Below are 576,716 nucleotides of genomic sequence, written 5' to 3'. Positions count from 1 at the left end.
CCGGTCGCACATCACCATGTAGCGGGTCCAGTTCTGATCCATCTGGCTGGTGCTGACGTTTGTGTCCACCTTCATCTTGGCGCCTGTTTTGGGTTCACTTTCACACCGCGAGAGATAAATAGAGTATGCGAATGCAACAGGTTGTGCGTTTTCTTCCCCCTTATGCGTATCCTAAATCCTCAGCCGTTAACGAAACGCACGTGGAATGGTTGAACAGCCACGTGCACGGACGGAAGGGCGCGCACAGTAGAAACACGACCGATACCGAACGATGCCCGATTATTTCTAGTCAGACTATTGCTCCAATGTTGGCACTCATGGGTCCACCTAATCGGTGAGGACCCCTCTTTTTGGCGCCAAGCGTTTCCATCGTAAGAGTTTGATCGATAATTTACGGGGGAAACTGGTTTGTTGTTCTCGCAGTGACGACCGGATGTGGTAGCGTTGCCGCCATTCAACCGGTGCCTAAATTCGTTATCGTATCAAGGCCACGCTAGGCAAATAGTTCACGGATCATGGACATTAGTTGGGCCGTTTTTGTTATTGCTGGAAAAGGACACCATTACGTTTGAAGATACAGCTGTATAAGCTGGCTATAATCTTGGACGTTCACAGATAAGACTGAAACGCTTACTTTAGGGACGCTATTACTATGGAAACGAACATATGACGTGGTCGTAGTAACCGTTCGGGTTTTCCTTAACAACGGGGTACGAAATAACCCAATCGAAGTAAACAACCTTGACAGTTGCGAAAAATTTCATGCCCTCCTTTCGTGGGCACATGGGACTGGCAGGAGAATTTCCAAAATACGTCCAAAAATTAACAAAAAATAGCTCGGTTAGTGTAATTGCTGTCTGTATTATTATTGAGTCGCGTATATTAAGTCACAGAACCGTGTCCTATCAGCAGCCTGTGCAGTGAAGTCCAGCCCGAAGCACCAGCATGGACATACAGTACGTCTACCAGAAGGAGCGCCGCGAGTTTGGCAAGCAGTGCCTGTTCTCCGACAAGAACAAGGTGGAATTCTCCGAACCCGCCAACCATGACCTGTTCCGCGAGTACATTCTGCGCGATCCCGTCTCGGTCGGCACGCAGTACAGCCGGCAGATGGCGATCAGCGAAGCGAACACGGAGAGTGCGGAGTACGAGCATCACGGTATCCTGCACTCGGAGGGCGGTTGGCCGAAGGACGTCAACTATCTCGATCCGGAGCAAACCGTGCGCTACCGGCGCAAGGTGGAGAAGGATGAAAACTACATCAGCCAGCTGATGGCACTGACCAAGCCGATGGAGCACTGCATCTTCCAGAACAATGCGGTCAACATCTACGAGAAGTACTTCGACGATCTCGAGCCGGCACCGCTGATCGAGCGGAGCAGCTCGCGCACGCTGAACGTGTACCGCGATCCGAGCATTTACAAGCAGCCGGTAACGCATCTGTCCTGGTCGCCGGACGGCGGCACCAAGATTGCCGTGTCGCACTGCAACATGAACTTTGGCGAGGTGCTCGGCAAGTCGGTCTGCTCGTACATATGGGAGGTGGAAAATCCGAACGCTCCGCTGCTGCGGTTCAAGCCGACCAGCTCGATGATCTGCCTGGAGTACAATCAGAAGGACCCCACGACGCTGGTGTGCGGTATGTACAATGGGCAGGTGGCTGCCTGGGATACGCGCAACGAGCAGGAACCGGTCATGATCAGCGAGCGGGAACATTCGCACCGCGCTCCGGTCAATTCGGCGCTGTGGATTAACTCCAAAAGCGGCACGGAGTTCTTTTCCGGCTCGTCCGACAGTCAGGTGATGTGGTGGGATACGCGGAAGCTGTCCCAACCGATCGACAAGCTGCTGATGGATCCGATCAAGGCGGACGAGCAGGACCTGTCCCGGTCGTACGGTGTTAGCTGCCTGGAGTACGAAACATCGATTCCCACGCGCTTCATGTGCGGCACGGAACAGGGCATGCTGTTTTCGTGCAATCGGAAGGGAAAATCTCCGCAGGAGAAAATCGTTTTCAGGGTGAGTAATTACAAGGCATTGGGGTGGGTTTGTTGAGGACATTTTCAATCACCGGTTTGCACCTACACCATCCCATCGATGCTAGATGCAATGCCACACGGGACCAATCTACGCGCTGACGCGCAATCCCGCCTTCGTGAAGAACTTCCTCACCATCGGGGATTGGATCGCACGCATCTGGTCGGAGGACTGCCGGGAGAGCTCGATCGTTTGGACCAAAAACCACGACGTAATGCTGACGGACGGAGCCTGGAGTCCGACGCGCTATTCGCTGTTCTTCGTGAGCCGCGTCGACGGTGTGCTGGACGCTTGGGATCTACTTCAGCAGCACAGCGAACCGACGCTCAGCATCAAGGTGTGCGACGAGAGCCTCAAGTGCCTGCGGGCCCACGAGTCGGGCCGGCTGGTCGGTACGGGCAGTGTGAAGGGAGCCACGTTTTTAATCGAAATGTCGGAAAACATGACGTCGATCAGAAATGACAAGCCACTGCTGACGGCGGTAAGTTGGGGAAGGAGTCCGCGAAGGTGGATATATTGACAAATTTAACCTTTCAATTCCCGGAACGTACAGATGCTTGAGCGGGAGAATCGCCGCGAAAAGATTCTGGAGGCGAAATCGCGTGAGATGAAGCTGAAGGTGCGCACCCTAAACAGGCAGGACGAGCATACGGAGGATAAGCCGAAGCTATTCCAGTGTCGATGTGAGTACTTTGCTACGGAAGACGATTTCTTTTTTGATGGATAAATTATTACCCTTTTCTTTTTTGCTTCAGCTGCTTGTGAAGCGGCCGAACAGGAGTACCTGCAGATGCTGGAAAAGGAACGAAAGTCACGCCACCCGGAGGAGTATGAAGAAGGTAAGCATTCCTAGAGGAACCAAATCTTAAGCAGACTAGCGCAATGATTATCTTTTCGTTGGTGTTTTAGAATACGACCCGAAGAAAGTGCGCAAACCGTACAAACCGGAAAATTACGAGTCCGATGGTGAAAATGAGTAAAAAGAGGAAAATACTGGAGATGACACTTGAGGCCCACTTCTTGAAGCATCATACAAATCATATTTATTGCAGAAGGCCAAACCGAAGCTGCTACTGTTATTCATGGTGTTTAACGCTCTGCAATTCTAATCTTTAACAATCTTGTACCACAGTGTTTGCCTTTTTTACTGTATCAGGCACAACAGTCGACAAATCCTAAGTAATCGATACTATCAACGTATTGGCCGGCAGACGCATATGGTTTAAGTGTAGGTCTTGTCTGGGTCTTAATGTAATCGCGTGTTTAGATGATCCACAAAACCCAAGTAAAATCGTAGAAACTCCGTATTCCAACCAGGCTTATATATATTGTAATCAATAGTTCAATATTACAAAGCGTAATACAAAAAAGGAAACAATTTCGATTAATGCCGTCATCAGTAAACCTTCAGCTTAGCCTCCACCTCGGCCGGGTCCGCGATGGCACAGTCGACGATGGAGTACAGATGCTGAAACCGTACCGCCGACCGTCGCTTCACAATCAGCCGTACCGCACAGCGATCGAGCAGATACTTCCACTTCAGCACCGTCCGCTGCGTGTCGGTTTGGCGCAGAAACGTGGCCACATCGCAGCAGAGCACGGTTTCAGCCACACGGCTCGCCATCCGGCAGCCGGTCAGCGTGCCCGTGTGATCGGTAACGTCGACCGCGATGTCAAAAAATGGCTCCCGAGCATCGGGTGCCGTCGTCTGCCCTGGGCAATCGTACTTTCCACACGTCCCTTTCGGCTCCCGCACCAGCGACCGACAATGAGCGCACCGTTCGCTAACGAGCCGCGAGCAACCGTCGAGATCGAAGCGAGTTATAACGGCGTAGCAAAGGGCGGTAAATTGGTCCTCCTCTTGCACCAGATCACCCTCGGTACGGTCGAGAATCTGCTGCACCGTCATTACGGTGTTTATGGTTGATGCTGTTGGAATGCAATAGGATTTGTGTTAGAATATATAATTAGAAAATAGCAAATAGAATACTCAACGATCCACGGAACCGGACGCTAGCGAGCATACGACATCGATCTCCTGCGTTGGGATGCTCCTGGCGTGGTTGAGCAGGCTCGCCAGCTGCGGTACAGCCGGTTCTTGCGTGATTATCGTCTTCCGGTCCACCGCCAGGCAGATGGTTTTGTAGTACGCGTTAAACTCGGCCCGCGCATCCACGATCAGCAGGGTCGTCTTGAGCGGTACCCACTGCTCCGACCACCGGATGTAGCTGTCGGACCAAAGCTTCATCAGCACCCCACCGTGGCTGCCGTCCATCAAGATTACCTCACGGAACGTTTTCACCTGATTGCTGCGGGCGACTCGAACATCCCGCTTGGCGCGTACCGCACGCACCACAACGAGCACGTTGAACGTTTCCCCATTGCAGCCGGAACCGCTCGCGACAATGTCGGCCAGCGGGATGGTTTCGCCCGGCTGCACCAGCGGCACCCTCAGCAGGGCCCGAAACCGTTGCAGCTCCTGTGCCGGTCCGTCGTGGCGCGTTATCTGTGCCCCCTGAACCGTCTGGTCGTTTACCGTGAGACAGTACGGCGAGGTAACGGTCGGCGAGTACTGCTCGGAACGGCCAAACATCGAGGCAGCAACCTGCGGCCGGTTCACATCGATCACGTCCCCGATGGCAAACGCACCATCGTAGTGGATGATAGTGTCCGCCTTACCCCACACGGTACAGTTGATGGTGTCACGGTTCGAATCGCGCAACGTTAGCGTGAGAACGCCCCGGGCCGTCTCGTGCGATGTGTCCGCGGTGGTCGAATCCGCCTCGAACGGTCCGCGCCCTTTCGGGTGGCCGCTGAAATAGCGCGGATCACTTTTCGCTATCACGACCCCGACCAGGATAAAGTTGCGCGTTTCGTCGTTGATTTGGGCGATCGTTTTAACGGTCGAAATTTCGGACGCACACATCCTGCCGGCGATTGGGCAGACAAACTGAAATGTCGACGGCAGCAACTGGGTTGCTTTGGTTGTGAAGAAGGAACTGGCACCATGGCTATCCTTGGGGCGAAGACCTCAAACAGTAGAATAGGGAGAGAAAAAAATGTTTCATTTATTTTACCGTCCTAGTAGGCACGCATGGATTGCTCTACCGTTCAACGGTTTGATTGGCTCATGGTACAGTGCGGTGCACAATTGTGCACACGCTTCAGAAACGACGAAATTAAACTTTTTTTCGATAATTACTTTTTCTTCGGAAAAACGTCCCTACAACTGCCATTTCGTGGTGGGGTTGAATTTGAACGATAAGAAAATTATTATATTCTCGGCAAGCACATTTCAGACTGTTGTTTTTTTAATAGAAGCATTTTAACTTCAAAGTTGGTGTGTTTTGCTTCCAAATCTTAATGAGTTTACATGACATTTAACTTAACATTGAAAATAGATTATGTTCATTATTTGAAACTAGAAAGAATATTTTCCCAAACGCCACAGATTAAGCTTAAACGACTTGAAAATCAAATATCCATAGAAAAAAAGAAAGCTCCATAGCTTCACTGGTTCGCTCAATAGATGGCGTTTTACAACTCATTATTACAGTGGAGCGCCGTTTATCCGGGCTTCTCGGGACTTGACCTCGCCCGGATATGCGAATAACACGGATAATGGGTCAAATGATATATTTTATCATCAATTCCTGCTTAATTATTGGAACATTATCTTATTTTTTCATAAAAATAATTCAGATTTTATCAACTTTATGTTTTTAGAATAAGAGTATTTGAAATTTGCCATGAATTATACCGTTTTTTTGTGATGAAAATGAGCTCTTATAACCGCTTTTTCAAATATCCTTCTCATAACGCAATGTAACATTTGTATTGAACTGTCATTTCTCAACAGCACGGATTAACAGACAACCGGATAAAAGGTACCCGGATGAACGGCGCTCCACTGTATATTACTGTCCTTTTGTTGCAATGTGTTTCGACAAGCTTCATCTAATCATGACCTATATAGCCTACTAATTTTCCGAGCAAAAATCTTTCCCAAGTGCCACAGGTTAAGCTTAAACGACTGGAAAATCAAATATCTATAGAAAAAAATGAAAGCTCGATAACTTCATTGGTTTGCTCAATAGATGGCGTACTCATCATTACATTGCTGACCTTTTCTTGCAATATGTTTCAACAAGTTTCATCTAATCATGACCTATACCCAAATAGCCAGCTCGTACTTTATAGCTGATTTAGGGCTGTTTAACGAAAAATCGTTCCAATGTCGTACTTTGTGGCTGATTAAGAGATAGACGGCACTTTGCGGAACTATGGAGCTTTTTAACAGGCACATGGTACTCTTTGGAACTTTGCGGCTGATTAACACTATGTGTAGGATTCATGATGGAACTTTAAGGCTTGTTAAGAACGTGTACCGAACTTGGTGGAACTTCATAGCTTTTTAATGCATGACATCGGTACAAGGTGGGTCTTGTCAAAGTGTCAAAGACAGACGCCGCCAATCATCTCATTGCTGCTGTACAAGTTAGATTAGTTCTTTGAAGAAGGGATTTTGAAGGAAGTGATGTGATTGTACAGTAAATTGTGATACGTTTCGTGTAATTTATGAATATTAAGGGTTTAAAAATATACACATGTACACAAACAAAACAAATCCTGTTGTTTATTTAATCGATGACGCTTGCTTGAAAATAAAACACAAAGAAAAATAATCCCCAGCACCGTAGCTTAAGGAAGCTGCTTAGGCGCTATTTAGAAGGACCGCCTGGAACTTTGATGCTGTTTATCTACTGCAAAAGGCGAATTAGAGCAGCGATCTTTAGCGTGCCAAAATGAGCTGCTTAAGCAATTCTGGCTATTTGGGATAGCCTTCTAACTTTCCGAGCAAAAATCTCTATTCAAATCTCACTTGCTTCAGTGCTGGTGGTTTCCGTTGGAGTTTAGTATTTAAACAATCGTATCGCCGTTCTAGTTCTAGCGATGCATAACTTCAATGCGAAATCATACAACAGTACAGAGGAAATGAGAAAGCTCTCTTGGTATCCCACAAACAGATGGCGCCACCAGCTTTTTGCTATTTTTAGAATGTATGAGTCGTTTGCCGTCTGCTAAACGAAGTCTTTCTATATTCCGTTTAGGTAGAGAGCTTGAGTCATTTAGAACCCGTTTAGTGGTCGTTTAGTGGATTTGTGGTACTTGGGTTTAAAGTTAATGAAACACCATCTGAAGCACACCTAGACGGTTCGTTCCGTTTCTCAATCGGGTCAATTGGAACTTGGTTCATAATTTCAAAAGTAGCCGATTCGGACGAAAAGGTGCCGCCGCTCCACTAAATCCACGGAACCGTCGGAATCATCGAAATGGTTCGTATCATCAATATTGTCAAAATCCACCTTTACTTTCAACAGTTTTTTTGATAATTTGTTATTAAGTTAGTTGGCTTGCGGCTTGTTTTTTTTCGATTTCTGTGGAAAATGTGGGCACATTACAAATTTCTGAATGAAAATAACTAAAAAAATACTGTGTATTAAAAATAAATCTAAAATTTCGATTAGTGTTTGTATTTTGCTTCAAGGGTTAAAATCATCGCGTTCGACACAAACCCATCGCAAAACATCGCGAAACGCCCAGTTTTGACGGCGGTTTGTTTTGGTTCGCTTTTCGCATACATGCCCCCTGCGGCTGCAGCCATTGGCCGTGTGCCGAAAGTCACGTAATCCACGGTTTGGGAGTTGCAGTTGTTACCTTCGACTCGACTCGGGCCGACACGCGCGATGCATTGGAGTGAGTGAGTCAGAGTGCCGCGAATGCAACCGTCTGCGAAGGGTAAACAATCACCCCCTCCCATCATTCCATCCCAAGGAATCCCGTGCAGCAAGTTTCGTCATACCGCGCGTGCCCTCACTTTCCAGTCCGGTGCTGCGTGTGCGTTGTTCCCTGTGCGCTGCTAGGTTTTTCACGGGCTCACTTTCAAGCGACCAGTCGAACGTGAGCGTTCGTGACCCGCGTTGACCTCCGGCGTTGAGTGTGTCTTGTGATCTGTTTGAACGTGAAAGCAAAAGCGTCGAAAATTGGCCAACGGTTGGCCTAGGTTCGAGAGCAAGAACAAAAAAAAAAAGCACCAATTTGGCACAGATTGCCTTTTTGCCTCTTTCTTATCGCACCACGGTTGCAGTTGTTAGCGCTGTTACCATGGCAGCAGCACAAGTGGAGCAGCAGCTTCCGCTACCGTCCGACGCAACAAAGATCGTGAAAGCGAAACCCGCCCGGAAGGTGTTCAAGGGTGCGTCGCGCGTGGTCAACAAAATCCCGGCCAGCCTGCTGAACGATCCGGAGCTGAACGAGGCCATCGCCGCCCTGCCCGCCAACTACAACTTCGAGGTGCACAAAACGATCTGGCGGGTGCGGGAAACGAAGGCGCAGCGGGTGGCACTGCAGATGCCCGAGGGTCTGCTGATGTTCTCGCTCGTGCTGAGCGACATTATCGAGCGGTTCACCGAGGCGGACACCGTCATCATGGGTGACGTCACGTACGGGGCCTGCTGCGTGGACGATTTCACTGCCAAGGCGCTCGGGGCGGACCTGCTGGTGCACTACGGGCACAGCTGCCTGATACCGATCGATCAGACCACCGGCATCAAGGTGCTGTACGTGTTCGTGGACATCAAGATCGACACGCTGCACTTCGTCGAGAGCGTCAAGCGTAACTTTCCCCGCGACCGGCCGCTAGCGTTCGTCAGCACGATCCAGTTCGTGGCGACGCTGCACGCGGCCGCCAAAGAGCTGCGCGAGGCGGCCGGATACGATGTGCTCATACCGCAGTCCAAGCCGCTCAGCCCGGGCGAGATTTTGGGCTGCACGGCCCCGCGGCTGCAGGCGGGCGGTGGGATGGAACAATCGTCGGCGGCGGCAGCACCCCGCACCCTCATCTACCTGGGCGATGGGCGGTTCCATCTGGAGGCGGCCATGATTGCCAATCCGGGCCTCGAGGCGTACAAGTACGACCCGTACGAGAAGAAGTTTACCCGCGAGCTGTACGACCACGAGGCGATGCGGCGCAACCGCAAGCGCGCGATCGATGAGGCGCGCGATGCCCGCCGGTTCGGGCTGATACTGGGGACGCTGGGTCGCCAGGGCTCGACCAAGGTGCTGGAGCATCTGGAGCGCCGGCTGAAGCATCACGGCCGGGACGCGGTCATCATACTGCTGTCGGAGATCTTCCCCACCAAGCTGGCCCGCATGGAGCACATTGACGCGTTCGTGCAGGTACGTTTGTAGCGCAAATGGCGTGTTTGTGTGTGGATGATGCCTATCGAACCAGGCGAGCTTTGATGGAAGATATCGTGCGAACGAGATGTACGTGCGCTGATAGGGCGCATCTTCAAGAGGGGGTGGGGGTTATTAAATGGTAAAAAAATACAATCTAAATGTTCCAATCTTGTTCCCATTACTCCAGGTTGCCTGTCCGCGACTGTCCATCGACTGGGGCACCGCCTTTCCGAAGCCGCTGCTCACACCGTACGAGCTGTCCGTCGCGCTCGGCGATGCCGAATGGAACATACCGGAGTGTACGGCGGCGACGGAGGAGAAACCCAAACCAGCGCCCAACCTGGAGGTGGCCTACCCGATGGACTTTTACGCGAACGCGAGCCTCGGCGAATGGACGCCCAACTTCAAGAAGCTTGACATCTGTGAAAACTCGACCGGCGGCTGCTGTGGCCGCTGCAAGGACGAAAAAGACAGGGAGCAAAAGGCGGGAAAGGAGAACGTCTCGCAGCAGCAGCAGCAGAAACAACTGTCGCTTAGTGTGGAGGAGGAGTAGAAGCGGTGTGGGACACGACGGGGCGCGACTACAAGTCTTTCGTGACGCTAACTTAATGCAGCTGCCTATGACAGAACTATTTGGCTAACAGATATAATATACATACTCGTGTACTCGTGTATCTAGGACATAACATTAGGGTTTTTGTAAGTACTAGGCACTAACACGGTGGGTGCGCAAAACTAAAACTGCCACAACGCTCTCCGTATGCAAACAGCTTTTGCGTACGAGAGTTTACGTTAGTGATGGGCACTCGTAGAGTTGATAAGAACGTGTAAATATAAATTACTTATGCCGTATTTAAAGAATAATTCCACAATTTTGACCTGCTTTCTTACCAGCTTCTTTTGTGCCGAAATTCTTCAAAAAACCTTGGACCTTTTTAAGCGATTTTCCCACTATTTTCTCCACCTTGCTCAAGTCAATTAGAAAAAAAGGAATTGTTTAAATGAATATAGAAGATATTGTTGCTATTGGTAAAATGATTATCTTCTTGCGGATGTCGTTGTCTATCATTGTGGAAGCAACGGCATCCGTGGCACGATCCTCTACCGGTCTCTCCAATTTTTTGGCTTCACAGATGACATCGACAACAGCGAAGGTGTGTCAGGCGCACACGCGTCTCAAACGCGAAGCAACAATAATTGGATTGAGAATCAATGCAACGAAGACGAAGTACCTGCTTGCCGGAGACTCCGACCATCTGGGAAGCAGTGTATTAGTTGACGGCGACCATCTCGAGGTAGTAAAGGAGTTTTGCTATGTCGGGACGGTCGCGTAGATCGCCTCCCAGTAAGGTGCATATCTCATGTCCGTAGAGCACAACGGGACCTTATTAGAGTCCGGTAGTGCGTCAGTTTGGTTCGCCTGAAGACTTGACCAGATCGCAGTCACGTACGTAGACCCACAGAAGGTGCAATTTATAGCGAGAATGCGCCTTCGAATTTCCAACGATATGTCAGAGTCACATGTGACTTGGGATCCAAGGTATACGAAGGAACCTACCTTCTCCAATGTGTCTAGGGATCTAGGGATAACACCCCAAGATACCATTCCCTGTATCACCATGGATGTTTGGGTGTTATCCCTAGACCCTATTCCTTACATATACGTTTTCTTTGATGTGTTAATCTGGAGTCCAACCCGCTGAGGTACTGACTAGCGATGGGTAAAGTTGGCAAAAATCTGGAGTCAACTCCGATCCAACTCCGATAAATTCGGAATCGACTCCGGAAGGTAGATCCGCGCTGCAATATCCGGAGTCGTTCGGAATCGTCCGAAAAGGACCGGAGTCGTCCGGAGTCGCCCGGAGTCGTCTAGAGTCGTCTAGAATTGTCCGGAGTTGTTTGGAGTCGTTCGAAGTCGTTCACAAAAACACAACGAAAGGAAATGTCTGATCACAAGCACATTAAACCACACGGCTCCTGTTGACTCTGAACGATTCTGAGCGACTCCGAACGGCTCTGGACGACTCCGACGACTCCGAACGACTCCGGACGACTCCAGACGACTCCGGACGACTCCGACTCCGGGCAGATCTAGTGGTTCCATTTCGCCAGAGTCGGAATCGGTTTAACAATAGTCGGAGTCGGATCGGAGTCGTGGGTGCGCTCCGTACAGCACATAACTAGTACTGACTTTAGTCCAGCTTACGTTTCCGCGGTGCCGTCAACTCGTACGACTCAATAACATACTAGTCATGGGTTCAAGCCTAGAATGGACTATCTGGACTATCTAATTTAATGAATAGCATTAAAACAAAAAAACATCGATCTCAACGGCCACTTCAAACGCCGCCATTCGCCGAGGCGATGATATATATTTTTGTGCTGTCAAAATGTCACCTTATATGACCAAACGCCACCATGGTAGAGTTCCCACAGTCATTTCCTACAGGCAAAACAGTTCAGTATTTTCATTGCAAGCAAATAGACGTGCAACTGCGCAGCATTTGTAGTTCCATAAATACAAATATACAAGTTAAGGATTAATAAGGTGTTTTGTCGGAAAACCAACCAAAACCAGCCGCCATGGGGAAAAAGAAACCGCAGAAGATAGGTAAGTGCCGAGCTTTGGGTGCCTTTTGTCTTTGCCATTATTAAATGTTTCTCGCATCAGTCGAGATTGCATCATCCTTTGTGTTGCACTTTCCCGACTTTTTCCTTACGACTGTTCCAAAAAAGGCATTTATTCTATTGCCGCACCCGGCAAGATGCACTCGACGATGTCGATCCATTTCACATTGCTGGAATTGCGTTTTTCGTTGCCCTTGCATCAGCATCAGTGAAAAAGGTACAATAGTGGCAACGTTGCCTTGATGTGTCATTTGTTGCACTTTGCAGGCTGGAGCGATAAGCAATGGGTTGAGAAAATTTTGTTCCAGCTCATTTTCTGTTTTTTTTTGTTCAAGTGGCTCGCTGACTTTAAGTACCTATTACTCATACCCTTACGCCAGTAGTCGGCAAACTTTGTTGCCCAAGGGAGGCAGAATCTATAAACATGTTCGTAAAGTTCCATGTAAATAGTGTAAATTTATGTAGCCAAATGATGCTCTGCCTTACGCTAACGCCTGAGAGTTCTGTTTATGGTTTCTAGAAGGATCTGCGAATTTCTGGAAGCTTTAATCCCTTCACAGTTTTGCCCAAGCAGTGCTCTTTATAGATGAGCGGACTAGTGATGTGCTCTCTGGAGCGCTCCCACGACTCCGATCCGACTCCGACTATTGTTAGTCCGATTCCGGCTCTGGCAGAATGGGAACCACCATTTCCGCCCGGAGTCGGAGTTTACTGAAGTCGTAGTCGTCACGGTCTGAGTTGCCTGGAGTGGTCCGGAGCCGTCCAGAATCGTCCGGAGTCTGTCGAGGTCGTCTGGAGGCTGAGTTATTTGAAGGCGACCGGAAATTTGAAATTATCGGAATCGGATGGGAGTCGACTCCGGAGTTTTGCCAACTTTACCCAACAGTAGTGAGTTCGAGTCGGGTATCGAACCTATCTATACACAGCTTTAGATGTTCCTATGTCTAATACTTTAGTCGTAGCATTGGCAACACGGTAGCCTATGAAATACGGACTAGTGGTTGGAGCTCAAAATCTGACCTACCCGAATCTGATTCCGATGCTGAAATTGATTCTGGATCCGAATGCGGAGTAGATTTCGGAGCTGATGCCAGAGTTGACTCCTATGTCGGCTCCGGAATCGGCTCCGAAATCGGAATCAACTTGGAATTTTCTATTTACTCCGGAACCGGAATCAGGATTGACTCCAGAAATGAAATTAGCTCCGGATTGAAGAAATCGTACTCATCGTGCGTTGTTTGGCTTTTTACTCTTTGCGTGTCATTATTGAAGAGGATAAAACCATTTTTCCTACATAGTTCTTGGCGCAGTTGGGCAAACGGTGCCAGGGGCACAACAGCAACAACAGCCACCGCAACAACAACAACAACCACAACAACAGCAGCAGCCTCAACAACGGCCCCAACAGCAGCAGCAGCCACAGCCTCAACAAAGGCCACAGCAGCAGCAGCAGCAGCCACAAAGTATACAGCAGCAGGGACCCCCGCAACAGCAAGGGCATGCACAGAAGCAGCAACAGCCGCAGGGCCCTCCACAACAGCAGCAGGGCCATCCACAACAGCAGCAGCAGCAGGGGAATCCGCAGAAAAAGCAAAAGAAGCAGCCGCAATCGGGAGGTCCACAGCAGCATCAGCAGGGACCTTCACAACAACAGCAGCAACATGCGCAAAAACAGCATGAACCGCCGCAGCAGCAACAGCAGCAACCACAGCGCCCACAGCAGCAGCAGCAGCAACAACAACAGCGCCCACAGCAGCAGCAACAGCAGCAGGGCCCCCCACAACAGCAGCAGCAGCAACAACAGCGCCCACAGCAGCAGCAACACAAACCGGCGGCTCCCGCTGCTGCCACCGGTGGTGCCGTGCACCGGGACGCTTCCGTTGCGTCAACCAAATCGTCCAGCTCCGGTGACGGCACGCTGCAGACGATCGAGGAGAACCTGGGCGCAATGCGCATAGCGAAGGAGAAGATTCGCCGAACCGATCTGCGACCGGTGCTGGTGCGGCGCGGGGCGCACGGTAAGCGCGGCAAGCCCGTCTCGGTCGAGGCCAACTTTTTCCGCCTGCTGCTGGACAAGCTGAAGGGTACGGCGTACCACTACGACGTCGCGATCGAACCGGACCGGCCGAAAAAGTTCTACCGGCCCGTGTTTGCGCAGTTCTGCCGGGAAAACTATCCGGGCGCCATGCTGGCGTTCGACGGGCAGAAGAACGCGTACACCACGCGCAAGCTGAGCGACAAGAAGGCGAAGGTGGTGTTCCAGCCGGACGACGGTGGCAAGCAGCGCGAGTACATCGTGCAGGTGAAGGAAGCGGCCCAGCTCGATTTGGGCGTGCTGAAAACGTAAGGATCTTTTTTGTTAGGATGCTTCGTTTTTTATAACACCGAGAGTTTATTGATTTGATGCTTACAGGTACATGAAATCGAATGAGGAGACAATGGCCAAACCGATGAGTGCCATCCAATGTCTGGATGTGGTGCTACGCAGTGCCTATGAAAATAATCCCAATTTTGTGCGGGTAAGTGTGTGACGCATTTCGTGTGGTAACTGCTGCCTCAAAGATTCATGATTAGTCGTAGTTTTGTAGTTGACTGATTTTTTATGTATCCTGTAGGTTTTGGATCGAAATTTGTGGTGTTTACACTTGCAAACCTTTACTTACATCAACTACATTTAATGGTTTTTTTTTGCTATAAGGGAAATCGGGGCAAAACGGGCATGACTTATTTTTGCATTATTACACAGGCAAAGCAAAGCTAATGAGCACAGCTCTAAAGCATAGGATTTGAGGCTCATATTGCCCGAATTGCATGGTTTGTCGGTATATGTCCGGTTTGTCCCGTTTTATATTATTTTTTCATTCTTAGTTTAACAGTAAAATCATAGAGTAATGTTAGAACAATTACATTTAGTGGTAAATTAAAAAAAAAAGAATTGATGCTCAACTGCCTAACATGCCAATATTGCCCTGAATTCTAGTGACTCTAGATACTCTCTAGAGCGCACTCACATCCGACACTGACAATTTAGGGACCCTTCACGATTCTATTCAGTTTTTTATGTGGAGTTTGACAGTTGGAGGCTGAAATTATGTCAACACTCCATACAAAACCACACACAAAAGTAGCCTGTGATTTTCAGTCTAGATTCAGTCTAGAAGATTCGAGTATCTGCTCCGTAGTACAGCCGGTCTCGTAGTACAGTCGTCAACTCGTACTACTTAACAACATGCCCGTCATGGGTTCAATCCCCAAATAGACCGCGCCGCCATACGTAGGACTGACTATCCTGCTATGGGGGGTATCAATTAGTCACTGAAAGCCAAGCTCACAAGTGGGTACAGGCAGGCCTAGACCGACATCGGTTGTTGAGCCAAAGAAGAAGATCTGCTCGAAAAAATGGCAAAACAAGGTCGTGTTTTCTTTAATTGCAAGCTGCATTAAAGAGCTCAGGAGGTAGAATCTAGAATCAAAGTATATGTAGACCAGGTGGTTTCATGACATGTTTTTTAAACCAAATTTGAACGTCAATTGGGACAAGCCCACCTGTATATTATACTCACTTTGATAGCTGCTCGAAAACTACTACACAATGCTAAAAGCTGGAATTTCAGTCTTCGAACTTAAAACGGAAAGGGGCCAATTGTTAGCACGGTTCCGATTCCGGAAAAATGAGAACCACTAGTTCCGGGGTCGTAGTCGTCCAGAGTCGTCTGGAGTCGTCCAGAGTTGTTCAGAGTCGGATCATCCGGAGTCGTCCGGTGTCGTCCGGAGTCGGCCACAGTAGATCGAAGACAACCGGAGCCGGCCGGTACAATGTGCTTGTGATCAAGCATTTCATGCCATTGTCATTCCATTGGCCGATTCTGGGCGACTCCGACTCTGAACGACTCTGGGCGACGCTAAACGACTCTGGGCGACTTTGGACGACTTCAAACGACTCCGGATGACTCCGACTTTCAATAACTCCGGACGACTCCGGGCGACTTCGAACGACTCTGGGCGACTTCGAACGACTCCGGACGACTCCAACTCGGAAAGACTCTGGGCGACTCCGGACGACTCCGAACGACTCTGGACGACTCCGGATGATTCCGACTCCCACTAATTCCGGACGACTACGTGTGACTCCGGACGACTTTGGACGACTCTAAACCACTCTGGACGACTTCGAACGGCTCTGAACGACTCTGGACGACTCCGGATGACTCTGACTCCCAATAACTCCGGACGACTCCAGACGACTCCAACAGACTCCGGGTGACTCCGGACGACTTCAGACGACTCTGGACGGCTCCGGACGACTCCGGACGACTCCGGATGACTCCGACTCCCAATAACTCTGGACGACTCCGGGAGGCTTCAGACGACTCCAATTCTGAAAGACTCTGGGCGACTCTGGACGACTTCGGACGACTCTGAACGACTCTGGACGACTCCGGATGACTCCGACTCCCAATAACTCTGGACGACTCCAACTCCGAAAGACTCCAGGCGACTCTGGGCTACTTCGGACGACTTCGGACGACTCCGAACGACTCCGGACGGCTCCAGACGATTCCGAACTGCTGCAGATAATGCTGGGCGAACCTACCTTCCGGAGTCGGATTCGAAATTATCGGAATCGGATCGGAATCGACACCGGATTTTTGTTATTTTTACCCATCACTACTGCAATCTCTTATACTTAATAACATTTTGTATTATGTGATGCATAATCCCAAACGGGTCAATTACTATCAAACGTCTAATGTTCTAATAACGATTCTTATTCGCTGTTCTATTCTTCTACCTTTCTCCAGTTCAAGCGCGCCGTGTACGCAGTGCCCCGCCAATCCATCGACATCGGTCGGGGTCACGAGCTGTGGTTCGGGCTGTTCCAGTCGGCGCTGCTCGGTTCGCGCCCATACCTAAACGTGGACGTGTCGCACAAAGCGTTCCCGATGGGTGCGCCGGTGCTGAAGGTGATCGGCGACTTCAACCGCGGCCAGGTGGATCAGGTGAGCGGCTGGGTGCAGCAGGAGCTGCACAGCTTCCTCAAGGGCATGGACGTGGTGTACACGAACCCGACCACCAGGATGGCCAAGCGGATGCGCTGCAACGGGCTGCGCGAACCGGCCAGCCAGCAGATGTTCAAGCTGGAGGATGGGACGCGCCTCTCGGTCGCCGACTATTTTGCCCGCAAGCTCAACTTCCGGCTGCGCTACCCGAACCTGCCGGTGCTGCACGTCGGCAGCACCGTGCGGTCGGTGTACGTGCCGGCCGAGCTGTGCGACATACCCGCGGGCCAGGCGCTGAACAAAAACAACCCGGAGGAGTGTACGCGCGACATCATCCGGTACGCGGCGACGAGCGCACCGGAGCGCAAGCGCAAGATCCTCGACCTGGCGTCCCAGATCCAGTACAACAAGTGCCCGACGCTGCTCGACTTCGGCATCACGGTGGGCAACGAGTTCGAGAAGGTGCCGGCCCGCATCATCGACGCACCGCCGATCGAGTACGCGCGGGGCGAGAAGATTCCCCCGCAGCGGGGCGTGTGGCGCGCGGAGGGCAAGAACTTTATCGTACCGAGCACGGAGCTGAGCAAGCGGCCGCTGCGCTGGCGCATCCTCAACCTGGACTCGTACACGAACGAGGCGACGGTGAAGAAGTTTGGCGAGATGCTGCAGTCGCAGGCAATGCGCTGCAACGTGCAGATGGAACCGTTCGATATGGCGAAAACGTACGTGCTGGTGCGCGATATGCGCAACTGTCTGCGCGACATCGGCACGCTGCTGCAGAACATCAAGCGGGAGGAACCGGCGGTCACGATCGTGGTGCTGCCGAGCCGGGGCGATGCGTACGCGAAGGTGAAGCAGAAGGCGGAGCTGGCGAGCGAACGGATCGGGCTGCTGACGCAGTGCGTGAAGGGCATGACGGTGGCCAAGAAGGGCACCGACATGAGCACGCTCAACAACATCATGCTCAAGGTAAGGGCGGCACACGGGCGGCTGTGAACCTGCAGCTGGCCTCACTGAGATTGTTTGCTCTTCTTTACTTTACTGCCTTTCCGCACAGATCAACGCCAAAACGAACGGCACGAACCACTGCATCTCGCAGGTCGCGGTGCCACCGCTCGGACGCGGCAAGGTGATGTACATCGGGGCGGACGTTACGCACCCGCTCAGCGAGAACGAGCCGAGCGTGGTGGGCGTGGCGGCACTGTACGATCTGACCGGCTTCCGGTACAACTGCAGCGTGCGGCTGCAGGGCGCCCGGGACGAGATGATCCGCGACCTGGAGAACATCGTGCAGCGGCAGCTGCTGCTGTACAAGCAGTACAACGGTGCGCTGCCCGAGCGCATCATGTACTACCGGGACGGTGTGTCGGACGGCCAGTTTGCGGAAATACTTACGATCGAGCTGCAGGCACTGCACGCGGCGATTGCGCGCGTCGAGCCGGGCTACAAGCCGGCGGTGACGTTCATCGTGGTGCAGAAGCGCCACCACACGCGCTTCTTCCCGCAGCCCGGCTGCCCGACCGAGGGCAAGAACGGTAACGTACCGCCCGGCACGATCGTGGACAGCGAAATCACGACCCCGGATCGGTACGAGTTCTACCTGGTGAGCCATGCGGCCGTGCAGGGCGTCGCCAAGCCGACCAAGTACGTCGTGCTGTACGACGACTCGAACTGCCATCCGGACAGTCTGCAGGCGCTGACGTACAATCTGTGCCACCTGTTTGCGCGCTGCAACCGGGCGGTATCGTACCCGGCCCCGACCTACTACGCCCATCTGGCCGCCTACCGCGGCCGGGTGTACATTAAGGAGTGAGTATTTTCGAAGGTGTGTGTGTGGTTTGACAGAGGGGTTTGACGATTTTGCTTTCCTTTTTTTCCAGCCGACGGATCAACATGAACGATCTGGAAAATGCTTACCGGGACATTCAAATCATCGACACGGTCAATAATTCCACTCCCATGTTCTTTGTTTAAATGCAATGTCTGTTTTTTTATGTGGAACCCCATTACCGGGAAAGAAGGAGAACGTCCAGAGTAGCGAGGAAGGAAGTAAATGTTTCTGCATGTTTGAAAAAAAAAAGAATGAAGCTTTAAGTGAAGTTTATTGCGCTGTCTCTCTTATGATGGACCAAATTTCTTTTCATGAAGTAGACCTTTTGATTTTTCCTCACTTTTTTCACTATTCTCCAGCGTTATAAAATTTTACATGTTTAAAACATTCACAATCTCATTTAATCCATTATTACATTTATTACATAAGCTAGCATGTTCAACCCCAATGCGCCCTATTTGTTTGTTTCGTATTGGTGAAATTGCAATGGGAAATGTGATACATGTTACAATTTATATATCCTACAACTAAATGTTTAATTAACCAGCTATAATAACTTTTATAAAACATAGAAAACATTATAAGATCAACGAAAAATATTAAAAAAAAACAAAAAAAAGGTTGATCATTAATAAAACTAGGGTTAAAGGCTTCGCTTCGGCACTGAAGCGTGTCTATCGGACATAGTGATGGGTGCGTTCTTACTCTTAACATATAGACGAGTTTAGCTCCAATCCGAAAAATCTGTATCACGGTTCCATATAGTTAACATTTTTCCAATAGGAATTACTAGTTCCGCCCCTGTAGTCGTACGGAATTGTCTGGAACCGTCGGGAGTCGCTCGGAGCTGTCCGAAGTCGGCCGGAGTCAACCGGAGCCGTCTGCTACAATGTGCTTGTGATCAGGGATTTCATTTCGTTGTGTTTTTTTTTTCTTTTTCTTTGCGCGTACACTTCTTATGCAAGCCTTTCCCCAAATGGCCAGCTAATGCTCTGTAGCTGATTTGAGGCTGGCTAACAAAAAAATCGTTCCGATATCGTACTATGTGTCTAATTAAGAGATAAGATGGTACTTTGCGGAACTGTGGCGCTTTTTAACAAACGCTTGGTACTCTCTGGAACCATGCGACTGGTTAGCCTGATGTGTATGGTTCTTGATGGATCTTGATGGCTTGTTAAGAACATGTACCGAGCTTGGTGTATGTTCTTTACTTTATGCATGACTTTGGCACTATCAATCGCCTCGCGGTTTGTGCTCTTGTTTGTGGTTTGAGTTATTTAAAGTAGCAATAGTAAGTGAAGCAATTTTTACTTTACCGAAAATTATTTAAAATTCTGCACATAAACAGAACATTTTGTGTTGTTAATATGAAATTAAACGTGAAGAAAAATAATCCACTGCAATATTGCATAAATAAGCTGCTTTGGGGCTATTCTGCGCTATTGGCGAATCTTCTGGAGAACTTTGATGCTGTTTAACTACTGCAAAAGGTGAATTCAAGCATTTTTGAATGTTTAAGAAATGTTGAGAAGACCAACTCCGGACGACTCCAGACGACTCCAGGGTGATTCCGGGCGGCTTCAGACGATTCCGAACGATTAATGGATAATGCTGGCACGACCTACCTTCCGGATTCTGTTCCGAAATTGTCGAAGTCGGATCGAATCTTCACTAGTTCAAATGACAATGTATTACAGAACCAAAACGCTCCCAACAAGTAAACATACTACTCGCATGAACGATATTTCGCACTACGTTCAACCGAGCGACATTTGGAGTGTTTTTGGTCTATCAGCCTCTCAACATCGAATATTTGTGATGGATAGGAAATGATAGTACTGGTACAGGGACAATCGTTCTGAAAGAACTTTTGAACTCTTTCAAAGTCTCCAATCATAAATAAAAACGAGATTTACTTCCGTGTTGCAATTTGTTTCCATTGCATTTTTGTTTCCAAATGATACATACGCATAAACTACCGATATTGTGCAGTTTGCTATCGTCTCTGCTTGGGTAACGTTTTGCAAATTGCTGTCATTGTTTATATATACATCTTGGGCTTCTCTAGGCGCCGCCGAATACACAAACTACAGCAACCTCGCAATTGGCGATGACAGCGAAATTTGGCGCAAAATACTGCTGTTGGTTATTGGGAGGTTCGGCGTAAAGCACACAACAAGCAATACAGTTTCAATTCGTTGCTTTCGTTTTAGTTTGTGAATAAACAGAAACTAGAAGAAAAAACCACCTCCCCACGCATGATGGAAACGGTGCGTGAAATCGCAGCATGGACGCCGGAGTACTTGATCGCGAACGAGCCGGCCTGCCTGGAGCGGCTGTCGGCCGACGAGGCGCTCTGGTCCACGATACCCCTGCTCAACTGTACCGAGCTGGCCCACCTGCCGGACGGGTGCTTGGTGCGGTTCCGCGGCATGCTGCAGGACATGCAGGACCCGGAGTGCTACCTGGAGCGGTACGCCGTGCGCAGCAAGTCGGACGGTACGGTCGTGCGGCAGCAGAATGGCAAGTATCGCGACCTGCTGGTGTTTAACGCGGCGTCCGAAACGGTCGACACGGGCTGCACCGGCGACGGCAGCACGTTCGGCGAGCGGCGGTCACTGTTCGTCGTTACCGTGCCGGGCCAGAATCCGTGGGCGGCAGGGTACGAGAAGGAGCAGGAGGCGGCCGGAGTACGCCCCACTGGCTGGAAGCACTTTGAGCAAATGCCAAGTGCGACCGCCAAACGCTCCCACGAGGACGACACGGAGATGGAGGTGGATGGAACGACGACGACGAATACTGTACCGGGCGATTGTAATGGAAACAAAAAACGAACAGCAAGCGATGGTGGTGATGGTACCGCACCGGCCGCTTCTTCCAACGGGACGGCCGTACTGTCCGCCGACTATCTGCTCAACTCGCCCATCGCTAACCGACCCGGCAAGGCGTGCCTGGTGAAGCTGTACAGCAACTACGACGACTGGGCCCTCAACACCGTCCTCGAGGTGGCCGGCTTCCTGTCCGTCGATCCGGCCCTGGACGGTAGCGGGGACAGCACGGGGATGGAAGAGTTCGTGGACGACGTGACGGAGCATCAGGCAACGCATCCACCGCCGTCGTTGATACCGCGCCTGCACGCCGTCAGTGTGCGGAAGCTACCCCACACGAACCCACTGCTACTGCGGGGACCGCCGAGCAGTGACGCCTGCGCCGAAACGACGTACAAGGACCTGCACAACCTGCTCACCCAGTGCCTGTTCGGGGACGGCGTCGCGGCCGACTATCTGCTCTGCCATCTCGTCTCGTCCGTGTACATCCGGGACGAGGTAGAGTGTAGGGGACAGTTTTGCCTGAACCTCAGCAACATCCCGGCGGAAGTGCTGCCCGGCTACACGCGCTCGCTGTACGAGCTGCTCGAGCTGCTGCTTCCCGCCAGCCACTATCTGCCGATGACGCTCGACAACATGAACACGTTACAGTTTGCGCCCAAGTAGGAAGCTTTTGTCCCTTTTTATTTATTGCAAACAGGAAAGGGAAGCTTTAATGCATATTTTGTTTGTAAATTTTTAATTGGAATTTCAGAAAAGACTACAAAACGAACAAGCTCACGAGCGGCATCTTGCAGCTGGCGCCCCACACCCATCTGGTGCTGGACGAGACGCGGCTGGAGGCGGGCAAACTGGAATCCGCAGGCGTCGAGGCGGTCAAGCACGTGGCGCACCTAATTAAGGCCCAGCGGCTCAAGTACGACTTTCAGTTCTATCAGCTCGATTTCAACACCGACGTACCGGTGCTGGTGCTAAGCGAGGGGAAAAGCATGCTGCCGGTAAGGGTCCGAGATTCGACTCAGTTTCAATTTACACAACCTAACCGACTTTTCAACCTGTCCCTTCCCCCGCAACAGAGCAACTGCTACCTGCCGATCGTACCGGACCTGGACGCGATCAAGCTGATCGACGAAACGATCAAAGCCGGCCGGCACTACGTCGCCCCGAAGCTGGACGGTATGCGCCGCTTCCTCACCGGGGCCCGGGTGCGCCCGTTCGACATGAAAACGCTCGACCCGACCGTCGTGCAGGACGATTTCGTGCGGATGCGCACCGAGAACAGTGCGGTCACGATGGACGATCTGCACGCGCTGTTCGTGCTAGCGCGCCTGCTCGGCCTGAGCCGCGGGCGGACCGCGCTGCACCGGGACGACTGGGAGCGGGCGAAGGTGCTGGAGGGCGAGCGGCGCAACCGGATGGAGCTGTTTAGCAAGCGGAAAAGTGAGCCGTGAACCATTGGACCGGGGAGGAGTGGATGGGTGCCTTAACTTATTGCTTTTTCTGTGCACGCGCGCGCGTACGCTCTTTGGTTTTGTGTCTCGTCAATTAGTTTTAAAATATTTTTTTGTAAAAAATGGTATTTTTCTTCTAAAAGGAAAGCAGCATGTCTTTTTTTTTTTTTGGTCTTCAAACGAGCTTTGGAGAACAATGCTGTTGGATTTGGGATGGAGAAAAGCATCAAAGGTTGTGCTCTACGAACACAAGCAACACACAATAAGGGCCAAGTCGTCCCATTTCCGAGGAATTGAATTCGGGCTAGTACACGTGCTAGTCGCGAAAGATCTAAGAAAGGTAATTCTAATCGAAAATAGTCAACATTCGAACGTATTGGCCCGTTCAATATAACACAACGTAATGCACGGGTTACATATCTTGAGTGAAATTGGACGTGAAATTGTAGTTTTTTGTTATATTTCATTAAATATTAATTAGAATATAGCGTATCGTACACCAAAAGAAAGGAAATTCAAGTCCCGAACTATTTAGACTATAAAACATATTTTAATAATGAACTAAACCGCTTCGTTCATGATGAAAAAAATAATGGTCAGTAGGTAATCACAAGGCAACGCATTCAAATCATTGTTTCAATGTGTTATAGTCTAAATAGTTTAGAAAATTTCCTTTCTTTTGGTATACGATTAGCCAAGCCATATTTTGATTAATATTTAATGAAATATAACAACAAAACAGAAACTGAACATTTCACGTTCATTTTCACTCGATATATATCGACATATGTAACCTGGGCTTACAGGGTTTTCAAAGACACTTTCAAATGTGCTCATAATTATTCACAGCCTTCAAGATGTTTTTCAACAGCTACCAAATGATGTATTTGCTTCAAAATGAAATTTCAGTTTGTACACATGATTTTCAACACATCACAAAGAACTGTCAAACATAATCCAGCGTGAGTCGTGTTGAAAATCATGCTGAAAAAATTAGAAATTATTGTTATGGAAATTAAATATCAGATCGATGTAGATTACAGGGTTTTAAAAGTCAGTTTCGAATGTAAACATTGTTCTTCACCGCATCCAAAATGTTTTTCAACAGCTGTCAATCAAATTGTGTATTTGTTTCAACATGAAATTTCAGTTTCAACACATGATTTTCAACACAAAATAAGGAACTGTCAAACTCAATCCAGCTTGAGTCGTGTTGAAAATCATGCTGAAGAAATTAAAAATTATTATGATGGAAATGAAATGTCAGCTGGATGTGGAACAACATTTTGCATGCGGTGAATAACAATGTTTACATTTGAAAATGACTTCAAACCCCCTGTAAGGCTCATTACATTAGCATATTAGTCCGTATATTAGCCACAACTTAATTTCAAATATTTTTGATAACATTTAACCTTCTAATGCAAAACCTTCCTTTTATCAAATTTCTTCGACAAACTCTTTTTTATTCTTATTACTCGTATAAATCGTTATTATGGTATAGAGCAGAGAAATTAACATAATACAAAAGAAACGGAAAAACGAAAAATGCCAGCTGATAATTTTATACACGCTCAGACATACACACACATATATAGGTGTGGGAAAACTGTAATTTGCATCTTCTTCTTGTTGGCTCTCACTATGCTGCTGACTATTGCTCGAACCAATACAACAACCCGATGATCAACAGCTTCAGCCACCTCCCGTTTTGTTAAGGCGTCTATCCAGGTGTGTTTCAGGCTACCGAATATTCTATATGTATCCTTGTCCCTTTCACAACAAGAAAAATCTTTCTGCTTGGAGTATTTCAGAAGAACGAGACGATGGAAGGAGCGGCTTTCTACGAGTCAAAGGGGAAGATTAAATTGCAGTAAATTCACATACCGTATTGTGTTGGCTAATAGTTAGCTTTAAGCTAAGATTTGTTTTTTTTTTATACGAACGAATTTTCAACCTCAATTAAGCGGCTTATTAACACATATGCAAAGGTGCCTTTACTGGTGTAGAGAGAGAGAGTTAGACAGGGGAAAGGGTTACAATTCTATTTGGATGTTTGTCATTAATGTGTATATTTATGGTTTTGTTTTATCAGCCCAATCAGTGCAAAGGGAGGAGAGGGGAGGGTCCTAGGTTTATACAAAAAATATTAAAAAAAAAGGAAACGGAAACCCAAAACAGCATATGGTGATGGAAAACCCGAAAAAAGAACTAAAACCAGAGAGTGTATCACACCCACAGAGCGGGTCGCGCGCGTGGTCCCCCTAGCAGTCGAGGAAGTTGGCGGCCATCAGGAGCTCGAGCGCAATCTCCGGTGCGATCGGGAACTCGGGTATTTCCGTCGAGCTGTTTGTGTAGCGCACCTTGTACGTGAAGTACATGCAGACCTTCTCGAGCACGTGTGAGCTACAGGGAGGAGAGAGAGAGAGAGAGAGAGAGAGAGAGAGAGAGAGAAAGAGAGAGAAAGAGAGAGAAAAAAAAGTCGAAAGAAAATGTTAGTACTATTTTTTTTTAATTTGCCCTTTTCCTATTGCATTTCAGCAAATGTTTGTGGGTTTAAGGGGTTCAATGAAATGGGTGCCTTTTTTCCTCAGCTTTTCAATCCAACTCAAATTCTAAGCAGTTTCAATCGTACGATAAATCACAATCCTCTCGCTAAAGAGCCACATTAACCCATTTTTTTTACAGATGTTACGACTCTACGTCGATCCCGCCGGGGATCGTTCACTTTCTGGCCTTGTACAACACAAGTACCAGACAAGTACCAGCGACTTGGGAGGGTTGAGATTAGTATTGGACTTCATGAATCTTTTGATGAGATTCATTCATATGAATCTTCAGCGATGAGTGATTCGAATCTCGAATCGACTCTTCAATAATTCATGAATCTAAAAAAAAACTCATGTATCTCCAAGGATACGTGAATCCCAAAAGATCAATGAATCTTCAAGGGTTTATGAATCTCGAAAGATTAATGAATCCATTTAAATCCACATATCTCCAGGGATGCATGAATCCTTAGAGATGTATGATTTTGCAAATATTGAGTTTGCGCGATCGCACCTAACATGCCCGTCGTGGGTTCAAGTCTCGTATGGACCGTTTCCCCGTAGCAAAACTAACTATACGGCTGCGTGGTACTTCCCAAAAAGTTTCGAAAACATGTATAGGCTGGCATGACTACGTAGGTTGGTACGACAAGAAGAAGAATAATGAGAAGCACAAGCTCTACTAATCTTTGGAGCTTTATGAATCACTTGAATCTTTCGAGATTCATGAATCTTACCAACCGAGATTCAGATTGATTGAATCATTTCAAAGATTCATTCATATTTATGAATCTGAATCAGATTTACTCAGCACAAGTTGCGATAGGGATGTTTTTGTCTTATAAATTGAATTAAGGACACGATTCTATTTGTGTAGATCGCGTACTAATAACAACACTACAATGTCGAAATTTAATGGAGGTCTCTCCGCCTATCATCATGCTGCTACACACCGTTCACTGAGTCATGCTTTGGCTCAGCTGTGTTTTACATGCTGCCTTTGCTTTGATAACAAACTTTTTGCTTCTCCTTCCATCCCTTCCTTCCATATATTATCGTGATAGTGAAGGTGCAAGACACGAAGGTGATTCTAATCGCCTCCCAATGTCTAGTGCTGGTCTCTCGCGGAGGGCTCAACACGTTTCTCCCAATCTTTCCCCCATGGCGCCAGCCGACACGACACGACTGTGGCGAAGGGTTCAAAGGTTGCCCGCTGTACGCGTCATTTGACCGAGCACGCTTTATCAGCGAAAATCCTCACACATTGTTATAATGCTTTCCAAGCTCGGGGAAAGAGGAGGGAAGAGGGGAAGGTAGCACTAAAAATTACATAATAGAAGTAAGTAGAAGTAGGGGGAACTGGGGCACGCTTACGGTATTTCTCTAAAGTTGACCTCGTTCGCCTCATTCTCGGCAAACTGGCCCGGGCCGGAAAGCATCGCCTTGATCGTGCCGGAGGTAAGGGCGTGCTCGCGCTTCACGATAAACTCGTGCCCGTCGGACGAGATCAGCTTCACGTACATCGCGTCCGGTCCTTCGCATCCGCCATAGATCCGCTCAGTTCCGGTGCGTTCCTCCATGTTGTTGCTGTTTTGGCGCGGTGTGTGAGTGCCGACTCGCTGATATCGCACGGAAAGAGGGCCAAGGGGAGCTGCTATAGAGGGGAAAATGGAAAGACAGAAAATAAAAGTTTGCACAATAATCCTCGAAAAGGGTACACATCACACGCAAAGGACATGATCACCGGATGATGACTATACAGTTTTGTACCGTGTGTTTGTGTTTGTGTGTGTCTCTGTGTGTGCGCATTGTTCTGTATGCTGCACCGCTCTACCAGACGACAGCGGTGTCTGATGCCATCCCCATATACGAAAGGGCAACAAACTATCTCGCTGCTGCTGCTTTTCATCATACAGTGCAGTCCACAGGAAAATCTTCTACTTACCTGTTACAATACAGCGGAAGCGGCAATCGGGAAGCAGTAAGGTGAAACGCAAAATGACCCCTAAGACGTCCCGCAAACAACGCACGGACGGGAGTGCTGGAGTTTAATAAGCACCCGTTTCGATTTGCACACACAGGTAAATGCAGGCACAGGAAAAATGAACCGGAATCAACATACGGTAGCGAGAGTGTGTGGGGGATGAGAAGGGGAGAAGCTCTGCGGCGACGGGGGCCCTTCGAGCTGTCAAAGTGTTGTTTTGGTTTGACGTCCGTTGAAGTGACAGTGTGTTGAACGGCAGAGTGACCAGAAATATCTATTTATCAGTATTCCTACCGATTTATTGAAGTATTGAACCCACCTTGACCCGACTCGAACTCGCTACACCAACGGGTCGATTATGCTTTCTTGCATCTACCAGAATCGTTGCACCTACTGAACCTACTTGTACTTTTCGGGTCGACCAAAACGACTCCGTGTCGCTTGCTGATGACTCCGATCTGGTGAATTCGGGTCGACGCGCCCATCACTACTCCATATAAAGATATTGAAATCACTAGCGACTTGAAGAAGAAGTTTAACAGTGACAACTAACCCGCCGCTCTAGCACCAATCGAACAAGACATCGAACATGAAAAATGTATGGGATTTGAAATGTTCGATGTCGTGTTCGATTGGTGCTAGAGCTCAGGGTAAGGCAACGCTTTTTCGCATGCGATTTTATCGGACGGTGTGCCAAATTTTTATATGAAATATGACAGATAACGTCGGACGTGCCGATTTTGTCGTGCGACGTTATCTATCAAATCCCATATGAAAATTTGACAGGCCGTCCGATAAAATTGCATGCGAAAATACGTTGCCACGGCCCTAAAAGCGGCCGTGTGGAGCCTGAAGAAACGATCTCGCCACAACTCAGAAGAAAACGTGCATCTCAATCCTTCGTTAGCTTAGAATCCCTAGTATAATTTTCTTGCGTTTAAAATTTCACAACCTACCCAAAAATACCGAAAAAATCTGAACCGTCTAAAGCTACCGTTAAAATTTTGTTGCTCCTACCAAAAACCGCCAAAATAATCTGGCCACACTGGTCGAACGAAGGTCGCTCGCACAGTGGTCGGTTGGTTTGAATTTCAAATCGATTTTCCATACAAATAGGATTTTCTTAACAATTTTAGAGCTTTTAAAAATTGCTTATATAGCATTATTTATATTCAGCTTCCGTTTTATTGGTGTAAAAGCTGTTTGCTCAATAAATAAAGTTAAAAAAACGGCTTGCAACCGTTGATCGATGAAACGGCTACATCGAGTTCGTGTCTTTCGTCGACACAGTGTCGACACCATGCGTTTATGTGTGTATGTGTAAACAGCGCTTCATATGTGTCTATCCCGTCGCCGTGAGATCAACACAGACTGCACAATTCTTTCCATTTCCTGCTAAAAACTGCCACAAAAAACCCCGCAAAACTGTGTCCCAGCGCGGGTAGCGTGTAAGCTGTTCGTGTGAGTGTTTTTAACTGTGCACTGTGCCCGAAAGTCGTACCCAGCGGGACGCCGCGGTCAGTGCGATGGAGTACTACGCCATTTTCATACCAAACAACACATCCAACTTTGGTAAGTATGCGCACAGCCGACCGTTTGGTTTCAAAACCCCTAAAGGTCTGAAATGACTCTCCTTTCTGTGCTGGCCACCGTAGCCATCAAAAGTTTTTACAACGACAAGGCGGAAGCGCTGGCCGCCCTGAAGGTGCACAAAGATGCCCGGATGAAGTCGTTCCCGTCGAGCGAGGAGGCCGTATACTTCTACCTGCACGGTCCCGCGGACGGCGGGGGGAGCACTGGAGGAGGCGGTGGAGCTGCTGCTGCTAGCCTTGGTAAGAAGGATGGAAACAGTATTTTATATTTGCATTTAATTTAATCAAACTCACGTCGTTGAATTACAATTTTATTTATTTTACTTCCCCCAACCCCTCTCGCCTGTCCCTTGTCCCCGTGACAGTGCCTCCCGGAAGCCCGATACCGTCGGCCGAACGAAAGGTACCGAAATCGCCCTTCATCGCACCGTCCAGCCAGAAGCTGGTCGCGTTTCGCAAACTGATCGAAGCAAACAACGTCGAGGAGGTGCGGGCGACGATACAGCAAAACCCGCGCTACCTGATCAGCTCCGGCGATACGCCAACCATCCTGAAGGAGGGCCCCCGCTACAACGCACTGCACATTACCGCGATCGAGGGCCGGGGCGAAATCTGCCGCCTCATACTGCAGACGATCGAAAGCGCCACGTACATCGAGCTGCTGCACGGGCAGCGCTCCGCCTCGACCGACGAGGTCACCGCCATCCTGCTCGACCTGTACCTGAACACGCCGGACAAGTGCCGGAACGAGACGCCACTGCACTTCGCGGCCAAGCTCGGGTGGGTGGAGGTGGTGCGCGAGCTGATCGCGTTCCCCCAGTGCCAGGTGAAGCCGAACGCGGACGGGCTGTACCCGCGCGACATCATCTGCAGCCGGGCGCGGCCGGCCAACAACACGCCCGAGGTGCGCGCGGCGATCGATGCGCTGCTGAGGGAGAACTTCTTCGTGCCGGTGATACGGGCGGAGGACAACACGCTGCCACCGGTCGTGGGGGAACCGTTCTCGCCGACCGAGCTGCCCAAGCTGGAAGGGGCTGGGCCCCGGGACAAGCTGGGCGCCCGGCGGGAAATAAAAGCGTACGCCGGCCCGATGGATCACGACAAGGCGCAGCGGTTCTGCAAGCGGTGGAAGACGCCGCCGAGGCTGAAGGTGTTGGGGAGCGCCGCGGCGAAGGTGCAGAGCGACGGGAAGCTGTCGGAGCTGCGGCAATGCTCGACGCCGATCAAGGGTGGCACCGCGCGCCGGCTGCTCTTTGCCAACCGCTCGTTCGATGGAAGGCTGGAAGAGGTGACCGCAACCGGAGTGGATGGTGAGCAGGTGGAGGAGGAGGAGGAGGAAGAGGAGGAGGAGCAGCGCAACAACAATAACCACAGCCTGGTGGAAGCGAGCCTGGACGAAAGTTTGGTGCAGCCGGTGGAGAAGCTCCTGCCGGACGATAACGGCAATCACCTGCGCCTGTCGGTCCCGTACACCCCGAACCGGCTGTTCTTCTCCTACCGCACCAACCACCTCGCCAACGCCAGCTTCGACACGAACGGCTCCTACTGCGACAGCGAGCCGGACGAGGGCAACTTTAGCTACGTGTGCGAGGAAACGCAAACCCTGTACGGGAAGGCGAACGTGACGGAGTCGCCCTCGTTCAAGGAGCGCTCGATACGGCTGGCCGATCCGGCCAAGGGCCTGGAAACGGTGGGCCGCATGCTGGCCGAAAAGGAGCAGGTCGGCTGGAAGGAGCACTGGAGCTTTCTCGGCACGTTCTGCAACATGGCGGAGGAGGCGGGCCTGACGCTGCTGGACCACTATCTGGCGCAGCGAAAGCAGCAGCTGGAAGGCGCCAGCCGGCAGCCAGAGCCCATCGTCCCGCCCGGCGACACCGTGGAGGAAGTGCCGGCGGTGCAGCGAGGCGGAGCGGGAGACCGTTCCTTCAACGACGAGCTGAACATGATCTGCGAATCGACGGAAAAGATGACGCTCAATATGGCGGGCGATGGGGAGCTGCACCGGACCGCCGTCTCGAACCCGTACCGCTGTCTGCTTAACTCGCTGCACGTGTTCGGCACCCGGCTGGTGAACAATGTGGCCAAAGCGACTGCCAAACCCGGCGACTGCACTGCCGCTGAAATGTTCCAGGCCGAGATACGCAAGGTGGAAAAGCTGCTGGAAAACTATCGCAACGATGGGGCCTTCCGGGTGGTCGACTTTTCCAAAGTGCACTCCCTGTTCGCCTACCTGATCGTGGCGAACGTCGCGCACAATCGGACGGGTGAGGAGCTGGCCAGCATATGGCGTCCACTGCTGCAAACAAACGGGTCGCTGCACGACGCAGCCAAATGTGTCGGCACGTTCTTGGTACAGTATTCTAGCCTCGCTGCAACAATAACGCCCCTCGACTTTGCCGGCCAATCGGGATGGAGCGAGAACGAACACATTCTAGCGTGCGGGTGCCGTACCGGTGCGACCACCATCCACGCCGGCACCGGCGGCCCTCCGGGCATAATGGAGCGAATGAACAAACGGCGCGAAAAGCGTGCGATTCGGACCACTTCGGCGTCGGAACCGGCACCAGCGCCGGTTGTTGTTGACTTCCACACGTACCGTAGCGGTGGCGGGAAGGAGCCGCTCCAGCTGAACGGGTCGAAGGACGAGGAAGAGCTGTACTACAGCTGCAGCGATTCCGAGAACGAGCAGGAAGAGGATGCGTTCTTTACGCCACCGTCAAGCCCGAAAGCGCTGCGCAAGGATCGCAACGGCAACAACAGCAGCGGTCACCACGAGACGACGGATGGTTTGCTGAACGGGGCGCTACACACCGACGATGGAGCACAACTGAACGGATCGATGGATACGAGCCCGGTGGTGGAGGAGCGGCAGGAGCAACAGCAGAAGCAACGCTATACCGCATTCATTTCCGAAACGATGCCAACCAAGCAGGACTTTGACGTGTGGAACGTGCTGAAAATGGTCGAGATCGATCCGCAGACGCATCCGCACGTGCACGCCTGGAAGTGTGCGATGGAGGAGTACGGTTCCTAGGGGCGGGGGCGCGCGATCATCTTGCGGCATTGTGTCTCGAACGATTGTGTCTCGAATCTCGAATAAAACAGGTAGCGAACAGCTGGTTTGGAAAATTGTCAGACGAAAGCATGAAATGCTTAAGAGAGAAGATAAAAAAAGGATTAATGTTTGTTATTGGCAGTTGGTGGGCTTTGGTTTTGTACTGCGTAAAGGGTCTACAAAGGACACGTGGAGGGATAACCTACGAACTGTAACAATATAATTGTCATGCTGGCGCACGTCATGTTTTTCATGTAGAGTTGTTTTTTTTACAAAATGTTTTTATGAGATCAAGTTTTTTTTATTGAAATGATTGAGGGAGTTTTTTTCATTCGAGGTTCTGAGCAGGGCAGGAAACAATCAGCACGCACATGACTGTACTCAATTAAAATTAAAGTAATTTATGAAGACTACGCCATACTTATCTTTGATTTCGGGTGACATGTGACCATAGACATAGAAAGATATTATGGAATAGATCGCTTGGGGTCTTACGATTCCTATTCGCTGCATGCCTTTGCATCCGTTTTTGTTTTTGTTAATCTGCGTTTCAAGGCGGTGGTCCCGTGGTACAGTCGTCTACTCAAACGACTCAATAACATGCCCGTCATGGGTTCAAGTCTAGAATGGACCACGTTCACCTCCGTTGCAAGGACTGATTTTAATCGGCTGCGTGGTAATGAATTAACTCTCCAAAGCCTGTATTAGGCCGGCGGCATGTGGCATGTCCGCGTAGGACGACGTTACGCCAAATAAAGGAAGCACTCCATTCATTGGTAGTGGTCAGCAGTTAGAGAGTCCTGTCTAGTGATGGGGAAATTTTAAGTTTTCGTCGGAATCGATTCCAGCTAGCTCCTAAGTTGTCTAGAAACGATTCCGGATAGTAGATCCGAGAGGAATTGAATCCGATTCCGGATAGTAGAGTAGGAATTGGTTCTAGAATCGGCTCCAGAATCGGTTCCGGAATCAGATTCGGTTCCGAAATCAGAATCTGTTCCGGAATCGGAATTGGCTTCGAAATCGGAGTCGGTGTTTGGGTCGAATGCTGATGCTACGTATTGATTGATAGCCGCAAAGAATCCAAATTTATTTGTGAACTTTCCATTCTCATGGAGATTCCCGGACTGATTTCGTCTCTGAAAATTCTTCAATTCAATTCAAGAAACAATTCTCATTCCGGAGCTAATTCCAATTCTCATGTCGATTCTGATTCAAGGGGCAATTCCGATTCTCGAATTGTTTCTGCATTCGGAGTGGACTCCGGAACCGGCTCTGGAGTTAATTCCGGGATTGGCTCCGGTACCGGAATCGTTTCCAGCATTAGAACAGGCTCCGAAATTGATTCAGAACACGGAATTGGAATCGGGTAGGTACAATTCCGCGCTCTCACCCCTAGCCCTGGCCGTATCATCAGCGTAGGCCAAGGTCTGGGAGATACCTCCCCGAGAGTTCGGTGACTTGCATAAACGTAGCAAAATTTGTTGGAGCTCGTGAACAGACAAATAGGCAAGGAGTATCCTTGGAACCATGTCAGCACATCGCACTGAATTGTAACAGGACCACTGATCATTTGGAGCATGAAAAGAAAAGAAAATAGGAATGTAAAAACTGTTAATTTGAAATTTGCACAAAAACAGCGCTTTGTTTACCTTTTTATCTCCCTCGAACGAAACGTCAAAATCAGCCCAGCTGTGGAACAGAAACCAAAACAGAAAGGGGCTGATTAATCAGCTGAATGGTTTTCTCGTATCGTTACTGATTTTGCTGCCAGAGTGGTTAACTAAGTTCCTTCCTATTCGTTTTCCCGAAAATGGCGAGCGGTGGTGTGGAACCGAATATAAGCAAATATTTTGCCAATGACCCACCGAGCTGTTTCGATAGTTTGACCGCCGGTGAAGGTACGTACCTGAGAAAACAGTACAATGACGAGACTAATTGTGTTTCTACTTATTTCTACTTCCGTTGCAGAAGGTCTCTCGCAGGGAGCAGTGGCGGAAGCGTACCTGTCCTACGACTACCTCGCCAGCAGCGACCTGCAATCCCAACCCAACATTCCGGACGGCGTGCGCGATCTGTGGCAGCCGCCAAGACGGACGGCACCGGGCGGCCTGCCACCCGCCAACCTAACCATGCCCGGCGTAAGCGTGGCGACCGATCTGACCGATCCGGTGCAGGACGCGGTCGGGTTGCTGGTCGACGCGAGCGAGGCACAGCAGCGCAAGCTGCTCCTCCCGGACAACGTAACGCAGGACGAGCGGGGATTGCGCGAGCTGATAGAGAACGGGTGCTTCCGGTCGGCGGTGAACCTGACCGCCCGGTTGCTCACGATCAAGCAGCAGGGGTTCGGGCACGCCGGGCATCCGGTGAAGCACAGTCCCAACTCGCTGCAGCTTTGGTTCACCCGGCTGGCGCTGCTGGTAAAGCTCGGCCAGTACGAGATAGCGCGCGTCGAGGCGGAACCGTTCGGTGCACTCAGCAATCCGGACGTGTTTTACGAGTTCTACCATCCGGACATGCACGCCGACCGGAAGGGCTCGATGGCACCGTTCTCCTTCCGGCTGCTGCTTGCCGAGCTGCCCGTCTATCTCGGTGCGCCACGTGTCGCGCTCGATCGGCTGACCGATCTGCTGGCGGTGGTGCATCAAATCCGCTGCTACTTCGAGCGAACTGCCGGCCTGCCGAACGGTGCCGTGCCCCATGCGCAGGAAGCGTTCGGCTTTTGGACCGCGCGCGAAACGCGCGTCCTACATTCCATCGTGAACTGTGCGCTGGCGGTGAAAGATTTCGGGCTGGTCGAGCAGCTCATGGAACGGCTGGCCGGGGCAGCGGCCAACCCGCAGAAGCGCATACTCCTGTCTGCCTGGGGCCGGATGCGGCTGCAGTGTGGCGATATGGCCGGTGCGGAGAAGAAGTTTGCCGAAGCTCGACGGCTCAAGGAGGAGTAAGCAGATGGCGGTTTTCTTTTTCGAAATTTGTTTTGCGCGCTATCGTACGCAACTCACACAAGTGCTTTCGATTTCTTTCTTGTCGCAGGAAAGCCTCCGAGGTGCCGGATCTGATCGACCGGGGGCTGCTGGCCGTCGCCCAGAACGATTTCCAGAGTGCATTTGAGCTGTTCCAGAAGGCGTCGGCGGCCGCGCCCTCCAACACGATGCTGTACAACAACATGGGCGTGTGTTTGCTGTACTCGGGCAAGCTGAAGGACGCGATCAAGCTGTACGAGGGCGCAATCGAGCGCAACACCAAGGCTTGTCTGAACGAGTCGCTGCTCGTGAACCTGTCCACGCTGTACGAGCTGGAGTCGAACCATGCGAAGGAGAAGAAGATTAAGCTGCTGAAGCTGGTCAATCGGCACCGGGCCGACCTGACGGTCGGGCTGGACGTTTGTCTCAAGCTGCAGACGACTGTGTAGGCGGGCGGCAAGGGCTAAGTGATGCAGAAGATAAAGACAATTATATTTATGTTTTGTAGGCAGCCGTAGTGACGCAATATGGAACTGTTCTTTTTAGGTTTAAATATTAATTTTAAAAGGCTTCAAAAGGTATTTGGTTCGTAAGTAGACAAGGTAGAAATCCAGCTAATGCAATTAAGATTGATCATGTGAAAGGAATGGAAAGGAAGAAAACACATCTGTGCTTATAAAGTATTCATAATAAAGAAAAATGACTAAAAATAAGAAAGGCAACGCTCTCGAGTGAAGTGAAAGACAACTCCTTCTCGACAATCGAAGACTCTGCTCGTTATATATGGCGTGGCATGCCGCTTCGAACATTTTGGAGCAAAGGAGTGGCCTTCCCAGGGTTCTTGCAGAGTCCATAGTCGACCTTCGAAACAAAGGCCTGTTATCTAAATGAAAGGCAAAAAAACATAACGAAATGAAATGCCTGATAACAAGCAAATTGCCTCGGGCGGCTCCTGTTGTTTCCAATCGACTCTGGACAACTCCGAATTACTCCTATTCCTGTCAACTCCGGGTGACTGCAAGATTCCGACTCTGGACGACTCCGACTCTGGGCAGAACTAGTGGTTCCGAGCATCAATTCAGGAGCCGTTTCCGGAGTCGATTGCGGAGTCGATTCCGAAGCCAATTTCGGAGCCGATTCCGAATTTGTATCCGGAGCCAATTGGGGAGTTGACTCCAAAGCCGATTCCGAAGTCGGCTTGGAGATCAATTCCGGGATCGAAAACAGCTCCGAAATCGGAATCGGTTCCGGAATCAGAATCTACCTTGGAGTCGCAATTTGCTCCGGCAATGGAATTTGAATTGACTCAAGAAATGGAATTATCTCCGGAATGAGAATCAGTTCTTGAATTGAAGTATAAAGTTTCAGAAACGAAATCATTGGAAATCATCATTCAGACCGGAAATCTCCTTGAGAAAGGATAATTTACAACTAAATTTGGATTCTTTGTGGTTACAAAATGTAGTAGCATTATTGAACCCAACCGCCTAATTCTTATGGATATGCCGAAACCGACTCTGATTCAAAGCCTATTCTGATATCGGAGCCAATTCCGATTCCAGAGCCGATTTCGATTGCGGTACCGATTCGGAAGCCAATTTCGGAACCAATTCCGGATCCAATTCCGATATCGGAACCAATTCCGGATTCGATTCCGGAAACTGATTCCAGATCTACTATCTGGAGTCGATTCCAGAAAACTTCGGAGCTAGTCGGAATCGATTCCGACGCAAACTTAGGCCGAAAATACACGGACCGGAATTTCGCGGCCGCGGAATTCCGCCTGCTGTCAAACCCATATACAAAGTGTCAACGGCAACTTTCCCGAACTGTCATATCCATACATTTTTCAGCAAGCGGAATTCCGCGGCCGCGAAATTCCGGTCCGTGTATTTTCGGCCTATGTTTTCCCATCACTACGTAGAGACTACACTGAAGGTATTTTTTTATTGCAAACGAGAAAAAACTCAAATTATATTAAAAATTATTTTAACTTCGTTTTAAATTATCTATGTGGTAAATACAAATTTTTTGCTGTTTCTATATTTTTAAAAATATTTTTTTATCACCAAAAAGTCACATTCAAATGGCGCACCGCGTGACCGAAAGGATGAACCACTGTTCCTCCAGTTTGGATTTTGTCGCTGCAAAAAACAATTTCGCTTTATGATTGCGTTTGCTAAAATTTGTTTTAAAATGTGTAAAAACCGAGCCTCAAAACAGGCGCAGTGTTAAACTAAGTTGCAAGTGAAATTTACCGAAAAAATAACGGCCACGGTGTTGCTTCCAAACTCCAGTCAAACGGCAGGAGCCATCCCCTCCCCTGTGCGGCGTTTGACATCAAACGTCAGTGCTGGAGTGGGGGAGAGGGCAGCGGCAGCAGCGCAAGGAAGAAGTTTAGCTCGAACCGAACGCATCAAACAACAGCTTATTTCATCTCAACAATCCCTGGAATCACCATGGCGGCCGCGGACGTTGCAGTGATGAAGGTAAATTTCGTGACCCGGAGGAAATGCTACATCTCTAATTGTCTATTGTTTCACAATTGTGTGCGTGCGTGTGTGTGTGAGTGTTTGTGAGCCAAAAAGTGTGAACCCAACAGTGCTTCTCGGCAGGGTGGTCGCCCTGGAAAGGGTGCGTCCTCCAGTAGCAGCAGCAGTGCACTGATTCATCAGCATAAATCATAACAATCGTACCAGAGGCCGGAAGTCGGCAAAAAAAAGTGTTCGTGAGAATATGTGAAAATGTTGCGAGGGATAGAGAACCGACTGTGGGGCGGCACGTTCGGTATGGTGGTTCAGTGGACGGATTTCAGTGGAGTTGTAGAACAAAGCAAAAAACTACCCCTCTACATGTCCAGAAAGAGCCCCCGAGGGGAAGAATAAACATGACTGTTTTTTTTTGTTTTCCATAAGTGCGTGTGGGGCGGTACGGATGTATTGGTGTCCTGCGTGGTTATATGCTGTGTGGCCCAAGAGCTGCATAAGAAATAACAAACATTGTTGCAGCAAAGTGTGCACAAGAAAGTAAAAGAAGTTCTCCAAAGTAAGAAAACAAAAAACGGAACAACACGAAGGAACATATTTAATTGAATTTTGGATAGCTCACACACAAAGAGAGCGTTTGTGGGAGTTATTGAGCTGCTTTTTTGTCTGAGGAGATTTTCTCCCTCACTAACGGAGACACAAAAGCAATGCCAAAATCCCGCAACCTGCATCTTGCCGGAAGCGTGAGTCTTGCGACAAACACGCACCAACACATACACACAGGCACATGCCACAGTACAAACAGAGCAGAACGTAGCGCAGCCCCAGGCATCGAAGCGCATCCAAGAATGCTGTGGTGGACTGCAATATGAAATGAATGCGTTGTTTATGCGTCACCCGGCATTGAAGGAAGGAAGGAACAGGGAGGTCGTCGGTCGTCGGTTGTCGGTCGGCTGCTATCTGGAGAACTGGCGCGTCCTTCGCGTTTTACTGGCTGTGCACTTGAGAAGGTTTCAGCTAGCGATGTGCTCTTTGAAGCGCACCCACGACTCCGATGCAACTTCGGCTATTCTTAGTCCGATTCCGACTCCGGCAAAATCTGAACCTCTAGTTTTGCGCGGAATTGGAGTCGTCCGAAGTCGTCCGGAGTTGCCGGGAGTTGTCTGGAGTCTTACGGAGTCGTCCGGAGTCGTCCGGAGTCGTCCGGAGTCGTCCGAAGTCGTTCGGAATCGTTCGGAATCGTCCAGAGCCGTCCGGAGTCGCCTGGAGTTATTTGAAGTCCGAGTCGTCCGGAAAAATCAAAAGTCATAGGAAAACAACCACAAGCTGTAAACGAAAGACGAGACACAGAAAAGGAGAATGGACCCTGAATCTCTCTCCTAAAAAACAGATGATTAAAACTCTGATTATGGCTCCGTATGTCGGAAAACATAGGAGAATATATCCCATCAAACCTATTAAAAAGAACAAGAAGCTCCAGGCGCTACCCAAACAAAGCTGCGGCGCATTCTTTTACACCTACATTTACCTTCCCCTGTAACACCGCACTGCGAGCAATGAGGAAAATGTGTAGGGAAATTACTATCGCCAATGGAAATGGCCGTGTCCCGTACCGAGGAGGGGTTTGCTGTGGTGGGAGGAGTACCGCCACCGCCATAATAGACGCGTTACCGCACACAGCTCACAGTTAGCGTACGAATTCGGCACACACTTTCTAATTCCGGGTGGAGCCGTTTGGCCCGCTCTCGAGGGCCTGGCCGCTGGCCGTTACACGACTCAACATAGGAAGAGGCTTTTCTTCGAAGAGAGAGAGAAAAAAAAGATAAATAAGCAATCCAATGCTGCGCGTAGCGCCTACGTTCATATGCTGGCGTACGTACGCAACGGCAGCGCGTGTTGTTGCTGGGAAAAACGCATAAACAGAAGTCGGAATCGAATGCGAACGGGCAATGAAAAGCGATCCGGCGGGTTTTGCTCTGTACGCCTTTACGGTGGAAACGATCGCTGCCTGGAAGTGATCCAGTACAGCCAATGCTTGGCGTTGAAGTGTGATTAATGCGTTGATGCCGCCGTCGGTCTAGGCGGCTTTTCAAATGACGCATTAATTTGTTTAGTGGATTAAGCTGGAATAAGGCATCTTTTAGGGACTTTAGAGTGTGTGTTTTTGGGGAAAAAGTTTGACTCAACATTTCAAAAACACTTTTGCGTAGCTTTAAGCGATTTTTGGTAGTTTGAGGAAGAACCTTAAAATCGTTAATCAGAATATCTAACAGGGTCGTTTCAATTACATGCTATTTTTAAAATTTTCAAATCATCCCAAACTTAACGGACAACTTTGCCTGCTAATATGTGATTGTAATTTTTTTCAAAATCCATCAAGTGGTAATGGAAAGTGAAAATTGGCCGCAACATGCCATCCGGCCTCAATTTTGAACCATTCATTTTGATTGATCGGTTCCCTTTAATAAAAAAAACCCCGTCGATCGATTGGTAGAAAATGCATTGGCTTTTAGGGCCATTAGGGACAACGATTTCACTGCCAAACCAAAAAATCGATCAGAAATGCTTTCTCCCGGCAAGCGACAAACAAAAGGCGCTCAGTGCTTAAACTTTTTCCTACAAAATCAATCCAAACAAATCAATTGTCTGTCGAGTAAAGTAGGTGACATCGGAAGAACAACAATGTCAAGCGTCTAGAATAGGGAATAGGGCCACCCCTATCCCGAAACGGGTCGGTCCACTTTCTCACCCGTCGAAAGGGGAGAAAGTGCTCCAGCCAATACTTGTAACGTTTTGGGTAGGCATTGAATTCTATTACGGTGCAACAAACCTGCAACCAAACTCCCCGGCTGCATGAGTAATGAGGCCTTGAAAAACTTTGTCTCGCGCCATCACTCAACAAACCCCCGCGGCGGATTGTACAATAAATAAATTAACCGATTGTTAGAAAATAGGTGGCCATATCTCTTTCCCCTCGCGCGAACTGCGGGAGGTCAACTTTCCGGAATTGCCCCACATTTTAAACGGTTGAGCTGTGTTTGCTGTTGCTTTACTGTTCGATAAAACGCATCTGCACACGCGGCTGCTTTTCTCGATCGTTTCCTTATCGTTTTACAATCCTGCCTCTTGCCAAGTGAGGTGGTGAAATATATTGACCGGTAGAGGGATGGCGCCATGTGGCGTAAAAACATAAAACACTCGACCACACATTCTCTTTGGATCGCTTCGTTAGGAGTGTGGCCAAAAAAAAAGCTCACTATTTCATTTCAGTCACGGAAATTAACAAATCACGTACTCTGCTACAACACACTCTTTCCAGCCTTTGTGTTGTGTTCACAGTTCGCTAAGACAGTGGCGGGCGCGTTTCGTTTGAATGCCTCCTCCTCGCCGGGGGTGGTGGGTGGTTTATGGGTGACCCGATTGTCTAGCTTCCCGGCCACACGGGTCGATGACGACCGTCGCCCTGACCCAAACGCAGCGTTGTGGATTGTTGTTTGGAGTACATTAATTTTCATTTATCATTTGTCGCTTGTGCGAAGAAAATTGGGTGGCCGAGACGCATGAAATATTGATGGGTGACGAGGCATGGCATCGTCTTGCTGTTTGTATTGCTGTGTTGGCGCTTCTTTTGCAGCATTCATTGGATGCACTGCGGGGCCAAGTGTAGCGAAGCGTTAATCTTTGCTTCGTCCACTTTGTGCGGATGAAACTGAAACCGTGGAGGCTGGTAGTGGTGGGGGTGATGGCAAGATGTTCAAGGCGTATGGTTAATTTAATCTCCGTAACATCGTTTCGTTTCTCGCCAAATGGCCAAACCGTGACGTACGGTTAATGTTTTGCTTGTTTTGCTCGGTTTGTCTGTATTGCGATTGCAAAATGGGCTTGTTGAGGTTGAGGAAAAGCAAGTCGATGATGAAATGGATGATCCACTATCATGATGATGAGATATATATGCAGGTTTTTAAAAAATGAAATCCAATCAGGAAACTGCATTCCTTCGCACAGTGAAAGGATTATACAATTGATCTGACAGTAGAGTGTGGATAGCATGGGATGTTACATACGTGTGTTTAATCTTTGCGTTATTGTGTAGAGGTATGGAATTTAATTTGAAATGCTCATTGCTCATATTGTGTGACACAGGGGGCAGCGATAAGAGCAGCCTTCTTCGCATTCTTATGGCACGCTAATGATCTGTTGAAGCCAAGACATTTTTGGCGCAATGATCTACACCAGGGGTCTCCAAACTTTTCAGTTCGCGCGCCGCATTGCTTCACAATCAACCTTGGTGAGGGCCATTTTGACGCTACCTTTAGAATGAGTGGAAGTTCAAATCTCGTTTTAATAAGAAAATATTATTGAAATATATCAAATTTCTGCAGCTTTCTTTTATTGAATCTTGATTTTCATCTTTCAGAAGTAAAGAAAATAATCTGTTAGAAAAGAAAGCTATTTAATTTAACCTTAACCCAGTCCTCGCGGGCCGCATTAAAGGCGCTTGAGGACCGCATGCGGCCCGCGGGCCGTAGTTTGGAGACCCCTGATCTACACGATCATGCCGGTCTATACAGACCTTCGAGACTTATGGATAGTACCACGCAGCCGGATATTCAGTATTTGCTACGCGGGACGGTCCATATGAGACTTGACGGATATGTTGTTAAGTTGACATATACTTAATCATGGCAAGAATAGTTAAGTCCTTCAGGGCAGTCCAGATGATGACTACGTGTAAGAGCAATCTATATGAATGGAATATGTTCTGTATCAATTTACAGCGATTATATTGATGATCTATTGATAAACACAATTAGGCACCAAGTTATGTTCATTTCTGAAATATTGGTTCAAAACGAAGATTCTGGTCTGAGTTCATTACATTGTTTTCCGAATCAATTTCCAATGTCTACAACATTTTTTATTCCCTGCGAGATGTTTTTCAACAGCTGTAAAATGTTGTATTTGCAACTCAATGATGTTCCAGTTCTTTCACATGATTTTCAACACGACTCAAGCTAGATTGAGTTTGAAAGTTCTTTGTGATGTGTTGAATGGTTCATGTGATCAACTGTGGAAAAACATCTTGAAGGCGATGAATAATGATGTACACATTCGAAAGTGATCTGGAAAACCTTGTATACTTGTCAAGGTCTAATTTACAAAACATCCTTCTCCAACTTCAACTTTAAGATAAGAAGTTTTTACGTTGGGATCTACAGACCTTAACTCTATTGAATTTGCTGGGGCATTTGATTGCTTTCAAATCATTCGCTGTGTCTGTACACTTTCATATCTTTTGTATCGATTTATGCATGATGGCGGTAAACCTTGACTTAAACCTCGCATTCAAAGATGAGTTAGACACATTGACGTTGTGTTGTGGGCATGATCACGTTGAGACTAAAGTTAGTTGATTGGAGTTCTGTTGATAAGAATGAAGAAGGGTGTATGTTTTTAGTTTAGAACTAGATTGATCTATTATTGTGTGATCTACATCTACATGGGTTTGAATATTATTTGTGATATTATTATTTATAAAAAATAGTTTAGTGGCAATGTCTCCCATCAGCACTTTAAAGAGAGTACATCATTTGACATTACTTGTTTGCTTCCATTCCAGAACGATCTTACTCGTACGCTGAAGCAATCGGGACACGTCGGATTCGACAGCCTGCCCGACCAGCTGGTCAGCAAGAGCGTTCAGAATGGGTTCGTGTTTAACATTATGTGCATCGGTGAGACGGGCCTGGGCAAATCGACGCTGATGGACTCGCTGTTCAACACGAATTTCGAATCGCAACCCAGCCCTCACACGCTCCCTTGCGTCAAGCTGAAGGCCCACACGTACGAGCTGCAGGAGAGCATGGTTCGGCTGAAGGTGAGAATCGAGCGAGAACTGTAGAAATGGATGTAAGTAAAATGTGTGTGCCTTTTCCCCCTTTTTTCTTCCCCTCTCCAGCTGACGATCTGCGACACGGTTGGTTACGGCGACCAGATCAATAAGGACGATTCCTTCAAGTCGGTAGTCGACTATATTGATCAGCAGTTCGAGGCGTACCTGCAGGAGGAGCTCAAGATCAAGCGCTCCCTGTCGACGTACCACGACAGCCGCACGCACATCTGTCTGTACTTCATCTGCCCGACCGGCCATGGGCTGAAGTCGCTCGATCTGGTCTGCATGAAGATGCTCGACTCGAAGGTGAACATCATACCGATCATCGCCAAGGCGGATACGATCTCGAAGACGGAGCTGGCCAAGTTCAAGGCGAAGATTAACGAGGAGTTGCGCGCGAACGGTGTCCAGATCTACCAGTTCCCGACCGACGACGAATCGGTGGCGGAGGTGAACACCACCATGAACTCGCACATCCCGTTTGCCGTCGTGGGCAGTACGGACTTTGTGCGCGTCGGCAACAAAACGGTGCGGGCTCGCCAGTACCCGTGGGGTACGGTGCAGGTGGAGAACGAAGCGCACTGCGACTTTGTAAAGCTGCGCGAAATGCTTATCCGCACCAACATGGAGGATATGCGCGAGAAGACGCACACGCGCCACTACGAGCTGTACCGGCAGAAGCGGCTGGAGGAGATGGGCTTCACCGATGTGGACAGCGATAACAAGCCGGTCTCGTTCCAGCAAACGTTTGAGGCGAAGCGTAGCAACCATTTGGCCGAGCTGCAGGCGAAGGAGGACGAGGTGCGTCAGATGTTTGTGGTGCGCGTCAAGGAGAAGGAGGCGGAGTTGAAGGAGAGCGAAAAGGAGGTACGTTGGTGTTTCAACGGCAACTTTGCTTTTGTTTGTGATAGATAATTAATTTCATTTCCTTTCCTTCCTAGCTCCATGCCAAATTCGACAAGCTGAAGAAGGACCATGCCGAGGAGAAGCGCAAGCTGGAGGAGTCGCGCAAAAAGCTGGAGGAAGAGTTCGTCGAGTTTAACCGGCGCAAGTCGCAGATGACGGCACACCACACGCTGACGCTGGGCAAGAGCAAAAAGAAATGAACGAGCTAAAGAGGGGCGCTTCTAGTAGTGGTTGTGGGGATAGCGCCTTCCAGTGAATTTCCCTTTTTTGCCGTTGATTCTCATTGCGTGTGCTTTTGCTCTATTATCTCTCTATGGTTGCAGGACGGAAAAGGCTTGCTTTCAACAGTCCCGAGGAAGAGTTTTTTTTTGTTTCTATAATGCAAAAAGCGCAGTTTTTATTCACTTTTTCCACCATCTTTCCCATGTGTATTAACTTCAAATAATATTTTTTAGGCTTGAAAGTATTTCGTAAAGTTAACTGATTTCATTAAACCCGTTTTCGTTACAACCGAAGCAGTAAAAAAGCTTTTGCTTAGGAAAGTAAGGAAAACTATCGAACCAAAACAAAGAAGAAACCGAAACAAACGTGCAAAGTTTTTACTAGCAACAATACAACAAAACGAAGCAAAACAAAAGTGTAATGTTAAGAACATTGAACATGTAAAATCTTCAGAAAGGAAATCGTTTTAAACTAAACAAGGAGTAGAGAACGCATAGCCAAAACTAGTATTGCAGTAGGACAAGCGAGACGGAGGATAACAAAGGGTAGGAAGATTTTCTTTTAGCAAAACGATTTAGGAAAACGATTTATTCTTGGCAAAGATGCTTCACGTACAAACTATGGCTTTCTCTTAGTAGCTGCACTGGTTAATAGATAGAGTTTTACCTGCTCAACCAAAAAAAAAAAAGAAGCAAAAAGGAGATTAACAAAGGAAGAACAAAATTCACCTAACAAAAAAAAAGTAGCGCGATATCAATTTTAGTTGAAGCATAACGTTCCGACCGACGAAACCAGCCACAAGCCAGTCTCACGTTGAAAATGAACGGTTACAGCACGGAAAATGCGATATAAACAGGGTGAGGATTAGGCAATCGACAATCATGTTTGTCCCCGCCTTTAACGTGTCTGCCGTTCGGTGAAACTGTGTTTATTTGTGCGTTCGTAATTATAAAAATGCTTGAAACAAAAGCCAAACCCGTTCCACGTTCTTTATCGGTTCGATCAAATGCAACCGTTTTAAATTGGTCTTCTTATCACTTTATTTTAAAATCTATAGCACACTAAAAGCAAGAAATAATTACAGAAAAAGATAAGAGAAACCCATATAAGTGGAGCACACGAGAAAGAAGTGACCAAATTTTATTTACTTATTTTCGGTTTTGATTGACAATGCTTAACCGCAAAATTGATGGCACCGTTTTATCCGGAGGATACGTACCACAGCCACGTGTGTCTCTGTGTGCCGCGTTTGCGTTGTGCAAAGCTCATCTCGATTAAATGTAATACTATACCGCCTAAAATACACACAGAGTCTGCATGACGATAGAAATAAGGAAAGCAGGTGTCGTACGGTTTACATCTCTACTGCTGGAAGGAAAGAAAATGCAGCTGTTCGATTCATTTTTTTCCATCTGAAACACTTTCAAGTGACGCGTTTCCTAATTTATTAGAGATGGGAACGTAAGTAATCAAATGTAACGGAAAATGACTCGTTAATTTGCAATCAGTTACTAGTTACTGTAACTAGTTAAAAGTAGCTGATAGAAGGCTTGAATTGCAGTGAACGGTTACAAGTAACTAGTAAATATTTACGAGTAATTAATGATTTTTAACCAGTCATTGTTCCTAGGAGTTCAGATAAGTAATTACAGTAGGTGACCGCTAACTGAGAGGTAAACAAGCTCCAGTTAACGAACAATGTTCGCTAACTGGAGTGACGTTTCTATGGATTGATTGTTTTGATTGGCGTTGACTGGAATAAACATACCAAACTTTTTTTTCATTTATGTTGATATAAAGTATAGTAATTCGTGTAATAACATAAATTAATAGCAAACGTAGGCAAGAGACCCTAAATTTGTTTGAAAAATGCACATTTGCGACAAATTTCTCTTCATGAGATTCCGGATGTTTCATGTTTTGACATTTAAGTGTTCGTTAACTGAGAATCACTCCAGTTAGCGAACCTCCAGTTAAAAAGCACTCCAGTTAAAACACATCCAGTAAGCGGTCACCTACTGTACTTGAAAGTCGCCTAGACAACATAACTGGATATAATAATTATATTATGTTTATTATTATGGAGACTAACTTAGGATGTAGAAAATATTGAGAAAAACTAGTTATGATTGTATTACATGTTGATGATATTAGAATAGGTAACACAAACTCAATTTTAAACTAAATTTTGAATCGCAAATTCGTTCTACCCGTGAAGAAATGGAAATTAGTGTGATTGTTTAAAATTGATGTTCCAATATAAATATTCTCGAATCGATCATTGGGTAAAACCGATTCCAATTTTACTGATTGCAATCTACAAAATCTAACACTAGACGAAACCCAAATGTAAATAGTTTATAGAAACTAGTCTACGAACGGGCATTCTTTTTAGTGAATTTGAAAACAATAGTAACATGGACAAATGGTAGAAATACTGAGTTATTCTACTTTTTTTTTGTTACCTCATGATTTTAAGAAAAATAACTTGTTATTTCTACCAGAAACTGTAAAAGATTCCCATCTCTAGCCCAAGTAAGGTTGTTGCTCTGTTTGGGATCGAATGTGAAACTCACAATGTGTTACAATGTTTAAACTAAACAATGCGTTCTGCTGCGGTACGATAGTGAAAGCTGTGTAATGATTTAAAAATAGGTTTCTTTATTGATCAAGGGTGGCATTAACAGTTACTATCAATCCCTGATCGGTCACTACTTTATATGTTTAAATCTATCCTCTAATATTGTTTTGATTACTTTTAGCTATCCTATGGAAGTAGTTTCAACGTTAACTGCACATTTACTACGGGAACGTAAAATGTTTAAAATGTAGAAAAAGTAACTGTCGAATCTACCGACAACGGATTTCTGCCATCAATTCAATCCTGCAATCGCTTAATTTTCGATCAGTTTAAACGATTACCAAGTAGAGCATTGAACAGTGCATCTGGCTTATATCAATTGCCCTTATCCGGTGACGTGCTAGGATTTTAAATCCTTTTCCTGCTAAACAATGTACAGCTTCGTAATAGGAGAAACATTATCGCAGGTAAGTCGTTGTATCATTCACTGCTAACGTGAGCCAATCTCACAGTGAAACAGAAGCTTATCCTATTCAAATTATCGGTGTAGTGTTCTTAGAAATCCTAATTGTTAAATGAGCAGCTCATGTTCGTTACGGATTTGTTTACCAGTTGAATCGAATTTCATGCGCACTCGTTGTGGATGTGTCCCTAAAGACAACACAACCGAGAACCGTAAATGTGGAACTGCATTGTGCAAGTCGAAACAAGGTTTCAATTGCACAGCCATGGTCCGGGGTTTGTCAGGTCTATGTTCCCGGTTTTCTGACATGGAACGTCCCATTATCGTCGCAACCAAGCTCTCCATGCACCTGACGCCCTGTCACAACCGGTCATCCGCCGTCATTCAAGAAAGCTCTATCTCAGTCGTAGCCGTCCTAGTTCTTGCTTTCATTCCCCCCCCCTCCCTCCCCCCCTGCCAGCATCGAGGGAAAATTTGACGTGCATTGTGGAGTAAATTGAATTGAATTGGAAATAAAATATGCAAAACGGTACTCCGGCTTCTGTGAATGCCACCCATAATGGGGACGAAGGGGGCCCATAATGAAACGGGGTAGTAGCAGACTAAATCCGAGACATACAGTTGAAGCACGATAATCGAACCTCCACCCCCCCCCTTTCTTCCGGTTCTGGTTTCGTTGTTGACCAACACGGGCAATTCTTCCCCAGGCCTTAAACCTCGGGCCTTAAACAACAGGATTGTGAAGAAACTGCGTACCGGGTTTCGGTAGTTTGAATCACACAGAATTTTCATCCCAAAGAAAACAACAACTTCTTGATAAAAACGAAGAAGGAGAGAAACAGATGGGAGCAGCCCAGTGCATGTAAACTCAATCATCAACGAGTTGGAACCAGGTGACATCGGAAGTTCTGCAGGGTGGAGGAAAAAGGTAAAATATTTATCAATCAATTTCATTCGAAACGATTCCGATTCGTTCGTTCGGGTTCGATGGTTTTGCTATACGAGGCGAGAAAATGGGGCTAGAGAAAATTCGTTGGAAAATCACATTTTTGGCCTCTTACAGAGTAAACTTAATTTTGTGTGGAAAATGGGAATTGTTTTTTTATTTATCCCATGCAGCTCTGCCTGTGCAGCATATGCTAAATAACTGTACGGGAGGCACACAACAGCGAAAATTAGTGGAAATGGGGAATGTTTTCAATCTGCTTTTTTATAGTTTTAAAATTTTTGCTTTTTCTAGAATTCTGTTTTTTTTTTGCTTAAAATAGTATTTTAAGGTTTAAAAAATTCCATCCCAGATAAGGTTCGTTAGGCTTTCCAAGAAGCTGAAAATGAAATGCTTTTGTTTCCAGGTAAATTCAAACCATTGCTGCATAGCTTCGTTGGGAATTGAAACATCTATCGTTTTTTAAACACAAACTGTACAAAATTTGTGGGTTTTTTTTTGTAAATTTTTCCCACGCTACTACTCAACATCAGAAAAAAATCGAAAAATCCAGCAATTGCTACACAGAAAACATTAATGAGAAAAGCTTAAGAGTCGAACCCATTATCGCAAGGAAAATTTGTAAAACATAATTACATTGACTGCTTCGAATTCAAATAAACTACTACTACTACTACTACTACTATTACTAAACACAAACTGTACTGCCAGTTTTTGAGTAATAATTTTTACATGGACAAGGCTTATAATCTATCTTTTACCTATACAATTGGCTAACAATTTGCTAAATAGATTTGAGTTTCAGCAGACTATGGGCTTCTTATTTCTAAGGAAACTGATTTAATTGCACACATTTGATCGGCAGTGGATTTGATTTCTTTTGAGAATTTGAGCAAATTCCTGGAATTACTCACGAACCCATAAATGTCATGGAACTGATCCTGAACCAATACAGGCTCTGGAATATATCCTGACCCCATGCTAATTCTTGAACACACATCGGCCTTTGAAACTATAGTCTAGAGCCCATACCGGTCCTGAAACTAATTCCGAGCCCATAACAGTGCGGGAACAGATACTGATTCCATAACGGTCTTGAAACAGATCTTGACACTATACTGATTCTCGAACTGGTCTCGAACCCATAAAGGGATTGGGAATGATCCCTTCCGGTACTAACCCTGAGGACTCTTCTTGAACTCATATCGGTCCTGAAAGCCGTATAGACTTTATAACGGTACGGGAACTAATAGTAAAGGTTGTAGAACAGATTATGATTCCATACCAGTCTTCGAACAGATATTGAACCCATAGCGATCCTTAAGCGAATAAGTTTTCATAGCAAAGAAGTTTGTAAGGCGATTTAAAATCAAACCTTTTGTTCAATGTTTGACGTAACAGACATCATATTTTTAAATTGTTCAATGTAATTTATTCAATTGTGATAACAGATAACAGACAGATAATTGAACCTTGTTTTCACTTGAATATTATGGAATGCTTGTAAAACTATGTATACTAAAAAAAAGCAGAAGAAACAGACTGCATCACTCATTAACTAGCCAGATGTCCGATGTGCAATCGCCTCCAGGGTACCTAGAGTCACCGAAAGAGAAACAGGTTACTTTCACTTCAACAACAAAAACCAATTCCCAATCCCGCTGCTTACCGCATCTCGTGTGGCAATCCTGGACCGTACGGTTCGCCGCCAAAGTCCACCAGGAAGTTCTCGTTCAGCTTCATGCCACCGTTCTCGACGTCGATGTCCAGCTGCACGATCGTACCGCCGGCCGCCACCATCTCCGGATAGAACTGCTTGTCCCACGGCGAGAACAGGCTCGAAGACACGTACAGCCGGCGACCGTCGAGCGACAGCTGCAGCATCTGCGGTCCCCCGAGCAGGCGGCGTCCCTTCAAGAACACCGGTTCCGGTGCTTCCTTCAGCTCCGGATCGTTGAGGACGCGTCTCGGCGCGTCGCGCTGGATCGCACCGCCCAGAAACACCTGCCCGGTAAGGCGTGGATTGGCCCGATCGCTGATGTCGTACTGCCGCACATCACCATGCCGCCAGTTGCTAAAGTACAGGTAGCGATCGTCCAGCGAGATCAGTATGTCCGTCATCATGCCGCCCATCATTTCGATCTCGCCGTTCTCGCCCTGCACCTTCTTCACCGGCACATCGATCACCTTTTCGGCGGTGTACTCGTCCGAGCCGGGCTTCTGGTAGAAGCGGTACACGTTTGCATAGAACGCGCACCCAACGTAGCCCTGGTTTTCGCGCGGATTGTGCAGGAAGCGTATCTCGAGCGGCGTCAGCCCATCGTCCCCGAGGTCGATCGTTTGGAACAGTTCGCGCTCCTGCCAGCGGTAAAAGTTCAGCCGGCAGCCGTACTGCGTCCGATCGTCACAGTCCGTCGGATGGTAGCCGCGGCGGAACAGCTTCGGTGCGCCCCATTCCGACGCGACCATCACGTTAAAGTGCGGCTGATACCAGTAATCGTACCCGCAGAGTGCTTTCCGATCACCCCGGGACCAGGTGCCGACCAGCTCAAAGTTCTTGTCGAACTCGACAAAGTCACCCTTCGCATTGCCTTCCGCATCGCCCATGACCGAGATCATGATGTTGCCGTTCGGCAGACAGTGCGTGGTGTGCGGTGCGGTACAGTCCGCACCCTTCAGCACGTCGCCCTCGATCACTTTGGCGAGCTTGGGTGCGCGAGGATCGGTACCGGTATCGATCACGAAGATGCGGTCCGAGTTCAGGCAGGGCAGTACGAGCCGGTCGCGCGTAGGCACTTCCTTGCCGCCTGGGACAAAGTGACAGCTGGAGCAGGTGTTCCAGCCACTGTGGTGTAGCTCATTGTGCTTGCTGTTAGTGTACGTACGATGGATAACCTGTTTTGGTAGGAGGGGAAGAAAGAGCGTTTACAGGTTTATCCTAGACATTGATATAGGTAGTTTCTCACTCACCTGACAGTACGTTGGACTGGCGGGATCAACGTCCACCGTAGCGAGATAGTCACCATGCTCCTCGTCCAGGTTCGGCTGTACGCACACAACGTACAGCAGCTTCTCCACCGGACCATTCCGAACCGCATCCAGCGGTGTTGCATAACCCGGACCACATTTGCACTCTGACCAAAAGGCAACAAGGCCGCTTAATTTATCATGCAACAAAAACCTTCCCAATTGATTGCTAAATTAGCTCACCCTTACTTACTTGATTCACTCATGTTGCTACTGCTGCTGCTGCTCCAGACCACCGCACAATAAGACTGGCAGCAAATGCACTTGATAAGGGGGCCTGTTCCTACAGTGGAGCGATAAACGATTGGCCAGCGCGAGACACAACCGTCGTCTTCGGAGATCTATCACACTCCGAGTTTGGTTTGCGATTGCGAGAAAGTGGACGCGGGACAGTTGCTATTAAGTGAGGGAAATTGCTTGTCATGCCCGACAAGACCTACGGGGAGAATGCGATGCGGCTACTGCTGCTGCTGCTGCTGCTATGGTACGGAACAGCATCCCACAAATAAACTTGTAAACAACGCGTTAGCGTTAGACCGGTTTGCTCGAGCGTTTGTCGGTGTGTTGGTGTGATCGTGCTCGCGTCGGCGCTTATCTTGCGCCGGTGAAACATTCGGCACAGTGATGGGAGTATGATTTTGTTCAAAATTATAAGCCACAAAATCAATTTGAAATAACTCTTTTGCATGAACATTTCAAAGAGATACGGGTTGATGAAAAAACTGGAAATCGTATTACAGAAGAATTAAAATAACATTTTCCTTTATTTTTCACTTCAAGCGAGTGACTGTTAGAAAAAAATAACATAAAATTTTTTGTTCGAATTTTGATTATCTGCTATCGTTGCGCTCATTGTTTTGACCTTAATACTCGACCTATCTTTCGTTCACAGACTATGCTTAGCCAAACAACTTCTTTAAACTGGGTCAGCAATGGATCAGACCAGAAAGGCGCTTATCATATTCTCAGATGTAAATTAAATAACTAATTCTATCACTGATAAATCATTGAAACTAATTCTTTATTTCAATCCTTAATCTCTATTACAAACCATTAGACAAATTACGAATTTATAAATACAACACAGGAACTACACCAAGAAAACAGGACAGTCCCGTTAAATACGGAGCGACTGGTAAGCCTACAATGAGAGATTTTTGCTTTCACTGTTGATAACAGCCATTATCTCCTAGAAATATTAATGTTTGATAACGCTTTTGGAGACCAATTGGCTGGATTTGCATTTTGATAAGGGATGGTAGATTTCGTTAAAGTTATAGTTCAATGTGTACTACAGTATCAGTTCTAGGAGCTGTGTGAATTTTGGAAAAGCTTCAGAATCGTTTCGGTGTTATTATTTGTTACAGATATGCGATATGCGTACAGGAAGGGTTTCAGTATTGGTCAGCTCTAGGACCAGTATGGGTTCAATATTGGTCTCGGAATCGTTATAAATTCAGGATTTAAGTTTAAGGGCCAGAATAAGTTCAGAGCTAATCCTGGAGCTTGGAGTTCAGGATAAGCTCCAGAAGCGGTATCATTTCCTGTAAGGATCAGTTTAACTTCATTTAGTAATTCAGACTTAGTTTCTCTTAATATTTGCATCATGGAGTGTAAATGCGCCTATAAAATATCAGTTACTAAATAAGCCTTTGCGCGCTTTCTGGAGTTTTTGTATAACTCGGAGCTTTGTGCAAATTTATATTGCTCTGTAAACTACACAAATTAACCAGGCACCGGTCTTACTAGTTTGACACATCTGGATATTCTTTTTGCAGTAATTTATCATACATTGATTCAAACTAAACAAACTAAACAAAAACTGAACACACAATTTAAACCGTATTATGGGATACTTTAATGCCATAATATGCTTCAATGTTGTATGATATCACACATTAATATGCTGCAAAACACTATTCAAGTTAAAAATAATTTTGGGAAATAAACTACAGCAAATGGACAGTAGAACGATTACTTTAAACACGTGTTTCATCATTATCGTTTGCCAGATTTTTGTTGCTGTTCCTTTGAACTAAACAAATATCAACGACACACCTCCCATGATTGCTGTCAATGATCTGTTGCGGCCACGGTGAATCGTAAATCATCTTCAACATCGAACCGGTTTTTCTGCTGCTGTTTTGCACATTCGGCGTCTTATCTCTCTCTCTCTCTCCCCGGGCGCCATATTTACCCCTAGTGCGCTCCGCAATCTACGCATAGGGCACTATTTTTAAACCCAAAACTCGAACAGCGTACGTTAGATGCTCCGGAGGTTAGGGACAGCAACTATAGCACAGGCGAAAGGGAACCCATCGTCACTATGTGGCGCGTGGCGTAGCGTGTTTGCGTGCGAGCAGTGAACCTCTGTGCTACACTTGGCGGAACGTGCAGCACATCCTTGGCAAAGGTTCACCGCTTTAATGGCGGTGTCTGGTCGAAATCGAAACCTAAAGGTTTGGCACAAAACACAAATAGTCTGCGACTTTATTGCGTCGACAAACGGCAAGTTCGTTCGTTTGTCTGCATACTGCATCGCATCGTAGGATCGTTACGAAATGAAGTTCTGGTGCACGTTTGGTTGAGGTAGGCTCGTGGTACGATCACGTTTAATGCACATTTGTGCATGCACGTTTGGGCAGTGGTAGTTCATTGATCTGCCGGCCGTTTGAGAGAAAGATCAAGCCTATGCTTGTCCGCATGCACTTCTAGCCGCACAACGGTAGAGCCAATCCAACGATGATATTTTACTGCACGGTATACTGACAAGATTGGTGACCCTTTTAGTGTGATTTCTAGGAGGAGATCGTCCAAGATCTTTGTGTGTTTTAAATAGCCGCAGCTAATTAGGGATCACAACACAATGCCAGGACAAAACAATGATCTGGTCAGCTCTATGTTTAAAGTACTTACTGCGAAAATCACCTGATCGAACTTGAGCGAGTCTACATTAAACCTCAAAATGGACTATTTGTGGATCATTCAATCGATAGTCCAGCATCTCGTTGCCTACTATACCAATGTGCAGTACTAATCTGGTCCGTCTATTTCCTCCTTTTAAATGATCTTTACACAAACTTCGCACCGCGGGTCAGCGTCGTTTACTTACCCTCTGGGAACCGCGTACGATCGCGGTAAAGGAAATAAATAAATAACCTCCAAGCACTAATTTACGTCCGATGCCTATTCAGCTCTTTCACTCTCTACCGGCTTTTCCAGATAAATCATACCGCCGATGGAGCGTGTGTTCATTTCACGCGTGTTGTCTAAATAAACTAATGCTCTAGTTAATGCGTGACTAGAGCAAACTGGCGGCCAAACTTCCTACCCTGTGACACATTTCCGAACACTTCCGTCTGTGCAACGGTTTCCCAAGTGTGGTTTACGCTTGCGCACTGCCGGCCAGTTTGTTCATTTTGTAAGATGAATTCGTCGGTTCGCCAAGACGGTTTCTAATGCCAACGAGCGAGATTTGGATTTAGTTGATCTTTGCAAGCCGCCGGGAGGAAAGCGTGTCTCGTGTTTTAGTTGACATCGGTTCCGATAGATCTGTGACGAAACGTGTACTTTAAACATCTTAATTAGTCACATTTGTTACAGGAAGATCACAGTGCTTATAGCCATTTTTTTCATCCATAAACTAAAACCTAAACTGTCGAACCCGGTCGAAATCGTTGCGTGTTAGATCTGATTGTTAAAGACTTCTTTTTTGTGGCTTTTGTTGTACCGCTCGCTGACCTAATGGTTCGTGTGCCAGTGTGGTGAAGATAAAAATACCATTTCCTGGTGCTGACACACTGCACAGAACTGGGGTAGTAATAGTTCACGTCGGGAGTTGAGAGTTGTGAAAAAAGGGCCAAAGAAAAGCTAGTTAGTCGTTGTGATCGTAGGTTTCAGTGAGTAGAAACATAAAGAACGGTACAATGCTGGAAGACGAAGATTCCGATCGCATCGAGAAGATCTGCCCTGTTTGCAAGAAGGAGGCGAGCAAGCGATGTTCCCGCTGTGCCATGGTGTATTACTGCTGTGTGGAACATCAGCAGCAGGACTGGAAGGTGCACAAAACCACCTGTCAACCGTTTAAAGTAGGTTCTGTTGGTGGTTTAAAGTTGAAGAGATTCATTTACTTTTGTTCGGTGATAGTGTAGTGAGAGCACGCACATGTACTATTGCTACAATATGCCACTTTCATTCAGCTACGATTAACGTTAGTTACTAGTGCGTTGGGGTTTATTCGTCTAAATGCTATATTTTGAATCTTCTATTTACGATCAGATCTTCTCGAACGAGCAGTATGGACGGTTCCTGGTGGCAACGAGAGACATCAAAGCAGGCGAGATCGTACTGAAAGAATCGCCACTTGTGCACGGACCGGCACAGATCACCGGGCCGGTATGCGTTGGATGTTTGCAGGTGAGTTAGGTTCAGCTTACAAGTGTTTTATCGCTCTTGAGTGATATGTTTATGAATGTTTGTTTGTACATCATTTACAACGTTTAGGTTTGTTGCTTGTTGAATAATTCTTGTGTTCCCTGTAGAGTTCGTTGATTTCTACAATCTACTTGTCATTTGAATTTCTTGTAGTTTAGATGTGGTTTTCATTAAAAATATAACCCATTGTTTTGTTCGGAAGAATATGTAGTCTTTTAACCTTATCGATGATATTGTCTCATTATTTCCAACTCTTTCTATACAACTACTAAAGTTCAAGTATGTCTCTTTAATTAAATTTGTTTGTACATATATTGTATAGGAATCCCAAAAGATTTTGTTCAGTTAGGTTGTTTATTTATGAAGATTTCGTGTATAGAGGACGAAAGATTTTCTAGGTTTTTTTAGAGGAAAGATCAAAGATCTTTTTCACAAAATCCGCTTAAAACAAAACACTTACTTGATTCTATGTTTCCAAATCTTTATTTCACTCAAGAATAGATTAATTTATATCAAGCGATCAACTATGAACATTACTTCTTAAGTTGGTAGATGATCATTCAATATTTCTTTGATTTTTGTAATACAATTCTTTAAATTATGCAACAGTAAATTAATGTTTTGACATCTTCGTATACTGTTCGTCTTTCATTCTAGGGTCTGGAGGAGAAAAAATACCTAGATTGTGAACGCTGTGGATGGCCAGTCTGTAAACGATCCTGTCAAGACAGCCCCTCGCATCAGGCAGAGTGTAAGTTTACGATCGCACGTGGTAGCAAGGTAAGTTAAGATATGAGAATATATGCTAATAGTTATCTAAACACATCAAAATGTTCATCAAAATTGCAGATCTCCATCCAGCACTTCTACGTGCCCCATCCAACCTACCAGTGCTTGATGCCAGTGCGTTGTCTTCTGCTAGCCGAAAGTGACCCGGCCCGATGGGAAACCCTGTTGAAGTTGGAGTCCCACGAAGAAGAGCGGCGTGGCTCGGAACAGTGGCGAAACGATCGCGAAGGCGTTGCAAAGTTGATTCCACGGTAGGCCCGGGTGGGTGGTGATCGGCTGTGCGAAACAACAACCATTAAAACCTTACGTCTCTTCTTAGCTTCTTCAAGTGTGAAAACAAATGGGACGAAGATGAGATACTGCGCGTCGTTGGCATTATTCAGGTGAATGGGCACGAGGTACCGATGACGGAGCCGTCGTCCGTTGCGATCTACAACATGGCCTCGATGCTGGAACACTCCTGCCGGCCGAACCTGGCGAAGAGCTTCACGAACCGCGGGGAGGTGGTGATGTGGGCCCCGAACCCCATACGGCGCGGCGACCGGCTAAGCATCTGCTACACCGACGTCCTGTGGACGACGGGCAATCGGTTGGAGCATCTGCAGCAAACGAAGATGTTCCGGTGCGAGTGTGAGCGGTGCAGCGATCGGACCGAGTACGAGACGTACTTCAGTGCGGTGCGTTGCTCCGGCTTTCAGAAGGACTCCAAGTGCAAGGGCTACCTGCTGCCGGTGGATAACGCCCAGTGGACCGGCGAGTGGCAGTGTTTGCGATGCTCGAAGGAGGTGTCGAGCGCGACCGTCTGCCAGATACTGGAACGCGCCCGCATGGACCTGGAAGCGATGGAAAAGCATCGGGAGGATCATTGCAACCGGTACATGAAGCACTACTCGAAGTGGCTCACAGCGAACCATCAGTACATGGTGGACGTGAAGATCTCGTTGTCGCAGGTGATCGGTGGCAAAAATCCGGAAGCGATCAAGAAGATTCCGTACGAAAAGCTGATGAACAAGATAAAGATATGTCAGGATTTGATCGCGCTGTTTGAGAAGATTTGCCCGGGTAAGTGAAACACCGACACGTGCCTCTTTAGTTGTGCACGTTGCCTAACTTTAGGCGCTTTTGAAAATTACTGCCAGTGAAGAAACACCTAAAACAACTTATTTTATGTTTATATGTTTCCCTTTCTTCGCAGCGGAAGCCCGTGCCTTTGGAGCCACCCGTTTCGAGCTTCACGCAGCGCTAGCGGAGCTTGGTAGACGCTCCACGGAAGCAAACAATCCGGCAGCAGCAGCGGTACAGCTGGAAGACTCACTGTACAACGCAAACGAGTGCATACGGATGCTGCTGCACGAACCGTCCATGCTGATGGAGAGCAAAATATGTGCTCAGGCGCGTATAAACGCAAACACGCTGAAGGCACTGCTAGGAATTAAGGAGTAAAGAGAGGGACAGTGTTTTTGGTTCTAAGCTTCTAAGGCAGGAAAAGAAAGTGAGTTAGGTGGGATCGGTAAAAAAGGCGATTGGACGAAGCGTTACGCTAAGAAAGCAAACAAAAAGTCATAAACAGTTTCAGAACCGCGCTCATCGATATGGATTGCACTTAGAATGATGATACTTAGTAAGTAAAACCACCGCAAGCGATTCCTAGAAAAATAGTCAATATGCACAGTTGAAAAGGTGTGTGAGTGACTGCACTCGAAAATAAACGACGGCTAATCTACGTTATACATCATGCGGATGTTGCTATTAAATATATGCTTCGTTTTTGCGATTTGCTTTTCAAACAGATGAATGAACATTCGAATGCATGGCCATGAATCGACCGACGCTTTCCATTTGATGCAGAGGTAAGGGAATGCTCGATAAATATTTTACATGTACGTACAGGTGCACGATTCACGGGGGAAATGCAAACATATTGGTAAAATTTATTGAAAGCCCGGCAAGCGCTCTTGTGCATCATTACCGGTTCTAAAGTGCCCTACTTTAGCGTGCTTTTGCTAAGCACAGTGCATCAAAAAAGAAGGGTGTTTTGAATGGCAAGTGTGCAATGAATAAGCAAACGGTGAGGTGGAATCGTTTGATATATCTGCTTCTATTAAGTGTGGTATCTGCTGTATCACTTTTGAAGCTGTATGTTTGATGTTGTTGTTATGATCAGCTTGTTAGATACTTACTACCGTTGGGTAGTTCTGTACACCAAACAATTACATAGCTGTACGAAGCATCTGCATCCACAGGTTGGAAGAAAATTTTATCAGAACTCTTCGGCATCAGATCTTCCCATCAGATATTTTAGTAATAAATAACACGTAATTTAATAAGTTCAAAATTTAAGCACTATGTATATTGCGAAGCTGGCTGATGCAACTGAAGTGCCTGCTTAGCAAGTGCGAGAAACATTTAACGTCTCAGAAGCGTGTTTCTCTTCATTTAAATTAAATTAGTAAGCAAAGACAACAAAACGCCTTAAAAGCGTATGAAATACAGCGTGCAAGGTATGTAAATTAATGGTACTGCATGTATGAATCATTCTGAAAGTATCCTTCTTTGGAAATGTTCTTCCTAATCAAGGTGTCAAGAATTGCGCCGTAATGTATGCTATTAGCATCACAGAAGTCCCCTAGTAGATTTCAGCCATCCGCAACGATCACAGATATTATCAATTGATACATTTTACTGCACGCTAATTTCACATCTCAATAATTCTTTACACCCCAGCAAACACAAGTCTCCTGAAAACCATCTGCCAAAAGCGTGTCGTTTGATGCCAAAAGCGATTAATTAGTATTCGCTGTGTTTTCAAAAAAACAAAAAAGATGTTGGAAACATTTAATTGCTGGGCTTTGCTTGCTTTGGTTTCCGATCCAGATTTGTCACCGCGAGTTCAGTGCGAGTTCGAAAGATTGGTAACAGATGCTCGCCGCTTATTTGCTATCTTTCACACCCGGTACAGCGAAAGGTGGCACGGGGCCGGGAATCATATCTGTCGACGTGCTGCCGACTAATTTGATTACAATTTCATGGGCGTAAAATTTTAATCAAAACCCATCCGCCGTGTGAGTGCATGAGCTACGCTCAGTTGTGTCTGTACGTCTGATGATTGCGCGGAGTGGATGCTTTTAATGGTTACCATATTTTACCCCCTCAAACTTTAATCGAAATGAACATTTTAAAATTAAACCAAGAGAGTGGAGATGCTCCCGCTGACATTGTTTTTAATTTTAGCCCCGTTTGTGATAAGATATGGCCCCGTTTCATATTTCTATGAATGCAACATGTATGCAGTCAAATGAGAGAAAGGTTTGGGATTTGTTTCGCTTTGTGTTGGTAACTATCTTGTCGGGACAAAAAAAAAACTGGAGCAAACTCAGCGAGAGAAGGGTGGCCAAAACTTTATTCATTTAAAAAGTATTCAATATTGCTTGCTGCTGCTGCTGCTGCTGCTGTTGCTGTTACCCTTAGCCGCAAGTGTTTCAACTGTGTCGCCGTGATATGTTTTTTTTTTCGTGTTTTCTTTTCCACATGGTCGTATTTATTTTATAACTCAAAAAGTCAAACCTTCCAAAATCAAGACGCCAGCGGAATGGGTCGACTGGAATGGGGCCGGTGGTAAAAACAGTAAGCACACTTTCGGCGAGAGCTTTTGACTTATCAACCGTAACTGGCGAGTGGTTTTATTTGCCGCAGCCAACCGTCTCGCGAGGGTTTGAAGTTTTGGACCCGGGTTTTTGGCGAGTTTTTAATTAAATCTAATTTATGCATAACCGATTGCAGGCTGTGATTAAGAAAACCGAGCGACCGACCGAGCTGGTGATGGTACGGGTTCGCCGCTGTTTCGTAGTCGGTGTAGACGGGTTGGTGCAGGCATTGTAAGACCGTGGCAGCATTGGTTCGGGCTTGAACCACAAAACCTACAGTAAATTGGGTAGTAAAAGAATCATTCGCTAGTTTTATTAATGTAAACTGTGTGTGTGTTTGTGTGGTTGGCATTCTTTTGCTGACTGTTTACAGGCTCCATCGTTTTAAGTGAATGCAAATCGCTTGACAAAAGCGCCTGAAGTTATGCAATAAACCATGAATGCCACTCAGCGAGCGAATAGTTGCAAAAATTAGTCTAAATTCAAGCGCAACACAGCAAAACGCTTCATCCTAGTGTGCCGTCACCCGAAGCGGTACGAAATGATATGATAAATTCAAAACACAACAAATAGATTAAACAAATGACATATACAAACAACTCCACATTACGAGCGCATTCCCCGGCAGTACAAAGCGAGGCGGACATGAAACGTGATTTTCCAGCGTAAATGGTTTGCATTCACGTCGCTGGCACTGGAAAACCAGCTGGGCAGCACCGTGCCATGGAGAGTATGCGGTGGAGTTTTGTCTTTTTGTTCCTTTTATTTCAACGTTCTCTTCCTCTTGTGCCGCGAAATGCATTACGAATTTCACATGAAACTACACGCTCCATGCACGAACAGTGGTGCAAACGTGTGGAAAATAATAATTCAATTTATCTACATACCCTGGCCCGGTGAAGTGCCAACGGCGAGCGAGGGTGGAAAACAAGCAGTTTATCTGTTATATCCTTTGAAGCTGGCACTGCATCGTACGTTGGTAACAATGAGAGTATGGAGTATGCAAAGAATTGCTCGCTCTGTTTTGTTTTGAAGGATGACTCTATTGGCAGAAAAGGGAGCAAAATAAAAGCAAAAATAAACAAAATATTGTTCATATCGAGTTGGGTAATTGGTGTGGCTCGATTTTTGCAAAGGAAACTATGAAATCATGTGTTTATTTCAAATATGTTCGCAAGTGACGTAGACAGTAGCGCAACGAGTGTATGTGTAAGTCAAAGATCGCGTTTCTCAGTTCAGTCCAATCCATAACCCTCGTTGTGCATGATTTGGAATTTGTCTAGGTGAATTGGATGGTTTATCTCTTTGATGGGCGTAAATTGATGATTGCAATATATGATATTACATCAGTATTGGAGTATTCCTTAACGCAAAGCTCATACGGACCGTGTCTTCCATACGTAGGACTGACTATCCTGCAATGAGCAATTACTAAGTCATAGCTATCCAAGCTCAATAGTGGTTGCCTTGGTCGACAATGGTGGTTACGCCGATGAAGAAGAAACAGTTATCATTAATTAAGTAATAATATCAAATTACACCACATCTCGTTGCACCTGTAAAAAGCTCACAAGCAAAGAATTGTGCTGCCTAGCAACCAGCGGATAGCTGAAAAACTGCTCGAAAAATATTCGACAAACTCTGCTCGATTTTCCAAAGGTGATTTTGTTGGCCATTTTTTAGCCGAAATCGTTCCGTGGAAACGTCCCTATTGAAGTATTTGTGTTTTAATGCGAAAGAAAAATAAAAAAGTAAATTCCTGACATATCTAAGAAGTTATAACAATGTGTAAATCTATCATAACACTCTTTATTATCAGCATGCAAATTGTGCAAAGCTTACATAATATGAACAAACTTGTTAGTCAACAACATGAAGTGATTGTCATATGATTGTGAGAAAAGCGATAGCTGTAAATGTAAATCTACCTAAAACTCGGTGAAACTGAAAAAAACTCTCTAGTGCGTTCCAGTAAAAGCAGTACTGGACAAAACAATTCAATCCGTTTCCCAGCAGACATAGAACATACTGGACGGCTGCTTGCTGAGAGCTAACGTGAAAGGTTTCGGTCGCAGTAGGTAAGTGGTGCACAGCGTAAGATAGCTAACTTTTCCATCATATCAACTAGGTGTGGGGATGTGCTGTCGGACCATTGGTGCTTTCGATAGGTCAGACGAGTGTGGGCAGCCGGAACGGTCCGAACACGAAAAACCCACAAACTCTTGCCGCTCCCCGATCGCTCCGGAACGACATTATTGCAGTTTGTGGTGGTGAAAGGTATGCACTTCCGGGACGATTGCTGACGGTCGTTTTGCTTCCCAGCGGAGGCCGGCGTCCGGGGCGGGTAGATTGAGTAGAGTTGCAAACTAAACACGGTCCCACAAGTGTCCTGCCTGCCAGCAGCACGGGAAGACGTCGAGAAAGAAGAAGAAGATGCAGGGCTATGTACTCGACTCGACACACCGACACGAAACCCGGCACCATTTCTAACACCCTGTAATCCGAGTGTTATTCCCTGGTTATTATTGGAAAGAATATTGAAATAGGTCCTTACCGCAGGCGGGTGGCTACTGCCCAGATGGAAATATAATCTACCGAACTGCTCTCTCTTTTTCTTTTCCCCTTTCGCTCTCTATCACTTTCTCGCTTTGTATCGTCCTTGCTTGTACTGTCAGGTTCATTTATCGTTCTGTACCCGTAGATTGCATACATAAACAGAGCACCGGAGATTGGGGAATGGTCCGGCACAATGCGAACGAAAGACAGCTGCGCAACAACGCAGACACAAATATACACTCTCTATTTGCTCGTTGTTTACTCTGCTGTGGCCGACAGTGCCGGTTCAGTACGATATACGTTGTCCAGTCTCCTCACACAGTCTGGGAGAGCCGGCAGCATCTTTCAGTCGAATGATATGACAACCGAGCTCAAATATTTGACCAATCATCCGTGCTGCCGGTAAGTACAGTATAATGTGTGTGCGGGGGTAGGAATGAATCTGTCGGTCAGTTTTATGGGTCACCAGCAAGGAAAATTATCTATAGTAATGTGGTCTTTCTCGGGGTGATAATTGTAAAATAATGAAGTATTGTGGAGTAATACGCCATGTGGTTCGTTTTGTGTTTTGTCTTGTTTTATTAGCTTTTGATAAGCACCCGAATTTATGATAAATATCTAATATTAGTTTTTTAAAATTTATTGTTATAATCTGTACCCAATTAGTATATAATTTAAATTTTAATAATACAATTTAATTTTCTAAATTATTAAAAAGTAAAATTTCGTTGAGTTGCATACTTCTACGCGTAATTGTTTTTAAGGGATGCGCCTAAAGGTATGCTACACGTACAACAATTTAACACTTATTTTATGAAAATCTGTAAAGAAGCTATTAATAACACTTAAATGTCGATAGATTAACGTTTAACCGGTTCTTAAAAAAATCTAAAATTACATTAGTTTAGTTAGTGAGAAAACTTTGAAATTAGCTTTTGAAATTAGCACAACAGCTCATTCATAGAATGTACGATTCCAGCAGAACAAACACTATCAAGCTTTATACGTCTTAACTTGGATGTAAAGGTTCAATGTTAGTCATTCCTTTGCTGTATCTACTTTCCTTCCTGGTCAGCAGTTTATTGTTCACCCCATCCGCCATCGGCTGCCATTGTCCGAAGTGAATAAATCGTCGACATGTGTTGCCATTGCTTTCGACTCAGCGGCCCCGGGCACAGGCTATCCCATCACATGTTCGCATTATTACTTGAGTGGCGTCGGATCGAACGAGTGGTAAGGATAGGCTGTTCGGAACGTTTGAAATTTAGCTGACGTGGAAAGAAACACTCGAAACGAGCACACGCTAACTGTGGATTCGCTTTATCTGCAAAATTGGTTCAGCTGTAGATGCCATTGAAAAGAGAAAGAGGGAGAGTCGAAAAAGAAGTGATTTAATTAAATGAATCATCGAAAAGGGGAAGATTGAATGTGACAGTGACATGGAAAAAATAGTGTTGATTAATACAGGATTTTGCTGCGCAAACCTAACCAAGAAGCGCCTAAATGTAGGCAATAGAACTGAATTGGAAGGAGTTTTTTTTTGTGGAATCGATTATACCTATACGATTGACACAATACAACATATATTCACACAAATTGTAATGTTGTTTTACTACACTTAACAACAACATCCAATTGAATAATAAACAAACCAGCTGAAAGCCATTCGCACAGCTACACTATGATTAGAGTTTTGCAGGGGTTGATTTGCATCGCGATTGCATTTACATTTATTATGTGCCGGAAATGTTGTTTTCATCGCTACCTAGAAACCTACACCTATCGTAGAATCGAAACTAAACCAACTATAGCGATGCACAAATTAGCATAATTGAGCAACCTTCCTGCACCTTGTATATCTTGCAGTATTTCCAGTTGCCATGAAACCAGCTACTATGATACTGTCTGCGCCGTCGGTGTAACTATAAGCGGCGATTTCTTAGCAGGAAGTCACGAAGTAACTCCGGAAGCTTGTGTGAACAGTGCAACGAGAACGCTTGCATGATGTAACGAGATCTATGTGTAGGTGAAGATCAATGTACAATTTGCAGGAATGCGTCCTGTGCGAACACGAACCTGGGGGCGCCGGTGGGCTTTGCAGGGTATGAAATTTAATGATGCGTAAAGCTTGCACATGAAGATAGAATGGCCGGCTTAAGCTTTGCATAGCGAGATTGATATCTTGCAAGGTGGCAGTAAATCTTGGTTGGATTGGAACCGAATGCTTGAAGGTGCAACGCGTTGGAGAAATTGGAAGGTAGAATGGCGGCAGAATTAATATTGCAATGTATAGGACCAGCGTTGTCAAACTCAACAAGTTTGAAGTCGAAGTAGTGTGGTACGACACTCATAACTGAATTTTTATAAATATGTAAACAAGTATAAACAGGATTTTTAGCTAATTTTCTAAGAAATTCTCACATGACAGCCTTGCGTATGTGATTGTTGTTTGATATGCAATTGTATTTTTTAAAACAGAATTTTATCTTTTTTCTACTGTATGGGTTAAATATTCTAAAAAAGAGCAAAATGGAAACCCCAAAACATTTAGATAAGTCGAATATATATTTTTGGGTCACAGCGTATTGTCCCTGAACCGGATGTTTGACATCTCTGGTGTAGAAAATGCAAGGCTTGTTATTTGAAAGGTTGAAGGGCACTAGGCGCCTCCATGGAATGGATGCATTTTGGTTATAGAGATTTGAAATTATATTATTAGAACTTTGATACTTCTAAAAGTATCGCGCTGAAAATGATGCCTTGAAATGATTATTAATTGCTTTTGAATGAAAATTTTCAACTGCTCATTTATTTCGTAAACAGTCTAATAAGACTTTTAATTGCCTAAATTGCAACACAAAAAAATGCAAATTTTCAAAAGCTTAGCAAGGACGATAAGAAACAAAAACGGCTCTATTTGATTCATGTATTTTAAACATAAGATCCTTACGCCAAAACTGAATAAGAAAAATTAATCCAATATAATCTAAACCGACCATAGCCGACAGCATAGAGGTACACTTCACCTACCCGGGAACAGCTGACTGAAATTCGATAATTCTTCCAGTCCCTTTATTTCGCTTTGCCCTATTCACCGTGTTCAATCAGTCATAAGCGTATGTAGAAGGTAAATTGTCCAAGCTGGTGTGCAAGGCTGTTCGGTCCTTTGCACTAGCGAGATTCTTCACAGGAAGAAGCGCATGCTGAAACGACCGGGTGTGTCTGCTGCATCTGTCCGCTGAACTCGGTCACTGTGCAATATAGGATCAAGCGGTACTTCGTGGGTCAGTTCCATTTGCCATTGCACTGTACTGCTAATGCTGCTGCTGCTGCTGCTACTTCTGCCATTGCTGCGTTGCTGGTCCCGTTTGGTGGTCCTCGCATGCAAGACGGGTGTTTTAAGCGCGTGAGCCCTAACAGGGGAACAGTACAGGGCCGGACCGTAATGAATTCGTAATTGAAAAGTGAAGCGGAAAGATTGCAATTTAACACTGGCCGATGGCAATACTTGCAAGATCTTTGTTCGGGCCGGGCGTGTGCGTGTTGGCGGTCGGCTCAGGACACTGTGGTGATTTGAAATACCCTCTGTCAGCGTATGTTCTGGTGTGGTTTTGATTTTCTTCCCTCATCATGTTTCGCTCGCTGCTTCACGTTTGGTGTGCGATGCAATCGGGTGAAATTTTGCCTGACGTACCAGATTCAATGCAGAGGCTGGTACAGTTTTGCAAAAGCAATATTGTGTTTGGTCATTTCTGCATCGGGTGTAGCGTTAGATCAATGAATGGATGTGGAAGAGGGAAAGAGATATGTTTTTCAACTCATACAGCCTCTTGCTTAAGCTCAATCGAAGAGGAACGGGAGTGGTCTACATACAACGGTTACTTTATTTTTTCCATAATTGTCCTGCTCAGTAATGCGTACAGTATGCGAAAATATTCTCAAAACATCCAAGGAATCCACCTTTTTGTCTTCTTTTTGACAGACCCGATCGATCGTTCCCGCTTCAAGAGCGGTAAGAGCCTGTAAGATAAATAAAGCTTATAAGACGTTAAATGTTCTGAAAACGTTAAATGGTCAGTGAAAAAAATAGAAATTTAAAGGTTATATGAAACAAATTTATAGTCTTATTGAGCTAGTCTTGCTATCGAAAATGAACAAGAATTAAAACGCCTCAAGGTATGCAACCTAGAGCAGCGCTGTTAATATCCAATAAGAACTGCTAACAGTCAAAAGGATTTTTTTACTGTATCAATTGCAGAAAAGTATACAAAATCGTATAAACTTCATCATCCCTTTTGAAAATAAAAAAAAACTCCACACATATACTGGGATAAAACGATACCGAGCAGTGATCGAAACCGAAACTATCGGATATCGAAACCGAAGCGAAATAGTTGCAGCAGGTCAAAACTTTGCACATTGCATTTACATTTCCAGCGCACGGACAACTCCATGTCCGGCAGGTTCCAGTTTCATCTGGCAATTTTTCATTTCGACACTAGGACTTTCGGTTTGCCCCGGAAAGTATGCAGCGTAAGCTTTACGGTGCAAAAGTTGAGTGGTAGTTCGCTGATTTTCGATCCACGGTTGGTTGGTGCATAGCTGCAGGGGGTGTGAAGCTGGTTTTATGTTATCCGGAAGCCTGCGCGTTGATGTATTTAAAATAATTCGTAAAATAATGGAAGGTAAATTATAAATACAGGCATGATGAAAACCTGAACCCTAACAACAGTGAGTGGACTTTGATTGGAAACTTCGCCTAAATGTAGATAAAATCGTTAAAGAAACATGTCCCTTAACGCCGTAAAGTATGCAATTAATTATCTGCATCCTTTTCGTCAAAAATATTGCTTATTTTATTTGCCCCTATTAGCCCGCATTTATTTGCTACGATTCTGGCCAATGTTTGCCAACCACTGCAGTACAAACCATCTTGCAAAAAAACGACCGTGAGAGCTGAAAATGAAACTTCAATCAATGCCCCTTCAATGCCCGACCGTATCGAAACGCGTATATCGATAGTCGATGGTTGTTGAGCAAGTTGTTGAAAAAGTTGTTATAGTTTGGACAGTGCAAAGTTTCATCGTGCTGCGTCTACCTTCTCGCTGCTAGCACTTACAGTCAGGTGATCCGCTCTTTGTCTCTCTCTCTGCTGTGGTAGAGCAAATACATTCGTTCCCCTTACTGCAGCAAGTGAACGGAACTTTGGATGTAAACATGGGGAGTGTTTTTTTTCTCTCTCTCCTCAATACAATTTTTGCTGTTCCAGCAGGAATCTCAGGAGAACGCAATTGACCAGCCAGGGAGCGTTGCATTTGTGACGTGACGAACCGACAGGTGACGGGGTGTACCGTTGTCTAATGACTTCGGGTTCCGTCTTTTGCTGGTAGCCAGAGCTGTACGTGTACGTGTGCTTCTCTGGCGGTGGTGTATGCACATGTGCTTTCCGTGTTGCAACCCTCCGAACCCTTCCCTCACACCTGGAGCATTATTGACCCAACCCAACGGATACGGCTCCCTGTTTTGGCTGGGTTTGGGGGTTTTGTAAGTGAGAGCTGGTTCCGGTAAGCTAAATGCAAATATTTTCCAAACTGCAATCAGCAGCGCATCAGCAGTAGAATCTCATTCGTACGCCCCCCCCGTGCATGGGTTTTGTTTGCCTAAAGGCTAAATAGCAGGCAGCCGGTATCGTCGGCATCGTCCCGTAACCGACATTTGCAGGAAAAAGCTTCCACCGTCTGCGGGCATCGATCCCTACTGGGGGATATCCGATTGGCTAAAAACACGGCAGCTTTCAGAGGTGGACATACATGCTTCCGGGTATTTCCGAGTTAAGTTTTGGAGGAAGGAGAATGCAGGTAATTTCGGAAGGTTCGGAGTAGGAGAACTTCCTTATACGGAGCACCTCCGATCTTCGTGCCGTGTGGCGGTGTATAATCGCATTAATTAGGATTTTGCAAACTAACTAATGCAAACGATCCCATCATCGACATCAGGGCTCGTCTCAAAGTTCAAGCTAGTGTCTGTGCCGTCCCAGTGGTGGTGTACTGTCTTGGGTGTATCGAATGCAGCAACACAATGCAACCCGCAGCTGTTCCTTCATATTCTTCACTGTCGGAGCTTTTCTAATTGGAGCCGAACCGAGGAGAAGATCGAGTTTTTCTTTCCATTCCAACAGGCAAACATACACACACAGAAACACACACACACACACACACACACACACACACACACACACACATTGAAGACAAACGGGTGGCAATTATAACGGTCCGGCATTGGATTTCCTTATCGTTTCGATTGGATCTTAGGGCCTACCTGGGCTTATGTTGATGATGACCAGCAATATCAGGAGAATGTTTGGTGTTGCTTTCGAAGAGGAAGGATTGCCAATGCAAACGCTCAAATTGGTGCCACCCGGCAATGATGTGGCAGCAGCAAATTGATCTTGAAAATTAGTTTCATGGGGGCTTTGGTGGGGAAATTGGTACTCCAGGTAAGGTAAGTCTAAAAAGAGAGCAGAAGGGGATTATATCTGGAACGGGGTATTGAAGAGCCAATCAATAATAACGATTTTGGTTGTATTTATAGTTTCATCCATTTACGTACATGCATGTGGAAAAATCTGAATTCTATTCTGTTTGACATGAATGAATTAGTAGGTCTTTTTTTATTACTTAAATATAATTTAACATTTTTACCACATTCAGTACGATTTTCATTCAAAAGCTGCTGCCAGTAGCGTCTAACATCGATACTTTGCAGCAGTTTGTGGACGTCGTATAAGCCTGTTCCAGTACCTACAACTTCTTGACCCTATTAGACAACAATCAGTGCATCGAAAGAATGCACTGTTCCAAATGGCCGACGACCCTGAGCGACTTGAGGTTCCAAAAGAAGCTGAAAATGAAGACAAGAGACAATCGCTGCGTTAGCCTGGCTGGGAGATCGGTGCAATCCGTCAAACATTGAAATAATTACCTGGGATACATGGTCAAACATATTAGGAAGCAGTAATCGTGTCCACAGGCTTCGCAGTGGCAAGCAACGACGCCACTCAATACGATTATTTCAAGCTGAATTTCGATATGTCATCATAATACGCGAACAGGTCCAACATCCCCCATCTGCGTCCAATCAACATGTTTTCGTCCGCCGCCATAACTGACGAAAGGTAGCTCACAGGGTCGTAGATTTATTTTTGCAAGAAAGCTTAAATAATACTCTCTCAAAGGATGTTCATGGAAAGAAATGATCTCTCTTAGTTTTATTTCTACAGCCAGCTGAAAAAAGTTCATTTTTTAATGCAAACGTTTGTGACGAAAGAGTTCACATGGACCAAAATTACTTGAATATACCAGTAGTGTATACCACTAAACATTAATAGTGTTTTTTTAGAACACAATTACAATACACCAACTGGTGTGTTTCAATAAAGTATTTCTATTTGTCTCTTTTTCCCCTTCAAATTACTTCTGCTTAATTGCAATGCCCATCTCCAAACGAACTTAATAACATTTTCGATCGTTCAAAGTAATAAACCAAGCGAAGGCAGTGAATCAAACGGAACGTACAGCTTTCCGAACGTTGCGGCCTGTCACAAACGCTATCAGTAGAATTAAAGCCCAAATCGAACCACTGCGCGTCTGCCTGCTCCGTCCAATCAATGGAGTCAGCTGTAGGAGTTGGCTTGCGGTTTGGCTTTATGCAATATTTCACCTTAATATCATGGCACAAATCAAGGGATTATATCCTCGCTCACAGCCCCCTACCCTCCTGTCCTCTAGTTTCTTGCATCCCACGTCCCACGAGCCAGAACGAGCGCCAGCAGGAGGAGGGGCGCGAGCGAAAGATAATATAGATGAAGCGAAAAAACACCTCCATCAAATGCCGTCCAATTCGCTGGCCCGCAAACTAGCACAGCGCCTGGCCGTAGCGTTCGATCGCAGTAGCTCATTTTCGTTCGCAGCGGCCGTTACCGGGGAAGGATTCATCAGCTTTCTGTTGCGGCAAAAGGCGGCATTTAGTAGCGGGACGGGAATCGGCGGGACGAGAGCCCGTAAAGCGGAATTGATCTTTTCATTTTAGAGTCCAGCAGGCCCGCTCACCATCGCCCGCCGGGGATGGAGCTGATGGATTTTTGGCCGAAGCAGGAAATGTTTCTCGCTATTGAACGTCGAGCTGGAAATGGGTCTGGGATGGGGAGAGCCCACCATGAGTTGCTCAGTCGCGAACCGGAGCAAGTGGGAAATTTATCTTCTATTTTTCTGCGGCTTCCGTCACGCTCACGGTGCTGTGGGAAAAGTTTTCGTAGGTTTTTCAGTTTGATTTTTTTAACTTGTGAAACGAAAATGTGTAAGCGCAACAAAAAGAAAACGGAAAAGTAAAGTGCTTTCGAAGTACATTTTTCAGAAGGATGTTCACCACAGCTGGCCCACACAGAGCGCGGGGGGGGGCGATGAACACATGAGCGGTGACAAGGGTAGGGTTTGATTTTTAGTGCAATAAGCGAAGCAAATGCACCATGAGTAGGGTGAAAGCTTTCAAGATTGCTTAGAGCTAGGATGGGGCTTGGCAGTAAAATGGGTAGGCCGAAAACAGCTTTCGATGTACGGTTCCGTATGCTATTTTCGTTTCGGGAACGGTTTCTATAGACAGTAATAGTGTAAAAATAAATACCACTTGTAAAAAGTGTATTGTTGCTAAACTGATTGCATACTTGTAGGCGCATTTATTTTACAGATTTTGAGATTTGGAATTAAATTTACTCTAAAATTTGAAGCCTATCAATAATTACTTGTAGTGCAGTTTATTTAAAGCTCTATTGAAATTGAAAACAAATCTGACAGAGAAGTATAACCTGTGCAGAGCCGATCCAAATATAGATCTACTAGTTGAATTATACCATCAATTACTTGTCGTTGTGAGAGTGGCTTCCCATCAGGCAGAAAAGCAAAACTAGAACACAAGCAATCGCCGGAGCGGACATGAAGCAAACCAATAGCTCTTCCCTTTATATTCCTCACACCCTTCGCAGGCGTATTTAGCAACAACCGTAGGAAACAAACAGTTCCAGGTCACCCACATCCACATTGTGTCAGGCCCGGGCAGTTGCAAAACGCGTCAGTCGAGCATTCGCTCGGGCAGGCCTTTGATGAGCAGAGTTTACCCACAAACCGGCTTGACGACTAACTTTTCTCTTCGCTTGCTTTTGCTCGAAATTGACAGTATCGGCAGGCAGTGCAGTGCCAGCTGGTGTATTGGTAAGTGCTTTACAGCGTTGGAAGGAAACGGGAAGCGGGTGGAAAATTCATTTCGATGGCAAAGTCGACGGCATCCGTGCGCAGACATGGCAAGCTGCTGGTGCACCTGGTTGTGAGTGGCATTTCTCTGAAAACAAACGATCAGCAGTGCAAGATTTTTCCGAACCTGTCAAGCTTGCCCGAGCACAACCAAAGGGTACGCGCTGCGAGGCGAGGCGAAGAAGTGACAGGCCCAAGAGTCTGAGCGTTGCAAGCTACAGGAGTGTGACATTCGTCAACGGAAAAGATGCTACCGGTTGTCTATCGGGCGTTTGTGCGGTACGATTTCCTTGTTCGTTCCGTTTCTCCTATGAAGTGAGATAAGCACGGTAGACTGCATACGTCAGTGCAGTGGCAGGTATGCTGCTGCTGTCATTGTTTTGGGAGGGGGTTCTGTCCGAACAGTATGGTAACAATTATCTGCCATTGCTTGTGTAGCGAGAAGGGGGTTGATGCTGATGAGGTAGAGGATAATTAAAGAATATTATCCTTTCATGCTTAAGAGCTTAGCTTCTGGCTAGAAAGGGGATATTGTGCTGGGACAAGCGTTTCCGATGTGCATCCATTCATCGATGTGCTAATATTCACATAATAGCAGCTTAGTGGACAAAAGATTGTACGCATAACGCTCCCACGAATAGATATTTGGATGGGAAGAAAGGGAGTTGATTAGGTAATAATGGTTAACTTATATATATTGTATGACCTTATCGGAGTAAATTTAACAAAGAAATAGTAATATCAATAAAAGCAGCAATAGTTAATACCAATTACTAAGGTGCGTAGATAGAAAATACATTACTAATGTAATGAAATCAAGTTGTACTAACAATTGCCTGCGAATTGATTTAATTTTGGATTGCAAAATTTCAAAAAAATCTCATTTAGTCTATAATTAAATAAACATTCTTTTATTATTATCAATTACTAAGGTGCCTAGATAAAAAATACACACATGTTATAATGAAATCAAGCTGTACTAAAAATAGTTTTAGAATTGATTTAATTTTGGCTTGGAACGATTGTTGAAAAATCTATTTAGTCTATAATTAACTAATCATTCTTTTATTTATGTAATAAATTAAACCATTGCTACTATCCGATATGCCTCCTCTATTATTTATCCAATTTATCCAATGAAATGCGACACCAACAATCGATTAAATTAGCACCTGGAGCTATGCAATGTGCATTTCATTGGTTTGGTTTTAATACATATCGTTTGGTCGCTGGCTTATTGTTTGTAGTCTCATCTTCTGACCGTGTAAAATTTAATTCCAGAATTTGGTCCAACTAATGTTACGCTAAGGTAGGCTTACACCATGTTTTATCGTTGTTACTAAGTAGTAATTAAATTAATTGAAAGAAGAAGAAAATCTTCTTAATGGTTGTCGATTATGTAGTAATTTTGTCCATATTCTCTAATTGAAATAAAAGGACATTACAGGAACATTTTGAGTAAAGTACTTTTCCACAAAACAAATGAAAAAAAAAAAAGAATTCCGAACAACTTCTCATCATCGCTTTGCATGTTTTCGTGCCATAAAGATAGCATTCAAATAGCTTTCAGACGATAACATGATGCTGGTGCATACTATGGATTTAATTCTTGCAGGAAGTTCATTAGCTAAAATCACTACCTCGTGTAATCAGTTAGTAGGTAGATGGGTGGCAAATGCGTGTTTAATTACCGTACCGGCATTTAAAGGTAATAATCCTTCCCATCCATCAGAAGCTCAGCTATAAGTGGTCGAAGCAGACAATCGCAAAAATTGTCCAACGCCAGTGCGGAGCCATCTCAGAGCTCCCAGAAGCCATACGTAATCTGTTCCTTTCTTCTGAGCAGCAACGGCTTCCAAGATGGAGCAAAAGCATCATCTACTTTGTGTGCGATTTTCTTGGAATCTGATTAGTATCTATTGTGAAAGATTCCTGCCTGCCAGCGTCAGTATCTTCCAGAAATTCTCGGTAACCTACTTCATTGCCGTTTATTGTTGATTGGTGATTTCAAATTAAGTAGGCCTATGCAATGGTTGAGACTTACTGCTGGAAGGTTGTTATAAATCTCGCCCTGAAAGCATGCATTGTGGGGTAATTTTAATCGCAACTTCTACGCCTTGAAAGTAAATTTTCAGGCTAGGCAATATTTTCCCCTATTATTGCGAGAAGCATATTACAACATATTATCGAAAGCATGATCTTTTTACCATAGATCAAACCATCCACGCTAACGAACGGATAATGATACGGGTCAACTGCGGTGGAATGGGATGGCTGGGTCGTTACGGTTTAATGCTCGCCTCAGTATTATAAAGGGGCAAGGATAGCAACGGCTCGAGTTTGTCGTTTTCGCACAACTTCGAAGGGTGTTGAAGTGAATGGCAAATATTTACACCGCCACACTGTTTCACCCATTCCTGTCCGGCTCATTTTTAGTCGACTAGGCTCTTAGTCCTGTTCTTGGTACGCGTAAATGTTTGCGGTAATAATCCGAAGAACGCCAAAATTGTGCCAAAGTAGAGGAAAAAGCTGCGCTGCCTACCAAGAAAAAGAGGAAGTGTGTATCTACACCAAATGGGCATTCGGGGTGGAAGTTCATTTTGTTGCATGATTTCGGGGTAAATCAACACTGTTTATTTTGCAATTATTGGCCTATTGGTTTGATGGGTTGCTGGTTACAATTATTTTTGTACGCCAGTACGTGCGTCTCTTTTTGCACAAATTTCTCCATCGAGACTGATTATCATATCTGATGTATTATCGTTTGGAACGTGTGAGCGAGTATAATGCTCGAGCGAACGTTAACAAACATTGACGCATGGGGTGAGGTGAAATGAAGATATTTGTACAAAGCATTTCTAGCAACGCCAGAAGGATTGCCGCCAGGCAGCGCGAGCATTAGTGTCAGCGCGATGTTTGCCGAACTGATAATCGTCTCAAACCGCGAATCGATCATGTCACTGCTTCTAGGGAAGCAATTAGCAGCTTTGCCGTATCATTTGTTATGGCAACAGAGCGTGGGAGGCGTTCATGAGCTTCACAAAATTCATGGTAGGTTGGTTTACGTTGTTCGATGGCTCAAGGATTGCGCTTTGACAGTTAATGTGGCATGATATTTTTGTTTGGTTTATTTTTATCGTAAATAGATTATTTTTTTTTAAAATAAATAAAATGATTTTAGAAATGGAACGATCTTTATACGATAGTGATCGTATGGAGAGTTGTTGCTAAATAATAAGATGGAAATTTAAGTAAGTATATAAGTAGTAAAATTGTTGATCTATGACCTATAAAATAATGGAAAAGATAATTGATTGCCATCATACAGGCGCTTTATTACTCCGTAATAATAAAAAAGTAGTTCTCGACTATTGATTGCAGCTTTATGAATTAAGTGGGTCTTATCATAAAATTATTTATTTAAAGTAACCAACTCCTAACACGGGAAGTACGTTTCCTATATTCTTAAGCTATAATTATTGTACGTGGCATACATTTAGGCGTTGAAAATAATTAACAGTTTAATTTAGAAAATAAAGTAAGCAAGCCTGTATATCTCGGAACTTTTGCCGTCCATTTTGTGCTACCTGCGGACAATGTGTTTTAATAACATACAGCTGTAATGAAACCGCGTTCGAGCGGCAATATACTAGTAATGTATATTTGATGGCAAATCCTTTTCCGAGAGCCGTAAACAGTTTGATGTTACTCTGACCCCTTTACACCGCTGAAGAACACACAGCGTTGCGAAAAACCTGTTTTTATTATTTTTCGTTTTAAATTAAAATTAACATTTCGATATGTGTTCCCACAGTCCCAGTACGGGCAAGGGCTACAGCAGGTGTTGAGTGAAAATTTTGGGAAACATAAAACGTCTACTTCAGCTTTGCGATACTATTCAGTCCCCGGACTAGCTTACATCACATAAGGATTGAAGTCAAACGAGGACGGCAATGAGAGGAGACATTCATTCCATGTGGATAAAGCTCGGAGTATGTACCGCCACAGCGAGTGGGGGGGCAAAGTTTTTGGAAGTGCTTTCGATGGGAAAGGGAGAACATTTTGTAATGAGCTCTCGGAAAATCACGGGCAAAATTGTGTTGCCGTAGGTATTTACATTTCCTGGCCAGAATTATTCCCGTGTATGGGGTATCGCTGGTGGCTGTGTATGAGAGCTAAGCTCAAAGCAACCCGCAAGCGCTGGGGTAGCACGAGAAACAGGGAGGGTTGCCAAATCGGTAATGCATAGCCGTGTATTGGTAGTGCGAGCAAGAATTTATTTCCGTTCTTTGGCGTGCGAGCGCCCAACCCTTTTCCCCCCCACATGCCTGAGGGACAGCATAATTAAGCTCGCTTCTGTCATGTTTCGGTACCGGTCTGGTGTCTTATCTTATCGTGAAGCCGTACCCAAAAACCCGACTCCACACTGGCTCTCACGAGCGAATCCTAGGCACTCGTATTACGGAGTAGAAAAATACGGCCTCCGGGTGAAGTTTGCAGCACTGGGGAGTGCTGGGGGAGGAGTGTAAAGTAAAAAGGGAGGCTAGGAATTATCAGTGCCTTCAAAGTGGGTTTACCGATTAGGTGAAAATTGGCTGCCAGAACCACCAAACGAGATGTTGGGGTTGGCTTAAACGCCGAGAAAGGAGAGGGGAGCACATTTGTAAGAGATTTTCCACCACTGTGACACACACACACACACACACACATTTATTTGGGACTGCGGTATGCAAGATTAGGCTGCGGTGGGGAAGCTTTCGACAGTTAGTCTAATGGATTCCTGGGCTGTGTCCCGGCTATGGAAATGTGAATTAATGAGTGTGGATGCATGTATCTACTGTGGGTCGCGGCAAAACGTGCCCGGCGAGGCGTAAAATTTTATGCCACACGCTTTAATGGCACACGGCACGGTTTCGTTCGAATTAGCGACAGCGAAATCATTTCCGAGACATCGCCCCGCGGGCGTGACGGAGAAATTAGCGAAAGGATGCCGGTCGCTGGCGCTTCGATGTTTGAAGAGGAAGCTGAATTTACTCATTAGTCTGGCCGATTGTGATGGTAGGAAAAGAAGGGTTTAGTTTTCTTCTGTACGTGTGAAGTGATTGTGAGGCAAGTGGGGTGGGAGACATTTTAAATGAAAACGTTAGATCACGCTTGCTGCCAAGTTATGTAAGGCAGTACGACAAAGCACTAACCTTTTCTACTATGATATAGCTGTTATCTGTAATATCCTATTTCAGCGGAATCATATTCAATCGTTACGTTTATTTTTTATTTATTTTGAAATTGCTTAGAAATGTTGGAGAGCCTTTGACTACTTTCTATACTATTCTCCATGCAGGTCGATTTGTTTCTGTAATCTTGCTCTCAGCTGCTGGTACATAAACTAGTTTTATTAGCTTATTATTCATAGCTTGTCAGGGCTGAATAGAATAGACCAATTTGAACAAATTGGTTAATAGAGTGATTATCAATTTGGACAAATTCGCTCCATTTTACAAGATCGGTTTCATCTTCGTTAGTTCATACCTCAGTTCAGCAACGCAAGTTTATGTTGATGGTAGAGCAAATGGCAGCCTTAATGGCGGACGCCTCCACGCCATCGTGCCATCTCAATTTGAACCTACCTCTGTCCTTGTGGACGGCCTAAAAAGACTTTACGGACTGGGTGGTCCGTTTCCATACGTACAATATGGCCAGCACACCGGAGCCTAGCGAGCCTGATACGTTCTACGATGGTGAAGTCACCGTACATCTCGTATAGCTCGTCGCTATAACGGCTTCTCCATTGTTCTCTCCTCACATATGGTGCCAAGAATCCTTCTGAGCCTCTTCCTCTCGAACGAGGCTAAAATGGTTTCCACAGATTTGGACAGTGTCCATGTCTCAGAGGCGTATGTGAGTACCGGTGCTATATAACTGCGCTATAGTCCCAGCTTTGTCCGTCGCGATAGGCTCTTAGAGGTGAACTGATTTCTCAGCATCCTTGTGTGCATCTCAGCTACCATGCTATTGTTGTTGCTGACCTGTGACCTTCTTCTATTTGGCGTAACGTCCTACACAAACATGTCGGACTGAATTCATTACCACGTAGCCGGATAGTCAATCCTTGCTACGGGGGGGACGGTCCATTCTGGGCTTGAACCCATGACGGGCATGTTATTGAGTCGTTCGAGTTGACGACTGTACCACGGGACCGCAACCCTTTGAGCTGAGATAGGTGAATTGTGGGACGATTACAAGATTGCGTTCACCTATCTGTACGTCATGCCTACGTAGGTTTGTAGAAGATGATTCTTGAGTCTCCATCATCGATTTCCGACGTCAAGAACTCTAGAATGTTGTTAACTCCGGAAAGATTTATTGGAACACAGCTACTAACTTATTAATAACATCATGCATTATGGATCTACACTTCAAAATGAAAAAAACACGACCTTCCAACAAATTTGAGCAACTTAAAAACTATTTTATACTCAAACAAAACCATCAGTGTAACAAGCACTTGGAAAAGAACAAATTTTTGCCGACTCCAGTTGTTAGTCTGATTCCGACTCCGACAACATCGGAGCCCCTAGTTCCGCCTGGAGTCGAAGTCGAATCGGAATCAAACTGGTGTCGGAGTCGGCAGGATTTGATTTCGTAAAGTTTTTTCGTCCTTTGCTTAGCGTGAGAATTTTTGAACAGGTCTTTCTTTCTTCGAATAGCTCTTAGCAACGACAGCAATGCTTTGTGCTAGTGTGCTGCAATAGTCGTCTTTGGTCCCTACACTGACCGACACCGGTGGAATCCGACATCAAACGACTCCAGGCGGCTCTGACGACCCTCCAGAGAAGGTTCCGAAACTTTTGGAGCCAGTTCGGAGTCGACTGTGGATTATTGCCAACTGTACCCATCTCTAGTTTTGATACTTTTGGTACTTTTTGTTGACTCTTTCCGATTATAATTCCAATGTGCCTCCCCGTTAGAAAACATTAACTTAAGTGCCAGCTTTATCACCATTGCGCCAACAGTACCATTATTCGTGCGAAAGATTCCAGAAACTGTACCTGTCGTCTAGAAACTGATACTACAGAAGAAATCGTTTTAAACTTTTTGTTAAATGTTTTTTGACAAAATATTTAGTTTAGTACCAGATTTTGTGTGGAGTGTCGACATAGCATGCAAAGGCACTGTAAACTAAGCATTTGCAGAAAATAATAAAAATTGTCTTCTGATGAAAACTTTCATTCTAAAACGAATGAAAATGTACAATTATGGTTAAATAGGCACATAGGTAAAAAATGCTAATGCCCTAAAGATAATGCCCCGCTTTTAAATACAGCTGAAAATTCCTAATCATTGTTGCGTGGTAAAGCCTCTTTGTTTGACTTGCTACATAAAACATACATACACAAGCACACACCATTCAAAACCTATTCAAAACGAACGCAAATCAGAACTGTGAATAAAAAAACGGAAAGGATAAAGAAAAATCGTAACGAATCCATTCAAATTACTCGTTCGACTGCCGGTACCCGTGGTGGTGGTGGTTTGCTTTTCCACCAGAACAGTTGAGAAAAGTTGGCGCAGCGACTCTTGTGTGCAACTTTTCCACTTAAATTTTCCACTTGAGCAACCGGTAACGGGCGACTGGTTTAAGCATCCCGCTGGGAGTTGAGGGGAAAATGAGAACAGGAATAATAAAAAAAAAGAAATGATCTTTTGCTAAGCATTTGCCGTGGTTGTCATTTGATTTGGTGCCACATTGGGCGTAGCCTATCTATTATTGCTTACCGATTTTTATTTCAGCCATGTTACGAGCGTTTGCTTTGACTTTTGGTAAAACTTTGCTAGAGGTTATTTGTTCCGAATTTGCTAAAACTTCTTTGTGGCGAAGCAAATGTTTTTATTACAATATCCCAAAGCACTCGGTTAACGCGGAATATATGTTTGGTTGTTGTTGAAGGCTTATAGAAAATATTAAAATATTTTCTGGCACCACTGAGGGTCGGACTCCGCTCTGTGGTAAGCTTCACTGGTAAGCTGGTTGTGTACAGGAATAAACGCACCGAACCGAGCGCACCCATCATTTGCGCATTGACGACAACAATGGCTCTATCTGGTGTTATTTACCGGTGCCCGGTATCTACCCGGTGGTAGATTTTCCATTTTCCGATACCGGGCAGCCTTTAGTGGTCACACTCTCGGTGGACAGTTGCTGGAATGATTTATTATTCCAACGGCTTCTGCCGCTACCTTTACTTGCTTTTTTATTATTTTTGTTGTGTTTGCTGTATTTACCTTTATTGCAAGAAAAAAAAAGTGCGCTGTAGACTAAGCACAAGCGCTAGCGTTCAAGTTGACATCCCTCCTACAGGAATCTTATTCAAAGTTCCGCAATGTTCGTTTAAAGTAAACTCACACACACATACACGTACACGTTTCTATGCAGCCCACCTGAGGTGGAGCGAAGAGCCAGTAAAAAACAACAACAACAACACCTGCCGGTTGCAGTGGTACCGCGACAGGGTTCCGCTGCTGAGTGTTGGTGATAAGTAAAATTAATAGTGTTCTAAGGCGATAAATTTGGTTGGTGGCATTATTTGGGCCAGCCCAGTCATCCGGGCCAAGCGGCTCGTGAATAATTTGGAATCACCTTTGGTACTGTGCCTTGTGCACCGGACAGCTAGCTAGTGAAAGTTTTATTCCAATTTTACTGGTACTAGCTCGCTTGAAAACCTGTTCGATACGGATGGAGAAAAATTTGTTTCTAACTAATTTGATAAAAAAACATATGTGACAACAAGAGTTCTGTACCAACTTGTGTTCTTTTGTGTATACATTTCGGCGCATAACTTATTATTATTTTTTAAGTTTGAGCATATTGGCCTCATTTGCAACTTACAGGCGCTAAAATCAAATTCGACTGGTGTTATGCAATTGGATGCTAAGCAAATGCTTTTAAATTTAATGATCTTATTGGATTATGTTAGAAAAAACAACTTTTGCTTATGATGCAAACGGCAGAATTTACATTAAAAAATGTTTGCGCCTAAAAGTATGTAATATTTAAGAAAAATATGAAATAAATCGTCACAATCATTCATATTCAATGGAAATAAATTGATATTAAGTTGATTTAGACAATTTTAATTTCTAATTCCTCTTACTGTCAATCTAACTAGCTTATACAGTCTATACTATGAGAAATCTTATTTAAGATAAAACTCCTACTGACTTGGAAAATAAAATTTAGAACCGAAACAAAAGTAGATAAACAAAATTAAGATAAACAAAAGTAAGAGCAAAAGAAAAGAAACAAAATCAAATATAGACGAAGAAAAAGGAGCATAATCATAAGGCAAGAAGAATGGAAATTCACAACCACCAGGCCCTTAAAGTAAAACGTAAAGTAAAACAAGCCCCTTAAAACATTTCTTTACACCTTCGCTGGTGTGTGAAATATGATGTGTTGAAAATTATTATAATCCTCTTACTCTAGAGATGAACACGTCGTATGATATTATATTCTCAATCTTTACCCAGCGAGACAATGTACCGTCCCACTTGTGCCTTCGAACAGGTCAATAAGTTCTAAACCCGTCTCCATTTCCTTTCTGCCCCGTTACCAGTCCTTCTGGGTCCGCCAACCGTTTCGGGCCTCACCGGTTCAGCATCAGCTTGTAAGGGCTTCTTGTTAGCATAAACGGGATAAAGATGTTCGGTCCGCTCACCGCGTGCAGCCGCTTAACGCTTGTTATCCCTGCCGGCAAATTGGCATGCTAAAGTACTGTCTCTACTGCCGTCGCGGAACAGGTGCCACACGCCGTCCCGTTGTGGCTTAGACGCTGATTAAACTTTATCCTCATTCGAGAGCGAAACACGAGAGTACACTTGTTAGCCCCCCCAAACCTGGTACCTGCCAAAGCAAACCGGCCGGGCAGAAAGGTGGTGCGCGTTTCCCGGAGGCGGACGGCACTTCTTCCGTTCTTATTTTGGGAGCGGTCCCATTTCCGTGGATCGATGAAAATTGTCTGGGAAATGAAAACAGGAGAGTCTCGGGCCTCATGCGTTTGTTGGAGGTGTAGGAATAGCAGTGTAAGAGATTGTAAAAGAGAGAGAGAAAGAGAGGGATCGGTGAAGTATTTTGTATGTAAAGAAGAATCGGCTCGAGCCTCCGGGTCGATTTGCATAATTGTCGTACTGATTTGATTAGGATTTACACGTTTGTTTTGGGGAACTCCGAACTCCATCGTTGGCCGTTTGCGTGGGGCCGCCCTGCCAGGGCTTTGGGCCAGCGCGTTGCTCGAAATTTAATAGCAAACGAAGCTACAGCATTTATCGTTGATTTATATTTCATGGGCAAATGGGAGGTAATGTAGATTTACGGTGTAGCAGGCTTGCTTAACGTGTAGCGGAAGCAATGGCCCGTGTTGATGGTGCAGCTGACAACGCGTAAAACGCGAAGACTTACACGTTTCGTTGCTCGATTTGAATAAGGGGAAAAGGGAGCATTTGTTGTAGAGCATTTGAAGCCGGTAATGGGGGTTGTCTTAGTATATTACGGCTTTCTATTTGATACATTTTATTTTACTGTTTTAAATGCAATAAGGTAATATTCCACTGGTACATGGAAATAGAAAGAAATTGAGAGAAAACTCTTTATGGAATCTCCGACTTGAAGGTATGTAAAAGTAATTATGGATGGATATGGATATGGAAACCCATAAAGAATATTGAAAACGACATTTTTATTCGATTTTTGATGATATAAGTTAATTTTGAAAACAAATTCTCCGGAATTCAAACGAAATTCTAAATAAATCGTGGTATAAACGCATTGGGTAAGCTTAAATTAACGCAATTAAGCCATGTGCACTAATTGTTTTTACTAAAAAATACAACACATGCTGCAATTCACGCGCAAATAAAATAATCCAGATACTTCACACGGCTTACTGAGATGCTGCATCAACAACGTAACACACACACACTCTGCACAAGGAAACTGCACGAATATTAGCCAAATGAAGTGCATTCACAGCACTAATTGCATCCCTTTCTCTACCTGGCATTCACGAGCGAAGAAAGGGACCTGTGCTACACTGTACAATTACCGTACGTGTACGACTCGAATGTAAAAGGTACGCTGCCACTCCTTCCCGAACTTTCGGACGCCACGCCGATGACTGCACTTGACCTGCCTGTCCGGGAAAAATCTTCCCGGAGAAAGAATCTCGAGAGCGAAGGCACCATTAAATGAAACTAATTTCAGCTGAAGTGGAACCTTAATTGAAGCAAAACATACCCAACGTTCCGGAACCATCCGTCAAATGCTTAACCACCAACACAAGCTCGGTGCTTCTGTTCTGCTCCCGGCTTTCGTACAGTGGTGCTCTCGGACCAGAACCACCTGCATTTGCTGATGGTCTGAGGAAACTTCTTGCTCTCCGAGCGAAACGGCCCGATGTGGGTCAACAGAAGCTGCAGCAACTGTTGAGCTGCTGACAGCCCAGTTGGGACGCGGAGGTGGGCCCTTACCCTTCCACGGTGCCGAAACCGATTAGTTTCCTGCACAATGCCAATCGGGCTGCCCATCGGGATTCCGAAGTGCCGTAGTCGGAAATGCGGATTGACGAGGACGAGGACCCACTTGTGATAGATTATTTTCCCAATATGTCGAAAACGAAAATAAATCACCCCCACCAGCGTAACCGCTACAACGCTGCTGCTGGTACCTGATGCACCATCTCCCTCTCACTGTGGCTATTTTTTATTTGTCTCGGCCCAGCTCGCCACTCCAATCGGTCATCTATCAAATGGAAAGTGGAGATCCTTTTCGGGGAAGCTTCCGATTCCATTTGGGTGGTATGGCACGATCCACCACGTGTGGCGTGGTGTGAAACAAACACTGACAAATGTGAGGCCGGCCGGTTTTGGAAGAACGGGTCAACTCAGCATTGCTGTATGATCCAAACGATGGCATTGCTTTATTTTTAAACGCATGGATTAGCTTCCGCAATCCCGATAGGGGCAGTGCTTTTCACTTTCGTCTCATCAAACCACTCCGTGTAACGGGAACCGGGAAGTGGGGTCGTTAGAGCTATAGCTCAATCGATTGTTTGTGGACAGTGGGGGAGAAATGGAAGCAAGGAAAATAAAACGATAATGTGTCAAGTGTCGTCAACAGATATTGTAAAACCGTCCGGCGAGTGGCTGTACCGTATTTCGGGGTTGAGTGCTTTAATTTGTTGTCCATCAAATAAGTGCTCCCCCACTCCCCCCAATCAGATGATTCGATTGATGGGATGTGCGTTTTGATAAAGTGGAACTACAGCACACTGTTCTGCCTGTTGCATATAATGAGGGTGAAGGTCAAGGTGAAGGTTCGTTGTAGCGAATTAACTGTGATCGGTGAGAAATTAGTTAGAGCGTTATTTTTTGTTTGCTCCAATCATTTTCGAATGTTCAGCGAACGGAATAGTACGTTATTGGATAATCAAGATTTGAAATAGTTTACTTTACTTGATGAAACATTATAGCTACAATTCCACATATATAAGTAGATTCGTTGATTGGCTATCCATTGAAGGATAGTCAGTCCTACGTATGAAGGCACGATGGAATCCGGTCTTTAACCTTTGACGGTCATGTTGTTAGGTCGTACGAGTTGACGACTGTACCACGAGATTAGCACAACCATACACTATACACTTTTTAACTATAGCATCATCCATAAATTACGTAACAACGTTATTGGGCAAAAAAAAACATCTCATCTCTCCCAAATGTAAGAAAATAAACTGCTGGTAGTCGATGCTCCTGAGTTGGGATCGTGCTGGTGCAAAGAAATATACAGATGACAGTATCGCTGGGTAGTCTATGCTTTCGTTGAGTAATCCTGTGTTGAATACGGAGACCTAGACGTAGGAACCCGAGTAGCAATCACAGAATCCTGTAATCAAAAGCTGGAGTATAAAAAGGCCATCACACTACACCATGATACTCCAAAACCGACCAAATCAATGAGCTGTAGAGCATCGCTCCTTATTACAACATGATCAAGCTGTACCTAAAACGAGAGTTTTGAATCTCAAATAAGAGTCTAAAAATACTCCTATATCCTTAACACAATCTGTTATGCTCAATCTTTGTCCTCTTACAGTGTATCCAAAAAGCGCTGTCGATTAAGATCTTTTGAATATGATGGTTATCATCACCACACTTCTTCACGCATAGGGTAAACGTATAACTTGTTTCAGTAGATAAAATCACACAAAAAAAGTTGAAGTTGTTGGTGATCTTCTGGGCATCAGATTCGTCGGGAGGTGTATGCATCATCCGGATATAGTAGGAGAACATTTTCAGGTAGGACTATGGACAAATTGTTAATATACAATGTAAACAACAAGGTCCCTAGGTTGCTGACCTTGTTGTTCATCGAAGCAAACATGAAGAGAGCTAGACAGATAAGACCGACTTAAAAGTTTTGGAGAATGTTGAATTGTGTAGCGTAAATATAAATTCTCTCTCTCTCCGTCCTAACAGAAGGCCGACACGCGGCGTTTAATGAGAGATTTCCTCGACGACGGAAGAAAGCCAAATCAAATTGTGACAGGTGCCTAAGTTAAGGAGGAAGATGTGCTCTAAAGAGCTAAAACGACTCCTCTCTGTAACAGATGTGACACCCTCTCCTGCGTATGTAACAGATTAGCTCCTGCGTATGTAATAAATTAGTGTCAGCTGGAAGTAACTAACAAGTTCCCCATGTAAGCTTTGCTCCATGTAAGGTAACATACTTCGACAAGTTCTTTCCAATCCATAGGGGGCCTTAAACGTCAATTTTTCCTACCCAAACTTAAGTTAGTTGTACCGTGTACCGATCAAACTAGACCAACGTTTCTATCAGACCGAATGGTGCTTACATCTTCTCCATTCGCATCAAAGAGATTATCGATGCATGATCAAAAAGCTTTCGCTACATGACACCAGATTGTTGGACGATTCGTTAAAAAGCGAATACATTATGCAAAGGTACTTGTGTGTACGGTTACTGCGGTACCATACTCGTGTTCCGCAGGTTGTTTACGGTTGGGCAAATTTATATTGTCCGAATTTGGTCTTACCAGAAGCGACATCAAACTCTTTCGATCGCCAGAAGCCAAGCGTGCCCTAGTACATGATGTTTGTGAAGCATGTGTCGGCATGGGCGGGGAGGGTGTTTCCGTGTCGTTACTTAGACGGAAGCATAATGCTAATGGCATGTTTCAATTCAACCCGAACACAGCCGGGCTATTAAAGTGTAAGTGGGGCGGGTTGTGCATAATTGAGGTGTGGTTTTGATATTTCCTGCAGGAGATTGGGTTAGGCACGGCGAGGAAAACACACGTAACAAATGGGGATCTTTGATGTTGGTGATTAAGCTACACTTGTGTAGTGCAGCAACTCAGCTGGGTCACTATAAACTCTCCTCCCCAAAAAGTGCCAATCGTGATGGGTTGTGTCATGTTGTAGGAGTTTTTCGATAGAGGTCGTAAAAGAAAGGAAAAAGAGGGAAGCTAGAGAAATTTAAGTGTGATGTAGACGGTGATGTATGTGATGCAGTAGGAAGTTACCCAAAAAAGCGTCAATTGAAGTTACCCAAAAAAGCGGCCAAAAATGGTGTCCAGCTTAAATAATACTTATAAAATAGTATTGTTTAACAAGGGCTAGAGCCTCGGTTTATGAAAATGTCGAGCACTCACAGTCAAGCACTAGATGTAACACCTCCCGAAAGAATGGAATTTGCTTTTCTTCATATTATTTTTAGACGTTCCGTACACACGATAAGCTATCTCTTCATTGGTGCCCCCATACAACTGTCGCGTTAGGCCCTTAAAGGATTATTAAACTTTTCTCCGAATGTTTTAATTAAGCAATGCCTAGAAACCATTCCACCAGATACACTGTATGTAATTTGTTGACGCCAAATTTCACAGAAGAAATCAATCTTGCGCCGCACTGACAAGAGGCGAAAGCACCCCAAGGTACGTCGGCGAGTGCTACTCAGGCACCCACTTCATTTACACCTCCGGGATTCGTTTCTCATTATCGCTACCATGTCACAGTCGAGTGCATCCATCAAAGCGGTTCCTTCGGTCGGCGACGAGCAGGTAAGGGAAGGTGAAGGAGGGTTGGTGCAGGAAGCTCCATAGCTTAAATGTGATTAAACAAGTCATTAAAACTGTGTGCCTTCCAGAATGCTGACTGTGCGGAACATTGTGGGGAAAGGGATGATACTCGACCATAATTTAAATTTGTCTTGCCGAGTCGGTGCGCTGCACACCGGCGGGCAGATATGATAATAATCCCTCGCCGTTTTCTAACCGTTGTTTTCTATCCGGAGGTACAATGTAAGTCAACTGCCTGAGGTTTGGATGGTTTTACATTGTGAGAATGTATATTGTTTGTTTGTCTTTTTTCGTTGCTTTTACAACTTTTGGCCGCGCTTACACCATAAATCAAACGCAAGAAATGAAAAAGTTTCAGCGCTGAGAAACAATGATTTAAATTTGCCGTTGAGGAACGAGATTGGTTTTCGAAGAATCGGGGAAGCCTTTGGGTGGGAAGGTAAACATAGCACTTGAAATATAAAATGTAGTATTTAGAAAATTAGATAAATTTGCTTGAACAAGGTACTAGAAAATATAAAATTTTAAATATTGTTTTTTATCTATTGTGACCCAATTCTACAGTTGTGACCTGGCATTTGAATTATAAGGATAACTTAAGAGCTATATTAAGTTTAAACTACAATTTTATTAAAATAAAAAAAATAAATCTTCGTATTACAATTATTCTAGTTATTTTTAGGGAAACATACTCAATTACTCCTTCTTGTCAGAGTGCAGAAGTAATAAATTATTTAAATGTATTAAATTATATTTAGAAATCACTGTTTACTTTATATACTTATTCAACTTTCAGGAATGGGACTTAGCAGACCGATTTCATAACGAATATTATTTGGTATGTCAAAATGCACCAGGATCAAAAATCGTAGAAAAACCACTGCAATGATGCTTGCATTTTAACATTATTCCGACCCACAAGCAGCCTTGTGCAGTTGTCCCGCTGTTTGGATGCTTATCAATATTCATAACCCTGCTGAGTTATATTAGATCAAAGCGCATCCGATTGGCTGCTAGCAGCGGGAGGGAACTCGCTGCATTTTTATGGCTCTCGATGTACGAACGGAAATGATGATGTCCAGTACAGTGGTGCTGGAATGGGTAGTTTCATAGCTGCTTACTAGCTGCGCCAACGGTGTCAGCGGTCAATTTGTAGCTTCGTTTGAAAAATGGAATTGATTGTTGGAGAGGGTTCAAACCCTCTGGAATGTCGTTTTTATATTTATTTTTGTAAAAACATTTTGAGAACTGCATAAAAGATGGACAAAAGCTAGCTTCCATGGTGAGTCCTGTTTTGCACCGTAAGGTATGCCATGGTGTGAATTATTATAATATTTATGTGAACTACTCTTTATCAGTTAAATTGTTTGCGTTTGTTCAACCAATCATTTCAATTTTATATTTAAAAAAAGGTAAAAAAGATATAATTGATTTAGTATCAAAAAAATGTATTTGTAATGCTGAGGAGTAGACATGCAGTCAAAGCTCTGCATGTTTTGTTGAAGACAAATAACGCAATTTGAACATAGTATTTTGTGATATGATTTTATTTTACTCAATTCAAAATCGTTTGCAAAACAATCTCACCATTACATGAGAAACATTCCTTGCTGTTCATTTGACCGAACGATTGTGGCGAAACCGCACTCAACTAGCGGCAATTGAAGTAAAAGGTGCAACGCTCGTTAAGTGTCGAAGACCATGTCATGTCGAAGAACATTGTTGCACTCTAAATGATACTGTCTTCCAAGAAGCATCCGATGCTTTGTTCACCTGTGACACTTTCGTAAAAATGGAAAATGCTGCAGCTGAACGTATTTAAGCTACTGGCTGCTCGTATGAAAGGTTCAAGCAGGGAGTTGTAATGCAAAAGTTGGATGAGGTTGTTCAATTAAGAACCAAACAAATTGACCAAACAACGAATTAAAACGTTGTGATCGTTTTAGCTAATGTGAATGCATTATAGATAAGGTTTCCAACCTTTGTTGAGTGATCTTTACAGTTGCATTAAATGATATGAAACAGACGCATGTAGTACGAACAAATAGTTCAATTGGTGATCATTTTCATCGATTGCGCCAAAACAAGCGACAAATCAGAAGCTTTCAGCACATTTTTGACAGCATCTAGTCGCTCCCAGCAATGCTTAAATTTCCATCACCCATCAGTAAGGATACAAAACTGTCTACACATTTGGCAAATGGATTGATGGTCCCACCGACCGAGAATGGGTATCCATTTGTTCTGGAATTAGCATGATTACGTTTTGCTTTTAACGAAACGCGCCTGGCTTGGAACGCAATGTTTGGTCAACATCAAGGCGAAGCTGATGCTACTTGCGGCTAATGTATTGCTGCTGCAGGCCACCGTGTCCACCGATAGGTCCACCGACGTCGATGGCGGCAAATCTAAGTCATCTTGGTTCACCGTAGTTCACCTTGGGGCGGTACCGGCATTTCACTCTCTCTCGAACGGCAACGTATTTTACTTATCTTAACACTTAAGATTGAGCAGCCAGAAACACGTACAGCAAATGCAAGAAACTGTCGCTTTTCTGTTGTTCTTTTAGCTCTACAGATTTTCCGCAGCTGTGAAGAGGAATGGTGCAAGCCGTTCCGCTAACGATGCTCTAGTTGTTCGATGAAAAATCAACACTGCTCGTTCCGTTTCCTTGCTGCCCCTCGCCATAATGCCCAGCTTGCCGGTGGAGTGTTTGACATACAGAAGACGCTTTCCTTTCGTTCGAATGGAAGAAATTCGGACGCCCACTCGCAGACTGATGACTTTCAGTGCGCAAAGTGTTGATTATATCAATATTTTTCCACAAACCGGTTTCTCTGTACGTCAAATCTTCGTTTGGGAAAAAGCAAGGAACGAGCTGCTGGTTGTTTCATGAATGTCGGCCAGCGTGAAGCATTCCGGCGAGTAACAGACGGAAGCTGATAAGTGTAGAAACATTGGTACGGTCGAATAAATGGAGCGTTTTTTTGCCCCCAAAACTTGGTCTCGTTTACGTTCTAATCTAAAAGAAAAAAGGTTAAAGATTTCACTTCTCTGATTCGTAATCAACTTTTACTCTAACTAGTTAGACCCAGGCTCTTTATCGGAGGCAAATACGTACTTTAAAAAAAAACTAACTGAGATGAGATGCGATGATGCGAAAACGATGCGCTGCGGATCTTAACGATTCTTGGCTCTGAATCTTTGGAAGACAATTTTAATGCATGGCGGAAATCGCTAAGCAGAAGCTTTTAGTTGTGTATGTTGTTTTTTTTTCTAGTCGCTCGTAGCCAGAATGCTGCTCAATATCTTTGCGAATGTATTTTCATTTCCTGCCAGTCGCTCTACAGCTTTCAAAGACATGTTTCCGGGTCTTGCTTCCGCCCTCTTTGCCGGAGAATCTTATCGATAAGCACTTGCTCGAATGGGGTGTTGATCGAAGCATAATGTTGATTCTTCGTACGGTTGAGTGGAAAGCAAACAGGATGGAACCATCATTTGCAGATGTTGAGACAAAACGAAACCGTATGCAGATGCTTCGAGTGGGCCTTGGCTTAGAAAAAAAACTTGTCGAAACATGCATTGAAAAGCGTTTAGCTTTGTTTTCGTTTTGATAATGGTATCGATTGTATTGATGTTCTGGTAGCAATTGTTATGCACATTGTATGTGGGACGGTTTTAAAATGTTGCTTCTTGTGGTGAGGTATGTTTGCAACATATGCGGAAACAAGTGAAGAACTGAGCTTTACGATTACGTTCGATTCAATCCAGTGAACTAGGAACATTTTTCCTCAGTTTCACTGTCACTTACAGTGTCACTTACGAGCTCATCTTACCCAGCTAACGATAGATTGTGAAGGTTAATTGAGTATGTGATTGACATTTCTTCTGTGTAAAAACATATATTTAACACTGGAAAAAATCGCTTGCAGATCAGAACAATTGATAAACAACTTACTTATACTCTTATACAATAAATAGCTCTTAGGGCACATAATTAAAATAAGCTAAACTGAAGTATCTCAACTAAATTAATTTATTGCAAAGTAACAGAACGCATGAAATACGCACCACGAAGTTCAGTAGCGTGGGAAAACAATTAATTCCAATGTAGCATTAATTTATTGTCTACCTAATACCGATCGGTAACATCGGCCCGGTCGTGACAGGCGTTTATTTCATAGATCACACGCCGTTTTTGCTCTGAAAATAACGCCAATAGCGACAACCGTACCCTCCGTTCGGCATTGCTGGTAGCTGCGTGAAAAACAATCAAATCCGCGACTTGATGGTGTTGAAATTTAGCACCGGTACGTGCCGCGGTTTAATAAGATACCCGCGGTACCGGCCTCCCGCCAGCGGATACGGTCGCTTAGGTGGTGATGAAAAGTTGCTCCACCATCGTGCTAACGCATGCAGCATCAGTTAACACTCTGCTCTGGGAAGAGATTTCCGCGGAAAAACGCAAACATCTCAATGGAGAAATGGTGCCCGGCGGCATCCGACCAGTGTGTCTGTCCCGGAGGGTGTCTGGGACGGTGCTACAATATTTACCGACTAACGTGACCGCTGATTGGTTGGGCGGTACGTTGTTCAGTGTTCCAAACTCCCTCGCAGCGCTTTTTGCGTAGGTTTGAATATATTATATTTTGCTGTATCGAGAGCGCATTGGGCGGAACGGTTTTGGGCGATGATTTGTTCAGTTTGCCAAACAACTACACATTTTGTTCGCATAAAAAGGTTTGAATATGTACGCAGGTACATAGGGTACATTACAATCTTTTATGTGAACAAAGTACAGGAGCAGTTTTGGTAGGACTTAATGGTGCAAAAATTAAGGAATTATTCATTGGGCCCCTAAAAGTATGCAATTGTAACCACAAATGTAACCTTACAGTGCACGTTGGCAAGTTAATTGCATCGGTATTCAAATAAACCATTTGCAACGGAGGCATCTGCTACGTAGAAGCAATTGGTTCCCATGTTCTGCGGGAGGCTGACTTTATTGCCTTTGCTAATAAAATTGCTCGTTAAAGTCTAAGTAAAATTGCACTCACTGTACTAGTGATGGGTAAATTCAACAAAAATCCGGAATCGCTTCCGAATGACTCCGCCATAATTGGAAGCGGTTCCGGAAGGTAGGTGCAAAACTCCGACCTCGGAGCCGTCCGGAGCCGTCCGGAGCCGTCCGGAGCCGTCCGGAGCCGCTAGTCGGCAGCCGGAGCCGTCCGGAGCCGGCGGAGCCGTTGGAGCCGTCGGAGCCGTCCGGAGCCGTCGGAGCTGTCCGGAGCCGTCGGAGCCGTCTGGAGCCGTCGGAGCCGTCCGGAGCCGCGCTAGTCGGCAGCCGGAGCCGTCCGGAGCCGGCGGAGCCGTCGGAGCCGTTGGAGCCGTCCGGAGCCGTCGGAGCCGTCGGAGCCGTCGGAGTAGTGGTAATAGTCGGAAGCATTCTGAAGCGCATTAATTTCTCGATATTAGTGATAATTTTATTGTAAAAAACAGCTTACGAGTAAAAAAAAAACTTCTTCATTTATTGATATGAAGTTTGTTTGTGTGTTTTTTTTTTCAAAAATAAAGCCAAAAATAATTGTTTGCTCCGTATGTATATAGGAAAAAAATGAATCAAATAAGGAGGTCAAGGAGCAATAGAACTATGACGGGAGGTGGGTTTGATAAAATACGAAACAACGTAACGTAATTATGGCAGTTTTGCACGGTTGTTTACATCGACTAACGTGTATGGTTTAGGCCGCACTTGTTTTTTACCGAATAACATGATGGCACATGGACAAGACAAAGAATATAACTATCAATCATCCGTCCATCTTTTATAAAAATAAAGATCAATAATAGTTTAATTCATAATTTTTCTCTAGATATACGGAGCAAACAATTGTTTTTGATTTTATTGTTTAAAAAAAATACAAAAAAAGTTCAGAGCAATAAATGAAGAAGACTATTTTTTTACTCGTAAGCTGTTTTTTTTAAATGAAATCATCGCTGATATCGGGAAATTAAAGCGCTTCAGAAGACTTCCGACTATTACAACGACTCATACGGCTCGAACTGCCTCCGTCGGCTTCGACGGCACCGACGACCCCAACGTCTCCAACCGGTTCCGTTGGCTCCATCGACTACGACGGCTCTGTCGGCTCCAACGACTACGACGGTTCCGACCGGCTCCGTACGGCTCCGTCGGCTCCGTCGGCTCCGGACGGCTCCAACCGGCTCCGTCGGCTCCAACTGCTACGACGGCTCCGACCGGCTCCAGCTGCCGACTAGCGGCTCCGATAGCTCCAACGGCTCCGACGGCTCCGAACGGCTCCGACGGCTCCAACGATTCCGGACATCTCCAACGGCTCCGACGGCTCCGGACGGCTCCGACGGCTCCGACGGCTCCAGCTGCCGACTAGCGGCTCCGGACGGCTCCGGACGGCTCCGGACGGCTCCGACGGCTCCGGACGGCTCCGACGGCTCCGGACGGCTCCGACGGCTCCGGACGGCTCCGGACGGCTCCGACGGCTCCGGACGGCTCCGACGGCTCCGGACGGCTCCGACGGCTCCGGGCGGAATCGACGATTTGAATTTTTCGGAATCGGAGCCGGAGTAGCAATGCTCGGAAGCGATTCCGAGCCGTGGGTGCGATTCCGGTTACCCATCACTACACTGTACCAGCCGTTTGACAGCTTAGCCTCGGTGTCGCTAATGTGCTGTCGGTGTACCACATCCTTGCTGGGGGAGCTCCTTTCGTTGCAATTCAATTAAAAACTCATTAAAATTTTCCTGGTAAAACACATCACCTGGAGGTTTGAAATACATCGCGAAACATGGCCTTATCCATTTCAACGAATAAACGCTCGGTTCGGAATGAATTACAATCGCATTGAAAGCACTAAATGTAGCTGAAATATTTACAAAACCTTCCCACTGCTCGATCAATGTTGAATATGACTTACCGGAATGTGGGTAAATCACTCCCCGGCCACTGCCGCCATTTGCATGCGGAATAATCCGTGAAACGAAGAAAGTCACTATGGGGATGTGCACCTACCAGGCAGGTTGCTGCAGGTGTGCCACTCAATTATCCTTCAATTGCTAATGGAATGAGAAATTTACATCGGGATGCGCTCCGTTCGGGAGACACAGGCGGAGCCATGGCAGGAACTGCACTATCCAGGCAGCAGTAAAAGGTTAGCAACAACAGGCTTATCGCAAGAGTTTCCCTGCGCTGCATTACTATTTGCTGGTGGTGGAATTTAATTTCATCGTTTTCAATTCGTTAGCAGCGCAACCAGCGCCGGCACACTTTCTCGCGAAGGCCCGGCCCGGCATCGCTGCTGGAAATTGAGTGAGCTAATCTGTTTTTGCCACTTACTTGCTTACAGGCGTTTCGCTTTTTCGCGCTCGCTCCCGGCACATCTTGCCCTTGTACATTGGGTGAAAAGTGGGCCGCAGATGCAGTTGGAATCTAGCGGCGAATGGAAATGAATCTGGCGCGAGAGGTGCAGAAAATGTGTGCTCTTTAATGCACGGTCGAAGGTGATGTGATGGGTGCCGTGACCAGGAATTAAGTGTACTAGTTTCATCTTCGATATTAATCGCACTAGGAAGCAGCCGATGATTTTGTGAGTTATTCATTTTAAAGGGTTGAATGTGAGTGTGAGAATGTGTATAAAATGAAAGGATGCGATCATGGTCGTACGGGAATATAGAGTAACATTAAGCTCAAAACTATTAATTCCAAAGGGCATTCTTGAAAATCTTAAAGTTTTCAATAGTCAAATAATTTCCAAATCCTTCCATCGATAGTCACAGCCTTTCAAATATAAACAGAAACTAGAAACTCATTCGCAGACGACTCGTAACCCCCTTGTTAAAATGGGAAAACGCCTATCGCAACGATAAACTAACAGGAACAAAAAAAAAAAATACACCCTCCGATCGGAACTTTTCTAGCACTTCCCACACGGCTCAATTCCCTCGAGCGCTTTCGATCGGCTTAGCTGGCCAACAATCAAATTAAAATTCACTTCACGATAATCTTTTCGCACGTTCTTAGCAGGCACCCTGAAGCACGGCTGGGCTCTTGTAACGTTGCCGGTGTAAGATAAATAAAAGAAACGGCAGGTCAGTCGAATAACCTACGGCCTGGAATGCGTTGCGGGAGAGAGGGGGAGCTGACCATGCACTGGGAACGTTTTTCTAGGAAATTTGATTTTTCACTCGCTTGCTGGTGAGCCTGTCGGAAAGTTTTTGTTTGCTCGAGGGGTGCACGGACAGCCGAAGAGAAGCGACGTTGTGCGTGCTTTAGTGACCTGGCGTTAGACTAGGCGCAGTATGAGAGTAGAATGAAAAACAAACGTTTAGAAGGGTGCTGTTTATATAGTGAAAGATATCAAGCGTAGAAAAGGGTATATTAAAGAACTTCTAGTGGGTGTTACTATATTGATAAAATAGAAATCACAAGATCAAAAGAGTGATACAACACTTTGCAGGTTAATGTCTTGCAAAAATAGTTTGATTTTTTTATCCTTACATCAAAAATTTAATGTATTCTTGTATTCTTGAATGTATTCTTGAATAACAAGTTTAAAGATCTTGATGTCAACATCATATAACATTTACAATGGTTTTGTGAATGATCTTCTACGCATCAGTATCATCAAAAGGGACAGTTTGCCTTATTTACAGAATCACTGAATGTAAGCGATGCAATCAATCAAGATTTAAAGGTAATGTTCTTTGCAGGAATAAACTTCTCTTAAAATATTTACCATATCCATACCACCTTGGCGTCACCCGCTAGTTAAGAAGAATTGAACCAATTCCGGTCGCAAACTGGTTGGTAGCAAACCTAGCATGGAGCGCACCGTTCTCTTTGTACCCGTACACCGCTTCCCCCGGTTACCGGAAATATGTTCGATGTGATATATGTTTATTTGTTCCGGGGCGACATCGTATTACACTAGCAGATGATAAACGGGTAAGTTTTGCATGCATGCAACTAGCGATTGCGCACGGTTCGCACGCGTATATACAACACGGCAGGGAAAAGGGGGCACAGAACCATCCATTTCCGTAACGGTGGCGGTGGTGCCTGAAGTCGCACATAGATCATATTAGCAGAAACGGCAATGGCTTCCAAACGTCGGGGAAGCGTGGTGGACGCAAGATATCGAGTTGGCGGTAACAATTGCTAAAGCGTACGCTAACGAACACTGTGTGGGAGCGAACGTCGTTAGTTAGTTTAAATCCTTTTCATAGGGAAGGCGGAAAAAAGGCTCTTAAATCAGCTATGGATGAGGACATTGGCAGTTTCATAAAAAAATATAATCGAAGGAATGGTACGGAGCAAAAGGTTCCCATTGATGTCTAATCGGTTCGAAGAATGTAAATCCTGTTTCGATGTGCTGAAATGGCTTCTAAGAACTTGTTGCAAATTGCAATTGCATGTTAGCATCGCTAATAAAACGTTGCAGGATGATTTTGTCAACTCTATTGGACTTTATTACCGGTGGATGATTTTACAGAATGAATCGAGGTGTTAAAAGAGCGTTGTTTGAACATTTACTTATGATTGTTGCAAACGTATTTTCTTAGAAATAACAGACAGGAGCAGTATTGTCGAACAATCAAATGGGAACATCAGTGGCATCAGCAATGATACGACTTTCACCCGTAAATCGAATTACAGTCATTTAAAGAACATTTCTTCGCTTCGATAATAGACAGCTCGAGTGGGTAGAGGGGTACGCTAGAAAGACACTTTTACGATGTGCAATTTTACTGTCAGTGTCATTTTATTTGAAGCGCGCCAAGCGGTCCCATTTCCCATGCTAGTAAATAGCGAAAGGATTTGCGCCTGGTTGCGTTCCCACCATGTGAAAGGGATTTCATTCGCATTCAGCGTCATTACTCACTTACTTTAGGGATCAGTGCAGCGTTTCGGTTTAGAAATGTACGTTTCCCGTTGTTGAAATCATGTTTACGGTGTCATTATTTCCTTACAGTACAGACGCATGACGATTGATACTGTCCTAACTGATCCGAAGCAATGGAGAGCAGGAACGTAACGGTTAGATGAGTAGTAAACATGATTGTGTAAACATGTCGTTTAAGGTGATGACTATTTTCTGATGGATGGTTAAAACTTTAAACCCTAAATAGTGTCGGTGGCTTCCGACCATGGTCTGACATCAGAACAGTGTGGAAAGGGCATAAAATCGTAAGATAATAAAATCATTAAATGGGAATCCTTCAATTATATCCCGTTACTGTCGAGCATTACAAAATAGCATTAAATGAAAGGTTTTACAGATTTGAAGCTGACAACACATATCTTTTGTTAGATTGTTTTATCACGCAGCAAACCATAGAGGTTTTTTTTTGACAAATAACCAATTACAAATTGTAGTAATGATTATACAACACTTAATTGACAGAAGATTGAAGAACTGAAGGCGGAAGAACTGAAGACGGAAGAACTGCAGGCTGAAGACTTAAGGTGCAACGCTGAAGATGTTGCCTAAGCAACGCTCCAAAGCAGAATGGTTCTTTATTGTGACACTTCATGCGATCGCACAGTTGACATTATTATGGTAATAATCCGTTCGAATAATTTGACACTATGGTCATGTCAGAGGTCAAATTTGCCGGATTTTACATAAGTACATATTTGACCTTATGAGATGCATGTTGTTTTCAAGATATTGTAGTGCGTGACGTATTTCTTCCAATTTTACTATTTCAATGATTATCATGAACACACTTTTGAATCTGATTAAATACAGAAACTACGTGTTAGATCTTAGCACAGCCTCGCATAGATTACAAAGCACGTTCTTGATCAGAAGAGCAAGAGTAATTCTCTTGAATATTAAGACCTTATTTGTCCCTTCTATATTTTAAGCTAGAAAGCTCAATTTTTAAGCCTGTCAGTGGAACAATATTCATCATCCGGAATTTATTCACGTGACAGCTACGGTCCATATTGGATTTTAGCAAATGTGTACGAACAAAGATGCACTTTAAAATTGTGCGCCTGCAATGAATCGGCGTTTGTTGATATATTTTACAGGCTGAATTAATTTACACTGACCATTGGAGGATAGTTTTGCTTGTGGTTTTGTATGGAGTGTTGACATGATTTCAGCCTCCAACTGTCAAACTTCATATAAACCAGCTGGCTGATATCGTAAAAGCCCCCATTTATGAACATATTGCCAACATGGTGGCGTTTTTTTATGCAAGTTGCATAGTTTTAGGGGCTTTTGTGCATTAAAATCAAGAAAATAAATAGTTTAGCAGTAAACAGTAGCTTTACTTAGCAAAACGATACCTTAATAAAATGACAACTCACAATGTTTGTTCGCGTTTTTCCCCCGATTTACTTAGCTCAATTCAATTCCAATGCTCATCATTACGAAGCTAAACTTCATTGCAACTAGAAAGCCACTACTCAAATTGACGAGTGTCGGGTAGTTTATTTACGTCTCGGCTCCGTTCTCGGTTCTGTTCTCGAGTTCCACGCAGCTTAAACGGCTGTTACGCATTTGTTCGTCAATATTTATGTGATTTTCTAGACAAACAAATCACGCAAACCGTGTGACGCTGGTGCGCCCGCAAACAGTAGCCCGGAGTCGGGTCGGTAAACGATGACGAGCTGACGAAAGCGGTGCGTTTTTGCGATCGCCGTCGTCGACGTAGTGCAAAGTGCTGGTGCACAAAACGCTTTCTCCAACGGCATGTGTTTCAGTGCGAGTACTTTCGCAATGGCCGAGTTTTTTTTTTTCGTTTGCTGTTCATATTGGTTGGCCATCGTTTCTTTTGCGTCATTTTTTTTGGGCACCATCCCGTACACACATTTCAGCTTGAGGTTTGCCAAGTTGCCCGAGTCGCCTCAGGGGAGGAATGCTGAAAAAGCAGCACCACTTGTGAGGTTAGTGCAGCCGGAGAGTGTGTGTGGGTCTTTTTTTTTGTACGCGTGAACATTTTCCAAGGGAGCGGAAGGGTGTGCCACATGATGCATACCGCAAGCTCGATGGCGTCCTAGCCAGACGTTCGGCTTTCGGTAGGACCGGATATGGTTTTGGAGCTTTTTGATCGAGGCGAAAACGATGTTTGACCGGAAATGATTGGTCGGATGGGAGCGACTACTTGCGTACGTTTTGGGTTTGTGTGTAAGTGTGTGTGTGTGTGAGTGTGAGAGTGTTGATGCAATTCAGCCCAGGGAACGGGAAGCACCGGATTTGCCCGAAAAGAGCAAATCAAATTGGTCCGCTAACGAACTGAGAAGTGGCAGGCGAATGCTCCACAATGTTCCCCTTGCGTACAAAAGCACCGAAGGAGCAATATGGAGGACCCATTGGGAAGACTTTTACTCCCCCATCAGCCTCCACTAACTAGAGGGAGAGATAAAAAGAGAGGGCGAAGCCATTTTGGAGCGTTTTTCGGCTCCGGCCCAGCAAATGAAGTGCAGTCCGAGCGTTTGTGTTTGTTTGTGTTTGGTTAGTAGATTTGCTCTGTGGCCACCGTTCCCGTGTTTCGTGCCGGAGTGAATGTTGCTGTTTGGTCGTGGCTTTTTTTTGCTAACATGTATGGATGTGTGTGTGTGTGTGCAGTTTCTCAACGAAATAAAGGGAAATATGTTTTCTTTACCGACTGCATCATACGTCGTGTTAACTTTATTTTCGTTGTGTTGTTTTGACGGTGCTGTGATTTTCGCACAAAAAGGTAAATTGATTCGCTCGCATGGCAGATGGTGCACATGGGCATGGATGGGTTGTGCTTTTGTTTTGTTTGTTAACGAACTACTTTTAGTGAAGTAATTCGCCGAACTGTACGTTTGATGAAAGTCAACTTGATTGTCCTAATGGTGTGGATACCGTTGCGTGTGGTTTTGTGACGATAGGAATCGGTGGAATTTTAGCTTTTGTAGTTTCATTGAATTTTAGGATATATTATTAACTTTCTGAAACAGTTGAGTTAGAGCTGACAGATCATGCAGGTATGTTTTATGAGATTTGATTTAATTTTTACGATAATAATTTTTTTTGTTGATAGGTTCTCCACGAACGGTTGTTTCTTAAAAACTATTCTATCCCCTTTTCTCCACATTAAACATTTCAAAACAGAGAAATTAAGATGATCAGTCCCTGGCTGCAGCCTCCCATCCATGTAGACATCTGATCTCCGACAGTCTCGCTTCACCTGATCCAGCCATCGAGTTCACTGTGCTCCTCTGCGCCTCGTGCCGAACTGGAAGCCGCTATCGAACATCTTCTTGGTGGGGCATGAGTCTGGAATCCTCATGACATGCACCAGCCATTGTATTCTGCCAGCCTTCGCCTGTCTCCGGAGAGCAGGTACTTCACCGTTGTAGAGGATCGTGCCACGGATGTCGTTGTCTAGTCCCGGACAGGAGAGTCCGTCACCTTGTCTCAGACCTCAGTGAGATGCAAACGATTCAGACGTCAAGTTCGATACTCTTACCTTGCACTGCATCCTTGCACTGCACTGTTCATAGTGGTCTCTAACAGCCGGATCAACTTCACAGGGATCAACTTCGCTGCATGATGTTCCATCCATTCCTCATTCCGGTCTATGGTGTCGTAGGCTGCCTTGAAGTCGATGAACATCACCTGCTCTTGTTAGCGTGGTGCATGCTGAAGCAAACCTTCTAAATTTGAAAACGAAATTCTAACTCTATTTTATGGTTACAACGATAATTTAATTCGTATTCGATACAGTTTAGAGCAAATGTTTTATATAACGGAAGTTTTGATTCAATTGTTCTGTTCTTTATCTATGTACATTGTAGACACAATTTGACTCGAGATTGATTTATAGTCCTTCCAATTAGTAAACACTAAGCTAAACTTTCGTCAAATATTGCTGTTTTCTAGCTAAAACTACTGTCTAAAAAATATATCCATTCAATTAAGTATTACAATATCGTGTACGATGTACTAAGCATCTGGACTACAATAATAAGAATTGTAGACGAAATTAAATTGGAGCCATTTTGAAGCCAATCAGATAAGAATGCCTCCGGCGGTTAACTGACTGACAGGACCTGCTACAGACACACGTTTAATTGATTGTAATAGATCATATTGGAACCATGTTAGACACGTGTAAATCGATGTTGGACTTATACAAATCCTTCGAAGCTGTCATCACAAGTTCGTGAGCGACAAAATATGCGGAAGACATCGCAAAATGATTTGGTAAATTTTGTGTGTTGCAGAAGCCTTTATTGGCCAACAAAATTGAGGGAATATTTAAGATAAGGAAGAAACCATTTATATCTGAATAAAAGGAATTCAAACGATTCGAATACGTTCACAAGCAGATGGCTGATGTAGATAACGAGGATAATGGAAGGCATGCTCTTCTTTTCTTCAAGTCCGTTTACTTATTGGTGTTTTTTTTACGGTAAACTTAACTACAAGTCATTGTCTGGCATGGCAATTAATTAACCAAAAGTTTAAATTTCAACTCATACTGAGTCAAAAGTGTAAAACAATGGTATTTTAATTAACTTGTCTATACATCACACGATAGATATGAGAAATGAGACTTCCCTACGGCTCACGGCGGTTCCATAAACAAACTACTCTATAAATAAATAATCTACGGCTCGTAACCGTACAATCTTGCACACGACACCGCAGATACCCTAGGGGGGACTCGCAGTGCAAACGAAAACTTTCACAAACTTGCAACATAGTTCAGAACTATAGCTTTACATGCCCACAGCCAAGGGTTGCGAGCAGAGAGTTTGGTGATCGAGCCATACCTGCCGTGCCGTGGGGCACTTTAACTTGCAGACCAGTATTGCCAAGTGTTCTGCAGCAAAAGTGGAAGGAAAAGTTCAATTTTGCTCTAAATAATAGCCGATGGCTGTTAGTTGGAAGAAGTATTTCTTAGTTCCGGAGACTATTAGGGGCAGGGCGGCTAGGCCAGGTAAATGGGCCTGGGCCCAGTAATCGGCAATCTATCAACGGACTCACTGGCCGCAAATGAATTGCCCCCGGGGCCATCAGCATCCCAACCTCTTTTGCCACCAGCGTTATGATGTAAAAGTGTGATGCAGCTGTGGCAGAAAGAAGGATGCAACTTCGCTCCGGCAAAGGAGCAATTTATTACAGGTGCGATAATTTATATCCTTTCCCGCGCGTGTGTATGTGCGAGCATTTTTTCTTCACCATTTCATCTTTTACCTACTTACGTGAGCCAGAAACCGATCGTATGATTTTCCATTAAATTAAGCCGATCGAATGCCGTGTCGCGTGATAGTCTTGCTGTCCTTACGCGCTGGAGGGACGAAAACTTTCCCAAATGGGACGTGCACGGCAGGCATGAGCACGTCGACCACATAAATTAAAGAGAGGAAATGAAAGAAAGGGTAGAAAACAAACTTTCCATCCCAAAGTCGCAACCCGGCTGTGGAATATCTCCCAAGCATTTCGTACGTGTTGGGGCTGATTATTGGGACTTTACTTTGGCGAGCAGTGACCAGAAACTGACCATGAAGTTCGTTGTGTCGTCACGTCCTGCTTCCGTAGCTCTAGGGCTACTGGAGTGTATGGGGGGGACAACGGTCGCAAATAGCTGTAATGGTGATACGAATTATTGAACAGTTGATGAAGACCGCCGCCTGCACACCTGCAGAGCTGTTGCATCAAACGGTGCAAAGTGATGACTGCATTATGCATGAAGAGTACATCAGGCAGTGAGATCCATGGAAAATGAAGCTGTGTTTTTTTTACATCATGTACATATGTGCCTGTGTGTAATGAGTTTCTTTAGTAATAATTCTATGGACTTCTTGACAAGTTATGAACATTTTGAAGAGTTTGGGTTAGATGAAGTAAATAAATAGGAAGAGAGCTTGTAAGAAAAAGAGCTCACCATTAGAGAGCTGAAATATTCTTACGAGGATGAACTGAAGCCCAATGTGAGTCGTTTTCCTATTTGTAAAATCGATCATCGGTTTATAGAATTTTGGAAACATTGGGTACTTTTGGTAAAACGATACACCAAAAACTAGACACGACTTAATAAACAAAGCTATTTGGTATTTCGCATAGCATTTAACATTCCATTTTTTTCTACCACCATAGTGGTTTTGATTAACTATGTAAAATAATAATTTAAAACGTTTACTGCTACATTAAATATTATCCAAAAACAATAAACGTTAACAATAAAACAATAAAAAATTATAAATATTGTTAATTGAAGGCACAAATGTGTGAGCTGATCCGCTGTTGGCGGAGTTGGGAGTAGCTGCATACTTCTGCTGCAGTGAAACAGCTATTTAATTGACAGCTATCGTGTATTTTGAGATGCACAGGTGCAGTTGATGTACACCATTTGTCTGTCCGATTTTTGCAAGATATTCATCTAAACTTAATCGTAAAATGAAGCAAATCGAAAACCACACCGATTCTTGGCCGACATAAGCCTCGACTTTGTTAATCTCCTCATTTTCGCTTGGCATCGAATGATGGAAGTATTGAACTTTTCACGGCATTACATTTTGAGTGGGTTGTTGGGCGCAGGGAATTAGTTTACCGACAAACAAGACAAACAAAACTTGATACGAAGAGCGTAAAGTTTTGGGCGAACGGAGCATCTTTCCCCGTTCCCCCGCTGCTATAAAATTTTGGACAGCAGAGGAATGCTGCAAAACCTGTTAAACGAATCAGCGGTTTCCCGCTTTGCGCATTCTCACGCCTTCGTTCGCTGTCTGCTAGATGATGATGAAAAATGCAAACACCTCCTTTAATCGCTTTTAATAACTAAATTAAAATTAATTTGGTCTTAAAACGAGATTAAGATTAATGAACCGCGGCGTTTTCCGGGACAGGTTTTCCGGGCACGCGCGTACACCCGCTCGCTCGCTTTCGGGTTCTCGGGATTTCGTTTCGTTCCCCGGGAACCAGGAAAACAAGACAACATTGATAGTTGCGATATCCGTACAAAATAAAGAGTTTTTATGAAATCGATTACCACTAAAGTATTGCTGTCGTGTGACGAACACACGAATGTACTGTTATTTGCAATTCTGGCGCTTATTTCTGTCAAAATGAGCTTTGTTCGCTGCTGCTTAAATGTAAAAACAACTAATCCAAGTATAAATCGCGAAGGTGTTATGAGAATATTTTTAGGTTTCAAATCAGTACAAATCATGTGAGAGATGGATAAAACATTCCACGTTGGAATTTGGGGAGAAATCCAATTAGAAGGATCAGCAATTTCTCGAGTGTGTCAGTTTAGCAAGCGAATCTTTATAGAGATGGCGCTAGTGTTTATCGTATTTTCATTCGAAATAGGGGGACAACTTTTGTAGCTCCCTTTGTACGGCGATATAACTGCTTCAGCTCGGTAATTGATCGCGTACCCTCATTGTATCCTCGAATGATTGCATCCGCACCGCTTTATGTGCCACCATGCAAGACATTCATTCCGTGGCTGAGAGCGCTAGATCCCTGCCATTCCGATGTGCCAAACAGGTGCGATTATATTTATCCACCGCTTGAACGAAATCCAAAATCGATTGCTTCGTTCGGTTGCTGGCGCACGAAGAGTGGCAAGCGTTCGTAATGCACATGCCCCATCCAGCATCCGAATCCGCGAGCCGCTTCGATAGAAAATCGCGGAAAGTGTATGGGGGGTTTGGAATTTGGTGTGTGTGTGTTTGAATAAAATGGTAACGCACGCCACAAAATGGTGAAGAAGGCGCCCGCCCGACTGCAGCACTGCACCTGCCCGGGGGCTCAGACTACGGAGCTAGGTAAGGTGAGTCAAATTAATTTCGTCACATCCACGGTCACATCCTCCCCCGGGGAAGCTGCCACGAACGAGCTGGATGGCAGTACTGAACGGCTACATGGTTGTGGCGCACATCCGGAATGGGCACTTACGGTTTAGTGTGTGCGCGTGTGTGTGTGCAGGTGACTGGCAAACGAAGAACGAAATGCGGCAGAGGCGTAAGGCTTCCATCGCGCGCACATATCGGTGGTGCGGAAATATTGGATTAGTAATGTTCTGTTTTGCAGGCGGTGATAGGATAAAGGCCATGCAGGTTTGCTTGGGAAGGAGCAATAATTATTTATGAACGCATTCAGATGAGTGGAATCGTGCAGCATGGTGCGGAAAGCTGGTCAGCGTGGTAAACAGCGCGATAGTAATGGAATGGAACCAATTCGAGGCCACTTTGGGCAATGATCGTATTCCACAGTTGGAAATTCATAGTGCTTGCTAGGGAAATACGGAAAATTTCTTAGGGCTAACAGGCTTTACGACTAACAGATAGGTTAAAATTAACTTTATGAAAACGCCTAAATAAACCAACTGGTCATCATTCCTGTGCGAAATACCGCTAATAAAGGGAGGTTGTTCACGGTTCATACGAAAGGATGTAACGAATAATGTGAAGTATGCTAATCCATTTGCTGATGATTCAATACCAAAGCCTAGGCTATTCAGAAACATGGATCACAAAGCCGTGTATGCAAGCCAATAAAACCGGCAGGCCGCAAAACATGGAACAAAGCGGCTTAGAAAAATTACTAAAAATGATCAAAAGTATTGTTTAGTAAAACATTAGGCGAACGGCAAGACTAGGATGTGGATGAGTTTTTATTAATACTGATTAAATAAACTGTCACCTTTTTCAAGTAAATTTTGCTGTGTCATATCAAACGGATGCTTTGTATGAAATAAAACCCGTTTGATGTATCAACTTTCTAACATAATAGTCTATAAAACTGGATGTAACATCAGCCCCACCATGGACAGTGTGCAGTAATACGGAAGTAAAGGCTTAATTATTCAAACCAGTGCCAAAATTTGTTACCCAAATTGCTTATCCGATCTGGGGATGTATTCAGAAGCAGAGTTGTACCAAAATGGTTTACAGCGTTATCCTGGCGTCCCAACGAAACTCACGAACAATGCGTTTTTGCGGAGTCTGGCCTTGTATTCGGCCGTAATGGCAGCGAGCTGTGAAAAGTGAAACCCGCTGCCTGCTTCCATTACCATCTGTTATAAATTTAAAATTCCCACTCCCGCATTTTGAGCAGGATTGTTGGTTTCGTTTCGAGCGCCGAAATGTAGGCAAGCATTTCACACCGCTTTTTAAGCTCGTTAGTGTTGCTTCAGTGATCGCTGTGTGTGAGTGTAGGGCAACCAAACCCGCAGTCAATAGCTCGCTGGTACAATACTCACTGGCACTGGAAAATCCTCCCCGGGAAATTATGCTACCAGCCAGAGTTCAAACGACCAGGCAGATCAACGAGCAGTGGATGCAAACTTCCTTCCTTCCCGGGGTGCGCAGAGTGCATTGTCATCCGGGCCGCACATCACGATATGCAATTCCAATTCTGTGCTGCTTTCTGCTCAACTAGGGAGATGCAAGTGCAAGTTTATGAAGTGTTAGCATTAAGACCGCGCAAGTTATGTTTCTAAATGGTTAATGTGGCACAGCTGGGTGCTGAATGCTTGCGGAATTTGCTCCACCTCGTTGGTGTGTTTAGCATTCGTTAGCGTCCGTATGGCGTGGTTTTCGGGCTGGATGACTTTATTAAAACGGCTTCCACGTGAAATTCGGTCACACCAGGGCACTTGTTTTGGGATGGGGATTGTTGGAAGGCGGTGATGCTCAGTCATCACTGATGAGACCGTTGAGATTCATTTGCTTATTGCACGTTTCTGTGATTACGATAGTTTACCACTCAATTATTATGTAGAGCATTTTCGAAATTAATGATAGGTTATTGGAAGATTAAGTCATAGAGCCTATTTTCTACTAAAACTTTATAATACCGCAATTGCTAAATATTTTTATACATAGAAAATTGCATAATTTTAACTTTTTTATTAATTTGTACTGTAGATTGGAGTATTTATATAGTACACAAAATATGACAATAACACCATAAATCAAACGCATGAATTGAGAGCATGGTGGCTTTTAACAGGTAGAGCATCTTTGACATCTTCACCGAATAACTGGGAGCTCTAATCGAATCCATAATGGCCTAACGTCGAAGCGTCCAGCGGTCCTTAATTGAAAGACACTTGAGAGTAGGAAATCTAGCGTAGGATTGCTGGTGTGCAAATTATGCACACGGCGGCGACACGCGGGATGAAAACCAGTGCCATCACTTCGCAAACACTCGTGAGCTGGTGGTCACGAACTGATTATAGAATCAGCTTCACCTGGTTGACTGTTTATCCAGACCAGCAAATCAAATTACTATTCATGGCGAATAATGACGCGGCGAATTTGTGTGTTTAATTATGAGCTAGCCTTCAGGTTTGGTGATATTTTGTTGTTTTTAAGGAGGAACGAGGATTGTTGATTATTTTAACCATATTTTATGATATTTGTATTGAACAACTATAATAATGTTTTATGTGATAAATGTTGCATGAGCCTCTCATGGTTACCTCTTATATGTTTTTTTTTTGTTCTAGACTCACAGTGAAAACGCCTAAATGTATATCATTATGTTAACTTTCAACTAGATATTAACTTTTAACAAGATAACCTCTTTTATTTTGTTGTGAGCTGTTAAACAAGTTCACAGAAATGAGTAAACTGTTTTCAAAATGTATTCTTTCAGATGAAATGTTTGTTTTTTTTGGTGATAACGTTATTTTAAAACATTGCATATCTTCAGGCGCATGGCTCGAGCCTAGTGAATGTATAGAAGAATGACTTAATGCAGCAAATGTGTTAAGTAAAAAAGTAGCCAAATGCTGGCAAAGTTCTGTTAAAAGTTTGAAAAACTATTTCTCCTTTGAGTTTTTCTCTTGCAGTTGTTTACGGTAAAATAAATTAAATAATAAAATAAACTTTTAAGCTGATATATTCTTTCAAGATGATTAGGCTTTTCAACCATTTTTTTGTAAGATGCTTGTTTTTATTTTTTTTATATATTAATAATTATTTTTTGGCACGCAAGCATAGGAACATAGCATAGCATAGGTAACCCAACACACTTAAAAACTATCTTGCAAACAGCTAGTGCATGCATACTATGCTTTTAATTTCTTTTTAGAACGTCCCGTAAACTTCGGATGGAAACAGCCAGAAGGAACTAGTCCGGAACAATGTACCAAATTAAGTGCAACTTCTTGCGGTTAACTTTACCCGCTCACAACCTGCTGCCACGCGGTCGGTACTGATACACCGGTTGCACTGGTAGGACATAAATAAAACTTTGCAACGCGATCCCGAAAAAGGTGCATCAAGGAGTTTAATGTTGTTTGATGCGGAGTATGATAGTGGGTGTGGGTTTTTTTTTCACTCTCCTCAGAAGACATATTAAAACATTTTTCGCAACTTTTACCATACCGGGGGATGAAACAAAAATCGGAGAAAAAAATAACTGCTCACTGATAGCTTCTATGCTGGTGCGTGCGTGCATGTGGGGAGTTTGAAGCAAAGTTTGTGCATATTTTCTGTTGCAATGAATGTACCCGGGATGCACCATTGCAGTCGGTTGCTTCTCAGCTTACCACACGGGGAAATTGTTTCGTAACTGCAACGATATTGCGATACTTTTGCAACTTAAAAATGGTAAAAATTAACCTACCACCAGCAACTGTGCAGCACCGCCCTAGGCGCACTGTCGTGCGGTGAAATTTACATATCGCCGGGGGGGCCAAAATAGTTTTGTTTGCCATTTTGGCCAGCATCGTGCAAACGGGCTTACGTGAATTGAAATTTAACTCTTTCACGCACGAACTTCGGCCGAGTGATTTCGGAAGTTTATAGTTATCTGTTGCATGCCCACTAGCCGGAGACCGTTTACCTTGCGAATTTAAAAGTGCAAGAGCAAAAATAAACTTTCCACACGCACCGGAAACAGCCAGCAACGGAAGCAGTTTTTTTTTTCGCCAAAAAAGGAACGAATAAAGCTACGGAAAATAAAACGTGAAAAAGCGGCACGTAAAGAATGCAAGCGAAACCTTTGAAAATATGCACCAAAAAAAGCTGTTACAAACATTCTGCTTAAACTGGTTCAGCACAACCTGATGCCTTGGTATGGCATTTGCCTTCCCCTTCCTTCACCTTCCTTTCTTCATCTCTCTCTCTCTCTCTCTCGCCCGCTTTACCTTTGCTTGTCATTTGCCTTTGCTAGCAACGTTCCGGATCGATGCCATAATGTATCCTGCACTATTTAGGTGGCCTTTTCCCCGGGTGCGCTTCCCTACAAGCTAACTTTGTTACGCTTTTGACTTTCGACCAGCTGGGACAGGGGGGGGGGGGGATATGGTTTCGAAACTCAAATCGTTCGGTGCTTCCGATCCACAACCGAATCCCGGGGGGCAGCGAGAAACGGGCGAGCAGCCAAGACAAGATGCATATGTATGTATGGGTTGTGCGCAACTTCCGGAACGCCTTGAAAGGTAATGAAGTTGGTCTTTTTTATGAGAAAGTGTGTTTATGGTTCTTTTTTTCTTTTTTTTTTTAGGTGGATAGCTTTTTGCAATCTAGCTTGTTGCAAACGAAAACCGAAGAAAACTGAGAGAGAATTGTGGCTGAGGTAGGGCAACCGGTCCAAAGAGATGCATTTGCGAGGAGAAAAGAAGTGTAAGTAAGAAAGGTTTTTTGAGAAAGCACAAAAAGTAAAACTCGTTCCGGCTGGTGGTTTATGGTGAAGAGTTTTGGAAGAAGAATTCCAGAAAAAAACGAACACGCAAAAGGGAGCATCAAGCAAATTGAGCTAATTTTTGTAATGAGAGTTTGCAGTTGTGCGAGACTAGCTATGGTGGTTAGAGTTAGCACTGGAAGGAATATATTTTGTGTGCGCTGAATTAGCATTTATGCATAGCGTTTACCTTATTTTTTCTATAGAAACTGTTATGTTGAGGATTTCGAATATTTGTTTTCACTGTTTTTATGCTGTAAAATAAAATATATGAATGAGAAAAAATACTTCAACATTAATCATAAATAAATTATCTTCAACGCCTACATGTATGCAAAGTGTTAATCATTTAATGATTTTTAGTAAGAATACAAAAAGACAAGTAGCACATTTTAACAGTTTTCTACATGGTTTCTTGTGTGGGATGCACAACAGCAATGGCTACTCCATTGGACAAGGGAGTAGATAAAGCTCATTCAAAATCAAGCAGCTATTCATCAGCAGAGGAAGGTGCAATAATTGCTGTACATTTTACTATCATTCATTAATTATCATTTGCAAAAAAGAGGAAAGTATGACCTGAAATAGCTCTTTTCCAATTCTCTTTCATGCCCCATACGGCTAGTTATCTTTTCCCACCTATTTGATGTTGGCGTTGGTGTGGCCAGTTTATCTTTCGCTGCCGCCGGCGCGTTGGGGCACAGAATTAAATGACCATTTTATTCGACCACCAGTCCACTCTACTAGCTTTTGAATCCGTGTTTTTTTACCTTTGTTTTTCTTTTCTGTCACAAAGAAAATCTATTCCTTTCTCTGTGCTCACTTTTCATGCAAAGTGCAAGATGAAACCAGCCGTGCTGTATATTGCATCGGGCCGGTATCTTGCTGTGTTAATCAAAAGGCAGCGCGGGGCTCGATTGCAGTGACTGACTGACTTGGGGCGAAGGCATTTCGGTGCGCCACGCCATTCACGCTCTTCTCGGAGCTCTTTTGAGGGGAAGCTTTTTATCAAACTAGACCATCTTGCACTGGGCCGTGTTCAGTTTGACCCCCTGTACACTTGGTGCCATGACCGGGATACACCAGGAGGTGGGATTGTATGAGCCGATTAGCAGGGACCTTTTGGAATGTGTTTCGTTTTACCCGGCCCGTGGTACGACGGGCGAAAGATTAATGGCATCTTGGCATCCAGGGTCCCGGTAAGGACTGCTGGACTCGTCGGGCTTTCTTTGGTAGAATGGAAAAGCTGATTGTTCGAATGAGATAACGCCCTGGAAGTCATTATAATCTCGCGCGATGGCCACCGGGCATAAGCGCTGCGCACGTTGGTTGGATGATATAGGAACGTAAGACATTCGGTTCCGCCACTAGAGCGATCTCGGATGTGCGTCCGGTGGAAAGGGAACGGTTTCAGTTTAACAATCTTTCGCTGGACAAAAAGGCTAAAACGGTTTGTTTTGCTACGCGGTGGAAATTGTTTGCGTTACAGAAGCGGCTTACGGTGGATTAAATGTTTTATGTGCAGTTGTGCACCACTGCTCAGAAAGCTGGTAGATACCACTTTGACATCGGATGAGGTACCGATGTAAAGCCTTGGGACGCGAGAAAGAAATGGAAATGAACCTGAATAACTGTTTAATAGTTCATAAGTAAAAGTAAGTAAAACCTTTCAATAAATCATACAAACATGGAAAACGTTAAATCGATATATGAATTTTAAGCAAAATACGCCTACATGTATGCAACACACATATCAAAGTTTTCTTTTTAAAAACATACCTGCACTGTTTGAATTCAGTAAATTTTGACAGACAACAAATAGCACAAATTTAATTAGAAATTAAAGTGAATTTTCTTTTTTCAATAATTGTTGAAAAAATAATAAAACAATACGTTGGCCTGCTTAACTTTAGGAGCTCCGTAAGGCTACAGGCAAGGTGTAAACAAACTTTGGAACAAAAACTTGAAGCGTAAAAGAGAGGATGTTTTTATATTAAATTCTATGAAATTTCATGCAGTAAGATGAGATACAGCTGCACATTTGCATTATAAATAATTTGTTGGCATGCCTGTCAGCAACCACAACAATAATCACCATCCTTTGTACCAACTGATACATGTGTTTTACATACAAAGAAGAGGCGTGATAGAAATGACAATACTCGTACTGTAATCTATTGCATGCCAAAAGTTCAAAAGGCACAAGCTCTGCCGGTGTGATTGTGTGTACGGAACCGGAAGCAATGCCAAAATGACAAGGTTTTGGCATTTTCTTTGGTCTATCTATCTTTCCTCTGCTAGCATGCAAAAAAGGGAACCAAAACGACCCGAACCTTCTTAACCATTGGTTTGACTTTCGCAGAAAGGTGATTGTTAGGGGTTTTGGTTTGCCTTTAAGGCTGGTGTTTTTTCATTTCCCTACTGGTTTGTTAGAAACCGCAAACGATGGGGTTTCTTTTGTGAATGTAAAGTGTTGTACTTTACTGTTTGCTTGATACAGGGTTGAGATGTTGCCTTGCGGAGAGTTTTCATCGCCTAATTTGGAGTGAGGGTTATCAGGCTTCTGTTGCACCGATCATATGATGTTGTGTTTTTTTTTTTATAATTGTCGTTAGTTGAAGGGTGTTAAGAAAATAGCCACCTTTACTTTTAAAGTTCTTGTATCTTACTATATCGATTTTTAGTACAAAAAAGAGCTATCAGCTGCGTGTTCTCAAATATGAGTATTTTATGACTCAAACTTCTATATCACCGTACTCTGGGCTGACCCGTCCAAAAAGAGAAAAAAAAAACAAAAAATATGTGAAAGGACAAAGCCGCTTTGCGTCCAACATTAACGAAGCGGTAGAAATTCATCGACGTTGATGAAAGGAACAATTTACCGCCAGTCCCCAAAACAAAAGTGCGCGTTGGTCCGTCGGTGCACAGCAAAAGTTAGATCGTTGCCGAGATGGTACAAGTTTTTAACCAATTGAATGAAACTTAGCTATTAGTTTTGGACACCAGCTCGGCCAACCGAGGAGCAGAGTAATTTGATCGCTCGTCGTCGGTTAGTGCAAAAAAGGATGCCACTTTTGCTTCGCTCCCCAAACGGGGTGGCATGATGCGGATACGAACCAAACCCGAGGGCCCGCCCGGAACCGTCAGTTTGTTTCCCATAGTGGAGTTGTTAGTAGGTATTGCTTTTCTGTGTGTATGTTCTATAGATTCACTTGCTTATTGTTGGTCGAGAGTTTCATCTTTTTTTTGTTGCTTCTGTGCAAGGAAATGAATAATTCATCCTTCCAGCACGATCGCTATTCTTATGAACACTTGTCGGGCAAATGGGTGGGACGGTTGGTTCAAGCTCCACGACAGAGGCACCGTGCAGCGTACGCTCAAAGCGCGTGCATGAAAGAGAGATAAGTTTGAAACAATTTCAATCAAATTCCATCATTTGTTTGTCACAATCACTGCTCGGGGTGCGTTCTTTTCTGCTTTCTGGGAGGGGGGGGGGGAAGAGGGCTAAGTGCAAGAATGGTAAAGTAATAAATAATTTTCCACAACTGCAACTTTGGGCCCCGGTGCACAAAAGTGCAAATTAACTTCCCTCCACGGCTGTGCAGGGCGTGTGGCAGGATGGAAATGTTTTATTTATTTTATTTTGGAAGTAATTTTGAAGATCAAAAATGGTTCATTAAGTTCAAGTGGCTCTGTGAGAGGTGTAGGCTTTTATGAAGGATTGCTGAAAGTAAATAAGAGACAATTTCGAAGACAAGCGATATAGCTGAGCGTGTTTAGTTTTGAGGTCTTTGTATAGAACGAGCTTTTGATCAGTGCATACTACACTGTCGAAAGATTTCAAAAGAAAAGCTCTCGCATATTGTTGTATTATTCAATTCACCATGCAGCATGTGGAAGGAATTGCCTGAAGGTATGCAATATGCATGACAAAAGCTGAATTTTAAGGAATAATGACAAATGTAGTATTGTTTTAATCTAAAATTGGTGAAAAAATGTTTTTGGTCATGATGGCACGCTAACATGCTTTATATTCGTTCAAAAAACATAATAAGACCTAAAAAATGTATCAAAGGAAGAAAATATAACGCCTTAAAGTATGCAATTGTTCTTAGAATATTTGTTGATGTGTTTTCCGAAATGTTGTTAATTGTAATCCGTAACATAGAAAGACACAAAAAAGTAAAAATGTTGAATAAAACCATATTTGTACAGCTTGATTCGTTAGGCAGACATACGAACTGACCGTCGCTGGATTCGATCGAAATCGATTCTTTATAACACAGGAACTATAATCAACAATGCACGTTGATTGCCAAACAGCTCAATAAGTAGTTAAAGGAGCAAACGCCTCTTCAATTCCCTTTGTTCCCATCTCAAACCCTCACAGTCTGCTTAGTAGATTGTCACCGAAAACACAACGACAGTGACGCTATCCTTTGTGAGAAGTACCAAAATATGCTAATACACTAGCACCGTTGGTCGACGCGAAGCAACGCGAGCCATCGGCGCTTGAGCCTGTGCAAATCCTCACGCCATTCCAGAGCTATCGTCATGATTGAGCTCTCCTTTCCTAGGCGTATGACCGTGCACGGGTGAATGCTGGACCGTTTGCTGCATGTATAATTGTGCGATAAAATTATGTGACAGAACCTCACAAAACCGAAGGCGTACGAGTGGGCCAGAACGTGGCCAAATCCGTGTGGCGGTTCATCTTCGGCCGGGCGTTGGCGTGCACCACTGGGGGATTGGGGAAGTCTTTGCTCGATACCACGCCGAAATGTTCCCGTTAATGCTCGACGAAAGGGCTCGCTAATACCCTGAAAGAGCGTTCAGGGTTTGGCTTTTTAGTGGATGTTGTAGCTCAGCATAAAATGCGTGCCACTCTCGCCGCGAGCCGTGTGTACGGCGCCGTTGCATTTGCAGCTAGCACCAGCACACGGTACTGTCTGGGGAATATTATTTAACAAGCCTTGTTTCCAATTCGACCACAGACAGTGCCGAGCATGGACACAGGGACGGTTAAAAAGGCAACGCTTTGCATTTCGTTACGGGGCTGCCATTGAGGTTAAGCATGCGGAGCTAGAACCTGTTTCGTGTTCCCGGCGCAAGGAAGTTGAGGTCAACGGCAATCGTGCATTGCATTAACTAGACTTTTGCGGGCTTTAAGCGGAGCTGATGCTCGAGGAAATGAGATGTTGAGGTAGATAGGGAGGTGCCGGTGCACGGGTCGCACTTTGGAATGAAGAAATAAATCATACAAGATTTTCGCTTGTTACGTTAGCTGCACTGGCCGTGCCGGGGGTTGTCGCCGGGAATGGTTCTAAATGGACTGGTTCGTTGCGGCGAGAGTAATGGGGAAATGTGAGCAGTGGAACTAATTTCCTACCATAGCCAACTCGTTGAGATGTTTGCTTGTTTCGGTGGACAGAAAAGGAAGAGAAAAAAGTTATTGGAAAAGTGTAAAATTTTAATAAGCAAATCGAGCGGTTGACGCTGTCGTTTTAAAGGAACCACAAATAATAATGCAAAAGTAAATAAATTAATGGTTTAGCGACCTCATAACTCCTCTGTTGATGGACAGTTTGTTTGGAGAATTTATTTTAAATTGAAGGTTGGTATGTAACAGTGATATTGCATTCTTTATTACATTTTGAAGCTTAAAGTGGAATTGCATACTTTAAGGCGTTTTGTAACTTTACTGAAATTGCATACTTTCAGGCGTAAAATAGCATTTTACATCAAAGTGTATCTGATTTCACTCATGAGTTATTTTTTTATGACACCGGAGTATTGATTGAATGTAAAATGTTATAATTCCTACCGAGCAAGGTATGAGTATTAGGTTAATTTTATTTGCGTTATTTGCATGTGAACTCGAGCACACTAAACCAACACAATAAACTTAATGTACCCCCGTTAATGTATGCTAAATGCTCTCGAAGCATAAGTAAATAATTGGATGACCTTTTTAAGAGTATGGTTTTGTGCTGGAAGTTTTGATACCCTTCCCTCGTAAGTGCAAAACCTTAAAGACTTTCTACCAGAATTTCTTACAATTAAAGAAAAAATAAACTTTTTCTCCCTTTTCTACTCATTCCACCGTGCGAAGGCTAGCATCCATTTGCAGGTGAGATTGAATTTTAATACCTGTCAAGTGGTATAATTTTAATTAACTTGCTACTCGCCACCTTCTCCGAAACCGTAAGGTGTGTTTGCTGTGCATGGCAAACGGGACGCTTTTCGGAGAAATGTCACATACAGCCATTTAATTTTGCTTATTAGTCGTGGGCAGCATGACACCGGTTTTAAAACATTGGTAGCTGGTAGGGGCGATGGACTTGAATGTAGGAAAGTTTATTTTTAAGTTGAACTTTTACTTAATTACAAAGATTGTTCAGACAAATAACTGATATCAACATAATGCTCTATTTCTATTTATTTAATCAATTCGTCTCGTGCGCCTGAAGGTATGCAAAAGCAAGAAAGTTTAAAGTTTCAGTTTATTTACAGTACTTTGACTTAGGTAACACACTTTAAGGCACATCTTACTGGAACAATTTGTTGTAAAATTACGAAACGATGAGCTTGAAATGGAAAGAAAAGGAAGAGTTTGACGTCAATTCGTTGCGCGGTAAGCGTCTTAAGCCGTACAGATTTATAGTCCGTTTGTGTCCGGGGCTTCGGGATCGTAGTTTGGGCAAAGTTTGCATTCCGGTGGTTTCGGTCCCATTACCTCCCACCATTCCCCGAGTAGGTCAGGTTGCAGTTCTCAATGCATCCGTCCACACCACACGTACCTAGCCAGTCTGTTTCCCACACATCGCTTCTCTTCCATTTGGTGGGAGAAACTTTTCTCACCCACCTTCTCGAAGTTTCTGCAAAACCAACGTATGTTTGCGGCCGACGGAAACTAAACCCAAGGCCGTGGGCCAAGATCTGTGCTCTGCAAAAGGCGCGTTGCGTTGGGGGACTGCGTTTGGAAGCACGTCAAGATCAAGCGTGTAGGTCGTAATGCCGGGCCGGTAAGGCGCTGGGAGCACATCTGCAGGACAACGGAACGAAAACGGCGTTAGCACATTATCGGTTGGGATGGGCTGAGCGAAAGTTTGACTTGCCCTGTTGTTTGGCCGGTGAAAGTTTAGGAAACTATTTCATATGTTCGCTTTGTGGTTTACGGGGTTGACTTGCTGGAGCACGAGCAATGCGCACTGTTGAACCGTGCTTAAAACGTATGCCAAAGAATGGTTTACCGTCACAAGGTCTGGTAAAGAAAGGTGTGTGAGTGTTTTTTTTTTTTGTAAGAATATGGTTTGGACGAGTTTAACACAAACAAATGTTTAAATTTGCTACTGAAAAAAGGCGTAAGATATTGCTATTATTATGAAAATGTAATGCATATTGCATACATTTAGGCGTACGTATTGCACAGGCAGTGGTTTTTTGGCTTTTAATTATTTGATTAGTGTTGCTTTTTTATATTACGGCTTGATGTTACTAAGGATTGTACAAAATTCCCAACAACACATAAAATTATTCAAAATTGCATTGCGATAGAACTCAAGTGTGATAAATGTCTGATGATACCTATTTGTTTTTATGCATAAAATTCATAATCCTTAGTAAACATAACAATTGAATCTAGTGTATGTTAAACGTTTGAGTGGATTTTAACTTTTCTTTTTAATTTCAATTAAAGGAAGTTCTTGGGAGTGTTCAGTGAAGACTTCTTTATCTAACCAAACTGAACGAAACTAACTCGAAACTCGCTGAGGAGATTTGTTAATTACCTTCTACAATGCCGATGAAGTGCTGGCGTGAAAGCTTACAAACAATCCCGTGCTGTAATCAACAGATTAAGTCAAGTGGGGCATTATTTGAATAAATAAATAAAAAAAACTTCGTCACGGTTGATTTGCCCGAACAAAGTCATAAATAAATAAAGGCAGAATTTAGCCAAGCTGATGGAATTGGGCGGAAACTTTCAGCAAAACCCCCACCACCACCTCATCAACTGTCCCGAAAACAATCGTGGCGCAAATTATGCGCCCTAATCCACCAAAAACACTTTCGCAGGTACATAAAGGAGGCCCGCTGGCCGCGCAAACTTTGTCCATTACTTGGTCGTTTAATTAATTGATGACCGCGGATTGAAGCCCCTATTGCCGTGGAAGCTGGCACGGGACGAATGGCAATAAAAAAAAAGTTTGCGTTTTAAGCCAAACGATGCCTCTCCCTCCCTCCCCCGGCTTTCGGTTTATACCGCAAACGGAAATTTGGAAAATTAGCGTCAAGGAAATTAGAAAACCGGGAAAACCTATCGGCAAGAAATCGTGGTACACAGCGTGGTCGTCACCGTCGTTCTAGTTTGGGGTGCGTTAATTGTGATGATTTTAATTATTCCGCATAATGGGAGGAAGGGTAGTAGCATGGGTGGTACTGGAACGTGGAAATTGAATTTAAGCGGCGTAATTCAATGGACAAACCTAAAGCCAATCAACATGTGAGTGGAAGGAAACTGTCCATTAATGGATGCTTTGGCCGGGCAGAGATTTATTTGGTGGATTGCTGTTATGGCGGAACGGTTTAGCTGTTTCAATTGTAACTGAAATACTGTGAGAAGAAAAGAATAAATTAAATTATGATTTATTGTACGAAAGGAACCTAATAAAATATCCTTATCGAACAAAAAATAGAGCCTATTCATCGCAAATATAATAATACGCTCTGGATGAGATTTAATCATTAAAGTTCTATTTTCCAAATAAGTTTACACTGTGAGTGCCAGACTATGTTAGTTAATGTTTGGGTGCCAAGCACTTTTTGTTTACATTTTGATGGATATCATATATGATAGGGATAGCCCCCAGGGAAATGTAATTGAGTAGAGAGAAACTAAAAGATGATGAAAGAAATATTTATTATTACAATATTGCTTGATTTCTTGTTGTGTTTTCATTGTTTTAGTTTGTTTTGATCATTGAATTGGGAAAACAACAGATTAATGTTATGTATAGATGTGTTTCAATGAGATGTTTCATTGAAAGGCGATCATGTAAACAACGTTTGACATTTAGATAATATTTTACCTAATTTCAGCAGTATATTAGACTCAAAATTAGTTTCAAATCTCACATTATTACAAAAATAGATGTGGCTACACTATGTTGATCGAATGAATAGTTTTTGTACATTTTCCAGATTTCTCACGATTTATTGGTTGGTTTCCATTCTATCGCAATGTTTTCGACGTATGTCGTAGATTTTTGGTTTGTCCCCACAATTTATAAGTTTTGTCCGATTGGACATCATTACATTTCAATCAAACAATTTTGGAAAATCAATGGACCCAACCAATAAATTGCGGGAAACCCTGTATATACTTTATTTTTGAAGATTTTTAGGTATCAATCAATTATTGGGGTGATCCCGTGGTACAGTCGTCAACACGTACTACTCAATTACATGCCCGTCATGGGTTCAAACCTAGAATGGAACGTCTACCCGTAGCAAGGATTGACTATCCGGCTGCGTGGTAATGAATTGAGTCTCGAAAGTCTGTACATGCCGGCATGTCCGCGTAGGACGTTACTCCAAATAGAATAAGAAGAAGAGTGATTGTATAAGAATGTAAAAATAACAAAAAATGCAAAAACCTTATACATTACAAGGTTGACAATGTTTTGACATTTGTTTTTTCTTTTTGCAAACTTTTTGACAATACGCCCTATCTGTTACAAGATGTTAAGATTTAAAGTCAGTTATCCCTAACTATCAGGTATGATAGCCATGGCCCTCAAAGTGTTAGTCGAACTGATAATCTCTGCCACAACGCTGCATAGCTATACCAACCCAACTAGCTGTTTGTTTTACTGCACAGTGTGATAAATTCTTTGGAAATACCTTGAAAGCTATAAATAGAGTTGAGATAAAAACCAGGCAAAACAAAAGCAATCTCCAACGGTTAATTAATTCGAAACAATCACGATATAGGCTTGGAGCAGGTTTTTTGTTTACCTTTCGCACACTGCAAAGGGGAAGTATTGAACAAAAAAATAAACAGCCTTCATCCCTGTAGCCGTCTCAATCACCGCCCTAGTTGAAAGTAGATTTCAATTCCGGACAGGGCTCGCACTCCGCACCGCTGCTCACCTGCCTTTTTCTTTCCCACATCCTGATTTATATCTTCGTTATCACCGGCAGCTAGAAAGGATGCGGAAGTCATAAAACTGCCGCCAGCGGAAGCGGGAACCATTTCATCCGAAGCTTGACGTGGCACGCGTCTCGGTCAGCGCTTCCCGCGGCGGTCGACAATGTGCCGTGCGGAAGAGTAATTTAATTTAAAATATTGTTGCGGTTTTTCTCACACCAGGCGCGTCTCTCGGAGCCTCAGTGTATGTGTGTGTGTGTGTGTGTGGAGCCACACACCGCTTCCTCCACTGCCACTGTAGCCGAACACTCCTGTGGAGGAAAATTTATTCAGTAATCAGTTCCCTCCCTTCCACAAACCGGGAAAAAGGTATGCTGCTTTTCTCACCTTCTTCGGGTACCTCATTTTGTGGTCAGCGTGGCAGCGCATGGACTAGTTTCGATGTGCAGTGCAGGGATGAAGCGCGGCAGCGGCGAAGGGACCTGAAGGATGAAATTAACATTCATTACCCGTTGCCGTGTTAATGAGTTTTTCACCCAAAAATGTCGCCGTAAATGTGGGCGCACGACACGCGGCTGGTGGGGAGACGAAGCTCCAAAAAAAAAAAAAAAACGGCCCCGACAAACCGGAGCAGTTCCCGGTGGTTCATGGGGGGCTGGCCAAAATCGTTTGCAGCAGAAATAGTTTGCCGTTTTTCCATCGCGTGCGCGTGTGTCGAATGACAAATTGTAGCTCCCGCGAATCGATAAAGCGAGTGCAATCAACAAGCTGTCGAGAGGCTCGCTGTGCTGGCTGTATTGAGCATTCCATTCGTATGCAATTTATTTCCCTCGCACACAGATGTTTTTTTTTGTTTTTGTACTCTTCTCCATCACATTCCCGCTCTGGCTTGCTCGCTGTGTTGCTGTATTGCAACATATCGATGAAAGCTGCATTTAATATGCGATGAGTGTTACTCATTTTCGAGAAAGCGTATTTACTAGCCGCGGTCTTCTGATGTGCATGATTCGATCTGCTGTGTACTGAATGCATCATCATTTCGAACAGGGCAGAAACAGTTTGTTGCACATTTTTCCCCCTTATGTGTTCGATGCTATTACTCGCTTTCTCGGTGGCCGGGGTGCAGATGCGTTGAGTGTGTTTGGTTCTAGCAGTGGTGTATGAAATTAGGAAACCGTACGCTTTTCGGTATTTAATTAATATCGTTTTAATTGGTGCACGGAGAAATCGTATTGAATTAAGCTTTATTAAGAAAAAAACCAATAGCAACACACTTGATGGTTGGAAAAGCATTGAGAATTGTGCGTTTTTACATTTGCTTGTGTGTATTTGTGCATTACTAATTTTCATACTTGATTGAAATTAATAATAAAATTGGATCACTAGAATACTCCATGCATATTACTAGCCAATAACGAATAATATGGTAATACAATCAATGATGCATACCTTCAGGCGCATGATAGACATTTAAGTATATCTATGTGAAAGACTCCTGAAAGTATGCAACACGCTGAAAAAAACAATCATTTTTCTACAATTTAGCATTCGTAGGGGCTTAATTAAGTGTTGGTACAATATTGGATTACTGATTAGCCTGCAGCTCAAACTATTTATAAAAGTAGCATAATTCTTGTTTGCAAAATCTTGGTCGCAAAATTTTGTCACAAAAATTTTGGTCTCAAAAGTTTTGGTCGCAAAATCCTTGGTCGTATAGTTCTTGGTCACATAATTCTTGGTCAAAAAATTCCTGGTCGGAAAAAATCTTGGTCGCAAATACTTGGTCGCAGAATTCTTGGTCGCAAAATTCTTGGTCGCAAAATTCTTGGTGGTGTAATGACCACTGATTTTAAAACAATTAATTGACTGAAGACTGAAGAACTGAAGGCGGAAGCACTGAAGGCGGTAGAACTGAAGGCGGTAGAATTGAAGGCGGAAGAACTGAAGACGGAAGAACTGAAGGCTGAAGACTCAAGGTGAAACGCTGAAGATGTTGCCTAAGCAACGATCCAAAGCAGAATGGTTCTTTATTGTGACACTTCATACGATCGCACAGTTGACAATATTATGGTCATAATCCGTTGGAATAATTTGACACTATGGTCATTTCAGAGGTCAATATTGGCGGATTTTACAGTGGCAAATATCTTGGATCAAAAGTCTTCGTCGCAAAATTCTTGGTCTCATAAATCTTGGACGCTTGTTCGATTTTTATCTGTTGTTTAACTTAAAAAATATTGAATTTTTCTACAAATCAGTTAAACTATACGGAAAAAATGTTTTAAAGCTATAAAACAAGAAATCCAGATTGTTTACTATGCCTGATTCACACTTCACAAGGGCCGAATTGAAATGACTGTGTCAAAATGAGGGTTAAAGTTTCCCAAATGAGTATTTACGGTGACCGGAAACATTTTTAGTTTACTTTAGTTTAGTTTAGTGTTTATTATTCGATGGACCATAGAGCCCTCTCGAGTCAAATCTTGTCTGCAGTATACATTAGATAATGAACAAAACTCTTGAATAGCTTTTCTCCTAAAGAGTATGTTGATGAGCGAGCATTCACATTGTTAGCTGTTGCAAAATGGTTTAATAATGCGATACTTCAGATTATCTCTCGATGTATCTGAAGGTCTAAAGTCATACATACTGAAAAACGCCCTAAACACTCTTTGCAATGTCGGATTGGTTAGGTAAACCCTGTAAGTATACGTTTGGCTTATGTTACAAAGGGAGTTTAAATGTTTTAAATGATTATCTAACTGTTTTTGTTATTACGATATTGTATCCTCTGAATGCTAACACTTTAATCATAAAAAAACAACTAGTACATGAAGCATACATTTAGGCGATTCATATCTTAAGCTTCTTCTATCTTTCAGCCCCCGAGGGTATTATATAATTCAATAGGAGCCATACTAATTTCATCTTTCTAAAAGCTCCCTTTTATTTTTCTTGAACAAAAACTTAAATTTGTGTTCACTGTTTAATTTGCTATCGTAGGACAAACTGACGCAAGTAATGGCAAACGGAAGCGAAACGCAAAAGATGTAGCCCACAGGTGTATGCAACGTGCGGGTGCGTGTTTGGAAAATCATGAACGTGATTACTGTAGGGAAGATGAAAGTTTCCTTTGCAACTACAAAATGGCTACCATGCGAGACAGGTGGCCGGAAACCTGTTGAATAAAAGCCGTTGCCATCCCTCGTTTCGAAGGGCTCTGGACATATTTCGGTACAGTGTGCTGGGTGGAGGGAACAAATGTCCCTTTCCACATTTCTTACCCCAGTAGGGATAAACTTTCCCTACTGGTGGATTGAGATGTGGTAGGTACGCATTTATGGGAAGCTGACACTCCGGGAAGAACGGGCTGGATGGAAAGTAAAACTTTAAGCTGGGAGCAACGAGCAACGAGAGCTTATTTGCCAATGGAGAAGTAAACAGGGTGGAACCTGTTATGGGGCGGAAATTAATTAAAAATGTTTCACTACGCTACCATGAATGTACCTCGAAAAGATTGGTTAGAAATGAGTAAAGTTCACAAAGCGATGTGGACGAGGAAGTGTTTGAGAAAGGGAACAGCTTCGAAGCCAACTGTTGCCAACGCAAACAAACACGTGCTGGATTTCGGAGACATTTGATGAGTATCAAATGTCTTGTTTTAGGTTTCTTGATTGAAGGCTTTATGCTCGTGAACATTTTAAACAAATTCATTTGAATGAAAGTATTTGGGCATTTGGACCGAACGTGCTAGTAAGTATATTAACAAATCTCAGACAAGAAACTAAACGCCTGGAAGTATGCAATTGAAATGTTTTTTTTGGTTTTTTAAAGGTATCTTAACAAGGTAGAAACTCTTTATACATACTTTAGGTTACTTTATACATACAGGTTTCCATGAAAAAAAAAAATCTTTCTCACGTTCACGATGATCCATTTCTGTAAAGGATTCATTTTGCATGTCTCACGTACGGCTGTGCTTCTGGCTTACCCTCGCTTAATGATGGCTATCGATATAATCGTAGCCATTGAATAGGTTCACCACCCCTGGTTTCCTGTGCACAAGTTCTCTTGTGTTACACAAGGCTTATCCCCCCCCCCTGCTCAGCTCAAAGAAAAACTATCCCAAAGCATCCTTGGCAGTTTCACGTTCCACCGTAGACGTCGTTAGAGATTTTCATATAATACCGTCGTCGATCGCAGACCAGCGATAAGCAACGACGTGCTACAATAGTTAAGGAACGATCATCATCGTACGCACGACGTGGTTGCGGAGGGCACGTGGAAGTGGAAATACGCTGGTACGTCGTACCGTAAACACCGAGCAAGCCGGCCGCCTCCTGAAAGGGGTCAAATATGAATACTTATTGGAATATTTTATGAGCAGAACAACAGAGCTAAATGGACGTTTTGTCTCCCTCCCGTCGTATTTGGGGCCGGTTGGGTTTTCCTCTCGCCAGCAGGACTTATAACCTCCGTTCAATGGCCTCCTTTCGCAGAGGGTAAAATGTGTGTCATTGGGCTGCATGTGTGGTATGTCTCACGGCGGGATACAAATCCATGACCGGAACCGGACGTTATCAGTGTGTAAGAAATGAGCTGCTTATCGCAGAAAGGGAGCAGCATGTGAATTAATTTAAAAGAGCTCCCCGGTGTCTTCATGCAAAACAGCAATGGAAGGAGGCAAAGGGAAAGAATGGATGCTGTTGAAGATATTGTTAGCATTGAAATAGGGTGCCGAATAGAGTGAAGGTTGAAAAAAAAGGATTAAACATATGTAACTGTAGTGTTAGATTGTTGAAGATTTGAAACTAACAAGCAAAACGATTTTTGAAGCATCTTTTTATTTCATTCCTTAAAGACAATTTTGCTTCCAACAGCCATTTTTTGTTATTTAAATAAATAAATATATCCTCTGGATATTATAACAAACTATTAATCTTGATTTTAAAGAATGTCATACCTTAATGTAAAAAAAAAACAATTTCAATGCAGCGTACTTATAGACAATTCATGCCCTAAGCTTCTTTTGTCTTTCTACCCACGAGGGTATTAACCAATGACCCTGAAAGTCACACACACACATTGATCACTATCATTTGAAGTAAAGCCACCTTGCTTCATAATTTCCTTTACCGTATCAAACCCTCCAAGCCAGATGATAGTCCACCAGCAGGAAATACGATGCAGTCCGTATCTGGAGTGAAGAGGGCGAGAATCCGATTTGCATAGCATTTAATAAGCAGCGTGCTCATAGCGATCCGGAACACACAGCTCCGGGATCTCCTTTGGGTCCTGCTCGCTCGTTGAACCATCCGTTCCGTCGTTATTGGAAAAAAAAACTGAATGGATGGTTTGTGATTGCAGCTCGTCTCGGTAACTGGTCTGGTCGATTGGTTGGACCCGGTGGACTTTCCCTTCCGCAGCACTTCCTCAGGGACGCTTCTCTGGCCGAAGTACCTTTGACTAGTGATGCAAAGGGTAAGGATATTCTTCCCGTTTTAGTAGTTGTTGAAATGAATCCCGACATGGGCAGGATTGACCGATCTTTGGTCACAGAAGCGGGCGTAACTTTAGCAACGAATTACAGTTTTTCGATAGCGACCCGCGCACCTGGCGTGCTTTGAAGTGGCAAATGAAAACGGATGCTTTGGAATGGTGGCGTGATTTGGTATGAGCTAGCTGCAGGCGCTATGTCAGATAAAAAAACTTGACATTGAAAGTGACATCAAAGAACAAGTTAAGATTTTAAATGATTCGAGAGAAGGTTGAAGTGTGGGATGCTACTTTCTTTGTCCGCCGGTTTGATTGTGTATTAGCAAGAAAAACAGTTAAAAATGCTGTGCAATCATCTGGGAAATGTGATAACAGAAAAATTTATATATTATCAATGTAACTTGCACTAACGAACGCTGCCATATGCATTCAGAATCGTAAATTTTAACGAGCACATTGGTTCGAACTGTAGGAATGCATATACACTCAAGCAGCAGGATGTTGATTCATTAGTTCCGTCCGGTTCAATGGCGTTTTTATTGATACTTCAAAGGTTGGGTGGTTGCAAGAGCACCAGATCAAAGTTGTTGCAATGCATTGGCTCCTGATTGCTGTCGTATGATTTGATCTTACTTTAAACCGGGCTGCAATGTAATCGTGATGTAATCACTGCTATCTAACTGATGATCATTCGTTGCAGTTAATGGTGTCTTGTTGGGCAAAAACGACATATAAATAGAAGGAAATAGAAATAGTTGTTTATTAATTCCAAATTAGAAATAAAATATGACTAAAACAGGCGTGAAAAAGCACTGAACTGTATACTTTATTTATTGAAAATAAATTGCAGTACTTTTGTACACATCTACAGTCACATAAGAATCGTAACATAATTAAAATAATAACCGTAAGATAATAGGTAGTAAAGATAATAGTTTCAATTATAACTCCACTTTTTCTTTGCAGTACAGTACAAAGCACCAACTTCTTTCTAATATTATTAACTGTCAATTTTGCTTGTAAACAATACGACAAGGCTGTCTTTAGTGAATAATAAATAAATTAATAGTATAAACTAATAAATTAATATAACAATTTTACAAAAACACCTTTTTAGAAAATTTGCTTTTGGATTTTTTTTTGAATTCTCAATCATTGAAAAATGTTTGAAAATATTTTATTGAAAAGTAAAGCTAAGCCTTTATTCGTTAAAAAAATTATGATGAATTTTAACTTATTTTAAAATTGAAACTAAATGTAGGATCGTAATTTAAGGAGGCGCCCAGTTCGAGGTAGGTCCTGTTGCGGGTAAGAAAGAACCCTAACCAGCACAATGCGAGAGAAAACTACCATTTACTCTCTTTGGCAGGGGGGGGAGAAAAGCACGTGAAAACTCCGCCGGTCTGGCTTGCAAGCAGCTGGTGGCCCATCACTACTACTCCGGAACGTGTCTGTTCCGCGTTTAAACTATGGGAGTTACCGTGAAGGTAATGTGGACATTTGTATTTCAATTGAGGCATGGAATGAAAGCTAAATTTGACTTTATTTGAATATAACATTTTTATTTTATGTTTTTATTAGCAAATAGGTTAAATTTTCGAGCTTTAATGGCTATAAAACACCTTAGCAAGTAGAAAATTCATTCCCCTGATGGCTTCAAACAAATCCAAAATCCAACGCGGGAGGGATTGTGAACCATCCAAAGAGAGAGAGCACGGCAGAGCACGAGAGAGAGAGAGAGAGCAAACGTCAGTCGCCCCAACGCAATTCTCAAAACATTCCCCCGCACGATCCGTTCATGCGAGCGCAAAGTTCACCCCATTCATTCCATTGGATGCTTCGCTCTCGCACTAAATTCTCTCAAACTGACCGTGCCCGGTTCATCCGCTCGTCCTCGTACGCGACCGCATGGTTCACTCTCGGGCTGCTCGGGCCAGTTCAGTTTCTCGATGAACGCCGACCCGAGCGGGGGGCTTAGATTCTCGGCTGCGAGTGCGTTCGTGCGTGCGTGCCTGTGCCCCAAACAATAATCGCCGTGTGGTTCGATTTTATCGCGCGCGCCCCGTGTGTGTCGCCAGGTATTCCGGTTGTGTGCTCGTTGTGTGTATGTGTGTGTGTGTTTACGTACGCGTGTATTGCTGCATCCACACAGAGTTGGATTCTAATTCGGTTTGGAGAGTGCGGTTGGTATGTGTGTGTGCCCCCCCAAGTGATAGCGATAGCAGTTTGGTTTGAGCGTTTGTGATTGATTTGCTGTACTGCACTGCACAGCCCTTTGAATGGGCGCAGTGTAAATTGCCAGCCGTAACAACACACTACAGTGTTCTTTGTGTAGGTGTGTGTGTGTGCTCGCGGGTCAAACGCAATTGAAAGAAAGAAGGCGCCGTGTATTTAAAGCAAAGTAAAGCCGGATTGAAAAGAAGACGCAGCTTCCTATCTTACCCGTGCAGATTTGCGTGTATGTGTGTGCGCGTGATGAGTCAAAGAGCGCCAGAGCGCCATTCCAGCAAGGCCGGCAACAGCAGCAAACAACAACAACAACAACAGCAAAATGAAACAAGAAAAAAGGCCGCACAAAAGTTAACTTGACATGTTGCGAATGTTTTGCGGGCAAAGTTGTGGCGTTTGTGGCGTGTTGGTGAGGCGTGTCTGGGTGTGCGTGTGCGGGGCACATACTTTGTTTGTTGCCGGTTTACTCTTCCACTGGTCCCTAATTGGATGCCACATCGGAGGGGGAGAGGGGGAGGGGTTGAAATCAATAGGAGGGCTCAACAAAGACCGGATAAAGCACTGGTTAGAGCGCAGCCACGCGTTCAAGATCTTTCATGTTTGGCGTTCTAGTGTGCACACACAAACACAAACTCACACACACACACACATACGTATAAAAGAAAGAATCTGCAAATCTCTTCTTCTGCAGCCGTCCGAGGCCGTCCAACGAACCTGACCTTTGAGTGGGATTATTGCGTGTGTGTGTGTCGGTGTTTTTTTATTGGTGTGTGTTCTCCATCCGTATGTGTTGTTCTATCTGTCGGCAGTGTTCAGTCTACTGTGAAGCCACCGAAGAGGGAGAAAAAGTGAATTAAAATTGCGTTTAGCTTGTGCTTTTGCTTATGGTCCTTCGAACCGGATCAGTGACCGCGTGGCCGGCTAATGTGTGTAGCACGTTTTTTTTTTAACACAACCACACGTATGGACACAGAGCAATTATAATATCATTTCAATGATAGCATTAGCCACACTTTGAGTAGTCAGAATTGAAATGATATGCTCGCAACTCTGGGCACCAAAACGCTTCCAATTGCCCAAGTCCCGCTTCGTGCCTTTCCATCGGAGCAGCAGCAGCATTAGACTGGAGCAAAATCGATTCCCGGAGCCTGCTGTTATTAGACAGCAGCTTCTATTTTTCGCCTTGTGCCTGTGCGCTAGGGATATTGTGCTTTTGTGCGAGGAAAACCATATGGTTTCGAGGCCACCGTCTGCTGGGTGTTTTTGTTCGGTTGGGCGTTTGAAATATTTTCCACGCCCTTTTTTTGTTTTTTGAAGGGAGCAACCGATAATCGATATGCCTACGCAAAGTTGGTGGAAAAGCCGCCCTTTCTCACTGTGTGTGTGTGTGTGTGTGTTTGCAGTAGTGTGGTTGTGCCACCACCATAAATCAATGGGAAATATCTACCTGCAAGCAGGGCAAAAGTAGCTTTATGCAGCTTCGAGTAAGCAGGAACGTCGGAATATCGGAAGAAAGGTTTCGGAACAGGTCGGAAAAACCTTCCCCCACCCCGAAAAACGAAAACACGTTGGATGAGGGCGAGCTGAATCGTTGATGAGGCGAATTTATCGAGCGGAATTGATCGAAACATTAAGTGTTTGCTGTTGAGCTGCGGCTGCTGCGGTACTGCAAAAAGGCTTGGAAAGCTTTATTTTTGGGTATTATTTTTAAAGGGGCAAGAAGTGGAAGCTGAAACCATTTTGACCTACAGAAGAGAGGCTGCCAATTGAGCTCACCCTCGACACCGGCTCTCCATTGGCCCAATTTCGATACGCAAGAAAACATCGGGGTTGCGAGAAAATCGATTCCTTGAAGCAGGATGGATTTTCCTTCTTGGGAAGGAGAACTGTTTCTCCGGACTACTGTTTGCTGGAAGCTTCCAGGGTTTGTATTTTTCAAAATTGCACCCAACAGCAATGCATTAAGGAGCCCCCATAAAGCATAGCAGAAGCCGGCAAACCAAACCGGTCGGTTGATTGCGGGCTAATATTTGTTAAATTCCCTTTTTCCAAAGCAATTTGCCCGCGGTCCGACGATAAGCTATGGTTTTTTCTAATGCAATCAGGGAATTAGCCCAGAACTGTTTCAGAACTTGGGTGGATTCTCGGTAAAGGAGGAAGAATGAACGAACACGGCAAATCGAATTGAAGCTCGCCTGTGGAGGAGAATCACGTTTCGTGTCAATCGCTCATCAGCTCGTTACGTTATGGTGTCTACGCCGGTGCTTGATCGGTATCATAAGAAGTTATTTTTATTACGTCGATCTACATTAAGTTCTTCATTCCCTTATCCTCCCTTTTTTTCCTCACAGGACCGGAAGGCTTATGTGTTTGTGCGTGTGTGCGAACGGTATTGCAGGAAGGAATAGCGAGCAGCGTGTACGTCAGCACGTCAGGTTTGGAAAGAGTTCAGTTAATGTTTACTGAAGGTGTGCCAAAAAATAAAATAAAAGCAAAAGCAAGAGAGTTTAAATAATCACATATCAGCAGCCGTGAGGTAAAAGTCTCCGAGTGTGTAAAAGTGCAGGTTGCAGTGCAATTGAAATAATAATTTTGTGTGTATTTTTTCGAATCTGATTGTTTACAAAAGAGTTGAAGAGAAGAAGTAAAAAAATTGCGTGAAAAATCCTATTTTCCCTCAGTTTTGTTTGCAAAAATAGTGTGGGTGTGTGTGTGTAAGTGCGGTTTCGTTTGTATTGTATCCTTGGTGTTTCGTGTGTTGCCGTGTGTTGTTAGTTCTCGCCTGTTTCGCGTGTCTATCGCGTGTGCAAGCGAAATCTTTTCCTGTTCTGGTGAAAGTTTTTTTTTGTGTTTTGGTTTGGTTTTGGTTTTGCAAATAAAAAGCTCACGAAAAGAAAGGCGAGTGAGCGAGCGAGGAGTAGGAAGAGTAGCAAGATTGAGCAATTTGATAAATAGATAAAGGTCACGCAAGGCAGAAAAGGGGTTCAAGCCCCGGCAGCCGGCTACAAGTGGAAGTTAATTGCAATTTTTCCCTCAATTGGAAAAGTGCAAGGCGGCAACGGAGGGCGGTTGGTGATTTAGCAGAGTTTTGAGAAGCGTTTTCGTTCGAGCATCTATTAAAGGTGAGTAAAATATGATTTTTTCTATAAGCAATTGATTGCGATAATAATGGAAATTAGCTAATGAAGAGAGAATGTGTCTCTCATTTTGATTTTTTTCTTCTTTTGTTTGAGGCCAAGTTTTGTCTTCAGCTTTAAATCTATTTATTAGTGGAAACCTTAATAATTAATCTATGCGTGTTCAAACGATACACAAAATACTTCTAAATACAAGGGTTTTTCGATTCAATTTCCAAGCTCAACAGCATTTTCCATTGCTTGCCAGATGTTTTTCAACAGCTGTCAAATGTTGTATTTGTATCACAAAATTTTTAAATTGCTTGCACAAGATTTTCAACACTTCACAAGCTGGACAGAGTTTGAGAGTTCTTTATGATGTGTTGAAAATCATGCGGAAGAACTGAAATTTGATTGCTATGCAAATATGCAGGGATTTGAAAGTCACTTCCGAATGTGCACATAATTTTCCACCACCTTCAATATGTTTTTCAACAGCTGTCTAATGGTGTGTTTGCTTCAGAATGAAATTTCAATTTTCACACATGATTTTCAACACATCACAAAGAACTGTCATACTCAATCCAGCATGAGACGTGTTGAAAATCATGCTGGGGAATTTAAAAATTATGATGATGGAAATGAAATATCAGATTGATGTGGATTAACATGTTGCACGCGGTGAATAACAATGGTTACATTCAAAATTGACATGGAAAACCATGTAACACTCACGTGTTGAAAAACATCTTGCAAGCGATGAGTAATGTTGTGCACATTGGAGATTGCCTTAGAAACCCTGTAACATATGTTTTTAGCTGTTTTGTTGGAATAACAATTAATTATTGCTGAAAAGGCTGCAAATTTTTATCAATTTGCACACTACCTTGAATCCAGTAAACATGACGTCATTTTACATACCTCGTTATAGCTTTGATTTCATGATAGGACCTGCTCTGAGGCTTCAGAAAAATCGAAAATTGCCTTTGAATCGATGAGATTGTCAATTGCCTGCTGTTTTTGACAGGTGAATGGTAGTATTCCCCAAATTAAATACTGCCTGAATTCGAATAATACTTTGAACATGGCCATTTTCATGGACAAAAAAACCCCCAAAAATGTGAATTTGGCACATGCGATCGAAGCTTATGATGGTTCGATTGTTCTCCGGGGAGAACATGCTCTCCCCGGAGTCACCGGCATTCAAACGATCCGTTCTGCCAATAAAATGTGTACTGCTGGTAGAAAAATTCCAACGCATTGTCAACTGCAACCCTGTTGTGCTGCGTTTTCGCGCATTTTAATGGAATAATTCCGATTGGCCTCCAAGTGCAAGGGGAGCGGGCCATTCGCGCGAGCCACCAACGACTGGTACAATGTACGCAAAATGCGGTTTTTCGCCGTGCACGTACACCACACACACACATAAGTACGTATGTATATTTTGTACGTCCCCTTATTGGAGCCCATATGGATGTGACACGGTCAATTGCGTTTGTAAATATTTTCGTTGGCCTTTTTTTCTCTCCTCCAGCAGCAGCGCAGCGCCGGTGGCTTCAGAAAATGCACAAAAGTAAAATTTGCACAAAAATACCGATACTTAAAAGCTTTGGTGCAGCACGTTTGCCGGTGGCATTGCAGGGATGCCAATATTTTTTTTCCGAAATAACGGCCAATGAGGAAGGTTATATAAAAAAAAACAATAAAACCAAACAATCACACACATTGTAGGGGCATTGCAAAAATACAAATAAAGCCGAGCTTATGCTGCACGGTGGGGCGCGGGTATTTGCGTATTTTTGTTTTGTTTTTCATTTTGATTTGCACCCATCAGGCTGTGCCGGGAGCACTCAGATTCGCTTTCGACAACTGGTTGCGGTTGACTTTAGTGACCCGGAATGAAGTGGAATATGTATGGTGTTTTTGGGATGTGTTTGTTGCCCACTCCCACTTGCCCGCTGAAGGGTTTTGCCTTCCATTTCTTTTGCACAAATTTACGCACCGGTGGGCATTTTTGTGCGAGTGGGACGGATTTTGTTGCTGATTTTCCGATTGCAGCTTTGGGTTTGCATTGGATGTGGTGTGTTGATTTTTGAACGTGCCTTAATCAGCCACGAATCAAGGGGAAATGTCTGTTTGTGAGCTTTCAAGCATGCTTAATTTGAAGCTACAAAAAAAAACTTTGAAGCGTCATTTATAAATCAAACCATCGTGAGTCAATCGATGGAGTTATTTTATGATTGGAAAAATATCGCGAAAAATTAAAAACATATATATTAAAAACACTCAACCATACATGATCAAATTTTACGCATGAAAGAATCATTAGTAAAGAATATCACAATAAATTGACGTCGAGTACCTTGAGGTCGATGACGTCACTGATGTTTTTAAATTTAATTAGGTCAAAAATGTACACCTAATTGCATACATTTAGGCGCATTCTTCAGATTATTCATTACGATGATACATTACTGCTAGAACTCATTTTCTTTCAAGATTTTGTTTGAATATTGGGGACTATTGCGATTCGTGCTTTCATGCGAAGGAAGACATTTCCCGACTGCAATAATGTCTACATTTCATGCAAAATCACGTTCTACAGTATTTAATTTTATAAAAAAAGAGTAAAAAAAAAAACAATTCATCCGAGCTGGGCTATAGTATATACATTTTGTTTCATTTTGTGAAAGGAGCAATTTTGAATTTCATTTTGAGCCATTTTGAGTCGTCTAACGAAGTGAGTGCCTTTTATTAGGTAGTACATAATTCCTTAACGAAATTATGTACGTCCAATTGTATTCGTCTGAGCACAAAGCTTTGTTTCTTTTTATCACTTATTGATTTATTTTACTGATTAAGACGATTGCACGTGAGCACCGCAAAGTTATTAATAGCCTGTCAATCGTGGTGCAGTTGTGGAGTGCAAACGACCCGGCCAAGTTCGAACTACACATCATTCTATCATAATTATTATCTATCCGGCACCCAAAACCCCATTATCATCGCTGTGTCACCAGCACGAGCGGGTTACATTTCCCTAAACGTCCCCACGAATTTCCAACAATATTGTCGCTTGTGCGGCGTGTGTGCGTATGGCGGTAACAGTTGTGGAAAACATGAAAGCTCGCGCTTTTCACACCGCCGGAGATCGTAATTTGTCGCCCAACACTCCCCCTCTACACATGCGATGTGTCAAAACCGCAAAACCAACGCAAGAACACAAGGAGCTTAAATGACAGCCGGTTGCGGGTACGCGATCCACCCCGAAAGTGCCCCACCGGTATCTACCTAATTAGTGCAAAACCATCTTTAGCGGACAGCATTGTCACGACCTGCTCATTGCGGGACGGGTGACGAACGATTATGCCCCGCGGGGAATCTGGACCATTCCGAGCCACCCTTCTCACGAAATTCACCAAACATGACTTGTGTTTGTGCTGTGAAACGTAGCCAGGGGAGACAGGGCTTTTCGGTCAAGGTTAGCGAAAGAGCGAAAACAGCTAATCTCCCGGGGTGATTTATTTCAGCCGCCCCGGAATGGATTTGACTTGAATTTATGCACCACAGCATGGGATGGGGGGGTACTAGCTTGTATTTGCAATTAGTCATAAGCCATTGAATTGTTCCTTATTATCTGTCGCGCCATATTAATGGCACTTTTGCTGAAGGACGCTTCAGCGCGTCCACTTCGGGTACACTTGGGCCGGTCTCGCGCTGAGCTCACTTTGACGCCCGGCTCGAAAGCGCACTTTCCCATTTGGCTGTAGTAGTGTTGCCATGGGTTTATTCTACAGTTTATTTTCTACCCTTTTTTTGCTACACTGTTCTTTATTCCATAAACAGTGGGATCAGTGCAAAGTGCAATTAGTCGATTAAGCGCACGCCTCCATTTATCCGTGTTTTTTTTTTGCATTGAAAGGAAGTAAATCAGGATTGCCTCGCTTGTCCCGAGTGTGTGTGTGTGTGTGTGTGTGTGTGCAGCATGCCGGTCATTAATCGAAGGCCAGTGTGACATGACGTTTACTGCCTTTATGAGTGATTTTTACGCTGCTCTTCGCAACCCGTCGACTAATCGATGTGTCAAATGCAGTTGGCAGTTTAAATTGTGCGACGCCATATGCTTGAACTACACTCCTCAGGGAGCGACAGAGAGAGAGTGCGGGAAGTTCATAAGTTAACATCACTGGCCATGCCTGTAATAGAACACCGTGTGGTCATCGCATAGGCTTGGGGACAGATAAATAGCAACAAAAAAAAAAAAAAAAAGAAACATGGAGCAGCCACGGTCGATGGCTAGAAATAACTCATGCATCCATGCCCATGCGACGACGGTGCACATCGATCGATCGGGTCGCCACAATGAAGGCCCGCTGTTGCATAACCGTCCGACCTACCTCAACCGCGTGTGTCGCAGGCGCAAAGTTTCGTTGCACATGGTTGGCTCCGGTGTCCCTTTCGGTGCCAATGCAGAAAGCCGCGCAACCGGGAGCACCATCCCCACCACCCAGTATCATATTGTGCCGGGTTTTAGCACTTCCGTGCTTCGGTGCCTGCTCCGCTATTGGTTCGCAAATTTTGCAGAAAAAAAAGACGCCGCCGGCTGCCTGCCCAACGTTTGGCTAATAAAAAAGTCAACACCTAATGAAATGTAAACAGTGCAGGCATGGGGAGGGTGACACGGACCCGCACACACACACACGGTAGTGTGCAAAAGCCAAGGTCCAGCAGTGAAGAAGCCGCTCGCTTACGGGGTTTGAGTTCGATGCTTGTTCGGAGAGCTTTGTTGTAATGGAAGTCCATCGTTGTTGCGCTCTTTGGCATGGAAATGTGTGTTTGTGTGTCTCGTAGCAGGAACCGGATGTTAATACAAACACCAGCTTTACTTAGTATGTTTCACATTTTTCAATGCTTCTACCTGATCTTGACCTAAAGCAAATATGTTCCATCTGTGGAATTCGATTCTTTTTAGCGTTTACTAGAAAAACGAATATTAAAAAATAAAGGATTTAGCGCATTGAAAGTGTTGAAGCCATTAAGAAACTCTTATAAGATTTTTTTCATTATAGTACTTGTATGATTCAAACTATTCATTAGAATTATCTTAACTTTGCCTTCATTTTTCTCCTTATCGCATCATTTTTTCATCAAAATCGAACGAAAAAAAATAACACAACACTGTTCTAACTAAGATATTCAACATTTGAACTCAAAATGTTTGAATTATGGTGTTACAAAATTATTGTAAATGCTGGAAAGTGTACTAGAGCGTACACCTGTCACATTAGATTATACAGAGTTTTTCGAGCCATTTTCCAATGTCAATGGCATTTTTCACTGTTGACGCAAAATGCCTAGAAATAATGCGCAAAATGTTGGGTCTATAGCTTAGATTTTGTGAGTGCCATGATGGGTGGAGATCTGTATGGAGATTAGCAGATAGGCCTGGCTTATGACTGCTATGGACTTTGTATGAGTTGCTTAGTATCTTTGCACTCCCTAGCTGTCATATGAAGATTGGTCAAAGTACACTGAACAGATCGATCTGTAGTAATTTACGGACCTTGTGCTGACGATGTATTTTGTATCAGATGTCAAATATTACAGAGGTTTCCGAGTCGATTCAAAATGTCATTTCATTTTTAAAAGCGCTTTTAAATGGCTGTCAATTGTCAAATGTCAATGCATAACAATATGTTTGTAGTTCTTACACATGATTTTCAACACGTCTCTAGCTTAATCGAGTTCTTTGACAGTTCTTTGTAATGTGTTGAAAATCATTTGCAAGAAGTGTTATTATGATGCAAGTGCAATTTGTAACAGCTGTTGAAAAACATCTTGCTGGTGGTGAATAATGATGTTGGTCATTGAAAAGTGGATTTGAAAACCCTGTATATTTGCATCGGAATAATTTTTAATTCTTCCACATGATGTTCAAGCTGCACAGAGTTTGACAGTTCTTTGTGATGTGTTAAACATCACGTGGCGGTACTGAAGTTTAGTTAGAATGCTAGTACAGTTTATGAACTCGAACTTTATGTCGTCATTGGAAAATATTTATGTGAAATTAAATTTAATTAGACATGCATAACATTGTTTACACCTATCAACGATAAATCATGCTTGAAATTAACAACATTCAATTGGAACAGGATAAACTGCATAGCATCCACAACTTATTGTTAGTTTAATCTTTGTAGTGCCTTGGCCTATTCATGAGCCTAATCATGAGCAAAAAAACATTTGACGTAATAATAAAAAAGTTATAAAGAGTAAACCAACATTGGGGTCCTTTCCGTTTGAAGTTCGTAGGCTGAAATTTCAGCCTGTCAGCTGTTTGCATTGTATAGCAGTTTTCGAGCAGCTATATAAGTGAGTATAATTTACAGGTGGGCTTATCCCAAGGTGTTTTCATTTATAAGGAAATCGTTGGAGCAAAAGTTTTCACTCGTTCTGTCAAAAAGTGATGTTCAAAATTGGTTATAAAAATGCTATGAGACCACCTGGACTACATACACTTTGATTCCAGATTCCATTACCTGATCTCTTTAATGCACCTTGGGATAAATGTAAACAAACCCGTGTTTTCGAGCAGGTACTCGAATCTAATTCTAGCTTTGTGGCTAGAATAATCTAGACTGAAAATGGCAGGCTAGTTTTTTGTGTGGTTTTGTATGGAGTGTTTATATGATTTCAGCCTCCAACTGTCAAACTCCATACAAAAAACTAACTAGAATCATGAAGGCCCCCATTATCTATTGTAAAATGATACCTAAAAGCGGTAAAAGATCATGAAAAAAAACACCTTTTGCATAGTGTTCTTAACTCTCTCGCACACAAAGGCAGCACTCTGCACTTTACATTTCATAATCATTGTTTTATGTGAACTCTACTTCCGTCTTTACATTTCATTGAATAATAACATTCCCCATTTACACCATTACCATTACGGTGGCAATATTCAACCCCATCCTCTCGCACTGACACCAGAACCATCTCCTACGGCCCGGTGTTGTTTTCTTCGCCTTAAGATTTCCCTTCGTCGCGAATCCCCGGCCCATCGAGCCGCCGGGCCAATTCGCTTGAATTACTCGTAAAAGCTTTAGCCGAAGATAGGAGCGCATGCATAAGTAATGGAGGTGTTAGCCAGAGTTATGGCAGAACCTTACCCCACGAGCCGGTTGCTACTACTACTGCAGTCGCTTTGCAGGTCGCCTGCAGTACACTACCCGGTTAAGTGCGCTGCTGCTGCACGTTTATAACTTCTGCTTGGATGCGACGAAAAATGACTCTCCAGCTTCCCGCTCCGCTTCCGTGTGGCTGTACCTATGCGTTTTTCGCTCGCTGTAGGGTTAAGAATATTGCTGTAGCTTTTGGTGCGGAAAGGTAGCCCTATTGTACATGTGAAGTGTGGCGGACATTTGCTTTCTGGCCTGGGGAGGAGTTTTGTTTGCTTGTCCTCCGAAGGGGAGAGAAGTCGTTGGTTAATCTTAACCGATAGTTCCGTAGGATGCCGATTTTGCATGCAGAGCCAAAAGAAAGGGAACCAAACTGTGAAGCAAGCAACTCGAAGAAAACGAACCTCTGTTCTCTGTATCTCAACCCCGGTAGCAGCGGGTATGTTAAGCCGTAGCTAAAAAAGAACCATTGTTAACGAAGGCATCGCTGCTGCTGCTGCTGCCGAGGTAAACTCGGTCAAGGCGTAAAGACGAACACACACTTTGGAAGTTCTTTCCAATGTTCGATGTGTTTACCGGTACACCTGCCGCTCGTGCCGTGGGGAAATCAGTGGGTAACGGGAGGCAAGGGACCGGAAAGTTTAACCAATAACCAGAACCAGAAAAATCGTTGACGCTGGTGGCACTTTGGCTCACCTGAAGCAATACGCTTGAGCTCCGCAGTAGAACCTTAAGCCCAAGTACACATCGAGCCTCTGTTAGTCGTGTTAGTCTCGGGAAGATATCGAGAGGTTCCGTTTAGTCAATTTGACTGGCTTCCAAAAGGCACACAAAAAGAAATGAGTTAGTCGGAACTTTTGAATCATCTGAATAACACAATAACACCAAAAAAACACCCATAGGCAATACAAAACAGACGATAAGAAACATTCGTACCGAATCTAAGTTTGCCGTTGCGGGCAGAGCAGTCGGTAGAAAAACGACAACGGCCCAACGGCTTGTTTAGTTTCTTGCCGAACAAAACTAAAACCCCATGCCATTGCACCACTTGCGAACAATTTCGATAGTGGTTTGTTGACAGGTCGGTGCTCCGTTGGGGGCGGGGAGGCTGAGAAGGGTTGGCCAGTTAAGAAGTTGCTGCAAAACTTGTGCTATGCCAAAGTGGTTTGTCCGTACTGGGGGCCCTTTTTTCGGTACGTCGTTCGTTTCGAATTGTTTCTAGGAAGCTTGTGGGCAGGGAGAAAAACTTCCGAAGAAAGCATTGTGAACGGGGGGTAGTATCAGTGATGTTTCGTTTAAATATTTAGCACACCGGCAATGGCCATGGGCTGGAGCAGGACTGTACGGACAACAAAGTTGCCCACAAGGAATCGAAAAGGCAAAACGGTTTGCAGCGATTGTTTAAAGTGTTTCTAATAAAGAGTTTTTAGCCTAATGGGTAACGGTGGTATAAGTGTGAACAGTCAGTACTGCTGTCGGTGTGACAAGGGCACTTGCTTTAATTGGTTTCTGAACCGGTTCAGGAAAACGCACTTTACTTTATTGAGAGAGGATCTTTGATCATTAAATTCATTTTGTCGATTGATTTTTTTCTGCAAAATAAAAAAATAACAAAATTAAAAAAGGAAAATATGAAATAACACTTTCTCTACACAAAACTTTACTATCTTAATTAAATTATTTTGTGGTCTCATTCCTACTACAACTCGTTCACCTCAGCTGGCCCGTCCAGCCGGCTGGGTGTGCACACGTCGAGGAAATAATCAGTAAACAACGATTACGAAGCGAATGAGTGCGCAGATAAAGCAAAAAAAAAAAAACTAACTAAACGCCTTGAGCAATTTAACGCTAGGTTGACTGCACCAGGCAGCCGCTAATTTGGTGTCATTTTTCACACGGAACCGATAACCTGACCTGCTAATTATCTGCCCGGCGCCCCGGTTAAGCTCTGCGGCTTGCGGTGTCGAATCGCTGATATTGGGTGTGTTAGTCAAATGAGGTAAGAGCGGTATCAAATAATCTGCATTATTATTTATTTTGCTCGCAAAGATAAGGTTGTTGGCTATTTATTTTTTAAGATTAAGATGTCTGGTAGATGTTTGGCATATAAAAATTGTTTTAACTCAAAATTTGCAATGTTTTGTCGCATTTTTATGGATATCGTTTCATTTAATGCCGTATTGCAGTGCAGATTGCATATAATCAGGTTCCAATTGGATTCTGCCAGAATTTTGCCTACATTTAGGAGCATTCAATTTCAACAATTTATTGAAAACTCAAGGAAAACTTCAGTATTAGGAAAAATACAGTAAATGTTCACGAAATAGTTGAACCATCACCAATCATCAAAAATAATGAAAAAAAAGCACATTAAAATGCCGAAAAGCTATCTCTACCGCATAAACAATACGTTTCTTGTTTATTCTCAGTTGATTAGCTCATCCTTTCGTGTTTGTAGGTAAGTTTTGTGCAAACATTCAAACTCATTTACGAACCGTACTCATCGTTCATACACTGCCCTTTGTTCAAAACTTTTTCCACTTTATCAACTTTGTTAACGTTCTTTTTTTTTTGGTGTGTTTGGCCTCACAAATCCATTCACCGGTATGTAAAGGACTGCACACTGTGCCGGTTGAGTGTAAAATAGTTTTCATTAGCCGCTCGTAGCGTAGCACGGCAGTGTAGCCGTGTTGAAACTTTGCCAGCATCGGCCGATTCGGGTCAGAACCCTGGGACCGGTCGGTGGCAAAAGTCACAACCCGAACGTTGCAAATGTGTGTTGCAACGTACACACGCACACACCTAACAGGCAGCAGAGGATAATGTGCCGTAATTGGATAATAAGTGTGTCAAACAGCCACACCAATTATAGCTGTTTTGTGATCGAGTTTGGCATGCATGCATGAATTTAGGCGCTTAAAAGTGTGCAGTTTGTTGTTTCGTTTTGTACAAAAGTGTGCATTAGGTTGAAAGAGGATTTTTTTTTGTATTTTCGTAGAAAACTGTTCTGAAAGCACATCGTGAAAACGTGACAAATAGAATTATAGCACTCGTTATCACTTTTTTGCTTTAAAAAAAAAACACCTTTTAATCCCTGCGTTGATCTTCCAGGAATTCGCCGATAAAAGCCCCCGTGAAGTTGTTCAGCTTACCGAACGGTTCAGCTGCTTGGGGCTGGTTGGGGCGACAGGCTTCCCCAGGACATGAGCTGCTGCGGCGGTAAAAAAGGTGCTATTAAAACGTGTTCCGCTCACATAGCTTCAGGTAGTAAAGATTGCATAAAAACAGGCGCTACCGCTATCTGTCAGACAGACGTTTGATGCGCACGAATCCCCGTCCACTATGCTCCCCATTGTTTCAGTGGTTCGTTTTTATTGCGCTTCCCTTTTTTTTTATTGCGCTGAATGCTTTCTGGTTGAATTTTTTATTTATAAATTGCACCTTCAACCGATAGCCAATAATCGACGCTTTTCATGAGGCCCCGCTTTCCACCGTGTGCTCCAAGGGATTTGTGCAGAAATCCACAAAAAAGAAACAAAAAAAAACAAAACACATTTTATGTCCATTCCCTTGCGGTGTTTTACTTCTGATCTGATTTTGCACTCCCGCGCAAAGGGCGCAGTGTTGCTTTTAAAAAATTGAATGTAAAAAATTGATCACCTTTCATGTGCCCCAACGCGTTCTGTGCGTGTGTGTGTGTCGGTGGTTTTTGTTTTGCACCGGCTCTGCAGCACCATGCGTGTAGCAGCCCGGCCAGGACATTAATGCGTGTTTTTATTTGCTCGATAACGATTTGGCGATGATTGTCAGCAGTTTCGTGCCGCGACGGGATGGGCCAAACTTTTGGTGCGTTGTATCGTTTTCCTTCCCTTTCCGTTATGTGTGTGTGTGTGTGTGTGTGTGTGCCGGTGGGAAAAATTTAATGTTACAAAATTTAGGATCCCTTCACGCGAACAGCACGCAGTAGGCGAATATCGAAGCATGACAGAATGAAAATGGTGCGCCGGCATCGAAAAACGATCGCACCGGGAATTATGAAGCATAAAGCACCGTCACAGGCATTTCCATTCGCTTCGTCTAGACAGTCGCGTTTTGCCCGGTGCGTTACGGGTCGGTCGCTGCTCGCTAATGTCAAGTGGGCCGTTTGGGATGGGTTGCAAAAAAAGAAGTAAAAAAGCGAAAAAAGCTATGACCTCGGAACCAAAGTCCCACCGGATAATTGGTCGGTTCCTGCTGCTTTTTGGGTAGGGCCAAACGGTAAGCACACTACCGGTACTGTTTTTGTCGGTTAAAATTTTTATATGGCCCCGTTTCTGGCTGCTGTCCATTTCAAATTCGCGCTGGAAAGGATGGAACGACCATGTGCGTGTTTGTGCGTGCTATTATTTCATTTCTTGTTTTTGGAACTTTTTTTTTTTTTTATTGTCTGCTGCAAGACGGAACAAACAAGCTGCCAAAATGGTTTCAATTTTGGGACCTGTCAGAAAGCAGGAAACGTCTATCGGGAAATAACCGGCCAGAGATAAATACTGGTGTACAAAAAAAAAAAAAAAAATGGGAGAAGCAAGCGAAACAGACAACAAAACTATATTTTACGCTTCCCCTGTGCCTGTTCGAGGTCTTTAAAAAATAGATAACCCGAAGCACACTGAGCGCCTGTTGGGCAGCGTTTATGCAACATACTGGGCCATTTTGAGAATCGGATGCTTTAAAAAGAGTGCAATGGGTTTCCTTACATTTTGTTGGCAGCTTGACGCGCTCGCTCGGGTGTTTTGTGGGATTTGCCTTCCAGGAGATAAGAAATAGCAATAAAATAATGGTGCGGACGATCGTAAAGTTGGAAAATCATTATTGCTGTAACCTTTTCGTAGGAAAGGATGATAATCGGTTTTTACTTTTGCATTCGGATGAGCGGTAAACACTGCTGTTTGATTTATTCATTTTTACTGCTCTGTAAGGGCCTAACTAGTCTTTTAGTAAGGCAAATGGTAAAAAAGGATGAAAATCATGATTTTTGCGTTTAAAATTAGCCTTAAGAATTTTGCTTCATCGTGTTCCCTTTAATAATTCTGTAGGAAGCTTATAAATGAAGAAGTGTATACAAATTGCATACATTTAGGCGTTTTATACTATAATTATTTTTAATCGTACATTGAAACATGGCGAGATTTTTTTTTTCTTTTTTTTATAGCCAAATCCTTCATGCTTAAAATTTCAAAACTGTTTCCAAGATTTTAATTGTTGTTTTATTGTAAGTGCGGGTGAAAGCTCTGATGATTTTTTTAAACACTATTAAAACGTAGTCCAGGAAAGCTTTTCACACCGCCCTCGAAATGTGGCTTGAATATTCATTCTAACCCACGCCAGGTAGCTCAGCAAATCGCTCATTAACACCGAAAGAAGCGCTAAGCGTGTAATAAAGTGGCAAAATAATCACGCCACTCAGGTGCGCGTTAATTGCCCCGACGAAAGGAACAAATTGACTGTCTAACGGTTGTCATAAATCGGGACGCGATCGATAATTATAATCGTGCCGTGGTTAGTTATCCAGCTCGCGAGCGAGCGAGGCTGCTGAATGTGACCAAAGTACTAACAGTTAACGCTTCTAACCACCGCCGGCGCCCAGTATATAGATCACGCAATAAAGTGCAAACTCACGCGTCCCTTTCGCATCCGTCAAAGGGTGGGAAGTGCAGCATTTAATTAGCCACGCAGTGCACAATCTGCGCGAGGCACTTCCACGAGCCGGACGCTAATACACACGCGTAGTACGTGCCTAACGTGGTGCGATGGGGGCTCCCTGTACGCACTCACGCACTCTGCAAAAGGTGGTGGTTAATAGTTATCATTATGGAAATATATTACCCAGCACGCTCGTCCGGGAATCGTTATCGTTTCCGGGCGCCGGTTTTGGTGAATATTGTGAAGTGGATTGTAAATTGTTTTAGCCTGGATGGGCCGGATCCATATTATCGGTGGTTGGACAGAACTAAAGCTTCGCTGGTGGTATATCGTGCACGCCGAATTGCCCAACAATAGGGTGTGTTGTGCCCATTGTCGAAGCATGCTTTTACTATGAAATGGATAAAATGCAAACAGTTTCATAAATAGAATAGAAAACAAAATATGAAGCTCGACTGTTTGGAATCAGTTGATCGATTTTTTTAAATCATCGCACATGTATGCTATCGCTTGTTCATCTCAATTTCCACGAAAAAAAGGAGCTAGATTCGTTGGATGAAAATGAAGCATTTGCTAACAATTGGTAATCATCGTACTCAATCGTTTGGTTTTCGGTGTGTGTTTTTGTTTGAAAGCAGTGCGAAAACACGAGCTCTCTCTCTCTCTCTCTCTCGATACAGTTTCCACCGATCATCATCAGCACAAACTGCTGGCGCGGAGTCACAAAAACCGGGCGATGCAAGAGACCGGAAACTGATTGTTTACGCTCAAGTACGTGCAAAATGAGCTGAACGGAATGTATATTTGTGCATAAGAGGAATTTGCGATTGTGTGTATGTGTGTGTGACGGTGCAATGGCAATGATCGTGAATTGCATCGTGGAAATGCACTCGTCAGCAGGCCCCGTTATGTTGGTTGTGCATCCATTAAGCCGAGCAGTTGGGACAAGTGGAACAGGATTGGAAGGCATTTGCTTATGTGTGTGTGGCTGCGTGAATAATGCAATTGCCGTGCGTCTGTTTGCTTAGTTTTGAGAGAAGAATGTGCTTATGAATGTGTAGTAAATGATTAATTGAATAACTAGTAACCATTAGAATTATGCTCATATGCAAGCTGATTCTCAAGCTGATAATTCTAACAGTAAGATTTGCTGGAATAAGGGTGTTAAAGATTGAATTTGGGATTATCCGGACTTACTGTGTACTCGGGCTAGGTTCAGGGTAATGAAGCATTGGCCTATCAAACTGTCAGACTGTAAAAAACCATAAATAATGCCGATAAAAAAACCGATAATTCCTCGTCTTGTCCTTGTTGATTGGCAACTCCTTGTTTTATGTGACTTGAAATTAACATTATAAATTGTATCTTTAATTTAAGTGAAACTCTTTATACGCTGTTATTTAAAATAGGGTAAATGTACCTGTACTGGTGGTAGTACCAATAGTGGTGCTATTGCTCTAAAATGCGGTTCATAGGGCAAATTAAAAGTAATTAAGTTATTTAAGTTAGTGTGAAATGTTCTTTAGCTTTTTAAAAAGGGTTTAAAAGTTAAATGGGACCATTCCGTTTCTTAGTGACCGAAAAATCCAATATTTTGTGAAATGAGTCAACATTTTTCCAAAATCCTTAGGATTTCATAACGAACGAGGATTTTCTGTTAACGTTCTAAATGACCACATAACCACCCAATTACTAGTTTTTCAACATAACTGTTATGAAATGTTACTACAGTTCCTATGTGTTATGAGATGTTCCTATAGTGGTTATAGTTATAAAATCAATAAAAACAGGTCGTTTTCTGTTTATTCGAGGATATTTTCGACATGTCGTACTGTTTTCACTAAAATAAGCAACAGAAATGAGTTTTATGTAGGTAATTTACCAAAAACAGGCCAAAATTCGCTTATCTGGCTGAATGAAAAATTGACTTCAAATCAAGCACACTCTTCCGGGTGTAGGTTGGCGACAAGTGTGATGCAGTACTTTTGTCAATAGTTTCATTGATCAAATTTATACATTTTTTTACGATCAAATTACGTAAGAAACCAATATTATGGCAGTAATCCTTGCTATTGAAACGAAAACAGCTTCGAAACTAAGTTTCATTGATATTATACACCGTTTTTGATGCATCTTTGTTTACCACCACTATAGGAACACAATACGACGACTATAGGAACCATACCACCATTATAGGTACAATGAAGCAGTCACAAAAATATGTATTTTTTCGTAAATTTGATGTATTTCATGATAAAAATGGTTGTGATTGCGTAGATAAAACATATTCCAATTGGTATGTGTTAAAATATTCAGAAATTGTCCTTCCTGACACCTTAAATCCATTAAAACACATCGGTACCACTACAAATTGCACGACTCTTGGTACATTTACCCTATGCATCGCGTTCAACAAATCAATTCCTACAAAGAAATATTTTTTTCCTATTTATTGTTTGTTTCTTTTCATCAGTCCAATCAATGCTCTATTATTGATTTCTTTTTGCCTCTTTCAATTTGTAGTTTCTTTTTTTCTAAATTCTCTTGATTGTTTTTCAGATATTAGTTGTGTATTTTCTGGTTTCAGATAGATGGAGTTACGTGATTTTTTTTTTTTTGACCGTTCATATGTCAAATCAGTACAATTTGCTCCAACAATTGTCGATTTGAATTATTGTTAAATGATTGAAATCGCTGAAAAGACAAAATCTATTCCAATTCAATCTACTATACGGTTTGCATTAAATGTGTAATTTAGTACATAAAAGCACTACATTTTATCAAAAATATTTAGACTGAAAAACTTTTTTTCATTTCGACAGCTTTCGCATTGGGTGATTTTTGATCTTGATTTAATTATTGTTCTACCGTGCAGATACTATTTTATATACACTACTAAAGAGTCTGTTTTAATACAATGCAGCTTTTTAAGTAACATTACCATTGATAACGTTTCATTATCACTTTCTAATTAAAACGAAATCACCACATTTCCAATAAATTACTTCCGACATTGCTCGTACCCAGAGAATCCTGGACAGTCATTGCATGGACGAGCAGCAGGGCATGGTTATAATTACATATCATGTTCAATTTCACGTTCACATGATACACGTACGTACACTTCACGGCGTACGCGTTCAACTTGTCCGACGCATCGCCCCCAACAGTGTGCGCGCCCTTCAAACTTTGCAAATTGTTGCACATTGGAGCACCCCGTTCCGGCAGTGTAGCTGTGTGTTTACTCAATTGAATTTATTTCCATCCCGGTCGCATTTATTCCAGAGCAGGATTGCACCCGGTGCGCAGAAGAAGAGCCCGAATGAGCTCGCTCTATCTTTCCACCCCATTGTGAGGCTGATGGGATTGATTCCACTTACTGAGGCTGAGGTCCACCGTGAGATCAGGTGTATGTACACGAGTTTCTGGGGGAAACGTGGCTGGTTGGTGTTGTGCAATCGTGCAAATGGTGCAACCTTCGCAAACGTACAGCTCTTTCGGTGCCAACATTCGGTTGCCATTTGAATTGCACGGGGTACATATCCTGCAAATTTGCTCCATCGTAATGTAATGTGTGTTTGAGGAGGGCAGAAGCTTCAGCTTCTGATACGACACTGACTGCGTTGGGATGGACAAGACAGTAAGCAAGCAAGCTGCCGTGTTGGCGTTGTTTTCGGCGATTGGAAAATTACCTCTGTGCGACCAGTTTGTGTATATATTTTTGTTCGCCACCACACTTTTCCCTGTGATCCTGCATCGCAATACGCTACTTCAACCATTTCCAGGATACTTTTATGCATTGCGTAAATGTATGCATGCGTGTGTGTGTGTGTGGATGCTTTTTGGTGTTTGTATGGCGTCGCACTTGTCTTCTTCGCCCAGCCCGATAGTGCCTCGTTGTCACGACGAGCTCGCTGCCGAATGTTAGTTCATTTGCATACATTATCAAATTTAAATTGCATCCATTGCAGTCAACTGCAACGGGACGACGGATGTCCCCGGGGGAGCTGGAGGTGATAGTACCCATGCCAAGCCGCGCGCATTCTTCGCTTGCATGTTGCAAAATCTGTGTGCGTTTACATTATTGATCCACGCGAGGAGTGTGTGTGTTTGTGTATCCCTTTTCCATGTAACACAACTTACACTGATGATGATGAGCACCATGCTCATGATGATGATAATGATGATGATGGCGGTGAGAATGGGTTTTCAGGATGTTTTTGGCCCGCAATTGCCTAATGGGGGGTTTTCTCGGAGCTCTCCAATTTTCGGAAGTCATCTTGCGCTAGCAGCCGTGCATGGATGCGGCGACCGTTTGCAATTTGAATTTATTTCTCGTACGCGTGCCAACATTTACTCAGCAATGTAATTACACAAAGAAGATACGGTTCTCGGCAGCAGGGCGGGGTTGGTGCACGTTGGCTGTTGGCTGTTGGCCGCATGACTGCAGTTCGCTTTGAAAAGTATGTGCATGTTGATGGTCACAGTTTGAGTTTGATGTGCTTTTATGTTAGTGAGAAGAATCATATTTACTATGCAAACTACTCGTTTGTGTGATTGGTGCAGTAAGTAGCTTATTACTTACATATTTTGTTGTGTTTATGTTGTCTTTGTGCTGCTTTTTAATTTTTTTTTTTTTACAATTATTTTATTTATATTGCAGACATCTTTACAGTTTGGCAATTTTGGATGATGTTGCAATTTTGGTTTGAGTTAGACGATGTTTACAATAAAGTTACTAATTTATTATTAAAATATTAAAAGCATAGTTATAATTAACGTGTGGTACTGATTTCATGTTGTTAAAAAAAACTAAATTAAAATATGGAGTTTCTACATTTTCTAAATCTTCTTTTTAAGGAGATCCTCAAATGATTTAAGTTTAATTAAATTATTAACTTTGTTGGTGTTATCCGGCGCTAAAACCGCTTGCGGCCTTATAATTATTAACTTTATATATTTTTATAGTTGATAAACATTACAGCAGTTTCCAGGAGTTCTCATTGCTGTGGGACACTTTATTGACTCCTTCTTACGTGAAATGAACTTAGTGTAATGGGAATTCGACACTATAGCATCCTTGTTGGACAAATCCAATAGGATTTTTTAAGGAGCTTGTCCAAATAGGATGCCATGGGGTTCAATTATCATCATATGAAGTACGCTTCCGATAAGAAAGAGTGAAGGAAGTGTCTCACAACTATGAGAACACCTGGAAAACCCTGTATAACATCATAACACAACATCATTATTGTCTGAAGGCCAAGAATGAGGAATATAGTTTTCATATTATATCTATTATTTTGGTTGAAATAAGTTAATAATAAAAAGAGCATATATTTTTTTATTTTAGCACTTGCTCCACATTGACTTTCCTAATGCAATTTAGAGAAGTAGTTGTAGTGTTAGAAGTAATTTTATATGTCCTGAATTCTGCTCTATATCAAAAATTGTTTAACCTTTTTAAAAAACGTTTCATTTGCAAGTAACATTGCATCGTTACATAAACAATATTTCCCTTGACTCTCCAACAATCGACCCGGCAAAGCTTTTCTTTGTATTCCATTTAAAAAAAACGGCACAAAAACATTACATCCAGACAAACTTCGTTCGAGAAAATGTCAGCGAAAGGCGGCCTGCGATACAAAAAAAAATCCCTCGCCCCCGCACATCACGCCCTCCCTCGCAGCAGGGATCGAGATTGGCATCGGTTGATTAGCGTTCGTCGATTGTGCTTTATTTTCCCTGCTGCACTTTTGTGCCCGGTGCACAACCGCAGTTTTACCATTTACTTTGCAGCGAACAATCGCTTACAGCTCTTGATCGTTTATTTTCTGACCGGTATCGGTTTCGCTCGAACGCGCCCCGCCAATGGGGCCCGAAGTTTCTCGCTGATCGAAATCGCTGAATCGCTGATGGAAGAGCAGCGGGAAAAAGAGTTTTTCGTTACCGTTTTCGGCTTCCCCGCCCCTCAAACCTTTTCCCCCCTCTCATTTGTTGTTTGTCTTCCATTTGGGACGCCCCACGGTTTAACCTTACCACGTGCCTTTGGCCCGTCGTTTAGCGCGCGCGGATAATGCGAAACACTCGCGAGCGCTGCAAAATCGAAAGCAATTTCATCTGGATCTTTATTTACTTATCGGCTTTCGGGCATTGGGTCGATTATCGCAGCCGCGGTAAGGGTTTTTGGGAGAAAAAGGGAAAGAAGGGAGGGACTTTCGGAGCCGGTTTTTGCACCGATGGCATATCTGTGTGCCGGGGGTCTGGTGCTCCGCAAGTCCAATCTTGGATTTGAGCTTCATTTTCGAGCTGGTTTACTCTCCTGGAGTTTATTTACGAGAGCGGAGCTCTGATCATTATCCAGAGTGGCCGATGTGGACGAAAAGAAGGGAGTGCATTGATTGTTTTGCTCCGTCAAGGCTGTGGGAATTTTTTTTTTATTGGATGAATTTAACAACGAAAAACAGCAGCAAAATATTTGGGTGACATTTATCTGTCCCGCCGAAAGGTAAGGTATTGTTTAATTGAAGGTAACCTTACGTCATGAAAATTTGTCTGCTAAAAGTGGGACAGTAAAGTGCAGTTGGTTTGTTATTTTATTTGCTGTTGTGGCTATTATGAAATGTGATTGCTCAATTAGTACGGTTTTGTAATTTTGGCAGCGAGTTGTGAGAACCTCCGAGATCTCTCACGGTTCAGCTATTTGGGTACAATAACAATGTTGGCACTGTGGCGGCTACATTTTGGCCTTAGTATCGTATTTATCTATGTCTACCGTGCTTTCTTCAACCTTGAGAAGCGTACGAACCTAGTCAAGGTATATCTTGTCGCTACTGCAAGCATGAAGTAGGCCAAATCTAGTGCTTTAAAATTGGAATTATTGTACTTAATTTCACTACTTAAAACATTCAAATTGATTTAGCTGAATGTATAAATGTAAAGATTATATATAGTCTTCCTCAAAGATATTCATACGTTTTAAATTGAAATATGTAAATTTTGAGCGTTTGGGAATTCTTCATTGTTCAATTGTTCACTATTTATACATTTTATACCCAATACATATGCTCGATTACCAACGCAAGGGAGCACAACTAATGTTATCTATTACATCTTTGTTCATTTCATGTATGCCATTTTCATCCTTTTGATAATGTTTGTCGCTTTTGCTATATTCTTAAAAGGTTTAAGCTTAGGTTGCAATTATCAACTAGCTAAGAGATTAAAATTGACTAGCAGATTTTTATTGCAATTGGATTGCATTCGAGAAAGTGTTTTGGTGAACAAAAATACTTGAAAAAAGCCTCTTAACTTTAAATTTAAACTTTTAAACTCTATTCCAGTAAATAATCTCCTTGTGAAGAACTACAGTCATTGGCCCTGAATTTTGGCCCTAACTCGCCTATTCTTGTTTCTGGGGAACCAATTTTATACAGTTTGTCACAATTTTTGTCCCTAAGACATCAATTTTGGTCTCTATGACATCAAATTTTGACCGTAAGTGAATCGCTTCATTTACAAAATGTTACGTACTTTCGGAAACTTGGTGTTCCAAAATTGTTCAATTTAAGTTAAGTGATTAGTAACTTTATTGATAGAACTCAAATTTTGTTATGCCACTTTTGGAAGTTTTAATGGAGTGAAAAATTTGAAATGTATTTTATGGTGTAAACAATGACTTTAGAATGTTTTAAATATATTTTTTTGTACAAGTATGCACAAATTATGTGGTTTTGTGGTACAATTGTCAAAAATCTGCTAAAATACCTTGTAAAACAATAATCATTCTTACAAGAGATAAAATTGATGTCTTATTGATAAAAATAGGTACGTTAGAAATTGATGCCTTAGAGCCAAAATTTAGCGACAACAATTGTATCGTGAATTGAAATTCCATCAACACATCTCTACTGAAAAAGGTACATTTGAGCACCTCGTAGCTGTATTAACAAGTTCTTATTGACATTCGTTTTGACATCTTAAGTTTAATTAATTTTAATTACCGAGAGTCTTTAAGATAACCATCCTTTATCAACTACTATTTTAATTTATTAATTTGAATGTTTTTGTTGTTGTTGTGTTATTAAAATCCTTAATTTAAAAGATTGAGCAAGTGAAACCATCTCACACGCATGTACGAAATGTTCTTTTTATCCATAGGTAACAAATTATAGCCACAACACATGCAAACCTACCACCTCGCACTAAATGAATTTTAATTATCTTGACACTGCAAGTTTGACCTCAGCACAAAACAAAAACACCAAATGGCATATGCTACCTTTAGCACCGTAGCAACAGCTATGCTGCGGTGCTGGCTTTCTCTATTTTATAATTTATGACCGTTTGTTACACAGATTCAAAGATTCACACTCTACCACCATCACCATCAGTGCGGGCTGCGTGGCAGTTTGTGGTGGTGAAAATAATTAAACCAACTTTAGTTAAGCCTTCAAACGAAACCAAAAATAATACTTAAAAAAAAACCGCTCACCCAGCAGCAATACAAAGACCTTTCGGAGCGGGCTTAAAAAGGTAACCCTTTCTGCTCTAGCTAAAGCTGCACACGGTAGCAAAATGGGCCATTCGCCATTTTCAAAAGCTTGCGCGCAAAATAAACGACTACGACGGGGAAAAAAAACCCCGATGTTTTATAATTAATTATTTAACGGTACATAAGCGCGTATGCAGCAAAAACCCGGAGTGTGTTACACTCTGGCGCAATAAGAACCAACGGCTTTTTTTGCGGAAAACACACTGCTTACGTTTTTGACGATGCAGCGTTAAAATTTATAAAACGGCGCCCAGAAGCTCGGAGCAAATTTGTTTTCCGAAGTTTAATTGCAGCATTCTTTCTGGGCAAGACCTTTCGCCGTGTTTGGAAGAAAATATTTACTAGCGATACGGTGGCGATAGCTTGTGGTCGGTAAGTTTCGTTCGCGCACAGCAAGTGACACATATTCTTACACATGCAAACCACGGCTGTAGCAATCGGTACCACAGGCAGAGAGCTTGGGCTGGGGGCAACACAAACTGTTTGAACAAGGCTTGCCAAAACATTTGCTGATCGACGGTAAGGTGCGAGACAATAATTTTCAAACCCAAACCCATGCACACAAACACACACATACCCATGCACAAAGCCATCGCGATGAATCAGCGTCAACAGAGGGCGCTAATGGCTAGTCGGGCAAAATTCGCATAAAGTTTGCGGGGTTTTTTATACCGCTCTCTGCGGTCGAGAATAGCGCGGAGGATTTATCTTAGGTGGTGTTTGTATTTTCTTTGCCATTCGTGCTCTTTTCTGGTCGCTTAGTTTTTGCAGCGCAAATTTTATACCGCTCTTGCATCCCATGTTGGGTGGTGCGGTTTCGTGATGAATCATCCGCTTACGTTGGATGTTGGAAAGAATGCTTCATTTTGGAGAAAGGTTTCTTTTGTGAGTGACGCGGTTTTCGTTGGTATTTATCAATGGTTAAGGAATAAAGAGCCGAAAGAGATAAGCTTTTGTTTTTTTTTTGGTGTTTGGATGAGCTACTAGCAGGTTTATATTCGTTACAAATTAAATAATGAGATTAGTAAAATAAATACGTAATTGCATATTTTTCTTATTGCAGCTTTACAAACGAATCAACACATTTTTAATCCATAAATTATAACATAATTTTGCCTTAACTGATTAGTGGAACTAACTAATTCAGTTGTTTGCTCTCAAAAACCTCAAACTTACAGGGGTTTCACTTGATTTCACAAGCGGAGCAACGTTTAACGCAACTGCAGCATTTGACAGGACAAGCACATCAATTGTTTTCAGAACGTCATCATGCTTCAGACAAACTTCGCACTTGATATCACTAATACTGGGGCCCTTCACGATTCTAGTCATTTTTTTGTATGGAACTTGACAGTTGGAGGCTGAAATCATGTAAACACTCCATACAAAATCACACAAAAAACTAACCTGCAATTTTCAGTCTAGATTATTCTAGCCTCAAAGCTAGAATTAGATTCGAGTACCTGCTCGAAAACACGGGTTTGTTTACATTTATCCCAAGGTGCATTAAAGAGATCACGTGGTGGAATATAGAATCAAAGTGTATGTAGTCAAGGTGGTCTCATAGCATTCTTTTTATAACCAAATTTTAATATCACTTTTTGACAGGATGGGTGAAAACTTGTGTTCAAACAAGCTTTTTGAAGGCTTGACGAATACTCAAAACACTCTTAAAATCTTTATTCAGACAGAGAAGCGATAAAAATCAGCCTTCTAAATTCTTACACCTTGGTATAAGCCCACCTGCATGTTATAGCTACTTAGATAGCTACTCGAAAACTGCTATACGACAGGCTGAAATTTCAGCCTACGAACTTAAAACGGAAAAGACCCCACTAATATGATAGTGTTGTGGATTCAAGTAAGTATTCAACTAAATGTGTTAAAACAGATTCAGATCAATTGACAGCTTGAAAAATTGATTGTATACAAGTTTTAGATAAAAAATCCACTATAATTGTTCACGAAAATTCCACAATTATAAGGGACGAAGACTGTACCTAACTCTGTACTTAAAATTTAAGTTTGTGTGCATTACTTTGAAAACGTTTACAGACGCTGGTTAAACGATTGCTGCAAGCCGCAGAACCCTTTGTGATATTGTGTACCGCAGTTGCGATATCAAGTGCGAAGGATGTCTTAAGCATGATAACGTTCCGAAAACAAGTGATGCACTTGTGCTTTCAAATGCTGCAGTTGTGTTCAACGTTGCTTCGCTTGCGAAATCAAGTGAAGGACCTCCCGTCTAACGAGTGAGCCACTGGAACGAATTAAACTCGTTATGCGGGGTTCCACTGTACTCTGGTTTAATACCAAATCTGTAAAAAACTCACAGTCACCTCAAAAAAACAAACATTAAAGATGCATCGGCACATTGCCGACAAAGATCTTACTTCAGTTAGGCGTTGGAAGTGGAACAATTAATAAAAGAGAGCAAAATAAAGCAACCAGGACAAAGTAATCGCTCTCGTCTCACTTCCGGGCACATCAAATAAACATGAGCTTAAGTGTGCCTCAAAATAGATGCGAGTGTTTTCTTTCCATCATTTCTCATCCCACGCGATGAAAGCTTCTAAGACCTTTGCCCCATCCTCTCCCGTGCCGGCGGATGAATGACTTCATCGAATGCAAATAAAATTGTTCACAGATTTGACGATTTAACAGCTTCAGCTTTACGCACCCAAGTATGATACACCCATGTGCAGTGGGAGTGGAGCGAACGAAAGGTGGTCGAATAATTCGAAACGAAAATAAACTGCGTGTTACTTTAGCGGTCGGGCATGCAAGGGGAAAGGTAAGACGGGGAGGGTAGGAAATTGTGTGCTCTGCCCGCCCTTAAGCAGTACATGCAGATGGGAAAGTGCGCGAAAAACACGTACCGGCTTTTATGTTTTGTCATTTATTTTGCAAATCTCGCCCGCTTCGCCTCTAAATCAAACGCAATGGGGAGAACATGAGAGAGAGAGAGAGAGAGAGAGAGAGAGAGAGAGAGAGAGAGGACGCGCGTGCGAGAATATAAACGGTAGGAAATTTCGACACAATTTACTAAGACCCGTGGCACCGTGTTTGGGGTTGGTGAGCTTTGGTGGTAAGCGTATGGAAAAATTGTTTTTGGCCGTGACTGATGGTACTCAAGTGTCTGGTACCGATCGCGCAAACCCGTGGTAATTCAATTGCAGCCTTCTTGTGCGGGTTTTTTTTTGTGGATTGCTCTCTTCCAAGTCATCAAACATTTAATAAGCAAGTGCGTGTGCGAACCGTTGCTGGGAAAAAGGCATAAATACCGCAATCCTTAATCGCAATCATTTTCCTCTGAAACTGGGAAAATCCTGTAACTTGGTGTTCATCCACCCGGAAATGAGGTCGCTCGCGGTAAATAATGGGTCTGCCCGTTTCCTTTTTTGATTCGGCAGGATCTCGTTCTGTATTAGCGCTTCCGAATGTGTTTGTAACAAAACACGCAACACCATTACACACGGGCACACACAGTAAGACCAATCTGCTCCGAATGGGCAGACACCACTTCGTTTGAAATAAATATTAATTAAATTTACCTCTATCCTACGCGCTCGGTCTTCCGCTTACTAAAATCGCGCAAACGCAAAGCTGCTTACCGGAGCCCCTGGTTTCGCTCCGGGACAGGTAATTTGGAGCAAATTTGTTTCCATTTGGCGTATTTGTTGTTCTGTTGCGTGTACGCATTTTATCCACACGCAACACGCACCACGGCACAGGAGAGCGAAGAAGGTGTGCGATACGTTATCGCCGACGCCGATGTTTCCGGTGGAACTGGGGCCCCTTGTTACTTCCAGGGTACTGTGCGAGCGTGTGGCACTCGATGACACTGCCGATGACGCAATCTTTGGAGCTGTGAAGCTGATAAGCGGCCCTACTTCAAATGACAGTGGGGTTTTTGTTATTGGAGGTGCTAGAATGCGAGAGTTTACACACGTCTACAGGACTTGGAGCACACGCTAATTGCTACATTGGAGTTAGCTTTTTGGGGCATTGCGAGAGGACCTTGGAAATTATACTGGAAATTGTTCCCTTTGTGTCTAGTTAGATTGTGATTAGCAGCAGGCCATGAGTTGGGTAGGCATGAAATTTTGTAATTGGTTCTGGCACTGCGATGCTATTCACGACCTTAAAGATCGTCCTTAAAGAGATGTACCAGAGCAACCCCCGAAATGCTCTTCCTGTAAAGATTATGCTCCAGTTCATGTGCCACGCAAATTTGCCAAAAACAGTGACATTAACGTATGAGGAAGATATGTTTTTGCACTGCCGATACTCTCAAACACACTCCCACCTCTTAAGTGCGACAGTACACATATATAACACGAGCCATCATCAGTACGCTCTTCACGAAACTGATGTTCGCCTCGTCAGTGTCCTCCACGAAGTGCCAAGTAGTGATGTGCTCTAGAGAACGCTTCCACAAATCCGATCCGTCAAAATTTCGGCAAAATGAGAAGTACAGGTTTCGTTCAGAGTCGGAGACGTCCGGAGTCGTCCGGAGTCGATCGGAGTCGTCTGGAGTCTATGTTTCGCAGGTTGACTCCGGTCGACTTTGGACGACTCCGACCGACTCTGGACGACTATAGACGACTCTAGATGACTCCGAACAAATCCGGACGACATCGATTCTCTACGACTCCGGATGACTCCAAATGACTCCGAACGACTTCGGATGACTTCAAACGACTCCAGACGACTCCGCCTCCTGGGGATGCCGGGCGATTCCGGACAGCTCCAGACGATTCCGAACGATTCCCAATATTATCCTAGTTGGGCGGACCTAAGTTCCAAAATAGTCGGAGTCGCATCGTATTCGACTCCGGATTTTTGCCAACTAAACCCATCACTAGTACCATGTGCTCCACTTCACTTCCAGTGTTTTTTTTGTTGTTGCTTTTTTGCTGTTATTTTGACGTAAGTGCATTCTTGGCTGGCCTCGTCATAAACTGATGATTAATTCCCCATTTGACGATGGTGGCGGGCGGTGTGTTTATTAACGATGTGATAACGATGGCTTGTGCGGCGGTGCCTGGGATGTCTGGCACCTTTTTTTTTGTTGGTTGCTGTCCGTCTGCGGGGGCTGGAAAAAACTGTATCCAAGTGGCAGCAGAGGACACCAAGCGGAGAGAAGAATAAAAAAAAAACATGATGTTTATTGATTGGTGTGAGATGAAGCGAAAGCAAGCAAAAAACATATGCTTGTTAGGACGTGTTCGTTGTACGTGTGTGTATGTGCGTCTGTGAGCATGTTTTTTTGCATTTCACTTGCTTGCTTGTCATATTCAGATTTGCTCCCTGGAACCAATCATCTTTTGCTGTGGCAAAAGTCGCAAATCTTTCCACCACCCGGATACATGCTTCTCCCCTTGCTGACCTGGAAAGTCTTTAAGGTTATGGTTGCCGCAGCTGCCATACGAGCATCTGCCGCAATTCTGTAAGCAGGCACTGTACGGTGCTGATGTGTGTGGTTTTGCCCGGGGCGGCACAGTTCGGTCGATCGATGGTTCGGTCGAAGGCACACTTCCCGGCATGCACTGCTTACACTGCACTGCTGGCGAGTTCATCGATCAATTTGGTTGTTGGGGTTTTGACACTGTGTTTATTAAATTCGCATACCAATTGATTGATTAGCTTCTGGTAGGTCAGATTCGTTGCGGGGAAGTCGGGTGTTCGATAACGATAAGGTCGTACGGGACGGGGGAAGGCCATCCTTGGAGTGTTTTGGGGGTTCAAATTTAAATTTCCATATGGTGTAATCATTCGTTTTATTTTTAGTTTTTAAGGTTTATAGGAAAAAAAAAATCCAGAAATTATAACCATATATAGGCATGTGTGACATTTAGCTTCCAGTAATCAACAACTTAAACAACTTAACTTAGTTACAGCAGTTTCAAGCAAGTATCTGCGCCTCATGTTGGTATTTTTTGAAACAGTAAGGCCTTTATGGCAACATTTTCTTCGCATTAGCTATGGCGAATCAAAGAGCTAAAGCAAACAAAATGAACCATTACGCAAGACTTCCAGGCCGTCGCCTTACACACGGTTACAAAAGCACACCTTTAAGTCGGCCTGCCGACGCCTGTGTGCCGCTTGTGTGCCGATTGGGAATTCTAATTATTTATAAATATTATGCTTGCAAACAAAGCGGCTCAGCGCGCCAGTGCTACCGGTGGTGGGGCCGACCGCCCTGTCGTGCAAATGGGCATCCGGCATGAATATTTCGTCGACCGGTACCGTGTGAAAGGATTGTTTGGTGTGATGTGTGTGTGCACGTTTTTTGTGTGTCTTAAAAGTCGTAGTCATGCGCGTGCTTTTGGTGCGTGAACCACATTTCACGTCCCCGGTCCAACGTGAATGAGTGGCTGTGTTTGTTTTTTTTTGCTTCTTTCCCCCACACATATCCTTACGCTCCTTTTGATAGCACACGTGTCAAACGGAAAAAGTGCTTCACAGTTTGCACTGGAAATTGCGAAAAGGTTGCCAGAGGAGTGTCGGAGAATATTATTACTGCCGGTGTGGCGTTTTTCGGTGTGCGCGCGCGCGCGGTGGGTGTGATGGGACGGGAGTCGCTCGCCGGTTTGTACCAACCTCTGCATGACTTCATCACATTTTCACACCATATCCGTACGTGAGCGAATGGAAAGTATGCGCACTGTTTGGTTTGCTTCATATCGAGCTTTTTGTTTTAGCTGATGGAAGCTTTTTCTTCTTTCTTTCTGTCTAAAAACTCGAAACGCCAACAAAGATGCAAAATGAGTTTGAGTTTTAGGAATAGCTGGCAAAATAGAACCATTTCAAACTGATGCTTGAGCTGACTGTGACGACAACGAGTAATAAAAACCGTTTGCTGAGAGGAAAAATGTGTTTTAATTTTGTCGTTTATTTCGTTTCGGTTACTTCGCAGGAAACAGCGTTCTTGTGTCAGCGTTGATATTGTTTGTTGATTGTTTTGGAAAGCGAAGCTCTAAATGTCTCTACTATTTGATAAAAAAGAGTAAAAGTATTCTGTGTTGTTTCTTAGAGAGATAACTTTTGTCAAGTTTCATTTTTAAATGACCTTAAAGATATATTTTCAGTAAAATCGAATAAAATGCAAATAAAATCCATTTATGATTTCTCTTTGAAGTAAAACTTAAAACTGCTTTACAAGTTTATGCGGCTATGTTTGGTATAGGTGGATTCATCGGCGCCTAAAGGTATGCAATATCCATCACAAAGTCTGTTTGAATTCTTGTTAAGCAGGTAGTTCTATCACTGTGAAAGACTTAAAATAACAGTATTTGTTTGTTATATCTTTGTGTAGCTTCATAGCGCTAGAAAGAACAGAGGATTTTAACTCCTGTAAGATAAACTCCTTTATGTATGCAATCAGCAGTACAAAAACCCTTTTTCATGCTAAACGTACAGGATCAAACGGTATTAAATTTAATGTTAGTCACCGTACTGCTGCTGAACAATCAATTTAAGGACTGTTTTACGGACCAAAGTATCACAGGATAACGCTTTCAAAAAGTTTGAACCTAATGTATTAGCCTACAAGCTACAATGTAATCCAGCTAACAGCGTTACAACAACTTTGCTTCAAATCCAAACCTCTCAACCCGGCTATGCTGGGTTACGCTGTCGGAGAAATTTTACACTTTACACGCTGTCGTGTTTGAATCCTGCAATGTGCAACCCGTCCTTCCCTGCGCAGCCCGACACGGCACGTGTTCGCTCACAATGGCTTTGGCCGCTTTAAGTACGCTGTCATTTCGCTCGCAAACAGCAATTTATTGACGATAATTTGCTTCGACACCGTGCGGCCTGACGCCGGCCTTGGGCTGCCGGAAGCGAAGCCTGCACACATTGACGGAGGGCCCACGAAGCGTCCTACTTTCCTGCTGATTAGGTGTTAGTGCGTACCAGGGGGTACGTAGGGTGTGTGCGAGATTTTCCGGAATCCCTGACGGAGCCGACGTTGTTGTTGTTGTTTTGTAGTTCGGTGTAGTACGTTATGTGCGTCAGAAATCACTCTTAAGCCGCTAAGGATCGAATAGTAGCAGGCTCACCTTTTGCGTTGTTTGTTTGGTTGTGTGTAGTTCATGCGTTTTCCGGCGCCTGCCTGGTAGAAGTGTACAGGTAAAAGTGGTGTACCGAGTACGGTAGTACGCGTGTGCTTTTTGCACATGATCGATTTTATTGAAAAGACTGATCCCAAACACAGGCTGTTTACAACGATATCTACCGCATGCCTGAGAATGCGTGGCCAAATGTAATCCCGCTACGGATCGAACGGATGGTTTTGATGAAATTGTAATAACTGCATGCTGTTTTTGGGATTGGAGCACTAGCAGACTGGAGGGTGTTGGAAGCATCGATCCGGTGGTTTGGATGGATATATTTTTTTGTGAGAAAAAAAAGCTCTATTCACAATCTGACCACCATAACAACCAGTCTACCGGTGGATTAAACGCCGGTCGGGACATTATTCGTGGAAAACAGCTAGCCCTCTGCCCCATGTGGATCAGGGATTGTTTTCTTCGAACGAATGCCATCCGATACCGTGCGCAGCATGTTTGTTGAACAGATTAGAGGTGAAACAGTAGCGGAGATGAGCGAATGCGAATTCGTAAAAATATTTATGGTGCCAGACAAATTTCAGCTTTCGGTTGAATTGTTTACGTGCCTCTTGGACCGACCGAACCTTCAAGCTTTCCAAGGGTAGCCGCGTGATTGATCGTTATGATAGCGAGTACAGTTGCTCGAGATTGTTGCTGATTGCATTCGACGAGGCTTTTTCGGAAGGTTTATCGTTCGCTTTCCGCCGCAAAGCCACTTAGCTGGGCGATGGTAACGGCTGAGCAGATTTAGAAATGAGATACTCAATTTTCACTTTCTGTGGAAAAGGTAAGAAATGATGAAAAGGAATGCCAATGTAAGGATTTGCACTGTTTGGTAGCTTTGCCAGTGCGGTTCGAATTGCGTTGGTAGTAAACAGATCCTTCTGCGTAATGTTAAAACATGACAGGAAAGTCGGCCGAACGCGGGGGATGTTACACAGCTGTCAGGCACGTGTTTGAGGGATTACTTATTAATCTTTTTGATGTAGCAGAAAAGTATCCATTTCGCAATGTTTTGGTATGCTTGTTATTAAAACGTCTAGATGAGTCAATAATAAGTTCATTGTCTAAAACAGGGGTCTCCAAACTACGGCCCGCGGGCCGCATGCGGCCCTCAAGAGCTTATAATGCGGCCCACGATGACTTTGCCAGAGTTAATATAAATATTACGTTATTTAAGCGTCAAATGGCCCTCAATATAGTTATTTTTGAAGCAATGCGGCCCGCGAGCTGAAAAGTTTGGAGGCCCCTGGTCTAAAGCGCCTGAAGGTCTAACGCACCACTGAACGCCTAAATGTATGCAAAATGTACAACGAAATAAGATTTTTTTCCTACAGCAAGCAACTTTTAAACTATTATTTGAATGTTTTCACATTACAAATCAATCTGATTGATGGAAATTAAAGGTGACGAATAGTGGGACAGTTTTTGGCCTTGCTCGTGACTCGGACTTTGCTTTTTGTAGCTGAAATTAGCGTGCTTAGGAGTTGGATCACGCGAAAGCATAATTCCACTGTACAGATCAAATACGGCAGAGGACTGGCTGCTGACGGTTGAACAATGGCACCGCGTACTCACGCCCGGGTGACAGATACTTCCGATGGCTGCTAACTATATAATGTGCGGGAAAGAACCGGCTCCAAGTGCAGGGCGGCGGCGCCAAATGGCTGGAGTATAAGGGTGACGCTGCTGGCGTAATTAGCATATTAAGCTAAAGCCGCGAGCATGGACCGCGTGAAATGTGCATTATTTCGTAGATCACACACTGTCCAAGGTCTCGTTTTTTGTTCGCTTGCTCTTTCTCTCTCTCTCTCTTTCCCTTCCTCTATTTCCCTTCCTCTCTTTCCCTTGCCGTATGGTTCGTTTGGCAGTGCAAGAAGATATCCAGCAGGAATAGCTAGCAGGCAAAGGCACGGTGGGTTTGCGCGGTCGTTTCCACTTCGTTTCACGTGTCCGATTGGGGTAGCTTCAAACCGGGTGGGGCAGCTTCATTTGCCCGGTGACACCTGGGGATTTGAATGAAATGGACATTTCGGAACCGCATCCGGTTGTGGCCGTTCGGCTCCATTCTTCTCGCTCTGTCTCGTCCGCTCAGCCCAATACATTGGCCTCTCCGGCACTCGAACGTGTTTTGAAGAGGATTAGAGCTTTTCGATTAACTTAATTAGGTTCGCCCGTCCTGCAAACGCCATCCAGCCGTTTCAGGCTCGTATTTGCGAACTGTGTGTGTGTGTGTATGAGTATGTGTGTGGAGGCCAAAGTCCAGACCCCCGATTCGGGCTGGAAGCGTTCCAAATAGGGCAGTGTGGCTCAACCGGGACAGCCGGCAACAACGGGTGCAGGTGACACTAAAACTTATGGCTTCAATTTCACAGTCAAGCTAACGTCCGTGCGGTTGGTTGGTGAGGGTGCCTCGTGTTGCTATCATTTATCTAATGCCCAGCTAATACGGCGGATTGTACACGGCTAACATCGTAATTATGCTCACGAATTGCTATCCTGCGAGAGCGATTGTGTAGAAGCAACATAATCCCGCCGGTGATGGGGTCGACCCCACCAATCGGGTAAGACCCCTTGGTTGGGGCTGTTGGAAAGGAGGATGATCGGGCGAGATAGTTGGTGATATGGTGATGAGTTTCTGCAAGCTATTTAAGCATAACACTGATCATCTCTGCATGCTAGATAGTTTGTCAAATGAGAGGCTTTTAAATGATTTAGAAAGTATGGTTTGCGCGTCCCAAACGTGAAGAATTTGTTAGTGAAGTCATGTTATTGTGCTAAAGAACTTATATTCAGAAACTAGTTGCTCATTATGTTGCCACAAAGATCAGAAAACAAAACCTTGGAAAGTTGATTGTACACATAGAACAAACTCCAATGTCATGTAGATTGCATATTTACCTTAATAGGCACATGTCGGAGCATTCAAAAAAATATATAATCAAAATCTTTGGTGCTCTCTAATGTTGATTTCAAACGTCGCCCGAATTGATTGGATTAAACTATTTTTCTCCTATCTAGCTATGTCTTCAAAATATTGGGAAATATTGGAGGATAACAACGCGAACGTTGGCGGTATTCTATTCATCTCCAACTTCCGTTTTCCTTGAAAGCTTCCAACTAGGGAAGAAAGATTTTGTTTTCGTCTAGTTGTTTCTAGGAAACTCGGCGAGAAATTCGTATGAATGTTCGTGTGTGTGTGTGTGTGTGCGTAAAATTTGGATGCTCAGATTGTGGCTGCAGTGAATTCGTTATGACGCACAGCCGCATTATTTGGTTCATTCAGTGATAAACATTAAAACATTAAAAAGGGTATAAATAATCGAAAGTAGTGAAAGATTTGGTGTACTACGTGTTGAATGTTTATTTAGAAATGTAAAGTTCTCTCCACGTGGACAAAAAGATAGGAAAAAAAATTTGTTATGTGTTTTTTTGCGTGCAATAGGTGTGTCATCGCCAACAGTTGTTGTTGTTAGTATGGTTTAGAGAGGCTTTGGCTCCTGCGGAGTTCGTTGGCCTCTTATCGCCAACAGATCGAGGCGTATGTTGTTGTTAGTATGGTTTAGAGAGGCTTTGGCTCCTGCGGAGTTCTTTCACCTAACGTTCGAGGCGTACTGAATTTGCAATCGCTGTTTGTTTGCCTTTTATACTCGCATTTGTGGTGCGCTACTTATCTGAGTTTTGAGTAACGGCAGCGTTTTTCGGTCACAGAAAAAAGTTCCTATTTTTATGTCCACCAGTGTACTCTGCGAGCTGCTATTGTATTTATCAATTTTATTTTCAAGTCCTTGATTGCTTTTGGGGGGTTTTCCTCGTATTTATGAGCTTGGTTGTATTTCTTTAGCAAATGGAAAATTTAAGAGAAGCCAGAATATAACACAAAAGCTTCAAAATGCTCCAACAAGTCGGAGGGTGAAAAAGGGATAATAATTTATATCCCTTCCATCGAAAAGGACATACATTTTTAAATTTCATCGCGAAACACCTTCCCCAACAAACCGCGCGCACTTGAGAAGGTCGGAAAAATTGCGTAAATTTTTCAGCTGCCTGCCTGCACGTCGTCACGGCGTCAGGATCCCCGGTAGTCGCCGGTGAAGCGAGCTTTCCCATCACTCGGCACGTTTGACGTATAGCTGCGCTGCTCCACCCACGGACACTGCTGTCTACACGCTTTCCCGGCAAAGAAGTACGCCGACGGAGGACGCTCGCAGACGGACAGTTTTCTTCTCTTTGCGTCCGTGTGGTAGTGTGCGGCTGTGTTTTTTTTTTGCGCGCTGTTCACTATGAGTGAAAATATGGAAACCATTCCCCCGTAACATACCGGCTGTCATCGCACGTTCCGGAGCGCAAAATGCACGCGGCATAATTCCAAACGCCCATTCAATACGGTTCGCTTTTCATGCCTTTGTTGCGGCGGGCGCACACTCGTTTTTGTTTGCCGGCTTGTCCCATTTGAATAATGGAAAATTGGAGTAAGAGAAAGAGAGAGAGGGAAACCTGGGGGAACCGGTGCCATTTCACTTGATGCGAAAGGACGTGACATCAAAACTCAACCCTGTTGTCTGTGTGTGTGGTAGAAAACGAAAGAAACAAATGAGGTTCAATCTGCAGCCAGCCGGTTCGCATTTGGTCGGTAATGTTTTGTGTTGGCGAAAAATGAAGCGGCAGAAGAATTTGTGGGCAAGTAATTTTAAACGCAATGACTATTGGAAAACAATCCCTGGACCTTGGGTGGTGGGGTAGGTCATGGTTGTGAAATTGAAGTTCTTTGTTCAATGCCATCCGGCGATTTTGTACTAAGTGCTTCCAATTCTTATGTTCAAAGTTATGTATTTGATTTTCTAAACATTTGTACTACAAAATTAGTATTATTCATATTGTTTTAATAATTTTCATTTTAATATCTGATAACTTGCTAGGATGACGGAGATTTTGAGGATTGTTGTGTTCTGAATCGTGAATATCCCATTCTTTGTCATAATACAATTGGTCTGCGATATTAATCTTATGATAGAGCAAACGAGCAGTGAAAGAATAGTTATTTGCATTGAACTCGATCAATGTCACTTTGATGGTATTGGAGTCAATGAATTGAATCAAATTGACAATCAAAGAACCTTGATAGATTACTTACTTATCCGGCGCTACAACCGCTTTGCGGTCTTGGCCTGCCTCAGGAGTGTCCGAAACCGCTCACGGTCTCGCGCCTTCGTCTGCCAGTCCGTTATCCCGGCCTTAATGGCGGACGCCTCCACGCCATCTTGCCACCTCAATTTGGGCCTACCACGCCTCCTCTGTCCTTGTGGACGGCCTAAAAAGACTTTACGGGCTGGGTCGTCCGTTTCCATGCGTATAACATGGCCAGCCCACCGGAGCCTGGCGAGCTTTATACGCTGTACGACAGTGAGGTCGCCGTACATCTCGTATAGCTCGTCATTATAGCGGCTCCTCCATTGTCCTTCCACACATACGGGGCCAAGTATCCTTCTAAGCATCTTCCTCTCGAACGCGGCTAAGAGGGTTTCGTCAGATTTGGACAGTGTCCATGTCTCAGAGGCGTATGTGAGCACTGGTACTATATAGGTACTATATAGTCCCAGCTTCGTCCGTCGCGACAGGTTCTTTGAGGTGAACTGCTTTGATCAGTCTAGGGTTGGACGTTGCGGTATTTTTTATGTTTAATTTTATTTTAACAAACAACTTAAAAACTAAGCGGATTGCGCGCGCGTCCGATCGCTGCCGTTGCCGTTCGTGGAAGAAAGTTCCCGCTGTTCGGGCGATCACCTTTCTGCTGTTGCCCTCTCACGCACACCAACCAACGCGTTGATGGCCGCCAAATTATGGCACTCTAATTATAGCATTATGGTTCAATTCGCTAGTTATAATAATTCGTTAATTATAGCATTGCAGCTGCCTCAGCTCCTAACTCTTGTGTATAAACAGGCTGTAGAATGACCGGTTGGCAGCCAGCATCCTTGCGCGCAACTCAGCTTCCATGCTATTGTCGTTGCTGACCTTTGATCCCAGATAGGTGAATTGTGGGACGACTTCAAAAGTGCGTTCACCTATCTGCACGTCACGCCTACGTAGATTCTGATTATTTGTTGGCGGGCCCGCTGATGTTGCCACCATCAGTTTGGTCTTTGCCTCGTTTATCTGCAATCCGAGGTTCTCTGCCGCCTGCTCGATCCCTTGGTAGGCTTCTGCTACATAGGAGAGCCGCAGACCAATGATGTCTATATCATCAGCGTATGCCAGGATCTGGGTTGACTTATAGAAGATGGTTCCCGTAGTCTCCACCCTCGAGTCGCGGATGGCCCTCTCTAGCGCCAAGTTGAATAGGAGACAGGCAAGCCCGTCCCCCTGGCGCAGACCCTTGGTGGTAGCAAAAGGTCCTGAGAGTTTTCCATCCACCCTCACCTGGCATGTGACGTTGGTCATAGTCATTCTAACTAGCCTTATCAGTTTGGCCGGGATTCCAAAAGAGCTCATAGCGTCGTACAGTTTTACCCTGGCTATGCTATCGTATGCGGTTTTGAAGTCTATGAAGAGATGGTATGTGTCGTTTTTGTATTCAGCCATCTTCTCCAAGATCTGCCGCATGGTGAAGATCTGATCAGTGGTTGATTTTCCGTTTCGGAATCCTCTTTGATAGTTTCCTACTATCTCTTCGACGTGCGGGACAAGGCGATCCTGAAGGATCAGGGAGAATATTTTATAGGCGGTATTCAACACCGTAATACCCCTGTAGTTGTTGCAGTCCAACCTGTCTCCCTTCTTGTATACGGGGTAGATGATGCCGAGATTCCAATCACAAGGCATCGATTCGCTATCTCACACCTCAGTAACAATTTGATGAATCTCGTTTTCTAGTCGTGCACCTCCATTCTTGACCAGTTCAGCTGCAATTCCGTCGGTTCCGGGTGCCTTGTTATTTTTCAGCCGACGGATAGCCTTTCGTGTTTCTTCTATGCTAGGTGGCAGTAGCATGACATTATCTGCTAGTGGCGCTTCTAGCTGTTCGCTAAATTGGTCATTGAGTAATTCATCAAAGTACTGAGCCCACCGCGAGAGGACCTCTGGCTGGTTACTGACCAGATCTCCATCCTTGTTGCGACAGCAGGTTACCTTAGGTACAACGTTGTTTCGGTGACCTGCTATCGCTTGGTAAAACTTTCGTGTCGGTCCGTACGCCTCTCTGGTTTGCTCGAGTTCCCGCATGTTTTGCTCTTCCAAAGCATGCTTCTTGGAGCGGTGAACTCGTTTCTCTTCGCGTCTAAGCCGTGAATATTCCTCTGCGCATGCCCGCGTTCTATGCCGTTGCTGCATTGCTCGGTATGCAGTATTCTTACGTTCGGTCACTTGTCTGCATTCATCGTCGAACCAGCCAGATTTGGTGTTGCCACGACGTGGTGGGAGTATATTTCTTGCACAGTTTATTATTTTTGTTTTTAGAGCGTTCCACCTCTCGCTCGTAGTTTCGTATCTGTCTTCTGGTAGTAGAGACTCTTCTAAAGCGGTTTTGAATTCCTGTTGGACAGCAATATCCCTTAGAGAGTCCGTGTTGAGCCGAGCCTGCGTGTTTTCTCCGCCCCCATTGGCGCGGGGGCGGGCGATTCTACAACGTATCACTAAGCCAACCAAGTAGTGATCGGAATCGATATTGGCTCCTCGATATGTTCTGACATTTAACAGACTCGACTGTCGTCGGCGGCTTATTAACACGTGGTCGATCTGGTTGAAGGATTCTCCACCCGGGTGCGCCCACGTAATCTTGTGGATTTTTTTGTGCGCAAATTTGGTACTTCCTGCAACCAGATTGTTCGCTGCGGCGAACTGGACCAATCTACTACCATTATCATTACCTTGATAGATAGATATAACTTAAGGCGAACGAAAAGAGAAATAGGATATGTGTGAGAGAATGAGTAAATCGCTTTTTTTATTTTGATACAGTATATTCCATCTTTAAAACTGGTTTTATGGACTGTCTATATAGATTTAGAAAATAATAGTATAAAGAGTCGACTAAAGCCCTTAATCGGAAGTATTTTAACAATTCTTGTTTCGACGCGAATAGTTTTCGGATAAAGTTTCCGTTTTCTTTCGTGGATATTTGCTGCTAATAATTACCGAAGCCGTTGTAATAAATTGCTGGCGATGAAAAGAGGGAAAACGCCATTTCGCCCTCTATTTATTAATGTAAGATCGATAGAGATGTGTACATAAATAATCGACCGTGCGCGGATGTGATCCGATCCGCAGTTCAAATCTACACGATTCGCGCAGCTGCTTGAACAATTTTGAATGGTAGTATGAATGAAAATCATATTAAAAGAAGTAAAAGTACCAGGCGTAGTAATAGAAGGTTGAAATATGGTAGAAAAAATAAATGAAAATTAAATAATATGAACAATAATAAATCAACGAAAAGGTAGAAAAGAATAAAGTAGGAATTTTAAGGTATTAGAAATAACATCATTTCTAATCTTAATCGTAATAGGTCCAAACGATAGTAGTAAAATAACCCTTGAACCTAACATTTTTATTTAAAATTAAGGCGAGAATAATAAAGACTTAATTTCAAATTACATTTTTAAAGCAAGTACAAGTATTTATCAACGGTTGTAAACACGTAATTCATAGTGATGTAATTAAGGAGTTGAGTTTTAATCGCACTTAATTAAGTATTAAGTTTTGAATAGTAATGTGTATTTATTTGAAGAAAAAAAGTTGCACTCTTAAATAACTTCCAATTTAGTGAAACAGCCTGGTCCCTTCTTACGCGAAAAGAAAGAAAATAAATTTTAATAATTAACTTATAATGTTCATGTATTTTCAACAAAATTGTACAATTTAATGAGCAAATGCACATCAACAATGAAAAAGTAGATGTTTACTTGACTATACGCATCACTTAATAGCCTCACGACTCATGTTGTAGATGTAACCGATAGTTCAAATTAAACACAGCGCTTGAGCACCTGTACCGGATATGTTATTGATCGGTCCGGAACAAATGAAACCCTGTTAAAGCAATATTGCAACACACGCCCGGGCTGGTCTGATGTCGTACTTAGGTTCATGCCTGACTCTGAATCTCCCACCCGTGCGATGCATTTTTACCAGTCCTCCGATCAATAGGCCGCTCACGTAATTGATTTACGTTCATATCTTCCCCAAACGGTTGGAGTGTTGTGCGTTCGTAACCGTTCCATAGCACCCCCCGGGGGGTGGGGGAGGCGCTTCACAAACCTGTCGCGCACTGACACCGACACTGTCATCGTTAGACGCCATTTGTGTTGGTTCTGTGGCTCCGTTCCTCCGTGGTCTCCACCTTCCATTTTCGGTGCCGGTTTACAGCCTGCTAGGCTAGGCGGAGGCGGAGAGCAGCCGCATTGTATGTTAATGAAACTCGACTTATTGACTTCCCATGTTCAGAGACCACCGGTCTCCCCTCGAACTCACACACCCTTGCAGCTATCCCCTGATGCAATGCGGTATACACCGGAGCGGGTCCAAAACCACGGGGAAAAACATATTCCAGAAAACTTTGGGGACATCAGCAATTCGCGGTTTTGTATGGCATTCGTGTCGATGATTATAAAAGGGACTTGGTTGGGAGGGAGAAGAAGGGGACGGGACCGTAACGATGTGGATCTAAAACATGTTTCGCTGGACCTGTTGTTTAAAGAACGGTAGCGCCGGCGCACCGGAATCCCCCAGTACATCTCCGGATCATCCAACATTTTCCGCTGCCGAAATAGCGCCTCACCAACAACAAAAACAATTTGACCGTTTTCTGTGGGGAGTGAGGAGGAGGGTTATTCCTGGTGGTTTGTGTTTCGTGGTGGCAGGTTTAGTTTTTACCGACAAGCAGGTCGCTAAACTGCTTCCGAAAGTCAAACGGAAAAGGAAAACATATACCAAACGCAGCGTCGCAATAGGTTCTGAAACTAGCCTTTTCATCATGTGACGACGTTGTTTGAAGAGCCTCAGTTCTTTCCACTGTCAAAAAAGTCCACCGGAAAGCACCCCAACTCACTGTTCTGGTGGATCTGATCTTGTCATCACGTTTAGTTGTTCTGTTTTTGTTATCAGAATGGGTTCTCTTCTCTTCTCTTTCTTTCTTTCTCACTCTCTATTGCCTTTTAATGGGAATTGAAAATGACAGCCGGGCAACAGCAAACGCAACAACTGCAGTAGAATAGGCACGTCACGTGACGAAAATTTATGAGTTCGATGAAAATTCTACCGAGCGTGCCCGTGGCGGACGTTCAGGAATTTCTGCTGCAGCTCCATAGGCTAATGCACTTTGCACCAAATTTTTTTCATGCCCCACGGAAACGGAACAAAAGGGTGGGGGCTGATGCCGGGGGTGCAAACAGCTGCACTTGCACTCTGCGTTGCCTCTGAAAACTTGTGCGGGTATGGTAGTATGGTAAATCGGGAACATTGGCCTGTAGTTTCGGTATTTAGTACACTGCAGAGAATAATAAGATGCGTTGATGCATTATTGATGAGTGATAAGTTACTGAAGATGAAATTAAATCGAACTACATTTTCGTGAGATCCGTGTGTTGGATTTTGCGTTTATACAGTTAATATTTCGAATATGAATTCAAATAAGAAAACACATATGAATTGGAAGGAACCAAACCATAGGATATAGATAAAACTACTTGACTAATTTGGACTGCATGAAATGAACTGCTCGAACTACACGAATGAACTTTGTAATGAATCCGGCGATAAGGATAACCGGCGATTAAGGCGATCATCAAATTTATACTAACTAATATTACAATGCAGTACTTAAGTGAATATATTTCACACCGTGAAATTATTGTATTGAAATGTATTCTGCAAGCAGTAGTCTTTTTTGACTTCATTTATTCAGTCAAATTGAGTCGAATAATCTGTAAAGAATAATCATACTAGAATAATTCTGATACACAAACAAATTCACTTTCCAACAAGTAATATGAATTTAGCAAAAAAAAAAACCCAATATTTAAATAGTGTGAAATAATTCTAACATTACACATACGAACAGCACTGTATTTTGTTCTATTTATGTACTAGAACGTTTTCTGTTTTTGCCGTTTCCGTAGTTTATACTTTATTTTTGGACGCAAGTTCCGTTGCCCAACCCTGCACTGTACTGTGGATATATCCTGTCTGTAGGGAAACGTCCTTTTTTTGTATACCAATGCATGTGAAACATTTAAACGCTCGGTCAGCAGAGCCGAGGAACAAACCATAACAGAGGGTTGCAACGTCTTATGACTCAACCTTCTGCAAACGAGCGATTGTGTTTCAGGTGAAAGATGAGATTCCTACCGTCGAGAACAAAATACTTCCAAGCAAACTGCGGGCCAACGATCAGCACGATTTTCGGTGCTGCTCGCCGAGGTAGTTTCATCCGTGCTGTAGGGGTAATAATATTTACTTCTTGTGCCTTTCTTCCGGAAGCTGCCACATGGACGAAAAGATGAAACATGTGCACACGCGCATCTTGCCGCTTCGGTCGTGTGCGCTGGTTTGGTGGCTGTGGAGTGCTGCTCCAGCACCAGCATATTCATCCAAACATCTGTTTTGACGTTTTGATTGGTAGCGCGTGTCGACAGACACCAGATTGTCTCGTCTACGGGGTTTTCACGCGTAAGATTGAGATTTTTATGGTGCGCTGGGATGCGTTTTTTGTTGTTGTTTTCGTGCCTTCCTGCGCTGAGAATGGCCGACGCGTCTTGTCACATTAGGAGCTGATGCTTCCTGCCAGAAATCGTAAGCATCATCACAATAACGACGTGCGGTGGAGCATCGGGCGAAGTGCACATGTGCTGCGTGAGGTGATTGCTCGCCCCCGAATGCGAACATTTTTAGAATCACACCCTTAACCCTTTTAGTGATTTAAGAACATTTTTCGATGTGTTTGGATGTGGAAAAAAGGAGTGTTGGGTGGACTTGGCTCGTATGGTTCGTATGTTGTCAGCGATTCAACCGGGCGAATGGTGTTGAGTGGTAGAAGTGTTGCAGCAGACTGTGTTATGAAGTGCATGGGATGTTAATTTACCCAAAACATCCAACCTTAAATGGCAATAAAAATGATTTATGAGTCTGCACCTATTATTAGTTTGAAAATGTACATGTGAGCATATGCATGTATACCAGTGTTGTTGAAATACAGCCAAACGCTGTTGATATGTAGTTTAGTTCACGATATTGTTTGGTTTTGTTTGAAATATTATTATTGTAAATTATTATAGCAAATTAAAACGACAAACAGATTGTAGTATGGTTTGACTTTCATAATGTCTCTTTTTTGTAAGTCTATTCTTTATTTGATGTTTTTGTTTAGTATTTTTATATCTCTTGGAAGATACATGTCATTTATGTTGTAATTTAAACCCATTCAACAATTGAGTTTCAATCTTTTACGAGTTTTTAAACGTCATACTTGTTTGCGTATCTATTAATCGTTTTAATCAGATTCCAGTTTCTTTCAGTTATTTTCTTGTAAGTTATCCAGTTTACTTGTTTTTACATGTTTCTTATGACTTTGACTTTTCAATTTTCTTCTACTTCTGTTTTTTTGTGATGGTCTATTTCTATTTTCCGATTAAGCAATACGGCCGAAGCCGTTCTTTCTGAAAAATAAATAAATTTCTATTTTCCTAATTTTCTCATTTTTCTACTTATCCTACTTACTTAGTTTCTTATCCCTCGTTTCTACATTTGTACATTTGGCGTTTGTACAGTTTTAAAAGTAAGAAAGTAATTTATCACATCACTGTAATTTGATTTCCGGTTTTAAAAACAAACCTGCATCAAAGGCATGAACAAAACATGAAATATTTTCGTTATGCTGTCTAACGCTGAGCTCAAATGAGCAATAAGTAAAAATATCAACCAAGACCTCTGAAATGGTGATAAACTCGTTAATTAACGCAAGCACAGTGATCCCATGGGTCCCACACCATTCCTTCCCCTCTTCTTTGTAGCCTTATCCAATAATGCCTGCAATGATGGTATCGTTGGTATTTCCCCCTCCCCATTCTGTCACACAGTCCCGCTACCTCATGGCTACCGGCTTCCTAATTTCGAGACATTTCACAAATGCCACAAACCGCCAGCATGACCTCTTACACAATTACTTACATCCCCGGGGCGATTAATTTCAATTTTCCTGGTACGCGCGGGAGCGCGTGCTCGGAACACTGGTCTCTTCCACCATCCTCACCAGCCTCACCGTACTATCGCATTGTGAGGGCAATGACTGGAAGTTGTTCGTCTGCTTCGTCATCTGCTCCGAGCTCTCTGCATCTCAGCCAACGTGGCCATCTCCGACATTGCTCCTCCCGTCCCTTCAAGCACGGGACGTGCGTAAAACACTGACTGATTTATGTCATCACAGTGAAAACAAAACGTAAACCTACGAACAGACCGCCGCAACAAACCAACCGACCGAAATGGAAGGCCCTCCGCGTGTGTTTGGCTTTTGTTGGATGGCATTGTCGTCGTCGTCGTTGTCTGTGTTTGCGGTATGTGTTTTAGCCCTCCGTCTGGGGACGGGCGCGTCAAGAAAACGTTCGTCTTTCGTTCGGGGTTTCCCCGCTCTTGGCTGCTATGGAGAGGCTTTGTGGCTTTGTGCCGGTGCCGTGCTCAAGATGGTTTTCAGCACCTCCAGAGTGGACTTGGGAAAGGAACTACCGTTCCGATGGCAGAAATGAAGAAGAATGCATTTTCGTTGTTTGTTGATGCTGTTGGGCATTAGATGAGTTAGGTTTGTGCTGGGCTGTTTTTCTCCTTTGTGGAGGTGTGTTGGCACCACTTGCCACAGGAGAAAGGTGTTAAAGGCGCGGTGGCTGAGGTTGTTGATGGTACGTACATCCGGTTTTCCATTCGTTTGGGGTCGTCTTCCAATCAAATTTTTGCTCCTGGGAAAGGAAATTAGTTTTGACGTGTTTGAGGGTTGGAGGGAGGGGCAGTTGCGGTTGCTTGGCGCGTGTAACTGTTGACAGTGTGAAGTATGGCTTCGTTTTCTCATTAACTCGGGCTAGTTTGGGGTGTCAGGGGTGGGTGATGGGAAATAAGTGACGAAAAACAAGAATATCTTTTCTTGAGGAAGATTTAAGGCATCATTAGGATGTGATAGAATACGTTATTACGACTACAATTAAAGTTTCATAATGTCTATGCAGGAAAGATAGCTGGAATATTGTTTTATGTTCCCTCTTATTGATGTCTTGAGCTGTTTTTAGGATTGATTTGATTTATTTTCCTTGTTACGGAATTTGTAATTAATATCTAATTTTTATTTTATAATTTTTTCAATAAATGTTGACTCTTTTGTTAAATTGTGTCAATTTGTTTGTAATTAGATTCACTATTTCATGTTTTTCTTGGATTTGATCTTTTATTTGCTAATTTATTTACCAACTTATGTCTCTTGCACTTTGGAGGCTGAGACAAACTGAGTATTAATAGCTATCTTACGCCTAATACCATGAAGCGGTCCCGCGGTATAGCCGTCAACTCGAACGACTCAATGAAATGCCCGTCACGGGTTCAAGCCTGAAATGGACCGTCCCCCCGTTGCAAGGACTTGACTATCAGGTTTCATGCTAATGAAGTCTCTAAAGCCTATATTAGACCGGCATGTCCACACGTAACGCGTTACGCCTATTAGAGGAAAAAGAAGAAGAAGAAGAATAAGAAGAAGAGAAGAGGAAATTGTCTTAAGCTGGTGTCGCCAAAAGGTAAATTTAACCTACGAATCTCTTTAAATGCGTTGGTTGTTAAATTGAAATATTAAACTACATCAAATGGAATTAAAAGTAATTTTGATACGATACTGTTTATTTAATTATAATTTTTGCACTGTTTTCCATTGCTGGTTCTTAAGCAGTACTCCAATTTTAACACAGTTTTCCCTGGCAATCGCGTCGCGGCTGAAGTTTCGTGCAGCTGCATATTTCATCCACCCGGCACCAAATTACGGCCACCCGGCATAGTGCAAACAGCAATCGTGCATGCATGGCATGTGTTAAAATATGAATTGATTTAAATTTTGCAAACACACATCCACGGCGTGTCCCGGGTCGTTCGGATGAGCTCGGATCCCGCATCCGCATGGCAGTTGATGAAATGTATTAATGTTGATTTTTTCCATGTTTTTGCTTGACTATCAGCAGTCGAAAAAGGAACACAGCATTATCGGACCGGATGGAGAGAAACGCAAAACAAAAAGTTATTCCCTCAGTAATTGTCTTTTCGGAGTCGCCAACATTCCGTTCGAGTCTAGGGCCGCGGAGGGTAAAAGCGCGAAGTTGCGGAAGCCGTAGGGTTAATCACGTGCATGCAGAGCCGGGAAGCGAACGTGAACTGCACCGGTGGTGTGTTATTGGCGCATTGGGCTCTGCGAGCTGATTTTCGTCGCTTGCAGCCCGACCAGCTCGGAGCCCGTGTAGCTGTGAAATGTTTTATGAATTTTAATTTCACTGTTCTCGCTCCCAATGGGGAAAATGGGAAGCAGGGAAATAAAATTTGCTTTAGCACAGTAACAAAAAAAAAAAAAAAGATAGCACGCAGTGCGATCAAACATAAGCAAAAAAGGGTTTTCTTTTTTTCGTTGTATCAGTGTAGTGCTGGATAGTTTTTGTGGCTCGTTTTGATTGTGAGTATATCGTTCAATTATTTTCGTCCATGTGTTGTTGTGTTAACGAACGTCGAAGGCTGGGAGGGGCGTATTCACATTCTTGTTGCGAAATGTCACTCATAGGAAGCATTTAAAATGAGATGGATTTTTTTTTATTTCAATCTCCCGATAATTTTTTATTGGCACAAATCAGCACCCCTCACCGCTTCATCCCTGCAGGGTAAAAAATAAAACGGATCAAAAATGATTGCAAACCGATCAACACAACTGCGAAACCTGCTGGGGCGCTCGGGCAAGCGCACGATGCAGGCGAATTTAATGAAATGAAATAATTAGTGTGAGCTTACCCGGAGCTTGGGGGGTCCATGGTGAATGCTGCGATGCCAATGGTGTTTTCGTAATTCATCGACATAAAGGTATGTGTGGCATTTTATTCTTAACTATCGCTGCGCGCGAGGTGCTGCTTGCGGGTGACATAAAAACAATGCCATCATTACTCGCCCTTCCGGCGTGCGGCACTCTGCTGGCTATTGGATGGGAGTTCTCCCCTGACAGGTGGATAAATCATGCAACAAATCCAACGCGGTGTGCGAGAAAAAGTTCAGCGCAACTCAAAAACTCAATTATTATGCCGATGGGGCGCACGTTGGGGGTGGCTAGGGCGGGTGGGGAAGTACTACACTACGCGATGCAGTTTTCCCCTGCGCTGCATCGTGCAACAGTGCTGCCGGCAGGGATGATATGAATTAAAAAATTGTCAATTTTATTGTGGCATTTTTTTCGTGAAGTTTCCTTTTTTATGTGCTTCATCATTTCGACCTGCTTCGTGGGAAATCATTTAACCTGGGTTGTATTTATATTTTTCGTTAGCAGAGACATATTGTTTGGAGCAGAAAATGGAGCATGTATGCATTGTGGGGATATTAAAACAAAAAACTGGAAGAATTGGGTATCTTAATTTACTTTTATTCATGCACGATGTGTAGTGTGCTTCATGCTAAATGCTAAATGGAGACTATAAAAGGAAGTGTTGATTTTTTTAATGTTAAACAACAACACTGATTAAATTTAAACATAATTAATCAAAGTTCAATTATGTAATTCAACACTTTTAATTTCCAAACAAGACCATGGATAAGTTTCAATGAATAATAATGTTGAATTGTGGAAATTCTTACATCTCTTTTCAATAAGCGATATTTTCCTGTTGGTATTCTACTATCGTTACATCCAACAGGAACTTTCCATCAAATCCCATCACATTCTGTGCAACAATGCAATAAAAAACATGGAAGCTTCGAACCATCGCTATCCCTTCCAGGAACGATTATAATCGAAACGGTTAATTTAATCAACGTTCCACCGAGGTAAAATTCATTCCCGATACTGGTGGAAAGCGATCAGTGAACCAAAAACATGGAAAAAGAAAACCGCTAAATGGTTCGTTCTTTGCATCGAGCCAGATGATTTCTTTTTTGCTGTCCCTTTTTGCTTGCGCGCTTAATTGTCCTTCTATTATCGTCCCGGTTTTTCCACCAGCACCGGGCCGGGAAAACTGCTGAGGTGGATGTGCGAGGAAAACAAAATGAAATGAAAAAAAAGGTGTACGGGCAATCGACCATCACCGGAAACGTGTGACAATGGGTTTTGGTGGTGATGGTGCGTACAATTCTACAGCGACAGCGGTATTACCTAGCATGAATCGATAACCCGCTGAACCTGTAGCGCTGTGGTGAAGCGCGCCCCTGGGTTTGATTTATAATTTCATTACTGTATACTGATTGAATCGAATGATTTTAATTACCAACCAGAGGGAGTTTGAGGTGCCGGGTGCTGGTTTGATTGGTGCAAATTTGGGCGGCTTTCTGTTGTATTTGACACAACACTGCTGTAGTTTTGAATGGAGTGGCATTACACAACATTGTGATTACTTTATGCAGAACATTTCACACATTGAGAACACTCAGAACACTCCACACATTGATCATTCATATAACATGAATATTGTTTGTATCTAGTTAGTTGGCGAACAAGCAAATAAGTGTACCCTGCACATAGAGATTATAGCGTCTCCTGAGCCATAGTTCGTTCGACGACGAGGGACATTAAGCAGAGATCGCGGGCGTATAAGGGCCGTTGGAGCATAGATGTCCAGTAGTTGGAGTAGGGATGGACAGTCGATGTTCATCATTAAGAGACCTCCATTTGGTGCGCTGTACGACACGTGTCACTGAGTCTAATAAGTCACTATCATAATGTCAAATAAGAAGGAAAGGATATGGAGCAATTAAACTGCAGACACTATCTCACTTACTCCACCTGTCGATAAGCGCAACAAAACTCTCAGCTCCGCTATCTGATCTGAAAAGAGTTATCTGGATGTGGTGTAAACGCGCCTTGATTTTTGTATGACTGCGTGAGTTTTGGCACAGGCAGTGGGTGTTAATATGGTCTCTTCTTAGTATTTAGACACACTAAATGATTACAATTTCTAATCGGGAACAAAAATAAAATTACTCGTTATGCGAGATGTTACTCGTTAAAAGAGGTAATTTGTAGAGCACTTAGCTCGTTATGCGAAAAACGCGTTATAAGCGGTACTCGTAGTGAGGTGTTCCACTGTACATATTTAAGAACGGGGTTTTTATCTATCACAAGCATACTACTTCATCAATACTGCAAGGAAGCGACACCAATCTAACCGCAGTTTTGTTTTCCTTTTATTTGCAGGTGAGCAAAGCACTCCAGCAAAACATCAGGCCAGCACAAAGGGACACATTACACATCAACGACAGGTCCTGATTTCAAAACCAGCCATGCGTATCAGACGGAAGTAGAAATAGCAACAGGCGGCACACAGAGCGTTAACAGTTCATCGATTTTCCCACAGCGACCGATAACCCTTCCCGTCTGCTTTGCTTCCCTTTGTATGGGAATCACGCTTTTAAATCTCGACTTCAAACCAATCCTCTTTTATTCCTCCCGTCACGAAACCCATATGATGTCTTCTCTCCCTCTCTCTTTCTACCTTGCTTTTCGTCCTCTCTGCTGTAAAAGGAAGCAAACTTCCGGATCGCTGGAACCCTTTTATCGTGCACAGTTCGAGCGTCCCCGGTCTGGTTCCTGTTTTGATTTTCAACTATTACAGTTCGCATTTTATAGCAGCGCGTATAGAGAAAAAGGAAAACCGAACCGATCCATTGCCGAGCAGGGAGAGAAGGATCAGGGATCCCGCACCGGAAATAGACCGTAGAAAGCTTCGCTTTAAGGAAGTGGTGGCAGAAAACGTGCAGCCGAAGCAAAACGCCACGCGACGACGTCGCAATAGTATTCGTATTTTATTGCGACCGTGTTATGGGAGTTGTTCGTGCGCAACCTGCAAGCTAAGGTTCACTGCTGCGCACACTATCGTGTATCGGTTGCTTTGAACGCGGCCTGCTCAGGTTCAGGGCATCGGGCTGCATTAAACATGCTGAATGCAACACCGCAACCGCCGGAAATGAAATCTCTGACCCGCCACGAACCTCGCATACCACGATGCGAAAGATTGCATCGGAATGGCACGGTTTTATGACACTCAAAAACATAAAAGTTTTTTTCATTTCAAGCGTGCGCTTCACCAGCTTGTTAACTAGCGAAGTGGAATCAAAAAGGCAAAAAAATGCATCGATATCAAACCAATCGATTTTGATTACTTGAAGCACCAATCAAGGATGAATTTATGCTCCCTTAAAAGCTCATCATCGTCCCTTCAATATCATCAAATCCCGTTTGCTCGCGATCAATTCATTCAGCTCTATCCATCCACTCCGTTGGCGGTGGCTTTGATTTTGCCCGCCAAGCTGGGTGCTGTGTGCGAGTGCTGCTGTGAAACTTTTAATTTTCCTCCTTCAATCCAGACACTCTCGCGCCGGTGGCCACGGAAAGTGAGATGTCTTGGCCCGGGCCCATCGATCCATCCATAAATCAGTTCCGATGTGTACACTATACGGCGGCGTCTGCGGCGGAAAGAAGGCAAAACTATTCTTGCTATTGCACCACGTTCCGTTCTTCGTGTGCGAAAGTCGGCCTGTGCGACAGAGTTTCTTCAGCTAAATAGCCGTCATCTTGCGGGGTAGTGGATTTATCCCGGCCCAGAAGGCACGAAAAGAAATTTAAGAAAAAAAAACGAAGCTAAATCTTCGTTTGTATCACTTCGAGGTAAACTACTTTCACTGCACTTTGCTGCTTCCACTTTCGGTAAGGACCAGGTTGAGGAGGAAGCAGTTTAAGAAAATTCGGAAGCGCACTGGAAGCGGGAGTATCTATTTGTGGAAGATTTATTTGCTGAGCAGAGTTGTGGGATAAAGAGGATATCGGAGACTGATCGACAATGCACGTTTCTGCTGCACATTTCTCCCAACCTTGGTCGGCCGTGCGCGATAATCCATCTTTCTTTGGTGTGCAAAATCGAACGAAAAATCAGTAAAATCGAGCGAGTCGAAACTTTTCGGAAGGATTTCTTCCTTTCTTCCTTTCTCCTTTGTACTTTCTGTGTGTAAAAACTTTGCTTCCACAATGGACGGTTTTGGTAAATAGTCCGGTTTGGTAGGCTTTGTGCTGTGTGCGGAATATGCTTCTTAATATTTCGTTTCACGAAAGCTGATTGCTTTCAAGAATACTGTAAATCCTTTTCCACCGACAAAGCGCTACAAAGAGAGCGGGGGGTAATTCAGAAAGCAATAAGCAAACTCAAGCGGTGCAGAAGTGAAGCGCGGACCACTCGGAGGGAAATTTGAAAAGTAGCGCAAGATCTCAGTGCAAATCGAACCGATGCGATCCGAGGTGTGGTGGGCTGCGTGATAGAAAATTTAAATCAGGTTCTAATCGATCTTCTTTTATTTTTTTTGAAAGAGGAAAACTTTATCATAGCCTTCGTGGAAAACTGCTGCTCCTTGTGGGAAGAAGGCAAATGAGATTTTATTACCGTTGCGCAAAACGGCGCCCACTCCGGTTCCTGTTTTCCGCGTATTAATTATACATGTAGCGCAGTAGTGGTGGATGTAACGCGATTGTTAAAACTTCTCTTTGGGTTGTTGTTTAAAGCCGTGTTATGCTGCCCGTAGGGCATTAGGTCTCCTTGAGGCTTATTTGCTATTGCAAACTTATTATTCTGTACGTGGAACGGAAGGGCTAAGTTTAGCCCACTAACTCTTCTCCTGACCAAATTCTGTATTCAACCGAGGTTCTTAGTACCAATGCTGTTAATAAACTGCTTAAGATAGATGCTTTACTCTTTGGCTGATCCACAAACATATTATTTTATTTTCAAAGGATTTATCACTCGTCTTTTCTGTCATTCAATGGACTTCAGACAAAAAAGTTCATAAATAATGAATATAAATGAATATAGTTGAATTATCAAAAAAGACCAAATGGACTTTCATTTCATTCAATTGAACAGAAAAGTAGTTTAACATAAAAATTTATTTATTATTCTACAGATCAACGGAATCAAATATGTTACCTCAATTAGATAACAGCTTAATGTAATAGTTTATAAGTTTAACTTCTATCATGTCAAAGACCCCCTATTTTTATGTCGGTTTTCCCCCGTATAAAGAGCTTCGACAAAGGTCATGCAACGAAATTGAATGTTATTATCTTAGTAAAATTAAGTGGAACATTTGGAAATGATTGAACTTTCTTGATCGCGTCTTGAGGAATGGATGATGCCCTGTTTATAGATTCTTGACAGAGGGCATGCTATTTGATGATATTGATCATGAGCTGACGATCCAAATGAACTTTTGCAGTATTTTGCTTTTTTGGCTTTTTTTGCTAGCGACCATGTATCATCAGAGCTGTCCTGCAAAAATAAATACTCAAAAGCTCTTTAAGGAATCTTAAGCAAACGGCGAAAAATCCAAATTGATCCTATGTTCAGGTGCCTTGATTGAATTTGGGAAGATGAAGTCTTCGAACTGTGTTGTTTGTGAACAATGCATTGAGCTCGTCAGGAACTGAAGGATCGACGATGCGTATGAATGCTATAGAAATATACTATAGGATGTACTAAGATGTACAAAGTGAGTTTGTAAGCCCAAATAAAGACCTCATCTTCCACAACGATTCTTCTATTTGGGATAACGTCGGACATGCGGGCCTAAGGCTTTCGAGACTTATTCAGTACTTCTTCTTCTTCTTCTTTGGCTCAACAACCGATGACGGTCAAGGCCTGCCTGTACCCGCTTGTGGGCTTGGCTTTCAGTGACTAATTGATTCCCCCCCCCCCGCCATAGCAAGATAGTCAGTCCTACGTATGGTGGCGCAGTCTATTTGGGGATTGAACCCATGACGGGCATGTTGTTAAATCGTAGGAGTTGATGACTGTACTACGAGTACTAGTGTCTGAATTGTGGTTTCAACCTTATAAAATAAATTGTTTTCGACTTTGTTAATTACCGCTTGATTAATTTTAAACTGACCTTATTTCGACAAAGTCTAATCGAGCTCTCTTTCGAACGAATACTATCCACGCGTGAAACTACTTTACCAAATTCATTAGGTCCCCAGTGTGCTGCAGCTGCTTAGAGCATTTGCCTAATCAAATCACCCGCTCCCGATTATGTCCGCTGTGCACATTTTCAATTTTGTACTGCAATTCACATAAATGCGCGTTCAGGCTGCCACTAGGTCAGTGGTTCAATCGATCACAATTTGATTCTATGTTTCCCCGAGTGCAAAAACGCCGCCAAACCCACCCGTACCCGGACATCCTGCGTCCGATTTTGTTCCAATTTTTGTTTCGATTGGTGACTCAAAATGCCGTTCTTCCAGCGGTTTCCTTTTTTTCCTGTCCAACCGAGCTCTTTTTATCCAATTGGATGCCTCATCGCCACCGAAAGCCTTTCACCCACCAAAGGACGAACGCCCGCTCGGAACGGAGGAAATTAGATGAAAATAAAGTTGATTTCATTTTCCAATATCATTCACTTAGTGAGTTCGGTACGGGGGATGAAATTTTCAACTCTGTTGGCGGGAAAAGGGCGTTTGCCTTTTGCGATGAAGGCAGCTGTGTAAAGCCGATTTAGGATGATCAAATTTCGGCAAAAGTTACCAGAAACTGGTTCGATTATGTTGTGACAGAAATGTTGAAACACTTTCACAGAGCCACAGGTGGACTAAGTCGATGCTGAGGGTTTGAAATAGAGAGAAGAGGTTTTAAAATAGTACAAGCCTAACTTTGTAGTGTAAAGGCTGGGTTGTGTTAGGGTTTATATTGGAAAACATTTTTATGACTTTCCAAAACTAATTTTGTCACATACTTTTGAAACGCAGCACTCTCGCTCTAGTGGTTCCTGGTGTACCCTTACCTCTGCGTGATTGACGTCATGGCTCGGTGGTGGACGTTTGAATTAACCACTTCAAAAAAGACAGCCATCAGACAGGCACCCCAGCACCTTGCACGGGAGGAGCAGGAGCAATTTAAATGAAATTAAAAGATACAAAGCGAACAGCAACAGCGCGCTGATAACCGGTTGACCCCGACACAGAGGAAGCCTCCCGAACGGGCGTCGTGGAAGTCGCCTCGATGGCGCACGGTGGTGTAACATCGGAGCGAAAGAAATAAAAGTTCCACTCCTGCACCCCGGTCAATTAAAATCAATTGACATTTAGTCGTCGGTTTCTTCGGGCGGGGGGGTTTGAACTTCAAACTTCATTCATCGAGACGAACCGACCGAGTCCCTGCGTCTTGGTTGGGAGGTTGGCCCGCAGTGGGAATGGGCGGACACAGCCAACGGACTACGAGTGCAACGGAAACATGAAATTGATTCAATCACCGTTTTGGTGGCTTCGGTGCGAGTAGACGCGATGCGGCGGTCACTTGGCACTGGCCTGGACCGACGGTATGGTGTGTTTTCATGGACACTGTGTTGTGGCTAGCCAAAGTCAAGTGAGGTTCGAGCAATGCTTGTGTCCAAGTTTCTGCGAAACTCGGGGAATTATGGCGAACCGAATGAGAAACAGCTCTGCACACACTCGCTGAGTGCCGTCGCCGTCACTGTCGCTGGATGGGAGCGATGCGATGGAACTTAGAAGCTGAGAAGTTTTAAGCACACCCTAATTACTTGCAGCGAAATGTGCTCGAGAGTCGTATTTGGGGGAAAGTTTTGCTTACTTTGCCGTCTGGAGATGCTCAGGTTGTATATCGATCACAGTTCTGATGGCTTGATTTAAGCAAGCACGATTGAATGTTTCAATAACGTGGTGTGTCAATAGTCAATGGTGCGTTTAATTTACTTAGAATGTTTCATGAAACTTGTTTAACTTTCTAATGCACACTTTAGGTTTGCTCTTTTAACCGTAACTCATTTCCCTTATTGGTATTTTGAACCAAATAACATGAACAAGAACAACAACTTCATAACAAGTGAGTGAATAAACTAACAAAGAAAAATAAACATCATAAAACATCAGATCAATTCTTACTTTGTACGATTATCCTATAGGACCAACGATACTTCTTATAGAGCTTTATTATCTAATAATTTTTGACAGAGGGTAACTACTTCTAAAATCAGTTGAAATGATCGGTTCACTATCTAGAAGTCGTGGTCGTGGTTTTCACATTCTATTAGGTTCTCAAATACTTTCTAAAAGACATGTTGTGTCTCGAGACCATGGCAAGTACATCGTATATTGATAGACTGCTGTGGTGGCTTATGGTAACCATATTCTAGCGATGTTCCATGAAGATCATACCCAAACACACCCAGGACTCCCAGAAGATACTTGAAATCGTATATTCTAAAACAATGATTGGGTATTAAAAACCTTCAATAAGATACCAATTTTTCACAAAAAAAGGAAAATATTTAATCCAAAGCGCTAGAAATGTCTTGGTACTTCTACCAACTCTGCCCACAAACAACATCTGTTTCGTGCGCGCTACCTTCTCGTGTTTCAATAACAAGCAGATGCTTTTCTTTTACTACGCACCGTTACATTGATTACATCACACTGGTCCCAAACATGGTACTTAATCGCGATGAGTCACTCCGGCCCCGATTGTAGGCAATGACAGCAGACCTCCACTGTTTCATGAAAAAAGCGTATCACATTTCGCGATCATAAGCATGGCACCATGCCTAACGTGAGTGGTTCATACTACCGCTTTGCGCTACCCTCCGGCTGTGCCTCGATCGGGTGGAAATGGTGCGGAAACGGTGTCAAATAGAAGCTGTTGACTGAGCTGAGCTGAGCTAGGTGTGGGATGGCACGTTGGCTGGTGAGCCGCAGTGTAAAATCATTTACATGCTGTTTGCATATGCAACTCGCGCTGCCCGTAGACCACTTTGTCGGGTCGGTCAATAGCACTTGCAAATGGTTACGAGGCTGACGTAATCGGTCTAATCGGGCGCGAAGACTAGACCTTTTGCAAAGGAGGTGCTGCGAGAGGTCGGAGGCAGAGTAAAAAAATAAAGCATATCTAAGCTATCGGCAGGGCACACACAGGCCGCCCGTTAAGGTGAAAAAAGAGCTTGATTGTTTGCTGTTGGTTGTTGAGTTTTTGTTTGCTTAGCGGGTGTGCGGGCGAGGCAAAGCGGGCGTATCCAGGGCCGGGATGAATGTTTTCCTCTATATCCAGTGCTTAATCATGGGTGCGGAATGTTGCAATCGTTTTTCCAAGGACCATTTGTTTTGCAAAGCGGCGTTAGCGTGCTATTGAGGCCAAGGGAGTCGCGAGAGGTTGAACAAAAGTTTTTTTTTTCCTTTCGGAAACGGTATCATAGAGGTATCTATTCATGGGAGTTTGCAGGGACTTTTTGTAAATTTTTGTAAAGGTGTTTGGATATGGAAAGTAAAAAATGAGCCCGGCAAGGCAAGTTTTATTTTCTTTTTGTCAAAACATATTTACGAACTGATAAAAACATATTATTTGATCTGAAACTACCAACCAAGACGTTACAATAATGGAAGCGATTCTCTTTGATGTGTTGACGTGTTGATTACTCCTAAAAGTATGCAATGTTGTAAGCAAATGATTCTATTTGTTCCCAAATAGGACAAAACTGATATTAAAAACCATCAAACAGTGTACTTGTGTTAATTTTTTGAAAAGACTATTAATTTCCAACAGAATCATTATGTAATACCCTATTTTTATTTTCTTATACTGCTTGAATTATAATCAAGGTTTATATAATTTGCGTGAGTTTCGGATGGTACGAATTATGATTGTCGACCTACGGGAAAGGGATAAATAAACGAATTTAGTTGAGTGAGGCAGCCAAACGAAGGACAAAATAAACGATCTCATTAATTGCATTGTCCGAATCCTATTAAAAAACATAGGATAAAATTATTCGCCTATCTAAAGTTCACGGTTGAGCCAGACCCTTTGTGGTGATAAAATACACAAAAACCATAAATCCGTCTGTTGTTATTGTTCACCCTTTTAGTGGTGCCTCTCAATAGGCTTTCATTTCTGCCCAATCGCCTGGTAAAAAGATTAAAAAAGTTCTGCGAAGGTGTTTTTGCAAATGAAATCATTATTTTGCGAGCAAAAGCACGGGTGAAGCACGGGTTCGGAAAAAAACCTCCTGAGCGTAATCGAATGTATTATGGCACATTATTCGCACTTTAAAGTTTGCTGTTTTTGTGCTTGTCGTTCGGGTTGTTGGCATTGCGGTAACACACACAAACACACGGTTCATTGATTGTATCGTTTGAAATTGTTTTTGAACTTCACCGTCGTTGATAAATTCTTGTTGCCGAAACACACCTTGGTTCGACGACGGAACAGTTCCGCATCGATAAGCAAAGGAACGTGCGGGAAAACGAAGGCATCAAACGGTCAGGTGGCTGGGGCGTTTAACCTTCTTACCCCGTTTGATAAAAAAAAAAACACACGGGAGCCTTGTGAGCGAAATAGGAAAACACAATTTTGGCGTTAGTTTGTTTTCCACGGGAACGGGGGCACGTTGGATAAGCGCGTGAAAAGTTGGTCCTTCCTTTTTTTTTTGCTTAATCTGTAAGAAAAACAACGAACCCTGTTTGGCCGCGAAAAGTTAAAAAGTGCTACCATAGCGGAGCGGAGTACTTCCTTTCCAAACAAAAGTAAAGAGTTTGGCAGCAAAACTGACAAAAAAGTTATCAACGGATAGAAAGCATTTTTTGTTGTCTTTCCATCCTTTCCATTTTGCCTGCGTGAAAGAGGGTTTCATGTGTTTAAGAGACAAGTTTTTCTCTCCCTTGACCGTTTCATCCCGTAATGATGTTTTAAGGCACATTATACGGAAAGGGCACAACAACAGCAAAAAAAAAACAAAAAAAACATTATACCATTAGCCCTTCCAAGCAGACGTCCAGCTGAAGGTTCGAATGAAGGGGAAAGCCTACATTCAGCGAGCAGGAATAAAAAGGACATCCGACACCGACCGGCGGGAGGGACCTGAACTAAAACCGGTAATGACTTTGTTTATGGAACCTGCAATGAACTTTTGCGCATTTTATGAGCATTTGAATGGTTTAATTTGCCCTCCGGGGCGTTTTTTTTTGATTGGGCGTTTCGCGGACTAGCACCATTTGGGTAAATGATTTTCGCTCCAGTAAGATGAAGGTGTCCGCAACGCTTCTGAAGGTCTTTGTGTTCGGTTTTTTTTGCTGTCCCTTTACGGTCCAATACGCCGCTTGCACGTTGTGTTTTATTAATCTGAAGATGGCGTCTTACGCATTTCCTTCATTTTGCTTGGCGCTTGGCGATGTGCTAATTGATTAGAATATAACCGTGGCGTTGGTACGCTGGTACAAATCAGTCGCCGGTATGCTGGCAATGCTGGCTGAAGCTTTATGGCCGCTTTACGTAATTACAACTGCGATGGAGGCGCAGCACAACCTTTTTTTCCCCTCTCTTATGTGCGTTCCGCGAACGAGCTGTAATTCAATTACGTTTATTTCACATTGAGCGATTGCAGCACCGGCGAGGATGGTCCGGTGTTTAGATGCCTATAAAAATATTAATTATATGGATTGTTTTGATGGCTAGGGATGAACTGGTTCCGGTTGATGTTTTGACCGTGGGCCGAATTTTGTACCATTTCGAAAATTGCATACAAAGGTGAGATATACCAGAAAAGACATTGCAAGGAAAAGTTTAAATGGTAACAACGTACTGAGAAATATTAGGTATGTCCTCAAACGATTAACACTATCCGGTAATAATATTGAAATGGTGGGTAATCACATGATTTAACTATTGCAATTATTTGCTTTGCATGATCTTTTTCATCGTGAGGATGTAAACGAATCAGACAAAATCTTGCTCTGCTCTTATTAAAAAGGATTCGTTAAGCAAATTGCATAAATTTAGGCGTTTATGGAATACAAAGTTATTGAATTGTACTTTAATGCACTGTTCTTACCTTTAACTCTCACAAAGGAATCAATATGAACTCTCAAATGTCAGTGTACCGTCTTCATGGCTTAAACTGGTAGAATTGAATTTCCTTGTTCTGTGACACACACTGTGTCTTGTGCCTATTTAAAATCACCCTACTTGTGTTGAGCCTACCGGAAGATCCCAGCTAATGCTGGCGTGCAACAGTAACGAGAACTTCGCCTCCTCAGAAACTTTAATAATCATTAGCGGCAAAACTTTGTTTCTTTCCCACTTGCTGCAGGCGCCCCATCCACGCCTGGCACTAATAGCCACAGCAGCAGCAGCAGCCTGCCTTCGGCAAGTTAACGAAATTAATAATGGCGACATTTAAACGACTAGCGGCTGCGATTGCGTCGTCATCTTTAGCCGTCCAATTTTTTCCCATCCCATCTCACAACGTTTTCGGCGTCTGATGGCAGACTCCAGACGCTAACGTTTCTAAAAGGGCGTGTACCGCTGTCATTCAGCTCGTTGCACTTGCCGGCAACACAGTGCGTTCATTAGCGGCGACGGATCTGTGCTGCCGGTTGTGGCTAATAAAAGACGCGTCGGGTTGATGATTCTGGTGTTCTCTTTTTTTGTGTGGCTTTAGGAAAATTCTGAGAAATTCCTAATGGTAAAGAAGAAGCGCTTAGTGTGGTGCATTTAAGCCTACCACCACCACCCCGATAAGCGGAACCGGAAAAGGCTACGGAACGATGGTTGGAAAAGTGGTGGCATTAAAAAAAACAAAATCGACACTTAACGACAAGCGCTTCGAACGGTTTTTCTCTCTCCCCTCGGTCGTTACTTGTACGCGAGGTTTTCCACACGGTTTAACACCGTACACTTGTTCGTACAAGATTTCGGGAGAATTTATTTTCGAGCAGTGCCCTTAGCTTTGATCCGTTTCCCACCAATTCCAGCGCCATTTATGTTGAAAGTTAGTGTGGGCCTAGGTCTTTCGGGAGTTTGCCGTAAAAGCAGACCAACGCGGAATTTTCTCACATTTTTCCCTGCAACTGGCTATTCTTTGAGTTTCGATGGAAATTTTGATGGCCAATTATTTTGCCAAAGCCTGCGCTTCTCAATTTCTTTGGTTGAGTGGTTTTTAAAGTTGAAAGAATGCAGTGGGATGTTTTTCTTTTGCGTAAAACGACTTTTATTGGATCATTAAAAGCGGGCGGAGGAAAGATAGAGAATATGGACAGGGAATTAAAATTAATTGGTCTGATCTTATGCGGTAAGCTGTTTCGGGAGCATGTAGAATTGTCTTTATTGGATTGAAAAACATGTACTTATATGATATAAAAATAAACTAATTTCTATGTTTTATAATTTACAATTGTATCCAAATCGCATCAATATGCATCAAGAACAAAACAACTTGAAAACACCCGCAAACACAAGTCGAAAAATACCCAAATACTTAGCACTCGAGATGAAAATAAAACCTCCTTTATAGCGCTTTGATCTAGCCAGCTTGCTCCAGAGCGCACAGGAAATCAAGCGTTGTAAAGAAAAGCGCTTACGTGATAAGACACAATTTTCCACTAGATCCCACTCATCCACCTCCCTCCGATGCCTCGCGTACGTGCGTGAGAGTTTTCAATTAATTAAAATTTAACCTTTCCCAAAAAACAAAAAAAAAAACAACTTCCAAAACCCCAGGAACGTGTTCACGCGTACTCGCCGGTACTCACAGTGGCGTAAAACACATGGCGGTGGGACCTTTGCTGTGGCGTATGCTTATGAATTTTGGTACGCTACCGCGCAACCGGGAGAAGCACCCAGTAGAGTGCTGCTTTGTCTGGTGTGGCCTCTTCGGTGGGTTGAAAATCCGTACATTTCAGCACCCGCTCCAGGCAACACGCACGGGCTAATCCGTTCGATAATAGCCGCTCCATCGAACGGCAGTAACACTCGGAAGCGAACGATCCTGCAGCCTAGGGATGCTCCAGCCGCACCAATCGGGGAAGTAATGTGGAAAGTACCGTAGGCATTATGTCCCCTTTGGGGATCAGCAGGACCTCGCCCCCGGTAGCTGTGGTGGAGTTTCTCGGAAAGCTGAAATTGATTCACGTATAAATCCGACCGAGGCTAGAAATCTTTGGGAGAAGTGTTGGGAGAAGTTCGTTTTTTTTTGCATGTGTTTCATCGTTCCACCCCGTTCAAGGATGAATCATATCCACTGCTCAGAGCGCTGATGATGGGAAGATGGCAGGCAACAGGAGAAAAATCGTACGTAACCAAACTAGATTATGACGAGGTCGTCGTTCCCACACAACACGGATCCAATCCCGGCTTCAGGCAGCCCGGGTGGAAGCAGGAAGCAACCTGAACTGTTTACTCAGCCAAACGTAGAAAGGCTGGCAAGGTCTTGGTTGGTTGGTTGGTTGCTTGTTGTACGCAAACCGCACGTACGTGTAAGCATCTGCAAGGAATTAATCGAGCATTAGATACATTTGCCTTCGATAAATCCGGCTCCGGGAGCTTCCTTCGTTTGTAGCATGTTGCGAGTGCCTGTGCGTGTGTTATGAATATCTGTTGAATGGGATAAAATTAGCTATGATGAACGCCGCCCCGTTGCTGAGTGGGATTTATGAGCAGTCGGTACCCGTTTGCGAGCGTTGCACTACGTGGAAGGGATCTGCTTTCTTTCGGAATTTTGGAATCTCTTGCAAATGCTGCTGTTGATAGAGAGTGCCGTGCGTTCTGGCGAGGGCGAAACTGGCACGTAATTAGTTATAAGGTTGTGCCGAGTGCAGGGGGCGATGATTCAGCGATGTGAAGCAGACAGCAACGTAACTCTTGCCAATGATTGTTAATTACTGTAGCAATTATGGACGATATATTTCGATTAGGTGCGATACTTCATGGTACGCATGTTTATGGGCGCGCAAAGATAACAGATACATTGTTCAAATACTATTAAGGCTGTTCTGTTGAAAATGTTTGCGAGAGTTGAAACACATAATGAAATCACCTTATAAGTGTAACCTTAATAGATGGCTTCGAATTCTTCGAAAACTTGTTTATTTTAGCAATAAGTAGATGCATAGAAATACACCTTTAATACTCCTTTACTTCTCTCTGGTCAACTTACGCAAAACCGGTTAGGTGTCCGGATACCTAGGTCACAGCCGTGAGTGTCTGGCTCTGAAGGAAATTACTAGTTAAACCCACCAGGTTTTGATTCGTCCTCCACAGATTGAACCAAGGTTGAACTAGGTTGAACTCTGTTGGTAGCTAGACTCAAACTAGACGGCAGACTTCAATAGACGGGAACTTATTAACGGAAACATCAACAAATAACATTATCAATAATATAGGTTATCACTGTTATTCACAAAAGTTTAAGAATATCATATTTTTGTATATCTTTTAGATATTCTAACAAAACTGTATTTAACTTCAAAGCACTCGCTCTAAAACGTTGACTGTCCAAGGTAAGCGACCATTCCGGTGCCGGAGCGTAGGAAGTAATCACATTGGTAATGAAAAACTTTGTTGTTTCGATGTTTCTCTATTCCTAAACTATATGGACTTTGCATAAACTTGGGATTCTTTAGTTTGGCCAGTTTGGAAATGGTCAGAAATGGAGATGTCTCTTATGTAATTGAGATTGATGTTTGGATAAAACTAAAGGTAGCACAGTTTATAAACTACTACTGAAGATGCCAGTATCATCACTAAGCGATCACTGTAAAGCAATATCCCAAACCTCCGGAGACGGAAATGTAAAATCTATGTCAGCCAGAATCTACCTTTTTGATGATTTCCCATGAGAAACCCATGGCCACACCCCGAACCCCCCACCTCTATTCCACCACCGTGTTTATCTGTGTCCTAGTTAGGTCCAATTACCACCCAAGTCTGGATAAAGTCTGTCCAATCGATCGATTTTTTTAGTGTCGAGCCAGTTAGATGTATATCGCAGACGGTGTAATTGCGCAACACACGTACCTAGCCGTCTTTGTGGGCAGTACAAACCACACCGACCAGTTTCCCGGAATGCTGTTGCAACCTGTCGGGGTTTTTTTTTGCTTGCTGTATTGCTTTCCTTCCGACACTACATGCTTACCATGGTAGAAGCGGTCAGAGATGAAAGACACAAATCTCGCAACCGCCGAAAGATTGGATTATCTCACTCGTACGGATATATTAAATTAACCTTCGGGTTTTTAAGGGTGACGAGGGCGGAGCAGGCGGCTTGAGAAGAAGGGAGGGAAAGCCGCACCGCACCGGTGATGAATGTTTGAAGACGGTGCAGCCTGTAATCAATCATCGGGGTAGTCGTATGCGGCTACTACTCGCCGTATGCGGCGTGTAGCTTGTGAAAGAAAGTTTGTCTGTTTGAGCAGCAGCCGGGCACATAATCAGGGGCAAACGAAAATTTAACCTACTGAGTATAAACAGCGCGCGTACCGGCGATCGCACGGCATCACGTTCAGCGGAGTTTCGCTTCCAGCAAACTATGACGGGTAATTGTGGAGGAGATTGATTGAATCAAAAGTAGCAGCCAGCAGTTTTGTGCGATGCGGAGCAGGTCGTAGAAATGATGTGCCAGAGTTAGAGTTTCCTGTAAACTAACTCCGAAAAACAACAAACACCGAATGCAGCGATGTCTTGGGGTAATGGCATACAAGCTAGCGGTCGTCGTAAGTTGAGCCTTGTTGGCGCATGCATCATGTTCAGAGGTGTGCGGTTCGGGTAAAACTTTTCGGTCGGAAGGGTTAAAAGGCTTTGCATTTGACCTCGCGTAAAGAAAAGTTGGACATGCAGCAGGTTCCAACTTGCACCGCTGTGGATGCGATGCACGTAAGTTTGCAATCCGTGCGCGTGTGTGTGTGTAGCAAAGAATCAACATACTGCAGGGTCTTGGGAGGTAACTTTATGTTGCCATGAGGTTTCTGGATGTAAAGCTACTCCGCATACAACATTGGAGAGGATTATAACAAATTATTGCTAACTTCTGTTTAAAGATGTACGACGTATTTCCATGAGCTGCTTCAAATTCACTATGAGAACCCTTGGAATTGTTTCATTGAAAACGTCTGGGATTAAGATACAAAGAGAAGCATTTTGAAACAGCTTAGAAGTTACAAAAAGGACAATTACTACTAGACCTTCTTGGTAATTCTTCTACCAGAAGATGAAAGTGTCCCTTCAGTCCTTGTACTGCTAGATACATATATTAACAACCAATTCTGTATTATGCATGGGTGAAGTTTTTTTGTTGCGAATAAAACAAAACATAATTTCAAAAGGATTTATACATCTTGAACGAGGTACGCTATTCGTCAAACTACCAACATCTATCAACAACAGAACCGACAAAGGTTCCTATTATGCAAAATAGGAAAACTGTGTAGGCTCTTTTATCGGAGATGTGTGGCGTCCTCCTGATTGAGTGGTGTTTTTTGAATCTGAATCAAGTTGTTTTGAGGGAAAGGTTCGAGAAAATAAAACATAAGCAGCCACTCCAACCCCAACTCAAGCGGTACTTTGCCAAAGGTATTGGGATTTATGTTTGTTTGAAAACATAAAGGAATTCATACCTTTCTTTATAGTATTTGATAGAGGATGAAGGAGCTAGAATATTCCTCAAGGGTGAGGAAAAGTTGAAGTTTTTTTTGTATTAAATTTTTTACAATATTAATCAAACACTCAAACTTGAGGCTTAAAAGATGTTGAATGTATTCCCATCCCCGTATCTTCTAAAGGATCCTTCCAGTGTGCATTTGGCCCCTGTTTCCTTCTATTCAAAGTAGCAACACTCGAAAAAAAGAGAACTTAAAGGGTTCCGGCTTACGGTTCACAATGCAGAATGATGATATCTTGAGTTGATAAAATGGTTTCTCCAACCAAAACCGTGTAAAAGGGCCTGCTTGATACATTGCCTTGATCGTGTAACGCTCCGGCAAAGGAAACCCCGTCCCAGAATTAAGCTCGGCTGCTCCACCGTAGATGGTTACCGTAGCGTGGAAAAATCCGTTCTTTACAGATTTTGAATAATGCATTGATTTATTTCGTCAGAAGTGAAACCTTCAAGAATAACGATGGATCACACACACCCGGTCGATGGTACGGTGATGCTCCTGTGCCCAGTGTTATACGCTGTTGAGATATCGTTCGATAAGCCCTCCTTTTTCTGCCGAGTGCTCCATTTGAATCTGCCACAACCCGGTTGTTATTCTTTTTTTCCTCTCAATGCCATCCTTAGTTGTCTTTTTAGCGAAATCCGTTCTGTGAGAATCGCACCTCAGCAACAATAAGCCAAACAGCGCACAAATACCGCCATTATAACCGCCCAGGAAATTATTTTCCACAAACGCGGACGCAAACACACACACACTCACACAGTGGCGGAAATATTATACCCAGTTAAAAGAAGCCGGCAACATCGACTTTCGAGCGACCGGGTTACCGGCCCTCATTCTTCCGCCTCAAGCGCGAGAATGAAAACCGTTGTCGAACAGAAGGCGATGTTGAAAAGTTTCCTGATACGCTGCCAAACCAAAACCACCCGTTAAGGACCCGTCTGCCGTTTTTGAGCTCGTTTTAAGGCCATTGTAAGCGAAGGGGTAAGACGTAGACCAGGATGGCGAGGGTTGGCTGCGGCATATATGTGAGACAATCTTGGGTGATTTCTTATCAGCCAGCCAGCCAGCGTCGCAGGTGGATCATGCAGATGCACGCGGAATGGAATGGAAAAGTTGGAGTTCTTCTTTCCTCGCCACGGGTCCACTCGGTGTCACCCTCGAGCACGAAGTAAATGTCGTACACAATCAGGTGTCAGGTATCGGCACTGCGGATGGTACCGTACCCGGCTCCGTATACACTACACGATCGATAATCGAGCATAGAGATCTGAGGTTTCTGTGTTGCTGCTGGCGAGTGTTGCTGACAGAGCTGCCGATATCAGCAAGACCTTCTGTTGGAGAGGCGAAACTGAGGAGTGCTGCACCGTATCCAAAATCAATTTTGTAAACATGTCAAGTTGGCCGCTCCAACGTCTCCCGGGCTTGGCTTCCCCACAGTTCACAGTCAACTTCGTCTGCAGCACACACACACACGTACTAGTGCAAGTTGCTCAATGGTATAGTTTCATGGCTGTGTACTTGTATTTCCCATACACCCTCTCTCTCTCTCTATCTTTCTCGTACGACCACTGGACCACGTCTCGTAATAGAAATTAATGTCAGAATTTGATGTCATGTACACCGGGCGTTGCTTGCATTCATATCTACCTCCCCAGCCCCTCCGAAATATACTCCAGAGAAGGGGGAGATACGGATGAGTGTCGGTGGTTCTGTTTTATGTGTACTTTTCCTTTCGCTCTGTCTTTCCTATCTATGCACTGCGGGTACGATCCCAGTACGGTCCCACAGTTTGCTGCGCTACGTTCGTTTTCCACGCTTCCGGTCGAATGTGTTGTGGGGACCACTGTGTCATCATAATTGTATAAACAACGATGCATAATGCACGCGTGACACACACACACACACACACACATACAATCCCTTCTCCCTTCTTTTGTCCACTTTACATGCAAACCTCGGTCTTGGCTTTCCATGCGAAAGGTATCGATGGTGCTTGAGCGTTCTCCGTCAGGTGTCGTCCTACTGTCCTGCTGGCAAGCGCATCAGACTCTCTCGATAGTGCTGTAGACACGATGATTTGCTCCTCATCCGTGATGCACCGAGCCCGGCTTTGAGTGTTGAGGGAAGTTTTACCATCCGGCACACACACACGCCATCTGGTTGTGCGGTTGTGGATAGCAAAAGGTCCGACGGACCAGCGCTTTGAAGTGTGCTCGGAGCGCTTATATGGGGCGACGAAGGCACCACCCGGTAACGATGATGCAATTTTAAGTTTTGTTTATCATTATTGTTATTATCAGTGTTATTATTACATAAGTGGTACGTATACATAATTGAGCAGAATTTGTCGTATCCGAAGGTGTGTTTGTGCCTGACTTCCTGAGCCCGGATGTTTTAGGTCCAGTTTATCACAAGCGTTCAGCAAGGGATAGCTTCTCACACCGTATCGAGAGTTTTCTGTAGTGTTTGTCGAACTTTGGAAAGGCACTAAACAATAGACTATCCACCTGGTCCCCTTTGGAAATGCCGGAAATACAAAATGGTCCCAACAAACATCTAGTGTCATACATTCAACGACCTCTCTCCAGCAAGGTGATGCTAAAGAGCCTGGTGTGTATAGATGTGTTTGCGGTGTTTCTGTTTATGCTCTTAGCTGCTTCAAAATGGTTCTCACGAAAGGACCCAACCAACTGTGTGTGCTTGGTAAAAGTTTTACCTTGCCATCGCCACTCTTTCGCGCTCCAAACTCCTTTATTGCAACGACTAGGAATGGTGTGTGTGTTTTTACAACACAGGAAGTTGCAATGCCATAAAATGAAACGAATGTATTTCGCTAACGAACTGCTAATGAGCGTGTTCCGCTGAGGTATTAGTTTCCCAGCTGGCGGACCGTTGATCAAAAATGCTCTTTTAACCAGCAGAACTGTCCTACATGGACTGTGGCTGCCAGAATGTGACTAGTAGCGTATAATTATCGTTAGCACTGAGTATCGCATCACATGGCCAGAATGACATCAGCGCGGTTACTTACACTCCCTGCAATTAGGATGCTATTAGAAGTTACGCTTTTGTGTATGCAATATACATTTTGAAATGTAAGTGAATCGAGATTGAATTAGCTTTGTGTTATGTGGATGGTTACTTTATTGGAGCTTCCTGTTATGGGCACCACCTTAACGGAACGGCGATTGCAACATTAAATCATTATTACTATTACTACCCTCAGCTTCAGTCGATTCTGAACTTCTGAACTGGTACTCTAGCACAATCTCATATTCCGGGCTGCAGCAGTTCCAATGCGACAACGTTTACCTTCTGTTTCCCGCACTCTAAGCGTCGCCGCTCCGGTTGCAGGTTAACTTTTTACGATTACCGTCGCACCACAAGTGTGCAAACAAAATGAGCCAAGCAGCCTACTGGTGCGCAGGAGCTCCAGCGACCTGAGGAAGCAATGTAATTCCCCGCGCAAAAAGTTTGCTTCGTTTAGTTTGAGTTCCTCGCCGGTTGCGGAGGCAGCGAGAAGTGCACTGCAGCATTGCGACGGGTAGGTTTCGACCTGTTACAAATTCATCGTCCATGTACGGCAGGGAAAGATCGCCAGAACCTCGGAAATTGCGGTCTGAGGACTAGTAGTTCGAGTAGAGAAAAAAACCCTCGAATGGAAACCTAACGATTAACAAATTATGCATAACCGCTAACATTGGCACCATGTGTCGACAGAAGGGTGTTTTTGTTGGTGGGTTCTGCTTTTTGCTCTCTTTCCTTTGGATTGTTCCAAAATTGCGTTTTTTCATCGTTTTGAGTTTTTGGTGGTTTATGAAATTTTGAAGCTCTACATTGACCTAAGGTGAATGGATTTTGGGATGGGGACAATTCTGCGTTATGGTGGTATGTTCGTTTTTTTGTTGAAATTCCTATACTCTCCTCACAAAATACATTTTAGACTTTTTCCCTACAAACGACCTGGGTTTTGTTTGGCAAAATTTCACCGCAGTGGAAGTTGAACTGAAAGCCATTTCGTACAGTTGTCACCGCGTCGGTGCTGCCGGAATTGGTGCGCCGGCCGGGTATTCGGGCAAACAGGTTGACATTACCGCCACCTGGGATGGGCTGCTCAGGTGCTTGATTGAAGCAGTGGTGAAAAGCGCGCAACTTTCATGAATGGTGGTGTTGTATTTTTTGTCTTTTTGTTTGGCCTCCGGTAATCTGGAACACTTTCCACTGCAGACGGCCTCCTCCGATGGGACTTAATTTACAAAGTTTCATAAATATTGTTAAAAGTTTATGAGGTTTGAAAACCTCACCGCCACCGGAACCAAACACTGTGCACGGGAAAGGTGTGGATTTGGGGACACGGCTTCCGCTTTGTGTATGATGGAGGGCGCTTCGTCTTTTGGCAGCAACTGAAAATCCTTGCGCGGGAATGGTATACAGAGATGAAAAACTTTACCATTTACGTCAGCTCAGATCCAGCCGAAAGAGAGGAGGAGAGAGATACAGGAAGTGTGTGTGTATGAGTGTCGCGCCTTGTTGCTTACGAATAGACACAGTGAAGTCCCCCCTCCCATCCGGTCGAGTCTAGCGTCCTACGAAGCGTAGCACCAGAATACCGGACGAATGTTTCGCGTTGGTTGGTAGTCTTTAAAGGGTTACAGCCTTCTAGCGGTGGCGCGTAGGTTGAACTACACGCCATTTTCCAATGGGCAGCATCCGGTTTTACGGCTGTCAGTGCAAGATATCAAATCCCGAGGTTTTCGGTTGTCTGTTTGTCCGGTGGGTTTTCCGAAAGGCACAAATTGGTTTTCGCAAACTTCCGACTTCTGCAGCAAAGTTCGGCAGACGCACAAGTTGCAAAGTATGAATGATATTTCAATCGAAAGATAGCAGCTATTTGGTTTGTGCTTTGTTTCATAATTGGTTTCCTTACGTTAAAGTTTCCCGAGATTAATGCAACGGCTATTTTGGAAGGGAAAGAATGATTAACTCATTCTAAAGCAGTTAAATAGAGATCTATCTAAGATGAGCTTTCCTTAATCAGTTAATTTTCCAGAAGGAAACTTCGTATCATTTATCAAAATACAGGTATTAAAAATAGACGCAAAATAGCCTAGCAATATTAATGAGGAAATTTTTGAGATCTAGTAGATTTGAAATTCGTGCTATAAATGATCATTTGAGAAGGATCTTGTGAAAACTTTTCGAAGCTGAAATTAAAGAAGTCCTCTCCGAAACGATGATGTGCTTCGATGACTGCGGTGTTTTGGAACAAGCGTAAAGACCTTTGTTGTTTTTCTTCAGCAACAACATGAAAAGAGAACAACATCAATCACATTTCCCCAATGTGCTCTCCAACATTTCACAAGATGATGAAGATGAAGAACTGATTGATTTCCCAGCATAACAACCTTTGAAGAATGCGGAAGTAAGGTTTGAGCCCAAACATTATTTTAATTTAGGGAAACACGCCCTGCAAACATTTCACAAAATAAAACAATCCTTTATGGAGCATAACCAGGTGACCCTTTGCGTAAATCCCTACAAACAACATCCTACACCCAATTTTGCAACGATCAATAATCGGCTTTACCCAGCAGAGTGAACGAAAGCGAGCGAGGGAGAAAGAGAGTGCAAACGAAGCTTCGTTGCATTATTTGCTTTAGTTTTATTTTCCCTTTACTCCGATTGTGTGTGGCCTGTGCGATGTGTGTGCGTCCTCAGCGGAAAGCTTGGATGGCGGTAATAGGATTACAAAGACTCCATCTCCCGCTCGGAAGCCAGGTGCTATCGATAATTCCCTCTTATTCGGGGTTGGCGCATGGCGTTCTTCCACGTGCGTGTGTGTGTGTGTAGGTGCGCCACAGGAGGGATTTTCGATGATTGGCGACGCAACCCACTGCCGAGGGTTTGATTTATGCGTCCACCGTATTGGGACCAAGGTGGGACAAGATCGAGATATTACCGTAGGAAGAAGTGTTTTATTAAGTGGCGTAAGCTGCGATCATGCGTGTAGTTTCTTGCGTACCGCCGGACCTCCGTTGGGAAGATGTAGTTGCTGTGTGGTCTTGCTTGTTATGTCCCATTCCCGCAAGCCCGAGTGTGTTAACGCTTGTTACAGAGGCATTAAAAAACACACACACAAAAACCGGCTCTAGTTTCCAGGAAGTTAGACCATGGTTGAGATATCCGAGAACACCATACACCGTAGCCACTTACTTAGCGGTCCGATTAGCACCATATTTGGTTGACATTTGTTAGTTCCTCCCTCCAGCGCCTGAAGTGTGTATCATATTTCTTCTCTTCTTTTCGTTGCAGGTACGTACGGCGGAGCTTTAAATCGGTTAACGTGTGTGCGGTAAGGGTTAAGCATATTGGCAACTCAATTTCAAGTAGGGACCGAACGAACGATCGTATGGTGATGGGACCATTAGTCAGCGTCAGCGACCCTGTCACAGCCAATTAAATGTGAGTGCGTGCGCGCCCCGGCAAACGGGGGGTTGATATGTTCCCGGTACAAACCAACGCTCCCGAAATGACTTTCCACAACCCGTTCGGGGTTTTGGTGCGGACGTAGATGCCCTACGGTTGGGCAAAGTTTTTGCCTGCTGCTTGTTTTGTACAACTTTTCGTCGTGTAATTAAACTTCATTATTTATTTGCCCAACGAGACTAGAACCTACTAGGAGATGGGGTGGGTGGGCCGGTTCTATCAGGTCGTTGGGCAAACAGTCTTCTTTTCGGGGCTTCTTCACTGGAGATGGTGTATGGTGTGGTTTTGTGGTTTAAAGAGCTTTGGAGATTGCTTTGCCGAAAGCAATATCTCACGTGAAGTTTTTCGGTGAACTTCCGGCTGCGCCAGGGGAAGGTGTCCGCAGCACGTTTTGTCGATCTCCAACGCTGTGAGGCACATCCTAGAGCTAGATGTACAATATACTCCCAGCAAGATGTGTGATGGAGTACATATGGAGCAGTAGGTTAGTGAGCGCGTGCCCTTAGCTCTTGTTCCATCTGGTCCTTCAGGCTTCAGAAATCCCGCCACAGCGGTTCGTAGGAGAATTTGTGTGCTGGCTGTAGCGTCCAAAGCATTGTTGTAAAGTTTTGGAGGACCACACCAAACTTTTGACATAAGTAAACAAATGCTACCCATAGCGGCGGCATGAAGTAGAATGGTCCCACAAGGGAGCAGAGTTTGGTGTGACTCCACAGGCACATGTAGGAATTTATAAGCACCAATTTTTGATACATTTTGCCTTGAACAGGATCCTTAAAACGTCCCTTTGGAGTAAAAATTACACGCACAAAAAACCTGGAGACCCTTTTCGGGGAAAAGTTTCCCAGGGAGTTGTACGGCCATAGTTTACACTGTTCGTTAGCTGCATACACATATAATGGGTCGTGGTCTCATATCATCCGTTATGGGAAGAAATAAAAACCTCCCACCTTTTTTTTTAGCTGCTCATTTGCAAGTGCTGATGGTGGAAGTTTGCTCGGAACAATTTATTTACTCCCCAAAGAACCGCTCGGGGTTCGTTGGCCGCTTGTCGACGCAACCACAATAAACTACGCCCGGTATCCAATGTTTTGGACCGGTTGTTAAGAGCTACCGAGCTAGAGGGGTAACTCTTAGGGGAAGTTTTAGCGGTTAGATGCTGCAACGGGTAAGATGCTGCCCAGTTAGTGCATGCGTCCAGCATTGTCGTCCGATCGCAGCCGTCGGAAGTGGCCATAGAGAAAGGGGCACTAGAATATCTCATCGTTTCCGAAACGTTTCGTTTGCCCCATTTCTCTACCTCTCAGGAGCTTTTTTGTGGGCTTGTTTTGTGTGTGTGTGTGTGAAGTGCTGGACGTACAACTCCCATAGTGTGAGCGGATGTCTTCAGCTTTTTGCACAGAAAGCCACAAATTATGTTAACTAACAATGTTCTTCCATTACCATAAATTGTTTCCTCGGGCACAGTCGGGCCCATGGCACAAAATGGAGGCCCGGCAAACGAGCTCGTCCAACACACTGTACAAGAGTTCGTGGCTTTCTGGGGTGTGGCTGGCAGCTGTAAGAAGCCTCTGGTACAAAACTTCCTCTCCAACACGGCGTTACGGTGTGCTGTTTTGGTCGAGGAAACCATACCGTACGACGTTATTGTAGAACAATTGGTTCCGCCGGGTGGAATCCTACCATATCGGGTGGACCGATACCTTGCAATTGGTTCCGGTTCGAAGGACCAAGCAACCTTGTTGTTGTTGTTGTTGTTGTTAATAAATAAGAAAAGAACAACACAAGAAAAACTAAGCAAGAATGTAAAAGAGCAAACAAAATCCGCGTGAATGGGAATGGGTGGGGATTTGGTTGGAAAATTTATAACTCTCAGCAGAGTGGCCCAGCACCGTTTGGTAAGATGAGCACCCTGTACCGAGCAAATTGTCAAGTGGGAACATCCCGTCCCCTCACCCGCCCCCTGGTGATGGGCCCACCTCGGTCATTATTTACTGGTTTATGTAATCTCTCATCGTGTTGCTGCGGGTAGTGGAGGTGGTTGAAATGAGAGTAAAATTGAAAGTAAAAGATTGCCAACGTTCCCCGCGGTCCGGATTTCTTACTTGCCTGCTTGCCTACTTGTTCCGGATTGTTGCTGTCAGCGATCGATATCGTAAATAAAGCCTGATTGTTCCCTGCTTTGTCACCGATTACCGCGAAAGGGATTTTGTATGGGATGTTTTATGGCGTGTTGTTGCCTTAAGTTGTTAATGTTTGTGTATACTGTGGTGTGATAATGTGTCAACTGGCGGATTAGTGTTGAACTTATCAGATAAAATTAATAGAAAATTGTATCACACAAAATTAATCGTGAAAACAACAGAATACTCAAATTAACTTGGAACAATATGTATGAGCTTTGGGATTAAACTCTCTAATTGTTTCTGTGATGATTTAGTTTATTTTCTTGTCAAAATCCTCTTAAGTTTCTGGAGGTAAGTCAGACAACTTAATTCTGATGTTTGATTGAATGTTTTGTGTGAGTATTTGACATTTCACATGAGTTTGATGGCGTTTCTGAAGGTACTACAAACTGTCCATAAAAAAAATTAAAAAAAAAAATTGCAGCTATGATCATAAAGTATTATGTGAAATTTTGAGGTTATATTGTGAAGTGAGTTTCATGCTTTCCCAAGCTGCAATTTGTTAACTTTGTCTTCTACATTGGAATTGTTCCAAAAGATCACATGCACCCTGTGGCAATCTTGCTTGGTCACAAAAATAATTCTCTATAAGCTTTTAAGCTTTTACATCTCTATCGCAGAGCATTTGTATTAAATTATTCGCCGCTCTGCAACAATCCGTCCAATATCCATTACGAGTATCATAGCCAACGTCAAAGAACTTCAAACGAAAATAACAAGAACAGAAACGGACAGCATATCGCTCTTTCTCTCGGTCACACTGTGCTAAACAGCTGATGTACTACTTCCTCTTCAGTGCCCAAAATGCCCGGCAGCAGATCAACAACTCATCGTAAAACAGCGCTTGGACTTTGCCAATGGACCATCACCCCGTCACCCATCATCCCATGCCCGCTCCAAAAAGCCATAAGCTCAAATGCTGTGATAATTTGTATGTTAAGTAATGAGGGTCTTTGCCTTTATCTGTCGGTCACCAGCCAAACCACAAGCGAAGAAAGTACTGATGGGCGGGTAGAATGTTTCGCTCGCTTTGTGGAGCGTTCGTGTGGTGAGATTTGAGGCTGCCAACTCGGACTGGACTACTGATGCTACAAAGTGCACTTTCGCATTAATAGTAATGTGCTGATCATTTTGGACAGCTTCAGGCTCTGCCGTTATGAAAAGAGCAAACGGGTAACTTTGGTGGAATTAAAGAAATTGTAAGAAAAAAAATCACCAAATAGTTGTAGGATTAACTACATGCCCAGTTACCGATCCTCTCGTGAGCCAGCTCGTGTACTCAGTTTGACTCTTTACCTTTCGCTGCATTTCCCTCCTTTCCCTTTGGTGCAGTGGCATTAATCACACTCACACTGCCCTTTACACAGCCGTGCCTGTCCCACCGCAAACACGGTTTCACACTTTCCGTTTTATGTTTGCACGATAATTTAACAAGCCCTACGCCGCGCGTCGCTTTGCCTTTCATACTTTTGCGTAATTACTGCGCTCGCCTACTGGCATTCACTTTCAGGCCGGCACCCCAAAAACTCGAAGCGCATGAAGCGCATCGGCGCAAAACGAGCAGCAGCATCGTTGTTTTCGGTCGGAACTCGAAAAATGGGAAAACATAACTAATTTTCATAAATCCGTCGCCTTTCCGCATCACCTCTAATGAACCGGGATGGGCGAGAGGGCGTCCGATTAGTGTTGCCGTTGTCACCCTGCAGCTAATAAACAACTGCCCCTCATGTTCGGTGGCTTTTTTGTGTATCGCTACCGGCCCCACCGTGTCGAACAAAGAGAGCACCGTTTTGGTGCCGTGACCAGGACGCGAACCGAAAAGACAACCAACCAGCCGCGCTGATTGAGAAAGCCGCCCTCTGGGAGCTCGCGGCGTGTGCGGCATGCGGCTTCATTGCTTGGCTACCTCGAAAAAAACAGCAACCAGTGGGACCACCACCTATAAGACAGTGTATAAGATACGGTGGTTTGAGTTTTAGCACCGCGGTGCACTGCATGATCCTAGACTGGCGGTACCATTTAAGGTGGCCGAGGTTGTTGTTTTGTTTGGTCTGTTTTTAAAGAACCAAAGCCGTTCGGATGAAACTCCCTCGAACACGTTGTCTAATAAAAAGCGGGAAGGGTGGGGCGAGTTGGCTTGCTATAACTAACTGTAAAGATCTTATCTGCTGCAGGCACCGGAGTGTTGGGCACCTGAAGTTTGAGGCACCTGAGGGAGTTTTTGTGCAACCACCACAACGCCACTGCCGGGCGGGGCCCTATCGCGAATCGGAGTCGATGAGATCAACACTTTCCTTTCGGTCATACCGGTCTGGTCGGTTTTGGGGGCTGCCACCAACGTAGCTGTGTGTCATGCTGGCGAAGGCCAACGACTCGCCTGGGACGTGAGTTTGTTCCACCATCGTTCAGCTGGGTGAGCGGGGGGTTTGGGCGCAAATTGCCACCTTGCCTCGCCGGGCTGGCGAACAGCTTGTGCCCGTTTATTGAATGAGGTTTGCCGTTGGATCGAAATCGGCAAGGTGTCGAATGCAGACGTTGGTCGTATGTGAGAATTTGCATACTTGCGCACCGCTAGTGTCCGCATTGTATGTCTGTGAGTGTACGGTACGCGAGACGCTCTCCCGGCTGCAGATATTGGCAGCAAAACCTTTAATCCGAGCAGCTCGGAAGAAGGAATTATTCCACCGGTTCGCTCGTGGGGCACCGTTTTGGTCCTGGGCTGCAGAAGATACACTTTCCGATTATCATTAAGATTGTGTGTGTGTGTTTAGGGATGATGGTGACGATAATGATGTTTGCGCAATTAGCTGCGATTGCAGTTTTGCAGGCAACAGCGTCACGCGCGCGTGATGCTTTGTTTGCGCTTAGCATCATTATATTGGCGTTTGGCATTGTTGGACAAGCATTCCGATGCTATCGGAGGTGGAATGAGCCGCGACAAAAGCGATAAGCTGATGGGGTAAAACCTGGGCAGGGGTTTACAGGGGAGCGCGCAGGAAGGCGTGACGGTGTCGATGCTTGAAGCTGGCGATAGTGAGAATCTAGCTGAGGGCATGTAAATGATTACAAACGATCGAAGTCAGTGTTTGAAATACTCTTAATCGTTTATTCTTTAATTATTTAAGCCTAAGTGTGTAATAACGATGAATTATCTTGTCGTTAACAGCATAAATACATATGAAGGTGATACTTAATAATTAAACTTTTAATTCAGCATGCAATTTTAATTTTAATGACATTTTTGCGACCATCGCTAGGTCAGTCACTATGTCATGACTTTTTTTTAAATCAGTGATCAGTTCTGCAAAATGTCACTGGCATAGTCATGACGAATTCCGGCTGAAAAAAAATCATGTCAGCGTGATGATCAGAGTGGAGACTCAATTAGTTCATGCGACCATCGTATGCTTGGTGACATTTTATGAAACCAACTCTTGGTCAGTCACTCGGTCGCGATATTTTCTGTCGTTGATCATCACGATAGTTATGGGAGATATGCGATGATTGCGAGTGGTCTCAATAAACAAAATGAGCATGTTTCCTCACTCGGCGTGATCGGCTTGTCATGACGCATTTTCATTGAGTATCAGCAATTAGCATGAAGCGACCACGGATATGTTCATTGGTTCGTCGTTTGTGAACATCTCGTGATTCTCATGACATTTGGCAGCACTGATCACAAGTTTGTTTTTTCAAAATCACACTTTAATTCCATAACCAAGAGAAATCTCCAGCACGAACTAAATCTTAATTTATTTTCTTATCTTAAATCTTAAATTTTATTTTGATACCATAGATGGGATGTATTCTATGCTATATAATGAGGTAGATAAAGTGATTAAAAAGTTTTCTGACCCTTGATTCTGAATGCAACAACCCTGAATTGAAAAGTTGATTGGGTATAGAGGGCTATACCATGCTTAGTAATAAAGCTTTTATTACTTTCATCCGCTGTCACAATTACAACAAATATTACAAGCAGTACAGGCAAATAATGTTTTTATCGCTTATAAAATATGTTATAGTAAATTGGACACGATTTGTAACGGTTATTTGTTGGCTGCGTTTAATTACTAATTGTACCTCAATACCGGTTCAACTTACCTGCATTTAATCAATGCTTCCACTGTGCTGTGTTAGCAACTACAATTACGCCACACCAAATTATTACACCGAGTGCATCGCGATCTCGATGATAACATCTACCTGCAACCAGACACTGCGTGTTTGGGTGGTGTACAATCATTAACACCTATTGCACAACCGCAACCGATCGTTGACCGAGGCTCCACGCGCTTACCCCAACGCCTTGGGCAACGGTGCGGGCAACCAGCACACACCAATCGTCAGAGAGCGAGGGAGAGAAAAAAAGACTGCCCTCAAGATTTAAACACTTTAACCTAACCCGCATCCATGGCCGGCAGCACCGATTGCTACGGGGTTTGAATGAAATCATAAGGAGAAGAAGGAAAAAAAAACAACAACCCAATGAGCTTATTAACTGCCCACCAGCACCGATCGCAGGCTGCGCAATTTGAATTTGGCTTTCGGATTCGAGCGGATCCAATTAAAACCTCTCCGATCACACGGGGCGGATCGCCGCTATCGATCGTGGGTTGGTTGCCTTCCTACGAACGATGGATGGTGAAAATTATTCACACCCATGTGTCGCTTTATATGAGCCCCGTATACGCACTCGCAATCAAAGCCCCGGTTGACCCGCGTGTGCAGTATGTCATTTCGCCCTCTATGCAGCTAAACCCGTGTAACACATCGTCTGCACTTAATCGCATACCCGCTGATGACGGTGCGTGCGCCGAATTCGGTGGCAATAACTGGTGAAAGTGTTGCTTAATCCTTATCTTTCCCGGCGAGGGGGTTTGCTGTTTTGGAAGTGTTATCTTTTCCTTCTCTCAGCCTGTCCCGCCACGGTTGTCGTGTGAATCAAAGCTAAGTGGCCATCATTTATGGTGCATGCTGGCTCGTTTTGGCGTGTGGTTGTGCTGCTCGCGGCTGATTTGGAGATAATGAAGCGTGACCTGAAAAGAAAAGGAACGCTAAATAAAATCTTTGTTTTTGTGACTTTTTGATGGTGAGGATTGGTGCCTTTTTCGGCACTCATCTGGGAAGGTGTGTGAAAATAATACAAATGATGATTTAACACAGCTGAGATCATTGTGTTATTTAACTCAGTGACCATTATCGGTTGAGATAAATATTAAATCAGAGGACTTTAATATGACAAAGCCGTGAGTAATTGATCATAGAATCGTGAGTCACTTACTTAAGATAGTTTTGTTGAAGTTTATTATGATATCTAGTAGAAGTTAAATAAATAATACCCATATCATCCAAAAAAATAAATCATAATCAATAAAAAGCATGATTATCTTCAAAATAAGGATTGAAGATACAGATTTTAACTGAATAAGAAACAAATTACAAATAACATATAGGTTATGTTATCGAATGGCATCTGATAAAGTAATCAAATATCTAAAGTGATATCTTTCACATTGATGGAAAACAGTTTCATTTCTATTTGTCAAATAAATTCAGAATCAAAGGAAATGCGTCAGAAATCTAAACTCAGTGTAATTTTAATACAACTTGTCTACAATATAACTTTAGCTCAACTTCCCGCATTGATCTTAAACAATCAAAGCTGTAGGCAATGAAAAAGTGGAACATATTTCTCTCTACCGTTTGCCGCAAAATCACATGTATGCTGTTCCACTGTTTGTAGAGTTTTTTTTTTTTTGTTGTCTCAACAATTCACCCAACACAACCATGCCACCGGACGATAAATTACAGTTTTTTACTACCTCGCCACGCCTCATCGTCACACACACACAATCAGCCCAAAAACAGCGCCGCACGAGCCCGGGAGAGCAAGATAAACATCCTTTTACTGGATGCCACCTGCTAAAGGAGAAGACGAGTGCCCCGGAGGCAGAGGCTAAAGTTTCACTTCCCTTTGGCCAGGGACGAATCGGCCGGTGGTGGCGGTGGGGTGTAACTGTAGGCAGAAGTGCATCGGTGCGGAAAAGCGTAGCCTTTCCCTGCTTCCGGTGGCTGTGTGTTTTTCTTTTAGAAGGGAAAACCCGAGAGTGGGTTTATTAATGTTTGGCTCGACTGGTTCCAGACAGATATTTTTGAACGAGCATTAGAATGGTTCTTTATATCTTTTTTTCCTTTTTTCTTCACCCGGCAAAGTTTTTTGAAACTCCTATTGCGACAGACGCATAGGGTGGCATTGAGCGCAGGAAATCTCAACATAAATAGAGAAACTTTACTAATACCTGCCTGTTGACTGTGCTGTACGCTTCAATCGTCAAAGCCCCCGGTAGCTTATATTTAACACTGTATCGGTTCGAATGTTATGGTGCAGCACGAAGCACGACATGTTTGTAATAGTTTTGGCCTACTCGTGGGGAGGCCATGTATTGGCTGTTTGAAAATAACAATAAACTGTCGCTCGGTTAAAATAGGCCCCCGCGCTACGAGAGAGATAGAGAGCCAATCGTTTGTTTGCATGCCGATCGAGCGAGCGAGCTAAGCGAAACATACATTTTCTATTTAATGTTTTCCCGCCTGGTGGTGGTGTTTTCATTGTCACTCGCACTTGGCCGCGATGACATTTTTTCGTTGTTGGTTTTGTTCGCCCACCCACCGCCATCTATCACGTCGGAAGATAGATTTGATTCTTTGCTTCAGCTTGCGGCGCGCGCACCCTACGCGCTATGCGTCGTCGTTTGCTGGCGTGCGCCTCCGTAACCCAAACGAAAGCCTGACGGGCTACGGCTTGTCTGACAGCTCTTCCCCGACACTTTGGCGTTGAAAAGTGGACAGAAATAGTCAAACTCTAGATAGCGCCCGCACCCGTCACAGGGAACGTCAAAGCGAACGGTGCACGCGCTGACCTCAATCCACGGCTGAAGATGGATGGGCAATCGTATCGGGTCCGAGTTCCGGAAACTGCACAGTTCGCTCGCTCGCTCTCGCTGCGTTGGTTCCGTCCATCATCACACGTGTAAAATATTGCAACGACTGCAACTGGCCAGCACATACGACGTGACGTTCGACGGTAGGGGGAGATCACACACACACACACACACACACATACGCAATCGGGCCGACGATGATGACACCGCAAACATGTCCGACATAAATCTACCGCACGGTACAAACGGGTGCAACGGGCCACGGTTCCGATGACATCAAAAAGCCCATGACGAGGAGCCGATCGTACAGCTGGAATGCTGTGCTGGGGTGGGCTTGTTGAGTTGTTTTTTTTTTGTTTTGGTTTCAATTCTTCAGTGCACGTGACGGTGTGAGATTGAATTTATTTTCGGTGGTTCTTCTGGATGGTTTCTTTTTTGTTGTTGTTAAGACATGTTTTGTGTCATCTGCAATGCGCTTTCTAGCTCGCGTGAAAATATGCTCACTGTGCAGTTGCACATGGTGAGTGTTTGTGTGAAAAGGATGCATCTGGCATTTGATAACACTTCAATAGTCTTATTTCTAAATAAAAGCTCAATATGAAAGGTTTGATTTATACTACTTTTGATTCAAACTGCTCAAGTTGTGCAGCTGTTCGCCTCACCAACATTTAAAACGTGACAAGGAAAAGAACGTAAGATCTAAATTTATGAAAGTAATAAAGAATAGTTTTAGAAAGCATTATGAATTTGTCTGACTATCAAATACAAAAATCCATTCTTTAGCAAGAAATGTTTAATAAAAAGTACTCAAATATACTTTAACTTTGACTTTATACTTTGAATTAAGCTGCGGACCATTAACGTATGAGATTTGTACGTAATACATTACAACAATGGGGCCCTTCACGATTCTAATTAGTTTTTTGTATGGAGTTTGACAGTTGGAGGCTGAAATCATGTAAACACTCCATACAAAAACACACAAAAAACTAGCCCGCCATTTTCAGTCTAGATTGTTCTAGCCTCAAAGCTAGAATTAGATTCGAGTACCTGCTCGAAAACACGGTGTTGTCTACATTTACCCCAAGGTGCATTAAAGAGATCACTTTGTGGAATCTAGAATCAAAGTGTGTGTAGTCCAGGTGATCTCTTAGTATATTTTTTATAACCAAATTTGAATATCACTTTTTGACAGGATGGGTGAAAACTTTTGTTCAAAAAAGCTTTCTTGAGACTTGACGAATGCTAAAAACACTCTTGAAATCTTCATTCAGAAGCAGAAGCGATAAACATCAGCCTTCTAAATTCATACACCTTGGGATAAGCCCATCTGTACATTATACGCACTTAGATAGCTGCTCGAAAACTGCTATACAATGCAAACAGCTGACAGGATGAAATTTCAGCCTACTAACTTAAAACGGAAAGGACCCCAACCCCAACAACAGAAAAATCTGAAAAAATGATTTTTTTTTTGTCAAAAACCATTGTTCCGTTCAAACGAGAGGTAAATAAAGCGGTTGAAATAAGTGTCAAAAATAAATCAACCAATTTTCATTCGTTTTCATTAACAGTGGAGAAAGATAGCAGATCATTTTGTTCAGCTTGGTGCCGTGACCAGGATTTGTAGCAATATAACTTCGTAAGAACATGCAAAGAACAAATGTGTGGTCATGCACCATTTCTAAACCTACCTTCAATTAGTAGAATATATCATGCGTCAGGTTTAATCAAAGCTTAACTCATAGGTTCGTTACAGTAAATCAGATTTTACTCTTACTACGGATGGTCATAAATCTATCTAGAAAACTCCCTATTTTTTCCTACCTCCACAGACATAAATCTAAACTACAGTTTCCATCCCGACTCACTAGGTTATTTTTGTTGTTGTTATTGATATTCCCATACATGAACAAGTAAGGTGAGCAAGTGTGTGTATGTGTGTGTGCAAAAATCCAGGTTTTACCGAATAGTGTCCCTCGTGCGGCCAAATGGAGTTAATTTTCCTCCGGCGGATCTGCAGCACGAAATTTCTCTTGTACCACTTTCCGTGTAGACTGCTGGCAGGCTTTCGGCAAGTTGTGTGTACGCTAAATTTGTTAGTTATTTATGATAGCACTATGTGCGCCCGCAATACTACCATTCGTACCAACAATTGAACCCAGTGGCCCGTTCCGGCCATTATTTCCCCGCTACGGGTACGGGCCCAAACCGGCACCTATTCCGTCCAGCCTGCCGAACGCTAGGGTGCAAATGTTGTGGCTCCGGGAATTTTACATTAGCCTCCCGCCCACACCCTAGAATACTTTATTTTCACCAGTTGTGGAGCAGCACAGGGTTACGGTTTCACTCCCTCACCTGTTTTAGCAGAGCGCGACTCTACATTTTGGAAGTATGGTGAACCTTTGCACTTTCACCAAACATTTTTGTGTGCTCTTGTTGCTGTTGCCATTGTATCGCTTAGATGCATTTCGGTGCATTTAGAGTGCACGGGCTTAATTCGACCAGTACACACACGGACGTACATTTAGGTGTCGTAAGTGCAAGGTGGCTCGGTTCCAACTCGGTACAACTCGATGCGCTACGCCTATAAACGAGCCAGAGGCAGCAGCAGCAGCCACCACCACCGGTTGGACACCGATTGAATCGCGCGTCCGGTAACACGAATAACTTTTTCATTTATCTTCATTGAATTTACTTTACCAACGGCACCGTACGGAAGGAGCGTGTGCAAGTAAGCGAGGGGAAGCAGTTTCGTGTACGGAAACAGCAAGCCCTAAAAGTTAACCTTCACTCGCGTAGTGTTATTCCAGTCTGGAGGTGGGCAGCATGTTGCTGGTGTTGTTGATGTTGTTTTTTGTGTTTTGTTTTGGAGCGTCCTCATTCTAATGGGTTTGTATGTTAGGGAAATTGGTTTTTCCGATTGAAGCGCGCAAGCCAACCTTTTCTGGCAGCAGAGTTTTTCGGGCAGCTGCGTTCGAAATCCTGGGCAATCCTAGGGTTGCCTTGCGAAATTTTATTTAATAGCAAACTTCCTTCCACCGGTGACGGTGTGGCAACCTTCCAGCGTTTTTAGCGAGGGGCTACTACCTTCCATGTAACTCGTCCACGGCAAAGTTGAACGAAAATTAGCATTAGTTTCGGTGAACAGTGATCGGGAAATCAGAGTGGGAAAATTCTATCCCTAACCGCAGCGAGACAGCTTCACTTGTTTGGGGCGATGGAGCTTTGCTGTTGCAGTGTGGGCTATCAACCGGCCAATTCGGAATGAGTTGTAGCAGCGTGATGCTACCATCAGATTTCGCAATGGTGTACGTAGTGCATTGAATTAGTCGTTGAATGAACGGGAAGTGAAAGTTTTTGTCGATACGCAAACGAAACGTTGGTTGATGTACATTATTTGAAAGTAAAAGGGTAAGGCAAATGATAGCTCGCTCGGTAGTTTAATTTCATTTTTGGTCCTTCGAACCGGATCGCTTAAGCATTATTGTTAATTCTGATTCATACCTTTAATGAAAATCATTCACTTTTATACGCAACCATCTAAAAGCTAGTAAGCAATTCCCCCGAAACCTAATTCCACGCTTTTGTAACGCTTTGTCAGCAGTGTTTTGATTTAGATACGTCGGGTGAGGGAGCGCGAAAGCAGCAATTTAATTTGCAGCTTTCTACCATGCCGACTCCTTAAAGCGGTGGTGGCCGCCGCCTTTCTGCAGGTCGAGCGTGAAATGGAAACAGCATCTGTTAATTTTCTGCCACCGTTTTTCTTTTCGCTAGTGCCCTGTAGCTGGCAGTGTGTCACTCATAAATAAGATTGAAATGTTGCTTTGGCCGCTCTAGCCACTGCCCCTGGGGGGGGGGGGGGGGGGGGGGGGGGCGTTGCTCGGCGGTCGGCACACGGGTTTTGCGTACGATTTATGAACTCTTCATCCATTCCAAAAAGCATTGGTCTTGGCCGGGGGGTGGAAAAGCACGGAGGAAGCTTCGTAATCGAACATACCTGCTACGGAGCCGTTGGAAATCTTGGTCGGCGATCTTTTGCAGCGCGCCATAGGGCCGGTGACGCCGGCTGGCAATTTATTTCCAATTTTTCTGTTTACCCGAATTTCCCATGACCCATCGATGGGAGAAGGTTACGTGCAAACAGCGGAGAGCGCATAGTGGATCGAACGCTAACGCTGTCACTAATTTATGAGTTTGGCCAGCGTTTGGCACAACATCATCGCGAGCGGTTGGAGCATAAATTTTGAAAACTGGCCCATGAAAACTACACCCCCTGATAATTCCCGCCGGGAAAATAAAACATCACGCTAGGCCTCCAGGAAAACTAAGGTTGAACGGTGCAAAAATGGCACGCATGCATGAAGGAATGGCGATCATTTCTTGGGAAGTGATTTCTGCGCCTTCCCTCTGGAAGCTATAAATTTTGCGCCGAAACAAGTTAATTATAATTTACGGAAAATACATTTTTTTCCGTCTCGCTGCTCTGGTAGCATGTTTTAGGGGTGTTGTAGGCGATGAAAATGTGATGTGTTGCAACGGGAATTTCTTTGCGTTTTGGAACTAACATGTGATAACGGCAGATGTGCGTAAAGTTGCTAATTAAAGATCGTTCCCATGTGTGAGTGTGCTAATGGGTATCTGCTCAAATGTGTCCAATTTCATGCACTGATGATACACGTTTATCACGGATTATAAAATATTCCAATTTTGCAAGTATTTAAGTGAATAAGATGGTCATGACATACCTCATTTTGATGAATAAGCTGTATTTAATCTATTGAACTGTACATTTTCTTAATAAGCAGTATTAAATTCTTTGATTGATTAAAGTAAAAACAAGCTGTGCTAGGTAATTGTTTTTTTTTTAAGATAAAGATAAAGATCTTTATAAAGATGCTTGAAATCAAACAAGATCTTCATTACCTTGGTACTTATTTCTGTTAGAAAACAATGTAAAAAAATTGGTACTTAAACCATCCTCTTCTACAATCCCATCAGAGCTGTTGCTGTGTTCGGCAGATAAATTGGCAATGAAGCTCTCCGGGGCTGCTTTTGTATCGCCATTGACGTCTTTGCCGGTGCGTTTGCTGCGTTTGATGTTGAAAATTAAATCAACGTTAACAGCATGTGATGATGATACCGAAATACCGGCATCGCGTGCTTCACGAGCCTGCCCACACACGCCGGCCTGGCTGAAAAATGATTTATCACACGGTGCACGTGCCAAACAGCTGGAAAAGTGGTGCTGCTTTCGGCAACGAATGCCCTTACCGCAGCCGTACCTTTTTGCTTAACCCCATCGAATCGAATTACGACAAAATAGATGAGCACAGGCACACACACCAAACAACAAGCACAAGAGAAAAGAAAACGGTTAAAAAGAAGTGCACAAAAAATGTCTTCAAGTAAGCGAACAAGCGATCCTTGAGACACATCACTGGCGCGGGACGGCGCCCGAGGGCGATGTTAATTTGGTTTCAGTTTTGGGGCGACATTATGGGGCTGCGCGAAGCACAAAGCACGGTGCGGTGGGTTTATAATGCGCCTTCGGGTACGGTAATGAATTTTCGACGAAGAATAATGAACATTGGATGACGTGTGGAAGCGACAGGGATATGTCAACACGCAAGTGAACACGCAAAAAAAAGAAAAGATTACGCTGTATGCGAAGGACTCACGCTTTGACAGTTATTCTTATCACGATTCTGGCCGCCGTATGACGCTGCATGTGATGGGATCTTTTGCGTTTAGTTTGTGTCTAGTGATGTAATAGCAAGTCGCTTTGTGGCAGAACCCAATTCGATTGATGGCCTGGAAATGCCTTAGGAAGTTTTAATGATTTACAGAAAGATAACGTATTAGAGTTTGACGACGTGAGAAATTGTCAAGTTGTAATGGAAAGGGATCTTTATGAAGAGGATAGTTAATTGTACAACCAAACTTCACACACTCTGTGCGGCAGTGAAGTCATACATCGCACGCAATCAATGACTCCCATAATGTTTCTTTTCTCATCCCTCATTGTCAAGAACCAAGACGTCAAAAAGTTGCCAAGCATCTCGTTGTCGGCTTTTGCACCGCACTGCTTGGCAGAATAAATTCAATTTTTCAATTTGTGCTCCCCCTTTGCGAGACATTCCCCGTCGCCGGAAGTCTGCGGCGGAAATCCTTTGGCGCTCCGGTACTGCCTTCGTACGGGTGACGCTGACTCGAGGGTGATGTATGTAACGCCGGCGAGAAATTGCAAACGGTAGATCGTCTGGACGATACGGTGTCTAGCAACGGTGGCGGTTAAGATATGTGAAGATTTTCATCTTGCTTAAAATCTTACTCGGAATTCGCTTTTTTTGGATGTGTTAGGTTTCTTGTCTTGCTTTTGGAAAAATGATACGGTTCCAAAGTGATGCCCAGCAACTGTGTGTTGCCATCGAATTTGGTTGGCTTTTGGTAGGGTTAGGCTGACGAAGACGAGACCTTGCGAGCACGCTAGGTGGGATCAAAGGCGACGTCGGGAATGTGGACTTTCGTTGTGGTTGAGTAATGTGATGTCTACATCGATTCGTTTTGGGTTGGTCGGTTAAATGTTGTTATTTTTCTCGTTCTCTTCTGTGCTGCCTGCTTGGATACATCGGTTTAGTTTCGATGAAAAGTCTCAAAGAGCTGCTGCTGTTTCAGGGGTAGATTCCACCACGGGGGTTAGAATTGGGGGGAATTGCTTTGATGTTTGGCCGTTGCCGATACTCGTACGATAGTGAATCCGGTGTATTACTGTAATTGAATATTAATCTCATCTGCTTAGGGAGTACCAGTCCGATTGCTGGTGGGGAATAAGTTTTCTCGGGAACACATCACACAGGGAAGCAACATCTTTTTGGAACGAAACTACTACCAAGTGAACAAGTGAATATCTTGGATCTCTTGGGTAAAGTATCCATTTTATTGGGACTCCTCTTTCAGTCTGGTGTCCAAAGATCTAGGGCAAATCAAAAGAGATTTTGCGTGGCTTCTGCGATTCAAATGCCGAGTAAAACAGAAAAATAACAGCTCTCATTTTACTGTCTTCCTAGTAAAGATTCAATCTTTAAAGGTTAAATTGTACCTACTGTCTTTTTTGTGGACGAGTAGCTCCAGCTTTCTACCCCGGAAGCAGACACTCTCAATTTAATTTGATCCGCTAAGTACCGTGAGGTGTAGAAAATTGAATTAATAAAAAAATAAATAACACAATTCGTCGCCTTGCTCAGACGCAACCATCAACCAGGTACTCCGCAGTTCCGTAGAACGCAAAAAGCCTAAAAAGGACAGCCCTTAGTGGATTAACGACAGCCAGCAAAAAAGTGGGGCAAAAAACGCACACCCAGAGAATGCAAGAGAGAAGATACCTTAATGCGCATTTCCCGGCTTCCGATTGCCAGTGAAATTATCCAACCGGAGTGAAGCACATTCTTTGCTCTCGTCTCAGAATCGCACGGAAAACGATTGAATACCGGATGTACCATGGCGAGTTGTTTTCTTTTTCACAGCGCTCTCCTAAACCTGATTACGAAATTGGATTTTGTGAGTGGGAAGGCGGAGACGAAAAGACGGTACAGTGGAACCGAATGATACGTAAGGTGGAAAAATGGGAAGAATTTTGAGTGACAGCTCTAGAACGACGCACAATCAAACGAATTCATTGCAGCGAGGAGCGAGGCCCGAGAGACGGAAGGTTAAAGGGACGCATTGTGGCTCAATTTTGGATTCATTTCGGGGGCATTTGTTTTCAAGCAAACGAAGCCGTCTGATTTGCATTTCTGGTTTATTCTATTATCATACAATTATAAGTTTTGTTGACAAATTCAAAGTGAAAGGTTTTTATTTCCTAGCATCTCTTCGTAGAAGACATTTAATTTGTCTGCTAACTAGACTCACTTACACCGTGCTAATACTGCCCAGAATCGGGGTTACTTTTCTTCGGATCCGACTGGATCCTTTCCGGGGAGTCAATTGACAGGCTGAAGGATAATTGAAAGAAAATATTTGATTTAGTTTCCCTAATCGAGTGTACGTGGGTGAGAAATCGATTTTCAACTCCCCTCGCGTGGGACCCTGGTGAAGGTTGTGGAAAAGTGCGACCAAGAGAATCAGGATTGGCTGCAAGCAGACACTGCGTGCTACTCTAAGTAAAGCTACTTTCCTTACAACCCTTTCGGATGATTGAGCGACGAGTCCCCGGGGCGAACGGACGGGCGAATCTGATTGTGGATCGGGTAAAGTGGATTTTATTGTTTGTATAGGTTTACGCTCAGAATTTCATGGCTATATAGCGGCGTGATACCGCCCGTGTCGTGTTGGGGAGGATGGTTTTTGTGTGTCCTTGAGTGTCCCTATTTCTCCACGCAGCAAATCTGGTTTGCTGCAAAATGAGCTTTAACTTTGTTCGCTTTTGGTCTGCCTACTCGGAAGATTGATCGCTACCAACAGTTGCGGGATAAATATTTTCAGCTTAAAAGGAAGCGAACCATATTATCATTTATTGATTGTTTTGCTTTCATTTGACTGTTACGATTAAAATGAATTCCATCGAGATGCGCTGGAGAGATACTTGGAGAGATCGATTTCGAATGGAAAATGCGGGTGTTATCGAATGTTGGATGATTTGAATGATTGAATTGAACGATGACGGGTTGGTGCTTTAAAACTTTCGGTGCTTCAGTGCTCTGAATGAAATATTGAATCAAATTAAGCGCAAATAAAATGCTCTATTTATGAATATTGTTTTAAAGCTTTGTTTATCAGGTGTGGTTTGGAGGGCGGAGGACCAAGCACATTATTGAAAATTAAAATCGGAGTGTCAGTAGCTTATGTCATGTGTGCAGTGAGGCAGTAAAACAAGCACATCAAAAGGATTAATGTTAATTGTGCCAAGAGTGTTGATTAGAGAAAAATGAATTTACATTCTACTTGAGCTACATAATAAAGGGTTTTCCAAGTCACTTTCGAACGTAAACGTTGTTATTCACCGCATGCAAAATGTTATTCCATATCGATATGACATTTCATTTCCATCATAATCATTTTTAATTTCTTTAGCATGATTTTCAACACCTCTCAAGTTTGACAGTTCTTTTTGATGTGTTGAAAATCATGTGTAAAAAGTGAAATTTCATTTTGAACACAGTTTTCACCGCGTGCATGAAGTTATTCCACAGCACTCTGACATTTCATTTTCATCACAACAATTTTTAATTTCTTCAGCATGATTTTCAACACTTCATCTGTCAACGGGTGATGAGATTCGGCTTGAAACTTCGGTAAAAAAAACGATGCCAGCTGCTCGTTCAAGTGTTCAAAATCATGCAGAAGAAATTATCTTCTGAAAAAATATTTAAAAAATTCTAAAAAACTATCAACCGAAGAGCTCTACATTACGATCGAATCTCCGGAGCAAATGATTACTTTTTATTAAACTTTGAGAATGACATAAGACCACAATTCCAATTTTGTGTGATACTTTGCTAACCATAATTTTGCGCAGTTACGAACTACGAAGATGCGATGCAAAACCCAGTAGTAAGAAGCTTTACAGTGTTTCTCTAGCCAGCTCATAATTTCCTATCCTTAACATCCCTATTCAACATTGTCAAATGAATGTCGTGCGTATACCGATTAACCAATGACAGACCATTCGAGATTTCATTTTTATTGTTGAAATGTATTTTACGGGATTGAACTGTTCGTTTCCAATGTTGAGCTGGATAGAGAAACCCTGTATCAGTACCATTCTAGTGAGATGCTAAGACGTATCTGATTATTCTTCCGCGTCTCCTTTTTTTAACTTTACAAGCGAAATTTGTAAGTCAAACAGGATTAGCAAGCAATCAAGAGCCATTTGCACCCACCCGTCACCGTGCCAAATGCATCTTGGTATGTAGAGCCGACCTCTAGCACTAACTGCATTATTTATTTACTTTTAATCCAAATGGCTCGCAGGAATATTCTCTTCATTTGTGAAACGGTCGCGCTTAAATCCTTTCCTTTGCTCTCCCACTATTGCTTCTGTTTTGTGTTTGGGATTGGGAGGGAGCAAGATGCAGTGGCGGTGGAGACGATCCATAATATGCATCCTATGAATAATGGAGTTAATGCGTTCATGCACTCCATTTGCTGCCTGCTACCCGCTACTTTATAAGAGCGATGAAAGCGAGGAGTAATAACAACACAAAAAACCCCGTACAGACACCCACCCACATGGGCCACTGCAACCGCTTGGAAGTTTGTCTTGGGGTCGTTACTTTTTGTTTGCATTTGCGTGCAACCATAAACAAGTAAAACGACTGTTTACCCTGCGCCACCAGTGTGGACATGGAATTGGGTGACGTCTATCGAGCACTGGGGTTGAGAAAGGGACGAGGTTTGCTATATTTCCATTTTTGGTTTCGGGTCCGCCCGCGTCCGTGGGGTGGTTCCTGCTTGCCCGCTGCTCGATGTCCGAAGTCAGAGTTTCTCGAACCCGAACCCCCCTGTCGGTCAGTGACTCGTGCGGGATGCTTTAAATGGAGCAATCTTAAAGCACAGCTGAGCGCGTTTGCCTGCCAACCAGCAGCATTCCTTTTCCCGATCCGGCTCCGGAGATTGCCAGCAGAGACCTCTGCTCGTATTGTAAACAAATACTACACATCAGCATACACATACACACACACACATGCCCTCATGTCGTTTGAAGTATGTTCTATCGGTGTGTGTTTTTTTTATTCTGTTTGCCCGCTTGCAATGCATTACAACGTGCAAGACGACCAGTACCAGCCAGTAGATGGTTTGTTTGAATAAAGTGTGATCAATTTTATTTCCGGGAAGTTAACACATGCCCGCACACACACGCACACACATCAATGAATTACAAAATGGTACGATGGTACCCAGAAAGCGAGCCACACTGAGTAGTGAGCTCAGTCCCAGCATACATGGTTCGGTGTGTAAATAATTGATCGGAGCATTTATCAAATAGACCAGATTCCATTCCTGGGGAATTGCTGCTTAGTTGTGCGTAATGGAAAAACGGCATTCCTCGAGCAGGCGGGAAGGCTGGGCAAAGGAAATTCTGTTGATTATTGACCTGGCAGACCATTGGGCGTCCGGTGCTTTGATCTCGCTGTCTAAATTCCTTTGTTTATTGGACTCATTTTTTTCACGAAGAATTACTTCAGCACTGTTTGTGTGATTGTAGCCTCCACATGTACAAGGATGCCAACACACAATCAGAGGCTTTACAGTCTTATTATAAAACATTTTGAAAAATATTATTGGCAGTTTGTAATGGAAATCCCAGCATTTCAAAGGACCTGGGTTTGGGTTCTTCTGGGTTCGCTGCGTGTCAAAAATACGCCCACCTGACGGCTTCTCCTACATTGACCTTTTGAGGGAAAGCATTTCTGCAGGTTCCAGCACGCATAATGTTTCTATTTTATGTCCCAAAACCGAAACACAAACATGACAAAGAGAGTCCGCTTTCCGTCCAATGCTAACCACTGTGCAAGGAAGGGAGACTTTTCCCATTATGGAAAATCCCCACTAGGAATATTTTGTGGGCTTTTTGTCTCTTTTTTATCTTTCCCCTTAGGCGACACCAACGAAAATTCCCACGATGATACCGCACAAAATCGCTACTGAGCGATCCAAGGCACGAAGCTTAATTGCCCGCTGGACAAGTTTGGTTGGGCCCGGAAAATAAAATGCTGTCGTCCCACACACACATACACACCAATTCAGTAACAGTAAGGAACCGAGTTTGGCAGTGTAATGTACTGAATGCGGTGACCATGATGTTGCCAGTTTGGTTCCCGCTTCCACCCACTCCAGTTGGTGAATTTGCTTGTTTTCTTCGCTTATTGAACATTTGTGAAAAGAATGCGTGTGACGAACGGCACTGGCGTGGGGGCAAAACCACACAACGCATTTTATTTTACTCCAAACCAAACCAGAAGAAAATGTGTGGTATGTGATGCTTGAGGGAAGATAGCTCGGATACCAAATTTTTTTTTTTGAAAGATTATATTTTTGTTCGTTTGTATTGCAAATTCTACGGCACAGTGACTTGCAAAAAAATACATTTTCTCATAGTTTTTTTTTAAAGGAGATACGATCTTTACAGTTAAAGATGTTTAGTGGCGAAAGTACTATTCAGTCTCTATTCTTAACTAATATAAACTGAACTAAAGCTAGTGGAGTAAACTAATATCGTAAAATTTTGTTTCGATGTAATATTTCAATGTAATAAAATTCTGATCTGCTGCGCCAAAAGTATGTTAAAAAGGAAACTATGAAATGTCAGAAAGAAGATGTTGGATGTCACGAAACATGTTGTAGTAATAAGTAAGAGTCTGTTAGCTATGCAACCAGTTTAACCTGAATCCGCAATGTACTTTATATAGTTTGCCGATGCTTTCACAAGGAATTATAATTGAACAATGTTGTAATGGTAGTAGACGGTCCGAACGTTTATTCTTAATAATAGTGTTATGTTTTATGAATTTTTCGTTTTGACACATTCATATAAATCTTCAGCTATGAGCGATTCGAATCTCAAATCGAATCTCCAAAGTTTTTTGAATCTTTAAAGACTCATGAATTTATCCTTAATGATTCATAAATCGCTAAAGATTTATTATTCCGAATAAATTAATTAGTCTCCAAAGATTTGTGATGATCTGAAGGTGCCTGAATCTCTGAAATTTCAAGAATCTTTAGATATTTTAGATATTGAATTTGCACAATCACGTGTTAAAATGGTCAATTTGCACAACTGAACATCATCCGTGGTGCATTTAAACCTCATATGAACTGTCTCGTCGTAGTAAGGATTGAATATCAATCTGCGTGGTACCTTCTAAGAAGTCTCGAGAGCCTATATAGGCTGGCTTTATCACGTAGGTCGTTACACCAAGAAGAATGAGATGAAAAAGTTCAAGCTCTATGAATCTTTTAAGATACATAAATCCCTAGAGAACCGTGAATCTTTTAAGATTCATCGATATTTGAGACTAATGAATCATTGAAATTCATGCAATCATTTCATTCATTCAAATTCGTGCTCATGATTCATGATCCGATAGGCCCAACACTATTTACTACTGCTTGTGATGTGTTGAGTCCCAATTCAGCAATGAGCAATCCAACCCAGTCGATTAGTAAAACATAGTTAGGGCCTTAAGTAGGTTAACCAGGCTTTATTCTATCGTAGTTATAAAAATAGTTAGAGATGGTGAATTGTGCATGTTGTTGCGTTTTTTTTTCTGAGTATTATTAAAAAAAGAACAAAATTTGACATTTCAAGCAATTATTTGTCCTTGCACGTTGCACTGTTTTACCGTTTATTACACTAAAATTTTCGCTATTTTATGTAAATGCCATGTATTTCCCGCAAAGGATGCTTTGCCGAACAAAACTATACATTTGGTTGTTTCTTGCTATTATTAAACAAGCAAAATAAATATTCTACAATCATTTTTAGATATCGTGTGATAGGGACTGACAAGACAATTTTCAATGGACTAAAAAGCCATTGCACGTTCAAAGGCATTAATCATTTTCGTATCAATACACACCTCAGCTGCTACCGGTAACACTTGTCAACAATGTAGCTTCTACCCCAAAAACACTCATGTCATATAGCTAGGACTACTAGAGCAATAAAAAAATACACTCAAAACGAGAGTGCAGACAAAACCTTGCATCACGGAAATGCATAAAATTAAACGCATACTTGCACACGGCAGCATTTTCCTCATTTTCCCACCAGCAACCAGATTGCAAACGATTCATCAACACTATTTGCATCTTCCCGGCAGTGCATCTGCAACCCAAAAGCTTCTTTTTTGCCTCCAGTCCGAATGTTCCGTGCAGTGCATACAGAAGCAAACAGGCACGCCATGGAATTTGAAACAAAAAACCAACCGAACAGAAATGAATGTTAGCCAGGGTGGTGTTGGTTGGAAAACGCTGTGAGCAGAAATTCTTCCAGATTCTGTTCCTGCTGCTGGTGCTGCTGGTGGTTTTTCCTCGAGCGGGCGGGCAACAGCGCACGAACACGAAAAATACGGAGTTTACTCAAGTAGCGCTAGTTCTGCTGGGAGCTTGCTGAAAACAAACACCAGCACACGCTCGATGAAAAACTTTTTTTTTTTCAGAAAAGTGGTGCTGCGCAGTATTTTAGCTAGCACGCTTGCCTGTCCCGGCAATAAACCTTGTGTAACCACGGCTAGGAAAACCAATATCATAGAAAGAGAGAGAGAGAGAGAGAGAGAGAGAGAGAGAGAGAGAGAGAGAGAGAGAGAGAGAGGGAGAAAGAGATCTTCCGGAACGGTAAGTACAAAAAGGCGTACGGGTATTTTCTTGTTTTTGCTTTACTAAAAAACAAAAACCAAACACAAGCCACAGTGTGCCACAGTTGAATGAAATGCTGCTGGACCCACGCGAACGAACTATCCGCTGAAATGCGGCAAAACTCGCAGTGGCTCCTTCTTCTGGACAACCCCTTTCTTGCTCCTTTCCGGAGCCGAGATTGGGTTTGTGTGTGTGTGTCTGTGTGGGTAGCAAAAGCAAATTAATTACCGAACATTAAAGTAAATGAATCTGAATCTGTTCTAATGAAAAGTGTTTCCTGTGTTTCCGTGCCACGAACGCTTGTCTGCTTTGCTTCGCCCATAGTTAACAAAAAGCGCCCACAAACACACGCGCACAAAGCTGGCAAATAAATGAACAAAATAGACAGTGACAACGATTGAAAACGACAAAGTACAAAGCAAAGCAAAAAAAAAGGAGTTAAATAGAGCGAGAACACTTTGCCGGTTGATTTGAAATTGGAAAACATGACCAGCGACAATCGGAAAGGACAAGGGATTGAAGAACCGTAAACACGGTACGGAACAAGCACGAAGCAGTGTGCCTAAGCAATACAAAGCGATGCTGTTCCGTCAACATCATTACTCCCTATGTTGGCTGTCCGGTTCTGGTGGCTCGGTCCGTTGTTTTTGCTGCCCATTTGTGCTGGCAGCGATGGGCTTTTCCCGTGGACAAAGATGGTTCCATGGCCGGAAGCTTTGTTCGCTCATTTACGCCACACTGCCACAGAAGGGTATTCGATGGGGGGTTGGGGTGGATGGAAATTAAATAAATGGTAAGTCGATTTTAAGTGTAACGTGAAGATTGTAAAGTTGGTTCATGTGATGGGTAGAAATGGCAGAAACAATCTGCTGGCTGGAGCGCTGAGACGCTCCTGCTGGGAAATGGGTTAACATTTTGCAACGACAAACGTCACGACCGTCTAGAGCGATTTGGCATGGGATAAAATTTGCTCAAGCACTGAAGTGAGAGAAGGAAATTTGATGGCAACGAATTAGCACGCGTCGCGGAGAAATGGTAAATGTTCGTTCGAATTTGTTCTGATGGAGGCTATTTTTATGCAAATCATGTCGTTAGCTGCTCTATAGTGCTTTGTTTAATTTACTTTAAAGCTTAACAGCATTGGTGTGCCATAATGTGTTTTAACGCCATTTTACAAAGGATTCTTGTATCATTACATGAGACTTGAATATTTTATTTGGAAAACATGCTGGATGTTAAGTATCAAGCGCTACCTTGTTTTTAATTTCATCCTTAGTGATCTTTTAGTTGGTGTCTTCCAAAATCACATCAAATACATTTCAACTTATCTCTGATGTTACCAATGTACTCTTTTACTGACCACAAAATGTTAAAACAAAAGGAGTTTTTACATTTTATGTAAACAAAATGTCAAATTCAAAACAGCAGAATGGAATGTACGTATTACGTTTTGAATTGATTTTTTTTTGTCTAAAATTAGATTACCTAAAGCATCCAACAATGACCATAAACCACACGCAGTGCTTGTAACTTGCTTTAAGATTTCGCCCATGATTTCCACGCTCACACAACCAACGGGATGGTGTGTTCTTTAATGCCGTCTTAGCTATCGATTACGCTTCTCGATATTATGTTCCATGTTCCATGTTCTCACTCCCTACTCCCATCCTCAGTAACGGTGTCAAATGCGATCCGAAGTAAGCCATCCTGACGCTAGCCGAAGGTGTGAGTCAGCATCAACGATCAGCATTGCAGGTGTTTGGAAGAAAATTTCACCTCCAGTCCTCTGACCGTTCTGAATCACGAGGGCGTCTAACGTTGGCCGGTCCAACATTGACCAGATCGTAGCTCGCTCGGTGCCTGCAGGGTTGCAGGGATTGCGGAGTTGCTGGAGGGCGGGGGAAAACTATTTATTTTATCCCTAATCGAATTCGATTCTATCGCATTTCGATAGTCATCGTACGGTAGTAGCAGTTCGGTCGGTCGCATTCGGTGCCGTCTCCAGTGTTCAGCCACATCGACCGCGCTCGGGAGAGCCGGTTTTCCTGAGTATTTCGCACGCGCCTTTTTCCAATACCAACGCCCACCACCATCTCAACGCTGCTGGTGTGAAGTGGTTCGATTGGCACAACCATTCGATGCTGCCAAGTCGTTCGGGAGCTTAAAACGAACGGAACCAAATAAACAAGCACCAAGGAATGGGGAGTAGAAATGGAGGAAGGCAAACAGTTTTCCGTATGGTTTTCGTTTTTTTTTCTTTTCCGTACGATCTGTAGGCCATAGAATGGGGATAGGCTTGCATTTGTTTTTCTCATCCTTCTTCTTCCTATTCTGCCCGTAGATATACGTTTATATATATACACTTCCCAACACACACTCACACACATCCAACTAGAATCCCATTGCCAGAGGGATTGCATCGTTTATGTAATTTAATAGCGAATGAAGGAAAACGAATTTTCCATTTCCTTAGGCAGCACTCCCTTCCCATCATGCTCGAAAACGTTTCGATCGCGCACCGTTGCTTCTCGCCTCCCAAAAACCAAACCGCCCGGAAATCCTTCTTGTTCACGCCTTCTGCTTACGCTGCGCTAAACCAGAAACAACGGCTAGAGGCAAGCAGGATGATAGAACCAGGAAAAAAAAAACTGAAAAAAGAACTTACTTGGAAAATGGTGCCGAATCCACCCGAAAACGATATGACTTCCGGCAATGATGGTAGAGGAGGAGGCCAGCAGTTCAGCCTCCCTGCATCACATCACCATCATGATCAGCAGCATCAGGACCAAACATCAGTTACAGCATGGCCACACCAGCATCAGTAGTTGCTCTACCAAAGCGACAGTGGTGGAGTGTTTCTCTGTTTGCTTCATACTTATTTTGTTTTTATTTTTGTTTCTTTGGTTCAGAGAGTCCCATTTGCTGGGCTCTAAAAGGTCTTGAAACACCGGGAAGAAGTACATATACAAACAGTACCAAAAAAGCATTAGAACTGGAGAGCAATGTGCAAACAGAAATCACGTTCTATCGCACAGTTTTGGCTTTTGCTTTACCAGTCGCCATGGCCATGGCACAGGGGATGGTTGGTTTTAATTCGGTCACTTGGGAGTCACCGTTGCAGCAGTGTCGGCCTATGATTTCTTGTGCTGTGGTTTTTGTTTCGATGTTTTTTTTTTCTTCGTTTCTTCTCGCCCGTAATTGGACACTTTCTATCTGTTCAGAATTACACACCGAAGTTCGTAGCGCTCGGGTAAACTTTTGGTCAACTCGCAGGCCTATCTGTTTTTATCGGACCGCCCTCCGGCCGTTGCAATCTCCACCCGACCACCCGTACAAGTCGTTCCAAGATCTTCCTTCCTCAAGGCAAGCGAGACGATGTGCATACGAATGTTTGACTTTTTTCTGGGTTGTTCGTTGTTTTTCCTTTCTATATTTGGTTCGTGCCTTTTTGCGGATCGCAAATGAAATCGTTTTTCCCTTCCCTCCCGAGCGTCCAATGCCCTAATGTCAAAAGCCGTATCCTAGGTCAATCAGTGCATGGAAGCGCTCACGATCCAGGATGATGATTATTGCGAGGTCCGTTTCGCTCGGTGCTTTCCACCATTTGGGTAGGTGGTGCTCGATGTACTCTCTCCTCCGAAACATCTCCTCCCATCATGGGTCATGAAGCATCATTTTCGGGTTTGGAAGATTCGAACTCCATCCTTCCAAGAGCCGGAGTGCCGTTATCATTACCGAGGGTCATCGGTGTCAGAGATAAAGAGGAGACAGTTAGAAAAAGGCCACTCCAACACGCACACACACAGACCAATCTCAAGGATACAGCACAGCATGAATGGACAACGGGATCCGTTTCGATGATCGGTGTGCGTGTGCGTGTGGATGTGTGTGACACATTCGACGCTGACCAATCGATTCCTACTAATGAAAAGCTGCAAATGAAGCAAATGATACCTTTTTCGCCCTTGCGTGCCATAGGCTAGCGCTGGTACGCAGGAACTTTGCTGGAGCTATTGTGCTGGAGCCTCGGAATCGTACGATACGGCGACCATTGCTTATTGCTCTTTAGGGACGGTAGGGTGTGGGATGTGTTTGGATGGACAAGGAGTTGCCACGATAACGATTGCATATTTAGCAGACGTTTCAGCCTCAGGGAGGGATGGATAAATGAATGACACTGCTGGACGTTAATGGATGTGGAACGCGTTGGCACCGCTGGCTGGAAATGTAAATGAGAGACAAACGGTTAGAGCAATCTGCTTTTTACGCTGTTTGTGGGCAGCAATAAAAATAACTGGTGGCTATGAGACGTACCCGTACTACCGGCAACTCGTTCAACGTTATCCTGTGCTTTGATGTTTGTTGACGTTCGCACGGGACAAGCAGACTTTAGTATTGGATGTTTTTTGCCCGTATCTACTGTTAATGGTTCGTTTTTGAGAAGGAAAACTATTTCATTTGGTAAAAGATACCCTTCGGATCGGTTTCAGGCATGTATGATCTTTTGTGAGGTGGAAAAGATAACAGAAGAGTTGGTTGGCGTCAATCACCGGTGGCTATTTGGGTAGGATGGTAACGATTATTTTGAAAAGATAAATGACTAAGTTGCCTCAAGACTCCATTAGATAAATTTGTATCATTGAACTGCTGGATATATGGATACTGTCAAGTAACACTTAAATACAGCCGTCACTACTACTATTGTTACTACAATCATTAGGAAGAGTCTCGGGGAATTAAACAGGCTAAATGTTGTACACATTGTATTTTGTGGAGATTTTCGTATCAAATTTAACAAAATTTCAACTCAAATTGATGAAATATACCAATATTACATACATTTGGTGCTTGATTCTTCAATTCTATAATTTTATTTAGTTCCTCACAGTCTGAAAAAATTTGACTAAAATTAATATTCTAGAGGTTTTTTAGTCCATAATAGAGGCAAGTCCATAATCAAGAATCCTTTCGGGCATTTAAATAAGGATCTATGTCAATGATATTCTAGTTTCATTATAAATTGTGTTCAGCTATCCTAGTTTCTGGTACGCAGATAGCCTTATATCTATTTTCAATAACGAAAAGCAAACCATTAGCTGCTCCCAGCCCGATACGGCTGGTTGTTTACACTGCTTCTCTGCACATTAAAGATTGCAACAGCGGTGATAAACCCAACATTATGCAAACGGAGCTGCTGCTGGGAAGTGTATGAGTTATGATCGACCGGTGGCATTTGCAACGCACCAGATATCACACTCCAATAACTCTCCGGAGAGTGTGAAGGTGCAATGTTTCCCTCACTCCGCATAGACTTTCCGGCCGCTAAAGTATCGTGTCATACTGGCGGCTACTATTACTGTGTGTGTGTCTTCCTCCATCTCTCGTAGCTTGACTCGTACCCCCGCAACTATCCGGCTATCTTGCAAATCTTCATCTTGTAGGCACCTTGCTGCAAGAGCGCAAAACTGCTGCTCGGTGGCTCATATTCTTCCCGAGCCACAGAGGATGCATTCTATCCCACCGAGCACGGGTGGATGATAAATCTAGCTGGGTAAATATTGCTTAAAGACTTTTACGACCGGCAACTAGCGAGTTGAGGCGGGTGTCGTTGCATCGCACACGGTCCTTCACGACCAGGTTCAGCTTGCGCTTGCGAGGGAGAGATAATCTGCGTTTTAAAATCAAGAGTTGTCTCCTACCCTCTGGCGGGGGAAGTGATATCGGGTGTCGCGCACAGCTTGTCCCTCCTACCGATAGTTACTTGTTGATTGTCCTATTGTCCTGTACAGTTTCTCTGCGCCGTGGTTTGCAATATCATTGCTGGTGAAACCTCTACTACCTCCATTTACGTTGGAAATTAATGGGAAAATGCACCCGAGCTATGAGATAATAGATGATGGCACCGTTTGTGATTGGCAAACCGTTCAAAGTATGTATCGTTCTGTGCAGTAGCCTCTCTGAAGTGTGTAGTCCATATCTTGTAGAAATCCTACCTAGGTTGTAAGAAAATGCTCCTCTTTCTCATCATAACAACCCAAGCCGCGAGGCTCCAGGTGTGGTTGTGCGTGGCTGGTCCCCGGTCCCGGGGGAAATCAAAGTACCGGATTTTCATTCTAATCTACGCATTCTTACCCATCGTTTAACTCCACCTTGCTGGGCCTGTTCATTCTCCTCCATTTCCCTGCACAGAAGGGAAGAAATTGTGTTGGACATGCTGTGAAACGCACGTACTGGCACGAACGGGAGCCAATATCGTATACCTTCCGAGCGTTGGGGTTTACTACTATTTACAGTGTATCCGTCCGCTCACTGGCCCACTGCTCGGAGCTCCTACTACGTATCGCTTACCCCGAATCTGGCACCAAGGAGCACTAAAACGTTAAGTCACACTGTGCTCCAATAGCACACCAGGCCGGATGTCTTACCCTCGATGCCTCGAGAGGCAGACCGGTACCGGTTTCCCCAACGGATGATTCTGCATGCCTTTTCTGCTGTAACCGTTTGGCCATGGGCTGATAAATTACCTGTCCGGTTTGACAACCTGTACCGCCGGGGATGGAAGCCGCCGGGAGGTTGAGTTGTTAAGGTTGTGTTTGTTGGGGTGAAGCAAGGGTTCTGCTAGACCTTTCGGCTGATCCTCAGCTTCGGAACAGCAACGCTACACATTCGATACATTCTCCCGATGACTTACAACGGGTGTGCACAACCCGTTCCGAAAAACGCCAGGTACGAAAAACGAAACGGGCAGGAAGCTAATGTTGCGCTCTGGCATGAATCACACACACCTATACGCCCTCAACGTGTTGGAAAGTCTTTTTCCTGGGAAGTCTTACCTTACGGATACTGGGATGGGATGTTCAGGATTTCCAAGAATGTGCTACCTTGTTGCTTGGGAAGGTTAATAATTTAATTCTAACCATGCTCGGTTACAAGAGCCTGGCGTGTAACATTAACCCTACTAAGAAGTTACTACTCTTATACTCGTGTTCGATCCTTGGCACGATTAGAATGCGAAAGAACTGCGTTGGCTAGCCAAAAAGGCGGAGGTCCGATGAAAATCTGTAGGAAATTAAGTTAGACATCACTATTGTGCCCGTTCAATTCGTTTAAAAGCAGTTTAATGACCGGCTAAATGACTGCTCCATTTCACTGTCACCAATCACTTGTCACAGGAACACACACACACATTCACTCACAGACACACCAGGGCACGCCGAATGATTCAATTTAAACTGTAAAAGCAGCATTTTCACACCCCATCTCGTACGTGTTGAAGTGCCAATAGCAGATGTTATACCGTGTTGCCCCATTTTCCCTTTTCACCATTTCTGGAACTGTCACTTAAGCGAAGAACTAGCTGTCATATTTCTTTTCTTTTTTGGTTGCTTCTTCGGCGCCCTTCTCACAGCACACAGATCTTTGGGGAGCGCAAGACACGGTTCCGGTGCGATTTCATGTCATCCAGAGTTTCGCTTGTTTTAGCGTTAGCTTTACCTCAGACCAAAAAGTTACTGCTTCCCATTGTATAATACAAAAAAAAAAACCTTACAACCCTGGGAATGCTTTACTTTGCGTTGCGTTTTATGTCAGGTTTTTTTTCGTTTTGGGAGTGCTTCCTAAAGGAGCATTGGGTTCTTCGGATGGTTGTTGTTGCAATCGCTCCAATTGATTGACTGTCACGAACCGGTGCCATTTGGGACGATAAGAGCTGCGGGGGAAAAGGGTACCGAAAAGCTAGTGTTCTCACTGAAGTTGTCGTAATAGGACTGGAAACTGACATGGAGTAAAACTTTTATACCCTTAGGTCGTCTACTGCCATTGGGGAATGGTTTATTAGAGTGTTTAAATGGAATCGATTACTGCCGGCGTGCAGTGGGATCGTATTGTAGCCACAACGAAAGGGGAGTAAATGGAAAGTATGCAAGAAAGAATCATCAAATTTAGGATGAAGAATAAGAAATTACCATACAAAACAAATATACTTTGTTCTTTTTCAATGTGTCCATTGCAATTCTATCCTAGAGGTAGATCAATTTCGATTAAAGCTTTTGAGGCAGTTCAAAGTGTTGCATTAAGACTTTCAATTCTCTTAAAACCCCGAATTCAAATTTGGCTGACAGCTGTCAGTTTTATTTCCTTTTCATTTAAAATACAGTTCATACCTACAAGCAACATGCAAATTACGCTAATATTGCAATATTTTAGCTTTTAATTTCAACCATCTGCATCACAGCTACGAAGCGCTTCAAAGTGTTTATGATCCTTACACCACCTAAAGCGCACCTTAACGCTTTCTTTTCTCGCATTTTTTTTACTTTTCATCATACAGCGGACACTTTCGAATGCACTTTACAATTTTCACCCACGCTCACAGCTGAAGAGCGCTCCAAAAGATCCGCAACGTCAACACGATCCCGAGAAAGTTTGATTGAACACGTATCCTTGAACGAACGATAGAGTAGTGTCGCAAAAAGAGCAACCCTGTGCTGGTGGTGGCTGGCCAACACAGAAAACTGTGCCAACCGAAGGAAAGCTAGGAAAACGGGCATTTGCTTCTTTTTAATCTTTTTCAGTTTTGTGTCCGCTTGCTTACATTCTCACTTCTCTGGATCTTGATCCACATGATGCCTTTCAAAAGTGAGAACTTGCTGACATGGTACACACAGTGAGGGTTTTTTTTCTCTCAACGTTTCTTGTGTAGTGCGATATTGACGATGTAGGGAACGTCGTCATGTGCAAGAAGTCATGCTTGGGTAACTGCTGTGGTCAATTGCTGTCGTTTGGTATGGAAATGAATTGATTCTTGTTGGTGTGAAGGAATGAAAGGTGGAAAGTTCCGAAGAAGAATGTTTTGATTTAAGGGGTAAAATTGAGTTGCTCGTTTCAAGGTTGCTTTAAATATTTTATGTAATAATCAATATGCGATGCAGTTTCATCAGTTTTTAGTACAACCAGTGTAATATTGATTTTGTCTACTTTATGAATGTTATTATTCACTATAGTGCTTATATTGAAAGTTTTGTTGAACGAATTAATTTGAAATAGTGTTCCATAAATTAAAAAAAAGTCAATTGTAATAATTGTAATTGGTTGGTCAAATCTTATTTAAGATAACATTTAAATAGTATCTTTTTTTCATTCCTACAATAATTTGAACGTTTTTGTTGAATTGTAGTATAAATATGAAATGCTCAATTATCAAATTACACATTTTGATTACACCTCTAGAGATCGTGCAAAGCTCAAAATGTTTATAATATATCAACATTGATCGTATTTCTCTAGCCATTCTTGAAGCTTAATATGTCCCTTAAGAAATTCGATTTAACAAAAAAAAAAAAAACCTGTCAGTCAACAAGCTATGTAAATAATAAGCCGATTCCACGTTCAAAACATAAATAGATACTATTTTGTGGATTTTGCATTGTACCGCTAGAGGTTATAGCAAAAATCGAACATAATACAAGGCCATCTGATTGTCAGAGCACTGTTTTCTCTGTAATTATTTTAATATATATATGGAAGTCATCGAGCGATTGACAGACGAAGATTTCCTATTAACTTTTATTATCATATTTATCGCCCAGCCAAGCCGGCTAATATTTCTTCGGGAAAAAAACACTTGATGGACATTTAAGACCCATAAATCTCTGAACGCGCTACGCCCGCATTGATGGAAAGCACCACAAACGCTGGTACGATTTATGCAGCCAGCAAGGAAAGGCAACCCGCTCTCGTTTACCGTGCGATTAGAAAGCACTTTTCGCCGCGCTGGAATCACGTCCACTGCGCTTCGTATCCAGCTGTACGGATTGGCGCCCAAATTTACGATCGTTTGATGAAGATAGGTCGTCCAAATAAACGTCCCCGCTGGTTGACGATGACGGTTTTGCCCGTGCGATGCACTGCTATGGAAAATGCAGATTTGGCCCCAAGAAATGGCCATCTCGGCCACGCCGCTGTCGGGTTTTGATCGAGGCGTGCTGGCAGTGCGGTCGGACGGTCGGACTGCACTGCAAATAAATTGCACTGAACGAGATGTACTTTCGAATATATGTATAAATGGCGGCGAAGGGCAAACCGAATGGCACTAGCTTGATGTAGAAGTTCTCGTGCGGCGAATGGTTGAATAAGTTTGACTTGACTTCCCTGCGAGACTCCGGTTGGTGGCCCGAGGTTTCGAGGGAGCAGAGCGCACAGCATAATTCAATCTCAATTCCGCTCACCTGTGCACGTTGCTGGTTGTGCTCCGTCACTGGGAGGACCATTTAGCTGTGGAATGCATTTGCCCTCGGCAGAGCGAATCGAATGAGCACCGGCAAACATACACACACACACACACCCACCCACTTTGCTTGCAGGCCATGCATAAATGCAATGCAAGAAGACATTGCTTCTTGGTTGGCGGCAGGATGGTGATGTGCACCAGGTTCGTTCTGAATTTGCATGCACATCACGCGAAAACCCGGCAGATCGGGCGAGCGTCTTGGCTGCGGTGGCGGTGGCTGAGTTTTGTTTCCTTTCCCTAGCGCACAGTGTTAAGATGCTGGCTCTTTGAAGAACATCACCATATCCCGTACCGTTGAAAGCAGCTGAAAAAGATGGAAGAATTCTGCTGGTATTGGTTTTGTGGCTGTTTTTTTTTTTTTGTACCTCTCTCACAGGAGTCTTGGGGGTGTTTCTTTTCCCTCATTTTAACTGTGTAGCATGTTTTCATTTTCTCGCGCTCGCTTCCTTCACCTTTGGAGCATCGTTAAGAAGTACATGGTACGGCAAGAACGTGCATGCATACACTAACTGGGGCGTAAGACATACGGGTAGGCAAACACACTGGAGACACACGAAGTGGGCAGGAGTTTGCCAGGCTGTGGTAGTGTATCTTATTTACGTAACAACCATAACGACCACCGCAGGGGTTTGCATTTTGCATAAATATGTGCACACACCCACCACCCCGCTCGTCATGCACACAGCCTGGACAGTTGCTATGGTTCGGTTTACGGAGCCGCTGCAGCTACATCTTTTAGTAGCTTTTCTATTGCTATTTTTATTGCTTTCTAGTTACGAATGAAGAAAAAGGTGTTTTTTTGTATCCCCCCCGTGGGTGCATTGGTTTAACATTCAAGCAATAAGGGTTTGGTTGAGGATCGCACATTCTTTTTCTTTGGAATCCAACTAGTGATGCTGTTTTTTAAACTTCAAATTATGAGTTATTACTGCTACGTGTCAAAGATGTTACATACATAATTGCGAAGCATTATTCACAGCATGTCTTCAAACAATATTTAGAAAAAAATCACTTTCTGCGTACTATTACACTCTGCAATGTTTGGATACATCTTCACGTTGAATATTGTTCAAGGTTTTTTTGTGATGGAATAACTATCATTAGATTAAGTGTGCTTCAAATCGCTATAAAATGCTAAATCTGGATTGATTTTTTTTAAATCGATGTTATCCCGATCATGGTTTTTAAATAAGAGGGATATGCTGAAAGCTTCCGAATAATCTCGATTGTAAGGAACACTCAAAGAAATCATTTATTACGATTTTTCCCGCAAGTAATACACTTTCGGAGACAAAAAAAGAATCCAAAGCACAATTTTAATTGAATAGATTGAAACCATTTCCAATTGGGATACTGTTATGGCGCAAGATAAGTGATTCTGAAGAGAGAGAGAGGAACAAAATACGTTATAAAAACCCGACGCCCGTTACAGCAGGTATAAAACGGAGCAATTTAATTTATTCTTTCGTTTCTTGCCCAACCCCGTTTTTCTTTCGCACAAAAGGCAATTCATCCATTTTCATTCGGCCATACCTTTTTGGAAGACCTTGCGGACGCACGATCGTTTGTCAAACGCGGTGCAGACAAATTCCGATTCCGGCTACTTGCGGATGCATGAAACGATTCCGCGAAGTGCCATAAAAAGGCTCCATTTGTGAGTGAAATATTGCGTGCGGCTGAAATATGGCAAATATGGCCGCCGACGATGCGCGATGGGGCGAAAGGTGTGAAGGTGAAAAGTAAAGCAAACCGGGGGGGAAGGTTTTGGAAGGGTAGCGCAGCACTGGCGAGCCTAATTGAAACGCGGTTGTGGAGGGTTATGGTTTTGCCGGCACGTTCGTCTTTCTTTAGCTCTGGGTGTGTGTGGATTTGTGCTCACATTCTTTGAGGCGATGATATTAGAATATATTTTGTAGTGTGACATTAAATAGGCAAATGTCAAAGAAATGTAGCACATAATTGTTTGTAAAAAATATTCATTAGATTCAGTTTAAACTCATTCATGTATTTTGTAAGTCACGCTGGAACTAACATTTTACACCTTTTATCTTTTTTTACAGGTAATCATCGGAACCCTGGTACATAATTTACTCGGTCCCAGCTCATCCAAAAACTGTAATAAGAAACTAATAAGATACTACACTGAACACAGGTATATTTTGGAGTTTTGGGAATAAATTAATCAATTTAAATACATCTTTCATTTATTTTATTTCGTTCGTTCTATTAGGATGATATGTTGCAAGGTTCTTGAAAATAGAACTAAGTGTTATGAAAAGACGGAGTTTTTAGGGTATAATAGCAAACGAAAAATGATGTTTTGTGTTGAAAAAACTGCTGCAGGAATTGAAAAGAATACTAAACTGATGTGCAAAAGCACCAACTGTAAACAAAAAACACTCTATAAAAAAGGACACGATAAAAACACAGCGATGATGAACGTTTTTACCACAGTGATCGAGCGTACTCTTTTGCAACACAAAAACCCCTTGTCCAAAGCTTCAAAGAGCCTGCAAAACGAGGAGGCATTTTATCATTTTCATCTTGAATTATGATTGCGTTTGCTGAGAATTTATCATCACTCTTAACGGTGAGTTCCATAGAAGAAAAGAGAGAGTGAAAGAGGGAACAGGTTCCACTACGTTTACGATTCTTCCTTAGTGTGGCAGAAACAGGGATCGGAGCCCGTTGCTTTCTAATGAGAAAGTAGCGTCTGCCGTCATCACTCTTTCACGATCGCTGGCACTATACTTCAACCCCAGGCGGTAGGGAAACGCTCCCTCTTCTAGTGTTGCGGCTTGGTAGCTCGGTTTTATGTGAGTTCCTTTTGGCGTGTGGTCTTGGTTGCTAGTTTGGGTGTTACCAAATAGCAATTGCGCTCTTTAGTCGAAAGGAATGTATGCGTCAGTTGGGCGGCACAGTATTCCTCTCTAGTTGTAGTGTTTTCCAAAATGGATGGCATAAGAATTGAACCTTTAAAGTGAACTTTTAGTGTCATTCAATTACTTTATTTACTCATAATATTGTTGATTTGAGAGGCTATTAATCAAAATTACACTTTTACACGTTATTCTACGTACACTTATTATGCTTAATCCTGGTCATGGCACCAAGAACTCGCTATATTCCTAAGTAAACGTTTATTTCAACGTAAAATTTATCCTCTTGGCAAAGGATCCTTTTTTTCAATGACAGCCGGAAGGATGAACGAACAATACATCCGGATAATAGAATTATGAAGAAAACCTACACTCACAAACATGCTCGATGGCTTCAGTATTCACTTATCCCGACTAGCAAAAGTTCACCAAACACCATCCCACACAATTCCGGAGATTAAACTAACAGTCATCGCCACCGTCTTCGCTGTCACCATCATAATCAACTTCCGCACACTCCTCTCCCAACACAAGGTTGATGGACAAATAATGTGGCCTTTGGAAACCATTCTCCCCGTACGGGAACCGTGGACAGGGAGTGGATGGGATAAGCATTTTCGCCAGGGATTCGCGCACTGCAGGAGAGAATGATAGTGCCGCTTTAACTGAGTGCGGACCGGCTGGCACGGCTCCTTGACGGAGGTACTGACCTTAACTTTTGCCCATGCTACCGGAAGTTAAAATCTTTGATAAATTGAAATAAGCTGTGGTTTCCCCGGCCCATACCACCGGAACTGTGGAAGCAGCCAGTGTGATGGAGAAGGCGACAGGGTGGTTGATATCTAATTGTTTCATCTTACGATTGGTGTCTTTTGTGTGAAGGGAGGTCGGAAGTTGGGTAGAAGTAGTTAGCGTTGCGTCATACTTTCTTGATGTTTACGGTCGATAAGTAGCATTTTGCTGGGCGTACTTGTGGCTTGTTTCCTAAGCGAAGGAGGAGGCTAAGCGAATAATGATAAGCAGATGGTTTTCCATTAAGCATCAAGTACATTTTCCCCAAGGGGAGGAAAAGGTACTTGATCGTGAATAGATGATTTCGCGTAGGAATACTTTGGTTGGAAAGTGATTAATTAAATGAGTGTTATCCTGGTCACGGCACCAACAATTATTCCAACCTTCCTAAATTTATCATTCATTCGCAGTTGTACAAGTGGTTTTTCCTTGTCCAGAGTTTTTCATTTGGCAAGGTTAATGCTTATCAAATAGCCTATTGAAATGTATTATATTGTAACGAGAACGTAATGTTACGATTGAAACTATGTTACGCTTTATCAGCTTGCCAAATGAGAGCAACATTGAAATTGAAATGTTTGTTTTGACTTTTGCCTACATGCGCTAAATGGAAACACATGATATGTAAGCCCAACGTCTTTCGAACACCCCGAAAACAGCATCATGAAGGCATAAAAATAGCTCAGCCTATCAACTAGATGCGGTCTTGATGCGCTTTTTCACCCCCCGCGAGATATCACTGCAACTACGCCGAGCGTGCGCGCACGCTGGTGCCCGCACTAATGCGATAAGAACGGGGATGATTGATGAGACTTCGAATTCATTGATGGAGCTTCAGGAGGGGGGCACACATTCAACGCTGATGGCTTTCGATTTCGATCTAGTTGGCGAATGGGATTGGATTTGTCCAGCGTTCGGGAAAAAAGGGGGTAGCACTTTCATTGAGCAAAAACACAAACCAGCGCCGAGGGTCATCGAGGAGGGTGGCCATCCTTCTTTCTATCTCATTTGTCAATCGGCTTGACAGTTCGATGGTATTGATGCGATTGTGTTATTTTTCGTGCTGTTGTAGCTACCTTCTAGCCATGCTTAGCTTGTTTCGACATCGATCGAGCTCACGCAACCATCTTGATCTTCGGTCGGTGAGATGGTGCCAGACTCCTCGCGTGCGTTAATTATCTCCCGCTCTTGCCACAGGCACTCTGACCTCGGTGTGCGCTTGGTTGTTAATTTTTGCGATGTAGGTTATCAGCTGTATGGAGTTCCGATTTGACCGACCAAGTGTCCCGCAGCAAGTGTGTATGCCTGGAAGGAAAAAGGAATACTGAATACTGGAAAAAAATGTAACAAACAGAACCATTTGCTACAATCAGCAGGAAGTTTGTAAAGCGAATGCACGGACCTGTGCACACGCAGATGTTATGGACACGCCATAGCCACTGTGCGAAGTGACCTATGCCATGCAGCGGTCTATTGACTTGCGTTCGCCTGTCGTGTTGATAACGACTACGCAAGAAAACAAGAAAAGTGTTGCTTTCGGGCTACAAAGTGATTGCGAGCGGGAAGCAGAACTCGTATGGTTAATCCCTTTATTTACAATCGAAGATAGTAACTACGGGGTTTTTATTCAATCTACTGACGCACCGACGGCTCTCCTTGAAAATGTGTCTATATTAATGCTCATCTCCTTCTGGTTGTGTCGGTTGTAAATGGAAAAAATTCATTTTATTTTATTGAACGCAACCAAACGGAGATTCTGGTTTTACTGTCAGCCAAATCTAGCGCTCGTTTTTTTTTTGTCTTTGACACTCATCGAGGATGGACGAAAAATTGACAGGTATACAGATAACTAGCAATGCCAGCTGTTGTCTTCAAATTTGTGATGAACCGTCGATCATATATGTTGGGTATGTTACTTCAATTGTCCTGCCAACCTACACCTCCGACGTACCTGGGGCGAATTTGACAGGCAGAATGCTCAGATATCGCTTGATGGCCGGAAATGAGATTTCTGTACAATGATTGGATTTGCCATTGTGCGTATCGAACGAATTTCTATGTGAATGCTGCTTACGCATGATTCTCAGCAACTCGGTTCATAATATCAATGCTCTGAGTCAGTTCACGATGTGTGTTTTTCTTGCCCAGAAATGCTTCCGATTGCCTCAAACATAGGTAAAATTATTCCAATTCAGTATTTCGGAATGAAAAACATCTTTATAAAGACTTTACACGGGATATTCTACCTTTTTCCAAATGAAATATTGTCATGGACTAAATTGATTATTTTCCAATTGATGCAAAGCAAAAGGTGATCATGCTAGCACATGTGTATTTTGATCAACATATATTTTCTAGTAATCCAATATGAACATCACTCAAATCTTGCTACGCGGTTAACCTAGAATCAAATGATTGTCCTTAAGTTTTGCAAAATCCGTAGAGATATTGTTAAATATGTTGCTAACAAATCCATATAAGGCCTAGAAAGAATTTCCTGCAATACATAATTGTTTGGTACAAACTTGTTCACCTAATGCTAATGCAGTGGAGTCTCCTGAAATGATTACTTGTTCAGAATTTTTTGTGACGTCCTTATTATCCGACAGCAGTTGCAAGATTGAACTAAACCCGTTGGGTAATCATTCCAAACAGTGTCATACGACCTACGAACTACGAACACATATCACCATGTCTCCAAACAAATAGCAACTGTCAGTCATGTAAGGCGCCTTCATCCAGGCTGTTCCATAAACGCTAGCAAACAATAACTGGCAGCAACGGTAGGTCTGACGGTTGCACTTTTCATGCGTCATATTACACACAGCTACTGACAGCTTCTCTGCCGACGTGCATAAAGCTCCACTGATAGGAAAACCTCTCCTTCACTACGGCTGTGTGAACGTGTTTTCATCGAGAAGAAAGAAAGTGTGAAGTTGCAAATGAATATTCCTGTTTTTGTTATGTTTTTTTTTCTAGAGCAAAAAAAAAAGAACCTACAAACGCATCATACTGTGCGATGATAGTTGATAAAGCTCCCCTTTTGAAGGTCCTGTGCTATGTTAGTTCGATTGCATGTGTGTGCCCTTTCGCAACCGGATCTTGACGTTGGTGTCCTTGTTTACCCCCTTCCTCCCATCGTCATCATCATCAGCAGCCTGTGCTTCCGGTTGTGTATTGTGCTCTTCGTTCAGCGATTATTTTTCCATCTTCGTGTTTTGCTAGCTTTTTTTTTTTAGTTGCTCATCTTGCGCTTGCACGTGCGTAGGGCAAAAAATATGGCATACCCGTACAGTCGAACAATCGATGCAAAGTGTTGCTGCCTCGGAAGTCGTGATCAATTGACTGGCAGCGTAGTGAGATGCGCCCCAAAGCGAAACATACACACAATGTGCTACCATTGTTACGCCAGTTAGCGTTCGGTGAACGGCAAAATGGCGACGAGATGACGAGAAGGTGTCAATGTTTGTACCACCACCGACCAGGCGCGGGCGCTTCTGGGCTCGGGCTTTGCTTCCGGAGCCATTTTTCTTTACCGAAGCTTTACAACCGTATCTCGTTACACATTTGCACTTCCTTTCCGTTTGATTGGCGTGCTTGGGTTCGCTCGGGCAGCGGTTGAGTTGGGATGGAACCGAACCGCTTCACTAACGAACACGCCATGGTGATCTTGTTTGCGTGCCTTTGCGGCATTTGCCGAGGATTCGAGCCAACGGTGCGCTCCGGTAAGCGCATTAATAACGAATAAAGTTGTTTTTTTTTTTGCAGTAGCAGGTGCATTGTAGAGTGGAATTTGTTGTATTGACACGAAACAGTTCCTAGAAATATTACGAATTAAAGAGTTTTTTTCAATGATTGGTATCATCGTTTCATAAAGTTATATATACGAGTTGATTACATAGTTCAATAAGTCAAAACGAATTGTCAAAATTAAGTTGAACAAGAGCTTATTCTTTTCTTTTTATATTTTAATCCAAAACTGCTGATTAAAAAGCCAAAATCTTCCAATATCTGACTCACTATTTCACTTGAAACATTTGCTAAATTCGCCGTTTGATGATTCACAGCAAATGTAATATAATTAGCAACAGAAAGTTAGCCGGATAAGTATCAGAATTTCCAGGGGTTCAAACATCCCGATTGAAAGGAAGCATTTTTTTTAGATTGCCAAGAACTTGCTTACTAGATAGTTCTGCAACAGATCCCAAATACTTACTGTTCCTGGCACCTACTATCCTTACTCCAGGAACTGAAATCTCAAAAATGTAAATTCGAAGAAATGCCATATTTAACGCCACCCTCGAAACTTCCCTCGAAAAAGCATCATTAAACAGTTAAATTAGACGTTGGGCCAGTGTGGACTGTAGATAATATCCACCTAAACGTGTTTATCGCAGCGAATAACAACGGACCATATTTTACCTTATAAATAGCATGGGGAATGTTTACCTGCGCTTTAAAAAATCATCGAAAACTGTCGATTTGCCAAGGATAAGACCTATCTAAGGTATTCTTTCTTTTGTTTAGCGCAGCGCTGCTTTCATCAAACGGTCCGAAAATGATGATGTTTATTTTGATGATTGAGATTATAGGAAGCCAGCTCGAGAGAGGAGGGAAAAAAACAAAATCGAGAAGATTGTTTTCCCTACCTTTGCTGCTGTTTTTTTATCATTCGTGTTGTGTTTTTATTTCAATTCCTAGTCATTCAACTACCCGGCATCCAGTTAAGATAAGACGTGCTGCTAAAAATACTCATCCGAACAAAGCCGAACGATGAATAAAATATTCGAATCAAAATGTTTTATCTCGAGGGTGTAAATTCCGTGTAGGGCGTTTCGCTTTTCTTCCACTTCCTGATGCTTTGCAACCGTAAACAGTGAAAACCTTTTTGGGGCGCATGGAATGGTTTGGGAAATTTGCTCCAGCGCATCAATGTCTTCATGGTGCGTTTTAAATGAAAATGAAGAAAAAAAACCCCAAACGTTAGGGACGTTGTTTTGCCATAATGTCTTAAGCATTCCGCTCAGGTTAAGTTGGGTTTCCCTGTTTTTTTTGCTAGTACATTGTTAGCTGCCAGATATCTCTATCATTTCGTGCGTATGCATTACCTAAGGTTAGTTTGCGATTTTGGTCCTTCGAACCGGATCGTTTGACGCTGATGGGGGAACTTGAGCTGTGTGGGAACTTTGAAGAATTTGGATCATGCATTTGGATTCAGAAATGTAGGTCGGATTCATCGCATGATTTTTCTCCAAACCCGGGTACGTGTTTCTGTAAAGCAGGAACATGATTCTTTGACCCATTCAACTTCCCTTCTCTGAAACGCTCACATCGGCACACAAACTGAAGGTTTCTCAACCGTTGATTCCGTTCGTTTCCGCTTGGCTAGGTTTGCACTGGCGGGAAAGTGTTTGACTTTACCTCCCACACCATGGTAGAATGTGGTGGTAGTAGATTGGGAGAGAGAGGGGAGCGTTTCCTCATTCATTCCCGCGCACAAAAGTCCCAGTGTTGCCGCCCCCGGTACATCAGTAGGTTAGGGCGAACGCTATCATCATTCAGATTATTTCAAGCGTATTTGCATTTTCCATGGTTCGCGCTTCGGACCGGAAAAATGGCACACACCATCAACGTGATGGACGAAGGCGGCCACTGGGAAAACGGTCACAGAACAGCAAGAGGAGCAGGAGAGCAAGAGGCAAAAAAAAAAAACAAGCACAGCTTCTACACCACCCACCAGGGCTACCCGAGAGAACCACAACAACAGATCCCCTCCGGGTCAGATTGTTTGACCTGACGATGGTTTTCAACGTTATGTTACGGATTTCTGGTGTAGAGGTTCGGGTGGGGGTATTTTTTTGTTGCTTTCTTTATTTTGCGCCGCGTTATTTCCGAAACAGTGGTGTAGGAAATATGTTCCGCGCATTTTCCGAACCAGGCGAACCGTGTGCTCTTTTCAGCTGGCAGTGATTGTGGCGAGTAGCGGGTGGGTTTGGTTTTGGGCCTGCCGGTCCGGGCAGAAAGTGTGGTGTAATTTCATTACACTGTGCCTTGGGATGCGAGGAAAAGGCGAATGCTTGGTTGGTGCTTTTTGCATTTAAGCACAACTGACCCAGTGTGTGTGTGTCTTTTTACTCTCCGTCTTTCTTTTTTTGTTATCTCCTCTTTACTCTGTCCACTCCAGTACATCGCAGAGTAAGACTGGTGTTGACTGTTTTACGCCTGCAGATATGCTGATGTATCGCTTTTCCACAGTTAATGAATCATGGAAGCCTAAATAGCGCCCGCATTATGGTGCGTATCAAATGGTGCCATCAGCGTCGCACGACAAAAGGAAGTTGTTATCCCTGTTTAGTACGTCCGCAAGAAAAGAAGGCTGTAGGATCCAGATTGGCAGACGTGTGGCAGGAGGCGATGTGTGGCTTGATTTAATTGCAACGAGTTTTAAAGTGCTCTCATTTTAAACTAGGATACCAAGCACAATGAACATACGCTAGACCAGCTTTATACTCGTGCGGTTTTGATTTTGTTTTTTGCTGTTGGTTATGCTTCAAAAGTTGATATCCATTCTTTTCGGATTCCGCCTTCTGCTCTGATGTGGTGTCTGTGACTTTTTGGCTTTTCGTGGATGACGATGATGATGATGATGCAACTTCAAAGAGCATTTGCTGGATGGCATTAACTTCCACGCTTCGAGCTGAGTGGCAACGCCGGAAAATGGAAAATGTAAATAAGGCCACAAAAAAGCGCACAAAACTGAAGAACAGAAGTTTCGGCTGGCAAGCAGAGCAGAGGGTGAAATTTGCATAATTTTTTAATGATTTTACACGAAACGAAAGAACACAAAAAAGCAGGTATGCCAAAACTATTTCCACCTGCAGCGGGTTTGCTAACGGACAGGTTGAAACTTTCCAAACAGGTTCGTTCGCTGCTTGCGGTGATGTAGTAGTGGTAGAGCTTCCGTTTCCGTCAGTAGCGTGTGATGAAATTCCGGTGAAGGAAAAACGGCGTGTTCCACGCTCAGCATGATGTGTCTCCCAGCCAGCCAGCCGAATCGGACCCCAAAAAGGTGAAAAGTGAAGCGTCCCCACATCCCCACCTGCTGTCAACGGTGTAATCGACGCAGTAGAAAGAAATAAAACTACAAGTGTTATATTCGTATGCAAATTGCCTTTACATAGCCGCCCCTGGACACCTTGTTTCCGGGTTGCTCAAGGAGCAGCTTTGGTCTCGTTTCTTCGACTACCGCGCACCATTCCAGGCGTCGAAGGCGTGTCTTTAAGGGAAGGTTTTTTTGAGACGTGCCCAACCACTGTTGCACGATTCGTATGTGTGTGACATCATCAATCTGTGCTTGGGATCCAGGAGCAATAGAGAAAAAAGCATAAAGCACCCCATGCAAGGCATGGATCAAGGGTGAACTACTTCGCGAGTGACCTTACCGTGAGCACACATTGTACGGTAGAGCTCAGGCCTAATCGATGAACAATGGGCTGTAGACGGTGGTCTTTTTTTATTAAGGTGCATTGTGGCACAAAGTTAGTTTCTTACACAGCGCTATGGGGAGGCAAACTTCTAGCGAGTGGCCGCTAAAGTGCTTTAGTTTTGATGCGATTACCTTGAATGTTTCATACCCTACTGTTCGTTTAGCGGTTACATACTCCAGCACTGCATCGAACGGTTGTCACGAAACTTTCCCCCAAGCAAGGTTTCCCCCGAATCTTTGCGGAAGTATCCTACTGTTTATGCAAAATAGGAATGTGTTGAAACATTACGTTTGTTTTGTTGTACACTGACTTGATGTATTGGTACAACTGCTTTCTTTCCTGTGTTTCTGAAATCGATTTAAGTTTAGAGTATAAGTATGTTAAATAGAGAGTATAGAGTAATGAGAATAAAGTATTTTATTAGCTGCTTTTTTATCATGGAGATCGAGATATTTTTCCACCGATGAAAAGCGCTGCCACTTTATAATTCCATTTTGATGGATTTTGGGAAAAATAGATTTGAATATCTTAAGCAAACCTCCTCATATGATAACGAATACTTTACGCATGGTTAATAATTTCATACATTCTGTGTGTTCAGGCAATAATTAAAAATTCTTCGAAAAACGTGCTGCGTTAATAAATATTTATCTTCCATTCTAATATTCACTCTCTTTTACTGAAACAGGCGCTCCAGTATTTTTGTTTCAATGCAAATTACGTATTCTCTCTACATCGGGCTTTACTATGGTTCGACCGGGGAACATCCAGCAAGTGCGCGTGGTCGTACCGCGACCTAATTTCCCAAATGACGTCAAAATATTTACCCCTTTTTCGCAGAAAACCTAACCCACGTAACAGGCGCTAGGCGGAGTTAGCAAAGCTTGAAGCTAAACTCGCTCCATCCGGTTGATATGGATTGTGTGTGTGTGTGTCAAACGGCAAACCGGTATCCCACATCGTTTCCTACCACTTCGCGTTTGAAGCGAGAAAATAAAGAAAATTTAATGAAGCCAACATGACATCTAAGAAAATGGCGAAAAGAACGAAGCATAAAAACAACAGATTCACCCTGCGGTCTGTATGCACGCCGAGGGATGCTTTGTTTATGGATTATGGGTTCTTTCGATATGGAAAATTTGTTGTCCGTCGTTTGTGTTGCTTCTGCTCATCTCCGAAGCTCGTAATCTCTCACAAACGCGAGTTTGTTCCTTTTTTTGTGTCCTTACCCTTACCTTTTTACCCATCTTGTTTGTGTGAGGATTCGTTTGAGAAGCGGTACCTTGTTTTCGTGCTGAGGCGAGTGTACCGTAGTCACGAAATGGTACTTCATCGAATTACAGTCGACGGTTAATCTTTGGTGCTTTGGGTGGCACCCAACGGAAAGGTGGTACGTGACACCATCGTTGGCTGGGTCCAACTGGCGGAAAATGCCTCCCGGGGGTGTCTCGGGTACTCGCGGTCATGGGTGATGATACCGTGATGATACACCGTGGTGGAGGATGAAATATTGCACAGATCGGAAAGCTGTCGGGGAAGTTTATTAAATAATATCGCTACGTGTCGGCTAAAATGGTATCGATCGAGAGGGATGAATATAACTTTTAGTATATTTTATTTATTTTCATACAAGAGTTCTCTAATTTGCAAAACATGTATTTAGAAATAGGGCTGTTTCGTGGAATAAATAATATTAACACTTTTGTTCAAAAAAAGTTTCAAACAAATCGCCAATTTCAGGAAAACTTAGGCAATACATCAGGAATAGTAATGACATTATTTTTTAGCAAAATAATTGTCATAATAAATATTCAAATTCTCATCTTTGTGAGTGCCGTTCTTTTGCGAATAACAGACAGAACAACAGACACTAAAAGTCTCTACAAGAATAATTAATCATCAATGTTCATCAAATTACTGACATCATTAATTTCTCGAAGCTTTGAAGACAAAATTTTTTGTTTGCCTACGGGGCTTTCGTTTGAAATTTTGTTCACCTTTTAAATTCCCACAGCGTTACCTTAATAAAGTTTACTAAATCTAGCAGTTCTTGTTAAATTTGTAATGTGAAAAAAAACATAATGAAAAAAAACGTACAAGTTTGTCGCGAAGTCAAAATATTCATTAAAAATCTTATGCCAGTAAACCCCATACTAATTAACCAATTTTTACTAATTTTCGTCATGTTAGAAATGGGCTTACTGCTTCTGGGTCTCATAGCTTCCTTAGTCTTATTTTCACAAATATTTAAGCATCTCGCATCAACATTTCTCGCCCACACAAATCATTGTCGGTTACGACCCAAGGAAAGGGTATCCCACGCCTCTCAAACCAGCCGGCCGTCGGGCTTCTAATTGATTAATATCTGTACAAACATTGAGTCAAATATTCGTCCGCTCTCCTTCGCACATTTTTGTTCCATTGTGTGTGTGTGTGTGCGTGTGTTAAACAGCTAACAACATTAGCTTTATCCGTCGGTCTGGTCGGTAGTGGCGGCTCTTATGCCACCGGTTAGCAAAGGAACGAATGTTGTTTTTTTTCCATTCTTCTCCCAACACAAACTTCCAGACTTTCAGCCACAACTCGATGGTTGGTTTGAATTTGCATTGCATTAAATATTTCCAGCTGAGAAATGTAGCGGAAATAATGTTCATTAGTATTGGGGCTACTGCGTTTGGTGTCTGTGGTCTGTGTGTGTTTGTGTGTGTTGGGTGATGAGTAGAACACAGTGATCGTGTTATTTTTTCCCCTTTTCTATCCCTCTCTGTCTCACTGTTCTCGGCTTTCTATTCGTGGAACATTTGTCGGAACTTTTCTGCACGATTTTTGCGAAATATGTGAATGCTGCTGCGATTGCCTCAGTCTCCTCGCCTGATTGCCGCATAAAAAAAAACAACAACCGGAACAAGGACTCGGAAAACTTTTACCCTTTTGTACTGGTGAAAAGCATGGGGTTTGTTTATTAACCATTGTTATCTTTCTGCATCGGGACGGGCCGGTGTTTTTTTTTATTCCCGCCTCTTTCGTCAATGATAAAATAACAAATAATCATCACGGCGTTTGCTCAGCACAATAAAATTGTGCTCCGGTGCATTAAATGTATTTTGCAGCGAGCAAACATTTGATCATGCAAATTTGGTCGGTGATTCGTAGCATAAATTTGCCTGCAACTGACGCTTCAGTGTTATTTTTTTAGTGTCTGTTTTGGGGTTGTGATAGTAATAATTTATCAGAATTGCTCGTTTGTTTTGCTATACTTTGGCGTGTTGCCCATTAATGTCAAAATTATTGTTATTATTTTGATAAAGTGTGCAATAAAAGGTGTGTATCTTATTTATCCTTTTGAAAGATTGTTTTGTTAACTTGATTTGAGGTTGAAGTGAAGATTTCATCTTTTTGCTTATTTTGTGCACATTTAAAAATTTAATTAGTTTGTGCGAGACCTATTTGATGTTTATTCCTATTGATGAATTGACGCTGCTGTCATTCCCTATTTAGAAAGCATTTCGATTTGTGCACGATTAGTTTGAAACATATTTTTCAATAACACAGGCATCGTAAAGAATTCCTCCTCTTTTCCCCCAAAACAAACACTCTGAAAACTATCAATCTGAAATCCACTCGCACAACTACAAACGCAACTGCATGCCGCAGCACCGTAGCAATTTTCAAATTCCCAAAATTACGAGCGCACTATTCCATTATTCCTGCGATCCTCTTAAGATGCCTTTCGTCGCTCGGTTTAGCTCTTTTTGCATTCCTTGGTAGCCGTTACGATTTACGATCAAGCAGAAGAGTCAGCCACCGAGGATGCGAAACCCAACCGCGCCAGAACGCTAATTGGATCTTTATTAGAATCGGCGTAAATCGCCCATCAGGGGCGCCTTCCGTCGGAGGAACATTCTTCTCGGACGCGGGCTGGAACTTTATGACCGAGATGCTCGACGGATACTTTAAGACACACCGACACCCGGGGCGTCGTTTGCTAGTAGCAGCAGCAGCAGATCAGCAACAAAAGCATCTGGCTCGTCTGACTTGCGAAACCTCTCCCATTCTGGCAGCAGTATGTGGCTTATCACATCGCATCCATCTTTAAACCTCATCAAAAACCGTGCCCCGTCGAGAAGAGTTTTTGACGGAAGCGGGACATTTGGTGCGTCTCAGCAAGCAAACTAAAGGCGCGTCAACCAAATGCGTCCCCGCGGAGCGGTGGATAAAATCAAACCAATACCACGGTGTTGCGTTGGTTCGCCGATGATGATGATGATGAGGGATCCGATATCCGTCCGGCTCCGGGAGCACCCGAGGGCGGCGCACCGTGACCTGTTTCGCGGGATAGATTTTAGCTCAAGTTTTAGTGGCGCCTGTATCGATAGCTGCAAGGTAACCGAGAGGAATGTCTTCGCTGCTGAAGGATAGTGGTTATAAATTTGGAACTTTACGTCCAAAGGAAGGTCTAATTTGAGCCCCAGCCGGCGAGTCCACGGGGATGCGATGCAATCATTAGCACGAGCGCGCAGTTTATTAGGAAATCATTGGCAGGTTATTGGTTTTGTATTTTTTGTCCGCGCGGGATAACGATCGACCGTTGAGGATCGATATATTTGTGGGTTCTTGTTTTTTTCTTCTTGGCTCTAAAACTGGTTTGGTAGGAAGGGAAAGAACTTAAGGCGTTATTGCTCTTGGGCGTTCTGAAATCGTCGGTGATTGTGAAGGTTTTTATAGAAAACTGTAAATGTTTGACAAAAATGGAATACGTTTGCCGTTGTTTTAGCTACAGAAATTTATTGTTATTGTTTGACCTACATCTGACCGACTATTCGACTATCGTTACTTCAGAGTTCAACTCATATCTACTGATTGGATAACATCATAGAGACCGTATCGTTGGATCTAAGATAAAGTGTAGACTTTTCTCTCATCTGTCATATATCTCCAATCGCAAAAGAGGAAAAATATTACAAAAACTGTTTTGACTTAAACTAAAAGTAAATATTGAAGCCCTTCACGATTCTAGTCAGTTTTTTAATATGGAGTTTGACAGTTGAAGGCTGAAATCAGGTAAAAACTTCATCAAAGGGGCCCTTTCCATTGTAAGCTCGTAGGCTGATATATTCAGCCTGTCAGCTGTTTGCATTGTATAGCAGTTTTCGAGCAGCTATCTAAGTGAGTATAATATACAGATGGGCTTATCCCAAGGTGTATGAATTTATAAGGCTGATGTTTATCGCTTCTACTTCTGAATGAAGATTTCAAGAGTGTTTTGAGCATTCGTCAAGTCTCAAGAAAGCTTTTTCGAACAAAAGTTTTCACTCGTTCTGTCAAAAAGTGATATTCAAATTTGATTTGAAAAACATGCTATGACACCACCTGGACTACATACACTTTGATTCCAGATTCCACTACCTGATCTCTTTAATGCACCTTGGGATAAATGTAAACAAACCCGTGTTTTCGAGCAGGTACTCGAATCTAATTCTAGCTTTGAGGCTAGAATAATCTAGACTGAAAATGGCAGGCTAGTTTTTTGTGTGGTTTTGTATGGAGTGTTTACATGATTTCAGCCTCCAACTGTCAAACTCCATACAAAACACTGACTAGAATCGTGAAGGGCCCCAAAGCTAGAATTAGATTCGAGTACCTGCTCGAAAAAATGTCAAAACAAGGTCGTGTTTTCATTTATCCCAAGGTTCATTAGAGAGATCAGGTGGTGGAATTTAGAATCAAAGTGTATGTAGACCAGGTGGTCTCATACCATGTTTTTATAACCAAATTTGAGTGTCACTTTTTGACAGTACGGGTGAAATCTTTTGCTCAAACAAGTTTTTTGGAGGCTTGACGAATACACAAAATACTCTTAAAATCTTAATTCAGGAGCAAACGCGATAAAAATCAGCCTTCTAAATGTATACACCTTGGGATAAGCCTACCTGCATATTTTACCCACTTTGACAGCTGCTCGAAAACTGCAAAGCATGCAGCAAACATGCAAAGCAAACGGCTGATAGGCTGAAATGTCAGCCTACGTACTTAAAACGAAAAGTGCCCCATTGATTGAAACTATTGAATATTGAAGGCTTATTTTTACCATTTATGTTGACCTATTTAATTTAATAGATAGAGATAAGCTTCTCTGTACTTATAAATGACAAAATAATGCAAGCAATAAAATAAAGTTATCGAATTCATGGCATACTAGAAAACAATGTTGTTCAGCTTCAAGGTCAGTAAAACCTCTAATGGCATCAGCGATATTGCGATATCGATAAATAAGAAGTCACAAAAACAACGGCAACATCGGAAGCACCATCAAACATAATTCCGAAGAACTTGACACATTCCCGTGATATTTAATCAATGCAATCAATCTCTACGGTATCGCCCTATTAATTTTTGAGCTGTGTAATTAAGCATTCGTACAAAGCATTCTCATCACCTCTTCCGTGTTGGTCCCGCTGGCCCTCCCTCTGTGGGCCCTCGGGCGTCTCAAACACTGAGATAAATTTTCAATTAAACCTCGGTTGATTAATTTCTCGGCTCCCTTCATAGTTACAGTTTTCAGTGGCCACACGCTTCCATTTGCCGCTCCACCGCGAACCGCCATCGCTCCTTATCGTAAAGATGCTCTGCTCGAAAGCTCTCACACAGCAGCGGGCAAGGTTTCATTCGCTGTAAGCATTTGCGTACAGACAAAAACCACCGAAGAATGAGGTGGAAAAAAACGATGTTTCTCGATGTTTCACCGCCCGAAAGCATTTCTTGTCGACAGGGGTGGTTTTTAATATAATCTGATAATCCGGTAGCAACCAGGGACGAATTTCCCGGGCGTTTTTGTACCCGATGCGAAACCGTCCAAGTGGCAACCAAGAGGAGGTATGGAGCAAATGTTCGGTGAACTCGCACACCACGAAAAACACCCCAAATGCGGGCGCAAAACGATGAGCTTGAATTTATTATATTTAAGCTTTATTTATAATGCCCCGTGTATTGATTCTACGGCTAACAGGCGGCCCCATTTCTTCGGGCTAGGAACTGGGAAGTGTGCTGCCATTGCCATGGCGTCCCAGCGGCTTCCCACTCGTAGGAACCGAACCGAACGGTTCGATTATTGAGTTGTTTAGTTTCCGTTTTCCGGAGCGGGAGCGTGCGCGCCTGTCAGCGAACCATCGAGCTGAAAAACGCATTCTGAGAAGCCCACCAAAGTGTGCGTCACTTTTTCCCCGCCCGTTCCGGGAATGGGAGAAACCCGCCTTCCGAGAAACAATGGAAGCACTTGAATGAAAGAAAGGATTCAAACCATGCAGTCCTTCAGTTCAGAGACGATGGCGTTCGACAGAGAGGGAGAGAGAGAGAGAGCGAACAAAAAATAGACACGCTACAAGCTTTCGAGCTTGGAAGTTGAGGGAAGAAATAGGACAGCGGTATGCTGAGGAGAAGAAAAAGAGCGGATAACCAACTGATAGAAAAGCGGAAAAGTGGTTAAGGACAGCTCGTTTCAGTGATTAAATGGTTCATTTGTGCCAGGAGTGCGCCATTGCGCTTGGAGATGCGTCCTTCTGCTTTCCGTTGCGAATGAGGATACTCTTGATTGGAGTTGCCTTTTGTTGTCGCCATTTTTCTGGCGTCTTTTTTGTCCTTTCTCTCTAGTTTTTGATTCATTTTAAAACCACTTGCTATCTATTCTTTCTTTTTAATATTTTTTGTTTGATTAAGTTTTCCTCAATCACACACCCAGCGCCCAGAGCTTCATTTGAATCCGTCCTGACCCGTGCGGCGTAATCATCGCTGGTGGTAATTTTCCGCTTCATTGAAATACACAATGTATTTTTCATTAGGCCGTTTCGCTTTGTATGTGGACAGTGTCGTGGTGTTCCTCTGAAAGTGTGGCAAAACGTACGGCTTAAATAAAATAGAACTCGTAATTGAATTTCAGCTCGTTGCTTTAGTTTGGTACGTAAAAGGGAATTAAATTATCTAGCATAAGAGATTAACGTGTTCAACTACTGCGTCTCTGTCTGGTTTTTAATTTATCATTAATGATCACCTTGTTAATGTTAATATAAGCAGCTTTTGTGTCGTACATTGCCTAACTACAGGCGCTTTGTGGTATTGATTGCATATTTTTTAGTCATTTTATCTTTCAGCATCAAAGTATGCAATCCGCATTTCCAAATGTGTTTTACTTTGTTGTAGAGAACATTGCGTCTTTTTTTTTTTTTAGAAAAAAAGGCTTTTTTGTTAAAGTTTTGCTATGTTAAAGAGTGCAGAATTAATTTTTTGAATCATCATACTTATCATTGTAACTTCAACGGCTTATATTGGGAAATAGTACACTCATTACTTTCGATATTTGGCTTAAGTCATGAGGAACTCATCACATAAATGTATAATCATATTTTTTTAAATATTATTTTTATAAGCTTAAAGCTTCATTTTACTTCATTCAACCAGAGACTATCATAAATCACACTCTGGTCAGCACACAGTAACTGCTTCTGCTGAATATTCCAACACAACCTTTGTCGATCTTTACCAAACGGCCAAACGGTACTGCAAACCAATCCCAAGCACGCTCTCGAGCAATTACGCTTCGCCTTTGACCGTCGTCATCTTATGCCTCATTTTCCTGCCCAAGGCCCGTCAAGTGAGCACTTCCGGGGATGGCCATTTATGCGACGGTACCATACCCGAACGGTTGTCATTTTGCACACTTTCCGCTAATTATCTATCATTCATTCGAAAATGGTTCACCAGTTCAGACACCTTCTCGACCTGCTCGACAAAAAGCTCCCCGTCCGCTGTTTGCAGAGTCGCAGTTCTCTGGCGGGACGTTCGCAAAGATGATTCCCACTTTTTTTTTGTATCATGCGCTGAAAAATAAAACGACAACAAAATGGGCTCCCAAACAAGGCGGCCGCTGCTGGTGCCACTTCTGGACAGTGCTGCGAGCCATGATTTATTTCACCATTGCGAACCATTGCGAACCGTTCCACCGGTCACTCCCGGTGCCTTTGTCCACGCCGGAAGGGGAAGCCTTCCTTTTTGGCGCGTGAGTGAGGGCAAGGGCCGGATCCGGTTGGGAAATTGTTTCGCTGAATCGACGCGATGAGTTCGTCAGTAATTTTATGCTCATTTCATTGCATCTTCCGGTGCGCGTTTCGGCGGGAGCAGTTGAACAGACGCGGTTTAGCAGCTGTAGCTTCTGCCCTGGTTGGTGCACGTGTACTGCCAAGGGTTTTCGTTGGAAGCCGATGAAATCAGCCAGGCAGCAGGCACAAAATGCCGCACGCTGGAATTTAAAGCGAATTAACAATAAAGCCAAATTGAGTGTTTTTTTTACTGCTGCTTTTATTCCGTGTAGCTTATCTGCCAGGTTTACGAAGGAACAGATTGCTCTAACCTTGGGCAATGCAAAGCTAAGGATGCTACCATGAAGTGCCTAAGAAGGTGAAAGATTTCCTAAATGGATGAATTCCATCTTGAATTGTTATTTCTTATGGCGTTCTCTTTTTGCAGCCTGCTTAAGAAAGCCATTCATGTGTTTACGCATATTTATCAAAAAAAGGGGGATTTAGATTAATTTACTCATTTTTAGACTTTTTTAGATACCTAAAAAATATTCGTAGAACTGCTGAGGGGAATTTTTGAAGTTATTTTTTTCAATTGGACATGCGTGGCAATAAGTATTATATTTTCAAAAAATATTCGCATTTTTTGCATTGCTACGATTATGTTTCGACACTTTGTCAATTCGTGAAGCAAAAACCAAGACCGTTCTTACGAGAAAATAAAAAAAAAAACATAAAAATTATCAATAGATTTGATCCTTTATGGTTATATTGGAAATTATGATCAATTTAGCAGACAATTGCCTCGATTGGTGATTATTATTAAATGTTTGAAAGGAAAGGTTTAAGGGTAAAAAAGCATGCAATAAAGCCTTATATTTTTATATAATTATTTCAAACATCGAGATCCAAAATTGAACTGAATAGATTCGGTTTTAAACAAATGACTTTCATCCACGTTATTCACTAACGATACGAGTGAATGATTCCGTTGTAAGCATGACCTTTAAATTTGTCAAACCAAACTTCTCAAGAATCGTACATCAAATAGCAAAGCAATAAAAGAAAAACGTCTCCAAAAAATACTCCTTACTTCCAAAACTTTAAAAAAAAAAATTGAAAGAAGCACACTCAAAAACGCTTTGCTGGTTTAGAAAACGGGCGGCCAAAAGTGAAATGTGCTGCTTCTGCCGTTGTGAATAATTTAAATGCATCTTTGCTGTCACTGGCAGTGAAATGAAAAATATGAATACCGATTTTCTCCGACCGGTTTCGTTCTTTTTTCTTTGCGTTGCCTACTTGCCGTTTCTTGTGCAATCGTTCGGGGGACGCTTTAAAAGATGCCATATTTCGCAGGAACCAAGGAAGAATGAAGCTGTATGAAGCGTATCACATTTTGTGTGCTCCTTCTGCTCGCTTTTGGCCCCGACAAGGCCCCCTCCCCCCGAAGGACGCGTCTGCACAATGGAAGCCACCTGAAATGAGGTGTGAAAAAGTATGATTGATGCTCATTTTCCCAGCCACAGTTCAGGGAAGCGGTGACGTGCTGACAGTATTTCATCGAGGTTCCGTTTTCCATCGTTCCACCGATTGTTCATTTCACGCCCGGAAGAGTGTTCATGGGGGGGGAGGAAAGCGATCGTGCTCGACTGGTTTGCGCCCAGATCGCAATCCATTCAGCTATGGAAGTCCTTACTCAGGAACGGGGAAGCAGAGAGGTTGAGGGAAATTTCGAAAATGAATCCCACTTTTCCAATGGAAAGTTTTTAAAACGGGTCGGCAAAAATGAAAATGATTAAGATGGGTTTCCTTTCAATGGTTCTGCTGATTCGAGGTTGTCTTTTTATATTTTCGTTTTTTTTTTGTGAGTGAGCCTCTGGGTCTGGGTCTGCTGCTGACGTGAACGTTTTATTCAGTTTTCGTGGCAAATCATCCGGCTAAGTGGAATTGAACCGAATACGATGCACGAAAATGAATTAGTTATGAGAAATCTGTAGCATACTTTTTCATCAAGATGGGTTTTTTTTTGCAGTTTCTCAATCTAGTTAGAATTTCAGTTTTTCTGATGTTTTATTTTTATTCTAACAGTAAAATCTTTTTCATTTTCGCTACGTTATTAGATAATTTTATTTGTTATTTTATTAACCTAGTGGCCGTATCCTCGAACGCAGTATTCTTCACAAATGAACTCCAAATCTATCTAAAAAAAGCTATCGTACAACAAACAGCGACTCAATCAAAGCTCACTCAAACGAATCACATGCATCTACGAATAAATTAGATTGCACTTCTTGGTCTCACTGTCTCTCACAATGTCTTCAACAGCAGTGGCCCTCGGGGAAAAGCTGCTGTGCTTCACTGTAACCCCTTTCCAAACCTTGAACCCGTGCACTCAGCACAACTTAATCAACTACACGTGTACTCCAATTGTACGCTGGTGCATTCGGGCTGCCGTGTCACGAATATCACTACTATCCGCGTGTATCCAGGCAGATTTATTGGCCCTGAACGGGGTTCGGTCGGGAACGTTCAGGGCGTGCAGCTGTAAAACCGTCAAGCTAGACAGCCAGAATCGATTGCAGCATGTCAGCATCCCATGCGGGACGGTAAGATTGAAGCACATCAATCCTTTTCGCTCTTTGTCTTGTGCTCAACGACAAGGGCCGCTCCCGGGGCCTGGATGGGTTTCACCTGCGCTGCATGCCGTGGGGAAAATGGAGAAGACCTAATTTCAAGATCGTGCAAGAAAGTTCATCACAAGATGTAGATGTACTTCAACACTTTTGAATTCAATTACAAACTCATTAAAATTTTTTGCAAATTTAATTTGCTTTGTCTCGCCGGTTTATCCCCCCGGTTCAGGTGAAATGGAAGTGTTTGGAAAGTTGGAATGAGCTGCGGAATGATTTAACAGGTTGCGTTTGGAGCTCATTTTTCAAGCTGGAGTCGTATTTGTGTAGGAGTAGCAATGGAGCTACTCAGCAAAATATAGCAAAAGTGTATCTATTGTCTGCATCTATCGCTTTGTTGTACAATAGAGCTGTACTAGAAGCTTTAAATGTGATATGTTTTACATAACAAGGTCTGTCAGATATACTGGTATAGCTTTCAGCGGATTGTATTTTCTAAACCTAACTCTATACAGAAAAAAATCCTTGAAGCTCTTCTGTGAAGGCTCTGGACCTATGATGAACTCTTCAAGCTTAAACCATGATTGACTTATTGGTGTCAATGTTGGTGATTGGTGTTACTACACCTTGCTGCAGCGACGAACGTTTTGATTGCATCACCCTTCACGACCTAGTGATGCGTTCGCGTTGAATAACTTTATCACCATCGTACTCACCTAATGGCAGCAAACAGAAGCACCTGCAACATTTCAACGCAGTCTCGCAGTTCCTTCCGAACGCTTGGCACTCAATTACGATGCTAATGGTAGAGAGCGTTTCTGTCGGTGCGCTCACCCTCTTCCTCCAAGCGACCGTTGCATTTCCTTAGATCCTAGACACGAAACGCGCGAAGTAATTCAAATTTACCCACTCTCGAGAGGTGAAAGATGCACCTGGAATGCACGGGGGCCCAGGATCATTATGCCGGGATGATTCTTAAACCCCTACGTTACCAAGCTACCGACGCGCTGACGCCCGAGACTTTCTCACCTTCTAATCCCGCCATCCGCGAACGCTGCAGACCAGATTCGATCGCCGCGTCCTCGTTAGCGCGTGTTCGGGTTTCGGATTTAATTTGCATTTTCACCTTTGCGTTCTTGGTGCCTCGTTCGGTGCTGTTTTTGCTCAAGTTGGGCACCTGATTGGATTCAGCGCCGACTTGGGTCCAGAATTGTAGCTCCCACTGATTATGCCTGATAACGATATGCACTCTCCGGTGCTGATGGTTGATTAGGACGGGTGATTACGAAAGGTGATCAGTTTCTGGCAAGACGCAGATGAACGTTGCCGTTGCTGGACAGCGATCTATCACAACATTTCTTGTGGTATTTCTATCATACTTACTTTACAGAGAGCGTAATTTAAGAAATGTTTGATATAATTATTATGAATCTTTTGAATGGCTGATTTTGTTTTGATGATTTATGATTTTGTATTCGCTTTACTTAAGTTGAATTTGGTATAAAATATTTACTGGTGTTTTTTTAAATATTTTCAGCAACATCACCAATATTAGCAGCTATTGTATAAGAAACTACAAGCTGAACAAAAATAATAGGTAAGTTGTTGTTCCGTTTTTTGTATAAGATAAGAGATAAGTACATTTTGATGAATGGTACCGGTAAATAGCAACATTGCTCATTCTGACAATGAAGTTCACTATGTTTTTGTAACCTCAAAGAAACCCCTTTTTATCATATTCATTATTTTCATTACCGGCTCACATCAACCCGGTTAGCAAAAGCAGAATCATTTAATTTTAATTGCTAACTTTTATTTATTTGTGCAAACTCTTTGACCATTGTAAACAGCACGGCAAAAAACGCCAAGAAACCCACGCTTAAAGCGTTGTTCAATTAAAGGACTCCTTTTTTGTTGCTCAGTTCTTGAGAAACATTGCTTTCCAGAAAAAAGGCGCTCTCCAGGCAAATGACATTTTTACGGTAGGTTTCTGCCACTTTGGTCCGTTTGGTGGCTGGTGTAAAGTGATATTAATTAAAATAAATTATTGTCGTAATTATGATCTACTGTACGGAGCAGAAACGAAGCAAAACCCCACAAACGAAGGGTGTGCCTTATTTTTGGATCCAAAAGGTGAACCATAAGTTTCTGCTTACAGTAGTGTAATGAGCGCTGTTCCTAGAAAGGATAGAAAGGTTAAAAGCGGGTGGTCGTCATCGTCTACTGAGGTTGAAAGCTTGCCCCGGCAACATTTAACGTTGTAGATAATGTATGTGTCTGTTGCACAGCTCCCCGGTCGACCTTTGTCAACCGCCTTAATGATGAGTATAATGCTTAGTAGTTCAGCTCAAAGGATTTGTTTCTATTGTTGCAGGATTTTAGACAACAGAATAGAAAATGTCTTTTTAAAATGCCCCTAGGAGCAAACACTTTTTTGCACATAATTTGGTTTTTGTTTTTTTAACATCGTATACTATTTCTTAGGAACATCTTCTTCGCTATTCCGTTGCTTCTATCTAACTGATTTACTACACTTTCCATCCGAAGAGCAGAATAAATAAGCTTCCGTTCGTATCGCTCGCATCAAAGTTTACGACTTCCCTAATCAAATATCTTCCAATCTTCCCTCTATCTAATCGGGAAATTCTTTTACAGTCCGTCTTCTCCGATCAACAAAAAAACACACACTCCAGGCAACGAAATTGGCATTCTAAATGTGCTTACTGGCGCTCAGAGCCAATCGTAACGGAAGCGGAAGCTTTCCAGCCGCGCTGTCATTTAAACTGCGGAAAAATAAAATTCGATCCGACGCGCCCGGTGGACTTCCCGAACCCAAGTTTTACGATCGCTTGGCGTTGATTTTTGGCACTCACGTATGGCTGGGCGAGAATGTGCGTGTGATCCCTGAATGTCCAAGAGGGCGTAGTTGTTGTTGCTGTTTGATGAAATGACTACGAAACTTAAACCAAACAAAAAAAACAAAAAAAAGAGTCAAGGATCGCTGACGCATACAAACTTTGGGCACGGCCGGGTGAAGTACCATTTTATAGCCTCTACCCAAGCACTGGACTAGACATGTTGGGGCAACGGGGGAAGCCGACGTGGTAAAGTTTCCCGTGCACAGATGGTGAATTATTTTGAATGATTTTCTAGTTTGTCTTGTCTCCGACTCCCGAGCATCGCCGGAACACTGCTCTGCGACGATGGTACGAGTCTGGGCAGGAAACTCTGCTGCAGACAGAAGTTTGAAGCCGTCCTCTACGTGGCTCGGTATGATGGCCACACCGTGACGGCTAGGTCACGTGTAAGGACTATAAATAGGCAGGCTACTGCACAAGAGCACCACCGGGCGTGAGGCGTCAGCAGGGGCGGCCCGGGAGAAAGCTAATGAAGCGCCATTAAACGCAGCCGGTGCCGCACCGTCGACGGCCAGCTGGTCGGAATGGGAAATTTATTGACGCCGCGGAAAAGGGATCATCGGCAGGCGACGCTTTACGACCTGATCCGGCCATTTTTTTAATACAGTTCTTGGAATTGAGCCTTTGGTGGAGTGGAGTTTCCAAGGGTGTGTGGAGTTTGCGAAAGTGCACTGTTTGGCAAGAAATTTTAATCTTCATTGAATGGTTAAGCGGGTGAAACTGTTTGCCGGGGAAAGGCAGCAGGTCAAAACGTTAAGTGAGTTTAGCAATAAAAGATTTGATCTTGAGCAAATTGGATTTTAATACTGGAGTGCACAGCTACGTCTTACGATTGATGGTTTGAAGCAATAGACATTCTTCTGTGGATATCAATCAAATACTAGGTATTAAGAAACGAGTGTTTGTGTTATAGCAACAGTTTACAGATGTTGATATCTAGTTCTTTTTGGGCAGAATATTGTATAAGCACAAATTATAACAAAAGGAAAGCAAAACACGTTATTTACATTTAATATAAGACCCACGCATTGAAGCACTAAAACAATAAGGAACGATGAATGCCTAAAATGTGCTATTTTTATGTGTTCAATGAATATGTTCTAAAACAGCAAGAACAGTTAAAAAACCTTTTAATTAAATTAAAAACTATCAATGCAGCAAGATTAAGAAATTCAAGAAACGAACCACTTTTACAAGTTTTACGATAGAAGCAATTGCTTTACTTTTTAGTAATATTTCCAGATCGATCTCCTTTTATCAAGAAGAAATAGCTAGAAATGCATAAATGTTCTGTATTAAGCCCTTTCATTTATTTTATTTTCTTAGAATTCTAGCCTATTCTAGCGTTTTGTGTATGTAACAGACTTTTCCGCTTTTTATTTTTAGATTAAAAAGTGGCTCAACTATCCTTTTAAAATGTCCATCCTCTTCAAGCTATTAAGCTGCTTTTATCATACTTTAATTTATTTATTATTATTTATATCATACAACTGGACTATTGTCAAAGAGTTTCGCTAAATAATAGAAGTAATATCCTTTCCCGCAATTCAACCTACACCGCAGTTCACTTTATTCCCAGCTTACTTACTATGCAAAACTGGTGCATTTAATCTAAAATCCATCCCGACCGGCCCACCGTGGCTAACCGGATTGGCACGTGAACAATTTTTAATTACTGAAGGCTCAGCAGGTTTAATACCCACCACCACCCCTGTCCAACACACCCCATAAAGGTACGGTTTAGGCCGAGACGTGTGTGGGCAGCGGCAAAAACCGATTTACATTTTATTACTATTACCCATTCGCACAAATATGAACGAGATGCGCCCGTCCCATGGATGGTAGACCTCAAAACGGGGAGGGGACGCAGGGCGCAAACCGGTGCATTTATCGTGCGCTTTTCGCGTGGCGAGACAATTCCGCGAACACAGGCACAAAACTTTCGCGCATATTTTAATTGCGCCAAAACAGTCACGGTGGTTGGTCGGTCGGGTCGGTCGGGCAATACTATCCAGGTAGCGCAACATTTTTATCTTTATAGGCAAAGTTGTAATGGTTTTTATGGGAGTTAAAAATATGTTCCTGAGTCGGTACCCCTTTTTTCCGCTGTCGCCCCGCACCGTAATGGCTCTATCTATCTCGTCCGGAGTGGGGTTGCGGATTATTCAATGCTCGTTAACCGGTACCGCTTGGGCGGGTGTGAATAGCAGGGAGTGTGAAGATCTAGCCCCTCTCGTGTCCAATAAGTGTGTGTGTTGAAGTAGGGGAGAAAAAACTTCAGTTTTTTGTGCGTATTCTGTGTATTATGTCAGCATGAGAAAAGAAAAAAAACGGAGGGCCACGATTGATAAAGGCAAAAGTAGAGTTATAAAATGGGATAATAATTCTGATCCTTGACAAAAGGGGAAAAATGGCAATGCTTAGGCTGGAATCAGACCCGGTAAGTGCCGGTGGGTCGTAAATTTAATCATGATTGGATTTTGTGCCCCAGTTTATTGCACTTCAAACACTTTCACACTTTATGGGGAAGGGTAGTAAATCATGGACGCAATCATTGTGAGCTATTATTATCCTTTCAAGCTATTTCAGAGCACACGCAAGGAGAAAAAAAATTGGAATATTTATTGAAATTGGAAAAAGGATTTGAAACATTTCCACGCATCCTCAGCATGAAGAAAGTTCAGTTTGTTCGTGGCAACATCTTCCACCCGGACAATTACGGTTAACGAGTGCGGCTAAGCTGCTTAACCGTGCACAACCCACCCTTCCAACGTCCCGAACAACCCGTTTCCCAATGACTAATCGAACCACCTCCAGCTCTAATATCTAATCCCGTGCGAGCGAAAACTTACTACGGTGACTTTTCGTGTTTGCGGTTGCCCGTACAGTCCCGGCGTCCCGACCAAAAGTCACCGGCGTCAGCAAACTCTGACTGGCTCGGCATTACGTGACACGGAATTGAGTTTGGTGCGGAATTAATTCCATTCCATGCAGTGTAGAGAGGGGGGAGGGTTAAATGGCACATTGGAAAAGCGTGGCAAATAATATCACTTGCCGCTCACGGAATATTCATAGATCACACACCATCTCCCTCAGAGCCACACAAAACGGTATGTTTAATTTATTGGCATAAGTCGGTGGGATGGTACCGACGGTGCTGAACTCTCTGTTCGCTAAGAACCGGAAAATGATTTCTTCTCGTTTTTGGAAAAGCGTTTTCCACACCTTTTCAGCCCGGTGTGTGCGGGGATACGGGTACCGCGGGTACGTTTCGGTATGGGTGTGCTTGCTAATGCTACTTTGTTCCTGTGGTTTGACTAACAAATTGAAGGGATTTAGCGTTTGCGGGTAGTTCGTGTGTGTGTGTCGCTGTGTGTTGGGTGGTAAGTGAAAAGCTTCTTGTGGGTGGAAAGCAGCTTAATGGAATAGAAAGAGCAGCCTTTTGGTGCGCTGACATGCCGTGTGGTGACTTTTAGTAGGCATTTACATTTTCAGCAGATCTATCCAAGATACTGAAGGATTGAATAGGTCTTTTCATGTCTTCTCTTAGATATTCACAACATAAAAGTTTATGCGTTATATTAATTTAAACCTTTTATTAAGTCAATGCATAAGTTGAATAGAACGCCAACAAGTCGTATTTATGTTCTTGTAGATCAACTAAAATTCGGATAGATACTGTTTCTGGACCGAGTTTGGATTGGTTTAAGTTCCAGGTTACAAACTGGATAGAATTGGTACTATTCCGTATAATTTAAGCTATTTTCGAAATCATTTTCAGAATTGAAATAAGTTCACCAACATTTCCAAATTGATGACGGACTTGACGCTAATCCTAACAGTGAGATTCTTTGTATGCTAAAACAGATGATGCTAGTAATATCTTATCTAAATTCTTGAGTGATAAAATGATGTCACGATGATGTTTTTTTCCGTAATAAAAGAGGCTTGAGCATTTTTTATGACGTCATTTTACAAAAAGATTAATGGATCATAAGATTTAACACAAAATTAATGCAATTTGCTTGAGCATGTTAGCCATTTTATTAGTTTACATCAGGAATCGGGGGTACAACATCCGATGTCAGTCAAGGTCTGTCCAAACCACTTATACGTGTAGGCTTAGATGCAGCAGATGCCTCGATTTTTATTTTGTTTGTTCTGATACAATCGTTGCCACCAAATTTTGGCTCTAAGGCATCAATTATGGACAGTGCGCATCAATGTTTGCCTCTAAGGCATTTTGACTTCAATGTACTTATTTTTGTCTGTAAGTCATAGATTTTTGAACTCTTGTAGGATTCATTTAACAAGATTTTTGAGTAGATTTTAGATATTTTAGTTGAATTTTGCGACAGGCGTAAGAATATATCTGAATGTCTTCTCATATGAATATAGATTTTTAGTACACTATCGCTTATTACTTTATAAATGATATCAGAAGATTTTTCAATTTGGAATGTAACGATCACTCAAACGTTCACGCTTTTATTTAGTAAGGTTGTTAAAATAACCAACAATGGCTTCAAGTCATTGCCATTATATACTCTTGTTGGTTTGCCATTCTCTCCCAATAAATGAAACGTTAATTGAATTAAGAGCAGTTGCATTGGTTTTCATAAACCATTCCTTCCATCGGAGTCGCAACCATTCTCGGTGGGAATTCCCGAGTCACTCCAGAAAGCTTGACCTCGCGCCAACTTAATTAAGCAAATAATTTGCTCAAGCATTACACTCATTGGACATCGGTCCTACTACCCACCGCAATGTCGGCAAGGAGCATGTGCTTCGCCAACGGTCCATCACACTGTGTTGGAAGAATGCGTCATAAATAGTCAGTCGGAGAACAGTCCCAAAGAGGGCATGCGGCTGACGCAAGGGACATTATTGATGCACTCTTTTAGGACGAAGAAAGCGGGACTTAATTTAGCTGGACATTGTGCACATTGTGGTGGAGAACAATTCAAGCGCAAAGTCAATTGATAAGTCAAGCGTAAACAATTTATAAAGCTATGCAGTATTATTTGAATATCTTGCACTGGTAAAAGAGCCACCGAAAGAAAAAGGAAAATATGGCTGGAACTATTTAATCACAGCTGCATGCTGAATTTATTAGAAGACGTTCATCCGACTACACACTTCATGAAAGCTACAGCATACGGCTTTTAACATATCATCCCATCGTTTGATTTCCAGACAGCTTCATTAAATGGGTTGATGGTAATCCCCGATCTCGGGCTTCCTTCTCTCAGCCTCTTGATTGCAAATGCATGTAAATTGAGTGCAATGGCGGCCAGATACATTCAAATAAGTACGGATCGTTTAACATACGATTTAGCATAGATTAGGTGCCCGGTACGGTCGACGCCTCGGTACCGCACTGGTGGCACCGGAGAGGTGTAAATCTCTGTTGCGCTTGCATTCCTTCGCTCGCTTCCGACTAGCGTTAGCTATGTGCAGTGTACCCCACGTTACTCGATGCCTCTTCCCGGTTGGCCCCTCCCGCTAACGGAGACGAACAGTATTTGCATTTTGAGAAATGCTCGCCTAAGTAGCATCCGGCAGCTAAATCCGATGAATGGGAGAAAGTCTGGAATGTGTCGACCGTGGTGACACTTTTCTACGTGGTTTTTCCCTATCGTCCTGGTCCATTTTTCTCCGTGAATGTGTGTGTATGTGGCGGCACTCGTCCATGTTCACTTTTTTCCCCCTCCACTTGCAACAGTATGCACATTCCCGGTGGAACATTTATCATGCTCAAAAGGCGCCATCTGATGGCACGGTTTCACTTCTCGCCGTGCAAGCCCCCTTTCACCCATCACCGTCATCATCATCACCGTCATCATCATCCGTTTGTCTACAAGCTTTGTCGCCGTCGTCGTTGTCGTCTAACCTTTCGCATGCAAAATATTCCACCTCTTAGTGCACAATGGGATTTGGTGAAATGAACACAAATCGTTGTAACAAAACGCAGAACCAAACGCAAAACCACAATCTGTAGCTTTTCCGTTCAATTAAGCTTTCACCCCCAGCAAACGAGCAAACCCGAAGAACTAGCCTGGAGTGGGGATGCTGTTTTTTCTCTGAGCCGTCGCTCTGTTTCAGCATTTGCCGTTCGGGCTGCGGAAGGAAAACGGGCAAGGAAACTCTCCGGAGATCTTTTGCTATGGTCGATTTGAAAGAAACACTCGTTTTTATAAGCTTCCCTGCCCTTACCAAAAAGGGACTCTGGTCAACCCGTGGCGTGTAGTTGTTGGGAGTGGTTACTGTAACGTATTCGGTTTAGCCTTTGGACAGGATGATTAATAGATGGGTTCCTCTGATTTTGAAGATGAGGCAACGCCTGGACGCAGATGAACCTTCCACAGCTGTGGCGAAACTGTGGCGGTTAGATAACGTTTGGTGCTTATGTGTCATATTGTTAAGATAAATGATAATTCTTGTTTGCGTTTGTTTGTGTGGTTCTTCATTAATTCAATTATAGCGCATTGGGGAAGTGCATTAATTCAGGTATTGATTGTGATCTTGAATGAAGAAGCTTTACAACTCATTAGTAATTTATTGTAAATAAATATATCTCATCTGCTTGTGTAAGAAAGGAATGATATGCTCCGATACAGGCATGGTTCATGGTAGCATGGTAGCCTAAAAGAACAGAAAACAACATTAATTCTCGCAATGAAACATGATTGAATAAATTGGAATGATTTATTCGATACTCTAGACGAAATTTACAGTGCAATTCACTAGTTTGTTCTTATAACAAATTATTGTATGCCGAGAATCATATGAAGCGCATGAAATGATGCCGAATGAAAAAATACATTCAATTATTATAACGGCTGCTTTAAAACTATTTTAAGCAAGAAAACGAAACAATAAATATTGCAAGCTTTCCATTGTCCTCTTAAAAGATACTTTTCTGCTGTCCTGGAACGTTAATAAATGCTAGGTTATCAAGTAATAAAGTTATGTCGTTTGTTCATATCAAACACATGCATGACCTAACTTAACAGTTAGCAAAAAAAATTCTTCGTTCAGTACTGCCAATACTAACTTCGCTTCTACAGTTCTAGGGCTCAGCCTGCCAATGCGACATCTGTTGAAAAATGCATTCCACCAACCAAAGGCCTGCTGCTGTGAGCGTACCGTTCTGCTTGATGGCATGAATATTTCGCGCCAAATCAACGATGTCTCACTTTTGGGACAGCTCGCGCAGAACTACTGAAGCGACAGAAACCGATACGGCCACTGTGCGCTGTATGGCAACCCACCAGTGCCAGAGCCGTTGCAAAATGGGGTTCAATTCTGCAGTGAACGGATGCGTGCTGTAGAATTGCTCACGACAGGGCTATTTCCCAAGCTCAGTGCCTGCTGCCGACGAGCCGACAGGACGCGGATCCGGTTCGAAGGACCAAAAATGCATCCCTCAAAACCAGCTGGCGCACCATATTGCGGTCAAATTGGAACCGGGCGCTTTGAATTGTCATTTTTCTGCGCTACCCCGCGGATCACCCCCCGCTTTGCACTGCTTTTGGTGCACATTGCTCCAGCGTGCGCTGGTGTCAGTTGCGGAATCCGAATCCCCACGGCCGTCTACCCACTGCAGAGATCGCACCGGCTGGTAATATACACGGCCTGATGGATGACATCGGAGGATGTTGGTGGTTTGAGATAGTCTTTCGGTGTCTTTTTTGTGTGTATCCTGCAAAGGGAGCACAGGATCTATTTGCTTTCGAGGATCCCGCTTCTGGTTGTGCTGGCAGTCTCCGGTGGAAGCTTTTGTTCAGCTGTGGTCCAATAAATACGTCATATATCTCACGGATGATAGATACGACCGTTGAGCTGAGCTGATGGAGAGTGAGTGCTGGATAAACATGAAGATTAAGGTTTAATACTTCAAAATACACGAACATATCTCTTTCAAATATTCTCGACATGGTGAGTACATACAGCAAAATGGTCCGCATTCGTGTAGTTGAACTTAAAATTTCTCCAAAAATACGTAACTGAAATGCAAAAAAATACCCATTCCAAAAACCGCATTTTCAAGCCTGCGTAATCCTGTTCCATTACTTTGCCCAAACACATGTTTACATGCTTTACTGTGCACTTGACAATCACCGGTAATGCACTGAGTAATAATGCACACCACGACACCACTGCACAAAAAATTGCAATAAAAAGAGTGCACTACCACTTGCTAGAGACGGTGCACTTCAGGTTACTTGATCCTGTTCCGGACCCGCCGGGATAACTTGACGCGGGCATCATAATCCTTTCCCGGGCGCTCGCTTCCCGGCGATGCTGTAGTATCATCATCCTGTAAAATAAATCAACATCAGTGCCGCATCAAGTGCCAATGATAAGTGGCAACAGTGGCAGATCTGAGCGGTTGCATCCTGAGAGTACAGAATATATTTGTGTCTGTGTGCGCGCGCGCGTGTGTGTGCTCTCTATACGGTGGAAAATGTATACATTTTAAAAATGCATACGACCATCGGTACAAGCTTGGCGTTTTTCTTTTTCGAATGGCAGCGGTTGCGCCCACCACTTCAATGAATGTGTGGTGGCTTCTTTTTTTCATTTCTTTCCTCTCATTTCAATCTTTTATTCCTTTGCTAAATCCCGCTTATGCGAAGGGGGCAGCAGTACCGACCGGGGCTGCACGTGTGTTTGAGAAGTGGGGAAACGGGATGGGCGCAGGGTTTACTATTGTGGCAATAAATGCAACTCATTCACCCGGTCGGATACATCCATTCGGAAATGTTTTGCATACAGCATTGCATCAGCAGAACGTTACGATTTCTTTCTGTATTTTGCTTGGGTTTTCGTTTGGTTTTGTGTTTTTTTCTTCCAGGTGGTCTGCAGCGGTTTGTTAGGTACCGGGTGGAAGGGGTTGGAGTTGTATATCTGTGTAAATGTTTATTCCTTACCATGTTGCATGTTGGTGTTGCTTCATGTTTATGAGTTGTAAAGGATCTAGGGAAACGCACTTGAAATAAACGAGGCAATAGAACAAGCATGGCTTCCTCAGCGTGGCATTACATTGTAATCATGTACAAATTATCATTCGATTTGAAAAATCTAAACAGCTTGAAGAATTTTAAATGCTAAGTAGAAATTTAGAAAATATCTCCAAGTTACAGCAAATACTGAAAATGGAAAACATTTAACTATTAACGCCTGAATGTCTGACATTTTACAACACATTTAGAACATAGAAATGCATTCTAAAAGTGTGTATTGCCAATGTGTAGAACATACTGCAGCACGTGTGCAAGACACCCGGAGCTACGTCCCTTAAGCTCTACCCCGAACCGCTATTAACTGCAAAGAGCGTACTGAGCTACATTTAACGCGTTAAGTTCCGTTGATTGACCGCGCAGCGTGTCGTGTGGATTTGTTATTGAGTAAACGTCCTCTTCTCCGTGAAAAGAGCCTCTTTACCTAAACACTTGAAACAACCACTCGGAGAGCGGTGCCTTCATGTTGGGGTTGAAATATATGTACCTAAATATTAGTTATTTGTTTGACACATAAGATCAGGATCGTATTTCAGGTCCTTGTTGATGGCCAAGTGTTGTTTGCTAAATTACTGTTTGCTTTGCTATCAACCTTGTGGCTCATAAGATTTTGAGTTTGCTACATGATTTAAAAATGTGCTCAGGAATAAATTTACGGGTGGGTAAAACCCTTATTAAAGCAAGCCACACCAAGTTTTAGGTTCCAGAATTTATCATTTTACACTTTGAACATACTTAACGGTATCTGGAATTCCTTAACTTTTGTTGAATTCAATTCCATTGGATCAGCATGTAAATTTTATAATTAAAACTACAGGTGGAACAGTCATTTCTCCGTACACTTATCAATCCGCATCGCCCGATAGCTCACAAGGGGTGGAATTGAAAAGACACGGACCGAAACTTCCTCCCGCACGTGTGGGTAATGATGCACTACGGTAGTTACAACCACTCCTGAAAAGAAAGTTGTTATTCCGCATGTAAGCACATACCATTTCCGCTCTTTCGACCGGCTTCCCTTTCGCATCTCGGAGCGGGATTTTCCCATTTTTCCCCGTGTGAGTGAGAGATTTAAACCGGGGAATGTTGGGGTGCATTCTCTATTTTTCACCTATCACGAAAGGCCACAGGATTGCACTTTTTTCTCCATTTTTGCAGGAAGGATGAGCGGCGAGTGTGTGTGGCAAAGCGTTCCTCAGAATCCGAATCCTCAGACTTTTCTTTCCACTGTCTCCCGCGCGGGCGAAAGCAACAGAGCGCGATGGATGAAGATGTGTACAGAGATGCCTGTGTCCCCCTACCCAAGGCTGCCTCATGTCCTCCCTACCCAAGGCTGCCTGCCAAGCTCCAGGCAGTGTTTGCATACAGCTGTCCAAAGCGCGGCAGCCCTTCATACAATCGTACATGGTGCGCTACCATAAATACAATTTGCACCAAGCATGAGCCTCGAGAATGGTGGAGGCGAGCTGTTTGGCTACAAGAAGCTGCAACTGCGCTGTGCACGAGCGCATTTGGGCGAAGGAAAACGGCAAGTCGCAAGAAAACCGCCGGATTGTTGCAATCCGTGTGTTGGTCTGCCCACTTAGTTGTGGAAGTTCCATCCTATTCTTTGCTTCTTTTTTTTCTCGACATTGTGTGCAAGCGCCATGTGCCATCCTTGACCTGGAACACTTGCTTTCACACACACATATACACGCCTCCTTGCATGTAACCTGTCAGGAAAATGTAGATGCCCATTCCTACTCTGTGCTGGGGGAAGACCACCATAGCTGAGAAGCTCGCGGATGCAATGATAGGAAGTGCATTAGCATGTTTCCGGTGCCAGTTTCCTTTTACCTGTTTTTTTATCCTTCCTTTTCCTACCACACGTACACACACACATACAAGTCGAAGGTGGTTGAAAAATGTGTGCAGCACAAACCTCGCCACCTCACGCCATTGATGGTCAGGCGAGATTCTTTTTTCCTTTGCCAATCCCAACACTGGCCTGCGGCTCGTCTTGCACCGTTGTATCCGTAGTTTGATAGAACCAGATGTTTGTGCTCCCCACTGGTGTATGTGTGTGTGTTTCCCTGGTCCGGTGCGGGAGGGGGACGAGGCTTCAAAGAATTCCAACCCACAACCCGGAAGGCGAGAGCGATGCTTATCCGATCCACTACCAACTGCGTCCGACTTTCCCTCCGCTTTTTGGAAAACAGTATTTATTTTTCCGATTCGATCTCTCGAGTGGCCTCGCTCGAGAAGCAGAGCTGTTTGTATCAGAAGAATGTGCGTGGTGCAATGCTACACACACACACACACACACACACACACACACACACACACAGTTGTAGCACTCCCATGCAGTGGATGCCCGCTGTGGAAATGCTTCAAGTTGAGTTTTTAAAAGCGACGACCCCATACACGCTGCTTCGGACTGGCCTTGGTTGAGTGGCTTTCCATTTGCATGCAGTGTCAGTGAAGAACGATCGATCGGGGTGATCCAGAACGGACAGGGGCACACTTAGAGTTTCACAGATAAGGATGTAGTTTTTTTTTCTTCCTTCGTTTGGTGTTCTGTTGTCGATTGCAAAACGGGATGGCGATGAGGCTTGAATGGTGGGAATTTGACGGCTGCGTAACTATGGCTGTACGTGCATGGTAATGTCGCCTGTTTTTTGGATGATGATAGGTTTTGAAGGCTCATCTGAAAACTTGTATATCTTCTAAAATTGGTGTCTGTGTGTTATATTTTTGATATAGGAAGAACAAATTGTCGTTTTTTTGTATTAATATAACATATTCGCTTCGAGTTATCGTGAGCTCATGCTTTGCTGACGAGTATATGAAAACTCTGGAGCATTATTGGTCAACATCTTCTTCTATTTGGCGTAACGTCCTACGCGGATATGCCGGCCTATGCAGCTTTTCGAGACTTCATTCATCACCACGCAGCCGGACAGTCTACGGGGGACGGTCTATTCTAGGCTTGAAACAAACATGTTTTTGAGTCGTTCGAGTTGACGACTGTACCACGGGACCACCCCATCGGTCATCATCATAAAAGGTTATTAAGCTTCTTCAATGACTGATCTTGATTCTCCAATAACATGTCAATTCAAAATCCTTATGCAGGAATGTTAAATCTAACAAGAATCTTGATGTTTAAGATCACATTTCAACTCAGGATTGGGAATTCAGGATCTTCTAGAAACTCAAAAGGAGATGAAAATTCTGAAATTTCCATATCTGGTAGAATAACTAAGATCCAGCTTCAGACTAAACGACACTAGTTACTTGTGTGTCTATCAGAACTGCCTTAAAGCAATTTAAAATGTAATTTTGATCTAATATCACCGAACAACATACGAAACTGTAACGAAGTCGAAAAGTACACCTAATCACATCGTTGTATGCTAACATGTATGTGAAGATCAAACTGTACAATGCATTCTTGCCTCTTTGCATTTGACAGCTTTGGTAACAGTAATTAAACATGGAATTGATTCAAATATAAAAATCAAAATTAGGTATTTACCTGGGTTATGGGGAGAAGCTTTACACCAGTCCAGAATCGAGATCAATCGGAAGTTCTTCAATATCCTGTCACACGTATATTTGTTTGTCCACAAAACGTGTAATTACTTCCGCCATTCAATAAACCTTTCATCGACCGAAATTAAAGTAAATTTCTGCTTTGGAGAGTCAATCCAACTGACATTAGATATCATTGTGATCAAATTTCACGCTTAGTGTAAATAAAGAAATCCCATCCCCACTAAGATGCTGGCTTTTGTGCCTCGTCATTCCATTCCATCAATGAACTTGATATGTCTTAATTTTGTGTGTGTGTGTGTGTGTGTGTGTGTGTGTGTGTGTGTGTGTGTGTGTGTGTGTGTGTTAATCCGATACATAAACATATGTCTGTACAACTTTGAATTTCGTTGTTTTTTTGTCGACTGGAAGGTGTTTATAAAACTGCCGTAAGGGGGTCCCAATCTTAAACCACATTATTGCTACCGTCAACGTAATCAACCAATAGTACTCCGAAAATAACGAAAGGAAAAAACAGCTCCAACCATCGAATCGGTCACTTGAACTGCCACTAGTGAGGCACTCGTTCGACTCGTAACGCGTTTTTTTTTACGGTTCCATTGCCCTTTTGGTCGTGAAGTGCTTTTCATTACAAAGTTGCTGTTGCTGTTCGAAATTTGATTCCTAAAACCGTACGACTCCGATCATACTACACGCAAACCGACCCGACTCCGATCATACCCCGGCTGTTGCAGTTGCATACTAATCTCGCGCTGATGTTTATTTTGTTCCCGTTGGCTTGCGCTTGTCCTCGATCGCTCGTTTCGTTTCCTTATCTTCAACGGGGAGTGGTGGCCCGGTGTGCTTCTTCATCCCCGGAGGAGTATGTTTTGGAGTTTATCTTATCTTGGTTGTTATTTTTTCCTCTCTTCTGTATGTGTTTGTGTCTGTGAATGTGTTTCGAATGGTGGCTGGTTGCGTTTGTTTTCACTCATGGAGGCGGCAACTGCTGGAGAAGAGGGTTACCGTGTTTCTAAACAAAATCTCGAACTAAATAGAGCACGCGAGTTTTTCGGGCACATCGCATGAATCTGGAACACCAATGGACGTTGAAGGAAGGGAAAGGGAAAGTGAATAAAAAACTACCCATCAAAAATGAACAATCTTGTTTGAATGCTCATCTGCGCCCATGTAAGCTGTGAGCAGGGGCATCGAACACTGATCGGGGAGGAGATTGGTTTGGGGTGATCAATAAAAATGATAAAGCAATGGTATGCTCAAGCATTAGCATTCGGGAGTCTCGGCAAATGGGGCTGGGACAAAACAGTTACAAAGAAGGTTCGGATACGTGTAAAATGTGAATATTCCTATCATTCAATTGCATTACAAATAAGTTTGATAAAGTTGATATATTTTTTTGGTTCAACATATATTCCATATTTTAAGGTAAAAAAGGCAAAAAGGCTTAAAAGAAGTTTCCATTTTTCGATTAGATATTGGAAGTTTAATGTTGTTGAAAATGAAACACATTGATGTTGTTAGTGATGTTTAACCGTACCATCATTTGCAGGTTTTGTGATGTGTACATCAAAATCTAAAAAATATATGTTTTTTATAACCCCAATGTCTATCATCAGTTAAGTTTACTGTACAATAGCTATTAAACGGACATGAAGCATGTTACATCTTAACAATTATCAACATTCAAATGCTTAATTTATCATAAACTCCATTATTTGTCTTCTAGCATTAGTCTGCGCTCAAATTTATGTTTTATCTTTTGGGAAGACTGCCTTCAATTGTATCTTATTTCTCTGCATTGATCAACATTAAGAGGAATTTCATTAGGAGGAAGATGGACTCAAAAAGGGACTTGGAGCTGATTAAAGCCTCACAAAAAAATCGTGTTTTCAGTTCTATTCGTTTTCATATTAAGGGGATTTTATTAAATAAATAAAATCGATCAAATTATTGTTTCTCTCATAAGATTACAAGGTACATTATAAAATATATATAATCTATCTTACATTTGTATCCTCCGTTTTTGGTTCGTCTGTGAGTTTAATTTCCAAAATTTGCATATTGATGATTCGTTTATTGAATTTGAATCCAATCTAAAAATTGTAATAACCGATTGAATTGAAAAAAGAAATTGCTTTCCAAAATACAATCGAACAGATTGAAACCCTCTAATTTGCCTCTAATTGTCATAATGTAAGATGGCATACGAAAGGAAAGCAGAAAAAAAACCCTCAACCCGCACATCATAGAAAACAACCCCCCCGGATGGCGCACTAAACAAACCCGGTAGGAAATGCGCCCCTACGCATCGCGGGCGCTTGTTGATAATTTTTGCTGACCTGCAGTGAACCGATCACAGCAGCAGTCCGCACCGTAAGTCTGCGCCACCGAGTCACAATCGTTTTAAAGATTTCGCCTACCTTCTGCCTGGCGGATCGACCGCCGTAGAGAAGCGGGTTCTGGTAACAGGGTAGTAGAAAGGCACGAAAGGTAGGCGGAAAAGGACGGGAGAGAAGAAAAAAACAAAGCCCTATGTTGCCCTATGCTATGCCGCCAGCGACGGGCATACAAAGCACTTACGCACACAGCCACACACACACACACACACACGCAGACAGCGTATACAAGCGACAGTGCATTTAAAACCCGCTCACCAACACACGCGCTAGCCGGCCAGCACCGTGGTGGCGGCTCTGTTCGCGTCCCGTTTCCGCACGCAACATTAGTTCGCTGCTCGCGGTCGCTTACGGCGAAGGTCTTTCTCGGCGGACGCGCGCTTCTTTATGCTGGCGAAGATCTGTTTCGAGTTTGTGTTTTTTTTTTTGTTTTTTTTCTCTCGCTCTCTTGTTTTGTGTGGTGAATCTGCATCGGGTTTTAAGTGTTGGTTGTTCGCGCAGAGATCAAAGAGTGAAACTATTTCAATTAATTGCGGGTGTGCATTTTTCGAAGGAAAGGGCATCGGGTAAAAGTGGCTTTCGTGTAGGTGTTAAAGGTGGCCATTGCAATGCAGGTCGTTTCAGTGGTGCTGGTTGCAATTTTGCATTGAAGAAACCCCTTCTTCCCGCTGTTCCGATGTGCTGTGGCTCGGTGTATCATTTTGAAGAGTTCTTTTGTGTTTTAGTGCTGTAACGTCAGCGTTACATTTAATTTATGCCAGAAATTAAATTCCCGGTTGCATTTCGGAACGGGCAAAAACGTGTTTGATCCATCTTCCATTTTTCCTGGAATTTGCCCAGCACAAAACAGCACAAAACGGGGCAGCAGCTGCATTGCTGGCAAATTGATGCTGTGTGTGTATCCGTCTGTCCGCCGTCCCGCTCACTCACGCACGCCGTTCTATCCAGCCTCCAATCGAGCTGTTGCGTTTACGGGGCCCGCTCGAAGAGTCGAAGATCGAACGCGTGTGTCGGCGGCAGCGGTGTGTTGGTGTGTTGGTGTGTGTGCTGGTAGGCTGCATGTGGTTTACGCAGTCGCCCAGTATACTCAGTTTATGCTCTCTTGTGCGTCAGTGTGTGTGTGTGTGTGTGTGAGTGTGTCTTTGCGCTTTATGTTGTACGAGCAAAACCGGATTATGCTGCACCGTAAAGTGTTGTTGCTGTATGTGTGCGTTTGAGAGTGTTGGAAAGGTGTATAAAAAAGAGAGAGAGCGCGGGCACAGGTAGAGCGAGTGAGAGGGAAGGGTTTTTGTGTGTCTCGTCCGGAATACTGCCGACCCACGGGTTCATGTTTTTTTGTTTTTGTTTACCGAAATTTCCAGTTCCGAAACAGATGTTCCTTGCTGCGGTGTGTCCCGGGAGCCGCTTCCCGTTTCATGTTTTTGGGATCAATCGTTGAATGAATGTTAAATGCGGAAAACAGGGTTTTTTTTAATGTTTAATTAAAGTGTTACCACGGGCACGGAAGGAAGCCGATAACGAGCTGGTTGATTGAAATTTTTGCAGCTTAACCGAGAGCGCCCCTCTGTGGAGTGAATTTTAAAGTGAATGGGAGGAATAGAGTACAAAAAAAAACAAAATAAAGAAGCCCTTTTGATGCCCTTTCAATTTTAGCCCGCTGCGTTTGTGTTAGTGTGGTGCCGTTTTTTTTATCCAAATTGTGATTTTTTTACCTAAATTTGTGCATTTTTTTCTCGCCATTATCTCGCAAAGGTGCTTGTTAAAATAAAAAGGTGTTTTAAAGTGTGTCTGTGTATGTGTGATTGTGCCTTCTTTCAGTCCGCTTTGTGGTCACCGCGAAGTGTTTGTCAAATAGAAATTGCTATCGGAAGCGTGTGTGTACGTAACGGGTGTTCGGAATCAGTTGTGGCTTTCCTCTTCAGAGAGGTCCAGTTTAGTCTTCATCTTAAGCGCTGCTTCAAACACCACCACCGTCGAAGAGTTTCTGAAGGCGTTGATAAAGTGGGCCACGCGCACTTCAAGAGGTAACGAATGCAACCGGGTAGCTTTGGGGAAGCATTGTGGGAAGCGATTAATTATTTCTACAGGTTCCAGTGATGGTCAAAATTGAAGAATTGGGAAAACATAAATCCTAACAAAAAAGATGGATCTCGCATCGCCGAATTGTTTACGTATACGTGCGAGCTGTGTGCATCTGGTGCATTCTGCGTCTAACTGCGACTAACAGAAAGCGCATATTAATCTTTAAACGGTAAACACTCACCAGAGCGTGTGTATGAGCAGTGATGTTCCAGTTGCTTGAGCAGCGAATGTTGTGGTGGAGGGTTTTAAAGTCGTCTTCTAAAAGATGTGTGTGTTTGGCTGACAGTTGAAATGGTAGCAAAAATAACCCCACACCATATGTTGTTTTATTCAAACGGGCGCAACCATTTGGAACGATAGAAACAATAAATTCGTTTTCATTCAGTTTCACTTTACTGGGTACGTGTATGTGATCGTTTGGGAGCGTAAATTTGGCCCAGTATGTCAGCAGATGTTTTAGTTTTAAAGTTTGATCGTGTTCGAAGGACCATTTCTTTGATTGATTCTGCTCATTGGAACTGGAATGTTTCTGGTTTTTTTTTCGCTGCAAATGTTTTCAGGTCCTTATGAAAAACATTGAAGGACAAACCAAAAACAGGGGATATAACTGCTTAAATTGTAGCGACACGTAGGTTATCCTAAACCAGAATATGAGGGTCCTAAACAGTGAATAGAACTCAACCTTCTCGATCGAGATTAACGATATAATGGGTGGAAAACTTTAGTCGGTTTTGCCATTCTTTCAAATCTATTATTCCTTTTGACGTGAAAAAGAACATTGAAAATTATTGTATAAACTTGTTTAACAAACTTGGCGCTGGTTTTAGTTAGAACGCAAACCTACGCTTTTGAACCAAACATACATGTGGAAAAAATGAGTTTTTCGCTATAATTTCAGCTCTACTCTTTTCATCAATACTGTTGTTTGTTGGTTGAGAATTTGATCTACCGCAATAACTATTAGAACTCCATTATTTTACCTACCCACTGCTGCTTTTCATGCGAGTAGAGTACAGTTATTCGCAATGTTTGTTGATTCCCTTGCAAAAGACTATTTGCAGGTCCCAGAAACTTCCACCGACATACGGGAAAGTTCACTGGTAGTCTCGGGTTGAACGTGTTAATGACTCGATAAGGTTTGTTATTGTTATGGATTCAATACCGATAAGACATAAACCACCAAAGACTTCACGTTTTCTTGTTCATAACTTATGCAATATCTTTACTTTACGTGAATGAGATATTGATATTATGTCATGGCAGAAATTTTGAAGAAAAATTGATATCGAAACCATTTCAAGATGCTAACAGTCAGTACAGGGTTTTCCAGGGGTTCTCATAGTTGTGGGGCACTGCCTTAATTCTTTCCTATTGGAGTGAACTTCATATGATGAAAATTAGACACTATGCCCCCTTTTTAGACAGGCTACTTGGAAATTCCTGTCAGATTTGTTCAACAAGGGTGCTATAGAGTCCAATTCCAATTACATTAAGTTCATTTCACGCAAGAAAGAGTCAATAAAGTGTCCCACAGCTATGAGAACTCCTGAAAAACCCTGTACGGTCCTGTTCACTGCGGAAATCGATAAACCGACAAACGATTGTACCTGGCAACTTCCTATGATCGACATTCTACTGTACATTGTTAATAAAATCCTCAATTTTCCTTTTTTTTTTTTGTAGGGAATTACTAATGCCACAAACACGAAGAACATGCAGATTGGCAATTAAGTTTTCCGAATGTTCCCGTATAATAATCCATCTAGCACCACTGCATATTTTTCTCACGTTGCTGAACAGTTCCTTAGCAGTTCATTGTCCACGTCGTAGGGCCGGCCCGTATCATTTCGCCATTCACAACTTTTGTCGCCAAACGCCCGCTTCATGCCATTGATGGTGAATCGCTTTCTACAGCATTTTGTAAGCGTTCCAAAATATTGTGCGGCTGCTTTTTTTCATCATCTTCTTTTCTGCTACATTTTCCTTCTTCCCCATTTCCCTTCAGCAGGATGCCCTTGACAGCAATAATGGTTACGAAACCACTTCCCACCGTTGTTGTCCATTGTAGCGCCCCCACGGTTTATGATAAATGGTCAACCAATTTTATCTGGACAATCTTTTCCTTTCGGACCACACCGCTCCCCATGCTTCCTTAGAAAAGTGTGATTTTTCCAACCGCTTATTGCAGAAAAAAACATCCTTTTTGCTTGTGGTTTGTGACAAAAGTAAGCGGGAAAGTGGCCGTGGAAATAGGTTCTCAAACAGCTAAGCACGATGCACGAGGCGTATGCCAGGGGGAAGAGGCGGTGTTGCGGTGCGAACGGCAGTGAAAGACGGATAGCCAATCATGGGGACGCACTTTATTTGCCAGTAGCACCTTTTGCTGCAGTGTGTACACCCTCGTCGAGATGATCGATTTGTGTTTCTTGCGGTCTACAAAAAAGAAAGGTTGGATTTTTACGGTCAATCGAGTTTAAAAGTTTTGAAAGGTGTTTTTTTTCTTCTTTATGAAGTTTTTACAACATTTGTTGATAACTGTGATAGCTAAATGGTTTTAAAAGAAGGAAAGAAGGTTTCGAATCTAAATGTGTTGATAATGTTTCAATAATACTGATATTAGAGGTCTATTTTCTATAATTTCTTTCGCTGTATTTATTTATTTCTTGTTGTATGATATAAATGTTTTCGTTTATTTGTTCATTGTTTTATTTTATACCTTTTTGTTCCCAATTTTTGCTATTTATGGTTTGTTTTATCTTCTGTCTATAATTATTATAAAAAATTTAAATAAAAATATTGTTTAAATATTGCGTATAATATATAAATATAAAGATTGCGTTTTAAATATTGTTCTCATAAATTTTGTACTAAAATTCCTTTCTCTACTTTTCTCTGTTCAATTCATCCAACAATGGGCTTTAAAACAATGTCTTCAACAATTGCTGTACTCCGCTTGACTTTTGCTTTTAAAAATGTATACGTCTTTCATTTCCTCTCCACGCAACGCGAGCAGAAAACTTAACGAAAACATCTGATTTTGCTTTCGCTGCCAAAGTTTTCCAGCTGTCGTCGAACTGCTTCCGCTTCCGCCTAGCTCCCTATCATAGCCGCGGGTTCGACTTCTTCCGCCCTGTCAGCCGGAAGATGAAGATGTGTCAGCAAAGTGCTCATCTGACCAAAACCAAAACAAAACAAAGAAAAAAAAAGTACGCCCCACGGACAAAGTATGACACATTTGAAGACCGCTTAGTAGCACGCGTAGCAATGGAAGGAGGGAAAAAAGAATCAAACCCCTCGCTACATAATCTTCACAAGTACTCGTTGTTATTTGATGCCACGACATGGAACGTGTCGTTTGGCCGCTACCGGACGGCGGGTAGTAGGGTCGATGGAAACAGAAAAACATAAAATAGAACACGAAACATGAAGCAGTTCAATTGCAGACAGGCTCTCGAAAGCAAAGTTGCAACACAACCGTTGTTAGGAAAGTGGAAGACGACGACGGCCAGATCCAGGGCGAGGGAAATAAAAATCTGCTCCCTAGAAGCTGTGACAATTTATCATCCATCCATCCATCCAGCACAACCGTCTACCGGTGCCTCGTGTGTGTGGTCCCGGCAGCATAGGTCAAATTGGTTGCGATTGTTTTTGCTCCCGTTGCGCTCGAGCACACCAAGGGCGCTCCTCCGAATGCCTTGCCCCCGTTGCCAAAGAACAGCAAAAGTGCAAAATGTTTTGCAAAAGTTGATGCCAGTTGTTTTTCACTCGCTTTGCGGCGCATGGTTGTTTTACCGCTTTCCGCTTAGTGGCTTGTGACGTGTGTGTGTGTGTGTGTGTGTGTGTGTGTGTGTGTGTGTGTCCTGTGCTCCGTTATCGGGACACCAAAAAGGAAGAAAAATAAAAACAAATTCCGTATCGTTTGCTCATCGGGGACACAACCGGCACAAGTGGACCAAGATTGATAAATTCTCATGCAGCAATAGGAATCGCAATAGGAAAAAGGTTGCCTAAATGTATTCACCGATCGCTCCAGTTCCAGAAATCGAATTGGGTGCATTTTCATTTGATCCCAATTTTAACGTTCCCCCCCAACTTCCTTGCTCACTCCAAACGGGAACGCAAGGAGTAAGGCATAAGAAAGAAAAAAAGTTAAAAAATAAAACATCTTGTCCTGGTTTGCTTGTTGGGAGGGACTTTCTCGTCCACTGGCAAACGATCGTTACAAATATGATTTGGAATCGATCTGTGCCAAGCATTGTTCTCGTTGGTTTGAATTTGGGTTTCCTCCTCTCATGGGAGTGTTATCCGCTTTTCGCTGTGTTGAATACAATGAAATCAAACTCACACATACACAGGTCCAGGCATGTATTCGATTACATATGACATTTTTGCGACACTGTGCTTCTCTCCAGCATAACTCGATAGTTCCTCACACACACACACACACACACACATACCGGCTTGGTGGGCACGAACACACGAGAGGGTTTTTTTGTTGAGGATGCCGGCCCGGAAAAATATATATACGATTACGAGGATAACATAATAAAGAAATATATTTGTGATAATAAAATCGCCCAAGGGTGCCTTGGGCCTGGACCTGGTGGGTTTGGGTCGGCTGGCTCGTACACAGGCACGGTTACAGTATTGGTTCCCACACATGGGGAAACTTTTTCCCTTATCATTCCATTCTGGTTTGTAATACAGTGGCACAAAGTGTAAGAAAGAGTGGTCAAAATAGCAAAATATAGACAGAGTGGTCAACATAATTTATGACACGATAGTAAATATTTTCATGAGAAGTAGAAAGTTCATTTCATTTGTGTTGATAATATTAGCGAAGCAGAGTTGTGATGATGGTTTGTTGTAACTAAAGCTTAAAAAACATTAAAAATATCCTTAAATTGTTTTGCATGCGTTTGTTATTAACTCGCGTTTAGTATTAAAAAAACCTTAATAAGAAACATTTGATGAACATGTTGCACACATTTAGGCGTTTGCCCAAATTCTCTCTGGCATATTTCAAGTTGATTTTATTAGAGGAAAGTGTTTAATTTAATTCTATTTTAATATTTTTAATCAATAAAAACTCTTCTAGTTCTAGCTACCGACTCTTTGAATGTGAACTGCTGACAGTTTTGACTATGGATATTTAATTATATGTTTACTACATAAACGTTCGACTTATAGGATATTTTAACGTCAATAAAAACGATACCCATTCTTATCTCCCAAAAATAAAATAAATCATACAATTATGAAAGAGCACGTCCCTCTCTCTGCCAGTCCCACAGTGCACACACACACACGCACACGATCCGTGGGGAAAAGTTTTGCTGTACAGCTTCGTCATCGATGGACGGCAAAACCGCCCGGACTTATCATGCACGTTTTCTGTCGCGCCAACTGGACACTTTCATGGACCCGATAGCCACGGTGTTCGAATGTTTTACGCTGTGCCTTATCTTGCACGGTGCCTGTTAAAAAAGAAAAAAACTACAAAAATCTCCAAAGAATAGCTCACATACACACACATCAGTAAAAAAGGATCCGATAAGTGTATGCCACGGTCGCTTTTCATTTCTACGGGACAAAGATAGTCCACCTATCGCTGAACAGAGCGGGGGGGGGGAAAACATACATATCGACACACTCACAAAAGGCTCACACACACAAGAAAAAGGAAACCCCGAATTACGATGTGCTGTTCCTCGCTCCCCTTCCACGTTCTCGTTAGTTTCGTGTACCGTGTCCCTCAAACATAATCATGATGATATTTCTTCCCACTACTGTTCCTCCCCCTCCAAACCCTCCCCCTCCCCCACCGAAAGGCAAAGACGTTCGATCGAGATCGTGCGCTCACGTCCTTGGGCGCCTGGTTTGGTCACGCGTCCGTGTAACCTCTCATCCTTTGGCTTTTTTCTGGTATGGAATGTGATGGTGATGGTCAGAGAAACATAATTTATGTCCTACGCTGTCTTCCCCGTTCCACCGCCCCATGCAAGACGATCGTGCGACATCGATAAGGAGTGGATTTAGCTTGCTCTCGAATTATTGAATGTGGGATATTTTTGGAGTGAATTCAGTCTGTGTTGGAGCGCGCTTGGACGCTTGTTATCCTGATGCGCCTGATCGGGTGCTCTGGTACTCGTTAGCCCTGATTAAGACACGCGCGCCCCCCGGCCGATGGGGTCGATATGTGTATCGATTCGATTTCGTGAAATAAACATGCGGACGACTTTGTCCCCCCTCCCAGACGACTGGTCAAAGCAAAGCTGGAGAGAACATTAAGAAATAATAGCGCAAAAGTCCTTCCGCGTGCTTTTTATATGTCCAAACACATACCACATCCTCCCGGAACGTGTTCGTTTATAGCCCACAACCCCAAATGGATGACAGTGCGCGCGCGACTGGAACACTCTATGCGATCCAATTGCTAAGGAAAGCATTCGTTTACATTCATGTATTCTGCGTGTGTTCCCGGGCTGCCCCCAACGTGCTCCCCGCACAGAGAATGCTGAGAATGAAAGTTAATTTGATTGCTGGCACGGGGGGGAGTTTCGAGGTGAGCTTTAGTTTTTATCTGGCGCCCCTAAAGTGGAACCGCTGGAATTGATTTAAAGCAACCAATCAGCTCCACACACTTTTTTTTTGCTTCAATTTTTGCAGATTTGATGTTCCATTTTGCAAGAAAACTGGAGGAAATGTAAAAGTTTTGCTTGTGCACACGCAGCATCAAAAATTGATTTTATCTTCCTTCTCGAAACTGGCCGAAATCCAATTGGGTTTTCTTCCCGGGAAATTTAAAAATAAAATGTTGAAATCCTAATTATTGCATTTGATCCGTGCTAGAGCTCAAACTGAACGGACGAATGAAACATTTCCTTCCATGCCGAATCCTACCACTTAACCACTTTATGGGTTACGAAACATTTCAATTTCTAAGTGCCCAGAATCAGCAGTCGGATGACTCCCGTCAAATGTGTTACTCCGAATTTGCCCTCAGTGTGTGTGTGCGTGATTTTTTGCGCCGTAATCGTTTAGCGGTAATGGGTCGAGATAAAATTTCCTTCCCTCGTAAATATACACAGTACGTACACGTACCGTGAGTTTAGCTTCCCCCGGTATTCCCGGTCGTTAAAGTACCCGTGCCGTTAAAGTGGGCGACATTTTCCCGCTTAACCACGTGGAATAATAAACCTCGCACAGGGAGTTCATCTCACGTCTCAGACCGTGTGAGAGCGAGACGCGTTTTTTGTCCTGTTGTTTGCTCATTCAAGATAAGAGATTTCATTCATCAATTTTCCTCAATCAAGGATGCGTGGGATGGCGGCGGTGTGCGGTCCACAAATAGAGAAACGGTGACATCTTCGATAGCTGACCTCCCCCCGGTCCCCAATCTTACTGATCGCTACTGACGTGTGTGTCGTCTGATGTAATTCCACCGATCAAATCTTCGGTCCCTGCGTCGGGTGCGAAGAATAGGATGTTTCCCCCTCGAGGATGCTATTTCCATTGCCACGCGTCCTCCACGCGATATGACGATGGTGGATAATGGGATTTGGAAGTTGCTTTCCTTTTGGGGCAGAACTTTTGCTGATGTGCGTTACTAATGCTGTTTTTCTCTGCTCTTTCATTCTCTCCCTCCTTCCCCATAGATGCTCTGCTGACGTTCGAAGATGAGTTAACGGTTAGCTGAAGATGATACCGGGTGTGGGCGGAGTGCCACGAGCGCGGTTACTTGCACTTCTCCTCCTAGCGCTGGTGGAAGTGATAGCGCGCGCTCTAGGCGACCCCGCTCCCTACATCGCCGGCAGCAGCAGCAGCAGCAGCAGCAGCACTTTCCTTGATGCTGTTGTTGGTGGTGGTGCCGTAAGCACTACTAGCAATGACGTTACGGCCGAACCGGTCCGCCATCAGCGTTCGGCATCGGGCCGGGCGGCGCAACCACCACCGTACAGCTTTCACTTTGCCCACGCGGTGTACAATGTGTCGATACCGGAGAACAGCGTCATCAAGACGTACGCGGTGCAGCCGCCGAACGAGCCGCGCATGGGCCTGCACGTGACGCCAGATCTGGAGGTGCGGTACAAGATAGTGGCGGGCGATAAGGACCGCTTCTTCAAGGCGGAAGAGCGCGCGGTCGGCGATTTTGTGTTTCTTGCGATCCGCCTGCGCACCAACAACATTGTGCTGAATCGCGAGAAAGGTGACAGCTACCGACTGGAGGTGAAGGCGACCGGGACGCGCCGGGAAGGGAAAAGTCGCACCACGCTCGAGGCGGACACGACGATCGATGTGCGGGTGCTGGATGCGAACGATCTGAGCCCACTGTTCTACCCGACCGAGTACGCGGTCGCGATAACGGAGGATACGCCGCTGCACAAAAGCATCCTGCACGTGGTGGCCGAGGATGCCGACCTGGGGCTGAACGGCGAGATCTACTACAGCATCCTGGACGAGACGGAGCAGTTCGCGGTCCATCCGACGACGGGCGTGATAACGCTGACGCGGCCGCTCCGGTTCGCGGAACGGGCGCTGCACGAGCTGACGGTGGTGGCGAACGATCGGGGCATTGGATCAACGAGCCGGAATCAGGCGAGCAAGGCGCGGGTGAAAATTAAGGTTCTGCAGGTAAGTTGCGGTCACAATACGGTGATTACAAGAATCTATTTGACGTACGCATTTGTCTATCTTATTGCTGGAACCACAGCTGCAAAACGTCATGAACATCATGAGATCACGAAAACAATGAACATATGCGTGGTAACTTGATGCTTCATTGCTGATACTCAATGAAAGTGCGTCATGACATGTTGAATGTGACATGCGAGTGCTTGAGTCAAACGCAATACTCTGACTGACAAGTCGAGCTTAACGCCATCGCAAGCATACGCGTGATTTTTTCTGAATGTGAACAGTGCTGCCAAATGCCCTTGTTTCAGTCACCAACACTCATGACTGAAATGAAGCTCAACTCTGATTACATAAACAGCTGAGATGATCAGAGGTGAGACTCAAACAGTTAGTGTACTAATCACATGCTTGATGACATTTTTTTTAGCACCCAACTTGATTGATGAGTGATTTGTTCTTGATCAATCACTTGGTCACGACATTTTCTGTCGGTGATAATCACGACATTCTTGGAATATACTTGGCATGGTTTCTCGCTCTGTCAGGTTTGATGGTCTCATATTGTTTTTCGGAACCACTCGCACGCACTGCATATCTCTCATGACTATAGTGATGATCACCGAATGAAAATGACGCGATCAAGTGACTGTCCTGGTCAGTTGGTTGCACAAAATGTCACCAAGCATGTGATGGCTGCACCAACTGTTTGAGTCTCACCTCTGATCATCACAGTAGAGCTCGTAACGCTGACATGATTTTGTGTCAGCCGGAATTAGTCATGACTATGTCAGTGACATTTTGCAAAACTGATCACAGTAAAAAAGTCATGACATAATGAGTGATCTAGCGTTGATTGCTAAAATGTCACTAAGTATGAGACGGTCGCACCAACAGTTTGAGTCGCACCTCTGATCATCACAGAAGAGCTCGTGACTTTGACATTATTTAGTATTCATTCGAAATTTGCCATGACTCTGTCAGTGACATTTTGTAGAACTGATCATAGTAAAAAAGTCATGACATAATGACTGACCAAAAATGTCATGAAACATGTATTGGTCACACCAATCGTTTTGAGTATCACCTCTGGTCGTCACAATTGAGTACGTGACGCAGATATGAATTTTGTTTCAGTCAATTTTTTTTATGACATTGACAGTGACATTTTGCAGCACTGGTTGGAACCTTCTCAAATGGAGAAAATCTTAGTAAAATGTAATAGCGCGTGGCCACGGAGCTGAAAAAATGTTGAAAATTTTTTCAACTTTGTCAAAATTGCTTGTCAACTGCAAAAAAGAGCTTTTCTCGTGGCCGCACCAAAAACATACGCAAGAGCGACAAAAAGCTCCAACATCTGAATATCATCGATATTTTGTTTAAGAAGCACTAACTAGGTACATAAATCAATTAGAATCATGCATTTTAGCATTATTACAGGGTTTTCGAGCATTATATAGACATGTTCAGCGAGTTGTAGATTCGTTCAGGCATATAATAGACTCTTTCAGCGAGATATAGAATTGTTCGGATGTAGGTGTAGACATGTTCAGCGATTCTGTAGAGCTGTCATTTGTTTTGTTTACACACTGTGCCGCAGGGTTCAATTTTTCATTCTTAAAAGTCCTAAAAGTAGCTAATAATCATTCTCCAAGCTGTTTAATACATAAATTAGTTGAAAAAAGCATATTTTTTCGAAAACCGTTTGTTTACCTTCTGATGAGAATGATCCAACTTGCAGTCCAAGGGGTACGAAAGTGACAACTCTACAGTATAACCGAACATGTCTACACCTACATCCGAACAATTCTATATTTCGCTGAAAGAGTCTATTATATGCCTGAACGAATCTACAACTCGCTGAACATGTCTATATAATGCTCGAAAACCCTGTATCATAACAATGGGTCACAACTGCGCCAAATAGCTGTTTGTTTACGCTTTTTCACGAACGTCAAATTTTGTCAACTTTTGTCAACTTTTTTTCCTGGCTGCTCCAGGTCACAAAATTTTGACAAAAGCTCAAAAAAGTGACGAAAGCTCACATTTTGAAAAATTTGTCAGCATTTTGTCACTCCCGTGGCCTTTCGCTTTAATAATTCACATATGAAATAACTTTCGACTTTCGTTGTTTCCTGCTCGTATATTCGAGTAACTATACTATCTTTCGAGCGCATGAATTGCCTTATTTGAGAACTGACCGTGACTCAATAGTAATTCCAACTCTAAATTCACAAACGCCCAGGCACCATTACAATAATACTGACAAAATAATCCACTCCATCAGCTTGCTTACGCGCGATGTGGGCTGCGTTAAATGAAATAATTGTTCTCCAATTTCAATTTCAAACCAAATGTGCCACAGTACCGAAGGTGCCATCGCGGTACGGGATGTACATAAATCGCAGCTCAATTATTTATTGTTCCATCGGGAATACTAAATTAGGATCAAATCGTTTTCTCTCCTCGTCCCATTAGCCATATTTTGTCATTGGCAGTTATCTCCATTTGGCGACCACATTTGGGGGCGAAGCATTTAATTTGCAGCTTAAATTTTTGCTTTATTTTCCATCCATATTATTGCAGCCCACTGAAAAGAGGTTATTTTGCTTTCCCCCAAGGAGATATGCCCTAAAAACCTCTCTCTTGCTGAATGGTTGTTGTTTTCTTTTTTTCTTCGATACGAACGTTTTGTATGAGTGAATCAATAAAATAATTGAAAATATTGCCCCATCATACAACGAAGCGTGGTTGCGGGTTGCCGAAAAGTCGATGGGTGGCATGAAATATTACCTAGCCTTGTGTTGGTCAATATTTTAAGCTGGATTTGCATTTACAGCAGGGTTGTTGCCGCCGCTGTTTTTTTTTAATAGAGAAGAGAGTAGTTTGTAACAAAATATATCCTCGGACATTGCAGCAAAGCCAGTTCTTGCCAGTAGTAAATATATTATTCTAAAAATATGCTATGTTTATGATTTTGGAAATAATTTGCCATTAAGTTGTGATTTTTAAACAGAAATCCTGGACAGATTAAGTTCTTTCAAAACATTTGAAACCATAAACATAAACCAGGAGAGGAACTCTGAATGTTTGGCAATATATTCTGCTCCACAATCAAGAGAAATTCCTGTTAAAATAACATTCCATAAACTATCTCTGTCCTTCGGCAAATAATAATTACTATTTCGCTGTGGAATTTAGAGCATCGCTGGGTTCCTTGCAGCAGCCATCGAAATAAGGGCTCATATTTTAATGAAAGATATGTCCCACTTAGAAAATGGGAACAGCTCTGTTTTCCATCTCCTTGTTAAAGTGACATTTTCTCCTCTTCCAAGTTTTGGCATTTACAAAATGCCTTCAAGAATGCTACTACCGCACTGTTTTTTTTTTTGCTGTATGATGGGGTAAGCATTGCATCATAACCACCTTATACCCAAAAAACATGCTTGCAACAGAGAGTTTCATGAAATGGGTCATGCCAATATCTCTTCTGACGCTCGGTACACTGGACCCTTTTCAGAAAAGGAGCAACCGTCGGACAGACGGACTCCCTTTTGCTGTGTGTCGCTGTGCATTGCAATGCTCGAAAGATGAAAGGAATTTCAATATTAATGTTGCCCTGCGCTGATAATCGCTTAGGGCAGCCTGGAAGGATGAAAGAGGGAAGCGAAGGCGGGAGCATGAGGGCTGACCTTTTTCCCGGGCTATTGGTCCACCAGTGCCATTACTGTCACCCGATCGATACCGAGCGCTCTGGACATTGTTGGATAGACACACACGCACACACACACTGGTTGCTGGTGGCTCTTGGGATATTAAGTTCTGTGCAGACTTCAGGCGATGCTGTTGTGAGAGTTTTCACCCATTACGGAACGATTGCACATCGGAGAAGCTGTCCGTCTATGCGTTGATGGCTGTGGTGCTAAATGTTTCGAAATGCAAGGTTTTTTTTCGGCTTGTCTTTCGGTTTGTTTGTGTAGCACAGTGGAGCAATGAACAGAGCAAGAATGCTTTAATAGCACCTTTGTACGGTGCCGTCACCACAATAGCTGCAGAAATACTTACTGCCAAGTGAACACAGCATTCCATCTCGCTGTAGTGTGCACTGGAATGTACAGTAATTATTATTATTGTCAAAAATATTCACTTAAAATCGGTAACCGCGCCACCGGAGGGAGACGATTCGCCTGCTACTGTACATCGGCTGACGTCAAAAGCTCATCATACATTCCAATACGCAAGGGCACCCAAATTGAGGCGGGACATGCGGGGAGCAAAAAACCGCACCAACATTTTTGGGTCATTCCCGGGTCGGTCAGGCTAACCCGACGAACTAACGCGAGAAAAAAAGTGGTGGTCCCTTTTTCTCCTGGGAACGTTTGCACAAACCCCGCATATGTTGGGTGCTCGGAGGTTTCATCGCTCGAACGACCGTCACAAACCTCAACCGATACCGCCACAACGCCCATCTTTATACCTCCGTTGGTTTCCATTGGCCTACGCGGTATGGGGATTTGTATAGGGATAACAAAAAAAACCCCGGTCTACTGTCCCATTGTGTGATAAACGGTTCACCAGCGTAGGCACGCACCTCTCAACTGTGCAGTGCCTTGCGGCGGTGGTTCTTGCGGGAGATAGAATAAGGAATCTTTTTATTTTATTTTTTTCGTATCGCTCCGATGCCATCAGTGCATTTCAGCCCAGCATCCTGCGGGCGGCGCACTAGTTTGTGATGGTAAGAGATTTTTTTCGCTGATGCGAGTGTTCGTTTGTATGCGAATTTTACATTTTTGTGACTCTCAACGAGAACGGCACCAAATAGTGATGGGTAAAGTTGGCAAAAATACGGAGTCGACTCCGATCAGATTTTGAAAACTTCGGAATTGACTGCGGAAGATAGGTCCGTACAGCATTATCGAGGTAGTTTGGAAACGCCTGAAGTCATCCGGAATCGCCCAGAGTTGTCCGGAGTTAGGCGGAGTCAACCGGAGTCATCTCGGATGGGAGTCGTCCGGAATGGGTGTCGTCAAGAGTCGGAGTAGTTCGGAATTGACAGGACTCGTTTCATTCATTGGAGTCATCTCCAGACGAATCTGACCCACTTCGGAAGGTAGGTCCGCCTAGTATGCGGAGAAGTTTGGAATCGTCTAGAGCTGTCCAAAATCTCCCGGCGTCGTCAGGAGTTAGTCGGAGTCAATCGGAGTCGTCCAGAGTAGGAGAAGTCCAGAATTGACCATACTCCGAGCGACTCTGTATGACTCCAACTTCGTACTCCGGATGACTCCGGATTACTCCGTATGACTATGGACGAATCCGGTCGGCTCCGGACGACTTTGGACAACTTTGGACGACTTTGGATGACTTTGGATGACTCCGAACGACCCCGGACGACTCCGACTCCGCATATCTGTGTAGAACTGGTGGTTCCGATATAGCAGGAGACGCAATAGCAGGACTAACAATAGCCGGAGTGATATAAGACCTGCGAGTGTGCTGCAGAGAGCACACCGCTAGATCCAGAAACGTTCATTGAGAAGGATAAGAAGAGCCTGCCAATACGGACGGGGGATTTTTTTCCTCCTTTATGTGGTGGATTCTGCTTGAACTCTCCCAGCGGTGTTATCCTTTCAAATATCGAGTTTGATGTGGTTTTGTCATGCCCTTTGGTACATGCGGGATGTCCTGTCATGTCAGTAACAACTATCTGTGGGCGGGGCAGGGGCAAAACATTTTCGGAGCTCTCGGGTATGGTGGCGGAACGACGGAGGTTGCAAAGAATTTGCATTTGCAAAGGCAAAATTGCATAATAAATTGATTTTTATGGCCTACGGTCGACTAGGTTTGATGACGTACGTAGAATATTGTTCGTTGCATCCGCTCCCGAAGCGGGATCATTGCGTGGATCAGCATAGGAAGCAGGATGTTGTTTCTCGTTTTTTTCTTTTTTTTGTGAGCATAAATGTTTTCCAGCCTCCAAACAACAAAGCAGGCAATGGGAAACTGCATCACAAACACTGCCATCCGCTACTCCGATACAACATCTCCAGTCCCAGCCGTTTCCGTGCCGTGCCATCAAAAACGAATCTAAAATCTGTTGCCGCGGAATGATTGAACCGGGTGGAAATAAAATCATAACTACCCCCGTCCGTAGCACCGAGGTCGTAAAAATGCTTTATTACCGTCAGCTCACTTCCCCCGTTCGCCATTAACCCATTCCATTGAACCGTTTAATGGGATTTTACATCCCGCGTGTTACGTGCGAGTTTAATCAAACGATTCCAGCACCTCCGCGCGGGATGTTTGCGTAACCCGACTGTACATTAAACACTTTCCGTTTTTTTCTTTCTCTCCCCATCTTTCTCTCTCTCTCTAGGTGAATCTGTTCGCGCCGGATATTTACGTACAGGCGCTGCCGGACATACTGGAAAACTCCAACACAAACATCTTCGGCATCGTGCGCGTCACGGACAAGGATAAGGGTGTGCACGGGCAGATCAAGAGCCTGGACATAGTGGACGGCGATCCGGATGGGCACTTCCGCATCAAGCCGACCGACCGCCCGGGGGAGTATGTGATCGAGGTGCACCGGTTGCTGGATCGGGAGACAGCCCCCGCCGGCTACAACCTAACGCTGCGGGCCGTCGATCGGGGTGTGCCGCCGAAGCAGAGCTACCTCGTGACGCCGGTCCGGCTCGCCGACATCAATGATAATGCGCCCGTGTTTAATCGTGAAATTTACGAAGTCTCGGTGCCGGAAACGTCACCTCCCAACACGCCCGTCATACGGCTGAAGGTGACGGATCGGGATGAGGGCAAGAACGCGAAGGTGTTCCTGGAGATTGTCGGCGGCAATGAGGGGGGCGAGTTTCGGGTGAACCCGGAGACGGGTATGCTGTACACGGCCGTGCCGCTGGATGCGGAGCTGAAGGCGTTCTACACGCTCACCGTGTCGGCCATCGATCAGGGCAACCCGGGCACGCGCAAGCAGTCCTCGGCGAAGGTGAAAATCAACGTGCAGGACACGAACGATAACGATCCGATCTTCGAGACGGCTAATTTGACGATCTACGTGGATGAGAATGAACCTGCCGGCACCTCGGTAACGAAGGTGACGGCGAGGGATAAGGATCTGGGCGAGAATGCGTACATCTCGTACAGCATCGCTAACCTGAACGATGTGCCGTTCGATATTGATCATTTCTCCGGGACGGTGCGCACCTCGAAGCTGCTCGACTACGAGAGCATGCGGCGCGAGTATGTGCTGCGGGTGCGCGCATCCGACTGGGGCCTTCCCTACCGGCGGCAGACGGAGATGCAGCTCGTGATTAAGCTGCGCGACGTGAACGACAACCGGCCACAGTTCGAGCGGATCGACTGTCTCGGCAGGATACCGCGCTACACACCGATCGGGACGGAGATCTTCACGCTGTCGGCGCTCGACTTTGACTATGGCAGCGTGGTGACGTACCGGTTGCTGTCCGGGTTTGAGGACGGTTGTTTCAATCTCGACTCGGTGACGGGCATCATCTCGGTCGGGTGCGATCTGAACGATGTCGGTGTGGAGCAGCGCGAGCTGAACGTCACCGCGACGGACGGGACGCACTTTGCCGATACGGCACGCATCCAGATCAGCTTGGTGCGCAACCGGAGAAACCTAGGCGCAAACCTGAAGGCGGAAGACGGCGCTACGTTCGAGTGTCGGGAGACGGGTGTCGCGCAACGGTTGACGGAAATTATGGCCGCAGCCGAGCGGAACAATATGCCCGGGCGGGAGGCAGGTGCTAGTGGGGGAGCTGCCGATGACTTCGCCATGATGCCTAGTCGGTACGGGGAGAATGTGCACGCACCAGAGTTTGTAGATCTGCCGTTGGAGGTTAAAATCAATGAGTCGGTACCGCTCGGTACGACGATCACCTGGATTAAGGCGCGCGATCGAGACCTTGGCTACAATGGGAAGCTCGTGTTTGGCATCTCCGGCGGGGACGATGACTCGGTGTTTCGGCTCGACCCAGACAACGGGGAGCTGAAGATCATCGGCTATCTGGACCGCGAGCGGCAGGACGAGTATCTGCTCAACATCACGGTGTACGATCTCGGCAAGCCCCAGAAATCCATCTCCAAAATCTTGCCCCTCACCATCCTGGACGAGAACGACAATGTGCCGAAGTTCGAGAAGTCGCTCGCGAGCTTCCGCGTGACGGAGAACGCCATCAACGGCACGATCATCTTTCGCGTGAAGGCAACGGATGCGGACCTGGGCCAGAATGCCAAGATCACGTACAGCCTGGTGACGGACACGAAAGACTTCCGGGTGGATCCGGAGACGGGCGTGCTGACCGTGGTGGCGCCGCTCGATCGCGAACGGCAGGAGGTGTACGAGCTGAAGATACGCGCCACGGATGGGGGTGGCGATCAGAACACGCCGGCCCTGTACTCGGACGCGCTGGTGCGCGTAACCGTCGACGACATTAACGATAATGCGCCCGAGTTTGCGGTGCAGGACCTGACGGTGCGCATACGGGAGGATGTACCGCGCGGCACGGTAGTGACGGTAGTGTCCGCGATCGATCTCGACAGCGGTACGAGCAGTGAGATTGTGTACAGCTTCGGGGAGAACGGTGACGGGGAGGGTTCGTTCCGGATCGACAAGCAGTCGGGCACGATACGGACGGCACGGATGCTCGACTTTGAGGAGCGGCAGGTGCACAGTTTGATCGTGAAAGCGATCGACCGGGGCACACCGTCCCTGTCGTCGGAAACGTCGGTGATAGTGGAGGTGATCGATGTGAACGAGAATCGGTTCGCGCCTCAGTTCGAGGACTATGTGCTGACGGGTGCGATCGCGGAGAACAAGCCGCCCGGTGCGCAGGTGATGCAGGTACTAGCGAAGGATGCCGATCTGCCCGGGCCGGACTCGCGCGTCACGTACTCGATCAAGGGTGGCGATGGGCTCGGCATCTTCACGATCGACAATGAAGGTAGGTGGATGTTTTATTTGGTTGATTAGTGGTAGTTGATGAAGCGGCTCCGTGGTATAGTCGTCAACTGGAACGACTCTTTAACATGCCCGTCATGAGTTTAAGCACAGAATGGACTGTCTCTCCGTAGTATCCAGGGTATTGAAAGCCTATATAGACTGGCATGTCCGCGTAGGACGTTTACGCCAAATAGAAGAAGAAGTTGATGGAGCGATTGTGATAATGATCGTTATTGATATGACGTTGGAAACGTTTGAAACTTGCGACTGATGCGATTCTGAGGTTTTCAATGCGAAATATTGAAATATTAAGATGATAGATAGCACGGAACTTTTTGAATTCTTTGAATTCCTTCTATTCCATCAATTCTTCTTCAAGATCTTGTTATCTATTTGGAGAACTTGAATTGAATCACAAATTCATCAGTTTGCTTTCCCAATAATTCCACAAAATATGATTGAATATTGTTCGCTGCTTGCTCAAAATATTGGAAACATTCAGACGTTTCCCAGCCTGCTTATATGGGGGTTTATCTTAAATTTTTTTTCCATCCCCTGATTGTTCCGCCTTCCCGCTATTTTCCTATTTCCTAAGATAGCGAACTTTTCCATCCACTGGCAGCAGGATTGCTTTCCCACGCCTTTGCATTCACGGCTGGTCGCTAAAGTTTGGTACCAGCAACTGCCGCAGCAACGTCTTAATGCTTATTCCCCAGACGGATGCTTCTTCAACGTACCCGGGATGCTCCGCTGCCTCGTGGTAAATTAATTTTCACCCTAAAAATCAGACAAAAGTTTCCCATCGTCGGGGCGACGGTGTGTTCCGTTTCTTTTTTCCCAGCCGCTCCCGGTAAGTCTGCTGCTGCAGCTGACAAATAATTAAAACAATTCTTACACTCAGTCGTGCCGTGTGTTTTTGTTATAAAAAGAGGGAATTTTACTACTTTTACTACTTTTGCACAATCGGTGAAAGATAAGGACAGTGAGATAGGGATAGTTTCTTCTTGTTGAAAGGTTCTTTAAACTCTCTCTGTAGGAGAGAGAAAAAAAAAACGACAAGCAAGACCGAATGGCTGTCTTTAAGTTTGGGAGCTTGACTGTTGAAGTTTTCCTCTTGTTTTTGCTCAGTCCTTTCAATTCTTGAACACCAAAGTGGGAGATGAATTTGCATTTTTTATTCATAACTCATGGGCGCTTGTTTTACTGCTATCAGCTTCGTATCGTTATTTATGGTACCGAATGGACGAACCAATATACCAGCTCTGAGCGTCTGAGCCGAAGTGGAAAGGAGGAGCAAAAATAAACGAAATACTTCACAAGAAAACTTGCTACCGCATTTAATTCCTTTTGTGAATGTTTTTTTTTTTTTTTAATGTTTTATTTTATGTCTGGTAGCAAAACTTTTGCCCCCCCCCCCTCCACTCGCTAGCCCGTTAGGATCAAAAAGGTTCTGACTGGTAATGGCATTTAGCAGCCATTTGTGACCCAATTCATTCGCTCATTACTGTTTGCATTTGATGTTGCCCGCGGTATAATTCATACGAATTCGTTCGATCCAACTTTAACCGGGCATTAAAGGGCATTAGATCAAACGGTGCAAAGCGGCTGGGGGCGTTGGCGAGAACGATGAAAGTGCTCACTGGCGTCGTGAGGCAAGTTTAAAGGGAAAGTTTTGCGCTCCACGGAATGGCTAAACAAGTTGAAGAGTACTCTGTATATGGAATACGTGAAAACTTACCACAAGCTGGAGGTGAAAGGGATTTTCTTGAAATTCAATTGTTCCCTTAATCGAGTTGTGTCTAAGCCCCCAAAAAGGGCTAGTTGTCGTCTGGCGTCGGCTGACAGACATTAGTACCGTTTAACAGCTCGAGCTCGAGTAACGTTGGAGCACATCATTGCTTGGTATTGTATTTTAAAATGTTCTCGCATTCTTTTACCCTTCCCTTGTGTGGGTTAGCGTCGTAGGTAATCTCTGTCACAGGATCTGTTTTAGAAATAAACTTTTCCCCACACATGACAGCTTGAAGTTGGTGGACATGTGTGTGCAAGTTTTGTGATTTAATTTTCCACTTTGCTGATCAAATTAACTGCAAATCAGTTTCAATTTAGTCGCGGGAAAACTATTTATAACCCTTGGGAGGAAACCATTTCTTGCTTGCAAACTATGCAACGAAAGCTTAACGGAGTGTTTTGTTTATTGTTAATTTCTGGTTTAAGGGCAATTTGAATGCGATATCTAATTTCCGCACAAGAGATATCGTCACATCATGAATGAAATTACACTCTCACGCCGTGTTGCACTGATTTTCATATTTCTTTACTGATAAATTGGGTAACCCCTTGAAGATCGTTCTCCACACCTACGCAACCTAAGCAAAGGCATCTTAAACGTTTCTCCACTTCTCCCGTTCCTCCAGTTCATAAATTAATCCCAATCGAGTGATGTTGTTTAGGGGGTCTGGCGCCCAATCTTTGACCACTCACGACGCCCAGGTCAGAGAGGGAAGATAAATCAACGCCCGCGCTGTCGTTCGTGGACCATGTCCAGTAGTGTTGGAGTGTATTTGTGCGTGGAATGTTCATTCACGTGCCAACCGTCAGCATGGTGGTAGCATCAAATTTCCATACACATACACACACGGCCCACCAACTCCCTCAGGGAAGAGCTGCCAGAGTGCAATGTCCAATCTGCCCAGAGCTCATCAAAATAATCATTCCACCGGCCGCTTCAGTTTTAGTGTCGGCAACCTTAGGAATGGATTACATGCGGCCAGTAGTAAATGATTGTTTTGCTTGTTTCCGGTGAAATTTATTGCGCCACACTTTACCAAACCGGGTGGGGTGCTGTGTACGGTTACCAGGCCGAGGAAAGTCTTGGGCCGGTCACACTCGGGTTGTGGAATGGTCGGTTCTGGCGGATCTCCATCAATTTCAGCGGTCGGTTCATAATTGCTATTGACATTAATTATTGCTCATAATTTACGACACTCAAGGGTGGCGGTAGGTGGGCGTGTGGGGCCTTCGGCTGGGATATAAAAGTCGATAATATGCTCGGTCGTAAGCCGGTGCTGTTTGTGCAACGCCTGAACTACATTTATGAGCAATATTTCGTCTGATTGTGAGTGATTAACAGCGGTCAAGCCGGTATCACTTTCATCGGTGATGTTCCGTAGCGGGGTTTGATTCGCTCGTCTTCTCTATTCGCCTCTAAGATTGATCAGCTGTGAGCGTGTTCGTTCTTGTAGGGAGAGGCAGTGTGTGTGAAGGGCTGTTTATTAACACTTCGAGGGTGCTTCTAGAGATTGATGTAATCATGGCAAACGAAGTTTAATTTTTGTTTTGCTGTGCCGAACTCATGATTTAACGAGAGAGAAAATAAGCCAACAGTACTCAATTCGTTTGACTGCAATGATTATTTTTTAGATCGAGATATAGTCCATTTAATCCAAATCCAATAATAGCTTGTTATAAAACATTCCCGGAATGTGCAAAACAAGGTAATAGTCGTTCTCTTGCAGTAGTGAAGCATAAAAATCGTTTGGGCTACAACTTAAGGTGTCGAACGCTCTCACCTTTCTTCCAAGCTGACCTAATCTTAAGCAAGAAAAAAATCCAAAAAATGGCGTTTGATCAAAAAGATTCCATCAGGGCCGGTCACCGATTTTCCGCTCAAAAATTATCGCCAAACTGCTGCCGGCTATTTGGTGAGTGCGAAACCAGATTGTTCATCAGCAGTTTGCATATCTAATCTGGCGGAAAGTTAATACTCGTTCCGTTCGGAACACTATAGAGCTTTATCTTTTCCTTCATTTTTTTGTCGTTGGCATCGTTTCAGTTTTTCTTGTCCATTTAGAGCCAAGACTATGGCTAACCTAACAACAGATGGCGCTGCTTGAGCGTAACAGACTCTAAATTTAAGAACAATCTCATCGTATCATTTACGGTTGGCTAGTTGTTTTGCAAGCAGAGGTAGGGGAAAGTTGTTCGATTATTTTGGGTTAGGGGTGACGCAATGAGATCGAGAGTTCCTATAATTGCGTTTACAAAGTACTCTAACATATTCTTACTATCGCAAAATATCCTATCGCACCCGTGCACAGGAGTAGAGAGAAAACGCTACTACATTGTAAAGTGCTCAATCGTCATCGATTCCTGCTTCTTCTCGCCCGCAAAGTCAGGTGCTCACAGCCGCTCCAAAGACACTCGAGGCGATGTTTGCCAAATTTGAATATTTTCTTCCAATCATGCATGCACACACACACACATACAAAGCCATGCCGTACCTTCAATCGTATGCATAAAATGCAAATTTTTATTGCTAGCTACTTCGTTTCGGGCGCAACCGACGCACTTCGCCGGAATGAATAATTCATTCTTCTTCACGTGAACCGTCCCAAGGCTCTTGGGTAGGGTAGGAGTACACAAGTTTGTAATGCGGGCTGAAAGCTTCGATTGGTATTCCCTCGTGAAGAGTGAAAGGAAGGGAGTTTGTGGGAGTTGGATGGCACAGGGCGGGACTTTCATTAAGGCGCACTGGGAAATGCTGTAAGATGTGTGATTTTTATCAAAAACTGTACTTGAGGCTTATTGGATTATTGATTGGAAAGAAGACAAATAAGAAAAGCATGATAGTGAATAGATTCACCCGAAGGGCACTAATTTCAATGTCAATATAATGGCTTCATCTAAAACTGTTATTGTTGGACTTGAGTCAGAAACGATAATCGATTTTTATTCAACATACATTCCAAACGTACAAGCTTGCAGATAATCAAGTTGATACACACTAAAAAGACAATATTGTACAGTACATAGCATACATTTAGGCGTCTTGATAGTATTTGCTGCATTGATTGACATAAATTGCCGTCATTTAGGCGTTATATGATCGTGAATAAATCGAGATATACTTAGTAATTAATGGTTCGAATGTTATTCATTTTGATTTTTAATTGTTTTTTTAAACATCGGTTCAAATACTGCTATGTTTCAAATTACATACGATATGCTCATATCAAAATGCTTACACTTATTGCACAAAATAGAAACAAAAAAGTAAGAGGTATGCAATCTTCTCCCGGTATTGCACACTAGCATGAATGCATTTTAATAAAATTAACATCTCCGGCGCTTTCCTACCTTCCGCAAGCGCTTTCCTACCTTCCGCAAGCGCTTTCAACCTTCTAACTGTCGCTTATTAGTTGCACCACCGGAGTGGCTTAAGAGCGCCTAGATGCTAGATGAAACCTACCGACACAGTTCTGCTGACCGTCGTTGGTGAGCGTGTTTTTTTGCGTCCTCTGTCCTGTGCGCCGTACCGGTATTCGCCGCGTGCCCGCGTATCTTTTATCACCGGGCTCATTTTCTTGCATGGTAATTACAATCATTATTTTGTAATTTATTTACTTTTTACAGCTACAGCACCGTTTACACCACCGTGCGGTGGAAAATGGAGCCGCCAAGTCCGGGACCGGCCGAAAGGCTTCGCATATAAGCCGACGACAACATATTTATAGGGAAGCAGCGTCGGACCGCTTCTTCTTTCCGCTCATATTCTCTCTGTGTTTGCCACGGTTTTAGCACACAGTTTCGGTAGAAATTTCCGTACGTTCGAGTAGCTCAAGTAGATTACAGCTCGCCATTTTTTTCTGTACGAAAAAAAAAACCATACGTGTGCACTGACCAGTGCTTTTGCCAGGGCTGTTGGAAGCGAAGGCAGTTCGTTGGTAAGGGCTACGCTACTGTCAGACATAAATTATACCCGCCACAGGGTTTCTCCGGAACGTTTCCATCATCACGCTTACTCCCAGAAGCGTTTACTAGCTAGGGCTGAGTGCTCACACTGTTCCTAAATATTCGAGCCTCTGTTGCCTTGTGTCTGGTTTTGGGTTGGTTTTTTGTTCTTATTCCCGGTATGGTCTGTTCATTGTGGCTTTTTGTTTTGTTTTGCGGAAGCTTTTTATTCTTCACCCCTCCCGGGAGCCGCGTGTCCATGGACGGAGGAGCATAATGGCAATGCAATGGTGGCAATCATACCGCGCTGAAGCAGCACGAGCGAGCGAGAGCTACACATTTGCTAACCTTAGTGGAAGGCAATAGTTAGCGACAATGGTGCAGCCACTGTCACTGCAGTTGGGTTTGCTGCTTCTCTTAGTCGGGCTCGGGAAACTATAGCCAACGCCACATGTCGCGCAGTGGATAAATAATGATAGCTTCTGCGAGAGTATACGGTGCAGTTGAGGGAAGGGAGAGCAATGGATTACATATGCTGGCACTGTTTGTAGTGGACTGAGGCAGAAAATGAAACGCTTCGTGTACGGGCCAGTAGGGATACTAGCAACTAACAACGCCGGAATGTATGCATTACGCCATACATCGGAGACTAATGATATGAGCACTTGATAGCGGTTTTTTTTTTCGATTGCTACTTTTGGTGTGTTTGGAGGATATTTGTGGCACAATAAACAGGGACTGGATGGGCTTAAGCGGAATTTGTTATCTGTCTAAAGGGGTTTTTTTTGTGTAAGCAATATACGTCATTGCTATCTGCAAAAATGTTGAAGTGTGGTTAAATTCAGTTTTTTTTCTTTTTTTGGTATACATTTAGGCGCATGACGAAAATTATACTTAAACATAAAGTTTTGTGGGCAATTTGGTCCGTACTTTTGCCGTCGCACGCGACCAATTTCGGCGGCAAACCTGCACCACTTAAAATAATCACAATCGTTCATCGGAAAGCACCCATATCGCTAATCACGGATTGTGTTCGCTGTTCCAAAAAACCCAAAATCCCTCCCAAACGGCAAACCTCGTAATTTGATCTAATTTATTCGTTAGCCTTTCGCTCACCTGCGTACCGCTGCATGGGGCACAGCAGTCGTCCTCGTGTCTATATTCCTTCGTTATACCGCGCTTGCAAAGCCGCGCGTAATCTAAATCAACCTTCTTTTTTTCACCCCCAGTTGATTGGTAGGTTTTCGTAATTTGCTCCGAATTGTGTCGGCGGTCTGGTTGGCAGTCTCATCGAGCACAGCCAACCAACCCTCCCTGCTATCTGTCTAGTTTTGTACGGGGGTTGGAACTGTGCCGCTGGATGTTTGTTCACCACAGTCACACAACTGCCAACGAGAACGATTGCCAAATGTCACGAGAATGTACCGAAAGAGGAGAGTCTCATTTTCCACGGTTTCCACTGGGAGGGTTTTTTTTTTGCTGTTGCTTTTCCGTGTGGAACAAATAAAAGCAACTCGTAGGCTCCGAGACGTCTGTTGCTCGCGAGCTGCCATTGTTCCAAGCGGGTTGGCAATAACAGACATGGGTACCGCCACGGCATCAAAAGGAAGCGTGAGCAAATAGGCCATCAGATAGTGCCAAATCAAAGATATCTTGTTGCATTCCTTCGGTGGTTACGTACGCCCAATAACTCAGACGACGGCAGAAGACGTTGTCGTCGTTCTCTGCGTTACCTGGGACACGTGTTTTCCTCGCCTGCTCCAACTTCTGGCTCCATCGAAGCAACCACCGGGGCGCGTCACCATGGACTGTAACTTGAAGCAGGTGCGTGTGAGTGGCTGTGTGTACCGGCTAGATTTTGTTGCTGAGGGCTTCGCTTCTACAGCACCTACTGCCTCTGCCGGTATTAATATAAATGCGATCGAATCAAATTACAACAACAACAGGTAAAATACCTCCACAAAAGCAGCCCGCCACCGCTTATGCCACAGCTAACGACGTACTTAGCCGTCGTTCTGAGGGCACCCGTTTGGGTGGGAGGGTTTGCTTGCCTGCTTTGCGACGGCTATGGGTTGTTTTTACTCGTTTATTGGGCGAGTTAACTCTCCGGAGGAAAATAAACACAATTTGTTAGTGAAATGGACAAATATTGCTACTAATACAGCCAACCCTCGCTGGCTCGTACATCCTCGTTTGTCCTATCCTTTTAGCAGGTGGATAAGGCATAAAGAGACGAAAGTGAGGTTAATGTTGATGTGCGTCTGGCACGGAAACGGACCGGACGGATAGTGGTTGGCGGTAGTTTTGTTTTCGGTGTGGAAAAGATAGATTTGCCTAGCTATCCATTTTATTGTGGGGCCCAATTGGAAGGATGTCCATTTTGTCTCCATGGCCTTGGCAAGGGTATATCATCTCAGAAAGGGCGTCACTGATGATAGGGTAATTTGATGCGCCTGCAGTTGGCAATGTTTGGTTTATAGCACGTTTTTAACAGGCCTATCACTTGGCAACGGTTGTGATTTTACGGAGAGTTATCATTAAAGCTGATAGCACTTTATTCGAAACGCCAATCCTTATGTTATTGAATACATTGTTTCATCTTTAACTCCTGTACTAATGTAAATGCCAAACTCGTACGGTGAGGAACTTAGTGCAATTAAACCCATTTTTTTCTTCGACGAACAATCAACCGCACTCAGCATAAATTAATGGTGCTGACAGAACAATACCTCGCTAGAAGTGGAAGCAAAAAGCAAATGCTCTGGTGCTTTGTCTCAGGATTGAAAAAATGAAGCAAAAAGAAAAAATACCCCGACAATTGTGCAAAGCGGTAAGCTGCGAGTATAATGACAAACGAGATTGGAAGCAACGGTGTGCGGAAGCGTTCTTTCAGCGAGCGGTTCAAAACCGACGCCTAAGCACTTGCGAGCTGCAATCAATCGTTGATGAAGTTCGCTCCGGCCAAACCATTTTTTTTGTTTGTGCCGCGGAATTTCTTGCTCATGATGGTTCCTGAGCGATGTGGTGATAAAATAGCCGGCAGAAGACAACATCCATTTTTATGACCTGCGCTGGAAAAGGAAATGCTAACGGGCGTCATCAAGATGTTTGATCGGAATTGGAACCAGCAAATGAAGCATCGGTCGATATTTTATTCATTTCACCTTCGACTCGTGATGGTGGTGGTACAATCAATTCTGTTTCTCGATTCGTTTGCTTGGTGCTTGGGGTACGATCGGAGCACTTCGCTGCACCAGTGGAGCGAGAGCATTGCTGTCTATTAAGAATTGAACAGTGCCTTCCAGTGAGTGTAGTTGGTCGCTAGTTAATCTTGGTAAAATCGACATCCTTGTCGAAATCAAAGATTTAGGAGCTATGAAAGTAATGATACACTTGTCACAGGACAGAAATAGTGATGCATTAATAACGTTAAAGATATTATTTTAATGCATATTTGCAAGCATTAGTGTGTCAACTAGTGATGGGAAAAAATAAGATTTCTTCGGAATCGATTCCGGCTAGCTCCGAAGTTTTCTGGAATCGATTTCGGATAGTAGGTCCGGAATCAGTTTCCGGAATCGATTCCGGAACCAATTACGGAATCGGCTCCGGAACCAACTCCGGAATCGGCTCCAGAATTGGTTCCGGAATCGGCTCCGAAATGGGTTCCGGAATCGGCACCGGAATCGGAATTGGACCCGGATTTGGTTCCGGAATCGGATTCAGAATCGGAATTGGCTCCGGAATCAGAATCAGCTCCGGAATTGGAATCGGTTCCGGAATTGGCCCCGGTATCAAAATCGGTTCCGACATCGGAATTGACTCCGAAATCAGAGCTGGCTTCGTAACGGAGTCGATATCGGCATCTTCATAGGAATAGGCGCTTGGGTCCAATGATGCTACGTGTTGGTAGCGGCAAAGAATCAAAATTTACATGTAAATGATCTATTCAAATGGAGATACACGGACTTATTTCGCTTCCCACACTTCTTATTTCAATTCAAACCATTCCATTTCTGGAGTCAAGTTTTGATTTCGGAGTCGATTCCGATCCTGGAATCGATTCCGGAGCCGATTCCAATCCTGGAATCGATTCCGGTGTTGGCTCCGAAATCGGCTCCGGATTCAACTCTGGAATCGGCTCCGAAGCCAACTCCAGAATCGGCTCCGGATTCGACTCCGGATTCGACTCTGGAATCGGAATCGATTCCAGCATCGGAATCGGCTCCGGAATTGATTCCGAACACCGAATAGGAATCGGGTAGGTCCAATTCTGAGCTCCTACCACTGGTGTCAACAACCTAGGCAAGCATTTGACAGGATATTCCAAAAAAGGGCGAAGGTAATGGGATACATTAAATTGTAAATTTTAGGCCATGCTTAGACTAGGATAGATATATCTCATTTCTTCGTGTTGAAACTAACACCCACATACTTAAAACAAATCATTTTCTAACACATCTAGTGGAAAGCTACTCAATTAAATGCGCCTTCTCATTAGTTTAAGGTTAATTTTTGGTGAGATGAGGTAAGAAAAGGCACAATTATTTGCATGCACCATAAACTGTACTAACCGATTGTGCTAAAAGTTCTGACAACGTACTGGATTAAAGTACAGATTTTATCTACCCACCCAATCTAATCCAATGGAAAGTTCCGTGCATCCCAATCAACGAAATTCAGTTTTGTTCCACACCGGAAAGCCTTCCCCAGTTGTTTTTTTTGCCTTCTTGTTTTAAATAACCTAATTTTTAACAACGTCTATATTTAACTTCTCGTAATCTTGCGTTGGAAAGTAGGGTGAAACGTCAGACTAAAATACCAAAAAAATCACAGTACCTGCCAGTGGATGAACTTTGCCGTTTGGTGTACCTTTTTAGTAGCATTCCAGGCATTCTTCCCGTGACGTGATAAACTTTCAGTTTTGATTATTATGCAACTTCTGAAACCCCCTAAACAGAGGGAAGGAGGAGAGAGAGCCATGGAAAATTCACATCCCATCCAAAACCATCGCTTGCCCCCTAGTCAATCCCATTTTGCCCCTACCGAAAAGGTGCACCCGTAACAAACTTTTTAACATTTTTTACTGCACACCACGCGCGTCCTGCTGAAGCAACTCCCGGGCCGGGCTGACTGTGTTAAACAAAAGCAAACAGAGAGAGCGATGCAATATTATTTCACCTAATGGTGTAGAGATTTTTCAAACACTTATGTTACCACATACATACATGGCGAGAAGCTTAAAAAATCCCCAGATCGTAAGGGGGGCTCGGTAAAAAGCCAGCGTGGAGCTCTGCTCCCTGTCGGAAGTCGGAGAGAGAGAGAGAGAGAGAGAGAGAGAGAGAGAGAGAGAGAGAGAGAGAGAGAGAGAGGTGGAAAAGCATGGCCGGAAAAGTTCTTACACAATTACCTTTCCTCCTTGGCATGGGTTCAGATCGGTCGGCCAATGACCTTGGCATTATTATTGCCACTCCTCGGTAAGGCCAGGTACACTTCCTTTCCCGGGGCTTGTTCGAGCAATTCTTATCCCGGCTCGATTTTTCCTTCCACTATTTTTCCCATTTTTGCTCCCGCTCAGCACGGTTCAACTGTTCGGAAGAAAGCCGGAAACAGCTTCAGGTCTGTGTGGATGTGTGTGTGTGTGTATAAATGAGTGTTCCTGAAATTAGCTTTGAGGAGTGGTGCTTTTTACCTGCCCCCGGTTTGTACCTCCCGCTGCCTTCCGTTTTGCGCTGTTCCATTCTGCCCAGTTCCGGAGCCGGGTAATTTGCTCGAAGCTTGTTAAAGTCCTTCCACTTACGAGGTTGCAGGTGTTATTAGGCTGAGGCGGCCGCCAGCGAGACTGCCAGGAAAGTGCAAAGACAAAGAAAGTTTTATTTACTCGTCAGCGACCACAAGCGACGGACCGGCCCCGGGCCCCGGGTGTACTACTGTACTGTACTGTACGCCGGGTACATACGTTTACACTTACAGGCCAGGCAAAGCTCTCTTACCGTGCTACCGAAGCTAATAAACAGCTCCATTAGCAGAACCGTTACCGTTAGCTGACTTTGACTTTTGCGAGCAGGTTGGTAGGATGAGAGATAAAAAGCTAAAAAAAGGGCGCACACACTCGTATCCTTGCGGCCATGCCAGCACATGGGGCTAGCTACTTAGAATGAGCTTTTTTTGTTGCGTTGTTGCTTCGTGATAAGTTGCGGAAACTCGCATACACACACACACACACACACACACACACACACACACACACACACACATACACGTGTACAGTTTCCCGAGAGCTCGTCGTCGCTCACTCAAGACACGTACGAGGGCCGGTCTAATTTGAAGTTGCGTTATCTGTTTCTTCATGCCAAGGGCTAAATTACAATCCGGCTGGAGTGTTCGCTTGGTTCGCTATCGGTTACTCCGGCTCACCGCAGTGAGAACGATTTTTCAAGGATGAAATAATTATGTGAGACTAGTTACACGATACACGATAAACGGCTGTACTATGTAACATGATAAAACCAACCTAGAAGTGCATATACTCACTTCAGGTTGTTGTCATTAATTAGTTTTATTTTTTACAAAATAAAATAATACGTGTTTAGTATAGCTCACAGCTGGGATGTTTTCGTAGTTTTTCTTTTGCGATTAACTAAAGTAAAAGATATACGTAGATAATATCGAAGATAAGGTTTAAACGTAAGTAAAGCATAACCTGACATAGGGGGCCTTCACGATTCTAGTTAGTTTTTTGTATGGAGTTTGACAGTTGGAGGCTGAAATCATGTAAACACTCCATACAAAACCACACAAAAAACTAGCCTGAAATTTTCAGTCTAGATTATTCTAGCCACAAAGCTGGAATTAGATTCGAGTACCTGCTCGAAAACACGGGTTTGTTTACATTTATCCCAAGGTGCATTAAAGAGATCACATGGTGGAATCCATAATCAAAGTGCATGTAGCCCAGGTGGTCTCATAGCATGTTTTATAACCAAATTTGAATATCACTTTTTGACAGGATGGGTGAAAGCTTTTGTTCAAACAAGCTTTCTGAAGGCATGACGAATACACAAAACACTCTTAAAATCTTCATTCAGAAACAGAAGCGATAAAAATCAGTCTCCAAATTTCATACACCTTGGGATAAGCCCACCTGTATATTATACCCACTTAGATAGCTGCTCGAAAACTGATATACAATGCAAACAGCTGACAGGCTGAAATTTCAGCCTACGAGCTTAAAACGGAAAGGCCCCCATACACGTAAAATACTAGTTTTGCCGCTTTAATTCTAATTACTTCGTTCTTGTTTACAATACAAGGGTTTCCAAGTCACTTTCGATTGTAAACATTGTTATTCACCGCATGTAAGAAGCTATTTCACATAGATGTGACATTTCATTTCTATCACAATAATTTTAAAATTCTTCAGCATGATTTTCAACACGTCTCAAGCTGAATTGAATTTGACAGTTCTTCATGATGTGTTGAAATTTTTCGTGTTTAAACTGAAATTTCATTTTGCAACAAATAAACCATTTGACAGCTGTTGAAAAACATCTTGGAAGCGGTGAATAATTATTACGAGGACATTCGGAAGTGACTTGGAAAACCCTGTAATACGACTGTTTTTTTGGTGGTTTGAATTTGCTAATGATTTAGTTTGAAACACATTTTAGAGTGATATTAGTCGTTGGAAGATATTACAACATTTTAAAAACAATATAAATGCAACTTTTTTGTAATTGTTTTAAACGGATAAAACTTTACATTTCGGTCGTAATGTTTGAATAGGACAGCTAATATATACTAATCTAGCGTAACAAAACTGTTATAAAAGCGTTAAAATGTAGCGAATTATGTTAAATTTAAATAATTTTCAAGCCAAAATAGAATATAATATCCTTTGTCCATAAAAAAATATTAAGAACTTCTATCAAAATATTTGTTATCTCGGTGTTTATATGGGCATGCTTCCGCGTATAATAATAGATCATAAATGCAACGCTTGCACTCGACCTAGGTCATGAACAGCCGTGCGTTATTTACAATTTTCAAATTACCCTATTCGTTGAAGAGGAATTGTAATTCATTTTGCTCCCGTATCGATTGCGATGAACTTTAATACAATTTTCACTGCCCCAACTCATTACATAGCGAACTAATCGCTTTCGAATTACATCCTTATGCGAAACGTGAGCAACGAACAATCACGCAGCCAGTGGCGAACCGTGCTGCCTCGTTTTTAAGGCCCCACATACACAATGGTAAACCAGAATTAACTTAATCATTCCAATCGACTCGTTAAATGGAGCCACTTCTCTGCACAGTCGCTTCATCGGGGAGGAGGTTCGCTCCAAAGGTTGTGCTGTACGGACAGGCATACATCTTCATGCTTGACTTCCGTTCCGTTGCCCTCCACCAACATCCCTCGACGGGAGCAACACCGAGGAAACGAAAGAGCATTCACCGGTTGGAAAACCCGGAAGCAAATCGGTCAACCACAATGAACGGGTTGTGCACGTGTGGTACCCGTTTTCCTGGACGGGTGAGCGTTGTGTTCCTTCCTCGCAGTAAGGAAGATGTACACTTACGGCGTTCGGGACGACGGATGGCCTTGCTCCTTGTTGTGGTACAATTTATAATCTTGTCCGCTCGTGTCCGTGTCCGCTCCCTGACACGGATGCTGAACGCGTCCGGATGTCTGTCCGTCCGGTCGTTGAGACGGTTGTGTCGACACCAACCATAAACTCGCTCAACAGCACGGTCGCCCCCTTGGTTAAGCCTGCCAAGCCTTGCCTGGGCGCACTTGTGCCGTCGCAAATGCAAACAAACACAGCCGGCCGAGTAGAATGTGATAAATTTAATTAAAATTTTACCATACCACGCGTTCTCACTTGATGGCGGTGCGTCTTTTACGGGATGCTATCAACCTGCTTAAACGGCACACTTCTTGATCTTGGGCTAGCAGCTTCTATTGTCCGTCAGTGATGGTAGTCGACTTCCTTCGAGCAGTTCTTGCAACGAAGCGTCGTTTTCGGGCCAGACTGGTCGAAAGCTAATCGACTTGTAGTAACTCGATTGTCTTGCCTATCGCTCAGCAAGGGCTGATTGAAGCGCACCGAGAAGGCAAGATGCGCAGGAATTTGCACATCCGGCCGTACGGTGCAAGATTCCAACGGAGTGTTTCCAACCAAACCAGCACGCGAACACGCAGACGAGAACCGATTGCTAAATGCAAATGTAATTTCATCGTACCGAGCCGAGAGCTGAGAGAAAGCGGTACGCGTATCTCGAAGACGACGGATTGGGATTTGGAAACAATGTTTGCTCATCTGCAGCAGCTAGATTGGGATGCTCGTGCTGCTAGGCTAGTGGAGCATAAATTTATACGCATTTTGAGGCATGATTTCAATTGATTAGGCTTAGGGCCATTGTTTTCGCACGAGATTGTGTGTGAGGTGGCACGAATCCAATTGTTTGGAAGTCATTTCTACTTACAAGACACATGCTTGTTAGTTGGTCTGTTACTACTAGCGCCTGTAAGGTTCAATGCATTATTCTTGCAAGATTTTGTAGGCTTTGTAATGGAAGGTACATGCTTTGTTTTCTGTGATATGGTAGCTGGGAATGTTATTTAAAATAAATTACCTACAGGCTTATTTGATTCAGAGTTTGAATCAAAATACTAAATTTATAATGTCTAGTGTTCTTGTTGGATTTTGAGATAGACCTAACACACCCTTAAGGTTAGGCAATGAATTAATAACGCCCACAAATAGGCATAGTGCGTATGTAATGAGAATTGTAGAGGAAAATGTATCTATCGCCAACGGAGCATGTAGGCTCCTTATCAGATAATCCCAGAAATTGCCTTTAAATCAGGTTAGAATTCCAGTGTAAAGTACTAAGTGTTCCTTCAAAGGTTTGGGTGAGCATTACTCGTATTGCAAAATTCGAGTTCCACTGCGAATGGCAAGACCTCTTCAATAATTTCCGCGGTTAGCATAGCGGAGGCTTATATTGCGATGCCAGCCTTTTTCAAGGCTTTTGCTCGGGAGTTTTTCTCCCCCACAATGCAGTCCAAGAGACGGAGTAGGTTCATTCATCATTAGATAGAATTGAAACAAAGACTGTCATCTGAACGAGTAAAGAAATTCAAATCGCTACAAAAAACGACTCAAGTCATACCCTACAATTGGGACTACAATTGTAATTGTTTGGAATATTTTCATAAAAATCCTAAGAAATATTCTTGAACTCCAAACATGTTTGTTCTGTTTCAAAAATGAAAATATTTAAAATTTGGCACTCAAGTTCTGGTGTTAGTGGTGCTATGGTATATCCCATTTCTAGTCGTTTAACAGTTAAAGTAGGAGGGATGAAGTAAATTTAGGGCTATTTTTTAATGTTTATACATATATGAGTACATTGAGAACAATATTATAGAACAAATGATATTTCTATCGATTAATTTGCGTGCAAATGTTTGCCTGTTGGCGGATGAGAGGAGCATTCAGCTTCGTTGCTGCACTCATTCACCAGAAACCCGCTCAAGGGAAAACCTTTCATTTCGGCAGTCCGCTCTGCGGTCAGTGGGCCGTTAGCCGTTGGCAGACGTGTGACCTTATCCCTGGAACGGGCTTTACCCCTCCCCTTACAGATCCGGACACGATGCCGGTTGATTGATTTCAAAACATCAAAAATGGTTCGTCGTTTCCGAAGCGAAGGCCCAGCACACGGGCTGGGTAAAATGGTAGTTGCGGCAGATTATTCGTTCGAAACCCATGAATAACCCTCGTCCGGTCTATGGGCTTGAATTGAAAATGCCCAATGACATGCACACAGCCACACAACGGCAGCGGAGGCTCGCAAAAGGCTGAAACATTTGAATATTTTCTATATTGCAACCAATCGACAAATCGGGGCCCAGTCGGGCAGAAAGTATGCCTCGTCGACAGTCCGGCAGCAGCTGGCCTCCATAATCAATGAGCGGGCTGCGTACCTTTCCCCCCTAGCACATGGTCGTTGCAGTCTGCAAAAAGGATATGCAATCCCTGCCATTGCCAGTGCGTTGCCGGTGTGTAGGAAAAATGTTTGAACTACCCGGAGGGGACACGGTGGTTTTGTGCTTAAAAATCGATTCACTCAACCGTGCCCACCGGTTGTGTTGAACCAGTGTGCGCCGGGTCTCGGGCTTTTTTCCCCACGTTACCATCTAGCTAGCACAATAATTGGCCCGGTTTCGTAGTCAAAAGCTTGTTTCGTTGGCCCATGCCAGTGTGGTTGTAGTACTGCAGCAGGGAAGGCCCTGTCCTTTTGCGTTTGGTGTAGACCGGAAATTGCAAAAACCCCGGGCTACACCAGGGAAGACTACACGCGCACTAGTGGACGACATACCGACACACATCTGGCAGGAAAGAGGAGGAAACTTGGATCGATTGCCGATTGCATGCGCTTCTTCCTTACAATTTTGTGATCGAAAGAGTCGTTACCTTCGCTTGTTGTACTGGTTGGGTGTTTCGATGTAGCATCGGGAATTATTGATGCGTGCTTACGTCAAGAACTTGAGGCCATATCCAGCGTCATATCGACGATGAACCACGGGCGACGTTCGCTGGAGAACCTTCGAGGACCTTTCACTGGTCCACAATATCGCCATCAGTAGACCCTCCGATAGGGTCCGTTCATTTGCTTATGAATATGAAGCCTTTCGTCGTTGGGTGAGCCTCCTGGAGCGTGCAGAACGCGCTGCACCCAATGGGAGTGTATAAAAAGCTTACATTCGTCTTGTCTGCACGACGGTAGACAGTATTTCCCAAATGATTTGACTTTCAAGTCATCATAACGTACAGTGTGCGGCCACCCAGAAAGGCAACGTTGTTAGCATATTTGGACTGTCATCTACACCTGCTTCGTGGCTCTCTTCGGCTTTGTCTGCCCTCAAGTGGACCTACGGCTTTTGCTTTTTTCCCATTCCGAGCCTTTTCTCATCGGCCAAAAATCAATAGCATGTGATGGTGTACTCCGCTTTGCTACAACTTGCCCTGAAGGAAGGTAAGCGCTCCGAAGGAGGCTAGGGTTTGCTGTTCGGGAGAAAAAGTGTGAATGTGTGTATATTATAAGTAAATATGTAAATCACTGCCACCACACCTCCCATGACGGTTGGATTACATTTACCAGCGCCATTGGGAAGATTCTTATCGACGATAACGCCGGCCGTTTTTTTTTTCAACACATTCGCCTCACCCCAAGAGAGAGAGATGTATGGCATTCCGTGGACAGTTGGCACACAAAATATGTCTAACACCATCGGCATTCCACGGGCAGAAACATATCGCCGTGTGTAAGCCGAGCTGGAAAGATAACAAAAAGTTTCTTCTGAGCGGGAGGTCCCCTGTGTGCTCAAAGTGAGAAGCGCCTAAAGTTAGGCAATTCTACCGTAAAAAGCCTTTTGAATAATGACACACACGGAAAATGGTGACGTTCGCGGTGAGTTAACTCCCACCTTGGGCTCTCTCTCTATCTCACAGTCACACACCCCCAAAATCCCATAAAAAGGCATCAGCGGCTACAGTTTCGCTTCCATTTGTGCTGCCAAAAAACCGGCTCACATACATTTAGGCGTCACGGGCGGTTCAGCGTTCCGTTCGCTTCACGCCGTGAAGCCACTTCCACCCAGAAGCAGTCGTTTTGGGAACCATGTCCGAATGAGTGAAAACCAAAAGAGCTCGATTCCATTACCTCGTTTGATAAAACCTACCCCCCCCCCCTTCCCATGGGTGCATTTGCGGTAACGGGGTGAAAGGTGACTCGCTGCGTTAAAGCTTGATATATCCCCCCAGCAGGCAACACGGACACCACTTTCGAGCGCGGGTGGACGTGGAATTGCCACGGCAAGACCGGAAGCGATGTGCAGGAAAAGCATTTCTCTCAGTCTCATCCGGATGTAAACGGAACGCTTACTACGCCCCCGGTCCCAAATTCTGCCTCCCGGTAGAACCGACCGGGATCTTGTTCAGTGCCATTCGTGCAGGATGTAGCCACGAAACGGCGAGCCAGAGCGCCCCCGTGAGCGATAGGTGGATTTGTGGTGTTTCCGGTGCCCCAGCGCCTTCAAACTGCCGGCAGGAATTACACACGGTCTTCGCCCGTGAGGGAATAATCCTTCCACAGATGGATTTGCATACATTTCGTCATCGTGGCAAGCGCGCGCGTGTGTGTCTGTGAAGGGTCAAAGCACTGATTCGCTCGGTGCGGAAATGCGCTTCGAAAGCGAAAACCACACATACACGATACGAGCCTTTCAGGGGGTTTATGGTGGCTAAAAGCAGGACATTGGAAGCGCGGAGGCTCGCTACTTAACACGGCGCACACAATCACACAACCACACACACACATGAGGCTTATATCGTCAAGCATGGATAAATATGCACGGCGAAGCATGTGACGCTACGGTATCTTCGCTTCTATCGATCTGATGAAGCGGCCACGACCCCGGAGGGCAGGGATTTTTTCCCAGGAATTAATTCAACGTCATCGTGCATCCCGTGCCGGGGCCGCTTTTCCGGACGACAACTAGCAAGAATTGTCAACCAGGAACAGTGCGTACGGCCCCACGGCTAAGCTGCTACGAATGCTACGTGCTGTTGTGCCACCGGCGCTAGATATGCGTCGTTACAGATTAATCCTTGCCGGCAAGTCGCTGCCACTGCGTAGCGTGGCTGCGAAAGATGGAGATTGTCATAACCATCATCCCGGCTCGGTTGGCACGGTTAGATGAAAGAATTTGAAGCACGCCGGGTACCGTTTGACGCCTAAATAGGACATGAAATGTCACCCGAGACGTGCACGACATTATTGCGACGGTTTTGCGACTCTTGACGTGGCGAAATTGTTACTGCAAAGAGCCACCAACTGGGATTCAGAGAACGAACGATTAGTTTTGTCTTTTTTTTCTGGGTTTCTGGTCTGAGCAATGTGGAATCCTTCATCAAGCACAATGCCTTCAGGACAAAGGATGACGAATTTCCAAACGAAAGGTTTCGGCGCGTGCTCTTGCAGTTGGCCCCCTTGCTGGCATGGCTCAAAGATATTGAATGTTTAGAGTTTTGGGGATGTAAGCTGCATCGTCAGTTAATTATTAACAACGACCATCGGGACGCTTCGTGGTACTCGGGCGCTGGCAGGTTGCGTAGGAGCAAGTTTTAATAGAAAATAGACAGTGTTCTATCTTCTCCAGAATTAATCACTTTGTGGATCTTCTAGGAAAGTTCTGCTGGTCTCTGAGCAGCACTATGGGATCTTTCACCAGATAAACCAAACGTTTTTGTAAGCATATAAAAGTGCCTTAAATTACGCCCAAAATTATACTATCCTTGAACGTAACAGTGCGTTTTAGTGCCAGGAAGTGCTTTACAATAAGTTTAAAATAAATTATAAATTGTAAAGATAGATTGCAAAAGGAAGACTTAGAAATGATATTTCCCTTGTTTTTTCTTTTATTGGAAGCTTGACATTAAAAGTCATTTTTCTCGGTTTTAAAGCATTCACTATAGCGCCTAAAGGTATGCAATTGTTTTACAAAAGTACATTTTTGTGCTTATCGAACGCAAATGCCAAAACAGATTGAATGAAACGAAAATTAGTTGGCATTGATATGATTATTTGAATGCTTTTTGTTATTATGAAGTATAAAAGTTCCATCAAAAAATTGATATAAAATATGAAATGTTTTAGTTACATCAAAAACTCCAAAGCAGTAATGTTAATTTTGAATTAAAAAAAGGAATCCTTTGTGATGAACTAGCTGAAAAAAAAAGATCCAAATATGATGTATTCTACCCACTGTTCTGAGCTACTTTTGCAGCAACTCTTTGCTGATACGAAACTAATTCCAGAGTGGTGATTATTTAGCTAGAAAATTCGTTCCTCTACAACAGAACAAAAACAACATTTTCCCCCCCTTCCCCCTATATCCCTTAACCAACACACAGCCAACTTCGCGAGAACGTTTCGCGCAAAGTTGTATGTAGGGGTCCAATCAAGTTGATCCGTTGCGAATGTCACTTCCCGGGCAAACTCCTCGGCACAACGAGTGCAGCAGTGGTGAGATTACATCCGCATAAAGAGCAAAAAAAAAAAACACTTCGAAGGAAGTGGAAACATAACGTGCACAAGCAACAGTTTCCACTGGCGGGAGCGGCGGCTACGCTTCTTCCGGACCGATGTCAACCGAGATCGGTGACAGAATTTAGTGTGGCATAGCTGTCAGTGCTGGAGAGTTGCAGCTGCATCACGGTCAAAGCCCTGCTAGCCCCGATTTCCTTCCTCAAGCCCGAGCGCTTGCGGTTTTTGTTGTACCGACGTAAAAGTGCACCCAGCTTTATTGCATTTTCTCGCTAGCCAACCCTCAAACCCCTTCCTGTGCTTCTCGCTTTTGGAGCCGGTCGCGCGTTGTTTTGCTTCGGTATTTTGGAGCTGGCATTCTTTTCGGGAAACTAATGCACAAAAAAGAGACCAGAGGCGATGGGTGGTTGGCTGGAGTCGGATGGGTTTACGGTGCAAAAGTTTACCAACCGCTTATTGCTGCACCGACATGGACCGGTGGCCCGCCGCTTGCTGTAAGCGGCCGCTGGATCAAGCAAGCTGATGATAGGTGTCAGCGGCCGGTGTGTTCGGCCAGAGAGGATTAAAACTTTATCACGAAGGAATTTTTCGGGGTTGTGCCTTCGGGAGCCAATTTGCTCGCCAGCCTCGTGGTTCTTGGATCTCGCAGACCCTTCCTTTCTTCCCTCTCTTTCTCTTCTATGTGCCTGAAGGGTTGGTTTTGGAGCGTTCTTGATGTACTGTATAATCCTGTACGGTGCCACCACCGGTGCTGCCAGAACAGGATTAAGCGGTGGCATCAAAAGAAGCTATGTCGGATGAATTCCACAAACTGCTGACGCTTTCTCCCGCTGGCAGTGGTTTTGTGGAGCTTAGTGGGAGAGGGGGGAGGGGGGGGGTAAGTTATATTTTCCTGCAGTGTGTTTCCCAAAAATTCCCACCTCGAGCGAAGTTGATGAGCTGCTGGGATAAGCTCAATAGCAGAACGAGAGCAATAAACAGTTCGAAAGTGTAACGAAACACTGTCCATTGGGAAAGTTCTAATCCAGACCAATCCATCATGATGGAAGTGATGGATTTTTTGTTGCGGTTGTAAATGTACGTCCCAATTGCTGATGGGTAGTGTCCAAAGATGGATGTGAACCTCGTCAAGCGATCGGTTATTCGGTGTACTGTGGAAGCTTCCGTTCTGAAATTCTTCAGTCTTCAGGTAAACATATTTAATCCATAACTTTTCCCATGTTTCAATGCACTCTTTAGTCTCCTTTACACCCTTCTATCGCTTCAAAAGAAGGTTCTTTAACAAGGTCGCCTATCGGAAGTTACATCTACAATCCAGGTGTGACCTTCGAAGTGCGGCACAAACACCCAGCGGCAGTTCTTCCACCGCTACATACGATGTTTATCCGCCATTCAATTACGGTTTCACGCCCTCTCATGGCTTTTGCGGGGTTCTTATTTTCATACACTTTCGCAGCCATACAACCACCACTATCCACTATCTTTGCCGCAGCGGGGACGTGTGCAACACTTGTAGGGCATGTTGTTGTTTTTTTTAATAATAGCTCATACCTCATCAAGTGAGGAACACATTCCGCTTCCTAATGAGGGCAAGCCAATAGCCCCCGGGGGATATGTATGTATGTGTGTGACTGCCCTGCATGCGACTTACCTACTTGAGAATGCTACGGATTTCTTTAAATAGGGATTTATTTTCTGTGCTCCCTTTGCGGTGCCCGACACGGAGATTTACGCCCGTCAAGGCCGTTACCCTCCAGGGTTGCTGGTTTTCCGGGGCAAAAGTGAAGTGTGGTGCACCGTACCGGCACATCGACATTGCATCGTATGTGTGGCCATCCGGTAAGGGATAAGGGGATATTTATAAAAATGCCTCCCAGCTGCATTCAGAGACCGCTAAGTGGGGGAAATGGTCGGCATGTCGTCGTGATCTTCGTTGAAGGTAAAAGGGATCGATGAAATGGGAAGGCTGTGTTGCTGGAGTACGATCGATAAATCAATAATGCATTGCGTTTAACCTTTCTGAGGGAAAACAAGAATTTATGGGCTCGTTTTGTGTGGCGTTTAACGAATTTCTGTCACCTAAGTATCTTCTGGGAAGAACTAAGGATGTTTCTGTCACATACTGACATTACTTTTGACAATTTTGGTCATGTTAATTGCATTGAAGTGCTCTTAGCGGCTTAACGTGTCTGTTTGATCGTAAATCTCTTGTTGGAAATGTTGTGTAACGAGTGTAAGCACAAATCTTGTTAAGTTCTCATCGCATGCGGTATTATTTTAACAATTAGTTCACTAAAAGTTGTCAAATGATAAGGTTTCCTAGTAATTTTCTTTACTGAGTTGTAGACGGTTTCGTTTGCCTTAACAGAAAAGAAAAATATGAATTGAATTTAGGCAAAGTTTCAAACTTTCTTCAAATATTCCTGCAAAATTCAATTTGCAAATTATTTCTGGGACGCTACAGTCGTCCATGGAAGTTATCGTAACCATTCCTAGTAGAGCTGTAATTAACCGGGCCATTCTGATCTTAGATCACTGCCTGAAGGTTAATACTGCTTATGAACACTGTTCATTTTGTCTCCAAACTTGTCAGCATTCAAAAATAAATAACGCCTAAGTGAATAATGTTTTTATTTTTGTTTGTTTGTCGTTCTGTATCAGTTTTTGTGCTAACTTCACTAACGGAAGTCTGAACATAAACAATTATTTTTATTCAGGATGAACGGTCCAAAAAGGCCATATTACATAAAATTAAAAATAAAATTATAGAATACATCAATAAGTCAATAACAACAAATAAATTAATTAAATTATTAAATATGAAAAATTGGAAAACATTGTCATATTCTTTAAACAGCTGTGACATATATCCACACAAGTTACTGTATGTGGTATTTGATTATAAATTTTGTACCGAAGGCGTGCCCCTCAATCAGTTTGCAATTGTGTATTCATTTGTTTCAAAGTTCACTACATTCATTCGAGTACTTCGGGCAGTTCATTTCTTACGTTTCAAATTTGAGAAGTTAATTAATCTATATATTTTATTTTAGTTCCTTCTTATTGGTGTGTATTTTCTTATTTGAATTCATGTTCCAAATTCCAAATTATTTAATTCTTAAATCCAACAAAAGCCTATTTAATACTCATATTTATGTTAGAGCCGGTCTCGTAGTACAGTCGTCAACTCGTACGACTTAACAACATGCCCGTCATGGGTTCAATCCCCAAATAGACCGCGCCGCCATACGTAGGACTGACTATCCTGCTATGGGGGGGAATCAATTAGCCACTGAAAGCCAAGCCCACAAGTGGGTACAGGCAGGCCTTGACCGACATCGGTTATTGAGCCAAAGAAGAAGAAGAATTTATGTTACATTTCATTACTCACAATATTCTGATATATTCTGATATATACTCTTTTTGGATTTCACTGATGTTCAAACAGTGTTTTGCGTCGAACTTGTGCAAAAGATACCTGTTTTAATGTAAAAATATTTAATTCAAAACTCTGTTTCGCTCAGTGCTCGTACGATGACGTATATCGGATAATGACTGTAGATATGTTTGTTGTACAATCGTAGTCCTTACCATATTGCTTGTCAAAGAGTCGAGTTATACAGATTTACCTGTTGTAACGGGCTTATATTTCAGCAACTATTTGTATTTTTATGAAATATCTATAAAATTATCCAATTTTTGCTTCCTTTATCCGATGCAATGAATTGTGCACTTTCCCCCTAAAATTTGTACATGCAGCATTTGTAACATTCCACACCGAAGCCATTGATTTAATGGTACCGTCCAAACAAACTCGACTCGGCAATCGCTCAAACAGAAAAGAAGCATTTGTCAAAACGACTCAGTACACATGCACACAGCATAGTTTTGTCCTCCACGAGTGCTACTCCACCATCAGCAGCTCAGAATAAACATCACCCACCGTGCCGTGTAATTTAACTACATCCATCAGCGGTGCAGCCGTTATCTAGTTTGTTTCTATTTCGCAACGACATTAGCCCGGTTGACAAACCCATCCGTCAAATGGAAAGCATCAGCACGCGGGAGAGGGGGAGGAAAAAACGACACTCTCAAAATCGCCGGTCGCCCGATTCCGAGTGAGTCCCACGCGATGCTGTAATGCTGGCCATAACTTACTTTTTCCCCGCGTGGGCAAAGTGCAGCAGTTGATCAGCAGCAGTTCGTCCGCGAAACTTCTGCGCCAAATGCCGTCAACAATCAAACCGCGCGGGATAGAACTGCCTCCCACCCACTCCGAAAAGCCGATCAGTTGAAACGCATAAATCATCGTCGGGTTGGAGAGAGAGAGAGAGCTAACAAAAACGAGCACAACAAAACTGCCCGGCGCGCACGTAAATCAAACCCGCGAGAGTGCGCGGGGCTAGTTAGCGTTTGCGGCAGGACATTACATTGCATTAGGTGTTGGCAAAATTTGCCCATTACTGTTGTGCAAATTTGATTGCGCGCTGTCCATCAACACCTTGCCACCCCGTGTGCTCATTTTTAGCTAACGCGCTCAAGTTGCTGCACTTGGGCTTCCTGCTGGATGTTGTTGCCCGGAAGCGATCGAACCGGGATACTTTGGCGTGGAGTTCAAGTCTCAGCCAACATGGAAGAACGCTGAACGATGGGAAAACTTCTGCCGGCCACCACACGGCCTCGACGCGCGATTGGAATGCAAATGCAGCTGTCTTCCGCATTAAGTATGCATACGATCATTATTAATCAAAGTCGAATGAAGTCATTTCACTGCCTCGGGGAAGGTGGAGAAAATAGAGCACCTCGGGAGAACACTTTGCTACACCGAAAGAATGGGTCCTTTGCGGTTGTTCGATGATGAAGATAGTTTGCTCATCTCCCTGCCCCAAAAGTCAGTCTATTCGTTCTAAATGAGATTCCAACGCTGTGCCTCATCCTTCTCGAACAACGCGTTGTTCCACCGTTGAATCAAAAAGAGAATGAATTTGACATCTTGTGACCGAGACCGAGCACTCCAGCACGGCAGCTCTCCCACATCCAGTGCTCTAATTCGGTGCTGCACGGTGTGCAAGTTTTGATCGAATTATCCTGAAGTGCGCAGAGAGCGTGTAGTGAATATCCGGCGGCACTTCCGGTCTTGTTCGATCGATTTATGCTGCTGCTGCTGCTGCTCGCTCCAGCCACAATTCAAGCGTCAAGCGTAATTTCTAGAAACACTTGCAAACTTCCAAACGAAACGTCACCGGCAGCAAGCTGTGTGGCCGGTAGTGGAGCAAAAAAAAAGCGATTGTGCCGAATTATGCTAAAGTGTCCTTACCCCGACCCAAAACCCGCCGCTGTGGGTACCTAAACAAACGAGATCTGATGGCGCTAAAGAGAAGTCGTGTCGTGTCGCCGCCCCATTGTTCAAACGATTCTGCAGAACCGCGCGCAAACTTTTGGAAGCTCGGAACCATTATTCTTCCAACTTCTATCAGTCTTTCTGTCTTTCTTTCTGTATTGCTGCTGCTATCCATCCAAAGTTTGGATATGCTCAGGGCGGGTTGAGCGTCTTGCGAAAGGTAGAAAAGATGCGTTTTTTGTCTCTCTTTCACTCTAACCATCTCTGTACAGCCATTCGTTTTTGCGTCTAGCATTGGCGTAATCGCATTTGCTTCATTTGCATTCACGCGAGTTGCTGGTAAAGATTGTCGCTAAAAACTTGGCGCTGACGTTTGCCGACTTTAAGGTGCAATTTATTTTAGGTGCTGGATTTATGAAGTAGCCGACATGAATGGCTTAAAATGTGCGTTTTGTTTGTCTTTATCCTAAAACGTTGTATAAGAGTTCATATTTTAAATTATGCTTCTTAGCAACACAGGAAAACGGTGACATAGTACACAAAGTACCGTCTGAATTATACCGCAAGTTTTGAATTCTACAACTACGCCTCATAAACCCTACAAGTGTTTAATTATCACTTTCTCAACTCCATAACAATATCAACATCTTTGGTGTTGTACAGCTCTCATCCTTAAACTCTCAAGATTTACCTCCAAAGTTACAGTTGCTGCCACGTCTGTCCACAGAAACACAGAAACAACACACTCGCACGTAAACACCCCATGACTTGGAAGATGTATAATTTTGCCCGACTAGCTGTGCAGCTGCACAACTTTCTCCCCCATGGCAGAAAAAGTTGCAAAGTACAGCGATAAACGAGGGTAAAGAACAGTGGAGACTTTCCTTTCTTTTACATTTGCGCAACGGATGCAAACCCAGTTGTTGGTTAGAATTACGGGTGCACTGCATTACACAAATCCAAATCACAATGGAAGTGGATACGAACACCGCCGGATGCATCCGGCAAACGGGGAATGAAAGTTCTTGTTTTCATCGTCTTTACCAACATCTACGGTTCTGTCCCTGTTCCCTGTTCTTCCCTCTGTCTATCTGCCCAGCTCGCTCTCCCTCAACGGCGGGTAATTGTTGGTATGGCAGTGCAGATGATAACAGTGCGCCCGAATGTAGGCAGCGCGCATTGCAATTCCTTTCCTTATTCCCGGTGTGCTTTGTGCCATAATTATTGCCTTGGGGCGAGTGCCAGCCTCCGCCGGTGGTTTACAGATCTTTGGTGTTGCTTTGTGCTGCGCCTGTCTCTTTGGACTTCCTGCTGCTGAAGTGGGTGGTGTCCTTTTACAAGGGCTAATAGATGGGGCGTTGAATTGTGGGCGAGTTAACAAACAAACGGTGTGTTATTTGCACACCATTTGCAAGCGCTGGAATCCAACAGAACGTGGAGTGGAGCGGTTCCCTCCAGAGCAACCTATCAAACAAAATCAGCGAGAGGATGGAAAAATAATCACCAGCACGTCAGCACACTAAATTGATTGCACACGCACACGGTGGTGGTGGTGGTGGTGTATTTGTGTACGACTTTTTCTATACCCGATTCCAATCAGCTCACAGTGGTCCATCCACAAATACACACACACCTTCTCCAAAAGTTCTAGATTGGTTGGCGAGAGCAGCAATGCTCTAATTACTGACCGCTAACAATTTAGCAAATTGGTACGCAGCCGCAACCTACATCCACGCCGTCTAATGTCATTCGGGGCAGGAAAGTTCCCACCTCTAGTATCTCGTTAATCGAAGCAACAGTTTCACTGTGCGACATGTTTTGCGAGGCCATATGTTTATAGGCGTCGTGGCTTTGGAATATCCCCGAAAACAGGAGCGCAACGGAGCTCCTGTGGTTACGGATGGAAAAACTTTTCTATTAACACTCCTGGCACGAAACACGTACACCACGCGTATCCGTGACGCCGGAAGTCTTGTTGGGCAAAGAGTGAAGACGTTTCGGGGTAGTGCGTGAGCCCCGCAGCATTGTTGCTTGCGTGTTGTGCTTTTATGGGCTAGGAAACAGTATGAGACCACTTGCTGGGAGCAAACATATCGTAACAGATTGAATTGCTTTATTTGTTCCGGCGCGGAATGAACGACTTTCTAGCGATGGGCTCCTTTCGCTTTTAAGAACATAAGCTGGAATTTCAACCAATCAGCTGTTTGCATTCCATAGCAGTTTACGAGTAGTTATCAAAATGGGTATAATGTACAGGTGGGCTTATCCCGAGGTGTATATATTTAGCAGATTGATTTTTATCGCTTCTGCTTGTGAATGAATATTTTCAGAGTGTTTTGTGTATTCGTCAAGTTGCCAGAAAGCCTGGTGAAGCAAACGTTTTCACCCGTTCTGCAAAAAATGACGTTCAAATTTGGCTATAAAAATCAGGTTGTGAAACCACCTGGTCTGAATACACTTTGATTCTAGATCCCACAACCTGATCTCTTTAATGCACCTTGGGATAAATGAAAACACGACCTTGTTTTGCTATATTTTCGAGCAGGTACTCGAATCGGATTCTAGCTTTGAGGCTGAAATAATCTAGGTTGGAGAAAGTATTGCACACTTTAAGATTATACGAACAAACTAAACGCCATAAAGCAAGGAATGACTCTTAAAGTTTGACGTTTTCCTGAAACTGTCCTTTGCTACTCAATAATAACGTTGATGCTCTTTACATAGTATACACTATACAACGTTTAATTAATTGTACAGTCATTTTATCATTCTGTCCCGGCTATAATCAGCAAACTATTTACCTTACCTGAACGTCGTTATTTCCCTCGAATGTGTCTCCTTTGCCGCGTGGATGTTCCACCGTCTCTACCTTAGTTTTAATTGGAACAAGTTTGTTGGGCAACAAACTTTCGATCGATTGTTGCTTTTGCAAAAGTTGTAGCATTTTAATTAATATTTCCCCACCCCGTCGTCAGTCAGTGGCAACGCAGCTCTTTTCCTTTTCTTGCCGCTTCAAATCGATTCGCAAGTTCAGGACTTACAACGTTCCCACGAACATCGTGCCAGACGCGGGCTACGCAGCGCGCGGCAAGTTACGAACACGAACCATTGGTACGTGAGGTATGCTTTATGGGAAAAGAGTGTCAGTGCCTTTTTATCGGAAGCGATAGAAAGCTGGTGGCATCATATAACAAGGCGGGACATTTTTTTTAAAACAACGTTGTTTTGTTGTATTGTTTTCACCTATATCCAAAAGCGCTATTGTTCTAACGGCTCTCGGCCAATGCCACGTTGAGGACGGGTTGCGAGGAGACACGGAGAATGTTGCAATAAAAAATCATAAATGCGTGCTTCATCTTGCGTACTGTGGTGCTACTGTTTATTTTTCCTTCCAGGAGCTAGGAGACCGCTCTAGGGAGCTACACCGAACAACTTGTCGGGAGAAAACTTTTGTTCACTGTTCACTCCATCCTCTCCCCTCCCCCCGGTTGCATTTCCTTTCGGCAGCGCTGGGACTACAATTAGACCAATGCAAAGCCATTGTTACCAGCCAGTCTGCGAGCATGTGCTCCATTGTGCTGTTCTGCGCCTTGTTTGGTTTGAGCTCAGCTGTAGAGCTGTGGTGTTTGTGGTCCTACTGCCGCCCTGACGTTTGCAGCGCGTGGTAAAATAAGAAGCAGAAAGCAGCGACACCGTGTAAGCGTCTTTCGCAGTCGTCTGCGTTTCGACGCGAACGGACGAAGCCATTCTAAAGAATATGTGTATGTGTTCGTGTGTTCTCGCTCCTGGTATTTGTTGCTTAACTTTGTATCTTGTTTTATTGTTTTATGTGTTCTTGCCAGTCGCGCTGATTGTTGCGGGATATATGGCGTACGGCTGGAGGTACATGACTACTGCAACGCTTAGCTATAAAGGGAGCGAAATGAATGCAAGTGTCACGCACGAGTGCGCTGTGTAGAATAAAATGTTTTTTACAGAAGGTTCTTGCGCGCCAGAAAGGACGTGGGCAGATTTATTTCAGCAAAATGAAAGCACATGGAGCGTTTTTCATGCAAGGAACTTTAGCAAGTGGATGTAGCGCTTTCTGTTTCAATATGCTTTAAATGGAATAGAAAAGAATTTTAGAAAAATACTATTTTCAACCCAACATAACCAAATTTTCAATTAAGACTACCTATGCACTCATTAAAGCTGCTAAAACGTCCTCTTGTGAGAAGAAATGCATAGCTTAAAGATGCTATAATATTTTCCTTGCATAAATGTAGGCGTTTGCTAAATGTTGTTATCCAACTGATGCCTTCTTCGTAGAGTTTAAAGCGATTTATTTAAAAAAATCCGACTCTACAAATGTAGCAAATCATTCAATACCACTCCCGACAACAATAAAAAGAAATTAATAATCACACCTCAACCAAACACATTCACACTAGCTCCGGATTAGGCTAGCAACCAAAGAACATACCGACCTACTAATGGGTTGCTTTTTCATAGCGAACACACTCGCCCAACCGTGCTGCCCGCAAATGTTGCAACATTATTTCTTACTTTCCTCCGCCCACCACCCTCACCCAGCGCCATTCGGGGCACTGGGTTCGTTTTTCGCCATCGCGGGTAATTAACACGTTTTATTGCCTATCTATGGGCCGAATGGATTTCATCGGCGTTCGTTCGGTGGCGCTTCCATTCCATTAAACCGTCGGCAAAAGCAACCGAAAACCTGCTCTCCCGTCCTGGTCTCGGGCTGAGGAGTCGGGTGGAATGAGAATCGGGCGGTTGGAATTGGGAAATTTATCACTCCGCACTGTATCAGCCGGCTGCTTGCGGTGGGGCAGGAGAACTTCAGTCGGAGCGTTTTTGTTTCATTTCTCCCACGCGAACAGAATGAAGATGGAAAGCATGAAGCGGGCGCGGTAAAGGCATGGGCTCGTTTGATGAAGATAGAATATGCCTAATTTATTTACTCGCACACTCTTTGCCTCCCCCTCGTAACACTCGATGGCACTTGTACGCTGTGGCAATCGAAGCAAAAACTTTTCCTTCTCTGCTTTTCATCATTTCCACCTATTTCACCTTCTCTCACTCTCTCTCTCCTGCTGCAAAATGAAAGGGTGCACAATAAAAATCAAGTGAAAATGTTATTGATTCGAGCGGAACATGCACCTTTGCTGCCGGGAAACTGAAACACTCCTTGTGTGGGTACCGCGTGCAGGCAGACGATATTTTGGAGTGGCACCATCAATGTTTCAGTTCCCCGAAATATGTTTCGCAAAGTTCACAGCCCACCGCTTGACCTGCCTCCAGTGGCCCGTGGCGAGCACAAACGAACAGGGCCCACTCGATCCAACCGCGAAACAGCGGAAAGATCATAAAATAGGCATTAACCAGAGACTGGAGCTCTAATTTAATTAGGTGTGATCGATACCGCCCGTTGATCTTCCGGGGCGGCGCCGTTGCACCATTACCCTAAATTACCTCGCGCTGTGCTTCGGTGTTTGAGATGCCAAATTTCCAAACTTCATTTCACCTCATCCATGATTCAGGCTGGTGTTTGGACGCTGTGGCAACTTTCAGAGCACTGTTGCCCTTATTTTAATTGATTCCATTTGCATCGGCCAACGGGCTTCGAAATGTTTCACTTTCCAGCCGGTTTTTACAAAGCCGGTGTTGGGTTGGGTGAGTCTTGCGAGACCACCCTGACAGCTCAGGGAATGATGCTAGAGCTCCAAAGTCGGCAATCAGACGCTATCAATGTTTTGAAGAACTCTCGAGTGTATTTCGTAAGTGAGTGTACTCCATTCGCAGTGGACGAAATGGGGATGGAATGAGAAACTTTGGCAGATCACCGGTCACAATTTGGGCAGGAGATTCGTTTCACCGACCATTGGTCGATGTGTTGTAAATGTTTAAATAGGGCTGTGTGTGTATTGAATTGTAGGTATTATTGTATGTTTAATTCAATTGTATTTTGAAGAAAACTTGATGGACATTAGAAGATTTGCATAATTTTTTAATCATTCAAAAATCTAAAAATGTTTCGCCGCTGAACGGTAGTATTGACTTCTAAGAGGAACCATAATGCCATAATGTACCATAATGTATTTATAGTCATTTCATTCGCGTCCAAAAGCAGTCAGACAAAACAAGTTTTAAGGTACATTCCAAATTACCTTCCGTGTTTGAATTATCGAATCTCAAATGAATGGAGTATAAAAAAGGACCTAATTGAGTGCCGATTGAACAAAACTGAACCACAGAATGTTTAGCTATTCTAAGCATCTCGATTGTATTAAATGACTTCTTTTGTAGAAAATTGATCTTTAAGATTTAAACTACACATTTAACATATACATTGGGACATATAACGGACATTGGTTCAGTTTGGTAATGGTAATGTAATGATTATTTCAAACTTTTATCATAAATGGCGCATAAGAGCATAAAAGCACCATCGACTCTTAATGGTCAATTGATGTGCATATTGTCTACATTTAGGCGTTTTATTACTCTAACGATGTGCAATGCAATATTTTGTTTATTTTTCACCCTCACCCGTTGCAACATCCTCCAAATTGTTTGTAACAACATCAACCGACGTTTGCCTTGGAGCCAACTTTTTTTAGTGTATTGGGGAGCCTTTCGTGCTGTTTCTCGTCGTTCGATTTTTTTACTCCCGACGTTAATGGATTTCAAAAAATGGAGAAATCATTTTTTCAGAAGCTCCTTTCTTTGTTTCTACCAAGCAACCATTTTGCTCAGAGTCTTCCAAACAATGTGCAGTGCATCACCACTCGCAACAAGACTCCAGACGTTTTGTCGATCAGTTTGTGGCCAAATTTATCGCTGTTTCTCGTGCTTTCACTACCTCCCCCTGGTAGTAGTCGGTATACATCATATGCACGAAAAAAAACAACCGTCTTGGAAGCCTTTCGCCCAAAAAGCCATTGTTATGTTTTGTGTATTTCCTTAACCATTATCGCCGCTCCGCTGAGCGTAACAAATGTCGTTCGCTTCTCCAAACTACCAATCCTGTGTGACTGGCCGTCCACTGGGCGAGACACACCGTACACATTGTTCACCGAATATACCCGTCAATCGAAGCAAGCCCGTCAGCGACTTTAACTTATTATCATTATCATCGTTGTCTTGGCAGCTGCTGGAGCGGACCCGTTCTGGGACACGTCTGGCTCAAGCATGGGAAGGTAGATAGAGAGAGAGAGAGAGAGAGAGAGTGTCTCTTTTCTACGACAACCGAAAAGTTGGCCCAAGTTCAGCACGCTGTAATCACACTAATCCTCCCGAAAAACATTCCATCCCCCGTTGCCGTACATGGTTGACCGGCGTCCCCGAGGTGCGGCCCCTTGTTGTGGACGTGGAGGATCGTTGTCAACGGAATGACATTCATCTTATGCCCAAAGTGTGCTCCGATGATAGCCGGTGTCCTGTGTGCTGTGTGCAGGGCAACCAGAGAGCCGTTCAGCCGTTCCAGTTGGTCAGTCGGGCGCAAAACAGGGGCTGGAAAAAAATGAAGCAAAATCGCCAAAAAAAAACCATCTGCTTAGGAGAACCACATTCGCAAAGGAAACAAAAGATTATGGTTGCTAGAATTCGTTCCTGCTCGCTAGTCTCGTCCGCCCAGTCCAGTCACAACATTTCCATGTTTGCTGTACAGTTGACGTGCGCGCATTGAGCGAAACCTCAAAGTGTGCTTTACGGGTCGTGTGGTATTAGCAGATTCCGGGAAGAATCCCCCACTGCCTGCCAGCTGGTGTCGCGGCGAGGTGTCTGATGAGGCAGCATGAAAGCGTAGCACAGTGCGGAAAATCTTTTCTTTTTTTTGTGTGGCTGTTTTCATCCTATTGTTTCCCCCATCATCCATCTTTCTTCTGCCCCGAAACGGCGCTGCGTCTTGGTACAGAATGACCGCACAATGATTAGGAAGATGAATTTTCCGACCACGATTTTTATGATGTGTCCAAGTTTTCTCCTCTCCACCGGGGGGAGGCAGCGCGCACGCGGTATTCTTGAAGGGAGGGAGCTTTAATGAGCATTTTACAACGGCTACCGGGGGTAAGCTGGGGCATGGGACATAAAAGCGGTCTGCAGGGAGTGATGAGAGACCATAAAGCGGGGGCGTGTGATGTAAGGCTCGGCGGCTCAGTTGGTGAAGCCGTAGATCATGATTTCTTTGCATGAAATTTGCGGCGTACGCTTAATGCTTATGCAAGCGATGATGGTAATTATGGTGCGTTTATTTTAGGGCAGGTTTTTTCTGCCTCGCTTTTTTGTGGGAAGACAAATTGCCGTTGCTCTTTAAGAAAATGTTTCCTTTTTCTTCACCATTTTGTAAAGAGATTTAAAATTTATAATGTTTTTTTTTTTTTAATTTGTTAAGGAATTTCAAATTTATAGCGTCAAAGTTTAACAGCTATACGCTCTTTTGTGGTTTATTGTGTATTTTTATCATTGGAAGTAGGTATGCCTTTTGAATGCGAACAAATTATTGTACAATGTCCCATATGTAATTGCGATGATTAATTAACGCATTTTGCATACCAATAGGCGCTTATCAAAACATGACAATACGAAGAACCATACACATTCAAGCAGGAATGTGTTTGCATACTTGCAATAGATGACTTGGTTTGCTATTCAAGCTATTAAAATACCATAGGGGAATCATTTTGTAAAGGTGTACCAAGCTGGTAAATTCTGTGAGTTATAATAAGGAAAAAATCATTCAGCACTTTGCATAACTTTAGGCGTAAAAATACGTATGATAATAATAGACATATTTTCAATAAATTTGCATGCTATATGTGCGGCAGTGACCTCAGTAGGCAAGGAGTATGTACTTGGTAGACATAACTATTAAACGATACAATCAATCGCTCCATTGACGACTTCCTATGCAGCAATTAAATGTTCTTGAAACGCTAAAGTTTGTGGTAATCTCATCATCAATGTTTCTTCACTCTCACTCTCTTTCTCAGGAACGATACGCACACTGGCCTCATTGGATCTGGAAACGAAACCGAACTACTGGCTGACGGTTTGCGCACAGGACCAAGCCGTTGTTCCGCTGCACTCTTGCGTACAGGTAAGCTTTACCACACTCCGAACCTAATGGTGAGGAGCTACAAACACCAACCACATCTGGTTGTTAGCAAACTATTTGCAACTAACCTCGCTTTTATTAACCCATTTCTCCCCCCGCTACTGCTCCCTTCTTGCAGGTTTACATCGAGGTGCAGAACGAAAACGATAACGTACCACTCACCGAGGACGCCGTGTACTATCCCTCGGTGCCGGAAAGCAGCCCGCCGAACGTGAAGGTCCTGCAGCTAGCGGCCGAAGATCGAGATATCGATCCACTGCAGCAGATTTCCTATCGCATTATCTCCGGCAATCCGGAGGGCAACTTCGCCATCAACAGCACCAGCGGTAAGCAGGGACTTGTCTGTAGCGCTCTAGCAAGCTGCACATTTTAATTACCGTCATCGGGAAGGAAGCGGGAAAGACATTGGATAAATCTCAACGCTTCTGGCGTCGAAGATGCACCTTCGAAACCGCCAAGCAAACCTCCCCCAAGCTAGCAGCCGCCAGAAAATGCACTTTTAAAATTCAATTATTTTCTCATAAAAGTCAACACGGGCACGGGGCGAACAATATCGATTGGAGCCATAAATATGGATCGATACGAAAAAGCCCGGTGACTTTGTTTTGCCGGCGGGCCTGTTAACGACGTGCCCGATTGTGATGGTTTTATCCCGCACTGGATGAGGAGGGTAGGGGATCCTGGTTGGCAGTGCCCATTGACACAGAAAACGCGCCGTAATCGATGAAGACGTTACCTTTACCCACCGTGGCCACGTACCGTGCGAAGATGCGAACTGTAATTGACAACCCTGTTGGCGGGAGGCGGTGGCTTTTGCTTGCTTTGCACAGGGGCAGGCGAACATCGGGCACGCTTCCAGAGGATCGTTTCAAGAACCACCGAACCGAGCGCATATCCGTCAAGAAGCGTTTCGCATCGTGTAAAGGGAACGGGTTGAGCTGGATCGGTTACGGTTGGTCAATTCGTTGCAGCAGCAACTGGATCTGAAGTGGAAGACAACCTCTCTAGCCTCTACCTTTGCACACACACACACACACACACACACACACACACACACACACACACACACATACTCATTCCCACAAACAACCATACTCACTGACTGGGGGAAAGCTTTTAGTTTTGTTTTTTTTTGCGCCTTCGCCGCATATTCCCTCCTGAAAAGGAGTAGCCCTGGCGAAAGCGATTGTACACCCACCTGATCGAATGGATGAATCAAACCAGTAAAAACACTAAAACACACACACACATACACACATAGAGAAGAAGGTTGTGTCCGTTGACGTCCATCGAGGAAAGTACTTCAGAAGGAAAGCACACAACATTGCACACACAAACACCAGCCGTAACGAATCGCCCTAGCGAACGTTCAAACGGTTCGGAACGCTTTTCCGAACCGGATTGCATTTCAAACGTCGATGGAAATGAAACTTGCTCCCACCTACTTTGGTGTGCCGCCGAGTATGGATGGACCATATTGGTGTGTGTGTTGAATTATGTATTTGCCCTTCGGGTGGCTAAGATTAAAGGTGAACCCGTAATGATGATTTGGTATGGCACCACTGCAAACAACTGTGAGGCTCCGTGGTGGCTCTGTGGTGGTTTTGGCTTTCAAAGCACTCCTTAGAGAAAGGATTAAATCGTTCCGTTGCGTCAGTGGGGCGGTGGGTTTATTAAAGTATCTCTGTAGACTTTGGGACTTTTAGGGTGGAGGGATTAACTGTTGCCCCCTGATTGTGATGGTTTAACTTTTCTCTAGATGATTTAACTAATGCTTCTTTGTTTTATTTTGCAGGATTAATAACAACCACCGCGCGAAAGCTAGATCGGGAAAATCAACCTGAACATATACTTGAGGTAAGATCAAATACACAAATATTGTTTTAAAAATTTATATCCTTATTGAAATAGTCAAAATCCCTGAAAAAATTTGTTAAATTAAACAAAAAATATTCGAAATTATTTTTTGAATTAAATTATTCTAATATATCAAAAAATCAAGTATTAAGTAATTTGGAGCAGGATTTATTACAACGTTGAGCTTTACTACATATTTAGAGAAACGATCGTTTACCATTGTAGCGTTACGTAATTAAAGGATGACGCCTTGTTAGGTTTATGAATTTTAAAGAACTCCTAAATGTATGCAATTTGACCTGCAGCACGTGGCGAAGATACCTTTATACAAATCAAATCATTAAATTACCCAGGAAAAGTTATATTTATTGCAATTTACGTCATAGAATGCAAATCATTAGCAACAACTACAGAAAATCAAGCCTCTGCACACAATTTTCGCCTGATTAAAAAAAAATGGCTCCCACTAGTTCGCAGCTTGGTAGTAAACCAGATTACTGCTCAAAGTGTGTTTTTAATGACCTCATGGCACGTTGGATGCCCCCACGCCGCCCCAAAAAACCATGGGCCCCCAACGTGTGGTTGATGGGTTTTGACAGCGTTACCGATCGACTCGCACGCGCAGAACACACATTGTTGCAAATAATCCACCATCAGTCAAGCAGCTGGACAGGCCGCTGCGGGTGTCGATAGTGTGTGTGTGTGTTGTGCGCCCTGTTTTCCCGATCCCAATCAACAAAAGCCTCACCCAGCAGCGCCCAATCTCGGGACGCGTCGACGTGGCGAGGCCTTTCGCGCACTTCCTGCTACGTTTGCTGCTCATTAATCATTTGGTAGAAAATTAATTTGCCTCCCAGCGCGGCGGCCCCGTTATGCGTAACGGTGAGGCAGGCCAGGACCGTGTGCACCCCGGAGCATGCCGCCCTCCCGCAGCGGTGCAGATTATTTTCCACTGAGATCCCTATCGCGGACCAAGTCGCACTAATGTTGAACTTTTCGTCTTCTTTTTTTCCACTCCTTTCCCTTTATGCCATTTTAATTACAGGTCCTGGTGATGGACAACGGCGAGCCACAGCTATCGTCGACGACGCGCGTCGTCGTGCAGGTCGAGGACGTTAACGACCACGCGCCCGAGTTCGATCAGAAAATGTACAAAGTGCAGATACCGGCGAACGCCAAAATCGATCAGCCACTGTTTCAGGTAAGTTCGCCACTGCCTCCTTTGCCGCCTGTTCGAATGTTCCGGTATGTCCGTTGTGGCGATCGTTATTTCGCAATCCGCACTGTGCCGGCACCGATAATGAGGGGACCGGAGGATGGTGCCGGAAGGTTTAATTTTGAGTGAGCGGATTGTCAAATAATTATCGCCGAAAGTGCATCCCCTTTATGTGTTGGTTGTTTTTTTTTTTTTTGGTTTGTTTCGTGTATTTTATTTTTATATACATCCACCATACTCACCTCACAACACGCATACACCACCGTACATCCGTAGTCATTGTGTGGGAAGCATAAAGCGCTCCCCTGCACTGTTCACTTCCCTACCCTGTGCAGCGAGGTATCCATTTTAACACAAACCAAATACACATTACCAAGCTCCCATCGTATGCTCTGCATGTCCTAGTTGTCGCGTAATCGGGCCGACCCCGGATCTATTAATCATTCCTGACACGCTGACAACGGGTGCGGGTGTGTGAGCGCTCGTTTGAATCGTTCCTGTCATACTGCATCGAAAGCGGCCCAGGCAACCAGCAGCTTTCTTGTGCCACATGCACGTGCATGCAAGGTGCTGCTAGGTCGGGGGGTATTATTAAGCCCGCTCCAACCCATCCATCCAAGTGAGAGGGCGGCATAATATTTCGTTACCATACATTTTGTTTGTACACTCCTTTTGGCTAACACCAACGCTGCAAACTAAAAAGCCCACACCACACAGACTCATAATGCTCTCTTTCTCGTAGTTGGTAGGATTTAGGCCACCACCGTCCCCTCCTAAAAGTAGACCAAATGTTGCGATTAAAACAGTTTTCCCACGTGATAATTTAGCCACGTGGCCGGTCGAAAGGATTTGCCAGAGTTTTCGAAACACCGCTTTGCCTACATTTTGGCGCAGCGGAGGGTTTTTGGCTATAAAAGCAGCAAGCAGCGAACCGAGATGGATCATAAAAATCTACCCACGTGGGGGGGTCCCTTTCGAGTTTTCGTGTGAATGTGTGTGTGTATATATGTGTCGACATATGCACACACACACATACACCAATTCTAGACGACATCAGGCAGTTTGATTGCAAAGCTGCTTTCATTTCGTGCGAATGTTGGGATTAGTTTCATAAAGCGTTAATCCTTTTTCAAGAGCGCGAGCGCGCGCGAGCGGACGGACAACGCCCGAAAATTTTCCACCCAAAATCTGCCCCGTTGCTGCAGGAGGATAGGGGTAGGAGGGGCAGGAGAAAAGAGTTGAAAATTGGCCTAAAATCTCCGGATGTAAGGGGCAACGGCTTCCCACCGGGCGTGGGTCTGCTATTGGGTTTCAGTTGAACTTTTGCACCCTCCGTTTTTGGGGGGAGGGACTCAAAAGTTTTTAGGCAGAGCACGGTAGCGCCAGAATTGTGTTTTTTGTTGTTATTATGTGAAAATAACCCGTAAAAGACGAACCGGTGCTATCGTGTTCAGATTTTCCCCAACAATTCGGCACCACCGCTGCTGCTGCTTTGGGTTTATGTGTTAGGTTTTGTTTTATTTTTCAATCACGTTCAAACATTCCTGTTTGTGGTTCAATTTTTCGGGGCAGTGTGCATGGGCCTAGTGACCGGCTCGGCTGGTCGAGGTCGAGGTCAACGGTACGGCTGGACATGGCGTCGTTCGGCTTGCAAACGATTACCGGGGCGGAGAATAGGCCCGGCACCGGTTGCACCACTCATTAAAATCTCATTTGGCAGAAAATAATAACATCCGGGTCTAATGGGCGACAACCCAGTACCATCGTTACGGTTTCTAGAGCGGTCACTAGCGTTGGCACTGATCTGATCATGGACCCGGTGGCTGTACAGACCATGAAGCCAATCCGTACCCTGTGGTGTTTGCGGTGCTGTTGCAGTGCTCGTGATGCACTTTTGCCCGTTTGGAAAATGTGCTCGACGGTGTTCGTGATCGGGTGGAAAGTTGTATCATTCGTTGCGATAACGAGATATGCTTTATACGATTATGTGTTTGTGTGCGGTACTAACACATTTTAATGTTAGCGATTGTTTGGATAAACCTTTGACACATTGGTAGGGTTTTTAATTTGAAGTTTAGCTGGCTTTCGTGTATGTTGTGTCAAGCATTAAATCAATAGCAAGATTAAAATAGCAGTGATCAATCGATTTTAAAACTGAAATGATTGGTTGAGAATTGGCTTACTGAAAATTACTAGGAAGGCACTTAAATTGTATCTTTTTCGTACAAAAATTCACCACGAACACGTATTGTGGATTTTTTTTGAGTAATAATGAATTTCCTCTGGAAATAGTCTTGTCCTAGCAACATTGCAAATATTTTTGAATTTAAATTTGAAAATGATGAGCAGATATGAGGAGAATAGATGATAAGCTCATAATTGGGAATTGTAGCATCATTTTACTCGCTCCAATTCGGCTGAAATCCCTAGAAGCCTTGCGTTTTGTTTATTTTTTTAAAGTCGCAAATTAAAATTCTGATCCATTATCAATATTGCTGCGAGTAGAGTGGACGGAAGTCCTTTCCCTGCCCATGCTCTGCCGAAGGCCTACAAACCGCCGAGTTTCAGGGTACCGCCAACGCACACATTCCTGCCCCGAATGCCCCGGCGTGATGAATAATTCAATCAACTACGGGTAATTAATTCCACTGCCGCTGCGCACACAGCGCCACAAGCGCGCCTCGATCCTCATTTAGGGGTACGCATTAAGTAATGAGCTGAATAAAACGGATGTATAACAAGCCGGGCGCCAAATAGAAGAAGCACTAGGGATAAAACATCAGCTCTTATACGCGCGCAAATGATTTATCGTTTGATGTTATTGATGTTGCTCCACCCGGCGAACGTTTGAGTTGGTTGTGTGTGTGTGTGTGTGTGTGTGTGTGTGTGTGTGTGTGTGTGTGTGTGTGTGTTTGTTGTTTTGTTTTTTGCTTCTCTCTTCCTGGTTTTCCATTAAGTTCCTCTCACACAGCCACACACCCAATGGTGACATTTTTATTCATTTGCCACTCGGGGTATGGGGCGGAACGTGGGCCGTAGTTTAGTTCTTCCACTGTCCCAGATAACAGCCTCGTCAGCGGCGGTGTGAAGAAGATGAAGTGACCGAACCCGAAACATTGGGGCCGTACGAATAAAACTCTTTCGGTTTGATTAATTGAATGATAAAGCGGGTGCCTCTCGCTCGCACTTGCGGGGCGCCGTGCACCGTTTCGTTCCGTCCTCGTCCCGGGCTACAGCAGTTGAATTTCAATTAGCACAGCAAAGGGAAAACTTTTCCACACCGACAAACCAACAAAACACGAGCCGGGTTTGGGGCTTCAGCTGTGGTCGATGTTTTTTTTGTCCTCTTTTGTGTGTGTGCGTTTTTTTTTTCTCGTCTTTGTAGTGAGCCACCAGGCGTCTCCACTGCCGCTGGTCGAATCGAAGATTGATGCGTCCGGATATTGGCTGTGGTTGCGGGCGATAGTAGTAATTATGATAAGAGAAGTCATTTTACGGATCGTCGCATCCTGCCAGGACACACTTGACATTTGCTAGTGGAGTGTACGTTCATGTGCTGGCCTTTCATGTGTCCCTTTTTTGTTGTTCTTGGTTTCCATTTCCCATTGAAACGGAAGTAATTAAAGTACTGCAGCTGGGTGCTGAAGCGTTTCCTTTAAAGCAAGTATCATGGCAGTGTTTGCTCAAAACGTTTGCTACCTTCTTACTGAAGCACTTCGGGCCCTCCAATTTAATCACAAACTAAAACAAACAACACAAACAACACCCTCCCGTTGTTGGTGGGGGTTTTGGTTCCTTTTTATTACGCAAACCACCCGCAAGCCCGTCTTAAAATAAATCCAGCAGTGTGCAACCCTTGTCCGCCCGGTGGCTGGTTTATTTTAGAAAGCTTCGCCTTCGTAGAAAAGCAACTCCTCCTAAGCAAGGCGTTTCGATACGAACGAAAGAGTTTGCTTCCGTTTGCGTTTCGGTGTAAATATTCCTCTTTCAGCCTTTGCACACATTGTTTTGCTCCCTTTCTCTCTCTCTCTCTCTCTCTCTCTCTCTCTCTCTCTCATTTTTTTCTCTTTGTTATTCAACGCATGATGAAAATAAATCAACCAAACATAATTGTGCTCCTGCTCACAATTTAGCTGGCAAACGAACGCTCGCCCAGGACTCGACTTCAATTTTTCTGGTGCGCTCTTTCGCTCGTTAATTACAAAATGCTGCTAAATTATGCAAAATGTCTACACGAATGCCAGCCCGTCCACATATCTTAATGTGTGCGTGTAGATGTGTATGTGTATGATGTTTGCCACAATATTCCCGTGGGCAATATATTTTCTTTTCCAGCCGTTTGCCGCTTTCATTTTGACTGTCTGCTTTGGTTCGGAATTTTCCGTTCCACGATGGGAATGGGCCCAAACTAAACGCATACGGGATGAAAAGTAACAATGCTGCTGGGAGAGCGTCGAAGAGAAGGCCAGTTTTGCATAATGTATGCGACTTACCTGCCCGCAAACTGCGTAGGAATGACTGCATACATGCACGCCTCAGCCAGCGGTCATGGAGATCACTATGTGTGGTACAGGGTGTGCGCTGTGAAGCTGCCGGTGTACACATCATTTGACAGCATTGTTTTTACAAGCCGGCATGTGTAGTGACTTAACGTGGGATAATGAAGCATGGTTTTGTGTTGGTGAAGGGGATTTTTCTCCCCCTTAGATCAAAGCTACTGATCGTTTATGCTATTCAAGCTAGAAGTTTCTTGTTGGTGGATAGATGGTCCGCAGCACGTTACATTATGCAGATATCAATTATGTGTTAGAAAATTCTAAATTTACTCACCGCAAGCAAAACGCCAATTTCTGTTTAACCTTTCCCGGAATCACGTTTAATTCACTGCAGCTGCCTGGAGGGATAGTGTGATGGGTTGGTGAAATTGATTTACACACATAATGTCAGTTACATTCGAAAGCTACCAGAACTACTTCGGGGAAGTGAGCTTCCAGACATGATTGTAGTGTTGCTCCTGATAGTCAATCAAATCCATTGTCAAGAAGCATGAGATATTAAATGACTTCCAGGAACATCAGTTTTGTTTTTCGATTTATCTTTACTAATTACCTCATTGCGTGCAATTACCTTGGTGCTAGATATTACGATTGATTACTTTACAAAGCACTTTTGGCTGAAGAAACTTATAATGAACGTATGTTTCGATAGTATCAACATGTTACATGCGATACATGCTGATTGCTTTTATTCAACCTTTCATCGTAAATCTTTGATGCGCCTGAATGTCTGCAATTTGTTGTTTCTTTTTTTAAAGGTTTATTAAAACATAATTTAATAAAATTCGGTTCCAACATAATTCATAAATGCTAGAATTGTATATATCATCATCCATTATAAAGACAAACAAGGGTTTTTTCCTTAAATTCAAGGTAAAACTCTAACCTAAATTCGCTAAACTAAAAAAAAGGTAGAAGAGACATTAAGTATACTTTTAGGCGCTTCTCATTAATGAAAACTATACAGTGCACTTCATAACCTCCTGAATGTATGCATTTCTTATTACATCTACCAGTTATTCAGATGGTTCAGATCGAGCAAGTAATTTAATGCGCCTGTAAAACTATCAGCAAAGCATTGGAACTGACATAAAATTAATCCTTTTCCCGTACTTTGCTCTCTCCCTATGACATTTCCCACATCCACGTACATTCTAAAGAACTTTCCACGGAAAAGGTACGAGCAGGAGATTACTTGGAATATTACTAGCGAAACTATCAGCTCGCACACAATGAAGGTTGCCTTGGCATCGCCAGTTCGTTTGGCTTAACTACGTCAGCTCAATGAGCAGCGAATGGCAGAACAACGACTGTCATTTCCATTTCCGACGAAGTCAACCTGTCTGGCCGTGTGCGACGCTTGCTGTATGCACTGCGCCCGAAGGACACGACCGCTAGAAAGACTATCGATTCTCATTTTTCTTGCCCGCCTTCACGAGCATTCCACCATGTTGATAATGCCGTTGGAAGGCTAGTAACAGGATGGCCGGTTTGCATCTGTACGGTTCCGTTTGAGTTCGATTTTTTGTTGTTGTTATGGTGTTATAGATGCTGTTGTCGGTACTATCTTGCTATCCATATTCTTCACCCGGCGGTGCGGTGGAATGCGATGTCAATCCAATGACAATGAAGGCGATAATCACGGTTACAATGACACTGCTGACAGCCTGCCCATTTATCTCGAGCTGTGTGTGTGTGTGTGTCTGCATCCTTGCCGTCCGGTCGCATCGAATCACGATTGCTTTTTGACGATGATTATGATCTGTGCATAATAGGGATGCTGATGATGATGATGATGATGGTGAAGTTGCCGACCATGGTGCTGCTATGCGGTGGTTCTTCGGTCATTTTACCTCTCACATCCCGCCCGTCGAACAACGATGGAGCTTCTCTGACAGCTCGGCGGGAAAATGGGTTTTAATGATAGCCTTTTCTGCGTTCAAGTGCACACCACCGAGTGCACGTCAGGTGTGCGTGGCAGTAATTTGGTGCTGCCGATGGTAGTTCCGAGGAAAATTAATTACTGGTACCGTCCGGGCCTGGGTACGCTGAAGAGGATTGAAACCAGAGAGAGATAGATATAGAGAGATAGATAGAGAGAGAGAGATAGAGAGAGAGAGTATCTTTGTTTCGATATAATGCACTTTAATCACTTTACAATTGAGTCTGGTGTGATAGATCGATGTTTATCTTCGCCAGTTCGTACATAAAGACACAGGAAAGAAAGTTAGGCTGAAGCGATCAATGTCGATATTTGCTCGTATGATATGTTATACCAATTATGTGTAGACAAGGGTGCAAGTGTTTACCGTATGTGAATTATTCTGTGCAAAATATGACAATTCTTGCCAAGCGTGACTATTTAGTTTTGATTGGTTTGGATCGGTTTTTTTTTCAATTGGTTCGCAAAACCAATACAGAATTTAAAACATCATTGTGGGGATTCACATTTGAATAAAAACATTGCATGCTTTTAGGCGCTCCTGCTATGGACCATTCTGAATCTATATATTTGTAAGGCATTTTCAGAAGTTTCCAATTATTCATTTTATTCATGACCATAACATTCATCACTGTTTCATTACTTTTGCTCCCACACATCTTATACATTATCTTGTCTTATTGTGCATCGTTTTAATTTTAATTACAACATCTCGAATGCATAGTACAATCATGTTTAAATCATTCAATGTACCACTTGCTCGGTTCTCACTGCACGATGATTCACTGTCTTGCTGGGAAATTACTGTTTAGCAATATGTTGTTTCTTTCAAATGAAACTTGAATTACACAAATCTCTTAACACACTATCTCTCTGTATTATGATCTTTTTTCCCCCTTCTACACACGTGATATTCGTGACACAAAACCACGACCACCTCCGGTACAACAACATCAACATCTGCCACGGGGCTGCTACAACACTCTGTGTGTGTGTGTGTTTGTATCGATGCCAACACATCGACTCCACACACCAAACCACAAAATTTCTGCATTTCTCTTCGCTTCGAAACCGTATTCCTGTTTCACGATGGTGAATCATATGGCGCTTATTCAATAATATATCCTACACAACTCAAAACGACATCACTCGTAACGAAATTGCACAAAATCGGGGCTACGATTGTCGTCAAACCCACATCACGGTACCGCACGCGCGCTTTCGCTTCTCACACACACACGCAGAACGATTACGCTAGCAGTGGCTACGAACCGCCGGAGCTGGAACTGACCGAACCGATGCTGTCCGATCCGGACGTCGGGCTGGACGATGCGGCCACGTGGGAATCGTTTCCGGAGAAAAACTTCAACGATCTGCAAGTCATCTTTCGGGTAATGATGGCGAACATTGTTTCTCTTCTCTTTGTCTCTCTCATTTCTCGGCGTCTTTAATTGTTTGCTGGTTTAATTTGGTCGTGTATAGTGTCGCTTTGGTTGTATGCATTTTCTACCTGTTATTGGGCTTTATTTATTTATTTATTTATTTATGAAAGCTATTTAAACAGTAATATTAATTACAAAATCAAATTCAAAGTATTTTCGTTTTACAAATGCTTCATGTAGGGTAAAGCTTATAGAGCAATTTATTTCACATTGTTGAGCTTATCGTAGAGATTCCTTTTTATTGGCTTCTTTGCTTCTACTGTCCTTCAATGTTCAATCAAAAACAGCTTTTTATGGCATTTTTTTATGGCAATTGTTTGCACAAGCTTGTGTGCATTTGATTCGAATACTCCTAAAAGTATGCAATTTGCTTGTTGAGCTGTTTGTTATTGCACTTCTTTTACTTTTTTAGGTAAATATTTCAATACAAATGCTGTTTGTTTCACGTTTGCTTTATTGGTAACAAATCTATACTCGTATAATCTATATGTGTATTTTTTACTATCGTTGCTTATTTATTTGTTTATGCGATACTCTTCCATTTATGAATGAATTAATAAGATGTTTTTCACCGGAAGTATCTTCCAAGCTTCTCATCCAATCGAATCGACATGCATCGAGAATAAGAGATGAACCCATCTTCGAAATAAATTAAACCATTTCGTATATTTTTATCACACTTTCATGGGGAGATGGAGCAATGATTAGTTATTACGACGCCCCATCAGCAATCCCCTTGCAATGAAGAACCTCGTTACACCTGTTTATTATGTCGTGCTTATAAATATATCAGGTTACCGTGCAGAAAAGTCCACAGAAAAGCACCACGCTGTCGTAAATGTTGTTTACCAACAAGGACCAAACTGCTGACACAACATTATGGTGTGAAATTGTGGAAAAAGAGACGTTCCCATATCTGCTGTTCTCAGCATTTATGAAGAAACGTACGTGCGCTCGTGCCAATAATTGCCATAAACTTTCGCCGCTGCCACGCGATAGTGCGGTTCAGAAGTTTTTGGGGTGCACTTGGGGTGCCACTGCCGAAGTACCCCGGACGAGCAACTAATGAACGATATCATCGGGCACAATGTGCCGCGCAGCTCTTATACTAACCTCGGAAGTATTGCAGCCATCGGTTGCGAAAGCTGGCCAAAAACTTTTTGAGCTACCGCGTTTGCGACCTGATTCGATTAAACGATGCCGCTCATAAGAAGACTAAATTATTTCTCAAAACTGCCTGCATCCAACAGGCGGCAAACGGAGATTGTGATGTCCTTTTTTTGTGTTGTATCTTATTTCCTTCTTCTGTCAGTGAATGTTCTCTTCCCTCTCCAATGAGGGAAGTAATCGTAGCATGAAATTTGCTAAGAAGAGTCAGTTGTACTTCATGATAAGCTTCTTCCGACCATAGAATTACCTCAAGATATGTGACTCATGTTTGTCCCTGCTTGCTTGGTTTTGATATCGAAAAATGGCAAACGGCAAAGGTGGCCTGCCTGCCGGCAAACTTGCGTTGCCAGTGCTTCGTCACCACAGCTTCGAACAGCATACGCAAACTGGAACCGATTTGGCTTCCATCGCAGCAAAAAGCGATGATCAACCACAAATTTTATATCCCATCAGTGTCAGCTTAGCTTTTCTTGCAAACTATTTCCCGCATCCCCCGTCCGGAACGTTATTATCGTGTGTGTGTGTGTGTGTGTGTGTGTGTGATGTCTCCTTCCATGAGGACCCTTTGCAACGAGGTTGCGATGGTAGAGAGGTTTTTAGGGTGGTACGCACGGTAACGCACGACTTCCAGCGGAACGGTAACGACGTCCACACGACCACAAGAAGACATGAGCAACTCAAGGATCCGGTTACGGTCGGTAAAGTGCATGTATATCGTATCACAAACCACACACACACACACACACACGCACCGTAGAGAGGGACACTGGGGCGACTTAAGAAATTGTTGGGCAGGTGTCCTTTGCAATGTACACCGCTCAATGCTTGGACATTCCTGTGCGCCCTAGTTCTTCCGCACACACTGATGACTTTCCATCGGTCGTGCTTGATTGGTTTTTCGTAGTAGTGCGCACTGCATTTGAAGGGAGGTTTTTTATTCTGTTACTTGCCCCTTACTTGCTTGCTATGAAAACGTCCCGAACGGACATTGGAAACATACTGACAATCGATGTGGTGTGCGGTTCGGAAAATGCGTTTGGAATCCTTACCTAAAATACCGATTACAAACCGACTTGTGGTTTAGCAGATTTTGTGTGGATTCTTGTGGGTTTTTCTGTGGCAAGGTATATCGTACAACGATCGAATGTTACGGTCCAACTCGTAGGTCTTCCTGCTTGGAATACTTTAGTAAATGACTTGGTACATGGTTCTCGGGAAGGGAGAGAAAATCGTTACATTTTCCCATTAATTCTAACCTCATCCGAGTGCAGCAATGTTGGATAAGCGCGACAAAGCCATTGTTTGTGAAATTAATCCTGCAAATCAAGTGCACCGCGCATTCGACGATGATACAAAACGTTTCTGGCGTAGTGTGAAATTACTTCCCCACTCTGGAGCCCACCTGTCAAACAAACGGGGGTCGAAGCAAATTAATTTCCTCATTTGTGTGACGTTCAGTCTGTGGGGGACTGTTCGTTACATTTTGTATGATTGACGGCGCTCCCCTTCCGTACCACTGATCGATCTTCTTCGATGACCACAGTAGCAAGCACGACCATTTTGGCTCGGCCGAGACACCGAAATATGAAGCAGATTGTTTTTTATTATTTATGTGCCATTTTGATTGGACACACACACACATCACATGTGTCACGCGATGCAGTGTCATCACACTGAGCCCTCAGCTTGACATATAAGCGTGGCTGTCAGTATGGCTTCCAGTTGGAAAAGCAAAAAAAAAAGACATACAACAGCAACTACACAGCCCCTAATCAAAACCACCACTGAAGCATCCAACACCCCTATATGTCTCTCTCTTTAATCACTTCCAATTAACGCAGCCGTACTCAAATTACGAGCGTCAAATCTGCATCGATTAAACATTTATATTCAATCGGTGGGACGTCAGGGGAAAGGCAAAGCACACCAGCACAAGGGTCAGATGGCATTGCGCAGCCATCTCGCAACACACACTCACGCCAATTCGTAACGCTTCTATCGCCAACCGAGGGTGCTGCATTGTTGCTGCGTTGACATTTATTTCTATGACAGATTTACGGTTGACTGATTTGACCCCGCGCCCTTTCGACATCGCTCCCCCGCCCGGTGGCGTCCGACGGAACGGTCAGTCACTGTCACTGTTTTGCTGACGGTATGGTTTAGACGTCGGTGTCGGTGGTGATGGTGAGCTGGGGAGCATGCTTAGCGCGCCCAATTCACCCTTCATCATTATAATACGCTCGGCAGTCATTGTTTGGCTGCCCGGTCTGGTTCCGATTTGGGTGCAATCCTTCCAGCGACAGCGTAAATAACATGTAACATGATACGCATTCATAGTAGTTGCAAACAGGCCCTTGTGTTGCAAACAGAGGGACATTGTTGGCTTTAGTTTATGCTTACAGTATTGTGTTGTTTGGCCGCGTCAATGCGATCGTTTAACCTTTTGCGTGAGTCATCGTTTCCTGGAGCGCGGATTGTACAGTGTAATCCATGAGCTGTGTGTTTACCTGATGAAATTAATCGTTACAACAACATAGTGAATAAGCACGGGGCACGCTGTTGTTTCGGTAGCCATGGGGTACCATCATGTATACGAGTACCATCATGACGACAGGTAATTTTGTGCCTGTTTTTTTGTCTTTTTTACCAAATAACCGAATCAAAGATCATGTTGCATCCTGGATATTGAATCTGAATCCTCACTGCATCCAATTACACAAGCACTTTGGTTTAGAAATGTTGACAAATTTACATATTGCAGTTCATAGAGTATAACACATCCACCCGTAGCAAGGATTGACTATCTGGCTGCGTGGTTATGAATTAAGTCTCGAAAGCCTGTATAGGCCAGCTTGTCCGCGTCGTAGAACGTTACGCCAAATAGAAGAAGAGTATAACACTAGTTGAAGTTAACATAATCGTAGTTGATTTTTTTTTGGTTTTTATTTCAATAAAAAAAGTCTTCCTAAAAATAAATCAAATTCTAAAGCCAACAAAACACTTTGTTTTTGCATAAAATGGAAATTGTTTTGCCACATCAATTGAAACATTCGATTGGAAGACGTTTCCAATTACCACCATAATGCTACCCCTTAATGAGATTCAAACATTTACATCAAAAATTGAATTCGATTCGCGGAATTCGCGTAAATTCAAATGCAATTTCCCCCGTTTTCCATGGCAGCCGTTCGCGTTAACTCGTATTTTCCTATTCATCTCAACAACTCTATGCTTCGTGGAAAACCATTCTAGACAGCGTTAGGTACATCCGAGCGACTCCTACCAACACTCAAGCACAACTATTTAATTCACTTTATCTTCCGCGACTGCTGAAACAAACAGCTGCGGGTTTGTGCGTCTCCGTCTGACAATAAGTCAATTTATTCCATTATTCAATCTCTCTAACGATGTAGAAAGACAGCAACACACACACACACTGAACCGGTTGCGCGTATGGATAGAACATGCCTGCCTCGATTTACCTTGCGTCCTTACCGTGGAAGTGTGTATGTGTGTGTGTGTGTGTTTATGCTCAAAAGCATAATTATTTCATTCTTTGCTCTCGACATCGGTCGGTTTTGCTCGCTGTGTCGGTGGAAGTGTGTCTCAAAAAGGCTGCTGATTAATTCAATTATGTCGATTCTTTGCTCGCGTGTCTTAAATCCAGCGAAGCGAGAAAGTACGCGAATAGGATTTGTGTCTACGTTGTTTATGCGGGATTTTCTGCTTGCGTTTTGCGTAGTTTTACTCTTCCGCGTTTTCTTAGCACATGTGTGCTTCACATACTTGCAGCAGCGCATTTGAGTGGGTGCTTGGTGCTTGGTGTTCTGCTGAAGACCTTAATTAGGGTGCTATTCAGCGACTAGCGACTAATGGTCGTTCATTCAGTCATTATAAATGTGCTTCCTTTATTATCATACAGTAATTACCTGCACAAGTTCTGCTCTAAATGGGTTACTCATCATGTAAGACGTGTAATGTAGGCCTCAAATCAAGGTTAGGTTTGTATATAAAAGGAGTTTATTGAAATAGACTTTAAATTTCTGTAAAATAAAGCTGTCCTGTTTAAACCCACCGTTATCATAACCGAATTTACACTGCGCAAAATCCTCGATCGGACTTTAAGCATTTGTCCCTGATCCTTAAATATTTACCCAACTACTGGAGCATTTTAGAGCTCACCGCTGACAAATGTGGCACCGTTTTTTTTTTTTTTTTGTTTAGTGCGCATAAGTTTGGCCCACGTCAATCTTGCCTCTAAAGCCGGTGTTTGAATCTAGTAATACAATAACCGAAAGGCATCCCGAAAAGAAATGTTAATCCCTAGGATGGACTGTTTTTGTACCGATAAAAGCGGAAGAAGACACATCTAAAGCTAAATCGAATAAACCTTACCTAACCTAAGTTAACTTTTCATTTTTATTCCATTCAATGCTCCATACTGTTGTGTGCCGTTCCCTTTTGCCTTCACCGAAGGGTCCGGCTTGAAAATTTGGGTTCCCTCTCTCTTTTTTTTTCTTCCTACCGCTACGTGTGTCGCCTTCATCAGTGTCAATCAAAATGAGGATTTGGCACGGAAAGGACCAATAAATTATGCATGAAAAATGACATGCTCCCGCCGGCTGTCCAAACGCGGTCAGCAGTTGCTGCTGGGTGGGCAGGAACAAAAATGGAAGGATGTGCAAGGAAATGTTGAAAGGTTTTTTTCTTCTTAATGTGTTTTTTTTGTTAAGGACACATCCCCTACACGCACTGCGACAGGGGGTAGTACGACGCATCATGCATCCTTGAGCGAGCATCTCGTTGACTTTTAAGCTAAGAGCTCCCGTGTTTTTGGGGCGCATAGAATATAGAAGTCGTTAAAGCATTTTTCGACTATGTGAGGTAGCTTTGTAAAGAAAATACGGAGCTCGTCTTAAGAAGCGGGACTGCTTTTCATCCCTATCCCCTCCCGCGTGTAACACATTTTTGAAAAGAAGCTTAGATTGAAAAGCTTTATTCAGCCTCATCCTGACTCCGGGACTGATGTGTTCGCGGAAAAGGTCGTGCTTTTATGTAGTAAATAAACTCTTTTTAACTGTCGCTGCGTGACCCTTCCAGAAAAGGCCAAATTACCATAAGCGTAAATCCTTCGCAAATGCAATAAACATGGAAACGCTATGCTGAGTCTAATAAGGGTAAGCGGCATGGTTCCTAGAAGAAGCAGAAAAAAACTATTCCAAAAGACTTAACCCTTATTTACAGCATTAAAAATGGTAAAAGTTTTCGCCTAGATTGTGTTATCGAATACCAATATTCACACTACCTTTAAGATTCGATAGCCACGACCATGAACGAGCTAGCAGATAGTGCGAATGTTTTCATCGAATTATCCATTTTCCATCAAATGGATTATGCTTTAAAGTTTATTTAAGTGAATAAAATTAGTCATAAAAAACGAAAAGAAAAGGGTTGGAGTTTACCACATTCTCAGATAAAAGGAAACCCGTTTCTAATACCTAAGTAAGAACTCCTCATTCTCCACCCTGCATAAAGTCCTGCAATGTGGGTCAAGTTGCCATTTTCGCTAATGTTGTTTTTATTTTCGCGCTCTCTCTCTCTGTGTATAAAATCCAATTGGAAATAAAAACAAGTTAGAATACGACAACTTTACGAGGACAATAAATCGGAATTGCGCGATACAAAACCGCTCGCCAGGTGCAGAGGCTGCTCAAAATGCATTGACTGTGGAAAAATTCAATGCATAGCGAAGCAGGCGTTCAAAGTCTTTCGACTTCGGGCGGTTTTTATTCTCACATCTTGCAAAGGTGGCAAAGTAGATGGATTCAATTGTCGCAAATAAAAAGCTTACCATATAAATAAGACAATATTTGAAAAGTATCCCATTCCCGAAGCTCACAGTGCCGGAATTGAAAAGCCCCAGGTCCCAGTAGTCCCCCTTCCGTCCGTCCGTCAGTGTGGCTCAAGCCGTTTGGCAAGCGAGTGTAGAATGAAGTATGCAATTTCCCACCATTTTTGAATCCGCACCGCTTACCCCGCGACGTGCGGGCGGTGGCACAATATGCATGGCGCCCCCGGCGCAAAGCACACCCCGGTGCGCTGATCCCCGGGACGTGTGCAGAGTAGGCATGTGTAAAATGAACGAGAATCGCACCGTTCGAACAGTTCGGTAAAGGGAACGAGCGAACGAGATTCATAAAAAAAAGAACGACCAGGACTTTTGAAAGTGTATTGGTGGAAAAACTGACTACACCGAACGCGTTCGAACGTGTCGCTCAGTGTTCGACGCCACACAGGCTAGCTGGTAATGAATACCCGCAAAAACGTATATCCTTCTTGCTCTTTCTTGCCTCATGCGAACGGGTTCGTCAGTGTTCGATACGTGTTCTGTTGGTGTGCTAGTCGTACCTATACAATTGAATCGAACGCGTCCGTTCGAACGGAATCGTCAGTGTTCGATACGTGTTCTGTTGGTGTAGAAATCGTATCTATACGATTGAATTCATCGAACGCGTTCGAACGGGTTCGTCAGTGTTCGATACGTGTTCTGTTGGTGTGCTAGTCGTACCTATACAATTGAATCGAACGCGTCCGTTCGAACGGAATCGTCAGTGTTCGATACGTGTTCTGTTGGTGTGCTAGTCGTACCTATACAATTGAATCGAACGCGTCCGTTCGAACGGAATCGTCAGTGTTCGATACGTGTTCTGTTGGTGTGCTAGTCGTACCTATACAATTGAATCGAACGCGTCCGTTCGAACGGAATCGTCAGTGTTCGATACGTGTTCTGTTGGTGTAGAAATCGTATCTATACGATTGAATTCATCGAACGCGTTCGAACGGGTTCGTCAGTGTTCGATACGTGTTCTGTTGGTGTGCTAGTCGTACCTATACAATTGAATCGAACGCGTCCGTTCGAACGGAATCGTCAGTGTTCGATACGTGTTCTGTTGGTGTGGAAGTCGCACCTATACCATTGAAACGAACGCGCCCGTTCGAACGGGTTCGTTAGTGTTCTTTTGGTGTGGAAAACGTACGTACACAACTTAACTGATTTCATCATTTTGACCCAGAGTTACACAGCATATTGTATTGAGCGTGTATGATATTGTGTATGACAAGGTGTAGGTAAGTGTTAAGAATATTGGTGACATTTTTGCGTCTATTTTGCGTCTTTGCTCAGTTATGACAAACTTCTGCCAGAGAGCAGATAGGTCAAGTGCGTAATCGCTGTTAAAAACGTGGAATTGTTCTTAAAGCTCTTAGAGTTGTGTAGTGTTGAATTAGCATCAAATATAAGGTAACCAAAATATACTTAAAACATGAACAATATTTAACAGTGCGTTATGGTTCTAGATGGCTGAAAATTGTGGATACAAAAGTCCCATCTGGAATCATTTTAAAAAGATGGAAAAAGGCGCGAAATGCAAGTATTGCCTGGCAGTATTAAGCTTTTCGAAAAGTACTACTTCAAATTTGAAGCGTCATTTATTCACCAAACATCCAACAGTGCCTTACCTAAACCAGCCACCGCGAAACTCCCCAAATGATATAGCTAATGCTTCCGCATCGAATGAAACCCCAGCATCCGGTTCATGCTTGGATAATGAAGGCGAAACAAGTATTCCATCTTCAACGAACTCTATTTATAATTATTTACATAAACCAGTGAGTCAGGATACAAAAAGGCAGCTTGATAGGATGCTTTTAGATTTTATAACTAAGGAATGTCTTCCGTTTTCAATTGTCGAGAGTAAAGCATTCCAAAAATTCTTGCTTACACTTAATCCTAATTACACACTACCTAGTAGGAAGACGGTATCCAACGCATTATTGCCAAGTGTGTATAATGAAGAGATGGAAAAAGTTAAAAAAAATGTAGGATCAGCAAAAACTATTGCATTGACGTCGGATGGTTGGTCAAACATGAATAACATTAGCTTTCATGCACTGACTGCCCATTACATAGATGAGAGTCTTAAATTGCAATCAAAACTTCTTGAATGCTCTGAATTTAAAGGGTCGCATACAGGTTCTCAGATCGCCTCGTGGATCACCGAAGTTTTAAAAAAATTTGAAATAGAAAAAAAAGTAGTTGCCATAGTGACCGACAGCGCTAAAAATATGATAGCAGCTGCCAATAATTTAAATTTCCCACGTATACCTTGTTTTGCGCATAATCTAAATCTGATAGTACGAAACTCCATAGAAAAGTCTATCCTTACAACAGTTGATGAAGTTAAACGAGTGGTCATGCATTTTAAAAAAAGTAATATAGCATCAGAAATGCTTGCTTCAACTCAAAAAAAATTTAATCATGAAATACTTAAACTAAAAAAAGATGTCCCAACTAGATGGAACTCGTCATTTGACATGATGGACAGATTCATTAAAAATAAAATACCCATTCTTTCGTGCGTAGATAGCTTAAAAATGAAAACCAACTTGTCACCCACTGATTGGGTAATTATCGAGCAATCATTGGAGGCACTCAAATATTTTTCATCAGCAACTAAATTAGTTTCGGCGGAGAAACATACGACCCTTTCACACGTTGGCTTATTAGCTAATGTATTATTGCGTAAAACTTCAACTTTACTATTAAACAACGAATTAGTCCCAGAAGTAAAGACTTTGATATCTTTACTAGTTGAAAACACAGAAGAAAAACTTAAAGTGTATAGAGATAACCATCAAATTTGGAAAGCAATGTTCCTAGATCCACGTGTGATGAAAGCGGGGTTTCAGAATGAACCCGATAAACTAAAAAAAACACATGATTTGATACTAACGGATATGCTTCCCCTTCAGGAGAGCAAACAAATATCGGTAAGAGAGGATGCTTTCAAATCTAATACTGATGCAAACTTATTATATGGCGACATAGTGTGTCATTCTGAATTGGAAACATCTTATACTCTTAGGGAACTTGCGGAAGACGAAATTAATTTGTACCTTAAGGTAAATCCAATTGCAATGGAACGAGATCCTCTATCATGGTGGCAAGCAAATCGTATGAAATATCCAACATTGTACATTTTAGCAATGGAAAACCTTTGCATACCAGGTACTTCGGTGCCTTGTGAGAGAGTTTTCTCCAAAGCAGGCCAGATATTTTCAGAAAAACGAACAAGATTACTACCTAAAAAACTACACGAATTAGTTTTCTTACAACACAATTCATAATATATTCTTTTTATTTCTCCTCTTAGTAAGATAGTCAAGGTATAGTTGAGCTTTTTTTTTAATAAAATTTTTGTTAAGAGTTAATAATTGTTAAACATAATGAACTATGAAATAGTTTTAAACACAACTAAATGAATGATAAATTTTGCACTATGATATCAACTAGTATGTGTAAATATATTGTAAAATTGAAAATAAGACAACGCGTTTGTTAGTTACACTTCTTGTTTGCTTTTGGTTCACGCGCTGTTGAATACACTTCTGCAACTTTACTATGCAGCAATCATTGGTTAATGCAAATTAGTAATGTAGGCTAAATAACGAATCAATAATTTGTTAATAAAAAATCACGCAAGGGATATGGCTGGGTCATATTCAATAAAAAATGAACGATAGAATCGCCGTTCGCGTTCGGTTCTTTTTACTGAGCGAACTAGTACGCTCGCGATCGGTGAAAAGAATCGTTTTGCCCATGCCTAGTGCAGAGTGTTCCATTACACACTCGTACCAACCCCGAGCCCCCAGCCCAGTGAAATGATGTCACTTATGATTTTATGTTCGTCCGATGATGTGGCGCAAAGTGTCGCGGGAATCATGGGCAGGGTGACATTTCACCGAAAAAGCCTTTAAGGTTCGCACACGTTCACCGGGCGCTGTGAAGAATCACCAACCAACAGGAAGTAAAAAAAACGCAAGAAACCCCCTTAAGTACGTTCTCTCCCTTCCAGGACCTCGGGCAAACGCGCGAGAGTGCCGGAAGAATATGTTATGCCCGAAACGACCGCGTTCTAGCAGGGGAACGTGCGGAGGGACGTATTTGAGCGGCGCATACAAAAGCTATAAAAGGAAAATGCCTTGTCTCTCCGTGTCGTGTTGGTCGTGTTGAGGAAGTTTTCCGTCTTTTTTTTTCTCTTTCCATCTGTTTCTCTGTGCTGCGACACTTGTAGTCAGTTTTGAAAGATGTTCTGTACCCTTCGGAAAGGGAAGTACGATATAAACACGCGCAAATAGCATATTACTGGTTTACTCCGCAGCGGAACGTGGGCAAGGGTGGGCAAAGGAAGAGGATGATAGAAGCAAAGTCAACTCAATCCTGGAGAAAAGGCGTCGAATGTCAGGATGCTCTCCACACAACTCCCCGGGATATGAGTGTATCGTGCCCCGGTAACGACGATGATGACGAATGACTAGCCGGGGCTGGTTCGTTATCCACACTCCACCCGGGATAGTATAGGGGTAAACAAGGCAAAATAAGCACCCTTTAGCTAAGTATTATGTTACAGTAAGCTTAAATTCCAAGGCTCAATTTATTCATTTTAAGAACACCATGTAGTTGTTATAACTCGTTATTTAAAAAAAGCATAATAAGATTCAGTTTAGTGCAGGGAAAATGTTTTTTTTTCTCGGAATCAATTCCGGCTAGCTCCGATGTTTTCTTTAATCGATTCCGGATAGTAGATCTGGAATCAGTTTCCGGAATCGATTCCGGAATTGGAATCGGCTCCGGAATTGGTCCCAGAATTTGTTCCAGAATCGGCTCCGGAATCGAAATCGGCTCTGGAATCGGAATTGGCTCCGGAAGTGGAATTGGTTTCCGGAATAGGTTCCGGAATAGGCTCCGGAATAGGTTCCGGAATAGGCTCCGGAATAGGTTCCTGAATCAACCCTAGAATCGGAATTAGTTGCGGAAACGGCTCTGTAATAGGAATCGGTTCCGGAATCAAACGGAGTCGGTTTCGGGATCTCCATAAGAATATGCGTTTGGGACCAATGATGCTACGTATTGATAGCCGCAAAGAATCAAAATTACTTGTAAACGATTCATGCTCATGGAGATTTCCGGACTGGTATCGCTTATGAAACTTCTTGTTTCAATTAAAGAATTGATTCTAATTCCGGAGCTAATTCCATTTCTGGAGTTAATCCTGATTCCGTAACCGGGGCAAACTGCAATTTCCCGGTCGAATCCGAATCCGGAGCCGATTCTGATTCGGGAGCCGATTCCGATAGCGGAATCGATTCCGGAACCGACTCCGAAATCGGCCCCAGAGTCGACTCCAGAAAAGACTCCAAAATATAAATCAGCTCCGGAATTGATTACGAACACGAAATCGGAATCGGGCTGGTCCACATTTCAGGAAACGGGCGTAAAAGCTTTGACCATTACCCAAGCGCTATTGCAGTGGCCCATATTTCCCCAGTGTTCAGGTAATGTTGCTATTTTAATCCATATATTTGTGGAGATCATGTAATCAATGTAACAATAATCATTGTTTGTGGGAAATTGAAACGAATATTCATTAAACTGCTTCAGCTGTCCATATTGCCCCGCTTTCCCCTACGTACGTCGTCAGCGGATTGGATCCATGCATATGAATATGTACCCACAAAACAGTGTAGAGTAAGAGTGTACAGACCGAGCCAGACAACGGCGACACAAAAAAAACCCTCTTTTCCTATGCACAAACATGCACCCACTGGGTGTTAAATCTTCGCACGGGGACGATATATTGTTTCGTCGTTGTTCGCTCCTACCGCGAGCATATGGAGGTGGCAGAATGCAAAAGGGGCTGAAGAAATTGACTCGAGTTGAGCAAGCGACCCGGCGAGTAGTGCGAGTGTGGGATAAATTCTATTACGCTGAAATGTTTGCTATTTGTTTGCGAATGGAATACGCTTTCCGATATGATGTCAGCGGCAGGCTAACCCCGCTCCAAAGTGTGGGATCCTGTATGCGAATTGACTGGCGCAAAAACAAACAGGATATGAAAGAGAATGTATCAATTTAGAAGCGCAATTTGCTTCTACTCGACGGGTTTCATGCAAAAGCGCCGAGACAAGGGGCGAGACAATCCATCGTTTGCAGAGCATAGTGGTATGACAACATCAAAGGGAAATGGCACAATTCTGTGACTCAAAAGTTAATGAACCACGTTAACGTAGCTATTTTTAGAAAGCCAAAGTAGAAGAAGCTAGCATAAATAATGTCTTTATTAATGTAATGCTTATGCGTTTGTGCTTTGATTTTTCCCTCCAGCAAAACCGCTTCCAATCATTCCCAACCCGCTCACTAATGCGCCTTTTCATTATCTTTCGGTCCCATGCAGGTACTGGCAACGGATCAGGATATCGGCGAAAACGGTCGCGTCACGTACTCGATCAAGCCGGGCCGCGGGAAGGCGAAAAAGTTCCGCATCGATCCGGACACGGGCGTGATCTACGCGGCCCGCACGTTCGAGATCGACACCGAGTACGATCTGCTGGTGCGGGCGGAAGACCACGGCGTGCCGAAGCGCTCCCAGCAGGCGCGCGTCGTCGTGGCCGTCGTCGGTGTGCCGCTCGAGTCGGAGAACGCACCGGTGGTGAAGACGGGCGATCAGCACGTGGAGGTGACGGAGAGCGATGCGCCCGGCTACCTGGTGGCGCTGATCCAAGCGTCCGATGCCGACGGCGAGCAGGTCTGGTACGACATTGTGGGCGGCGACGAGCGGCACGAGTTCTACATCGGGCGGGACAATGGGAACGTGCTGCTGGCGAAGTATCTGGACTGGGAGCGGCAGCGTGAGTACAACATCACGATCAGCATCTCGGACGGGGTGCACATGGTGTACACGCAGCTGTACGTGTCGGTGATCGACATCAACGATCATCGGCCCGAGTTTACCGAGTCGGTGTACCGGGTGGACATTTCGGAGAACATCGAGGAGGGCATGGAGGTGCTGCAGCTGCACGCAACGGACGAGGACGAGGATAAGAAGCTGTTCTACAGCTTGCACGCGGCCAGGGATCCGGTATCGCTGAAGCTGTTCCGGGTGGATTCCGTCACCGGGAGCATCGTGATGGCGCACCGGCTCGATCGGGAAACGCTCGCCGAGCACGTGCTGATAGTGATTGTGAAGGATCAGGGTACGCCGGCGAAGCGCAACTACGCCACCGTCATCATTACCGTGCACGACCATAACGACCATGCGCCCGAGTTCACGACGAAGATCGTGCAGGGGAAGGTGTACGAGACGGCGGCGGTCGGGACGCAGGTGGTGCAGGTGTACGCGATCGATCGGGACGTGGGCGACAATGCGCAGATCGCGTACACGATCGTGAGCGGCAACATTGGCAACGTGTTCGGCATCGATCCGAGCATGGGCGTGATCAGTGTGGCGAAGCAGCTCGACATCAGCGCCCTGTCCGAGTACATGCTGCAGGTGAAGGCGACCGATGGTGGGAAGCCGCCGCTTTCCTCCCAGATCCCGGTGCACATCATGATCGGCATGGCGGACAACGCACCGCCCCGCTTCATCTCGGACGATCCGGCGGCGGAAATCTACGAAAACCAACCGATCGGCACGTTCGTCATACATCTGGAGGCACGCAGCACCTCGTCGCTGCTGTTCCAGATCATCGGCGGCAACGTGGGCGACATGTTCTTCATCAACCCGTCGACGGGCGTGATCACGACGAAGGACCAGCTCGACTACGAGCACAACAAGTTCTACAATTTGACGGTGCGCGCTACGAACATGGCGTCGGCGTCGGCCACCTGCTCGGTCACTATTAACGTGCTGGACCGCAACGACAACGTGCCGTACTTCGAGCAGCAGGTGTACTGGGGCGAGGTATCGGAGGCGGCCCCGATCGGGTCGCTCGTGTTGACGCTGTCGGAAGCACTGGCGCCGAACGTGAGCGGCAGTGCGATAACGGGCAATCATAATCATCTCGTGAACGCTTCGCTGCCGCTCGTGATCCGGGCGCGGGACGATGATTCCGGCCTGAATGCGCTGCTCCACTATGACATCCTGGATATGCTGCCGCGCAGGTACTTCCACATCGACTCGAGCACCGGCGCGATCAAAACGATCATGTTCCTGGACCACGAAAAGATCCCGTTCTTCAGCTTTCACGTCAAGGTAAGTGGTTTGTGGTGCGGAGAAGTGTGTGTGTGTGTGTTTTTTTTTATTAAACGTGTACCACATTGCCTTTTTGGTACGTTTTCTTTTGCCACAATTTCTTAGGTAACTGATCTCGGCAAGCCACGGCTGACGTCGGAACTGACCGCGGAAGTTCGCATCAACATCACGGACGTGAACGACTGTGCGCCGGCGTTCAGCCAGAGCGAGTACAACGTGACGCTGCTGCTGCCGACCTACGCCAACGTGGCCGTGCTGCAAGTGAACGCGACCGACGAGGACAGCTCGGAAAACTCCACCCTCCGGTACGACATCATCGAGGGCAATCGGGACGGTGTGTTCGCAATCGATGCCACCACCGGCATCATCACGACGCGGGACGTCGAAAGCATTGGCCCCGCCTACCGGCTAGCGGTGCGCGTCTCGGACGGCAAGTTCGCGAAGGTGGCGCAGGTGCACGTGAACGTCGAGACGTCCGAAAACTCGGGCCTCATCTTCCAGCGCCCGACGTACGAGGGTTCCATCATGGAGAACAGTACGAAAATCAGCACCGTCGCGGTGGTGAACGTGCTCGGCTCGACGCTGAACGAACACATCGAGTTTGCCATCCTCAACCCGACGGACATGTTTCAGATTGGGCTAACGTCCGGCGCGATCCAGACGACGGGCCGCAAGTTCGATCGGGAGGTGCGCGACAACTACGAGCTCATTGTGGAGGCCCGCTCCCAGCAGCCGGACCGGGAGAAACCGCGCGTCGCTCACGTCATCGTGAACGTGACGATACTGGACATCAACGACAACTGTCCGATGTTTGTGAACCTGCCGTACTACGCGGTCGTGTCGGTGGACGATCCGCGCGGCTCCGTCATCACGAAGGTGCACGCGCTCGACCTGGACAGCTTCGAGAATGGGGAGGTACGGTACGAGATGAAGCGCGGGCACGGCGAGCTGTTCAAGGTGGACCGCAAGACGGGCGAGGTGACGCTGAAGCAGACGCTCGAGGGCCACAACCGCGACTACGAGCTGCTGATATCGGCGTATGACGGCGGCATCACACCCTGCTCGACGGACGTTACCGTACATGTGAAGGTAAGAAATGGGTTTGCTTCTCACTCGTTGTTTTCTTTTTTTTTGCTTCTTCTTTTCACCACGCCGGAAGCATCCGCGTTCGAGCTCGGCGAGTCGGTTCAATCGGTCCATTCATGCGATGCCTCCCTGGGAAGACGCAACCCGTAATAAATCAGGAAGTTTTTCAAGAGGAACCTATTACCGTTCTTCAGCCACGGTATCGGCATTCAGTGTGTGTATGTGTGTTTCACCAAACAAACCCATCCCGGCCGGATCTCCGGCGAAGCGATGGGGTACGACCGGTTGGCCATCCCATCCCTTTGTTTGAGGTTTACTGTTACTGTTATCGCTCGTCCTTTTTCTCATCCCCATCTCCTTCTGTCAAGAGGTTCTTTCAGTTAGAATAACATTTTGTTGTAACACACCGCACACGCATGCCCCCTTGTTTTGGGTTTTTTTGGGGGGGTTCGTCTCCTAACCTTCCCGACGTGATACGAGCTTCATGAATCATGGACGTGTTCACACGTCCCATTGGCTGGAACGGATGGACGACGGAACAATCCTTTTTTTTTTTTTTGGTGGGGAGAAGGGTGTGTACACCCATTCAACATCACATCCTGCTGCAGCTGCTTATCATCGCCCCGGAGAGCTCCCTCCGGCATTTTGGGCAGCGACCTTTTCATCAGGTCGGAAACGATCAACCGTTGGAAGCATCCGTGCACGAACAGAGCACCCGGTTGCATGGCTCCCTCATATGTCTTCGTGTAACAGACTACTTGACTACGTACAATACGACCAAACTGTATGCCAATAAGCGTTAAGGTAACAACGGGGCCAAGCAGGTAGAGCAGGACCGCACGGAAGGATACGAAACATTTGGTTCGCTTTTGATTGAATGCAGTCATTAATCATGGTATATCCTGCCTATATGCCGTGCCGAGCTGCATTAGCCATCTCTTTCCCCTGAGGAGTCTCCCCCGCCCTCCATTCCAGGCCGGTTTACCTCCATTTGCTTTTCGGCGGCAATTGGCCATCGAAAGATATAGCTCCGTCGGCTCTAGATTTCTCACCTGTTTTTCTTCTCGCCGGTGCGCCGTTTTGTACATCGCGGGAAGCTTTTTTTCTTTACTTCACCGCCCGGTGGCGGCACAATCGGACAAATTTATCACAACAGGATTAGGGTCAGCAGCGTATTTTCCCACCCTGCAGGTGGAATGGCGTTGTTGCGCGGTTGAACGGTGTATTTGTTCGTGATTTGTTTCCCAGGAAGTGTCTATTTTGTATGTGCCGGAAGTTGGTTCATGGCTCGCGGCGCACACCTGCCCGGTGCGAAAAGGCGCGTTTTACTTATTAATTTTGAAAGCCCATTTTTCTGTGCCAACCACCGATCTGGGTCACTCGCGCAAACATTCGGGCCTTCCGGGGGGCTGTGTGAATTTCAAAAACCGTTCAATTTAGCATTATCTTCTGCGCTGAATGATTACCCCCGCCCCTCCATTTGCATATCATTTGCATTTGGCCGGCCGGGCTGGTAAAACGTGCCATCTGGTAAGCTCTAGCCTTCACCTAAATTTGGGCTCGTTTTTCTTTTTTGGTCCCACATGCCCTCTGCCCCATCATATAGTCTCTTTGGAAAGTGCTCACCTGAGGCATTGCTGATTGTTTCTCTCTCTCTCTCTCTCTCTCTCTCTCTGTTCTGGAGCGTCTAACCCGACCCAGCTTACGGTTTCGATCATTGAATTCAACTTAAACATGCTCTAAGCCGACGTTCGATTGAATCGTTCGTCGGACGGTTGGCCACAGCTCGCAGGCAGCTAGACCTGCTAGATGCACCACAACCACATTCTCATCTCGTCTGTCGATTTGCTTCTTCTACTCCTTTCCCCCTTGGCACAGGTGATAGATAAATCGATGCCGGTGTTCAGCAAGCAGTTCTACTCGGACACGGTTGCGGAAAACATCGAGCTGCATTCGCCACTGTCGGTTGCCATCCAGGCGGAGAGCCCGCTCGGCCGGAAGCTGATCTACAGCATCGTGAAGGGCAACGAGATGGAGGAGTTTGCCGTCGATTTCAACACGGGTAAGTCACGCAACGCACGCCCTGCGGTAGAGACCCAGTTTTCTCTCCAGTTTTTTTTGTGTGCTCTATTTTCTTTCTTAACAGCAATATAGTGAAACCGTACTTCCCCCCAGCTCAAACTGTCATCCGATAAATTAGTATTGAGAACCCACACCAGAAGCGATGTGGGCCTCACTGTCTCTCCCTTTCGCTCTAGAATCTGTTCTTTCCATCCGCTACTGTGGTGCAAAACTTTTGGTCCTTCGAACCGGATTCGGTTGCCGTGGTTGATTGCTAGAAGAAGCTTTTTTTTGGGTTAGCCACTATTCTCTACTCGGACGTTCTGAGCAGCATGGGGCGGTGGTTACCACCCACTGCCGAAAGTGATAGAAGACCTCAAACAGTCACACACACACAGACACACGGATGCAGGCATAGAAAAATATTGCTCCTGTGTTCTGTTCCTCACTTTCTCATTCTCCGGGTTCGGTTTCCGGTGGACGGAAACCAATGCACCGTGTAGCGGGTTGCAAACAGTTCCAGAGAATTAATTTCCTTGACGTTCACCGGGAGGATACGGTACCGGCCAGACCGGCCTGGTCGACCATTCGTGCTTCGTCACTTTCACGTTTTACGTGATATTTTTCTTTCCAATTCGCTGGCGATTTTTTCTCCGCCTCTCCTTCGCTCTCCGTCGCTCAATCTGCTTTGTTTTAGGTAAGGTTTTGATCGTGTTTTTTTTTCTTTCTATGGCAGGCATATCATCACTAAAAAAAAATCTCTTCGTCGATTAAAAGCAATCGACAAAGTGAAACAATCTCCCAGATTCCACCAGGTCTTTTGTGTGTCCAAGCTTTGCAGCGGAGGCAATTTTTTAGTATGTGTATGTGTGTTGGAATTTTCTTACTGTTGGGAAGTGCTAGCCGGCACTCGTCAAGCATTCGTTGTTTCGCTTGGTTTTTTTGGTCGTTTGTTTTCGGTAAGCTCCTTCCAACGGGGGGTAGAATTTAATAAACTCGCTTCATCGAACAGTAGTTACATTTTTGTCTCGAATCGCGCCCGTTACTTCGTCCTGCTGCCGGTGGTACGGTTGCTGATACTTTCGGACGGAGCTAAATTCCTCACAAGTTTGGAGCTGTTGGAATGTTGCTTCCACTGTTGCTCGGTCGGTTCTGCTGGTGCTCGCTGCCTTTGATGCTGCTGCTGCTGCTGCTCTGCGATGGAGCGTGATCTCTAGCGAAAAACAAAAAAACAGGAACGTTGAAACATTACGCGATTAAAGTTTGGCATCGGAATGGCATTTTCTCCCGTGTTGAGCTGCTTGTGCGCTGTTGGTGTTATTGTTGTGTTGTTTTTTTTTTTACATTACAAAGCAGAGGAGTCATAATTCACGTGCATCAAATTCGACCGCGCTACTGCGCCAGACAAATATTTTGCCACACCATTCGGCGGGCTGAACGGTTGCGCTTGTGTGACGATTAGCTAGCGTCTGCCTTCGTGTAGAAGTGTATGAAACAGTAAAGTGTGTCCTGCCCCAGCTAATCACTCTACTGCTGCAACGGAAGCAAGGAACAAAATGGGTCCCTAATTTAAGGCTGTGTCTCGGTTTGGAATGGTGCATTACTATACCATTGTTTAGGCTGCCGTTTTTTTTGCTATCCTTCTCCAAATCGACACGCAACCGATCGTTTGCTAATTGGCTTCGCTGTAGCTATAAACGCCTAAATGTAGGCAATTTCGTGCCCTTTAAGTGTACGAGTGGGTTGAGGAAGAATTAAATTTGTTTTAGAAAGAAAGCAATGGCACCAGCTACCAGACGGTAGTTGGCAGGATTTTATTGCGTTTCCATTTCCGGCATGCCCTGGCATATCCGGTCATTAGGATACGTATCGCGCGCTAGTTGGTCGTTTTGCTTCATTCCTTGGTAAGAGCTTTACTGCGGTTTCGTGTAATGGGGCTTCGACTGGTGGTTTAAACAGATATAATTTATCCCGATAGTGTTATTTTCTAGTGAAAAGCATTACCTAATTTTCCTGTTGATACTTTCTTTTTACTACTTCTATAGTAAAAGAGCAAAAATAAATAATTGGGTGGAATAAGTAAAAGCAAAATGAAAATGGCAAAAAATGCCCTTTTTGAAATTAAACCATCCAATTGGATTGATTTTTCCCCCCATTTCTAATCAAGATGGAACTCTCAAACGTCACTTTGTAAGTGTTGCATTGCACCATACACCCCTTTACCCATACACAGCAAATTGGTTTCAATTTTCAATTCTTCCCTCGACCGGACGATAATTGAGATACCGAAACCTTCGTAATGCTCCCTGCGCTCCTTTGGGTAAAAGTTCATTACAGCAATTGAAAATGCATTTTCAAACACTCTCGTGCAAACCGTGTGCGCGTGTGTATGTGGTGCATTGGCTACAGCATGGAAGCGTTCGTCTATGCGCGCTGCTATCCTCTTCAATTTGACCTTTCCATGCATGGAGCTACACGAAATGTGCAACACAACACTGTGCGTGTGTGTGATGCCATCATCAAGCGCTCGATTGTAAGAAATGCGTCGGGTGAAATGCCAATGAATTGACCTTTTGGTGCTCTCGCGCTACGTTCGTTCGCTTTGCCATCGACACCCTAATTGCCGCTCCATTGGAGTCGATCTTTATTTGCTTCGGAAAAGTCATCATACTGTGAACCTTATCTTACAATTAGGTTTGCTTGCAAAGGGTAAAGCAACGGCCAATCGTTTTAGTTTCGAGCAAAAATCTCTTCGCAATTTCTTTCACTTCGTGGGTAATACTTTAATGGTGCATCTGATCCACTCAGCAAAAGAGCAAAGCTTGAAGTCGAAATAAAGCACAATCTCGTAGCAGCTTCAATGCAGCAAACGTCCATTCGCTTTGTTCACATAGTTGCACTATTCAAATCGTTCGGAAATGGACAGCCTTTTTAACGGCGTGCCCATTCCGCACAACAGAGTGCAATAAAAATGCTTCCTTCGGGATGAATAAAATTACTCCTCCCACCTCGCTAGTTGCACGATTTGAGTAATTTTGTATATATGTGTGTGTGTGTGTGTGTGCTTTTCCACCGACACAGTCAACCAGTACAGTCCAGCAGATCACCTAACGAGCAAAACGGACGCTGACTTTGTACGAACCAACAAGCAACCCACATACACGCACGCCTCCCGGCGGCCGGCTTTGTTCGTGATTCCGTAACAATGTCTTATTTTCCGGTTAAGTTGCTTCGCCAAGCCGTACGGAACCGGATCAAAATAGCAATCAAAACGGTTTACTGTTGCCGCACACACTCGCTGCGCTAGAACTGCTGCCGGTTTAGAGCTTTAAATCGTTTGCCGTGCGCTATCGTTTGTGTGTTGTTCTGGGTAAATCTTTTTCGATGAAGATGTGAGCAAAAAGAGGAAAACAATAGCTTTTGGAAATTTAGGAAAGAAAAGGACGAAAAATATTTCGCAGAGCAAAAGTTATCAACAACAAGCACACCGAGAGAGGGGGAAAGCTCGACTTAAAAGAAACCCGGAAATCCTTTTGGAAAAATGACAAACAATATTGCTTTTTTTATTCTCTTCTTTATCTGGTCCAGTTTGAAAATTTTGAAAGGATCTAAAATCTTGGCCTTGGGAGAACATGTCTTTATCGTGTGACAAAAGCGGATACCACATCCGCCCGAAGATAGAAAATGTATTGTCAACCGTGGAAGAGTATTTTGCCAATATTCGCTTTAATAGAGCTTTATTATGTGACATTGCTACATTGGACAATGTATTTTATTTATATTCTTCATTGCGAAGGATTTATATTGTGCCAGTGACGTGAAGCAATTGATTGTATGCAATTCGTTATTTTCATCTATCTTTATGTAACAAAGCTCGTAAAAACTTTAAAGAAGAAAACACTTGCAGTGGGATAAAACAAATAAAATGATTAAAAATATTTAAGTCTTAAGTCTATTAAGCTGTTGATTCTATAAGTTTAGTTTTGTATTTTCAATTGCATACATAAAGGCATTATATCACTGGATTATAAAAAGCTACAGGTTACAATATATTGCATAAACAAAGGCGGATAATGGGAATTATTATTTGCTCTGCATCAAACCGCATAGATAAAACAACACATAACATAGCTATATATGACTGATTCGCAAGATACACTTTTAATCATTTAGTGTAATGTAACACATAGCTAATGAGCTTCATTAACGGCATTCCAACGTGTGTTTGATTTGCTATTGTTTATAGGCAAATTGTGCACATTCTGTGAACAAATGCTTATATGAATACTAGCTTTTGCTCGTGTTGAGGTTTTCACTACACTAATTAAATGCCTACCCTTAATTAGCGAGTGGGCTGCATACAATTTCCTTGCTCCGGAAATTGCAATTAAATTAGTATTCTACCTAAAATTCCACTTGCTTCCCAGAAGAATCTTTTGGTAGAAAATGTAGCACCAGCAACATTGTAAATTTCGCACGTTTCCGCTGTTACTGTCCCTGTCTTAAATGTTTACTGCTACGAACATACACACACACACATCAAAGCCGCATTCCTGCTGCAATTAGCAATGCACGTGCGTTGTGCGGAGGTAGGAAACAAATTCCCTGTCACTTTTGACTAGCATTTGCCCACCTAGTACAGCTTTCTTTAGCGGGCGCAAAGTCGCGCGCTATTTCCATCGGAATGCCATAATTGCAGCACGGGTAGGGCGAGATTTGGTTTGTTTAATTTGGACAACAATAACATCAACACCATACGCAGCGTTCCAGCAGCAGCAGCAGCATCAAAGGCAGCATTTCCAGTAAGCAAAACATTAACGCGTTACTTACGGTCAATACAGGCAGGGCCTGTATCTCCAGTCGAGATTAATTATGTTTACATTCGCTAGGCGCCACTGCTTATAGCGCGAGGCAGTATGCTTGAGGCTCACATTACATACATTTAGGCGCTCATGTTGCCATAACGGGCACGGTTTTTGCTTCGGGTGGTCGGTCGTTAAGCATCGAGCGGCGAGAAAATGTGTATTAAAGTGGAGGCAACAAAACTGGTAGGGGGTTTGCGGGTAATAACGATGCTAAAACTGCGATTCACATTATTTCCTGTAATTGAATCTACATACATTCATCAAGCTCAAAATTGATACATCATTCACGCTTAATGCTCTGCATATAAATATACCGATCATGTTCATGTGGTGCAGCGTTGCCAAAGGTATTTATCGTGGTAATTGTAATTCAAATGTGTTTTTGTGTTTTTTTTTATGTTGATATGTTTGCAAACTTCACTCACAAAATGGTGCCAAATGCAAATGTAATCCTTTCAACGCTTCGGTTGAGCTCTAGCACACTATAGGCGTCCACGAGTGTACCAAGCCGTTTGATCCGTATCGATAACACAACAGCAAAGCGCATCAAACAGCTACATCGAAGCGCACGCGAAGCGCATTAATGTTCCCGGAACTACATGATTTTATTTCCATTTCCATTCAAATGATTATTCTATTTTCTGTGTCTCTTTTCTACCATTTCTTGCCACATCGTCAACCATCACGTCCGCGATCAAGCTCCGGACAGTACCAACGGGCCATGTGAGTATCGCAAGAGACGAAATTTTACTCGACCAAAAAAAAAAACACACACATTCAAATCCCATCGAAATCCTCCACTGCTCGTGTTTTGTATTTTGTGTTTGTTGTTGTCGCCGTCCTCAATGTGTTGTTGTGCACTAGCTGTATAGATTGTGTCGTATATTATTCACACGTTTGTTTTTGTTGATGTTCTTATTCACTCACACTCATCCTCTGGATTGTTGCACAACGATCTTTAATATGCTTACCAAACGTGTTTACTTTCACACACCAGCTCGCAGCAATTACTAGCCTAATGCACACAAACATGAGATGCTAAATTAAACACAGTTTGCTCACAATAATACTCATAATAATCTACATTTTGCGTGTCTTCGTTTTTTTTCGTCTTTTGATGTTGTTATTTTAACCATTCTGTCTTTTTGTGTCGTAAAACGTTCACATGCGTTCCTTTTTAACAATCATCGAAACCTTATAACCCTAAAGTTGCCATTAAGCTTGCATACATTTAGGGGTATAATGATTTGTATCATCGTATTATTTTTTTCTTTTCTTTTGGGTCAACTAAATTTTAAGCTTACGATCTAAATATGTATTTAATCAAAGTATAATGTCAACTACACGCTTATTCATTCTTTTAATCGAGTTATCATTGCAATATGTTTATAGGATTTAGTTATAGGTTCTAGAACCAAAAAAACTTAAATTTCAAATCATCTACTCTCACACGATCTTTGTTTGTCCGATCTTTTCATCCAAGGGAATAAAAACAAACACTCAAATCGTTCCGTACGTAACTCTTTCTCGTCATGGATATTCGTTTTCATTACTGTCATGCCACAGCCATGCAAAACATAAAACAGTTTTGCAAGCAACGGACACTTTTTCCATGAAATTCCCACGATTTCAAAAGTGTTTCAAATTAAAAAAATTAAAAAAAAAACTAAGAAAACAACAACAAAAAAGTTAAATTAAAATCCATTTCATCCATCCTTTGGTAGAAAATTGCATAAATTATTTCTATGAACTTGTTTTGCCTTTACCTTTTTTCCAAGTACCCGTTTGTCGTGCTGCACTTCATACATTTAAAACATTCAGTACCACCACCACCGCTACGTGAATTTTGGGGGCGTGTGTTGCTCGCAACGGTTGGCGAGTAATGTTTGCCCTGGCTCTCTATTTTAAACACATCCATCTTTACAGTGCCCCGATTTCCGGGCTACACAGCAGCACAGCATTCGCCAAAATCTCGGCCAAACCGTGCTTGCAAGCGATTTTCCAATCTCCCAACCCATTCCATGTTTTAGAGCGTGTATGTGTGCTAGTGGGCTTTTCCCGGTACTGTGATACAGTATTATTTTAGCGACGCTGTGGTGCAGCAATGCTTTTTGTGTTTTTGCTGGTGTCACCTTTCAACCATGTTATTGGTTCTAACGAGAGAATGGAGCATATTTATGGGAGAAATTCATATAGTTTTTGTTTTTTTTTTGTTTTGGTATTTTGCAAAAAGAAACTGATAAAACACTCCGCTCAGGTGTTGAAATATTCAAAACCCACTACTGCCCACACTTGGTTTCGCTTGCTGCAAAGCAAACCCAGTAGTAGCACGGCTTAATCCGAATCCTACCTAGGCCTCACATGGGGTTAGAAAATTGAGATCGTAGATATTCTGCCCCACACACTCATCGATCTGTTGTTAGTTTTCGCACTGCATCCCCGTTATCGGCACATTTATTGTTCTGGTAGAATCGATGGATTTTTCATTTTGGCTTTTTGGATGGAAGCTTTTTGCATTGAGCCTAGTAGACCTACAGTTGATGGCGTGGTGTTTCAAATACTTTTTTCCCGTTTATACAGCGTTGGGTTATTTACTTAGTTTTGCGCATTTGTCCTAGAGATCGCAGATATTGGAAAGGTGTTGTTTAATTGGAAGTAATGCAATTTTCTTTCTGAATGCTTGTCAATCAATCATTTAAATTGGTTGGAAAAGTTTGTTTCTTTGTTGCATTAGTTGTATGGCACGTGGCAGTACGTCAAGTTGTTTGGTAATGTTTGTTCATTTTCGCTCGTTGCTTTTAGCAAAGATTATTTTGTGGTTCAAAGCGCCTGAAAGTATGCAACATATTTGTAAGAAACTGATAGAACTCGTAATTGTAATATTTTTCAACAATATTTTAAATGTTTCAAATGTTCAAAACATCTAAATCTAAGGGATAAATGTTTTAAATTGCACATGCAAAAATTTTTTGAAATAATTGATCTCTGATAGTAAATGTGTAAATGGTGACGATATTTATTAACTGATTTAAACTCCAATAATACTTCAGTGCTAGCGCCATCTATGTGCTATTAACTACTGAGTAAAGTATTATATTTTGCCACTAAAAACGGGACGCTTACTTTGCTCACGCACCTAATAGACCGGTTTATAGCCCTAAGCTTGTGCGCTCTCGTAGCCCAGAACCGTTGCTACACTATCGTTCGACTAATAGGATCGGTTGTGTGTACTGAGCCGCTGCGTTTCCTTTTTTGTTCTACTCCGGTGCGGCGAAATCTCGATTGTTGCACCAACGGGTATAGTTTTAGGATATTGTATGGAGTGAAACCAGTCTAAAGCACTATCCGAAGCAATATTAAATCATCGATGGAAAATATTTCCCTCCCCTATCGGACGCGGTATGGTTTGAACGGTTATTCACTATCTGTCCTTTCCCCCCAACGCATTCTAGCGCGTTGCCGACGGGACAGGTTTGCGGGTGGATTTTCGAAGCTTGCCATTGTGCGATTTTATGATCCCCGGAATTGCACCGGAATTAACTTTCCGGTCCGGATTTTGCGAGTGTGTGGTGTTTTGATCGTCGAACGTGTCCTTTTTTCGGGGCTTTTTTTGTTGTTGGTTCGCTACTCACGCGATAAGGTTGACATATCGTGGTTTGTTGGAACACTCGAGCAAGATTTAAATGCAGAGCGGTGAGTAACAAAACCCCTTTTCATAGTTTGTGGAAACCTATCGCGTGCGATGAAAGCTCAAACGGAGACCAATTCACAGTGGAATGGCTCTGGAATTCAGTAAGCTTATGAGAGTGTGTGCGCTAAGGAATATCTAATATTTTGTTTAATCCTCTCTCGAATAAAACTAGCATCGTAAACAATTTCCCATTTCAATATGTGAGGCCTGAAAAACTTCACAATTGCAAAAGAACAAACTAATCTCGCCACCCAACTAATCTCATTATATACAACTCCAGACACTCGCGTTATCAATATTCACCCATTGCGTAAATATACGTAAATAAATATGTAGTTATGCGTTGGCTTTCTTTTCATTTTAATTCCCTATCGCTTTGTCCATGCCCAAATGGAAGAAAATGCAGCCTGGACAGAAAAAAAATACATGAAACCCCCTACATAGACTTAAAAAACATTCAAACAAAGAAATAGGCGTGTGTTTTTGGTGTGAAAATGATGGCGATCAGTATCGGGGAAACACAAAAATGGCACAAAAAAAAATGCAACGACACACCGCCCCAATACAGTGAAAGCCCATTGAAAGCCCTTAAAACGGGAATCACCATTACGATGCGTAAACGCCGATAAAACGAGGGGCAAAAGGGAGCGCGGGCCCAAAAGAAAAAAAAAAGATTCCGATTCCGAGATTTAATCGATATTCAAACGCGTGCGGTGTTGGAAAAACGGTGCATTTTTCCGTCCATCCCCTTTTTATTCCTATTTCTGTTAAATCCTCTCACGCCCACGCGTCATACGCGATATGGGTGGTAAAACAGATGAATGATTTCGTTGATTGAAGCATTGTGCGCGGTGACTGGGTCCTCTGCCAAATCCGGCTTACACACGTTACAACAATAAAGTTAAAAAATAAAAATCAACACACCCATAGAATCGGCGAGCAGAATATTCTTATTTCGAACAAAGCAGTAAAATTGCACAACCAAAGCAAACGGAACGCAAATTTGTTTGGAGTTTCCGCACAGCGGTTTGGTTCGTTTGAAGTTTGTGCGATCGTATTGATCACATGAAGCAGCGAGAACCTTTCAGAAGCAATTGGAATATTTGTAGGATTTTCCCGTTTTTTTCTGTATTAACTTGTATAGTTATTGGTTCGGTTTTTGAAGCTTTTTGAAGATCTTTTGAAGCTTTTGATAATGGAAAGAAGTAAAGTGTTTCAAATATGATAACGAACACTATCTGATAGATGCTGCCTTAGGTCGATAGCACCAGAGCATCAGAGAGTGTGGCGCTACCTTTTCTTCTTGCCTTATGCCTGAAATTGTTTGCATTTGATATCGTTATTCAATACAACAAATATTACAAAAAGTGGTATTCCAATGTATACTAGAAGATACTATTAACAGTACTATTTAGGCATGCTTAACTAAAATGCTTTAAAGGGTTTGCAGTTGTAATGGTAATAAAACTTCAAATAGTTCCTTTAATGGTATAACTCATCTAAAATAATTCATCTTTTAATCATTTCGATATTTGACCATGTTTCAAATTCAAATAAATCGTTAGCATGTATTGAATAACTTTCTGTAATTTTAACTAGCTTCTATTAGCTTTTGATTTTCTTTAAAATCTGGTTGAAACTAATCAACGATTGGTAGCCAGAACTCTCTCACATCATTATCTCGAAACCAGCTCGTTTCATTTCCCGAAACCCCGCCACATACTCGTTTGTACGGCAACCGACTCAAAATGAGCAGGTCCGACTCATTAAAATAGCTACCCCTTTCCGATACGGCATGTGTCCCTATTGCACAAATTATACAGCCGAGAATTGCTTCCGATCGACCTCCCAAAAACACAACATTTTTGAAACCATCAAACTACAATCATCCGTTTCACCCTCAATATTCATGCGCAATCATCATCCCGGCTGCTTCTAATTTATTTGCACAGCATGTTTTATGTTCAATCTGCACTCTTCTCTCACACACCGACCTCCCTCTCTCTCTCTCTTTTTGGCGTACACCAATATATTCAAATAAATTGATATCTCGTTTCCCGGAAGCTTTTCGAATTCGATATTTCGATCCGTTTGGCAATTAGTTTGCTGCAATAAGTAACCACTTTCAGCACACTAGGTCGTGTGCACGCAGGGAAGTGCATTAAAGTACACTTTCCAACCGATCTGCCACACTATAATGAGATGTTCGGGCACACCGTTTCCCGAATGTGTGTTCACCGTCACCGATGGAGCAACACTTTCATTTCGGGCGGAAAATCACGTACGCATTTTGTGTTTGGAAAAACGGCCACACCGTTACGATCAACCCGCCGGTTACCCTGAACCCGCAAAACCGAGCGTATGAAAACCACAAACTATGCGTTTCCCATAATGATAATACATAAACACCTTCCTAAGGTGTGGCTTCGCTCACGTGCGCGCACCCCTTGCTGTGGTAATGGTGCAGAATAGACTAAACACACTGCTCGTTCGGAAGGGCTACGCGTTTCGTCTACTGCGGCATTCCAGTCGAAAGGGGTACCAAGTGTAGGGGGAATCATGATGAGATTGTTTCGGAAATGCAATGCGGTTCGTGCCGTGAGGCCACAGTCCGGCTTGGGGGCATGAAGTGGTTTCCGGAGAGGAATCAATTAGTTTTATGTGGATTTTTTGTTGCTGTAGTGGCGACTATTTTGGAATTTTAGTGTGACAAATATCCTGTGATGTTGGGAAGAAAAACAACACTGCAAAGAAACCGCATCTAAATTTATGACTTTTCTCTAATGCACAGTTAGGATGTTTCGTATAAAAGCATGATTTGAAAGTTAATGGCATGAATGATAAAGCAATTCAAATTACTTACATATGGCTGATAGCTTCCTGTTTAACTAATAAAGCAATGAAAACAAAGCCAAAATAAATTTACTGCTTAAATTTCAGTTTGCAAGAAATTGCATTTGATTAACATTCAATTATGTTTGTATAATAAATTATAATAACAAATAAAATATTAAATTTTGGTGAAATGCTTATTTCCATTAAAAAGGTAGTGAATCAATAATTTGCATACATTTGGGCGATTGAATACGCTCAAAGAGGGAAGCCACTTACACAATAAGACTAAAAAATAAGTTTATTATTAATTCGAACGTAACGTTCAATCAAAAGCATGATTTCAGAAGCGTCGCTGGCAATATTTAGAGGGTTTTTTCATAATTAACTAAATAACCGAATTAAAAAATTAAATAGAATATTTATAATGAATAGATTAAATATTAAATTTAGGTGAAACGCGAATTTCCATTAAAAAGGTAGTGAATCAATAATTTGCATACATTTAGGCGATTGAAAATACTCAAAGTGGTAAGCCACTTACACAACAACCACCGGCCGATGTGTTTATTTAGTACACCAACGTGTTTTTTCACAAACAAATCAAGCTGCTATTTGAGTTCGCAGCGTGCAATCAATAATTAATGCTCGCTTTATGCTTCAAAAAATCGTATTAAAATGTTAACTGTCAGCCCGACGCTGAATTCGCATACTGCCGGGCGCCTGTGCACGATCCTCGCAAGCAGGCCACTAATTTGCATGCAATTACTTGCGTTTATCGTTTTTCGTTCATTGCTAACGCCAGGGTCGCTGCTGTGTTTGTGTTTTAAATTTATAAATTCAATTTTATCGCTCAATTCAGCAAAGGTGTGCCGCGCACACCCGCTGCTGAATGGTAATGTGCACAGGGCGGGTTCACTCCCATTCTTTCCCTCTACTCCATCGCTCTCGCTCTCTCTACTACAGCATTGCCATCATTTATTTTGAGAAATATGTAGCTTTCAGCGTGCACAGTGTGAACTTCCCGTACGAAAGCGCACGTTAATTTAAACCTTTGCCTGATAGCTTTCCCTTTCCACTGGCTTGCATCTTCCTGTGCCTGCATGCCCGCGCCGCAGTGTGTATGATGATTATTGGCGAAACACACAATTTATTCTCGGTGGGCGATCAAAAATGTAAAAAAGTGTTATTTGCATTTTGCACCCACCTTTCGGCAAGGTGTGTGGCATGGCGGCAGTGGTCTGTAAAGTGCTAGTGCTGCGTTTATGTCGGTCCAGTCCCTTAACCACCTGTTCGTATCGCTCACCGAGGAAAAGTCATTCTCCCAGGCACACCGTTCCCCCCCCTTTTCCTCCTCACCCGTCAAACCTCACCGAGACGCCCCGGGTTCCAGCATGTTACGGAATAGTTTGTTTTATGTTGTGGCTTGCAAAGTGGCATGAAACCGTATATTTGCACATATAGTCGTTCTCTCTGCACCCTTCTCACTGTGTTGTAAACCGTCTCGCTGAAATTGCCTGCTAAGAGACGGTCCGCAAATAATCATCCTTATAAAAGTGTGTGCTTTTTGCAACAGCAAAAAAAATATAATAATCTTAATATTTAATGTGTTTCTTCTTTGCTCTCTCTCTCTTCATATCGTCCATTTTCTTCTGTTCTTCCTTTTGCTCAACGCTACTGACAACGCTGCTGACGCCAACCACGATGCTGACGACGACGACGATATCTTCCCTGCACCACTGCACGTCGCTCTTCCGGATGTAATAAAAAAAATCTCCCACCCAATCCCAAAAGGTGCCATCTACGTCGTGGACGAGCTGGACTACGAGCGGCGGCAGACTTATGAACTTTTAATTAGAGCCACGGACAGCGTGTCGGGCGTGTCGGCCGAGGTGCCCGTGTCGGTGCTGGTGCAGGACGTGAACGACTGCCCGCCGGAAATCGAGCAGGACAGCTACAACATCACCGTGTCCGAGCGGGCCCCCTTCGGTACGGCCATCCTGAAGGTGCAGGCAAAGGATAACGACACCGGTAAGTCCCACCCGTGCGACAGCCGTAAAGATGTGCCTTGCCCTTGGCACACCTGCACCTGCCCGAATCCTACGTTTAGCGTGTGAACCGGTGGCAGCAGGACCACAGGATATTGGATCCTGCCTCTCAGTCTTGTGTGTGAGTGAGTTTCAGGGAGTTTTTTTTTTTTTTGCTGTTGCCCTCCGAACAATAATGGAGCTCTATTAGGCGAACGGAATGTCTCATTCCATTCCCGGTGATACTGGCCAGACCTTTCAGCAAAATCCCACAAAGCCACATGTCCACAAGAGATTCGTTGACATTGATTGCTTGCAACAAAAAAGCAACCATCTCCTCATGGACTTCATGTTCCTGTAACAAAACCAAAAGTCCAAGGACAGCAAGGATTTCCAGTCTTTTTTATCTCCTTTTTTTCTTTTACACTTTCGTAAAAGGACAATATTTTCATCCCGATGGAATTTGGTCCGTTTTTTGGTCCCGTCGTGGACGCAGAAATGATTGATGAGTTTCATCGCAACGTCCAAAACGTCTGATCCCCGGTCCGTCCCGTCGAAAAGATCCGTCCTAATGATTGGCAGCTTCCTTTTGCTCGTTGCGCTGTGTGGCGATGCTCGGAAGTACGATATTGTCGGTGTCGCCGGCTATTAACTTCAATTACAAACCATTTCCAGTGGGATGGTAAGGCACACCTGTCCGTGAATTGATTTTTCATCCCGGTTTCTTACTCGCCGCTGCCCAGAGAAGTTCCAGAAAGAATCCAGCTGGATAACGAGAATTGATACCAAGCGCGTGATACATCAAGATTGTACTCATTACGTTCCGCGCAAGGTGTTCCGGGTTGATAACAGTCCCTTTCAATCTTAATTTAAATTGTCCGTGTTGCTTTTACTTATACGAAACATAGCTTGCTCCTTCAATATGTGTGCAATTATGTTTTAGAGCAAAATAACTCATTAGAATTGCGGCTACTTGTCCCAGAGAGAGAGAGCGAGAAATGTTCTCCGGGCGTGCAGTTCCAGTTGGATCATTATAAGTCATTTACCTAGTCATATGCTGCCAACACGATTCCAAGTAAATTCGCAAGTGGTGAGAACCAGTTCTAACCCAAGCGCCACATATCTCGCACTGGCACTTGGGGGGGTTCGCTTTGGTCGACTTCTTTTATCACCATAATCATCATTACCGCGGGGAACGAGTTGGCAGAAGCATCATCGACATGTCGGGCGTACTTCTTCGCCGCTTCGGGTACTTATCTAATGAGAACTCCGTCACACTCGAGCCGTGCAGCACCACAATCGAGACGGCACCACGACCACCGGTGCACGGTGAAGAACGTTACTCTCGACCACGCACCACCATTACGTGTGAGAGGATGCGCTTGTGGGCGAAGCACTTGAGTGGCATTCCGTATACGAATGGTTGCCGTTCTGCTTCCCAAACCAGTGCCATCCGTAGCTACGGCGTAGAAGATCTTTCGGTGGAAGCAACCCCATACGACAAACGAAGAAAAAAAAACAAACACAAAAAAGGGAAAAATCTTTTCCAACGTCGTACGAAAAGCAGCTGCTAAAGGATTCATTCAATCGTTTTATTTGACACGGGACCACATCACCCGCCCCTCTCAGCTCCCCATGTCTCTGCTCCGTGCGCTCTGTTGCTCATCGTTTTAATTAAGCATGTCGGTAGCACTGGTTACAAATTTGCTAACATTGTACCACTCGTACGTCACCTTTTCTGTGTTTTTGTTTTGTTTTTCCTTCCCGTGCAACCCTGCAGGTATCAACCAGGTAATCAACTACGCACTGCAGACGGATTCCAAGAACACCTCCGAACACTTCCACATGGACCCGGCGGACGGGGTGATCTATCTGAAGAAATCGCTCGACCACGAAACGCTCAGCCACCATCACTTTACCGTCGTTGCGTCGGACAAGGGCGTACCGAGCCTGAGCTCCACTGCCCACGTCTGGGTGTCAGGTAATGGCGGGGAAGGGGTGACAAACATTTGTTTTGATTTAGTTCCAGGGTGCTTTTGTGTTCGGGGCCATACGTGTAGCGTAGGCTAGGTACAGGGAGTTTGTGTGGTTGAAGGAAAATTAGTGGTGTAGTACTAACTAGACCTGATGTCGTTTCATTGTGTAATCATTACATGTATTAATGTTTTTTTTTTCATTTTTAACTTCACAAATTGGATCTTGGAAATTTTAAATTGAGTTGTTTATTTTCTCAACTATAGTAAATCTGTCTAATCATAAATGCCCAATGCTAAAATGCCTAAATGTATGCAAAATAATTTCAATCTTTGCTGTCTTTGTTAATTGTTAACTCAATCTTTGTTATTTGAAGTTTATAAAGTATCAAAAAGTAAGCAATTCCATATTATTCCTTCGTAATGAGCGCCTAAAGTTATGCAAATTAAGCCTAAAGGTAATAAGCGCCTTAAAGTATGCAAATATTTTTTTATGGCACAACAAAATTTCTAACTTGTTTTTACCTGGTAAGCGCCTAATGGTATACAAAACGAATTACTTAGTTCTTATGTCTTTTCTTTCCGATATATGTTTTAATATATAGTGGATAAAAGTCTAAGTTGTGTTGATTGTTGCATTAGTTTTGTGTTAAACTTGATTTCAATATTTATAAAAAAAACTTTTATCTTTTATTTAATTTTTTTAACATTCAACCAAAAATCAGCTTAGGCAAATTTTATACTTTTCCTATAAATTTTTTTAAAATATATCTTTTTTATATACATTTGTTTAATAACCATAACATTTCCTTCAACTTTTCTTTCCCACGCTCCAGTTATGGACATGAACGATAACCCGCCCAAGTTCGAGCAGCCGTCGTACTCATGCGTCTTGTCCGAGCACGCATCCCGCGGCCAGTTCGTGACGGTCGTGTCGGCCTCCGATCCGGATTACATCGATCACGATCGGCTCGTGTACACGATTGCCCAGGGCAACGAGCTGCAGACGTACGGGATCGATCCGGTAAGCGGCATCATCACGCTGGTCAACATGCAGAACTTTGCCGAGAAGCATGTATCCATCCTGAACGTCTCGGTAACGGACGGCGTGTACACGAGCTTTACGCGCGTCAAAATCACCATCCTGCCGGCCAACCTGCACAATCCCGTGTTCGAGCACATGTTCTACGATGCGAAGGTGGACGAGAACCAGCTGGCCGGGCGGCTCGTAACAACGGTAAGACCATCCCATCCATTCTCGGGGGGGGGGGGGGGGGTTGGGAAAAACAAGCTTCAACCATAAGCCTATCCGTCTGAACGGAAGCGGGTGTATATCATTTTCGAGCCCTATCCGATGCCCTAATTTCGCAAGCAATTCACTTGCTGATGCTTGCCACCGTACAAATCCCATGCAATCCCGCATGGATGGGAAGCACCGTACATCGTTTGCTTTAATTTATGTTAAAAGCGCCGCGAATTCCCGAAGCCGAAACAACAACGGTAGCGCGTGGGCTTCGTCCAAAGTTTGCGCAAGTTTCTCCGCTCCGCTGTTTGCTGATTGAGCGGTTCGTCGGGTAGCCATCGGGGAACAACCACATCCCCCGTACGGTGTGGGGTAACGTGTGGCGCAAAGGTTGTGAAGTGAAAACAATCTCACGCTTGTTCGTTGTTTAACCGAACGGCTAGAGGATAGTTCTTGAGTAGGAAAACATACCGAAACCACACTCGTTCCAGTAAACCGTAACCGCAACGCAACACCGTTTGTGTTAATTATAATTTTGTAAATCATAATTAAAACACCGATCCTGCAGTAGTAACAAACAGGCATTAGCTCATTGGAAGGTGAATTTTGTAACACAAATTGCATAAATCTAGGCGCTTAAAGCAATTATTTTAATTTTTATAGCATATATGTTTGGACATTATTTTCGTTGTTTTTAAATAACTACTTAAATTCTTCAATCTCTTTATGGCAAATATGCCGTCTTTATTAGAAATCACCTCTTTCTCACATTTAAATCTGCTTTCAGAATGACGTGTTTGGAATTTAATAGAGCGTAAAGCATTTAAAACAACACCTTCCTAAAGCCAGTCCCAAGCTGGTATTTAAACTGATTAAGTAGTTTCACTCCCGAGTCGTACCTTGATAGCCTCCCTTGCGAATGTACGATCAAGTGGCTTTAAATTATCTACCTGTTTATAAAGTTGAACTTCTTCCCGAGCTCTGTCCCGGAGGAAACCCCTTTTGTAGCATGCCCAATGGTACACGATAAAGATATAATATTAGGAGTCGTTTCGCTCACAGCTAGAAACACATAAATCTACATTTTCAGCTGTCTGTTTTTTTGGGAGGACGAGGTCTGCAATTGCAGCACCACTTTTACCAGAGCACGAAACAGAAATTACAAACTCCACCACTCCCATCTCCTAAAAAACAAAATCCCTGCAATTTAATAGTGGTCTCAAACAAAATCAGGGTAAGAGGCACATTTGGGAACTGTGTGTTTCGTTTGTGGATGTGTGAGTACGTATCCTTGCCCTCCCCCTAAAACCCGACATCGACGCATTAGTAGTACCGACGTACGGAACAGAAGTTTCCCTCCGAAAGAAAATAGGAATGCAAATTGGATGCAATTAAGCCACACGTCGTCGACGTGTACTAGTCGTACTCGTCGGTGTTCGGTCTTCTGCACCATTTCCTTCGCTACAACAGCCGTTTAAACGCCCTCCTATGTGTGCGCGTGTGTGTGTGTGTGAACTCTCCTAGGTGTGCATGACGAGAAAAATGCTGATTTATGCTAAGCGCTGGGAAACGGTTTTCTTGCAGCCCGAGCCTGAGCTCGGCGATGGGGGAAGGTTTGCCTTCAAGGAAGAAACGCCTAAATGCATGCTATCAAAATGTTACCCGACACCCGTACGTTCGCGCTGGCATAAAGAACGTGCATTTATTTTCTTGGCGAATGAGTTTCGTACAATTTTACTTTAAGCGTGGCATGCAACTCGAACGTACAATTACTAAACCCCGTATCTGGTGTTATTATTTGTACTGAATTTTCCTTCCATTACCATTTCATACTAAGCGACGAACCTTTTTTTTATTATTGTGAATAATGAAAAGACACCTTTATTATTGAAAACGAAACCAAAATAGTTTGGGAAAAGCCATAAATGGTGAGCAAATTAAATACAAACCATTTCTATTTTACTCTACCTCTACTTTGGCATTGACTAGCAGACCTGTGGTTATTGGTGTTTTTATCTCACTGACCACAAAATAACATTTCCAACGCTTTCAATGTATGTCGCCAGGGAGGAAAATCGAATCTGAGGTTCAGTCGGAAGTGAAATCAGGTCACATTGCAACACCTTCGATGTGTATTTTTGTGTGTTATTTTGTGTGCCCTTTTACGTACCGTTTCACTTTCTCACTAGACCCTGCTTGTATTGCGAGAAGCAAAACCCCGTCATTAGCTCTTTTTTTTTCACACTTTCACATCCGCCAGTCTTTTCCGGTGAAATGAGCAAACAAATTGACCTTCGCCTTAATTTGAGGCTATTTATATTCCGGGCAGCAATCGATGCTCTCGTGCACAACCTCTTGCACACACACACAGGCTGCGTTCGTGAGCGGCATCTTGAACCGGGAAAGCCGTCCCAAACTTAAAGCAGCCTTTTCTTCGTGCTTTAATCGGAGCCTTTTTCCCTTTTCACACATTTTTTTTCCTTGCTTTATCTCAGGTCAAGGCAACGGATAAGGACTTTGGCGAGTACGGCCGGCTAGCGTACTCCATCATCTCCGACGACATGCAGGAATACTTCTCGATCGACAAGGAGAAGGGCGAAATCGTGACGAAGAAAAAGCTCGACCGGGAGGAGCGCATGCAGTACGACATCCCGGTGATGGCGGTCGACGCGGGCGGCCGGGCCGGGTTCAGCACGGTGCGGCTGCGCGTCGGCGACGAGAACGACAATCAGCCGGTGTTCCAGTACCGGGAGTACAAGACGCTCATCCAGGGCAACCTGACGGTGAACACGACGTTCTACCGCGTGCGGGCGGTCGATGCGGACGACAACCAGAATGCGGTGGTGAAGTACTCGATCTTTGACTCGCAGAACAGCGGCATCCGGGAGCTGTTTGGGGTGGACGAGAATACGGGTGGCCTGTACCTGCAAAAGAGTGCCGTGCAGTGGGGTAAGTTGCAGGAATTTTATAGAAAATTGATTAATATACTAGCAAAAGAATTTCTGAATTTTTGTGTTACTTTTACCATCATGTTTTTTGATAATTATTTATTATTTCGCTTCAAATTCGAAACTCCCAACAACACAGAGAACCAACTGTTCCAGTTCTTTATCCGTGCGCATGACGGCGGTACGCCCTCGCTCTACTCGGACGTCCCGATCGACATCTACATCATGAGTTCGGCCGAAAACCCGCCCCTGTTCGAGAAGAAGGACCGCAAACTGTTCCTGTCGGAAAGCTCGCTGCCGGGCACGGTCATCACGCGGCTAAAGCTGTCCGGCAACGTTACCGCCCGGTATCGCATCCTGTCGGACGAGCTGGAGGAGCCACAATTCTCCATCAACGATGCGGGACAGCTGCGGCTGGCGAAAACGCTCGACCGCGAGGTGCGCGATGCGCACCTGATCGCGATCCTGGCCGAGACGGACTCGAGCCCCCCGCTAACGGCCGTCACCGAGATCGTGCTGCACGTGCAGGACGAGAACGACAACACGCCGATCTTCGAAAGCAACCCGTACTCGTTCGCGCTCGCGGAAAACATTGAAAAGGGCAGCTCGATCATGAAGCTGACGGCGCGCGATGCGGATAGTGGCTCCAACGGTGATATCCGCTATGCGCTTTCGCCCGACGTCGGCGACATTGTGAACATCTTCGATGTGGACGCGTACACCGGCTGGATCACGACGCTGGTGGCGCTGGACAAGGAGAAGCGCGAGGACTACAAGTTCCAGGTGCTGGCGACGGACAACGGGCAGCCGAAGCACACGACCCGCTCGACCGTGATCGTGCGGCTGAAGGATTACAACGACTGTCCGCCGGTGTTTCGCGAGGGGCAGTACAAGGCGAGCGTCAGCGAGGACGCACTGCCCGGCACGGTGGTGCTGCAGATCGCCACCACCGACAGGGACGTCGAGCTGCGGACGGCGGTCGAGTACTACATCATCGCGGGCGATTCGCTGTCCCAGTTTCAGATCAAAAACAGTGGCGAGGTGTTCGTGGTGAAAGCGCTCGATCGGGAAAGCATCGCCGAGTACGAGCTGAAGGTGATCGTGACCGATGGCAAGTACACGGCGACGGCAAACATCTCGGTCACGGTGCTGGATGCGAACGACAATCCACCGTACTGTTTGAAGTATCGCTATCGCGAACAGCTGAGCGAAGGGGCCCGCCCCGGCACGCACGTACTGCAGGTGCTTGCGAACGATATGGACGAGCCGGCGAACAGTCGGCTACGGTTCTATCTCACCGGTAATGGGGCGGAAGACTTCAATCTGGACAAGGACACGGGACACCTCAAGACGGCACGCAAGCTGGACCGCGAAACTCAGTCCCGCTACAGCCTGATGGCGCACGTGCAGGACCGCGACCATCCGGGCTGGGAGTGCTCGTCGCAGATCGAGCTAGCGCTTACCGATCTGAACGACAATGCGCCCGAATTCTCGATGAACCCGTACAGCGTGACGCTGCCGGAGGACGCGGAGGTCGGCACGCTGGTGACGAAGATACACGCGACGGACGCCGACATCGGCATCAATCGCAAGATCAAGTACGCGTTCCTCGACTCGTACCGCGACCACTTCCGCATCGCGCCCGAGTCGGGCATCGTGACGCTCGCCAAACCGCTCGACCGCGAGCAGAAGGCACTGTACAACCTGTCCGTCAGTGCGACCGATCTGGGCCATCCGGCGCTCTCGAACGCGGCCACACTCGTCGTCAACGTGCAGGACATCAACGACAATCCGCCCGAGTTCACGTCGAAGCACTACTTTGCGTCGGTGCCGGAGATCAATGCGATCGGGTCGGAGATTTTGAAGGTGCTGGCCACGTCGAAGGACACCGGCATCAATGCGGAGATTACGTACTCCATCATTGGGGGTAATGAGCACCGGAAGTTTGGCATTCACAACCGGACGGGCGTCCTGTCGCTCGCCGACACGCTCGACTACGAGCGGGCGAAGGACTACTTCCTGACGATACAGGCGGTGGATGGGGGCACGCCGCCGCTCAGCAATCTCGCCACGGTCAACATCTCCGTCACGGACAGCAACGACAACCATCCGCAGTTCACGCAGAACTCGTACAGCGCCCGGATCCGGGAGGACGCGCAGCGCGGCGACCGCATACTGCAGGTGCGCGCGAACGACCTCGACGCGGAGGAGAACGGGCGCGTCAGCTACACGATCGAGCGGGGCGACCGGATGGAGCAGTTTGCGATCGAGGAGGACACCGGGTACGTCGCGGTGGCGGGCACGCTCGACCGCGAGTCCATCTCGAACTACGTGCTGGAGGTGCAGGCGCGCGATCACGGCGTGCCGACGCTGACCGCGTACGTGCTGGTGAACATCGAAATCTCCGACGCGAACGACAATCCGCCCGTGTTCACGCAGCAAAACTATACCGCCGTCGTGCAGGAGGACAAGCAGATCGGCCACACGCTGCTGAAGTTCGACGTGACGGATGCGGACACGGCCCCGAACGCGGCACCGTACACGTTCGACTTCCGCTCCGGGAACGAGGGCGGTGCGTTCCGCATCGAGCAGGACGGCATACTGCGCACGGCGACGCGGTTCAACAGCAAGATCCGGGACAGCTACCAGCTGCAGGTGCGCGTGTTTGACAACGGCACGCCGCCGCTGTACTCCGACACGTGGGTGCTGGTGAAGGTGATTGAGGAGTCGCAGTATCCGCCGGTCATCACGCCGCTCGACATTGCGATCAACTCGTTCCTGGACGAGTATCCGGGCGGTGTGATCGGGAAGGTGTACGCGACGGACCAGGATCAGTACGATACGCTTACGTACGGGCTCGCCCCAACGGTCGGTGTGCTGTACTCGCCCACCAACCTGTTCAACATCTCGCGCAACGATGGCGTCATCTACGCGTACCCCCGGCTGGATGTGGGCGACTATCGCGTGAACGTCACCGTCACGGACGGCAAGTTCGCCGCGTACACGATCGTGAAGGTTTCGGTCGAGCTGATCAACGAGGAGATGCTGGCGAACGCGATCGTGATCCGCTTCCTCAAGGTGTCGCCGGAAGCGTTCGTGCTGAGCCACCGGAAAGGCTTCATCCGCTCGGTGCGCAATGCGATCGGGTGCAAGATCAAGGACATCATCATCATCTCCGTGCAGCCGTCGAACGACGACGACCTGAACCTGATACAGCACCGCGCCCGGCGGGAGCTTTCCAACGGGACGGTGCGCGCGCGGCGCAATGCGAACCGCGACCTGGACGTGCTGTTTACCGTGCGCAACGGGCAGACGGGCGGGTTCTACGCGGGGCACGAGATACGGCGCGTGATCGACGAGAATCTGGAGGAGATCGAGGACGCGACCAAGCTCCAAATCGACGAGGTGGTCAAGTCGAAGTGTTTGCCGAACTACTGCATCCACGGTGAGTGCGAGGACCGGATCGTGCTGGACGCGAAGCTGATCCACCCGGTGTCGACGGACGTGACGAGCTTCGTGTCGGCGCGGCACGCGCACCGCATGGAGTGCGCCTGCCGGGAGGGGTACGGTGGCGACAAGTGCCAGCACGCGGTGAACGAGTGCTCGAAGGCGCCCTGCCCACCGTACAAGACGTGCATTCCAGACTCGTCCGACCAGGGCTACCACTGCACGTGCCGGGAAGGGTTCGCCGGGCCGAAGTGCGATCGGGACATTACGCTGTGCCACGACGAGACGTGCTACGTGCCGCGCAACCCGGTGTCGTTCAGCGGCAAGAGCTACGCGCACTATCGTATCGAGAAGGAGATCGCGCGGAAAAACCTGGAGGACCAGCTGGTGCTCGGGCTGCGGCTGCGCACGGTACAGCCGACCGGCAACATCATGTACTCGGCGGGCAAGGTGGACTTCAATGTGCTCGAGATCATGAACGGGATGATCCAGTACCGGTTCGATCTGGGGTCGGGCGAGGGTCTGGTCAGCGTGTCGAGCATCTTCGTGTCGGACGGGCTGTGGCACGAGGTGCGGCTCGAGCGGGAAGGCAACAGTGCGAAGCTGTTCGTGGACGGGAAGCACGTGGCCCAGGGCAATGCGCCGGGCGTGAACGGTGTGCTGAACCTCCAGTCGGACGATATCTTTTTCGGCGCGGAGGTGAAGCAGCACCCGACCGTGCTCGGCTTCCAGGACGTGCAGCGCGGCTTCGTGGGGTGTATGGACGATATACGGCTGTCGAAGATACCGGTGCCGCTGCACATGAAGGGTGCCAGCTCGGTCGCAAGCTTGCGGCAGTTCGCGAACGTGGAGTTTAGCTGCGACGCGGCGTCGGTGCTGGTGCCGCTGGGCGTTTGCGGCACGCAGCCGTGCTGGAATGGTGGCACCTGCAAGGACATCGGGGGCGGCAACTTTGAGTGTTTGTGCCACTCGCGCTTCAAGGGACCGTACTGCAAGGAGGATCAGAACCCGTGCGCCTCCTCGCCCTGCCTGTACGGGGGCAAGTGTTCGAAGGTTGGGTTCGGGAACTACACCTGCGACTGTCCGGCGCGCATGTCGGGCAAGCGGTGCGACTACGGACGCTTCTGCACACCGAACCCCTGCCGCAATGGCGGTGTGTGTGAGGAGGGTGATGATGGGCCGCTCTGCATGTGCCACGGGTACTCGGGCACGTTCTGCGAAACCGACATCGATGAGTGCGAGCGACAGCCGTGCGGCAGTGGTGCGACGTGCATCAATGAGGCGGGCAGCTTCCGGTGCATCTGCCCACCGGAGATGACGGGGGCGAGCTGTGGCGATCCGCTCAGCTCGAACGCACTCACCATCGCGTTCAAGAAGGTGTCGTCGGATCTGTTCTTCCTGGCGGTGGGCATCGTCGGGCTCGCGCTGGTCAGTGTGGTGGTGTGGGGCGTCACCTGCGCCTGCCGCAAGAAGCGGCGCTCGAGCCGGCACGAGAAGATCAACAACGAGGCGAACAAGGGCATCGTGCTGAACCCGGTGTCGGAGGCGTCCGGCTACAAGCGTGGCTCGAAGATGTCCAACCTGGAGATACAGCGCGACCAGCGGCCGGTTTCGTACACGCCGAGCAGCAACAATGCGGCCGACCATCTGTACAACTGCAACGCGATGCTGCAGTACAACAATCTCGACACGCTGCGCAGCTACGGTTCGGCGGGCGATGAGCTGGAGAATGTGCCGCCCGAGTATCGCAAAGGGACCGTACCGTGCACGCAGCAGATGGTGGTCAACCTGAACAGTGGTGGCGGTGGCGGTGGCGGGAACGCAAACACCTCCGACACCGAGTCGCTGCACAAGCAGAAGTGGACGGAACAGATCCAGCTGCAAACGTTCACCGACAAGATCAACAACGATCTGAAGCGGCGCGGACAGGGCGGATCGCCCGATCCGCTGCTGCAACAACAGCAGCAGCAACAACACCAGCAGCAGCAGCAGCCTCCACATCCCAGCACCACCACCCATCTGCGCGTTTCGCCGATGCAGCTGAAGCCGGCCCAGATGGGCATACTGCCCGGCCGGCTGCTCAACACGCAGCACTCGCCGACGATGCTGATGCCACCGCACAGCTTCGAGGACGGGCCGGCGCATCACGGCAGCACCGCCGCCTACCACTGGGACTGTTCCGATTGGGTCGGGCGCGGGCACCATCCGCTGCCGAACATTACGGAGGTGCCGGGCAGCGAGGTGCCGGACTCGTCCAGCTTCCACAGCAACGAAAGCAATGAATCGCACCCGAAAGCTAGTCTTCTTCCGCCGAGTAAGTAGCCGGACACAGGGACGCAAAAAGGAGGCGATATCTTCTAATGTGTGTGGTCTTTTGTCACCCAGTTCTAGGACCGGTAGATTCGACGCGAGACATCGAAACGCTGAACGAGGATAACGAGTCGGAGTACGTGGACGACTCGGAGTGTGATCAGAGTGAGCAGCCGCTTTCGTTGGGCTTCGAGCAGAACTCCTCCATATCCTGCCTGAACCCGCTCGACAGTGGCAGTGAAGACTATAGATTTAACACAGGTAAGTGAGGTGGACGAGAGGTCGATGTTCAAGTTGGAGATAGTACATGCAAGAGCTGCTTTGCATCTATTGTAATCCAATAAGTACTTATTATCTTTGGGATCTATGGTTTTATCTCCAAATACCCTTTTTACTCCAAAAACTTTTTGGAGTTGATCTACGACCTAAACTTTGAGATAAACAGTGCGATATCCGATTCCACTTCCAGAATTCAGAAACTCTTATGTTTTAAATTGTAAGCAGACATCAAGAAATATTATTTTCTGGAATTTTGGAGTCTCCTTTGCAGAAGAAGTAGCGGTTTATTGAAGAACATTTGAATGTCCTGAAAGTCAAGTTGAATCTGTTTTGCCAAGATCTTTGATGATGAGAGATTTGAGGAGATTTGATGAGATATTAGTTAAGGGACCTAAACACCTAAACCAAAACAACTTTGAGGTTATTATACCAGCGTTTGGAGTTCTATACCGACTATTCTCTATTGCAAAATGGTTTCTTTACACCATTGTTTTGTCATTTGTTCCTTTCTGGATGTTACTTCAATGTCCTTTGCTCCATAATACTTTGTTTAGTTATTTTTGTACGAGAAAGAGTGGCTCTGCCTATGATGCTTACACTTAGATTTGAGTCTCCATACTCAGAGGAGTATGGAAAGTTACAAATGACTTTCGCTTGTTGAGACTTCGACTAACTAGAGTCATACATGCTTCATAATTCACATCCTACCTGCTGCTGCCCATTGTCAAATATCTTGATGATCTTCAAGATCTCTTCAATATGAGCTTGCATCTGTTGACTAGTTTGAGAAGAAATTAACGAATATGTTACCGCCGTCATTCAAAACTGCAAAATGTACTACAGTACTACCAAATGTATTAGATTAACACTAACAAACAAAATCGAAATTTTCTTAACCTTTCCCTGCAACGCCGCAGTGCCTTTAAAAGTTAATACACGTAAGTTGCATTCCGAAACTAACCTTTTTGAACATTGAAACAACTCATATACTATTAACTTTTTCCTGCAAAAACCTTACCTTTAATCGATCTTTTCTTTTTCTGTTTTTGTTGTCATTCCCCTCACAGCTGATAGTTATCTGCGTCATCCGAACAGCTACTTGCCGAAGTATAACATACAGAGCGAAACGGAGGGCGAAAATGTGCCACTGACGGGCCGGAAGCCGCTGAACGGGCTCGAGATCGGCCGGCACCAGCTGGTCGAGTCGGACGACGACGACGTCGAGTCGTACGGCTTTCCCCAAACGCGCCGGAACCGTCTCGAACCCAGTGATATCGATTTAGTTTTAAAAACTGGTAAGCTTTGACCACCAATCGGCAAAAAGCGTTTTGTGATTCAGTTTTTATTTATTTTTACTGATTTCAAATGTCCTTATTTCCACCTCCTTTTTCGTACAGACGAAGGCAGCTCGCTGCTAAGCCATTCCCGCACGCTGAACAGCTCCAATCACTCGAACAGTGATCTCTCCACCCAGCTGTGCGAGATCGATGACTCCGAGTACGAGGAGAGCCATCATCAGCAGCAGCAGCAGCAGCAGCATCCCCCGCACCTCCATCCCCATCATCATCATCATCACCAGCATCATCATCATCAGCTTCCGCCACCGCAGGCGAACGTGTCGTCCGGTGGTTCGTCCGGTGGTGGCAGTGTCGCTTCGACCAGCGCCGGCAGTACCGGTGCGACCGCCAAACCGAAGCAACAGAAGGTCAAGTGGAGCAACGTCGTCCAGCAGACGGAAGTTTGACAGCGGCAGCTAATCGATGACAGCAGCAGCAGCAGCAGCAGCACTCGCCCACAGATGGCGCTAACAGATAAGACTTATTTTACTACTTCTATTACTACTACTAGTACTTTTAGTGCTACCATCATGACTACTTTTAATGCAATCGTGTGCTGGTGGGGCACGCACCCCCTACAGCAGCCACTATTCCACGCAATGGTAGCGCTGGTGCGATCCCTGCCACTCGTGCGCGGCAGCACTAGGGCGCGTGCTACTGGTTCCGGAAGTCACTACCATCACCACAAACCACTACTTCATTCCAGCGCCACTGGTTCTTTGTGGTGGGATAATTTATTTAATTTAGTTTACAGCCGCACCCGTGTGCAGTTGGAGCAGTTCTCTTCTTCCCCGCGGTGCTTGTTTGTCCATGTTTTTTTTCCGGTGGCAAATCGTTTCGTCCTAAGAGTATCGGCCACAGTTGTTCAAGGTTCTTTTTTATAATTGCTTAAGTAGTGGGTAATAAGCGAGGGCTTCACTTTACCAATCATCTTCCATCAAACTGTCGTATCGGATAAGAAAATATCATTCAATTGTGCATTGGCGAGGGAGGAGGCAATAGCACAATTGCACACAAACAACACTATGTCCTCACATTCTCAGCGTCAGGACAAAAAAGGATCGATTTCATCAAATCAACGCAACAAAGGACTGAGCAATATTCACTGGAAATCCTCTTTTTTCCTGTTCAATTAAGTTGATGTTAAGGAGAGAAGTTTAGTTTAGATTAACGTGTATCCACACTCTTCTCCACAACATAAATAGCACGACGACCCTCGATAAAGTCCACAAAATACACACCGCCATCCAGGGCGGGATAATTACACGGGGTAGGTTTGACACACACACACACACACACACACACACACCTCGACGCAAACACCTTCCATTAGGAGAAGATTCGATAGGGATTACCAGTTCAGTATTCGGGCGCTACGTTGCGTTTATCAACCTTGGTGTCTCTGTGTGTGCATGCTTTCCTGTTAAGCGGCTAGCCTAATTCATTTCCCCATTCGTTTCTTGGTGAACTGTTTGCCGACCGGTTTATGGAAAGGATGGGAGCGAAATTCCGAATGCCATTAATGGATTTCCGCCTAAAGTGTGTCTCGTTTTTATCGAAAATCGACACCTCGGTGGAACTTCACAATCAACTCAAACGTAACAACTGTTGTCCTACAACTGCTTTATTCGTACTACTAATTTGCCTTTTTTATGTTACTTTTGTACCGACCGTCACGAGATTCCAACGTTGTAACTTAATATTCCACACCGGTTAGATGGCGAGACGGCGGAAACGGCTCCCCATGCATGCAATAGGCCCTGTTGTCCTTTCTTTTTTTCCATTAGGATATAAAGTGCATTTTTTGTAGCTACGTGGAAACAGCTAACACTAGTTTAGAAGAGAGGAAAATAGGAATTTTTGCATCCATTCTTGCCTCTTTTTTTTTTACTCATCATAATCGCACATTTTCACATTCATTGTTTTTTTTTTTAATAATTACTAGAAGAACAATACATAACCCATGGTTTGTCACGATTTCATTAATGTGAGTTCTGTAAGGAAGCGAATTTTATGTGGCCGCTCTATTATTTAAGGTAACATGACCCCACCCTCCAAACTTCTACTTCAAACCCCTGTTTGTGTTGTGAGACGGCGGCGAGGAGAAGCTTCTCCCCCGCCATGAATAGCGTTCGAGTTGGACGGTGGAGGAACTAAAGTAGGAGATATTACAAAAAAATACAGAAGAAAGTATAACTTAGAAGTCCTTAGGAAGTCCTTAGTAAAATATTGAAAAGTAAGAGAAAAAATTAACAAAAAAAAACTAAACAATCGAAGGAATGCGAAGAAAGAGCGCGCCGAACAAGGAAAAGCGCAGATGAGCAACTGTATCATATGACACAAACAAACTAAAAAAAAAACACACACACACGAACCGACTAAGCAAGGGAGAAAACAAAAAGCCCGCATACAAGAATTAGGATAAAACGAATCATGCGAATCTTTATTTTTACGTTTGGGAACAAAAGAACACAACCACGAAACACACGAACGAAGTGGACGGGTGCGTGTTTAGTAGTGTAGCATCAATGGAAAACTCTCCACACACACACACTTGTTCTCGCTAGCGGGAAGGGTGGGACAACTATATCAAAAGTATTAGGGTTAAATCTAGAACAAACTGGAGCAAGCAAACCAGAGACCGGTGCAGCATGAAATGAACAACAAAACACTCGTACTAAGGAATAGCTCCAACAGCGAGTGGTGCAAATGGGAAAGAAGCGAAGTTAGAAGCGAAGTAACTAGACTATCACATTTTATGGGAAAAAACGAAAGAAGAAAAAGAGATGAACTATGATGCACTTCTTTATAAATTCTTTTTTTTTCGACCATTTTTAATAGGCAAAAACGATTGAAATTGAATCAACATGCAAGTTTTTAGTTTTTAGCACACTATTAATTTGTTTATTTAAAGATAATAGTATAAAAAATAATTTCAAAACAAACAATTCTATTTAACCTGCAACAGTTGTTGAATGGAGAAGCAGATTAATATACGAATTAGTCTCATTTCATGTCCACGCACCCGGAGATAAAGAAAGAGAGAGAGAGAGAGAGAGAAAGAGAGCAAGAGAGATCAAACGAAAAGCGTATTTATACAGTAGTCGCAGCGCAGTGTGTTCTCCCTGTACTGATCAAACGAAAAGAAAATGTGCGCACTAAGTAGTTTGATGCAGCATGCTGTGCTTAGAGCATACGTGTGTATGTATGGAAGTGAGGAAGTAAATAAATTTCTGAGATAACTATTTTTAAATTGCTGGCTGCTGATGTTTGCGTGTATCGTAGAGACAGCTGTTAACATCCGAATTTCGTTGGTAGAGTAGTTCGGTTTAACATTCGAGGCGGAGCAAATCTCTTTTAACAAAGTTTTTATTTCAGATTCAAAGCAACAAACTGTGGAAAACAGTGAGTAGCTTCAATTGCTTAAAAATCCTATTCTAAAAGAAGGCAAATCGATACAAATGATGTGCTTTTCCCAAATCCTAGTGATTTCTCGTTAATCAAACGCCTACATTTATGCACTGTGTAGAACAAAATCAGCTTTGCTACTGAAGTGATGCGTAAGTGTACGAACATTTGATGTTACATATCAATATCAATCATATCTTTTGGGGTATGAAATGATAATATCAATATGATATCATTTATTCAAGAAGATACAATGAGAACAGATGTTAGAAACCCTTTTTTGGAAGTACCAGCCCCTGAAGGTATGCAATTTTTTATATTTTTTCGAAGCATTATACTGTATATTGATATATTTTAGGTAATCTTTCTTTATATATCAATTAGATTGCCTGGTGACAAAACCAGGAAAACAAATTGCTATTTAAACGACAAATTTATATACATATTGCATACCTTCAGGCGCCTTACAAGACCGTCTGGGAAATAATATTTCTTTATGTCCATTAAAAACGTATCAACATATAATTTGAATTAACACAATTAACTAACTATAGAATTGTATGTGTATTTTTCAGAAATAACAAAAAAATTATAATATTTTTATAAAACGCTTCTCATATCATATGGAGCATTCTTTATGTCTACACTTATTTTTTAAATCATGCTTTCTTCGTAGTTTCTATTAACATTTTTATTATTGGTATAATTTTTCCCATTCCCTTATGATGCCTCTGTTTTACTTCTGTCTTTTCACACGGTTGTTCCCCTTGCAATGATTTATTATTGCCCACGTGTTAATATCCTGTTTACATGTTTATTTTCGTTTTGCTTGCCACTTGCTTGCAGGCTTGCAGGGTGCGTAATGTCCAATACCAATATCCAATTCATGTGAGTCCCCTCCCAACGCAGCTCCAAAACGATCATGGCTTTATTTATAACACCAACCGACGTGGGCAAACGCGCCGGCACCTGATGACAGCTATAACGACACCGGCCCGAACGGGACAGAACATCGGCTCCCACGCGTAAAGTGTGATTAACAGCAAACCGACATGTACTTGCCTTTTGCAGCGTTTCACCCTCGCCGGCCACGAGCCTTCCCTGCGGGGTGCATTATTGCTGTGGCTAACCTCGAATCCTAATAGTGACCAGTTGTTGAAAAAGCAAGCCGTGTACATGTATTAAATTATTCAGCACAGAAAACCTTCCACCACAACCCGGCCATAATCCGACTGAAGGGTGTGTTCCAGGGTGGACAAAAGCAAAGCACTCGGCCACCACCATTTAGATGCGAGATAACCATTTATTATTGGTTTATGTTGGTTACGGGTTGGTGGTGGAGAGCCCACAGGCTTTTGCATGCACTGTGCAAGCGCCTGCCTCATATTTGGCTTATTAAGCCGCTTTTGTTTGTTCGATCGGCACCGGCACACGGCGCTGCACACGGTTTATGAAGCTGAGCGGATTAAGTGCGCTGCAGATTATCTTGTCAATCTTCGGAAACGCTGTGGTTGTTTGGTGATACGGGGTTTTTTGTTTGTTTAAGGTTGATTGGATTGCTCAGAGCTCAGCACAGATAAATCGATGATAGTTCATCGATAATGGAACAGGCGCGTACGCCACAGTAAGAGGGTTAAGAGTTAATTAATCTTTTTACAAAGCTTTTTATGTGCTTTATTCTATTTGCAAATCATTTTTAATGAGCATACTTCTACCTGGAAAGAGGGAAACAGCCCATTGTATTTCATCTTCAAAGCCTCAAACGTCCATCTCATCTGATGGGAGCTTCAATCCAGGGCGTAATGCGCATTGCAATTATTTTTCCACCTATCTGATAGCGGCGTTTGTGTTTGCAACTAATTGAAAATTCCTTCCCTTTGACTAGAAACGAGCCGAGGCGGTATCGGTATCGGTACGAGCATAAATTGGATATACCACACCATCCCTGATAGGTGAGTTCCTTTCGGGAGGGCCACGACTCCACGCGTGCTCTCGTTTAAAGAGGGTAGAAGCATCAGAACTGCAAGCATCCAAGCCCCGATTCACTGCACCTCAGAACTCAGATTGGCGAGCCTGGGTGTCTGTGAGGTCGTGTGCAAGATTAAAAGCTAAGCGTATAATAGCATCCGGATGTTCTGCCGGCTGTACGGCAACGGAGCACTTTGTGCTGGAACGATAAACCGATCCTCTTCTAGATTACCGATTACCGGATTTCGAGTTTCTTCGTTAGCTGAAGTGTGCTATAATCTTCACACAAATACACACACACACACACATACTTCACACACCCATACGCTTCGAAAGAATAGGGGAAAAATCTGAACAAAAGATATACCGGCGCCTAAATGTTTGCACACAAACCCTCATGCTGTGTAGTGCATACCGAAAAGGGAAGCCCTTATCATAACACCCTGACCATTGTGTATGTGTGTGTGTGCATGTACGGTATCGTGTATTGGAGAAGAATCCGATGAGCGTGTTAATATATGACGCCATAAAACATGGACCCTGCATCCTGGGTGCAAAGGGCGGCTAAATCCATCTCTCAATCCTTTGCTCCCAAAAAAACAATGGGGGCGAAACACACCTCTCACGGTACGGACAGAGGGTGCTTGATGATGCGGTGCACACGAGCGCACCGCATTTCCATCGCATCAAGAAATAGACCCTATACAAGGTGAGGGAGAAAAAAACAACAGCAGCATTCCATGTTCGTTTTCCAGGATTAGGCCATTTTACGAGCACGTGTAAAGCACGCTCCTTCGCGGAACACTCACGGTGTGTTGGGTTTTTATTTTCTCGTTTGGATTTTCTTGGCGCTTCATTGCTTGACCCGACTTGAAGTGGAACTATCCGTCTATCTGGCGGATATGAAGCCGTATTTCACTCCACACGTCACACCATACGTGCCAAAAGGGCATCATTCAAGCGGTTGTAAAAACAAATGATGGTTCGATGTTTGGATTTTCTCTCGAAGTATTGTACTATTTATCTCAACATGTTAAACCCATAACGTAATGCATGTATTCTCAACTTTTAGACATAATTGTATATATTTCCTTACACGCTTTATTTAGGTACGCCTGAAGGTATGCAATATTTTTATTTAATTTTTAATTATTTTTCAGTTTTCTTTTCCAAATCATGTTTGGAAACGAATGCATAAAATGTACATATTACAATATAAATATGTGCGAATATTTAATAATCAAAAATATGTGCGAATATTTCAATGAATCGTGAGGCGAACTCAGCATACAAACATCCATGGGAAGCCTGCAGAACCTATTAAGCAGTAATCTTAACGATATTGCATACATTTAGGCGACCAACTTCTAAACATATATCAGGTGTGCGCAAATTTAAGTAAGTATGGAATTATAAACATTGCTAATTACAGTATTTATTTGTATTTCTTTTTCATAATAACCTATTATAGACCTGATGCAACATCAGTACCATTTTTTGTTTGTTTAAGCATATTCAGTTAACCTATATGCAACAGAAATTTGAAAAAATCGACCCCATTTGTCAAAAAAATACACATTTTGCATACATCTAGGCGCTATCAAACATTCGATCTAAAAACTAAACTATTTTATCGCATACTTAAACTTATTGTTCTTTTTTATCTTTTTTATTAGTTTTAACACAGTAAGAGCATCCTACAAGTGATTGCAAACCTATTTTTTAATGAACTCAACAATTTTCAACCACATGCATAGTCTACTCGTACTCATATTTACGAATGCTCTTCAGTTGAACCATTCTTATCCATGCTTAATTGAGGAAGCAATGATTTTGTTTTACCAAACCCTGAGCATACACTATCCCTTTTTTTACAGTGCAGGCAAAGGGGCACACCGGAAACCTGATACGGTAGTTTTATGGCGCTTTATCATGGTACCCAGTGTCTTAAATTCCGAGCTCCACCAACACCACACATTGCACTATGATCCCCGTTGCCCGTGGTCCTCGTTGGACCGGGGCTTTTACTGAAATCATAACAACAACAACGGCAAACCCGTTGTTTACCGATAATACAGTCCCCGGATGTTCGGCATCCACTGTTTACGACCAATAAATACACACATCGGCACAAGGGCAAGGCGAATGGGATGGGAAGAAGGAAAGCAGCACGAAACCCATAAAGCCCCTGACTGAAGTTTATGATGGAGTTTATGATCGAAGATATCAATATCTCGTACATCATGGGAGTTTTTGTGTGTGTTTGTGTGCCCTTACCACTCTCGGTCTATTTTAAAAGTACAAATCTCATTACTTGCTAACGATCTTAAAATGAACTGCAGGCATCTGTGTATGGGTGTGTGTGTGTGCATGTGTGCATGTGTTGCTTCATCCGTGGGAGCTTATCCGAGATTGATTAGAGAGGCTCTGCACTGTCACCTACAAAAGAAATCTAATTTCCATCCTTTTCCGCACTGTGAGATTATTCCGTTCCGGGCGAGTCTTTAGTCCATTCCGGTAATGGGATTCAACACGATGGTGCATGTTTCGTGCCACGTTTCAGCTTTGTGCAGCTCTAGGGAAAGATAGGCGGTATGGAATTGCATCTCCGCACTCTCTTTCCCGTCTGTCTCTGTGTGTGTGTTGAAATCCGTTCTTATCGCAGCCATGCAATGTGCATGCGAATATGAGTATCCTACCAACGGGATGGCAAAAAAAAACATAAACTAAAATCGTCCAGCTGTAATGGGTCATTCCAAGAAGCAAACGCCTAAAGGTAGGCACCTCCGCACAACATCACCTAGAGCTGTCGAATGGCTCAGTCAGCACGACCGAGTTACAAAAGCCTGGAGTGTTTCTGTACACTTTTAATCCTACGTAAAGCCCACAAGCTCGGCACTAGCGAGAGGTTCGACGTGTGCATCACATTAAGCGGGCAGGAAATTAAACCATCAAATTGTAAACTCCCACCCAGCGCTACCTTCTCGGAAGGTCTTTGAGGTACTGTTTTTGCGTCCCACCGGATGGGTGGGACCTTTTACAGGAAGGGATAGTTTGATACGATCAATGAGCTTTGGAGAAGCTTTTTCCAACCTTGAACCTGCTGGAGCAAGGTTCATGCTTGCTCGGTTGGTTGATTGTGTCAATTATATTCAGAATGTTGTTTGTTTGTTTTCGTTGAAGCACACAAACACAAAGCAGTGTCCCAAAAATAGGTAAACGTATCTCTATTTTTAATACGGATAAATGTAAATTTTATGTCGTTATTTAACATCTCAGGTGCAATGGTGATAAGAATGTAGTTTAATTTAAATATTTATTGGTTGAAAGAAAAAATGAGTATAAAAAACTCCACTAGAAAAAAGAGTATAAACACAAAATATAGTCCAAACTTTTCACAAACAAGCCAATTAGCATGGATAAGCTGTTTGATTTTATCTCAGAGTAGAATAAGAATAGCGATCAGAACTGCTGTTTGTCATAATTCCAGGCTTAATTAATCCAATAGATGTCTCAAAATGAGAGATATAATCGTGCCGGGATTTGATCTGATGATTGATCACTTATCACTTATATGTCATGTTAAGTTAGCTTCTCATTTTTTAACCTGCGAATGATTAAAATCCTGATTTGAATTTTAACCCATATATATAACAACAAAGCAAGATAGTATGATGCCATGAATTTATTAAATTGTATATTTTTAACAGTTGTACCTTAGCTTAGAATCTTTAAAAAGCATTCAGTCCTCTCGAGACTAAATTGGTACCACGCCAAACAAAAACTTTCTTTGATCCTAGAACTTGACTCTTCGTACTTCGTACTCATCGCGTGGTGCGATCCAAGAAACTTCTTTTGCCATAATTAAATATGTTTTCTTATAATTTTAAAATCTTACTTCCCCAAAGGACCTTTTCCTACAATTTCAACAATAGATTGAAAACGATATCCTTACTTTGTCGTCCTTTAATATGTTTTTTTAGGATCCTGCATGCTTCTACTTTGTGGCTCCTATGTGGCTTTGTAAAATCTTTGGATGTTGGTCTTCGTTTTTTTAATTTCATTTTTCATGGTAAAGGTTTCCAAGGAATTTGTGGTATTGGCATTGTGACATTGCTGAATTTATATGTACTTCTTTGTAGCTTTGTGTGGGATTTTGTTTTTTGTTTTATTCTAACGAGAATTCTTACTTTATATATGTATTGATACTCGTTTCTATCCTTTTCTTTTCATGCTCCAACTAGATTTTTAGTCGTTTTTCACTTTTCATGATTACAGGGGTTTTCACGATTTATTGGTTGGTTTCCATAATTTTTTTGTGGGTTCCCATATTTGTTTGGTGCGTTCCCACTATTTTTGGGCCGTTTCCAGAATTTTTTAGTCCAATTGTATTGATATCCAATCGGAAAATACCAATAAATTATGGGAACGAATCAAAAAACCGTGGAAACGCACCGAACTGACCAATGGGAACTGACCAATAAATCGTGGGAAACACTGTATTGTATTAGATTGAATTGGATTATTGGTTTTGTATGATCATTCGATGTTTGTTTGTTATGCGTATTTAATAATTGGTATCATTATAGCATTCCAAATACTAAGGATAATTTCGAATGTTTTGTTCCTCGAAATCATCATCTTTGTTAACTCGTACACTTAATAAAACGTAACGGTTTATCGCTAAATTTATTCATTGGGTTTCATATTTTTCCAAAAAAAATAAATCAATACACTTAAAGTTGTCCCAATCGTGCATAATACATTTTTCCAGTACAGGCAAGTTATTTCCCATTCAATCTCTGCACAAAATCAAAGCCTCATCACTCAAATCATGCGAACCGGTTGATCTACCCCGAACAGTGACGCCCAAACGCAACCAATTATTGGTGAGCCCCATGTCCCCACTGAGGCCCGGGATAAAGGATTTGTTTCGTTTTTGCTCAACCAATTCGATCGTTTCATCTATTAAACCGTTTCCGCCAAATCAAACTTCACTTCCTGTTTCGCCACTGACGCACCTCACTGCCCGCGCTGCGGCTGCGGTCATGTATAAATTTGGATTAATTAAATTCGATACAAATTAAAATTTCACAACAGATACCCCCGTCCACCGCAAACTGGGCGAGGTGGCACTCATCCCTTCTCCTGCTTATTGACCCACATGATTTTTTTTACCTTTGTGTGTTTGTGTATGTTTGCCTTTCCTATGCACTCGCTTACTAAATATGCTCGCTTGCAGGGGTGGGGAAAAAATACCACCCTGCAGCGGCGGGGGGGGGCATCGCTTCCTGCATGTTTGATCACTGTGCGCCCACTTCATTTACACACAATTTAGCCAAATGCACATTAGCATACAAATAGGACGCAATCAATGACTCCGGCACTAATTTAAATTGAATTTTCCTCCCATTCCCCACCAGCCTTCGCTTCCTGCCACTTATGCCCTTGGCTTTAAGAGGATCTGTACTTGTGTGTGGATGTGTGTTGCAGGATGGAAGGGCTGATCCTGCAGCGCTGCATTAAGCATTGATCGGGAATGATATGATATCGGAAATTGAATACCAAAAACCGTGTCCACCGTTTGGTCGCTTTAAAAAGAAGTTTTTGGAAGTGATCGCTGCCCCGCTCGCCCGCTGCAACGATTGGGCCTTTAATCATGTATCGAACCTTCAAAAACAAAAAAAAATACAACATGAAATGAGTCAGCGAATGAAAATTTCAATGGCCCCTCTCTCCCCACAAACACAATCAACGCTCGGTGTTAATTATGGTTCTATCTACACTCTCTCTCACACACACACACGCACACACGTGGACGAGCGCGTGTATAAATGTTTAATTGTTGCTGATTTAATTTCGTCCGTTCAGTGATTTTGTGCCCGCGCCGGCAAATGGGGTTTCAGGGAATTGAATATGATATCGTCAGATGAAATTATCAATCTCGCGCTTGCTGATGGGTGCCAATGGGATGATTGTGCTGATTTTGTGTGGGTACACATGTGTGTATCTGCTGTACAAATAAGCTGAACGAGAATTGTTGTGCGAGCTTTCCAACTGGATTCCAGCTTCGCGTTAGTCGGATAGATGGGGTTTGTGGTCGTGTTTGCTGGGAGTGAATTCTACTTGAATTCTTATGCGAATTAATGTGTTTGGCTAATATTTGATGAAAAAGATGAATATCTAAATAGCTTTATATTTGAATTCAAAAAAAAATAACGATCAACTGATAAAAACATTCCAATTGTTTGCAGTACTGTAAAGTTCAAAACGTATCTCACGATACTTTAATATGGATCTGGATTTTTAAACCATTGGTATATAAAGCTTTCCTTCTTTTTTTGTTATTTTCTTATATCTTAAGTAATTGAAGGAAAACCAAAGCTGTTTGACCATGATCCAAGTGCAATCGATCTCTTTTTTCTTTTCATTATAATTAGAAACGAACTTAATATGTTGCGATCCCATTTTGAACTCACAAATTCATTGCAACTTTGTTTAAAATTGAGTGACACATTTCAATTATTACACCAAAAAAAATGAAATTGTGTTAATTGTATTTTACTCGGCATTTTTTGTAGGTAATGAAGTAATTATATCGATACACTTGCACGATGACGCGTAGCGCTATATTACTGCGCCATTTACCACTGTCACCTTCAGGCGGAACACCGTTTTTAATCACAGGTAGCAAATGAAGGGATCGATAAAAGTGAATTATAAATCTACCGCTCACAAGCAGCACCAGCAACAACATCCCTTATTTGCATACACTGTAAATGGGTGTCATATATGTTTACCCTTTCCTTCTCTCTGGCTTCTTTTTTTTCCTCACTCTCTTTTCCATACGCTATCTGTGTGGCACAAGGTGCTCTAAAGGAGCAGCGCGAAACACATTATTGAAAGCCCGTAAATTCATACTTACGACAAATATGCAAATGGCATCTCCGCCCAGATGCAATACAACAAAGGGGAGTAAGTTTGATGTCGTGGGGCCGTTGTTACAACGCCACATACAACGCAGCAAAAAAAGCCCCAATGCAACACAATACACTCGATCCACCCATCCCTTCCCTTTTGTCGCCCACGTTTCATCCCGATCGGTAATGGGGCGCGATAGCGCATTTTCCATTAACCGTTGACCGTACACGCCACCATTGTCAACGGAGAAAAGAAACAGAAAGCGACCAAAAAAAAAAGGCGGAAAAGCCACCAACAATGATGAAGAGTAAGAGAGAGAGAGAAAGGGAAAAAAAACACTGAGCGAATATTATGCCAGCACCGAGTGGGACGTAATAGCATCCTTGTTATCATTTTTGAGCTGATCTTTTTTCTTTCCGCTTTCAGTTTGCTCCGTTTGGCAGCGTTTTCATTTTGCAGTTTTATTATTTCCCGCCGTTTATTAGTGTATTGATAAGCAGATTATGGTGGCAGCCGGGAGCCAACTAACCATAATGTTGCCCACAATAATGGTACGGTATAATGAGGTGATCGTCTTATGGTTTGGGCGAAACGACGGTACGCATTAGTTTAATGGAATGGTGTACATGCCAGCAAATCAATAGAGTAATATGTGCCTTTACGCTAGTACTTATTTTGTTTTTAAAAGCTTTTTAATTTGCGATTTAATTTTCGATTGAATGGTGAACCTTGAAAATCATGGTTAAACGGTTAAATGCACTACATGCTACAACTATCGTAGGGTTCAAAATCAATTGATATCCTTTCTCTCGCTCCTTCCGCTACCTCTCAAGGATGCGGCGATCAATTGATACCCTCCAGCGTGGACTAAACTTCAAACAATCATATCAGAAGATCATCCAAATCAGACGGTAGCTCTATCGATCCTTTTAATCGATCTCATTGATCCATTTATTTTGCTCTCACCAGTGTGAGAAGATCTAACGCTCCTCTCTCTTATTGGGATTTATCTAATTAGATTTCTTTACTTGCTCTTATCATGCGAGAGAAAAGATGACGAGGAGAGTGTGTATCGTTTCTCTCGCTCCTTCTGCTACCGTTGAAGGATGCTGCGACCAATCAAAACGCTACTAGCGCGGACCAAAGTACCAGGCATCGTAACAGGAGATCATCCAAATCAGGAGGTAGCTCTATCGATCCACACTCTCACCATGTCTCGCTCTCGCTAGTGTGAGAAGATCTAACGCTCCTCTCTCTTATTGGGCGCTTATCACACGCTCTTATCACACGAGAGGAAAGATGACAAGGAGAGTGTGTATCGCTTCTCTCGCTCCTTCTGCTACCTCTGAAGGATACTGCGACCAATCGAAACGCTACTAGCGTGGACCAAAGTACCAGGCATCGTAACAGGAGATCATCCAAATCAGGAGGTAGCTCTATCGATCCACACTCTCACCATGTCTCGCTCTCGCTAGTGTGAGAAGATCTAACGCTCCTCTCTCTTATTGGGCGCTTATCACACGCTCTTATCACACGAGAGGAAAGATGACAAGGAGAGTGTGTATCGCTTCTCTCGCTCCTTCTGCTACCTCTGAAGGATGCTGCGACCAATCAAAACGCTACTAGCGTGGACCAAAGTACCAGGCATCGTAACAGGAGATCATCCAAATCAGGAGGTAGCTCTATCGATCCACACTCTCACCATGTCTTGCTCTCGCTAGTGTGAAAAAATCTAACGCTCCTCTCTCTTATTGGGCGCTTATCACATGCTCTTATCATATGAGAGGAAAGATGACAAGGAGAGTGTGTATCGCTTCTCTCGCTCCTTCTGCTACCTCTGAAGGATACTGCGACCAATCGAAACGCTACTAGCGTGGACCAAAGTACCAGGCATCGTAACAGGAGATCATCCAAATCAGGAGGTAGCTCTATCGATCCACACTCTCACCATGTCTTGCTCTCGCTGGTGTGAGAAGATCTAACGCTCCTCTCTCTTATAGGGCGCTTATCACATGCTCTTATGATACGAGAGGAAAAGAGAGTGTGTATCGTTTCTCTCGTTCCTTCTGCTACCTTTGAAGGATGCTGCGACCAATCGAAACGCTACTAGCGCGGACCAAAATACCAGGCATTGTAACAGGAGATCATCCAAATCAGGAGGTAGCTCTATCGATCCACACTCTCACCATGTCTCGCTCTCGCTGGTGTGAGAAGATCTAACGCTCCTCTCTCTTATTGGGCGCTTATCACAAGTTCTTATCATATGAGAGAAAAGATGACGAGGAGAGTGTGTATCGTTTCTCTCTCGCTCCTTCCGCTACCTTTGAAGGATGCTGCGACCAATCGAAACGATACTAGCGCGGACCAAAATACCAGGCATCGTAACAGGAGATCATCCAAATCAGGAGGTAGCTCTATCGATCCACACTCTCACCATGTCTCGCTCTCGCTGGTGTGAGAAGATCTAACGCTCCTCTCTCTTATAGGGCGCTTATCACATGCTCTTATGATACGAGAGGAAAAGAGAGTGTGTATCGTTTCTCTCGTTCCTTCTGCTACCTTTGAAGGATGCTGCGACCAATCGAAACGCTACTAGCGCGGACCAAAATACCAGGCATTGTAACAGGAGATCATCCAAATCAGGAGGTAGCTCTATCGATCCACACTCTCACCATGTCTCGCTCTCGCTGGTGTGAGAAGATCTAACGCTCCTCTCTCTTATTGGGCGCTTATCACATGCTCTTATCATATGAGAGGAAAGATGACAAGGAGAGTGTGTATCGCTTCTCTCGTTCCTTCTGCTACCTTTGAAGGATGCTGCGACCAATCGGAACGCTACTAGCGCGGACCAAAATACCAGGCATCGTAACAGGAGATCATCCAAATCAGGAGGTAGCTCTATCGATCCACACTCTCACCATGTCTCGCTCTCGCTGGTGTGAGAAGATCTAACGCTCCTCTCTCTTATAGGGCGCTTATCACATGCTCTTATGATACGAGAGGGAAAAGAGAGTGTGTATCGTTTCTCTCGTTCCTTCTGCTACCTTTGAAGGATGCTGCGACCAATCGAAACGCTACTAGCGCGGACCAAAATACCAGGCATTGTAACAGGAGATCATCCAAATCAGGAGGTAGCTCTATCGATCCACACTCTCACCATGTCTCGCTCTCGCAGGTGTGAGAAGATCTAACGCTCCTCTCTCTTATTGGGCGCTTATCACAAGTTCTTATCATATGAGAGAAAAGATGACGAGGAGAGTGTGTATCGCTTCTCTCGTTCCTTCTGCTACCTCTGAAGGATGCTGCGACCAATCGGAACGCTACTAGCGCGGACCAAAATACCAGGCATCGTAACAGGAGATCATCCAAATCAGGAGGTAGCTCTATCGATCCACACTCTCACCATGTCTCGCTCTCGCTGGTGTGAGAAGATCTAACGCTCCTCTCTCTTATTGGGCGCTTATCACAAGTTCTTATCATATGAGAGAAAAGATGACGAGGAGAGTGTGTATCGTTTCTCTCTCGCTCCTTCCGCTACCTTTGAAGGATGCTGCGACCAATCGAAACGCTACTAGCGCGGACCAAAATACCAGGCATTGTAACAGGAGATCATCCAAATCAGGAGGTAGCTCTATCGATCCACACTCTCACCATGTCTCGCTCTCGCTGGTGTGAGAAGATCTAACGCTCCTCTCTCTTATTGGGCGCTTATCACAAGTTCTTATCATATGAGAGAAAATATGACGAGGAGAGTGTGTATCGTTTCTCTCTCGCTCCTTCCGCTACCTTTGAAGGATGCTGCGACCAATCGAAACGCTACTAGCGCGGACCAAAATACCAGGCATTGTAACAGGAGATCATCCAAATCAGGAGGTAGCTCTATCGATCCACACTCTCACCATGTCTCGCTCTCGCTGGTGTAAGAAGATCTAACGCTCCTCTCTCTTATAGGGCGCTTATCACATGCTCTTATGATACGAGAGGAAAAGAGAGTGTGTATCGCTTCTCTCGCTCCTTCTGCTACCTCTGAAGGATACTGCGACCAATCGAAACGCGTGGACCAAAGTACCAGGCATCGTAACAGGAGATCATCCAAATCAGGAGGTAGCTCTATCGATCCACACTCTCACCATGTCTCGCTCTCGCTGGTGTGAGAAGATCTAACGCTCCTCTCTCTTATTGGGCGCTTATCACAAGTTCTTATCATATGAGAGAAAAGATGACGAGGAGAGTGTGTATCGTTTCTCTCTCGCTCCTTCCGCTACCTTTGAAGGATGCTGCGACCAATCAAAACGCTACTAGCGCGGACCAAAATACCAGGCATCGTAACAGGAGATCATCCAAATCAGGAGGTAGCTCTATCGATCCACACTCTCACCATGTCTCGCTCTCGCTGGTGTAAGAAGATCTAACGCTCCTCTGCACATGCTCTTATGATACGAGAGGAAAAGAGAGTGTGTATCGCTTCTCTCGCTCCTTCTGCTACCTCTGAAGGATACTGCGACCAATCGAAACGCTACTAGCGTGGACCAAAGTACCAGGCATCGTAACAGGAGATCATCCAAATCAGGAGGTAGCTCTATTGATCCACACTCTCACCATGTCTCGCTCTCGCTGGTGTGAGAAGATCTAACGCTCCTCTCTCTTATTGGGCGCTTATCACAAGTTCTTATCATATGAGAGAAAAGATGACGAGGAGAGTGTGTATCGCTTCTCTCGCTCCTTCTGCTACCTCTGAAGGATACTGCGACCAATCGAAACGCTACTAGCGTGGACCAAAGTACCAGGCATCGTAACAGGAGATCATCCAAATCAGGAGGTAGCTCTATCGATCCACACTCTCACCATGTCTCGCTCTCGCTGGTGTGAGAAGATCTAACGCTCCTCTCTCTTATTGGGCGCTTATCACAAGTTCTTATCATATGAGAGAAAAGATGACGAGGAGAGTGTGTATCGTTTCTCTCTCGCTCCTTCCGCTACCTTTGAAGGATGCTGCGACCAATCAAAACGCTACTAGCGCGGACCAAAATACCAGGCATCGTAACAGGAGATCATCCAAATCAGGAGGTAGCTCTATCGATCCACACTCTCACCATGTCTCGCTCTCGCTGGTGTGAGAAGATCTAACGCTCCTCTCTCTTATTGGGCGCTTATCACAAGTTCTTATCATATGAGAGAAAAGATGACGAGGAGAGTGTGTATCGTTTCTCTCGCTCCTTCCGCTACCTTTGAAGGATGCTGCGACCAATCAAAACGCTACTAGCGCGGACCAAAATACCAGGCATCGTAACAGGAGATCATCCAAATCAGGAGGTAGCTCTATCGATCCACACTCTCACCATGTCTCGCTCTCGCTGGTGTGAGAAGATCTAACGCTCCTCTCTCTTATAGGGCGCTTATCACATGCTCTTATCATACGAGAGGAAAAGAGAGTGTGTATCGTTTCTCTCGCTCCTTCTGCTACCTCTGAAGGATGCTGCGACCAATCGGAACGCTACTAGCGCGGACCAAAGTACCAGGCATTGTAACAGGAGATCATTCAAATCAGGAGGTAGCTCTATCGATCCACACTCTCACCATGTCTCGCTCTCGCTAGTGTGAGAAGATCGAAAGCTTCTCTCTCTTATTGGGCGCTTATCACATGCTCTTATCATGCGAGAGGAAAAGAGAGTGTGTATCGTTTCTCTCGCTCCTTCTGCTACCTTTGAAGGATGCTGCGACCAATCGAAACGCTACTAGCGCGGACCAAAATACCAGGCATCGTAACAGGAGATCATCCAAATCGGGAGGTAGCTCTATCGATCCACACTCTCACCATGTCTCGCTCTCGCTAGTGTGAGAAGATCGAAAGCTCCTCTCTCTTATTGGGCGCTTATCACATGCTCTTATCATGCGAGAGGAAAAGAGAGTGTGTATCGTTTCTCTCGCTCCTTCTGCTACCTTTGAAGGATGCTGCGACCTACCAGCGCGGACCAAAGTACCAGGCATCGTAACAGGAGATCATCCAAATCAGGAGGTAGCTCTATCGATCCACACTCTCACCATGTCTCGCTCTCGCTGGTGTGAGAAGATCTAACGCTCCTCTCTCTTATTGGGCGCTTATCACAAGTTCTTATCATATGAGAGAAAAGATGACGAGGAGAGTGTGTATCGTTTCTCTCTCGCTCCTTCCGCTACCTTTGAAGGATGCTGCGACCAATCAAAACGCTACTAGCGCGGACCAAAATACCAGGCATCGTAACAGGAGATCATCCAAATCAGGAGGTAGCTCTATCGATCCACACTCTCACCATGTCTCGCTCTCGCTGGTGTGAGAAGATCTAACGCTCCTCTCTCTTATTGGGCGCTTATCACAAGTTCTTATCATATGAGAGAAAAGATGACGAGGAGAGTGTGTATCGCTTCTCTCGCTCCTTCTGCTACCTCTGAAGGATACTGCGACCAATCGAAACGCTACTAGCGTGGACCAAAGTACCAGGCATCGTAACAGGAGATCATCCAAATCAGGAGGTAGCTCTATCGATCCACACTCTCACCATGTCTCGCTCTCGCTGGTGTGAGAAGATCTAACGCTCCTCTCTCTTATTGGGCGCTTATCACAAGTTCTTATCATATGAGAGAAAAGATGACGAGGAGAGTGTGTATCGTTTCTCTCTCGCTCCTTCCGCTACCTTTGAAGGATGCTGCGACCAATCAAAACGCTACTAGCGCGGACCAAAATACCAGGCATCGTAACAGGAGATCATCCAAATCAGGAGGTAGCTCTATCGATCCACACTCTCACCATGTCTCGCTCTCGCTGGTGTGAGAAGATCTAACGCTCCTCTCTCTTATTGGGCGCTTATCACATACTCTTATCATATGAGAGAAAAGATGACGAGGAGAGTGTGTATCGTTTCTCTCTCGCTCCTTCCGCTACCTTTGAAGGATGCTGCGACCAATCAAAACGCTACTAGCGCGGACCAAAATACCAGGCATCGTAACAGGAGATCATCCAAATCAGGAGGTAGCTCTATCGATCCACACTCTCACCATGTCTCGCTCTCGCTGGTGTGAGAAGATCTAACGCTCCTCTCTCTTATTGGGCGCTTATCACAAGTTCTTATCATATGAGAGAAAAGATGACGAGGAGAGTGTGTATCGTTTCTCTCTCGCTCCTTCCGCTACCTTTGAAGGATGCTGCGACCAATCAAAACGCTACTAGCGCGGACCAAAATACCAGGCATCGTAACAGGAGATCATCCAAATCGGGAGGTAGCTCTATCGATCCACACTCTCACCATGTCTCGCTCTCGCTAGTGTGAGAAGATCGAAAGCTCCTCTCTCTTATTGGGCGCTTATCACATGCTCTTATCATGCGAGAGGAAAAGAGAGTGTGTATCGTTTCTCTCGCTCCTTCCGCTACCTCTGAGGGATGCTGCGACCTACCAGCGCGGACCAAAGTACCAGGCATCGTAACAGGAGATCATCCAAATCAGGAGGTAGCTCTATCGATCCACACTCTCACCATGTCTCGCTCTCGCTGGTGTGAGAAGATCTAACGCTCCTCTCTCTTATTGGGCGCTTATCACAAGTTCTTATCATATGAGAGAAAAGATGACGAGGAGAGTGTGTATCGCTTCTCTCGCTCCTTCTGCTACCTCTGAAGGATACTGCGACCAATCGAAACGCTACTAGCGTGGACCAAAGTACCAGGCATCGTAACAGGAGATCATCCAAATCAGGAGGTAGCTCTATCGATCCACACTCTCACCATGTCTCGCTCTCGCTGGTGTGAGAAGATCTAACGCTCCTCTCTCTTATAGGGCGCTTATCACATGCTCTTATCATACGAGAGGAAAAGAGAGTGTGTATCGTTTCTCTCGCTCCTTCCGCTACCTCTGAGGGATGCTGCGACCTACCAGCGCGGACCAAAGTACCAGGCATCGTAACAGGAGATCATCCAAATCAGGAGGTAGCTCTATCGATCCACACTCTCACCATGTCTCGCTCTCGCTGGTGTGAGAAGATCTAACGCTCCTCTCTCTTATAGGGCGCTTATCACATGCTCTTATCATACGAGAGGAAAAGAGAGTGTGTATCGTTTCTCTCGCTCCTTCCGCTACCTCTGAGGGATGCTGCGACCTACCAGCGCGGACCAAAGTACCAGGCATCGTAACAGGAGATCATCCAAATCAGGAGGTAGCTCTATCGATCCACACTCTCACCATGTCTCGCTCTCGCTGGTGTGAGAAGATCTAACGCTCCTCTCTCTTATAGGGCGCTTATCACATGCTCTTATCATACGAGAGGAAAAGAGAGTGTGTATCGTTTCTCTCGCTCCTTCCGCTACCTCTGAGGGATGCTGCGACCTACCAGCGCGGACCAAAGTACCAGGCATCGTAACAGGAGATCATCCAAATCAGGAGGTAGCTCTATCGATCCACACTCTCACCATGTCTCGCTCTCGCTGGTGTGAGAAGATCTAACGCTCCTCTCTCTTATTGGGCGCTTATCACATGCTCTTATCATACGAGAGGAAAAGAGAGTGTGTATCGTTTCTCTCGCTCCTTCTGCTACCTTTGAAGGATGCTGCGACCAATCGAAACGCTACTAGCGCGGACCAAAATACCAGGCATCGTAACAGGAGATCATCCAAATCAGGAGGTAGCTCTATCGATCCACACTCTCACCATGTCTCGCTCTCGCTGGTGTGAGAAGATCTAACGCTCCTCTCTCTTATTGGGCGCTTATCACATACTCTTATCATATGAGAGAAAAGATGACGAGGAGAGTGTGTATCGTTTCTCTCTCGCTCCTTCTGCTACCTCTGAAGGATGCTGCGACCAATCAAAACGCTACTAGCACGGACCAAAATACCAGGCATCGTAACAGGAGATCATCCAAATCAGGAGGTAGCTCTATCGATCCACACTCTCACCATGTCTCGCTCTCGCTGGTGTGAGAAGATCTATCGCTCCTCTCTCTTATTGGGCGCTTATCACATGCTCTTATCATGCGAGAGGAAAAGAGAGTGTGTATCGCTTCTCTCTCGCTCCTTCCGCTACCTCTGAGGGATGCTGCGACCTACCAGCGCGGACCAAAGTACCAGGCATCGTAACAGGAGATCATCCAAATCAGGAGGTAGCTCTATCGATCCACACTCTCACCATGTCTCGCTCTCGCTGGTGTGAGAAGATCTAACGCTCCTCTCTCTTATAGGGCGCTTATCACATGCTCTTATCATACGAGAGGAAAAGAGAGTGTGTATCGTTTCTCTCGCTCCTTCTGCTACCTTTGAAGGATGCTGCGACCAATCGAAACGCTACTAGCGCGGACCAAAATACCAGGCATCGTAACAGGAGATCATCCAAATCGGGAGGTAGCTCTATCGATCCACACTCTCACCATGTCTCGCTCTCGCTAGTGTGAGAAGATCGAAAGCTCCTCTCTCTTATTGGGCGCTTATCACATGCTCTTATCATGCGAGAGGAAAAGAGAGTGTGTATCGTTTCTCTCGCTCCTTCTGCTACCTTTGAAGGATGCTGCGACCAATCGAAACGCTACTAGCGCGGACCAAAATACCAGGCATCGTAACAGGAGATCATCCAAATCGGGAGGTAGCTCTATCGATCCACACTCTCACCATGTCTCGCTCTCGCTGGTGTGAGAAGATCTAACGCTCCTCTCTCTTATTGGGCGCTTATCACATACTCTTATCATATGAGAGAAAAGATGACGAGGAGAGTGTGTATCGTTTCTCTCTCGCTCCTTCTGCTACCTCTGAAGGATGCTGCGACCAATCGAAACGCTACTAGCGCGGACCAAAATACCAGGCATCGTAACAGGAGATCATCCAAATCGGGAGGTAGCTCTATCGATCCACACTCTCACCATGTCTCGCTCTCGCTGGTGTGAGAAGATCTAACGCTCCTCTCTCTTATTGGGCGCTTATCACATACTCTTATCATATGAGAGAAAAGATGACGAGGAGAGTGTGTATCGTTTCTCTCTCGCTCCTTCTGCTACCTCTGAAGGATGCTGCGACCAATCAAAACGCTACTAGCGCGGACCAAAATACCAGGCATCGTAACAGGAGATCATCCAAATCAGGAGGTAGCTCTATCGATCCACACTCTCACCATGTCTCGCTCTCGCTAGTGTGAGAAGATCGAAAGCTCCTCTCTCTTATTGGGCGCTTATCACATGCTCTTATCATGCGAGAGGAAAAGAGAGTGTGTATCGTTTCTCTCGCTCCTTCTGCTACCTTTGAAGGATGCTGCGACCAATCAAAACGCTACTAGCACGGACCAAAATACCAGGCATCGTAACAGGAGATCATCCAAATCAGGAGGTAGCTCTATCGATCCACACTCTCACCATGTCTCGCTCTCGCTGGTGTGAGAAGATCTAACGCTCCTCTCTCTTATAGGGCGCTTATCACATGCTCTTATCATACGAGAGGAAAAGAGAGTGTGTATCGTTTCTCTCGCTCCTTCTGCTACCTTTGAAGGATGCTGCGACCAATCGGAACGCTACTAGCGCGGACCAAAGTACCAGGCATTGTAACAGGAGATCATTCAAATCAGGAGGTAGCTCTATCGATCCACACTCTCACCATGTCTCGCTCTCGCTAGTGTGAGACGATCTAACGCTCCTCTCTCTTATAGGGCGCTTATCACAAGTTCTTATCATATGAGAGAAAAGATGACGAGGAGAGTGTGTATCGTTTCTCTCTCGCTCCTTCTGCTACCTCTGAAGGATGCTGCGACCAATCAAAACGCTACTAGCGCGGACCAAAATACCAGGCATCGTAACAGGAGATCATCCAAATCAGGAGGTAGCTCTATCGATCCACACTCTCACCATGTCTCGCTCTCGCTGGTGTGAGAAGATCTATCGCTCCTCTCTCTTATTGGGCGCTTATCACATGCTCTTATCATGCGAGAGGAAAAGAGAGTGTGTATCGCTTCTCTCTCGCTCCTTCCGCTACCTTTGATGTTTCAAATTCAAAGCATAGTAAGATCAATCACATCATATAAATACATATAACAACATTGGAAATGAACATTTAAGAGTAGTTTGCATTGAAGGTAAACTTAAAGTAAACATTTTCTTTTATCGATAAAAAGTGACTTTTATTATTGTGTTGCATAGCTTAAGGCGCCTTCCATATGAAAGTATTACAGATTTAAAGTTTTTTTAATCTACACCAAATAATAGCCTATCCTTAAATTTAAACAACCTCTTGGGCCAAATAGAAAGCTTGTGCTACATTCTACCAGCCCACATTTGTCCACAATTCATTACAGTGTGTTCCCACGTCCATGTCAGCGTGCCCCCTGTTGCCCTCGTGAGGGATAAAGCCTATTCAGTTTCATCTCAGGTTAAAAATCCTCACCATTAACCTGCCAGCGTCTTTGTTGTTTCGCAAATACGAGCCGGAAGGTGATGAAAGTAATCATCACGTAGGATGATATTTTTCGTACCAGTGTTGTCGTCCCACCCATGCCCATGCATCGTACCGTGCCGTGTCCTTGGAAACCATTTCATGCTAACAATCAGCAAGCCCCAGCGAATATGCGAACTTTGAACTTTCCCTGCTAGGTGAACTTTCCCGCGGCAAGCATGAACAGCTGCCTCGTGTCGTGTCGAGTGGTCGAACAGTGTACGTACACACACACACTGTTGTCATAATCCTAATTGCTTGACGCATCGTTCCGCCAGCCGCGTGATACGCCATTGCAAGCTCATCCAAGCACACTGTCGTATGTGAGTTGCGCGACACGACACGTCGTGAAAAACGCGAAGCAAAATAGTGCAAAGCAACATGAATGTGCAATGTTTTCATAATTATAAACCGCGACATCATCATTCGTCGGCGAAGCGAACAGAAACTTTTCCCCACTCGCACCATTTCGGTCGAATGGAAAATTAAGCATTTTGCGGCTATTGTTTCGTACGCCCGGGGATGAGCCCTCCGGTTTACGAGTTTCCGTGGGCAGATGGAAGAGTGTCCGTATGTGAGTGTGCACGTAAAAATTACTTTCCCAGTACCATTTACAAACCCATTAACCGGTAACAACCAACGAACGGCACCGGGAAATAAAACGGAAACAATACCACACTGACAAAACAGTGCGCAGTCTATCAACTTTGATCGCTTTCGGTGGTATTCCATTCCTGTGGAAAACCCCTAGATCACATTTTCTTGTTATTTTTAATGCACTTAGCGAGCGTAAACTGTAAAGCGCCCCCAGCTTTATAGCACCTACCATAAAGTCAAGGTTTATATGGGGATAGTCAAAAAAGTAAAGTAAACAAAACAATCCACTTGTCAAAATAGCTTCAAATCGTGGACTACTTCCCAGCTGTCAATGGGCGATGGTGACTGTTTTACCCCCCCCATCGCTTGGGTTGATCGCTTCTAACTACTTGCGTCTGCTACTGGCACAAGTGTGTCGACACGTTTTTCTATGATTCTATCAACCACATCGGTACATGTTTTGCTTCTTTTTTTTATATTCTTCCTACCATTCTTCATGTGCATTCCTTCTCCACTGCACACTGTTTAAGACACATGTGCAGCGAAACTTAAAGATAAGTACCCAGAGATCCGGAGAGCACATAAAATCGACTAAATGAAAGCCATGTGCAGTTTGTAGCGAAATGGTACAGCTTTTACTGTCTACGGTGGACGTGGCAGTGGTACCGATGGCACCGCACTACCGAGCGACGATGACGATCACGATGAGCACAGCGACTTCATTGCTGTGCAAAGCCACCACCGACCAAGAATCGTTGCACCCTTTTCCACGTTCGCGCGCCAGACAGCCGGCTGCGGGAAAGGCATGTGCCACTAAATGTCGTTGTCTTTGTCGCCCATAAATCATAAACCGTCCAATGTGCACACGTCCTTCAACCTTTATCATATCTTCCCCCGGTCCCCCCCCATTTCTAAATGAGACTAACGTGCGATGTTTGCCACTGAATGGTAGTTTTACATTTTACGAACCCCTTTTTACGCTGTACGCCAGCCGACGGTTTGGCGGCACGTTTGGCGATGCTTAATTATTGGGGCATAAAATTAAACGATGAGCAACATTTTGAACAAGCGAGTGCTCTATGGCAGCACCTCATGCTTGTTTTGGCATTTTGATGATGACGCTGAATGGGCACAGCCGGTGCACGCCTGTTTCCTGCGTAATGGGTAAGGCTTTTTTCAAGATTCAAATTATTAAATAACGTTTCGAAAAAGTCCGTTGTCCTTACAACAACCTCTTCTGGTTCGAAGGAAAGAAAAAGGAAACGCACCAAAAATCTCGTACAGCACATTGGGGAGGCAAGTTCAATGAACTCTACCACATCCAGGCATGAGCTCATTACACGTTTCAGCCCCTGGAGGGCAGAAAGGAAAATTATGATTCAATATCCACACATGCTCTCATACACACACACACACACATGCACAAGCTCTGTATTACGTCAACGAAATTCATACGAATGTGCTATTTACTCAGTGAACCGTAGCGCAACGTCAAGCCTTGTTCCACAACTGCCACGCCACTCCTCCCGTTTCGTTACGCTGCACGGCAGACAATGAGCAGGGGATGAGATGAGTAGGTACAATGTATTACCGTTCGTTTCATCGTACTGGTACTGGTGTGTGCGTATGCCGAGCCGTGAAGCAAAAGGAGGCTCCATTTACTAATATACGGGCAAATATTGAAACGTATTAAAGCACCTTTCGGTGAAAGCGAGACAGCTTAGGCATTGAAAAGTGTTTCTAAAGTGTTTAATTTGGTGCCATAAGCGGTTTTAACACAATGGCTGTGAAGAATAAAACATTGGGAACATCCTGAATTCCTGAAACATCCTGAATTTACTAACGATAAAATAATCTCAACTCAAACGTCTGATGCTCATATTCATTTCATCTTATAATAGAATTTTAGCCATTAATAATATGGTACCGTTTTGCAGTTTGCATACATCTAGGCGTATCTAGATCAATATCGTGTGAAAAAGACAGCAGAAACTAGCAGGTGTTAAAAACGGGTCTTTTTGAAGATCAGCTCAGTTCCGGTTCGTTCTAATAAGTGATCCGAATCATTTTATCGGATTAATCAATAAATCGTTCGTTTTCTGCTAAACCTGTCAGTTGATGCCAAATCTGTAGTCAAAAAGAAAAATAACATCTCAGGGCGTTACCCATTTTTTGTTCTAATTGGATTGTGGATTGTGTCTAACAGGACAATACCAAAATTATGAGGAAACTATTCAAAACTATTTTTGTTAGCACTGTTCTTTAGCATTAATTATAGAAAAAAGTATGTTATGTAGGCTTATGCCAGCTGAATAACTTTCGGAATAATAATATTAATAATAATAATAATAATAATAATAATAATAATAATAATAATAATAATAATAATAATAATAATAATAATAATAATAATAATAATAATAATAATAATAATAATAATAATAATAATAATAATAATAATAATAGTAGTAATAATAATAATAATAATAATAATAATAATAATAATAATAATAATAATAATAATAATAATAATAATAATAATAATAATAATAATAATAATAATAATAATAATAATAATAATAATAATAATAATAATAATAATAATAATAATAATAATAATAATAATAATATGGGAAATGGTGAATAAATCGTGAGAGGGACTCAAAACATTACAGGATTCACAAGGCGAAGGGATGCAGTACGTTTTAACGAGCTAACGATTAAAAAATTCTCGTCGTCATTGTCGAGTGGTCAATACGCTAAACATAGCGCTTAAGCTGCATCTACATGATTAGCGCAAAAGAGTGAAGGTGCATTTTATATGGAGATGACACCTCACACGCAGATTTCTCCATACGATTGCACATTGTGAACAAATATGCTATTCATGTCTAAACACAACAGCGCAATGATTATCCCTAGTTTTAAAAACGGAGGCAAGTGCAATTTTAAAATTGAAAAAGGCCAGATTCATTAAGTGATGTGCGAAGGCATCTTCCTTATAGGAAGTAAAAAGTATCAGCCACTGGACCATCACTTCCTATTCTTGCTTTGTGCATGAATAGTTACACAAAGGTACCACGAATTTAAAACGATTCTATTCATGCAACCTTAAGCGTTTTCGATTTACTACTATACAGGGTTTCCTACGATTTATTGGACGGTTCCCATAATTGTTTGGCTCGTATCACGATTTATTCATCATATCCCATAATGTTTTGGTTCGTTCCCATAATTTATTGGCATCGTCTGATTGGATATCAATACGATTGAACCAAAACATTCTGGGAACCGACCAATAAACCGTGCCAACACTCCGAAAACTTATGGGAACCGACCAATAAATCGTAGGAAACCCTGTAATATTACCTGTATAATACGAATAGTAATTAATACTGACAATACACTTGACGAACAGTACATAATTACTTCCAAAATTTATAAATTTAACACATTCAGAAAAAATCATTGAATGTATTTCAATATCTAATAAGGCCCGAACAGGGCCTTTCTACACTTCCTACTGCTGAAACTAAATTCTTCACCGATATCACTCTAAGCTCCTTTTCCCATGTCATTTGACCTAAGTCATGAAAATGGCTAATTATTTAACCATCCTTTTACATCAACGTTTGAAAAGCGAAAAATCATCTTTAAAATGTATTTTGTCAACAAACATGTTGATCACGTTGCTTAATGGATTTCAACTTCAGTTTTTTAATCTAGGAAAATTTATTGTAAAATTCATTCACTGAATTCTCGATTTATAGCATATTGAAACAAAAGAAACAACTACCCTTCAATTTGTATGATAAATCGTATGACAACGCGATTGCAGTGCCATTTCCTGTTAAACTAATTTTTAGAATATTCCACCCCGAGCTCAGTCATCTTGAAACTTTTCCGCACTGAGTGCCGGAACTGAACCACTTTTGCAAACCGCTTCATTCACTTCCCTTTCCTTTCCCCCCAGCGCGTGATCTATGCGCTTCTGGTTCAGTAAGTAATATGATTGAATAAATTGCACCAATTTTATTGTATCGTCCTCGCGGGCTCATCGTTCGACGTTGCTGGTGGAGCGTAAATTGTCAGCATTGTACAATTTTATTTTCAAACACACCACCGACCCACTCACTCACTGGAGCCAATTCGCCAAAGCCAAAGAAGGTAAAGGCGGTGGCCAATATGGCCAATCGTGTGCCACGGTATGACGACAGTTTGGTCGACCGGCACGGGGCCTTTCTATTGCGTTTAGGAGCTGTGCGAACCATTGAATGAGGTCGGCGTCGTTGTTCGCGAATGAGGTTGGAATGAGCTTTTTTACTCTCTCGCTCTCCCTCCTTCCTACCATCTCGTTTTACCCTTTAGTTCAGTCACTTTCGTTGCCAGCGCCCTACAACCATACATCCCACTACTGTGCTGTGTTTTATACACACTTGTGGTCGGTGGTCTTTCATCCAAGCCATTCGTTGCTGCTGCCCTATCTCTTCCTCTCTTTCACTTTCTTTTCCGTTGTTATTAGATTTTATTTCATTCTCGACTTTGCTCGTTTATAAATTGAATTAAATTTTCTCTTTATTGCATTCAGTACCGGGCAGGGTGTTTCGGGCGAAGACAGAGCAGCACTCGGTTGCATTCGAGCATCGTGTAGCTCGTGCAGCTCACCACGCCGCGGATGGTCATCTTTTACTTATGTGCGGTTGCTTTATGGGATGCTCATCATCATGGTTACAGTACCGTGGCGGCCGCAATAGGTCGTTGGGGGCTCATCACGTGCGTTCTTTTGTTGTTGTTGTGTGTGTGTGTGTGTTTTTTTTTTAACTACTGCTACTTCGTCCAGTTTGTGGACGACTTGCTAAGCACACTGGCAAAGCAATGAGTTTTCTGAATCTTTTATGTTTTATTTTTTACAGAATTTTAATGGAATTCGCGTGGTTTGAAAATAAGATAACTTACAGAGAGTTGTTGGTTACGATGGTTCAGTAAAACGTCATTAAAAATTAAATGGTGTTGCACAAAAAACACTGTTTCGAAGCTATTGTATTCCATTTTTTTAAAGCTGAGTGGTGACAAATGGTGCATGGTTGTGTTTTACGATAAGAAACAAAAGTAAATATCTTTAAACTAGAAAATGATTGTGATGAAAAAAATATGATGGTTGATGAGTCTGAAGAATATAATAAAATGATATAGTGGTCAAATTTATACTTCACTGTTGGTTGGATTTTTAGGTAGGCAATTCACAAACCCAGGAAGGTAGGCAATGTGCTTAACGCCTTAACGTATGCAACCAGTATAACACCTTTTAGCGCTCAACAGGAAATCCCATTTGCGGGGAAATTCCAACTCGATTTTGTACAGCAATTGTGTTTGCGATTGTGTCCATCGCTGGTGGATCAAGTCGGCTCCCGAAAAGACGAATAAAGTTGAGTTTTGAATTCCAGCTTTAGATATTAATTTCAGTCTCCAATTTTTTGATGAGCATCTCTCTTACAGGGTTTTCAATGATATTATTGACGTGTTCAGCGAGTTGTTGATTCGTTCGGGCATATAATTGACACTTTCAGCGAGATATTGAATTGTTCGAAAGCAGGCGTTGACAAGTTCGGCGATACTATAGAGCTGTCACTTTCGTACCCCTTGGACTGCAGCTTGGATCATTCTCATCAGAAGGTAAACAAACGGTTTTCGTAAAAATATGTTTGTTTTAAATAATTCATGAATTAAACAGCTTGGGGAATGATTATTAGCTACTTTTAGGACTTTTCAGAATGAAAAATTGAACCCTGCGGCACAGTGTGTAAACAAAACAAATGACAACACTACAGAATTGCTGAACTTGTCAACGCCTGCTTCCGAACAATTCAATATCTCGCTGAAAGTGTAATTATATGCCCGAACGAATCAACAACTCGCTGAACATGTCAATAATATCATTGAAAACCCTGTAAGACAAAATATAAATGAATGAATGAGTGAACAAAAAATGAATTCGATTATTTATTACACAGTAATACTTCACATTGACTTGCGCTCAGATAAAAATCTCTGACACTAACCCTTCAACTAGCTTATGGTTATACATACTTGGGTTAATAAACTATCACTCCTTTCTATTATTATGACATATACATATGAACTACTTGATTATTCCCAGGTATTTTCTACTCATACATATCCAAAAACACGGCCGAAGCCATAATGATGTGAAGCCGAAAGTGATATATTATTTGGTGGCTGGCACATTTTTGTATTCTTTTGTTTGGCAGCTTTGATGCTGTACGTTTAACAGAAAACGAATTTGCGCGTAAATGTAAGGTGAAAGCTTCGAAGAACCTCATCCAATAGTATTCTTGTGCTTTTTGTCGTAACGACTTAGGCGGTCGTGCTGCCCTATACACAGACTTTCAAGACTTATTAACTATCTCGCAACTGTATGGTAACTCCCTGTCACAGGATGACTAGTTGACAACTATCCACGGGACCACCCCATCCTTATGTTATGTTATAATCGATACCCGTATATTAATAACATATCACCATCATCACACAGATTCCTTTTCTTCCCATACTTCATTGTAGCACAGCTTTATTCAATGATCACAGAGTAATATGCATGCCTTCAGCAATGAAGAACAAACGATTTTATTTTTACTAATTATTTTTATTTAGAACAAACAAAAACCCTAAGAAACTCCTTTTTGACAAAATGCATACGCAAAGTTATCATTATGCACGACAATTTATGATAATATTGAACACATCGACACGCTATGAAGAACGAATCAAAACGGAGAACTCTTTTAAAAATCACTACAAAAGCTTGTTGTTTGACCGAAAAATTATATCAATTGAAATTAGCAATGCCTTTATAAAATATGTGCTAAATTGTACATATTGTTTTGACAGTTATGCTTGTTGCTTTAATAGCAGTTACCATTGACTTGAAATCATTACAAAAACACGTGCACAATTATGCTTGATTGCCTTTCTCTAGCTACGATAGAAAAAATGTTTCCATTGCCACCAATAGTGTGATCCTATTCGTAACCATAACCATAACAAATCAATACTTTCCTTTATTAACAACAACAAAAAAACCCTAAGCACATGCTCGCCTGTGCTCTGAAATGCACTTTTTATTGGACCCGATGGATTTAATGGGTCCCATGCATCACGCTTAACAGTAACTGCTCCCACAATAATCTCTCCCTCCTGCGCCAATCTCCCTTAGGGTGTGTGTGTGTGTGTGTCCAATTCACCAGACGCTTGGCAATAATAAAAAAAGCTAATGCGATTTGTTGTTCCGCTCGATAACATTCCACCGAAAACATGTCACTGCACTGGCGAAGCAAACAAACCGTGGGGAGTAACCGTGGGGGTATTGTACAGGGTCCCCAGGAGGGGAGTATTTGTTGAACAAATAAGAGGTAACAGTTGGTGGGGGAGGTGGGCAATCGATTGCCCCGGGAGCAACCAGCCCAACCGACCGACCAAACCGATCGGTCGATATGATTTCGAAGGAGCTCAGGCCCGAGATGCATAAATAAAAATCGGCAATAAAAATAAAGCCCAGTGTGCCGGCGTACCTCCACAAACACACACACACACACACCCACATGCTCGGTAGCGTTCCCATGTGTTTGCATACCCATTCCACTCATCAGCGCAAGCTCAGGGAAAGCTCTGGGAGCAATTGGAAAGAAAGCCGATCGTTACGAGGGCTTTTGTATCGGTTCTTTTCTTTCCCCCTGTTTGCAGTGCCATTCGATCGGGCATTCGAACAGGCAAAACCTTCCCTGGCGGGACACATAACAGCCAAAGCAAAGGGAGAAGAAAATAACAAGAAAAACACACGGCAAAATTATTGAACGGTCGGGCACCCCTGGAGGAACAGGCCTGGTCTGGTGAAAGTGAAATGTAAATTCGAATGCAAATACTCCAAATCGCTTCCCAATTCTGCGCGCACGTGATTTATCGTAACAGTCGTGCCGGGCTAGCCGTTACCGTTTGCCGATCGCCCTTAATGGGTTTTGGGGAAGGGAGAATGGGGCGTAACGTATCATAACGGTATGCTTGGGATGGATGAAATGTTCACAATCCCCTTTTTTTCTTTCGCCAACGAGCACGGCGCGCTGCTGATGTGTTTGAATGTGTGGGATTGATGGAATGTGCGTGTGCAAGGGCTCATATGTGTGTATGTGTATTTCAGCTCTCGGTTTGAGGGCTTCTTGAGCTACATCTCGTTCCTGGGTGGAGCGGAAACTGGTGACGCTTCTTGTCAACAGCAACGAGAACGTGTTATTACGTTCCGCTGCTTGCCAAGCATCAAAGGACACTTCACTTTAGCAGTAGAAGTACAGATTGCAATTTTAAAAACTTCCATTCGATAGTCGACTGTGCGGTGGGTCTTCGGGCTTGAATTTTCTGGCTTTCACTCATCATAATCAACTTCGTTCAGAGGTATTAGCAACGAGTTGATGACGCTGGTTAGGAAGCAGCTTTAAAAAAAATCATGTAAAAAACGATAGATTGTTTAGTTGTGTTTTTCCTGCCATGCGTTGTATGCTTTAAATTGAAGCTTTAAAATACAATACACATTAAAAAAGACCATTTCAATGGGGTTATGATGGTGTAAAAGTGACATAGTAGGTTCTAAACCAATGATCGCCATTGTTTTTGATGCAAATTCATGTATGATCGATCTAATCAGATGTTATCTAACCTGTCGATTGGATTTTGAAACATTCAAAAAGTAGGTATTCGGATTTCGTTATGTCATATAAGAAAGTTATAAATAATCTCTATTTATCTAAAAATCTCCTGTAGAAAAACACCATGTTGCCAGCAACTTGCGAAACGACTGAATCATTTTCGATTAAACTTTACACACCTTACAGTGGAATGCGAATAAATTTGCGGGCTTTTCAGACAGCATTTTCAGATGTAACACTTAGCATAATTAAATAGCAATTTTCCAACTTCTATACAAAGAACAAGAAGGCTGTTATTGTTGAATACAGCACTTTGACACTCGGTGTAAGGTGCTTCGCAGTTTACACTCCACAATACCATACTTTGGGGATACGGGCACGATACAAATATCTGAAGTTACAGAGCAATAATTCATTTAGTTATTAGGGCACAACTAAGTTTTCCGGACTAGGTAAGTAAACTATAAATAGGTAACAGTTGATCAAAAATATCACTTCTCGTGCGAAATCAACCCAAAAGTTTGTAAACGCAGTAAGTTCACTCAAAAAATATCCAACATAATTCCTGAGACGATGTTTTTTTGTTAATTTCTTGGTTTTGACAATTTCGTCAATTTCATGTATTATGCTACGAACGAACGATTTTATCCTTTCTATTCAAATAAAAAAAATACAGTAATGACCAAAAAATTAACTTTTTATTTCATAAACCTAGCGTACATCAATATAAAAGATAATTTCTTCTTTATAGAGCTACTTTCTACGCGGTCATTCCAGCCTTCACATGCTTTTGAAATGTGTTAATTACAACGCAGGTTTACAATTACGATACGATTACCCGACATGTAATCATTCCTCCCCGGGAGGGTCGATCCATGTGAGGCTTGTACTCACGACGATCATGTTGTAGACCGGTGTGAGTAGGTGACTGGACCAAAGGGACCACTTTAAAGATAATTATGAATCGTTTTAGTTAGAAATTTTTTTTTGAAAACGTTAACACTTTAAGCGCCGTGTCATATAAATTCGCATGACGGCTTTGTTCACCGCTCAGCTCTGTATCTGACGCTCACCAATTCTCTTGATAACGAATGAGGTAGGAAAGAGAGAACGAGAACGACATGTGCTACGACGCTTATCGCAATGAAACAAAAGAGTGATAACAATCGCACGAGAAACTGTCGCTCTCATCGCTCTCTTGCCATGCGCTACGTGCTCACTCAAAAACTGTGACGTCAGGCTGGCGGTCAAAGTGTTAAGATGATAAATTCTATGAAACACCAGGCGCCTCCATCACCTTCATCAAACACCATGCGCCTCCATCAAGCCCTAGAGCAACCGTGCTTCTTCAGAACTATTTTTCAAACTATCTCAACCAAACAAATAGTTTTCACTTCAATCGTTATCGTACACCATGTTTCGCTTCACTCCAAATAGATTGCATCACATAATAATCTATTCAAGGCAGTCCGTTTACAATCACTCCCCGCCCGCACTTGATTTACTGATAAGTATTCTTTCTTCACACACCTCTAACCTGCATCTGCGAGCCACCCAGGCTCCCGTTTTTGCTTTGATTTGCTGCTTCCCAATTTTCGCATCGTGCAATAGTTTTCCCACCGTCCGGGGTTTTTGCACTATAAATCATCGACCGCCATCGGTACGGCGCGCGCGGCGGAGTGTGCCGGCACGATCGTACAGGAACAGCACCGAGCAATAAATCAATCTTCGCGCGCTTGCAGCTCACCCGCAGCCGTCCCCGGGAAACTGGGTCTTCTTGCGCCACGTTCTTGCGTCGTGCAGGTCAAGCAGCACACTTTGCACACTGTGTGCGGTGCATTTTACTTTGCCAAGCACCAGCACCACCGTGTTGCTTTGCCGTGTAGCGGGGGAAAGAGGGGAGAGAGACGAAAAACAAAGTCAAGCAACGTGGAGACAGTCCTTCGCCTCTGTCAGCCCGATAATGATATGGATAGTAAATTTACTTTTACACTATCCCGTGGCATCTCGGGCCCCGCAGACGGCCACCAGGCAGCGAGCGAGCCTAACCGACCAGAAAGCGAACCAGATTGAATCGTAACAGTAACGGCACTCCTTTGTTTCGTAGCACGTGCTTGACGGATGGGGGTGGGGAATGTTTCAAAGCGGGAGAGTTGTGCGGGAGCGGAAAAATCTCAAGCATGTAACGAATGAGGTCATAAAAGAGCACTTGATTCCAGTATTACAACACTTTGTAGTTTGTTGCCCGCCCACTGCACACCGGCTACTGTTGCTCGTGCAATATCATCCTGTTGTGTGTGTATACGTCTGCTGTAACATTGTTATGTGTATTTTTTTTTATTATGGTAGCCCAAGCAATGTCCCATGCAACGAGTCCCAGGCAAGCGAGGAATAAATCAATCCTAGGAAACGAAATGGTAAATTGAATTTTAATGAATTATTCAGCAGAACCTGCCGTCGCTGTGTGGCAAAACGGCGATGGCAAATAGGTTACAAACTAAACATCATATTGCAAATGAAATGAAATGTTTGTACCGTTTTTTTACACATATCTTTTCCCTGTATCGGCAAGCTTCTCCGCTTTTCCGTCCATCTTGATGTGAGCGTCTATAAATAACTTGTTTGTCACTTGTGAGTTGGTGGAATTTTCCCACACCCAATCGCGATCATTCTCATCTCATGCGTATGAACTAAGACTGCCATTATTTCCAACGCGCCTACACGCATTGCCAACACCGTCCAACACTGTAGCGAAGGCGAACTGCCGCTTTTCTTTGACCACTTCTACCACGCAGCAAGCGCCACGTGCCAACTGCTTCAGCAGCACGGGCAGCAAAACGAAAAAAAAACATGTTCCGATCTTTAAAACCTTTTTGCCACTCCACGGGGAAGGTAGCCCCACTTTCTTCGTGACGGTGAGTGACGTTAAATAAGGGTAGGGTAGTCACTTGAAAGCCAATTCGGCTGCTCAAAATGATGCGTTTTGTTTTGCATTCACGCTGTATTCTTCGTTTGTGCTTTTGCTTTCTTTCCCTTCATGCTCACTCATTGATAAGACGCTTAGCAAAAAGAAAACGACCAAAAAAAGGGTAAACCCCTTCAGCAGTAAACAAAAGCGGTCGAAAAGGTTCGCTTTGCTCCTCAGCAAGCTTTCTTCTACGGCAAAGTTTTATGGTCAGTCTTTTGGTCCGTTTTATGACTTGCCTGCACTGCGGTAGGTGTGTGGTAACGTTCGTTTAAACGAAACGAAGAAGAACAAAAAGGTATGCAAAACAGAGCAGGAGTGTCTACGCGTTTGTCCTCTAATTTCATTCGACCGAAACGTGAATGTCGAAATCAAGATATATTATTTTGCCTGCTCTTGCTCGTCTCCTGCTTGAGACAAGCGGCGCCTAAATGTATGCCTTCCTTTTTGTAAACTAAACAAACCAACAAACGACCCTGCGCTCGGTAGCGAATGGGCTGGGCTGATGTTTGGAAAGGCCATTGAAATTCACAAGGGATGGACATGAAGAAGAAGAGAGGCAGTTGACCTGCGAAAATGAAAACGGAAATGACAACTGTCTCAATTGCTCCGAAACCCGCTTAAACCCCGAACCCGAAACCGTCGTCACTTTGATGGTTTATTAATGAAGCAGCCATCGCTGCCATCTTGGCTATCTTGGGCCCAAAGGGAGCCAAAACTGTAACGGGTTGTTTGGAAACGACAAAAATAAAATGCCCCATGCCCCACGGTAATGCAGAAATATTGCGAAAACAAAATTCCGATTGTCGGCCACCCGAGTTTATTTGCATCTGACAGATGGTTGTGATAGATAATGCTGTGTACCATCCCAAATGATCCCAAATGGATGGGATTTATATACCCTCCCCCTCTTTCACCCTCCTCTCCTCACCACCACCCAAATCGATCCTAATCATGTCTCGTAAAACAATACACCCGTGGGGCTTCCTTCTGCGGCCCGCTGCTGGTGTGGGGGGGGGCTGTACCTCACATTTTATTCTCACTTTAGGGTGGGGCCCATGGGGGCATCGAAATCACACTTCAATTAGTGTTTATTACACCCTCATAAAGCACCCTAGTCGATCGGCAAGGAAGGGGAAAGGCCGGACACACTGCGTACTTTATTGCGGCGCGGGCCGAACACTTATTGAGTTGCATCGTAAAGCTGGTAGAGCCCATCGAACGCTGGCCGGTCGTTTTCCGGTTTTGCTGCCACCGACAATGAACTTCCAATTTTAATGGGCAGCTTATGGGTTGGGATTTTGTTTTTGTTTTGTTTTTTGTTTCGTGGCTCTAATCGTTTTGTGAATCGCTACACGAACGTAATGAGCTTCCGGGTAAACAAGGTGATTTGTAATTTTTCATGCAGATTGCAGGGCTTTTATTAGCCGGCTGGATAGTGTGCGATAAATTATTTAATTGCTTCCCAGATTTATTAGACAATTGGTGGTCTCTAGGTGGAAGGTGGAAAGTTTGGCAGACAGATTCAGCTAAAGTGCTTCCGATTTAATAGATGGTTGGCATTTGGTCCTGCCTGATAGCACAATGGTCGAAGTGGATGGAATAGTAAAATGATGAATATAAAACGTTTATGGCTCAGTTAAATTCCAATGAATGTTACAGAACAAGAAGAATAATTAGGCCAATCAACTAAGAGATGCATAAATTTATATAGCGAAATTTCATATCTATCCTAACGATTGTTCCTAGAGTTGTAACGCCTAAAGTTATGCTTGTGAATGATTTTCAGAAGAATTTATTAGATTTTTTTTCTCATTTTTATTGTTGCTACGTGTGTACCAATCGGTTTATTGGGTCGCAAACGGTAAAGATATTTTAATCTTTAAAGATACGAAAGACAATACAAGACAATTATTTGAGCAGTTTTAACATAAATATTGTCTTTCCTTGTTTTATTTTGCAACTAATTGCGGTTTGCGATGACGCCCTGTTCCCGATCAGCTATTTGCAACTTGATCCTATTTGACGCTTTAGTGAGCGTTTCTGAACATAGTTCTAATTGGCCCTAACTTTGGGAATCTAGCTGTGGCAAAAACTAATCGGATTGCCTCTTTCTGGATGGCATGTGGCGAAACCTGCTGAGTTATTTAAGTATTTCTTCTAGCAGTCACGACAGCTCAATGTTTACAAATAATACTGTGTCCGTCTAAAACGTATCGATATCGTACCAACAATTATTTTTACACGTTTTTTAAACGTTTATTGAAGTCGTTTACTTTTGGCTATGAAAATGTAATGCACCATGTCCCTCAAATGTACCTTACAATCTAGATTGCACTCTCCCCTGTTTCAATTCGTTTCTAAGGGGAAATTTTGCCTCTTTTTCATTCTTTTCATCTTTAATTGATTTTTTTTTCATCTTTAATAAAAAAAATGCCGTTTAAATGCGTTTTTAATTCATTTTTTCGTTTTATTTTTTCAAATTAGATTTTTGATCTAACTGGTCACCTTGATTAATTAAATTTTATACATTATTTTGTATTGTTTTAAACATTATTTTTATTAACTACTTTATCTATTATTATAGCCTGTAACTTTGGCAAATTAAACAAAAACAACTAAACATATACAGTTTGACAGTTACTTTGATTAATTTTACTTATGGCATTTTTTTTTTTAAATAAACTCTAACGTTGACTTCTTACGAAGCACTCATGTAATGTTAAAAATGATTCAGAAGCCTTATTTTTATGGATAATAAATTAAACTTAGCACAAAAAATGCTTGAAAAACATATTCATAACAGCTTTATAAACTCGTCACACAATAATAGCATCATAATGAAAGATTTTAATTGTGTTGCGATTGTGTAACGCTGCTTTTATCTCTTTTATCTCTGCTTTACTCATCCTCATGTGCGATGCTTATGGTCAATAATTGTTAATAAGCAATTTCAAAATCAATGCACACTTACACATGATCGTTAGTACCTTTTGTTTTACATGTAATGTGCTGACATACATACACACACACAAGGTTGCACGGAAATAGTGCATAATTAATCAGCAAATCGCAATCATAGTAATCGAACTAATTAATTTCATTCCGTCAAATCGAACCGAGCACATAACGCGCCACGTATTCCCCATTGATTGCAGATTAGAGTAGCATCAGTCGTTTGTGGAAATTATTGTAAATCACTTGCTGAAATTCATCTTTTTGAAAACGTACGTGCGTTGTGTAATCGTACGTACGTTCATTTTCATCCTATTGGTTTGAGGCACTGTTGTGCAATTGTGTAGTACACAGTACACAAAAGAACGCATTACAATAAAGTTATCACTAGCTTCTAGTTCCAGTTTTTGCTTACTATTGAGCCGTTGCAATTAAATGAAAATAAAAAAAAAATACCTTCCAGTTACATATCGCCCAGTTACCCTGCCCTGCTCCATTGATGATGCACCCGATTGCATACACTGCAGGCGCAGGCAACCAAAAGGAAAATTTCATTCGTTAGGGAAATTCAATTAAGATCACATGTCACTTTCCTAAACTAACTTCTCTGTACGTGCAGCGTCGGCGTCTTTTACGTCTGTATATGTGTGTGTGTGTGCACTTGAGCGAACAAACGTAGGCGTGTGTTTTACTAGTTGCTTGGGCGAACGGCGAATGTATGCAAAACGACGGACGGAGTTTTGCTGGCTGATGTTTGATTCAGTGCAAACTGTCACGGAATGGAGACGACCTGGTAACAAGCAAAGTCACTGCTGTCTTCGTGCAAGCAAAGCTCACTGCAAGAACTTGCTTCAACCGAACCCATGCTAGCAGACGCACACGTGAAGAAAAAGACATAACACGTTTTATCTGCGATTTTGACAAATATTTACAAATGCTGCTATATCATCGTCACATTCTTTTCCACGGCGAGCTTTACACACACATCCCGCTGGGCTCTTTGTTAGATTGGGGAAGTTTCTTGCAATCGTCTTTTTTCTCGTTCGTTCTTCCTGCTGCCGCCTCACCAAGATCAAGAAAGCTTCACCCTTCAACCCGAATGCCTGCGGAGTGAACGAAAATAGTATGCAATGGAGATCTTCCGACCAAGCCACCGCCCACCGTCGGTGACGCTTGTGCTAGCGCATTCGCTTTGATATTTTACACACAGCGCCCAAGAAATGGAAACGACTCAAAGAAAGCTGAGCAAATATGAATGTGTGCATGTGTGTGTGTGTGTGTGTGTGTGTGTGCGTGTGTGTGTGCACGTGGGACACAAGTACGCCCCCCCCCTGGTCGACAAATGTATCATATTTCGTTTGTGGAGCAGGAAATTTGCAAACGAGCAGGCTGCCAAATGGTACTCAGTTCTGGGAGCAGCATTCTAAATGTAAATTTTATAAGCTTCATCGTTTCGGGTACCCGCGATTCTTTATTGAATTTTATTAAAAGTTTTAAAATAAAAATAACAAAGTAAGTTCAGTAAAATGAGAAAAATACTGTGGCTTAATTGAAAGGTCAACAAGCTGATAAATTCCCTGAGCGAAATTTGAATGAAATTTATATACACGGTCTCACTAAATTGGCAATACACTCAACTCGTAGAGTGAATATTGATAATAGCTTACTAATTAGATTCTCAATAGTGGAACGCTCTTTTAGTTACTTTTAGATTCTTTCAAAAAAATGTAAAAAATAAATACCATAATAAAGAATGATTTCACAAGACTTATCATGAATAATATCGTGTGTTTATTCTATGGAAATTTGTAACAACTGAAAAGCTTAAGTTCAGTACATTTGGCATGCAATCGAAGTTCAATCAGTGAGGTCCTGTTTTGCAGACTGTTATATCTTAGCCAGCTCATAAGCTTAACTTAAACGTATTAATGCCATTTTACAGATACAGTAGTGGCCACCTAAAGTTGTCCGACTTATAATTTCACCTATTATCAGTTCCTTAGTCCATTTATCGGATTTTTTTCCACCCATCGTTGAGGATACGTTTCAGCCATGCTCCTGCAAAAATCAGATCGATATCTTTTAAAATCTTGGAACACTATGCATAAATGTGATAAACGGTAAGAAATTTAGGCGGTCCACTGAAAGCCGAACAGTCTCCATTTCATAGCAAAATGACCAAGTGTATGCCAATACTTTCCAATGTAGTTCTTAAATCACTTGATATCAGTTATTAAAGGTCCATCGATTAGTTTAGGTGATCATCTGCACATTTACAGCTCATGTTTGGGCTTGTCTCACGTTTTAGTCATCGTATCCCATAGAATTTTTGGTTCCATCTCATAATTGTTTGGTATCGTCCGATTGGAAATCAATGCAATTGAACCAAAAAATTTCGGGAAACAGCCAAAAACCGTGGGAACAAAAACCAAAAATCTTTTGCAATTAAGCAAAAAATTATTTGAACCAACCAATAAATTGTCAGAAACCCTACAACAACGTAGGCCATGCGCTCTACATTCTGAATCAGCGAACTACCGTTGGTGGAAGGCTCCAACGAAAGTAGCATAGAAATTTAAGAGTTACGATGCAACCGATTCTTTCTACCCAGAGATCAATAAAAACGTTTTTTTAGCCGAAATTAGAATGGTATAATTTATTACTATTTCGCAAGGTGGCGCTAAAAAATCACGTGCGTATGCTCGGGTGCGCGAAGGAATCTGCTCGTCATCCTGCTGCGCCGGTCATTCCCCCTAAGGGCTTCGGTTCGTGCCGTCGCTGGTCGGGTTTCGATAAACCGATTAATTTCGAAGCGACCGACAGCGCCCTCTATCGCGTGACCCGTGCAAGGAGGCTTTTGCATCTGAATTGACGGTTGACGGCGTCAACACCTCTCGTACTTGACACCTCTTCAATTTGAAAAACCTCTCTTATTTGAACATTTTGCACAGTCCCTTGATTTCCAGTACATTTTTGTTCCTCTAATTTGGAAAACCTCTGAAATCTGTGTCCCTCTTATTCGTGTATGGTGTTGCCATGGTTATTGAATGATGTATGCTCAAATTGGCAATCCTGTTCGCAGTTTCCTATAGCAACAGTTAAGGCTGCATACTAAATGTTCTGTCTCTTTCTTGTTTGGATGGACCTTTCATTCACTTTCCACCTCTGTAATTTGAAAACCCCTCTTATTCGACAGTCCCATCGCCTCTCAAATAAGAGAGGGTTCACTGTATTTAGTTGTTTTAATCATTTACGCTGGCCAAGCACTACGATAGACGTGACTAAATTTATTATTATGAATCAGTTAGTTACATTTATCTAAACTAATGCATTTTTGTTGTTACAATTGCACTTCAAGCGATCAGAGAGTCACTAAAGATGGGGAAGTTAAATGAATGGAGCATGATGGCGATAATCGTATCTTAATTCTTTGCATAACCTATCCTACCCATTTTTAAAGGTTACAAAATGTGTGGCAGGCCTCGTTCCTTCATTTGATCAGAGTTTGGCCATTTTTCTGACACTAATTGTGTGACAAACTGCCATGTAACCAGCCATCCTTTACGATTAATCTAACGAAAGAAGCGGTTTAATGTGCAAAAGATCCAATATAACCCAGGATTCAGTACATTGTATGATGGCCAATAAGATCAGCAAAAGATATGGGTAACATTTGGATGATGGGCCATGCTGCATTTCATCGTAGCTAGTTATGTAATAGCTTGAATGAGTGAGTTGTTACAAACATGTTCTGTTTGAATAATACCATACACAGAAAGTGGCCAAATCTGTTAAGGTGCATCAAATAATTCAGGAATTTGTTTCAAATTAGGCTCTACTAACATATTAAAACATGTTTAAATCGCCAAGGTCATACGGCCGACGTCTACTGTAGCGAAAACAGTCTACTAAGATGCAGCAACAAAATATCGTGTAACGGTAGCACCATGGTGTCATTATACCAGGGCTCATGGAGGAAAGGTGAGCTAGAAAAATGATTCAAAATGATAGGAGACGAGATGGGGAAACATATCAATGCAGTTTTTAAGTACTTTGAGTCCCAGTTCTGAGAAATTTTACTTAAAATGTATCACATGTTTCAAGAACAGTCGAGCTGGAGAACATACAAACCATTTTCATTTGCCCGAAACGCCAAACCAGCCGAAACCAAACTGATGAAAATGATTTAGTAGACTCTCAATATGATATCAGTTGCCATTCAACTTGGCCATGTAGTACGGAAATGCAATATATCTACCAAAGAATAATTGGAACAAGTTTTGTAGGATGAGTGGATCAAAAATACGCCTTTTTAAAGGTTCAAATGAGTTCTTGCATTGTGCAAGTAGTCACCAATAGTCATAAATGCAATAAGAAACACGATCTGGACAGTTTTTGATTCCATAACCTTTGTTTTCATACGAATATTATGCCAAAAGTCTGATGGACGAATACTTTTTGCGTGCCCATCAAACGACTTTTTTTAGTTTTTTATGTATTTTGGTTGCTGTTGCACCATTTTAATGGTTATTTTTTAGTAAAACGTGTGTTTTGATGGTCCCTTTATCAAACCCTATGATCACTTTTACCACCCCATGCCTATTGCGGCCATAATTCGCCTTTTTCTGTAAAATATTCAGCTAGACGAATACTTTTTGGACTGACTGTATCAACAATTTATGGGAGTTAACGAAAAAAATATTTGAACCAACCAATAAATTGTCAGCAACCCTATGTTAACATAGGCCATGCGCTCTACAATCTCAATCAGCGAAATACCGTTGGTGGAAGGCTCCAACAAAAGAAGCATAGAAATTTTGAAGGAAGTTATTGTTTTTCATAATTTAAGAATTACTTTAACTGACTGGCAGACGAAGGCGCGAGACCGCGAGCGGTTTCGGACACTCCTGAGGTAGGCCAAGACCGCAAAGCGGTTGTAGTAGTAGTGGAGTAGTGGAAATATACTGCCTTGCCTGCCACTAAAGATCTAATTGCCTTAATGCCGTTGTTCATTTTTTTGATAGAATATTTACTGCTCCTCATTGGGTGAACATTTTTGTTCCTGACTTGGTTATTGAGCATTTTTAACTTAAAGCTTAAAGCAGTTAACAGAAGCAATGACTGCTAATAATTTTCTCAAAAAGGATACAACTGTTAGATTGTAGAATCTCTACAAGTTAGTTTTGGTAATAAAACATCGATTCTTTGGGTTACTGTACTTCTTTTGTCAAAAATGCAGAACATTCAATCATCTAGCCTACTACGAGGTTGCTCAGTCGGGTACTATCAATTCCAACGTAGTAGGCATCGGCACCGAAGCTTCATCCCGCATAGCCGACAATGGCATCAAGAAAGAAAGCGGATGTAAGTTTAAACAAAAACACACAATCTCCCTCTAGTTTTTTCCTAATAATTCAACATTTACACACTTATACAACGGATAACATCAACAGGAAGAGAAGCTCAAAAAGCGCCGGCTGGCCCGGTTTCGCTTCAAGCGCTTGGTGCACGTGGTCATATGCAACCGCTACTGGATCACCGAAATCGAGGACCGTGAAATCGGCAACAACGTGACCCGCAATGTCGCCGTCATTGACCGTCGCCTAACGCACAAAGGAACGCTCACCATAATCGTACGTCAGGGTGGAGGAGAATGTTGCATGGAAATAAAATAACCTACCACTATCCTGTTGGTTTTTTTTTTCCTATTAGGAAAAGAAAATCCTCAACAGTCCACCGGCCGAGCGAACCCGAGAGCAGCGGCGTGTGCTGCGGACCGTGCTGCGCAAGATAGAATGTCTCCAGGAGCTGACGGTGGACCAGCTGAACGATCTGGCCGGCTGTGCCACGTTCGAGTACTTCGGGCCGGGTCGAGTCATCTTGCGCGAGGGCCACCATCCGAATGGCGTTTACTTTCTGGCAAATGGTGAAATTACCGTCAGTCGGCTACGCTGGGACAGTGTAGGTATACGTGATGCGTAATCAATCCTGTACACCCTGCATGTACTGCTCGTTTTACTCGCTGTTGGCTCTATTTCCATTCCGTCCCCAGATCTACCTCAGACACAACGATACACCGTGCGGTACGAGGACGCGGGGGCAAATGTTTGGCGAAATTGCACTCCTGCACGATTGCCCCCGCACGGCAACCTGCACCACAGCAAGTAGGACCCTGGTTCATAGATATTTGGTTCGTAATTGTGACGCTATTTGCCCGCTATTTGCAGCCGACTGTGAATTACTGTGCCTTTCGCGGGCCGATTTCGATCGCATCCTCAAGCACACGCTGCTCGACCGCTGGCGCCAACTGCAGCTCGCACTGGAGCGGTTTGATTACTTCAAATATTGGACCAACGATCAGGTGCGAATGATGAGCGACACTGCGCCCTGCCCGCAAACGCAATATCATATTCCACGCTGCCTGCGCGCCTGTTTTGTGTTCTCTTCCCCCTAGGTGCGGGAATGCTGTCTGCTGAGCCGAATCGTTGCCTTCGACACGCAGCAGAAGCTTCCGGTCGATGGTGACGCACGGTACACGTACTTCGTGCTGAGCGGCCAGTGCATGATATTGCAGTGCCTGACGGTGGCGAAGGTGCACGGCACGTACCGGCTTGTACCGATTGCGACTAACGAATCGGCCGCCGTTGAGCAAACGTCACGCGATGCCAGCGCAGCACCGATGGTAAAGTGTCTTTTGACGCGCTTTTCGATAACATTTTGGAACCACCTTCCCGCGTTTTACGACACTCATGCTTCGTCTTTCTCCCCCCTCCTTGCAGCAGCCAACGATCGAGCATCGGTTCATTGACGTGGGCACATTTTCGTGCGGCTCGGTGTTTGGGCTCGGCGAACCAATGCCGCACCGGATGGTGGTCGCCCGGAATCGGGTGCAGTGTTTGGTGATACCGCGCGGCTGGCTGTTTGAGAAGCAACAGAACGTGGGCAACACCTGGCAGCGCATTCGCATGAAGCTGGAGATGACCATCCAGCGGGACCGGCTGTTCGAGCAGTTTGTGCGCGACCAGCGCTGGCAGCGCTACCGGAAGGCGCTGGTGCGCGAGTACGTTCGGCTGCATCCGCGCCAGAACGCCACGCAGCTAGCGGACGTACCGATCATGTGCCGGGTGGAGCAGGGGGAGATTTAGGGCGTCTTTTAGTCGGGGGGGGGGAGGAGGAAGAATTCCGGTCTTTAAGATAATCGGTTTGCTAATGGAGCTGGGAAAAGGCGAAATTAGTTCGTTCTGTGCGACAATTGGATGCTTCTTGCTGGATTAGATATCAATTGGGAAACGCGTCGTTGGAAGATAAAATTTTATGCCCCTGCCTCTATGCGCACTATGGCACGGTGTGTCGAAGGAAGTTGGACAGGTGTTAATAAAATTTAAAATTTTCACACATTCATTAACCAATTTAATAGTGATGCGTTTTGCTTCCGTTTTTAATGATTTGTTTTCGTGAGTGGATTATAGTGATCGTTATAATGATAATCAAGTCTCCGAGGCATCAGCTGTTCTCGATCGATTCTAGATCGATTCTCAACCAGATCATCCCCCATAGCAACAGTGAAATTACTATCCAGCTGCAGAGTACTGATGAATATCGGATGTTTTTTGTTTTCTTTTTGTTTTGTCATAATTTTTGTCTTGTTGACATCATTGTAACTGTAATTCAATTTCTTCATTATTAACTGATATTGTTTTCTGAATTTCACAATTAATACACGATAATGTGCTATTTCATTCAAGCCACATGAGTCGTGAATTTATTGTTAAAATATTACAATTGAGATAAGGATTTTGGAACGTATACAAATTGTCATGAATATTCATAACTTTCATAAAAATTTTCACTCATGTCTTTGAAATTGGGCGGATCGTTCAAAAGTTTTGTGAAAAGCATAAAAATTGTTAAAACCGAGGTACATTGTCTTTACTCGCTAGTGTAATTTCTATTTTCACTAACGCATCTGGCGGCAGCCGGTCGAAGCTTTTTTAAGCATCAAAGGAATGGTCGTGTTGGATTTCAAAATTAAGTAGTCTTTTCATCGTTTTTTTTGTCACGAAAATGGCTGAAATACCTGTACATCTCATGTGTCTATATATTTCAAAGCTTTTCCAGGCCAGTTTAAGTAAAAAACATGGAAAAATTACATATTTTCTGAAGTGGCTCCAAATTGTTTGGCAAAATGCTTCGTTCAGCCGCCACCAGATGCGATAGTGAAAATCGAAATAACACTAGCGAGTACGGACAATGTACCCCGGCCTTTATATAAATGATTCAAAACAATAAACAGATCTTTAAGGACTTCTATTACAATAATTTTTGATGTAAAGGAGAAAAAACAGCAGCGTATAAATTTAAGTATGAATTCAGGCCAGAATTGGTGTCGATTGTCAAAATGTTGTATCTTTAAGGACAAGCTGTCAAAATAAAATAAAATAAATCATAGAAGTAAATTTTAACAAAACGATTGTAAAAACACAAACAAACAACATGAGTCAAATATTCATGCAACATTATTGATCATGGATTCTTTTTTATAATATTTTATTCCTTTTATCGAAACTACTAGAAACCATATCAAAAATAGCAAATTATATAAAAAAAATTCTTGCATGACGCCACACGAACTTAACTCTTTCAAATGTCCCTCCAAATCCCACTGTGCACACGTGACGACTACACCACGTCTGAGACTTTGTCTATCCGGTGGACTTAGAACCACCTGCACTAATTAGAATCCATTACGGCGTAACTGTCTTCCCATGCACCGTACACAGCCCGTAGCACAATCGCAGCACCATCGTTATATCCTTTAACCGCCGTAATTACGATAAATGGAAACAAAATTTTATTATCTCATTTAGCTACCAATATATACAATCGCTACAATCTGTGCCACGGCAGTCGCACGAGCACGCAGCTGCAGTCGGCAAAAGAAAACCAATCCAATAGCAGATAGCATCAGCGTTTCCACCTCATTATTGCAGCAAATTTAATTACCAATTCGAAAAGCTAATGCGGCGCCACACGTGCTTTAAACCGGTTGCTACGAGCGTTCGCAGGTTGCAAGGGGTTCCGTATCGACGTTGCTATCTGCACTAAATTCTAAGAAAACAGACAGACCTGAAGCTGGCTCTCGGTTGTTAATTGGAGTGTGTTTTTGAATGGCTGCCCGCGCGGCTGCAACTGGTACAAAACGGTCCGACCGGCAGTAACTTGTTAATTTATTTACAACTCAGGAGCAGGTAGAACCGCACAATCGAAGAAACAATAAACCGGACCGATCCACCGGCCGATTGCGGGCCGCTTCACCAGTTCGCCGGCCGATGGGTTGATTAATTAAGCAACGCTAATTATAACCTCATTCTCGGCTTATGCTTACGCGACCCGAGCTCGCTCTCACGCGTCTCACGCGAAACCGCAAACATTCAATCATAGTTCGGAATTAATCAAATCCTTCCATCCACCGGTTCGGGCGGCCAATCGATGCGCCTTGGCACCGCACCACACCGTTCAGGGGTTTTCATTATTGCAATAATTTAATAGACCATCTGTTGATGTTGACCGACGGTGCTGATTGCTTGGCTACAAGAAAGGCTCGGTGTGTTTGCTTTACGATGTGCAGGATACGGTGCAGCCGGAAATGGAATCGCATCGGTGTCAGGGTTTAGCAGGTTTAGTTGGTCGAAATTGTAATTGATAAACTGAATTTCAGAGCAACACTTGAACGGAGCTTTTAAAGTATCCGAATGATGAGCTCCGTTTCTGTGTTAGCTGTAGCAGCTGCATAACTTCCGGCGTCGTGTGCATTCCATCGCGAATAATCTGCCAACCCCTGCAGGAGAAATTTGCGAAAGCATTATCACGCACGGGTGTCACAATGCTACCAATGAACTGATCTCCGAAAGGATTAGCCCTCGCTGCTGTGGCAGCAGCACTCAAGCCGCACCAAGGCTTCATCTGACGATGCATTTGCTCTGGGTGGATGGGTGGGCCATTTGATTGAACCGATCTGCAACTCGATACCTTGACTGCTAAATGAAACCCCAAGCACACTCCAACGCGGCTTCCGAGATGTCGTAAATCTTTCCCATAATGTCGTCTGCGAAAGATAAGATACACACACACATACACGCACGCACGGTAACGACTCGATAACAGGATGTAATGCCACACAAGCTACACCTTGTTTGGGGCTGCGTTTGTTCGTCTCGAGACACTAAAGACTAAAACCTATGCATTGCCCTACCTTCGCCGGCAGCTTCGGCTCGACTCGGCGGCGACGGCGGGGCAGAAAATCAATTTTCTCTCCCTAGCATGCCACAAAAAGTCGTCAATCAGTTGAAAACCAAGGGATAAAACCCCGGAACCACAAGCGCAAGTGCCATTGCGCCGTGAGTCTCGGGATGGTGCTGACGATTTACCATAATCTGATAATCCGCCAAAGACTCCGTGTGCAGAAATGCCGCGTCGCATGTGACCGTGTGCCTGGCGGGTGCCGAACATTTCTGCACCGCCGTAGCGATGCGCTGCTGAGCGCACCTGAACACGCGGGGCTCTTGCTGGTTTGCGATAGCTTGGGAAGCTGGGGCTTTATTTCCAACCCATTTTGAAACGCACACTTCTTGGGCAAAGGTGGAAATTGAGCTTTGCGGGCGGAAATTTCATGGCTGTCTAGATTTGGTCGGTCTCGATGGGGCATCGAGGCGGCGATTGGCACCTGGTTCATGGCTGTGGTTTTGGCAGTTTTTGGGATCTGCCAAAGTGAAAACAGTACGTGTCACAAGTGAGGGTACACTTTAAGCGAGATGATTCGGTTTACAAGACAACTCAACTGTCTTTTACATTTGTTTGAGGAGAAACTCATAATGCTGCTAGAAAACCGCCTAAAAGTATGCAATATACATGCATTTTGTTACTAACAGTGTCTTTGCAGCTACTTTAGCATTACTGACTCTCTATGCAATCTAAAATCGATATAAATTTGTTGCACAATACGAGTTTAGTTGGGTTGATGGCATTAAAGTTTATGTATAAGCTAGTTTGACAAAACGATCCCCCCTACACGAACGCTTGAAGCACAAACCACCCAATGCATACATACACTTGTTACGCCCTGTGCCCAAGTGCACAGCTCAACGAAGGCTTACATTGTATTTCATTTTGGTTCGTTATTTTCAATTTTCTCCCTTTTCTTGCCTGCTGTCGTCTACTTTCCATACGCCTTTCAGCGTGTGGTTTGGTGTTATCTGTTCCTAGTAGCTACCTGAAGAGCCGAAAACCTTCCGGAAGGTGCTTCGTTCGAGTGAAATGGAATCAATAGGTGTGGAAATAAAACTGAAAGCGAAACAAAATCCCAACACCTTCAAACAGCACGACACGCATCTTTTTTGGGGCGCCTTAGCCGAGGCTTTTGAACAAAAATTGAGCAACAAAAAAAGGTGTATAGAATTGAAGAACATTGCTACGAGCTGTACCGTTAGGATCAATTTAAGGAAGATTTAAATTCATGCTCTACCCCATTTTTATTGAACGCCACCGATATTGGGGCGCCTTGTTGCAGCGAAACCAGATTGCTGATCCAATTTTGTGCTGAAAATTGAATCCCATTGAATTCGGTCGATACAAATCGATTTGCCTTAGCTGGTGAGGAGATAAGCTTAGGAAGACATTTTTTGTGTATTACTTGTAAATACACACCGAATGTGTTTGGTGGAAAGAGCAAGGACATAAATGTTATGCTTAATGATTCCTTTCTATTACTGAAATAACGCAAAGTGCTGCTTTTTATGAAACTGCTCCATGTTTACGGCATTCAACATTTATTTTAAAATTTACGCTCCATCATGTACAATCATTCCAAGAATTAGATAATTGATTGATTCTTTTCTTTACACCTTGCCGGCCGGCCGGCCGGGAAATGAACAACACTTTCCAGCGCAGCAAGTCACGCGTTAATCGCATTCAGCCTTTTGATTGAATGATTTCTGATTTCAAACCATCCAAGATAGTACCAGCGCCCGAGGGCTAACAGGATTGATCTCTCATTACAGCTAATCATGTTAGAGGGGATTGAAATTTTATGGCACTATCCTTTCCGGGGCAGTGTTTCTTCAGCTTCAGCCCCGGCACGTACACTGTTCGGGAATAACTTTTTCCGGCCCCTAATCTGTCTTAATTAGGCGCGCGCGAAGTGCGAAGAAATAGGCAAAAGAAGACAAGGCAGCGCAGTGTAACCGAACCTCGGAGGTTTCCCAGTGGGCTCGTTAAGGTAGGTGCGTGTGCGTGTGTGTGTGTACGGAGGGTGAAAAGTGGAAAATGGATTTTAAAAGGCGCTTGCTTTCGAAACTCATTAATCAACTTTTGAACGGAACCAGTTACAGTTTGTTGCCGCCGTCGTGTGACAATGGAGTTAAATTTCTGATTCTATTTGAACCACAGCGAGTGGAGCGTCTCTTGTAATCCATGTAATCCTGGGCCTATTGAGCGATTGTTTCCCTGTGCTTCGGCTGTCGACGGGTTGTGCGAGTATTTTTATTACATATTTAGCAAAAAACTTCGAACATGTTTGGAGCAATTTCGATTGAAAAGTAAATTAAATCTTTTTTTTCTCGTTTCTGTTTTACAAAAAAAAATGTGTGCTATCTTAAAGGACATAAGCTATATTAAATCTTTGCTTGAATCTTGTATCTTAGTGTTGCCTCGTGCAACAGAATTTTCTCAACTCGAAAAAGTCCACGAATAGTAAACGCAAAAGTTCTTTTAACACTTTATTCAAACGGAAAGGTTAAAAAAACTCTTTCTTCCGGGACTTTAATACGCGAGAAAAGGGCGCTTCTTCAGCCGTCGTTCCTTAAATACCCCTTAGCATCGATGCCATCCTCTGTACGAAGTCAGCGCCCTCTATGTTTATCTGCTCAAACTAACATCACGATGAACGGACCGTTGATGCTTGTCAACACTTAGTTTATTTAATTTATTAGCATCTAGTATATTTACAGCTCAAAAATCAATTAAATTGTAAATATTATTCCTTTTAAATACTTTTTTCGATAGACGAATAAGAAAAGTAGCGCACAAATATTTCAAGGACACCAATTTAAATTCTGAGTTCAATATCATGGAAAAATGCTAGAAATTGCAAAATCAAGTTGAACAAGCAATGAATTTATCTTATTAGAATATTTACCAAACGGGAAACGGCCAAAAAATCATGGGAAAAAATATGGAAATCCACCAAAAATTGATGGAAACCAACCAATAAATCGTGGGAAACCCTGTTGTTGGAACCTTACAACAGCATGATAGAAGGGTTCCAACGACCTGTCGACATTAGCGTTAGGAATTGTTTAGGAGAAAAAGAGATAGGAAAAAAGGGAGAAAAAGCTAGGTGAAAAACGATAAAACGGTCTCGAAAGACAAATTCTGGCATTATCGTAAACGAACCGGCGGAATAAACAGACTAATTTTTTGGCAACAGCTAAAGTATAACAAAAAACCTTTAACGTGTTCGGCACTTAATTATTTTCCGCTTCGTTTTCTAACACCTGTATTTTGAATTTGACAATTGATGTGTCAAATCAGTGCTATTTGGTCAATACACTATCTAATTTAGAAAACAGCGTCCAGCCTATAAGAGGTAATGAGTATCTCGGCGATTTCCTGCATAATTCTGTCAATTCAAAGGCTTAGTGTTTCATATTGTAAAAAACAAAAAGAATATGGTTATTATTGTTATAATTACTTTGCAGAACAATCAGAATTATATGATAAAAAGCCAAGCCAAGTGAAACTCATGTCTACTATGAGTATTACTAACAGTTTGTGATTGTTTTTCTTCATGCAAAACCATAAATATAAACCCACTAAGCGATCACCCATCCATCACATCCGCAAATGGGTCATACCGTAATTTACTGATTTATTAAATTGAATTAGCTTCTCCGCAAACCGAGCGCATCGCGACAACATCAAAAGCTGGCCAGCTCAACGTGCTGTTTACCCAACGGTGGTTGCCCACAATCCCGCCGCAAATAATAATAATACCTTCGCACCGACACACACACACACACACAGCCCAGCGAATGCGTGCTTATGCACCGTCACCCCGTGCGCTACCAATAATAGGCAAAGAAAAACCTGTCATCCGTTGGCAGAGAGGTTGAAGAGTGTATCAAACGCACCAGGATTTGGCGTGAGCAACGTGTCTCGGTTTGCGTTAGAGAAAGAATAAACAACGCAGCAAACAAAACCGACAGCGACACCTCTGACAAGCGACAGCCCGGTGTCGTAATGGCACCCGGAGGAATTATCTTCGCTCACGTGGGAGATGGGGGTAAGATGAACATGAAGCATGCAAGCTGGTGTGGTGCTGTTTGGGGATTGCTTTTTTTTGGTCGCTCGCATTGTACTTCGGTTGCTCCCGGGTGACCGCTTTCCCATTACACCACGTAACGCTCATTTGCCCGTCATTCCTGTCACGTTCGTGCGCAGAGCTGACGTACGAGAGTCACATAGTCTCGCGCACACACACACACATACAGCTGCTGTGCTGTTGTTGTGTTGGGAAATTTCAATTAATTCCAAATTGCAAACAACGAACCGTCGGCAAGGACGACACAATATTAAGAAAAGATAGCAAAACACACGTTCGCACGAACACCCCAAAGGTGACGCCTGTGACAGCCGAAACATCTCGCACGTACCGCGGCCAGATAAGACGATTGTGTGAGAAAAACAATTATGCACATTACAAGCCAAGACAGGGCACAAACGCAGAACAACATTCGCGCGTTGACTGATTCGCGGCCAACGGACGCGGTACGGTACGTAAGTGCGATGCCAAAGGGCGGCCCCAACAACACAAAACATCTACCAATCCTAATCTTTGCCCCTAAAAAAGGGCCATGTCCTGTTGGGGAGAATATGAACGTTGCATCACTTTGCCACGATGGTCGCCTTGGCACGGTGGCATTAAAAGAGCCATTTCGTCTGAACTGGCTTGAAAGCGAGCGGAAAGCGAATACGATTCTGGTGAATTTGGCACCGTCCTTGGCTTCTAAAATAGCTCCATTACAATCCAGCACACAAACCTTGTCAAATTTGCTTTTATGGAGTGAGCACTTTCGCGAAAAACCACCCAGCCCGTGCGTTTGATGTTCGATACGGGGCGCTAATTGATATCAGGTTTCTTAAAGGACGAGCGGGTGCGATTCATTCACGAATTCCCTTTCCCAGTATGCTGCGTAACATGTTAGTGCGGCCTGGAACGGGGGAAGGTCGGCGGAGTTGCTAGTGATGCTATGGTGTTGCTACGTTATGGCATTCGGAAAGGTTGCGTTTCTATCACGATGGTAGTAGTATTAGTAGTAGCAGGATAGTGAGAAAGGATTACTCCGAAAACTCGCTGACGTACGCTTAATATGTAACGAAATGATGAAAATTAATTCTACCGAAAAATGGACGAGGTCTGGTGCGTTTTTTCTAATAATTAGTAAACAGTGTTAAGATGGGTAAACGTATCAGTGGTGGTAGTAGGCCAATAGAACACATTCCATACTATACATTACAACTATTATTATTTATTATTTTTCTTCATGTGATCATTAGAAGCGCGTTCAAAAGATAAAATTCATTTCATTTCGTTGGATAAAATCCGTTTATTGATAGTAATCAATGGTCCATCTGTTTGATCAACATAAAGTTGACAGCTATCGGCTGCCACGCCAAGAATAAAACAAAGCACTTTTAAATGATAAGATCAATTAAATTAATTAGCTTGAGGTTCCGCCATCGTTAATCGCATATCGTAAATTGATTTGCAATCAAGAAAACTTCCAAGTCCGTTTCCAATACAGCCGTCCTACAATACAATGTTTTCATAGATGAAAATTATACATTTGTTTCGGTTTAATTTCGCAGGAATACAGTATTACGACAGTTTTAAGTACTTACTTAGTTATTTATTTTTATATTTATCTATTTATTTTTTTATTCAATTCTTTATAATATCATTTATGTATCTATTTTTTTATTTTTTCATTTATTTAATTATTTATTTGTTTATTTATTTATTTATTTATTTATTTATTTATTTATTTATTTATTTATTTATTTATTTATTTATTTATTTATTTATTTATTTATTTTTTAATAATTAATTAATTCATTTTTTTTTATCTATTTATTTTTTTTTATATTTATTCATTTATTTATTTATTTATTTATTCATTATAATATTATTTTATTTATTTATTCATTTACTTAATTTTTTTTGTCTAATTATCTATTTCTTCATTTATTTTTAATTTAAAAATAATTCATTCCAAATATGGAAAATGATTGTAATATTTTGTCATTTTAGTAGTTTTTTGCATTAAATTACTAATTTAATACAATTAGTGTGAAAAAAAATTTATTTATGTAAATTCTACGATTTCAAACTATATGGAAAATGGCTTTTTTGCCTTTGACAATTGTTGGAGGAAATTGTACTGGTTTGGCGTAAAAGTGTTCTAAACTAAAAATTGCGTAACTCAAAAAAAAGTTAATAAGAAAACTTGAAAACTAAAACTTTAAATCATATCATATAACTAAAGCAATAGGCATCAAAACTTGATTCCTTTCCGTAGAATTATTTTCAGTTTTTTTAATTCAGTTTGTATTCTATCAAAACAGTTTAAGCTACTAACAGCCGAGTATGCCCGAGATTAGGTAAAATATGCAAGAAAATACACCCGAAGTGGTAATAATGATAAATTAAATAGATAAATAAATAAATAAATAAATAAAACGTTTAAGCTTTAAATCGTATTTCATCACTTGAAGTGCTTTGTATCTATTTTGTTCATTGAAATAGCTTTTATTGGCTAGCTTGTTTAAATGATTGCTTCCCTTTGGTATTATTAACCTACGCGATATGCAAATCAATAAAACAATTTAAAAAAATATCTCAATCCACTTTCACAACTCCAATTGAATGCGCACAAATGACCATTAGCGTCAGTTTAATTTATTATAATTGACCTTCACCATCAACAAACGGGACTGATTGTCATTATAACAGCAGACAATGGCTTCTCGCTCCCAGAGCTCCGTTTGACATCCTCATTTGTCGCGCTGCCCTGCTGCACAGCACCAGCACAATGCAACTTAAATGGCAATTCAAACAGATACGCCAGAAAACCAATGTAATTGAAACAGCGCATCGTGTAATCCATTCCATCCATCCATCCATCCCCAGTGCCGGACGGTGCGCAACAACGCCGGTTTTGATTAATTACGTGCTAATCAGCACTCATCAGTGGGTGCTGCAAACACTTTGCCCTGGACCACTCGGAGGTCCTCTTAACCGTAACCCCTCCACAAACGATGATGATCTATTGCGCGGAAATCATAAAACATTTCCCTTTGTATGCTTTTTTTTCTCTCCACCCCACTGTGCAGTGCGTGTGGACGCTTTCCGGAGCAGCACAGTAAATGATTCTTTTTTTAGCATTTTATTTAAACCCCCGCTGCTCGCAACCAAATACCATCACGCTCTTTCGATCGGAAATGGGGCACGTATAATGAGCGTGCCGGGCGATTGGGAAGAAGCGGGCGAGAAAATGTGCGTCCCGCACTTTGTTGAAATGTTTTTAATTATCCTGTTTAAAAATCTCTTTTCATTCGCGCTGGTGTGTGTTTTCCTCCCTCCATTATTAGTTCCATTTATCGCCGCGCTTGTTTGTGTGTTTGTATGCATTAAAGGGGAGCTTTCCGGTCGCTTGTTTCGCTACTAGCAAAGCATTTTTTTTTTCATTTCCATTTAGTTTACAGCCTAGTTTTTCCACTGCCCATTACACTGTTTGCCATTTTCTACATTGTTAACCACATTTTCACTTTGCTTAAGGGAGGCAGAGTGGATTGTTCAGCACGGTACAACCGGGAGGAAAGAAGAGGCCGGGGAGATTGTTGCAGTGATTTATGCTACTCACAAGTAATGGCTGCATTCATCAGCCTACGCCTCCACCTTCATCATCCAGATCAGTGGGAGAACTGAAACAGAGTAAAATAATGACACCGCGCACCCGGGAGCAAATGGTAGCCCACTAGTTAGCTGATGGCTTTATTCGAAAAATGCTTCGCTTGTACGGTGCATTATACATCCTGTAAGCGCCTAAAGTGCGGGAAAACCTTCCCACAATGTGATGATTTTTTATCTGTTTATTTTCCCTTTGCTCCGCAAAAAAAAAACGCTGCCGCGCTGAAATGTTATCCACCGATATGAAATGAATGGCTCCGCAGATAACAAATCCATTCCGCTTATTTATGGGCCTCGGGGAGTTAGTTTTTGTGTGTCATGGTGGGAGAGGAGACAGTGGCTGAAAAAAATGGCAACGTACATTGCAAAAACCTCACGAGCATATTTTTCCAATCATACAGGCACGATGGATAATGTACGAGTTTTTGTGGCAGGTGTATACAGCTGTATAAAATATTCACCTGGGTTAAATTCGTTGCACAAAGGCTGGAATTTGATACAATAGAATACATTTACAACGTTTCAATTCAGGATGCACTGAGTCTGGTTCAAGCTCAAGGGGAAAAATGGAACAAACAGGCTTTATTACAATATGTACCGCATAGTCCACGTTGTACGACTTAACAACATATCCGGCATAGGTTCTAGGAAGAAATAAATAAAAAACCCAAATAGACCGTGCCCCCATACCTACTGACTATCATACTATTAATAAGTCATTGAAAGCCAGTGGGCTTGGTATAGGGCAAGCCTTAGCTTAATTCTTCAACCTGTATCAGCTTTACAATAGTTACTGGAGCGTTTGTTTTAGACTTAATAATACAAATTAAATACAAAAAATTACTGGTCACAAAAACCATTCCTTGATCTGATATTCAACTTAGAGGATCAGTATCATAGCCAGGATAAAACTGTACGACGGGCTCTTTTGGAATCCCGACCAAACTGATAAAGGGGCCCTTTCCGTTTTAAGTTCGTAGGTTGAAATTTCTGCCTGTCAGCTGTTTGCATTGTATAGCAGTTTTCGAGCAGCTATCTAAGTGAGTATAATATACAGGTAGGTTTATCCCAAGGTGTATGAATTTAGAAGGCTGATTTTTATCGCTTCTGTTTCTGAATAAAGATTTTAAGAGTGTTTTGAGCATTCGTCAAACCTCCAGAAAGCTCGTTTGAGCAAGTTTTCACTCGTTCTGTTAAAAAGTGGTGCTCAAAATTGGTTATAAAAAAATGCTATGAGACCACCAGGACTACATACACTTTGACTCTATATTTCATCACCTGATCTCTTTAATGCACCTTGGGATAAATGTAAACAAACCCCTTGTTTTCGAGCAGGTACTTGAATCTAATTCTAGCTTTGTGGCTAGAATAATCTAGACTGAAAATTGCAGGCTAGGTTTTTGTGTGGTTTTGTATGGAGTGTTTACATGATTTCAGCCTCCAACTGTCAAACTCTATACAAAAAACTAACTAGAATCGTGAAGGCCCCCAAAGATAGAGAAATGACGTCACTTACCAGGTCAAGGTGGATAGAAAACTCTCAGCGTCTTTTGCAACCACTAAAGGTCAGTCCGAGGGAGGACGGACTTGCCTGTTCAACATCGGGAACCATCTTCTATAAGCCAACCTAAATCCTGGCATACGCTGAAGGTATAGACCTTATTGGTCTGCGGCTCTCCTATGTAGCAGAAGCCTACCAAGGGATCGAGCAGACAGCAGATAACCTTGGATTGCAGATAAACGAGGTAAAGACTTAACTGATGGTGGCAACATCAGTGACCCTACCAACAACAAATCCAACCTTACGTAGGTATGACGTAAAGATAGGTTAAAGCTTCTTTGAAGTCGTGCCAGAATTCATCTATCTAAGGTCAAAGGTCAGCAACGACCTGAAAGCAACCGACCTCACTGTCGGCTTGCCAGGCTCCGGAAGGCTGGCCATGTAGTACTCATGGAAACGGACGACCCTGCCCGTAAAGTCTTTAAAGGCCGTCTCCAAGGACAGAGGACCCAAATTGTAAGCCCAAATTGAGGTGGCAAGATGGCGTGGAGGCGTCCGCCATTAAGGTCGGCATAACGAATTGACAGACGAAGGCGCGAGACTGTGAACGGTTTCGGACACTCCTGAGGCAGTCCAAGGCCGCAAAGCGCTTGTAGCACAGAGTAAGTAAGTAAGTAAGTAAGGATCTCAATTTTCCAGGACCGTTGTGGGTTCAGAATCAGTTTATGGACTAGCTCTGGGATTGTGAAAGGTTCCAGGACCGGAGTTAGTACAGAGTCACTTCTACGATTCATATAGATTCGGGAATACATCCAATACTGGTATAGATTGAGTTTCAGGAACAAAATATGCCCAGAATCACGGGACCATTAAGTGTTCCGGTATGAATTTAGGTTTCATCATGCAACTGTTGACAGCTAACGTGAATATTATGCTTTTGAAAATGTTTTGAATGAAACCCTGTGTATACTTGGATCTAACCAGAAAATATAAATGAATAACAATAAGAAAAAAATAATACAATTAATTACATCATTCGCAATACATCCATACCCCGTTTGAAAAAAAGCTTACTAATTCCAACTAACAAACCTTGCGATGCCCTCCGTATAGATTGCTTCTGTCATTTCGCCTTAAGTTTGTTTCTATTCTATCATTAAAGCTCCAAAATAAAGGATCCATTTGCAATACACCATCCCTGCTTGGCTCAACAGACGATACTATTTATATCGTCATATCGGCGAAGGAATTTTCTACCGAGCAAATGGCAAATCTCCGCTCTGTTCGATCGTCTTTCGAACCCCGCCCACTGGCTCAGATACCCGACCAGTCGTCAACCAGTTTGCCGGTGATTGATTATATCCGACCGACAAATCGTATGTGTGTGAGCCCTGCGAGCCGAAATCGGAAAATAAATCAAAGCTGTTCGAATCCCCGTCACGCCGATTGACGATTGCGGAATGCCGCCGTCTACCCTGTACCCGAATTGTCAATCATTGCTCCGGAAGGGTGGAGGCGAATTGTGAGACTATCCTCCCGCTCCCGCTTATCAGCAAATGGCCATCGGAATGTCGTTACAGGTTACCGGGCCCGAGGGAAATTCGATCTCTACGGTCATGCGGAACTGAGCCGACCGGTACTTACGCGGCGAGTCAGCTTACCGGACCGTACTCGTCGCCGCCAGCCAACCACTGCTACTGAGTAATGAGCCATCAAACTGACGAAGGTCCGGCCGCATCACGTTACCGGGGGTTGCAGTCGTGGGCGTCATGTAGCCTAGACGTTTGTCTACTTTTCTATCGACACAAATCGTTACATAAATGAAGCTTTGATTGGATTTCGGCCCTGTTGAGGACTGCCGGCAAAACAAACTGTCGCCTAATTTATCTCACTCACCCGCGCACGCAACCCAAGGGAAGTTGTTCGTTGGTTGAATCGAACGTAAAACGCATTAATTAATAGCCGTTCTATTTAGTTGGTTGTGTTCTTTCAATATCCTTACCGCATGGTTCGTTTCTTTTCGGTAGAGCGATTTGCAAGCGTTTGTGGAATGATTTCTCCACGGTCAAACTTTGGGGCAACAAGCAAAGAACGACGTTTAAACTTTTCCCATTGCTCAACACCAGCTCGGTGACCACTTACGATTGGAAACATTCTTCGCAATCCTCCTGCTCTTTCGCCCTTTACTTTGAACCAAGTAAATACTTTCAACTTTGCTGGGGAGCTTTTTTCCTCTCTCTCTCTCTTTGCTTCAACAACTTTTCCTCTCAGCTCTTAGCTGCTGTTGAAGCCTTCACGCCGATTTTGCAATTCAAGCCGGGAACGAAATAGTTTCGACACCAGCTTTTCCTGACACCGCTTAACGGCGATCAATTTCCCATCCGAGACGTTTCGGGACAGCAACATCCCGCGTCGAAAATGCAACCCAACTCTCCAAGCAATCAAATTGGACACGCCACCATCAACAATCAAGTGGCTCGGTAAACCGGAAAAGATCATCCCCAAAACCCGATTGTACCGCAGCCGCTCGGCGGCAAGTGTATGAACACGAGAAGAATTGGAATCGGCACTGGCACCGGCCAACCTGCCCTCCTGGACGATGATGATCGTGATGGGAGGTTTTACGGGTGCAAATGGTAACCGAATGACACCGGAGGGATTATCAGCTAAATTTGAGAACAACCGACCACCGACGACCGGGATGGCATCACCACCGCAGCTGTCAACACGCTGAATACTGCAATGTGAATGTGCAAGCAGCACATTGCATAGTTTCAGGCGCCAATCGTTGCGCTTTAGTGGTCCGCCGAGACCACTGCGCTGCCCGGAATCGGAATAAAATGAAACGAAACGACAACAAGGAAACCAGCGAAGAGTACGATTGTACACCGATCTTCCTCGCCTGTATACTGTCGTTGGCGTGGAAAAAATCTCGCCCAGCGGTTGGTGTGGCGAGGGGTGGGGATTGGCTCGTTGAAATTTTTCATTTGCATTCATCCATTTTCTTTTGTTTCCTTTTCAGCTACTTATCCATCTGGGAAGGATTACATCGGTGTTACGAGAGGAGCGGTTAAGGATTTTTTTGTTATCCCTGAGTGACACTTCCTTGTAGCGAGAGGGTGTGTGAGATCGCGGTGTATGAGAGGTTTTAACGTGAATAGTCGATGTAGTTTAATTATCAGTAAGATGCAAAAAAGAGCATTTTACTGCTAATATCGTTAAGGAAAGATAGGTAAACATAAATGATCATCGCCTGTTCCTTGCTTGTATTGGCAAAGGAACTCGTGGAATGCAAATGTTTATTAATTGCGTTTATGTTGTGTTTTGCTTCAATACTTTTCTATATATTTATTTATCTCAATAAATAGTTTTTCTATCCAAGGCGGATTTTATGATACTAGCCAGTTGTTTATATGGAGTTTGACGGTTGGCAGTTAAAATCATACCAACACTCCACACACAACCACTTACAAAACTAACACTAAATACTTTAGATTATTTCAGTCTAAAATATATTTATACAAACGCCGATTCGCAGTGGGCTCTTATAGCTTGGCTCATAACTGATTGATTTTTTAATGAGAGATGAATATTGTGTCAACAAATGTTCAAAATTGTTTTGATCGACTTTTTAAGTACTATAACTACTACGGTAAACACTATCTGACTACTAAAAGTGCTATAACTACTATAAAAGAACTATCATTTCAACAAAAAAAAAGCAGCACAAAACAATTTCAAAAAGTATCTTTGTTTGTACACAATTGCTGAAATCCAATATGATCCAACTGTAAAATGGAATCAACTCGCATAATCAATACTGTTCCACTGACAGGATGGTAGTAGTAGTAGTAGTAGTATACAAGTTTTTTATTGATTTGAAAATTGTGTACAGTGTACAATGGGTACTCTTGTAGATTTGTAATGGGTTCGAATTCGTTTTCTTTCCTCATCGTTTGAACAGTTTAGCTAGCCCTGCCAAGTTGAATTTTTAAACTTTTTTTTGTGTTTAGGATTGTCGTTGTTGGAAAAATTAGAAAAAAAAAACCCCGAGCAAAACTTTTTTTCAAATGAAACTAATCCTAACTAACCTTCTTTAATCATACATTAATCCTACGACCTAAGCTATATATTAATGTTGAATTATTCATTAGGGTTTAAATGCTTTTATGTCTTGATAGAGCTATAGTGTAAGGTTTTGTACCAAAGAATTTTCGTTCATTTGACGTTTGATGATGTATTGCCTGGATATTTTGTCGATATAATCCTTTACTTTAGATGTTTTTGTTCTTGAGTGCAAATCGCTAGTTCTGTACCAAGGTGGGACGTTGAGTATTATTTTAAGTAATTTGTTTTGACAAACTTGTAGTTTTTTTAATATGAGTTTTGACACAGTTTTTTCCAAACTGGAGCTGCATACGTTAGCAATGGTCTAAAGCAAGCATAATAAAGCAGTGTCTTGTTATGTGTGTTTAATTTTGATTTTCTATGCATGAAGGTTTTCAGGGTTTTTTCTACTTTATGAATAGAGTTTTCACCACTGACAGGATGGCTTAAAATATAAAAAAGAGCCAAAATCAATATAAATTTAAAACAACTAACATATTTCATACTTTTAGAAGTAACATGGCGTCGGAATTTACACTTGTACCTTTTGTGGAAAATTAATTTAAAAGCTCAGATTCATGATTTCACTTCAAAGAATGCAGCAACAATTGTGTATAGACATCGATTCGAAGGCATATGAGTAAAACCTACTAATTTGCATAGAATGACCAACTATGGACTTTATTTTTGGTACAGATGTATTGAAATGATTTTTTAAATGTTTAATTTATTAATTTTTCTGTAGATGCAACTGAACAATAAGAAATTTTTTATAAATAATTCAATGATATTATTTTTTTTTTTGCATGTTCACAACTCTCAAAACAATTGGTACACAAATACATCATAGCATGATAACAATTTAAATAAAAATAGTAACCCTTTTAGTATCTCTCGCTAAACACCACAGCATGAAGAAACAAACTAAACAAACAATTTGATAAACAAGGGAAACTCACTCTAACCAATCGAATAAAATCAATTTCTTTTCTTGTCGCTAATCATACCACCACCTTATATTTCTCACCATTTGCCCAAGCATGATGTTGAAAGCGGAATCGGGAAACAACAAACCCAGTACAACCGAATCATTTGCCGGATGTGTCTGCCGCTTGCCTGTCGATATGCTTCCGAATCTCCGTTCCAATCACATTCGGTTTTGGGTGCAATATTTTGTTTCTTTGCCTTCAATCCGGAGCGGCAGTACTGCATCCCGTCCGATAAGAAAAGAATGTAGCAGCAGTACGCGTTGGTGTGCAAACGATTTCTTGCACCAGAGCATTCCATTGCATCCAGCTAGTAGTAGCGGCTAGTAGCAGCAGCACCTCGAAGCAGCAGCGCAAAGCGGCGAAGCCGTAACGTATTTGGCGTCAGATAAAGGAGAACCGGAAAGGAAATTAATTTTCACCGAAAATAAATAAGCGAACGAATTTCGACGGAATCGTTTGGAATGAAATTGAAGGCTGGTGCTCTTACTCACTCTCCTACCGAACGCGCTTCCAATCCCCACCGACCAGCTTTAATATTTCAGGCACAGGAATTATACAGTTTAGAGCGCAAAACAGTAACAGCAAGAGCTGAATCGTGTCTGTGTGCCTTCCGGGACTGAGTAAAGGAAGGTTGCTTCTGGAAGATCGTTTTTTTGCTTTAACCCTGTCCGGAAGAAAGCGGATAAAGCCTTCCCGCCGACACGTGTGGTGTGGCGGATGAAGGGTAAGGAAAGGCAGCATAAAAACGGCCAAGAACATTTCACAAACCGTTTGCTTTTTTGTGTGTAGAAGCCTTTCGCCCACGAACGGAAAAATAGTTCCCGTTTTCCCTGTGCCAGCCCCCCCCCCCCGCTCTCTGGCGTTGGCCACGAACAATGAGTTTATGAAATAATACTATCCTTTTGTTCGCGAGTTTGTTGCCCGGCCTTTTTGTTCTGTTTTGTTTCTGACCGGGTTTTCCGCGTTCCCGCCATCAACCGACGCGTTCCCCCGACGCGATCGCTCGTTTTGCACCGAACAATTATTCATGTTATTCTTTTGCGCTCCCTTTAAGCCTTCTGCCGTGCGCCACAACCGACCGGTAGGTTTGTTTTGCTACTTGTGCTTGTTGGTGGTAGTATTAGCCGTAGCAGCAGGGTGGCAGTGGGCGGTAGTAGCCCCCCGGAAGCCCCAGCGGCATGTTCATTTTCTCTGAAACATCAAACGAAATGCGCTAATCCGATGTGAGCTCTTTTTTCTCTCTTCCTCGCTCTCTTTATCCCCTTCTGAGTTGCTTGAGAAAAGGAATGTACTTCTGCATTCTACATTTGTATATTCGTGGAGCTGCATTTTCGAGGGGCGCTTTTTGTGCACCATGCCCGTGTTTCTGCTTTGTTACATTTTATTTCAATGTTTTTTTTTCTCGCAGCCACTTTCATTATTCAATTATTTCAGAATGGGAGGGTTTATCTGACGCAGACACGTAGCTGTAGAACGCGAATAGGTAGCGTTGCTATCCTAATTGTTTGTGTTTTGTTGATTGGAATACTGCAATAATTTTTTAGCGAACGGTTATTCAGATCTGTTGCTTTTCTGTTTTTTTTATCCCCAGTTATAGGGATTAACAATTCATTATTAAATCAGGGAGTCATTAAATTAAAATATTTATTGATTTTAATTTGGCTGGTGTGGTGGTACAGTCGTCAATTTCGTACGACTTAACAACTCTCCCGTCATGGATTCAAGCCCCAAATGTTCCGAAATCAATAAATCACCTAATGCCAAGCCCCACTAGTGGTAATGGTGGGCCTTGACCCTTGACGGTTGTTGTACCAAATAAGAAAAAAAATTGTTATTTATTGCACTTTGCTTTAAATGTTGATTGGATTTGCATATTTATGTCTAATTTTGAATACTTTCTTAAAGCTTACTTTTTCACACTTCCGCTCAAATTTTTACTGTTGTTAAAAATGTATAAAATAGGCATTATCCTTACATTAGCTTTGGGTAGAACAGTTGATTTATGCAATAATTAAACATAATAAATTTGGAAGTCATACGGCAAAATCTCCGTAAACTGTGTGCATAAAAAACAGTTCATTTCATCCATTACGCTCAATACACTTTCCGCTTCTGCTGCAAGGTGAGTAAAGGGACACACCTTTTTTTCTACCAAACAGCTGGAAGGAAAATTGTGCCCTGCTAGGCTCGGAACTCTTCCCAAACCGGTGTCATCGAACATACCCTTCCCTGTGGACGGTTTGCAGCTCACTAAACGGGTGCCACACCGTAAGCTGCTTCCGGAACCAATGCTGGAAAATGAACATAGCTAGCTTGCAAAGAGAGCGAGAGAAACGTGCACGAAATGAGAGAACTCGAATGCCGCAGAAAGAGCTAGAAAATTGGAACGCACAGAGCAATCGTGAAGCGAAAAGTCTCACCGGGAGAGCACAATACTAGCCCTGCTGAATGGAAGAGAGAAACGAAAACTTATCGTTTGAACAGCTGTACAGGAAAGAAGCGTGCATAATGAAAGGCGCACCAAAACAAAACGATATAAGCTTGTATGGTGGTACCCATCGGTTGCTCAGTGAAACTAGCTATGCGTTTGTTGAGCAGGTCTTTCGATTGATTTTATTTTATTAATTTTTTTAAATCATTTTAACGGTCTCTTTGCTAGTACAGCGTTGTTTCCTGTGATTTCCAAAAGAGGGCGACACTGTAGGTGTTTAGTGTGGCTAACGTATACCACCAATCCGGTTTACACTGTCAGGTCACTCTTTTCTTGAATCCCACGACGAGCAACGGATTGTATGTGTTTTAAAATAATAAAATTAATTGTGTCAGCATAATTTAAGGGCGATTAAAGTGCTGTTGCTTTGGGTCAGCATTTCTTTATTATATTTTTTATTGTACACATAATATTAGAAAGTTGTATGGTGTTTATACAATGCGAAAATCACATTAGAAAGCCGTTAATAAAATACAACAGACCCTAACAATACTTACGTGGGTATAAAACTCGTCACATTCGATACGTTTTAATGTAATATTACTTAAGCCATGTGCTGACAATTTTTCATATTCTTGCTCTGGATTTTTTGGTGATACGAAACAAAAAGGTTCATTTACTTTTTCTCTAAATTTTATGTTTTTCCTGAATATATTATCACAATACATCATTTTCTGTTTATAAATAAAAACATATTTACACAAAGTTCACATGCAGTATGGTTTAATGCAACTGTTGTTCATTTATAGCAGCAAATAGTGACACCAAATTAATGCCCCTAACAGTATACATCCATATCCGTGGTACAGTAGCCTGTACCACAGACAACAGAACGCACACCGTGAAACACAAGAGCATCGTCAATCTTTTTTTCGTGTCCTCCCGATGTGTTTGTAAACCGCCCTTATCCTTCACTCACCGCTGGCTCGTGGTGTTGCTCATCCGTGGGTTTTGCTTTATTGTTTCCTGCAGCACGCAGTGCATTCAAGGTATGCGATGAACCCAAACACACTACAAAACAAAACCCGTAATAAATTAACTAACAACCCTTGGCAAACCATTCGAAACCAATCGAACAACGGCTTCGGTACAGTGTCGGTGCGGTGTCTTCTATTGTTCGCAGCCAAACCTGACGCTCGAAAACGATGTGAACTTCCCATTGCGAACACGGCCACGAAAACCGCGGAACATGCTAAACCGACCACAATTAGCCCATTGTTTCCGGCGCACACGCTGCACACACTCGCACAGAAGCAGAAAAGCTGAAGATGTTCTCCCTCAAGCCCTCCGAGAAACACGTGTACGAGAGTGCGCATCGTTGTGGCGCACCCGTAGGTCTAGGTGGACCGACCAAGGGGACCCTTCCGGGCGCGTCTCGTTTTGTTCTTCGCTTGACAAGTGGTAATAAATTATATTTTTGAGAATTTATGCCTTCATAAACACATGACGCACGTGTTTGAGCGTGCTGTACCCTTGGGTAGACACAGCCCCACACGGAACACATTGCTGCCACCAGGGCACGAGCAAAAACCTCACCAACGTCTCCTGCGGTGCATTTTCCTAATTTTCGGGAAAGCTTTCTCCACCAGTACTACCTCCACGCCGCTGGGGCTCGATTTATTTTACCGTCCAGACCGTCCCCGAGGACCCTTACCCGCGCTACGTGTGTCACCTTCCCGGCTAGCCCGGCTAGTACCCTAAATCCGGTGTATTCTTTTGCTGGACAAGGGGAAACCAAACGAGCAGTTTAATAAATTTTAACACGATGTGGGTAACCACGGTGGCCCTGTTTTGCTGTCCATTAACAAAAGTACAAAAGAATTTGTACCCGGACGAAACAAAAGCGAGAACAAATGCAGCTTGCGGTATGGATTGTTCATCTCTGCGTTTGCCCAAAATAAAGCGAGGGCACTGCGAAAGCTTCGAAACACTCCCTGGCACTGGCGAACGATTAATTGCCGATGGGGTTTATGTTTTATTGCCGGTGTAGGAACAATTATTGTAGTTTTCAATCGACTTTGAATGGCAATCCATTGTTGTTTTTTTTTTGTGGAAATTGGGGAATGCAATTTTAATAGCTTCTGCTTTCTGCAGGTTGTAATTCAAATTTATCCAGTTACAGCAAGGGTTTGCGGGGGCCTTTTTGCGGGGGCCTTTTCTCAGAATGCAAACCATTTGAACAAAAGCTATGAATAAGAGCAGTTTGAATACCTTTCAATTACACTGAAACAGATGGAAACGAATGATTTGATTATTCAGGGCTATAACAATAGACAAAGAAGCATCCATTATTTTGCTGCACATTTTCTTTATTAAAAACAACTTTTTATTTGTTTTAAGGGCCGACAAAATGCTGTAGAGAATTACCTACTAAACTATATGTACTTACCTTTACGTTACCTTACCAATTACTGAAAGTGACTGCGCCTAAAGGTATGCTTTGGTACAATGTTGCTTAGCGTACTTCTTTGACTTAGTTTGTAACCGCACGCCCAAACATTAAGCCAAATAGCGTCGTGCCGTGGAATCCATACATTATACACCGTTTTACGGCGAATATTACTACGCCATGAGTGAACGCGTTAAAATGTTGGTATTTCATCGAATTTCATCTCACCATATTATAATTGAGTAAATACATACATTTAGGCGTGAAATGTTTAAGGCATTTTAATTTTGGCTTTTTTTTCACGCTTCACGACATGAAATTTTCTCGGTGTGTTTCGGCGTACAGCAACAATATATATTTAAGCAACATGGTCGAATGATTGACATGTTTTTATGTAAATCAAAGCTAACATGAAAAATTACGATTTTAATTAAGAAACTGTGCTAAAAACCTCTGCTAATGATAAAATCGCAACAGTACCTTGCATACATTTTGGCGCTTTGCAACCGCTATCAACACGATTTCTATAAATCTATAGCATCATTTTGATTGGCTCAATCGCATCTGATTTCATTTGAATCAAATAATAACTGCTGCTGTAAAAGATATTTCTTAGTACGCATAGTAAGTTGATTAGGATTTAAACACAACAAAAAGTCATAAGCTACTCTTGAACGTCAATGCCGCTTGTTAGCGAGAATTCTAAACATATCGTCTTCAATTCTGCTCTTTCATCGTGGAGCTTACACTCATCTGCCATGCAATTGGTTAGCAAAACGAAAAGGGAATTGCAGTTGTAGGTGGGTTTAATACCCAAGTAGAGGATATTTTTACCAACAGACTATTTTTTACTAGCCATCGCAATCAAAATCTGAAACTCGGTGAATACATTGACATGCGATACTCTGGGCTGGTGGAATTTCCCACCATATCATGACCAACGAACCATAATCCATAAACATTTATTGGTGCAAAGGTTTGGCAAGTATTCATACTTCTTAAAAAAAAATAAACAAATAAGGCGAATTCATAAGAACTCTTTATATTTTTTCTAATTTCATAAAAAGGTAAAATTGCATCACAAAACAGATTCATTTCACCATGAAAAATCGATTCCTTTCCACCTACGCAGAAAGGTCAGAAAAAGATTAGCTTTAACCTATAAGAGCCACCACCCAACGAAACATATGCGTTTGCTTGCAGAAAAATCTGCCTCTTCCTTCCTTTCCACCAAAGTTTTCCACCTTGAAACACACCACCAAAAACGCCAAACTTCATAATCTACTTGCGAACAGTTGCAGTTTCGCGAAACCGCTCAGACATCACCGTCCCTATGGCAGTTAACTTTCCTAACTTCCTGAAAGTCAATCCAGCACCAGGGATGGGAAAAACGTAGCTGGTATGTGATGCAAACAGACCTCTACCTCGGCTCCTCAGCCCCTCTGCCGGGCACCATCTGCTCGGTACACTTCAAACAATTGGCCCGAAAGAATGATAGAATGCATAGCTCAAAAGCTGCATATTCTGTTTCAGCTGTGATCGCGCTACTTCAAACTCACCTGCGTTCCCCATTTTCCTCTCGCGCTCGCGATCGCCGCAATAACATTCTAAATTGGATTTCTTTCCACAAACAGTACTGTGGTGGTTCTGTGAGCGTGTGGACGTTTTCCGCTTTCCAAGATGCTGCCACCACTGTCAACGATTGCTGTGCGGTGAGCTCGATTTTTCGGTTCAACGAAATAAATTGAGTTAAAGTGTAACGAGATTAGGGGCGTAATCTTGAAACCTGGCGAAGCTGCTGACTGGAAGGCCAAATGTTGGCTGTGCAAGGACTTGGACGACCGTGTTGCATCTGGACAAGAGCATGTTTATTATATTCGAGAACCCTGGCAGTATTGTCTAGAAGCTACATAAATCACAAGAAATGGAAGACTTTTTTAACTGTTTTGTGCATATAGAAATCTATTCGAGATATTCAATTATTGGAATAAACAATTTGTTAAATTGATACCATTTCAAGAACGCTTAGACTTAGCAAAACCTATGCCAAACTAATGATTGTATTAAAATTAGTTCATGCAGATTGGTCAACAATTATTTATTTCCAAGAATTATGTCATACCGATTTGTTAACTTTATTAATTAAACTACAATACGGGAGTTTAAAACATACTTCGATAGTATAGTATTCAGATTCATAGTTTGTCTCTTACGCAAGTGAACGTTTGCCAGAAGCTATTCAAATACTTTCCAAATCAGTGATCAAACTGCTTCCAACATCGCAGATTCACAGAACCCCTTCAAACTTGAAAACAGAATCCCTGTGTACCATTAATTGCATCCTTACAACGATCCGAAACATTCATGTTGCAGGCTTTGCCGGAACATTTCTGGCTCTCCACAGAAACAATCCACCAGTTGCTTTGGCAGGGCAGGGTAAGGAGGTGAGACGAAGCAAAAGCGATACACGAGCTTTGAATGCCCGATTCATTCGCCACCCCCAAAAACCAACCGGACGTCATTTATTATCTCGTTTTCGTAATCAACCGTGGCTAGTCGCGGTTGCCGAACAGCGCGGCAATACCATGGACGCAATTGCATTTCGGGGGCCGGAACCAGATCGCACACCGGTTGTTATTCGATTTGTCACAAGTGGGGGTTTGCACGGCACCGTCCCAGTGCCGTCTGTGATGTGGACGATAACAGCACCGAACCGGGAATCTGCTCGCCATTCTGACCGGGACGAAAAAAAAAGGAATCGGGACTGGTCAATAAATTTTACGCGCAACTCGTACGATCTGAGCTTCGAATTTATCTGGATCTGAAATGCAATGCAACACGGTACGAATGTGGGCGCGCTGTGAAAGCTTCATACGATCGAAGCTGCAAGCTGACGAATTTGCGGGCAAGCGGAACACCTTCACTGTCGATTTTGTCGTGCGGGATGCGCGAATCATGCACATCGTTGGGCGCTGGTTTAGAATCGTGATGGAAAATTCAATCAACCGGGTCTAATTGGACTGTATTTTAGCGCGGTGCATTTATCATACTACGTGGTGGAATCGTATGAATACGATGATTGGGAGCGAATGTAAGGAATTTGGCTCAATCGGATAGTTGAATTCATGGAAAATAATCATTTCACGATTACACGATTTGAGAAAAGATTACACTAAAAAGTCGCTGGACTTGTTGGAAATTTAGTCTTTGTATGTATTTATACTTTGTACGGCAGAGTCATAGTTATGTTTCTATGAAGATTTATTAGCACAAGTCAACATCATCTGTCATGGATCTTATCAAGCGCCTAAATGTATGCAATGTTCTAATTGATATGACAAAAACCAATCGACAAGCATTTTGCAGCCTAAAAGTATGCAATGTGCATAACGATTCGTGTTTACTTGTTCATTTTAGGTGTATTATGAGCCTAAAGCTGTACAAAAATTATTTTAAGTCGTTTGGTTAGTTCGAAAACTCCAACATCATTTGTACTTCCCTTTTTTCTTATCATTAATCAACGTTCCTTCTCAATTATTCTTAGCACGACCACTATAATCTGTTTTTACTATCGCGCCCGATCGGCACCAGAACCAAATTCTTAACGGTTCAGCGAAACGTTCCAATCTCCTGGAAGGAATACTCTTCCTCACCTGTTTCTATTCCCAATTCTTTCTTCTCTTCGGGTTGTTTTATAATTACAATATCCAATCATTTCCATCCCGCTCCCTCTCTCTTTTCTTTCCTCTCTCAAACCTCCCAGGACCCTTCGAATCCCCACAGAACCCACCTTACGGAAGTCGTTAAACTGTCCCGAGGCTTCCACAAGGCTACCACGACTACGTGCCGTACAGTAATTAAATTTAAAATATTGTTGCGGCCACCCAACCGAAACTATGCTGCAGCGGTGCGGGCTCTTGCGGTCGTGGTCGACACACGCTGTAAGCGGATGCGGTGCCCGCAGGACAAGAAATTGCAAGCGCCATCCGGCCAACCAGTCCCGGAAGGATTGATTTAAGGTGAATTAAAACTCATTTTCCATCGTCTATTAACCTCCGAAGCGTCATATATTTTAATAATGTCTGGGGGAACCACGACCATGGGAGGGTAATGAAATGAAGTGATGATAATAACTGACACCGGGATGATGTATTGCGAAGGTTGGAAGGTCTTTTTTATTTCTTTACTTGGTTTTCGACTCCTTCGTTTTACACGAGTACACTTAATTTCAATTAGCTTCTTTATTTTCATGACACACAGTGCCGCAGTACTTAAATCATCAAAACACATCCTGCCGTAATCACGATTCAAAACAATCGCGGAATTGCATTAAGCACGTACGTAATTAAAGACGAATCTGCCGGCTGCCTTTCCCAATTGCAAACGACACGTGACAGACATTTCGGCACGGTTGCTTCATTGATCAGCAAGCATCCACAGCAAACCGGGGCTGAATTTAAATTACCTAATTGAGGTTAATAAATATTGACATTCAGCCAAGCCCCTCCCCCCCCTCCCCCATCATTAACATCGTGTCCACAATCACAATATAGAGCAACACATTCTGTATGCTTAGTATTGTCAGCTAATTAACCTTCAAATGTGCGTTGAGTCAACGCGTACCTGCTGATTGCACGCACCAGCGCTGCGAGTGGGAAAGCAGACGCATTTCAAACATTTGTCAATTGTCTGCGCTTAGCTGAGAAGTGTTAAGGCATGTAATCCTTAAGCAAACTTCGCATAAGAAGCCTTTGTTTATGAGCTCCATGAATAGTGAAGGAATTTAAATGGTTGATACTTACACTAATAAATGTTTCTGAGCAAATGTTTGAAGACAGGTGCCTACACTGGGATAACCCATTTATTTTCTTTTGATTATCTTTAATTTAATTTAACATGTTTAAGTTATTTATTTGTTTGGGTATGTGTATCTGATATGTTTTTTTATCTGATTATGTCTTGATTTTCATTTTCTTTGCTTTGCCTCAACCAAACATGATATATTCTTAAATTTGTCTTGTACATAATACAATATTATTTCTCAAATCCTTCTCATTTATTCTACTTGGCTGCAAATGTACGCTCCAAAGCGGTCTCCACGTGCTCGTCAACATCTCACCCCAACTCTGTTCTGTTTGTTTAATTTTTCATTGCATTCCATTTGCAACCGTTGCATTCCTGCCAAGCGGCACAGCGACGTGCCCGGTGTTGACGTTTGGAAATCTAGTGGAGAAAACAATTCCACACACTATTTCACCGTGCGTACCGTACCGTGCCGCTTCGTGCCTCGCGCGTAACCGCCCAGATCGCCACGTCACACGTCAACACATTGCACGGAGGTGGCGGGCGATTCAGTTGCGGCATCAAAAATCAGTTCCACCGTTCTTCTAATCCACCCTGTTTGCCCGGGATTAGCCACCGCAATGCAGAAAACAGTGAAACAATTTTCAGCTTTAAATCCCTTTTCGAACAAGAATCACGTTCACACACACACACGTCTCTGCACGTATGTAATGTCATGTAATGTCGCTGCTCCAAAAATAATTTGCCGCGCCGGTACCCTTTTCCACTTTCCGACAGAAGCCAGAAAATCTAACGACATTTTCAATTCTCGTGAGTTAAAACCAGCCCCTGCCGGCCTCCGTTAATGCAGCGCTGACGCTGAGCGCGTAATGATGACGACGGAGCGCTACCCGAGCGGTGGTAGAAAACATGCAACATACATTAATCATATTTCGCCGTGTCCGTGCAGTCGGACCGGTTAAAACTACTGACAGATAGACGCCAAATTGACGCAGAATGGGGCTTATGAAAAATTGTAATCTTGTGTGACTAATTAGTGGCGTGGCGGACAGTAAAGCAGTGAGGAGAACCAATGGGTGGCCGGTGAATGAAAAGCAGCAGAAGGCAAGCGTTGGAAAGGTGTGAAATAATTGCCTTACTAATTAAAAATCGTCCCGGGTTGTGTTTTGTGGTTTGATTTTAAAGCATTCCTTATGGTTGTAGGCAAAGAACAAGAAAGAGACAAAGATGGAGGAACACTAAAGTTTAACTAATTAATTTAATTAAATTCTGATCGTTTTGCATACATTCAGGCGCTCTGCAGGCTGCAGAAAATAGTATGAACCATTTTAAGTTTATTTAAATTAAAAAAAAAAGAATTTTCCCTCTACAGAAACCACAAGCAAACATCACATTCCGTACCATCACTCATATTATCGCAACGCATATTTGTTTGAAGTTTCCTCTGCACATCCATATACTCCCTCCAACCCCTACCAGCATCGTGTTGCCAACGACGACGTTTTCAATCCACCACCCACCACTTCAATTTCCTTCAGACCGGGTGCGCTAAGACTTTCAAAGCCGCCCTCGTTCCAACATCATTCTGCGTGTGTGTGTGTGAGGGTGTGCTGCTTGCTTGTGCATGTTGCGCACGAATGAAACAGGCAATGAGCTGTCCATATTGAAATCTTTGGCCATGTGGCCGAACCATACGCGTTTGCCACACGACGTTGTATTTCCTCCTTCGCCTTCCTCCCCACCAACTCCTTCCGCGCACCTTCCCTCGTCAACACCCATTCATCACATTTATAATTGTACTTTTGATTTTCATTTCCTACCGCTCCCGGAGGGATTTGCAGGAGGGTAGGAAGGAAGGGGTGCTGATTGCATGCGTTCCACTCGAATGAAGGATAGCGTTGGAAAATGAAGTAATTATTTACAGAGGTCTCTTCACACGCACAGACACACGCATCATATGTGGTGGTATGGTTTTGTTTAAATTTGGTTGCTTTGTTTGAACGAACCCAAATGCATCGATTTATGGTACGCTTTTATTGTTTGTAGAAATGGTTTTATTTTGAGAAAGAAAAAAAAATCCATTGCAATATTTTTTAGTAAACACATTTTTGTTGTTGTTGTTTTATTTCTCAATTTTTACTTTTATTTTATATTTTTCTTTTGTCATTTTATTTCAAACTTTGAATAAATTATTGATAAAGTGTATGTATTTTTTTACCATTTAATCAACTCACCAAGCCTTTTTCCATTTGCAAAGTTAAGAATCATTTTTTGTTATGAATTTGTTTACAGTAAATTGATTTTTCATATATTATATTTGAGCCTAGTTATGGCTCAAATTTCATTTTAAATTTATTTGATGACATGAAGTCAATAAACTGTAACAACTCATTAAATACTCAAATAATTTATATAAAATTTTAAAAATGTTTTAAAACGCCCAAATATATGCAATATGTATCACACAAGTACTCCAATACAGCTTACTTTTCAATTACCTTTTCATTCGCTTCATTGCATACATCTAGGCGTAAATTTAAAATATAAATACTTCATTATAACTTTAAAAATTCTCCTTCAAACACAGTTAAATTCTGCAATCATAGAATGATCGTACCCGTTGGTACATCGCAATTATGCTTAAACACATTTTCTGTGTTACTTGAGATAATTTATGACCAAGCCTTACCCTCTGCCGACTGTTTGCGCTCGTGCCAATTTGTGGCAAAAGTACAACGTTGCGCTTCAAGCGACATACACACATACAGAATAACACACACACACAACATACAACAGATTCGATGGACCTGTGGATGATGTTATTTGTTTTTGGCTTTACGACACCAAACCCGCCTGCCCATTGCTGCTAGCCCGCGTTCGTTCGTTCCGTTTCAAATGCAGCTTCACGACGCGAACGCACCAATCAGTACGAACCATCGCTTAGAAGCCGTCGGTTGTCGCACACCCGTAGCTGCGCACGTGAATAGACGCGCGCAAAGTGTTACATTTTGTTCGCTAAGAAAAGTGCCACCAAATGTAGGGTACAAAAAGGGGTTTTTTTGTCAATCGAGTGAGTGAAAGGTTTGTGCTCGTTTTGTGTGCCAACAAAACAAAAGGCTTGAGACTGTGCAACTGACACATGTCAGCGTGAGCGAGAGTTTCGCGCATTAGAAAACAATAAGGAACCGGGAAGCAAACTTCGTACAAAGACACTGGTTTTTCTTTTGTTGCTTTTTCCGGGTTAGAGTTAACCGTTTTGATTGAGAGTAAAATTAGCATCAAGACAGTGTTGTGCTCGGTGGCCCCACGCACCCCTCGGGCTACGTTTAATTGACTGTTTGACAGACGCGGCTCGGGTTGCTAGCGACTTCGCGCACGCACGTACGCTTAGAAAAGTCACTTCAAATCAGTGACCCTTGTCAGCGTGCCCCGAGGGGCCCCCACCCAAATCTCCCTTCCCAATCGGCCCGTCATTTGTCACGGTGAATTTGACCGTACGTCACGCGTATACCCAAATGTGTGTGTGTGTCGATGTGTCAAAAGGCGACTTGGCTGAAGCAACAAGTTGCACATCGTGCCGTTTGTCCGCTGTGGCCGTGAAAAGACGTACACGGTGATCGGTAACATCTGGTGCAGTGTTAACATCACACACACTCCCTCCCGCAGGGCTGCGCCAGGTGGTTTCCTTTCTCCTCCGTACGGGAGATCATAATAAATAAATAAATAACTGTTCCGCGCGGGAAACGAGCTGCTTGAGGTTTGTCTCACATTTCAACCGAAACCGTTTCCGATGCGAAAAAGATCGGGGTGATCTTCCGCTCGATCAAGCAGATCGAACAGAAAGCAAAACGAGAAAAAAGCCGACAAAAAAGTCCCATAAAACAGCGGTGCGATAGAAAGGAATGGCGTGTAACTTTGTGCGGCCCGTTGATTTGTGGTTCTAAAAATAAGCGCCCCAACCGACCGATTCCGGCGACCGAGTTCGACTCGTCGCCCGTGGTGGCACACAACACCCGGTGTAGCGATTCGGTACGTTGGACCATCCCGGCTGCTCGGTGACAGACGAGAGTGAAATTTGTCGTGAAAGGCAGACCCATACACACACGCACTAGCGAATGCGCACACGTGCTACGCAAGCAAGAAATACCGGAGCGATCGGGGTTTGCGCTCTCGATAGTGAAGCGTTGGTGACTGATCGAAGTGAATCCGTTTAAAGCTTTGCATTTCCTCGTGTAGCTCCGGATCCAGGTTTAAAGTAAAGTGGTTTAGTTTGAGCAGTGAAAATGCCGTCTCATCACAAGAAAAAGGTAAAAATTTAGGGGAAAAATATCTGTTCAAAAAAACAAGTATATTGAAGTTTTACAATGTTATATGTCATATGTTATATTTTTGATTGGATTATACAGAATAACGTTTAAAAGTGTACAACAAGACCTAAGCAATGAAATAATTCTTCCTGCATATAATAAAAACACTTAACAATACAGTGTTCATTGAACTTGATAGTGGATTTCATTGGATTATTATTACAGTTTATCTGATGTTCATCAAAATGAAATCTACATCTTAACATTAAATAACAATTAATTAAGTTTTTGTTAATTTCATAAGAGTTCACTTCGTACTTTCATTGGAAATTCATTATTTCATTTTGATTAAATATACTTCAACTAGAAACTCACGCCAGCTACATCCCACCTTAATTCAATCTAATAGCTTGTGTCTATCTAATAACTAATAATAACTAATCAAAATTCAGAAAAAAAATTTAAAATCGATTTTTTTGACTTCTTTCAACAGCTATTTTCGATCATTAGGCTAAGCTGAGCTCTCTTTCCATAATTTTATAATTAAAAATTCTTATTTAACTATAAACTACGAAGTATCATTCAACCAATAATTGATCCATGAACTCCCAAAACTATTTAAATTATCATAACTCTAAAATAGTAGCATTGTTCATAATTTTAAACCTTCCGACTTTCCGATAAACTGGAGATTTTTGTATAATTGTGAAGAGACTTCACTTAGAAATACAGTCATTCATGAAGCTGTTCAGAGGCCATGGAGAAGCCTGGTTGTTTACTCGATTTTTCAAAAGAAAAAGAATACCAAATTTGTAATTATATCAAATACATTACATATTGCTCCATAAAGCTTCTTTTATTAAAATTTGCTTCCTTACAAGTTTTGACCATAAAATCAGCAATAAACAAGAGATTTCCACTTTGTATGGCTATGGCTGGTATTATTGGAATCCGTTCGTAGCGGGGACGTACGGCGCTCACATGAAATTCTAGGGATGGCAACACATTTCTTGAGCCCGGTCCTACAACGCTGCGGTGAATAACTGTAGCAACCATCTAGTACGTTAGGAAAATGAGTGTCGGGACGTACGCCGCCGCTACGAACGGATTCAATAATACCAGCCTATGTCCTTGTATGGCTTTGTATACAATGGAGAAGCCTGGTCGTTTGTTCACTTTTTTTTAAATGATTCATATAAAATACTAGCTTTGCAATATCTCAATCAATCAGGTTAAGTCATTCTTAATGATTGACCGAATCAGTGTTGTAAACTCACGTAAAAATGATGGAAAAAGTACAAATTTGCTATTAACCCGATTCAATGGAGAAGCCTGGTGGTTCACATCACTGGCGTGAACTAAAATAATTTCGATACTTTTTTGTATATTTAGTTAACAATGATTTACTAGAAAGTCTTAAATTATCTCAATTTGTTTGAACAACGTTAATCAATTTACTATAACTTTAAAATGCATTAACTGATGGAGCGATTTGTAGCACTCCAGTCTCTTAGTTGCGTGCACAAACCTTCAGCTAATGCTATGAAAATATACCATTTAAACAGCACAACACATTGCTTCCACAATCAAGACAGACAGAAAACCACCACCCGCCGGCAACGGGTGTTGAAAGACAATCCCGTGCTCACGACGTCAACCACAAGTGCATCGTTCCCCGTTCAACAACGCTCAACGCTATTCCCACTTCACGCTACATTACCCAGCACGAAGACAGTCACAGCTCGGCATCTCAAATCGCCTCGGGATGAACAATCTAGTCCGTTGCTCACCTCCCTCTATCTTCCCTACGTGTGTGTGTCTGAGTTTGTGTCTCGGTTGACGCATGCCGACAATTATTTAGTTAATTATAAAATATCTCCGCTCGGGTTGCGCAAAACCGCACCACACATTTCCCTCCCAGCCAATTGTTCGAAGCTGCACGACAACTATTTAGTGGCATTTTCGCAGAAAAGCGATCATCCCCCGTTGAACTGTGTAGCGCTGTGAGCGGAGGGCACGCGAACAAGCTCACTAAGAGTATTTCTTTTTTTTTTTTTTTGCTCTTGTTCACATCAGATTGTCACAGTCGACACACGAACGCGCGCGCGCTGGTACAATGCGCAGAAAGATGAGATAATAATGTGCTATTTCGCGTGCTGTTTGACGAGTTTTTGTTACTCTTGTTGGTGGTGGTGTAGAATATTTTAATGTTTTTGTAGTGTTTTGTTTTCTGAGCATTCACAACAGTTTCAGCTGGCGAGAAAACGCTAACAGGTGTGCCCTGTGTGATTGTTTATTTTTATGCACACTATACACACATACCGGGAGATTGGCAAGCAGCTCTAAGCGTATTTAAGTGCATCTTGTGTAGGCCAGTCGTGAATTTCAAACCGGAAAAAGGTATATTTGTCCGTGCTCTTCAGTGATTTGATTGATTTGAATGATTGCTGTATAAAGTTCACATATGAACATAATTATGTTTTACTATCAAGAGTAATTTGGCTTAACTTTTATTATATATAAACCCTACAAAAATTACATTCTTTCCACAATTAAGTCATAGAAATTGTGCGGGTTGGCACTACCTAGCTCAGCAATCGTTCTTTCTTTCTGACCCAATGGACCTACTGAATTGAATGATGTTATAGTTTTTTTAAAAGATGAAAGAATACGCTTTATGACATTCAATTGCCACAGCTTTCAACTAACGATGAATGATTCAGTTCTCAAACACTTCAAGCCACCTTCTGCCTCTAGTCACTTTTTCCACCCAAACCATACTCCCGAAAGTGGCTGCTCAAAACCAATCCGGGCTACCATTTGATTAACCATTCATCATACAAATGGAAAATCATTCTCACGCTTGTGTCTGAGTTTGCACGCCGCGTAACCTTTGCTCCTATATTGCTCGGTTTTAAAAATAATTAAACATTAAACCGTAAAGCGTACAAGAGCGTTGCATCATCCAAAACTCGGGAACATCGGAAGTTCTCGGAACACCGCTTCCACCCTTTCAGACAGTCGTTTTTTTTTTCTTTTCGATTGAACACTCCCTTATTATCGTTGTTACCGCATGAAAATTGAGCAAAAAATTAAAAGCTAAAATAAATGAAAGCAACACCGGGCAGGGTGGGTTAAATTTTCACATGGAAGATAACATGGAGCGCACCCCTTGCATAAATGCATACAGTGATGCAACTTCCAGCTTCTGGCAACAACACACCACTTTTCGTTAATAATCAATGAAAAGGGTAGCGCTGCATGCACGCACGCATAATATGGTCGCCCCCGGCCCCCCCCCCCCCCCCGGCCGTATCCCCCAGAACACAGAGGCGAGGACGCAATTAATTAACTCTGTAAACAGGCGCTGCGCTACGGTGCGGTGCATCCATAATTTGGAATGTTTTCGTTTGTTCAGTGAATTTGCTATAAGTGGAAAAGAAAATAGGCGAGTTGATTCGGCATTTACAGCCCAAAGGATAGGGGGGGGGGGGGGGGAATGCGGGAAGGTGTGTTGCTATGGGGTTCTGTTCAGACTTTGGAGTTTCCGTACATTCTCTGGTGTATTTTGAACGGAGAATCAATGTATGAAAAAAAATTGTTAATTAAAATTGTTAAAATTATTTCCGTTCCATTTCCAGTTATTTTCAACCATTGTGTTCCTTTTTGTTGTTTTATTTACAGAAACCAAAGAAATATGATCCACCAAAGTCGAACCATTCGAAGGAAAATATCAACCCCTGCTCAGAACACGATCGCCAACTAATAGCGGAAGTCCAACTGGAATCCAGTAAACCTTACTTAGTGAAACGCTCTGAACAAGTTGGGAGGTATGTTTTGCTGTTTTATACTTAATAACTAAAGATGATTAGCTTTAAATACCTTTCATTGACTCCTTTAAAGGTATATTGTGGCTGCGAGAGATCTAAAAGCTGGTGACATCATCATCGAAACACCTCCCTTCGTTGTGGGCCCATGTGCAGAAACGGAACCCGTCTGTCTGGGTTGCCACAATGCCTTCAAGCCGGGAAGTGTTGTGTACAGGTAAGGTGCAATGTATGAAACATCATTCGGCTATGTGTACTACGATTTACTGATTTTGTCAACCTCTAGATGTGAGATCTGTAACTGGCGAATATGCTCTCCGAGCTGTCATGGACTTGCCCCGGCAGGAACTCACCGGCAGCTGGAATGCATTCCCCTACGCGATAAAGCAGTCCACAAGCACCTTCAAACGTCCCCTGCCGCCCAGGTGAAGCTGATGTACGAAGCCATCCTAACCCTTCGCTGTATGCTACTGAAAACCGTTGATCGGTCGCAGTACGATCGTCTGCTTGGTATGGATCCGCTGAACGACGTACGGCAACAGATACCGAAGCTTTGGAATCGCAATCAAAAGGAGATCGTTGAGCGAATTCGTAACCAGTGGGGCTTTGCGGAGTACAGCGAGCTGGAACTGCACACCATATGCGGCATCATCGAGGTTAATGCGTTCGAGGTGGGCCAGGAACCGACCAAAGCCCGTGCACTCTTCCCCGAGGCGTACCTACTGATGCACGACTGTACACCGAACACTGGCCACACGGATGCACCTCAAACGCACCACCTTACCGTGCGGGTGCTGCGGGACGTTAAGGCGGGTGAGCCACTCACCCTAACCTACGCCCACATCCTGCAGGGTACGCTCAAGCGCAGACAGCACCTAAGGGAGGAAAAGTTCTTCTCGTGCAACTGTCGCCGCTGCACCGATCCGTCCGAGCTGGGCACGAACTGTAGCGCCCTGCGGTGCACGAAGTGCCCAAGGGGACACATACTGCCGACGGATCCGCTCAACCCGGAAGCGGAATGGCACTGCCGGCAGTGTTCCACCGTAATGTCCTGTGAGGCAGTTATACTGCTGCTCGAACAGCTCTCCCAACAGCTCGAAACGATCGGAGGGAACGATGTGGATGGGCTGGAGACATTCCTTCGGGTGCAGGGTGCGGTCCTGCACGACAATCACTACCTACTGCTCTCGGTGAAACATTCGCTGTGCGAGCTGTACGGGAAGATTGAGGGCTTTTTGATACCGCAGCTAAGTCGGGAGCAGCTGAAAAGGAAGGAGACGCTTTGCCGCGATCTGCTCGAGGTAGTGGATCAGCTAGAGCCGGGGCTGAGCAGACTGAGAGGTACGATCATGTACGAGATGCACGTGCCACTGCTGATAGAGGCCGGCCAGCTGTTCCAGGGTGGTGTGATACAACAGGCCGAGCTGCGCCGTCGGTTGAAGGAAGTGCAGAGGCTTTTGAAGGAGAGTGAACGGATTTTGGCGCTGGAACCGGAGGGAACGCCAGAGCATGGGATAGCGGAAGCTGCCCGGGATGCTCTCAAGAATATGGGAGATGTGTGAGGGTTAAACAACATTCGATGAGGTTTTGTTTTATTAATAAAAATTTCCTGAAAATAAACAAAAAGGAATGATTTTTTTTTACTTTATTTTTTTTTTTCTTATAAGCTGCCCATTCAGTTACCAAAGAAATTAGTTTTTAACAAATAACCATAAATCCACCATAAATAAGAGCCATAAATCCACTAAACGATCACTGATACCGATCACTGAAACGTTGATGATACCGATCCCAAGCGCCACAGATTAAGCTTAAACGACTGGAAAATCGAATATCCATCGAAACAAAACGATAGCTCCATAGCTTTATTGGTTTGGCCAATAGTCCTTTTCTTGCAATGGGTTTCGACAAGTTTCATCTTATCATGACCTATATAGCCTTCTAACTTTCCGAGTAAAAATCTACATGAATCGTCGTGTGGTCAGATACGTGGGTATCAACACCAACGACCATTACTCAAATCTCACTTGCTTCAGTGCTGGTGGTTTCCGTTGGAGTTTAATATTTAAACAGTCGTATCGCCGTTCTAGTTCTAGCGATGCATAACTTCAATGCGAAACCATGCAACAGTACAGAGGAAATGAGAAAGCTCTCCTCCAAGCGATGAAGTTCAACTGGTTGGGGTATCCCACCAACAGAGAGCGCCACCAGCTTTTTTGCTATTTTTAGAATGCATAAGTCGTTTGCCGTCTGCTAAACAAAGTCTTTCTATATTCCGTTTAGATAGAGAACTTGAGTCGTTTAGAAGCCGTTTAGTGGTCGTTTAGTGGATTTGTGGCACTTGGGAATACGCCATCTATTGAGCAACCCGGTAAAGCTATTGAACTTTCATTTTTTTTCTATGCAGATCTTATTTTCCAGTCGTTTAAGCTTAATCTGTGGTGCATCAAAAACCTTTTAAAAATTATCTATTTATGACCATGTTTACGTCTTGATTACTGCCCTTAACAAGGTTGCCGTTTGGGAACGGAAGCTGGGAATACGATGTAAGCATTCGAACTCGAAAGAAAAACAACAACAAACCTTTGACATATGGCAGACAGACGGACACACACCGCACAAACAAAACGCAGCAAAAACACCAAAACATCCGTCTGCAATCGCTCTCACCAAAAAACCCGGTCGGAAACATTAACATTCATAAATGGCACCGCCAAAAGTGAAACTGCACAAAAACACGGGCAAACTCAAGTACAGTCCACGGCCCGGCTCATTCCCCTCGCCAGCACCGCAACCATCCGCACCAGCAACCGGAAATGCACCCGCTGCAGCGGAACCATCCGAAGCCGATCGTCAGTTTGAGCTCGAGCTGTACTGGTGCATCCAGCAGCTGGAATCACAACTGCACCTTCCAAATGTCCGCGAAAACAACAAAAAGTGTATGTATGGTGCTTGATTCCGGTGCAAAAATCGTTCTAACTAACTATCTTTTCGCTTTGCGCTCCCGTGCACAGTGGAAGAAACGTCCAAGCTTATAAACACCCTCAAAAGCGGCACCCAACCGATCATCCGCAAGCGGCAGATCATGCGTACCACGTTCGGGGACTACCGGAGCCGGATGGCGGCCGAGGAGCAAACGATGGCCGTCAGCCCGGACAGTATACGGTTCGAGGAGCCGAAGGAGAAGGCCAAATACCATTTTGTGAAGAAGTCGGCCATTTTAAGCGGCGACAAGAACTTTAAATTTAACTTCCCGAAAAGTGACAGCAACGGTGAGACGGAAACGGTACCGGGGGCAGCGCCGGTGGCCGTTGAGAAGGAGGGGCCGGCGAAAGGGGAGAAAAAGGTAGCGACGGTAGTTGCTCCGGCGAGTGTAATTGTTCCTTCGGATAATTCCTTCCGGTTTAACTTTGCTGTTGGTGGGGAATGAGCGCAAATCGTTGGTGAAGGGATTGTTTTTGTACGCCGATAGCATTTAAATAAACATAAGACAACGATGACTTTGGTTTATCTGATCATTATAATCCTCGTTTAAAGGATGAACGGTGGAAGAATTGGAAACTTGACTCTTTCTTACTTGAAATGAACTTAATTTAAAGGGGAATTAGGCTCTATAGCACACTAGCTTGACAAATCCAATAAGAATTTCAAAGGGACCTGTCTGAAAAGGGTGCCATAGAGAAATTTCCAAACTGAAGTTCACTTCCCATAAGAAAAAGTCAAGGAAGTGTCGCACAACTATGAGAACCGCTGGAAAATTCTGCAAAAGCCTCTTACTCAAATAATATCCGAGGAAGCAAAAGGTTTAAGGTCCAGGGAATACTTCAATGTAACAGATAGGCAATATTATCCGCATAGGACAAACGAAAGAACTCCTCCAGCACACAATGCCTCTCTATGTCATGAAATCAACAACGAGAATGCCTCCAAACATGCAATATCACATTTAAACTTGCTCCGGAACCATTTCAACACACAGAAATAAAACCATACAGCCGATTGGAGTTTTATATTTATCTCTAAATATAAATTTACTGCATATATCGATATACAACACTCTCAGTAGGGGATTGTAGTGGGGATGCAAAAACAGAAAAATTTCTTTTTTTTTTTTTTGCTACATTCTCAACTTATCCAACTAGAGAGAGAGAGGGGATAAAGGGAGTTAGAGGGAGGAGAGGGGGTACATTTAAAGGAAGGGATGTTGTCTCGTTGACATGGCTCCAAGGACGGGAGAGTGCACACACGTACGGGAAGCACTCATTCTGCGCCGAACAGAACAAACCAAAAGTATCGTAACTGGATTGCAGATCGCGATCGCGATGAACAAAATCGCGACCCCAAAATTACACACGTGTTTTGAATTGAATCGTACGTCTCGTTAACCTACAGCTGCACAGCTACGCGGCGATGATAAGCGCCTATGATGCGCCGCTCTTCATTTTGGCTTCTTTCTCTGATGGTGGAGATCGCGGAGGGTGATGTGATGGCGGTAGAAAAGGAAAGGATAAAAGTTAATTATAACATTTCGCCACCGTGAGACGCAGCGACCGACGAGAGCGAGAACGAGAGAGCACTTACCTTTCTTCTCCGCCTCGCGCCTTGCGGCCGCCTCCGCACGGTGCTGCTTGATGATGGCCAAACGGGCGAGATCCGCCTTCGCCTGGGCCGTTTTGCCCTCGGCGTGCCGCTTCTGGTAGGCGGCCGCTGCCCGCTGCTTCTCCAGCTCCTCCTTCTCCCGGCGGGTCAGCTGCGGTTCATCGTCCTCGGCCACCTCCTCCACCTTCCGGTGGGACTTTTTCGCCACCCGGTTCGGGTTCTGGATCTGTATCACACCCGCCGCACCCTTCGCATTTTCCTCCTCCTCCGATTCCGACTCGTCCGAGTCGTTTTCCTCCCCGTCGCCGTCCTCGTCCTCATCCTCGTCCGAGTCCTGTTCCCGCGTCTTGCGCCATTTCTTCTCCTCCTCGTCCTTCTTGCGCTGCGCCTCTAGCTCCTCCGGGTTGGTGAAGTTGCGATTGCGCCCCTTGTGATTAACGTACTTTCCTGCAAACAAACAAAACAAAACGAAGCGCATCACAATCGGATCAGATCATTGGTGTCATTGTATCTAGCGGGATGCTGTGTTGTTTGCAGCAAACGAACAAGCATCGTGCAGTGCATTTGTTTTGCTCTCGTGTCCTTTGTTTGCCCACGTCCTTCCTTTTCCGCTGCAATTTTCTAGCTATCTCTCTCTTTCTCTCTTTGGTAACAAAGCAAACACACAGCACACAGTACCTCGAGGCATGGTTGCGAATTTGCACTGGCGTCGGATGAAAACAAGCTCGCGTCGAGAAGCTCTATCACAGTAAACGGGAAGCGGGCGGCTGCACCACCTTGCTGGAGCTGGAACGTCCGGACTGTGTATCGGTGGGACGGGTGGAAGCAGTGTTTTGCACAACCAAAATTACAATTTTTCTGCTGGCCAACAGTGCCGTAGCCCTCCAAACGTGTGCCCCGAAAACGAAACAGACAGCGAGCAGAAAAGCTTCCGTGGTGACAGCTGCTCAGCTCAGCACCAGTGTGACCAGATTTTTTCAAAATTCAAAAAAAAAATGAATCAAACCAATGAAGCTTAGAGCCGTGGCAGTTTTCCATCTGATGCGATTTTATCAGTGCTGTCGTGGGCTATTTCGATTGACAATTTCGAATAAAATGCGCTTTTTTTTATTTAGATTGCGATTCAGATACGGGCCTTAATGATTGTCACGATGAAACGATCGAAGCTTGCCATACTTTCGTGCTAAAACATGGACGGTTTGACAGATGGAAAGTGTCGCCAAAAATGATCGCGGGAGATTTTTTGGGTCGCTTAGAAGCAGTGTTTAACTGTTAGTTTTTGTCACTACTGATTTCAATATTTTTGTATGGAGTTTAACTAAGCAATACGGCAAAGCCATTTATCCTTCATAAAAAATGGAGTTTAATGTATGGGTATTAATGAATGGGGAAATGATTTGATGGGTTCTCGATCAGTATTTTAAAAATATCAATACGGATAAATCTGTATTTCTGGTCACTCTGACTCAGCGCAGAAGTCAGCTGTCAAAAGTGACAGCGCGCACAACCAACAGGTGCCAAAAGCGGAGTGGAAAGATTTTATATTGATTCACCTATTTTGTGGAAAATAATTGTTCCGAAAGGGCGCACTTAAAAAAAAGTATATTTTTAAACCTTAGAAAAATACAAAACTACCAACGCACCAAAGCAAAACCCCAAAGCACGGAAAACCGAAACACGATCGTCAGTCGCTCTCTCCCTCTCGCTCGCTCTCTCGCATTGTGCGGTATTGTGCGGTAACTGTCAAGTGAAAACGCTTATTCGCGGTATTCGACCGGTGCTACACAAGTGCATGCGGTGTGCGCTGCATTATGCACGGTAGCACTATTCGTGGTCAGCAGAACAACAGCGCCCGGAACGCTTGAGTTCAACGTTCGATGGGCACGCCAGAGCACCAGAGCAACCGGAGCCCGTCAACGATGGAGTCTCGCATCTTCATCACGCACTACGTCAATCCGCACCAGTTTTGGTACAAACCGTTCCATCCGGGCAGCAGGAAGAAGCAACAGAAGCAGCTGCAGGATGCAATCGACGAGTACTGTGAGCAGCACTATCTGAACCAGTCAATTGGCCATTACGAGCCGGTGTTTGGAGAGGTAAGAAACACACCCACACACATACATGGGATAAAAGCAAAAAAGGGAAATGGCTGCCTTCCCACAAGGATCGTTTCCTGAAGCGAGACTTATTTACCTTTCTTTTGTTGCAGGTAGTGGCCTTCTACGATCCATCGCTTGCCCGCTGGACCCGCTGCAGTGTGGACGGGGTGAGGGTCGATGGCAAGGGCACCCAGCGGTACCGGCTGTGGTCGATCGACGAGGGCTGCCCGAAGACGGTCGGCATCGAGCAGCTGCGACCACTGCCGGACCACTTCCACGACCGGTCGACGTCGGGCGTGAAGCGGGGAGCGATCAAGAACATCTTCCCGGCGCAATGTGTAAGAACGGCAATCAAGTTTATACCAAGAATTGCTTTCAATTCAACCTCTTCACTCTCTCTCTCTCTCTCCATCGCAGGTGTTCGATCCGCGCGAGGAACAGCTCCGGATAATGGAATGTGGCGGGTGGGCCGAAACGGCCAACATAATGCTGCGCTCCTTTATCGACAGCAACCAGCAGCTCTGCTTCACCAGCGTAACGCCCTACACGGTCGGGAAGGAGTCGATCCACTTCGGCGATCTGCTGTTCGTCACGAAAAGCAAGACGTACAATGCGGCGAACCTGCTGGTCGAGAACGCGATGGGATTGACGGTGGAGCCGAAGAATTTTATTATTCGTAAGTTGAAGCGCGTTCCCTGTGTGCCCTTTCGAATGATTTTCTAATAATTGAATTATTTCCCCCCCACCGGCACAGAAATGCTAGAAATGGATGCAACGTTCTCCACCCGACCGTCCTCCATAGTGAGTGGCAGTCTGTCGCAGGGCAACTCGTCGGGCGATACGTATACGATACCGGTGGACCAGCAGCGCAACGAAGGCATCTCGCTGCTGAACGGCGTGAATGAGCGCGAGTTTGACGAATCGGTCAGTATGGTTGGGACGGGCGCGCAGAACAACCAACCCGTCGTCACTGCTGACCCGCTTCCGGTACGGCAGCCGCCACCACCGTCGGCCCCGGTAGCTTCCACGGCCACTTCCGATCGTACACCGGTGCTGCGCGAAGCAAGCAAATCGTCCGAATCGAGCGGTTCGAAGAAATCGATCGGATTGGCCCAGAAGCTGAAGCTGCTGAAGGCACAGAAGCTGAAAACCGCTTCTCCAAACACTAGCAAAGAGCGAGAATCTTCCAGCACGGGAACGGGCTCGCAAGCTTCCGGCCACCATTCCAACAGAGATCCGTTCGAGCAGATCCGTAAAGACGCGTACGCACTGACGATCGATGTCGGGCTGTCGGAGAAGGCCGAATATGAGCTTTTGAAGGCTGCAAAGGCAACGGAAACAATCACGGCTAAGGTGGTTGAAGCACCACCAATGGAGCATAAACCAAAGGCAGTGGAAAATGCAAACGTTGCGCCTACGAAGGCTGTGGAACCGAAAGCCAAGACACCAACCAAACCGGTGCAAGTGCAAGTTACACCAACGAAGGCTTCACCACAACCGGAGGAAACGACTCCCAGCCCAGCGGCCAACAATTCAAACGCATCAACGGAAATGACACCACCAAGTGGTGCTGGTGGTGGTAGCAGTTTGAAGCAAAGGCTGATGCAAAGAATCGCCAACGCGAAAGCGCAGCAGCAAAGCAAGCAAAAACAAGAACCGGAGCAGCCGCAGAGTCCGGAGCTTAGTTTCGCACCGGCCGGCATTACCAATGACCAGCTCATACAGCGGTACCTGGAGCAGCCGACGGTTCAGAGTAACGCCGAGATGAAGAAGTTTGAAAAGGTTATACAGGGAGAGAAATGGTAAGCGTTTTGTTTTTGGTTCCTTTTGAGTGTTGCAGATGACTAGCTGAGTAGTAGTGTTTAGAATTGTTGAGGAAAAATCAATCCTTTTTTTCAGAATTGCCCACGCATGACGCAAGCCTAATAATACTCGAATGGAAGTATTTTTCTAATCGTTTTTTTTGTATTTCATTTAAATCGTGTGTAAAGTAATGTGAAGAACTTTTCTTTTCTTTTGATTTGCATTACCTTAACTTTTGCTTGACTATTTTCTTACTATGTGACTCGCGAACGAACAGAGAATTACGTGTAAAGTATTGTTTCTTTTTGAAACTACGTATACAAAACGGACAAAATAAAATGAACTGTACGTGAACTGATATAACCCTTCTTACTAATCCACCGTATGTGTGTGTATGTTACTTGTTTGAGAATGCGCTTACTAACTCGATATGTTTTCCAACGATCCGATAGGCGAACGTTTCGAAATCCTCTAAAACTCACCAAACTCTATTGTTCTTCTCCAAAAAAATTGTAGCATATTTTCCCGCCGAAGCCACTACCGCGTCCTGGTGCACGGTGCGAAAACGCCGAAACCGATCGATCGCATTGCGGCGGCCAACTTTAGCCCGCGCGTGCACCAGGAGCTCGACCAGCTCGGCATCAAATCGCTGCAGCGCCTGCAGGCTTACTCGTGGCCCCACATACTGCGCGAAAACTCGTTCATCTGCGTGAACGGTGCGTCGACGGGGAAAACGTTCGCCTACCTGCCAGCCGTATGTTCCGTGGTGCAGGTACGAGTGGTGGGGCATTCTTGTGGGATTGATTGTGTTTTACTAATTTGGGTTTTGTTTTCTTCATCACAGAGACAAATCGAAGAATCGCTGGTGGAGGCTGCCTCCGGTCCGGTAGCCATCATCGCCACCTACACGTCGCGCGAAGTGCAGCGGATTGCGTTCTTCTGCCGCAAGCTGCTCCATTCCGAGGCGCACGCCGACCTGGCCGTGGTAGAGTGTTACGGCATACGGGATGTGACGAAAGCATGTGTAAGTTTTCCACGCCGAATCTAACTTTTTATATTTATTTTTTTCTAAACTTCACTTTTACTCTCATTTGCGCAGAATCTCCTTTACAACGGTTGCGCGATCCTTGTCACGACAGCCCCGGCCTACCGGCGGCTGTACGAGCTCGCACCGGAAGCGTTCGCCCGCAAGCGCATCCAAACGGTGGTGATTGACAATCTCGAGGAGATACTGCCCCATTTCGGGCCGGAGCTGCAGCTGCTGTGCAAAAATTGCGACAAGGAGGGGCTGCAGATGATCGTCACCGCCGGCTACTGGATGCCGATGTTGGCCAAGTTTCTGCAGCGCTATCGCAACATGGTGATCTGCATCGGTGCCTTCCTGGAGGCGGCCGTCTACGCGAAGGCCCGTTTCGTCATCCAAACGTTCGTGGGCGAGGAGCGCAAGCAGACGGAGCTGATACGGCACCTGAAGCAGCACGACTACCGCAGCGAGCGGACGATCGTGTTCGGCAACGACAGCGACGATCTGGTGCCGATCGTGAACGCGCTGCGCCAGAACTCGATCAACCACATCGTGGGCAGCGAGCGGATGGTGCTGCAGCAGCACGCCGGCTTCAGCAACTGGGACGAGCTGCAGCCGGGCGATATGGTGGTGCTGGTGTGCAGCGATACGGTGCTGGGTGATTTGAAAATTTCCAAGGCGCAGCATATTATCCACTATTCGCTGGCGGCAACGTGGTCGTCGTTTACTAGGCGGTATGCCTGCTCGTTCGGCTATTATGACTGCCCTTACCTGCCGGCCAAGGGGAAGGAAGGGCAGAAAGGGTTGGCCTCATCGTTGGTGTTGCTGAATGAGAAAAACAATCAACAGCTGCCGAGGCTGGTGGACTTTCTGGAGCTGCACCAGAAGCAGATCCCGGAGGAATTGGCCGTCAATGCGCAGGTGAGAGGAAAGGGCTAGGTTGTGAAATCCCGAAAAACTCCCCCAAATGAAGCAGATTGCATGGTCGAATAAGCTTTAAAAAATATGATATATGGCGTCTTCCTAGACAGGATCTTAAAATCTTGTCTTCAAATCGTTTGCCATTTTCTTAAAAGATAACTCGAAAAAAGGGATATAGACTCATCTACTTCTCAGAAAACTTTACAGAGTTTCTCTAGCCAACGGATCACCGTAAACTTTTTTTTCCAATCCGTACACATTCGTTTCATCCTTGACAATTGACGGTTGCCAGTTTAATGATCATTGGAGTTTCCATTCCTATCGCTGGAATTAATTCTTTAAATGTTTCAATGTGTGTACCTACCTAGCACGTTGAATTGTCCACCAGAATCTATCTAATGATACAGTCGCCTTAAAATCTCCATCACACTCTGCCATGTTTGATTTCTTGGAAGATTAGTTGAAATACTGCTCTGGTTGTAGTCCTAGTTCTGGTTTGTAATCAACTATTAAACTGAGAAGGATTACTTAGGTTCTCAGAGGTTCTGATAATTTGGGGATACTTACTTAACTCCTTGTTACGCGAAGTTATGGAAAACGGACAGTACTGCATCCTTTTTGGACAGGCACATTGGAAATTTCTATTGGATTCGAAGTGCGCCTGTTCTAAAAAGAATGCCGTAGAGTCCACTTCGCATCAAATTATGATCACTTCCTGTCAGAAGGAGTTAAAAAAGAGTTCCAAAATCCTCAGTAATGTTTCTAACCGTGTAATGAAGATTCCGAGCTAAACATAGAGCAAATAACCTTACAGATCATGTTGGTTGGAAGTATTTTTGTCAATCCAACGAGTTACACTTTTTTGGGTCAGTTTCCAATATTATCATTAACAGTTTCGAAACTGTCTTGATAATCAATGCATTGGAATAAAGAGGCGTGGTACTGATAAATTTCTTTGATAGCTTCAAAGATAGGATCCTGAAATGAAGCGCAGGCTCTAAATAATAACCTAACCTACAAAGATCTTTGAATATATTACCTTTGAAGCTCTTTTGTGTACGGTTAATATCCTTTTTTCATGTCTTTTCATTCGATAATATACTCTGTTATAAGTACGACTCTTATAGAAAGATCTTGCTAAATACACTGGGAAGATCTTAATCATTCTCCAAAATTTTAAACCCCATTTGTCCTTTAGTCTTCTTGTACAATCAATATCCTTGTTAAATATAAATTGAAACCATTTCCGGATCGTTTCCATTTACTAAATGTACATTTCCATTCACTCACCGCCTGCTCGTTCCAGAAAATTCGAAGCATTCTCGAGAGTTCCCGAGTCGCTAGCGGGCGTGCCGTGTCCATGCTGTGCACGTACATACTCGGCTTTGCCGTTTGCCGTGCTGCGCGGAACTGCGTCTTCCGGCACACCCTCACGCTGGACGATCTGGCCCCCGACAGTGTGCCGCGCAGTGGCAAAGTGCGCATGAAAATCTGCCACGTGTTTTCGCCGGCTCACTTTGCCGCCCGGCTGGAGCACCATTGCCCTGCGGGCGAGTCCGAATGGACCGTGCTGAACGATACCAAGCGCTACATGCTGCAGGATATGGCGCTGCAGGTATACTTTAACAACGAAAGCCGGCACCAGATGCATGGCGACCCGCACCGGAACGATCTGTGCGTGGTGTTTGAGGATCAGAAGTATTGGCGCTGTCAAATCATCAACTACGACGAGACGAAGTAAGTTTACCGTACTTCTGCAGATGGTTTTTCATTGTCAGAATAACTTATTTCCCATCCTTCTTGTAGAACTGATAACGTTGAGGTACAGCTGCTCGCCATCGACACCGGGCGGATAATGCACATGAAGGCGTACGCGTTGCTCCATCTGCCGGAACAGTTTCGGGCGCTGCCGGCCCAAGCGATCAACGTGCGGCTTGCCGCGGTCGTACCGCACGATTACGAGCAGGATTGGGACAAGATCGCGACGAATACGGTGCGCCGCTGGATCGAAAACTATGCCACGCGCCCGAACTGCAGCATTCAGGGCAATGTGCTGCTCGCGCTCAAGGATACGGTGTGGGTCGATGAGCTGTATCTGGTGGAGGAGCTGGATGGGATGAAAACGACGGTTACGGTGGAACGGATCCGGGCGTCCCTGATCGCCAAGCAGTACGGTGTGGGTGATAAGGAATCGTTCGAGCGGATCCGGAAGCTGGTGCGGGACTGTGAAAAGCACGGCATGCAATTGTTGCGCCGCGAGGTGGAGGAGCTGGAGCGAGATGGCAAAGCGGGAGCTGCTGCTGCGATGGACGATGTGTTGGAAATGGTGGAAGGCGTTGGAGATGACGAACTGATGCGTAGTGGCATCGGGACGGGAGAAATTAGCTTCGATTCGAACGAAACGCTCAAGCTGCTGGTGCATGTGGACGTGCCCATCAAGGACGATCAGGGCATGAGGGTGTCGGATGATGAGCATGAGAAACAAAACGACAGCAGCGAGTCGGATGATCGCGGGAAGCAGATATCAGACCAAGAGCAGGGAAAGGAAGCGGAAAAAATGAATATAACAGAGTCGTCGGCGACCTCAGATGAAATTGACAATGGCAAGCGGCAGCAGACGACGATTGCTCATGCAACACCACCAGCAGTGCGTGATGATGATGATGAGGGTGAAGTGTTGCAAAAGTTACCAGAAATTGTAACGACACCGGCTGCAGAGGAATCCATCGCGGAAGACACTGACATTGTGCAAAGTAAGCTGATGCCAATCGAAGCGGACAGTACCATGTCCTCGTCCAGCTCGTTCGAGCTCGTTTCGCCGGCACAGGAGGCAACGGCCCAGTACCAGTTCGATTCGCTGTTGGTCGGCAAGAACTACAGCGTAATGATTGGCCACTATCTAACACCGGACAATTTTTATGTCTCTCAATCCAATAGGTAAGAAGCGGCGCTCCCCGAAGTGCTTTTTTCTCTTCTAACACGTCTTCCCATTTCTTATTTACCAGAATTCGTGAGGTGGACGCTTTGATCAAAGATTTTACTAAGGAACCTTTAACTCCGCTAAATCATCCACGCGTCGGTCAGCACTGTTTGGCGCTGTTCGAGAACTTTTACCACCGTGGCCGTATTGTGGGCGTGCTGTCAGAGGGCAGAGAAGTGGATGTGTTCCTTGTTGACTTTGGTGGCACCGTGCGATGCCGGGAAATCTTCAAAGCATCGGATAACCTGCTGAGCAGTGTTCCGTTTCTGGTAGGACACGATTTTTTTTGGGGAATAGTGGTGGGGGCTTGGAATAGGAACTACCTGGTTCCTATTCCGTGTTCGGAATCAATTCCGGAGTCGATTCCAGAGCCGACTTCGATTCTAATTCTTCCATTTCTAATTCTGATTCCGGAGCTGATTCCGCAGCCGATTCCGAAGCAGACTATGAAGCCGATTCCGACTCCGATTCTGACTCAGATTCTGATTCCAGAGCAGGCTTCGGAGTTCATTCCGTAGCCGACTCCGATTCCAAATCCGGAACAGACTCTGAAGCTGATTCCGGAGCCATCTCCGATTCCGACTCTGATTCTGACTCCGTTTCTGACACCGGAGCCTATTCCGGAGTAGATTCCGGAGCCGACTCCGATTCCGAATCCGGAGCATTCTCTGAAGCCGATTCCAGAGCAGACTCTGAAGCCGATTCCAGAGCTAACTCCGATTCTGATTCCGGAGTAGATTCCGGAGCAAACTCCCGATTCTGAATCTGGAGCAGGCTCTGAAGCCGATTCCGAAGCCACCTCCGATTCCGATTCCAATTCCGGAACCGACTCCAATTCTGGAATCGGCTCAAGAATAGGAATTGGTCCGGAAATGACAATCAGCCCTGGAATCAGAATCAGAAATCGCTCCAGAATCAGAGTCAGTTATAGAATTGAAATCAGACGTATTAGAAACGAAATCATTCCCGGAAACTTCATGAGAATGGATCTTTTACTTAACTAAATTTGGGTTCTTAGCGGCTATCGATACAATCGTAGCTGCACAGGATCCAAAGGCCTATTCTCATGGAGACATCGAGAACGGATTTGATTCCGGAGTCCATTCCGGAACCGGTTTCTGAACCGATTTCGATTCCGAACCTACCATCCGGAATCGATTCGACAAAACAACCAAGCTAGTCGGAATCCGACCAAAACTTCATTTTTCCCATCACTAGTTGGGAAATCTTTAATCTTTTGCTCACCTTTACTCTCCATCCCTTTCTCTCCCCCGCTCTCTCGGCAGGCAATTAAAGGTTCGTTTGCGCACATCCATCCACCGGGCGGTGCAACGGAATGGACCGGCGAAGTAGCCGACGCCATCTACGACCGTTGGTTGGAGCAGCACAACCAGGGCACGATGTACGCCATCATCACCAAGGTGCTGCCGTGGGTAGAACAGGACGGGGAGCAGCGAATCGAGGGCTGCCACCGGTACGAGATGGTACTGTGCGACGCGAACTCGCAAGACATGTTTTCCATCGTGTCGGACATCGCGTACGACGGGCTAGCGATGTGGGTGGGCAACGAGGACGGCGTCAGCAGCACCGTTCCCGACACGGACGAGGATGACAACTTCACGCAGGTGAACTTTACGCACGAGGAGCTGATGGAGCTGATGCAGAAGGCATCGTCCGCACCGCGGAACGGTGGGGCGACGCACGGCCCAGCACGTGCCATTAAGGAGGCGGTGCCCGATTCCCGCTGCAACGCGGCGGAGCAGCTGCCGGTGGAGAAGAAAGCGGCGGGCAGATCACTAGAAACGTCCGACGATGAGAAAAGTGCCATACGGGCTGCACGCAGGCAGCGGCGCACGTTGAAAGAGCTCCGGCTCGACTGTGACTACCGCTTTCCGTCCTCCGTGTGGGACCAGGACGAATACTTCGTGGTGCTGCACGTGCACGCACCGGACGTGAAGCGGTACAACCTCACGCTCACGCACACCAGCCTGCTGCTGCAGTTTGTGCGCGAAGATGAAGGTGAACGGTTCGTGCTGGGGCTAACGCTACGCAACCCGATCGTACCGCGTGACTCCGTGCACGGAGTGCGGGGGCTTACGATAGTGTTGCGGTTGCGCAAGCTAGTACCGGGGCTGCGATGGCCCACGCTGGACACGCTCGGCAGCAAGCGGCTGCGCTGGGTCCAGTTTGGCCGTGGAGGTGGTGCCGGTGACTCCAGCTCGGATGAAATGGTGAAGGAAAATCGGTGGAAGGATCTGCTGCGGGCCCACCTGGACAGCAGCTCGGTCGATAGTGTAGGGTCGGGGAACGAGCAGACGCTGCAGGACGATTCCGATGCGGAGGACGAGGACGGTGTGTTTCTCGGGTTGAATTAGGAAGGGGGTGGTGTCTTCTTTCTGACTACAGAAAGAGAGAGAAATTAGTTTTTTATGTAATTAACGGTTTAAGAATCAGATGAAGAAGATGAACTCCAACAGCCTACAAAAAGGGGACAGTACAAAGCAAAGAGAGCAGCATTTTATAACATTGTGAAGAAAACGAATATAACGATTTGTTACCAAACCAAGGGAAATGACAGAACAGTAACAGGTTGGCTGATAAGTCCCCGGTCTAACGAAGAAAAACACATTTTTTTGTCAAAATTCGTTTTTATTATTCAACATAGTTCCCTTCAAGAGCGATGCAACGATTATAACGACCTTCCAATTTTTTATACCATTTTGGTAGTACTCCTTCGGTTTTGCTCGCGCGGCACCCATTTTGCACAGAGCTTCCGCATATCCAAATATTGATGAATGATATGACCAACACGTTCCTTTGATATCTTTAAGGCCTCTGCTATCTTGATCAACTTCATTTTACGGTCATTCAAAATCATTTTGTGGATTTTTTTATTTTTTTTGTCGGTAAACACCTCTGTCGGGCGTCCACTGCGTTCATGCCGTCCTCCGTGCTCATTTTACCACGCTTGAATTTTGCATACCAATCAATTATTGTTGATTTCCCTGGGACAGAGTCCGGAAACTCATTATCAAGCCAAGTTTTTGCTTCCACTGTATTTTTTCCCTTCAGAAAACAGTATTTTATCGAAACACGAAATTCCTTTTTTTCCATTTTTTTTACAATAACAAAAGTTGCTTGACAAAAAGACGCTCTGTCTCACAAACTAATTGACATACAGACGCCAAATTTTGACACGAATCATTTGCAGGTTGGTACTATATAAAAATAATATGCATTTAATACTAGCGGCGCCATGTATGTGTCAGATCGGGGACTTATCAGCCAACCTGTTATGTTCTGCTTCGAAAATTCCGTGATTTACATTCTTCATTTACATGCATTTCCGACATTGTGCAACGAATTGTGAAATAAATTGTGTTAAAACATTTGTAAATTAGTGTGCTTTAAATTGACACCAGTGAAAGAATGAATAATGTTGAATAAAGCATTTCAATTTGTAATCCCCTTTTTGCGCAGTGTTTGTCGCAAATGATACCCGCCACCAGCAACACGTGGTTTTGCGTATGTTCGCCGAATTGCGCGCAATCTCGCTCTTTCACGTCCATGGCACACAAACACAGCTGTTTTAGCGCGAAAGCGGTCAGCTTGCCTGCAATTCGCATGCCCCCCTCTTCGCTGGCTTCTACACATACAGGACGTAGCAACTACACGCGCAGTGGCGTGCGCGCGCCTCACAGCTGCTACACACACGCGCCCCGTGTGATGCGCGTGGCTGTATTTGTTCAATGCGGCAACCGAAAACATGCACCAGGAGGGCAGCAATCTCAGCAGGCACGCTTCTTCGGCCGCCCGTGCAAACAAAAGGGAAAGAGCGCGAGAGTGCGAGAGAAAGCACGATACAGACAACGCGTTCACACACATACAGAGCGTGCGTGTGCGTGGCTCCGTTGTTGCCTGCTGCGGAGGATGCTTGCCTGGTGGCAGAAAACGAATTTGAATCGGATTTGAATCGGTTTTCGCAAAAAAAGCGACGCTGAAAAGGGACGCCACGCGAGGACGGGCGAGTGAGAGAGAGAGAGAGGGATGGAGCGTGTTTAGAGAAAGCGAGCAAAAAGGAGCAAGCGAAAAAACAAGGAGAGGGAGATGGTTTCGTAGTGATTTTGAATTTGTGACCGTTAGTTTGGGTTGCTGGAAAAAAGGGGGAAAAGAATCCGTTTAGATAAATTTTGCCACGATTCTCACTTCCATTTTTGTCACAATGAGCCAATCAATTTTCGTTAGTATTTGAACAATTACTTTAAATAAATAAATATTCGCTTTTCTTGTTGGATTTTTCCTATCAAAACTAATCATGCCTTATTGGAAAAAATACTAAAATTAATTTTTTCATCATTTTTGCGAACTACCAACCAAATATTGATTATGTTGTCATTTTACATTTATTCACCGATATCAGTACTTCAAATTACAAATCAATCAACAATCCGTTTTTGCAGAAAAGACCAAAATTAACAAAAATCTAATAAGACGTAATGTTTTTATTTATTTCTTCTTTAGTCAAAGTTACAAACAATTGCTGTAATACATCAAGAGAACATGCACTTTTATTTCGAAAGCAAGTGAAACAACAGATTCGGCGATAGAATTAGGGAAGCAACAAGAGTATTAAAATTTGGTTCCGTTCTATTAAAAAGTGAATGAATTAATTGGAGAAATAGTGTTGATAAAGGAGAAAAGAAATAAAAAAAAAGCATTAAAACACAATAAAATGGAGCTTTTTTTAAACTATTTACAGCAAAGCTGCTCTCTTTACAATCATTTGCAAATTGTATTGGTAATACGGGGAATAGCGGTGGATGGTTATCCTGTTTCCGGAAGACAAAACAACATTGGCCCCTTCCCCATCTTTTTCCTGTGTAAAACCCCTCGCATGTAGACATCAGGTACATCTACGCAGATACAAAAAAATAAGGCAAATTGTTCCCTCAACTCCAGTAAGAACACTTCCAGCAACACTTTTGGCACCGAATTCGCTCCTGGGTCATTCCATCCCGAGCAGCTTCTTGTACTGCTCCAGCAGGTTCATCTCCTCGTCGAGCGGCAGATCGAGATGCGCATCGGCCGTCGTGCGTATGTCCTGCGAGAAGCTCTTGAACAGCAGGTCGAGCATTTCCTTCTTGCGCTTTCGCTCCTGCCTCTTCGCCTCGTCTGCGGAAGTGTCGGATGAGGTGGATGTGGTTCGTTTGCTCGTCGAGGGCTGCTGGTCGGAAGCCGCCGCCGCCGGTTGTTGGTCCGTGCCTTCCGATACGCTTCCTTTGCGACTACTACTACTACTACTACCGCCCTGTCGCTCCAGCACATCGATCGCACGCTGCAAACCCTCACTGTACCGTCCGTTCTGTACGTTCGTGAGCAGATAGTTCGTAGCGCGGTCGTAATCGTTTGCCATCAGCTTCAGGGCGACCTGGGCCACCTGCCCACCGAACCCGAGCGCTTCCAGCTTCGCCTGCAGCTCCTCGTCCACCAGCACCGTGCGCAGCAGCTCGGCCTGCAGCGCCTCCCCGTTCCGTTCCAGCTCGTTCAGCGCACCGTTGATGTCGTTCGCGCTTCGCTTCAGCGCCAGCGCCGCCAGCTCCTCCGGATAGCCCATCTCCATCAGCTGATCGACCAGCTCGAGCTTGAGCCGCAGCGTATCGCCGCCCTCCGACGCGTCATGCCCGATCGTGCGGTACAGCTGGCGTTCCCGCTCCGAGCGTCGCTCGTTCACCCGGCGCGTCTCGCGCTGGCTGTGGATGAACTCGATCGCTGCCTCCACGTCGTTCGAGCAGGCGCGCAGCGCTATGCGGCACTCCTTCATCCCGTACCCACACTCCATCAGCCGGCTCAGACAGTCGTCGTCGATGCGCAGCTTCAGCAGCTCCGTTTCCACCACCCGGAACATGGTCCGCGCATCGTCGCGCTTGTTCTGGTGGAAGTACAGGACGGCTTTCAGCAGGTGCAATCGCACCAGCAGTATCTTCTCGTTCGACTGTTCGCCACGGATTGCCGCCACGCGGGCCATGTTTTTGCCGTAGCTCTGCTGGAACTTGAGCTCGCACACTTTCAGCCGCTCCTCCGCGTCGGGCAGTTGGTTTAGGTTCTGCGGGGGGGAAAATAATGTTTAGAATGATAGACGGAAATTTGAAGGCGAAACGGTCGCAAACCTTCAGTCTTAAATAGCACCACACAATGTCGAGGTTAAGCAGTGCGTAGTTGTCGACCACGTTCAGCAGCTGGGAGTTGCAGTTCCGGAAGTCGTGGTCCGCTTCCAGCAGCAGCAGCAGCGCTTCCTCGCAGCTGTCCGCCTTCATTGCCGCCTTGCCCTTCTCGTACAGGGTGAGTCCCATGAGGAGTGCTTGCTTTTCATTCTTTGGCAGAAAGATCGCATTGCCTGATTGGTCCTCAATCTGGAGAAGGTTGTGGAAAAGATGTGTGAGTGGGTTAATAGTTAAATGCAGTGCTGCAAAATGTCACTGTCAATGTCACAAAATTCACGTCACGTACTCAATTATGATGATCAGAGCTGATACTCAAAAGGATTGGTGTGACCAATGCATGCTTCGTGACATTTTTGCGACCAACGCTTGGTCAGTCAGTATGTCATGACTTTTTTTTGCTGTGATCAGTTCCGCAAAATGTCACTGACATGACAAATTCATGTCATGACAAATTCCGGCTGCAACAAAATAATGTCAGCGTCATGAACTCTACTGTGATGATTTGAGGTGAGACTCAAACCGTTGATGCGACCATCACATGACATGGTGACATTTTGTTCAACTAACTTTTGGCCAGTCACTTGGTCGTGACATTGTTTCGTTCGGTAATCATCCCGATAGTGATGGGAGATATGAGGCGCGGACAGAAAATGTCGTGACCAAGTGAGTGATCAAGAGTTAGGTGCTAAACAAAATGTCATCAATGTGAAGCTTATCACCACAATCAACATCATTTTCATTATCAAAACAAAGCTTTGAGAGCTAATAGAGCATAGAATAAAGCAAATTTTGGCAACATGAATTGAATAAGACACATATCATTTGTGCCAGGAATGCACAGCGGAACTGAATGGTAAAGAAAAGTAAACGAGCGGAGAAGATCGTTAAACCAATCGTTACACAACTGACAGAATTCAGGAAATACTTAAATTTCAAATTGCTATTTCAACACGAAACACCCATAAACGTCTATTGCACAGGCAATAACACATAAATTGCAGCTAAATGATGCAACCGGTTGCATCATTTGTTGCATCATGTTTGATTATACTTAACAAAACGAAAAAAGCTTCATTTTGTCCCGCATCATTGCAGCATGAATTTACATTTTAAGGCTAAATATTCCATCTTTTCATGCCAAGCTATTGCAAGAGCGTTCCTGGATAACGTTTGCGATTGTCAAACTGTTTCGTATAGGTTCATTATAATCAATTACGCTACTTACGCTCAGAAAGTTCGAGCTATCGTTCTCGTTGATCAGCATCTCGGCATCGGAGCGAATCTTGTGCACACGATCGTACGTCGAGCATTCGCGCTTCGCTTCCTCCTCGCTGCACGCCATCACCAGGGCCATCACGGTGGCCCCGTTCGATACCTTCTGCTCCTGGAGTGTACGCACTCCGTTTATGATCTTGCCCGAGCATACCAGCTTGATTCTAAAAATAACCACAAAGAAAGCATCTCACTATTCCAGTTCACCCATTCCATTCCTAACCTAACCACTCCCACTCACTTCCGAGCATCGAGCGACAGCCGTTGTCCGATCAGCTCGCAAAGCTGGCCGCCCGTTTCCGTGACCTGCACCTTCAGATCAAACTCCCGGTTCGAACCGGTCTGGGTCGGTGCACGGACACGTACCGTCGCGAGGCCCGTCCGCTGGAACTCATCCTTCGACTGCAGCTTGTCCAGCGCATTCCGCTGCAGTGCGGTCAGCGTCCGGAGGCAGAGCTCCGTCGCAATACCGAGCTCGGCGCCGAACTGTACGGCCAGCCGGAGCATCTCTACGCCGTTGCTGTGCCGCTGCTCATCACCTTCCACCTGCATGTATGGCACCTCCCATAGCTTAATTTTACGCTCGTTCAGTTTTGCACGCAGCTGGATGAGATGATTTTCGTGCTGTAACTCGGACGACATTGTGGTTTGCGTGGTGGTGGTGATTGATGTCCGATGGCACACCGCGCTGTTGAACGCGTAGAATTGACTTTTTTGTTTTGATACGCTTCACAAAAAAACACACAGCCAACGAAGTGAAGAGAATGTTCGAATCACTCAACAGAAACAGGCAGGAAGACAGGTTAACCCGGACATGGCAGAAGGAACTGTGCCGCTGCCGGTTGTCGGGGGATTTTTCGTGCTTTTTTGTGCTGAATAATTCCAAACAAAGAATGACGAGAACAACAACAAAACAAAGTGTTTTGACAGCTACGAGAAACGGGAATCGAGGTGTGTACAGGGCGGTGCGACGGTTTTACAGGGTGACTACATGTATTTACCACGTAGGGTGTGTTTACACGAAGGAACAGTTGGTCAGGCCGTTGCAAAAGGAGCAGTCAGCTTTTTTTTCGCTTTTCTAACAAAGTGTCGAATCTGATAGAGCGAAATCTTTCTTGTTTTCTGGAGAGGATTTTGTGTGCAAGAACTATTACGAACAAGAATTTTGTGACCAATGTAGAATTTACAAAATCTACATTGAAGATTCAGAGAGAAAACACGAGTTTTTAAGACTTATGTAATTTACACCAAGCATATTTGCGACCAAGATTTTTATGATCAAGGATCTTTGTTATCAAGAATTTTTGTGACCAAGGATTTTGTGACTAACAATTTTTTAGGACCAAGAATTTTTGTGATCAAGGATTTTGTTACCAAGAATTATTGTGACCAAGAATTTTGTGACCAAGGATTTTCCCAAGTGCCACAAATCCACTAAACGACCACTAAACGGCTTCTAAACGGCTCAAGTTCTCTACCTAAACGGAATATAGAAAGACTTCGTTTAGCAGACGGCAAACGACTCAAGCATTCTAAAAATAGCGAAAAAGCTGGATCGCATTGAAGTTATGCATCGCTAGAACTAGAACGGTGATACGATTGTTTAAATACTAAACTCCAACGGAAACCACCAGTACTGAAGCAAGTGAGATTTGAGTAAGGATCGTTGGTGTTGATACCCACGTATCTGGCCACACGACCATTCATATAGATTTTGCTCAGAAAGTTAGAAGGCTATATAGGTCATGATAAGATGAAACTTGTCGAAACACATTGCAAGAAAAGGATAGCAATATAATGATGAGTTGTAATACGCCATCTATTGATCAAACCAATGAAGCTGTGGAGCTTTCATTTTTTTCTATGGATATTCAATTTTCCAGTCGTTTAAGCTTAATCTGTGGCGCTTGGGTTGTGACCAAGAATTTTGCGATCAAGGATTATTGTGATCAAGATTGTTGTGATCAAGGATTCTTTCGACCAATGATTTTTGTGACCAAGATTCTTGGAAATCCTTGGTCACAAAAATCCTTTGTCACAAAAATGCTGGGCACAAAAATCATTGATCACAAAAATCTTGATCGAAAAAATCCTTGGTCGCAAAAATCTTTGTGGCAAAAATCTTGGTCGCAAAAATCTTCACAAAGTTCTTGGTCATTTTATATAATCCATGCTTTATATAGTTCTAATGCATTGGTATCCAACCTGAGGATCGTGGATATAACAACATACATGGTCTGCGTTCTAACCGTCATCATAGCCGTTCAATGCTAGGGTTTGGTTCATCTATCGGAACGTTATCTCTATGAATACAGCCTGGTGTCAGGAGGTGCCATCATCAATTTGATTGCTTATTGAAAATTTTACTACTTAATTGATATGATATTTAGTCATCAACTTAAGCAGTTTATCCTCCGTTGTGTAATCATTTAAGCTTATGAGATTATCTACAACCAGCAGCGGGTTTACAGTGTCGGGGGCCCTAAGCAGTAAGAAGTGTTGAGGCCTCTTTGTACATGATTACTTGGGAGTAATGTTTGATTATTGAACATTTCCACTTAAATTTGGTTGCTGCCGGGGGGGGGGGGGGGGGGGCTTAGGGTTCGTCTAGCGCGGGGCTCCAACGTCCATTACCCACGGGGCCCTCCTTGCTAATACAGTGCCATATTCTATCAACTGTTATGGATAATGGACTAAAGATTCCGGGGCCCCTCATTAACGGGCCCCCCCGCAATTGCTTACTTTGCTTACCGTTAAATACGCCACTGTCTACAACGCTTGCTTTATGAAGAATCCAGTCTACAGCTTGAATGATGATATTATGACCTAATCGTTTTAATTCTTGGTAATATATAATCTTTCCTTATTGCACAACAAAATTGTATTTAAAAGAGATTGTCTTACATTTTAGTGATATAATGAAGCTTTTTAAACAAAACTAAAATGCTACTACACTACAGTGGAAAAAACTAAGATAAATCAACTCTGTCCCAATACCGGAAACCTTCCGCAAGAGACACAAAGATCCGTAAAACGTGTGCATATCACACGTGTAGTATCGTGTTTTAGTACTCCTTTTCAATACCTTTGTGATGTGGTGTTGTAACCTAAACTGCCCCACTTATTGCTGTTCCATAAATCAGTAATTCTCAAAGCCATGAATACCTGAACCCCGTCAATAGTCAAACCCATCAATGCGAGGGAAGTGGAAGATGCGCCGTAGTCGATGCCATTGCTTCACTGTCACCTGTACCATCACCACCACCAGCAGCAGCAGCTGTTGTGGCTTCAGCGCTGCTGATTTCGCTACCGGCCTGTCTGATGTCGGTTGCTTTATCGTGCGCACCTTATCATGTGGCGCAAACTTTATCAATTTATCCATCTGAAATTTTGTACACCATCCTACCGTGTTGGACTACATTTTTTGGCAGGTTATAAGCAAAAAGTAAGGTTTTATCATATCGGCTAAAGAGAGGAAGGGCGCGAGCTACAGAGTTAGCTTATCTCCGATGTGCCTTAGGGCTGGATATGAGTGAGCTAGGCGTTTTTGCCCGGAAATTGATCTAGGTGTGACGGGTTAGTTTGTGGTTGACCATCGAGGCAAGCAGTACGGCCATCTGAAGGGCTGGGGTTTCGGTGCTAGCACCGCATGCGCCGTAGCGCGTAGTACGGTGCGCATGGTAAAGTGAGTGTTTTGTGATTTGAAAGTGAAACGTAAGAATACTTAAGTGCAGTTAACGTGCTATTATAACGTGAGTGTTTTTTGCTAAAGGAAACCCCAAAAAAGAAACCCCAAAGCGATCGTTTGAGATTGAAACAGTGTCCTTGTCAGTATCAGTGTCGTACTACAGTTTGCTCTTTAATCTCATCCACACAAAACGAATAACAACAGTAGTGTAAAAAAAGTGCGTCTTAAGTATAACCACAAACAACAAGTGCCCCAATAATCTACGAATTGCACGGAAAGTGTACTAATTAAAAAAAAAAACATGGCCATCCTAACGGCTCAATCGACCAGTACGGCGGCCGCGACAACGCTCACCCAACCGGCCGGTACGTCCGGCTGGGGCAAGTTCGTGCTGCTTCTCTGGAAGAACTTTCTACTACACTGGAGAAGCAAAGTGTCCAGCCTGGTAGAGATCTTCATTCCACCCCTGTTCATGCTGCTGATGGTGGGGCTGCGCAGTTTAACCGAAATCGAACACGTCCCGCACGTTTCCGTCTACCAGCCGCTGGATATCACCAACTTTACCGCTATCAGGTAAGGATTAGTGTGGTGAAACAGATATCGAATCGACTGTCCATTCTTACCACAATGTTTTTTTTTTGTCATTGTTTCGCGTGGAGCAGGGGTCGTTTTATCGAGTTTGCAAAACAAAAAAGGGGGGGGGAAATAATTAATGTTTGAAAAAAACCCGTCGGTATGCTAAGCCACAGTGTGGAAACGTGATAAGATTCAGATGGGGATCAATAGCTTTCCATTGTGTCGCTGTGTAGTACACACGGGGATATTTTCGGTCGATTGAATCGTGCTTAATATTGCATTTTGTAACATTAGGCAATTTAATGACGTGAATGACAGTAAGTAAGTGAAAGTAGATGAGTAGAAATCATGGTAAAAATCAAAAGAATATGATAAAATTTCTATCATGCTCTTGTACTAAAGCTTTAAAAATTAAACAAAAAAAAACCGCAGATTTTGATGAAAAATGATATGTTTGGTTAAGGTTTCTTATTAATTATCGTGTGTTATTTCAGAGTAAATTCAATGTTTGAATTCTAACAGAGCACGGTAAACGATTGAAAAAAGCACAAATATTTTAGCACAACTTTCAACCTTTTTAGAACAATTATCGTATTGGTCCTGTTGTTTTGGATATCATGGACACCTTATTGAGGCAAATGAGGCCAATTGGCTCAAAAACTCCTTAAAAATAAAGAAAAAGAAATGGACACCTTATTAACTATTATTTTTCACTTTTGGGGCAAGATAAATGATTTTTATACATGTTTCAATATGTTTCATGAAGGTGAGAGTTATGTTATTATGATAATTGTTGTGTCCAATTAGTGATTTTGATGAGTTTCTCAGCTAAGAGCCAATGACATCGTTAAAACCTCAATTATTGCATTTAATAATAGCCAATTATATAAAACATTCGCAACAAAGGAGTTTTTTTACAATATTTAGTAGATCCTTCAGTTGATTTTTATAACTTTGTAATACAAGATAGATTATTCCAAACTCCCTAGTGCTTTTTGAGACGATGACTTGGATGTTGTATTAAGTTGTATACAGATTGGTAACAATTTTTTAACTTGTATTTTATTTGAATCAATTTCAATATCATACCAATATATATCAATTTCATGTCAAAAACATTATAAACATACTGACAACAAAGCATCCCTACAATGAGCTAATGAAGGTCGTTAAACCAAGTAGAAGAAGATGTGAAGGCAGTTTTAAAGGCCGTTGAACTCTATCTTTATCCTCATCATATTAACTTCTCAATTATCGAACCATAAAGAAAGATTACTCTACTAAAACTAATACAATCCTCTGTCATATACCCTCATTATCCCCCAGGAGGAACATGGTCATACCGTTCCAAGACACTCTCGCCTACTCCCCAAACGGGCCAGCCCTCCGCACCCTCATGGAGCCGGTCGGTGAGTGGATGAATCTGGAGCTCCAGCCCCTCCCGAATGGGTCTGCCCTGCAAGACTTCCTGCTCGGTACGAACTCGTTCGCTGGTGTAGAGTTCGACATACGGCTGAATGGATCGAGCACGCTACCGCAGCGCTTAAACTACCGCTTACGCTTTCCGGGTGAACAGCGGTCACAGTTCACCGTCGGCCATAGCTGGCAGACGGATCGACGCTGGGGCTCGCGCCCCGATGGCGGTGCCCGGTTTGCCGAGGAAAGCGATGGTGGACCATCGCCCGGTTACTTCCGCGAAGGGTTCCTAACGCTGCAGCACTTTATCTTCAAATCGTTCGCGCAACAGTTCAAAACGATCCCCGATCCGATACCGGACGTGTATCTGCAACGGTTTCCCTATCCCCCGTTTCGGGAGGATAGTTTCCCCTCGAGCTTAACCACCTTTCTGCCGATCTCGGTAATGTTGGCGTTTATCTACCCGTGCATCAGCATCGTGAAGAACATTCTGTTCGAGAAGGAGAAACAGATCAAGGAAGCGATGAAGATCATGGGCCTCCAGAACTGGGTGCTGTGGACTTCCTGGTTCGTCAAGTGCTTCGTGTTTACGCAGATCTCGATCGGGCTGGTAGTACTGTTCCTGAAAGTGCCCTGGTACTCGACGCCGAACGTTTCTGTGCTGACGTACTCGGATGCCGGTGTGATCTGGTTGATCTTCTTCGTGTACGGCATATCGATCATTACCTTCTCCTTCATGCTGAGCACGTTGTTTTCTAAGGCTAATTCGGGTGGTGCGGTTGCGGCCATCATCTGGTTCCTGGCGTTTGCACCGTACATCATTATGGTGCAGGATTACCGCAACCTAACAGTCTCGCAGAAGCTTGGATCGGCGCTGCTTCTCAACTCTGCGATCGGGTTCGCGATGCGGTTGGTCGGTGTGTACGAAGGCACTACGCAGGGCGTTCAGTGGTCGACACTATTTCACGATAGCGATGTGGATGATATCAACATAGGGCAGATGCTGCTAATGTTGCTTGGTAATGCGGCGATCTACATGCTGATTACGCTCTACATTGAGCAGGTGTTCCCGGGAGACTTTGGACTAGCGCAACCGTGGTACTTCTTTGTGACGAAACGCTTCTGGTGCGGTGAACGACCATCCTCCGATGGTAAGTAGCAATGCATAGATGTAGAAGCAAACAGTATCTTTAACGATCATAATTTTATCTTTCCACAGAACCCGTAAGCCAAAGTGTTTCCAGTAAAATGAACGACAACATCGAGGCAGAGCCAAAAGGACGCATCCCCCGCATACAGATCCGCGAGCTTCGGAAAGTGTACTCCAACAAGAAGATTGCAGTAGAAGGATTATCATTTAACATGTTCGAGGGACAAATAACGGCCCTGTTGGGACACAATGGTGCCGGCAAGACTACCACCATGTCGATGCTGACGGGTATGAAGCGTCCCAGCTCCGGCACGGCCATCATCTGGGGACACGACATACGAACGGAGATGAAATCGGTTCGGCTATCGCTGGGCTACTGTCCACAGCACAACATCCTCTTCGATGGACTGACGGTGCGTGAACATCTGTACTTCTACGGACGTCTGAAAGGGCTCTCGAAGTTGCAAGCCCAGTACGAAATTGACAAGTACATTAAAGCGCTGGAGCTGGTGGACAAGGCGGATGTCCGTTCGTCCAGCCTGTCCGGTGGTATGAAGCGAAAGCTCTGTGTCGGTATCGCCCTATGTGCCGGCTCGCGGGTAGTGCTGTGCGACGAACCAACGTCCGGCATGGATCCGGCAGCAAGACGTGCGCTGTGGGATCTACTGATCGCAGAGAAGACGCGCCGCACCATGATCCTTTCGACACACTTCATGGACGAAGCGGATATGCTCGGTGATCGTATCGCGATCATGGCGGACGGTAAGCTGAAGGCAGTTGGATCGTCGTTTTTCCTGAAGAAAAAGTACGGTGTTGGCTATCGGTTGATATGCGTGAAGCAGCCGGACTGTGATGTGGACCGGGTGACGGAGGTACTGCGCAAGCACATCCCGCCCATACAGGTGGAGTCGAACGTCGGCTCGGAGCTGTCGTACCTGCTGCAGGAGGAACATTCGCGCGGCTTTCAGACGATGCTGGAAGAGTTGGAAAAGCGTGGTGAGGAGCTGTGCATCTGCGACTTTGGCATATCACTTACCACGCTCGAGGAGGTGTTCATGAAGGTTGGTTCCGACTCGACCGGTGTGCCGCAGGTGGGCGAGGAGGCAAGTCTGCACAGCCTGCACTCGTACAGCACCGGGACGGACCTTGAGTCACGTACTACGGTTGATGACTATGAGCTGTTGGAAGGATGGCGGCTATTCGTCTATCAGATTTGGGCACTATTCCTGAAGAAGATCTACCAGACGTATAGGAATTGGTTCTTGCTGGTAGTGCAGGTACTGATTCCGGTGCTTTTTGTGGCGGTAACGATTGCGGTGGTGCGGAACTGGGGCGGTTCGGGGGATATGCCACCGCGCGCCCTTGGGCTGCGATTTTACAATCCCTCCTTGACGTTGATACAGCGCGAACCAGATGATCAAGCTGATCCACTCCAACAACAGTAAGAAGATGAACCAGATATGCTAGAATGATTGAAAGAATGTTTAAAGAATTGTATTTTCGTTTTTTTTTTTTATTAGGATTCTGGACAACTACATGAAGCTGTTTCGCAGTATGCCAAGCATACCGTTACGAATCGTGGATTGGATGGAGGACGTGTTTCTACACTTTGCCGACCTGAACTTGATGATGGTCAATCGGCAGTTTATCGTGGGGGCTGGCATCTTGAATCACAATCTGACGGCTTGGTTTAACAATGAGGCACTCCATTCACCACCGGTCGCGTTGCAGATGATGCACAACGCTTTGCTTACCACGTTTACGGGAACGCGAGGGTACAACATTTCCATCACGAACTTCCCACTGCCGTACACGGATGAAACGAGGGTGAGTCTTGTTGGATTTAGGAGATTTGGTTTTAGAATTCAAAAAGATCATAATATGAAGAATTATTACCAGTCGCGTGTTGAATGTTGGATTATGGAACTAGTGAATCCTGAATATTTGAAGAGTTATTTGAAATTTTAAGTGTTTTAAGTCTGAGAGGTTTTATAAATTTCTAGCAAATTAATGCGGTATTAAAGACTCAAGTATCCAAAGCTTCAAGCAAATCTCAAAATCATAGGTTGAACTCAATTATTGACATATTGATTGTTTAGAAGTCCTGCTGTAAATCAGACTGTCCCAACACAAATTTCGTGATTCATCAATAATCACGTCTTCTTCCCTTCCAATTCCAGCTTCAACTGATGCGTACGTTTAACAATCTAGGCTTCCAGCTGGCTTACTACACCGGCTTCGCAATGTCGTTCGTGGTGGGTTTCTACGTCATCTTCTACATTCGCGAACGCGTCACCAAAGCGAAACTGCTCCAGCTCGTCAGTGGTGTCAACCGGCTGACCTACTGGTTCACGGGATTCATCTGGGACTACCTGACGTACGCGTTCGTGTGCATCTTTATCATCGTAACCGTAGCAATCTTCCAAGAGCCGGGCTTCAGTACCGGCGGCGAAGTGTTCCGGCTCTACTCGGTGTTCCTGTTCGTTGGAGTGCCTGCGCTACCCCTGACGTACATCGTAACGCTGTACTACAATGTAGCACCGGCCGCATTTATCCGCATAAGCGTAGCGTACATCGTCACCGGGACGGCACTGTTCATCTTTGTGTATCTGCTCGGCACGGACATGTTCGAGCTGGAGGAACTCTCGGAGGTCCTATCGAACGTGTTCCTGATCTTTCCCCACTTTGCACTGTGCGATGCGATCGTCAATCTGAGCCATATGTCCGTTACGATCGATGCGTGTGATGCAGTACGTCCGCCGGGTGTAACCCCGCTGCCCATCTGCGAGGACGGGCTGTACTACTACCAGTGGGAACGGCCCGGTATTGGGCGGCATCTGTTTTACTGTCTCGTGATGACGGTCGCCTACTTTGCGATACTGTTGCTGCTCGACTTTAAGGTGCTAAAGTTGCTGGTGCAGAAGGGACGCGAGTGGTACCATCGCAAACACTTCAAAGCGGACACGGGTGACGGTACGCGGGAGATGGATTCGGATGTGGCAAGGGAGAAGGAGCGGATCGCTGCCATGACGGTGGAGGAACGAGCGCGCACCAATCTGGTGGCACATGAGATGACCAAGTACTACAATCGGTTCTTGGCCGTCAATCAGCTGAGCGTTGGTATCAACAGGTAAGGGGCGTGAGGATGATCTCATTAGGATTCCTATTTGTAACGTATCATCTCCTCCTTCCACAGCTCGGAATGCTTTGGATTACTTGGTGCTAATGGAGCGGGTAAAACGACCACCTTCAAGATGCTGTCCGGCGATGAGACGATCTCGTTTGGCGATGCCTGGATCAAGGGTCACAGCCTGAAGAGTGAGCTGAAAAAGGTCCACCAGCATATCGGTTACTGTCCACAGTTTGATGCACTGATCGAAGATCTTACCGGGCGGGAAACGTTAAAGCTGTTCTCGCTGCTGCGTGGCGTGCCGAGGTTCAATATCCCCACCGTCAGTATGTACCTGGCGCGGGAGTTTGGCTTTGAGAAGCATCTGGACAAACAGGTCAAAGCGTACAGTGGTGGCAACAAGCGCAAGCTAAGCACTGCCCTTGCGATGCTCGGCAATCCGTCGGTCGTGTACCTGGACGAACCGACGTCCGGTATGGATCCGGGGGCGAAGCGCAACCTCTGGAACGGTGTCTGCCGGGTGAGGGACAGTGGCAAAACGATCGTACTGACGTCACACAGCATGGAGGAGTGCGAGGCACTGTGTACGCGGCTGGCCATCATGGTGAACGGGGAGTTCAAGTGCATTGGTTCGACGCAGCACTTGAAGAACAAGTTCTCGCAGGGTTTCGTGCTGACGATCAAGGCGAAGCGCGTCGATGGTGGTGGCAAGGGGAAGGAAAGCGATACGCTTGATCTGCAGAACATTAAGGATCACATTGTGGCGAAGTTTCCGGATTCGCACCTGAAGTAAGTGGAGGCGAAGAAGAGACTCGATTTGACACTGAAGGAATTCACTAACGATCATTTCTTTCCAGAGAGGAATACCAGGACCTACTGACGTACTACATCCGCTCTAACAGCATGAAATGGTCGCAGATCTTCGGCGTGATGGAGCAGGCAAAGCAGCAGCTCAATATTGAGGATTACTCGATCGGACAAACGAGCCTGGAGCAGGTGTTCTTAGCGTTTACCAAGTACCAAAGAGAATGATCGCAATCGCTACGCTCAACTCGAAGAACTTAATGCCGTACCGTACTAATGTAAGAATGGAGAGATACTTTTAAGGGAAAACTATTGTAAGCAACGACCCTGATGGTGACCAGTGTGTTTTGTCATCATTTTCATCCAAAATCAAATACACGACAACGACCAATTTTTTTTTTTAGTTTTCTTCTTTTGTTGATTTCTGTACGTATGTGTGTGTTTTGTGATTTAAATCTACGGTTCTGTTCTGTAAGTATAGACCGGTAGTCATGTGTCTACTATGCGTTCCTTCTAGGAGATACTAGACTGGTAGAGTACTGTTATCCGAAACATTCGCCACTTACTCACTCGGCAATGTGAGTGCGTGTGCTGCGTGTGTGGGTTGGTATTCTTCTAAAATAGACCTGCTATATACGTTTGTTTTTAGCGTTTATTAAAAGGAGGGGTTAGATAATGTGCCATTATCATTGCCATCTAGACACCCATACGTCATACGCTCATACAGACCCACCATATATCCCGTTTTTTTCATTTGTGCGTTAAACGGCTATTGGGAGGCGTATTCATAGCTCCGGGATTAATGTAAGGAGTTTCGGCTGCTGCGTGCGTTCGAATACTACCAGCACTCGCGTGTATTACGCGTGACCCTAACCATTCATCAAGATGGTCCCTACAATAGGACGCTTTTCGCGACATCGAGAGATACAGCAGCTAGGCTATAGAGAGGTTATTACACAAGGTAAAACACGAACCATATGACGTCATATTCAATGATAACGCAGTACACACACATACGTAATAATCTTCCTGCTTCGTGTACGAAAGCCTGACGTGTTTTGTTGCCGCTCGTACTTGCTCCATAGCGACAACAGTATATACAGAGACAGTTCTACCTGCTAGTCTACCCTACGCTACACGGTTAAACATCAATACTCATTTTGCAAACGGTAATGGATAGTGCGGGTAGGGACACACACACACTTGCTAATAAGACGCATCGCGTCTTACGTTTGGCGTAACACATCTTAAACACTTACAACAGAGAAAGGACAAGTACGTAGTTGGGGAGTGGGAAAGAATTGTACAATTAGAACAGAGTGGAAAACACATATAGGGGAGCACTTTGGCTCGGTTGTGATGCTTGACAGACGCTGTTACTAGAACACCGCTGCTCGTCCTTGTTCGATGATCATCATTACGTACTACAAAAAATCGATCAATCCTAGCTTCCTCCCTACTGAGGAAGTGTGTACATAGTTTAAATACGATGAACATTAAAGATCGCAAAAATCTACTTCTGCTCTATCTCCTATACTCAAAAACACCCATCCATGTACACAGTTACATATATTTGGCACATACATCCGATACAATTTTGCGTTGCAGCAGCTACTACTAATAATTTGCACAGGAGGAAGGGGTGGTACAGACTCCCTAAAGAACGGGAAAACGGACAGGGTGCAGGGCACAATGCACAATTTAGTCGGAAGTGTTTTTGTTTAAGTTTCTAATGCACACATGGCTATTCGGCGCAACACGGCCGGCCCCCTCCCAACGTAACACGACGGTTGTGCTGAAGTAGTGGTTTATAGAGTATAACACATATAAGTAACAGTGAGGGGTTTGGGACAAACATCTCGCACCACGGTGGTGTAGTATAAGTATGTGCGTCCATAATAAGTAGATAGGGGTAAGGGTTGCTCTCTAGTTTGGCCGCGTCATAAAACTCATGTGTGTTGCTAGATGTGTGAGTGTGTGTGTGCGTGTGTGGTGGTGAGTACACTAAAAAATCTATAAATATAGAATAATACAGAGCTTAACCACTAGAACCGTTTGTTACTACAATAAAACGTCTTAATACAATGGTATATCGTTCGCTACTGGTGTTATATGTACAATTAGTCAGGGTAGTAGTCTGGTCGGCGTTGAACGAAAGGTACTGGTGGTTGCTACAGCTCTACAGCTGAAAAGTTCCTCTATACTGTTACCATGTTGTGAGTACTTCCTACTATTGGACTTCCTGAAGATGAGCGTAGAGTGTTACGGAACACGATTCTTACCATTCAGGTATTCTCCAAAACATTTCTTATGAACCCTGCTACACGTCTAATCTTTCACTCCCATTTCCATTTTCCAATTCCCAATAGTTGGAAGATCCGGAACGGAAAGGTTAGCACTTTCATGAGCTGAAAATGCTTCTTTCCCTTCTTTTAGCATGTAAAAAAGCAAAGCAAAACAAAATACCTCGTAAGTGTTGCGAAAGTAAGACTTAAAAGTAAAAACGCATAAAATTGGGACGCACAATTGGGAGAGCGGACAGCGGTAGAGAGATTGTAAAATAGTTTGCCATTTTTTTTCTTACACCATTCGATAAGAAAGCAAAACTTTGAAACACAATATCACAGATTGTCTGATTCGTACAGGTAGGGAGGGAGGCGCAACACCCAGAAGTAGTAGTGGTTGAAAGTTTTTTGGGAGTAGTACATCTGTGGAGGACGGTTGTTCGGGGGCTACGGTTGGTGTAATGGGAAGCTGGAAAGATCAGACGCGCGACGGGTGAAAGAAGTAGTTGATAGCATGTACACACCACTGACTGGAAGAAGGGAAGGGGGATGACTACCTTAAACCCTAACAAAAGCTTATCGTCCTATCGGCTCCACAATTCTTCGGAGCAATTCTGTGTGAGATTGCGTATCCATCTACGCGTCTCTATTCTGTACAAACACACGCACACACACGCACGCACGCACGCACGCACACTCAAAATCTCCTAGTTTCCACCGCTCTTATCAGTGGGGGGTAATGCGTGTGCGCCGCCAAAAAAAGGGGGTTAGACATTGGATATTATTACGTAATACTTAAAGCTGGACTTGCGAAGCCTGCTGGTGTGGACTTTGGTAAAGGTTGCGCGCCGCCCCTTCATCTCTCCCTGGGCGAGGTGAAACCTCTCTCAGGGGAAAATAGGGGAGAGGGCGGTGAGCATGAGGGGGGAAGGAGGGAGCTTGGAGTTTTACAGGACACGCAGGCTTAGCTCTGATGGTTCAGCTGTCGGGCGTTCATCACCTTGTACACCTCCTGGGCGGACACCTCCTTGTAGAAGCTTTCGCTTGGACTCTTGGAGTTGCCCCGTGCCGTCGCGACCGGATGTGATGTTCCTGGTGTTTGTTGCTGCTGCTGCTGCTGCTGCTGGAAGCCTGTTGCCGATCGCCAACGATTGCTGTTGCTCTCCGCAGCAGGATCACTGGCACTTCCCGTCGTCAATGGTTGCTGCTGCTGGGAGCTGTCACGTACCAGTGGCATTCGGGACCAGAAGCGTAGCAACATCGGCTTGTTGCCGGTCTGGTCCACCTCCCAGCCGGACGGGAGCCACCAGAAGGCGGGCCGCTGGGTCGTACTGTCCGGTGACTTCTTCGGGAAGATGTCCGGCAGACGATTGCTAGCCGAGCCGGGGAACCGAACACCGCCGCTTCCTATCTGCTGCTGCTGCTGCTGCTGCTGATAGTTGTTGCTTGCCGCACCGGATAGTGTCTCTTCGTCGCGCGATGGGAAGCGAATGCGCGTGCTGGACGAACCGACACCGAGCTGCTGCTCCTGTTGCTGCTGGTGGCGCCGCTTTTCCGCAACGATTTCGTTGATTTTACGCAACTGTTCGAGATAGTTGTTGTTGTTGTTGCCGGCGGGCGGTGTCGAAGCGAGCGGTCTCACCTGCAGCAAGCTGCTGCTTTGGGTCGTGCTGCTTGGAAGTTCGGTGGAGGTAGGCTCGCTTTTTGCGGTGGAAGAAGGGACCGATGGCATCGATGGGAGATGGTGATACACGAACCGATTGCTTGCCTCGTTTGCCTCGCGCAGTGCATGCAGTGTCTCGTGCCGATCCACTTTTTCGCTGTTTTTCCTGTCCTCTTTCGAGTCTTGACGTACCGACAGCACAGTCGGTTGCTCGGTCGAACGTTCGGCGGTGATCGCTTGCGTCGTTGTTTCCGGTGTGGCACGCGTCGTGCGATCCTGCTGGATGAGATGGTGATGACTAGCGGCGAACAGGTGAGCCGATCCACCCTTCATACCAAGATCCCAGCTCCCTTTGATGGGGGTTATGATCTGCACGGAGGGTTTCGTAGGTATGGGCAGAAGTGGACGCACGGGCGGTGGGACCGTTGTGCTTATGGTGATTGGTTCTTGATGAGTGCTGGTCGGTTCGTCGCTTGGTAGCGTTTCGGACGTTGGAACCGTATCCAGATCCATCTCCGCAAAGTCCGTAGTGGATGAATCGAGCGGTGCCAGCGAGCTACGATTGTTATCCATCAGCAGCAGCTCCTCAGCCAGCTCTAGCTTCATGTTTTCCATCTCCGACTCGTCCTGTTCGGTGGTACTCGTAACATCGGTCGTAAGCGTTGATTCATCCTCGTCCTGCTCCGTCGTACTGGTACTGCTGGCCTCACCTTGCTGCACTGTAGTCGTTGGCGCGTCCTGCGTGGTGAGTACGGTGCTCACTGCAGCATCACCATCCGTAGCAGCTGCATCAGTAGTACGATCAGTTGTTGTACCGGCGCCACCAGCGTGCTGAGCGACCGTAGACTCCGTTGCGCTGTCTGCGTCGGCCAGCGGTACATCAGCCGTAGTGGAGGATACAAATATGCTTTGCACCACCGTACTATTGCTTCCCTCCAGCTCGACTTGACCGACCAGCGTACCGTTGGGGAGGGTTTCGAACGCAACAAAGGAGATGTCACTGTGGTCGGTACTTTCGGCGCCGCTTTGGTCCACCACCGGCTGCTGTTCGGCTGCGCTGGCGGTGGACGTGGCAGGAAAGGGCTTCTCGGAGGATGGTTTGACCGGCTCGGCTAGCGATACGGTCGTTATCTTGGCCTTGTCCTGCTCGACCGTCGCCACATCGACCATCGCGCTGTCGTAGAAGCTTGGCCCGGGCACATCCTTGTACGTGAGCTGGGGAGTTGCCGGCATAACGGCGGGCGCTTGCTGCTGCGGTGGTTCCGGCGGCAGATCGATACTGAGCGGTAGGTTCACATGGAACGGTCCGGTCGAATCGTAATCGTAATCGTAATCATCCTCACCGGTACCACCGCCATTGCTGCCCCCGCCGTCCCCGTGCTGGGAGAAGAGGCTCTGCAGCTTCGTCACCAGTATGTCGGCCGTGTTGATGCTCACCACCTGGATGCACTTGCCGTTGTAGTCGACCTTGTAGTCCGGCGGGCAGGCGGACGTATTGTAGCTGTTCAGGAACGGGGTGATAAAGATGGATTTGGGAGTGATTTTTTTCGACTTGCCGCTGAGCGGCATCGGTGCTCGGCTGTCCTCCGACAGCCAGGCCGCCTCCCACGTCAGATGGTCCGGATTGTTGTCCAGCGGTTTGGAGGTGATGGGCAGCGCGTCCACCAGCAGCGCTGTGTGGAGCAGTAGGAGAAGAAAGCAGCAGCAGCAGAGTGCCGTCATCTTTCCGGTCGTAGCTGGTGCAGCCATCGTTGTGCTGCGCTTCATCGATACCGGGGGGTGGCTGTTGGCTGTTGTCGCTTTCGGTCGCTTCCGTAGGGTTACTACTGTTGTTAGTATGGCTGATTCACGTTTCCCACCGGAATCGCTAGTGCCACTAGTGCATGGTTTGGTTGGGCAATCTGTAACAGGAGAGAAAGAAAGGGAACCATGAACATTCAGTGCTTTGCAGTAAATCTAGCATGAATGGAGCACCGCCTCCGGATGTACACTAAAGAGGGGAGATTTTTTTGGAAGCAGTTTTGGAGCTGCTCTGTGGTTTTGTTTTTCTCGTTTGGCACCAAGTTGCAAATCGCGATTTCGCTGTAAAAATACAGCATATGTAGTGTGGTATTTTTTTCTGTGTGTTCAGTAAACTATGTGTGGAAAGCCGTTTTCATATTCTGTTCTGGAGAAGATTTCATTGAAGGGAGTTTTCTACTTTCTGCCAGGGATTTTTTGTCTTGAAATGGTTTTGAAGTTAATATAACATAATTGTAAAACAAAAATTCTGTTGCAATAAAGTTAATATTGCAGATTCTAAGGAGTTGTTTCGCTTCTTTGATTGCAATCACGGGAAATATGATCACCCACTGTACTGCCCATATTTAACCTTTTGATCGAACTTATAGGCTTTAATGTATATATTGGAATGTCTTCTCAACACCATGTATATTTTGTTAGTGAAGAATTTTTTTGTTTGGCAGATGTTTCATAAATAAATTTAAATGATCTGACACGTTTTCGCAGATTTCTTGATCAAACAATGTTACACCTAATTTTTGATTGCATTTTCAATATAGGCGAGCTCAACGAATAAAGTCTGAGCGTGGATTATTCAAAATTATGTTGATATTGTGCAACCAAGCAATTGATGTTTTGACGTTTAATGTTTATATTAAGTTTATGAAAATTAAATAATCTACCCTTACATAGACACGATAAACAAATATTGGAATAACGAATGTGATTGATAAAATAAGTTTTAAGACACCTGACAATTATTGTGTTTACATTATTTTGGTAATTACAACCAACATTTGAAGCATGCTCATTTAGCACCATGTTTTCATGGGTAAAACATATTAAAGCCCTAATTAAAGTGTGAAGTGACATCTCCTCATAAGATTCAATTTTCTTAGTTTCTGAATGCAATGTTCATGTACGAAATAATCTTCATTATAATAACATTTCTAATAGCAAGTGATATTTGTAAAAATATGATGTCTGGATAGCTCTGGGCCATTTACTGTACTTCGTTTCACATATCAATAGTTATTAGTGCCACATTTTAGTTTACGATAGGAAAGCAAAGATATTAAAAACATGACACAACCACTAATACCCAAACCTATACAACAGACCCTCAACGAGAGTAGCAGCAGTTCCCCTTTTGCTAAAAACCGTGCTTCATAACTCTCGAACCATAAGTCACCCGGATGGAGTCGTTAAGGTGCATAGCTGCTACGCGGGCCGTTGGTTTTATGTGTCCACGTCCGTGTCCAGACATTTCTGCACTCGCACCGTAAAGCTAATCGAACCGTAACAAAAGTCAACAGATGGAATTTCACCCGATCGCTGAAGGCGGAGCTTAGGGAACGTCATCACACAGTTTTCCAATCGAACGAGCGTAATCGTTGAAATGGATTGAGAGTAGTTCCGATGTTTTTGTTTGGCAGTTTTGTCGTTTTTGCTGCTGGTAAAAACATATTTCTCCACCAACCGGCCTAAAACCCCCGAAATGTAAACGAATAAACCAGCGTCAAAAAAGTATGCACGTTGCACCATCAAAAGCTGAAGAGGTAAGCATTCAGTGTCCGTGTGGTGGTACTAGCTTTTCATTCCACGCTGTCTGGAGTACAGATCCGGATTGTACACCGTGGTGTGTGGTTTATCGTAACACACGCGCATAATGATTAGAGTGAAAGGGTAATCGGTTCGATTTCTAAAACATGAACATGTTGCTATTGCATGCGTGTTGCAAAAAGCCGCACGAATTGAAAGAGATTGAGTTGAATTTTTAAAACAGTGTAAACAGTGGATTGAGGATGTGTTTTTCCACGGTGAGTCTAATCAATCCTCGAACTAGACGATGTGCTCTCCTTAGTCTTAAAGTACTTCATTTATTTCTACCTGTCACATTAAGACACACACGCACATAACAAGCATCGATCAAACGAATGATCAAGAAGCCATCACTCACACTTGCGGGAGACTCATTCCACTTCCCCCTCCCCGGGAGCTATCGGTGTGAAGTTGCCGGACCGGATGAAGATGAGATGATGCCGCCTTGCTGGACGACACATAGGCAATAGATAACCTGCTTCTGCTCCGCTTGATCTCGGCTGACGTTGCGGATTCTGTACGAGAAACGAGAAACGATCGCAAGCCTGTTTCTGGGTCAAAAAGTGTAAGTTTCCTGCGCGTCCACTTCCTACCCAGTTTGACGCAGCGAGCCGTTCCCTCTGTCTAGCACTATCACGTTCGATTTCATTTACTTAGCGAGTGTGTGTGTGTGATGCGAATGCTCCAGGAAAAGAAGACGCTGTCCGTCACTGGTTTTAGCAAAGGTTAGTGCCATGGCCGTGCGGCTTTGCCCAAGTTAAACGGGAAAGATGAATAGATCTGCGTCTTTCTCAATTTCTCGCTTCTTGCCAGGGGCGACACTGCGATAGCGATCCCCGCAAGATGGGTTTTATCGTTTTCTACCCATCATCGGCCAACCCTCATGCCACTGATGTGTGGAGCAAAACCCATACTTCTTGATTCGGAGCGGCGTTTGAAGGGCGAAGTTGAAGACGGAGAAAGAAAGAACTGGATGGACATTTGCTTTTTCTCTGCTTTGCTGTTTGCGGACAGGTCTAGCAATAAATCATCGATCCTCACGTTCAAAGCCCTTGGGGTGAGTTTCGCTTTCTTCGGCAGACTACTTCTCGCGTGCAAAACTGTGTTATCACCCTGGGGCATCGGCATTTGTTTGGGCTTTCTAGAATTGAGATAGAAAGTTCCTGAGCTCCAAAAAGGGAAAGTGATCTTGGCACCACGCGGGTTTGATTTAGGATGATGTTCAGTGAACGGTTAAGTTAGATGAATTTCGTACATAGCTATGGTTGCTATAGACAGCTCTTCTTGATCAAATCGTATGTCATAAACATCACCATCGAGAATAAATCAATTCCTAGACGCGTTGAAGTGTTCGAAGCGAGTAAGCGAGTTGTAAAGCCCTCCACGCCTCACGAACCTCCTTCTCAAACACGGAACTTGAGATGATCGCCAGATGGCGCTAAACCTTTTTCGTCCGTTCATGATCGTTTATGCATGCGAAAAACGCGTAAAAACCTAACCATAAACACGACAAAAGGGTAATCTTCAGAGATTTGGTGCGTTTCGAGTGGTTATGGTTGGAAATTGAAACGTTTCCTCAATCATTCGCTTGTTTCGAGTGTTTCAAGCAGAGTCTGTGCTGTCTGTAACTGTGCGAAATATATCCCAGGGTCGCGCCACGAAAACATGCAGTTTATCTATTTTGGCGAGCCCGGGCAGACGAACCGACCCGAACATGAAGATTCGCTTGTTAAAGTTGCGTGGTTTGCGTTGTGCCAATTGGCGGGGAGAAATTAAACTGGCGTGAGTTATTAATATTAAAAAAAACCATCCCGGACGAGCAATTGACCTCAAGTAGAAGTTTTATGGCGTAGTAAAACGCGAGAAGGAGCTCGAGATCTAATGATGTTTGCAGACGCATTGTGGGGGTGGCGGTTGTTCAATTTGTGATCAGTTGTGTCAGGGACGTAGTCTCCGTAGCGATCGCAAGCAGATCGGCGATAAGAATATGCTGGTCATTGTGGCGCTGGGGAAAAGGTTTGTGAGACAAAATTTATCAACCTCTCTGACTGTGCGGGAGTGTCTTATCGATGATAATCGATGATGCTTTATTTGTAGCCAAGGTTATGTCGAAGGTGGACAGGAATGGAGTGGTTGGTATGAGGGCGTAGAGCGGGTGATGCTCTGTGGTTAGCAATTATATCTTGTTGGGTGTCTGTATCATACGTCATATGAGTATATGCTTTTAATTCCAACGCTTTTTTTAATATTTTAAACTTCAAGCACATAACCAAATGTCTCTTAGTTCTTCTTCAACTGCGCAGTTCAATGCCAACATCGCAAAAACCTTAATTGACCCAGAGTTATAACACCAAGCTAACCTCAACCTCAAGTGAGGAACCATCTTCCAAAGCTATCGAAAGCATCGTTCAGCGCAGATTTTTAATGTTCAACATCTGGTTTTTCTGATTTGCGAATAAATCAACCCCTTTAGCGCTAGAGCCGCATGGCGGCAAAAATGCAATCTGCGAGATTGAATCGTCCCTCCAGCTCTTGAAAATCACTTGTGATCATGTGTGTGCAAAGACTCGCGATCGTACCACACACTTGGATCACTCCATTTTGGCAGCAATTCTGGCAGTCAGTCCTATCTCTTCGCCCAAGAAAGTGTGGATTCAATCAAATAAATTATAAACGAGGTCATACATGCGATTTCCATTAGCGTGTGTGCGCTGATCGATATATTTTAACGGCTCTTCTTTTTTGAGGAAGACGAGCGCACTATGATGTCTGTCTTTTGGCACTTATGTTTGAGGTTGGTGTGGTTGATTTGGTGATTGATTTAATTAAACGCAAAAGTGACGGTCACCTTAAACAACTGACGACGCTCTATTTGAAATTAAGTCTTAATTTGAAGGTCAAATTGCTACATTAAACACACTGTGACATGGGTTAAAGTCTTATTTTTGCTACGACATATTTGTATACTATATCACAAAGAATCAATGACATCTATCCTCAATGTATCAGATCTTTGGTATATTCTGGTGAGTTAAAAACTGGAGAGTTGTTCTCTGTTGAAAATATGTTGTATGTCAATATTTGACATTTAAATCTTTTCGTATGATTCACCGGTTTGTCATTCGATCACGCAAAACACCTTTAGCATCGCGTAACTTGCGGTACTGTTGTGACAGGCAAATGATGTGCTACAGTTTTTTTTTAAATTACCAATGCAACGAGTATATGTGATTGTTTTATTTTTGGACATTTCAAAAACTGTTTTCTCCACGTTTCTGAACTTCCATTACGGACATTGCCAATATGCCCTTTTTAAACGGTTTCACTCACGATGGAGCTTGGCTGGATAGTGGTTGTTGTGGCGAAAGCCCTGTCAGCGCAGCATTCTTCAACGATAACGTCCCGAAAATGTGGCCAACGACACATCGCATATGTGTCACAATCAAACCCCCATCTCCCATGCAAAGCATACAGATACTTTAGATTAACCTCCCCACCGGCAAAAGGTTAGCTCTGAGAAAACGATCCCGAGACCGAAAACCGAAACGCTTTAATCATTCCAAATCGCACCAGTCCCATCGGCTATAGCCCCCCCCCCCCCACATACCGGCACGGGCACAGGGGATAAGGGCACGCTGATCTTTTTCTTTTTTTCTACCGGGTGAAGGAATTTCTTTTCATCTTACTTTGAAGATAAGCACGCGGTAGAAGTGACCGGGGCTTTCGGGGCGGACTGAGAGAGAGAGAGAGCGTGCATGCTCAGGATCTCCGGGTGGTCGAAAGTAAGAAATAAAAAATAAAAACACACACGCTTAAAAATCCATCGAAAACAGTCTGCCGAGAGTGATCGTTGCGAAAGAGAAAGTTTACCAAAATCTTGACCTTGGTTGGGTTGGAAATGCTGTTTTGGGTGAGTTGTGAGATTCAACGCTGTCTGGATAAATCACATAATTAGGTTGTGGATTGTTATTCCATGATCGCCTCCACACAGGTCTGCATAAATGACACGTTTATAAGATTCCATAAATACTTCTAGAAACTCCGACAACTATCATCACCTTCACAAATTGCCATTTCACTGGGGAGCCACAACTTTTCGCACGTGACTATTCGAACCATTTCCAACCAACCTCGGATGGTTGGTTCTTAATCTACTTGGCATCAATAAAATCAACTCATCGTAAATCCGGCTGAACGTGATAAACGTGCCCCACGAGTATGAACCATCTCTCCTACAAGCTAATTCCAAACACGCAGGGTTGTTATCAAGCTTATTGACACACAAAACTGGAAACAATGCACGTTCGAGCGTAATCTACATGCTTATACACACCGGGATAGGGAGTTGTGTTTTACCTCTCGTGTAGCATGAACCTGCTCTTCTTCTGCTCCTGTGTGCTCAGCAAAAGTTTACAAATACATCACACACTTTCATGGAACTTTGGAATATCGATGTTCACTGATGTAACCCGCACGACCAACTGCATGTCATTTGCAATCCTTTGGGTGTATTTATGCGTTTCCCAAACAAAAAACTGAGAACCCAAAACAAGACATTACCCAAGTTTCCTTTTTTTAAGGGGCTCAAATGGTGAACAAGGATGCTACATGCCACTAGGAGTGGTCGGAGGTATCTCACTGGAATTGGTAGCTCTGGGACGCATAAAGAACCATCCAGCACCACCGCCCAACTCGTTTATGAAACGCAAAATATTGAGAACCTTAACCATAAAGCATTATCTACCGGCAAACTTTCAACACAATTGTCTCATGGAAAAAAACACAAAACAAAAAAAGGACAGACAGCTTCTTTTGAAAAAAAAAAAAAGACATGTTTTGTTGCGTCATGTACGGTTTTTGGTTTTGGGACCATTGTTCTTTGCTGCTTTCACTCCACGGGAACGTGAGGGCGTGGTGTTCAATTATCCGCACGGTGATGAATGTTACATTTTGACCCTTTTGCCATGTATTTCCTAAAAACAATCCTTCTTAGAGAAAGTTCAATTAAAGAATGCATTTCCTGTCTAACTATTGCACAAAAGATAACAACAGAACGAATTCTTTTGTTTTGCAAAAAATGCATGCTTGCCTTTTTGTGTGTGCAATGTAAAGAAGAAGAAAAACAGCAACAAATTGTAAACAATCCCCAGCCGAGCCACAGGACATGAAATACATTTAAAAAACAGTACCCTTAAAGACGGTCTAGCCACAAATGGTGTCAAGGACGTGGTGCGGGAGTTGTTTTGTGGTCACCCGGACGCACGTGGTTTGGAAAGTCACGTTTCCTTTTTGACTAACCCATTTACAAGGAACCCTTTAGCTTGAAGGATTGAAAATATCCCGCTGACAGGCTAATGCTGTTAAGCTTTACCGAGGAATGTTGGGTTGAGTTGAGATTTCCTTATTTTGCTGACGAGGCAGCTTATCGAACACTTTATTTTGTTAACTCATTACCTTCTGTTTTTGAAGTACGATACAGCGCGTGGAATGGAAGGTAAAGGGTTTTCCAAACCATTTTGTTAATTTTTAAGTGCTTCGTGTCGGTTATTCTCGGTAAAAATCAACATGTATCGCAGGTACTGGCCACTTTCCAGTGCCTTTTCTGTTGATGGATTGATTTGTCATGCTGGCACTGTGGTAGAATGCTCAAATAATGCAGTGCCATGCTGTTAGAAGTTACCAGATTACGGACAAGAACATACTTCAAGTTGTGGAAGCTCTTGCAGCAACACAGGATGCAATACATTCTTCGTAAATGATTCACAACAATTAAGTTGGCTTTTTAATTATCCGTAAGTACACAAAGAAATAATTTCTCATTTGACTTTTTCCTAGAAAAGCAATCTTCTAGTAAACCCCCTTGTAAGACACCCGTAGGCACCTACTCTCATCAAAGCGACCCTTCAGTTATAGGGTCATCAATCAAAACACATCACACCGCGCTAATGCAAATGTCGCGGCAAAGTCCGGCGAATTTCACAACACGCATAATGTCAAGCCGATGCTCAGCCACTAACCCAAAGCGAGTCACAAAGAGTAGCGCGAGAACGTCGAGAAGACGACCTAAGCAGCCAGCATGCGGCAGAAGCAGAAGCACCAGCAACCAACCTGTAAATCAATTAAACGCCATCGTTAACACTCCAGTAACCTTGGCTTTTTGTGCTCCCTGTGACAAGATTCATGACTATCGCGAGCGTGTTCGAGCGTGTGCCCACAGATGATCAGACACCGGCGTCGTGGCGGTCCCACGGGTAATTGAAGATGATGCTTCCACCAGCCCCGGCAGCAGTCGTGGAAGCCGCTATTATGACACAATAGAGCAAACCCAAGGGGTATTAATTTGTTCGCTTCTTGTAGATTACTACCTCGTTGAGAACTTCTTGGTGGTGTGTTTGGGATGGCATTTAGCTACTAGGTCTCTTTGGGAGGTTTTTTCGTTGTTGTTGTCGTTGTTGCAGGTCAATGAATCTTTCAAGTCTTTTGCTGGTGTTGAATTCCCAGTACAAGATTTGTTCACCAGTTCGATCACCTTCCCAAGCACTTTGGGCTGTATCTTGTTGGTTCTTATTAAGAAAGTGGACGATCCAGCTAATGGGCATCATAGAATGCGAAACCTAATGAGGCTTATCAGACCCAGCTTGGAACAGTAGGAGACCGAATGCCCTCTTCGGAAAGTTCACTGACAGACCACACGTGCCCGTAAACGAGCCTTGATTGTGTGTCTATAATTTCTCAAACCTCTAGCAAACAAACGGAAACTACCATTAACCATTGCTTAAAATACGGTTTTTGGAACGGTTCCCACTTTTCGCCTATCTGATTGGACCAGCTCCATTAGAATGATGTCGGTGAAGATGGGACGCCTGCTGCTGAGTGAAACAGGCCGGCAGCAATACCTGTGGTCCACAAGAACCTGTCGCCGGACGTTTCTGCTTCTGGCTTTCGGGCGCTAACGGTGGCATTTATGACTGTGTTGATACGCTTAGACCTGATTGCTGACATCCTCATCATCAGTCTGATTCTTGGGACAGGCTTCTCGTATCGATTTCCTTTTCTTCTATCGCTACCAATGTTTTCTAAACACAGCTGTTCAAACCACCTATCCTCTAGTTGTGTGACGACAATCGCTATCGGTCGTTAAAGCTGTCATATTTAAGTGTCTTTTTGTGTACATATCAATTATTTCGAACAGGGCAGGGCAGGTTCTCCTCTTCTATTCCGCTAAGCGCGTGTGCGCAGGAGTCGTTTAGTGTACGTGAACTAGAAAAGGGAAATGCATTGGCAGGAATGTATAAACATTGCGTTCGCGGCGTCATCGTTCGGTTCGGAAACGCAGCAACACAGGCAGGCAGAAACACAACGTTGAAATATGCGAGGCCGGCTCGCAAACCCGCCAAGGATCCCTCCTAGAGTACCGGTAAGGGCTGGCTCAACGTTTAGAGAAATGAGTTTCGTTTTGTTGTTCGCCGGATTGTGCCGTTGGGATTAACATCCACCAAGGGTGATGGAATTTGACGTGAAACTTACACCCATCACGATCTTTTTCCATCCAAGCCCCACCTTTAACCACTAAAGCCCCCGATGAGTCAGTGGTAGAGGAATGTTGATGAACACATTCTTTGGGAGAATTAGATCGGACAGAGGCTCTTTCTCTCGCGCTCTTTCGCTGTTTCTCCTAGAATGTGGTGTACCTTCCAGCGGATTATGTGACGACGTGCCGGAAGAACTGGGTCAGAAGGTTATACCTCGGAGTCGGATACTGATATTAGGCTATCGTAAGTGCAATATTTATGGAGCATTAAGTAGCGATCGGTCTCGAGAGCGCATGTTTACGACCGGTAGGATCTTGCACTAGAGCGAAGGTTTAAAGAGCAGTAGGTGCCATCTTTAGTTAGTTCATAGGGGGGGCTTAAAACATATGCATAGAAGGTGTTTTTAGTACAGCAAAGCAATAAGTTCAAGATTGCTTCATAGAGATTGAAATGTAATGCAACCCATGACATTTCAGTGCGTCAAAAATCAACAAAATAATTGTTTATAAAGAAGTGTACATGTTAATATTTCTATAGCAAAGCCTCGCTCCAATGTTTGTCAAACAATGTATTTCGCGGATTAATAATATGTATGTTCCTATTTATTATTTTGATAATTTAAAAAAAGATGGACAAACTCTTCCTAGTTTATATTGCATTTGATTTTTACTCCTTTTGTTGCCGTTTTAGTTGGTAAGTGATCATTCAAAACGATGAATGTTTTAATTAGATATTTGAGCCATTGTTTCATTCTCTAGAGGTCGTAGGCCAATAAACACAGCCACCTGTCCAGGAATATCTATTTACAAACAATCCAGAAAAAGCAAAATAAACTAGAACCTGCCATGGCAAGAAGGGTTTTTTTCTTCAGTGTCAGCTGCCGCGCGGTTAAAACGCACGTGCCATTCATGGCAGATTTCACCCACCGTCAGGGGTAGGAGCGCAATACGACAATACGACTGATGACCGCAATACCTGAGCAGATTGGCTAAACAAACTGTCACCCCATTCCTTCCGATCAGCACACATTTTAAGCTCATCGAATCGAATCGATTGCGTGAGCAGCACAGAGCACAAATGCAAAAAGGCCAAACTCATCCACCACACATTCACGTAACACACATTCAGGAGAAGGTGGAGCCCGCCCGTAATGCGAGGAGGTGTGCCAGGTTAAACGCTTAAATAATTCGCTTTCGCGTCGAGCACAGTTCGACATTCGGCTCCGGGCTGTGATGTGATTTTATTTATGTATGCCATTTCTTTGGCCAACATTTGATTCGTTTGGTGGCTTTGGCATTTGGAACATTTGGCTGTTGGTGCGGTTCTAATGGCTTACTTATTGGCCGGTGGAGGTGTGCACGGCTCCGTGCTTTTCATCTAATGAGCTTTGGTTAGGGAAGGAGAAAGAGACATACCCTGGGCTTGGTTTGTTAAACGATCTGTAAGGACTTCGGTCAATTATGATTATACTTTCGGATCTACCATCATCTTAGGGATTACCGGAGCATTTTCAACCCGAAACGAAAGCTACTGATGAGCACATGTTATGCTAATGGTATGCAAACGCGTGTGCTCAGTATCGCCAAACGTGTTGATGGTACGGAACTAGCTAGGCGAATATTATTCTTAAGCCGTGTGGGCAATGAAACGAAGAGTAAGTTGGATCTAGGGGCATTATTTCTAGCCCGCGATAGCCTGCCAGCCAAAGTAGCGATGATACATAAAAGCGTGTTCCAAAGCCGCTAGGGGAACAATGTTGTTGTGTGAACGGTGTTGATTTTAGCATTAATATGTTTTGATTTGATTTTGTGCCGCTGAAACTGTAGGTGCGTTAGTTTTGGGGGCATTATTGTGCGTCAATATTTCAGGTCAGCGACGGGGAAGAGTGCTACATTTACGTACGGCTGTGTAGTTAAGCCCATTTTGCGTGTTATAATTAGAGAGAGAGAGAACGAACGAAGGAGAAGAGGGTATATTTTAGGCATTACAATATTTGCCTCTGCAATTTAAGCTGATATCTATTAGAGATGATGTGTTCTTAGTACTTGAATTTGCACCATTTATTTTGAATCGCAATGAAGAATTCTACAATAAACAATTTAGAATACAAATAAATATAAATGATATTTAAATGTTCATTTAACTCATTTCACAACACTGTGAAACCCTTTTCAACAGTCAACAGTGATGGTCTAGGCTGACCGCTATCCGTAACTCTTCCTTTAACCTTTTTTTCCGTGTCATACATTTTATGCATTCCACTACCGTACACCCTGAAGGACCGCACGACAGTGCCACCATGTCGTAAATGGTTATTACTATTGCACAAAATAAAGGAAAAACAAAAACAAAAAACATCAACGCTACCTATCCATAAATGTGCATCCAGCTCACGCACGGTGCGGGCTCTCTGCTTTCATGCACCCCAAACTGGGATGGGAGTGCAGCCAACCAGCCCGACACCATCGGAGAATGTGACCATCGATGCATCGTGCAATTCGAATAATCACGCACCACCGCACACCACCACTTACCACCAGCTCTCGCCTGCTTCGCACGTTTCGTTTACGAGGAGACACGGTTTTTCCCCTTCATGAACTCTGCTCAACCTTGGTGGGAGGATGATTTCACATAAAGATGTTATGGCGGAGGGATTAAATAGAATGCACCCTCCCCAACATATACACACACACGCTTGCTTGTGGCTCTGATTTGTCTAGGGCTGCTGCTGCTGCTGCTGCTGAGGTTTTGAGCAGGGATCTTGTTATGTTTTGCAACCGCCTCATCGCCGGCGAACCTCAGCCAAAAGGTCGGACACATCCACGTCTACGATTGTGGCGCATTATGACGTGAACAAGCCACCATTTACTTGTCCGAACGCTTTTACATTCTGGCTGGAGAAGAATCATTTCCAACAGAAAGGGGTTTGTCAGGCGGCCGGGATAGAGCATCCATGTTAACATGCTAGCTTATCATGGATTATGTTTTCAGGCTTACTTGTACTTGAGTCTCGGTGGCATCACTAAAATATGAACGCTGGGGCCCAGCCGGCTTGGGACCCCATCCGCTGCAATCCAGTTTGGGGCTGTTTGTACAGCCTTGGCGAAGCTTCCGGTAGAAACCAGAAAAAATGTTTTCCTCCAATCATCCTCAGTGACGAAATTAGTATTCATGTGGATCATTTAAAGCAAAAAAACCCTAGATGACGCAGTTTTGAAGCCTTTTTGTTTACAAGCGTCCTATGTGATTTGGTTACATGTTCGTACTTTGAGATATTTTAAAAGTTAAACTAATAATCATCAACTTTTTTATTCAACTCTCAACTATCTTAATTACAGAATTTTCCAAGTCAGTTTCGAATGTAAACATTGTTATTCACCGCACGCAAAATGTTGTTCCACATCGATTTCATTTCCATTATTTTAATTTTTCAATTCTGCAGCATGATTTTCAACACGACTCAAGCTGGATTGAGTTTGACAGTTATTTGTTATGTGTTGAAAATTATGTGTTGAAACTGAAATTTGATTTCGAAACAAATAAACCATTTGACAGCTGTTGAAAAACATCTTGGATGCGGTGAATAACAATGTTTATATTCGAAACTGACTTTGAAAACCCTGTATTATCGTTATGTTGTTTAAGTGACATTTTTTTCGACTAGTTTTTCTTTCCTATTCTTATTAATGTTTTACGTTATTGGAAATATAATTGCGGTTATGAGTATCATTCGGTTGGTTGTCAGTACTCTAATACATTATTTAATGTTTTATAGTTTGTCTCGGCTGGTGTTATTCATGTGTTTGTTGTATCTTTATCCTAGCTATTTTTTCATAGTATTTTTTGTTTTAAAGTTGTGTAGATTTTGTAAGCAACAATATTAAGTTTATCGCTAAATATTATGGTTTTGCGCAGACAAATTATATCTTAGCTAGCAATTTAATTGATTTTATAGTTTTAAGCCATTCGTTGCGCATCTCATTCTGTTTTTAAAGGGTACGTAATCAATATTTGTATTTTAATATGTCTCATTTTGTTCATATCGCTAACTGATGTTTTAGCTTTTAATATTTTACCCACTTACAGGGTTTTCGAAGTCAGTTTCGAATGTTAACATTGTTATTCACCGCATTTAAGATGTTTTTCAACAGCTGTCAAATGTTATATTTGTTTCAAAATGAAATTTCAGTTTCAAGACATGATTTTCAACACCTCACAAAGAACTGTCAAACTCAATCTAGCTGTAGACTTGTTGAAAATCATGCCGTAGAAATTAAAAATTATTAAGAATAATAATAAATAATAATAATTAAAATAATAGTTTATTTTGCATGCGGTGAATAACAATGTCTACATTCGAAACTGACTTGGAAAACCCTAATATGTCCCTTACCTAAATTCGTTTGTTGGCGCCAATACTACATCATGGGATTTACACCATGCCCAGAACATCACACAGAAACATTTATAGCAAAACATAGAATTATCCGATTATCCTCGCCTAACAGCGCATCAATCCATTAAACGTGACGATAAAAATTGCTCATCAATTGCTTTACGACTCATCGTGCACACAAACACACTCATTTACGTGCCCCAATACCAGGCCGGTAGGAACGCAAATAAAACTCCCAAACGAAAACGGAACCGCTGCGCCGCCACCGATTCTCTCCTCGATTGGATTTTTCATCACCGATGGAAAACAATGGAAATTGAAACAATAAAAAAGCAGCAAGCGACCATTTTTCTATACTATTTCCGCCCTCACGATCTCGAACGATCAGCATCGAGCATAAAATCGGGTCGGTTTTGGACGCGTGTGCATTCCCTTTGCAGCGAGCGCGTTAACATTATTGCATAATCAAGCCACATTACTAATTTACATTCTCACAAACGATCAGTGTGCCACTGCTGCTGCTGCTCGTTCGAACCGATCGTCGTGAAGGGACAATTGATGTTGCAGAAGGGCAGAATTAGAATAGGCACTGGGCAAGCGCACGCAACATACTTCTCTCTCTCTCTCTCTCTCTCTCGCTCGCAACACTCACTCAAACTGGGCTAATGGACTGCAGATGGTCGAAAGCGGAACACCGGCGGGCAAGAAAAACAACGCAAACAGCACGCGCAGATCACGGAAACAAAACATACACACATGCTCAGAACAACGTGCATCGCAACATGGCAAATTGTGTGCTACTGTGTGTGATCAAGAAGCATAAATGCGTTTCCGACTTCATCTCATCCACCCCGACCTCTTTGGAATATAGTGACGAGCAGTGGGAAAATCACTGAAACGATCGTGTTAAGTTTGAAGTTTGATATTTCGACCCAATAAAACAAATCTTTGGCTGCCCCACAAGACCTATTGGGGCCGTTCTTGTTGTAGTTCGTCTTGCCTGCTTGATGGGAAGGCAGAGAGCCAGGAGGGCAGTACAGGCAAGATGTTCCATAACCCACTTCCAAGGTTCGCTCTTGCGGCCCTGGACCTTTTTATTGATTTACATTGGTCAGGGGGCGAGGGGGCCTCAAAATTTACGACCGGCGCTGATCGAAAGCGAAAACGGCTTTTCTATTATAGGTCGAGGATCACTTTAAATTCTTTGCGATTTCATCACTGGTTCTAATTTTGAAAGACGAGAGAGCTCGCTCTGGTAACAGGGGTAAACAGAGGGGGTTAAAAAGGAAACGTAGCTCGATGTGCCGGGAAGGGGAGGAAAAAGCCAAAAATGACAAACATACTTTTAATGGAATCAATGTTCACACACCCATTATGTTGCGGGAGTTTGGCTAGAAAAAAAAAGTCCGATTAAGACGACAAAACCGCAAAAACCACTCATTCCCTTCGCTCACAACGTACAGTGGGAGAAACAACACCCCAACCCTTGCTCCATCTCTATTGGTGCTAATGATCTGCTAAGAGAAATCACTTGCTTACAACTTTTCACAACATGTTGTCAACTAGTGTGATGGGGGAAATGGTTGGTTCCGGCTACATGGGGCAAGAAGGAACGAGAATTATTAGCCATAACAAATAATCTTGCGGTCGTGGCCATCTTACCATCATCGCTCGTGTGGTTGCGCTTGCTTTTATTTTTACCAGTAGGAAAGAGGCAACCGATTGGGAATGGGGGGGATGGAAATGATGCAATCGAGGAGTGCATTAGCGCATGGATGCAACCCAGTCCCGCGGTGGTGGTCTATCATTAACTCGCTGTTTGGAGTGCTATTAATTATCCGGCGGAGCTCGTCCCGATCCGGAGTGTAACGTGAAGCAGGCTCGACAATGTTTTGCGAGCGGATAAAATGAAGCTATATAAAGTAAGCATTTAATTAATTGCATGAACTGTAGCGATTCGATGGCATTAATAGGGAATATTTTTTTTTTTGCTTATCTTAAGGACGCTATCAAAAGATAAGAAAATTCCTCTTCATAGATAACGAAGGATGTATGTTTCAAATGCAATAAATTTTGATTTTACTTTGCTTATTTGCAGAAATAGGCTTTAACACCCAATCAAGCAGGTGTTTACAAAAGTTCGGGTTACATTTATTCGTTGACAAATTGTGTTTCCTTGTTGATTGAGCCTTTATAAACTATATAAAAAACTGAAAACTGAAAAAAACCTTAAGAACAGATTGGAAATCTTTTTTTCAATATTGATGAGTTTTGATGATTATGTAAACTCTAGATAACATATGAATATCGAAAAGATCGAAGGTAGAAGCCAATGAAACTTCTGTTCGATTAAAGAATTTATTTGCTATTGCAAGAGATATTGCGTATTTGTTTAATATTTTCATTGAATCGGATGAGGTATTTTTTCAAAAATTTAATTCTTCTCTAGGTTTTTCATTTGGATGTATAAATATTAAAACAATATGATAGACATATTTTAATCAAATGATTACTATAAGTAATATTATACAAAGTTCGTTTCTAATGCCTATTTTGAACACGCTTCTTATTATACCGTATCATGCTTTTGTTTAACCAACTTCACTGAAGCAAACCTTCTTAATTTGAAAAAAAAATTTTTGTTCGAAACATTGCAAAGGCTCTTGAAACTGCAACGCGATTTTGATTTATATTCCTGACAGTTTCGATCTCATGTGGCAAATTACAGATGTTTTGATACATATTGCGGACAGCCCCAAAATTTCGTCTACAATTTTCACATTCCCTTAAATACTATATTTTTTAGTTGTTAACGTCTTTAAATGTCCGAACCTTCAATTCTGAGTGTCAGAGTCCCCCTAGACCGACAGTATGACAGTATGGTCTTACTGACAACGAGGTTTGTATGTTGTTTCTTTTGCATTCATAGATACATTGAACCGAAGTACTGCAGCACGATTCAACGATCTTCCCCGTGCCGCCATCTAGGCGTAGGACACATCTATCTTAATGTAAAATATCGTTGTTTTATTATTATCACTGAATCGTTGTTCTTGGGATCAATTGCATGAAAATATGATGTAAGACAGTGATAGTAAACACGTGTTTTAATGAAATTCAGAGCACAATATGTTTACATACTGTTGTTATCGCGTTGCTACTACTACTACTTCTACAATCAATTTCGATGTTCTTCAATGCACCTAAACCAGATCAATAGGAGTAATCGAAGAAATTACATTAGCATTGATTTATAGCAAAACTGATAAGAATGTCTCCGGTGGCGAACCGACTGAAAAATTTATTTACCGTGGCCTCAGGAGCTACAAGAACTCAGAAACACGTTTAATTGATTCTAGTACACCATGGCAACTATGTAAAATTAAAAAGCACTTTGGCCAGGGACTGGATATGAAGAAATTCAATAAAAACATGACGAGTGTTCGGAGTTTGAAGCTGTCGTTGTGTTGTAAGTAATGTTTATAATAACATATAACACAGAACATATTTTCCACGCAAACACTTCAAACTTATTATACAACCTGATGTAAACATCACCTATCATCAATTTTAAGCACAATGTTTCATTTCAATCTTTTCATCGTTAATTGGTACATTTTAGTGCTCCATCTCAAGATACCGTATCATTCGAACCGGAAACGAGTTGATATTCATCGTTAAGTTCCCCGAAAAACGTTTCGATCGTATCAACCGATATAAAAGTCAGCCGATGAGAAACTATAATTGCCCCGGAAAACTTGTTAATTAAGTCATACCACAGTTTTGCATGGATATTACACAGATGGGATGGATAAAGCGGACTTTGAACAAAAAAAAAAAACACCTCTAGGCGAGTTTCGTTCGACCATGTCCCATACGGAAAGATAAATTATTCGACACGCTTTCTTGACATTGGTGCTAATAATTTCGCATCTCAAAAAGGTTGGGCAATTTCCCACCGTGCGGGGGTCGTCTTCGTGCCTTTCACCGGGTACCGGAAAGCGAAAGACACTTTTCTCTGTTTGTGGTGTTTTGTTTTCGGTGCAGAGGAACTATGGCTGAGTTATTTTTGTGTGCTGCTGTCGAATGAAATTTGACACTCACACGCACGCCACACGATAATAGGTGTACTCTCACCCCGGTTGCACCCGGTGAACTGTGTGTGGGTCCGAGGAAGCGAACGGAATGTTACGACCACAAAGAAGGCCACCTGCAGTTCTGGGCGCATTGTGTGCGTTGTTGAGTTTATGTTTTCTTTGTCCATTTTGCAAACAGATCTGGGGAGCAGGTGAGGAAGTTACGAGTGTGAGACGATCACCGTACCTATTCTGACGTCGTTTGTTACTGGTTGTCTCAGTTTTCGGTGGTTCAAAACATACATGCATGTGATGTGTATGCCTGACGGTAAGTTGGTGCTGCTGCTGCCCGTTTGAACTTGCCATTGAAAGCGCACGTTCAAGCGCAAGGTTGTGGGGTTTGTCTGCATGCCATTCCATTGAAACATTTGGGCAGACACGCTAAACTTCTCCTCCCTTCACGTGGCGGCGGGTGGTTACTGTTATGGTCGCAGCAGAGCCTCGCCAACACGCACGCCAGAAGAGTTTTGTGCTGGCCTCTTTTGATGGTGTCTTCCGTACGTGACACTTCCCGAAAGCGGCATTTCTCGCGAGGGGTGACTCAGCCCCCGGATGGAGATTTGCTAGAACACGTCGATTTCAGGGAAATAACCGTTTCGGAAGCCAACTGTTGCTGCTCGCTATGGTAGCCATTTCGTAGAGCCATCCGGTGTCCGTTGGCGAATCCTTGAGGATTGTTTTTGAAGCGCGACCGCGCACTGTACGTGATACGAAATTAATTTACCACCGTTCAAGGCGAGCCAGTGAACTCTGACGGTCAACTTTATAAGAGCGATTTGAAATAAAAAAGCATTTAACAGAGCCTTGATTAGATATTGACCTTTGCGTGGAAATGTATACGTTTGAAAAATTGGATTATCGTCTAAACTTACATGAAAATAATAGGCTTAAAAGATATTTTTTATAAAAATTGTTAAATACAACCTTCATCAGTTTACATTTTGCAAGAAGTAATGTTTTCCAGTATTTTGTTTTAAATTTTGTAGCATACATAAATTATAGAATTTCTAGAATAGACCTGAATAATACAAAAATTAAAAAGTATTTGATGATTTTACGTTTTTCACAACAAATACAGAGATCATAACAAATTGAGAGAAGGGAGAAGATAAAAAAATGTCATAAAATTAGATCAAACAAATAGTTAAATTTACGCAAAAAAATCCTCTTAAAATTCATCACCCAAATCTGCTTTCGTTACTTGTTCTCAGGCTCTTCAAAATTGACGCGAAAAATTGAAAAAAAAGATAAAGAATGACCAACCGTAATGGAAATAATGTCCTAAGTTAATCTGCATGATCTTCTACGTTCGGTAATGGTACGTAGAAGCTAAGAAATTACAATCATTGCGAGTCGCATCGTCCCACCAATCATCGCTTGCTTTGCGTGTCCACTGCAATTCTAAATGAAATGTTTCAGAGCATCCTCAGCAACAGCACAGAACAAACTTAATGATACCATAATGATGGTTTTTGAATGGTCAAGTAAAAAGAGCGGTTACCCCTTTGGCCTGGGTTCGTTTCCGAAAAAAACCGAATTCTTTACCAACTGAACCGTTTAACCGTGCAGCTTCATAAGCGTTTAAAAAGCCTACAGGTAAGAATAAAAATGATTAAATGCGATGCATTATTCTTGCCAAAAACGGAAAAAAGAAAAAAAGAAAGAAAGAAACCCAACAGCGACAAGAGTCAAACCGTAAGAGCTCAAAGAGGAATGCACATAAGCACGTAACGAATTACATAATGATAGGAATTTTCTCGCCTTTTGTCTGCGCGCGCGCGCGATCAGTTCGAGTGAATCCGTGAGGAATGTTTAAGCACCCGATTTCGCTGGAAACATGACATTCAACAACACCGTAACACAGCCAAACCGAGAGGAAAGTGATGTTTGAAGTAATAAAAGCAACATCAGATATTGTGCTCCACGGACAACTCGTTTCTTTTCGTTTTGTTTTTGAGAAACATTTACTGCCTCATGAATCGGACATAAACCCATCATCCGATCACTACTACTACTACCACTACACCTGGTTGTGTCGTTCTCTGGTAGCGCGTTCGTTCTGAAACTGAACGAAATGCAGGGGAGTTTTGTGTGGGGTAAGTTGGGGTGCGAGAACTATGATAAATGGAAAAACATAATGTACGATTGTAATACACCACAAGACACAGTGGCATGGGACAAGAGTTGGGGAAGTGATCCGAAACATCGTATTGCTTCCTAGCTGTCGTCGTGAGAGCGCTTCTGCCAGCAGCTTGTAAGCGAATATGTTTTCGAAACAGGACGACTCTTCCCACCTTGCAATGATTGCTCTTTCCACCTCACAGTCAAAAACATCCCGAGTGACACATCCCGGGAGGATGGAAAAACAAACCATGTTATTGGTGGTGGTTCCCCAAGCCATGGTCGTGTAGCGAGCAAAAACAAAAAAGAATTCTGTGAACATCGCAGGTTTTCCGCACGGTGTGGTTTGTGGTTGATGTTTGTACAGCGAGTGAGGGAGAAAAAGCGAGTTAGATGTTTGGATGGATAGCAACAAACTATTTGGAGCATAAATGTTGTGGACCTGTCTGATGGTGACATTGGATAGAGGCCAACGAATAAATGGTGTGTTCTATCATGCTGTTGGAGTTCATGACAAATTTGGAGCAGCTTTGATGGATGTGTTTGAATCAGGAAATCAAGATCATTCGGTGTAATTACGTTGATAGTCAAAATGGAGATGTCAAAAATAGACATCTGTTACATAAAATATTGACCCAGGCACGGGTAGATGGTTTGTGTCCATGTTTGATGGAGAAACACATGGGAAAAACAATTCAATGTCGATGTTTTATAGATTATCAGATATATTGTCTATGTTGGGACCAAGTAAAGGGTTTTTTTCTCAAGATTTTTTTAAATATCGACAAGGACTGTTTCCAAAAACATACACCTTTTGTCCAGGAAGATTAACGCATCTTCGTATCGATGTCTAAAAATTTATTAAAAACATTTTGCTCATTACAAACACAAAAACAGAAAATACAATAATTTTGAAGTATATCTGTCCTTGCACATAATTGTTGAAATTCGATATGGTGAACCGCAACTCTCAACTGAGTATGGAAGACACTACACGGATGATTAATATTTTGTCCCACAAACAGGCTGAAATTAAAACTTTCTTCTAGCTTAAGATATAAAAGTCAATATTAAGGAAACAGCCAATAAATTGTGGAATCAATTCTAAAATCTTTAGGAAATAGTTACGTCAAATTTTTTTGGAAAAGTCCTTCAAATGTTGGAAAAAATCAAAAGAAAAACAACATGCCAGAGCCTGTGACAATTTTTAGTTTTACAGTTCATTTTATTATTTCAATAAAAAAATCCTTCTCATGCAAATGAAATGCCTGCATTCGAGTAAGCTTTTTGAGCTAAACAATGTCCATGTTTAACAGACACACATCTCTGCTCCAAAACATAGTATCTTCCTCAGAAAGAAAAAGTTCAATCTCATATTTTGCATCCCAACACGCTTTCAGTAATCCAATGGCAATGCCATGTTAACAACCGTGACAAACATCTTTTCTTGGGGCCTCAAAAAATTATGTTGCTTTTTATCTCACTCCCGCCTAAAACAAACAGCTCGTAGTCGTTTACGTCCTACCCTTACCTCTATATTTACTGCCACAAGTAAATCTGCAAATGAGAAGAGAGAGAGAAAAAAGACGTGCTGATTAGTAATGATGTTAAGGTGGCAGCATGATGATCATCGTGGTACTGTACTCTCGCAAATTGACTTAACAAATGAGCATTAAGTGCCACTCGGCGCAAGGAAACAATGAAAATCAAACAAAAAAAGGCGCGAGAGTGGCAAAGAAAAGCTGAAATTGCGAAGACTTTCCTTATTCCCAGTGTAGCTTTTACCTCCCAGCTTCTTCCGAACCGTTGCCATAGTCTTCAGGTTAGGATTAGGTTTTGTTCATTTGGCTGTGTGTGTTCGCGTGTCTTTAATGCTGGCAAAATTTGTATCATCTTCTTTATTTTCACCAAGGGATGGCAAAAAATCAGTGTAGAAACGCAAAACCCAAGCAAGATGGATAAAAGTTTTCCCAAAAAACAAGACCACACTTTTTCGTGTGGGAAATTGTGGACTTGCCGTGGAAACAATGAGGCAAAGCAAGGGAGTGTTTTTTCAACCTTCTGCCGGGGAGCGTTGATGGTGTGGTGTGCATGACTTTTTGATTAATTTATACGACACGAATCATCTCTTTCTCTCTTCTGCCATTTGACACGAGATTCCGTGGAGGGCTGCCAGATACCAAGACCAACCGACGAGGGCTCAAAAAATAATCTCCACACCGGTTGGGGCGTAAATAATTAACACGCCCAACAACAGAAAGCTGGCGTGTTTCGCCATCAGTAAAGCCCGACTAGTGTTGCCGGCTCCCTTCATGATGCATCCGGGAAAATAATTGTAACAACAAGCTTTCTTGCGCATGGGATTTACTTCTCTACCCTTTTCCTCCCCCGCCAGGTAAATCCCCCGGTTTATTGCCTTTGCCGTGCGGTGGTTTTACAAGCATCCTTTTCCGCCCAACGCTCCAACGGCTTTGCACAGACACATTTGACGTGAAATGTCAAATCTTGGCGCACCCTCGGGCCTCCCCACGGGTTCAGGAAGCGGGCAAGGCGATTTGCGTATATCTCTCTTTTTTCAGGACACAAAGGAATAAAACCATAAAACAGCCAATTGCAACCAATCAGACAGTTCTTCTGCCGCAGCAGCAACAGCAGCCGAGACGCCACACGGACGATTGACCGAAACGAGTAGCCACCCAACTGCGCGAGGGAGAGTTATTCACTTGTCATAACATCTTCTCGACTGCGTCTGTCATCGCGCGGCAGTGCCATGGCGCACAATTGCAAAGGTATTAATATTTATTTTTATTGCATCCCGTCGCGTTTCTCTATAAGGCTGCCGGCCGCGTGGCCCCTGTTGGTGGTGTGCGTCCGACTCTTTTGCACCGGGATCTGTGCCGTGGTGGCGTTTTCCGGATGTGGCCAACCATAATTAACGCACTCACATGTGCGTGATCTTTTCATTGGGGAGTTGTTTTTTGTTGTTGTGTGCTGCAAATGGAACGCTTCTCTTTTCCGTGATCATGATTGAATTTCATTGTAGTGCGTGTGATTCCTGTTCCTCACGACCTTCACAAGGTCCTGGGGAGGGGAGTTTGGGAGCCGGAACGGTTGCAACGTTGAAAGGTCAGCCGCACCACAGCCACCGCTTTAAACATTAATGCTGCGTCTCCCCTGCATCGATGCAAATGCTGATTGATGAAGCGTTTAATGTAATTTAATGTTGTGTGATGTTTATTTTTAGCACGTGTGCTTCTCTGCTGTCCAGACGGTGATATAGCGATTGGATGTAATGATTTCATGTTTTGCCCAACTCCATTATATTGTCTCTTTTCTTTGTATTCTTGCTTTATTGAATCGTTTCATTTTCCCTTTTCAGTAACCATATTTTACAACGAGTGCTTTTAGTCATTGTGTGCAGATATTAAACTTAATGTTTAAATAAATTGAGTGAAAACTTCTTGATGCTTCCCTTAATGTTTATTTATCTACGAAGAAAACGATTCATTTCGTGTGTGTGTGTGTGTTTTTTTTTTGTACCAAGAAATAAATGAAAATTCGACTCATTTTGGGCTGTTTGCCAATCGTCTCGGAACAATCAGAGCAGAAAATCAATCTTTTCTCGGCCAGGCTTCGCTCAACTGTGTTTATTGCAACGCGAATGTTAACTTTTGGCAGCCGTTTGACAGGGATTTGTATTTTTTTTTTGTTGTTCTCTCGCACAAGCCCAAGTTGGAAACGAATTTCATAACTCATCACAGTCCGCTGGCAACGATAATGAATGGTGCTTCTAATCTGAATGGATTGTTTGTAGAAGCGATTTGGATTGAGGATTAATAACTCGCTAAAGAAACGTTGGCGTTTTTTAAGAAGCAAAATTTAAATAGACCTTTAAAGCATAGAAAACAGTAATAAACACAATAGTTTTACTAAAAAGGATATATTTTTTTTTGATAACTTAGCAATAAAAGAAAATATCTTTAAATAGATAATCCTAATGTTTACTATTACAGGGATTTTTACTTGATTTCGCAAGCGTAGCAACAATTACCGCAACTGACAGGACAACGGCATCAGTTGTTTTCGGGACGACATCACGCTTTAGACAACCTTCGCACTTGTTATCACAAGCGCGGGATGAAAATAGCCCTGTTTTGATGAATTTCTTGACGTACAACAGAGAGAACTCGATGCAATTTCTACCTTCTCTAGTCGATCGTTGTCGCTTATTGATTGACAGGAGCAAATAGCTCATCTCACCAAAATCACTTCCCAAGCAAAGCTAAATTCGCCCACCATGTGGGCTCTCACCAGTCAACAGCGGAAGCACTCTTAATGGAGGTACTTAAAACGCACCGCAAACGGTTCCAACTACAAGGCGCTATCTCCGCGAGGAACCACCTTTGTCGGCACGATGACGCAGCAGCAGCAGCAGCAGGTGCTGCCGATGTGAGCAAGCGATTGTTTTAATGAAGTGTTTAATTTGTCTTTACCCGGTGCGAACGATAAATCGGCACGAGAAGAAGATGGCGATCTAAATATGGTTAATGGAACATGTTTGCCGCTGAAATGACGCTCAAAGCTGCTGTCGTGGAGAGCTTTGGGAAATGGTTTTTTTTCGGTGAAGGTCTTTTTGGCAGAAACAGCTTTCACAAACCCCATTCCGATCTAAATTCGTCTTTTTTGGTCTTCCGAAAAAAAAAAGCTACAGAATTCTTATCGCTTTAGTTCAAGGGCTCGGAGAGATAGATCCCATTTATCAATGCTCCTGAACAGAGACCCGTTCAGTGACGGGTGGGATAATGTATGCATCCCACAAGCAATAATGGAATATATTTTCCGTCTCATCGAGGACCATCATCCTGGCCATTGTCACCGAGGTCTTGCGATACATCATCCGCTCTAGATGGCCCCCTGGTTGACACAGTGATCACTCTTCGCTTGATTACCGTGCCCGGAGAGGCACAGTGTCAGACGCACACACACTGGGTCAAATGGTGCACATTTCCCGCTCATTGAATGAGATCATTCGGCTTTTGACCTTCACACAGTGTCCTTTGGTATGGAACATGTCGTGTGTGTGAGTGCACGTGTGTCATCAGCTGACGAAATGCAGCTGCCAAGACGATGATGATGCTCGCACACATTACCAGGTTGGCTAGTTTTTCCTTCCTAGCCCATAAATCAATCCCGGCAAAGGCCCTTGTGCCGGCATATTTAATCACTCACGTGAGGAGCTCACTGCGAAGGTGGTGGCAGCGTTTGAGGATTTTTTTTTGTTGCTGTTGCTGTTTTAAAAAACATGCTCGTCATGTTTGTATCAACGATGTGTTCAAGCAGGGTTCGTCATAAAAACGCGCGCTCAACACTTGTCATCACGGCAGGGAGGTGTTCGGTTTTCCGGCGTTTCGGGATTACGGCTGGTGGCGTTTGGCACAATCCCGAGGGATAAAAATAAGCAGGTTTTTATCGAGCGGTGTTGGTTTGTTTGACGATGTTTCGAACGCGGGTTGAGAATCTTTGAAATAAATTGAGCCTATTAAGAAAATTAATAGAAAAAAGCCAAAATCGTTTCATGCTTGAATATATTATCAATAAAAAAAAACTTTTCAAGCTGTAGTTTTAACATTAATTTTAATTCATCTATTCATTTAGAAAACGTTTACTTAGTTACTTATTACTAACTACTATTATGAATGTAAGTTTCTATTACTTTTTTTTTCAAAAGGAACGGTCCGGGAAGGCCATATTGTTCATATTCTTGCTTTTATTAATAAAAAAAAATAATAAACAACATTATTGTTCGAAAAAGCAAGTCAACATTTTAAGAACAAATGAGAAACATTGGACTCACGAGGATTGTAATTTACTTAAAATAAATCATAACTCCTATCAATCGTTTTTGTGGGCATAATCAAGATATTTAATTATGAGTTATTATAATTTGACCATTAACAATTAATTAAAGATTTTTTTTCTGGAGCAATTCTTTTTTTCTACATGGACTCTTAGGAAAGAAACATTTTCAACAGACTCAAGGGCATCAGCCGACACTGTGCGTTATTTGCCTGTTTTTGTTTGTTGCTTCATGAATGAAACCTGCTGCCCATTACACTTGGCACCCGTGGCGGAAGAACGCTGCCAACCTAGTGGCAGTCAAAAATGTTTACCGCGGTGGTCTAAGCTCTTCTAGGCAGGGATGTACAAGCCAGCTGCAAATTCATTCATAAGCAAGCTGCGTACAAACACGATCGTAATGGACGGGCGGTGTTGGAAAAACGCCCAACATTTTCTAACCCGCCACCTGCCACCGGCGTTTGCGCCTTCGGGAGATTGCTTTCCCGTTTTCCCGATTCATCTAACTCCGTACTCCTGAGCTGATAGGTGGTAAGTGAATTTTGCAATTTCTGCTCATCATCGTCAACTGTTTTGCTTGCGGAAGGTAGGTAATACACGCAGTCACGTATGCACCCGCCAGCAACTGATCTGTACCGACACCACAAACACCGCGGAATCATCGTTGGTGTTCCCAGCCCGGTCGATTGCTGCTAGTTGCGGTTGGGCGAATGACGAAAGACGATGATGATGATGATGTAAAACCATCCCTCATATTCGTGTTTCCGTTGGATTACTCCCTTTAATGCTTCATCCATACGTGCTGAGCAAGTTAAGCTGCCCTAACGTACAACCCCTTTTCAAAAGACGTAATTTTGGCTCAAGATTTCATTGAAAGCCGGGGTGGAAAATTTTCCACAGATGTGTCTTGACGCTGAGCAGGATGACTAAGATAAATACAGCGCTTCTCCAATCGTGATACAGCGGAAGCAGCAGGCCTTTCACAAGGTAACGGTTATCGATGGGAGATAGTTTTTAGGGGGGATGGTGCTTTGATGTATCAGAAAGAGATACGGGACGCGGGGGTAAAGATTTATTTTGCAACCCATTCGCGGATGTTTGTTTTCAGACGGTTCTGATTGAGATGGTTTGCAGCAGAGCATACATACGTAACGCCCGCGGTATTTGCATATCAATTCTTCGTAAGACATATGGAGCACTCTCAGCCTGCGGAGGAGTGCCGAAAACGTCCACCAACCGGAAAGGTGTTTATTTGAATGAATGAAAATCACTTGGCGGGAAAATTAATATCATACCGGGCAGGTGGGATGAATCGTTGGCACCACTGATGGATCTGCTTTATTTTGCTGTTTTAGTTTTTGTTACATTTCCATTTCGTAAATGATGGTTGTTGACATTTATTGAAATATTGCTGTGCTGAGTGGTCGTGGCTAGCAGTCAAAAAGCTTATATTTATGCATGAAAAATAATCGAATGAAATATTTGACAAGGGGAGTAGATCAATTCGTACAGAGTTTAACGTTCAAAATTACGCTGGCAAAATGTATTAAGATTATTATTTAAGACTATGAAAAAGTACATCACAATCATCATGCGTTATATACTTACACAGTACGCTTGCTGTCTGAGCACTTTGTATAAGTTATTATTTATTACAGTGCAATTAAAAAAGAATTTTACTTTAATTTTATCCTTTTTGATAAATTACAATTCAAACCTTACATCAAAATTCAACTGCAAAACTGGCAATCCAGCAACCGATTCAAAATAAGAACAAAACGCTTATACTGGTGCCATGACCAGGATTAATTATTAAAATGCATTAAAACTGAATTCACTTACTGATTAATGTTGCGATTTTTTGCTACAATGTAGTGTTTGGAATGTTCTGCAGACTGAAATACATATCCTTCATTTTTTCCACTAAATTACTGTGGTAAAGTCAGCAGGAAAAAACCTTAAAAAACGATTAATCATGTATCGACGATGAGATGATGAATCAATTCCATCTCATCTGTCGATGTTTTTAAACTTGCAAAGCAAAGAAAAAAAACACACACATTCATGCAAATCACTTTCATTCGTTCATCCACCTCGGCACGTGACGGAACATCTATTAAAGCGAAAATTAACGGTTTTCACACGCAGCAATGCACTGTCCTGTAAATCGTTGAAGTTGAACATTCGTCCCTGATCGTGATCGAATCTTCGAGGTTTTACCCGGTCACACAGCGGAAGGTCAACGTTGTGTGTGTGTGTTTATGTATGGCCACTACCACCCCGTCCCAAAGGACAAGTAAGCAAACGAAAGAGAGGCGAAAAAATCCCGCGAAGTAAGTCCCTACCCAAGTCCATCCGTCCCGCGGGAGTGCAAAAGGTCGCCTCTAACGAGTTAGCACCACACACCAAGAGCGGGTTCTACCCCAACAACCGGTCTTCGGGTTGCTGGAAATGGAAACAACCACAACCACGTTCGTTCGTACGATGGTACACTTCATTAAATCTTCGGATTACACTGTCGCATCGGAAAACAAACGCATTTTAATGATAATGCATCGATTATCGGCAGCTTTACAAGTGCAAATGACTGTTGCCATGGTAGCGCTTTTTAAGGAGGGTACTGCAACTTCACACTAAGAAAGACTGTGGACAAAACCAACATGAGAAAGAATATTCAAACCAAAAGTGTGCCCCAAAAATATATTTTTGCATTTAAAGGAATTCTTCATAACCGATGTGCTGTACAAAAGTAATTTACTAAAACTCAAATGGCAATTAGAAAAACAAGCCCATAAAACCTAAAAACGTTGCTAGAACCCTCTCTGGGCTCACTATGCTCCGCTTAGCAAAGAAACAAGACCATCGATGGAACGAACTCATCACCATCGTCGTCGTGTTTCGATAATGGATAATTTATCTCGTTTGCATTGTTGCTATTCCCCTCAAGGGGGAAAAACGTAAGAATGTTCGCTTGACGGTACTGTTGCAATATTCACACCGAACCACAAGTACTGATCCCCATCATCGCTACCCAAGCGAACCAATATCTCGCTCTCCACACATAGGATGTGTTTATGTGCATCGTTTCTCCTGCTGCAGCTTCATTGCTGCTTGCCGGATGTAAAGGACACACACTGAAGCACTCGCCCCAGCTCCTGGAGGGCAATCGATTCGGTCAGTACAGTACCCTAACTCCTTCTCGCCGTATCTTGAGTAGCGCAGAGGGTAGGATATTTAATTACAATTCAATTTATGTGCAATCCGTTCGAGCGAACGGACTCGTAGAAGTGTTCACCCTCCGGTGAAGGAAATGGACAAAAAGCTAGATGATCGAAGGGGGAATGAGCTGATACGATTTTTAATTGTTCAATTCCGTGACATCGGTACGATAATGCGCTGTCGAGGGCTGTGTGAAGATGAGACGGTTGAAGGGAAAGACACGGAGCGGGCCAAAAAAACGATGTAACAAGTCCATTAAATTTAAATCCGTTCCTTGGTCATCGGTTAACCGGACGATTGGTGCAGGATTTTTGCATTCCCTGAAATCCCCGCCAGGCACTGTGTGTTTGCTAGAGTGCACATAGTGATCCTTCTCTGTTGCATCGGTAAATATGGATACAGCGAAGGTAAATACTGATATGAACAGGATACTTACTGTTGTGAGCATACCGAATAGAATATAATCCTTTCCATTTCGAATCGGAATTTGTACAGAGATGTTACTATAATCTCGCTACAAACTCAATTTATTGATCATAGATCATACATAGAAAATTGAACTTTTAAATTATGTCATGTGGTTCAATAACTTTTACGAATAATGTAGGAAAATTTGCATAAAATAAAAGAATCTACGCTCTCATATCAACTCTTTTTTACACATAATGCATCCTAACCCAACACTTCTACTAAAATAATCCTACGTGAGAAAAGAAAAACCTGCTTCGCTCAGTCTCGGGCGTGCTGTCTCGGCTCCTGAGCCTTTTATAAATTGACCAGTTAGCCGCGGTGTGGTGAGAAGAAGCGCGTTAATTAAAAATTTAAATTGATGATGAACAATTTCATAATTTGCCTCCCAGCCCAGGCCACCGGTTTTTGCGCACTTGTGTTTGCACATTGTTGGCATAATGTCCATCGACGCTGCGTCCGTTGTAAGCTCGCTTTGCCATAAAAGATAAAACTAACTTTTATGTCTGTGTGCCCGCGCGCTGCTGGCATGTGATTGCATTCCCAGGCGTATTTTACCCCGCCAGCAGCCGAGGCAAACTGTCCTGTGCCCGAGTTTGTCCGAGGATATGTAAATTGTGCGACGATGTCGATGTACGTAGTACGCTGCAATCAGGACAATTCACGAGAGTGAACACTAAAAAGTGCTTTCTGCCTTGGTAGCTGGCTCGGTTGGAGCGTGGTGTAATTGTTATGATGGAATTATAAGCAGAACAATCAGCAGCAAAAGTGCTAACGAACGTTGGGACTCGTTACAGCTGGCGTATGCATTGATTTGGTTTGTTCTGTGCAGGGAACAACTTAAGGAATGGGTTTGCATCAACACTGCGCGTTGGTTGAGAGGGTGTTAAATGTTTAGAAAGTAGAATTGGACCTAGTTTTGAGATTTTGACTAAACCAGTTCAACTAGGCGAGGACTTCCCAATGCAAACCAATTCCTCTGTTCAGGCATGGACAGATCTAAATCAATCAAATCAGTTTGATAGTAATCTGATTCACCTGATGTCTTCATACAGCGACGCACGAAAGAACCTACAGACACCGAAAGCTGGTTGTGTACTACTTCGTCGATCAAGGAGATCTAGAATCCTGCTAAACCGAGCAATCAAAGCGAGCCCGAAGGTCACCTATGACAAGAAAACGCTAGGTCATTATCTACCTGCTTAAGCGTTTCTAAAACGGCGTCAGCTTCCACAGAACGCTGCTTTCAGCTGTGCACATTGCCAGTGTCTGAGTTCTTGAGTCTGAGTCCCCCAAACGATGTCGATTGCTTGGAGTTAATATTCTCGCAGAGCAGAGCTGCAGTGCAGTGTACAAACGTGACAATCAACATACGGCCCCTACGGAGTAGGAGCAAGAACAAACCGACCGCGTTGGATGTTGATGGTACCCACAAGCGTCTGGGGGTATCGAAAGTACCTAGAATGTGCTTCAGAGAAAAAACGAATGCCAGCACCAAACCGTCGTGCCAGAACCGACCGATCTCACGCAATCGGGGCCAACGCCGCCAGCATCGATCGACTGTAAAATGTGTAAATTTATGCAAATTAGAGAACGGCAGCGTGGTGCCGCCGGCTTCGGCTTGATAACTGCTGTACAGGTATAGCGCGGGTAGGTTGCCCACGGTTACAGCAGCCGCTCTTGTTTGCTAGTGCTTTATTTATTTAACTTTTTGTTCTACTCCACTAGATCAGTTTGCAGCAAATTAGTGGTGTGCGTGTGTGCCATTCTGTTTCCATTTTGGGGGCGCCCGACGCCATTGAACCTGACCGTCCGTTGGCAGGTGTTGGCGCTTCGTTTCACATAGAACGCGCACGTTCCGGACCATCTGGACCAGCCGGTCTCTGTCAGCATTCTCCAGAAGTTACACTCCATCCGGTTGCGCAAAAAAAAAAAAAAATGCCGCATGGAGGAAAGGATCTTATCACTTATTCTCTGACTGGGCCATTGTTTTTGTCATATTTGCCAACCCACAGAGCAAATGAGCTTATCGGAGTCGTTCAGCAAACGTCTTTCCAACCCTTTTCGCCCTCGCCCGTACGGGTACGTCGTGCTCTTTAGTGAGCATCGCTTTCAGTGAAAGATAAGAAAGTGTTTGCGCCAACGCGCTGTTTCGGTATTTTTGCTTGTTGACTCGTTTCTTGCAGCAGCTCTCACCCGCTTTGGAGTATTGTGTAGAGAGGATACAGTGGCTGGTCGGGAATTTGCTATTGAATCAAGCACAAAATTAATTCTAAATGAAGTGGTACAATTTAGAACACACTTTTCGTTCTCTTGCGACAAAGCAAAAGAAGAAAAAATGCCTCATCAGTTTCACACGGCCCTGTCATATACAGTTACTATCAAGAGAATTTTGGATATTTTTCCAGAGCTTTTCCAGACGCTCGGTGAAGAGAAACCCCAAAATCTGCTGCTGAAAGTGCGGGTTTCTTTTCGTATCCTTTGCCGTACTAAAAACCATTAGATGTATTGTTAGAAACAGACAACGCTGTACAAAATGGGATCCAATGGTTAAGTGGGTTTTCTTCAAAGCAAGCTCTGAGCACGGGACGATAATGCCAAACCACCAAGTCTCTGGGGAATATCGGTACAAAGGCAAGCATTTTGCTGCAAGGGACGGCACCACGACTTTGTGGACACAGTGTACAGTGCAAAGAAAGTGAGCATATCGCACACAATTACACTTTATTACACTACGCTACCGTCGGAGGGGTGAACGTTCTAGATATTACTCGTACAGTCTCTGGGGCAGTTTTGGAGGTTTGTGTTTGATGTTTGTTTTATTGGGAAACTTTATCGAGCGTGAGGTTTGTGAGAATATTGGGGAAGTGATGTAATATAAAAGGAAGAAATATCTGGCAAAGAATTTGTTCTTTTATAGATTTGTACGTAAAATATTCTAGAGCGACGGTTAGGAGTTCCTATTTATCATGAACTGAAATTCTTGAATTGTAGTATACCTTACTAGTTTCATAAACTTCTGAAGACCCCTATGGCCTGAGAGGCTATGATAACTTTATTCACCAACAAAACAAAACAAACTCCATCGGCCAACAAAAACAGCGCAACGACAAACTTCTGGGCAGAAGATAAACCCCTCCCAGTGCAAGACGATGAAGTAGATGGAAGGGAGTGGATAAGAGATACTTATATCTTCATTACATTTCGGTAGAGTGTAAATAATTCATCCTAAGTGTCCAGGCTACTTTAGACTTCCTGCTTCGTTGCTGGAGGCGATGGTTCGCTTGCAGATAAATGAAGAATCGCTCATTCCATCTTTTCCATTTAACTTTACCACCTTCCTGGGGACACCTTCTGGGGCAGGACGTCATGGAGCGCGCGCTCCATGAAGTTGTTGCGTTTTGCTTCATCATCAAGCCTATGAAAGAAGGCATTGGGAGGGAGACATGCGGGTAACCACGGACGCTAAAAGGTACCAAACCGGCCGATAAGAAGAAAAACATATTTTTTGTGGTATCCTCCAGGAGGTGGCATCCTCTGCCTTCCTTTTCTGAAACGAAGGCAGGGCCGTAATCGTAATGTTGAAATCATAAAACAACGCCACCGCCACCATCCAGTAGCACCGGCACACCATCAGCCAACATTCCGGCGGCTACAAATCGCAGACCTACACACCTTGGGTAAAAAGGGGGAGCTGTGTGTGGTTTGGTTTTTGTGGAGCAAAATTACGATTCTCCTTCGCCGCCATGGTGCAGCAGCGATGGCGTTTATCGGCGCGCGCCCGATAGAGTGAGGATTGAGTGAAATGGAACAAAAAGAGTCGACGGTGTTTGCGCGCCATTGCGCTTAAGATCTTCCGACATTCCGTGGTAATCTTTGCCTACCTTCTTGTTGTGAAGTTACTACGATTCTATCGCACAATTAGGGAAGGCAGAGCAGCTCAGAAGACCAGGAAACAGATCAAGACATCCAAAGACTCCTCAGGGAGATGAGGGTGGGGATCCATAGTTACGACCGTCACCTAGCCTCAGCTGCACAAAGAAGCGCAAATGCACTTTTCATGTTTTTCTAAAGTTTACACCACGTTACCCTCAAACCCTCGTGGGCTCCGTCCGGAAGACACTGGAATGAAACGCTGCAAACAATATTTCAAACATTCTGAACTCCCTCAAGCCTTCCCTGGTGCTGGCACTTCTCCTGACGACACTCTGGAGCTGCGCTCTAGCGCCGCACTTGTTTGCTAAATAGTTCTAGTTTTCAGCTTCTCTCGTATGGAGCTTCTTGAGGAGGTGCCCGCGGTAGCAACATCTTGAGCGCTTGGCATCGCAAGAAGACGCGCAAACGATTCCGATCGATGCATTACTTCCTCATTCCAGCGACACCGCGCGACTACGAACGACGATTACGGATTGGAATCTTTCTCTCGCGCGTGCAAGCGCGTCTTGTGCTGAAAAACTGGTTAGCACAAATTGAATGATGGAATGATTTAACTATTCCCTTCCACCGGGCAAAAGCGACGACGACACTGAAGAGCGCAGATTTGTAGCGCATTAGTTCTGCTTTCACGAACGCTGCCTTTGGCTGGCTGGTAGAAGTTTCCTGCCTGCAACGGAAACGATTCGTTTTTGGGAAGGGGCGAGGAAAAACTTCTCAGTAAATAGTTTTGCTTTCGGTTGGAATGTTTTTCGGCGTGGAAGTTGCTTTCTTTGGAAAGATTCTTCCCGTTGGTGTTGGTGGCAAAGTTTTGGCGATGACAGGGTGAATGAAGGTTTTTCGTTTTTGATGCAAATCAAATTTTAACAAAATGATTTAGTTGAGGATCTTTTGGAAAATTCAAATAAAGGTTTCGCAGAAGCTTGGGTGTTGTTGAGAACATAGGGAAGTTGCTATAACTACTCTAGCAATGCTCTGTTGTTAGTCGTCCTCTAGATCGTATCAACTACTAAACTATCAAAAAATCTGAACCTTATTTCAACCCCCGTTCTCGGTTCCGTAAGCATGATGAGGTACCCTTTGCTTAAGTGAGAGCCATTTTTATTTACACAATATGATAACGACCTAACCCTATCGAACGTTGACATTCAGTTTATCATAATCTGCTTTATAACAAACACTTTCTGACCTAGGATAAGTTATCGGTTATTGACTGTTATGGTGTATTTTATCTTTCTTTTTTTAATATAACGCATTCATTTAAAATCAGAAGACTATCAACAATCTCTGACGCATCATCAGCTTAACTTGTTTCGATGATAAAAACTATCAACCTTCCACGAATCATTTCCTCCATGTGTGTCGGTTACTTGTCGCATCAAATCAAGCGTGTTGGCTGTGCTTAAAGAAAACGTTCAACTGGCTTTACAATAGCACACATTCTAACCCTTGACATAGCAAGTAACAGTTTGGTTGTTGATTTAATTGCACAACCAAACTAACTCACTCTAAAAATGGATTATCCCGACAAAAAATAATAAAAAAGTGCGTCTTACTTAAGTCGGATTAAATTATTTTTCAATTTGAATTTTCTATAACGTAATGCCAAACTGAAAAACAAGTACATGACATTGATACAACTTCAAGGGATGATAAGTAGAGTAACAGTGTTTGTGCATTTAGGTTTCAGTTTGTGTGATAACATCGCTTATTTCGATTTACAATTCATCTTTTCAATAAGCGCAGCTTAAAAATCACTGACGCACTAAGGGTTAACAGAGCCTCGAAGAGAAGACCTCCGATTAAACCGCTCGGATTGAAAAAGCCTGTTTTATTGACATTTAATCGTGGGGCAAGGCGAGGTGAGCTAGCCGGCGGTTTGACGATGAAGCCGAAGGAGATGATCAGCTGACACCACTCCGACAGAAGAGACGGAGAACCCCTAGAAATCATAGTCTGAACGGATTGTTCTGATCAAATGGGTTGGAGATCGAGATGGGAACGTTGATTAGATAGAGCTACAATGTGTTAAGAGATGGACGAACAAATCCATAAAGATTAGATTCAATGTTTACTGTTAAGCATCACCGCTAATCTTGTGCTGTTTGTTGGGATGAGTAAGAAGGATAAACCAGCAAAAACTAGAAAATGTGATATTGGACAGTAAGTTTTGTTGAATATTATGATGTTCTTCAATTGATTATTAATCCAGCATGATACGTTAGTATGAGTTAGTCATACCTAAAACTTAAAAAAAGAAGCACCGCCAGTTGTGTTATAGATACACATGTGACGCCCATACCATTTCCAGCCACATCAGCAATTATGCATCACTTCCGCAAGAAAAAGTGTTACAGTTAAACCCGACCCGGATTCCCTTTCTTCAATCGGGCTGGTAAACACGGTGTCAAAACGTGTGCCCTCCTCCGACGCGTCGGTCAGTTCGCGGCCGGGTAATGAACGACGCCAAGACAACCTCAAACAGTCCATCATTTCCACGCTCCTCCATCCGTGGACCTAATGTTTGCTAACCAAATGTAAACAACGCTTCACTGTGTGGAACGGTGTTTTCTTTTAGCGCTGCAACCGAATGCACCCATAATGCACATTGTGCTTCACACCAAAACACGCACACACACACTCACATTTGACACACGTTCATCAAAGACACGTACAACAACTACCTGCACGTGCGCAAGAGAGTTTTATGTGTGCTATTGGTAATGGCATCCATTTGGGTTAGAAGAAACTTTACAATAATTTGTGCATCGTTTTAGCCTTCGATCTTCTAAATCATTCAAACGCACACAAGCATACTGCAGCAATGAGATGGAACGATTAACTGGTATTAGTGAACGATCTCACCATTAAGCCACCTGTTATTTCGAGCTGTCTTGTTTCATTCCACACGGTTCGCGCGTTTTGCGGCTCGTGGGATGAGATTGTCAAGAGTTTTTGGCCCGCAAGCTTTATTTATGGATTTATTTTTTTGTCGATAGCCCCATAGCCGTTTAAATGTTAACCTGTTTTCAAACAAGTTTCAGTAGTGATCGATCCAATCGATCCGAGCGCAACAGAAGAAGGGGCAAACGGCTGTGCGTCGCCTTGCGTCAGTTTCGTTCACGCTGGTTGATTTGTGTGTTTGGTTTTAGGTGTCGCGCGATCGAAAAACGAGATCGATCCGTCCTCTGGTTAGGGAGAGGAGTTAGAGGCGCAAGCGTGCCGCCCGAACTGCAAATTGCAATGTTGTCGCCGTCGTGTGGCAAATGTTTCAGTTACCCATCCCATCGCAACGGCCCGAGAGGCATGCAGAAGCAGAGGCAACGCAACCGCGAGGGACACGCTGTACTATGCAAATAGGAGCAGAAACACAAGCACTGCACTGAGTTACAGAACTGCAGTTGGTCGCACGCGCGCACCGGGAAGGTGACGTATGCAGGGACGCGTCCCGAGGTTACAAGTGCAAGTGCAAGCTTGCAACTGCCGTGGTCACAACCAGCCACTGCAAATGTAGTTCATGTGGCCTGTCTTTGCGTCGCTTTTTATAGCCCACGCCAGCGGACCCTCGGTGCTTGCGATCGGTTTGTCTCGGTCTGTTCTCGGGGTGCGTAGAGTACGCTCCTACGCCGAACGCACTGCGTGGCGTCAAGTGTATCACCTTCATTGTTCGAATGAATGCAATTAATTAATTGCATTTCGCGCTGCCTTGCACCACCGTTGTCGGCGATCGGCGTGGTAATAAACTGAGTGAAGGTTCTCGCTAGAAGCGCGCATCATTCTGCTGGCGGTAGACGGGTACGCGACGGATGGAATACAATGTTTGATTTGTTTAGCGACGGGTTGTGCATATGGCTTGATGTGTGCGAAAGGTTTTTTTTTAATGGCATGAGATGCACAGCCACGTTATCGACACCGTCATCGGTCGTTATTTCCATACTGCATGAAAATTGTAAAACAAAGATGCAGTCTCATAAAATACAAAAAAGTGAGAAAGATTGCAGAAAGATACTGTACTGATTATTTTAGAGTATTTGTATTTAAATCCATGATTGATTGATTGGATGAATTGAAGATGGAAGATCAAAGACAAAATCATTATACCACCATTAGCTCAAATAAATTAAATTCTTCCTAATAATGAAATGCAGATAGAACATGGCACTTTACATATCGTCCAGTTGACTTCAACTTCATCTAGCTCGCTCCCTCTCATGCACCTTAAGTACAGGTATTTACCGATATACGCTATTAATGTGGATCGGAGGCGGACCGCGTATCTAGAATATTCGCATAAGTGAAATTTTTAGAATAAGAGTAAAATTATGGCAAGTTTTCGTGTGTTGCTTGAAGTGGATGGTTTTTGCCACTAAATTAGTTATTTGATCTGATTCCATCTGAAGATTATAACAACCTTTTCAAAATGGTTTTTAAAATTCGAATAAAAGGGAAATTATAATGCATATCCTGATGCTACTTTCTTCCATTCATCGCATACTATTGGTAATATATTCTTCATGCACATATGCTCTCCTATATAGTTTAAGATAACAATGCTCATCTTATGTCCATGTACTTGACCGGGAACTCTAGCTTCCAGATCCATGGTGAGGTCTGATAGCTACCACAATAGAGGACCAGAACTAGAAACAAAAACATTTTATTCTATAGCTTTTCTTCAAATGTTGATGAATTTTGTATATTTCCTATTGGTCATTGTCAGCGAACAAGCAACATAGCACTTTAAAGCAGTTGCTTGGCCTGATAAATTGTTCGGGAGACGGAACTGGAAGAATTGCAAAATGAAATGACATTGTTGAATCAAATGTATATCCGTGAAACGTAACTATAATAAATAATAATAATTATAATAATTAGTGTTGGGTGTATCTGATGCAGATTCATGAATCAGAATAAATTTTTGAAATTATTCAATGAATCTGAATCTCGATCGAAAAGAAATCGCAAGAGATTCATGAATATCATAAATCAACCATATATTAGGATTTATGAAACTTCTGAAATTCATGAACCTCTGAAGATTCAAACAATTTGTGCCAGATTTGTGAATATTTGAGTCTGAAAACTTTAGGGATTCTGGAATCTTTATAGATTCGGGAATCTTTGAAGATTGATGAATATCTATAAATACATGAATCTATAGAGATTCGACTTGAGAATTATATCACTCATCGCTAATTATTCAATCAATGAATCTCCCAGAAAGATTTATGAAACACAACACTAGCAAAGATCATCATAAAAATCCGTTTTATCGTATATAACTATGGAGAACACCCGCGTTATATTTAACTATTTTAACTGATGAATGCACGATCACGTAACACTGTGCTAATAAATTATCTGATCCGGATTGCATTCTGTAAAAAAAACGGGTTATCTAAGCAAAATTGAGTATTAATTTTAAATCTATTTCGATATTAAATTAGTGGAACTTGTCCTATAATTACGAAATTCCTTTCGTGTAAGGTAACGATTAAAAAATTGCAACAATAAATAAAGCAATATGCGTCAATTTGGTGGGCAAACAATCACGCGTATAATAATGATGCGGCTCGTAGAAATAACAAACCAGCATAAATACACCCCCTTTTGCTATGGCCGGCGCAGTACCCCACGCCAACGAAAAAGCAGCAGATGTTACTTTAACGCTCTTTCTCCAGGGCTCCACTTTTAATTACAATTTTCTCAACTCATTTTGCCTGATTAAAAGTGCCCTCCTCCCGAAACCGAAGAGAACGCACTCGAGCAGAACACGTGAGATGTTATTAACCCTAACAAGCGCACACAACAGGGCGGCCAGCCATAGCGACATGTGAAGGGGGAGGCCAAAACCGAACGCATCCCGCCAATAATTCATCGTGTCACCTTGCATCCGTCATTAAACGGTGCGCGCGGCCGGTTATGCGGACCTGTTGCAGCAACCGATGCATGCAGAAACGTCGCGAAATGCATATAAATTTCTCCGAACGCTGCCGACTAAGGGGACGAACGGGCCTGAAGATCATAAATAATTATTTTTAATGCTCACCCTTGCGGTGTGTGCGAAACGCTATAGAGCATGCGATGTGTGTGTGTCTTTGGCCTTTTGGTGGTGGTGTCGAGAGCACCCCGTCAGGGGCTAACCTTCCAAGATTGATTTACAGTCAGGCGACGCACCGAGACGTTCCTTGATCTTCCGAACTGAACGATGGCGACTCCGCCTGGAGGTGGCCGGCTTAAGTGTCGCTCTAAAATTATACCTACAAAAAAACGAGGCAAAGCAACACCGCACAAGTAGACAGGAATCACTCTTTCGGCACGCACGAACGCATTCTATTTGACCGTGGAGCACACCACCATGGTAGAGCGACCATTTAAGGGCCATTCTTCTGTGGCCCCCCCCCAAAGGGGGAATTACTTTCTTCCTGCAGGGTTGGGAGAGTTTATTGCTGTCGCCTCGTGCTTGCAGAATGCGCTTGTTGGAAAGTTGGAAGGTATTTTTATGCGTACCTCTGCAGGCACCTCTGTATCTCCCGCAGACGAGTTGTCACGCTTTGGCAGCTGATCGTTGGCGCCTGCAGTGCGCCTGTCTGGGCAGGTGACAAGAACGACGATCCTGCCATATTCTTGAAGAATTGGGTTACCGTACGGACAGCGCCAGGGGTTCGAAATTCGATGGGCGAATGTTGGGAATGATCTTGAACCTATGTGATGGTAGTTAAACGTGAGAAGCTATTTATTTTCCAATAATACGATAACATTGATTACTACCCAGGGGTTTTTCCAATACTCCAATAATCTTTCAATCGTTTCATACTGTAGCGCCTGTAGTGGCGCTCTATAGCCTGTGTGTACTTAAACCATTCCACGACCCCTTCTGCTCGCCCTATTATTTTCCCATGGCAACAAAATGAGTGTGGAAAAATGATAATCGTCCCAGCGGTTGCTACGTCCGCCTCAATCAACACGTGCTTGAGACACACGATGACGACCAGGGCATCGTTTGTCACTGGTGGCACACGGTGGTTCGGTATGCTCGCGCTCCTTATTATTGGTTGGGGTTAATTTTTAAATTCCCAAATTCCGTCTTACGCCGTTCGACATATTTTCTCCCGCCGGGTGGCGGATAGATGATAGGTGTCGACTCCAACACGACCCAAACTCTGAGTGGCGTCGCTTTGCACAGATTGGCATGAAAAATATCTGTAACACGAAGGGTAGAGTAGAAGGTACCCACGACCTAGCGCAGCAGCTGGGCCAAGGTGAAAGCCAATTTTTGGGATGCAATCGAGAGGGAGAGGGAGAATAAGGGATAAATGGGGGAAACAAAAACAAGAAGAAACAAAGCGTAAGCGTGTGTTGATCCCGGCCAATTTGGACTCCCCAAGCGCTCCAAGTGTGTGGCGCGCACGCTGGTGCCCCGGGTGCGCTTTTCACTTGCCTTGATTGATGCACCGCGACCTGATTCCACAGCGCCGGAGCGTTCTGAGAATTGGGTCGTAGGTGATGGTGGCGCTGGCATCCCTTCCTTTCGGGCATGTATGTGTGTAGATATTTTGGACCATCTGGGGCTTTGGGGTGGCCCTTTTTTCTCGACAATTTTTTGTTGTCGTCTCGCCCAAGAGTGGCCCATCGCCCATTATTGAATTAGCATCTCCTTTATGAATGATAAAAACGCGGATGCTCTCATTTTGGACGCGCTTGTTTAGGCGGATGTGAGTAGCGGCTGCCGTAATGATGTGTTTATTTCCGAACAACTGACAACCCGTGGGTGCCTAATTTGGGATGCCCGGGGCTATTGAGTTGGACATTGAGATGTTCAGAGCAAGAGTGGAATAAATGTATATTCATTTCTCTAACGAGATGTCCATCTCGGCACAAGCTCACTCAGTGTATTAAGTATCTGTTATATACATTGATCTTAAAAATTTGGATAGTTGTGTGTTGTTTCAGTAAGACATCAATTTCCATTTGGGGATACATCCCTCGATTTTAGATTCAAAAACATCTCTATTAACCTGTGACTCACTAATTTCACGTACAAATTGCTCCGGAAGCTACTATTTTCATCTGCTCATTAGGGACCGTGTTCCAGTTCACCGCTTTCCGCTCCGATAAAGTCAAAACTTTATGCCCAATTTTAGGCCACCCCAAACAACCCACCCCTTTTAGCTTTCATTGTCGGTAGTGGCGCAAAAGTGCGACAAGCAATACTGACAACCGCTTGCGTTGGGGAGGTAGCCTCCCTCATGTATTCTCCCTCCCCGCAAGCGACGACCTTAGCACGAAAATACTGACCAAACACGCAAATTATCTGCGTATGTCATGCGTTTCGCAACGCCGCGTTTGGATGACGCGAGGCGTCGTTGTCTGGGGCCCTTATCCGTGCCGCGATTTTAATGGAACAGTTTTTGTTTTTGGCAGCCTTCCCCACCTCCGCTCTCTTGCTTCTTGTGGCTAGAAGCGCGCCATACGCGTAACCCGATAGCCGTGGTTACAACCCGGAATTGTTTACCCGCGGCAGGAACGCTTTTGGGCGGAGTACAAGACTAAAAAGGTGTACAAGAGTGTGGAAAATGCTTATGGAAGTCAATCAATGTATGTAGGAAACGCAAACGATGAATGAATTTCTCAGTATGCTGATAAGCTGATTTGAGCCCCAAAAATGTGGCTTGGGTTTGTGGTGATGATAAAGCTTATTTGAAATCAGTTTTAAATCGTGTGCTTTGTCTCAATTATTTTTTAAGTAGCAGGCGCCATAATACAACACACCCAGTGCCAACCCTTCCTTCGATTGCAACAAAACTTTCTGCTGCTCGGCTGAGATCTACTGAAGTATGTGAAAAAACCCATCCCAACACTGTCAAAACAAGTCGTACGCATTTAAAGCTTCTAGGCCTTTAAAATAGAGCGTCTGGTAGATGCCAACGTTATGATTCTTTGTCGGCGAGACTGATTACGAAAACAATTTATTGCGGTGGAATGTAAAAACACTTTTTTTCTTCTGAAAATAACGCAATCAACTTAAAGACAAGCGAGTTTTTACTTACCTTCGTTGCATCGGTGTCATTTACAATTTAAAACATAATATAGATCGATAAATGGGGAATCGAATGTTCTGTACAAGAATCTGCAGGGAGAAGAAAGAGAAATATGCATTAGAAATCGAAGGAAAGAAAATTTATATGACTTTTAATTAAATAAAACCATTTCACAACATTTTTCGAGCAACATTTAAAATTCTAGCGCAAAATATCAAATATTACATTCATTCACATTTTTATGTTCTTTAGAGGAAACTTTATTCCACACCAGTGAGCCGCTCAACACCATCCATCACGATGAAAAACCACACCGCCGTGCGAACACTCAGGTCGTTATCGTAAATCGTCCCTAACAACATGCGCACAACAAGAACGAAAAGAAATTACGACACGTTCAACCTTGCTGCCTTTGCGCGCGAGTCATCCGATCGGAGAATAATTTGCACCACGAGAGATGCGGTGGTTACACCCCGAATATGCATCTCACATAAAAGAGAAATTGCTTTCATGTTCTTAGCCATTCTCCAGCCAGTGAAGGAAACAAGACACCGAACAACGGCAACCGCGAGCGACCCTCGGAAGGTGGCTTACCCGCTGCTCGTAAAAACATTAGACATCTGCATCACATTCGCATTCGGAAATGGCCGGAGCGACCAAGTGCAAACGTAAAACTGTGTACGCCACCTTTGTAAGCGCACCTTCTTTTGACGATGCGGCTTTGAGCAGGGGAGAGGCTCGTGACGATCAAAGGCGAGGATGACACTTTGGAGTTACACCGTGTGCAATTCGATACTTCCGCAGGAATGTGGAAATCGTACCCAGTGCACAAAATATCTCTCTATCCCGCCCAAACGTCCCTAGCTCTGGAATTCCGGGCAAACACAGGAACAATAAATTCAGCTGATGTCTAAAAGTCGATGCAATCCGATTCGGTTTGACTCTGAGCGTTGAGGTTGAGTGAACTTCGGCGCACGTGTTAATTATGATTCCAGGACGCCTGGGTAAAGGTCGCACTGTCGTTGGATAATAATATCCAATGTCACTAAAGTTATCCAATTTTTCGACCGTCTTCTTTATGATGTATCGTCTTCCAGCACATCTTCACCAATATAGATATTTTCAACGCCCTAGGCAGGAATATTTGTGTCACAACTACTAGAACACCATTTGGAGCTTATTAAGATATCTAACGTCTAACTGTTTCGTTTAATCTAACGGATCACGTGGTTATGGGGGCATATCTCATCATTCCCCTACGCAAAACCAGGAAGTGAAACGTTTAAAGTCAAGTCGCTTACCCCAAACCACTTTGAAACAGTTACATTCAGTCTCAGTCGGCTCAGAACTATCCCCTGTATCTCTTCCTGCGCCCACGAGATGATGGATTGCAAAATTACATTCATCAACCGTGTGGATGTACATACGATTAAGTCACTCGCCACCGTACGGATAGTCATAATTTTGCCGAGAGGTAGAATAAGACTAGGAGGAGGGTTTATAGAGAGAACACAGCTAAACTACTCCATTCCATCCATCTTGATCGCTACTTTTAATCAAGATCGTTCTGGATACGATTCCAAGGCATTCTCCGCCACGGGTTTCTTGTTTGCTCCAGTTTTGTTTTCCTTCCTGTCTACACCATGCTTCTATTTTCAATTTCTTGCCAACTTTTAGCTAACTTCCTTGTAACGTCCGCTAGCGCGAACACTGATCGAGATTACAAAACAGATCGAGAGTCACAGTGAACGAGATTCGTGAGTTTGTTGACGGTTCCGGGTGTGGTTCTCACCCATACCGGTACTTATGGCTTTTGAATGCAACCTTCATAACTGTGAATTCTTGTGTGGATTAGTGGGAAGGCTCAATGTTCTTGCAAACCATTCCTTTGGAACCGGAACTCCGTTAAAGCAAATGGGCGGTTAGTTGTTGCCTTTTGGAGAGGAGGTTTGGCATCATAAAAAGGCATATTCCGCCAACCTTATCAAGATCACGGCGACGGCAAGTGCTACTGAATATGAGTTCGTGTCCCTCTAGCAGGCGGCATATAACCCGTTAGGTCCAGTTCACCTGGCGTGACATAAGAGTCAATCATTTTGACGCAATTCCAGCTAGTGGAATTGGCGCTCATGGACAGTAACGATCAGTTCCCAGTGGTCCAACGGCCGATGATTATGGACGAAAGGAAACCTTGGACGATCTCACATTGGATCTTTGTTGGAGTTGAAAGGAAATGAAGGGTTGAAATGAGCTCATTAGTTACCTCCTCTCTTCCTCGCCTCTCGCTCTCGCCCATTTGGCTTCAAGAAGTCAACGATCTTAATGCTCCGAAGATGAACTTGCTTGACCCGCAAGTCTCGTCCGCCCATCCACTCTTTCCATCCCAACGTGTCACAGGAAAGAGGCTTCATATCATGGAGATCGTATCAGCGGTACCAAATCGATCCAGACACTCTCACTCTTCCGAACCGATAAATCACGCACCACGCGCTGTTCAACTCCGGGGCAGTGCGTCTCCAGCGCTTCGCTTTGAACTCTACACTAAAGATAACCTCAAAATCGACGGTGATGACCTCAAAGGGAATGGCGTGAGCGGGCGCGCGCGCTCGCGAAAGTGGCAACTCATCGGAACTGATCTAGCGCATCGACCCAAACGATAACACACGCACACACAGGCGAGCACTAAAAAATATAAGAGCTACGCAATCGCAAAATGCGTCGCCCATTGCGGAACTCCGCGTCTCATCATCGCAGAGAAAAGATCATCGAGCCGATCGAGAAAACAAAGCAAACTGTTAACAACAACAACAACAACTACAAAAAGATGGCCTCATCCATTTGCCGCACTGTGAACAACCACAAGCAATAGCGACTTGAACGCTCTTGACTTAATTGTTATTAATAATCGTTACCAATCGAGTCCTAAACATTGTCGTAACGCAACCATCTAAAACAGCGCACGCAATATGCTGCAGCAGCATGGAACGTTTCGCAAGCGCTAATTTTGTGAAGAGTCTTTTACTCGCTAATACTCGCACTTGATGACCCATGGCAGTGAGTTTCACACTGATGGATCGAACAGGCTAATGGAATTAACTACTAAGCGTAGCTATAAATAGAAAGCCTTCAGATCCCCCCGTTTTTGACAGGTGATCGATTGGAGGATCATCAAAAGCCTGGCAGGTGATCGCGTAATGCGCACTCTACCCAACGTGTAATAGTGCGCTTCTCTCTCTCTCTCTCTCTCTCGCCGTGTGATTATTACCCCATACTCTCCAGAAACAATGTTGGCTAACCACTGGTCGCGACGAAAACGGACTGCTATATGCTTCAATGCTTCATTAGCAACGATCTTGCACGGACCTTCTTTTCAAATGTCACCCTTTTTAAGATCTTCCCCTTTTGTGCTAGGGCTGCCGCGTCGTCTCAGTAATGATGCAGTGAAATTATAAGTTGCATTAGACATATTCACTCAGGGGCGTCGATGACGGCTTGAAGAGTTATTTCATGTTTAATTACTTTCCCGCTTGGATGGCTTTGATCAAGTGGACTGATTGCTTGGAGCGTGCATTATTGCGATTGCCGAATGGTCACTTTCCTTTTTCCTACTCGCACGAACGCGTTTTAGCTATGCGTCAAGCAAGCTTATTAGTGAAGATAATGATTGTGTAAATTGATAATTCAGCTCGATCATGCGTAAGAAAAATGTTTCACTCGCTGAAAGATTGACATCAGATGATGAGCTCCAATTTTAAAACAGTTTGGAGCGACTTGTTTCCTGTGGTCTCAAAATGAAAGCTGTCTAAAAATAACATTAACACCCCATTACTCTAGATTTTATTGGTGTCGTGACACTAGATACGCGACGAACGATACATTTACCGATCGGTAGGGCAATAACCACCTACAATCGCCGCTTCCGCATCCGCCTGTGCCGAGCTCTCGCAGATTGTTCCGGACATTTAGGCCCGGAGGGCCGTAAGCCATGACAACAGCCTCGCTCTGAAGACTTTGCCTCTGCCGATTGACACACGCTGTCGAGCAAAGCGGACGGGTTGTAACCAAACACCTCCTGCGATCGATGAAGATTACCAGCGCGTCTCACCGACATCTCCAATGTGACGTCACCTTGTGCAGGCATCATCTCAAAGTCATCAGGAACAGGCTCTGCAAGCTTCCTTCCACACGCAGCGGCCACTACAATATGGCAGAAGCGACTCATGTGTTCCGGATGGAATTGACATTCCTAAACGGGATTTAATGCCAGCGCGAGGATCAAGTTTCCCCACCGACGGGGGCACCGCCACAATGCCTCCTTCCGTGTCCCACAAAGACAACATGCAATCTCGTTGCTTTCTCGTTCCACTGCTAGAGTGTCCAGTTCGTGCTCTCGTGCACACGAAGAATGTATTAAAGTTTACGCGAAAACCAAGATCCAAAACAAAAACATTCACCGCGGCTTTCTTGCTGAGAACGTGAGTTTGCATTACTTCCTAACGACAATACAGCGGGCCCAGCGAAAGGCTAAAAGCCAACAGGCACAATAAAAAAAAACTGCAAGCGTGAGAAACATTGACCGAGAGACCGAGTACACCAGACAACGGCGCGGTTCGATATAGTATGCGACCAGCAGTGGCATGGCCGGGAAGATGTGTGCCATTTCCCCCTGTGACACCCTAGAGTGATTTGGCCCAAACAGGAGTTGGTGAGTAAGCGAAAAAGTACATCCAACGTACACAATGCGAAGCTATCCTGGGACATTGGCATACAGCTCTGACCAATCGACCGATCTCACACAGAGCAAGCCTTTGCGCACGGCCTAATCTGTGCCGAAATGGATTCTAACGAGTTCTCGAAACGAAGGTGTATTGGAGAACACGATCATCAGCTGCCTTCACTAACCACCACCTAAGATGTACCGTCGTTTCTCCCCGTTACAAGAAGTCACTCTAACTACAAAACGCTACATACGCCATCGTTTGGTCCTAGTGCTAACGGTAAATAGCGATGTGTTCTAATGCACAAACATGGATGCTCATCGGCTTCCTCGCCCCCCCCCCCGTCTTACAAGTGTGCGCTTTGTGAGGAGTGAGAAAATAAAGCACTTAACGATCGTAACGAAATCTTCTGCCGCACAACCGTACCAAGAGTGGCATTCTTGGCTTAGCGGTGTTCCATTTGGGAGATTCTTCACCCCTGGTACATTAGATCTTCACGCTAGAATCGATCAGCGTAGCAATAACAACAACAACAATAACAACAGCTAAAGAACACGAACCAGCGACACAAAAGCAAAGTGCGATTTGACAGGCGCAAAGATCGCTTAACGCGTTGGCTGGGTGCGAGTGCCCTTTAACGACACAAGCCGGCTTTTGGGAAGTTATTAACCTGCGGGAAAAGGTTCAATGAGAGGCGACAGCGAGTCAATTTTAATTCCATTCGAAACGGAGCGATGATTCGGATGCCTTTGGAGTCGTTACACTTTGAACGGAGTTGTTGGAGGTGGTGGCGTTGGTAACATCTAATACAGCTTGATGAAGGTTTTATGGAAGGGCTGGCTGTACACTTTCTGTTGTGCTTCCAGAATGTTTCATCTCACCCAATAATTTGTACATTTGATTTAAAGTAGTCTCTACCTTTCACTTTCGTAGTAAATCTCTTAGTTCCCCTAAGGACCATCTTCAGATACTTTATAGTTCTACGGCTACACAGCATCATTAGGGTCTCTCGCCCTCAATTAAGCCACAATACAAAGGTTTAGTAGTTTTCATTCTTGAATGACTTTTGTTTTCCGTTACTTTTCTATTCTAACTTCTTTCGTTATGTCACCTCTATTGCTACTGCGGAGAGACGCAACCCAGGCACTCGGTACGACAACCAGACATTTATCAACCTAGCAGTCCATTAGTTTGGATTGGATCTAGGCACACGTAAAGGCCTACAAGAAAAAAAGGTTCTTATACTAAAAGCCAGCTAAAGAAGTGACAAAACAGGGGCAACACTGTCTCTTAGAGACAAAAAAAACGAAAGCGAACGTCCGTCCTTACCGGGTGACGAAAAATTCGACCTGTGCCTCCATGGTACCAAGCGTAAATAATCGTCCGACCACAAGCAGACAGTGGTTTTATCGAAAAGTGCACCACGGTGAGTTGTTGTTGTTGATGTTAATCCCACCACCATTATGTCCCAAAACCCAACAGCAAGCTTGAGGGGGACACAGACAGGATCAGATAATTCACCCGACCAGCAGCTACTCTGAAAGCACCTCTCTTTTTTGTTCAACCGTGTGCGACCTGTTTCAGGGGAGCTGTATATTGAAAGGCAGAACAAGATAAATCTGCGTTGCTAGGAGCGACGGTGGAATGTTGTCACATTTCGACGGGGGCTTAATCTGCGGCAATGTGACATTGGATGAATTCGGGTTTTGCAAAACCATCATTCCGGGTGGCTTATCGAGTGGTGGCTGTGTTTTGGCTTCTAGTTTTTATATCAGTTCTTTCTATATAGAAGGATTTTACTATTCATTTGTTTCAACATGCCCTGTAGGCATATTGCTCCCAACAAATATTGAAATAAACCATGCATTTCCTTTTCAATTCAGTCAATATATCAACAAACAGTAGCAGCCACAAAACTGCAGCTGCAATATTCATTCATTGAAAGCTCCAATGCCGCAAGCGCAATGTCACTTGAAACGTGCCGGTCCGGTTGTCAACTTACCAGCTAATTGGTGCAACATGAACATGAGCAGTAGCAGCATCGTGCAGTAGTGAAACAAGACCCCCTCAACAACCTGCACCCTTCGCCGGCGTAGTAGCAGTTCAGGTTCGGGGTGTTATGTTTTTTATTGTGTTTTGTAACAATCAAAAGCAAAAACAGAATGGGGCCATGTCCTAGTTTAAAGGGGCCACCGACCGAAGTCGTATCTTGTCCGGTTGACACGCACGTTGTTGCCCGTGGTTATGAAATTTGGGGTTTGCGCGAGATGCAGCGCGCTGGTTATGATAAATCAACAATCGATTGATTTTAAATCGGACCAGCACGATTGGGATGTTATTGGGTGCATTCTGATATGGGAGAGCAAGTGATGAGTCACTGATATTGGTTGATGGGCAGGCATGGAAAGGTACCCAAACAAGCAAACAAGCTCATTGCTTCATCTCTCAAAGAGACTCCTACGGTCAGGAACAAGCTTCTGAACTTTTGATTCGATAAGATTGTGATGTTACCTCAGCATTGTTGTTTTGTTAAATAATTGCCTCTGCCGTTTGTACGCTTCTTAACGGATACCCAAAACTAGGGATGCTTCGTGATGCACAGACGAAGAATGGAGAAGAACCAAGAAATTAATCCTTATATCTTTGTTCCTTTCCCATTTTTTTTTTGCTTGCTCTAGCTAGACGCATCCATCAATCACCGAACGCACCCTGCAGGAATCCCTCACCTAGTTTCGTTAGACCGGCGAGACCATCTTAGCGGGTGGATAGAATCCGTACCGCTTCATGCACACCACCCAAAGCAAGGTGAAGGTGAGTCGTATCGGAAGCCCATAAATCAATCAAAATGTCAATGCACCGTGCGCAGCGAGCACCGTGTACGGCTGCGAGTGTTGCTACACTCGCTCGAACGCAAGCGCCGACAGGGATCGCCGACGCTGGATGCGAGAAAAGCGGAACCACAACTCGAATGTCTTTATTTGTGCAGCTTTGCTGCCAGCATCCCTTACTAGGTGGCTGGTACGGGACAGGATGTAGCCTAGAATTGTTGGCATCCCGTCCGAAGGTAATGATTACTGTCAGATCTGAACGTGCGCATGTCATTCTTGAATCGCAACAGGTCTTGCTGGGGTAAATCTTCGAATTATAAGTGAAGAAGATAAAGCACATGAAAATGTGGTTCTAAAAAGAGGAGGACACACAGGGGTGCAAACTGAGTGCAGGCGTAATTGCAAAGATAAACTCTTGGGTAGATAGTAAAATATCTTAAAGTACTTAATATTTAACACTGCGTAGCTTTAATGTCTTAACAAACTAATCGTACAGGAGTTGTTGGTATGGTTAGGACAATTCTAAGCAGCCGAATGATTGCCCTTCCAGTTGCGTATCCGTGCTCCCGTAATTGCACCACTCACAACAACAAACGATTTCAAACCGTCGCAATCCGAATTGCCAACTTGCCGTTGGATATGGTCATATAACAAATGGGACGCCCCCTTGTCTGTACGCTTGTTTGAAGATGCGTAGCCTTTGCTACCACGACCACGCGAGACAGTTACGCCAGACGAGGCGTAGCCGCGCAACAGATGCAAAAATATGCGCATGCTACAGAGTGCGGAGTCCCATCGGAGCAAAAGAAAAAGCGAAACTGTTAAATCGAACATGAAAAGCGCATAAATGGAAATTGATAATTAAAGTCCAGCAGCGGACCACGATCCACGGGTTTCTTCATGATGCTGCGCCACAAATAAGGAACCTTCTGGAGCTTGAGCGCACTCAGGATCCAATACGGAACAGGTTCTCGCACTGCAAATCTGCCACGATATACCACAAAAGGCAAATACAGAACCGTGGGGGACACCCTGTTCCAACATCGGGTTGGTTATCGATGAATAATTTGTTTGCGGGCAGTAGAAACCCGATCACAGCTAGAAAGCTAGTTTTGCGTTCTCAATTACTCTAGCTGCGGTGGAAATAAATACGAGAAGAGTAAAAAAATGGCACAAAACTCATTTAAAAAGTATACAAACGCAAGTTAACTAGCAAGATAAGTACACAGAAGTAGAGTTGCAGCAAATAGGAGCGAGGTAAAGTGGCACACAAGTACAAAAGAATGAGAGAAAAAACCAAACAAAACATATAGAATGAATAAAGGAAACCACCAATCGACTGGAAGCAATTGCAGTCCCGCCGATGCAGTAGGAAAAAGTGGGCATCGCAAAACGTAATGTGCAAAAATAACTCGTGTAGTAACACAGAAAACAAACAGTGCATGCGAAAAAGTATGATTAATGAAATAAGGAAGAGCGACCGGCCGGCGATAAGCGCGAACAACCGGCTTCTTCGTGCGTGGAATCGTCGCCCGTTTGTCTTCTGCAGCGGGCGGGCGGAGATGCCCTGCTGCTGCTGCTGCTGCTGTTCTCAGGTTTGTGCCGTTTGTGTAATGGGTGCTTTCCTTCCGCTCCCAGCCCCGGGGAACCTCGGGGGGTCAGGGATGAACGGAGCCGCAATCGCACGGCAGTTTGGAGCAAGATTCGTTATTTATGATATGTTTGTTTGGCGCATGTTTCACCGTACCCCGTTGGGGTGAGCACAATGACCGGGCCGGGCAGGAAGCGGCGCGGGCACAGAGATGATAAATTTGCTCATTGTTCTTGCGTTGTCTTGCGTACGAACGATATCTTAGGTTGCTGGGTTGTTGTGATGCACCGTCGTCCTGCGGCGTCCTGCTCACTCGTCTGTTTTCGCCGAGATTCGCACGGACAACGGTGGCAAAGGAGATGGAGTCAATTCTTGGTCGCGATTGGGATTGCGTTGCCCTGCAGTCGTCGACCGATGACATCGAAACTGCATTGACGATTAGCCCTGCGGGAGGATTTGAAAGCAAATTGCATCAAAAGGCTCACAACGGCCCGGGAAGATGGATGCGTCTGTACCGTGGATCTCCAAAGAGCTCTTAGGAAGATCCGTTCACATGGTTTGGATTAGACGTCTTAACCTCAGGTACGGTTCTATCTGCTCGTTCATCAATATTTCATTCATGCACACAGCTAATAACAGCTATGCAGCAAATCTCTCAGGACATCGACGGATCGATTTCACGATGTGCTTTCAATCGCTAGGAAATGGGCAGTGTTCAATCAACAGCGATGCACTGTGTGAGCTGGAAAGCCAGAGCACAAGAGTTCATCATCTCCAGAAGCGACATCACAAAACGACACCCAAGAGCAAGTCGGTGCGGCGCGCTACTCCAGCAACTTTCGAAAACCTTATCAAATATTTACAATCAAATTATTATCCATCCCATGATAATCCGACTCCGGAAAACGTCTCGTCAATAATGCAGGCTGGATCTCTCTTCCTATCTCTCATTCGCTCGTTGCTGTACACGCTGCAATTGATGGGCATCGAAGTCCGTTTTCCTGCTCCAGCCGGTCGGTGGTTTGACTTTAGAAACTCAACGCTCATACCACCAAACTCCAGAACGAGCCCAAACTGGGTTGCGAAGTGAAGTCAAACTATTCTCCGGCAAGCGCTGCTCCGGCAGCAAAACACAAACACGCTCGTAAACTTTCCATGCTTTCCCGACCAGCCACTGCGTTCCGGGAGCTGGGAGCACAAGCAATAGGAACTTTTTAACGAGCGATCAAACTATGATCGTTAGCGAGAGTGGCGGACTTTCGTGAGTGCTGTGCTCGCAGCGCAAAGTGGGAATGTAATGGAATGGATTAGTACTACTGCCGGGATCTCCCCAGTACCGGTAGGCGGGGTGTCGAGTGCAAAAGTGTAACGCACCGAAGCCGAAGCTGTGATGAAGCTTTCTGGGAAATGTAATAATTCTACGGCCAAGTGTCGTTAGTATGTATGCCTGCTAGTGCTTTATAAGTGCAGAAATAAGTGGTATGTATTTCTGCTAGTGCCGAATGAAGTGGTATTTGAAAGCTAGCTTTTAATTTGTGATGTGTTGTTAGTCGAAAAGTACAGATGTGTAGATTTAACACATGAATAGTTAAATAAATTATTTTAAATGTTTTGATTAAACATACAGGACTCTGGATGACTTCACAAACTCCAATAAATCTTTGCATAGTTCTTTAGTATTATATACCAGGATTTTTCTATCACTGTCCAGAACATCTGCTATAATATCCTTTAGCTTATATGAAGTGTCTAAAGCAATACATCTGGCGATGTTTTTAAATATGTAAGAATAGTTATTTACTTGCATATCCTGCGCTTCAACCACTTAGCAGTATTGGTCTGCTGTAGGAGTGTCCAAACCCGCTCTAGCAAGCAGACAATTTTAAGGAACCAAAATTGATTGATTCATACGTTCACTGAATCTAGATCCAAAATAACTGACTATAAATAATCCATATATATCAAACAATCTTCAGTTTGCTACACTACTAAGAAGGTAATTGAATAGAGTTTGTTAGGTTTCAATCTGTTTACAAGCACTGTAAATATGAAATTACATGCAAATTGTTTTTATAAACACTGCTTGTCAATATAACGCCAAAGCCTTGTAAATTGTTCCAGAATATTTTTTTTTTCATTTTTAAAACATATACAAACATTTCCAACAATAAAACACAACGTTTTCGATGTAAAAATACGCAAACGACACACTTGAAACTGCATTCCAGCTGCAAGAACAACAAGCAATTCGATCAACGCCATACTGGCCACCTAAAACCAACCACCTGTGCCGACTGCATTTCCTGTGTTTCATGCGGATACCGTTTTTTGTTACGGCTGTTTTGTTTTAACCTTTCCCGCACGCCAATTCACGGTACGCAACCTGCCGCCGCGCACACCGAGCGTGGCTAATGTCGAACGTTGAACAAGAACAAAATGCAAAACGAAAAACCCAACACGGACCCCCTTCCGATTGCCAGCGATCAGCAAACAGCAAGGAATCAACAGCAAGGTTCAACACGGTGGCCGGTGTGTATTTCCCGAGCCCGATTCGCGACTGCAATTGCATTGATCTATATTTAACTACCACGCGATGGTTGCATCCCGCGTGCTGTAATGTGAAGCAATTTTATGCAGCCTTTTTTTTTGCTGCCCGCTTCTCCACAATGTTATACGCCCGCCTTCGCCTATCGGCTGCCTCTGGCGTCTGGCTTATCGATTTTCGAACCGACGGTGTTCCAGGTGTCAGGCTTCACATATACGCTGCCGCCACATCCTCGCGCCAGAAAACCAACTTCCTCGTCCGATACATATCGGAGAGTCCCTGTAGAAGTGTGCTCCCACATCCCTCGCCATGATTTTTGCTCCTCTTCTGCTCCCAATGTTCGCCCGCGAGCGCCTTGTTTGAATATCTTATTTACCGGATCACGCCATGCATATTAATCGAACCCGTGTGTTGAGGGGGTTGAAATTATTCAATCCACCCGGTTTTTGTAGCCCTGCCCCGTGCGTCCCCTTGTCCCCGTTAGAATCACCGTCACACACGGACGCAAACGCCAGCATCCTTCCGCGTGCGGTGGATGCACACACGCGGGCTAGTAAAAGTGGGGGTTCAGTAACCCCGAACGGCACCACACTACGCGTCCCGGGGTACAGTTATCTATTAAGCAGAAATTAGATTAAAATGCATACATCAATCAACTGACTGGCGGAGGTAGCTGGGTACATCATCCGCCCTCCCCTTCCCCCGACTGGATGTAACCCTCCATATGGTCATGTCGCTCCGATACGTTCAGGAATCGAAGCGTGAGGAATTCATTAGAACGCATCCACACACACGCGCAGCGCACGCTCTGTGGATGATGCTTGACTTTTTCCCTTTGCTCATGTATCCTCCAGTTCAGGGCGGCAGAAAAGGGAGAAAGGTTCAGGCAAATTGTTGGAAAAACTTCACCTCATAAAATGTAGGCCCAGGAAGTTATCTCGATTGACTAAGCACAGGCTGGAGCGGGAGTTGGGGTTCTTGTCTAGACTAGACGTACGAGAGGACAACAATTTTACGCCTGATTTCACTACGGGCAGAGATGAGTGGATAACGTGTTTAATTGTTCTCGAGTTACCTTCGATGCAGCCGTCAGAGTTTGATAGAGATCGACGGCATGGAAGAGCAGATGTCTTGTAAGCGTTGTACCCAGGAAAGCATACAAGATTGTTATGATCCGAAGTAACTAATCGTCGCACTGATATTACACATGGAAAAGAGCTCAAAACGAAATAATTCACACTTCAACACTTCTTTATAAATTAAGTTACCCGAGACCTTCATGACATAGCACAATACTCCTGAGAGATCGAATCATATTACTATCATTCTTGTAATATTTAGCTTCTAATATTAATTCTCACTGTTAGTACTCTAAATAAAAAAAAAACATTTGAAAAGATACACAAAGAAAACACAACAAATAATTTTGACAATTATTTATGGTACATAAGATATTTTTGGAGAGCATCAACGAGCATAAGTATTCGCCAAAATAACAAGGGAATATTATGGATAACTAAATGTGGCAACTGATGTTCAACTTCGAAAATCAGTGTGATCACCTCACTAAACTCTCAAAAATTTTGAATCTAAACCCTGCGTCTAAAACTAAAACTGCAAACGAAACGAACTTCTATATATCTCACAACTTATTTTACACAGCACAGTTCACTCATCACTATGCACCACGGGGACTCAATCGACTCACTCAACTCCAATAGCTCAAGTGTTTCCAGTACGGCTCGCGCGCGACAACTGAATTCAGCAAATCGATCCCAAAACCTCCTTCCCTTTTAAAAAACCAGGCGTATCCACATCGGCACGCGAGGACACGCTCAACATGTGCGTACAAGCACGTCTTCGTATCGGTCGCTTTTTTTTTGTGTATGCACATCGGTCCTTGTAAATTCAAGCCGTCGAGACACGCCGGTACAACCCCACTCTCTTCCCGACGATGTACGCCGATAGCATCACTCGATAGAACGCGCACATACGCGAAGAATGAGATCCATTTTCTGCGCCACTAATGGGCCACTCTTTCCCCCAGCCCTCACTGTCCCCCTCCCTCTCCTCTCATCAGCACAGAGGTGACGCATCGCGGGCCCCGCGCTAAGGTTAGTGGTCGATTTCGCACGGAAACTCCACGGCACCGCGGCAGGAGGTCGCGCGATGTTAATGAATCAGCCGAACCTATCGCGATGACCCTCGATCCGTTCGATTGGCACGGCGAACACTGTCAAAGCGTGTCAGTAGGGGGAAGAAGATAAATGCGGGTAGTTGCGGGTGATAAGAAGCAAACAAGACATGGGATGGGTAGAGAAACCGGGGCGGCCCTATACAAGCAAACCACTTTCTTCAGCTCATTTGAAGCCACATACACACACACGCTCGTAGCGTTTTCTGCTCTACACAGGGTGCACATGAGCTGAATGGACTTGTGGCATATGTGACAGGTATTAAGGCAACGTCCTGGAGTGAGTCACTCTCCAGGTGTATGACATGATCGGCCATCCATGGGTACGGGGACACACATCAAATACCGTTCCTCTTCGTGTGACGTATGGAGTTCAGTTCACTGGCAAGGACGTTAAGAAGATGGGCATAGCAGCAGAATGAAAAAGATAGCATGAAGATTTTTTGTTGGGAAGCGTGATTTTGCGGATTTCTTCACCATTTTTTTCACATAGTTTTGAAGTCCGTTATATTTTTATTAAAAGTACCGTTAAACTGATTGGGAAGGTATTTGAGAATGAAAAGGGACATTTATATGAATTTAGACTACAATTGGACTTGATTTGAATCTGTTTTAGACTAGAATACTGCTACTGAACTAGCTGACTGGAATACTGCTGCTAGAAGGGAAAACTCCTATCCTAATTAAAGTTACAGTTTAATATCATTAGAAACTTGAAATAATCTATATATTCCTACATTGAAACTTCATCTATTAAGATTAAAATCAAACTATAAATCCAAAACCATATCATATAGCTGTATGGTATCAAAGCCCCCAAAATCAGCTTTACCAGGAGCAATGCTTCAATTCAGAAATTGAAATCTTCTTGAAACGATTTAAATGTTCTGGCATGTGGTTAAATTCTCGTCCTTAACAATATCATATATCTGAAACGGAACTTACCTTCCAACTTAAAACTCCAACTCCGAGATGGATCCCAGAAATCGTCAATAGTTCAACACTGTTCCTGCTGATCAGATTCCGATCGTAGCGATAAACGTAATTTAGTGTACTATTACACTTCCGACAAGTAACAGCAATGAATACGATATCTTACACGATCTTAACACAAAGACACACACACACTGGTCGCACAATACGAATATTTTAATCGATTGTATTCAATCGAAACAAACACTTTACATTCACTCACCTACAGGTGCTCCAACACCTTCGCCAACGATCAAATATACACCTCTACCTTTCTTACACTATCTTTCTCATACACACACACGCACACACAAAAACACTTTCCAAGGGTGTCCCGGATGTCCGGCGTTCCGGCGGTGGGCACCGATGCACACGGGAAGGAAATATTCTTCACCTTTGCTTCGCACCAAATATCACCCTTTACTACTGCTGCTGCCACTGAAGGTTTCTTTTCCGTTCTGCCGCGTTCTTTAGCTCGTTTTTGCCTTTCTACCTTTACGCAATAACGCTGTTTTCGTGTTTTATCCGTTTCTCTTTTCTCTCGTTTCGTTTTCTACTGGTTCTGCTGGTTAAATGCTTCTTTTTCACCGGCCGTTCTTTATCGCCTTTATTTATTGACCGTGGTTTTCTCTTCTGTCTTGCAGGGTGATTTCGTGATTTATGGATCGGATTCCCGTTTTCACACGGCTCGCGCCCTCACCGGCTGCCCTACGGTACGGTACGCAGCAGCGAAATCTCCAGAGCCTTTTCTTATTTCTCGATCGATGTCTTCGCCGTGTCACTATGGGCAGTGGCCGCTCGAATGCAACGCCTCCAGTAGTGCTCCCACGGTGTGCTCCAGGTCATCGAAGACTATCATCCTCAGCTCGCCGCCCCCAAAACACTGCCTCAAAGCTACGGGAGGTCAGTTGAGAACGTACAGCCCAACGACAACGACACTTTTTGTAACACACTGGAGGCGTCGAAACCCCGATCGCAACCTGTCACTGAGCACTGAGTGTCAAACGTCGTGCGCGCTCTGCAAGAAGCGTCCAGAGATTTAGATGGTCGTCCTGGTGTATCAATCGATGGGAATTCAGTAGCGATGAAAACCAAACCTTTTAATTAGCCTTATCAGCTACAGTTACTTGGTTGCAGCTGCTACTGCTGCAAACATCACACACTTCCGCAGCATCCAAACACGACCTTTAGAATCTTTCGCATGGGCCTTTCAAGACGATCTGAAAACGGGGAGAACAAGAAGAAAGAAGCGTGTAAGCGTATGTAACCGAGCAAAGCGATTTACGATTCATCCCGCCCGATGTTGTCCGTGATGATGGAAGACACGAGACGGCGAGCCGGCAGTACCAGTTACAGTTAGGTCGTCCGATAATGGAATAAATCATCCGTAACGTAAAATGGAAAACCAAAACTTGAATCCGGCTCGCTGTGTACAAGGTAAAGCAGAGTGCTTCGTGTACAGACACAAAGACACACACACACACGTCGAGAAAAACCGGCTCCTCCAATGTTCGATTCCTGCTGCATCTAATCAACGGTGGAGTGGGCCACATGCTCGGCGAGCTTAGGATCGAAGTATGCCCATTTGGTAAAATGCTCACGGTTCAGTGACTTTCCGCTGAGTCCAGCCCGATGGTGATGGCAACACATCTCTCAATGTACGTGGATGTGAGCGGTGGAACGCGCCGGCAAGAGATGGTGTACAGCTGGAGTACATTAAAACCGTCGCGTGACAGTGAGTTGATTCATGTTTGATTAATCTACACATCATACTGCGCGATGTTACGTTTGTCTAGTTCGGTTCGGAGGTTTCACAGTCGTCTCGCTCGCAGGCAAACGAAACCAATCGAGCAAGACAGTGAAAGCATCTTTTGAAGTTTTGAGCTGGGTAAACATATGAAAGGATGGTGCTGCTGGGAAGAGCAAAATTTTTGATTGTGTCCCAAGAAATTCTGAGTCAACGTCAATGCATCCCAATGGAAACATACCTTCGCCTATGCCGAAGCTTGTGCAAATTAGGTCACCCTAAAACACGAATTCCTTGTTTTTCATCCCCACCCGAAAAGCCCAGAAACCCTTCTACCATGTGGCCTTAGTATAATTGCTCCCCACATCCTTAATACCTCACCACTTTCTTACGCTTTGAAAATTATCCGACCCAAATACACGGAACGATAGAAGAAACAAAAAGCAACCCATTTTACAACGACCATAAATTGGGAGATGGGCTCCGTTTCACGATGCGTGCTTTTTGCTCACCTCCTCTTAGTCCGCTTTAAAATTAATCCAAGTCGCCTAGTTTCGGTACATCCGCCTTAGTTAGGGCGAGCTGGCAGCAAACTTTCATCCCTGGACCTTTCGGTTTTTTTTTAAATGGGAAAAACATTTTAAAAGCCAAAGTTGGGTGAAGTTTGATTTATAATTATTATCGGCAAGCCAGTGCTATCGACAAGCTATGGCGCAGGGGTGGGTTAGTGTTTTATGACCTTCCGCGAAATGGGTTCGAGTACGAGACGTAGTGTTAGGTGTCGTTGTTGCTGACACGCTAATATTGGGTCACATTTTTCAACGGTTGTGTGTAAAGTATTAGCTGGAGAAAGAGCGAGAGAGAGAGTGTGCTAAAAATATATATCGCAAAATTTATTACCCCATCACAAGGGTTTATGGAGATTAAGACAGTTCGGGCAGGAAAAAGTAAGATTGTAAAAATATAAAAAGGATTCTTTTTTATGGGGCTTGGCAGTTTGCATGACGATGGACCAATTTGTGAAAGTTAATATTACGAAAAGAGAGTAAACAATCATAGCCCTCTCAAATAGTTTCGGTATACTGTACTGTACTTAAGAAGTTATAGGCTGCTGTCAGTAAAAATCAATTATTTTTATGTGTCAGTAAAACCACTCACCAGATCTTATCCTTTTGAAGGAAAAAAAAACAAAATAAAGCTTTACTTAAAGCATCAACGATACATATCGCATGATTAAAAACCAAGGTTATGTGATCAAGAGATGGTATTCGTCCCCAAGATCCTACAGATGTCCATCGATGACTCAGTTGTGAACGACTTTGATGTTAAGCTTATGTAGTACGCGTGAGGTTGTTAAGAGTATCTCAGGAACTTCGATCTCTTCGTAGATGTATATACAAATGGCCATTCCAAGACTTTGGAATGGAATTAGAAATGAAAATAATCACGATCACTGTTTTAAAAGACCTTAAGAGGTAATCAAATGCTAATCTGGCCTCAATTTAACAAGACACAAGAAATAAGGACGTCGATGACGCAGAAGCGGTGTCCGCGTTGGCTATTATGACATCGACATGATTAGTTTGCAGTCTGCCACTACTTAGCCAAAATCGATCAACGGATCAATCAAGAAGATCAAACATCTCATGGGATTGTTTTTGGAGATTGATAAATGATGCTTAACAAGCATTGGAGTGGTTGAGAACATTGAATAAACTTGACTCAAAAATTAGCCTGGAAATGTATCTGCTTACTGTTGAGGTAATTAAAGTCTATAATGCTTTATAATCTCTGTTACATCAATTTATGCCAACAAATACATTCCCAAATAATCATTTTTAGACTCGTCGCAAATTCCTTAACAAAAATCTCGTTACTGAAAAACCTTCACGCGATAAACAATCACTAACACAATGACAAAACAATTATCAAACTCCTTCCTTCACCCGTGTTTCTAGTGGTTCGGCCAAACTCTCACTTTTAATGCGATAATGCGAGAATGTGAGCATCACCCAGGGCTATAATTTCCTCATTCCCAGCTAGCAAACTCATTTCCTCGCAACCGGTCCCACCGGAGCCGGTACACACATCGCCCCTGTTTATGATTATGCACCGAACGCATTTGGGACACAGAGCACACAATTGATGCAATTACTGAACCGAACATATTCATTCCATCTCGTGAAGCTCTTGTTGTTGCTCCATGTACCAAGACTTTCGTCCCAGCCACCTTCTCCCCGGGGAAGCTTTAGACACTGCACTACCGAAGGCAAAACCCCTTTTATCGGGGGAGTTACGAGATATTGGGGACCGGACCTGTACTTAGCACCTCCCGGTACCACACAACAACTCCACCAGGCCCACAATGAAAAACACACGAACGAGTTCCGGCACACGCAAACGATTGCGTGTTGCAAAAACTGCATGCCGGGCCTTTTCCTGCTCGCCTCGGAATATTGTCGCGTCATTCCGGTGTCCAGAGGGGAGGGAGCGTGAGGGCGACCTTTTGTGTAAAGCGAACGGTTATGAAACACCGGCGACGCTCGCTCTCTGTGCACTGTACGGGACGACAGTGGACATTCGGTCCAAGTCCGGTATGAGATTGTGCTGCCACTACATTTACCGACACACAGCTGGGGTGAGTGAAGATGAGAAATTCCAGCAACATGGAAACCTTTTCGCCCTTCTCGCTATTTCGCCACGAGATTAGTTTGGCCCAATGTGCACGTTTATTTGCATAGCAAACCCCGCCGAGAGCAGCAATAACGATTCCAAAAATGATCCACAGATCAATAAACCGACACGGGGAAACCGCCGAGACCCACGTGTGTTCGCCGTTATGGGAAGCTTCACACTCCAAACATCCCGAGGTTTCTCCCGGTCATTGAGCTAATCGGTCATAAATTATGGGAAGTAAACGACACCTCACAACCCACAATATCCCAGCTGTGTCATAAAACCCTGAAATGTCTCTATGTTCCGATGTTCCAGATGATATTGGTCCGTGGCGGCGTGGTGTGGATTTTTTTTTGGTTTTGTATATCTCTCACTCTCACTATCTGCATATCAAACGCTTCGGTATATCTTCACCACTCCGTCTCAGCCAACCGAAAACCGGTTCCAGCTGAAAGTGAGAATTGAAAGTGAAAACTGCGCGCATAATGATTGCACGCGGGCTTCAAACCCTGCCCCGGACAGGCACCAGCTACGACCAACCACCTCCTCTCTCGCCAACCGTATGGACATGGTTTTGGAGAGGGCCCTCTCCTGCTATCGAGCGCAAAATACGGTCAAGTTTGCCGTCGTCCGGTTCCGAAACGAAACACGTAAAATTAAGCCATTGCGTGGAAGTGGGGGGGGAGAGAAGGTCGGGTACACTTACGGCTAATCCGAGGCCACCGACAAAAGGGATTTTGTTGGGTGAAGGAATTGGAACGTTACCGTGGTGAGTTAAGTGTGGGGTGTCCCAAAACGGGCAAAATGCATATTCAGCCTAGGTTTGTTTTGCATTGCAAAGCTTAATGGCGCAGTGTTGACTTTGGGATTTGTTATTCAAAATTGTGCGAGAAACCATTTCAACAAGAAACTTGTTTGAAAAATTGTGACACTATTTTGATTACCATTTGAAAGCTGAGCTATTTTTAGTACCGCCGCAGCAGCTCTATTGGTAAACATGAAGTGAAAATTTGAAATATTTATTGGAAACTGGACACCGAAGCTACCGAAAACTCCGACCCAACGACGACTCCACCTCTTCATTCTGTATTTTTAGATTGCCTCACGCAGAAAACGAAAGCAATTATCTGATTAATCCACGGTGCGCTTCAATGCCGTTCCTTAGCCTCTAATTAAACGTTGCTTCATTTAGTTACAGTCACCACCTCCTCTAGCACAGGCACAGCTCAAAAAGGATTCATTACACCATCATCCCCCAAGAGTTTGTCCGTGTCCAGAGGCTGGCTTCTCGTGAGGCTTAGTGTTTTTAAAAGGCTTTTACTTTTCGTAAATGCCGCTAGGCACAATCTTCGTCCGAACCACGCGCGGCGAAACGGGCAGTGAAATGAAATTAATAAATTTTCAATTTTCATTTTCCCCAAACCTTCTCGCTGCTTGTTGCCTGTATTGCTTTTAAGGCATACGATGAGATATACATCATCAACCGAATCTTTCACAGCCAGTCGGTATACCTATCCCCTTCCGTCACGTCGGTGGATAATGATCTTCACTTTCATTAGAGCGTTGTGCGAGCAATCTGTGCCAAGGCATCGTGCCAGAGCCAAAGTCTTTACATCATCGCACCGAGCTTGATGATCTGGCCGAGAAGCGCGAAAGACAATGCACCCTGATTAAGCTTCTGGTGGACGGGAAGGGGAGGAAAATAGAATCTGACCCTTGATAAGGCGCACACAAGAGATGAAAGTGGTAGTGGCGAGCTGTCATGCAGTAGAAGGGAGATGGAACCCAGTCCGCGCTTAGATTTAAGTGCTGAATTCCAACCAAGATACTGAACCTCAATCCAGCAGTTCAATGGTGCGGCCTCAATAACACGGAAGAGATCTTGTTGCGATATTGCGTTCAAACCTATGCAGATTCCGTTTGGCAGCTAGCAGAGCAAATGGTTTCAGCTCTTCCGCAAGTCACCGCAAAAACCTTGAAATGCCTTCAATTTCTGCCCAAGGTCTGGTCCAAAACCACAACCGGGCGATCGGTTCCATTTACAACAAGAAATATAAACATGGAATCGCGTTTAGAATTCAGATTCAGGTTATATTTACATCAAGGAAGTAATCAGGAGTTCCTGGGCAGCGTTCCCCAGCGAACATCTTGCGTACTACGCAAGCCACTCCCCGGTAGTCACTCGGCAAGTTCCAAACACAATCAACGAAATACAGCCCACAAATTAATGCTGTGCATGGTTATAAATCACGTGCAAAACTATTCCAAACATTCGGGGCTGGGCTGGCTTCTCACCGTTTGACGAATGATCGTGTTTCTTTTCCCCTATTTTCTTGATATTCTTCTGTAGATGATGATGCTGCACTGCACTCAACATGCCAACCGTTTGATGAAGATGATCGTCGCGTTTTTCTTCTGGGCGAGCCGCACTAAAATGTGACTAATTAGATACAGTAATTGTGTTCGCTCGAAGCCGTTTTTAAAGAAGCTCTCTTCTGTTTGGAATCTTCCGCCTCTCGCATGGCTACCCAGACGACACACCGAGAATCCGTTGTAGCCGTTGAATGTCTAAGGCAAAGAAGAATAAAATAGAAGCCTATAGCTTAAGTCTCACCAATTATGCATGCATATCTTCCCACGGCGTTATCCACTACCCCACGTGTTAGCCGCCGCTCGCCCAACAATGAGGCAAGCAAATTGAAGAGCAATTCTGCACGGCAGAAACTGCTGTTAGTCCAAATTTTTAATGCCCAACAACTTTTTGTCTTTACCGGGGCGGAAGACAATTTTATGATTGTCTCCTGCTTGCCGGGCTTTATGCAAATGCGCCCGGGGAATTGACATTTGCTGGAGAGAATTAAACGGCCCGTTGTGGCTGAAGCTGCCGGCAGGTAACTTCGGATCGCATCAGAGGCTGAATAATGTGTTCTCGTCGTGCCGTGTGGTTCGCCTGAACGGGAAGGAAAGCTTACCTGGCCTGGGCTTTGGCATCTCACGCAGAAGGACGGTTTAATGTCAAACGCCCGGTAATAAGTAGGCCTCGGACCGAAAATGTCTTCTTTTATGTTTGCGATTTGTTTAATGATCATCGGGATTTATTCGTTACGGTAAACAGTGCTTTGCCATTTTGATAACGGATTCTCATTAGTCGTTTAGCCTTCCAAAACCCTTGCCCATTAGACACATACATACACACAAACACACATATCGATCATCATTCCATCAAATGTTGTGTTATTTGAATGTCACGTCTCCCAACACCTAATTAGCTTCAGCTGCATCAGGATGTATGTTATTAATGATCCCAAATGACCGACCGGCCTAACGGCGGCTGCAGCATCAAACAAACACGCTCTCAATCGGCCTCTGTTCTTCCATCCAGCTCCAGGAGCGGTAAACCACACAGCCATCAAACATTCCGCTGCCCCGAGTCCCCGGTGGGCTAAACTTCATTTGTAATTATCAATTTACACATGTTGTTGTCGGATGTTGTGTCTAGGGATGTGGTGCTCGGTGTGTGCGGAGCGGTCGGGTAAAATGCAGGGTACACCGATAAGCCGATACAAGGGCTACCCACCACAATGCTACCTGCCCTTTTTGTTAATGGCACACACAGGAATAGACACGCGCGCGCTCGCTCCCAACATCATCCGCAGGCCATCCGTCTGAATCATCACGCTCCCGCCAGGACAGCAGCCTGGACAGAAATAACAAATTACTGTCCCACGTTCCCATAATGGACCACTGTTCTCCCTGTTGTTTTGTACCTTATTTTTATCAATCAGTTTGTGCGTTAGTATACGTCTAAATACGTCACAATGGTAGAAAAACAACTCTGCAAACAAGCATTTAAAAATTGATGTCAACTTGACAACTTCTGGAAGCGTTCTCGATGCAATAAAACCGTCCAAATAATCCAAACAAACAAAGCACCACACTGTTCCCTCGCGCTTGGTGGCAAAACAGGCTAGAATATTCATTCAGCAGCTTCTAAAACACACACGCTAAGTGGTGGTGTTCATATCAAAAGCCACAAAGGTTTCTTTATGCCCGATTAGCGCAAACCACTTGCTGAGAAATTATCGCTTTCTGGTGGGCGTGAGTGTGGTGTTCAGGACGTCAGTAGGACTTGACGTTTTCCTCCATCTTGAAGCTAGCAATTGTAGATACCGAGGAGTTCTACAGAAGGTGTCGGGTGACGTCCAACTACTTCTTGATACTGTCCAACTTTGTTGGAAGCTAAAGCGAGTGTTCAAATAGAAGATATCTGCAAATTGTTAAGCTTATGTCACGGTCACGGGTTAGCTGTAGTTTGCATTTGCCATTTTCTCCCGATTATCTTTCACACTTCCTTTATCCATTGGTTAATATCAAGGCTGAATAGACTGAATAGTCGCACACCTTGGCATAGGCATACGATCGATTGATTTGATCGATTTTCACCTTGATCCGGTACAATCAATCAAGCGAAACGAGGACGTATAGCTGAGCTTGCAATCCCTGAGAGAACTGAGATATATAATAATCTATCATTTTCTTGTAAAATTTATTAGCAATCATCGCAATCCAACAAGATGATAATGGATCACTGAGAGTTCATACAGAAAAAAACCATCTCCCTTCACCTTGAAATCGGATGACCTCAAAGGTAGAACCCCCACAGTACCTAATGGGGATTCCGCTTTCAGTAACCCATGATCGTTGACCGATCTGTGCACCGAACCGAACTATCCATGTATCGTGACATGGGCCATTCCACCAGCAGTAGCGTACCGCTCACAAACCACCATCTTACCACCGAAACGATCATCCGGTTCGGCCGGAAATTCTTCACAAATCGCCAGCACTAGCTACTAGCAAAGAGGTGCAAAGTTTCATAACAAATGACTCAGCCTGCAATGCCCGGTTCGATCCGGTTCAGGCAAGGAATGGTTGGGACGGGACTGGAGCAGATCGAAGGAACGAATAAAACCGAAGCATCTGCGGGAATTTCGAACCCAAGGGATCGGTTGCTGAACAGAGGTATTATAGCAGCAACCGGTACCTATAATTATCTCGCAATGCTCGAATCCGGGAAGAGAGCCAACCACCATCCGAAGTCTTCCATTTCTCTTCCGTTTCAAGGCTCTTCGGATGCATCATGTACCGGCATAATGATAACGTCACGACCACCACTGATATGCTGACGCATGCCGGGTACGAAGTGTGCGAGCCCCGAGTGGAGTCGAATCAATTTGGCTGTGTATAAAATAGGTTAACAGCTTCAATTTTCTAGCCACCTAATCGGGTAATCGTACCGCAACACTCTTGATGGTACCGGGGAGGCATACCGATAGGATGGATTGAAAGATCTTGTACACCGCTATTTAGAAAGCGATACGGCGACTGTTATGCAAAATATGAGCTGAAATGCAGAAGGAGATGCTGTCGCATCTATTTCATTGCGCTGGAGATGACCAAGGAACCAGTGTCCGGGAAGAAGGGGGAATAGCTGAACGGTGTTCGGGAGTGGTGCAGCATTTGTTCCAATTACTGCGCATTATCCAGTGGAAAAGGATTATCGGTGCGATAATGCGCTCCAGACCGTAACAATCAGTCATAAAGCCGGGCAGCGTGGAAAAATTAAACATGCAAATGAGAGGTTTCAAAGTTACGAAAAAAATTGGGCCTACGGTGTGAGCGGGAGATGTTGCCTTAACGCTTCGGTAGATTGGTGATGGCAGTGCCACAGATTGAAAAGAGGAAAATTATGATGATTAATTTACTTGAAACAGCTACATTTGGTATTTCTAGGGAAAGATAATAGAAGTTTTGAATACAATTTGTAAGAAGATATCATCTGTGAAAGCTTCTGCTGCAGTCCAGCAAGCAAAGACTATTTTATTCATTTTCATTTCTAGAAGTTCAATTTGATTGAATTAGATCAAGAGAGCAAAACGTGACTGAAGTCTCAACATGCTGGATGCTCCAATAGTGTAGACTTAGAACATGGTTGCAGTTGGCACTAACATATTGGAGGAATCATCCGATATAGAGGAATAACTCTAATGCACTGTCCAGTTGCTCCTAAAGGAACCTGTCACAAATTTTTCGGCTCACTATATCGCTCCACTCAGACACCAACATCAAATTCTTCAGACATATGTGATGATCTAAACGCGTCAAAGCAGCGCACGCGCTCGCATGGCAAAGCAAAGCGTGACGCGCACTGTGGTGCGATCACGATTTAGTAGGAAGCTAAATTGATGTGCGCGAATTGAAATGCGTGAATTTGGAACCATTTGGCAGCCTAAGGGTGGCCACAGAATTATCCTCTCTTCCTTCGCCAACAGCTAGGCCACTTTTCTCCCTGGCCAACGGCAGATGCTAACACGATTAAATCTTTGTGGTGAGGTCCACAAAGTCTCCGGCAGTGGAACTGCTCCACTGTGGCACGGTGAAGTTTTGCACGTGATGAGCAGCAGAAAAAAGGGAATAAAAACAATACCAGCACCACACACACACACCCAACTCATTTCTGCACCTTGTTTCCTCTCTGCACGGCCAGGCTCTCACTTTCCCTTCCAGCGAGGAGCTCGGGGAAGCGTGTATAGAGAAAGCGTCCGGTTTTGGATTGTATTTTTTTCTTCTTTTTATTCGATACAAGAAGCCAACCCGGACGCCTTCTTTCACTTTCAAACACGTAAAATTCTCGCTTTCGTGCGAGATTTAATCGATGCTCACCGGCCACCCCAGGTCGGGGACACCTTCCAGTGTGTATTTTCCGGTCCCCTGTGCACCGCGACAGGTGGTGGGTCCGCGTCCCGTTGGCTTCCCGGCGTAGGGATCTTGACTTTGGGTTCAGCTATCTGCGTATGTGTGTGTGTATCTGCGTCTTTTTTGTACCTTTCGTTAGTTTGTTTGTATGCCACAGCCCGCTCGAGGGCTCGACTGACCTCATAATCGAATAGTAGGGAGCGGGCGTTCGCCGTTCATCGCTCACGCTGTGAGCAAAGGGAGCGAGAGTTCCCCAGCCACACGTCAGGGTGATTGACTAGCCTGGGCATTGGATGTGGGGGTACAGGGAACAGGCCGGCGGTGAGACTTTGCAGCCTGGGAAGGAAGTGAAAACGTTCAAGACCAGCGGACCGAGAAACCACGCCGAGAGCCTACCACGGTCAAGTGCAGCGTGCGCTGTATACGTGGCCCACGGGCAGGGGATTCGCGCGCGAGCCCTTCCAGCTGGGAACATCGGGAGAGGTGGTTTTGCCCTCCGATGCGAGGCTTTTGATGTGTTTCGTTTGTAAATCACTTTTCTTTTGAGCCTTTCGCATACGTTTGGCAGTTTCCAATGGGAATGGGTTCTAGCGGACATTAAAAAAAGGGCTGCACTTAAATTCTATGTGGCTGCGGACTCCCCCACATGAATGAGAAAAACACAATAAAGAGAAGGGTTAATGATTAAATAATTATGGTAGAATGCGTTCACTAATAGTAGCGATATTAGCGAATAGCAGCTTAACAGCAATGTAATTTAAAGAAGTATTAATGAATAATGTAACAAAAAAACAAGAGGAACAATTTAAATGGAATTAAAACATTAATGAAAAATGTCAAAAGGTGCGAAAATATGTTGAAAAAAGAAAAAAAGAAATTAAAATGGTTCATAAATAAATAAACTGTAGTTAAAAAATAGTATAACTCATTAATAGTACATCAAACTTGCCGTACACAAACAATAAGACATCAAAATAAGAGAAATTTCTACTCATAATCAAGATGCATCGCGTCATCTTCGTCCTATTAAAAACAACACGGCGCAACTTTGAAATGGGATTTTATCGCTTCACATCGAACCGAAATAATTTGCCCGGCGCTACGCAAAACGGCCTCCCAACTACGCCTCATGAATTAAATATTGCAACAAAATAAACAGATTGACGTCTCCGTACACTCGAATTTTCCTTCCACCTTAGGCAGCCTGGACGGCGTTTTATTAGTTTCGCTGTTAACACGCACGTACCGCGTACCGTGGTGCTGTGGTTCTTGTAATTAATTCCACACATCCCACACGCTGCTGGTCCCACGGTTTGGCCCATGAACTGCACCAGCACGGGAACATGACCTCTAGGTTTGAGGAAAGCAAAACAACAACAACCAATGCCCTAAAACGCAGCACAGCATCATTACCCGTCCGTTCTCTCAAGCAGCACCATTAAACTTTTCTGACCAACGAACCAAACAAAATGCCTCAACCGCTTTCCACAGACTTTTTTTCTTCTCGTATCCTTTCGCTTTCGTCCTACTGGCGCTGGCCTGGTGCGGGGTCTGAAATGGACATTTTATCACTTTCGCACGACCGCAAACCGATGTGGGGAGGGTCTGTTTACAACATTCTGGCACCGGGCGGGATAGATTCGCGGGCGGGTGGGCGCTGCCGTCACCCACCAGCATCACGCAAAGGAAACATTCTTCGCGGATCATAAAATTTAACCTTTCGCCAAATGGGGTGATGCGACCGGACAAAAACACGCACGCACGCAAGAGTTGAGATTGCCGGTAAGGGAGATTAGTTTGAATGCGTCGGTTTCAGAGCGAAAACAAAAACATCTTTAAGTAAATAAATAAATGGCAAATTTCAAGAGTAACTAAATATCAGTATTGGGAAAGGAAGATGAAAGCAATGATTGAAATTATTAAACAAAAAGAACATAAGAGACAGATACGATGTGTACGTTACACTGAGGAATTATGTGTATGTTAGGCAGAGAAGAAAACAATTCAAATAAGAATATTTAAAATAATCTTCGAATAGCATTTTTAAAACATGGTGTTAAAAAAGAAGCTCTTAATAAGTTTATTTCCCTAATAAGTAATCTACTGAACTCAAAATAATAAAGATAAACCTAAAACAATGTTCATTAATGGAGCCCTTTCCGTTTTAAGCTCGTAGGCGGAAATCTCAGCCTGTCAGCTGTTTGCATTGTATAGCAGTTTTCGAGCAGTGCATCTATAGCATCTAAGTAAGTATAATATACAGGTGAGCTTATCCCAAGGTGTATAAATTTAGAAGGCTGATTTTTATCGCTTCTGTTTCTGAATGCAGATTTTAAGAATTGTTTTGTGAATTCTTCCAGCCTCCAGAAAGCTCGTTGGAGCCAAAGTTTTCACTCGTTCTGTCAAAAAGTGACGTTCAAAATTAGTTATGAAAAATTGCTATCAGACCACCACCTGGACTACATACACTTTGATTCCAGATTCCATCACCAGATCTCTTTAATGCACTTTGGGACAAATATAAACACCACCTTGTTTTGCCATTTTTTCGAGCAGTTAC

At 43.9% G+C, this 576,716-nt stretch overlaps 22 protein-coding genes across 46 annotated transcripts in view; 15 read left to right on the top strand and 7 right to left on the bottom strand.

Annotated features, from left to right (window-relative positions):
- Positions 1–272, bottom strand: part of LOC120900533 (dynein intermediate chain 3, ciliary-like) — a 4,227-nt gene extending 3,955 nt beyond the window's left edge. The window contains exon 1 of the mRNA XM_040307646.1: positions 1–272. This exon is cut by the window's left edge and continues 312 nt beyond it. Within this exon, the coding sequence (XP_040163580.1) occupies positions 1–75 (75 nt within the window). The 5' untranslated portion in view covers positions 76–272.
- Positions 273–739: 467 nt separating this feature from the next.
- Positions 740–3,344, top strand: LOC120903470 (dynein intermediate chain 2, axonemal). Of its 2 annotated transcripts, XM_040312914.1 has the most exons (6): positions 740–840; positions 913–2,019; positions 2,105–2,518; positions 2,591–2,720; positions 2,793–2,876; positions 2,947–3,017. In XM_040312914.1, the coding sequence occupies exons 2-6, from the start codon at positions 946–948 to the stop codon at positions 3,015–3,017; spliced, it is 1,773 nt and encodes a 590-aa protein (XP_040168848.1). In that variant the 5' UTR covers positions 740–840; positions 913–945. The 2 variants fall into 2 exon arrangements, with proteins under 2 accessions (XP_040168848.1, XP_040168846.1); XM_040312912.1 differs by lacking the exon at positions 740–840 and having other exon boundaries at positions 946–2,019; positions 2,947–3,344.
- LOC120903471 (meiosis-specific with OB domain-containing protein) lies at positions 3,323–5,045 on the bottom strand. Its single transcript, XM_040312915.1, has 2 exons — positions 4,033–5,045; positions 3,323–3,966 (listed from the first exon to the last, which is right to left on the bottom strand). The coding sequence occupies exons 1-2, from the start codon at positions 4,961–4,963 to the stop codon at positions 3,434–3,436; spliced, it is 1,464 nt and encodes a 487-aa protein (XP_040168849.1). The 5' UTR covers positions 4,964–5,045; the 3' UTR covers positions 3,323–3,433.
- Positions 5,046–7,678: 2,633 nt separating this feature from the next.
- LOC120903171 (2-(3-amino-3-carboxypropyl)histidine synthase subunit 1) lies at positions 7,679–10,151 on the top strand. Its single transcript, XM_040312424.1, has 2 exons — positions 7,679–9,276; positions 9,467–10,151. The coding sequence occupies exons 1-2, from the start codon at positions 8,203–8,205 to the stop codon at positions 9,830–9,832; spliced, it is 1,440 nt and encodes a 479-aa protein (XP_040168358.1). The 5' UTR covers positions 7,679–8,202; the 3' UTR covers positions 9,833–10,151.
- Positions 10,152–11,732: 1,581 nt separating this feature from the next.
- On the top strand, positions 11,733–19,420 carry LOC120900685 (protein argonaute-2). Its single transcript, XM_040308023.1, has 6 exons — positions 11,733–11,890; positions 13,206–14,250; positions 14,321–14,426; positions 16,710–17,876; positions 17,965–18,716; positions 18,788–19,420. The coding sequence occupies exons 1-6, from the start codon at positions 11,863–11,865 to the stop codon at positions 18,879–18,881; spliced, it is 3,192 nt and encodes a 1,063-aa protein (XP_040163957.1). The 5' UTR covers positions 11,733–11,862; the 3' UTR covers positions 18,882–19,420.
- Positions 19,421–20,841: 1,421 nt separating this feature from the next.
- On the top strand, positions 20,842–23,508 carry LOC120900686 (mini-chromosome maintenance complex-binding protein). The gene is made up of 3 exons (XM_040308024.1): positions 20,842–22,228; positions 22,321–22,564; positions 22,643–23,508. Exons 1-3 carry the CDS (start codon positions 20,997–20,999, stop codon positions 23,015–23,017), a joined length of 1,851 nt encoding a protein of 616 aa, XP_040163958.1. The 5' UTR covers positions 20,842–20,996; the 3' UTR covers positions 23,018–23,508.
- Positions 23,509–24,448: 940 nt separating this feature from the next.
- LOC120901601 (elongin-C) lies at positions 24,449–27,719 on the bottom strand. Of its 3 annotated transcripts, none has more exons than XM_040309674.1 (3): positions 27,512–27,719; positions 26,941–27,217; positions 24,449–25,423 (listed from the first exon to the last, which is right to left on the bottom strand). In XM_040309674.1, the coding sequence occupies exons 2-3, from the start codon at positions 27,144–27,146 to the stop codon at positions 25,282–25,284; spliced, it is 348 nt and encodes a 115-aa protein (XP_040165608.1). In that variant the 5' UTR covers positions 27,147–27,217; positions 27,512–27,719; the 3' UTR covers positions 24,449–25,281. The 3 variants fall into 3 exon arrangements, with proteins under 3 accessions (XP_040165608.1, XP_040165607.1, XP_040165606.1); XM_040309673.1 differs by having other exon boundaries at positions 26,941–27,220; positions 27,512–27,717; XM_040309672.1 differs by lacking the exon at positions 27,512–27,719 and adding an exon at positions 27,337–27,429 and having other exon boundaries at positions 26,941–27,220.
- A 1,127-nt stretch (positions 27,720–28,846) lies between these two features.
- On the top strand, positions 28,847–32,615 carry LOC120901600 (ankyrin repeat and LEM domain-containing protein 2 homolog). The gene is made up of 3 exons (XM_040309671.1): positions 28,847–29,122; positions 29,206–29,382; positions 29,508–32,615. Exons 1-3 carry the CDS (start codon positions 29,077–29,079, stop codon positions 32,174–32,176), a joined length of 2,892 nt encoding a protein of 963 aa, XP_040165605.1. The 5' UTR covers positions 28,847–29,076; the 3' UTR covers positions 32,177–32,615.
- A 1,090-nt stretch (positions 32,616–33,705) lies between these two features.
- On the top strand, positions 33,706–35,878 carry LOC120903758 (trafficking protein particle complex subunit 12). 2 transcript variants are annotated; one of them, XM_040313364.1, is made up of 3 exons: positions 33,706–34,095; positions 34,169–35,138; positions 35,231–35,878. In XM_040313364.1, the coding sequence occupies exons 1-3, from the start codon at positions 34,008–34,010 to the stop codon at positions 35,607–35,609; spliced, it is 1,437 nt and encodes a 478-aa protein (XP_040169298.1). In that variant the 5' UTR covers positions 33,706–34,007; the 3' UTR covers positions 35,610–35,878. The 2 variants fall into 2 exon arrangements, with proteins under 2 accessions (XP_040169298.1, XP_040169297.1); XM_040313363.1 differs by having other exon boundaries at positions 33,712–34,095; positions 34,166–35,138.
- Positions 35,879–37,518: 1,640 nt separating this feature from the next.
- On the top strand, positions 37,519–46,005 carry LOC120902187 (septin-2). The gene is made up of 4 exons (XM_040310734.1): positions 37,519–37,649; positions 43,267–43,524; positions 43,606–44,406; positions 44,481–46,005. The coding sequence occupies exons 1-4, from the start codon at positions 37,620–37,622 to the stop codon at positions 44,643–44,645; spliced, it is 1,254 nt and encodes a 417-aa protein (XP_040166668.1). The 5' UTR covers positions 37,519–37,619; the 3' UTR covers positions 44,646–46,005.
- A 1,561-nt stretch (positions 46,006–47,566) lies between these two features.
- Positions 47,567–58,681, top strand: LOC120902642 (SET domain-containing protein SmydA-8). 2 transcript variants are annotated; one of them, XM_040311537.1, is made up of 6 exons: positions 47,567–47,715; positions 55,963–56,100; positions 56,776–56,898; positions 56,968–57,158; positions 57,227–57,969; positions 58,103–58,681. In XM_040311537.1, the coding sequence occupies exons 1-6, from the start codon at positions 47,680–47,682 to the stop codon at positions 58,348–58,350; spliced, it is 1,479 nt and encodes a 492-aa protein (XP_040167471.1). In that variant the 5' UTR covers positions 47,567–47,679; the 3' UTR covers positions 58,351–58,681. The 2 variants fall into 2 exon arrangements, with proteins under 2 accessions (XP_040167471.1, XP_040167470.1); XM_040311536.1 differs by lacking the exon at positions 47,567–47,715 and adding an exon at positions 55,164–55,772.
- Positions 50,065–52,206, bottom strand: LOC120902643 (methanethiol oxidase). The gene is made up of 4 exons (XM_040311538.1): positions 51,878–52,206; positions 51,628–51,791; positions 50,327–51,552; positions 50,065–50,253 (listed from the first exon to the last, which is right to left on the bottom strand). Exons 1-4 carry the CDS (start codon positions 51,888–51,890, stop codon positions 50,205–50,207), a joined length of 1,452 nt encoding a protein of 483 aa, XP_040167472.1. The 5' UTR covers positions 51,891–52,206; the 3' UTR covers positions 50,065–50,204.
- A 69,154-nt stretch (positions 58,682–127,835) lies between the features above and the next one.
- LOC120904136 (fat-like cadherin-related tumor suppressor homolog) lies at positions 127,836–390,051 on the top strand. Of its 8 annotated transcripts, none has more exons than XM_040313924.1 (23): positions 127,836–127,955; positions 130,458–131,228; positions 259,088–259,147; positions 285,165–286,140; positions 292,514–295,118; positions 330,302–330,408; positions 330,545–330,752; positions 332,222–332,283; positions 333,329–333,484; positions 341,242–341,388; positions 354,903–356,699; positions 356,805–357,788; positions 359,664–359,847; positions 365,411–365,434; positions 373,029–373,265; positions 375,042–375,242; positions 376,071–376,471; positions 378,973–379,426; positions 379,565–385,186; positions 385,258–385,443; positions 386,379–386,399; positions 386,529–386,756; positions 386,859–390,051. In XM_040313924.1, the coding sequence occupies exons 4-23, from the start codon at positions 285,208–285,210 to the stop codon at positions 387,203–387,205; spliced, it is 14,904 nt and encodes a 4,967-aa protein (XP_040169858.1). In that variant the 5' UTR covers positions 127,836–127,955; positions 130,458–131,228; positions 259,088–259,147; positions 285,165–285,207; the 3' UTR covers positions 387,206–390,051. The 8 variants fall into 8 exon arrangements, with proteins under 8 accessions (XP_040169858.1, XP_040169857.1, XP_040169856.1 ...); XM_040313923.1 differs by having other exon boundaries at positions 127,836–128,060; XM_040313922.1 differs by having other exon boundaries at positions 127,836–128,064.
- Positions 349,318–352,242, top strand: LOC120904137 (E3 SUMO-protein ligase ZBED1-like). The gene is made up of 2 exons (XM_040313931.1): positions 349,318–349,909; positions 349,966–352,242. The coding sequence occupies exon 2, from the start codon at positions 349,966–349,968 to the stop codon at positions 351,793–351,795; it is 1,830 nt and encodes a 609-aa protein (XP_040169865.1). The 5' UTR covers positions 349,318–349,909; the 3' UTR covers positions 351,796–352,242.
- A 40,988-nt stretch (positions 390,052–431,039) lies between the features above and the next one.
- LOC120904436 (cGMP-dependent protein kinase egl-4-like) lies at positions 431,040–433,162 on the top strand. Of its 2 annotated transcripts, none has more exons than XM_040314403.1 (7): positions 431,040–431,118; positions 431,208–431,387; positions 431,467–431,715; positions 431,807–431,918; positions 431,982–432,115; positions 432,209–432,436; positions 432,537–433,162. In XM_040314403.1, exons 1-7 carry the CDS (start codon positions 431,095–431,097, stop codon positions 432,897–432,899), a joined length of 1,290 nt encoding a protein of 429 aa, XP_040170337.1. In that variant the 5' UTR covers positions 431,040–431,094; the 3' UTR covers positions 432,900–433,162. The 2 variants fall into 2 exon arrangements, with proteins under 2 accessions (XP_040170337.1, XP_040170336.1); XM_040314402.1 differs by having other exon boundaries at positions 432,534–433,162.
- Positions 433,163–462,974: 29,812 nt separating this feature from the next.
- On the top strand, positions 462,975–469,823 carry LOC120903284 (SET domain-containing protein SmydA-8). 6 transcript variants are annotated; one of them, XM_040312602.1, is made up of 5 exons: positions 462,975–463,129; positions 464,296–464,366; positions 468,051–468,196; positions 468,270–468,410; positions 468,480–469,823. In XM_040312602.1, exons 2-5 carry the CDS (start codon positions 464,343–464,345, stop codon positions 469,753–469,755), a joined length of 1,587 nt encoding a protein of 528 aa, XP_040168536.1. In that variant the 5' UTR covers positions 462,975–463,129; positions 464,296–464,342; the 3' UTR covers positions 469,756–469,823. The 6 variants fall into 6 exon arrangements, with proteins under 6 accessions (XP_040168536.1, XP_040168535.1, XP_040168534.1 ...); XM_040312601.1 differs by having other exon boundaries at positions 462,975–463,140; XM_040312600.1 differs by having other exon boundaries at positions 462,976–463,129; positions 464,276–464,366.
- Positions 469,824–470,692: 869 nt separating this feature from the next.
- Positions 470,693–471,747, top strand: LOC120903148 (UPF0488 protein CG14286). The gene is made up of 2 exons (XM_040312397.1): positions 470,693–471,132; positions 471,208–471,747. Exons 1-2 carry the CDS (start codon positions 470,898–470,900, stop codon positions 471,621–471,623), a joined length of 651 nt encoding a protein of 216 aa, XP_040168331.1. The 5' UTR covers positions 470,693–470,897; the 3' UTR covers positions 471,624–471,747.
- Positions 471,748–472,187: 440 nt separating this feature from the next.
- LOC120903149 (28 kDa heat- and acid-stable phosphoprotein) lies at positions 472,188–473,735 on the bottom strand. The gene is made up of 3 exons (XM_040312398.1): positions 473,471–473,735; positions 472,775–473,239; positions 472,188–472,649 (listed from the first exon to the last, which is right to left on the bottom strand). The coding sequence occupies exons 1-3, from the start codon at positions 473,478–473,480 to the stop codon at positions 472,615–472,617; spliced, it is 510 nt and encodes a 169-aa protein (XP_040168332.1). The 5' UTR covers positions 473,481–473,735; the 3' UTR covers positions 472,188–472,614.
- Positions 473,736–474,293: 558 nt separating this feature from the next.
- On the top strand, positions 474,294–484,816 carry LOC120903884 (putative ATP-dependent RNA helicase SoYb). Its single transcript, XM_040313545.1, has 11 exons — positions 474,294–474,888; positions 475,002–475,229; positions 475,309–475,567; positions 475,646–476,693; positions 477,211–477,466; positions 477,539–477,718; positions 477,794–478,639; positions 479,946–480,376; positions 480,446–481,576; positions 481,645–481,888; positions 482,906–484,816. The coding sequence occupies exons 1-11, from the start codon at positions 474,670–474,672 to the stop codon at positions 483,992–483,994; spliced, it is 5,931 nt and encodes a 1,976-aa protein (XP_040169479.1). The 5' UTR covers positions 474,294–474,669; the 3' UTR covers positions 483,995–484,816.
- Positions 484,817–486,101: 1,285 nt separating this feature from the next.
- On the bottom strand, positions 486,102–490,021 carry LOC120903888 (NEDD8 ultimate buster 1-like). The gene is made up of 4 exons (XM_040313554.1): positions 489,354–490,021; positions 489,066–489,276; positions 487,787–488,029; positions 486,102–487,722 (listed from the first exon to the last, which is right to left on the bottom strand). The coding sequence occupies exons 1-4, from the start codon at positions 489,752–489,754 to the stop codon at positions 486,625–486,627; spliced, it is 1,953 nt and encodes a 650-aa protein (XP_040169488.1). The 5' UTR covers positions 489,755–490,021; the 3' UTR covers positions 486,102–486,624.
- Positions 490,022–493,101: 3,080 nt separating this feature from the next.
- On the top strand, positions 493,102–500,271 carry LOC120903885 (ATP-binding cassette sub-family A member 3-like). The gene is made up of 7 exons (XM_040313546.1): positions 493,102–493,373; positions 494,703–495,943; positions 496,012–497,383; positions 497,463–497,769; positions 498,123–499,072; positions 499,139–499,861; positions 499,930–500,271. Exons 1-7 carry the CDS (start codon positions 493,102–493,104, stop codon positions 500,102–500,104), a joined length of 5,040 nt encoding a protein of 1,679 aa, XP_040169480.1. The 3' UTR covers positions 500,105–500,271.
- A 239-nt stretch (positions 500,272–500,510) lies between these two features.
- The window catches only part of LOC120903886 (mucin-5AC-like), a 79,950-nt gene continuing 3,744 nt past the window's right edge, over positions 500,511–576,716 (bottom strand). For 5 of the 7 annotated variants that reach the window (XM_040313547.1, XM_040313548.1, XM_040313550.1 and 2 more), the window contains exons 3-6: positions 562,951–564,197; positions 548,139–548,218; positions 527,144–527,169; positions 500,511–505,725 (exon numbers count right to left, since the gene is read on the bottom strand). In XM_040313547.1, coding sequence (XP_040169481.1) covers positions 503,126–505,725; positions 527,144–527,169; positions 548,139–548,158 — 2,646 coding nt within the window. In that variant the 5' untranslated portion in view covers positions 548,159–548,218; positions 562,951–564,197 and the 3' untranslated portion in view covers positions 500,511–503,125. Of the gene's footprint in view, positions 505,726–527,143; positions 527,170–548,138; positions 548,219–560,886; positions 561,017–562,950; positions 564,198–576,716 lie in introns of those variants that run through there. The other 2 variants (XM_040313552.1, XM_040313553.1) reach the window with 2 other exon arrangements.

This window comes from Anopheles arabiensis, chromosome 3, assembly GCF_016920715.1.
Source record: "Anopheles arabiensis isolate DONGOLA chromosome 3, AaraD3, whole genome shotgun sequence".
Lineage (NCBI taxonomy): Eukaryota > Metazoa > Arthropoda > Insecta > Diptera > Culicidae > Anopheles > Anopheles arabiensis.
The sequence above is the reverse complement of the archived record's forward strand: the minus strand, read 5'-3'. Positions and strand labels throughout refer to the sequence as shown.

What these genes read in the sequence shown, in the direction of transcription:
- LOC120903470 (XM_040312912.1), top strand. Translation starts at nt 946, where the DNA reads ATGGACATACAGTACGTCTACCAGAAGGAGCGCCGCGAGTTTGGCAAG. An exon ending in AGGAGAAAATCGTTTTCAGG is followed by an intron (nt 2,020 to 2,104) that starts GTGAGTAATTAC and finishes CATCGATGCTAG; the next exon opens with ATGCAATGCCACACGGGACC. An exon ending in GAAGCTATTCCAGTGTCGAT is followed by an intron (nt 2,721 to 2,792) that starts GTGAGTACTTTG and finishes TTTTTGCTTCAG; the next exon opens with CTGCTTGTGAAGCGGCCGAA.
- LOC120903471 (XM_040312915.1), bottom strand. Translation starts at nt 4,963, where the DNA reads ATGTGTGCGTCCGAAATTTCGACCGTTAAAACGATCGCCCAAATCAAC. An exon ending in AGCGTCCGGTTCCGTGGATC is followed by an intron (nt 3,967 to 4,032) that starts GTTGAGTATTCT and finishes GCATTCCAACAG; the next exon opens with CATCAACCATAAACACCGTA.
- LOC120903171 (XM_040312424.1), top strand. Translation starts at nt 8,203, where the DNA reads ATGGCAGCAGCACAAGTGGAGCAGCAGCTTCCGCTACCGTCCGACGCA. An exon ending in ACATTGACGCGTTCGTGCAG is followed by an intron (nt 9,277 to 9,466) that starts GTACGTTTGTAG and finishes CCATTACTCCAG; the next exon opens with GTTGCCTGTCCGCGACTGTC.
- LOC120900685 (XM_040308023.1), top strand. Translation starts at nt 11,863, where the DNA reads ATGGGGAAAAAGAAACCGCAGAAGATAG. An exon ending in AAAGAAACCGCAGAAGATAG is followed by an intron (nt 11,891 to 13,205) that starts GTAAGTGCCGAG and finishes TTTCCTACATAG; the next exon opens with TTCTTGGCGCAGTTGGGCAA. An exon ending in ATAATCCCAATTTTGTGCGG is followed by an intron (nt 14,427 to 16,709) that starts GTAAGTGTGTGA and finishes ACCTTTCTCCAG; the next exon opens with TTCAAGCGCGCCGTGTACGC.
- LOC120900686 (XM_040308024.1), top strand. Translation starts at nt 20,997, where the DNA reads ATGATGGAAACGGTGCGTGAAATCGCAGCATGGACGCCGGAGTACTTG. An exon ending in ACGTTACAGTTTGCGCCCAA is followed by an intron (nt 22,229 to 22,320) that starts GTAGGAAGCTTT and finishes TTGGAATTTCAG; the next exon opens with AAAAGACTACAAAACGAACA. An exon ending in AGGGGAAAAGCATGCTGCCG is followed by an intron (nt 22,565 to 22,642) that starts GTAAGGGTCCGA and finishes CCCCCGCAACAG; the next exon opens with AGCAACTGCTACCTGCCGAT.
- LOC120901601 (XM_040309674.1), bottom strand. Translation starts at nt 27,146, where the DNA reads ATGGAGGAACGCACCGGAACTGAGCGGATCTATGGCGGATGCGAAGGA. An exon ending in GTCAACTTTAGAGAAATACC is followed by an intron (nt 25,424 to 26,940) that starts GTAAGCGTGCCC and finishes TCCTCCCTGTAG; the next exon opens with CTCACACGTGCTCGAGAAGG.
- LOC120901600 (XM_040309671.1), top strand. Translation starts at nt 29,077, where the DNA reads ATGGAGTACTACGCCATTTTCATACCAAACAACACATCCAACTTTG. An exon ending in AAACAACACATCCAACTTTG is followed by an intron (nt 29,123 to 29,205) that starts GTAAGTATGCGC and finishes TGGCCACCGTAG; the next exon opens with CCATCAAAAGTTTTTACAAC. An exon ending in AGCTGCTGCTGCTAGCCTTG is followed by an intron (nt 29,383 to 29,507) that starts GTAAGAAGGATG and finishes TCCCCGTGACAG; the next exon opens with TGCCTCCCGGAAGCCCGATA.
- LOC120903758 (XM_040313363.1), top strand. Translation starts at nt 34,008, where the DNA reads ATGGCGAGCGGTGGTGTGGAACCGAATATAAGCAAATATTTTGCCAAT. An exon ending in TAGTTTGACCGCCGGTGAAG is followed by an intron (nt 34,096 to 34,165) that starts GTACGTACCTGA and finishes CTTCCGTTGCAG; the next exon opens with AAGGTCTCTCGCAGGGAGCA. An exon ending in GCTCGACGGCTCAAGGAGGA is followed by an intron (nt 35,139 to 35,230) that starts GTAAGCAGATGG and finishes TTCTTGTCGCAG; the next exon opens with GAAAGCCTCCGAGGTGCCGG.
- LOC120902187 (XM_040310734.1), top strand. Translation starts at nt 37,620, where the DNA reads ATGGCGGCCGCGGACGTTGCAGTGATGAAG. An exon ending in CGGACGTTGCAGTGATGAAG is followed by an intron (nt 37,650 to 43,266) that starts GTAAATTTCGTG and finishes CTTCCATTCCAG; the next exon opens with AACGATCTTACTCGTACGCT. An exon ending in AGAGCATGGTTCGGCTGAAG is followed by an intron (nt 43,525 to 43,605) that starts GTGAGAATCGAG and finishes TCCCCTCTCCAG; the next exon opens with CTGACGATCTGCGACACGGT.
- LOC120902643 (XM_040311538.1), bottom strand. An exon ending in CCAGTCCAACGTACTGTCAG is followed by an intron (nt 51,553 to 51,627) that starts GTGAGTGAGAAA and finishes CTACCAAAACAG; the next exon opens with GTTATCCATCGTACGTACAC. An exon ending in GGATTGCCACACGAGATGCG is followed by an intron (nt 50,254 to 50,326) that starts GTAAGCAGCGGG and finishes CGGTGACTCTAG; the next exon opens with GTACCCTGGAGGCGATTGCA.
- LOC120902642 (XM_040311536.1), top strand. Translation starts at nt 55,611, where the DNA reads ATGCTGGAAGACGAAGATTCCGATCGCATCGAGAAGATCTGCCCTGTT. An exon ending in CGATCGCACGTGGTAGCAAG is followed by an intron (nt 56,899 to 56,967) that starts GTAAGTTAAGAT and finishes TCAAAATTGCAG; the next exon opens with ATCTCCATCCAGCACTTCTA. An exon ending in GTTGCAAAGTTGATTCCACG is followed by an intron (nt 57,159 to 57,226) that starts GTAGGCCCGGGT and finishes GTCTCTTCTTAG; the next exon opens with CTTCTTCAAGTGTGAAAACA.
- LOC120904136 (XM_040313924.1), top strand. Translation starts at nt 285,208, where the DNA reads ATGATACCGGGTGTGGGCGGAGTGCCACGAGCGCGGTTACTTGCACTT. An exon ending in TCGATCAGCCACTGTTTCAG is followed by an intron (nt 333,485 to 341,241) that starts GTAAGTTCGCCA and finishes ACACACACGCAG; the next exon opens with AACGATTACGCTAGCAGTGG. An exon ending in AGCTAGTCTTCTTCCGCCGA is followed by an intron (nt 385,187 to 385,257) that starts GTAAGTAGCCGG and finishes TTTGTCACCCAG; the next exon opens with TTCTAGGACCGGTAGATTCG.
- LOC120904137 (XM_040313931.1), top strand. Translation starts at nt 349,966, where the DNA reads ATGGCTGAAAATTGTGGATACAAAAGTCCCATCTGGAATCATTTTAAA.
- LOC120904436 (XM_040314402.1), top strand. Translation starts at nt 431,095, where the DNA reads ATGGCATCAAGAAAGAAAGCGGAT. An exon ending in AAGGAACGCTCACCATAATC is followed by an intron (nt 431,388 to 431,466) that starts GTACGTCAGGGT and finishes TTTTCCTATTAG; the next exon opens with GAAAAGAAAATCCTCAACAG. An exon ending in AATATTGGACCAACGATCAG is followed by an intron (nt 432,116 to 432,208) that starts GTGCGAATGATG and finishes TCTTCCCCCTAG; the next exon opens with GTGCGGGAATGCTGTCTGCT.
- LOC120903284 (XM_040312602.1), top strand. Translation starts at nt 464,343, where the DNA reads ATGCCGTCTCATCACAAGAAAAAG. An exon ending in CGCTCTGAACAAGTTGGGAG is followed by an intron (nt 468,197 to 468,269) that starts GTATGTTTTGCT and finishes ACTCCTTTAAAG; the next exon opens with GTATATTGTGGCTGCGAGAG. An exon ending in CCGGGAAGTGTTGTGTACAG is followed by an intron (nt 468,411 to 468,479) that starts GTAAGGTGCAAT and finishes GTCAACCTCTAG; the next exon opens with ATGTGAGATCTGTAACTGGC.
- LOC120903148 (XM_040312397.1), top strand. Translation starts at nt 470,898, where the DNA reads ATGGCACCGCCAAAAGTGAAACTGCACAAAAACACGGGCAAACTCAAG. An exon ending in CCGCGAAAACAACAAAAAGT is followed by an intron (nt 471,133 to 471,207) that starts GTATGTATGGTG and finishes TCCCGTGCACAG; the next exon opens with TGGAAGAAACGTCCAAGCTT.
- LOC120903149 (XM_040312398.1), bottom strand. An exon ending in GCGCGAGGCGGAGAAGAAAG is followed by an intron (nt 472,650 to 472,774) that starts GTAAGTGCTCTC and finishes CTCCACCATCAG; the next exon opens with AGAAAGAAGCCAAAATGAAG.
- LOC120903884 (XM_040313545.1), top strand. Translation starts at nt 474,670, where the DNA reads ATGGGCACGCCAGAGCACCAGAGCAACCGGAGCCCGTCAACGATGGAG. An exon ending in GCCGAAGAATTTTATTATTC is followed by an intron (nt 475,568 to 475,645) that starts GTAAGTTGAAGC and finishes CCACCGGCACAG; the next exon opens with AAATGCTAGAAATGGATGCA. An exon ending in ATCAACTACGACGAGACGAA is followed by an intron (nt 480,377 to 480,445) that starts GTAAGTTTACCG and finishes TCCTTCTTGTAG; the next exon opens with AACTGATAACGTTGAGGTAC.
- LOC120903888 (XM_040313554.1), bottom strand. Translation starts at nt 489,754, where the DNA reads ATGTCGTCCGAGTTACAGCACGAAAATCATCTCATCCAGCTGCGTGCA. An exon ending in CTGTCGCTCGATGCTCGGAA is followed by an intron (nt 489,277 to 489,353) that starts GTGAGTGGGAGT and finishes GGTTATTTTTAG; the next exon opens with AATCAAGCTGGTATGCTCGG. An exon ending in GGTGCTATTTAAGACTGAAG is followed by an intron (nt 487,723 to 487,786) that starts GTTTGCGACCGT and finishes TCCCCCCCGCAG; the next exon opens with AACCTAAACCAACTGCCCGA.
- LOC120903885 (XM_040313546.1), top strand. Translation starts at nt 493,102, where the DNA reads ATGGCCATCCTAACGGCTCAATCGACCAGTACGGCGGCCGCGACAACG. An exon ending in TGAACGACCATCCTCCGATG is followed by an intron (nt 495,944 to 496,011) that starts GTAAGTAGCAAT and finishes ATCTTTCCACAG; the next exon opens with AACCCGTAAGCCAAAGTGTT. An exon ending in CTGAGCGTTGGTATCAACAG is followed by an intron (nt 499,073 to 499,138) that starts GTAAGGGGCGTG and finishes CTCCTTCCACAG; the next exon opens with CTCGGAATGCTTTGGATTAC.